The sequence below is a fragment of the Lithobates pipiens genome, unplaced genomic scaffold, assembly GCF_037356315.1.
Source record: "Lithobates pipiens isolate NorthernLeopardFrog02 unplaced genomic scaffold, aLitPip1_a1.2 Scaffold_27, whole genome shotgun sequence".
Classification (NCBI taxonomy): Eukaryota; Metazoa; Chordata; class Amphibia; order Anura; family Ranidae; genus Lithobates; species Lithobates pipiens.
Window position 1 is genome coordinate 204672361 of NW_027507788.1, and position 576716 is coordinate 205249076.

General features: G+C 44.7%; 1 protein-coding gene across 2 annotated transcripts; it reads right to left on the bottom strand.

Moving 5' to 3' along the window:
• Positions 1–108840: 108840 nt before the first annotated feature.
• On the bottom strand, positions 108841–457685 carry TTC12 (tetratricopeptide repeat domain 12). Of its 2 annotated transcripts, XM_077458133.1 has the most exons (22): positions 457588–457685; positions 399966–400029; positions 388743–388915; positions 386127–386145; positions 356972–357049; positions 348090–348211; positions 272489–272548; positions 231974–232045; positions 216158–216218; positions 209282–209470; positions 204354–204423; positions 203940–204028; positions 196499–196667; positions 189924–190016; positions 169215–169275; positions 162347–162481; positions 156412–156513; positions 151101–151169; positions 145521–145622; positions 141569–141668; positions 126440–126665; positions 108842–109809 (listed from the first exon to the last, which is right to left on the bottom strand). In XM_077458133.1, the coding sequence occupies exons 2-22, from the start codon at positions 400015–400017 to the stop codon at positions 109740–109742; spliced, it is 2112 nt and encodes a 703-aa protein (XP_077314259.1). In that variant the 5' UTR covers positions 400018–400029; positions 457588–457685; the 3' UTR covers positions 108842–109739. The 2 variants fall into 2 exon arrangements, with proteins under 2 accessions (XP_077314260.1, XP_077314259.1); XM_077458134.1 differs by lacking the exon at positions 388743–388915 and having other exon boundaries at positions 108841–109809.
• Positions 457686–576716: the final 119031 nt, after the last annotated feature.

Below are 576716 nucleotides of genomic sequence, written 5' to 3' on the forward strand. Positions count from 1 at the left end.
GGCTTATATTTGGGGGGAACCCCACGTCATTTAACAAAAAAAAAATGATGCAGGGTTCCATTTAATATCCATACTAGATCTGAAGGGCCTGGTAATTGAATTTGGGGGAACCCCACGCATTTTTTTTTTATCAATGACTTTCAATGACTGTTCTCTGTATTATGGGGAGCCGACAATTCATTATAGGCGCAAGTGCTTTTAAATGACTTTTTTCCTGCAGAAATGACACTTTGTGCAGGGACAGTTCTAAGCACAGGAAAAATGTGCCCCTTTACAGGCATACTATACACAATTTAAAGGAATATTACACTTTTTTGTTTCACTTTAAGCATTATTAAAATCACTGCTCCCGAAAAAAATGCCTTTTTTAAAACTTTTTTTTGCATTGATACATGTCCCCTGGGGCAGGACCCAGGTCCCCAAACACTTTTTAGGACAATAACATGCATATTAGCCTTTAAAATTAGCACTTTTGATTTTGAACGTTCGAGTCCCACAGACTTTAAGCCCTTATACACACGGTCAGACATTCCAACAACAAAATCCGTCGGATAAATTCCAAACGATTTAGTCCGGAAGCGGTGTTGCATCCACACGGTCGGACAAAGTTGTTGGTATTTCCGGTCGACAAGAACGCGGTGATGTAAACCGCGTACGATGGGACTAGAAAAGGGAAGTTCAGCACCACGTGCGGCACCCTTTGGACTCCTTCTGCTGATCTCGTGTTTATCGTGCGTTAATAGAAGTTTGGTGGGAGAAAATTTGCTCTTTTCAGATTTGTGCTTCAGATCATTACTGCTCTTCAGTTTGTGCTTGTTGGTGCGTATCTGATTATCAGTGCGTGTAGTCAGTTCGCATTTGTTGGTCATTGCGGACTGTAACTTGGTATACAGTCCCTGAAAAAAGTCTTGTCGCTTGTGTACAAATTGACCTGAAGTGCTGCTAAATCAAGATTTTGTTACAAGAAATGGGTCATTTTGGGGGCGTGACCGGAAGTGCTCGGCGATGGACGCTTTCTGAGGGAGCTCCGCACAATCCGAGCTCCATCCATCGCAATCCTCCCTTATACAGCACCTACTGGTACCTAAATTCACGGCACACTACTCCCTGGAGTGCACTGCAGCGACTGGGGGCTATATCGGGTGCACATACCCCTCCATTTGGTCGCGGGACGGCTGACAACGGGAGCTCGCAGCGGCCATCTTGCCGCTCCGGAGGCCTGACGAGTCTTCGAGATTTCAACATCATCGAACGGTAGGGGACTGCTATCCACCCTCTAACTCTTCTGATATTCCCTCCCTGAGCGCTCCGGTGACTCGTTCGGGCCTCGGGGGTGAGCGAGGAGGCCGTGGCTGGATCCGGCCTAGTGCGGCCTAGTAAGGCCTGCGGATCCCCGGACTTTCCTAAGGCGGACGCCCGCGGAAGAATATCATATCCGGACCGCTACTCAACTACCCGATTCTTCTGCCTGCAGGGGTCCCCCCCTGGACAGCACCTACCTCCCAAACCCCCACATTGCATCTTTCCTAAGGCCTAGCCCTGAACCAGGCCTGTGCTGACTGAGATCGGCCATCTTGCTACACCCATCTTGCTACACCCTACGGCCTGTTATTCATCTTTTCACACTCTGCTGGTGTGGTGGGGGAAAGGAGTCTCCTGCTATCTTCTAGTCCTGTCTCCAGAGGGCGCATGCACGGCAGCTCCGAAGATGGCAGCATAGCCCTGGAGCTCCGTCCCGCCCTGGCGGTTCAGGACTGATAACGGTGCCCAGAGAGCCAACGTTCACTTCATAACTTGTCCGCTGAGTAGTAACTACATCAGGGATCTCCCCAATGTATGCCGGGGTTGTCAGGAGAAACCTCGAGCCGACTTATGAGACGACCCGTTCTTCCCAGACAGAGGCGAAAATGGCGGCCGGGCCTCACCGCTCGGACGCGGCTTACACGAACGGGGCACAGCTGGCAGTCTCTTCCTCTTCTGCCCTGCAACGACAGTCAAGCACTGATTGTCCTGAAATGGCTTCCCCAGCCTCCACAGTATCCCTTCTGGAGCAATCATTCCCAGACATGGATTTTCCACCCTTGGGAGCTAACCTCCCTCAGCCCCAACTTCTAACTCAGCCTGGAGACTTGGGCCTACTGCAGCCGATCAATATGACTGAACTCTTTGCTAAATTCGCAGACCTTCTGGACAGGGGTCTACAAAATACGGCCACCAAAATCACAAATGACATCAAAGCAGACCTCCAGAACATCGGATCGCGCATTGAAACTATTGAAACCAACCTGGAAGCGACGATTTCCAGAACAAATCAAAACTCTGCTTGCTTACAAGTCTTACAAGAACAACTGGATACTGCCAATGCCAAAATAGATGACCTTGAAAATAGAAATAGGAGGTGCAACTTTAGAGTCCGGGGACTCCCTGAATCCTACAAGGACGTTCCTGAGACAATACAGGCCTTCATTAAAGATCTGCTCCCTGACACCCCACAACACCATCTAGAGCTTGATAGGGCTCACAGGGCCCTCAGGCCCCCCAGGGATGATGGCCTGCCTCGAGATATTGTAGTAAAACCTCACCACTATACAGTGAAAGAAGCAGTCATGAAGAAATCCAGATCCCTGTCCAAGATCGTCTTTCAGGGACACCAATTACAAGTCTTTGCTGATATATCTCCCTCCACCATTCAAAAGAGACGCACCTTGAAACCGCTACTTCAAATCCTTATGAATAAGGACATTAAATATTGGTGGCTCTTTCCATTTCAACTGAAGATGCTATTCAATGGCAAACCCTACACCTTTAGTTCACTTCCAGAAGGGGAACAGCTCTTCTTACGACTCGGCCTCATCTCTCACGACCCAATCGCTATGCAACAGGAGCCCTCTCCTCACTCGGCTAAAAGGCAACTTCCCTCCAGCCCACCCAGTCCACTGAACTCGATGTGGAAACCCGCAAGACACGAGAAATCGAAGGACAACGTCCCTCCTTGACTCACTATGAATTGCCTACAGTACAAGTCTTAGGACTTTAGGGGGATACTGGTTCCCTCTCGGGGACCTTCAGCAGGGAATTCACCTAGACTATACCTCACCATGTGGGTGGGAATGACTCTCAAGGCCTCCACCTGTGTTGGGGGGAACTAGCTAACCCTTTTCCTTTTTTTACCAATCTTATGTTGCCACATTCAAGTATTTTTCTTCTCCTGATTTGTTTTTCTTTATTCTCTCATGGTCTTTGGGGAGATTTAAACGATTTCTAACGTTAACGTTGGTTCTGGGGCCTTTTTGACAAGTTATGTATTGTTTAAATACTCAGATGGTCCTCCCTGCTAGGGCGGTGCTCATGCACCCCATCCTGTCTAGTGAATTCGGTATTGACCCTTCACTGGTCAGGATTACTCCCTATCTTTATCCCCTTTGGGATTGGGATTGGGGAGATGTTTGAATTTTTATTTGCAGGTGGTATTTTTTTTTCCACCCGCATCGGGGGTCATGTTTGTCCCCCTTCTTCCCTTCTCTGCTCCTCTCTTTCCCCTTTTCTTGCTCATTCTCTACTCTTTCTTTCCCCTAGAGGTCATCTGGAGAAGGAGGACACGGTCTTCGTCTATGCCAGTTGAAACCACACACCGGTCTGATTTTATCCTGGTCTATGAATCTTCTAAGGGTAAGCGCCTTTGTGTACCGGGGTATCCCCACTCCTCTGCTCGATGGCGGTAACTGATCCAGACAAAATTCCCCTTAAGCTTATTACTCACAATGCCCAAGGCCTAAACTCCCCGACCAAACGTCGGAAAATGTTTCAAAATTTTCACTCCCAAAAAGTTGACGTAGCACTCCTACAAGAAACCCATTTCTCTAAACGCTTCCATCCTTCTTTTATCCATTCCAAATTCTCTAATTTTTCACTGGCCAATGCAGACGATAAAACAAAGGGGGTGGGTATTTTTATTTCTAACAGATGTACATTCTCTCTCAAGTCAGAACTTAAAGATCCAGGAGGCAGATTTCTCCTATTGATTGGGGAGCTAGACGGTCATCTCTACTCATTTATCTCATACTACGCCCCCAACAGGGGTCAATATGCCTTCTTTAAGAGTCTTCTAGACACTGTGTCACCTTTATTGGAGGGGACTGTAGTTTTTGGGGGTGACTCGAATACGGCCTTTGACGCGGGCATGGACAAGGCTCGTCCTACGGGTAAACGCCTTGTTCGACCCACCAAACAAAGTCTACGCATAGCCAAACTAATCTCTCAACATGGGCTGATTGACATCTGGAGGGAAATGAATCCTTCCCTGAGGGATTTTACCCATTTCTCTAGTCCCCACCAATCTTTCTCGAGAATAGATCACATATGGGTTACCTCCCATACCATTCCATTAACAAACAGAGCTTTCATTAAAGACGTAGTCTGGTCGGACCACTCTATGGTGGTGATAGTCTTCCGCCGCCCTGGAGTGGCTCGATCCGGTAGGAGATGGCGCCTCAATGAATCTATTTTGAGCGACCCTGGCAGGAAGGCGGAGATTGAAACCAAAATTAAAACGTATTTTCAAGTCAACGACACCCCGGAGGTTGGACCCTCGTGCCTTTGGGCTGCTCATAAGGCGGTCCTCAGAGGACACCTTATCCAAATTGCTTCTCAAATTAACAAAGCACAAAAATCTGATATTGTTAGATTGGAGCAGGAATTCGCGGCCCTATCTAAAAGGCACAAGGCTCACCCTTCCGAGGTTCCCATCTCGGACCTGGACGCAGCTCGTGCTTCCTTAAACCTAGCACTCACTACTAGAGCTGAAAAATGGATCCGCTGGAATCAATCCCGTTTTTACTGCCAGGGAGATCGGATAGGCACACTTTTAGCACGTCGACTTTCTCCAAAAATCAAGCACACTGCTCTCCCTAAAATCAAAATAAATGGTAGTACCCTCACCCAAAATCCGCAACGCATAATGGAACAATTCCATTCCTTCTACCAATCCCTCTATAGTAATAAAGACTGCCCGACGCAAGCGCAGGTTGATAGGTTCCTCGATACGGTTCAAAACCCAATTTTGAAATCTTCCCATCGCCAAATCTTAGATGCCCCTATCTCACAGGAAGAAGTCTGTGATGTGATCAAAAAATTAAAACCCCACTCTGCGCCTGGCCCGGACGGGTTCTCTATACCTTACTACAAATCATTCTCCACCACTCTAGCCCCTTACCTTGCTCGTTTTTTCAATGAACTTCGGAGAGGAGGCACCTTAGAAGCTTCTTCTAATATGGCATATGTAACGGTTATTCCTAAACCTGACAAGGACCCTAGTGCTGTCTCCAACTATAGACCAATCTCCCTCATCAACAATGATCTAAAGATTCTGACTAAGATCCTTGCAGACCGCCTGACCTCATTCATTAGTCTGTATATCCATAAGGACCAGGTAGGCTTTATACCAGACCGTGAGGGTTCTGACCAGACGCGTAGAGCCATTGACCTGATTTCTATCCTAAACTCCAACTGGGACAAAGGAGCTCCTCGACAAGGCTGTTTACTCTCCTTGGACCTACAAAAAGCATTTGATTCTATTAACTGGCCGTTCATATTTTCCACTTTACAGCGTTGGGGCTTTGGTGAGCACTTTCTTAATGTACTGAGGGCTCGCTACTCAACCCCTTCGGCCCAGGTTCGTCTGCAGGGATTTTACTCTGAGTCTTACCCTATCTTACGGGGGATGAGACAAGGCTGTCCTCTATCCCCTCTTATCTTCGCTATAGCGATTGAATCTTTAGCGATTTCTATTAGGAACAACCCCAATATCAAAGGTATATCTTGTGGCTCCCAAACTCACAAATGCGCACTGTTTGCAGATGACATCCTACTTTTTGTATCCTCTCCCCTCACAACGCTCCCTAACTTATGCCGCCTATTAGATGACTTTGGCTTGGTATCTGGCCTCAAGGTCAACTACAGCAAATCTCAAGCACTTAACATTAATCTCGCAGACTCACTCATCTCTAGGCTTCGAGATAGCTTTAAACTCTCTTGGACCAACTCATTTATTACATATCTGGGAATAAAACTAACACCAAGGATAGACCTCCTCTACCAAGCTAATTACCCGCCGCTGTACAAAAAATTAGAGAGAGATCTCCTAAAGTGGTCAGGACTTCCCATGACTTGGCTAGGAAGGATCAACGCCATCAAAATGACTTTACTCCCACGCATCCTTTACTTTTTTAGAACCCTTCCGATACCAATAAATAAACACCACCTTGGGCTCTTCCAAGCCAAGGTCATCAAATTTATTTGGGGGAAGGGCGGACGCAGACTGGCTAAGTCGGTCCTATATCGAACAAGGACAGAGGGGGGACTGGGCATGCCAAACTTTCTTTGGTATTTCCAAGCAGCACAACTTTCACAGCTCTCCAGAATCTACTCCCGATGGGAACACCCTGACTGGATACACATTGAGAGATTGGCAATACCGCTTCATACCCTTGATTTCCTTCTATGGAACCCAAAAAAATCCAGACCCCCGATCATGTCTCCGACGCTGTCCCACTCATTCACTTCATGGGACTCCCTCAAAGGTAATACACACCTAATTTCTTCTTTAGAACCCCTGAAACACTTATTTCACAACCCAGACTTCTACCCGGGCCTAAACATCAAAGCGTTCCAATGGTGGCTGGATAAAGGGCTTTATAGAATAGGTCACTTTCTCAGACCTTTAGGACCCCTAACGAAGGCATATTGTGTAAGTAAACTGGACATGCCTAGATCTGAATTCTTCAGATTTACACAGATATCCGCATTTCTTCACAAAAAATACAGATCCTTCCCAGACGGTCCACAAATTACCCCTTATGAACAATGGTGTGGACAGTGCCTCGAGCAGAGGGGTGGGATCTCACTGGTTTACAGGGCACTCTCGGGTAAACATTCCAAAACCTCTTACATGTTGGCCTGGGAAGATGACTTAGCCCAATCTTGGGATCTGGAGACTTGGCAAAGGAATTTTTCCTACTCATACAAGGGCATCATGAATATCGGTCTCATAGAAGTGAGCATCAAAGTACTTACCAGGTGGTATTTAGTACCCACGAAACTTGCCCACATCTTCCCGTCCCAATCTCCTCTATGTTTCAGAGGCTGTAACCTTAGAGGTGATATGCTTCATGTTTGGTGGTCCTGTCCCAGGGTGCGACATTTTTGGCGTAAATTTTTTTCCTGGATAAGCATTATTACCTCACAGACTATCTTACCGTCCCCCCTCATTGCACTTCTCAACTTCCCAGTCTTGGGAGCGCCCAAGATTACACAACGCCTCATCCACTTTATCTTACTGGGTGCCAAACTTACCCTGGCAAAAGCTTGGAAGACGCCTACTGTTTCACCCAGAGTAGCAAAGAAAAAGATTTCCTGGATCATGAATCAAGAAAAAATGGCAGGTGTAATCTTGGATCGTTCTGAGAAATTCTACCACACTTGGGAACCATGGGCATCTTTTGTCGGGATCTCCCTTCCTCATTGAAATAGCTGTTCTACTGGCTGCAGCTCACTTCTCCAGATGACCTTCTACACCTCCCTTTACCTCCTTATATACACTTCTACACTACTTGCCTTTTTCTTCTACTCTTCCTCTACTTTTCCTGCTCTTACTTTCTTTGTCTATTCCCTTTTCCTCCTATACTCCCTTTTCCCCTTTCTGTAGGGGATGCTCCCTTTGGTTACAAATATTCTTTGCGATTAGTTAACATTTCACTTGTTGGGGGCGTGGCTTGATGCTGATCCGAGATGGCCGCCTGATCCCTGAGCTCCCGTCCACGAGACCCTGCTACGTTAGCAAAGGCAAGTGACAACCGACCCTTTACCCCTGCATTGAGCCTCCTATCACCCCAGCATGTCTGCGGCTAGACCCCGCTCTCCTCCGGAGCATGAAGCTCCTCCGCACAGACAAATCCCGGAGATCTTCCGGTCGCGGCCTAGGAGTAGCTCCCGAGCCGCGGCCTCGAGTGAGTCCCGTTCGCACAGCAGGAGCCCGCTGCGCACCAGGCCCGATGCAAGCCCCCGTGATCAGCCTGCGATAAGCATTGAAGACCTGCGCAGTGTAGCAGCCGACATCAAACATACCCTATCCGCAGCAATATCTGACTTGAGGGCTGACATCCACTCCATGTCTCTAAGGGTAGACGAAATGGAAGCCGTGCAGACCCGCCATGATGCCTCCCTCTGCCAGGTGCGACAGCTTACTGAATCCCACGCTATACACTTGAGGGACATCAATAGGCATTTGGAAGACCTCGACAACAGAGGGAGACGCCGAAACCTGAGGGTGAGAGGCATACCTGAGTCCGTAGACCCCAATCTGCTGTCCCAAAGAGTCACCCATATTTTTAATGACCTCTTGGAAAGGCCTACAGATACCCCAGTGGCATTTGAGCGTATTCACAGAGCCCTGCGCCCCAGAGGTCGGGATACTGATCCCCCGAGGGATGTGGTATGCTGCATGGTTGACTTTCCTTTAAAAGAGGACATTTTACGTAAAGCAAGAGAAAGGAACCAGATTACCCACAGAGGAGTTAGCATCAAAATTTTCCAGGATCTCTCCAACATAACCCTGCAGCGCAGACGGGAACTCCGACCACTGCTGGAAGTTCTGAGAAACAGAGCCATCCCGTACCGTTGGAAATACCCTTTTTGCCTCTCTGTCTCTCACCAGGGCCGTGTAGAAAATCTGAGAGTCCCGGAGGATCTGGACCACTTCTGTACCGCACTTGACCTTCCCTCCATTGACCTCCCCGACTGGTACAGCGACTTCAGACTGCCTACTCTCCGCAGGGTGACCTCTAAGGAGGGGGTGGACGAAGCTGGCAACTATGCCATAGGGAGACGCCGCAGACCTGAGCACCGACCTCCTCCCCCTCACTCACCCCAGAGGGATGCTTCACCGCCAAGAAACGGCAGCCCCACGGCTTCACCTGCCCACCGCAGACCCCGCCGCAGATGAGGGAGCTCAGACACCCTCCTCCGTTTGTTGAACGATACCTTCGGTTCGTAATGCTGGACTTAGCCGTCATCTGAGCCTGCGATCATAACCCATTTGACTTCTACACCCAGGGAGTACCTTGCCCTCCTACCGAGAACTTTCACTTGGCGACCACTTTCTGGATGCTTCCACCTGTCCACGGATCCCCACTTCCAGCCCAAGAACTACCCACTCCACCCATCCATGCAGAGTCAAAACTTGTCCCCTTCGCTGGGCAGTCCCCGATTTGAGCCTGGATGCCCCCGATTTGTCCTCCAGCTTATGTGTTGCTGCCTGGAATACCTTGCACCATACCTGTCTTTTCTCCCTGATGTTTCTGCTTCGCGGCCATCAAGACTTCCGCTATACTGCTGCGATGCCTCCTGCTCACAACAGCCTCGAAGTGCCTCATAAGACTATCGTAAGCCTTTCCCTCATCAGGCTTTGGCTTACCACCATGTTGTGCCCACCTCTGCTCACCTCAGACGGACGTAGCCGTGGAACTCTCTTCTCCTTTTATGGTATAGCTAACAATCATTTTCTTACTTCTTTCTCCTTCCTCTCTTTTTCTTCCTCTCTCCTCTTTCCCTCTTTCAATACTTCTCTTCTTTATTAGTCCCTAAACTGGGATTTGTCTGCATGATGATGATATGAATCGTACTACGTGGGAACTCCCACCGAGTCGGGAGTGAGGTACTGTGTAGGTTTAGATCTTTAACCCTATTGCCCTGTAACTATTACATTGTCGCTCAGTCTCCTGATCGTTACCCTTCCAGCAATATGACCGGCTTCATGAGGCTTCTCCTCTGTGCCTGGGGATCTTACGCAGCGCCCCGGTCTACTAGTTTGGGGTCCTTGCGCACAAATTGGTAGAGACCTCCGGCAATTGTTGGACATTACCTAATATGATATATACCCCCCAAAGAGTTGTTCACCATCCATAAGATTTAGCCAAGCCCTCACTCCCGACTCTTTACATTCAGCCTTCTCTTTTAAAGGTCTCGGATGTTTGTTACATATGGCACGGGTGTAGTTGTTACTGCAATTGCCTCTACATGACCCTCCATATTTGCCTGGTGTCGGTCCTATTTGTCCATGCATTATGTTATGTTATGTTGTTCTGATCTTCTGTTTATGATAGTTGTTATGTTATCAATTATTTACTAGAAGCTAGGTCTGCGCACCTATTTTGTCCCCCGCCCTAGTACTCCCCCCCGAAACACAAATCAGAAAGTCTAACCCATTTCTCCCTTTTAACTGTTAATTAATGGCCAATTCCCCAGCACATCCCGCACGAGCCCCTATCCCTACCTCATCAGATTTTCTTGAACTATTGCTCCCACTTACCTCCTCCTCCTAACCTTTCACTGACCCCAGGCCTTTTCACTTGCCCCTGACCCTCGGGTTTCGCTGACCAGATATGGCATATTCACACTCAATAGTCCTATCTCTTCCACATAAGATCCCCATATGGGGTCTCTCTATTGCTGATCTCTAGTCCCCAACTCATCTTCACCTTATCCAATTGCCGACCTTCTGCTCCCCTAGGTCTCTCCGTGACGGGGATCTCCCACCTCTCGTGTGACCTCGTCCGCCACCCCCAAGCAACGGACGCTGGTAGTCAGAGTTGACCCAGCCGGTGCTGCTCTCGGAGTTCCGAGGGGTTGACAGGTTCAACCCTCCCACCGGCCCCACATCCCCCGTACCCCACCCTAGTTCACTCTCTCCCTGCCACCCCCCTTCCATCCTCTGATCCCCCCTCTCTCCCCTCCCCTCCTCCTTTCTTTCCCCCCCCCCTTTTTTTTTTTTTTCTTTTTTCTCTTTTCCCTCTGTCTTTCTCTCTTCTTTCTCTCTCTCTCTCCCCCTCCCCTGGGACTCCCCTCCCGGAAGCTATCTAGCTAAACTTACCTCGCTCACAATGGTACCACCACTACAGAACAAGACTAAAAATATGTCTCTGAAGCTTGTCTCCTTTAATGCCAAAGGCCTAAACATTCCAGAGAAGCGCCACCAGACGCTATCGTTAATGCATAAACTAAAGGCAGATGTGGTCCTCCTTCAAGAGACCCATTTCAGTGCTAAATCTACCCCCAGACTATCCAACCGTGCCTTCCCTGTAGAATTTCACGCGACATGCCCCTCTGCGAAGTGTAAAGGTGTTTCCATACTTCTCTCCAAAAACTTTGACCTTCAACTTTCAGATACCCTAGCAGATGACGATGGGAGGTTCCTCTTCATCAAAGGCTCTTTTAAAAATAGGATGTTCACCTTTGCTAATATATATAGCCCCAACTCCTCTCAAGTACCTTTCTTTCGGAGAGTAATGCACAAACTACAATCTTTCACGGAAGGAATGCTGATCCTCGGTGGCGATTTTAACGCCCCCTTGGATCCTTTAATGGATACCTCCTCAGGGTCCTCCAGCCTGACATTCCGTGCCCTCAAGCAAATCAAGAAAAGTCTCCAGGAATTATTACTCCACGACACGTGGCGATCACTGTATCCCAAAGACAAGGATTTCACTTTTTTCTCTATCCCGCATAATAGGTATTCCCGTATTGACTACCTCATGGCTTCCCAACAGAACTTACACCATTTGACCAAAGCCTCAATCGAACCTATGACGATCTCGGATCATCACCCCATCACAGCCCTTTTCACTTTCCCTGAAAAACTTGACCGGTCCAGCATCTGGAGGTTAGATGCTAGCATTCTCACAGACGAACTCAGAGCTAACGAAATTCGTGACTGTTTAACCAATTATTTCGTAGAAAATGATACACCTGGGATCTCCCCCCTTACCCAATGGGAGGCACATAAATGTGTCATAAGAGGGAAATTTATCTCCCTAGCTGCTGCCCTCAAGAAAGAAAGAGCTGCCACCTTAACGGGACTGTTTTCTAAGCTTAGGTCCCTTGAAACTCAGCACAAGAGAACTCTTGCGTTGGACACGCATACCGAATTAACGAACGTCCGCACCCAGATCCAAGATATCTTGGGATACCAGACGAAAAAGAAATTCGTCCTATCCCAGAAGCTCTTCTACGAGCATGGGAACAAGTCAGGCCATCTTCTGGCCTAAGCCCTGAAAACTAAAACAGCTAAGCGAACGATCCATCGTATACACTCCCCCATGGGCTCGGTCCTCGAAACCAACACAGATATAGCTTTGGAATTCGAGCGATATTACACCTCCCTCTACAACCTCAACCTTTCCAACCCACAAACTCCAGACCCTCACAAACGACTTGGAGATATCCAGACGTATCTCTCTAAGCTCCCTCTTAAGACTATCCCCCCGGTCACCCTCCAAGCCCTGGAAGCCCCTATCTCTTCGGCAGAATGGTCACAAGCCGTAAAGCAACTGAAACCTGGTAAGAGTCCTGGCCCTGATGGGCTGACCTCAGCATATTATAAATTATTTGCGGAGACACTTCAAACGCCCTTCCTGAAGGCCTTCAATTCCACTCCCACCTCGAAATCGCTCCCCGGCAGCATTTTAGAAGCCCACATCACAGTTATTCCCAAACCAGATAAGGACCTCACACTCACTAGTAGCTATAGGCCGATCTCCCTTCTCAATGTAGACGTGAAAATATTTGCAAAAATTCTCGCTAATAGATTCCTCCCTTTTCTCCCGGCCCTTATATCCCCCGATCAGGTAGGTTTCGTCCCCGGACGAGAGGCAAGGGATAACACCCTGAAATCCATCAATATCCACCATTTGATCACGCAGACTAAACAGAAAGCTTTCTTCCTATCCCTGGACGCGGAGAAGGCGTTTGACAGGGTGGCCTGGGACTATATGGAAGCAGTTCTCACCTCCCTGGGACTCGGCCCTCACATGACCAATATGATTATGTCCCTCTACTCCACACCGACAGCACGGGTCAGGGTCAACGGCACTCTGTCAAACGCCTTCTCCATCCGAAATGGAACGAGGCAGGGATGCCCCCTTTCCCCGATCCTATTTATCCTTACGCTAGAACCTCTCCTCCAGACCCTCACCTTGAATAGTGACATCAAAGGCGTCCACACTCCACTGAAAGAGTTTAAATACGCGGCCTTCGCCGATGACATTTTAATGTTTCTCACGGAACCCATCACCACCATTCCAATCGTCCTCTCAGAATTTAGTAAGTTTAAGGCGGTATCTAATCTTAAGATAAACTTCTCTAAGTCGTACGCTCTTAATATCTCCCTTCCAGAAACACTCCAGACACAATGCGAATCGAATTTCCAGATACGCTGGAAACCCGATTCTATCACTTACTTAGGCACCCAAATCCCACGGAAGTTATCAGACCTATATGTGACAAATCACCTCCCCATCCTACATAAATTGACGACGGATCTCGAGAGATGGAACAAACAGATTCTATCTTGGTTTGGTAGGATCGCAGTTCTCAAGATGAACGTTTTACCCCGCCTGTTATATATCCTCCAAACCTTACCCATACAGGTCCCCCAATCTTTCTTCACATCCTATAATAACATTTGCTCTAGATTTGTATGGGGACACCGGAAACCCAGAATCTCAATTAAAACCCTTTCTCGCCCGAAACATCTGGGAGGCTTGGGCTTCCCAGATATACTTAATTACTACAGAGCGGTCCACCTGACCAGGATTGTAGACTGGAATGTCCAGGACCCCTATAAAGAATGGGTTCCGTTGGAAGCATCTTTTTCATCTATACCACTAGCCTCTCTACCCTGGATACGACCTGCCCACATCCCTGCCTCCGTCACCCTCCACCCCTTATTACACCCCACTCTGAAATGCTTTCAGCAAATTTGCTTTCGTACGAAAATCTCCTCGATCCCCGGGCCCCTATCTCCGATCAAGTGTAATCCAGACTTCCCTCCCGGCCTGTCTCCCGGCTATCTGTCGGAACACTGGCCACAAGATAGTTTACGCGCCTACCACCTGTACAACAGAGGTAAACTCATCTCCGCCCCTATCCTTGCCAGCACCGTAGATAGACCACCCATTCCACCTTGGACTTACCTTTTAATTGCATTTTTTCTGCAATCCTTAAACAGGGACTCCCAATGCTCCAGACCTCTATCTCCTTTTGAAAAGCTTTGTACCCAAACAACCCCCCAAAGACATGTCATAGCCCTCACCCACAGCATGCTATGGGATGGGGAACAACCCGGATCCACCTTGGCTTGCAAACGCTGGGAGGAAGATCTTTCCCTGTCCATAACTGATGAACAATGGAGCATCATTTTCCAGATTATCCACAGAGGCTCCACCAATGTTAGCACCCAAGAGAATAATTACAAGATCCAATCGAGGTGGTACCGCACCCCCTCTCTTTTACATAAATTCACCCCTAACACCACCGACATCTGCTGGAGATGCCTCCTGGAAAAGGGTACACCACTGCATATTTGGTGGTCCTGTATTCTCCTTCAGGACTACTGGAGAGAAGTATGTAGAATCACTTCCCAAATTACCACCTACAACATTGAACCCTCCCCGTCCCAATGCCTTCTCCACCTTTCACCTTTATCTAAACGAGCCTACCATGGCTCCCTGGCGATGCATATGCTCAATGCGGCCAAACAATGTATCCCGATCCACTGGGGGTCGCCCAGAGTCCCCTCCATTAAAGAATGGTTTACCAGAATCAACAAAACAGCCGAAATGGAAGAATTGATCCATATTTCCAAGGATACCCCCTCGAAATTTAGCACGAAATGGGCCTGTTGGAAACACTTTCAGACCACCACAACCTACGCAGAAGTGTACAAATAATGACATCAGGTCCACAGTTTTACGACCTTGACCTTACAGGGCCTAATCTATCTCTCTATCATTGAGCTTTATGGTACAGATTCTGAGAGAAGGATATAAATCCAAGCTACATATCCATTACTCTACTTCGGGAGGGGGTCATAGGGAAGGGGGATTCCTTTTTGCCTTCCTCCTCCCACCCTCCCCCTCCCCTTTTCTTCCTTCCTTTTTCCTTTTTTCTCCTCTCTCTCTCTCTGTCTCTATATCTCACTTTCTTCCACCCTCTTCTCTCCTTCCCCCCTGCTCCATCCCCCCATCCCAGTCCGCTACCAGACCACCCCATAGCAGACGTTCACACATGCGCTCTCTCACGAATACCACACGCCTCCAACTACATGTCACCTTCCCCATTCTAGGTAGACCCCTCTAGGGGTCTCCCTAGCGATGTCCCATAACACGCGCTGACCCCTTGTCCCCGCGAAGATTGACCCACCTTACATTACTATTGGCCCCCTGTCCCTCCCTCTCATTGGCCCTCCTGCAAACCTTGGGGCAATTCATCATAGAGTAATACGATTTGGGCCACGTCTGATGGTTTGCAACCCACCTGTACTCCGGACATGCACCTAACTGGCTTCTTTTTACACACAGATCTGGTCCTGTACATTTCGTGATGTTCCCGTGTTATGAATATTTTATTACTCTGTAACTATGCCGATTTTGTATTCTACCTATTGTTGGAAATGCTTGTTCGTCTGTATTTCTTGAACTTTTCTTCAAAATAAAATGTGTTTCAAAAAAAAAAAAAAAAAAAAAAAAAACATATCACTTGTTGGATTTCATAGTATACTCGCTACAGGGAAATATTCATTTGTTATACTATGTTTTTTTTTTATCCCTCTCAGATTTTGAGTATATATCACGTGTGCCTTATACAGTAACATAACTCATAGTTCTCACTTGCTATATTTTGCATAACCAATATAGTTGGTAGATCAGTTCCTTGCGCTGGGGGGTGGGGGGGGCCCTGGGGAGTTGCCCGGTCGCAGTGTGTTCCCATTTGGGGCGGCGGGGCGATCTTCCCTGGGCCCGCCTCGACCTCGGGTGGGGGGTATTAAGGAGGGTTCTCCGGGTCCCCACGACTTAAAGGGGGGCCTTGTTGACCCTTTGTCCTCGACCGTACCTTGGCTAGCACACGCTCTCTTTTTCGGACTGGTCGAGGGGTTTTTTTTTTTTTTTTTTCTCTCTTACCTCCTATATTGCATACTTGATTTGGAGAGGGATATGTTTTTCTTATATGTTTTCTTACCTGTTCTCTCATTGTATGCTTTACTAGTATGATGCATTGGTCTTTTAGGGGGCATCTTGCCCTACTATCACTCATTGTTGACATATTTTGTAAACTATTGTTATACTTAATAATAATAAAAATCTATTGAAATAAAAAAAAAAAAATTAAAAAAAAAAAAAGAAATGGGTCATTTTAATCCCAACAGCTTTTGTAATAATGTTTCAGTGCAAAACGAAACTGACAAAAAGTATTCTAATATTCACAGCTTGGTAAAGCCCATTGAGTAAATTTTGGCCAAGACATAAGTGTTGTCGCCTTGTTATATGAGCTTCACTTGTGACTAATAATGGATCAATTAGGTCTCAGGTGTGTATAAAAAGAACACCAGTACACTAGACCTTCTCAACTGCAACTAGACCTCTGCAAACATGCCTAAGATTCACCCGGAGACTAAAGTGTCATCCACCGAAGACCCCGCCCCTTGTCCCTATATAAGTCGCCGCGTGCCCGTTCCCTGTCATTGTGAGCGGAGGACTCGGCGAGGCAACATCTGAAGAAGAAGAAGAAGAAGAGAAGAACAGAAGAACGGAAGGCGGCGGCGGTGGCGACAGAAGACCGGGCCACCGCCTATAAAAGAGCTATAAGAAGGCGCGGTGGCCCGGCAGAAGAACCGAAGAGGGGGACAAGACCCCCGAAGTCGGAAGAAGAGGCTGGCGGCGAGGAAGAAAGCCGGACTCCTCTGCTAGCAAAAGAGCTACAAGAAGATAGCGGAGGAGTCCGGCGAGAAGACCCCCGAAGACGGAAGACCCCCGGAGCTGTGCAATAAAGTATTTTATCTCGTGTGTTGTGTTTTTTTGTACTTTTATTTTACAGGTGAATGGGTAGGGGTACATTGTACCACATACTCATTCAATAGGGTGGGGGGCCGGTATCCGGGGGCCCCCTTATTAAAGGGGGCTCCCGGATTCCGATAAGCCCCCCGCCCGCAGACCCCGACAACCAACGGCCAGGGTTGTCGGGAAGAGGCCCTTGTCCTCATCAACATGGGGACAAGGTGCTTTGGGGTGGGGGGGCCGCGCGACCCCCCCTTCCCCAAGGCAACCCCCATGTTGAGGGCACGCGGCCTGGTATGGCTCAGGAGGGGGGGGGGGCACTCGCTCGCCCCCCTTTCCTGGCCGGCCGGGTAGCGTGCTCGGACAAGGGTCTGTTGTGGACTTTGGGGGGACCCCCATGCCGATTTTTTTCGGCGTTGGGGTTCCCCTTTAAGTCCATACCAGGTGGCGGGGCCAGCGACGTCTCCTTCGCGGGCCCCGCCTACCTGGAGACCCGCTCGAAATGAGCGGACTTTTCTCCGGGCGGGAAAAGTCTGCTTATTTCAAAAGTACGGCGGACTGGCATACACACGGCCGGATTGTCCGCCGAAATGCGAGTCCGGCGGGAAGATTGGAGTGTAACACGGCATTCTAAGTCCGCCGTACTTTCGGGTCAAAAAAGTATGCCGGAGGCTACACATGGGGGGATTGTCCGGCGGACTTGAGTTTGCCGGACTTTTCCACCCGCTTGTTTGATTGTGTGTACGCGGCATAATTTATTTCAGTGCATTAAACATCATTTGGGAGGGCTTTAGCTTTTCATATGAGCTATTTCTAACACCAATTGATTAATTAAAAGTCAGGTTAATAGCAGGAGTTTCTACAAAATAGAGAAGCGACAAGACTTTTGTCAGGGACTGTATAGTACGCTTTCATTTACAGTTTCTGGTTTTCAGTTCGTTCTTTCAGGCCTTGCAGTTTATCGGTGCTTTCTGTTGTCCCTTCTGACCAGCCGACCGTTTTAAGCCATGTTTCATGTACATACTTGTCGTAGAGTTCATGCTGTGCAGGTGCTTGGTGTTGGGCTTTTAGCTTTGACACAAGCCCAGTCAATGAACAGGGCAGGAGGAGTTCATGGACCAAGAATTGGTTGCTCCAGCGTGACCAGTTCTCGCACATGCCTTTGCTTTGTGAGATCAGGGAGAATAATCCTGATGATTTCAGGAATTATCTACGGATGACGGACCCCGTTTTTCACCGTCTGCTGGCTTTGCTGTTCCCTTACATGAGCAGGCAGGATACCTGCATGCGGCAAGCCATCACTCCGGAGCAGAGGCTCATGGCCACGTTGCGGTACTTGGCGACAGGGAGAAGTCTTCAAGACCTCAAGTTCTCAACAGGCATCTCCCCCCAGGCTCTGGGAATAATTATTCCAGAAACCTGTTCTGCCATCATACAGGTCCTGCAGAAGGACTATATTAAGGTAAGTTTTCTCCTTTAACATCACATTCTATGTATTTAATGTTTGCTAATTTATTGGATTTCTTTCCTCATTCCCTAATTACCATGATTGCAATATGCTGTAATTGATATGCTGTGCCCCTTTGTCCTCATGCATGCTGGAAGCTTTTAAAGTTAATTGTTTGTCCTTCATGCATATTTGCCTTCACTAACTTCCACAGCATGCTCTTCTGGGCCCATAAACCTATAGCCTAGTCACTTAGCAATGTATTTTGTCAGCTCCATAGTATTGCTTTCCCCTAAACACCCCCTAAAATGTGTACAAATGTGTACAAATGTTATGTGTGTGCTTAAATTCATGCACAGTGCCAGAGGGTTTTTTCTTTGGTGGGCCAAACTCATTAGGAACCCCCCTCCCCCAACTGCTAGGTCAGCTGATAGCAATCTGCTGACTTTGCCAAACCCAATACACACTATACTTACATCTTTTCTGGTTAGATTTATGGATGAATTCACCAAAGCATGTAGTGCAAGGGCCTGCCTCAATACTTTCAAATGCTACAGTTGAAAGTTTTTTTTCTCCTATTATTTTCTTGATAGGTAATAGCAGAATGTCAAAATGTGCTTCCATTTGTTCCTTTTTTTTTGTATTATGACACTTCTTACCTGTGCAAAGGGCTGCCAATAGTGTAAGTAAGGAGGGGCTGGCCAAAGTACCACACATTATTTATGCATTCAGCTCTCAATGAAGTGGAGAGGGTTACCTGTCCAAAACACCCCCCCTAATTTTTTGCAATGGGTCATCAGATGGGGGTGATGGGGGGGTGAGGAATCTGATAAGGGGACCTTATACTTTTGGCTTTAAATACTCATTTCCAAAAATGTTATACTGATCTTGGCCAAAAATGTTTGTGTCTAATCTGCTTGCAATGTTGATGTGCAAAAAGACAAATTTTTTTTTCTTGTTTGACTCCACAGTTTCCTTCAACGCCACAGGAATGGCAGACTGTGGCCTCCCACTTTGCCAGCCATTGGGACTTTCCCAATTGTGGAAGTGCAATTGATGGGAAACACATCCGCATCGTCCCACAACCCAACTCGGGGTCCTACTATTATAATTACAAGGGGTATAATAGTATCGTGATGTTGGCGGTGGTGTCAGCGACATGACTTCCTGTATGTGGACGTGGGGGAAAATGGTGGAGTGTTTCTCGCGCATGGAGTTCTACTGGCGTCTCCAGAGTGGCAGTCTGGGCTTGGCACCTCCAGAGGAGAATGTCGAAGGACTCCCCTTTGTTTTCATCGTGGATGAGGTGTTTGTTCTGGCAAACCATCTTATGCGGCCTTTCCCGATGGGGACCCTCACCCCGGGTCAGAGGATCTTTAATTTGGGGCTGGCCAGAGCCAGATGAGTAGTGAAGAACACTTTCGGGATAATGGCAAGCCGATTCCACCTATTTTTGACTCCAATCCATATGGCGGTATATAAACAAAATCATATTGTGCTTTCCTGGTGCATTCTACAAATTTTTTTGAAAAAACATTCAGCAAACTATGTGGCCTCAGTTGGGCCTGATGCAGACTTGCCGGAAAATGTCAACCTGACGGCCCTTGAAGCTAGTCGTCCTGGCTTGCCCCACCAAAGCGCCCGCGAGGTCAGATCAAGATATGTGGAGTACTTTGTGGGTGGGAGGGGGCATTGATATGCCAGACAATGTCTGAGAGGCATTTTTTAAATACATTTTTCTTTGAAACTCCAATAATCTTTGTTTTCATTTACTGCTTGGCTTTGTTTTAGGTGTCTCCTGGGTTTTATTTGGGGTTTTTTTGGGCATTTTTCTACAACAGTGCAAACCCAATTTCAGAGCGAGATGAGGTGGCAGTCTCTTCTTCAGATAAACTTATTATGCTGTGGGTCTGCTACACACACACCTTGTTTTTGTTGTCAATGTATGTAGTACATTACTGACAAAAATATTGCTAATTTTCAGCACCAAGGCAGAAATACGTGGGGTCATGAAAATGGCATGATTGGGGAAATTTAAACATCACTGTGGGTGTTATTTACTAAAGGCAAATCCACTATGCACTACAAGTGCACTGCAAAGTGGATTTTCCTTTAGTAAATACCACCCATTGCCACAGAAAACAACAACTTTACTACAAATACTGCTTTTGCGCATTGAAAAAGGAAGCCACACATTGTTGATAATTTACATTTTTACTCAAAGCACATTCACATGTGCTTTTAGAAAAGGGTTTTACAACAAACCAACATATTTGGTGTATATAAAACATTATTTTGGGTAACATTTTTCTAACTTGCCATTTTTGTGTAAACAGGCATGTATCAAAGCATAACATACAGAACACAGGAACTTACAAAGTTCAACTTTGAAAAGTGAAGACAATATCAGACATGAGTATGTACAAACTGTGCTGATATTGCCTTCATCAGATGGGGTGTCACCCCTGGAAAAGCCAAATTTTGAAGATGCACACAAATTGAGAATCAAAAAGTGGCCAGTTTCCTCCTGTTCCCATGCCTAATGTCAACATATGCTGTCTCCCATCATGGGGTATCAATGTACGTGTTTTGGGGATGCAACCCCTTCATCTCAGCCACTTTAGTAGCAAGGAAGGGGTTGCACCCACAAAACGAGTACATTGATCCCCCATGATGGGAGATAGTACATGTTGACACACTGTGTGCATCTTCCAAATTTGGCTTTTCTAAAAATATAAAAGTGTTTTTGAAACATTAAAATGGATGCTAGCTAGTTTTGGGTGTTTCAGACTCTCCCTAAAACATCAATGCTGTTCTTCATTTTTTGCTGAACATCATTGATCCGCTTCCCCAGCAATTTGGGGGCGATCCAGTTCAATGCAGAGGGTTTCTCAATCAGGTTAAGATATACTTCGAAATGCTGCCCCAGGCGTTTCCCACAGACAGAAGCAAAGTAGGTTTAGTGATATCTTTGCTTTCTGAGAGAGCCTTGGCCTGGGCTAACCCTCTATGGGAGATGCAAAAACCTGTTGTCTTGAGTTATTCTCAGTTTTTGGCCTCCTTTAAAAGTGTTTTTGATGTTCCTGCACACTCCGCTTCTGATGCCAAGTGCCTCATGTCCATTAAATAGAGTACGAGAACTGTTGCCGACTACGCCATTAAATTCCGTACTCTGGCAGCAGAGGTTGCTTGGAACAATGAGGCCCTCGTGGCTGCTTTTTCTCATGGTCTCTCGGATTCCATCAAGGATGAGATAGCAGCCCTAGATATACCCACTGAGCTGGAGAGCGTGATCTTGTTTACCATCCTCATTGACTCCAGACTCAGAGAAAGACTTTCTCTTAAGGAGCGCTTGCGGAAGCCTCCTGTACATTTGCCTCCAAGCTTTGTAGTCCCACCCATGCCTCCCTCACCTCCCATGCCTCCTGATACCAAGTTGGTCAGTGAAGATGAACCCATGCACCTGGGCTTCACGCGTCTCTCTGCGGATGAGAGAGTCATTAGGAGGAGGGAAAGATTGTGCCTTTATTGTGGCCAGACAGGTCACTTTTTGAAGTCTTGTCCTACCTGGCCAGGGAACGCCTGAACTTTGAGGTCCTATCATGGACAGACCTTAGGTGGCATTGTTTTGTCCCCAGTTATCCAGAAGGATAAGCCCCTGGTTTTGGTCACCCTTTCTTGGGCTGAGTCGTCCATCAAGATACAGGCTCTAATCGACTCTGGGGCTGCAGGCCTGTTCACTGATGCTGCAGTTGTTTCGCAGCACTCGATTCTGCTGCAGCTGCGTGACACTCCACTTGCCATTGAGGCTCTTGATGGGAGATCTTTACAGCCTGCCCATGTGATTTATGAGACAGTTCCGTTGTCCATGGCCATAGGGGCTCTTCACTATGAGATAATCCAATTCCAAGTCATTTCCTCACTCAGATTTCCACTGGTATTGGTTATCCTTGGTTACAGAGGCACAACCCCTCTTTTGATTGGCTCCATGCTGAGGTTCTCTCCTGGTCACCACAATGCAGTGAGACATGCTTCCTGAAGGTATCCAAGGTCCTGTGCACCGCTTCACTCCCCTCCCTGCCGGAGGAGTACCGTGATTTTGGTGATGTCTTTGATATAGGTCAAGCCAGTAGTTTGCCTCCACACCGGCCTTATGATTGCGCAATTGACCTTCAACCTGGTGCCATACCTCCTCATGGCCGGGTTTACCCTTTGTCGGTCTTGGAGGATAAGGCCATGGAGGAGTATGTTGCTGACGCACTTTCTCAAGGTTTCATCCACAAGTCCTCATCTCCTGCTGGTGCTGGTTTCTTCTTTGTGAAAAAGAAGAGTGGTGAACTGAAACCTTGTATAGATTATAGGGGTCTCAATCGTGTCATGATTAAGAATGCCTACCCGATTCCATTGATTACAGAGTTATTTGACCACCACAAGGGAGCAACGGTTTTCACAAAGCTTGACCTGAGAGGGGCATACAATCTTGTGCGCATTAAGGAGCGCGACGAGTGGAAAACTGCGTTTAATATCAGAACAGGCCATTATGAATACCTGGTAATGCCTTTTGGCCTTTGTAACGCCCCAGCAGTTTTCCAGGAATTTATTAACAATGTCCTCCGAGATTTGTTGCAATTGTGTGTGGTGGTTTATCTCGATGATATCCTCATATTTTCCAAGTCCCTGGAGAGCTACCACACAGATGTCTGTCGTGTACTTCAGAAACTAAGAGAGAACAATCTCTATTGTAAACTGGAGAAGTGCGAGTTCCATCGTGAACAGGTTACATTCCTGAGCTATGTCATTTCCACTGCTGGTTTTTCGATGGACCCAGAGAAACTGTCGGCAGTCCTACAGTGGCCTTGACCTGTGGGTTTACAGTAGGTGCCGCCGATATTGTGTTTCCAGCACGATTCTGTTGCGCTGGTTCCCGGTGACAGGCTTCTCTAACCAGCGCGATCCCATCGTGCTGGTTCTCGCACTGGCTGCAATAGGAAAATGTAATTTTCCTATAGTAGCGAGCGAGCGGCGATAATGTCGCCACAATAATGAAGCATGCATGCCTTCTCGGGGGCATACCAGGCCCTTAGGTCCGGTAGGGATTTTAAGGGGAATCCCCTACGCCCTGCGCCTCCCCCATCCCAAAGCACCTTGTCCCCATGTTGATGAGGACAAGGGCCTCTTCCCCACAACCCTGGCCGTTGGTTGTCGGGGTCTGCGGGAGGTGTGCTTATCGGAATCTGGGAGCCCCCTTTGACAAGGGGGCCCCCTGGATACTGGCCCTCCACCCTATGTGAATATGTGAATGAGTATGGGGTACAATGTACCCCTACCCATTCACCTGTAAAAAAAATGGCAAAAAAAACACAACACACTTCGGGGGTCTTGTCCCCCTCTTCGGTTCTTCTTGCTGGGCCTCCACTTTCTTCCTTTAGCTCTTTTACTAGTGGAGGCCTGGTCTTCCGTCGCCGCCGCCCCTTCTTCCGACTTTGGGGGTCTTGTCCCCCTCTTCGGTTCTTCTTGCCGGGCCACCGCTTCTTCTTCCAGCTCTTTTACTAGCGGTGGCCCAGTCTTCTGTCGCCGCCGCGTTCTGTTCTTCTTCTTCTTCTTCTTGAGATGTTGACTCGAAGCTCTCTCCGGCCGCAATGCCAGGGATGCGGTGTGCGGCGACTAATATAGGGACAAGGGGCGGGGTCACCGGTTGATGTCACATGGTGACCCCGCCCCCTTATGATGTCACCGTCCTGGAGGATGCTGGGACTGTGACATCATAAGGAGGTGGGGTCACCATGTGACATCAATCGGTGACCCCGCCCCTTGTCCCTATATAAGTCGCCGCACACCGCGTCCCTGGCATTGTGGCCAGAGAGAGCGTTGAGTCAACATCTCTAGAAGAAGAAGAAGAACAGAAGGCGGCGGCGGCAACAGAAGACCGGGCCACCGCTAGTAAAAGAACTGGAAGAAGAAGCGGTGGCCTGGCAAGAAGAACCGAAGAGGGGGACAAGACCCCCGAAGTCGGAAGAAGGGGCGGCAGTGATGGAAGACCGGGCCTCCATTTTTTTAATTTAGCGTGGAGTTCTCCCTTAGGATTCATACCAAATACAGTGCCTGGTTTTGGCGGGAATCCAATTCGGATCCCCGTGCCAGTGTGAACCCGGCCAGCGATGCTCGTCGCTTATTGGGAAAGGAAAAGAAACATTTTTCCTTTCCCGATGCGAGCCAGCTCTGCTCCAGCGACGGGGTTCGCAGGGTGTCAATCTCGCCGATAAAAGCGGCGAGATTGACACAATATCGCAGTCACCTACTGTATGTCCTCTGCAGTGTTTCCTGGGCTTTGCCAACTACTATCGGAAGTTTATTCATAACTTCTCGTCTCTGGTCAAGCCTCTGACTGATATGACCAGAAAGGACGGTAACTCACAGAGTTGGTCTCCGGAGTCCATTAAGGCCTTTGAGACTCTCAAGGCTGCCTTTGTTTCTGCTCCTGTGTTGGCACATCCTGATCCTATGTTGCCTTTTATCCTAGAAGTTGATGCTTCTGAGACTGGAGGTGGTGCCCTTCTGTCTCAACGTCCTAACTCTAAGAGCGCTATGCATCCGTGTGGCTACTTTTTTTTTCATTGTCACCTGCTGAATGCAATTATGAGATTGGTGACAGAGAGCTGTTGGCGATCATTTTAGCCCTGAAAGAATGGAGACATCTCCTTGAAGGTACCACTGTGCCCATTCTTATTCTTACTGACCATAAGAATCTTACATTCTTGTCTGAGGCTAAGTGACTCTCCCCCAGAAGGGCGCGATGGGTTCTTTTCTTGTCGAGCTTTAATTACATTGTCTCATTCTTACTACTACTCTTACTACTACTACTACTACTAACTACTTACGTACTAAGAATGTAAGGGCTGATGCCTTGCCACAACAATTTTCCTCCACTTCCAAGTCAGAGTCGGTTCCAGTTCCTATGATTCCTCCTGATCGTATCTTGGCTATGGTTCACACCAGTCCTACTTCCCCTTTGGGTGACAAAATTCTAGCTGCTCAGGTCCATGCTCCTCCTGAGAAACCTTGTGACCGCTGCTTTGTTCCAGAGAGTCTCCATACTGCAGTGCTCCAGACTTACCATTCTCCCAAGGCAGCTGGCCATCCTGGGAAGAATCAACTCATTTGGGCCATCTCCCAACAATTCTGGTGGCCTAGTCTACGGGCTGATGTTACTGCCTTCATAGTTGCCTGCCCCGTGTGTGCTCAGAGTAAGACTCCACAACACCTTCCAGTGGGCCTCCTACAACCCATACCCAATGGAGAGAGGCCCTGGACTCACCTGTCTATGGATTTCATTGTGGAATTGCCCAACTCCCAAGGCAACACTGTTATCCTTATGGTGGTTGACCGGTTCTCAAAGATGTGTCATTGTATTCCACTTAAGAAGTTGCCCACCTCTAAGGAACTGGCTTCCATTTTTGCCCGTGAGATCTTTCGCTTACATGGGCTACCCAAGGTGATTGTCTCAGATAGGTGCAGTCAGTTTGTCTCCCAGTTCTGGCGAGCCTTTTGTGCACAGTTGTGAATCCAGCTTGCGTTCTCTTTTGCGTATCACCTGCAGTCTATTGGGGCCGCAGAACAAGCCAATCAGTCCTTGGAGCAATTCCTACGTTGCTATATTTCTGACCATCATAACAACTGGTCTGACCTATTACCTTGGGCAGAGTTTGCTCACAACAGTGACTTGAATTCTGCCTCCCAATTGTCTCCATTTATGGCGAATTATGGTTTCCAACCTTCCATGTTGCCTGACTCGTTTGTTCCGCAGAGTATTCCTGCATTAGAGGAGCATCTCCGTGGTCTTCGTTCCACTTGGGTACAAGTTCAGGAGGCTTTTCGTCATGCTAATGATAGGTACAGACTCCATGCTGACCGCAGTCACCTGCCTGCGCCTTCCTACCAGGTTGGGGACAGTGTCTGTCTGTCATCTCGCAACATCCGGCTTCGTGTTCCCTCACTGAAGTTTGCACCTAGGTTTATTGGGCCTTTCTGTATCCTTCGCAGGATTAACCCAGTAGCTTACGCGTTGGACCTTTCTCCTAGTTTGCGCATCTCTAATGTGTTTCATGTCTCCTTATTGAAACCGTTGGTCTGTAACCGATTTACCACCTTGGTGCCATGTCCTCACCCTATTCAGGTTGAGAATCATGAGGAGTATGAGGTACAATCCATTGTTGACTCCCGTAGGTTCCATAGACGGTTTCCCCTCAAGCCCAGTGGCCCTCCGAGAGAGAGGGGTCATTGAGGGGGGGTATTGTCAGGGCTGTCTTAGCCCTTCCTCCTCTGGGCTGGCTGTCGGCTAATTGCCAGCTCTCTTCTCTTTCCACAGTTACCAGATGTTCCCGATGATGCTCGTCTGACCTGCCTATTTAAAGCCTTCCAGCTCACTCTTTCCTTTGCCTTCGCATTGGTCACATCACAAGGAACCATCTCCTGGTGTTTGTTTCAAGACTGTCTTGCTGACATCCCTCCTGGCTTCTATCCTGCTTGCAGTTGCTCTCCTTGGATCCCTGACTTCTGGCCTGGCTGATTACCTAATCTGGTTTATGAACTTTGGACTGGCTGACTACCCGATCTGGCTACTGGACTCTGGCTATGCTTGACTATGCTTTTTTCTATTTACTTTTTTATTTTTATTAATAAACAAGTGTGATTTGATTGTACTTCTGTCTTATGCCGCGTACACACGGTCGAACTGTTTGACGTACTTAGTCCGTCATACAATCCGGCGTACTTTCCACTGAACGGACTTGACCACACACGGATACCCAAACAGTCCGACGAAAGCTTGCGCGATGACGTACAGCACGTACGACGGGACTAGAAATAGGAAGTCCAAGACACAGCAAAGCCCTGTAAATCCTTTCTGGGCATGCGCCATTCTTAGTCCGTCGGACTAGCATACTGACGACCGTTTTGTCCGCTGAAACCAAAGTATGATGGACAGATTTTTGGAAAAACCGAAATTCTTAGTACTCCGGACTGCACGCTGAAAAAGTCCGCTGAAGCCCACACACGAGCGGATTGTCCGCTGAAATGTGTTTCAACGGACTAAGTACGTCAAACAGTTCGACCGTGTGTACGCGGCATCAGTCTGTTTCATGGTTCCTGACATGTGGAAAAATTAGTCTTTGTTTTTTGTGCCCATGAAACCTACACCAAAAACATTCTTCTAGATGAAATCAACACCCACAACACTAGCAGCCTAGAAGTCCTGCAGAAATTCCCCATCCCAAAAATAGACATTGGCATCAGGGGCTTCATCGCTGCTGGTAATCCAGGACTGATTCATTTTGATAAAAATCAGACAGTCCACTGAGTCTATGGACAGACACATTTTATGATCAGTAACAAAACCTACAGCATCACTGGATGCCCATTCAGAAGACACGCTGGATGCAGGGCAGTCCAGCACCTCACTAGCATACTGGGCAAGTTCTGGCCAGTGGTCTATTCTCATGATCCAGTAAGCCAGTAAATCGTCGACTGGAAAGCTCTCCATTTTTTTTTTTTGCCCCTAGATAATCATCCACCGTGTGATACAGATGCTGCCAATAGGATGTGGAAGCTAACAGTCCTGGCTGACAAGGAATAAAAAAAATTGAGAAATGCATCACTTTGGCGGCCACCTTCTCCACTGCTCCTCTCTTGACCAACAGAAGCCTCAAAACTACACTGTAACATACCAGAGTCAGGAAAAGCATCCAATAAACTCCTCTTTAAGGTGTCCTCAAGAGATTTCATCTTCTGCACTATCTGTGAGGACGGGATGAGTTCTGAGACTTTCCCCTTATAACGGTGTTCAAGGAGGGTTCCCAACCAATAGTGATCCTTTTACTTTATGCCACATATTCTTGTGACTTTCACAGGCTTTGAAACATGAAGGAGCCCATGCACCGCAAATATTCTGAGGCATGAGAAGCAGACTCCACGGGGTCACTGAGGATTACAGTATCTGGCTCCCAGCCACAAACTATCCCAAGGGTTCTGGGGATAGAAAACAATCTCTTACTGTTTGACATATGTCTTTCTATGCTTCAATGCCTCTGAAATTGCCAGAATCCTCCTCCTCTCCCTCCTCTTGTGTGTTCTGTAGCATAAGAAACAACAGTGTATGTGGGCCTTGAGAGGAAAGGAAATCCTCCTCTTCCTCCTGCTGCTCTGCCTCGAATGCCCTGCCCATAATGCCACACAGAGTCTGCTCCAGCAGGAACACAACGAGGATTGTGTCACTGATGCATGCATTGTCGCGGCTCATCATCCTTGTGGTCTCCTCAAATGGTGACAGTACAGTGCATGCATCCTTTATGAGCAGCCATTAGCCTGGGGAAAAAAAGCCGAGCTAGCCTGAGCCTGTCGTTGTGCCATACTCACACAGGTACTTGTTAACAGCCCTCTGCTACATGTGCAGAAGCTTCAGCATTGCCAAAGTCTTGTTCCACCTGGTGGGCATATCACAAATCAGGTGGTTTACAGGCAGGTGGAATTCCCGCTGATTTTCAGCCAACTGAGCACTGGCTGTGTATGATCGCCTGAAATGGCTACAGACTCTTCTGGCCTGCTTTAGTAGATCTTCCAACCCTAGGTACCTATTTAGGAAATGCCGCACTACCAAATTGAGGATATGGGCCAAGCATGGCACATGTGTCAAATTTCCCTGTCTAAGAGCGGACTGGAGGTTTATGCCATTATCACCCACCACTATTCCTGGCTCCAGATGGCGTGGCGTGAACCACCTCTGGGCCTGTCCTTGTAAAGGGCCTGACAGGCCTGGTATGGATTTTGGGGGGACCCCCACACAATTTAAAAAAAAATGGTTTTGGGGTTCCCCTTAATATCCAACCAGACCCAAAGGGCCTGGTAATGGACTGGGATGACGTTTTTGTTATCTATATTGCCAAGACCCAACAATTCATTACAGCAGCGATCAGTTTTAAATTACTTTTTCCTTTAGAAATTTCATTTTGCCGTGGTACTGTTCTAAACCCAGGAAAATTGAGACACTTTACAGGCATACTAAGGTCACCCCCAGGCACTATTTTTAAAGGAATATTTAATTTTTATTCTTTCACTTTAAGCATTATTAAAATCACTACTCCCAAAAAAATTGAAATCTTTAAAACTTTTTTTTGCATTGATACATGTCCCCTGGGACAGAACCCAGGTCACCAAACACTTTTTATGACAATAACATGCATATAAGTCTTTAAAATTAGCACTTTTGATTTTTCATGTTCGTGTTCCATAGACTTTAACGGCGTTTGTGTCTTTGTCCAAAATGTTTGCCTGTTCTTGAGTTCTGGTGCGAACCGAACGAGGGAGTGTTTGGCTCAACCTTAATTAGATCTATCTAATATAATTGCTAATACCTGCAAAGTGAAAAAAAAAAAAAAGAAAAAGCCTTGCATGCAGATGTCATCTGAACTAAGTGAAAGCTAGTGTCAATCATGACTCCACCTACACCATATTAATGCACAAAAAAATACACATTTGGTGTTAAATAAAGATTTAAAGGAAGCTGTAAAACAGTTATTTGATATTCCTAATCTAACTTGAATTGCTCTTCTGAAACCTTTTTTTTTTTGTCATGTGACTGGCACAACACCAATCAGGACTAACAGTAAAAGAAGCCCCTTCCAAAGATCTTTCCCTGCAGATGCCAAAGAACTAGAATAAAAGAAGCCCCTTCCAAAGGTCTTTCCCTGCAGATGCCAAAGAACAGGTAAAGATAATGTGACCGCACAACAGCGCAGCAAGAATAAGGTACTTTAAATAAATAAATAAATACAGTAGCATGATATATATGATTTATGTGAATGAATTTTGGCAATTAACACTTTCCTGTTTAATCTCACTTTAAGTTTATCTTGGTATGGTGAAGTTCATCTTTAATTAATTTCATATTAATGAACAAATCAGTTTGCAAATCAAATTTAATTTGACCAGGTATATGGCTAAAGATTTGTACAACTTGAGAATAATCATATTCAATAATTAAAATTGATTTAACTCCTAAACTTAGCCCTGTTTATAAATGTCTCTCTCTGTTTTTGTAAAGTAGCGCTGCAACAGAATAAAACCTGACTCTAAACCACTTCTTAAATATGCTTCTGTTTAGGGTTGAATTCTGTCTGATGAGCTTGGGTTTGGTTCAAACTGGGGTCCGAACTGAACCCAGTAGTCATTTGTCACTCCCACCCACTGCCACCCAATTAGGACATTTGTATACATGTAGCTGCAGGGAGGGAAATACCTGGCTGCAATTGATTGGGTGGCAGAGGCAGGAGTGAAAAAATCCTTCCGGGTTTGGTCAGTTTGATCAATTTGGACTGAACCCGAGCTCATGCTTAATCTTTAGTACTAAACCTGTCACAGAGACCTGAGAAAATTGGTCTCAGATTTCTGCTCAGTAGGGATGAGCTTCGTGTTCGAGTCGAACGTACGTTCGACTCGAACATTGGCTGTTCGGCCGTTCGGCGAATTCCGAACGTTTGGGCCGTTCGCGTCAAAATTCGAGTGACGCGCGCGCGGACCACAATGCACTGCGGTGGCGCAGTGCATTGCTGCCCCATGATTGGCCAAGCATGCACTGTGACCCCGCATGCTTGGCCAATCGCAGCGCCGGCAGCGAGGAGAGCCATGATTGGCCACAGGCATCCTGCCTGTGGCCAATCATAGCTCAGGCTGTGTAGTGCACGCCCCACACTATATAAGGCCGCCTTTGAGGTGGCCTCGTGTAGTGTGTTACTTAGCATCTGAAGCAGTGGGTGTTCTGTGTACCTTCAGCACAGTACACACCAATCGTTTTTGGCTGATTTCCTATCTTGCTGCTGTGTAGTGGTTGTTGTCTGTGCCCTGACTGCAGTATACACCACTATATTCACCTCACCTATATAGCTAGTGATCTAGCTTTAACCACTTAACAACTGCCCATTGCCGATTAACGGCTTCAGGGCGGTTGTTTAACTCTGAGAGGCCGTTAATTAATGGCCTCCCAGAATTCTGCTCTCGCGTGCCCCGAGGTGCGCGCACTCGAGAGCATCCGTGACCGCCGGGTCCACAGGACCCGGCGCATCACGGATCACGGTAAACGGCCGCTCATAGCGGCCGTTTACCACGTGATTGCTCCGTCAAATGACGGAGTGATCACTTGGAAACAAACCGGCGTCATGTTATGACGCCGGTTCCTCCCTCCCCTCTCTGTACCGATCGGTACAGCGGAGGGGAAAGAGATTGGTGTCAGCAGCGATGTGGGCTGCATCTGCAGTGCCCACATCGCTGCTCACCGAATTTAACCCCTCAATTCCCTGCCAATACTCTGCAATACCAGTGCATACTCTGCAGTACCCTGCCATTACTCTGCAGTACCCCGCCATTACTCTGCAGTACCCCGCCATTACTCTGCAGTGCAGTACCCTGCCATTACTCTGCAGTACCCTGCCATTACTCTGCAGTGCAGTACCCCCCATTACTCTGCAGTACCCTGCCATTACTCTGCAGTACCCCCCATTACTCTGCAGTAACCCCCATTACTCTGCAGTAACCCCCATTACTCTGCAGTACCCCCCAATACTCTGCAGTACCCGCCATTACTCTGCAGTACCCCCCATTACTCTGCAGTACCCCCAATACTCTGCAGTACCCTGCCATTACTCTGTAGTACCCCCCAATACTCTGCAGTACCCTGCTATTACTCTGTAGTACCCCGCCAATACCCCGCCAATACTCTGTAATACCCTGCCATAAATTGCCATACCCAGCCATACTCAGAGATACCCAGCCATACTCGGTGATACCCTGAAATACCCAGCCATAGACGCCCCCCCACCCCTCACCGCCCTCCGGTGCTTCTACCAACTCGCCAGTACGATCAAAGCCAGAATCTTTTTTTTATTTTTTATTTCAGGCTTCCCAGCCTAGAGGTGAGATGTGGGGTTATATTGACCCCCCAGATTTCACTGTAGAGAGGACCTGGCACCCCATATTCCTATTACAAGGGATTTTTACATTTCTTGTAATAGGAATAAAAGTGATCAAAAATATATTTTTGGGGAAAAAAATGTCAAACTAAAATAAATAAAGTAAAATGAACAATAAAAAAATAAAATAAAAATTAAAGCGCCCATGTCCCCATGTGCTCGCATGTGCCACACATGTGAGGTATTGCCGAGAATGTTAGAGCGAGAGCAATAATTCTAGTCCTAGACCTCCTCTGCAACTCAAAACATGTAACCAGTAAAAAAAAAATTAAAGCGTCGCCTATGGGGATTTTTTAAGTACCGACGTTTGGCGCCATTCCACGGGCATGTGCAATTTTGAAGAGTGACATGTTTGATATCTATTTACTCAGCATAACTTCATCTTTCACTTTATGCAAACATTGGGCTAACAAGTGGTTAATAATAGAGCTTGCAGTCAGTAGTGTTAGGAGATAGTGCGTGCTGTCTGCGTGCTCTGTACCCAGTACATACCGCTATAATATAGGGCAGGCCCCTACTTTCAAACATCCAACTTACAAACATCTCCTACTTGCAAACGCAAGGAGACAGCAGCAAGTGAGATGAAAAAAGATGGACGACAAAACAAATTATACAGGGGTGATAACCCTTCCCTATGTTTTCCAAAAAGCTTAAAGATAGTTTTTTTGACTGGAGCTACACTTTAAAAATGTACTGGTTGAAAATGACAAACAGATTCAACTTAACACAACAAACCTACACAGTCCCTGTCTTGTTTGCACCACCTGTATACTGCTGTTCTGAGTATATAGGGCCTGGGGGCCACACGCATTTCCTTTTTTTAATATGGGTACGGGGTTCCCCTTAATATGCGTACAAGACCCAAATAGGCTGGTAATGGGCAGGGAGGGCTACCCATGCCATGTTTCTCAATGATTTTCAACCATATTGCAGGAACCAGATATAACATTAAAACCGCAAGCAGTTTTAAATGGTGTTATTTCCGTTTAATGTCATTTTGTGCAGGGACTGTTCTAAACACGGGAAACACGTGGCACTTCACAGGCATACTACAGACACCCCCCAGGCACCATATTTAAAGGAATATTTCACTTTTTTTTTTTCACTTTAATCGTCATTAAAATCAGTGCTCCCGCCAAAACGGCCGTTTTTAAAACTTTTTTTTGCAGTGACCCATGTCCCCTGAGGCAGGAGGCAGGTCCCCAAACCCTTTTTAGGACACTATCTTGCATATTAGCCGTTAAAATTAGCACTTTCCAATTCGAACGTTCGAGTCCCATAGACTTCAATGGGGTTCTAACGTTCGTACCGAACGCGGGGGTCGTTCGCAAGTTCTGGTGCGAACCGAACCGGGGGGTGTTCGGCTCATCCCTACTGCTCAGGAAACTAGGTATGCAGGTTTCAAAAATACATCAAAACTGTCACTTAGATTTTGCTAAATGAGAGACAACCTGATTTACACCAGTGTTACTAATTTGCTTGCTTGATATATGTTCTTGAGCCCACATTCACATTGGGCCAATTTGACATGCAATTTGACATGTCAAATCTGTGTGGCACCTCACCGATTCCCAAAAGTAGTTCCTGTAAGTTGTTGTACTAGAAACTGTTTGAGGTCAACTGTTCTCAATCTTGAAACCATCTTTGCTCCTGATCAATACATTCCCAAATAAATCTAAAATGTGTACCACAAAACATGGTTGATGCAATGAAATGACCTACTAGAGGAGTAGAGGATTTTTATTTAGCAAAGTAAATAGTAATTTTGCAAAGTAATTGTTAATCTAGTTCAGGTAATAATGTAAAGAAATGTTCACTTTGAATTAGAGTTAACATGAGCAAGAGAAGTTAAAAAAAACAGGGTTTTTGCATGAAGCCCAGACCAAAGATTTAAATGTATTAGTTTACTCTAAAAAACACATTATAGGGGTCAAAACACTGTCTTCATCAGGGCTTCAGTTAATATAAGAACTTTGATTTGATAGGAAATAAAATACGGGGATAAAAACCATCAGATTTTTTTTCAGATCTTTCACAGGAGACTAAGAAGAACGCTGTTATTGAAACCCCTACTAGAACTTATGAAAAATTATGAGATACAGTATAATTGGGGCTTCCCATCCTGCCTGGTTGGCCAGAAAAAGGGACGTGCAGTAAAGCTTAGGTTACCAGAAGAAATACAAGACTTCTGTAAGAAACTGGAAATCCCTAGTGTTACAAGATGAAGATCAATGGCAACTGATCCCCAGGAAAAATAACATACAGTAAACAGAACGTAGAATAAAATAAGCAGTATCAGAATAGAATAGGTTGGACCAGGGGTAGGGGGGGAGGGTGAGCTGGAGAGAATAGGTCAAAATAAGATAAAGAGGAGGATGGGAAACCTGGGTATCCGGTAGAGCTCCAGATCCATTCCCTCTAAAGTTCTAAAGGGGAGTAGGATCGGCAAGAGCATCTGATAGAGCACCACCCCAGAGAGAAAGAGCAGATAGGCAGAAGGGGCCCAAACAGAATATATATAGATCTGCTATATGACCAAGAAATTGTCAAAATACCATCCTATAGGAGCTTCGGGGGGACGGGGGAGGGATAGGGAGAGGGGAAGGGGATGGGGAGCAAGGGAGAAAAAGATGAAAAGGTAAACAAGGAAACATTTTTTACAAATATGAAGAAGCTCTGTCTGAAAGTCCCCAGTCCCTAATGTTCTGCAGGGTAAAAATATGTCCTCTCTGCGCCCGTACCCGTGCCCATTATTGGAGGGAACAAAGAAATAAAATTAAGACTTTACATTTTTCTAACATATAACATATGAGGCTTAAATACTCCAACAAAAAGATATAAAGTACTAAAAGAAATTGAAAGCCATAGGGTAAAAATATAGTTTTTTACAGGAGACAAACATTGCACAGGATTCAAATCTAATGCCGCGTACACACGAGCAGACTGTATGGCGTACTTAGTCCGTCGAAACACATTTCAGCGGACAATCCGCTCGTGTGTGGAATTCAGCTGGCTTTTTCAGCGTGCAGTCCGGCGTACTAAGAATTTCGGATTTTTCGAAATTCTGTCCGTCGTACTTTGGTTTCAGCGGACAATCCGCTCGTCAGTATGCTAGTTCGATGGACTAAGAATGGCGCATGCCCAGAAAGGATTTACACGGCGGAAGTGTGCTTTGCTGTGTCTTGGACTTCCTATTTCTAGTCCCATCGTACGTGCTGTACACGTCATCGCGCAAGCTTTCGACGGACTGTTTGTGCATCCGTGTGTGGTCAAGTCCGTTCAGTCGAAAGTACGACGGACTGTCCGTCGGATTGTATGATGAACTAAGTATGCCATACAGTCCGCTCGTGTGTACGCGGCATAAGACTATATTCTAGACCAGTGTTTCTCAACTCCAGTCCTCAAGGCGCCCCAACAGGTCATGTTTTCAGGATTTCCCTAAGATGAAACGGTTGTGGTAATTACTAAGGCACTGAAACTGATCAAATCACCTGTGCAAAATAATGGAAAGCCTCAAAACATGACCTGTTGGGGCACCTTGAGGACTGGAGTTGAGAAACACTGTTCTAGACAGTATCCGACATGGTTCTATGGAGATTCCCCAACCAAGAGAGCTAAAGAAGTGGCATTTGGGATAGCGAGAGAAATTAGTTTTGTAGTTGAAGATAGGAAAGTAGTCCCTGAAGGAAGGTATATCTTTATGAAAGGAAGGCTACAAGGAATGGAATGCACGCTGGTAAATGTCTATTACCCAAATAAAATATCCAAAAAGGTACTTTAAAAAAATACGGCGGGGGCGTGGCTTGATCTCAGCCAAGATGGACGTGTAGCTCGGGAGCTCCGGCACACAGCGGGACAACGGAGCGGCTCACGGAGCTCAGAGGCAGTATCAGTTATCCCCTGAGCGGTGTTCTAGGTCGGGGAAGCCCACCAGCCATGTCCAGGCGGAAAAGAGCGAACAAAAAGCCCAGGAAACTGACGGCTTATTTTTCACAGCCGCCAGGCCGGCAGGCCCAAGATGGCACCGGCGCTTCCTCCACTCCGCGCCATCCCTCCGCCTCCCCAGAGCGGAGCGGAGGGCTGATGCAATGCCCTGACCGGCAGTACCCAGACTCTCAGGCATCCACCCCATCGAGCGGAAGCCCGGTTAAGGCAAGGAGCAGAAGGGTAGGCCTGGAGGCAGCATGACAAGCTGAGGTGAGCTCTCCCACTGATTCACAGGAAAATACAAGGGAACTCCCTGACTCCATTATGACTTTCCCAACCACTAATCAGCCTGTCCTTGACACAACACTCAAAGATATGCTCATTTCTCTGCGCAGCTCTTTAGATAAGGATATGATGGCCTACATGAGAAGTTTTGGCACAGATCTAAAAGATATGGGACACAGGGTGGACCATATAGAGACTAAAATGGGGGAATATGCTTCCACAATCAATGATTTAATCGATGCACATGACACAGTAGAGGAAGAGCAAGGCTGGGTAAAAGCAAAACTGGCAGACTTAGAAGACAGGGCCAGAAGGAACAATGTTAAACTGAGGGGTATCCCTGAGTCAATAGCTGAAGCTGATCTGTGTCCCTATGTCACAAAACTGTTATCCACTCTCATGCCAGATCTAACACCCATTGAGATATCTATTGATCGGATACACCGCATCCCAAAGCCTACCTTTATACCAGCTCATGTGCCCAGAGACGTTTTGCTTCGCATGCATTTTTTATCAAACGAAAGATCGTTTAATGCAGATGACGAGAAAGGGGGAACACCATAATACGGAATTTTCAGGTCTCCAGTTTTATGCGGATCTTTCGCAAACATACCCTGCAGCTCCGTAAAAATGTAAACAACATCACCAAAGTATTGCGAAACCACCGCATTAGCTACAATTGGGGGTTCCCCACGAAAATGATTGTGCACAAGGAGGGGACTAATTATATAATTTCCTCGCCTACTAAAGGCCTTCAACTTCTCAAGTCATGGAAAATACTTCTGGAGGATTCGTTAAACTCACCCATGCCTGACCTTCCAAAGAATTTACCTCATGAATAATGCACTGCTGGCAACAGTTACCTATTTTTTACCAATGACCTGGACGCCACAAGGAGCGGCCTACCTTGTAGGCCCCACGCACAGGAGCCTCTTGCTGGTCCAATTACCCCATTATCTTGAGCGGGTACATTCTGCACACGGGTTATGATGACCCTCCTTTTAACTATTTGTTCGACAATGTTGGTTTTGTTTCCCCTTCCCTTCCCTTTATTGTTTCAGGAGCTGTCAACATTCTTTTTTTTTTTTTTATTTATTTTTTTTTTTTTTAAGGTTTAAATTTTTTATTGAAGTATAGCAAATAATACATGAACTTAACTCCCTCGCAGGGGATTACAATGACGGTGTTGCAAGACAGGATTGAAAGCTCGGAGAGCAAAAAGACAAACCTAAGACAAACACTGAGAGACCTAAGGAGGAGATATGGACCCCTCCCAATAAGGAGGGGGTTCCCCGCCCGGCACCAACAGTATCATCCGAATATTAAATTTCGGAGTTCTAAGTAAACATCCATACGTGAGAAAATAGAAAAAAACAGAAAGAAACCTCCAGTCAGCATAAAAAAAAAAAAAAACAATAAAAGGCCGCATAAACAACATGAACAGCCGGAAACGACCTCTGGGAGGATCAAGGCCCCGACACCCCGACAGGGATCATGCTGTGTCGGGGTCTCGAAACCCCCCTAACCTGCTGATATAACCGGAGGACTATATGCCTAACATTAGCAAAAATTGACTGAGATAAGTAATGGATCAAGAGAACGTACAGAGAGCTAGGTGTAGGCCTCTGAGAGTCCCAACTATTAACATAGCTACCATCAGCTTATGAAGAAAAGGCCCAGGAGTAGTGGGACCAACAGTGCAAAGCTAGTGAATCTAAGGCCACAAGGTGATAGAACAATAAAAATAAAATAAAATAAATAAGTAAAAAACTGCTATGACCTGTCCTGAGTCCCAAAAATCACCAAAACCCGGCTGAGCAGGGCATGGAGAGGGAGAGGCTGTGGACAGGGTAGAGAAAGGAAAGAGTAGAAAGGAATAGGAAAGAGAAAGGGGAAAAAAGAGAGAGAGATAGGTGTACAGAGAGGTGTGCCTGGACCAAGGAGAGACCGTGGACAACATGATATAACATGGAACTGGGGGCTAAACAATAACCGAGCCCTGAGACTGGTCTTAAAGAAGGATCCCAATAAAGTTGGCCCAAGGTTCCCACACCCGCTTAAATTTGTCTATTTTGTCCAAAATTGAGTGCGAAGTTTTTTCGTTGAACATAATCCAAGTAATTTTTTGTTTAAATAGTGGGAAGCAGACCCTGGGGGACTTCCAAGACCTGGCAATCGTCAGTTTAGCACCGATAAAGAAAAAATGAATCAGAACTCGGCTATGTTTAGTGGTTAGGGGTATCGCTTGATTCAGAAGGGCAATTGCAGGGGATTGCGGGATAACAAGACCAGTGACCCTACGAATAAGGCCAAAGGTCTTGTTCCAGAAGCTTCTAATCCTGGGGCATTCCGATAGAATATGGAGGAGCGACCCTAGATGGCCGCATCCCCTAAAACACAGGGGCGAGGATTGGGGGTAAAATTTGGCCAGACGAGTCGGGACCAGATACCAGCGCGAGAAGACTTTGACGTCTGCCTCCATCAGAGAAATGTTAAGGATCCCCCTGAAGGCACTCGAGAAACAGGAGTGCCAAGTGTCCAGGTCCCATTCAATATCTGGGTCGCGTTCCCAGCTCAGCATGTAACTCGCCTTTTCCCTTGGATCGACCAAAGCAGAGTAGATCAGGGAAATGCCCCCCCTCACGTCCATGGCTGACGAGCACCAAAGTTCATAAGGGGAAATAGAAAGGGGGAGGGGATGATGGGAAATCAGAGTGTGTAGGAAGTGGGAAATTTGGCGGAATCGAAATCTTTCTGAATCTGGCATCTCCAGTTTAGATATGCAATGCCCGAGTTTGAGTGGCCCAGACTGGTTGAGAAAGTGCCCTATTCTATAAAGGCCTTTATCTATCCACCACTGGAATGCTCTAACATCCCTCCCAGGTGGGAATGAGGGGTTATTGAAGAGATGTGTAAGAGGTCGCCAATCTGAGGTGAGAATGTTGGACTTGAAGAGCGTGTCGCAAAGCGCAAAGGAATGGGAGAGGGTAGGAGCCATGATCGGGGGTCTAGATTTCGGGAGGCGCCACAACAGGTAATCAATAGTGTGTTTGGGCATAGCTTGTCTTTCCATTAGGAGCCAGTCAGGCTTTGGACCTCTGGAAAATACCGTAGAAATCTGGCAGAGTTGTGCCGCTTGGTAGTAACACCAGAGGTTAGGCAGCCCAAGCCCGCCTTTCCGTCTAGGTCTAAATAGCGTCGTCTTGGGGAGTCTGTGGTTAGACTTGCCCCAGGTAAATCTAATGATCGCTGACTGTAGGGTTTGGATGTGGGATTTGGGGATAGGTATCGGCAATGATCGGAAGAGATATAAAAGTCTAGGGAGAAGAGTCATCTTGACTGCATTGATCCTCCCAATCCATGACAGCTTGTGGAGAGACCATTGCTCTAGGTCCTGTTTGAGTTTCTTAAACATGGGTGGGTAGTTATGTTTATACAAGTGTTCGATGGTGTGCGTAAGCTGGACACCTAGATAGGTAATGGACGGGTTGCTCCAGGAGAAAGGGAAATGCTCCTTGAGCCTGTTAACAAGGTCTGAGGGGATAGAAACATTGAGGGCTGTCGATTTGGCCATATTAACTTGCAACCCGGATACCTCCCCAAATTTTCGGAGGAGTTGGAGAATGTTAGGAGTCGAGGTGAGGGGGGAGGTTATAAAGAGGAGGACATCGTCCGCAAACAGAGCGCATTTATGTGTTACCGTTCCGCATTTAACTCCCTGAATGTCTGGGTGGTTCCTAATGGAAATAGCTAAGGTTTCAATGCCGATGGCGAAGAGGAGGGGGGAGAGCGGGCACCCCTGTCTAGTACCTTTCCGAATCAGAAAGGGTTCGGAAAGGTGGCCCTGAAGTCTGATTCTAGCCTTAGGTTGGGAATAAAGGGCTCCCAGGAGATGGAGGAAATGTGGGCCGAAGCCCCATCTTTCTAGAACACTAAAAAGGTATGGCCAAGTGATAGTATCGAAAGCCTTTTGTAAATCAATTGAGAGGAGGAAGCCTTCCTGTGAGGGTCCCCCGTCCCAACCTGACTTAAGTAGAGAAATGATGTCAACCGCCCTTCTTATCTGGTCCGGCCCCTGCCTTCCTGGAATGAAGCCAACTTGGTCCTTATGGACATATGCTCCAATAAAGGAGCCCAAACGGTTCGAGAGAATTTTTGTCATTATCTTTAGGTCGTTATTAATCAACGAGATAGGTCTGTAATTGCTGACCAGGCTCTGGTCTTTCCCCGGTTTTGGTATGACCGAAATGTACGCCAAGTTGGCTTCAGGGTCCAAGGGTGACGCTTTGTTCAGGGAATTAAAGAACCGGGCCAGATAAGGGGACAGGATCTCAGAGTAGGTCTTGTAATAAGAAGTGGAGAACCCATCAGGACCAGGGGCGGAGTTGTTCTTAAGAGTCTTAATGACTGCTTTAATTTCAGCTTCAGAGATGGGGGCTTCCATCATTGTGCGGTGTGCTTCTGAAATCTTGGGGAGGGGAATGTTATCCATAAAGGTGTTAGATGACTGAGTGTTGTCCGGGACAGGGCTGGAATAGAGCTTCGAATAGAATGCATGGAACGCATTCAAAATATGTTTCGGGTTTTGTGTGAGCGAGCCTGAAAGAGATTTGATTTTAGGGAGGGCCTGGGTTCTAAATTTAGGGGACAGCTTTGCTGCAAGGAGAGGACCAAATTTGTCGGAATTGAGATAAAATCTGCCCTGCGTCCAATGCAAATGTTTTTCGGCACTAGAGGTAAGTGCAGTGTTGAGGGCAATTTTGGCTGTGTCCAGCATAGCCAGGGAAGAGGCCGTGGGATGCTGCTTGTGTGCTTTACTTAAGGCCCGGAAATTTTTCTCTAGGTTAAGAATGTCGATGTGTTTTTCCCGCTTAAGACGCGAGGCAAGTTGTATAAACTTGCCCCTCATCACCGCTTTATGTGCCCCCCATAACACCCCGGGGGATATGTCTTCAGTATCGTTGGTGTGAAAGTATTCCTTGATGTCACCTTCAAGGGCAGTGCGATGAGCAGAGTTGGAAAGCAATGTTTCCTTCAGCCGCCATTGTGGAGTATGCGATTGGGAGAGGCAGCCCGAGATTTTCAGGATAACCAAGGAATGATCCGACCAAGGCACATCAACAATAGTAGCGTGAAGCGCATGGTGGATATCTGAGGAGTGAAGGAAGATATGGTCTATACGTGCGAATGTCCTATGTGGGGCAGAATAGTGGGTGTAGTCCTGGGACGAGGGATTGAGTTCCCTCCAGGAGTCGATCATGCCCAAGGCATGAAAGAGTCTAGCAATGCGGAGACTCTGTTTGGGAGGTCTTTTCAGGAGAGCTTTATTAGGGGCAGACTTGTCTAACACATGATCAAAGGCGACGTTAGAGTCGCCACCCATGAGAACCTTTCCTTCCAAATGAGGGGAAAGAAAGGTTAGCATGGAGGAAAAGAATTGAGATTGACCCTTGTTGGGAGCATAGTAAGACACAAAAGAGAAGAGGGATCCATTGATATGTCCCTTGACCAAAATATATCTTCGTCAACATTCTTATTACCTTCAAGGGACCTCATTGTTCTAAATCCAGTCCTCTCCCTGGCTAAGAAATCGATGGAGGAACGTTGCTACTGGGATGTTCCCCGTCTCTATCCATCATTGAGAAGACTTCAAAATACCGGTATATGTGAGTACACACGAATCTTACTGCTGAGCTTTAACATTTCTAAGGATCATGCCAGTCACCATTTTATCGGTTAAAGCCCAGGGGCTCAATCATCCAGCTAAGAGGTTCTCTCTTTGGTCTGAAGCCCAGTCATCACATTGCGACATTCTATGTGTACAAGAGACGCATTTTCACAAAGATGCACCTAACAAATGTACGGCCAAAGGATTCCAACACTATTATTATGCAAATGCACAGGAGAAGAAGAGAGGGGTCATGATTGCAATCAGGGACTCGATTTCCTTCCAGTTGCATCAACAATTCATAGATCCTAATGGTCGATTTATCATATTGATTTGTGACATTAATAATCATCGCTACACATTGGTTAATATTTATGTTCCCAATGCTCGCCAGATACATTTTCTAAATAATCTTATGAAGAAAGTACGTAAAGTGAAGGAAGGAGCATTGATGTTATGTGGGGACTTTAATATTACCCCGGATCCAGGGATAGATTCTACTGGCACTCCCTCCAAAAGAATGTTATCTTTAGGCAATTTCTTGAGATCTAATGAACTTTATGATGTTTGGCGTTGTAGACATGCCTGTGAGAGGGATTATTTCTTCTACTCTCACACGCATCACTCCTACAGTAGGATTGACTTGTTTTTGTCGGACAGGTGGCTTCTGCAAAAAATCTCCAAGACCAAAATTAATGCGATATCATGGTCAGATCATGCTTCGGTTCTGGTCCAGGGCGCAGATAACAACCTCGCTTCCACCACTTATCTGTGGAGAGCGAATGCCCACATAATTCAGGATTCTGCTACTAAGACTATACTGAAAAGCCACCTCTCTGAATTTTTTCGCTTCAACGCCACCCCTGACGTCACACCGTCTACTGTGTGGAACACTCACAAGGCATTTATTCGTGGCATTTTTATTCAACTCGGGGCCAGAGCGAGGAGGCAGAGGCAGCGGCAATTGGACGAGCTTTTGAAAAATATCGAAACCCTAGAGGGCTTGCACAAAACACATCCTTCCTCTGATCTTCATTTTAAACTAACTAACTTACGTCATGACCTTAGACTTCTCCTATTACATAAATTTGAACAAAGGGAAAAAAGACAAAAATTGTCCTTCTACTCTACTGGTAACAGGGCGGGTAAGGCTCTGGCCCGTAGAATACGGGGACAGCGCTTCAAATCCAAAATTCCCTATTTGATTGATCCAACATCTAACACTAAAGAGCAGGACCCCCAGAAAATTGCAGACTCTTTTAGCGATTATTATGCGTCCTTATACAATCTGGCCAACGACGTGTCTATTCCGCAGCCTTCTGGGGTTGATATTAATAATTTTTTGGCGACAGTGAACATCCCTAAACTAAGTCCTTCTCAGCTGGATGAGCTAAATTTGCCCTTTACAGTAGACGAAATATTTAAAGCTATCAACTCTTTACCGAATAACAAATCCCCTGGTCCTGATGGACTAACTGGGGAATATTACAAAGCATTTATGCCTATTCTGGGACCCCATTTGCTTGAAGTTTTCCAAGGTGCCGCTGCCTCGTCTCTCTTCCCTTCAGAAATGCTGGAAGCAATTATAGTAACTCTGCCTAAGTCTGGTAAAACTCCTGATGTGCCTCAGAACTTTAGGCCTATATCGTTATTAAATAATGATTTGAAATTGTATGCCAAAATATTGGCATTACGGCTGATGTCAATTTTGCCTACGTTAATAGATCCAGATCAGTCGGAGTTTACAAAGGGCAGACAGACCTTAGATGCCACTAGGCGAGTCATTGATATTATCAGTCTAGCAAGAAGACAGCGAACGCCTTCTCTGCTCCTAGCGCTGGATGCAGAGAAGCGTTCGATAGGGTCCACTGGGTTTACTTGACCAAGGTATTAGAGAAATTTGGCTTTAGAGGCCACATCCTCACATCTATACTTGCACTCTACACTTCACCTTCAGCTAGAGTATACACCTCAGGAATATTATCAAAGCCCTTCAACATTACGAATGGCACCCGACAAGGGTGTCCAATGTCCCCTTTAATTTTTAATATGCTTATGGAACCCCTGGCCGTGAGATTCAGACAGGACCCCAATATACAGGGATTTAATGTGAAAGGCCGTAAACACGTCATCAGTTTGTTCGCTGTTAACGTGATCCTTATGCTTACATACCCAAAGAACTCCCTACTCCATGCAATGGTTCTTCTGACTCAATATAGCAGGATCTCATATTACAAAGTCAACAACAATAAATCCTATATCCTAGATTTAGGCACTTCTCTACAAGAGAAACAACATATACAAAACACCTATCCTTTTATATGGCAGGACTCAGGGATCTCATATCTAGGGATAACACTTACCTCCTGCCCTGACCATCTCTTCAAAGCCAATTATTTACCACTAGCAAACAAGCTACTGCTAGGATTACAAACCTTAAAAAAACACTTTCTCTCATGGTCGGGGCTCTTAGAGGCGTTTAAAATGCAAATTTTGCCGCAACTGCTTTACATATTTCGCACCGTTCCAATCACAGTCAACAAATCCTTCTTTGCGAAACTACAATCACTATTATTGAAATTTCTTTGGGAAGGTAGAAAGGCGGGAGGTATGAGCCTATCAGTGATAGCAGACTACTACAGGTCGGCTGTTCTGGCGCAGATCAAGGAGTGGATGGTTGACCAACCCTCCTCGCTGTGGGGTGAACTAGAGCAGACAACTATACCGGGTGGGAATTTCTATAACTACGTTATGGCTTACCCATATATATCACAGGCTCCTAGGGATGTCCCACTCCCTGTGGTTGCCTCCTTACAGGTTTGGAAACATTTAGCGATGAACAAACCAATAGAAGGTCCAACCTCGGTCATGCATGTCCGTCTCCAGGTTCTAACACTTTTAATTCCGGATTTATCCTTGGACAAATGGTCCAAATCGGGAATCCTGTGGATACGTGACTTATATAGCGGCAATACGATTAAGTCTTTTGTAGCTATGCAGGAGGAGTACGGATTACCTCAGATGGAATTCCTCTCGTATTCAAGAGTCAAATCACTCCTCAATAGTACCACCATATCACCTTATGAACTACATTGGAAAATCAAGAAATATCTAACAACTAGTGAAAGGTGTAGAGGCGGAATCTCTCTATTTTACAATAGCTTACAGGATAAGTCTATGCTAGCATGGAAAAGAGACTTAGGTATCCCCATTTCCAATACACAATGGAGCAAAGCTATCCAATATGCATACTCAGCTACGAAATGCACTTCCCTATGGGAACTTTCACACAAAATCATACATAGATGGTACCTAACTCCACATCGCATTGCTAAGTTTAGCCCCTCTGTTTCTCCTCTCTGTTGGAGAAAGTGCTCCCAAACTGGAAATTTGATCCATGTTCTATGGGAATGTAGTAAATTGGCTAGGTTTGGACAGAGGTTTTCAAGATATTCCATCAGGTAACTGGCATGACAATGCCGCACTCCCCTTCCCTTGCGTTATTGAATGTAGGCATTGAGGACATTCCACCACAGTTTAGGCAATTCACTAACCATTTGTTTTTAGCGGCCAAACTAACTATTCTTAGAGTTTTGAAATCACCAGAGCCACCGGATCTGCGGGAGGTTCTGCGAACCCTTTCTATTCACTACACATATGAGCTAGCTTTGGCATCCAATTCAGGGAAAAGGGCAGCATTCTTGAAGGATTGGCAACCTTGGGTAGATTGGTACGATGTTCACAAATCGTTGTAGGAACAGTCTATGCATTTATTTTCTAAAAGGTCTCTCTTTTAGGACAGACTCCTCTCCTCCCTGAGCCCTTTTAAGGCTCCAAATCCCCATCCCTTCCCCTTCCCCTGTTACTTATATTTGTTTTTGCTTTGGGTTACTGCATTATTGAATGGCTCTCGTTTCTGGTACTGCTAGGCAGTTTATATCTAGATGTAGCCCAGTTTGGCCTTCTGATTAATGGTTGGCCTGGGATCAGGCTTTCTGGCCTCCCGAGGTGCAGCTAGTTCCCAGTTGGGGCACCCGTGGGGCAAGAGAGCCAGGAGCGTTTGCCAATAAGGTCATACATTTGGCGACAGTAGGAACTAATATTGTATATGATCTTGATATGCATATAGCTTTGCATCTACGATTGGCATTGCTCTCTTTGTTATCAATGTTGTTAATTGCTCTTTTGTTTTTGTCTTTTTCTTTATGTAACATGTAACGATCAATCTGTAACCCTATGTTGTTATACTATGAAAATTTCTTGAATAAAAACTATTGAACAAAAAAAAAAAAGAATACTGCAAAAATCAATCATTTTTGTCTGGACCAACAAATGGATAGTACGGCCCTTGCACAGGGGACTGAGGAATATCAATTAGGGCAGGTATGGAAAAAATGTTTCAATCTCATATAGTAGCTATATGGAATATTCTACATCCAAGGGAGAGGGACTATTCCTTTCACTCCTCTGTGCACGAGACATACTCCAGAATAGTTTATATCATGGTAGGCCATAGACTTCTAGAATCAGTAGAAAATGTGACAATAGAAATAACTATCATTTCAGACCATGCTCCTGTAATAATGAGAATGAAGGATAATAATATCCAGGAGAGAATAAAAATGTGGAAATTAAATGAAGATCTGCTGCAGGATGAGGAAGTAGAGGAAAAAATAAAGAAAGAATTAGAACAATATTTTATACAGAACGAATCCCCGAAGGTATCAGAGGCAACAATCTGGGAAGCCTATAAGGACTACATAAGGGGTATATTAATATCAATATGCTCTAAGTAAAAGAAGGACAGAATAAAAAAATGGCTTAATAACAGAAATATATGAATTGGAACGAAAACATAAAAAGAGAGCAGATTTGGAGATTCAACAGGCCCTGGTCATGAAAAGAGATAAATTAAAAGACTTAATTGAAGAAGAAACAAGACAGTTATTTAATAGAGTAGCTAAAGAAAGATATAAGTGGGGAAATAAACCAGAGAAAAACTTAGCAAAGGTATCAAGGAAAAAAAAATCCATAAATTATATAGAGAAAATGAAAAACGAAAATCATACATTCAACTACAGAGATTGCTAACGTGTTTCATATCTACTATAGTTCCCTATATTGATTGAGACAAAAAGGGGGGGTTGAGGAGGAATTAAAAGAAAACAAATGATTCAGGAGTCCATAAAAGGGGCCAATCTAACCAAAGTCTCAGCATAAAAGTTGCTGGTCTTAGAAGACCCAATAACACATGAGGAAATGCAAAGGGCTTTAAAAAGTACAGCAACAGGGAAGAGTCCAGGACCTGACGGGCTGCCGGGCTGCCGGACTGACAATTGAGTACTATAAAAAAATAAAAAATCAGCTAGTCCCCAAATTATTCTTATAGATTATTAACTGGGTAAAAGAAGGAAATTAGTTTAGGGAAGAATCACTGAGGGCATATATCGCTGTGATTCCTAAAGAGGGAAAAGACGCAGCTCTATGTTCTAGTTACAGAACAATTGCATTATTGAATGCTGACACAAAGTTATATGTTATACAGTTATATACAGTTTTGGCTACCAGACTAAAAGAGTTGATGTCTGAAAGGATACATGCAGACCAGACAGGATTTGTCCCGGGGGAGGGATAGTAAAGATAATGGAGTAAGAACGCTACTTCTAATACAAAAATCAAAAAGAGGTACCATATATACTCGAGTATAAGCCCCTTTTTTTAGGCTGAAAGTGCCCCCCCTCGGCTTATACTCGAGTCACCTACCTGATCTACCTGATCAGCGTGTCGTGCAGACAGACGGCGGCCATTCCACTGTTCAAAAACCGCGCCTCCCTGTCTGTGATAGGCGGAACACTCAATTTCCCAGCAGTCAGTGTTCCGCCTATCACCGACATCCGCTCATCCTCATACTACGGACGAGGATGAGAGGATGTCCGTGATAGGTGGAACACTGACTGCTGGGAAATTGAGTGTTCCACCTATCACAGACAGGGAGGCGCGGCTTTTGAACAGTGGAATGGCCGCCGTCTGTCACAGACAAGGAGGAGAGGTGCGGCTTTTGAATCCTGGCATGTTTTTATGACATGCTGATACATGCTGATCGGTGCAAAATGGCACACAATGGCACACGGAGCTGGAGAAGGACACAGAGGATGCAGAAGGACACAGAGGCTGCAGAAGGACACAGAGGCTGCAGATTGGCACACGGAGGCATGCACAGGACACAGGTAGGCTGCAATGGACACAGGGAGGTACACAGGGAGGTATGCAGCTGCAGATGGGCATTGTTGACCCTCTTTTCCACTCTTTTAAGCTGTAACAGTAGCTGCTGCATGTCTCATCTTCGGCTTATACACGAGTCAATACGTTTTCCCAGTTTTTTTGTGGTAAATTAGGAGCCTCGGCTTATATTTGAGTCGATCTATACTCGAGTATATACGGTAGTCCCCAGATCTGCTACTGCCAATTGATGGCAAAAAAGCATTTGACAGAGTAGACTGGGGATTTATGATGGAAAAGATAGAGAGTCTAGGAATAGGGCCTAAGATGCTCCGAGCGATAAAAGGTCTGTGTAATCAACCAACAGCAGCAGTGAAGGTAAATGGTAACATGAATATGGTACAAATGGTAATATTGCCGAAAATCTTATACACATTTCAAATGCTATCAATAGCACTGCCTCAGTTATATTTTTATAAATGAAATCAATAACTATGAAATGTGTGACAAAATGAGAAACCAAGAATACAGTTCTCTATGCTATGTAAAGGGAAAGCACAGGGTGGAATAATGGCACCAAACATAAAGAGATATTATTACCCAGTTATTTAACAAGAATGATAGAGTGGACAAAAACAATTGTAGACAAAAGATGGGTAGGGGTAGAGAACACAATAAATAGAGTACACTTGGGTAAGGTGATATGGATAGAACAAAAGTATAGAAATATAGAGGGAAATATTCACGAGTTGGCAAGAAATGTATTAAAAATTTGGGACACAATTCACAGAAAAGAAAAATGGGAATATAACTCACCTTTAACCACTTCATTCCTGGAGTATAATCAAATGACATCCACAGATGGGATCTCCCATCCTGGGAGGGTGTCTTATAATGTCCCTTGCCTCCCGTCACTACTGTGGACCCCCAGGGGCACGCAGCGTGGCAATGGGGGATCGGGCATGTCCCTCTGGACACAGCCCTTTCCTGATCAGGGTAAAGAGCCAATGAAATTGGCTCTTTACCATATGACCGGCTGTGTCCAATCACAGCCGGTCATTATGCAGATCGGTGTGTACAGCGCTCGTGCGCGCCCCCGAGGTCATGCAGCTCGGCGATCGGGGTTGAGGCTTCTCCCTCGGACAAAGCCCAGCCCCGATCAGGGTATATAGACAATGAAAATGGCTCTTTACCACGTGGCCGGCTGTGTCCAATCACAGCCAGTTACAAATGTAAACATCGCTGGAAATGTCTGTTACTGGGTTCTCCTTTTCACACATCGATCCAGTGTGAGGAGGAGATTGTGGTAAACAGTGAGTTACCACATAACTGTGATATTACTGTGCCCAGATTGCCCCCCTGAATAAAGAGGACCTGTCATCCATCCATCCATCCCATCTGAGTATGTGCCATCCATCCCATCTGAGTACCTGTCATCCATAAATGCCCTGTATTGAAGTGGTTAATAGCACAAGAAGGCAAACGTTATTTTTTTACTGGGAAATTAGAGAAAATATAATAATTGGATTAAAAACGCACAATTAAAAAATATGATTAATTCAGAAACAATTCAAATTAGTTCTTACACTCCTGATAGCCGCAAAGCAGACTATAGCCAATGCGTGGAAAACAGATGTGGTGAATATTGCAGAAACCAAACGTAGAATGAATCAATCTTTCATCCATGCTAAAATGGACGCTATAGATAAAAACCAGATGACAAAGTTTGATATCATATGGAAACCCTGGATTAAATATTATACGTCAGATAATATTGACAACCGAGTTTTATTGTTATGGTAATTAAGATTTTTTATAGAATTACAACATTAGATGATATATAAAACCTCCTCCGGAGAATTATTCCCTCCCCTTCCCCTCCTATATACCTTTTATGTTCTTCCCTTACTATATAATACTTACTATAAACATACTTTAGAAGTTATGGTCAAAACTTTAAAATCATATATTTTCTTTTAGACATATTTATATTTTCTTGGGATTAAAATGTTTAAAACTCAGCTATAAGAATGTTTTCAAATTCTAAAATATATAAGGCCATTTATTGTCATTCCCACGAGAATATCTTGAAATTCTTCTTTGCTTTGTATCATCCGTACTTCAATATGTCTACTTTTTATTTCTGGTATCACATAATTTGTCTTATATTCTGTACATGTAATTTATTTTAACATAAAATAAAAAATTTTGAACGAGAAAAAATATGATTAAAGGGGGAAGGATTTGTTCATATATGATTAAGAACACACAAAAAAATGGATTTGAACGAATGGAGTTTTTTTCAGTTAAAGCACACACTACCACACCCGATTAGATCGGGAAAATAATTCAATTCACTCAAAAAATTATGTGACCAAGCAACTAGTGTAAAGCACTGTGTTGCTAGGATATATAAGATAATAACAGATGGTAGGAACTGAGACACCTCCCTTTATCAGCACGTGGGAAAGGGAAATAGGAACACGGGTGAATGAGTAACAAGTAAGCAGAATACTGAGAGCTGCATATAGCACAGCTTCAGATATAAACACAAGAGAAAGGAACTATAAAATTTTAACGAGATGTATATCACCCCAGTAAGAATGCATAAATATCAACCAGAGATATCCCCACTGTGTTGGAGGGGATGGAGTATGAGGGGTATAACGTTACATGTCCGGTGGGAATGCCCAAAAGTAACGGGAAATTGGCAAAAGGTACAACACTATATAAAGGCAATAACAGAAACAGACATAGTTGATGACCTGTAGATATATTTATTCCATAACACAGACAACACAGCAAAACAGAATAAAGAGTCAATATCACCATTGGGTATGAGCTTGATGTTTGGGTTGAACATAGGCTTGACTTGAACATCAGATGTCTGCAGAACAGCGAACATTATGGGGCGTTTGCGGCAAATTAGAGCGTTGCGGAATGCCCCATAATGCCCTGCGAGTTCGCAGTGCATTGCTGTATGATGATTGGCCAAAGCATGCACCTGACCTGCATGCTTTGGCCAGTCACAGTGCCCTCTACTAAGAGAGCCATAATTGGCCAAAAGCAGGGTTCCTTTGGCCAATTATGGCTCAGGGGGACTAAGTCCATGACCCACACTATATAAGGCAGCTTACAGGGTGGCCCTGTGTAGTGTTGTTGGTGTGGACAGTGGTGCAGTGGTTAGCACTCTCACCTAGCAGTAAGAAGGGTCACTGGTTCAAATCCCAACCACGACACTACCGGCCTGGAGTTTGCATGTTCTCCCTGTGTCTGCGCGGGTTTCCTCTGGGTACTCCAGTTTCCTCCCACCCTCCAAAGACATGCAGGTAGGTTAATTGGCTTCTGTCCAAAATTGGCCCTAGTATATAAATGAGGCCCTTGGATTGTGGGCTCCTTGAGGGTAGGGACTGATGTGAGTGTGCAATGTAAAGTGATGGGGACAATTGTAGACACTCAGGTTGAACTGGATGGACTGGTGTCTTTATGTAACTATGTAACCCAGCTCATCTAGCACTGCTTGGGACACTTACCACAAGTTTTTGGCCTCTTGCCCAGGAGAAGTGATAGGCGACATTAGACACATCCTAGCCTTCATATCATATTGCCATACCCAGCTAGCCCTTGCTTACAACACTATCAGGCTATACCTAGCCAGCGTCCAGCATTTTCTATCGTTACAGGACCCCAGTAAACCATTAGTATTCTCGGCCCACACAGTCAAGTCACTCCTACAAGGCATACAGAAGCACCAGCCTGTGGCCAGTGGCAAATGCCTACCTATCACGAGTGCCATCTTCAGGGAGATATGTCTGAAATCCTTACTCATTCCCCTTTGGAGTTTTGTCCAGCCTAGTCATCCGAGCAGCCATCTACCTGGCCTTCTATGGTTTCCTACGACCTAGTGAATTTACAGTCAGCGGCTCTGGCAGTCAGACACTGCTCCGACACCACCTGACCCGCTTTGCGAACCATTACACCCTTCATCTCACAATCAGCAAAACACAACAAATCAGCCCAGGGGTTAATATAAACCTATTTCAGACCTACGTCTGGTGCCCAGTGACGGTCCTCAGCCGACTACTGTCCCGGCTACACAACCAATCTGAAGATATCCCATTGCTACCCTTTCTAACCAGCCCCCTCAGTGGCTGCCAGTTTGTCAAGCATGTCAGGATCCTCCTAAGCAACTTGGACTTCAACCTCAGTCAGTTCTCTGGACTTTCCTTCCAGATTGGAGCAGCCTCAGTGGCCTCCCAACATGGAGTACCAGACCACGTAATCAAGAAACTAGGCCAAAGTCTGCTTGCTTTGCCACCTACATCCCAAATCCTCAGGAAGAAATGGTACAAGCCTTCACCAAGCTGTCTCAAAAAACACAAGAAATCAATAAAGAGTTATTTCCCTATCTGAGTCTTTTGCCCCCTTTTCTTGGCATATGGACCAGGCCACCAAAGCACACTTCAGGTTTATTTATGTTGTAAGTCTTGTTGTGTGTTTATGTGATTGACATCTCTTTCGTCATAGGGCCACGACCATAAATAAGATGGCCAGTATGGTGGACTGAATTTATGGGTATTTAACCAGCCCACTCGCCCATACTCGTTGTCGGTTCCAGTACGCGATACCCTCCCGTCCCTTCCCTTTTTCAGGGCACTTCTCAACACATCCTTCTTCAGAAAATACTCATTACTTATCTTCTGTATGACCCCTTTTCTTGGCATACTGACCAGACCACCAATGCACACTTCAGGTCTATTTATGTTGTAAGTCCTGTCACGTGTTTATGTGATTCACATCTCTCAGTCATAGGGCCACGACCATAAACTGAAGAAAAACTGATGTAAATCTCATCCGTTTTTTTCTTTGCAAAAATGTGATTGAACTGATGAAAAGAATGGTCCATATGTGTGAAAGGGGCCTTCAAATTCACTTTACAAAGTAAACATTTTCTATATCTTCAGTAGTTTAAAGGGCCATACAAACTGGCAGAATATAAGGTGGCATTGGGAGGTTCAATAAAAACCACCCAACATTCGTCCCATAAGTATGGCTGCTGCTCCAACAATAGTTGGCTTTTCAACAGGCTTCTGACAAAGGGGAATGACCGAAAAAGGTCTGCCAGTAGACACCAGAACAGTGCTCCCAGCCAATGGATGAGAGCACTGACCAGTGTGTTCTAGCAGAGGAACAGTCCTGTCAAAACACAATAGTTCAGCGGGGGAGACTCCTTTACTAAGATTGGATAGTTAGTACAGTGGCTCCTACTGAGCTCTTCAGGTTTTTTTCGTTAAGCCCGCTGAGTTGAACGGAAAAAAAAAACTTCTAATGTCTATTATGCTTAACTCCAGGGTAATGTAGTCAGCTGATATCTTGATAAATGAGCACTGGTGCATGATACAGGATATATACAGGTACAGGAAACATCCCTTCAATGGCAGGGGTATAGGATTGCAGTGGACAATGGCTGAATTGGACACATTCTACAAACCCTAAGTGCCATGTAGGGTCTGAGGTGCTTCCACACGTTTATGTGTTTGCAGAGACTTCAAATCACTCAAAATATACAGTAAACATGCAATACCAATTTTGCCCAAATGTGACATCATCATACTTCTCCAACGTACACTCCTGGGAACTTATGTTATCTGGTAACTCTCATGCAATCACATTTATCTAAAATAAATATATTACAAAGCTAAGCTGTGCCTAATTTAAACTAAATAATTGCTTTAAAGATTTTAAATTGACTAGATTTGAAAAAGAACATTGCTAAAAGTATTGAACAAAGTCACAGGGGTTTATAAAAAAAAAAACTTGAGGGTTTTTATGCACATCATTTATTGTGATGTGCACAAATTAAGAGGCGTTAAGAAGGATGTGTCAATGACGTATGTGTACCAAGAAAAGTGAAATGTGTGTTTCATTCTAATAGCGGGTTTGTGTGTTAAAGGCAGAGATGGTCCTGTTTATGTTTTAGGAATTGAGACGTATATCACTCAAAAAACACAGCCCTTGCAGGAAGGCTACGGTATGCAATGGGTGACAGAGGCGTTAATATTGCAAAGAGTGTCAAATAGGATAATGCATGAAATGGTGATAGAAATTATTAAACATTACAATAATTGAGTGGCTCATAAGACTGAACACTGCTCTGTAGGCTGTATGTAGCATTTGTGCCATCTACTGGTAGGATAGCATCACTAACCATCATATCGGCATCAGCAATTTTTATATCTTAGATATTATTCTGTGTGTGTTGCTATTTGTGAACTGTTTTAAACACAGTTCAGTATCTGTCTAGTGAAAAAAAAGTCACCTTGAAGGCATCTCACAAAATAGACAGGAATTTTAATAAACCTCCAGTACAAAATGTGCTGATTGAAGGGATGGTGATCATCATTATTTATGGGAAGGACAGAGAGACGACAGGGAGATAAAACTCTACTTATTCCATGCAGCTTGCTTTCTACAGCTTTATGAAGATTGGATTGTGGTTAACACTGCAAGAACTTCAGTACCCACATAGAATTAAATAGAAACTCAATGTAGGAAATTGGATATGCTGCATTCTTTTGGTGTCTTTTTTGCATGAAACTGCAGTTGTGTTTACACGTTTCTGGTGTTGTTTTTTACATGAATACATGTGCATTAAACATGATATGTTAGGCAGCCAATTCAAATTAATGATCTGCCAACACATTAAAAATGTTAAAACAAAAATGGACATGCACCATTTTTGGCAACACACCACACCACAGTGCACAGTAGTGTGTTACTGGTTCACACCGTGCCTTGAAGCTCTTAGCCCTTATACACACGGTCAGACATTCTGACAACCAAATCCATTGGATTTTGTCCGACGGATTTTGTCCGAAATTGTTGCATACACACGGTCCGACAAAGTTGTCGGAAAATCCAATTGTACATAACGTGATGACGTTATTTCGTTACAACGGAACTACGTTCAGGCTAGTAGCCAATAGCTTTGGTCTATTAATTTGATCTGAACATGCGTGGTACTTTGTCCGTCGGAGTAGGCTACTCATGATCGGAGTATGTCTGATCGGAGCATTTTGTTGGAAAATTTTACCGGCAAGTTGGAAAAGTTGGTCCGTCGGATATTCCGACGGAAACAGTCCGATGGAGACCACACACAGTTGGAATATCCGACAACACGGTCTGATAGGACACATTCCGTCAGAATCTCCGACCGTGTGTACAAGGGCTAAGAGCATTGGCATTGTGATGAGCTAACCTACGTAAACTGTGTAGGGGGTAACGTGGGTATTATCGGAATGCAATGCAGCATAAAAGTGTGAATCAAACCTGAGTGAGATCCCCAGCGTATAGATCAATGTATCCGCTGTACAGCTCTTACTAAACAATGAAGGGCACAAAATAAAACCAGCCATGTGTCTTTTTTACACCAAGTTTTGTAAAAACAAAAAATGACATTGGAACAGGCTCATTCCTAAAGCGGAACTACACTACTTTTGACATAGCACCCAACTGTCCCTGATTTGGAGCAATGTCCCTCTGTCCCTCTTTCTCCCTCATTTGTCCCTCATTTTGGTCTGATTCATATAGTTTTATATAAAATGCACTTTTCATCTTTCAAAAAGTGTTTCCCAGCGCTAAACCTTTCATTCAAATTCGAAATTTCTGCATTTGTACATTTTAAAAGCCAATATAAAGTAATAGTAGTGGTAAAAAAAAAAGTCCTTGTAGATTTAATTAACCTTTTTTTTTGTTAATTCTTCTTTAAGGGGGGTGTGGCAGGGGGCATGTCCTATGCCTGCATACGTTTGTTAGTAGGTGTCCCTCATTCCCATCTCAAAATGTTGGGAGGTATGCTTTTGAGCACCACAAATCAAAAACGCCATTTAATTAATTTATAATTTTTAAAGCAAACTCACCCATCTATCCATATCTCCATGCTTTATTTTGCTGAGAAAATACTTTAAAAACACACCGCCCCCTAGCATTTATGGTCTTGGCCATCGTGAGTAAGGGCAAATGATTTATGTAGCATTTACTTCCTGGAATCCACCTGCCCCAGGCATGCAGGCAAGAGGGGTTGCTTAGCTAAGAAAACCTTCTTCCACTCCTGAAAATTCCAGGGATGTATGACACAATTTTCCCAGGCCTGGGAACCTGGAAATAACTGAAGAAATTAAAAAAAAAAAAAAAAAACAAGTTAATATGCTATACTTTTCTATCCATTTACTAATGTTAACAGCATAATGATTGAAAATAGTTGATGTTCATAGATATCTGGGATAGCAGATGGCCAAATAAACTCTAAGCCCTTGTACATACGGTCGGAGATTCCGGCGGAATGTTTCCGATCGGAGCGTTTTGTCGGATATTCCGACTGTGTGTGGTCTGCATCCGACTGTTTCCGTCTGAATATCCGTCGGACCAACTTTTCCAACTTGTCGGAAATATTTTCCGTCAAAATGCTCCGATTGGACATACTTCGATCATGTGTAGCCTACTCCGACGGACAAAGTGCCACGCATGCTCAGATAAAATTCCTAGACCAAAGCTATTGGCTACTAGCTTGAACATAGTCCCGTCGTAACGAAATAATGTCATCACGTTATGTACATTCGGATTTTCTGACAACTTAGTCCGACCGGGTGTATGCAACATCACTTCAGGACCTCTTCCGGGATTAATCCGTCGGAATTACTCCGACAGATTTGGTAGTCGGAATCTCTGACCGTGTGTACAAGGGCTAATGCCCTGTACACGGTCAGACATTCCAATGACAAAATCCATCTGTTTTTTTCGGATGGATCTTGGCCCAAACTTGTCTTGCATACACATGGTGGCACAAAGTTGTCGGAAAATCCGATCATTCAGAACGAGGTGACATACACCATGTACGACGGGACTATAAAGAGGCCAGTAGCCAATAGCTTTCATCTTGTAATTTATTTTGAGCATTCGTGCCACTTTGTGAGTCGGAATTGTCTACACACAATCAGAATTTAAACGTATTTTGTTGTCGGAAAATTTTAGATCCAGATCTCAAACTTTGTGTGTCGGAAATTCCGATGGAAAAAGTCTGATGGAGCCCCCACATGATCGGAATTTCCGACAACAGTCCGATCGTACATTTTCCGTCGGAATGTCCATAATAGTGATACACTTATCTTTCCGCGTGTAATCCCCATAGGTAATGTGTATAAAGTCAACATTTTTAGGTAGGATACTGAGTTGAGAAGAGTTAGAACTCATCAGGTTTCACTGTTATCTGGGATTTAATTACAGAGATCTACCTTCACTTCCTCAATAGCTGCTTACAGTTTCACCACGCAAGAGTGTGAGTAACCCTCCAATGGCAGCACAGACAAAAAAAAATGTAATTGAAATCGATAACTGTCAGCTTTGTATTTCTGTCTGTGGACCTGTATCCCAGTTTGCAGATTTACCCTCACTTCCTGTTTAGGAAAGTTGGTGTCAGTGGAACAGAAATCTAGGGCCAATCTCTCTAATGATGTCCCACATAACAGTAAAATCCAATAGAAGTTTTACGGAGTTCAATTCACAAAACATCCCTTAGAAAATGATTTTTTTGTAAATCTGTTGTAAAATGTCTAACCTGTTTGCTGTTGTGGGTGTTTATGCTCAGTGGTAGCATTTTCCAGTGAGTTCAGACCACTCCAGAAATGCTGGCCAATTTTTATTAATAAAACAAAAAAAGTTCAGATAGAAAATCAATTTCCCATGCAGGGGTTTTCACCATCAACACAAATATTAATGATGGCCCATCTATTAAGAGCGCACGGGCGCCACCCCTTCTCTCCAGCTACCCCTCTATGTAGAATGGATAGATTTATGCATTGCATGAATCTATCCATGGCTGCTGCCGCCACCCCCTATTCAGGCATCTGGCCCCTTTTAGGAGCGCCTGAATTACAGTGGTGGGGGGTGATTTTTTGAAGCACCTGATTAAAGCCATAGGCTTCAAAAAAGTGGACTCGGGGGGCTGAGCATTGCGCTCGGAGCCCACCCAGGTGTGTTAGAAAAGCAAATACATTTTTGCTTTTCTAACACTGAACCACTTCTCAGCTAATCAGGTAGTGTGGGTCTGATACCCATCACCTGATTGACTGAAAGGACAGGCGCTGCTATTGGATACCTACCAGGAAGCAGGAAGATGGGACACATGGAGAACATAGCTCACCACTGCCTGACCCACCACCAAGATGGGGTAAGTGCCGGTTTGACAGCGGGCGGGAGTCGCAATGACTGCATTTGATGGGGCACAATGGTGGCATTTGATGGGCACAATGGCAGCATATGATGGCACAGTAGCTGCATTTGATGGCACAGTGGCTGCAATTGATGGCACAGTGGCTGCATTTGATGGCACAGTGGCTGCGTTTGATGGAACAGCGGCTGTCATTGATGGGCATAGTGGCTGCATTTGATGGAACATTGCCTGCGTTTGATGGGCACAGTGGCTGCGTTTGATGGCACAGTGGCTTCAATTGAAGGGCACGGTGGCTGCATTTGATGGGCACAGTGAGGCTGAAATTGATGTTTTCTTTTCAGAATTTTTCAGTTTGTTTGCGCCCTCCCCAAAATTTTGAGCACCAGCCGCCACTGCTCATCGCTCTCAATGCCTCTGCTTAGGCCTTTTGACTTGGTCCTCCAGACCATCGAACCTCAATGCTCACATACAAACGCTGTACCTCAACTCTTTCCCAGCTCATCGCTACTCTGTCAATGACTTCACCTGTACTGTGCCAACATACACACTGCTCGTACAGCCGCTCTGACTCCTGGGACAGATTGAGGTTCTCCTGATGCCTATATGCAGGGACCTCCTGTCTCTTGGGTAGAGCCCCAAACTATTGTCAGCTCCTAGATTATAAAGGTTGTGAACATCTGCACACTCAGCCTGCTGCTTTCTGGCAAGACTCAGACACAGGTTTGGAGATTCCTTCCCTCCCAAGTCTCCTCACTCCTAAACCTGACTTAGAAATGACAAAACCTGGAGAAAGATGAAAAACCACCTTTCTCCGCTCAGAACTGACATTCTGGAGTGCCGCACTCTAAATGTGTGCAAACTATATGTTACTTTCTCCTATGCTTTCACAGTAGCAGGGGCTCACACTGCCTCATTTGAAAATCCTGACAGTAACAGCATTTGTAGGGAGCCAGGGATTACCAGCCAGCCACTTGTAAGAGTCTTTATAATAGTCTCAAAAATAGCAAACAAAACCGCTTTCCTCGGCAAACAAATGCAAAACCGTCCATAAATCTGGTAGAATGAAAAATAACAGGCACCAGACTGCTGCCTTTCAATTAAAAGTATGTTGTGTTTGCTCACCGCAGGCTGGTAACTAGGGATGAGCTTTGTGTTCGAGTCGAACATATGTTCGACTCGAACATCGGCTGTTTGCCCGTTCGGCGAATTCCGAACATTATGGGCCGTTCGCGCCAAATTCATGTGCCGCTCACGGCCCACAATGCACTGCGTCATCGCAGTGCATTGCTGGCTCATGATTGGCCAAGCATGCACTGTGACCCCACATGCTTGGCCAATCACAGCGCCAGCAGTGAGGAGAGCCATGATTGGCCACAGGCAAGCAGCTATATCCACCTACATAGCTCTTCTCTATTTGAGCCATCTGCCATCTGCAGGAGTTATTGGAAGTTGTGTGTGCCTCCAGCACAGCACAGTATACATCTGTATATACCCCTTTATCTCTGGTGTTCTATAATAAAGGCATCTGCAGGAGTTAGTGGGTGTTTTGTGCCTCCAGCACAATATACACCTGTATCTACCCTTTATTGCTGTTCTCTAATAGAGCCATCTGCAGGGCTTAGTGGGTGTTGTGTGCCTCCAGTACAGTATACCCCTTTATCTCTGGTGTTCTATAATAAAGGCATCTGCAGGAGTTAGTGGGTGTTGTGTGCCTCCAGCACAATATACACTACCCAACTGCTGTTTTACCCAACTCCCTTCAGGCCATTACCATGTCTGGAAGGCCAGCAAGGAGAGGCAGACAGGCGCGAGACGATAAAAGAGGGCAAGCAGGCTCTGTGTCTAGAGACAACAGTGCTGGTCGTGGACGCGGTGCATTGTCATCAGCACGTGGCCATGGGACACGCTTGTCCTTCTTTTCGGCAGCTGGACATGTTGAACCGCAACATGCCAACGACTTGGTAGAGTGGATGACCAAGCCCTCTTCATCCTCCTCATCCTCTCTCACCCAGTCTCAGGGTACTAGCAAAGCAGCTGCCAACGCATCCTCTTCCCTCGTCTCAATGTCATCATCAGTGACTCCTTCCCTAGACCCACCACGTCCTCCTGAGGAGTCTCCTGAACTCTTTGAGCACAGTGTTGGGTACATGCTCCAGGAGGATGCCCAGTGTTTTGTAGGCTCTGATGATGACACTCAGCTAGAGGAAGGCAGTAGCGTGAATGCAGAGAGAGGGGATGCTCAAGAAGGACAGCAATCTGGCAGTATTGTTCCACAAGCTGCAGCATATTGCCAGGTTTGCTACAGCGATGAAGAGGGGATGATGAGGGCACTGACTCCACGTGGGTGCCTGGTAGGAGAGAGGAGGAGGAGGAGAAGGAGGCACATGTCCAACGAGGCAGGATGCCCTCCGGGGGCCAGCTTAGGGGCAGCACACCGACTGAATCACACCGCAGAGCTCCGCCTGTGCAGGGCGCTGCCTCTGTGCGTCATTCTAAAAGTTCTTTGGTGTGGGCCTTTTTTGAGACGAGTGCATCAGATCGCACCGCTGCTATTTGCAACATATGTCTCAAGCGTATCTCGCGTGGCCAAAACATCAGCCGCTTGGCAAGCGTACCTCAAAGACCCACACCAAAGAACAAAGCAGACCTCTCCTTGCTCCTCATCAGCTGGCATCTCCAACCCCACTAGACCTTCAGTCCTCTCTGAAACCTGCTCTGAGAGGAATGAAGGTGTAGAATTAGGTGTGTCACAGCCAAGTGCTTCCGGGCACTCTGCTAGCAGTACACCCACGTCCGACTATAGCAGGCAAATGTCCCTGCCCCAGCTGCTGGACCGGCGAAAGAAGTTCACTCCCAGCCATCCACATGCCCAGCGGTTGAATGCTAGCTTGGCTAAATTGCTAGCACTTCAACTGCTGCCTTTTCAGTTGGTAGACTTGGCCCCCTTCCGTGAGTTTGTACAATGTGCGGTTCCTCAGTGGCAGGTCCCCAAACGCCACTTTTCTCACGGAAGGCGATTCCGGCTCTCTACCAGCATGTGGAATGCAATGGCCTTGCCTCGCTGGACAGGGCGGTCAGCGGTAAGGTGCATATTACCGCTGACTCATGGTCCAGCAGGCATGGACAGGGACGTTACCTGTCTTTCACGGCCCATTGGGTCACTCTTCTGGCAGCTGGGAAGGATGCAGGACAAGGTGCAGTAGTGTTGGAGGTTGTTCCACCACCACGCCTCCAAAATGCTACTATTGGTTGTGACACACCTCTCTCCTCCACCCCCTCCTCTTCTTCTTCCTCCATGGCCTCTTCCAGTGCTCTGTCCTCAGAACCAGCGGTGCTCCGTAGGCGTTCCAGGGGCTACGCAAGTACGCAGGCAAAACGATGCCATGCCGTGCTTGCGCTGGTTTGTTTGGGGGACAGGAGCCACACTGGGGCGGATGTTTTGTCAGCTCTGCAGGGGCAGGCCGAGAGGTGGTTGACGTCATGCCAGCTTAAGCCAGGAATGGTGGTTTGCGACAATGGCACCAACCACCTCTCTGGCCTCCGACAGGGACAACTGACCCATGTGCCCTGTGTAGCTCACGTCCTTAACCTGGTGGTGCAGCGGTTCTTGGGCAGGTACCCGGGCTTACAGGATGTCCTGAAGCAGGCCAGGAAAGTCTGTGTCCATTTCCGCCGATCATTTAATGCCTGTGCTCGGCTGGCTGAGCTCCAAAAGGAGTTGAACCTGCCCAAGAACCGCCTTATATGTGACATGCCCACCAGGTGGAACTCAGCGTTGGCCATGCTGCAGCAGCTGCACATGCAGCAGAGGGCCATCAATGAGTATCTGTGCGACTACAGCACCAGGACAGGGTCAGGGGAGCTCGGTTTTTTCTCACCACGCCAGTGGGGCATGATCAGGGATGCATGCACTGTCCTGTCACCGTTTGAGGAGGCCACAATTATGGTGAGCAGTGACAGTGCATGCATCAGTGACACTGTACATCTTGTCCACCTCTTGGAGCATACACTGCGTGGAATAATGGACAGGGCACTTGAGGCAGAACAGAGGCAGGAAGAGGAGGACTTCCTTGCCTCTCAAGGCCCCCTTTATCCAGACAGTGTACCTGCTGTGCCACCCATCACACAGGAAGATGATGAGGAGGAGGAGGATGATTGTGTCAGCATGGAGGTGGAGGCTGGCACTCAGCATCAGCAGCAGCAGCAGCAGTCTTATAGGGATGATTTACAGTCCCAAGAAACACGTGGACTTGTACGTGGCTGGGAGGAGGTAGCTGCGGATCATGTTGTCCTTAGTGACCCAGAGGACTCCGGACCGAATGTCTCAGCTAACCTACGCTGCATGGCCTCCCTTATCCTGCAAAGCCTGCGGAAGGATCCTCGTATTCTTCGGATCAAAGAGAGGGACAATTACTGGCTGGCCACTCTCCTTGATCCACGGTACAAGGGTAAGGTTGCCGACCTTATCTTGCCATCGCAGAGGGAGCAGAGGATGAGACATCTCCGGGAGGCCTTGCAGAAAGGTCTGTGCAACGCGTTCCCAGAGACTGGGAGGTTACAAACTCCTGGTCCTGGACAACGTGTTGCTGAGGCAAGAAGGAGCGGTGGAGAAGGTGGCCATCTGACTGATGCTTTCAGACAATTTTTTAGTCCGCAGCCCCAAGGTATGATCGGTTCCAGCAACCATCGCCAGCGTCTGATTTACATGGTGCAGGAATACCAAGGGGCAAGGTCAGACTTGGACAACTTTCCCACCAAAAATCCTCTGGCTTACTGGGTGTTGAGGATGGATCACTGGCCAGAGCTTGCACAGTATGCAATTGAGCTACTGGCCTGTCCTGCATCCAGCGTTCTTTCGGAACGCACTTTCAGTGCTGCTGGTGGCTTTGTTACCGATCACAGGGTGTGCCTGTCCACCGAATCAGTTGATCGACTGACCTTCATCAAGATGAATCAGTCTTGGATCACCCACAGCTACCAAGCACCTGAAGCTGAAGTAACTGAATAATTTTTTTTGCTGAGTGACTGTCCTGTTATGTTGATTGTCTATCCTCTTCCTCCTCCGCTGATATGTTGGAAGAACATTTCTGGTTCTGGGTGATGCCATCAGCCCAATTTTTCTGCCCCTGTTTAACAGGGGCGTTTAATTACAATTTTTGATGCAATGCTTTGCAGCAGGGCTAATTCCTGCAATAAAACTAGAGTATATGGGAGAGGTTGCAGTGTGGTGGCACCAGCACCAGTGCCTAAGGCCCAATTTTTCTGCCCCTGTTTAACAGGGGTGATTAATTACAATTTTTGATGAAATGCTTTGCAGCAGGTCTAATTCCTGCAATAAAACTAGAGTATATGGGAGAGGTTGCAATGTCGTGGCACCAGTGCCTAAGGCCCAATTTTTCTGCCCCTGTTTAACAGGGACATGTAATTACAATTTTTGATATAATATTTCACAGGAGGGCCCGTTCCTGTGCCCACCCAGAGTAACTGTGAGGACTTATAGTGTTGTGGCACCAGCACCACAACCACCAAAGGTCAATTTTTCTACCACTGTTCAACAATGGCATGTAATTACAATTCTTGATATAATTGTTCACAGCAGGGCGCTCCAGCGCCCACCAAGAGTCACTTTCAGGGCTTACAATGTTGTGGCAAAACCAACACCTTGTTCTGCCATTTCTGCAGAGCATATAGGGCAGGCCCCTACTTTCAAACATCCAACTTACAAACATCTCCTACTTGCAAACGGAAGGAGACAACAGCAAGTGAGATGAGAAAAGATGGACGACAAAACAAATTATACAGGGGTGATAACCCTTCCCTATGTTTTCCAAAAAGCTTAAAAATAGTTTTTTTTGACTGGAGCTACACTTAAAAAATTTACCAGTTGAAAATTACAAACAGATTCAACTTAACACAACAAACCTACACTGTCCCTGTCTTGTTTGCACCACCTGTATACTGCTGTTCTGAGTATATAGGGCCTGGGGGCCACACGCATTTCCTTTTTTTAATATGGGTACTGGGTTCCCCTTAATATGCGTACAAGACCCAAAGGGGCTGGTAATGGGCAGGGAGGGCTACCCATGCCATTTTTCTCAATGATTTTCAACCATATTGCAGGAACCAGATATAACATTAAAACCGCAAGCAGTTTAAAATTATGTTATTTCCGTTCAATGTCATTTTGTGCAGGGACTGTTCTAAACACGGGAAACACGTGGCACTTCACAGGCATACTACAGACACCCCCCAGGCACCATATTTAAAGGAATATTTCACTTTTTCGTCATTAAAATCAGTGCTCCTGCCAAAACGGCCATTTTTAAAAACATTTTAGGCATTGATCCATGTCCCCTGGGGCAGGAGCCAGGTCCCCAAACCTTTTTTAGGACAGTATCTTGCATATTAGCCGTTAAAATTAGCACTTTTAATTTCGAACGTTCGAGTCCCATAGACTTCAATGGGGTTCTAAAGTTCGTACGAATTTGGGGTCCGTTCGAAAGTTCTGGTGCAAACTGAACCGGGGGGTGTTCGGCTCATCCCTACTGGTAACACTGCTAGTTTTCAAGGCAGTGGCTTAGCACTATTAACCTGAACAGATAGTGCTAATAGTTGCATGATCTATATATAAGAAACTTTTCAGATTTGTAAAAAAAAAATATGAAAAATGTTTACAGAGAGGCCTGATGCCAAACATTCTGTGGTGAGGTGGGTCCCACACAGAGGCGTAACTAGAAACCTCAGGGCCCCGATGCAAGAAATCAGGAAGGGCCCCCCCCCCCCCCCCCGAAAAGCATGATTTTGATACTATATTTTTTTCCACTGTAGAACAAAGTAAAACATTTCTGTGCAGCCTGTGTCCCGAGTGAAACCTGTGTCACCAGTGCAGTGGTGGTACTGGAGGGGGGTGGCGGTGGTACTGGAGGGGGATGGTGGTCCTGGAGAGGGGTGGTGGTCCTGGAGGTGGGTGGCAGTGGTGGTACTGAAGGGGGGTGGCGGTCCTGGAGAGGGGTGGCGGTGGTACCGGAGGTGGGTGGCGGCGGTACTGGAGGGTGGGTGGTGGTACTGGAGGAGGGTGGCGATGGTACTGGAGAGGCATGGTGGTCCTGGAGAGGGGTGGTGGTGGTACTGGAGGTGGGTGGCATGGTGGTGGTACTGGAGAGGGGGTGGCGGTGGTACTGGAGGTGGGTGGTGGTGGTACTGGAGGTGGGTGGCGGTGGTGGTACTGAAGGGGGGTGGCGGTCCTGGAGAGGGGTGGCGGTGGTACCGGAGGTGGGTGGCGGTGGTACTGGAGGGTGGGTGGTGGTACTGGAAGAGGGTGGCGATGGTACTGGAGAGGTATGGTGGTCCTGGAGAGGGGTGGCGGTGGTACTGGAGGTGGGTGGCATGGTGGTAGTACTGGAGAGGGGGTGGCGTGGTACTGGAGGGGGGGTGGCAGTGGTCCTGGAGGTGGGTGGTGGTGGTACTGGAGGGGGGTGGCGGTGGTACTGGAGGGGGATGGTGGTCCTGGAGAGGGGTGGTGGTCCTGAAGGGGGGTGGCGGTCCTGGAGAGGGGTGGCGGTGGTACCGGAGGTGGGTGGCGGTGGTACTGGAGGGTGGGTGGTGGTACTGGAGGAGGGTGGTGATGGTACTGGAGAGGCATGGTGGTCCTGTAGAGGGGTGGTGGTGGTACTGGAGGTGGGTGGCATGGTGGTGGTACTGGAGAGGGGGTGGCGGTGGTACTGGAGGTGGGTGGTGGTGGTACTGGAGGTGGGTGGCGGTGGTGGTACTGAAGGGGGGTGGCGGTCCTGGAGAGGGGTGGCGTGGTACTGGAGGGTGGGTGGTGGTACTGGAGGAGGGTGGCGATGGTACTGGAGAGGCATGGTGGTTCTGGAGAGGGGTGGCGCTGGTACTGGAGGTGGGTGGCATGGTGGTGGTACTGGAGAGGGGGTGGCGGTGGTACTGGAGGGGGGGTGGCAGTGGTCCTGGAGGTGGGTGGTGGTGGTACTGGAGAGGGGTGGTGGTGGTACTGGAGAGAGGTGGTGGTGGTACTGAAGGTGGATGGCACGGTGGTGGTGGTGGTACTGGAGGAGGGGTGGCGGTGGTACTGGACATCAGGGTTCACAGAGGGCCCCCTTGCTTCAGGATCCCCAGATACCCCCCTTACATCAGGGTCCCCAGAGAGCCCCCCTTACTTTAGGGTCCCTAGACAGTCACCCCCCCTTAAAGAGGTTTCTCTGTACCTTGCTGGACTCCAATGTGCACCTTGGCCCCCAGCAGATCTCTGTAACCCCCCCCCCCCCGCACCTGGGGGGAGGCAACGATCAGCAGCTCTATGGATGTTGATGGGCGGCGGGATCTTCCTGAGTCTCTGCACACACTGGAGAGGGGTCAGCACGGCTGTGAGTGGAGAGCGTGTCTGTCATTTAACAGCAGCGCAGAGACACCGGGACTGACATTTAATTTTCCCTCGTTCTCTCTCCCAGGGAACACAAAACACAGATCGATCTGCTCCCCCTTCGGCCCCCCCTCCCCTCCTCTCTCCTGTGTTCTCCGCGGGCATTCAGGTGCGAAGCTAACAAGCTCACATTTCCCGTGGAGAACACAGGAGAGAGGAGGGGAGGGGGGGCCGAAGGGGGAGCAGATCAGCTGTGTGTTTTGTGTTCCCTGGGAGAGAGAACGAGGGAAAATTAAACGTCAGTCCCGGTGTCTCTGCGCTGCTGTTAAATGACAGACACGCTCTCCACTCACAGCCCCGTGGATAGCAACCACGCCGGGCCCCCCCCACAGTGATGGAATTCCAGGGCCCAGTCGCAACTGCGACTGTTGCGATCCTGATAATTCCGCCACTGCTCGCCATCTGTTGCCCCACCCAACCCCTACCATGCCAGGCCCGTAATTCCGCCCCCAAACACGCCCTCATAATGTATCTCATGAAATTACAATGTTTTATGCAGGCAATCCCACCAACACCCCCCCTCCAGTAACACTGCCCTCCAGTACCACCACTGCATTGGGGACACAGGCTGAACTGAGGACACAGCTTGAATTGGTGACACAGGCTGCACCAATTCAAGCTGTGTCCCCAATGCAGCCTGTTTCCCCAGTGCAGTCGGTATCACCAATTCAAGCTGTGTCCCCAGTGTGGCCAGTGTCCCCAGTGTGGCCAGTGTCCCCAGTGAGGCCTGTGTCCCCAGTGCAGCCGGTCTCACCAATGCAGCCGGTCTCACCAATGCAGCCGGTCTCACCACTGCAAGCTGTGTCCCCAGTGCGGCCAGTGTCCCCAGTGCGGCCAGTGTCCCCAGTGCGGCCAGTGTCCCCAGTGAGGCCAGTGTTCCCAATTCAAGCTGTGTCCCCAATGCAGCCTGTTTCCCCAGTGCAGCCTGTGTCACCAATTTCAGCTGTGTCCCCAGTGCGGCCGGTGTCACCAATGCAGCCGGTCTCACCAATACAAGCGGTGTCCCCAATGCAGCCGGTTTCACCAATGCAGCCGGTCTCACCAATGCAGCCGGTGTCCCCAGTGCAGCCTGTGTCCCCAGTGCAGCCTGTGTCCCCAGTGCAGCCTGTGTCCCCAGGGCACTGGAGGGGGGATGGTGGCATTGGAGGGAGGGGTGGTGGCAGTCTGGAGGGGTGGTGGTGGTGGCACAGGCTGGAGGGGTGGTGGCACAGTCTGGAGGGGGGGTGGCACTGGAGGGGGGGTGGAGGGCTGGTGGCACTGGAGGGCGGGTGGTGGCACTGGAGGGGTGGTGGCACAGTCTGGAGGGGTGGTGGTGGCACTGGAGGGGGGTGGTGGCACAGTCTGGAGGGGTGGTGGTGGCACTGGAGGGGGGGTGGTGGGCTAGTGGCACTCGAGGGGTGGTGGTGGCACTAGAGGGGGCTGGTGGCACAGTCTGGAGGGGTGTTGGAGGCACTAGAGGGGGGGTGGTGGTGGCACTGGCACAGTCCGGGGGGTGGTGGCACAGTCTGGAGGGGTGGTGGTGGCAGTCTGGAGGGGGGGTGGTGGGCTGGTGGTACTGGAGGGGGGGTGGTGGCACTGGAGGGGGGATGGTGGCATTGGAGGGAGGGGTGGCACTGGAGGGCGGTGGTGGCAGTCTGAAGGGGGGGTGGTGGAACAGTCTGGAGGGGGGGTGGTGGTGGCACAGTCTGGAGGAGTGGTGGTGGTGGCACAGTCTGGAGGAGTGGTGGTGGTGGCACAGTCTGGAGGAGTGGTGGTGGTGGCACAGTCTGGAGGGGGGGTGGTGGTGGCACAGTCTGGAGGGGGGATGGTGGCATTGGAGGGAGGGGTGGCGGCAGTCTGGAGGGGTGGTGGTGGTGTAACAGTCTGGAGGGGTGGTGGTGGCACAGTCTGGAGGGGTGGTGGTGGTGGTGGTGGCACAGTCTGGAGGGGTCTGGAGGGGTGGTGGCACAGTCTGGAGAGGTGGTGGTGGCACTGGAGGGGGGGTGGTGGGCTAGTGGCACTCGAGGGGTGGTGGTGGCACTAGAGGGGGGTGGTGGCACAGTCTGGAGGGGTGGTGGAGGCACTAGAGGGGGGGTGGTGGTGGCACTAGAGGAGTGATGGCACAGTCCGGGGGGTGGTGGCACAGTCTGGAGGGGTGGTGGTGGCAGTCTGGAGGGGGGGTGGTGGGCTGGTGGTACTGGAGGGGGGTGGTGGCACTGGAGGGGGGATGGTGGCATTGGAGGGAGGGGTGGCACTGGAGGGGGGGTGGTGGAACAGTCTGGAGTGGTGATGGTGGACCAGTCTGGAGGGGGGGTGGTGGTGGCACAGTCTGGAGGGGGGGTGGTGGTGGCACAGTCTGGAGGGGGGGTGGAGGGCTGGTGGCACTGGAGGGGTGGTGGCACAGTCTGGAGGGGTGGTGGCGGCACTGGAGGGGGGTGGTGGGCTAGTGGCACTCGAGGGGTGGTGGTGGCACAGTCTGGAGGGGGGGTGGTGGCACTGGAGGGCGGTGGGGGTAGTGGCACTGGAGGGGGGTGGTGGTGGCACTGGAGGGGGGGTGGCACAGTCTGGAGGGGTGGTGGTGGGCTGGTGGCACTATGGTGGCACTGGAGGGGTGGTGGTGGCATTGGAGGGAGGGGTGGCACTGGAGGGAGGTGGTGGCACAGTCTGGAGGGGCGGTGGTGGCAGTCTGGAGGGGAAGTGGTGGAACAGTCTGGAGGGGGCTGGGGGAACAATCTGGAGGGGTGGTGATGGCACTGGAGGGCGGGTGGCACAGTCTGGAGGGGTGGTGGTGGCACTGGAGGGGGTTGTGGGCTGGTGGCACTGGAGGGGGTGGTGGCACTGGAGAGGGGGTGGTGGCACTGGAGGGAGGTGGTGGCACAGTCTGGAGGGGGATGGCGTGGAACAGTCTGGAGGGGGATGGCGTGGAACAGTCTGGAGGGGGATGGCGTGGAACAGTCTGGGGGGGGGGATGGCGTGGAACAGTCTGGGGGGGGATGGGGTGGAATAGTCTGGGGGGGGATGGGGTGGAATAGTCTGGGGGGGATGGGGTGGAACAGTCTAGGGGGGGATGGGGTGGAACAGTCTAGGGGGGGATGGGGTGGAACAGTCTGGGGGGGTGTGGTAGAACAGTCTGGAGGGGGGGTGGTGGTGGCACTGGAGGGGGGTGGTGGGCTAGTGGCACTCGAGGGGTGGTGGTGGCACAGTCTGGAGGGGGGGTGGTGGCACTGGAGGAAGGTGGGGGTAGCGGCACTGGAGGGGGGTGGTGGTGGCACTGGAGGGGGGGTGGCACAGTCTGGAGGGGTGGTGGTGGGCTGGTGGCACTATAGTGGCACTGGAGGGGTGGTGGTGGCATTGGAGGGAGGGGTGGCACTGGAGGGAGGTGGTGGCACAGTCTGGAGGGGCGGTGGTGGCAGTCTGGAGGGGAAGTGGTGGAACAGTCTGGAGGGGGCTGGTGGAACAATCTAGAGGGGTGGTGATGGCACTGGAGGGCGGGTGGCACAGTCTGGAGGGGTGGTGGTGGCACTGGAGGGGGTTGTGGGCTGGTGGCACTGGAGAGGGGGTGGTGGCACTGGAGGGGTGGTGGTGGCACTGGAGGGAGGTGGTGGCACAGTCTGGAGGGGGATGGCGTGGAACAGTCTGGAGGGGGATGGGGTGGAACAGTCTGGAGGGGGATGGGGTGGTACAGTCTGGGGGGGGGGGGTGGGGTGGAACAGTCTGGGGGGGGGGGGTGGAACAGTCTGGGGGGGGATGGGGTGGAACAGTCTGGGGGGGGATGGGGTGGAACAGTCTGGGGGGGGGATGGGGTGGAACAGTCTGGGGGGGGATGGGGTGGAATAGTCTGGGGGGGTGGGGTAGAACAGTCTGGGGGGGATGGGGTGGAACAGTCTGGGGGGGATGGGGTGGAACAGTCTGGGGGGGATGGGGTGGAACAGTCTGGGGGGGAATGGGGTGGAACAGTCTGGGGGGGGATGGGGTGGAACAGTCTGGGGGGGGGTGGGGTGAAATAGTCGGGGGGGATGGAGTGGAACAGTCTGGGGGGGATGGGGTGGAACAGTCTGGGGGAGGTGGTAGAACAGTCTGGAGGGGGGGTGGTGGTGGCACTGGAGGGGGGGTTGTGGGCTGGTGGCACTGGAGGGCAGGGGGTGGCACAGTCTGGAGGGGTGGTGGTGGCACTGGAGGGGCGATGGTGGGCTGGTGGCACTGGAGGGCAGGTGGTGGCACTGGAGGGGGGTGGCGGGCTGGCACAATCTGGAGGGGGGGTGGTGGGCTGGTGGCACTGGAGGGCAGGGGGTGGCACAGTCTGGAGGGGTAGTGGTGGCACTGGAGGGGCGATGGTGGGCTGGTGGCACTGGAGGGCAGGTGGTGGCACTGGAGGGGGGTGGCGGGCTGGCACAATCTGGAGGGGGTGGTGACTTACCGCCAATCAATCGATGATGATCGATTCCCCCTCCTCAGAATCCTGCAGAGTGATGTAAAGTTCCTCCACGAAGCGTGCCTCCGCTCCTCCAGGACAGCCTTGCTTCAGAGAGCGCCTTCACTGAATTGGCTGAAGTTTTTTGTGTGTCCGCCCCGCCTCCCTTACAGTCGCTCTGGATAGGCGGGGGCGGAGCCAACCGAGCACTTCTCTCACGCTGGTGCAGGAAGCCCCCCCCCCCCCCCTCACCACGGCATGAACCCGACAAGGCGATAATAAATAACACCACACACACACATACCCGGCCGGACAGTCAGGCGGGTCCCTCGGGCGGCGGGCGGGCTGCCGGTGGGCCCCCTGAAGTGGCAGAGAATTACAGGGCCCAGTCGCACTTGCGACTGTTGCGACCCTGATAATTCCGCCACTGGTCCCACATAATAAATGCATAACTACAATAAATTTAGTTTAAATGTTTGAATAGCAAAGTTGGCGAAAGGCATCGGTACATGAAGACCCTTGTATTGGTATTCAATCACTGTTGTATGATTATATGCAGCGAACTCTATCAGCACTACTACTGTTTTTAGTCACTTTGATACATGTAGTGTGCATGATCCTTTTACCATTTGTTACTAAATAAAAGGTTTCTTTTTTAACAATGCTAAGTGTTTTCTCTGTTTCTGACCTGCACCGTCCAAAATCTTTCTTTGCCTCTTTCTTCCTAGGTATACAATACAGATGATGGCCATGAGTGTCAAAATAATTTGTACATACTTATAAATACATTTAGGGCTCATTTACTTTCGCTTTGGCTTCAACGCACATTAAAGCGCTTACCGCTTCAACATGCCTTTATGATGTTTTTGATGATTTATTTGTGCTTTGATGAAGCTTCGGCGGTGCTTCGATTAAGCTTTGGTGAAGCGTCATTAATGCTCTTGTGAAGCTCTTTTGAAGCTTTGTTGAAGCTTTACAGATGCCCTGTTTGTGTGTGGGTATCTCATGCCTGCAATTTCTCCAAAACAAGGCGAAGCTTTAGCTGAATTAAAGCCTCTCAAAAGCCACAGGTGCTTCAAGAAAGCTTTGTCTTAGATTTCTGTGGAGGCTTTTGAAGACTCTTTGAAGCACCCAGACATCCCGAGTCTTCCGAGAGTTGCCGAAGTCTCCTGCATTTGGCTGTGGGCTCCCGAACACCCGTGAAGGGCGGGTCGATCTCCCGGCTGGGCCTGTCACTCGTCCACAGACAGAAGAAAGATTAGCCCAAGAGGCCGAATGGAGAATGGCCGTGGCAGCCGCTCAGGCTGCTTTGTCTTCTGTCTGTGACCAGGGGAGGGGGCGGGACAGACACAGAAAGAGACGGGAGCGATCCTGTTAGGTACCTGGTAGTAGAGCCTGACTTGTAGGAAGAGACCCCTCTTACAGTGCTGGTTCAGGAGTCACTGGAATGGGAGCAGTGGGAACAGTGAACACAGTGGGTAGGAGTGTCTGTGGTAGTGGAAGCAACCGGCACTAGCAGCAGAGTGGAGATCCTCCAGGGATGGCTGGACTGCAGATGACAGTGGACAGAAGCAGGTCAGCGATCTGAAGTGCTAATTGGTGCAGCAGCAGGGGCACCTGGAGCAGCTGAGAAGAGCCGGGAGTACAGCAACACACGGTGCGGAGCAGCAGGCAACAGCAGGGTCAGGCAGTCCGGGTCTGCAGGTGATCAGGCAGGTAAACACAACATGCTATAGCAGAGTCAGTAAGACAGGCAGAAGTCAGCAACGGATCACATGCAGAGATTCAGGCAGAGTCAGGTAGGCCAGGGTCGGATTGGAAAGAGCAGGAGGGTCAGACAGAGCCGAGTCGGTATTGGTAGGTCAGCAATCAGACACAGGTAAACTGGGCACATAGCTATAGACGAAACAGCACCGCACAATTGCAGCTGGAAGGCTTTTGAAAGTTCTGTGGTGCCAAACGGTGTTAATACGCCTGAGGGGCACGCTGGTGCATACTGGCGTTGTTGCTCGATTCGGCAAGGGGCACCCGGGTGCATGTGTGCATGTCTTTTCCCCCGTTTGGTGCTGACAGGTCTCTGACAGCCCCACTGGTGGACACTGAGGCTGTACCTGTGGACACTGATGAGGTGGCACTGAAGGACACTGATTGGCTGCACTGATAGGCACTGATGGAGTGGCACTAATGGCCACTGATATGCTGCACTGAGGGACATTGATGGGCTGCACTGGTCAGCACAAATGAGGTGGAAGGTGGAAACAGGACTGTAAGCTAACCATTTTATTTAGTGACATGGGGTTTTGACTGCCATTCAGAGAGCTTTAACAAAGCCTGTCCGAAGCCTTGTATTGAAACAACTGTAACCTAGCCCTAAAGCTTTATATACACTTTAACCACTTGCTGACCAGCCACAGCTGTGGCAGGTTGGCTCAGCTGTGCAAATTGCTGTAGGTGTACATCTGGCACGTACACAGCGATCTGTGGGCACGCATCCACCCAATCGCTAGCTGGGGAACCAATCAGCAGGTCTCTCCTCAGAGAGGCAGAACAGGGTTCTGCCAGTGTAAACAAAGCAGATCCTCATTCTGTCAGGGTAGGTTAGAGTGATGGTCTGTTCCTAGTGATTAGGAACAGCGATCTCTCTCTACTTCCTGTGAGTTCACCCCCACAGTTAGAAAGCACCTCCCTATTGAACATTTAGCCTTTTAATTGCCACTGGTGTTAACACCTTCCCTGCCAGTGTCATTTATACAGTAATCAGTGCATTTTTATAGCACTGATCACTATATAAATGTCACTGGTCTCAAAAAAGCGTCAAAAGTGTCAGATCTGTCCACTGCAATGGCACAGTCCTGCTAAAAATCACATAAATCTATCCTCCATTTTGTAGACGTGGCAAGTTTTGCACAAACCAATGAATATACGCTAATTGTGATTTTTTTTTTTTAAACAAAAATATGTAGAAGAATATATATTGACCTAAACTGAGGAGAAGTTTATTTTTTTGGGATATTTATTATAGCAAAACGTTTTTTGTTTATAGCACAAAAAAAAACTGTAGAGGTGATCAAATATCACCAAAAGAAAGCTCTTTTTGTGGAAAAAAAGGACATCACTTTAGTTTAGGTTCCAAGGCTCACGACCGCGCAATTTTCAATTAAATCGATGCAGTGTCATATTGCAAAAAAATGGCCTGGTCAGGAAGTGGGTAAATCCTTCTGGAGCTGAAGTGGTTAAAGACCATTTAAAATGATCCTGTCCACAAGGTGACAACAGTGCTGCACAATTTTTCAGCAGAATGAACAGTGTTATCATCTTTTAAAAGGAAGTGAATAAATAATATAGCCACTGGCAAGATTACCAGCTAATACATTTTGCACGACTAAAAATGATTGTGCTAATATTGATAACAGTTTGCAGCACATATGTCATTTATTTTTATTTTTTTATATTGTCCTTTATTGAAAGTTTGTACAATACAATATGAGTAGCAAAGACTTTATCCAATAGTGCCATTCACTCATCAATAAGGGTACAATAGATCCATTAAGGCATTAGGGGTTTTAGAATATATGTGTATAGTAGGTAGGGAGTAGGATGGGAAGGTCTAGGGGTGGGGCAAGGTGAAGGAATGAAGGGTGGGAAAAGACAAAGGAGAGGAAAAATCTGGAATTTACATAGAATGAACTTAAACTCTTGAACAATAATATATTGGTGCCGAGTAACGTAACCTAAGAAATTACGCCAACTATATGTGATATATTAATGGAAGTGATATTAGATAATAATTGTATTTCTGCTGTCTTTGAGCCAATAGGCCCAATTGTTCTTAAATATGGAAGTTCTGCTCTGTAGTTGGGCAAACATTCTCTCGAATGAAGCATGAGTGTTTATAAGGTCTATCACTGAGAGAAGAGATGGAGCTTAAGGGTTTTTCCATGCTTATGTCAGCAATTAGAGCATCTGCAGTGAAAAATGTCTAGGCCAATAGTAGGCTCTCTACCATTGCTGTGTTGTAGGTGATATCTCCAAGTCTCACTCTCATGCTATCGTGGCCGTGTAACAGATCAGCTGCGGAGCTGATCTGTGTCTCACCTTTACTGCAGTGGGTCGGCTGGCATCTGTTGTCCACTGTCTGGTGTTCAGTTCTGTGCACTCTCCAGCTATGGGCGTCAATGCCCTTCACCTGTTGTCTAATATATTCCTTCCTGCTACTTCCTGTCCAGCCTCTCATGTGCTTCTCTATTTAAATCCCTTTCAAACCAGCTACTGGTTGCTTGAGCAACGTTTGTTTCTGAAGCTCCCCTGTGTATCCTGTTTTACCTGACTTCTCGTGAACTGATCTTCTGTGTACCGACCCGGCTTGTTCTGATTATGTTGTCTGCAGCCCGCCCTGACCTTGGCTCACTACCTGGCTTTCCTTGCTTCATCCATCTATCCATCCTTGTCTACAGTGTCTTCTGGTACTTCCCTAGCGAGCAGGGTGAACCCGGGGGTCGTGACCTGGGGTCAGCAAGCAGCTAAGTCCAAACCTTCGTGAGAGGGTCACTGGCGGAACACCGGCTGACTCTTAGATTCCACGCCCTGGGGGATCCCGTGTCACCTGCTCGCCTGTGGGTTTGCTGTAAGTAGTACCGTGACAGGCCGGAAGTTTTTCCAAAGGGCCTTAGAGCATATAGAGGTGTAGACAAGTAATACTTCCTCCTTTCGACATTCTTTCACGTGTGTAAAATTAGTATAAACCCTTTAAGAAAGGAACATCTCCTCATTTCGAAGATGCCAGAAAATGGCGAATTTTTAAATATTTGTAGAAGTCTTTGTGTGGAATATTGTAGTTCTTGTGTAAGTCACAAAAAGGACGTAGTGTGGGCTATCAGAGTGAGTCATTGACCGTTCCAGGATGAAGTGTTTAGGTTCGGAATAAGCAAGGATAGTGAAGTTGGTGGTGTTTTGAGTGTTTTAGTCAATCTTGCATTGATCATGTGCTATTAGTCTGAGGGTAGAAGTCCAGGTGTGGACGGTGGCTTGGCAGTGTCCAAGGATCTAGGCGCTTTGTAAGTTAATGTGATAGTTATCAGCAGGTCTTGGAGATTAGCAGACAGTGCTTGTTTCTCTAATGGAAGCCATCTTTTATCTGCCAATGGAGACCACCAGAATCTTGTTTGGTCTAAAATACCATTTTGAAATAGAAAGGTTTGGAGCTCCTAGGCCCGCCTGGGGTTTATTAGTGTAAAAGAATAACCTATTCACTCTTGATTTGTTGTGCTCCCAAAAAAAGTTGTCTAGAATTGTTTGCAGTGTCTTAAGATGGATGGATAATATGGGTAGAGGAATTGCCCTTAAAAAGTAAAATACATGAGGCAGGAGGAACATTTTAGTGAGGGCTATTTCTGTCCATGTAATGGGTTCAATCTCTAGTCTACTTTAGAGATAGGCTTTAGCGTAATTTTGTCTACAAGGAACCGATCAATTGTGAATAGGACTTCTGTGGTTGAGAGAGGACAGTAAAGTCCCTCTCATTGCAAACTTCTCCAAGCATCAAATAAATTATGTCTATAAAGTATGTCTTCTTAGTAGTTGTCGGGGAGGGGGTGACCTTGAAGCCCCACTAGGGATGAGCCGAACACCCGCCCGGTTTGGTTCACAGCAAAACATGTGACAGGCAAAAAATTTGTTCAAACACGCAAACACCGTTAAAGTCTATGGGACACAAAAACGTGAAAATCAAAAGTGCTAATTTTAAGGGTTAATATGCAAGTCATTGTCATAAAAAGTGTTTAGGGACCTGGGTCCTGCCATGGGGTCCTGACATGTATCAATGCAAAAAAAGTTTTGAAAACGGCAGTTTTTTCGGGAGCGGTGATTTTAATAAAAATTTTAAAAAAGGAGGAAAAGATTAGTAATACACATGAAATTGAAAATGATGAACAGAGTGAAAAAAGTAATTATATAAGATGAAGTAAAGCATGTTCATAAAACATATTACAAATAATGTGAAAAAGATCTGTCTGGGTTTTAAAATGCATCAATAAAACCTTGCCAAAGTATTTCATAGAAAACATACCTAAGGTTTTAATAAAATGTTGATGTTCTTAAGAGTTTTACACTGAACCCCAGATATGCAATTTTTGCATAGTTCCAGCATAGACCAGTAAGTATTGATATTCCATACCTGGCCTATCCCTGAAGCGGAGAATACCTGTAGTAACCATAGCTACTACAATGATCCTTGCTGTCTTTGGGGTCCTGTCCCATGTGGCAAGGGCACAATTCAAAGAATGCCTTGTATTTTTGTCAGTAAATGCAGAACAGCTAAGATCTCTGTGCCAGTGGCAGCTTCAAAAGGACTGGCCAAGTATGGTGCAAGCTAAAGTATAAACAGAAAAGTCAATGCTACTACCCATACACTATATAGATAGCAGAGCTCCCCAGGTACTCGATTCACAGTCGCTGGCTGAGTAGAGTAATGTAGAAAAATGATCCGCACTCCAGTTGTTGCTCTTAAAATGTCTTAATTTTATTGAATAGCCACAGTGAACAAACACAGATTAAGTCAGTTGGCACATTTCAGCCTATAAGGCCTTAGTCATAACACAAGCTAAACCAATGTAACTATGACATGCATAAAAAAAAAAACATACCTGGAATTCAGCTTTAACTATCATTGTTTGGCATCAGTTATAATTTAAACTAATCATGAGTTTTTATACCGTTTTATATATTTTATCCTAATATAGATATAAAAATTATTTTACAACTAAACTTTATTACTGTCTGCGTCCCAAGTAGGGAGATTCACTCCACTACTTGTCCTGGTAACCATTGTCACAAAAACAGAAAGTTATGGGCAATTTTAATATTGCCAGCACCCCTCATTTTGTAAAGAATCCCACTTCCTTTTGCGTCCATGGGACAGGAAGTGAATTAAAAATGTTCCAACATAACAGACAGAAAAAATAAAACTTACACGGGTGTTAACTCTTCCCTATTTTATTCAAAATGTAAAAGAAAAAGAAAAATCAGGGCTACATACACTTCAATACCAGAGGCAGCCATGACATTGATGTCACAGAGTATTTTTGAATTCCTAAAGAGCACAACAAATGTATGCTCCTCAAAACTTTTTATTTCTAATTAAAGTCTGACCATGGCTGTACAGAGCGATAAAGAGGTGGAGGAAAGAACACATATCAATACTCTATTTCAGCTATGCGTGTGATCTGAGATTTAGCTATTGAGCTCTGTAGACAACAGTCGTTTTTAGCAACAAAAAAAGTCATTATATATATATATATATATATATATATATATATATATATATATATATATATATATATAAACATGATTTATTAGTTACTTAAAATATGTCATGTAAATACATGTAAATATTTTTAAAATTGTAATATTTAGTCCTAAATATGAATACATGTTTTCCATTTAATCCCTTTTCTTTTCCTTCATCTGTAAGTATTTCTAGTGTAGTCATTAGATGAAAACAGGGAGGGTGCAAACACATTGTCTGTATATCGCAAGTAGAAAATCAGCCTTGTACTGAGTTGCTGACATTCGTAAAGCATTAGTGGACACGTAAGTCCCTATTATTGGTTTGTGATTTTTTTATTGAATCTGGAGGCCTATATTAAAACTGACTAGATTTAATATTTCATAAGGCTAAGTATTACAGAAAGTTTGAGAACAGATGTTCACAGAGGACAAACCAAGAGCAAGTACTGATATAAATACACCATATGAATCCATCTAAGCAGATTCAATCATATTTGAATTAAGGAAATTTGTCAGTTATTCAGCTGTTGACTATTAAAGCTTTAAAATGAAAATCCCCTATGTATTATAAAACATCTATCTGTACTAACAGTGAGCTGTCTTTGCTTCCCATACCTCCCTCAGAATGACTGTCATACAGAGTCAATGTATTTTATGGTCACACTGCAGTACTGGATTTCCCCAACAGGCAATGCTCCAAGTGAAATATGGCAATATTGCCCCATAAATACGGTCGGATTTTCAGACGAAAAATGTTCAATGGGTGGGAGCCTTTTGTCGGAAATTCCAACTGTGTGTAGGCTCCATCGGACAGTTTCCATCGGAATTTCCATCGCACATAGTTTGAGATCTGGTTCTCAAATTTTCCGACAGCAAAATTTGTTTGCGTAAATTTTGATTGTGTGTAGACAATTCAGATGTACAAAGTGCCATGCATGCTCAAAATAAATTACGAGACGGAAGCGTTCAGTCAGGTAAAACTACCGTTCGTAATGGAGATTGCACATTCGTCACACTGCAATTTTTTTAATAGTTTAATGCAGCGCATTCTCTTCTTCTTTAGAATGCTAGAAGAATTAAGTTGTTTTCCTGCTCATATTCAAATAGAGTTCTCACAAAATGATTCCTTTATTATTTCTCGTGATCTCATGAATAATATTTATTTTTCATCAGATCTCCATAATAATGTTTATGATTTTTTTTTTTTTTTTTTTATCAAGAACTACTACTTTTATTTTATTTTTATAGTGACCTCCCTAATATTATTTCTAATTTTGTTTGTCAAGTTACCACAACACCCTTATTATGTTGTATTTTTTAATCTCAAAGAGGTTGGTTTGTGTTGGTTTCCCTTGTTAATTTGACATTGTATTTTTGAAATGTACCTGCCTACTCACAAACAAACTGTCCTTTTTGAAGTTAAACAGATAGGCAAGTATTTGTGAAAAAGAAATAGCCATTTATTCTGGGTTATAACAAAATAAAGAGGAAGGCAATGATGGAGAAACTGCTGAAACTGGCAAAGCCTTTGTACCTCAACTATTTGCCAGCCAAAATTGTTGGCCTGAGGAGTTCATATAATAGTCAGCACAATCTGGTCCAGGACTCCAAAAAATCAGGAACAGAAGCAGATGACATATCTGTCCCCAGCCTGTGGTCATACAACAGCCTGCATCTTTTGCCAGATCAGACTGAACCAAGGCCATCACTTTTTTGTCTTCTTTACACAATTCCTTCCAGGCTGTGGCTGTGGTGTTGGAGGTGTGGCAGGAAAAGAAGAATGGTCCAACTCACATAGGTGGGTTTTAGGTGTGAGTTGGCCCCTCAACCCCTTATTTTTTGTGATGACCCTAATTTCCTCACAAAAGAGGCGTTGGCCCTCCTCAATTTGCTGCATTTTGTATGCAGTCATGCACGCAAAGGCTTCTTGAACAGAAGAGTGGGGTTGATTCTGAGGGCCTCATTAGCATCCCTAATCAGCCTGAGCACTGCCTCCTCCACATTACTCCCCTTCTTGGCCCTTTTGGTTTGAAGGCAGAGGGGAGGGACCTGAGATTGTGTGAGGCTCCTACTGTGCATGGCCACCTCCTGGCTGCCATTTTCCCCCACCACCTCCTGGCTGTCACTTCCCCCCTCCAGCTCCTGACTGCCACATTCCACAGCCACCTCCTTGCTGCCACATTCCATGCCCTCCTCCTGGCTGAGGCTTTCCTGTGTATAAAAAGGGTCATAGTTTTAGTTTTTGGTTCAATAACACACAATTTTCAGCTCATGACTGTTGAAAATTGAATGTTAATAAATAGAAAAGACTATCCTTTTGACCCCAGCATTTTTTATTCTTGTCCCAAACATTTGTGGCCACTACTGTCTATTAAAACATAAAACTCTTTATTAAATCAGCAATTAGTGATCAATAATAACATCTAGTTACCATCATTTATTTTACGACAGGAAATATGTTGAACAATGCTCTACCTGACTCAAGCTGGGCTCCTCCACATCTTCCTGGCTGGAAGGCCCAGGGTGGGTGTAGGAAGCCTCAGCTGGGGTGGGGACATAAATGACATCTGCTGCTGTTCCTGATCTCATGGATTTCTAGACTTTAGTACGCTCACAATTATATGTTCTCCTCAGGCCACCATTTTTTTTTTATATTTGATGTCTGCCATGGGGATCTGCTGCTTCATCAACTCCAGCAGTTTCTCCATCGCAGCCTGCCTCTTTATTTTGTTATTATAATATGGATGTGTGACCTGCCACAGACAGTGCAGCTCCCTGTACTTGTCTATGAAGATTGGGAGAAAGCTGTGGTCTTTGAAATCATCAATTTTCTCTGCAAGGCACAACACCAGACAAACCCTAATATCAGGCTAAACTCATAATCTTGTCCCAATATAGGCCTCAATCTAGAAGCAGTATAGACCACTGATGCACCAAGTTCAAATTTTACCTTCGTTAGAATGATCATCGATTCCAATACTCCGCCCTCCGCTCACAGATCGTACGTATGCTTTATATACACTGTGCATGCGTGAAACTCCGCCCACCCCTGGCATTCTTTCTAGTATATTCCCCCACCCTTCTCTTTCGGTGCAGTAGGTAGAGAACATGGCAGAGACAGAGCAGGTGCATGCAGAGGAGAACAGCAATGACGAAAGCCCGGAGCCACTAACGTCCCGATCCCGGAGGAGATTTAAGGCCTCAAATATGTCCTTTGAAGAGGTGGTGGAGATGGAGTACATCTTGAAGAGGGCCGACTATGAAGGGAAGTATGTACATAATGTGAGAAAGGCCAAGGTCATGGCTAACGTTGTGAAAAGTCTGCGCCAGAATTTTTGGGTATGGCGATCCAAGGATCAATTGAGGAAATGCTGGTCAGATCTGAAATTGAGGGAGCATGATCAGTACAGAAGAATCAAGAGAGTTATTCTAAAAAGTATGTAGTTGTCGTGTGTTCCTATTCTTCTTACATTCGTGCTGGTCCATGTGCTTTTCTTTACTGTTGTACAGTTTAAAATGGCAACTTTCATGTTCATTGGCACAGTAATTGGTCATAGGAAACATTGTTCGTTCCCTACTTATAAGATGTTTTTGGCAGATACAAGTTTACTACATTTGTTCAGGCCCATTTGTATTAAAATAAGTTTGTTGTCTAGATGGGTTTGTACTAGAATGAAATGCAAACTTGATTCAGTGTAAGGAGAGGACACTCAGCAGCTGTTTACACATCTGGATGCAGAAGCATTAGTGTGGGACACCAGAACAAACTTTTTAGGGTGTCCCACACAGGTGCTCCAGTGGATACTAGGGGTGTCTCCATGTGTGATACTTTAACAAAAAAGGTAAGCATTCCATCTTTAGAAAGGAAATAAAAATGTCTTCAGCTTGGAACTCTGCCAAAACAGACAATTGTACGACACGTCCAAGCAATGTTTCATATTCCTATTTCTGCCCTCAAATATCTGTGTGCTAAGTATACCTTTTCTTTTATTTATATAGGGGAGAAAAGACTTGGGACATCTGAGGACACCACAAACCCCACACCTCCTAAAGAATGGGAAATCACAAAACCACACGCAGAGGATGAGGAGGGAGAGGTTTATGAAGTGGGCGAAATAGTCACCACAACAGGTGAGTGTCTGAGACCACAGCTTCCGGTAATAGATGGATGTGCCTGCATATTTATAATACATGGTGTTTTTTTTTAAGTGATGTGGATGTTGTGGAAGTAGACTCTCATTTCACCAATGAAAGTGCCCAGATCCTCATCGGGGAGATAATGGGGTGCAATTGTGATTTAGAAAAGATAAAGGAAAACATCAATGATGTTCAACAAAAAATGAAGAACATCATTGATGTTTTAGGCAGAATATAAAACACACAAAAAATGCTACAGTTTTATTGTGTATTTTTTGCTTTTAAAAACAGTTTTAAAGTATTTTAAAAGCCAAATTTTGAAGATGCACACAGATGTGTCAACATGTGCTATCTGCCATCACGGGATATCAAGGTACGTGCTTTGTGGGTGCAAACCCTTCCTTGCAACTGAAGTAGGTGACAGGAAGGGGTTGAACCCCCAAAACACTCCATTGATCCCCCATGATAGGAGCTAGCACATGTTGACATTAGGCATGGGATCAGGAGGGAAATCGCCAGTTTGAATCCCAATTTGTGTGCATCTTCAAAATGTGGGGTGCCATCAACCCATTTGATGACGGCAATATCAACACAGTTTGGACATACTCATGTCTGATATTACCTTCACTTTATCAAAGTTGAACTTTGCAAGTTCCTGAGTTGTGTATGTTATGTTTGGAAATGCAGCACTGACCCCCGAAGGAGCTGCTGGTTATTTTTGGGCTTACAGCTACCTTCTCCACTTAGTGCTCGTCTAGGGGTTTCCCGAGGTTGATGGCCCAATAAACTGTAGAGACCGATACTTGGATCCACTTTAGGGATTTTTATTTTCAAAACGTTGAACAGAACACAGTCTCTCAGTAGGGAATAGAGGGTATGGGTAGTTGTCACGGTTCCTACCGTGTCTTTTAGGTGGTCAGGCATGGTCGCGCCCCAAGTGGCTCTGGGTGGTATTGAATGACTGTTTGTTCTTGCTCCTGTTTCTTTACCTCTGAGCCACACCTCAGTTCTATTCTGCCTGCTTTCCAGCCATGCCTAGTTTTGCATAAAGTACTGTGGGCAATTCTCTTTGTACCTGTCACTCTTGGATCAGCTGTGGCAGGTTACTTAATCAGCTGGGTATAAAACCCTGTCTCCCTTGGTCAGTTCATTGTCTCTTGTCACCAAAGGTTCCTGTGTTCCTGTTTTCAAGTTACAGTGTTCCAAGACTGACCCCGACTTCTGACCCTGGCTTGTATATTGTTTATGCTGACTTCTGGAATCCCGGACAACGGCTTTACTTCGAATGAATGAATGAATGAAATACTTGTATAGCGCACAATGCAAACTGAATCGCCTCTAGGCGCTGTGGCGAGCTTTGATCGTCTGCTAAAAGAGGAAGGTCTTGAGTTTTTTCCTAAAAGCCAGGTGATTTTCTTCCAGGCAGATGTTGATTGGTAGAGCATTACATAGCCGAGGCCCTTGGACAGCGAATCTCCGATCACCCTTGGATTTATACCGGGCTTTGGGCGCAAGGAGGAGGTTTTTGTTGGCTGATCGAAGACTGCGGTTTGGTGTGTAATGATTTATTTTCTCCATCAGGTATTGCGGAGCTTCTCTATGCACGCATTTGTGAGTGAGGCAAAGGGTCTTGAACGTGATCCGATTTTTTTACGGTTAGCCAATGTAAGCTCCTCAGTGAAGGAGAGATGGATTCCCAGGGTTTTTTTTCCTGTTATCAGCCTTGCCGCCGTGTTTTGGATCAGTTGTAATCGCGCAAGTTGATATTGTGGTAATCCTATGTAAAGCGAGTTTGCGTAGTCCAGTCGTGAATTAATGATTGTTCCAACTACCACTGCTTTGTCATTCTTTGGGATAAAAGGGATGAGTCTGCGAAGCATGCGCAGCAGATGGTGAGATCGACTGACTACAGATCCTATTTGCGCATCCATTGACATTTGTGCGTCTAAAATAACCCCGAGACTCTTCGCTTTGGTCTTTGGGGAGATAGTCTGCCCAAAGACGGTTCGTGGAGACCAGGAGGTTTTGGTTGTGGGCTTATGATTTGGGTGTAAGATAAGAAGCTCGGTCTTTGATTCGTTCAGCTGGAGGGAGTTGGTGGTCATCCAGTCCTCTATTGATTTGAGGCAGTTTTCAAGTTGTTGTTGGTGATCTTTTTTTCCATTGATCTGGAAATAAAGTCGCGTGTCATCAGCGTAAAGCCGCGTACACACGGGCGGACTGTCTGGCCAACTTAGTCCGTCGAAACACATTTCAGCGGACAGTCCGCTCGTGTGTGGGCTTCAGCTGACTTTTTCAGCGTGCAGTCTGGCGGACTAAGTATTTCGGAATTTCCGTAATATTGTCCGTCCAACTTTGGTTTCAGCGGACAGTCCGCTCGTGAGTAGGCTAGTTCGACGGACTAAGTATGGCGCATGCTCAGAAAGGATTTACACGGCGAAAGGTTGCATTGCTGTGTATTGGACGTCCTATTTCTAGTCCCGTCGTACGTGCTGTACACGTCATCGCGCAAGCTTTCGACGGACTGTTTGTTCATCGTGTGTGGTCAAGTCCGTTCATTCGAAAGTAGGACGGACTGTCCGTCGGATTGTCTGACGGACTAAGTTGGCCATACAGTCCGCCCGTGTGTACGCGGCTTAAGAGTGGAAGCAGAGATCTGAGCATCTGATGATTTGAAGGAGTGGGCGAATGTAAATGTTGAAGAGAACGGGTGACAAAGGAGAGCCTTGAGGGACTCCGCAGGTGACTGCCCGAGTTTCGGAGAGGAATTTTCCTAGTTTGACTGTCTGTGACCGATTTCCTAGGAAGGACGCGAACCATTGGAGATCTATGTCTTGGACTCCGGCTACTTCTGTGAGGCGAATGAGTAGAGTATTGTGATCTACTGAATCAAACGCTGCACTTAGGTCTAGTAGTACGAGGAGACACGGCTCTCCGTCATCTGCTGCTTCGAGGGCGTCATCCCAAATCTTGAGGAGAGCTGTCTCTGTTCCATGACCCGGGCGGAAGCCTGATTGCAGCGGGTCCAGGAGTTTGTGAGTATCCAGGTGAAGTTGTAGCTGATGTACTACAGCTTTCTCCATGATCTTAGAAATGGTGTTGAGGCTTGTAATTGGCCTACGGTTGTTTGGATCCTGAGGGTCCAGGTTTGGTTTCTTGAGTAGAGGTTTGACGATGCCTTGTTTGAGGATGCTGGGAACAATCCCTTCGTGGAATGATCGGTTTATGAGGTGGGTTATGGTTGGAGCCACGATGTCGGAGCATTCTTTCAGTAGTTTTGTGGGGATGATGTCAATAGGTGAGGTACTGTCACGCAGTTTATTAATGATGTTTTTTGCGGTGTCTACGGTAATTGGGGATGGTGAAAATTTCGGCGGTTGCGGTATGTTGGTGCAGACATCCTCTTTATGTATTTGCTGGCTGAGGTTGGATGTTTTCTTCTGACAAATTGTTTTCCTGATGGTTTTGACTTTATCGATGAAAAAATTCGACAGTTTCTCACAGTAATCCTGGGATTCCCTTTCTGGGGGTTCTAGGCACACCGGATTCATTGATTGATTAACCAGTTTAAACAGTTCCCGTGGTTGGTTTGCGGCCGTTGAGATTGTATATGAGAAGTGGTCCTTTTTGGCTTTGAAGATTGCTTTCCGATAATTCTCTGTGAGACCTTTGTAGTTAAAGTGGTTTTCCTCGGTGGGATTTCTTCTCCATGTTCTTTCCGCTCTTCTGCATTCTTGCTTTAGTACGGAGAGGGAGCTATTAAACCATCCAGCATTTTTCTTCCTGATGAGTGCCCTGCGTTTTGGTGCTACCGAGTCTGCTGATTGCAGTAATGCCTTGTTCAGGGAGTTGAGTGTTTCCTCCGTAGAGTGGTTTAAGGTTATTGTAGATATCTTTTTGGACAGAGTGGTTTTGAAGGCTTCGGAGTACAGTTTTTTATGCGATCTGGTCCAGTGCGTTGTTACAGGTTTTGCGTTGGTTATGTTGGTAGCGATTTTGAATTTGATGGCGTGGTGATCCATCCATGGCAGAGTTATGTTGTCGAGTATGTTGACGTCGATGTTCTGTTTGAAAATGAGGTCCAGGGTGTGTCCTGACCCATGCGTGGGAGTCTTTATCAGTTGCTGTAGACCCAGTTCTTCTAGTTGATTGATGAAGGCAGTCGCGATGGGGTCTTTAGGCTCGTTTGCCCAAAGGTTGAAATCTCCGAGTGCCAGGAAATTTTTGAATCTTAGGGTGTGCATTGCAAAGGATTCCGTGAGGGGTGAAAGAAGATTGGACTTTGGTCCCGGTGGTCTGTAGCACAGAAGAATATGAGTGGTGTCATGGGGTGTTGGTTGAAAATGTAGCGTCAGGGTTTCCATAAAAGGCACTGGGTTCTGAGATGATGGTTTAGTGAGATCCAGGTGACCTTTAAAGATCACTGCTAGGCCTCCTCCTTTTTTCCCTATCCGGTGTTCGGTTAGGATCCTGTAGTTTTCTGGCACCAATTCGGTGAGGATGGTGTTGCAGTCAGAGGTTAACCAGCTTTCGGTGATGAAGAGGCAGTCTACATTGTTCTCGATGATGAAGTCGTGTACTTCCAGTCTATGTTTGACTGCAGACCTGGCGTTAATCAAGACGCAATCTAATTGTAGTAGTCGAGTAGATGTCTTCCTGTGGTTGGGAGCTGCTTGTCATCCGGTTTTTAACCCTTTCATGACTAAGTTAAAATCCATATTTTTTGCTAGAAAATTACTTGGAACCCCCAAACATTATATATATTTTTTTAACAGAGGCTCTAGAGAATAAAACGGCGATTGTTGCAATATTTTATGTCACACGGTATTTGCGCAGTGGTGTTTTAAACGCAACTTTTTGGGAAAAGGGACACTTTCATGAATAAAAAAAAACAAAACAGTAAAATTAGCCCAATTTTTTTGAGTAATGTGAAAGATAATGTTACGCCGAGTAAATAGATACCAAACATGTCACACTTTATAATTGCGCGCACTTGTAGATTGACGACAAAGTACGGTACCTAAAAATCTCAATAGGCGACGCTTTTTACGGTTACCAGGTTAGCGTTACAGAGGAGGTCTACTGCTAGAATTATTGCTCTCGCTCTGACGATCGCGGCGATACCTCACATGTGTGATTTGAACACCGTTTACATATGCGGGCGCGACTTCCGTATGCGTTTTCTTTGCTTCGCGAGCTCGCGGGGACGGCGGGCGCTTTGAAAATTATTTTTTTATTTTTTTATTTATTTTAAAATGACTAAATTGTTTTAAAAAAAAAAAAAAAATTTGATCACTTTTATTGCTGTCACAAGGAATGTAAACATCCCTTGTGACAGTAATAGGTGGTGACAGGTACTCTTTATGGAGGGATCGGGGGTCTAAAAGACCCCCCACCCCTCCTTTACACTTCAATGTATTCAGATCGCCGAAAACGGCGATTCTGAATACCGGATATTTTTTTTAAACCGGCGCCATTGGCAGCCGAGTAAACGGGAAGTGACGTCATGACGTCGCTTCCGTGTTTACGATGAGGAGACTGGAACGAAGCCGATTACGGCTTCGTTCCAGTTCCTCCCCAGCAGCCAGAGCCGACGGATCGCTAATCGGTGCTCCCGTTCGAGCGGGAGCACCGGTAACAGCGGCGAGAGGCGGCGGGAGGGGGGGACGTCCCCTCCCGCTCCTCCGGCATAACAGCCGAGCGGCTTTTAGCCGCATCGGTTGTTATGGCTGGAAAGCCAATCGCCCGCTGTAAAAAACGGTACCGGGATGATGCCTGCAGGTGCGGGCATCATCCCGGTATACCCCCCGGAAGCCGAGTACGCAGATCTGCGTACGCTCAGCGGGAAGGGGTTAATAGTTGTTCTCTTTGAAGTATTTTTTGTATGGAAGATGGCAATGTGGTGTTGATGTTCCTTAGTCTGTGCAGAACTTCAGCTGAGTATTTGAAGTAGCACATGGTTTGTGGATGCTGTTGATGGTACTATGGGCCTAAGATGATGATCCTGATCAGGGTATTGATTCTGAGGTGGGGCTAGGTATCAGCCGTGCTTGAGGTTATTAGCGCGCAAGTTGATCAGGGGATGCCTATATGGATGCAGAAGGAGTTGTTGTATTTCGGTTGCTGGCTGTTTCAGCTACCTTTACTTAAGGTGAAGGTCTCCGCTCAGAAAAGAAGTCTGGCTGTGAACTGGAATAGTCGTCCTAGGATAGCGTGAAAAATGGAATGGAGGCCGGAGGTAGGGGTATGCTAACCTACGGTTGTTCCTGATTGTTCCAGAGGAAGGCGAAAAACCCCCTGACAGTAGCAGCCAAACACACCAGTGGGGCAAAAATTCCTTCCTGACCCCCGTAGGCGGTCGGACGGAGTCCCTGGAACAATCGCTGGGGAGGGGGGGAGTGGAGGTGCGAGCTTACCTGGCTGCGGTGGTCCCCGTTAAACACTCTGGTTCCGGTGAATCTGGCTTGCTGTCAGCCTGACGTTTCCGGAGAGCTGTCTGGTTGCCCCTTGCAGTGGGATCTTTAAAATGGAGGGGAGGATGGAGGTAGGATAGATGTTAGACTCCTGTCTTAACTCCTGTTTTCAACTCCTGGTTATTAACTCTCCACTTTAGTTAAAAAAATCCACATGCAAGCCACCATCAGGGAGTAAGCTCCTGGAGGAGTTTGTATAACTACCTTTTATACACCTGTGAACAATTAACCCCTCCCCTTTTATACACCTGTGAACAATTAACGCCTCCCCTAAATTGGCAGGAAAAAAATAAATGCTGTTTAAAAAGTGTCAGAAAAAAAGGTCTTTTAAAAACTGCTAGCAAATGTATCAAATAAAGGAGGGGAGAAAATAAATAAAACACCCCCAAAAACAACACTTGCAAGCAGTCAAGCAGAAGCAGTCAAAGCAAAACTCCTGGTTATTAACTCTCCACTTTAGTTCAAAAAATCCACTTGTGTTCACAAAATCCACATGCAAGCCACCATCAGGGAGCAAACTTCGACAATCCCTTGGCTTTTCCTGTCAAGCCCCCGTGCACAGATTCACAGCCCAGGTAGCTTATCTCTTTGTTACAGTGGGCTGTGTGTATTTGCAAGGGTGAGCGTACATCTCTGTAGCATGGACTCCAACCAAGGTAAGCCCTCACCTAATGAACTGACCACCATGAAGTCCGCAGAGATGTACAGGATGCTCACCTCCCTTGCTCTGTAAGTCTCCAGCCTGGGCCAGACTGTTTCTGAGCTGTAGCAAGAAATCCACTTGTTGGTAATATTTTTTCCAGATTGGATGAGCAATGAAGTTCCTGTGCCGGTGTCCCCGCTTGAAGTTCCTGTGCCGGTGTCCCCGCTTGAAGTTCCTGTGCCGGTGACCCCGCTTGAAGTTCCTGTGCCGGTGTCCCCGCTTGAAGTTCCTGTGCCAGTGACCCAGCTTGAAGTTCCTGTGTCGGTGTCCCCGCTACCTCCTGACTGGACGTATGCCTCAAATGGCACCATAGTCCGTAAGCAGGACCTGAAGACTTTTGATGAAAGTCTCCCCAGCTGGAACTTCTAAAACAAAGAGATCCCAAAGGAAATAGACTGTTCCATCCTCTGAGGGCATTCCTAAGAGGAGGGAACTGTCACAGTTCCTACCGTGTCTTTTAGACAGCCAGGCGTGGGCACACTCCAAGTGGCTCTGGGTGGTATTGAACTAATGACTGTTTGTTCTTGCTCCTGTTTCTTTACCTCTGAGCCACACCTCAGTTCTATTCTGCCTGCTTTCCAGCCATGCCTAGTTTTGCATAAATTACTGTGGGCAATTCTGTTTGTACCTGTCACTCTTGGATCAGCTGTGGCAGGTTACCTAATCAGCTGGGTATACAACCCTGTCTCACTCTGAGGGCTTGGTCAGTTCATTGTCTCTTGTCACCAAAGGTTCCTTTGTTCCTGGTTTCAAGTTACAGTGTTCCAAGACTGACCCCGGCTTCTGACTCTGGCTTGTATATCATTTATGCTGACTTCCGGAATCCCAGACAACAGCTTTACTTTGACAATCCCTTGGCTTTTCCTGTCAAGCCCCCGTGCACAGATTCACAGCCCAGGTAGCTTATCTCTTTGTTAAAGTAGGCTGTGTGTATTTGCAAGGGTGAGCGTACATCTCTGTATCATGGACTCCAACCAAGGTAAGCCCTCACAGTAGTACAGCTCAGGTACTCTTGAAACTGCTGACACTTGAATGTCTCTCTCTATACAATCCAGGGAATAGCCATTAGCAACTGGATGTTACAGCTATCCGATAAATCCCCTTTTTTTGGACTTAGCAACCGACAGATGATTAAAAAAAGCATAGTCTCTGCCACAGACTTGGTTGTAGAACATTAGAATAAGAAAAGTCTCTGCCACTGACTTGGTTGTAACTGAAGGATGAAACTAGGAACTTTCATACGGTACCAGTATCTTGCAGCCAGTCCGGCGATACCATAAGAATGTGGATTCACCTTGGTGTCCTTTCCAGTTTAGTTTCCAGGCTCTTACCGAGCAGCCAGCCCTGTGCATGGCCCTCTTCTGAAGAGTTCTCCCCTGGTTGCATTCTCACTTGCTGGGCCTCTCCAAAACTGAGACGGCACCAGACCACCTTGGAACCCTCCTTCCAGTTACTGTGCCTCGGGCTAGCCAGCCCCGAGATACGGAAACGGATGGATCTGCATCCCAGGCCATAAGGGCCTCTGGGGGTTGGTCGGGAGGACCAGGACCAAGGAGTCAGAACATACTTCTGGACCGGAACCTCGAACCACGTGACCTCAGCCCCTTAAGTACCCTCTCCCGGAATACACAGCGAGACAACGCACCCACTGATTGGCTCCGGGAGAGAGATTGGTACCCAATGCGTCCAACCAGACTGCGTTCCAATGCCTGGCAAAGGTGACACCCCTACCTATGTCCAGGCAGAACATAATACAGTGCAGCCAAACTGATGCTGAGACCATAATTTACCATAATTAACCCTAAAACCCAACTATGGTCTTAGGAACATTTCAATTGACAAAAACATAGCGCATGCTCTTCAGGATGCCTGTTGACCAAAAAAAGGATATTTCTAATGTGACCAAAACAAATGTAATACACCAAAGATGTTGGTTTGCTCAAAAAACCTTTTTAATGCACATGTAAATGTGCTTTGAGTAAAATGTTTTCTACTCAACAATGTGTGGCTTCTTCTTTCAATGCTCAAAAGCAGTTTTTTTTTTTTTTTTTAAATATAATTTTTATTAAAGATTTACAGTTACATTGTGTATTATCAAATGTAGTCATAGGAATTTTACATTGTAACAGTCAATAATAACATACAATACGAGATTTATTTATTGAGAGCATTACCGTTGGAACAGATAAACTATTAGTCACAGTTATGCATTTTGTCTGTGCCCACTCCAACTGGTTGTCCTGTCTTAGGGTCCTGTCTAGTCTCCTCTGGCGCCCCCACTGGGCTCACACTGCGCCAGAGGAGGTCTGACACGGGAAGGTAATTGAGGCAATAATATTCCAGTTGGTAGTACACTTTATAATAAAGACTTAATAATGACTTGGCTTCCTAAACTGTTATCTTGCTTCATCTACCGAGTTGGTATTGTAAGTGACATAGTTGTAGGGGTGTCAGGAGAGGATAAGGGCAAGGGCAAATGGGGGGAGGGAAGGGGTTGTGTCGTCAACGTCCGTACCAGTCTTTCCAACATTTCCAATTTTTGTCAAAAGTCATGCAAGAATTTCTTCTAATCGATAACAATCTTTCATATTGGTAGTTAAGATTTACTTGTGCCATTACTTCAGAGGGGTTCGGGGAGAGGGTATTTTTCCAGTGTCTGGCTATTATAAGTTTTGCCGTGGTTAAAATATGAGTTACGACCAACCTGAATTGAGAAGGGTAGTTGTGTATGCCTATATGGAGGAGTGCAAGTGCTGGGTTTGGTGTTTGTATTATGCCAGTGATATTGGCAAGGACTGTAAATATTTTTCCCCAGAAACTGGTTAAGTTTTTTCAATGCCAAAAAATATGTAGGATTGTTCCAGGTGAGTCGCAATTCCTCCAGCACAGCATGGAATGTGTAGGGAACATCCTAGCTAATTGAAAGGGTGTTCTGTACCATTTAGTTAGAATTTTTTGAGTCAGCTCCCAGTGGCTAATGCAATTCGTGGCCTTGTAATTGTATCTTAGTGCTACTCGCCAATGATCAAGGTCAAATGTTGTATCTAGATCTTTCTCCCAAGATAGTATATTTGGGGTCTTGATGAACTCTTTTTTGGATTGAAGTAGATTATAGATAAGAGATATGCCTCTACGCTTGTCCTGTTGTGACGTAAGGAAATGCCATGCTTGGGTGTTTATTTCGATTTCCGGAAGGGGATTTTTGATTAAGAATGATGAAATTTGTTTATATAACATGATATGTGAAGCAGGTAGATTGTATTTAGTTTGTAGAGTCTGAAATGGCAGAGGAGTGCATTTGTCTAGAAGTTCTTCTACTTTTTCTATTCCTAAATCTATCCATTTGTTGATATGGCTGTAAGGAAGTAGTGTCCCGAGCGTCTGCAGTGGTATTTTTATGGTGGTGAGTTTGTTTTCTTTTTTAGGTTGTGTCAAAAGGTGCCTCCACGCAAGCAACGTGGCCTTGGTAGTTGAGGACAGGGATGTAAGTGACAACTGTTTCTCAAAAGCAGTTTTTGTAGTAAGTTGTTGTTTACAGTGACAATGGGTGTTATTTACTAAAGGCAAATTCACTTTGCACTACAAGTGCACTTTCATTGCAGTTTCAAGTGCACTTTTGCAGTGCACTTGGAGTGCAAAGTGGATTTTTCTTTAGTAAATAACTCCCACGGTGCTTTTTAATTTTCCACAATCGTGCCATTTTCGTGACTAACAAAAAATCACAAAAGAAAACAAGCACCAGCAGTAAATACAAGGAAATAGTATTTCAGTTTATCAAAAAAAAAATATTTTTTAAATGTTTCTTGATTGTGTGGCATATCAATGGCCAACACTACCTGCAAAGTACTCCAGATATTTTTTTTCTCACTTTGCGTGTGCTTTTGGGGGGCAAGCCAGGATGGCCAGCTTCAAGTGCCGCCAGGGTTGAAGTATCAGGAAAGCCGGTCTCAGTCCCAACTGAGGCCAGATAGTTTTTTGCATTTTTTCAAAGATAATTTTGCAGAATGCAGCAGGCAAGCACAATATGGTTGAGTTTATATTCCGTCATGCGGATTTGTGTCAGAAATAGGCGGAACTGGCTGGCCATTATCCCGAAAGCATTCTCCACCACTCTTCTGGCTCTGGCCAGCGGGAAAACCCTCTGGTCTGGTGAGGGTCCTCACAGGGAATGGCTGCATAAGATGGTCCCCCAGTACAAATACTTCATCCGCAACGAAGAGGAACGGGAGTCCTTCCACATTGTCTTCTGGAAGGGCAAGACCAAGCTGCCATTCTGGAGCTGTCGCTAAAACTGTCTGGGCGTTGACTCCACCATCCAACATCCGCCAATTTTTCCCCACGTCCACATAGAGAAAATCATATGTCGCTGACACCACTGCCAACATCACTATATAATAACCCCCTGTAATTATAATACTATGACCCAGAGTTGGGGGGTGGTACGATGTGGATGTGTTTCCTATCTATTGCCCCTCTGCAGTCGGGAAAGTCTCAACGCTGGTCAAATTGGGAAGCCACAGTCTGCCATTCCTGTGCCATTGAAGGAAACTGAGGAGTCAAACAAGAAAATAACATAACATTGCAAGCAGATTAGACACAAACATTCTTGGCCAACATCAGTATAACATTTATTTGAAGGAGTAGTTAAAGACAATAATATAAAGTACACTTATATTCCTCATCCCCTCTGATGGGCCATTGTTAAAATTTTAGGGGGGCGGGAATGTTTTGGACAGGTAACCTTCTCCACTACATTGAGAGCTGAATGCATAAATAATGCGTGTTACTTTGGCCAGCCCCTCCTTAATTACACTATTGGCAGCCCACTGGACAGGTAAGAAGTGTCATAATACAAAAATATGAATACCCATTGTACAAATTGAAGCACTTTTTTACATTCTGCAATTACCTATCAAGATAATAGGAGAACAAAACTTTAAACAGTACCATTTGAAAGTATTCAGGTAGGCCCTTTCACTACATGCATGAATTCAACCATAAATATGACCACAAAAGGGGTAGGTATAGTGTGTATGGGTTTGGCAAAGTCAGCAGATAGAGGATTGGTTTCAGTTGACTTAGCAGTTGGGGGGTTTCCAAATGAGTTTGGGACCCCAAAAAAAGCCTCTGGCACTCTGCATGAATTTAAGCACACAAATAACATTTAAACACATTTTAGGGGGTGTTTAGGGTAAAGCAGTACTATGGAGCTGACAAAATCTATTGTTAAGTGACTAGGCTAGGTGTGTATGAGCCCAGGATAGCATGCTGGGGAAGTTAGTATAGGCAAATATGCATGAAGGACAAAAAAGGAAGTTTCAAAATTTCGGCATGCATGAGAACAAAGGGGACATTCACAGCATATTACAATCAGGGTGATTATGGAATGATGAAAGAAATACAATACATTAGCAAACATTAAATACATATAATGTGATGTTAAAGGATAAATCTTACCTTAATATAGTCCTTCTGCAGGACCTGAATGATGGCAGAACAGGTCTCTGGAATAATGATCCCCAGAGCCTGGGGAGAGATGCCTGTTGAGAACTTGATATCCTGCAGACTTCTCCCCATCGCCAAGAACTGCAAGGTGGCAACTAGCCTCTGTTCAGGAGTGATGGCTTGCTGCATGCAGGTGCCATGCTTCATAATATAAGGGGACAGCAAAGCCAACGGATGGTGAAAAACAGGGTCCGTCATCCAGAGATAATTCCTGAAATCATCAGGATTATTCTCACGGATCTCCCGCAACAAAGGCATGTGTGAGAATTGGTCACGCTGGAGCAACCAATTCTTCATCCATGAACTCCTCCCCACCCTGTTCATGGACTGGGCTAGGGTCAAAGCAAGAACCCCAACACCAAGCCCCTGCATAATACAAACTCTACGACGATTACGTAACCGCAGAATGAACTAACAGAATGCACTGAAAAATAGTGGACAAGAACTGCACTGCAAATTCAAACACATAATATAAAATACACACTGAAAAACAAATGCAAGCTGACTACACGCACTAAAAACCAGATACAAACCCACAAGCACAAACTGAAGAGCGGTAATGATCAGAAAAGCATGAGTCTGAAAAGAGCAAATCGTCTGTCACCAAACTTCTAATAACACGAGGTAAGCAGAAGGAGCCCAAAGGGTGGTGCACTTGGTATTGAACTTCCTCTTTCTAGTCCCGTCATACGTGTTGTACGTCAGTGGGTTCTTGATGTTCGCAACTTACGACCAACTTTATGTGACCGTGTGTATGCAAGACAAGTTTAAGCCAACATCCGTTGGAAAAAAAAACATGGATTTTGTTGTCGGAATGTGCGATCATGTGTGCGCGGCATGTGACTGTAAAATGTGGAAGCTGTGAGAAAAGATAGTCAAGGCAGCTGACTGACTAAAGGGGGTTGATATACAAAAGAACCAGAGACTGTTTACTTACAAAAGTAAATGTGTTCTTAGCTTGGTGAGTAAAATGCAACCATGTGCATATCAACTATTATTTCAATTTCCTTGCACATTATAGGATGTCAAAATGAACAAATATGTATATTATATAAATGAACCTAATTTGAAATTCTCTACTTCTATAGCTCTCCAGTGAAAATACATTTCTCCGTGTCCCCTCCCCCTTGTTCTATAACCCTGAGAATAGACCATAATATTGTGCCTATGCATTTCCTTACTTTTTGAGCTATCATATTTTATCTCACTTAAACTCATATTTTCTCACCTGGGCTATTTCCATGTACATTACATACTTACAATTGGTTTGAATTAAAATGCAGATTTTAATAAGTTCAAAAATACCTACAAGCAGATCTCTTTAGGCAGAACGTTTTCCATGCATCTTGAATGCTAGGTGTAATAGCTATGTATTGTTGGTAGTGTATCGTGCCCCGAATGGTAATGTACTGATGTATTATGTTACCTTGCTGGGGACAATTGAAACATGGTTATGATGAAGGAGGGATACAAAGATCTATTATTATGAAGCCATGAGAACAAAGGCTGCATGGCAACCATACAGAAGCCCTCAAAGAAGGGAATGATCTGATAAGGAGCCAATGAAGAAAATAACACAAAAAAGCCATAAAAAACATGAGTGTTAGCTCAGAAAATGTGAACAGTCCTAAAGTAAATTTTTTTCTGGAATATTATTAACCACTTGACCACTGGGCACTTAAACACCCTTAATAACCAGACCAATTTTCAGCTTTCAGTGCTCTCACAATTTGAATGACAATTACTCGGTCATGCAACACTGTACCCATCTGAAATTTTCGTCCTTTTTTTCCCACAAATAGAGCTTTCTTTTGGTGGTATTTGATCACCTCTGCGTTTTTTATTTTTTGTGCTATTAATGAAAAAATACCGAAAATTTTGTAAAAAAAAGCATTTTTCTTCATTTCTATTAAATTTTTTTGCAAATAAGTAATTTTTCTTCATAAATTTGGCCAAAAATGTATACTGCTAAATGTCTTTAGTAAAAATAACCCAAATTAGTGGATATTATTTATTCTGCGTGAAAGTTATAGGGTCTACAAGCTATGGTGCCAATCACTGAAAATGTATCAATTTGATCACAGCTGATGTACTGACAGTCTATCTCATTTCTGGAGACCCTAACAAGCCAGTAATGTACAAAAACCCCCCAAATGACCCCTTTTTGGAAAGTAGACATTCCAAGGTATTTAGTACGTGGCACGGTTAGTTTTTTGAAGTTGTAATTTTTTCCCACAATTCTTTGCAAAATAAAGATTTTTTTTATTTTAATTTTTTTTCACACCAAATTGTCATTTTACCAGGCTATTTCTCTCACACGGCATATACATTCCACAAATGAAACCCCAAAATACATTATGCTGCTCCTCCTGAGTACGGTGATACCACATGTGTTAGACTTTTACACAGCCTGGCCACATACACAAGTCCAACATTGAAGTAGCAACTTCAGGCGTTCTAGGAGCATAAATTACACATCTAATACCTCAACCACCTATTACACTTATGAAGGCCCTGGAGCACCAGGACAATGGAAACGCCCACAAAGTGACCCCATTTTGGAAAGCTAACACCCAGGTGGGCACTGATGGGCACAGGTGGGCACTGATGGACACAGGCGCCACTGATGGACACAGGCGGCACTGATGGACACAGGCGGCACTGATGGGGCACTGCAGTGGCACAGGTGGCACTGATGGGCGCAGGTGGCACTGATGGGCGCAGGTGGCACTGATGGGCACAGGTGGCACTGATGGGCACTATAGTGACTTTGGTGGCACTGGTGTGGCTCTGGTGGCACTGATTAGCACACAGATGGCACTGGTGGGCACAGGCGGCACTGGTGGGCACAGGCGGCACTGGTGGGCACAGGCGGCACTGGTGGGCACAGGCGACACTGGTGGGCACAGACGGCACTGATGTGGCACTGCAGTGGCGCAGATGAGCACTGATGGGCACAGATGGCACTGATGGGCACAGGTGGCACTGATGGGCACAGGTGGCACTGATGGGCACAGGTGGCACTGATGGGCACAGGTGGCACTGGTGTGGCACTGGTGTGGCACTGGTATGGCACTGGTATGCACTGTAGTGGCACTGGTATGCACTGGTATGCACTGGGGTGGCACTGGGGTGGCTCTGCTGGCACAGAGGTGGCACAGAGGTGGCACAGAGGTGGCAAAGGTGGCACAGGTCGCACAGGTGGCACAGATGTGGCACAGGTGATAGATGGCACTGGTCTGGCACTGGTCTGGCACTGTTCTGGCACTGTTCTGGCACTGTTGTGGCACTATTTGGGCACTGCTGGGCACTGCTGGGCACTCACGGTTATTTTTTATTTTCACTGGAATGTTCTCCTCTCCTCTCACGCTGCATCGGTGTGAGGAGAGGAGACTGATGACCTTAGCTTGACCCGGCAAGCCGAATTGTTTACATTTGTGATCGCTCCGTCATTGGACGGAGCGATCACGTGGTAAAGGACCGCTGCCATTGGTCCTTTACCGCGATCCGTGTTGCGCCGGGTCCCGTGAACTCGGCGAGCACGGATGTTCCGGCGTGCGCGCCCCAGGGGGCGCGCACGAACGATTCTCCGGGAGGCCGTTAATTAACGGCCTCTCAGAGATAGCAAACCGACCTATAGCCGTTAATCGGCTATAGGCCGGTTATTAAGTGGTTAAAGTTGATTTATATTTCTTTTCTATAGTAAGACTCATTGGATTGTTAACAACTTTTAGTCATAATAAAATGCTCCACAGACATTTAAAAATTCCATTTTCAACATACATATGTTAAACACTATTTACTCTATATTACTTAACACATGCATACAGAAAAATGCAGATTGTGTTTAAGCTGAACTCTATGGAAATTTCAAAACATAATATTATCCATTTTATCCAGGTGTATATTCATTAATAGATTTTATTAATAGACTGTTCCTTTGCCAATATGAAAACCAAACGTTATGTCCATGCAGCACACAGCCACGCTGGACCAAATGGTAGATCTAAATAAACCAGGTTAATTGCAGTTTTATTTTTAAGGGGGAAAAATAATCAAAAACTGTATTACTGAACACATCAAAAAGTTCATAAGCAACTTGACAGATTTATCATACTGGAAATTTGTACCAGCTAGAATAAGATAATTATAACTGTTCTATATAATAATTATTGGGTTCCCCAATGCAAAAATTAGAGAAAAAAGTGTGTGAGGTCCCCCCTAAAATCCATACCAAACCCTTATAAAAGCATCCTGGCTGACCATGAAGGTTGGAAGAGTGAGAGTGCAGCCCCCCATGGAACCAGACCAGGCCACATGTCCTCAACAAAGGAATAGTACCTTGTTAGGGCAGCATCCCTGGAAAAGTATCTTGTCCCCAAGTTTTCCCCATATCACCACTAGGACAGGGACGTGGTCTATGAGTGGGTAAGGTATTTATCGTAATCTGAAAGTCCTATTTTGAATAAACGGCCCCCAGATAATTCCTCCTCTAAAGAGATATTGTCATGGTCGGTTCCGAGTTCCAGCGGCCCGTGGAAGACCTACCCACAGAATTGGTCCGTTGAGCGCTAATAGGTCTTCCCGGGCGCGCGTTAGCGCGAACGGACGCACGCGGGTGCGAGCAGGTACGATCGGGCGCACGCGGGTGCGCGAGATTGCGAACGTGCGCACGCGGGGTCACGGTCGGTTGCACGGTTTCACGTGGACGCGAACGGGCACGCCGTGCGACCGTTCTTGGCGCCCAGAGGGCTTCTTAAGAGATCCGTTCTAGTGGCTCGGTGCTGTCCTGTCTACAGCGTTCCTGTGAGTTACCTCTGCTAAACCTGATTGTTCCTGCCTCTGATCTACCCGGCCTGTTCCCGTTTACCCCTGCTTGCTGCCAGCCTTGACCTCGGACTTCCTGACTACGCTTCTGCCTTCCCCTCCGGTACCTCTACTGCCTGCCCGTTGACGACCCGGCCTGTGTTTGACCCTGCTGTTGCCTGCTTATCCAGTTTGTCTCCGTGACCGCTGCTGCCAGTTGCCCGCCTGCCAGCCGTTCCTGTGTGTCTTCCTGCACCTGCTGCCAGCCGCTGACCGCTCTCCAGCTGTTCCAGTATCATCTGCCTGCACCCGCTGCTGCCTGACACCAGCTCCAGGACCAAGCCTACCTACACGGACTTGGCACTTGTGCCCTCTGACCTCTAGAGTCCCTGTTCCCACTTTCAGGGGATCTCGAGCCAGAGGCTTACGAGAGGCCGCTCCCTGCACTCCGGGCTCCTTCCACCAGGTACGTGACAGATATGTAGTAGTACAGGTTTCACATACCCAGAATTACAATGTAAATAAACACACTGCATGTTTTAAAAATTCCTTTATTAAAAAACAAACAAAAAAAAATGACTATGGTGTAAATTCAGCATCAATCAATTCATTCAAAGTAGATCCATGTTGACCATGTTGAACAACTATCATAGTAATAACCCATAGAAACAAAAAAAAAACACAGACCCGTCCTCTCATGATGAACTCTTCTCTGTAAATTACCTTTCCACAGCCAACATCTGAAGGTAAACAAAAGGGTTGGATCTCCCAGTTGAAATTTTGACCAAATATGCTAAAACACAATTAACCACTTGACCACTGGGCACTTAAACACCCTTAATAACCAGACCAATTTTCAGCTTTCGGTGCTCTCACATTTTGAATGACAATTACTCAGTCATGCAACACTGGACCTTTATTAAATTTTTGTCCTTTTTTTCACACAAATGGAGCTTTCTTTTGGTGGTATTTAATCACCGCTCGGTTTTTTTATTTTTTGTGCTATAAAAGAAAAATTACAGAAAATTCTGTCAAAAAAATGAATTTTTCTTTGTTTCTGTTATAAAATTTAGCAGATTAGTAATTTTTTCTTCATACATTTTGGCCAAAATTTATACTACTACATACCTTTGGTAAAAATAAGTACAAATTGGTGGATATTATTTGGTCTTTGTGAAAGTTATAGAGTCCACAAGCTATGGTGCCAATATCTGAAAATTGATCACACCTGAAGTACTGACGGCCTATTTCAATTCTTGAGACCCTAACATGCCAGAAAAGTACAAATACCCCCCAAATGACCCCTTTTTGGAAAGAAGACATTCCAAGATATTTAGTAAGAGGCATGATGAGTTTTTTGAAGTTGTCATTTTTTCCCACAATTTTTTGCAAAATCAAGATTTTTTTTACTTTTTTTTTTTCACAAAATTGTCATATTATCAGTTTATTTATCACACACAGCATATGCATACCACAAATTACACCCCAAAACACATTCTGCTATTACTCCCGAGTACGACGATACCACATGTGTGAGACTTTTACACAGTGTGGCCACATACAGAGGCCCAACATGCAGGGAGCGGCTTTAGGCGTTCTGGAGCACCCAGGACAATTCAGACATTTCTCTCCTACATGTAAAAATCATCATTTATTTGCTAGAAAATTACATAGAATCCCAAAACATTATATATGTTTTTTTAGCAAACACCCTGGAGAATACAATGGTGGTCATTGCAACTTTTTATCTCGCACGGTATTTGCGCAGCAATTTTTTGAATGCTTTTTTTTGGAAAAAAAACAGTTTTGTGCTTAAAAAAAAAAAAAAACAGTAAAGTTAGCCCAATTTTTGCATAATGTGAAAGATGAAGTTATGCTGAGTAAATAGATACCTAACATGTAATTCTTCAAAATTGCACACGCTCGTGGAATGGCGCCAAACGTCGCTACTTAAAAATCCCCATAGGCGACAATTTAATTTTTTTTTTACTGGTTATATGTTTTGAGTTACAGAGGAGGTCTAGGGCTAGAATTATTTCTCTCGCTCTAATGTTTGCAGCGATACCTTACATGTGTGGTTTGAACACCGTTTTCATATGTGGGCAGGACTTACGTATGCGTTCGCTTCTGCATGCGAGCACATGGGGACAGGGGCGCTTTAAAAAAAAAAATTTTTTATTGTTCATTTTACTTTATTTATTTTAGTTTGACATTTTTTTTCCCCCAAAAATAATTTTTTGATCACTTTTATTCCTATTACAAGGAATGTAAACATCCCTTGTAATAGGAATATGGCATGAAAGGCCCTCTTTACAGTGAGATATGGGGTCAATAAGACCCCGCATCTCACCTCTAAGCTGGGAAGTCTGAAAAAAAAGAAGAAAAAAAATATATATTCTGGCTTTGATCGTATTGGCGAGTCGGTAGAAGCACCGGAGGGCGGTGGGAGGGGGGGATGTCTATGGCTGGGTATTGCAGGGTATCACCGACTATGGCTGGGTATCTCAGAGTATGGCTGGGTATCTCAGAGTATGGCGTTTCAGAGTATTACGTTGCAGAGCATTGCAGGGTATTGGCGGGTGTTGCAGAGCATTGCAGAGTGTTGCAGGGTATTGGCGGGTGTTGCAGAGTGTTGCAGGGTATTCGCGGGCGTTGCAGAGCATTGCAGTGTATTGGCGAGTGTTGCAGGGTATTGCAGAGTGTTGCAGGGTATTGCAGAGTATTGCAGAGTAATGGCAGGGAATTGAGAGGTTAAATTTCGGTGAGCAGCAATGTGGGCACTGCAGATGTAGCCCACAGCGCTGCTGACACTGATCTCTTCCCCCTCCGCTGTACCGATCGGTACAGAGAGGGGGAGGGAGGAACCGGCGTTATAACATGATGATGTTTACAAGTGATCACTCCGTCATTTGACGGAGCGATCACGTGGTAATCGGGCGCGATGAGCGGCCGTTTACCGTGATCCGTGATGCGCCGGGTCCAGGATGCTCTCGTGTGCGCCGGGTCCAGGGGGCGCGCAAGAGCAGAATTATGGGAGGCCGTTAATTAACGGCCTCTCAGAGTTAAACAACCGCCCTGAAGCCGTTAATCGGCAATGGGCGGTTGTTAAGTGGTTAAACACTTCAGCCCTCCTACCCCAACCTGTTTTGCATCTGCAGCTCAAAGCTCACACGTTTTCATCAAAACTTTGCACAATGCCCCTTCCCCCTCTTCTACCTCCCTACCATGTCTCTTTATTTTTTTCCTCCTTCCATTTCTGTTTGCCTAAAAGAGAATAACTAGCATGTATTGGAAGCAATAAAACAGTAAAGCAATACAGCAGTTCAAAAGGTTAAACAATAGGCACATTGAATTAATACAATACAGACAAGTACCCCTTAAATTGTGGCCACCTATATTTCACAGGAATGAGGGTATTGAGATGGGTATAGATAAACAAAGAAAGAAACTGGCTAGCTCACTTGTAGGCCTTTAGTCAGGAGAGTCTAGGTTTAAGCCTGATAAATTAGTTGGACCACCTGCAAACCAGTATAGCTAGCAGGATAAACCCTGACTATGAAGCAGTCTAAAAATTGGTTCTTCTGCCAACTCATTTGGGGCCCTTTTGTTTTCATGCAAGGCGCTGTTGCTTTAAGATGTGGAATGAACAGGATAGTTCCCTTTAGGATGTGGAATTAACAGGATAGTTCTCTTTAATAAACAAAGTCATTGGTACAGGTCACTTTAAGAGATGAGGCTGTTGACACTGTTCATTTTAGAGTTGGGGTTGTTGGCAAGTATCACTTTAGGAGATGAGGTTGGACTTAAACAGCAAGAGCGCTTTCTTTTAATGACCAATATTGAAGTGGATGCAGCTACATTGAAAAGATTCTGCTCAACAGGTAGCAAGAGTTTAACTCAGTTCAATAACCTGTGGGTAGTAGTCACAATGGCAGCTAAGGCATCTAAGGCATAGCAATATGCAGCAATAAAGGGCGTTGGTGTATTTGTCTCTGAAGGCCAATGCTGAAGAATGTTTTTAACCTTGTAAAACCTGTCTGGCATCAGACTAGCTGTAACTGGTGACAATGGTGCATGGGTCTGTGACCCTGTCACTTAGTCCTTATGTGACAATTCAAGAAGCGTAAGGTGCCTCCGGTGGGGTCCTCCTATAATTGAAAATGTGGCTGTGGTGGCTGCAACTCAGTGCTCATGAGTTTTGCAATTTCAGCTTAAATCGGAGTTCCACCCAAAAATGGAACTTCCACTTTAAGCAGTCCTCGCTCCCTTACATGCCACATTTGGCATGTCATTTTTTTGGGGGGGAGTGGGGGCTTCGTTAGGAGGGGAACTTATTGTCTCACTTCCTCCCAGGGACCGCCAAGGCGACTCCTCCTTTCGCCTTAGGCAGCCCCGCCCTCTAGGTGATCTCCTGGGAACGTGACAGATCGGGAGCGCAGAGCGACTCGTGCATGTGCCATGCGTGCCTGGCCATGAAGCCTGGCCATGAAGCCAAAAAGCTGTCACGGCCGGGTGCCCAGAGTGGCAATGGAGGCATTGGTGGAGGGGGGGGGGAGAGGAGCTCCTCTCCCCCCCCCCTCCACCAATGCCTCCATTGCCACTCTGGGCACCCGGCCGTGACAGTCCATTCGGTCGCATCGCTGGACCGTGGAACAGGTAAGTGTCTATTTAATAAAAGTCAGCAACTACACTTTTTGTAGCTGCTGACTTTTAATAAACATAAAAAGCCTGGAACTCTGCTTTAAGTGTGAAGAAAAATCTGCTTTCAGCCTACAATTCCCAGAAGTCTCTGGATACCTATATCAAGCTATGGCAAATAAAAGTGCTGAATGCTGTCATCTTGTGGATGAATAAAGTTCTGCACCCTCAGTAACAATGCACAGCGTTACACTCATATAGGTGGTATGGTCAGGTGTTCACAAACTATTATCTATTTATTGTACATTATAAATGATAACACATCAAGGGTATAATTTATTATAATAAAAGGATTCATAAAATATTTAATAAAACCCATTGTCTGGCTTAGTGATGGGTGTTATATTAGGAGGTATGTATAATAAATGTTGCAGTAGATTTATAATACTCCTGATTTTGTACAATAAAGTTATAGGTTTTATTTTACTGACTTAACTGTTTGTCATGGATTGATATCACAAAGTATGACTTTTTTTGTTGGTTCAGGTTCTATTAATACACACATAACTAGAAGTTGCTTCCAATTTATGGGGTAGGATAGGGAATAAAGGAAGCGACTACCAATTAAATGAACAGAAAATATTATTTTTCTTATATCGTCTATTATTGTAAGAAGTTTGTAGAAACTAGCATGTAATACAGAATATTACTAAATCATGTACTTTACTAGCAAGGAACCATACAAACCACAAGAGAGGAAGGTTGCCCATATATGTTCATACTTTATAAAAATGTACTGCTGACTTGCCCTTTTAGATAGTATATTGCCACTGCCATATTGTATTACTAGCCTTGCTGTTGTGAATGATTAAATAGGTCTTCCAAATTCAGTAGACTAATATACTGAATTCCATAAGCCTTCTAGAAACTTTTAATGTAGAGCTTTTTTTTTTTTCTATTCCCTCTGGATGTTTTTTTCTTTCTAGGGACGTGTGTACATTCCAAGGCAGAATTCTTTATTTTTATGCCCTGGCATACATCATAAAGGTCACACAGGACTCATTTGTACCTTGTGTACAGTGTACAGCCTAGCTGTATTACATCCCAGGGCAACAAATTCTGCAAGGATTATGAGAATGAAAATAATGTGCTGACTAGTGTTCCTGTACAAAATAAAGTCAGAAATATTCCTGATCAAATGATAATAGTTTATTAGGGTTGGTGTTAATCATGATCACTTAAATGAATATCCTGGATGTTATATTAGTATTTGTAGCTGAGGCTGAAAAGACAAAGAGAGTACACAACACAGTAATAAATCTCTGCTAATGTAGATGTTTATTACTATTTTATTTATGTTTATTATTATTATTATTATTATGTTTATTATCTATATACTCTTTAAAGTGGTTCTGCACCTTTAAAAAAAATATTAAAAGCCAGCAGCTACAAATATTGCAGCTGCTGACTTTTAATAAATTCACACTTACCTGTCCCAGGGTCCAGCGATGTTGGCGGCAGATGACGAGCGATCGCTCGTCTCTCTGCTGCCCCCCGCCGCCATCCTCTTTCAGGGAATCGGGAAGTGAAGCATTGCGGCCTCACTGCCCGGTTCCCTACTGCGCATGCACGAGTCGCGCTGCACATCTCTGTGTTCTGGTCTCCGCTGTGTCCTGGGAACTGTGTGTTTCCCAGAACACAATGGGGGGGGGGCGGGCCATCTGCGGCGGTCTGCAGGGGTCGTGTCCCGGAAGTGGGTGCAGGTACCTGGATTACGTAACTGCACCCAGTATATAACGTAAATTTTTGTAACAAAACACTGCGCTATTCTTACCAAAAAATAAATAAACCACACAAGAGAGCTGCTAACACATCACCGGGGTATCAAGTGTAAGGTAAACAATGTTATGAAAAAAGTGTAGCGCTTCTCGAAGCTTCAAATATCAAATATCCATAATCTTACTTATAAGTGTAGAATTATATCATTACAGTGAAAAAATCCCACTATAAAATAGTGCTCATAACACATAGATTCTTACATAAATTGCATATATAAGTGACTCAAAAAAAGAAAGTTTTGCCAAAAACGTCCAAGAGACAAAGTAAAAGAAGAAAAAAGGGGAAAAAAACAAAGTCCCAATAGTAAAATACAGAGTCCTTTGTGTATGGTGTCTTTGTATAGTCCACAAGTGTGTAGGAAATATATTACACCTCCTTTCAAAAAGGTTCATGCATTAGTCTCGTGAGGTTCCCGTCACCAGGCAAATTGAAGGCTTACCGGAGTTAATGGATCCTCACAAATTTACATTTGGGGGATCATACAAGCTTTTGCAACTATGTGCAGATTCTCCCAGCAACCAGTTATCCAGGGGGACCTCGAATATAGGCAATCACTTCATATGTTGAGAGGTATTTTGACTCCAGCCAGATATACCCATAGGCATGTTAAGAACATACGAAGAAAAAAACAGGGACCAAAAATAGCGTAATTCCGTTTTTATAGAAACAAATAGAAAATAAAAGTACAAAACTCACATGTGTACAGTAGTTTGAGCGCTTAACAGGATAAAACACAATTGCAGCAAAGTTCCGACACGTTTCGTCGTAGAAGACGTCAGAGTAGCTCACCATCAGAACTACCTACTCCCATTTCTTCACTATGTACATATATGGAGGATCTTGATCTATCACTTTGGGAACAAAAAGATATCTCACTGGTCTCGGACCTGTGGGAGAAGGATAGGCTGATCCCTTTTGAGACCCTGGCAGGCAAATACTCTTTACCAACAACAGCTTCTTTTACTTATCTAAGACTTGCTTCCTTTCTAAACCAACACCGGGGCACTTCTGTTAAAATACCACACCAAGCATGGACGTTCTGGTCTGATGTGGCGACAGTTAAAGGGGGCATTTCCCTTTTCTACAACATCCTACAACACAAGAGTCAATTCAGTAAAATGTCTCCCCTTCAGAAATGGGAGAGAGATTTTGCTGTATCTTTTTCTGACGAACAATGGAAGTTAGCTATACAAAGCAACTGTCGCTACATCAGATCCATATCACATTGGGAGACAACACAGAAAATACTGCTTAGGTGGTACTATACCCCTTACATTACAGCGAAATTTGCAAAGGGCAACACAAATGAATGCTGGCGAGGGTGTGGGAGGATTGGTACAATGCTACATATGATATGGGAGTGCCCCCATCTCAGAAGTTTTTGGGGTGGAGTGTTTACCCTAATCTCAAAAATTACAGGCATTATTAAGAAAGCAACACCGGAATTAGCAATTCTAAATATTCATATAGACCAATTTCCACCACCTCTCAGAATGATAACAGTTCAAATCCTGTCGACGGCTAGATTCTTAATTGCCAGAAACTGGAAAACTCCTAACTCCCCTAGTGTTAGTGAACTTATCAAAAAAGTGGATGAAACCTTCAAATACGAACAGATTCTTACCACAATAGAAGGGAAATCTTATAGACTATATTCTCAATGGTCACCTTGGATTGATACCAGGAAAATTGTATAAGTTAATGCATTTATTTCTTTACCTTTCTTTTATCTCTTTTGTTTTGTAACAAGTTGTATAGAAAGAGAAGGAGAAACAAAGTTGTAACATTATAAATATATGTTTTGAGAGGCTTGGAACTCCTATATATGTCGGGGGATGAGAGCATGTATCTCTTCTGTAAAAATGCTGGCTATATTCTTTGTACAATTCTTGTTGTTTTTGGTCATCAATAATTGATGTTCATTGTATTGTCTCAACCTCTCAATAAAAACTATTTCCAAAAAAAAAAAAAAAAGAAATCTCCGACCGGGTGTACAGGGGCTAAGAGTAAACAGAAAGGCCTTATGCACACTGGAAGTTTTTTCAGCTGCTCATAGGGGCATCTAGCTTTTATTTTTATCTGCCCCTATATGTCAGCTTAGGTGTCCATGCATACATAGGCTTTTTAGAAGAGTTTAGAGGCAGGAGTAGCAGAGTTTTGACAGAGAAAATGCTTGACGCTTCTAAACACATCTTAACTCATCTAAATGCACATTAACGCTAGGCACGTTTATGTGTTAATTTCAATAGCCAACTAAAATTATTATTCTGGGCAATGAGATGAATTAACGCCTAAGCACAAGACATTGGTAAATGCACCTAAATTCTTTATACACTTACTTACAAGCATCAAGTGTTTTTTTTCTGCCAAAATGTCCCTACCAGGAAAAAAGACATCTAGGAGAGATAGAAAAATGTCCAGTGTGCTTGAGGCCAAAAAATATAAAGCCTACTTTGTACTGTGAATAATGCAGCTGTACTAGAAGAATGCCATTGGTAAATAAATGGAACAGCAGGTATACTTTATACTGCTGACCTAATGGGCTCCATCACACTTGTATGCTGTAGTTACAATGTAATGCACTTTTAAGCCTAGAGTCATTAAAAAAAAAAAACTTGCGAAATTATCCTTTATTGGTATGTATGCTTTTATAAATATATTTCCCATATTAAAATAAATACAATTACACATAATGTCTGTTTAGAAAAATGTTTCCACAAGTTATGCTAACAGAAAATAAAATAACAAATATGAAAAACCAACATCTACTACAAGATAGACTTCAACAATGTTCACATATTTTCTGTTCAGTTTTTTTTTTTCTTTTATACTTAGTATCTGGTACAGGAGTTCAATCATTTGATGTATTTCATACAAGAGTTGAGAATTTCAATTCCATGCAGTTCCCGAAGTTGTGTCAGGTACCTGACAAAAAAAAAAGGCATTATGAAAATTCTGCGTTTAAGTTCTTTTTATTCATTTAACAAAGAATTACAAAACAAAATGCATCACCATAAGGTAAATTATAAATTACAAAAGACGTTAAGATCTCAGACACAATATAACATAAATACAATAACCTATATCTGTAGAAAAAGTGTATCTTCTAGAACCTTTTCATAATTATCAAATAATGAAAATTCTTTTTTCTGTTTCATAAAAGTTTTAACATTGCACTGATAGAACACATTCTATTGGAAACACGCTAGCCTTAGCTTATGTAAAACCATTTATACAAAATCTATATGTACAGGAAAGTACAAAATGTAGATTTTTAGAATTATATTATTTGTCCTTGAAATAGGAGCTTGTTGCTTTTTTTTAAAATGTATATCTGACTTACTAACCTGTTCTACATAATAGAGAATTTACTAACTGTTCCCAATGTAGATGTAAAATAAACGACAGTTAGCTGTTTAAATGTATTAATCCATAGTTACTACATGTGCAAATGTGGAATGTTTAATCAAAATCACAGACACATTTGCTTAGCTTTCAGTAATAGTCATGCGCATAATGCAGAAGCCACCTATACCAATATTCGTGGATCACACAATCATAAGACAAAACCACTTAAATAGCAGCCCACCCATTTGTGAGTCATTGTAAACTCGGGTATCTGTTACACATAGAGATGTTTTTTTTCTTTCCAATCTTTTAACCCCGGAGGAACCCAGGTCTTGGGTAACCGGGGGTACGTTGGAAAATGTCTATTATATTGGTTGGGAGTGGGAAGAATGTCCCCTTACAGTAGTGGTCAGAATGTCACTGTTACAGGTAGATTAAAGGATCATTGATGTCATGCTGTTGACACCAACACCAACAAATAGGAGGTCAATTAGCCACAGTTTTAAAGTAAATATATAAAATGTGAAATAAAAGTGGCACAATACCCAGATAAACCCTCCCACCTTTTAGCTCTGCTCACGCCGATATACGTCGGCAAAGTGGCACGAGGGTGCAAAACGACGTACCCGTAAGTCACTCCATCGTCAGTGGCTAGTGGGCAGGCGATTTGCGCCGCAGGAGCATGCCCGTGGGTCCCGTGGACGCTGTGTCCACTGGTGGCCCACGATCATGGCATGGAGAAACATAAAGGTGAAACAATCATCAGTGATAAACTAATAATAACATTCCACAGCAGCTCAAAAGTTTAAAAATGTATGAAAACAATATATAAAGTGCACAAAATTGTGTATATAGGTAAACGTATAAGTGAACTCCTAACATATAACTTAATATCTAAAGTATAGGCTTATAAGTGGTTAATATTACAGGCAGCTAAATGCCCGCGACCCCAACCTGAGTTCGGGTTTCTGAGGGGTTAATGGGATAGACGGATAAGGGCCTGAGTATTGTAGTGTGGCCCTAAATTTTAAAGGAATGGCCTGTGATGGATGAGGCAGAGGAGGATAAATAAGACAGATTGCTGTGCCATGTATCACCCCTGTGACGTAGTCAGATATAATGAAAATCAGGCGTGGCTACGCAGCAACCGGATGTGGCATACTATAGTCAGGAGAATGAGTGGCGTGGTCTGTACAGTGGTCACACCAGCGTGAAGATGGTAAGATGACTATAGGACTCCTACAAGATTTCTTTTTTATTTAAAATGCAGGATTTTAATGTTTTAAATGTAAGTGGATATCTTTTATTTGAATAAATTACTTGGAGTTTGAAGTAATACACTATTGGAGGCTCTCTTCTTTTCGGCATATACTTGATGAGATATAACGTTATAAGGAAGGCGGAGTAGTGAACTGAATTCCCTATAAGGGAATAACATCTACTTTTAAGCGCTATTGCCTACCCATGAGCATGGGGGGCAATATAGTCTAGTGTGTTTTATTCCTAAGGGAGAGGTGATCACAGTATCACATTGGTGGATTCAAGGTGTCACATTGGAGACAAGATTTCACACTGGTGTGTGATGATCACACACACACTGTACTTTATATTGTGGGACAATATAGTGCATATAAGTGAACTCCCTCAAAATTGAATATATCCAAAAAAGTGGTGGATCCAAACAAAACAGTACAGAACAATTAGATATATTCAATTTTGCGGGAGTTCACTTATATGCACTATATTACCAAAAGTATTAAGACGCCTGCCTTTACACACACATGAACTTTAATGGCATCCCAGTCTTAGTCCGTAGCCTTCAATATTGAGTTGGCCCACCCTTTGCAGCTATAACAGCCAGGGCTGGCCCCAGAGATTTTTGTGCCTGGGTCCAAGAATGAAATGCTGCCCCCCTACCCCAAAAAATCACGCCCACCAAAAGTACCCCTGTCGGAAAACATGAATCAGACTGAGACAGAAGTACAGTTAAATCTCATGTGTTTCACCACTTCAGCCCCAGACCATTTAGACCAGACCACTTTTTGCGATTCGGCACTGCGTCGCTTTAACTGACAATTGCGCAGTCATGCGATGTGGCTCCCAAACAAAATTGACGTCCTTTTTTCCCACAAATAGAGCTTTCTTTTGGTGGTATTTGATCATCCCTGCGGTTTTAATTTTTTGCGCTATAAACAAAAATAGAGCGGCAATTTTGAAAAAAACGCATTTTTTACTTTTTGTTATAATAAATATCCCCCAAAAATATATAAAAAACATTTTTTTCCCTCAGTTTAGGCCGATATGTATTCTTCTACATATTTTTGGTAAAAAAAAAAAAAATGGCAATAAGCAATTGATTGGTTTGCGCAAAAGTTATAGCGTTTACAAAATAGGGGATAGTTTTATGACATTTTTATTAATATTTTTTTTTTTTTTACTAGTAATGACAGCGACCAGCAATTTTTACTGTGACTGCAACATTATGGCGGACACATCGGACATTTTTGACACATTTTTGGGACCATTGTCATTTATACAGCAATCACCGCTATACAAATGCAGGGATTCCTGTGTAAATGACACTGGCAGTGAAGGGGTTAACCAGTTGGTGGCAGTGTAGGGGTTAAGTGTTCCTAGGGGTGTGTTACTAACTGTTGGGGGCTGGGCTTTCTTTTAGTGAACACTGATCTCTGCTCCAATCACATGGAGCAGAGATCAGCGTCACTTGTTGCTAGGCAGAACGGGGAGATGCTGTTTACAACAGCATCTCCCAGTTCAGCCGCCCCGTGAGACGATCACGGGTATGCTCGCGGCGATCGAGTCTGCGGGACCCGCGACCGGGCTCAGGGGGGTCCCGACCGGCATACGGGGGTGGCGCGCTCGTGATGGCAGGGCGGCCCTTTAAAATTGGACGTACCTGTACGCCAATATGCCTTCCAGTGCCATTCTGCCGACGTACATCGGCGTGCGCCAGTCGGGAAGTGGTTAATAATAATAAGAAAAGGTAAACAGAGTAAACATAGTCAAAACATAGCCAGAGTTCAAGAACCGGGACAGATAATCAGACAAGCCAAAACATCAGGGAGCCAGAGATGAGCGTAGTAGAACAGCAAGAAAGATCTGGAGCCAGAAGGAATGTCAGCCAAGCAAGTCTTTAACAGGAACGCAGGAGAGTATTTCTAGCGATGTGACCAAGGTGAAGGCAGAGATCATCTGGGCTGGATGGCTTAAGTAGGCAGGACTGACGAGCAGGATATCAACAGGTGAGTTACTTTGGAGACATAGGAGCTGGCAATTAGCTGACAGTTGAGTGGCCAGCTCAGAGAAGGAAGTGCTGAGCCCAGAGAGGCTAATGTATACAGACAGGCTAGGGTATACAGATTCACCGGGCTCCACCCCTGCTCAGGAGCTTGTGTGATAAATTTCCTCCCGCCTCTATCATATGGGTGGAGCAAGGGAGGAGACCCACTCTCACACTCTGGCTTCTGGCTGTCACTGAAGTATCACGTGCAGACTCAGTGAGAGTGCCATAGCTGTGTGGGACAGCGCTGTGTCAGGCAGCCCATGACACTCACTGAGTCTGCACTCAGTGTGCAGATCGTGTAGGTAACGGCAGCCCTGCTCTCCCCCCTCTCAAATTGGCACCTGGGTCCATTGGACCCACTGGGACCCATGGTAGGGCTGCCCTGATAACAGCTTTAACTCTTCTGGCATGGCGTTGTGCACTGGTCCAAATCATTTGGTAAAGGGGGGATTGTGGTGTGGGGTTGTTTTTCAGGGGTTGGGCTTGGCCCCTTAATTTCAGTAAAGGTAGTTCTTAAGGCGTCAGCATACCAAGACATTTTGGATGATTTCATGTTCCCAAGTTTGTGGGAACAGTTTGGGTATGGCACCTTTCTGTTCCAACAAGACTGCGCACCAGTGCACAAAGCAAGGTCCATAAAGAAATGGATGAGTGAGTTTGTGTTGGAGGAACTTGACTGGCCTGAACAGAGTTCTAACTTCAACCCAATAGAACACCTTTGGGATGAATTAGACCGGAGACTGCGAGCCAGGCCTTCTCATCCACATCAGCCTAACCTCACAAATGTGCTTCTGGAAGAATGGTCAAACATTCCCACAGACAGACACACTCCTAAACCTTGTGGACGGCCTTCCCAGAAGAACTGAAGCTGTTATAGCTGCAAAGGGTAGCCCAACTCAATATTGAATCCTACGGACTAAGACTGGAATGCCATATATTGTTTTCACCAATTTTTAAAATGTTGCGCTGCGGTGGAATATTATTAGTTTATCACTGATGATTAACCACTTGCCGCCCGCCCTATTACAAAATGACGGTGGCAAAGTGGTTTCATAATCCTGATCGGACGTCATATGACGTGATCAGGATTATGTGCCGCTGCGCGCCCCCGGGGGCGCGCATCGCGGTGATCGTTGTTGCGGGGTGTCAGTCTGACACCCGGCAACTACGATCTCGGACGGAGACTCTTTACCACGTGATCAGCCGTGTCCAATCACGGCTGATCACAGTGTAAATAGGAAGAGCCGGTGATCGGCTTTTCCTCACTCGCGTCTGTCAGATTTAACCCTTTGATAAAGTCATGAGGTTGTGACGCAACGCGTCAGGGAAGGAGCTAGGTGTTACACATATCACTTCCGGTCGCGGCCGAGACCGGAAGTCCGTGTTTGCTACGAATTCGCTGATATCTGCTTACATGTAAGTGAGGATATTTATCTATTAAAGTTGTGTTTTAATACTACACATGAGAGCCCCCCTTGTCTTTCTTCCATTCCCTATGTACCACCAATTGTAACTGGATGTATTTGGAGAAATTGGGGAAGGAATAACCGTATATATACAGCGATATATAACTGAGGCTGGACGGATAAGGACGGAGTAGTATCTGTGTATATACAGCGCTTTTATGCCATAGATTTGAGGTGAGAGGCTGGGGGATAGTGATGGCCGAACGGTTCGCCCGGCGGTCGTTTCGCGGCGAATTTCCGACATTCGCGGTCCGCACGTTCGAACGCCTTTTTCCGTCGTTCGCCGCGGCGGACTTACGTGTTTAATGTATACAAGAACTTTAACCTTTGGTGACACGTTTATCATGTGATACAGGACAGCCAATTGAGACATGACAGCACATGGACACTTGTACATTCCCCCTAACCTATAAATACACCCGATCCGGTGGCCATTTTACATTCTTTCTTCTGTTACGATAGGGACAGGTTCCTGTGTGGAGTAGGGAGAGATAAACCACTAGCTATTTGGTACACAAAAGTTCTTTTCAGGACTGGTATAGGTGTTAGGTGTTGATAGGTTTGCTGTGCTGCTGATTCTTGCAGCAGCCTGAGTGTCTTTTGTTAGTTTAGAGAAAGGGAAAGGACGGTGTATGCTACAGGGACAGCCAGATTAGTCTTTCATCATCATCATCATCATCATCATCATTAGCTGTTACTATCAAGGTCCACAAAAGAGCTGTTCCAGTAACCACTAATCGTTCTCTTTTTTTGCCAATTTGTATAGGGACAGGAAGGAAGCAGTGTTGTCAGGCAGTGAGGGTAATTTTAAAGACTTGCTGTTATTATTAGTTCCACAAAGGTTCTTTTCAGGACTGGTATCAGTGGTACAGTAATAGGCTTGTACATGTATAATATTCTTTCTTCCAAATATAGAAAGGATATTATACTTGACTGCTGCCCTTCTGCTGCAGTCTGCTAAACATTCACAACTCACTTGGTCCACAAAAGTTCTTATAAGGACTGGTAACTTGGTATAGGGTGCTACGGTACATAGGCTTGAGTGCGGTACAGTCTGCTGTTCTGTAAGGACCGCTATCGGTCCACAATAGATAGGGTTGACGTGCACCACTGCTGACCGCTCACCTATACTGCAGCAGTCCTTCAGCGGTATAGGGACTGACGTACAGTCTGCTAATCACTAACACACAACCTGCTTGTTCCACAAAAGTTCTTATAAGGACTGGTAACTTGGTATAGGGTGCTACGGTACATAGGCTTGAGTGCGGTACAGTCTGCTGTTCTGTAAGGACCGCTATCGGTCCACAATAGATAGGGTTGACGTGCACCACTGCTGACCGCTGCCCTATACTGCAGCAGTCCTTCAGCGGTATAGGGACTGACGTACAGTCTGCTAAACACTAATACACAACCTGCTTGGTCCACAAAAGTTCTTATAAGGACTGGTAACTTGGTATAGGGTGCTACGGTACATAGGCTTGAGTGCGGTACAGTCTGCTGTTCTGTAAGGACCGCTATCGGTCCACAATAGATAGGGTTGACGTGCACCACTGCTGACCGCTGCCCTATACTGCAGCAGTCCTTCAGCGGTATAGGGACTGACGTACAGTCTGCTAAACACTAATACACAACCTGCTTGGTCCACAAAAGTTCTTATAAGGACTGGTAACTTGGTATAGGGTGCTACGGTACATAGGCTTGAGTGCGGTACAGTCTGCTGTTCTGTAAGGACCGCTATCGGTCCACAATAGATAGGGTTGACGTGCACCACTGCTGACCGCTGCCCTATACTGCAGCAGTCCTTCAGCGGTATAGGGACTGACGTACAGTCTGCTAAACACTAATACACAACCTGCTTGGTCCACAAAAGTTCTTATAAGGACTGGTAACTTGGTATAGGGTGCTACGGTACATAGGCTTGAGTGCGGTACAGTCTGCTGTTCTGTAAGGACCGCTATCGGTCCACAATAGATAGGGTTGACGTGCACCACTGCTGACCGCTCACCTATACTGCAGCAGTCCTTCAGCGGTATAGGGACTGACGTACAGTCTGCTAATCACTAACACACAACCTGCTTGTTCCACAAAAGTTCTTATAAGGACTGGTAACTTGGTATAGGGTGCTACGGTACATAGGCTTGAGTGCGGTACAGTCTGCTGTTCTGTAAGGACCGCTATCGGTCCACAATAGATAGGGTTGACGTGCACCACTGCTGACCGCTGCCCTATACTGCAGCAGTCCTTCAGCGGTATAGGGACTGACGTACAGTCTGCTAAACACTAATACACAACCTGCTTGGTCCACAAAAGTTCTTATAAGGACTGGTAACTTGGTATAGGGTGCTACGGTACATAGGCTTGAGTGCGGTACAGTCTGCTGTTCTGTAAGGACCGCTATCGGTCCACAATAGATAGGGTTGACGTGCACCACTGCTGACCGCTGCCCTATACTGCAGCAGTCCTTCAGCGGTATAGGGACTGACGTACAGTCTGCTAAACACTAATACACAACCTGCTTGGTCCACAAAAGTTCTTATAAGGACTGGTAACTTGGTATAGGGTGCTACGGTACATAGGCTTGAGTGCGGTACAGTCTGCTGTTCTGTAAGGACCGCTATAGGTCCACAATAGATAGGGTTGACGTGCACCACTGCTGACCGCTCACCTATACTGCAGCAGTCCTTCAGCGGTATAGGGACTGACGTACAGTCTGCTAATCACTAACACACAACCTGCTTGTTCCACAAAAGTTCTTATAAGGACTGGTAACTTGGTATAGGGTGCTACGGTACATAGGCTTGAGTGCGGTACAGTCTGCTGTTCTGTAAGGACCGCTATCGGTCCACAATAGATAGGGTTGACGTGCACCACTGCTGACCGCTGCCCTATACTGCAGCAGTCCTTCAGCGGTATAGGGACTGACGTACAGTCTGCTAAACACTAATACACAACCTGCTTGGTCCACAAAAGTTCTTATAAGGACTGGTAACTTGGTATAGGGTGCTACGGTACATAGGCTTGAGTGCGGTACAGTCTGCTGTTCTGTAAGGACCGCTATCGGTCCACAATAGATAGGGTTGACGTGCACCACTGCTGACCGCTCACCTATACTGCAGCAGTCCTTCAGCGGTATAGGGACTGACGTACAGTCTGCTAAACACTAATACACAACCTGCTTGGTCCACAAAAGTTCTTATAAGGACTGGTAACTTGGTATAGGGTGCTACGGTACATAGGCTTGAGTGCGGTACAGTCTGCTGTTCTGTAAGGACCGCTATAGGTCCACAATAGATAGGGTTGACGTGCACCACTGCTGACCGCTGCCCTATACTGCAGCAGTCCTTCATCGGTATAGGGACTAAGAGTTTTGTCACAGGGTCATTTAAAAAATGACAGGCAGAGGAAGAGGCAGGCCCTTCCGCAGGGGTGGTAGGGGTAGGGCAGGAGCAACAGGCTTGAGCCAAAGTGGGAAGTTGCAGAAGGTGCGTTCAATTACTTTAAAGGATGCACCAGACTTGGTTGAGTGGCTCGCTCAGCCTTACTCTTCTGCACCCTCCTCATCCTCTCGATCTGCACCCTCTTCTTCACTCTCTGCTATGTGCACCCCCAAAGACACTACCACCAACAACACGACCACCACCACCACCACCACATACCTTCCGCTTGAGTCACTGGAATTATTTTCCGATCCATATCAAGAGGACATTTCTGATGCGCAGCCACTCTTGGTATTGGATCAGGAAGAGGAGGTAGCAACAAGCGCTACTCAGCAGTCTGACGCCAGTACCCAGATCAGCCCAAGGAGGAGGTTGGTCCCCGGTGTTGCTGCCTACTCCGAGATCTCTACTTATAGCGGTGGGGAAGGTGACGTTGATGATGACGTGTCTAGTGATGTCACGTGGGTGCCCACAAGAGAGGAAGAGGAGGGGAGTTCAGAGGGAGATATGGACCAGCAGATAGGGAGGAGAAGCAGCAATGACTTACATTGCACAGCAGGGACAAAGCAGACTGCAAATGTATCAGGAGCGAGTCATCGACCATGTACGGTCACATCTGGCGCTCCCAGGACACCGGCACATGGCTCCGCAGTGTGGGCTTTTTTTAACGTGTCCGCTGCTGACAATAGCGTTGCCATCTGCAATCTTTGCAGTCAACGCGTTAGTCGCGGTAAGCCCAATACTCACCTAGGGACGACCGCCTTAAGAAGGCACATGAGCAGCCATCACCGAGCCCAGTGGGAGCAACGGAACACACAAAGCCACACTGCAGGCTCTCACCGTCCAGCCTCGTCTTCTACTTCTCCTTCTCCTCTCTCCTCACAATTGTCCTCCACTCCACCTTCCATCACGCCAAGCTCACATTTTTCTGCAAAAAGGCAGGCTTCCGTGGGCCTAATGTTTGAGCGTAAAAAAATGATGACGCCGGATAACCCTCTTGCCCAACGGTTGGCGGCTGGCTTGTCAGAACTCATAGCCCGCCAACTACTGCCATATAAACTGGTGGACTCGGAGGCCTTTCGCAAATTTGTGGCCATTGGAACACCACAATGGAAGGTCCCAGGAAGGAAGTATTTCTCAGAGAAGGGCATCCCAGAGCTATATGGCCATGTTCAGCGGCAAGTGAATGTATCTCTGGCACACAGTGTCGGTGCCAAGATACATCTGACCACAGACACGTGGTCTAGCAAACACGGGCAGGGAAGGTATATCAGTTTTACTGCCCACTGGGTGAACCTTCTGACGGCCGTCAAGCATGTAACCCGTGGCACCCGTGTAGATTTGGTTTTACCGCCACGGATTGCATGCAGGCCTGACTCTTCTTCTCCTCCTCCTACTCCATCCTCCTCCCTCTCCTCCTCAGCTGCCTCCTCCTTTTCCGCTGCTAGCGTCTCTTCCACTGCACCGCCCAAGCTCCCCAGAACCTATTCCACATGCCAGGTGAGACGTTGCCATGCCGTGCTGCGTCTGTTGTGCCTGGAAGCAAAGAGCCACACTGGCCCGGCACTCCTTTCAGCTTTGCGTTCACAGGCAGATGAGTGGCTAACACCGCTCAATTTGACAGTTGGTAAAGTGGTGTGTGACAACGGTGCCAATCTGCTTAGCGCATTGAAACAGGGCAAAATCACGCACGTGCCGTGCATGGCACACGTCTTAAACTTGGTCGTGCAGCGATTCCTTGTCAAATACCCTGGGGTCCAGGACATCTTGCGGCAGGCAAGGAAAATCTCGGCCCATTTCAGAAGATCTTACACGGCCATGGCTCGCCTTGCTGACATTCAGCGGCGACACCATCTGCCGGTCAGACGTCTTATTTGCGATTGCCCGACGCGATGGAACTCAACCTTCTATATGCTTGATAGGCTGCTCCAGCAGAAACGTGCAGTTAACGTCTACCTGTATGAACTCTGCGAAAGAAACGGTTCTGGGGAGCTGGGTTTTTTTTCACCGCGCCAGTGGCTGCTCATGCGCGACACATGCAGACTTCTGCGGCCATTTGAGGAGATCACCAAACTGGTCAGTCGCAGCCATGGCGCCATCAGTGACATGGTACCTTATGCCTTCTTTCTGGAGCGTGCATTGCGTCGTGTCATTGATCAGGCTGTGGAGGAGCAGGAGCGGGAAGATGAGGAAGTCGCAATGCTGGATGAATTCCCAGGGGGGGCTACTCTATCTGAGACAAGTCAACAACAGGAGTCTGATGAGGAGTCAGAGGAGGATGGTGCCGGGGCGGATGAGCAGGAGCAAGAAGAGCATGCTTTAAACCTTTCTGGGATCCCTGTTGTGCGAGGATGGGGAGAGGAGAATGAAGAGGACGACATTATCCTGGATGATGAGCAGGAGCCAGGCCACCACACCGCTTCCACTTTAGTGCAAATGGGGGCCTTCATGCTCCAGTGTTTTAATAGGGACCCCCGTATAAAAAGCATGAGGGTCAAGGACCAGTACTGGGTGGCAACGTACTTAGACCCCCGGTACAAACACAAAATGGCGGAAATGTTACCGCCGTCGCAGAGGGCTGTCAGAATGCAGCACTTCCAGGCCTTGCTTCGAGAAATGCTGCATTCTGCTTTTGCGTGCGCTGGCAGAGGAGCAATTCCCACTCCCAGAGAAGGATTTGCGGGTACCAATCCAACAGCGCCTGCAAGAAGAGGCCGGTTTGAAGATGTGTTGGTGACTTCGGATATGAGGTCATTCTTTCAGCCGACCCATCGACAGGTGTCATCCGGATCCAGCATCAGGGAACGCCTAGACCGTCAGGTGTCCGACTACATTGGGTTAACGGCCGATGTGGACGCTCTGAGGAGTGATGAACCCCTAGACTACTGGGTGGGCAGGCTTGACCTCTGGCCAGAGCTTGCCCAATTTGCAATCGAACTGTTGGCTTGCCCCTCATCCAGTGTCCTGTCCGAAAGGACGTTCAGCGCAGCAGGGGGGATTGTGACCGATAAGCGTACTCGCCTAGCTCACCACAGTGTTAACTACCTCACATTTCTAAAAATGAATGAGGCATGGATCTCGGAGGAATTCAACACATGTGACCAGTAGACCATGTATATGTCTATAAACTATTTTTTTAATCAAGCACACAGACCTTCTTAATTCATTTGGCTCACTTCCTTGACCCAAAAAAGCACACCGTACTATATGCCCCTACCCTCCTCTTTGAAGAGGTTGAGCGGTGTCATATTTCTACTGGGGCTGCTTATGATATCCCTGTGCTGTGCTGACTTCCTCCTGGGGGTTCTTATTATGAAGGGATCACACTATCCCTGTGCTGTGCTGACTTCCTCCTGGGGGTTCTTATTATGAGGGGATCACACCATCCCTGTGCTGTGCTGACTTCCTCCTGGGGCTGCTTACGGTGCTGCTGTCAGCGCTGTATGTCACGGTGCTGCTGTCAGCGCTGTATGTCACGGTGCTGCTGTCAGCGCTGTATGTCACGGTGCTGCTGTCAGCGCTGTATGTCACGGTGCTGCTGTCAGCGCTGTATGTCACGGTGCTGCTGTCAGCGCTGTATGTCACGGTGCTGCTGTCAGCGCTGTATGTCACGGTGCTGCTGTCAGCGCTGTATGTCACGGTGCTGCTGTCAGTGCTCTGTATTACGGTGCTGCTGTCAGATGCCTCTATCACGGTGCATGTGTCATTCCGGTATGTCACGCTGCTGGTGATCATCTCCTGCACCCTCTTCTTTGCCTACCCTGGTCCCTGACCTTCCCTCTCCTCCATTGCCTTCATTAGCTCCATAGTCCTGAATTGTTAGAACAATTTCCCAAATAAAATAAAAATGCTTGTAGTTATCGATCCCAAATTCACCTCATACATGTATTATGTCATTGTCCAGATGGTGGGACTACGTTTTACCCCCTAATAATTACCACGTGGCCGCAAATTCGACATGAAGGTTTGCAAAGTTCGCCTCCCATTGAAGTCAATGGGGCCCGCGGCGAACGTTCGGTTTCGCGAACGTTTGGGTCCGTTCGCATTTCGCTTTCGCGAAACGTCCCGTCGGAAGTTCGTCCATCACTACTGGGGGAAACTGGTGGTGCACAAGTTGGGCACTGAAGTTTGCAGTGGACAGTCACGCATTGGAAGCCACTTTATATTTTTTGCATGGACTTTTTTGTAGGGTCACCAATTATTTGCATGGACTTTATTTGATGATCACCATTTTTTATTATTGCATTTTGCACATTATTGTTTATTTCACATCTCCATTTTTTTGTACTTTGGAATGTATTTCACTTATGAATTTTGATTATTTATGCACGTATATGAGCATTTATTTTATTGTATACTAGATGTAATATATTTATTTATTGTTCTTCTTTCTTTGCACATTACAACACTATAGTGAGGTAGATTCTCTTTTGCACTTTTAGTCTGCAATTTATTGCAGTTGTTGCACTGTAGTAAAATATTTTTTTGGTGTGTAGGTAGCGCCGCATATATTCATTTTACTTATATTGTTTTGGTGTAAGAGATCACTATTTTTTGCTGGCTGCTTCCTTATTTATATATATATATTTTTTTGAGACACTTAGTAGTAGTTAGGTGGAGCGCATTAGTACCTTTTGTTCATATTTTATCACTGATGATTGTTTCACCTTTATTTATATGGTTTATGTATCAAGCAGTGGCATAGCTAATATCATGTTTAATTATTAAATATTAGGGCCTGAGAGCGGTGGAACACATTTATCATATGGCTCTGAAGAGCAACTGAACTATAAAGGCATTATTTGCACTTCTACACCATCTTTGGAATCATTTGTTTTTTTGTCTCTTAGCCCTTGTACACACGGTCAGATATTCCGACAACCAAATCCGTCGGACAAAATATTTTGTCCGACGGATTTTGTCCGAAACTGTTGCATACACACGGTCGGACAAAGTTGTCAGAAAATCCGATCGTACTTAACGTGATGACGTTATTTCGTTAGGACGGGACTACGTTCAGGCTAGTAGCCAATACCTTTGGTCTAGGAATTTGATCTGAGCATGCGTGGCACTTTGTCCGATCGGAATTCTCTACACATGATCGGACAAAGTCCGATCGGATCATGTTGTCAGAAAATGTTATAGCCCAGCTGGAAAACTTGGTCCGTCGGATACTCCGATGGAAACAGTCCGATGGAGCCCACACACTGTCGGATTATCCGACAAGACGATCCTATCGGACATTGTCCATCGGAATGTACGACCGTGTGTACAAGGGCTTATGCCGCGTACACACGGGCGGACTGTATGGCCTACTTAGTCCGCCGAAACACATTTCAGCGGACAGTCCGCTCGTGTGTGGGCTTCAGCGGACTTTTTCAGAGTGCAGTACGGCGGACTAAGTATTTCGGAATGTTCGAAATACTGTCCGTCGTACTCGCATTTCGGCGGACAATCCGGCCGTGTGTATGCCAGTCCGCCGTACTTTTGAAATGAGCGGACTTTTCCCGCCCGGGTATCCAGGTAGGCGGGGCCCGCGAAGGAGATGTCGCTGGCCCCCGCCGCCTGGTATGGAAAAAAATCGGCGTCGGGGTCCCCCCCAAGTCCACAACAGACCCTTGTCCGAGCACGCTACCCGGCCAGCCAGGAAAGGGGGGCGAGCGAGCGCCCCCCCTCCTGAGCCGTACCAGGCCGCATGCCCTCAACATGGGGGGGTGCCTTGGGGAAGGGGGGGCCCCGCGGCCCCCCCACCCCAAAGCACCTTGTCCCCATGTTGATGAGGACAAGGGCCTCTTCCCGACAACCCTGGCCGTTGGTTGTCGGGGTCTGCGGGCGGGGGGCTTATCGGAATCCGGGAGCCCCCTTTAATAAGGGGGCCCCCGGATACCGGCCCCCCACCCTATGTGAATGAGTATGAGGTACAATGTACCCCTACCCATTCACCTGTAAAATAAAAGTACCAAAAAAAACACAACACACGAGATAAAATACTTTATTGCACAGCTCCGGGGGTCTTCCGTCTTCGGGGGTCTTCTCGCCGGACTCCTCCGCTATCTTCTTGTAGCTCTTTTGCTAGCGGAGGAGTCCGGCTTTCTTCCTCGCCGCCGGCCTCTTCTCCCGATTTCAGGGGTCTTGTCCCCCTCTTCGGTTCTTCTGCCGGGCAACCGCGCCTTCTTATAGCTCTTTTACAGGCGGTGGCCCGGTCTTCTGTCGCCGCCGCCACCGCCTTCCGTTCTTCTTCTTCTTCTTCTCCAGGAGATGTTGCCTCGACGATCTCTCCGGCCGGAATGCCAGGGCCGCGCTGCGCGGCCACTTATATAGGGACAATGGGGCGGTGTCACATGGCTTTATGTCACATGGGAAGTCTGCTGAGTACCATCAGTGACAGAGTGTTACACCCACAATGCATCACAGAGTGACCGAAAATTATTTTTGCCTATGGCGATCAAGATATATAATTATTTTCTGTGAGGTCTGGAGGTGAAAAATTAATTCTGGTTGTTTATGATCAGGATTTTGTGTTGTTTTTTTATAGTATAATGGTATTGTGTTGGTTATTATCTGGGGTGATGTTAGAGAAGGTGGTGTATTATTTGTATTTGGTAGTTTGCCTGTTATTTTAACCCTTTCATGACTAAGCCTATTTTTGGCATTTGGTGTTTACAAGTTAAAATCCATATTTTTTGCTAGAAAATTACCTGAAACCCCCAAACATTATATATATATTTTTTAGCAGAGACTCTAGAGAATAAAACGGCGATTGTTGCAATATTTTATGTCACACGGTATTTGTGCAGCGGTGTTTTAAATGCAACTTTTTTGGGAAAAGGGACACTTTCATAAATTTAAAAATAACAAAACAGTAAAATTAGCCCAATTTTTTTGCATAATGTGAAAGATAATGTTACGCCGAGTAAATAGATACCAAACATGTCACACTTTATAATCGCACGCACTCGTGGAATGACGACAAAGTACGGTACCTAAAAATCTCAATAGGCGACGCTTTAAAAATGTTTTAAGGTTACCAGGTTAGTGTTACAGAAGGAGGTCTAGTGCTAGAATTATTGCTCTCGCTCTGACGATTGTAGCGATACCTCATATGTGTGATTTGAACACCGTTTACATATGCGGGCACGACTTCCGTATGCGTTTTCTTTGCTTCGCGAGCTCGCGGGGACAGCGGGCGCTTTAAAAAAAATTTTTTTACATTTATTTTATTTATTTTAAAAGAAAAAAAAAATTGATCACTTTTATTGCTGTCACAAGGAATGTAAACATCCCTTGTGACAGTAATAGGTGGTGGCAGGTACTCTTCATGGAGGGAATCGGGGGTCTAAAAGACCTCCAATCCCTCCTTTACACTTCAGATCACCGAAAATGGCGATTCTGAATACTGTATATATTTTTTAAAACCGGCGCCATTGGCAGCCGAGTAAACGGGAAGTGACGTCATGACGTCGCTTCCGTGTTTAATATTAGGAGACTGGAATGAAGCCACTTATGGCTTCATTCCAGTCCCTGCCCAGCAGCCGGAGGCATCGGAATCGTGAATCGGTGCTCCCTCCCCCATAACAGCGGCTGGAGGGGGGGACGTCCCTTCCCGCTCCTCCGGCATAACAGCCGAGCGGCTTTTAGCTGCATCGGTTGTTATGGCTGGATAGCCAATCGCCCGCTGTAAAAAAAACGCAGGTGCGGGCATCATCCCAGTATAACCCCCGGAAGCCGAGTACGCACATCTGCGTACGCTCGGTGGGAAGGGGTTAATCTCTGTGATTTTTTTCCTATGTTGTATTTTAAGTGTATGGATGTTTTATTTGTAGTACATTTTTAATTGCATTATTTGATGTTAATGTCTGTTATTGGTAATTTGTTGTGTTTTTGCATCTTGTTCAGTCTATTGTGATCTTGTGTTGTCTTTGTTAAGTGTGTCTGCGTCACAACAATTTTCCAGTATCCCTTTGGGATTAATAAAATATTCTGTCTTCTGTATCTTTTACCTTGGTTCCATGGAGCACAGTTTCCCCAATGCTATGGCTGCATTCTGTTGCACTGAGGACCTCTTGGCATCACCACCAGCATGGGTCAATAGAAGTTTCAGGATATCAGACTGGAGGAGGGAGGAAGCTGACCCTGGTACATCAAAGCAACAGCCCAAGCAAAGAGCTGTATTCCCAACAATGATCTCATCTTCAGATCGCAGCAGGTTTAGCAAAGTGCTGAATCCTTAGGGGGAGAAAAAATGGTTTGTATGAATGGCAATATTTTCAAATGCATTTTTACAGGCACTTTACTATCAGTGAGATCTATGAAGGCCCACAAGCAAAAAAAAAAAAACTTTATATACAATCTATTTATAATAAGTAGAATATACAAAAGTTGGAAAGTGTAAATCAGAGTTTCAGGAAAAAGAAAAAGAAATTAGCACCAAGAAGAAATCTATTAAAAGTAAAATAAAATACAAGTACACTGTCTTAACCAACCCAGTTGCTGTCTACAGTCTGTTCTGTTCGCAATTTAAAATTTTTGTTTTAACCTCACTTTTATTCCTGTGACATTTTAAATTGGGACTGTAAAACCTCGTACACACTGTACGATTGTTGGCAGGGGATTTAAATTACCGGTTTGACGTCAGATTTTCGTATATGGTCGGTACAAAAATCCGTCACACAAAAGTTGAAAGTACAAACACGCATGCTCAGAATCAATGCTCACCAAACATGAAATTAGCAGAAGGGGTCCAAAGGGTGGTGCTCAAGAGCTGAAATTCCTTGTAGTACGTCACAACGTTCATGTTTGTGGCACGACAATTGTGTAACGTTAGTATGCAAGACAAGATCCTGGCACATGCCCTTTTGACAAAAATCAAGCGCTCAGTTGGCCAACAATCGCACCGTGTGTACAAGGCTTTAGAGAGAGTGAAAGGGGTGACACAAACAGCAATAAAAGCAACCTTTTTTTTAACCCTTCATATCCTATTCAAATTCCCAGCAGCATGCCTACCTTATGTTTTCTCCCCCACAACTCTGTTCAGCTGCTGAGAGTGGAAGGAAAGCACTGTGTAAGCCCACGTACACACGGTCGGAGATTTTGCCAACCAAATCCGTCGGATTTTGCCCGTCGGATTTAGTCCGACGGATTGTGTCCGAAACTGTTGCATACACACGGTCGGGCCAAGTTGGCGAAAAATCCGATCTTTCAGAATGTGATGACATAATTTCGTTACGATGGGACTACATTCAGGCTAGTAGCCAATAGCTTTGATGTAGGAATTTGATCTGAGCATGCGTGGCACTTGGTCCGATGAAAATGCTCTACACATGATCGGATTAGGTCCGTCCAGCCCAGTTGGTCGGGAAATCTTTCCAACATGTTGTAAAATTGGGTCGGATGGAGATTCGGACGGAATCAGTCAGATACATACCACACACAGTCGGATTATCTGACGACACGGTCCAATAAGACTCATTCCGACAGATTCTCCGACCGTGTGTACAAGGGCTAAGATATGAGTCCTCAGAGTCTTAGGAGGCCTATGCACTCCCTTGTGATTGAACCCTGGGCTGTCACAGTGAGTCACATACTCAGTACATATGCCTGGTCCTCAGTGGCAGAAAAGTGAAGGAAAAATAAGTAAGGTAAGCACACAGTATGCTTGAGGTCTATGGGGGATTAAAGTTGCTTTCCACCTGTTGCTTTCCACTGAATACACACGTTTGCTTAAAAAAGTATATTGCATTATTGCCTGATAACCAAGACAGGACATTTAATAATACGCATCAATAATGTGTTGTACAACGTGGAATAGTTGTAATATATGTAGCATGCATTGCTAGAGTGATAGAATTAGTTTTTGTACAGAGTAGGCAAATTGTTCAGGCTTGGCTGGGAGACAAGTGTGACAGACTCACCCGGGGCAGAGGCTTTTGGAGGGGACTGAATGCTAGCCTCTTCCTATCAACTATGGGTCCTGGTATTTGAGGGAGCTACAAACATTTAGGAAGCTATTTTCTTATGTAATGTAAGAGGACATTATTAAGGAGGCCATGATGGTCTCTGCCGTTTGGGGTCTGGCTGTATTCCAATGCTCTATTGTGTCTGTCTGCCTTGGATTTTATGGGATGTGTATGTAGATTAGCTGTGAGATTGGTAGTGGCAAATTCCTCCAACAACTCTCACTGCTGATTGGACAGTCTACCCTGCCAGGAATGCAAAGGTAGGGGGATTGTCCAGAGTATTACCTGTGTACCAGTGTTTTCAATAAACAGTCCATGTTCAGCACCCAAACGAGTATTCTCTTGTTTGTTGTTGTGAGAAATTTGCAATATCTGATATCTATATTCAGACTGGGAGGAAGTGGTATATGACGAAAGCACTCAAGCGGAGTGTGGGACGTTTCGTTACACCAAGTCTTTGTGTTTTTATGGGTCAGGGTTTGAGTCACTCAGGGAGGCTGGTATGACTCACAGGCAGCATCTGAGACCTCATCCTACTTCTAGAAACATGCAGAAGGTTCTAGAAGAATGGGAATGGAGGAGGAGCTGCCTTGGGTAGTCTAAGGGCCGGACCAATCCCCAACAGATGGGTTGGCAGAGGACAGATCCCCTTAAATACTCAGGGTCAGCTCAGCTGGGGCAGAGTGGAGTTCCAGGTGGAAGAGGGAGATGATGTGTTAGGCTGTCGGAGGCCTTTTTGAGTAACCCCCTAGTCTGGGGGGTGAACTCAAGCTTGGGTGCAGAAGGGACCCCTCTTCATGACACACGCTCCCAGATAGAGCTGCCACTCATTAGCCCAATGGGCCATAAGTATAAGGGAAGCAAAAAAAAACTCCAGATAGTGTGATATCATAAAAAGGGGGTTTATTGCACAAAACAATAAAAATTAATGCTGGGGACTTGCATCCACTGCACAATACATTAAAAAAAAAGGCAAGAAACACTTGGGGAGGAGCCCCCCAGTCTGGATCTACAGCGTACTGACTCTTAGCTTAAGTTTTATGCTGACTCTGTATTGCTCTACCATGTATTTTTCTCCTTGCTAGGTTGTGTTATCGATCCCATAGACTCTGAGGTACACATATAGGCTTTTTAGGCATATGGCTGTTGAGTACGAACCATGTATCGTTATTCAGTGTTTCTTGTATATTTACTGTTTCTGTTTCTTGACTGCTTGTCATTTACAGTAAAATGCAATAAAAATTTTATTAAAAAAAAAAAAAAAAAGGCAAGCTTAAAAATATTAAAAGAACAAACGCCCGTGTATCAAAGTTACATGGGGAGTAATGGCGTGATGGCGTCAGTACGTAGCACCGCCCCAGTAATTGCAAAGCACAGAACAGCTCTGATCAGCTCTGTACCATTGGGATATATTCTCCACCATCAATGGATTTTTACATACTTGCATGTGTGCAACCAGTTGAAAAAATGTTTTGTTTTTAAATGGCCTGTAATCACTCATAGACTCCCTGTAAGTTAATGTTGTGCCTTAAAGTGAAAGGTAACAAAAGTTCTTTAATGAAGAAACTACCAAAGGTAGCTGGCATGGGCGTCCGGAATAAGTTTTGACCTGCAGAGAACTGGGACCAACGTAAAAAAGGCTATCATCAGTAACACACTACACCGCCAGGGACTCAGATCCTGCAGATCCTGCAGTGCCAGACATGCCCCCCTGCTTAAGCCAGTACATGTCCGGGGGCCATCTGAGGTTTACTGGATTTGGATGATCCAGAAGAGGATTGGGAGAATGTCATATGGTCAGATGACACCAAAATAGAGCTGTTTGATAGAAACACAACTCGTCGTGTTTGGAGGAGAGAGAATGCTGAGCAGCAACCAAAGAACACCATACCTACTGTGAAGCATGGAGGTGACAACATCATGCTTTGGGGCTGTTTCTCTGCAAATGGAACAGGACAACTGATCCGTGTACATGAAAGAATGAATGGGGCCATGTATCGTGAGATTTTGAGTGCAAACCTCCTCCCATTACCAAGGGCATTGAAGATGAAACGTGGCTGGGTCTTTTAGCATGACAATGATTCCAAACACACCGCCCGGGCAATGAAGGCGTGGCTTCGTAAGAAGCATTTCAAGGTCCTGGAGTGGCCTAGCCAGTCTCCAGGTCTCACCCCCATAGAAAACCTTTGGAGAGAGTTGAAAGTCTGTGTTGACCAGCGACAGCTCCAAAATATCACTGCTCTAGAGGAGATCTGCATGGAGGAACGTGCCAACATACCAGCAACAGTGTGTGACAACCTTGTGAAGTGTGTGTTTGTAAGCATGTCAGGACCTTACGGCGTAAAGGACCACGCAAAAGCCGCAGATGGACTCTGGTGGCAAGAAAGCGCCCTGAGGCGATTCAGTACGCATAGGCAGTGCTATACAAGTCACTCACTCACATGTAAGATGGTCTTCCTTCTCCAAGGTCCTGTTTCCACATGTCCCTGTGAAAATTCATTACAGCACACACGAGGGGCGCACATACAGGAAGCAGCCAGAGGTGGCAGTAAAGGGCTCTGTAAGCCCAATGACACAGATCAGAAGCAGCTGTGGAGCTATATATATATATATATATATATATATATATATATATATATATTCTGCTACAACAATGCCTCCAACTGTAAACACCACCGACCCTGGGTGCATGCAGGAATCTCTGCATTTAAGGTCAATAATTCTAAAGCTGTTCATACATGGATTGAAATTTCTATCAATGTATGAGCAGTACAATGTACCAATCAACTTCATTACCACCTGCCTGCCAAGTTTTTCCAGATTGATCAGTGCTGCCCACTAAAACTGGCAGTACTAATCTGTGTATTCTGACAGTGGGGCAGTCTTTCCACTGTCAGAACACAAAGACACTGTGGGAGGATTACCCCATTTACTTTGAATGTGTGGATGGGGGTATTGGGTAATTTGTAATATTTTTTTAGTTTAACTCGCTCGTTAAAAAAAATTAATAACGCATGGGCTGCTTAAGAGTGGTTTTGATAAAGGGCGTATTTTAAGTAAGTTAGTTAATTTACAATTGTGCTTACCATATAAGCTAGGACTTGTAAGATAACTCATTAAAATGCATATACAGTGCCTTTAAAAAGTACTCATACCCTTAGGAATGTTTCCACATTTTCTCAAGTTACAATCAAAACGTAAATGTATTTTATTGGAATGTTATATGATAGACCAACAGAAAGTGGCATACAATTGGAAGGTGGAAGAACAATAATGTTAATTTTTTTTACAAATATCTGAAAAGAGTGGCATGCCTTTGTATTCAGCCCCCTTGAGTCTGAGTCAATACATTGTAGAACCACCTTTCGCTGCAATTACATCTGCAAGTCATTTTGGGTATATCTGTACCATCTTTGCACATCTAGAGAGTGACATTTTTGCCCATTCTTTTTTGCAAAATAGCTCAAGCTCTGTCAGTTTTGAGTGAGAGTGTCTGTGAACAGCAATTTTCAAGTTTTGCCACAGATTCTCAATTGGATTTAGGTCTGGACTTTGACTGGGCCATTCTAACACCTGAATATCCTTTGATCAAAACCATTCCATTGTAGCTCTGGCTGTATGTTTAGGGTCATTGTCCTGCTGAAAGGTGAACCTCCGCCCCAGTCTCAAGTCTTTTGCAGACTCTAACAGGTTTTCTTCTAAGATTGCCCTGTATTTGGCTCCATCTATCTTCCCATCAACTCTGATCAGCTTCCCTGTCCCTGCTGAAGAAAAGCATCCCTGCAACATAATGCTGCCACCAGCATGTTTCACGGTGGGGATGGTGTGTTGAGGGTGATGTGCAGTGTTATTTTTCTGCCACACAAGGTTTTGCTCATCTGACTTCTACATGTTTGCTGTGTCCCCCATATGGCTTTTAGCAAACTGCAAATAGGACTTCTTATGACTTTCTTTCAACAAAGGCTTTCTTCTTGCCACTTTTCCACAAAGGCCACATTTGTGGAGAGCACGACTAATAATTGTCCTGTTAACAGATTCTCCCACCTGAACTGCAGATCTCTGCAGCTCCTCCAGAGTTACCATAGAGCTATTGGCTGCTTCTCTAAATAATGCTCTCCTTGACCAGCCTATCAGATCAGGGAGACGGCCATGTCTTTTTAGGTTTGCAGTTGTGCCATACTCTTTCCATTTTTAAATGATGAATTGAACAGTGCTCCATAAGATGTTCAAAGCTTGGGATATTTTTAAAAAAATCTAACCATGCAATAAACTTCTCCACAACTTTATCCCTCACATGTCTGGTGTGATCCTTGGGCTTCATGATGCTGTTTGTTCACTGAGGTTCTCTAACAAACCTATGAGGGCTTCACAGAATGACTGAGATTAGATTACACACAGGTGGACTCTATTTACTAATTAACTGGCTTCTAAAGGCAATTGGATCCACTAGATTTTAGTTAAGGGCATCAGAGTAAAGGGGGCTGAATACAAATGCACACCACACTTTTCAGATATTTGTTTATAAAAATAAAATGAAAACTTTTATCATTTATAACTTCACAATTATGCGCCACTTTGTGTTGGTCAATCACATCAAATCCCAATAAAATATATTTTTGGCTGTAACATGACAAAATGTGGAAAATTTCAAGCGGTATGAATACTTTTTCAAGGCCCTGTATAGCCAAAACTTCACTTTTTCTAGTTTTGGATTCAGGAAAAGTTAAACCCCTACCGGATATTTTTTTTGCTGTCTGCATCCCCCTGCAGAGATTCCCCATTATTTCCTGTCCTCAAGAGGAGATTAGAATAAACCTCCCCGAAGTGAGGTTAATTCCCCTCATAGACAGTTGTCACTGGAACATTTGCCCCATTGGCTATCCCCCCCCCTTAACTCTTGTTCAATTTTCCCTCACTTTCCGTCTAAGTTTTCAGTGCTGTCGTTTTTTTAAATGACGATTGCCACACTGTACCGAAACTACATTTTTATAATTTTGTTCCCAAAAATAGAGCTTTGTTTTGGTGAAATTTGATCACCTTTTTTTATTTTATTTTTTGATAAACAAATAAAAAAAGATCAAAAACGTTGAAAAAAAAATGTTTTTCTTAATTTCTGTTATAAAATTTTGTAAATAAGTACATTTTCTCCTTCACTGATGGGCACTGATGAGGTGGTACTTATGGGCACTAATATGCAGCACTGATGGGCACTGATAATAGGCACTGATGGGCATTGATAGGTGGCACAGAAAGGCTGCAATAATGGGTACTTATGGGTGGCACTGATAGGCGGCACTGATGGGCACCGATAGGTGGCACTAATGGGCACAGATGGGCACTGATAGGTGGCACTGGACACTGATATGGGTGGCACTGATGAACACTAATGGCAGGCATTACTGATGGGCACAGATTGGCATAATTCTTGGGCACAGATTAGCATAATTTTTGGACAGGGGGGGTTGGACATCCCTAGTGGTCCTGATGGTGTCCCTGGTGGTCCTGGGTGGCCATCCTCGGGGGGAGCTGCGCTGATAATTAATCAGCACAGATCCCCCCTGTCAATAGAGCAGCCGATCGTTTCTCCTCTACTCACGCCTGTCAGACACGAGTGAGGAAAAGCCGATACACGGCTTTTCCTGTTTACACCATGATTAGCTGTGGACACAGCTGATCACGTGGTAAAGAGTCTCCGTCAGAGACTCTTTACTAAGATTGGTGTTGCGGCGTGTCAGACTGATACACCGCACCACCGATCGCTGGGCTACCTGCCCTCGCGGGTGCCCTGGCTGTTATCCTGAAAGACGTCACATGATGTCGTAAGAGTTGGGATAATGGAACCACTATCAATATCCAGTAACTAATTTCAAATACTTTAACCGCTTCCCACCTGGCCCGGCCTATAGCAAAATGACGGCCGGGCGGGAAGTGGATATTGATTATCTATAATGCAGTATAAATATTTCTCCTAAAAATAAATTACAGCTTTGGAGGCACAAAGGGAATTTTGTTTTCCTTCATTCTAGAAATAATTAGTGAATTAGCTGTGATCACTCATACCATAGCGAAACGACAAGCAAGCTGTTCTCTCTCAGTTGTTATTCAACGCCGTCAGACAGAGCATGCTGGGATGATGGTACAATAGCTGAGTGGGCTAGCAAAGCATGTGGGCAAATATCATTTAAAACCAGCTGGAGAGACATAGGCTGCCCGTCTATCTCATAGGACCATGCCAGCAAATGCAACAACGTATACTAAAATTCTGCATTTTAGATACCTGGATCAGGACTTCAAATTCCAGCATTTCTTATTGCAGTTTTTTTTTCAATATTTTTATTGAGGTTTTTCAGAGTAAAGAGTTTTACAAACATTCATATCTGGTATATTCCATATCCTACAAATGTGATGATGGTACACAGCTAAACTTAAATATTTCAGACTTTTAGAGAACAAATAGAGCTGGGCAACGAAAAGGATACAGCACCGGGAATAAGAAACCCTGTGATAGTCTGCTGAATATGCCGGATATGCCTCCAGTCCACCAATCCACCCCACTCAGGAACTAACTGTAGACAGGCGGGGGCACATTCAACCAGTCCCCAGTCCTTTATCCCTTCCCTCCCCCAATTAGTGTATTAGTCAGAAAACAAGAAATATTTGCAGTTCATAATCACAATAAGTTGTAAACTAGGGGAACAGCAGAACTTCTCATCTAAAACTTTTATTAAAACTTTTAGCTAAAAACCTTCACATTTAATTCGTTATAACCAGCAGTGATCTCTTGTTGGTTGGTCATTCATTTAAGCATGAGGCTTTTTATACATATATATATATATATATATATATATATATATATATATATATATATATATATATATATATATATATCACACTCTGAATCATTTAACATTAGACCTCCTAAAAGAGATCATTATAAAGAAAGGCGTGAGTAACTACCAAAGTGACTGTTAATCAAAATTCTATAGATATAAGCATGGGAGTCCGCAGAAATTTTTTCGGGGGGGGGGGGTCATCATTTTAGGGTCATCCATGCACCCCCCCTTTTCGACAATGTCATGATTACATTATCATGGTCAGAGACTGCAGACATAGTACAGTCCCTAGGATAAGTAATGGATAATGGCCAACAGTCCCTCTTACCAGACCCAGCAAAACTACAGCAGTGATCCCTCTGGCTGGATGATCGCTCACTCTGGGTTCCCCTGGGGCGACTCTGGTCAGTAGGGTAGCATGTCTGTACCCTGGTAGTGGCTCATTTTTTCTCTCTCTGGTGGCACTGGGCAGCGTCTGGTGGCACTGGGCAGCCCCTTTCTCTTGTTCCTGACAGGAGAAGGGGGGGGGGGGCGAGTGGGGGAAACATTTGATAGCTTGCAACATGTCTTTCTCCTGTCACAGTGACGCTGAGTTCTCTGCTGGACTGAGCAAGGAAAAGAGCCCGAAGTCACACTACACTGATGGGGGGCTTGACAGCACCTTGATGGTGTTACCCCACTGGCGGATGGCACCCTGGTGCAGGCTGCCTGCACCCCGATAGCGATGCAACTGTGCTAAATTTAAGATCTGATCCCTGATTCCAGGGGGGGGCACTTGGCCCCCCTTGCCCCTACCTGCGGACGCCCATGGATATAAGTGGACTGCAGGTAGAAAGAAATGAATAGAACTCACCCTATGGGAAAGAGAACCTCTGTGTGAGCATCACCCTGCTCTGCAGTACTCATTGGACTGCATGAAACGCCTGTGCTTGCGTAGTGGGTCACCGTACCCGCGCATGCGTGATACCGCAGCTTGAGAGCGCAAGCGCGATGGGCGCCATCAACTAAGAGACAATGGAACACATGGTACGACCCCCATGACAGGAAAGGGGGGGGGTGCAAAGAGAGAGAGCAAAGAGAGAGATAAGGCAAAGATAATAAGGATTGAAGTCAGTCAAAATGGAGTGAAGACCAAACAGAAACAAAATTAATCTGTATGGATAAATCCATGTGATCACAAGTCAAAATGGCAAAGACAGTGTCATCACAAGGAAAAGGTGAGGCACAGAGCGTTCAGAAGGCATGGAAATAGGCTGACATTATAAAATGTCATTTAATGTCTGCAGCAGATCATTGCGGGTTAGGTGATGTTGAGAGGATGTGCTGACATCCCCTGAGTTGGTAGCTGTATACGCAGGCAGTGAGTCAGTCAGCAGTGTATACGCTGTCTGTGCTTGTCCTTGGCGGGATGCCACCATATTGCCTCTCAGGGTCCGGAACAGTTCCGGAATGCTTTGGCTTAGTCTCCCGCCTGTCTAGCAAGGAGAGCGGGATTGGGTACGCGAGGAGTTGCGGGAGGCTGTTCCCATGCTTTTTGGCTGAACTCGTTGTGTAATACCTCCGGTATATAAGGTATCTTAGTCCTGTGGTGTCTTTTCTAAGGCAGCCATCTACCAGCGAGGTCAAACCACGCCCCCCATTGCAGTTTACAATTTTACCAACCTGCACCAATTTACATGTTCAAAACTAAGCCTACACATATTATTTTCACCATTAATAAGCACTGTTTAACAGTCAATTCAATTGTTATCCGACAGAAAAAAAAAAAAGATTAGCAGGGTCAGAATGCCAAGCTGTTCAATTATTAACTGGGAATTCTGCAATTACCTCATTTTCTTTAGAATCTTGATGTGCCAAATAACATTCAATGGTGTGTAGAAAAGAGGAACAGGACTATAATGACTTCATCTAGATCTAGGCAGTGTTAAATCCACCTCATTTAATCCTGTGCAAACCAATGAATAATGTACATGGCATCTCAAGCACTGTTGGACACAGATATGCTGTGACACCAAGAGCCCAAAGAGTCAAAAAAAAATCCTGAACACAATGATATATACATACTATATATGAACAAACAGTGTGTGTGTGTGTATGTGTACGTATATGTATATATATATATATATATATATATATATATATATACACACATACACACACACACACACACACACACACACATATATACACACACTCAGCCACTTTATTAGGTAAACCAGTTCAATTGCTTGGTAACACAAATTGCTAATCAGCCAATCACATGACAGCAACTCAATGCATTTAGGCATCTAGACGTTGTGAAAAAAATTAGCTAAATACCACGCTGTCCAAAAAAAAATGGGAGAAGTTGCCAGCACCGCAAATGACAAATGCAAAGAGTAAAAGCAGAACAGTGACGGTGCAGCACTAGTGACAATTTGAAATTTAAATGGGTGATCTAAAGTGCATAGATAACCTGATACACATCTAAATGTATCAACGTTAGAATACTTGTGAAGATATCAAACTAACAGTATAATGTGCAAAATTGAAATAATGATATCAGGTGATTAAACCAATGTATAACATATATATAAATGCAGAAATTAAGAGTATAGCCTCAGATAAGTATAGACAGAGTATCACGTACCATCATCCAGAAATTTTTAAGAATGAGATTTTGGTGTGGGGAACGGGACCGGGAACGGCTACTCCAATACCCCCACACCAAAATCTCATTCTTATACATATAAATGCAGTGATATCAAGTGATTAAACCAATGTATACCATACACATAAAATGCAGTGAACAACATTATAAACCCAAAAGCAATAATAGAAAAAATGAATAAAGGAAAAAGTCCAAAAAAGAGAAATGTCCAAATATATTCATCTTGACAACCCAAATGGTAATTTTCAAGTCACTGATGAATGTGCATGAAAAGGGGAGATGGAGTACTGCCACAAATAACACTGAAGCTTACCGGAAAGTATGGATTCAGTAGGACATACGCCCTGTGAATCAAACTGACTTGTCGGTGATTCTTCACCAAAAATAGTAGGGCCTGGATGGATATAGGCATTGATACAACTGGATAAAAGAATCTTCTCACAAGGCCCACCGGTCAACAAGAAAGGAAGCTCCAAGGTATATAAAACCTCATGTGGATTCAAACATATAGGGCCAAAAAGGAATAAAAAAAAACACTGCCTGGTACGGTTCAGGAGGGGGATGCTCCCTTGTCCCCCCTCTTTTCCTGCAGCCTGCCAGGTTGCATGCTCTGATAAGGGTCTGGTATGGATTTTGGGAGGACCCCATGCCATTTTTATTTTTTAAATTTAGCGCCGGGTTCCCCTTAATTTCCATACCAAACCTGAAGGGCCTGGTATGAATTTTGGGGGCCCCCACACATTTTTTTTGGTTTGGGGTTTCCCTTAATATTCATACCAGACCCAAAGGGCCTGGTAATGGACTGGGGGGGGGGACCCATGTGTTTTTTTATCAGTGAGTTTTATCTATATTGCCGAGACCCAACAATTCATTACAGCCGTAATCAGTTTTAAATTACAATTTTACCTTCAGAAATGTCATTTTGCTGTTCTAAACATGGGAAAACTGCACCACTTTACAGGTATACTATAGACACCCCCCAGGCACGCTATTTACAGGAATATTTCATTTTTATTCTTTCACTTTAGCATTATTAAAATCACTGCTCCCGAAAAAACTTCAGTTTTTAAAACTTTTTTTACAGTGATACATGTCCCCTGGGGCAGGACCTGGGTCCACAAACACTTTTTATGACAATAACTTGCATATAAGCCTTTAAAATTAGCACTTTTGATTTTTCATGTTCGTGTCCCATAGACTTTAATGGTGTTTGTCTGAATTTTTTGCCTGTACGCATGTTCTGGTGTGAACCGAACTGGGGGGTGTTCGGCTCATCCTTAGTCATAATACATACATAAATAAAAGCTGCAGCCTCATTATATTTATGAAAAAAATAGTAATAAAAGCTGGATGTATAACTATCCACTACAATACAGGGCACTTTCGCCCCCTTCCTTCCCAGCCCAATTTTCAGCTTTCAGCGCTCTAGCGCTTTCAGTGACAATTGCGCGGTCATGCTACACTGTACCCAAATGAAATTTTTATCATTTTGTTCGCACAAATAGAGCTTTATTTTGGTGGTATTTATTCACGACTCCGTTTTTTATTTTTTGCGATATAAGCGCAAAAAAGCGGAAATTTGGAAAAAAAAAACAATATTTTCTTTTTTCTACTTCAATAAAAATCCAATAAAATCAAATTTTGTCATAAATTTAAGCCAAAATGTATTCTGCTACATGTTTTTGGTAAAAAAAAATCCGTTAAGTGTATAATAATTGGTTTGTGTGATCACGGACATATGTACGCAAATGATCATGTACATATGTGTGCAGGTGATCACGTACATATGTGTGCAGATAATCATTGGGACATGTGATTTTAGTGGGACATATGTGGGGGACATGTTTTTATTATTAGGGACATGTGTTTTTATTATTTGGGGACATGTATGTTTTGGGGACATGTGTGGGGACATTGTGTTTATACTGTGTGATGTGTTTACTGTGTGGTGTGTTTACTGTGTACACTAGACTGGTGATCAGTGAGTAAAAAGCTGTAAAAAGCAGCTCATACTCACTGATCAGCAGCCGGCTGCAGCGATCTGCTCTCCTCTCCACAGCGATGACTTCTGTGTGAGGAGAGGAGGAGCCGATTGCCTAGCAACCGGCTGTTTGTTTACATCACATGACGGCCGTGATTGGACACGGCCGTCATGTGATCAGGAGGGCCAATCACAGAGCCCTCCTGCCGATCTGAGATGCGCCGTGTCCGGGTGACACGGGCGCATCGGGATCGCGCCGCTGCGCGGGCACGCGCGCGCGCGATCCCGCTCCTCCTGATGGACGTTCCTGAACGTCCTATCAGGAGTAGGCGGCTCCCACCCGGCCGTATATGTGCATTGGCCGGGTGGGAAGTGGCTATATAACCCCAATTAATGAGTGTCTCACACTTCAAATGTAGGAATTAAACCTTCAACATAACAGAAAGCAGAATTACTCAGCAAGACTCCCTTGTATGCTGGTGAAGCTGGCAAGCAATAACTAGCAGAAAGCACACTGATAAAATAAAATGTGGTTTGTGTATGTCAGTAATGGTTAGCTTTAAAAGGTGCCCAAACCCATCAGTTGTCTATCAGTGTGTAGCTTTCAGCTGTAGTTTACTGAACCTTATTTGCATATGTCTTGGTTTGCGTGGGCTAAAAGACTGATGCTTGCCAGTACCCTAAGCCCTTGTACACACGGTCGGAGATTCCGACGGAATGTGTCCTATCGGACCGTTTTGTCGGATATTCTGACTGTGTGTGGTCTGCATCGGACTGTTTCCATCGGAATATGCGACAGACCAAGTTTTCCAACTTGACGGTAAAATTTTCCACCAAAATGCTCCTATCAGACATACTCCGATCATGTGTAGCCTACTCCGACGGACAAAGTACCACGCATGCTCAGATCAAATTACGAGACCAAAGCTATTGACTACTAGGCTGAACGTAGTCCCGTCGTAACAAAATAACGTCATCACGTTATGTACAATCGGATTTCCCGACAACTTAGTCCGAGTCCGTGTGTATGCAACATCACTTCCGGACCTCTTCCGGAATGAATCCGTCAGAATTACTCCGACTGATTTGGTTGTCGGAATCTCCGACCGTGTGTACAAGGGCTAACACTAAAATCTCTAAATCTACTTGCATCTACAGTCTAAACCTAACCCATCAAACCCTTCAAAGAAGAAAACACTATACAATACATACCTTTTTTGAAACCACTCCAGCTGGTCTCATGCTAAGCTGTCAGTGGTGGCTTTATAGTGTAGACAGGTGCAGAAAAGACAGCAAACAATAGAAGCCCCATAGTAAGTCTATGTGTGACATTGCTTCCCATTCATTTCCCAGCTGGCTCCTCTGCAGAGCTTCCGCCACTGGCGATTTTTTTCTTTACAGGGCTAAATAGGTTTGTCTTAGATTGTGGATGCCTGTATATTTAGAGATTTTAGTGTTAGGGTAGACTTCCACTTTAATGTTTGTGGACTGCCTTACTCCACAATTGACAGCACTGTAATGGTAATTCCACAGATGCCAGCACTGAAGTTTTAATTCAGATATATGTTACTGTTGCTTCTAACTTTTTATTTTTAATTGTATTTTGATCAATTAATAATATCAGATTTGGAGTCAATATTTCTACCATAAAACTGGAGACATGGATCCTTAGTTGATATGTTCTGAACCTTATTACTATAGTAACTTACTTTTATCATACTTGATGACATCTTTACATGCCTGGGTGTCCTCTTTGGTGCAAACAGCAAGCCCCTTGACAGCATACATCAATGTCTTCTGCCCACCTGTCTGTGTATAAAAACAATTAATAAAACAATTAATATCACACGGCGGAAAAATTTAAAGCTAAAAGGTATAGCCAATGACCTACACAACTGAGTATAATAAGCTCAAAATGTGCGGTCATACATTATGAAGTTTAAGTCAAAATCATTACAAAATCTTTCTATGATAACAAAATCTAATAAAACCAATATAAATCATAATGTATAATTGAAGAGATTCTCTAGAGAAGAGTTATATTTTTTTCTCTTACTTTTAGCAGGCCATTGGTCATTCATTTTTTGTCCTTAACCCTGACCTTTGTTTTTCATTTTCAGGCTAAGAACATATTTAACAAGTATAGAAAATACCCGTTGATCTTGCCAGAAATGCAATGTGACTTCCTGAGATCATCTGAAATTACAATCCTATTTATTGTCTGTAAACGACTGATTTCCCCAACCTCCATATAATGGTGATGAACAAAGGCTTTTTGCAGTCCAACAAGGAGGGAGTAGAAAATGTATAGGTGAGAGATAACAGGGAGTGAATTAGTAGCTTTGTGTTATTTGTTAAAGAAGGGTGAATTCTGAAAATGTTCCGAAAATTGAAGGTGGTAGGATTTGGACTAGTGATCAGATGTGGGGCTCAAAAGAGAGAGTCCAGGATTACACCTAGCACCCTGGTGTAGGAAACAGGATTGATGGTTATGCTATTAATCTTTAAAACTCAGGTGAGGAGACATGGGAGATGAAGTATCATGAGCTCAGTTTTGGAAAGATTGAGTTTGAGAAAGTCTATGTCAGTAAATTAGTGATACGTAATTCAGGGAGGAGGTGTGAATAGGAAATAGAAGGGATCCCAAGATGGAGCCTTGGAGAACCCTATAAAAAGAGGAAGAGGAGAGGGAGAGGTTGAGGAATGGTGATACTGGAGGTGCCCTGAGATGGATAGGAAGAGAACCAGGAATAAGCCAAATCTTGGAGGCCAAGGGAGTGAATTTTTTTGAGAATGAGTGGGTGGTCAACTATATCAGGCAAAAGAAAGGTCTAATAGTACGACTAATGACTAGTGATTTTAGCAATTGGTAGGTCTTTAGTGAGTTTTGGGAAGGCAGTTTCTTTGGAGAATTGCATGCAAAAGCCAGATTGTAAGGGGACACTCTGGGCCTGGTATATATTTTAAGGAGTTTAAGGTGGAACCCCATGCCAAAAGCATGGGGTCCCTTACAAAAGTGTAGCCAGGAGCTGGCTAATATTGCCTTCATTATCAGGAGACCCTTTGCAGCACTTGCTTCAGTTAGGTGAATAATAGTAAAGAGTAAATCAAAGCATCTTGGAACATATAGCCAGAAAAAACAGGGTTTACACTCAAGTCAGACTCTATTGGACACAAGCTAGCTGAAGAAGAGAGAACAGAATGCTGGGAAAAGTAAAATAAAGCCTGTGAGGGGACAGGATAACCTTCTTGGGACCACGGCCTGACTCTGCAAGCAGTGACTCAGTGTTAGACTGTGCTGCGGCCAAGTTGCTGCCTATGCTACAGGGAGAGAGTCATTGCGAATGGGTGCAGGTGCATCCACTGCCAGCCACATCCGATCGTTCGGCCTCAGCCTGGAGGTTACCCTCATCACATTCACTCCAGATCCAGCTGAACGGTAGCTTGGTATAATGCAGTCAAGTGCTGTCCCTTGAGCCAGACTCTGCACGGGCCTTCAACACTGAATTTCGCTGGGATTGGTAAGTGAGCAGTTGCCCATTCTTTGTAAACCAAAGGCCACTGCATGCAGACACCATTGCCTTATGCATTCCACCAAGCTTGCAAAGGGATTCTTGTTACACTTTAATCCACACTGAGACAATCTAGTGTACATCTTGTTTGCCAGGACTCATTGTGCACATTTTAAAGAGCTAGCTGAAAACTCCAAGCCTCCGCCCACAAGGGATAAGAACATTTTGTGCCTACCCAGGCCCATACAGTAACCAAAGACTCTTTGTTAGAGAATAGGTGTAAGAACGCTAGCGTGTTTGCTTAGCGTGAATTTAGAGTTTGCACACTACTGTGGGACTGTGGTGTCATGGGATAAAAGGGAGAGGTTTAACAGAAGCCTAATTACTCCTCTACCCTTTTTGCACTGTAGCTATAGACTCTATACAGAGTAAATTCTGCTAATTATACGTTTTGAAGTGTTATAATTGCTTATTTCTTAAATGGTCTTGCCACCAAGTTTATTGACCGTGTCTTATCAATTGAATGTTACAAACTGTTTATTACTGAATTCACTGCCATTAATCTGCTAGTAAACAAACCTACCTGGTTTACTTTGCATGTGTGTGGGCCTTTAGATTTTTTGTTTTTAACAGAAATGTGTCAGAATTCAGTGTCTCAGAGGTATTGGAGGACTTGTAAGGTCAAGGCAACCAGTGGGGTACAGAAATCTAGAACTCCCGTTAACAATAAGAGGGCATCTGGATACCAGCCCCTCCCCATGTGAATTCACATAAACATGTCAACGGTAGATAAAATAAACACTTTTTTTGTTAAATCCTAAAAAAAAAATCCTATGATGTAAATATATTTCCAATCACATTATCCATCAATGCAGAGCCACATCACAATGAATGACGCCTGATACAAGAAAAAAATCCTTCTGACCAATGAACCCATCTGATCCCGTAGCTGACTGGACATCTCCCTGAGCCACACTGCTAAAAGTAAGCAAAAGATTGGTGTTCTATCTCTCCAGTCTCAACATTAAAAATATGCTCTCCAGAACTGATCTCATTGTGGTAAGATAGCTGCAAATTAAATCCTGAGTAGAATTAGCAGTCACTCAATTAAAAATGACATCTTACAGACTGTAGAAAGCTTTAATTATTAAAAATGTGTGCAGATCTTCAGAGATGAACTTAAAAGAAACCCATCATAGTATGTCTACCTCCAGCAATTACATGGGCTCAGAACAGAAACTAAAGACACACAAAAAAGAGGGGTGGGACTAACTATACAGACCATCTCCTAGCTACAGAATGAGGAAGGGACACATTATTTAATGGCAAACAAACAACAATGCATGTGTAACACAATAGGTGAGATCTCCTGAGTGATGTAATTGATCAAATATGACCACAGTCAAATTTTGGTCAGGTATGATACACTAACCTTGCCTCTTTGTTTATGTCAGAGGATTCCCAGCTAGTAAATGATTGGGGTCAAGTGATGTCAATGGTCACTAAGGTGATAGTGTTAAGATGAACAACAAAAACAGCCAAGTTCATTCCGGATACAAAAACTTTGAGCTCACCCCCCCCCCCCCCACTCACAAACACGTCTATGTCTTTTGAGACTTCTGGTGTCATCTGTTTGCCAAGATTGTAGTGGATGGAACATAGAAGAGCTGTGGCCTTCTGGAAGTCCGATCCCTGATCTAAAATGAGCCGCTGTGATACAGTGGCTCCAACACCAGTGTGTCAGGTCTTGGTTTAGGCCGTTACCACACTCTCTGTGTCAATAATCCAGCACATGACACAATACAACTTTTGTCTTTATAAACTAATTTAAAAAAATAGCTTGTTGGAAACAATTTAAAAAGTTTTCAGGCACTTGCATTTCTATATAACATTAAATACAATTAGACATATATAACAAGAAAGGCTTATTCCATAATATATTTTTTTAAATTCAGTCTGTCTCAGGGAAAAGTATCTGTCATGTTTCAAAATTCACTCTTGGCAGTCTTTTAAATGAATGAATTATGCATTTCATCTTGGTGGGTTGTTTTCCAGATTTGCTAAAAGTACATTGCTCCCAGTTATGTACAGCATCACCGTATGATATAAAACTCTCTTACGTCTTGTTTTTTTTTGTAATGTATTTTACCTTCAGCATTTTGAAGAGTTTTTTTACAATTCCTTGCTGTACTGAAAGGCCCACTGCTGCAGCGCATTGCGGGAGAATCCTGCTAAGAATGCCCACTGATCTCTGCACAAGATAATAAAAAAATTATATTCTCATTTTTATGCAGATTATTAAAAAAAAAAACACACACACACACACACACACACACACACACACACACACACACACACACACACACACACACACACACACACACACACACACACACACACACACACACACACACACACACACACACACACACCAGCATATAAAGATTTCCCAATCTGTCAGATAATCTCTGCAGACAAGTGCCTTTGCCAATCTTGTTATTGCTCTCTAGTTCTATATAGCACACTTATTTTTTAGGTGTGCTCATTTCAATCAAGTACACTTTAAGGGTTTTAATTAATTTAGTTAAACACAAAAAAATTATTGGCCACGCATTAGAAATATTGTGATTTTTTTACACATTGCTTCTCGGTTTGCCTCTCTGCCTTCTTATGCAGTATTTCACAAAAGTGAGTACACCCCTTACATAGCAGCTAAAGGCTATCCCAACAGAAAAGCATTTACAGTATATCACAAAAGTGAGTACACCCCTTACATTTTTGTAAATATTTTATTATATCTTTTCATGTGACAACACTGAAGAAATGACACTTTTATACAATGTAAACTAGTGAGTGTACAGCTTGTATAACCATGTAAATTTGCTGTCAACTCAAAACAGTCAACACATTAATGTCTAAACTGCTGGCAACAAAAGTGAGTACACTCCTAAGTGAAAATGTCTAAATTGGGCCCAAAGTGTCAATATTTTGTGGGCACCATGATTTTCTAGCACTGCCTTAACCTTCTTGGGCAGGAAGTTCACCAGAGCTTCACAGGTTGCCACTGGAGGTTGTCCTCTTTCACTTCTTCATGATGACATCACAGAGCTGGTGGAGTTTAAAGACTTTGCGATCCTCCACCTACCGTTTGAGGATGCCCCACAGATGCTCAATAGGGTTCAGGTCTGGAGACATGCTTGGCCAGTCCATCACTTTTACCCTCATCTTCTTTAGCTAGGCAGTGGTCATCTTGGAGGTGTGTTGGGGTCATTATGTTGGAATACTGCCCTGCGGCCCAGTCTCTGAAGGGAGGGGATCGTGCTCTGCTTCAGTATGTCACAGTACATGTTGGGCTTCATGGTTCCTTCAATGAACTGTAGCTCCCCAGTGCCGGCAGCCCCAGACCATGACACTCCCACCACCAGGCTTGACTTGTACTCCTCACTTGGTTGCCGCCACACATGCTTGACACCATCTGAACCAAATAAGTTTATCTTGATCTTATCAGACCCCAGGAAATTGTTCCAGTAATCCCTTAATCTGCTTGTCTTCAGAAAACTGTTTGTGGGCTTTCCTGTGCATCATCTTTAGAAGAGGCTTCCTTCTGGGATGACAGCCATGCAGACCAATTTGATGCAGTGTGTGACATATGGTCTGAGCACTGTCAGGCTGACCCCCCACCCCTTCAACCTCTGCAGCAATGCTGACAGCACTCATATGTCTATTTCCCAAAGACAACCTCTGGATATGACGCTGAGCATGTGCACTCAACTTCTTTGGTCAACCATGGCGAGTCCTGTTTTGAGTGGAACCTGTCCTGTTAAACCACTGTATGGTCTTGGCCACAGTGCTGCAGCTCAGTTTCAGGGTCTTGGTAATCTTCTTATAGGCTAGGCCATCTTTGCCTTAAGGTACCATGTTGAACTTCCAGTGACTAGTATGAGAGGGTGAGAGCGATAACACCAGATTTAACACACCTGATCCCTATTCACACCTGAGACCTTTTAGCACTAACGGGTCACATGACACCGGGGAGGAAAAATGCCTAATTGGGCCCAATTTGGACATTTTCACTAAGGGGAGTACTCATTTTTGTTGCCAACAGTTTAGACATTAATATCTTTGTGTTGAGTTATTTTGAGGGGACAGCAAATTTACACTGTTATACAAGCTGTACACTCACGACTTTACATTGTAGCAAAGCTTAATTTCATCAGTGTTGTCACATGAAAAGATATAATAAAATATTTACAAAAATGTGAGGGGTGTACTCACTTTTGTGAGATACTGTAAATGCTTTGCTGTTGGGATAGCCTTTAGCTGCTTTGATAGCTCAACATGTTCCTTTGTCTTTCATGTGTAGCACTTTGTTTTCCTGACTATAGTGCAGTGATGGTGAACCTTGGCACCCCAGATGTTTTGGAACTACAATTCCCATGATGCTCAACTACACTGCAGAGTGTATGAGCATCATGGGAAATGTAGTTCCAAAACATCTGGGGTGTCAAGGTTTGCCATCACTGCTATAGTGCATGATTTGCCCATTTAATCTGTCCCAAGAACAACTATTTTAAATAAAGTGGAACTGAATCATTTTATCAAGTACATCTAAAAACGTCACAGTCTTAGCTTTTATTTAGAACTGCAGTGGACAGGATGCTGTACATGTGATCAGCTCAGGGTATTCCTTGAATGTAACCATTTTGAGAAACAGTTACATTGGTGGGTTCAGTTCTGCTTTAAAAATAAGTTCACTTTTTCCCTTAACCACTTGCTTACTGGGCACTTAAACCCCCCTCCTGCCCAGACCAATTTTCAGCTTTTGGCACTGATGCACTTTGAATGACAATTGCACGGTCATACAACACTGTACCCAAATGACATTTTTGTCATTTTTTTCCCACAAATAGAGCTTTCTTTTGGTGGTATTTAATCACAGCTGAGGTTTTTATTTTTAGCTAAAAACAAAAAAGATGGAAAATTTTGAAAAAAAAAATCATGTTTAATAGTTTGTTATAACATTTTGCAAACAGGTAATTTTTCTGCTTCATTGATATGTGCTGATGAGGCGGCACTGGTGGGCACTGATAGGCTGCGCTGGTGGTCACTAATAGGCACAGTTAAGGCGGCACTGAAAGGCACAGATAAGGTGACACTGATGGGGACAGATAAGTCGCTACTAATGGGCACAGATAAGGTGGCACTGATGGCCACTGATAAGATGGCACTGATGGGTGGCTCGGAAATGCACTGATAGGTACCTCTGAGAGATGGCACTGATGGGCACTGATAGATGGCACTGATAGGTGGCACTGATAGATGACACTGATGTGCAGCACTGTCCAGGCACTGACTGAGGGCACTGATATGTGGTACTGTGGGCACTGACAGGTGGCACTGTGGGCACTGACAGGTAGCGCTGTTGGGCACTGACAGGTGGCACTGTTGGGCACGGGTAGGCAGCACTTTTAGGGGGCACAGGTGGGCACTGAGGATCTGGGCATATTGCAGTGAGCGGGATTAATGTCCCGCTCACTTCCGCCGGGGATCAGCTTTTTTTTTTTCTCCTCGCACTGTCAGCACAAGGAGAAAAATTTGCCAATTACCAGCTGTGTTGACATCACGTGATCAGCTGTCATTGGCTGACAGCTGATCATGTGGTAAGCGGTCAGGATTGACCCCTTACTCCGATCTGTGATCCAGCGAGTCTTATAGACCCTTCAGGGGTGCGCAGGCTGCTCGACAATGCAGGTCCGCGCTGTAGTCGTCATTCAGCTATAGCACGGATCCCTAGAGGTTAAAGTAGCCTATTCGGTCGAAAGGGCTCCAGTAGATAGTAACCCCTCCATGACCTTTTGTGACTTTGACATGTGTTAGTAAAACCATACATATCACCATAACTACTTTGTGCATACAGGTGGATTATGCCTTTTTTTTCAGGACAAATTGGGCTTTCATTTGGTGATAAATGGTAATGACATCTCCTGCTTTTTTTTTATTATCAAAGGAAAACTATCCTAAAATATTAAAAAAAAAAAAAAATGTTTTTTACATTTAGCTATATATTTCTTGGTATTAGGCCGCGTACACACGGGCGGATTGTCTGCCCAACTTAGTCCGCTGAACCGTGTTTCAGCGGACAATCCGCTCGTGTGTGGGCTTCAGCTGACTTTTTCAGCGGACTGTCTGACGGACTTAGTCTTTCGGAATTTCCGTAATTTTGTCCGTCCAAACCTGGTTTTGTCCGTCCAAACTTGGTTTCAGCGGACAGTCCGCTCGTGTGTAGGCAAGTTGGACGGACTAAGTATGGCGCATGCTCAGAAAGGATTTACACGGCCGAAGGTTGCATTGCAGTGTATTGGACGTCGTTTTTCTAGTCCCGTCGTACGTGCTGTACACGTCATCGCGCAAGTTTTCAGCGGACTGTCTGTTCATCGTGTGTGGTCAAGTCCGTTTATTCAAAAGTTGAACGGACTGTCTGTCGGATTGTCTGACGAACTTAGTTGGGCAGACAATCCGCCCGTGTGTACGCGGCCTTACCAAAACCTACCACCATAGAACAACCCAAAATAAATTCTCCTGCTCCTGATGATCACAGTGATCCCACATATATGTATGTTATGTGTTGTTTGTCCTCGTATTACAGCCTAGAACCAATAGTGCCCATTTTGCTTTTTTTTTTTATTCTATTTAAAACACACTGACTCTGACAATGATTAGCACAGATACTAATTAATGAAAAAAAAAAAAATACTGACCCTGACCTTTGATCCTGACCTTGACATAAAAAACTAACCCTGGCACTAACCTAGATCAGATCTTGATCTAGGTATTTTTTTATCTTAATTATTATTATTATTATTATTATAGTTGAATTCATTTATTTTTTACGCACACTTTTTTATTTTCTGTGCAAGGACAGAGAGAGATACAATGTAAAAAGAAAGCATGGGGGGCAGGATTCACAGTGCATGATCACTGTGATAGCCAATCAGAGACTATCACAGTGATTAGGTTCGATAGTTGAGATTCCGGGTCCCGATCGTTAGTACGGGGCCCAGAGCTCACGGCGAGACCGCGTTGTGTGGCACACTCCCAGCACAAAGGGAGGTATGAAATATGCGGCTCACGGAAAAAAACTCGATGGGACTCTTGCTGAGCATCATTTCAAGTCTCTGGTTCCAGCTCTTTCAATACTTTAAGAATAATGCAACAAAGAGCACTTTTTGGGTTGTATTCACACCTGAGTTTTGTCCAGAAAGCATTTACCTATGCGAATCTCAGTGGAGGGCTCCCAGCAATTAGCTGCAAAAGGTAATGAAAGCAATCGGAAGTTGCCAGCTCCTGCAGCTAATTGTGCCCATTCACATGTAATTGCTAATTACCTGCTAGCGATTGGCCTTGGACACCGACTATCAGCATCCAGGGCCAATCATTTACAAGCGATCTCCACATATCGATTACATGTGAGCGGCCACAATATACTGCAAGAGCCAACAGCATCCCATTGCTTTCAATGGGGCTGCTTCCCACATATAATCACCGGGACCCCTCACTAGGGTTCTTGCAGGTACATGCTGTGGGCCAAAATGCACCTGTGAATATGGCCTTAGAGAACCATACTAACAATTTTTATGATTATGTTTCAGTGACCTGAGAGACACTGCTATAAAAGAACAATTTAGGAGTAAGAGCTTTTAAAATGTATAAATATGGCATAATAACTTACCGTGAGAATTATCCCATCTTTACAGCAAAGTAGAGATAAACATTGTGTGCTTATAACAATGCCTCGCTCCTGAAAAAAAAAAAATATATATCTTACAAAAGTGAGTACACCTCTCACGTTTTTGTAAATATTTGATTACATCTTTTCATGTGACAACACTGCAGAAATGATACTTTGCTACAATGTAAAGTAGTGAGTGTACAGCAACAGTGTAAATTTACTGTCCCCTCAAAATAACTCAACACACAGCCATTAATGTGTAAACCGCTGGCAACAAATTTGGCCCAATTCGCCATTTTACCTCCCCGTGTCATGTGACTCTTTAGTGTTACAAGGTCTCAGGTGTGAATGGGGAGTAGGTGTGTTAAATTTGGTGTTATCAGTCTCACTCTCTCATACTGGTCACTGGAAGTTCAACATGGCACCTCATGGCAAAGAACTCTCTGAGAATCTGAAAAAAAGAATTGTTGCTCTACATAAATGACCTAGGCTATAAGAAGATTGCCAAGACCCTGAAACTGAGCTGCAGCTGCACATTCAGATTCTTAATATTAGATATATAGCTAGGCCAACATGCATACCTCAAGATGTTTCACTCATCCAACCATCTTAAAGATCACTATTCAATCATAGAAGCTGTAGTAATGGCTTTTATGACCGGAAGAGGCAAGTGGAAAGGGTGTGCATAGTAGGGCACTCTCAATGAGTACCTGTAACAGCTCCCTTACCTCTATTAAATGGAGGCGGAAGAGGAGAAAGGCAGACAAAGATTTCAAAGCAGACTGGGGTTTCAAGATGTACCGTTGAAGCTCTTTTGAAAAAGCACAACTAAACAGGCAACGTTGCAGAACATAGACAGTGTTCGGCCAAGGAAATTGTGATTGTAGTGATTGTAAATGCTCTCCTTGTAAAATAATCCATTCAGTTTAAAATAGAAATGAAAGGCAAACCACTTTCTGGATTTTAGGCCTTTAATGATGCCTAGGAACTGCCCTTCCAATAGAGGGTTATCCAGATCAGCGGACTCCTTGGCATCTATCTGTGGCATGGCAGTCTCTATAATGTAATCCTTCATAATGCAGAAATGTGGGTCCCCTGTATGGCTTTTAGGTTGCAAGGGCAAGTTATACAGCTATATAGGTAGTAGTAGCATCGAAAGGCATCGGATATACCCTGAGTGTTACTAATCTTTTGCTGATCGGCAGTACAGATGTGTTGGATGGGTCGACATGGTGGGTGCGGGTTGAGGACCCTCGCTAGGTGTTGCCCACATTTGTTGGATAAAGTGTAGTGGTGGTTTCATCCCATCTCTAGCTATGAGGGAGTGGGAATCTAGTATATGGAGCTATTCTCGACGTGCGCTAGAGAGGTCTACATATGTTATAGGGTCTGGGTCCGTTTATGGGTGGGTTCGGGTGTAGCTATAGTGGATAGAAGTTGGGCTATATCAGTGGATCTGGCCTTCTTTAAGCAGGAGCTGTGTTATATGAATGTCCCTCAAAGCACTCATTTTAAGGCTTCCTATTTAATAAGGGGGCTGGTTTGGTCAGACCAGTGATCCTGAATAAAGTCACGGATCGTCAGTTCAATCGCTGCTACACATGTGGTGTCTTTCAATAAATTGTCATTCAAGCGCCATGAATATGTCTTATGGGACTTAGGGGGGTGTGCCAGGCTTAAGTGTACGGGGGTATGGTTAGGCCACAGTAAATTACTAAGGGATGGATGGCCCAAGTGGAACATCTAACAAGGATTGGGAGACAAGGAAGTAGTCGATATGATTATAAGAGTTGTGGGCTACTGAGTAACAGCTGTAATCTCTCTCAAATGGGTGCTGCACTCACCAGACATCCACCAGTTGAGCGGAATGCATGAGCGCTTTGATGTGTGCGAAAGTGGAGTAGGGGATGGAAGACTTACTCGAGGAAGTGTCCATGACCGGGGAAAGGGTCACATTGAGGTCTCCACCTAGAATGAAACAGGGATTGCCAAAGGTGAGTAATTTGTTCAGAGCAATGGACAGGAAGCTCCCCTGGTCTTGGTTAGGTCTATACACTTTAGCCACTGTAAAAATAGAGGCATTAGGTTTTAATTTGAGGAAAAGCAAATGGTCTAAGGGAGTCTAGAACCTCCGGTTGGAAAGATTTGTGATTTTATTAGGTCTATAGAGACCCCTTTTGATTTGGTTTGTGGGTTTGTACAATAATATCACTGATGATAGTAATGGTTATTACGGGTCGGGATGGCTGTGCACCTAAAGTGCATCTCCTGCAAACATTTGAGTCCTGGCTTTGTGGAAATGGTATAATATCTGACTCCTTTCCCCAGGAGTATTAAAACCCCTGCAGTTAAAGGATGATAATGCTATATGATCCTGAGACATCATGGTAATAGTGAAAAGAGAAGGGGGACACTGATTTTCCACAATATAACACCAGGCTGGATTTGCAACAAGGCTTGCTCAATAGAAAGAAACAGGAGAGAATGGGGGGGGGGGGGGAGGGTGTGAGGGAGGCAAAGAGAGCAGAATAGAAAGGGGTGAGGAGGTGAGAGTGAGGAGGGTGGGCAGGATCCATCTCCAGTTCAGAAGAGGAATAAGAATTAGAACAGTAGAAGGAAACCACCAATGAACTGAAAATAACAGTGGCAGCAATAAACCTTTTGAATAAGTAAAATAACATTTCTAAAATGTATAACTGTCTAGAAAATGTACAGTGCGTATTCATGCACATTTGGTCCTAAGGGGGGCAGTTGTGGAAAGCACACGGAGTGCCTCCCAGTCCAGGGGGCCCACAGGGGTAGAGTAAACATATGCCAAATAAGAGATGACAAACATAGATTATATATAATTCAATGGGAACTATGAGACATAGAAACATATGATAAAACAGATATACCTAGCCGATGACAATATGGAGGACTAAGGGAATCTGGAGGACACTGTGGGTAATAAGATTCGAGCAGTAGTAGGAGGTGAAAAAATCGAAATCGTCATAATCACACAGGCCAGATACATTGGTTAAAGGGAAAAAATTTTTTTTTTAATTAGGCAGAGAGGCGATAGATTGGTACATCTATTACATTTTATTGCTCTCTGTGTCCCTGTTAGGAAACATTTACCCTCTCTCTTTGTCCTGTTTACCATTACCAATGAAAGTGAAAGTAAAAGAAAAACCTGAATTTTGAACTGCCCCAGAAAAGTAGTAGAGGGGAAATTTTACAATGGGAACACTAATTTCGGTGACCTGGGTAGCCTGAATAGATTCACCTAATTTGCAGGGATTTCCTATCACTTCCTTTTTGACTATGGAACAGGAAGTGAACAAAAAAAAATCTGACAGGGGTTATAAACCTCCCTTATGCTATCCAAATTGAAAAAAAAAATGCTTTTGGTTTTACTTCAGGAAAGTTGACAATTATTGACCTAGAGGCACCTCTAAAACTTTAACTAAAACAAACTCTAAGATCTTGATTTTACAGCAAAACGGCAGACCATTCTGACAATCAAAGCTCCAATACATCTTCTTTGGGATTGATTTACTAAAGGCAAATAGATTGCGCAAATTGCAAAGTGCAGTTGTACTCTACAATTGCACTTGCTCCAGAGTTTATTAAAGCGGTAGTAAACCCACTGAATTTTTTTTTTCATACCTGCAAGGAAAAAGGCATAATGAGCTAGTATGCACCGCATGCTAGCTCATTATGAAATACTTACCTTAGAACAAGGCCCCGACATCTCGCCCGATACACGCCGAGGGAGCTGACATGTTCCCTCTGCGTGTCTTCCGGGTTTATCGTGGCTCCGGCGCTGTGAGTGGCCGGAGTGGCGGCATCATCATATTTCTTTCCGGCAGGGTCCAGCGTCTGCTGGGCTTCCAGCCAAGAAACCCCTGTGCGCATGCGCCGCAGCAATCAGCAGCTCATTGCCAGGGGAATATCTCCTAAACCATACAGGTTTAGGAGATTTTTTTTTTTTTTACCTACAGGTAAGCCTTATTATAGGCTTACCTGTAAGTAAAAGTGAAAAAATAGATTATACAACCGCTTTAAAGGAGATAAAGCCTCAATTGGCAAAGAATACTTAAAGTGTTTTTAAACTCTCCCCCACAACTTTGTCCAATGTAAATATCAGCATAAAAAATCCTAATGAACACTATTTGTAGGTATCTCCTTACTTGCTTAGTATTATTGAAATCCCAGGAGACTGAGAGCTTCCTCCTACATCACATGCAGTGTAAACCAGGGCATCGGACAGCATTACTGCAGTCTTATCAGCTGAAGCTGATAAGACTGAAACAGGCAAACATTAGATAATCGGCACTAGTAAATACTATGAAATAAAACAAGTAAGCTATGAACAGAGAAGCAGGGCTGCCATAGAAATGTTGGCTTGAGAAGGAGGCTTGGTTAACAGTACAGGAAGTGCTCAATGTAAAGAGCAGAAATACACTCCACTGTGGGCTCAGAAAACAATACTTAAGATGGTGCTGCCTAACCCTTGGAAACCAATTTTTTAAAGTTTCTTTAAACAGTAAGTAATATGCGATTTGGGCTGGATTACAGTGGCTATAGTTTGATAATTACTTATTATAATGGACTAAATGAAAAGAAGCATCAGAGTAGGAGAGTTTACTTCCTCTTTAATCACATGCAAGGAAAATAAAAAGAATGCATTTTTGCTTGCACATGATTGGATGATGGAAGTCAGCAGAGCTTCTGCTCATTTTTTAAGATCTGGAGCAACTGCTCTTGTAGAGTGCAACTGCACATTGCAAAGTGTACAGTGTATTTACCTTTAATAAATCAACCCCTATATTCCATACCAAGAGTGTATTAAAGTGGTTGTAAACCACTTTGACCTCCAGGTAAGCCTAGATTAAGGTAAGCCTAGATTAAGGCTTACCTGTAGGTCCAAGAAATATCTCCTAAACCTATACGGTTTAGGAGATATTTACAAAAAAACAGGCATGGCTGTCTATGGCGCATGCGCCGTAGACAGCGGGGCCCGCAGATGCACTGAGCAGGCTGCAGATCATGGCGATATGCCGCTCGTGTCGGCTCCCGTGAGCATGAGAGACCCAGAGCAGAGAGACCCAGAAGTCACTCTGGGATACATGGCAGCGGCGAAGATGAAGACGGAGGACCACTTCAGGGGCTTCATTCTCAGGCAAGTTATTCATAATGAGCTAGTATGCTATGCATACTAGCTCATTATGCCTTTGCCTTGCAGGTTGCATTTTATTTTTTTAAATAGCCTTTACTTCCTCTTTAAGCAGTATTTTTTTTTTTCAGAGAAGCTATCCTATCTCACCTTTATTGCAGCATTCACTTCCAAGGACAAGTTAAACATGAGACCAAGAAATGCAATTAAAATTTCCTTGTGTTGCTCTCCATCAGCTGAGCTGCACTCATCCTACGGAATAACATAGAACATTTTTATCACCAATATTAGAAGCATATTACAATACCTTGATCTGGTTAACATGGCAGACATACGGTTTGTAATGTAACTCTTTAACATCATGGCATCGCCAACATATCTGCATGGCTATTACCAGTTACGTAAACAGTTTTTGTAAGTAATTTTGCACTCATTTTAAAATTGGCAGGGAGAACACGACATCTTCCATCATCTGTCATTTTGAAATGGAAAACCGCATTTCAAATCCAAAGTTTAACATGGTCCTGTCAATGTGTCAAAAATCTCATCTCAAGAAAGCTTTCATGAACTCTTCTGGTAAGAGTCTGCAGGACCAATACATTAAAAATTGAAAACATCATTTAGAATTGATTAATTCTTTAAATGTATCAAATGATCTAACTCCATGCTTAAACAAGTTTTCAAAGCTAAATAAATAATACTATGCACACAAACAGAAGTATTTTCATTTTGCTTGACATTATTTAATCAGTTCATCGTTTGTTTTCAAATTTAATAATTTTTAATATCCATGGGACATAAGTAAAGTACATTCTAGTTCATTGTAGACTGGAGAAAGAATTTAAAGAAATACGTTAGAGGATCTGTGCAACTGAATGCTTCAAAAACAATGAAATGTGTTAAAATAAAACAGAGAGAAGTCTTGGAACTTTATGAATGTTTAAAGTACCAAGAGAGGTTCACGTCCTTCCTTGGCACACATTGTGCACTAGACAAATGGAAGGGAGACAGGAGGTAACAATTCTTAGAACAAACTGTTTTTCAGAGTAGACCCCTCTTGGTTATTTAGTACTCTCTACAAAGAAAATCATGTTTACAATAGCCATTTCTCACTAATAAAGAATGTTTGGTAACATTGGATAAGTGTACCTGCTAGAAGATAACACTGCATATTTCCACTATTTCCCCAATCTTTAGATTCTCAGTTTCAGTTTTGATATTTCTTTTTTAAGCCCTTGTACACACGGTCGAAGATTCCGATGGAATGTGTCCTATCGGACCGTTTTGTCGGACTGTTTCTGTCTGAATATCCGACGGACCAACTTTTCCAACTTGCCGGTAAAATTTTCAGACAAAATGCTCCGATCGGACATACTCCGATCATGTGTAGCCTACTCCGACGGACAAAGTGCCACGCATGCTCAGATCAAATTCCTAGACCAAAGCTATTGGCTCCCAACCATGAATTTAGTCCCGTCGTAACGAAATAACATCATCACATTATGTACAATCGGATTTTCCGGCAACTTTGGCCGACTGTGTGTATGCAACAGTTTCGGACAAAATCCGTCGGACAAAATCCGTTGGATTTGGTTGTCAGAATGTCCGACCGTGTCTACAAGGGCTTAGACCCTTTTCACACTGAGGTGGTTTGCAGGCATTTTAGCACTAGAAATAGATCCTGTAAAGTGCCTGAAAACTGCCTCCCATTCATTGCAGTGTGTCTTCACACTGGGGCAGCATGTCCTGCAAGCAGCATCTTTGGGGCAGTTTGGGAACGCTGTATACAGCGCTCCTAAAACACCCTGCCCATTGAAATGAATGGGTAGCGCTTCCAAAGCACCTGAAAATAGCTTCGGAAGGCACACAGGCACTTTTCACTCCTTCTTCAGGGTTAAAAGCACCCCGCTAGTGGCCGAAAACGGCGCTAAGACCCCTTTCACACTGGGGCCACGCTCACGCTAGCACTAAAGCGCTGCTCGTTTTAGAAGCTTTTTGGCTGCTAGAGGGGGGTCGCTTTTAACCTGAAAGAAAGGGGTAAAAAATGGTGTATTCACCGCTCCTATAGCGCTGCAAAAAAGCTGCTTGCAGGACTTTTTGTGATGCCCTGCCAGTGCAACATCCCAGTGTGAAAGCACTCCGGTTTTCCACTGGGTTTGAAGCTGAGGCTTTTTTAAGGTGCTTTACAGGCGCTATTTTTTAGTGCTAAAGCTGCTGAAAAATGTCTCCAGTGTGAAAGGGGTCTAAGGCAGGGTTTTATTGCCATCTGTGTCCTATTGCAAAGATTTCCCTTCACTTCCTGTCCCATAGCCAGAACAGGAAGCAAAAGGAAATCCCTCCAAAGTAAGGCAATCCTGGGGTGTCACCAGAACTAGTGCCCCCATTGGAAGATTGTCCCCATTGGAAGATTTCGCCCCCATTCCTGTTCTGATGTCAACCCAGAATCTGGGATTTTCTTTTACTTTCACTTTTGATGGTAACGGTAAACAGGTCAAATAGAGAGGGAGAATCTCTCCTAATCCCTCTGTATTCTATTCAAAACTAAAATACACTTTAAAGTGGGGTGCCCCTTAAAAATAAAAAATAAAAGTCAGCAGCTACAAATACTGCAGATGCTGACTTTTAATAATCGGACACTTTCCTGTCCCAGGGTCCAGCGATGGGGGGGGGAACGAATCCCCGCTTGTTCCTTGCTCTGCTTGGCGGCACCGGCATTCTTACTGTGGGTACCCAGCTGTGGCTTCACAGCCGGGCACCCACTGCGCATGCGAGAGCGGCGCCGCGCGCCGTGATACTCCACACAGTCATCTGGGACCTGTCACGCGTCCCAGATGACTGACTGTGCCGAGGGGAAGTGACGTCAGGTGCCCAGGCACTGAAGGAGGAAGACTACGAGGGACCCCCTAGCAACAGGCATTTGGAGGCGAGTTCAGTTTTTTTTTTTTAGGAATTTTCATAATTTTTTTGGGGGGAGGGCACCACTTTAATGTCCTCATTGGGTCTCTGCACTTATCTATACAATGCAGACAAACCATGGGTGGTGGGAGGGACCAGCAGGGTGCTAAACATACAGTAGTTTCCTCAAAAATATCACAGCACTCTACCTCATTACTCCTCTTAAAAGCTCTCGGCCTTGATGCAAGCAGTGGGATGGCTTTTGGGAGGAGTTATACAAATATCAAAATGTTTTGATGGCTGAATGCCAGTCAGGAGTAGTGAGCATTCCTAGGTAGGGTGTATTTGCATGCAGTCTGCTCTAGGTATCTGACACATGTGATGTTGAGCCTCCATGATTGAAAGAACTGAAATCGAATGAATGAAAGAGGTGGGCCAGGAACAGGCATGTACTGGCCATTGGGACTACAGGGAGTTTCCCGGTGGGCCGATGGCTCAGTGGGCCGGTTTCAGTGACAAAGTAATGGCTGCGCGGCTTGCCCTCAACTTCACGCAGTGATGTGAGAAAGATGAGAAAAATACAGAGGAGAATAAGTGAAATAATAAAAGAGGTTAGTGAGGACTCCTTATGTTATGCTACTTATGTTTTTTTGCACAATTACGTATAGTTTTATATACTGTGCTTGTTTGCAAAATTAAAGTTTGCTGGTCTGGATGAAGTCCAGGGCCAAATTTTGTCCCAGTCCAGCCCTGGCCAGGAACAGACCTTCCTCCAGCCAGGAAATAAATTGGGATTCATTGGATCCACTGCAGATTCTAATGAACACTGTGAGAATTTCACAGTGTGCAGCAAAATCAGAGTGAGCTATTTCATTACAGAAGGAGCAAAACTGAAGGTAAGGCTAAAGTTTAGCTTTAGGCCTTATGCACACTGGATGTTTTTGACAGTGGTGTTTTAACAAAAAAAATGCTTGACACTTGTATAGGTGCGTAACAATTGGGAGTTAATTCATGTAATTTGACAGAGTAATAATTTTAAATTTCAATTTTCTTTTTAAATCTTTTCCTTCCTGTACTCAACCAGACGGTCTTTAAACAATTTTGTCACTGTACCACTACAGGATTTGCAGACTCTAGCACAGTGGTCATCAACCCTGGCCTCAGGGCCCACTAACTAAGGTTTGCAAGATAACTGAAATACATCACAGGTGATAGCATTTAAAGCTCAGTGATTGCAGTATTCTAGTCTGCATCTCTCCAAGGTAATACATAAACCTGGCCTGTTAGTGGGCCCTGAGGGTCGGTTCACACAGGAGCAACACAACTTTCAACACGACTTTTGGAGGCAACTTGGACATGACTTGAACAGGACTTGGGGCGACTTACAACACAACTTTAAGTCGCCCCAGGCTAGGAGACTTTTGCCGTGGCCAATCAGAGAATGAGCTCTCAAGGAGGAACTCCACGCCAAATTTTAAAAAAACGGCATGGGTTCCCCCTCCGAGAGCATACCAGGCCCTTAGGTCTGGCATGGATTTTAAGGGGAACCCCCTACGCAGATCCATACCAGACCCTTATCCGAGCACGCTACCCGGCCGGCCAGGAAAGGGGGTGGGGACGAGCGAGCGCCCCGCCACCCACCTGAGCCGTACCAGGCCGCATGCCCTCAACATGGGGGGTGCCTTGGGGAAGAAGACCGGGCCACCACCAGTAAAAGAGCTAGAAGAAGGCGCGGTGGCCCGGAAAGAAGAACCGAAGAGGGGGACAAGACCCCCGAAGTCAGAAGAAGAGGGCGGCGGCGAAGAAGAAAGCCGGGCTCCTCCGCTAGTGAAAGAGCTAGCAAAAGAGCAGAAGATAGTGGAGGAGTCCGGCCAGAAGACCCCCGAAGACAGAAGAAGACCCCCGGAGCTGTGCAATAAACTATTTTAACCCTTGTGTGTTGTGTTTTTTTTTGTACATTTTTTTCACAGGTGAATGGGTAGGGGTACATTGTACCCCATACTCATTCACATAGGGTGGGGGGCCAGGATCTGGGGGCCCCCTTATTAAAGGGGGCTCGCGTATTCCATTAAGCCCCCCGCCCGCAGACCACGACAACCAACGGCCAACCAACGGCTCATCAACATGGGGACAAGGTGCTTTGGGGTGGGGGGGCGGCCCCCTTCCCCAAGGCACCCCCATGTTGAGGGCACGCGGCCTGGTACGGCTCAGGAGGGGAGCGCTCGCTCGTCCCCACCCCCTTTTCTGGCCGGCCGGGTAGCGTGCCCGGATAAGGGTCTGGTATGGATCTGGGGGGGACCCCCACGCCATTTTTTCGGCGTAGGGAGTTCCCCTTCAAATCCATACCAGACCTAGGGGCCTGGTATGCTCTCGGAGGGGGAACCCACGCCAATTTTTTTAAAATAAATGTGGCGTGGAGTTTCCTTTTGAGCTGATAATTCTGTGAGAGTCGCCTCCGTATAGACGGAGATCCGACTTGGAGGCGACCTTCATTGAAATCAATGGGTACCAGTCGCCTACAAGTCGGATTGAAGTAGTACAGGAACCTTTTCTGAGGAGCGACTTCAGTAGTGTGCATTAAGACGCCTCTCTTTCACTTACATTGATTTCTACATGTTATGCGACTTGGGGCGACTTGAAGTCGGATCTGAGTTGCCCCTGTGTGAATGGACCCTGGTCTAGTACATTGGAGCTCTTGTTCCTTTATGTAACACCCTTTTCTTATTCCTGCTAAATGTTTCATTACAGTATTTCTTACATGCTTAACCAACCTTTATGCAAGATCTCGTATTGTTACCTTAGCTTTCACGTGTTTACAAGATCTGTCTCAACTCAACTTTCTGTGATGTTTCTTTCATGTATATGAGAAGCATTATTTTTGTTATGTTTGACTGTAAAAACTATTTTTTGAATTTTTTTTTAAGAAAGAATATAAAAATATATATATATATATATATATATATATATATATATATATATATATATATATATATATATATATATAAACACACACACACTACCATGCTGGGGGTTTAGAGGCAGGACAAAAAAAACCACCTGATCCCCCTAGGATAATGCCCAGGGTGCATGAGGCCAAAACATTGACGCAACTTCCTGCACAATCTATATACTAATACTGTATATACTTTGTATACATATACTGTATATCAACATAAAGAAAATCACTTACCACTGTCTTTAAACATGAGTCCCAGAATGTCACTGAACTAGCAAAATGACTTCTTATAACAATATCCTCAGTTAGGTTCCCTATGGCACCAACGCAGCGTGGAAACACTTCTGTATTTAGAGTGCTCAGTTTTCTCTGAAACAAAAAAAAAATAAATAAGTCAATCATTTCTGTATTCTGTGAAATGAATTGCAACTGTGTCTAATGTATGTCCTAGATTGAGCATTAAGCATGATTAAGCATGACATTGAAAATAAAAGCATGCTTTTTATGCTCATCCCTATACCTGCCTGCAGTGATGCCAGAATTTGGAAATCCGCAACTGGCTCTTACTATTGATCTGTAATAGTAGCAATTTAATACTTCATTAACTGTACATGTAAGCATTCCCTTCCAGTCAAAAGACACAGCATCAGACACTTTCGTTTTGGGTAGATGCCAGCAAGCTGAATCCATTGCTTGCTTCATATTTAATAGAGAATAAAGTACTGACAATGCAAAAGCTTACATTATAATGTCAATTTATAGACAAAATGGATTGTTTGAGTAAAGGAAAAAGGCCGGGTTCTCACCTTTACGGTAACGAAAGCACATCAAAGCATGTTGCCTCGTGTGTTAAATTAAGACAGCTCATTCTTTATCCTTGTGCTGCCAAACATAGGTGTGCACACAAGGTGTACCAGATGTGCCTGGGCACACCCTAATCTCCTTGTGCGCATTATCACTCTGTGTTCAGGCAGGGAGATGGGAAAAATCTCTCTCTTATTGGCTCTACCATAAGAGAAGTGCTTACTTCTCTTTTACTGTGCTGGTAGGGAAATCAATAGGTGGGGCTATATATTGATTCTTCAATGTGGACGGCTTCACTTTAGCGCCCACAGCTCCTCTCTAGCCTTAGCTGTTCCACTGCCTCTTACAGTCACGTGTTCTGGCTGCCTCCTGAAGACCTCCTGTCTCTCTTGAGGTGGAGCAGTCTCCAACTGGGAACCATGAGGTCTTCCCATACCCTCATTATAAGGGCAGGAACACCAGGGATTTCACACAAAGAAAGCAATACAAAGAGAACCGGATACTTTCTCATACAAGTAGATGGTACAGGAGGCACATATCAGGAATATGAAGTGTTGGATTTGCAACATGTCCACTTTTAAAGAAACATTAGTTAAGAAATGACGAGAACAGACTCACAGGACACCAGTATGAGAGCTATCATCCAATACACATGCACACAATATAAAACAACAAATTTCCATGCAAAACATTGTAATGCTTTGAGCATCAAAAATCTGCCACAGAGAAATATCATTTAATAGCAATTTGTTTTTTTCTTCTAAATGTTACTTTTACTTTAGTAGATTCTACAGAGGCTCTGCTTCACATGCAGGCTCAAGGCACCCCCCACCCATGTTATTTACCACTTGACGTCTGTGCTATAGCTGAATGAAGGCTACAGCGCGGACCTGAATTTCCAGAAGGCCGTCATATGACGAGCTCCCCTGTGCACGCTCACTGCGTGCGCCCTGTGATCACCGAGTCACTGAGACTCAGGTGATCCCCGATCCGAGTAAGGGGCCAGTCCCGGCCCCTTACCATGTGATCAGCTGTTAGCCAATGACATTGTTTTTTTTTTCTCCTCACGCTGATCACCGGCTTATCTGCAAGGGACATCAGTCCCGAAGAGGAAGAGGCAATTATGCCTCATCTGTGCACTCTAGTACCCCCTGCCAGTGCCACCTGCCAGTGCCCACAGTGCCACCTATCAATGCCCATGAGTGCCACCTATCAATGCCCACAAGTGGTGTCAATCAGTGCCACTTAGTAGTGCTGCCTATCAGTGTAACCGATCAGTGCCCATCACTGCCACCCATCAGTGCCCATCATTGCCACCTATCGGTGCCCATCAGTGCTGCCTCATCAGCGTACATCAATGAAGGGGAAAAATTACCTGTTTTAAAATGTTATAACAAAATATAATTTTTTTTTTTATTTGGTCTTTTTACATTTTTTTAATAAAAAATAAAAACCGCAATGGTGATCAAATACCACCAAAATATAGCTTTATTTGTGGGGAGAAAAAAATATACCTATATGAATATGGGTACAGTGTTGTATGACCGCGCAATTGTCATTCAAAGTGTGACAGCGCTGAAAGCTGAAAATTGGTCTGGGCAGGAGGGGGGGGGGGGGGGGGGCGGGGGGGTTTAAGTGCCCAGTAAGCAAGTGGTTAAAGTGAATATTTTTATTGTTTCCTTTTAAGACTTATTAAAAGAGCTGCCCCTTTTTTGCATTTGTACATATATCCCCTGGCAGTGTCCATTTCCCCATGCCCTTTGTTTGGAAATATCTTGCCTATTAGGATTGAAAATTGAGAGCAAACAGAAGAAGAACATTCTCTTGTTTAGTTTGCCCCTTCAATAATAGTAAAAGACCAGATGTAAGGAGACCACAGGCAATACATTTGCCTTTTTTGGAGCAAAGCTTCCTTGGTGCTCATAATCTTTAACCCTTTTGTGACCAGGTTTCATGAGTCTTTGAAGCCCTAATGTGGCTTAGTGGCATTGGCATATGTCAGTTAACTTGAAAATAACACTATGGGATGCATGTGCGGCAGCTGACTATGTCATCCCAGAACTCCACTGCTGGTATTCTCCTCTGATCCTGTGGCTCTCCATATGGGTAAGATAGGGAGGCAGAAACCATCAGCCTCACCTCCCAGAAACAGCTGGCACTGAATGCATGTGTGGCAGCTGACTGTGGCAGCTGTGTAATCCCAGAACTCCATCGCTGGTATTCTCCTCTGATCCTCTGGCACTTCATATGGGTAATCACCTCCCAGAAACAGCTGGCACAGAATCAGTGCCATACTTGACTGCCACTGCCCTGGGTGACAGGCCCCATACTTTAACTGAAAAACATCACACACAGTATATCAACTAAGGTGGGTAAACTTGCTCAGGAGGGGAGAAATAGCATTGATAGGGGTGCACACATATGATTTGGAAACTACATTTTATGAACTAATGTAATGTTCAGGTGTTAGAGGAAGAAAATCTTTTTCTGAGATGTGAATGTTTCCAACTTCAGCGGGAAGTTCTAAAGCTCAGGGAGCGGCACCAAAATCACTGAATTAGAGGGAACCCAGAATCTGTGGGGAATCTGTGGGGGACATGGAGATTTAATTGTACCTAGTGGGCTTATTCACTACTCTAGCCCCAAATATTTCTGATATAGACTGCCATATAGGCTCTCACCGTCCCTGTGCTATGCTGACTTCCTCCTGGGGCTGCTTATTATGAGGGGCTCCCACCATCCCTGTGCTGTGCTGACTTCCTCCTGGGGCTGTACCTCTGCTGTGCATATTATGAGGGGCTCCCACCATCCCTGGAGGAAGTCAGCATAGCACAGGGATGGTGGGAGCCCCTCATAATATGCACAGCAGAGGTACAGCCCCAGGAGGAAGTCAGCACAGCACAGGGATGGTGGGAGCCCCTCATAATATGCACAGCAGAGGTACAGCCCCAGGAGGAAGTCAGCATAGCACAGGGATGGTGGGAGCCCCTCATAATAAGCAGCCCCAGGAGGAAGTCAGCATAGCACAGGGATGGTGGGAGCCCCTCATAATAAGCAGCCCCAGGGGGAAGTCAGCATAGCACAAGGATGGTGGGAGCCCCTCATAATAAGCATAATGACTGAGTCGTCGATGCAACGACAACTGATCCGAAATCCGAAATTCGTAAACAAAAGTTTGTATTGCGTACAGAATTCGGACGCATGGCAATTCGTATTTCGGATCCTTCCGAACATACGAATTTTGGGAAATTCGTACGAATTTGAGATTTGTACGAAGCGAATCGCACATGTCTACCATATAGACAGTGCCCACCGCTAATTGGGCCCTAAACCACGAGATATACTGTAATTGTATGCCTCCATTACTATGACAGTAAAGAAGTGCTTTTGCCAAACACATGTAACAAATCAGACATGCGCCATAATCTTCAGTGATCTTTCGTCCACTACTCTTGCCAAATGCCATAACCTAAGACCCGTTACATCTCATCTTCAGAAAATACACTATGACTGATTCTTCTGATTGAAAATGAAAAACTGTCAGGAAAAGAATACAGCTAATGCTTATTTTCGCACCGCTAATGGTCATTCCCATGCAGCTACTGCTCATTCCCATGCAGCTAAAGCTTGTGCCCATGTGCAAACACACAGACATGCTCTGGCTAGTATTCAGCGTGCACTGACACGTAGGCATATTTGTTTGCATTAGTGCGCACGTCCAAGTGCATTGGTGACAAGCTGCCTATTTAAAGGAAATCCTGGTGTGTGCAGATTTCTGAATGTTCTTCAGCTTCCCCATGACCCGTGTTCCTGTGTACCTGCTTTTGTTGACTGATCTTCTGTTGCTGACCTGGCTTGTTCCTGACCTTACTCTGTGGATTCTGGATCCTGACCTCAGCTTGCCTCTGATTGTCTGCCTGCTTCCCTGGTACTGACCTCGGCTTGCTACTGGACCTTGCTCTGCCTGCTTCCCTGGTACTGACCTCAGCCTGCTACTGAACCTTACTCTTCCTGCTTCCTGTCCACATAGCTACCTCACTGTGTATGACCCTAGCTCACCTTGACTACGTTTCAGTCTGTGGCAATCACCTGCACCAAGCTACTGCCACGCATGATTCCTTGAGCCTTGTAGCTTTTTCACCACATTCAGGGGTGCTTAGACCCCAGTCACAAGGGAAGCCCTCTCGTCAACTCGACCTCCAACCAAGGTACATGACACATACTTGCACATTCTTGACTCTCTGCCTTGTTAAATAAAATTTTCACAAGGGATATATTACATTTGGACTTATAAAGTCATATTGTGGTCATGAAGTAGTTAAAAGAACAAGTCTTAAATGGCTATTTTTGATCATCTGAATTTGTTATAATAGAGTAAGCTTAACTTTAACAGATTACTTGATACCTGTTGCAAAAGATATCAAGTAAAGCTATTTGGGGTTGACATAAATTTACAACTGTACCCAAGAAAGATAAAGTAAAAATGTTTGAGGAGCTACATGAGCAGATTGGGTCTGGAGGAAAGGGCACACAGGAGGGACACAGGAGCTAAGTGGATACACAACAGATGAGTAGGCATGTTGAAGAAGGACACAGGCATAGGACATGAATAGGGACAACTAAGGAGAACAACAAAATAAAAAAATAGCACTGTGAGAAAAATATACTACTTGTTTTAATGTTGTATACAAAGGGGTTTCCAAAGTCACCAGATTACAGACAGAAAGAGGTAATGGTAACTGTAAGTGCAAATACAATACAAGTGCATACAATACTTGGGGTATTAGCTAGACGATTAGTCCATAGCATTAAATATGGCAATTCGAGGGTTAAGCCGGTATCTGGCAGCTCAGGGGCTAAACCGGTAAATATCGTAGCTGGTCAGAAAGGCGGCTGCTGTCCTCAGAGAGCTGACTCTGTACTAGGCAAGAGAGGGTAGAAAAGGAAGTGCCACCTAAGTGAAGTATTAGAGGATGCTTTAAAGCGGACCTCCACCCTCAAGTGGAAGTTCCGCTCATCAGATCCCTCCCCCCCTCCGATGCCACAATTGGCACCTTTCAGGGGGGAGGGGGTGCAGATACCTGTATAATCCAGGTATCTGCACCCACTTCCGGGAATAGCTAGCCGCAGATGCCCCCCCAGTGTGTTCTGGGAAACACACAGTTCCCAGAACACAACGGGGACCAGTGAAGACACGCAGCGCGACTCTCGCATGCGCAGTAGGGAACCGGGCAGTGAAGCCGCAGCACTTCACTTCCCGATTCCCTGACAGAGGATGGCAGCAGGGGCAGCCGAGAGACGAGCGATTGCTCGTCATCTGCTGCCAACATCGCTGGACCCTGGAACAGGTAAGTGTCAATTTATTAAAAGTTTTAATATATATATAATATTTTTTTTTTTTCAGGTGACACTCCTCTTTAATGACACAATATAAGGTCACACTTACAGGAAGAGAAGGTTAAAAAAGGCTTGCTTGAAGTGTGGTCCTCAGATTAGGATCCTTTGGACAAAAGGATCCTGAGCTGAGGACCACACTATGGACCATCCCATAAACACAGATGAGCCTTTTTAACCTTCTCTTCCTATAAGTGTGACCTTATATTGTGTCATTAAAACATCCTCTAAGACCCCTTTCACACCACACCGCCCATACAGCGGGCGGTAAAACGCCGCTATTTTTAGAGGCGTTTTACCGCCGGATTAGCGGCGCATTTCGCCCGCTAGTGGGGCACTTTTACCCCCCGCTAGCGGCCGAGAAAGGGTTAAAACCGCCGGCAATATGCCGCAATAGCGGCGTTTTGCCGGTGGTATTACAGCGCTGCCCCATTGATTTCAATGGGGAGCAGCGGTGGAGGAGCGGTAAACACACCGCTCCAAAGAAGCTGCTGGCAGGACTTTTCCCTGACGTCCTGCCAGCGCACCGCTGTAGTGTGAAAGCTCTCACGCTTTCACACTATAGACAATGGTGCAGCTTTTTTTAGGGCGGATTGCAGGTGCTATTTCTAACGCTATAGAGCCTGCAAAATGCCCTGGTGTGAAAGGGGTTTTATAGTACACTTAGGTGGCGCTTCCTTTTCTACCCTCTCTTACCAGATTACAGACAACAGGAACTAGAGTGGACTGGACTGGTGGGCTACAGATTTTAAGTGATGAACAGGTAAGTTATGCTGCTTGTATGCAATTTAAGGTTAATTTTCCATTTTGACTGCATGGTATCGTTATTATTTAAATATAAAGATATTAATTTCCTTTAAATAAGTTATTTTATATCCAGACTTAATATGATCATTACTCTTACCAGAAGTGAGGTAAACGTGGAAAGTAATTCTAATGAAGAGGTCCTGAAATATGGATTTAACCTGGAGATGAATAAAACAGCAAGAGTGGTCAGATACATTTGTTCACTGTTACTTGAGAGAGTTTATCTCTCATGAATTACAACACATTGGCATACAAGTACACTACTTACAGGAAAACATAAAAAAAAAAATCAAAATCAACGTATCCATTTTAAAATTAACAATTTCAAAAGTGGAACTAGACTTAACTTTTTGTATTTATTTATTTTAATGACTTGAGAACTTTCTGATAACTAGTGTAATGTTTTTGAAAGGTAAAAATGAATTTATCCTTTAACCACTTCAGCCCCGGAAGAATTTACCCCCTTCCTGACCAGAGCACTTTTTGCGATTTGGCACTGCGTCATTTTAACTGACAATTGCGTGGTCGTGTGATGTGGTTCTCAAACAAAATTGACATCCTTTTTTTCCCACAAATAGAGCTTTCTTTTGGTGGTATTCGATCACCCCTGCGATTTTTATTTTTTGCGCTATAAACAAAAGAAATAGTGGCAATTTTGAAAAAAAAAAAAAAACTCATTATTTTTTACATTTTGCTAGAATAAATATTCCCCAAAAATATATAAATACGTTTTTTTTCCCCTCAGTTTAGCCAATACGTATTCTTCTACATATTTTTCAAAAAAAAAAAATTGCAATGTGCGTTGATTGGTTTGCGCAAAAGTTATAAGGTTTACAAAATAGGGGGTAGTTTTATGGCATTTTTATTAATATATTTTTTTCACTAGTAATGAAGGCAATCAGTGATTTTTATCATGACTGCGACATTATGGCGGATACAACAGATATTTTTGACACATTTTTGGGACCATTGTCATTTATACAACAATCAGTGCTATACAAATGCACTGATTCCTGTGTAAATGACACTGGCGGTGAAGGGGTTATCCACTAGGGGGCAGTATAGGGGTTAAGTGTGTCCTGGGGAGTGTTTCTAATTGTGCAGGGGCATGGCTATGTGTGACATGTCACTGATCTCTACTCCCGAGCAGAGATCAGTGACACTGTTACTAGGCAGAACGGGGAGATGCTTGTTTATATTAGCATCTTCCAGTTCTTCCTCTCCGTGAGGCGATTGTGGGTACCCCTTCGGTGATTGAGTCTGACCTGACTCACAGAGCTTGTCGCCTCTTAAAGGGCAACTTACAGGTACGTTATTTTGCCTGTACGAGCCCTTCTGCCGATGTATATCAGCATGAGGCAGTCGGCAAGCGGTTAATACTTGGTAGAACTACCATTGACTTTATTAACAACTGGGAATCTTTTCTGAGAAGGTCTATACCAGCTGTGTGTGTTTTTAAATCCTAGAGTTCCTGCTCACTCTTCTTCACATTGCATCGGACTCCTCTAATAAGGCTGCTAGGTTAAAGTTTGTTTTCGGCTCCACTGTAACAGTGGAGCACTGAGTGATTGTTTTGGTCTGTTCATAGTTTCCTGAACTGAGAGTTTGATTCTTCCCACCTGCCTCTGGAAGAAGTTTACAGAGTATAGGGCAGGGAGATTCAAATGATCAGTGTGAATATTCATCATGCCCGACCCCCAATAACTGGAAGGAGGCATCCAGAAGGTGGCTGGTGAGGTGATAAATGTTCAGGTGGCTTGCAGGAGGCCTGAGTAGAGTGTTATTTCCTCATCAGGAAGGTAGGCCCCCTGGGGCTGTTGATCCTAGAAGGAAAACACTAAGCCCTTGTACACACGGTCGGAGATTCCGACGGAATGTTTCCTATCGGACCGTTTTGTCGGATATTCCGACTGTGTGTGGTCTGCATCGGACTGTTTCCGTCGGAATATCCGACGGATCAAGTTTTCCAACTTGCCGGTAAAATTTTCCGACAAAATGCTCCTATCGGACATACTCCGATCATGTGTAGCCTACTCCAACGGACAAAGTGCCACGCATGCTCAGATCAAATTCCTAGACCAAAGCTATTGGCTACTAGCCTGAACGTAGTCCCGTCTAATGAAATAACGTCATTGCGTTATATACAATCAGATTTTCCAACAACTTAGTCCGACCATGTGTATGCAACATCACTTCCGGACCTCTTCCGGAATTAATCCGTCGGAATTACTCCGACGGATTTGGTAGTCAGAATCTCCGACCGTGTGTACAAGGGCTAAGACAAGAGACTGCAGTCAGTCTCGGCAACTGATAGGCAGAGGGCCTGGAGAAGATTGCCAAATTATTATACTTGCTGGAAGGCACTATCTTTAAGTCCTGGTCTAGAGAAGGATATTGTTATCTCCTTAACTGATGATTTACCTGCCAGTGTTGTGTGGCAGACAGCTCCTGGGACACTGTGAGTAAAGACCTTGCTAGGGACTAATAACTGTGCAGGTGCCAGAGGAGCACAAAGTGGCAGAGGTAGCTATATGTGCTGCGGATGCTCTTATAGAAAATCTGCTATTGGAAGATTAGAGGGAAGAATTTCCTCCTGTTGTTGCAACAGATCAGTTTGAAGTATCCTGTGACCTTAAACACCTCTCCTGTTGAAGTTCTTCAGCAATAAATACTGGAAAGATATCCCCAAGACTGAGCCTGAATTTTCGGTGTGCATGGACTGTGACTGGCAGCATCTGTACTACATTGGGAGACCTGGGTATATTCTCAGTGGCCTGTTCAGAGGTAAGTCCTACAACACCATTGCTTTAGCTCTGTCAGGGTGAATGGGGATCCATTCTATATGCCAATTTTCAAGTCTTTTATCCAATTGTCAATTGGATTGTGGTTTGGTCTTTAACCACTTACCGACCGCTGCATACCAATATACGTTGGCACAATGGCAGCGGTTGGAAAATGTGCGTACCTGTATGTCCCCTTTAATTGGCGGGACTAGTGGGCACATGTGCGCCTGCTGTGTACATCGTGACCATGCCAGCAGGTCCCGTGGACTTGATGGCCGCCAGTGTCCCGCAATCGTATCACGGAGAGGAAGAACGGGGAGTTGTTCATGTAAACAAGGCATTTCCCTGTTCTGCCTAGTGACATGACAGCGATCTACTGCTCACTGTCATCGGGAGCAGCGAGCGCTGTCATGTCAGTGGTAGCCCATCCCCCCACAGTTAGTCACTCCCTAAGACACACTTAAGCCCTTGATTGCCCACTTGTGTTTAACCCCTTCCCTACCAGTGTCATTTATACAGCAATCAGTGCCTTTTTATAGCACTGATCGCTGTATAAATGACAATGGTCCCAAAATAATGTCAAAAGTATCTGATGTGTTCGCCATAATGTCGCAGTCAGGATAAAAATCGCAGCTCTCTGCCATTACTAATAAAAAAAAAATAATAAAGATGCCATAAATCTTTCCCCTATTTTGTAGATGATATAACTTTTGTGCAAACTAATCAATATACGCTTATTGTGATTTTTTTTTAACCAAAAATATGTAGAAGAATACATATCGGCCTAAACTGAGGAAAACAATATTTTTTTTTCTATTTTTTGGGGGGATATTTATCATAGCAAAAAGTAAAAAATATTTCTTTATTTTTCAAAATTGTCGCTCTTTTTTTGTTTATAGCACAAAAAATAAAAACCTCAATAACACCAAAAGAAAGCTCTATTTGTGAAAAAAAAAAGGACGTCAATTTTGTATTGGTGTAACTTCGCACGGCCGCGCAATTGTCATTTAAAGCGACGCACTGCCAAATCGCAGAAAGTGCTCTGGTCAGGAAGGGGGTAAAATCTTCCGGAAACTGAAGCGGTTAAATGAGCCAGCCGAGCCACTCGGGTCTCACTCTGCAGCTTTATGGGTTTGGAAACTTTATGCTCCTGAAAGTTAAACATCCACCTCTTTCTCATGTCGCTTGAAGAATTAAATAGGTTTTACTCTAGATATTTCCTTCTATTTGGCTTCATCCATCTTGCTCTGAATTCTAATTAATTTTACAGACCCTCTGATGGGAAACATTCCCATATATTATGTTAGTAGCAGCATAGTTCATTTTGTTCACAGAGTGATGAGCTTAGTTGCCTTTCCAACACACACAGAATAATTCAATAAAGTCTTAACACTTTTCTGGCAATAGGTTCCTTTGGAACAATACTGACATGGGTGACAAATGCAGGTAGTTCTAACTAACTCCACTTCAAGAATCTGTTGAAACAGCAGCGTTATATTCTTAAAAGAATTACCGTCAGTTCAAAGATTTAAGACCAGCTCTGAGCTGGCATACAAAGGCACACCAGTAATCGGAATGGGTAATGTCTGTGCTGGGTAGCTCTCATTTATATGACATCTTCCAGCATACAGGTTTATTTCCAGACCCACTTAGCAAGCAATGCCCATATATGGGAAATGACCAAAGTCACTTGCTCCCCCAATAGGTAGGACTTACTTTTGATTGCGAGCACACGGCAGTGGGTGGATTCAAAAGCCACTATTATACTAAATATCTGCTGTTGATCTGCCCACTGCCACGAGAATGCGCGATGGCTCGTGTGTGAGCACGAGTTCACGCATATGTACTAGCCAATACCCAATTCTTGCGAACATGAACAGGAATCTGTTTTAGCCCGTGCACAGATTGCCTTTTCTTACAAAGTGTCAGGGCTGGCTTAGCCCTTCCTCCTCTGGGCTGGCCACTCAGCTGTCGGCTAATTGCCAGCTCTCTTCTCTCTCCACTGTTACCAGCTGTTCCCGATAATGCTTGTCTGACCTGCCTATTTAAAGCCTTCCATCTCATTTCTCCATTGCCTTCATGTTGGTCACATCACTAGGAACCATCTCCTGCTGTTTGTTTTAAGACTGGCTTGCTGACATCCCTCCTGGCTTCTATCCTGCTTGCAGTTGCCCTCCTTGGATCCCTGATGTCTGGACTGGCTGATTACCCGATCTGGTTTATGAACTTTGGACTGGCTGACTACCCGATCTGGCTACAGGACTCTGGCTATGCATGACTACGCTTTTTCCTATTTACCTTTTTATTTTTATTAATAAACAAGTGTGATTTGATTGTACTTCTGTCTCAGTCTGTTTCATGGTTCCTGACACAAAGACATTCAAACATCTTAAGATTGCTGTTCATAAGAAGCATCAACTGATGTGAATTATGTCTTGCAAAAAGGAGCTCTCTGAAGACAGAATAGCTGATCTGCATAAAGTTGGAAAAGGACACAAAACAATCTCAAAGTGTTTAGTCATTCTTTAGACAACTGTTCAACTTGCCAGCCTCTTAACTGGAAATGTACTTTACAATTTTGATGTTAAATACCGGGGTTATGACTGCAGCTAGATGCCATAATCCACGTTTAATTTTTTTCTCTTATGCCGCGTACACACAACCAAACTTTCCATCAGAAAAGGTCAGATGGTGTCAGAGAGTTGCCCATAGCGGACGTGTCACTGGGCGCGCTGCGGGGCGTCGGTGTGTGCTGGTGCGCGCTGGTGCTGCTGGGCGCACAACGGTGCGCGCTGGTGCCAATCGGCCTACTTAAGTGTTCCCCCGTGGTGTGCTCGATGCTGTCCGATCTGCAGCTTCCTGTGCACTGTTACCTGTGACTTTGCTTGTGTTCCTGAACTCCTGTTTACCCGGCTCGTCCCTTGGATTTTCCTGTCTGCTGCCTGCCCTTGACCTCGGCCTGTCTTTGACCTTGCATCTGCCTGCTCCTTTGTACCACGCTGCCCGCCTGTTGCCAACCCTGCTTGTGACCCAGACTCGAACTTGCTTATCCCTTTTCTGCACTACCTGCCTGCTGTCATCTGTGCCTGTGGCTGGACCTGCTCACCACCTTCTGCTTGCATCTGCTCCTGCATCCAGCTGTGAGAGTCTGTCTACCTGTCTGAACCCTGCCGTCGGATCCCTCCTTCAGCAACTAACCCGCCAGGCTCTCATACCCGTCTGCGCTCCCGTGCCTCCTGTCCATCCTATCAGGGGCCGTGAACCAGACCCGTAAGGGAGACCTTCCCCTGCTATTTCGGGCTCACCTGTCAGGTACGTGGGTCTGACAGATGGTCTTCCCGATGGAGTTCCGACCGAACGAACTTGCCCACACACGAACGGACCAAAGTCCGTCCGTTTTAAACTTGATGACGTACGACAGGACTAGAAAAGGAAGTTCAATAACCAGTAGCCAATACTGTAGCTGCCCTTGCGTCGTATTTGGTCCGTCAGACCAGCATACAGATGAATGCTTTTCCCGAAAGAAATTGATTCTGTCGGATAGATTTGAAACATGTTTTATTTCCAAGTTCGTCTGAACTCTTGAAGAAAAAAAGACAGATGAAGCCCACACACAATCGTAATATCTGATGGAATGATTCCGTCTGACCTTTTCTGCCGGAAAGTCCGGTCGCGTGTACGTGGCATAAGGCAGCAGGCTTTTCGATAAAAGTGATCCGAGCTGCGGATTCACAGCGAGACCACTTTCATAGGCGGTGGAAGTGGTGCCTCCTCTTAACGCTTCTTGCTCATTTCTGAGCTTACCAGACTCATTTGTTAAGCCCAGAAATGTTTCAATGTGGCCATCTGCTGAGCAGGAAGTTGAGTGAGGGCAACATGGCCCCCACCCGGCTCTATGCCCTTGGAGGACCGCAGCAACCTCTGACATCTCCTCTGGTTCTTGGAATAAGATTTTTTTTCCTTAAAGTCAAAACTTTTTTTTTCTTTTGCTTTTAAAGGTAAATTAAAGATCTGGGGTCTTTTTGACCCAAGATCTATCAATAAAGAGGACCTGCCATGCTTATTTCTAGAGGTCAACCGATATATCGGCCGATATTTGATGTTTTTTAATTAATCAGCATCGGCCGATTGTGCTGATAAAAAGGCCGATTTAGAACTACAGAGCGACTTGCAAATGACTTCTGTAATAGAAATCAATGCAAGCTGCCTGAGGCTTCATAGAAGCCACTTGTCTCCTCTCTGGGCAGTCTGCCAAGAAAAGAGTAAAGAGATACAATGTTTACACTTGAATGAATTAACTCAATTCAGTGTGTAGAGTTCTCAGTTTAACCATTTAGACTAAATCTTTTCTGACACTTGTTGCTTACAAGTAAAAATCCTGTATTTTCTGCCAGGAAATCACTTAGACCCCCCAAAAATTCTATATATATTTTTTTAGCAGAGATCCTAGGGAATAAAAGAGCGGTTGTTGTAATATTTTATTTCACAGGGAATTTGCACAGTCTTTCAAATGCAATTTTTTTGGGAAAAAAATACACTAATGATTTAAAAATAAATAAATAAATAAAACAGTAAAGTTAGCCCCTTTTTTATTTAATATATATTTTTTTTTATTTTTTTTTATTTAAATCATACATACAAGTAAACTGATTGGAGGTTTGTTTTGTTTAACCACTTGCCGACCGCCGCACGACGATGTACGTCCATTTTTGGAAGAGGGATATCTCGGTAACGGCAGCAGCTGCTGCCACAACCGAGATATCCATCTCTTCAGGCGGCGGTCGGCTGTACGATAACGGTGGTCTCCGCGGCGGATTCGCCGCGAGATCACTGCTATCGGCGGCGGGAGAGGTGCCACCCCCCCTCCCGCCGCCCTCCCGCACCTTCCGCCGCTTACCGGAGCCGTCGGTAGCGGCGGAGGCGATCGGGTCCTTCAGTCTGCTGGGCATAGAGACAAGTGAGGCTAAGATGGCCCCCACTCGTCTCTATACCATAGGAGGGCGGAAGCGACGTCAAAACGTCACTTCCGCCCATACCTCTTAAAGGTATATATTTTTTTTTTAAATGTCAGATTTTCTTTTTTTTTTTTGCATTTTAGCCCAAATATGAGATCTGAGGACCTTTTGACCCCAGATCTCATATTTAAGAGGACCTGTCATGCTTTTTTCTATTACAAGGGATGTTTACTAGTGATGGCCGAACGGTTCGCCCGGCGGTCGTTTCGCGGCGAATTTCCGACTTTCGCCGTCCGCGGGTTCGAACGCCTTTTTCCGTCGTTCGCCCCGGCGGACTTACGTGTTTAATGTATACAAGAACTTTAACCTTTCGTGACACGTTTATCATGTGTTACAGGACAACCAATTGAGACATGACAGCTCATGGACACTTGGACATTCCCCCTAACCTATAAATACACCCGATCCGGTGGCCATTTTACATTCTTTCTTCTGTCACTGTAGGGAAAGGATCCTGTGTGGAGTAGGGACAGAGAAAACGCTAGCTATTTGGTACACAAAAGTTCTTTTCAGGACTGGTATAGGTGTTAGGTCAGCAGCCTGAGTTTCTTTTGTCAGTTTAGATAAAGGGACAGAGCGCTGTATGCTGCTATTTTAGGGACAGCTCAGCCAGATTAGTCTTTCTTCATCATCATCATCATCATCATCATTAGCTGTTACTATCAGGTCCACAAAAGAGCTGTTCCAGCTAATCGTTCCAGCCTACTCTTTTTTGCCAATTTGTATAGGGACAGGCAGGAAGCAGTGTGTCAGGCAGTGAGGATAATTTTAAAGACTTGCTGTTACTATTAGTTCCACAAAGGTTCTTTTCAGGACTGGTATCAGTGGTACGGTAATAGGCTTGTACACGTATAATATTCTTTCTTCCAAATATAGAAAGAATATTATACTTGACTGCTGCCCTTCTGCTGCAGTCTGCTAATCATTCACAACTCACTTGTTCCACAAAGCTCTTTATCAGGACTGGTAACTTGGTCTGTCTAGGGTGCTACGGTACATAGGCTTGGGTGCGGTACAGTCTGCTGTTCTGTAAGGACCGCTATCGGTCCACAATACATAGGGTTGCCGTGCACTACTGCTGACCGCTGCCCTATACTGCAGCAGTCCTTCATTGGTATAGGGACTGACGTACAGTCTGCTAATCACTAACACACAACCTGCTTGGTCCACAAAAGTTCTTATAAGGACTGGTAACTTGGTATAGGGTGCTACGGTACATAGGCCTGAGTGCGTTACAGTCTGCTGTTCTGTAAGGACCGCTATCGGTCCACAATACATAGGGTTGCCGTGCACTACTGCTGACCGCTGCCCTATACTGCAGCAGTCCTTCATTGGTATAGGGACTGACGTACAGTCTGCTAATCACTAACACACAACCTGCTTGTTCCACAAAAGTTCTTATAAGGACTGGTAACTTGGTATAGGGTGCTACGGTACATAGGCCTGAGTGCGTTACAGTCTGCTGTTCTGTAAGGACCGCTATCGGTCCACAATACATAGGGTTGCCGTGCACTACTGCTGACCGCTGCCCTATACTGCAGCAGTCCTTCATTGGTATAGGGACTGACGTACAGTCTGCTAATCACTAACACACAACCTGCTTGGTCCACAAAAGTTCTTATAAGGACTGGTAACTTGGTATAGGGTGCTACGGTACATAGGCCTGAGTGCGTTACAGTCTGCTGTTCTGTAAGGACCGCTATCGGTCCACAATACATAGGGTTGCCGTGCACTACTGCTGACCGCTGCCCTATACTGCAGCAGTCCTTCAGCGGTATAGGGACTGACGCACAGTCTGCTAAACACTAACACACAACCTGCTTGGTCCACAAAAGTTTTTATAAGGACTGGTAACTTGGTATAGGGTGCTACGGTACATAGGCCTGAGTGCGTTACAGTCTGCTGTTCTGTAAGGACCGCTATCGGTCCACAATACATAGGGTTGCCGTGCACTACTGCTGACCGCTGCCCTATACTGCAGCAGTCCTTCATTGGTATAGGGACTGACGTACAGTCTGCTAATCACTAACACACAACCTGCTTGGTCCACAAAAGTTCTTATAAGGACTGGTAACTTGGTATAGGGTGCTACGGTACATAGGCCTGAGTGCGTTACAGTCTGCTGTTCTGTAAGGACCGCTATCGGTCCACAATACATAGGGTTGCCGTGCACTACTGCTGACCGCTGCCCTATACTGCAGCAGTCCTTCAGCGGTATAGGGACTGACGCACAGTCTGCTAAACACTAACACACAACCTGCTTGGTCCACAAAAGTTCTTATAAGGACTGGTAACTTGGTATAGGGTGCTACGGTACATAGGCCTGAGTGCAGTACAGTCTGCTGTTCTGTAAGGACCGCTATCGGTCCACAATACATAGGGTTGCCGTGCACTACTGCTGACCGCTGCCCTATACTGCAGCAGTCCTTCATTGGTATAGGGACTGACGTACAGTCTGCTAATCACTAACACACAACCTGCTTGGTCCACAAAAGTTCTTATAAGGACTGGTAACTTGGTATAGGGTGCTACGGTACATAGGCCTGAGTGCGTTACAGTCTGCTGTTCTGTAAGGACCGCTATCGGTCCACAATACATAGGGTTGCCGTGCACTACTGCTGACCGCTGCCCTATACTGCAGCAGTCCTTCATTGGTATAGGGACTGACGTACAGTCTGCTAATCACTAACACACAACCTGCTTGTTCCACAAAAGTTCTTATAAGGACTGGTAACTTGGTATAGGGTGCTACGGTACATAGGCCTGAGTGCGTTACAGTCTGCTGTTCTGTAAGGACCGCTATCGGTCCACAATACATAGGGTTGCCGTGCACTACTGCTGACCGCTGCCCTATACTGCAGCAGTCCTTCATTGGTATAGGGACTGACGTACAGTCTGCTAATCACTAACACACAACCTGCTTGTTCCACAAAAGTTCTTATAAGGACTGGTAACTTGGTATAGGGTGCTACGGTACATAGGCTTGAGTGCGGTACAGTCTGCTGTTCTGTAAGGACCGCTATCGGTCCACAATAGATAGGGTTGACGTGCACCACTGCTGACCGCTGCCCTATACTGCAGCAGTCCTTCAGCGGTATAGGGACTGACGTACAGTCTGCTAAACACTAATACACAACCTGCTTGGTCCACAAAAGTTCTTATAAGGACTGGTAACTTGGTATAGGGTGCTACGGTACATAGGCTTGAGTGCGGTACAGTCTGCTGTTCTGTAAGGACCGCTATCGGTCCACAATAGATAGGGTTGACGTGCACCACTGCTGACCGCTGCCCTATACTGCAGCAGTCCTTCAGCGGTATAGGGACTGACGCACAGTCTGCTAAACACTAACACACAACCTGCTTGGTCCACAAAAGTTTTTATAAGGACTGGTAACTTGGTATAGGGTGCTACGGTACATAGGCCTGAGTGCGTTACAGTCTGCTGTTCTGTAAGGACCGCTATCGGTCCACAATACATAGGGTTGCCGTGCACTACTGCTGACCGCTGCCCTATACTGCAGCAGTCCTTCATTGGTATAGGGACTGACGTACAGTCTGCTAATCACTAACACACAACCTGCTTGGTCCACAAAAGTTCTTATAAGGACTGGTAACTTGGTATAGGGTGCTACGGTACATAGGCCTGAGTGCGTTACAGTCTGCTGTTCTGTAAGGACCGCTATCGGTCCACAATACATAGGGTTGCCGTGCACTACTGCTGACCGCTGCCCTATACTGCAGCAGTCCTTCAGCGGTATAGGGACTGACGCACAGTCTGCTAAACACTAACACACAACCTGCTTGGTCCACAAAAGTTTTTATAAGGACTGGTAACTTGGTATAGGGTGCTACGGTACATAGGCCTGAGTGCAGTACAGTCTGCTGTTCTGTAAGGACCGCTATCGGTCCACAATACATAGGGTTGCCGTGCACTACTGCTGACCGCTGCCCTATACTGCAGCAGTCCTTCATTGGTATAGGGACTGACGTACAGTCTGCTAATCACTAACACACAACCTGCTTGTTCCACAAAAGTTCTTATAAGGACTGGTAACTTGGTATAGGGTGCTACGGTACATAGGCTTGAGTGCGGTACAGTCTGCTGTTCTGTAAGGACCGCTATCGGTCCACAATAGATAGGGTTGACGTGCACCACTGCTGACCGCTGCCCTATACTGCAGCAGTCCTTCAGCGGTATAGGGACTGACGTACAGTCTGCTAAACACTAATACACAACCTGCTTGGTCCACAAAAGTTCTTATAAGGACTGGTAACTTGGTATAGGGTGCTACGGTACATAGGCTTGAGTGCGGTACAGTCTGCTGTTCTGTAAGGACCGCTATCGGTCCACAATAGATAGGGTTGACGTGCACCACTGCTGACCGCTGCCCTATACTGCAGCAGTCCTTCAGCGGTATAGGGACTGACGCACAGTCTGCTAAACACTAACACACAACCTGCTTGGTCCACAAAAGTTTTTATAAGGACTGGTAACTTGGTATAGGGTGCTACGGTACATAGGCCTGAGTGCGTTACAGTCTGCTGTTCTGTAAGGACCGCTATCGGTCCACAATACATAGGGTTGCCGTGCACTACTGCTGACCGCTGCCCTATACTGCAGCAGTCCTTCATTGGTATAGGGACTGACGTACAGTCTGCTAATCACTAACACACAACCTGCTTGGTCCACAAAAGTTCTTATAAGGACTGGTAACTTGGTATAGGGTGCTACGGTACATAGGCCTGAGTGCGTTACAGTCTGCTGTTCTGTAAGGACCGCTATCGGTCCACAATACATAGGGTTGCCGTGCACTACTGCTGACCGCTGCCCTATACTGCAGCAGTCCTTCAGCGGTATAGGGACTGACGCACAGTCTGCTAAACACTAACACACAACCTGCTTGGTCCACAAAAGTTCTTATAAGGACTGGTAACTTGGTATAGGGTGCTACGGTACATAGGCTTGAGTGCGGTACAGTCTGCTGTTCTGTAAGGACCGCTATCGGTCCACAATAGATAGGGTTGACGTGCACCACTGCTGACCGCTGCCCTATACTGCAGCAGTCCTTCAGCGGTATAGGGACTGACGTACAGTCTGCTAAACACTAATACACAACCTGCTTGGTCCACAAAAGTTCTTATAAGGACTGGTAACTTGGTATAGGGTGCTACGGTACATAGGCTTGAGTGCGGTACAGTCTGCTGTTCTGTAAGGACCGCTATAGGTCCACAATAGATAGGGTTGACGTGCACCACTGCTGACCGCTCACCTATACTGCAGCAGTCCTTCAGCGGTATAGGGACTAAGAGTTTTGTCACAGGGTCATTTAAAAAATGACATGCAGAGGAAGAGGCAGGCCCTTCCGCAGGGGTGGTAGGGGTAGGGCAGGAGCAACAGGCTTGAGCCAAAGTGGGAAGTTGCAGAAGGTGCGTTCAATTACTTTAAAGGATGCACCAGACTTGGTTGAGTGGCTCGCTCAGCCTTACTCTTCTGCACCCTCCTCATCCTCTCGATCTGCACCCTCTTCTTCACTCTCTGCTATGTGCACCCCCAAAGACACTACCACCAACAACACGACCACCACCACCACCACCACATACCTTCCGCTTGAGTCACTGGAATTATTTTCCGATCCATATCAAGAGGACATTTCTGATGCGCAGCCACTCTTGGTATTGGATCAGGAAGAGGAGGTAGCAACAAGCGCTACTCAGCAGTCTGACGCCAGTACCCAGATCAGCCCAAGGAGGAGGTTGGTCCCCGGTGTTGCTGCCTACTCTACTTATAGCGGTGGGGAAGGTGACGTTGATGATGACGTGTCTAGTGATGTCACGTGGGTGCCCACAAGAGAGGAAGAGGAGGGGAGTTCAGAGGGAGATATGGACCAGCAGATAGGGAGGAGAAGCAGCAATGACTTACATTGCACAGCAGGGACAAAGCAGACTGCAAATGTATCAGGAGCGAGTCATCGACCATGTACGGTCACATCTGGCGCTCCCAGGACACCGGCACATGGCTCCGCAGTGTGGGCTTTTTTTAACGTGTCCGCTGCTGACAATAGCGTTGCCATCTGCAATCTTTGCAGTCAACGCGTTAGTCGCGGTAAGCCCAATACTCACCTAGGGACGACCGCCTTAAGAAGGCACATGAGCAGCCATCACCGAGCCCAGTGGGAGCAACGGAACACACAAAGCCACACTGCAGGCTCTCACCGTCCAGCCTCGTCTTCTACTTCTCCTTCTCCTCTCTCCTCACAATTGTCCTCCACTCCACCTTCCATCACGCCAAGCTCACATTTTTCTGCAAAAAGGCAGGCTTCCGTGGGCCTAATGTTTGAGCGTAAAAAAATGATGACGCCGGATAACCCTCTTGCCCAACGGTTGGCGGCTGGCTTGTCAGAACTCATAGCCCGCCAACTACTGCCATATAAACTGGTGGACTCGGAGGCCTTTCGCAAATTTGTGGCCATTGGAACACCACAATGGAAGGTCCCAGGAAGGAAGTATTTCTCAGAGAAGGGCATCCCAGAGCTATATGGCCATGTTCAGCGGCAAGTGAATGTATCTCTGGCACACAGTGTCGGTGCCAAGATACATCTGACCACAGACACGTGGTCTAGCAAACACGGGCAGGGAAGGTATATCAGTTTTACTGCCCACTGGGTGAACCTTCTGACGGCCGTCAAGCATGTAACCCGTGGCACCCGTGTAGATTTGGTTTTACCGCCACGGATTGCATGCAGGCCTGACTCTTCTTCTCCTCCTCCTACTCCATCCTCCTCCCTCTCCTCCTCAGCTGCCTCCTCCTTTTCCGCTGCTAGCGTCTCTTCCACTGCACCGCCCAAGCTCCCCAGAACCTATTCCACATGCCAGGTGAGACGTTGCCATGCCGTGCTGCGTCTGTTGTGCCTGGAAGCAAAGAGCCACACTGGCCCGGCACTCCTTTCAGCTTTGCGTTCACAGGCAGATGAGTGGCTAACACCGCTCAATTTGACAGTTGGTAAAGTGGTGTGTGACAACGGTGCCAATCTGCTTAGCGCATTGAAACAGGGCAAAATCACGCACGTGCCGTGCATGGCACACGTCTTAAACTTGGTCGTGCAGCGATTCCTTGTCAAATACCCTGGGGTCCAGGACATCTTGCGGCAGGCAAGGAAAATCTCGGCCCATTTCAGAAGATCTTACACGGCCATGGCTCGCCTTGCTGACATTCAGCGGCGACACCATCTGCCGGTCAGACGTCTTATTTGCGATTGCCCGACGCGATGGAACTCAACCTTCTATATGCTTGATAGGCTGCTCCAGCAGAAACGTGCAGTTAACGTCTACCTGTATGAACTCTGCGAAAGAAACGGTTCTGGGGAGCTGGGTTTTTTTTCACCGCGCCAGTGGCTGCTCATGCGCGACACATGCAGACTTCTGCGGCCATTTGAGGAGATCACCAAACTGGTCAGTCGCAGCCATGGCGCCATCAGTGACATGGTACCTTATGCCTTCTTTCTGGAGCGTGCATTGCGTCGTGTCATTGATCAGGCTGTGGAGGAGCAGGAGCGGGAAGATGAGGAAGTCGCAATGCTGGATGAATTCCCAGGGGGGGCTACTCTATCTGAGACAAGTCAACAACAGGAGTCTGATGAGGAGTCAGAGGAGGATGGTGCCGGGGCGGATGAGCAGGAGCAAGAAGAGCATGCTTTAAACCTTTCTGGGATCCCTGTTGTGCGAGGATGGGGAGAGGAGAATGAAGAGGACGACATTATCCTGGATGATGAGCAGGAGCCAGGCCACCACACCGCTTCCACTTTAGTGCAAATGGGGGCCTTCATGCTCCAGTGTTTTAATAGGGACCCCCGTATAAAAAGCATGAGGGTCAAGGACCAGTACTGGGTGGCAACGTACTTAGACCCCCGGTACAAACACAAAATGGCGGAAATGTTACCGCCGTCGCAGAGGGCTGTCAGAATGCAGCACTTCCAGGCCTTGCTTCGAGAAATGCTGCATTCTGCTTTTGCGTGCGCTGGCAGAGGAGCAATTCCCACTCCCAGAGAAGGATTTGCGGGTACCAATCCAACAGCGCCTGCAAGAAGAGGCCGGTTTGAAGATGTGTTGGTGACTTCGGATATGAGGTCATTCTTTCAGCCGACCCATCGACAGGTGTCATCCGGATCCAGCATCAGGGAACGCCTAGACCGTCAGGTGTCCGACTACATTGGGTTAACGGCCGATGTGGACGCTCTGAGGAGTGATGAACCCCTAGACTACTGGGTGGGCAGGCTTGACCTCTGGCCAGAGCTTGCCCAATTTGCAATCGAACTGTTGGCTTGCCCCTCATCCAGTGTCCTGTCCGAAAGGACGTTCAGCGCAGCAGGGGGGATTGTGACCGATAAGCGTACTCGCCTAGCTCACCACAGTGTTAACTACCTCACATTTCTAAAAATGAATGAGGCATGGATCTCGGAGGAATTCAACACATGTGATCAGTAGACCATGTATATGTCTATAAACAATTTTTGGAATCAAGCACACAGACCTTCTTAATTCATTTGGCTCACTTCCCTGACCCAAAAAAGCACACCGTACTATATGCCCCTACCCTCCTCTTTGAAGAGGTTGAGCGGTGTCATATTTCTACTGGGGCTGCTTATTATGAGGGGTTCCCACCATCCCTGTGCTGTGCTGACTTCCTCCTGGGTGTTCTTATTATGAGGGGCTCCCACCATCCCTGTGCTGTGCTGACTTCCTCCTGGGGGTTCTTATTATGAGGGGATCACACCATCCCTGTGCTGTGCTGACTTCCTCCTGGGGCTGCTTACGGTGCTGCTGTCAGCGCTGTATGTCACGGAGCTGCTGTCAGCGCTGTATGTCACGGAGCTGCTGTCAGCGCTGTATGTCACGGAGCTGCTGTCAGCGCTGTATGTCACGGAGCTGCTGTCAGCGCTGTATGTCACGGAGCTGCTGTCAGCGCTGTATGTCACGGAGCTGCTGTCAGCGCTGTATGTCACGGAGCTGCTGTCAGCGCTGTATGTCACGGAGCTGCTGTCAGCGCTGTATGTCACGGAGCTGCTGTCAGCGCTGTATGTCACGGTGCTGCTGTCAGCGCTGTATGTCACGGAGCTGCTGTCAGCGCTGTATGTCACGGAGCTGCTGTCAGTGCTGTATGTCACGGAGCTGCTGTCAGCGCTGTATGTCACGGAGCTGCTGTCAGCGCTGTATGTCACGGAGCTGCTGTCAGCGCTGTATGTCACGGTGCTGCTGTCAGCGCTGTATGTCACGGAGCTGCTGTCAGCGCTGTATGTCACGGAGCTGCTGTCAGCGCTGTATGTCACGGAGCTGCTGTCAGCGCTGTATGTCACGGAGCTGCTGTCAGCGCTGTATGTCACGGAGCTGCTGTCAGCGCTGTATGTCACGGTGCTGATGTCAGTGCTCTGTATTACGGTGCTGCTGTCAGTGCTCTGTATCTCCTGCACCCTCTTGTTTGCCTACCCTGGTCCCTGACCTTCCCTCTCCTCCATTGCCTTCATTAGCTCCATAGTCCTGAATTGTCAGAACAATTTCCCAAATAAAAAAAAAATGCTTGTAGTTATCGATCCCAAATTCACCTCATACATGTATTATGCTATTGTCCAGGTGGTGGGACTACGTGCTACCCCCTAATAATTACCCCGTGGCCGCAAATTCGACCTAAAGGTTTGCGAAATTCGCCTCCCATTGAAGTCAATGGAGCCCGCGGCGAACGGTCGTTTTCGCGAACGTTTGTGTCCGTTCGCGTTTCGCGTTCGCGAAACGTCCCGTCGGAAGTTCGTCCATCACTAATGTTTACATTCCTTGTAATAGGAATAAAAGTGATCCATTTTTTTTTTTTTTAAAGTGTAAAAATAAATAAAATTAATTAAAATAAAAAAAAAAAAAATTTTTTAAAAACACCCCGTTACGACGAGCTTGCGCACAGAAGCGAGCGCATACGTGAGTAGCGCCCGCATATGAAAACGGTGGTCAAACCACATATGTGAGGTATCGCCGCGATCGGTAGAGCGAGAGCAATAATTCTAGCCCTAGATCTCCTCTGTAACGCAAAAAATGCAACCTGTAGAATTTTTTAAATGTCGCTTATGGAGATTTTTGAGGCTAAAAGTTTGACGCCATTCCACGAGCGGGCGCAATTTTGAAGCGTGACATGTTGGGTATCAATTTACTCGGCATACCATTATCTTTCACAGTATAAAAAAAAATTGGGCTAATTTTACTGTTGTCTTATTTTTTTATTCAAAAAAGTGAATTTTTTCCAAAAAAAGTGCGCTTCTAAGACCGCTGCGCAAATACGGTGTGAAAAAAAGTATTTCAATGACCGCCATTTTATTCTCTAGGGTGTTAGAAAAAAAACAATATAAAATGTTTGGGGGTTCTAAGTAATTTTCTAGCAAAAAAAACTGTTTTAAACATGGAAACACCAAGTCCGAAAAAGAGGCCTGGTCCTTAAGTGGTTAATAAATGTTTAAATGTAAGACATTTTCTGTATCACTTATGAAGGCTGCTTTCACACTGGAGTGGGCAGGCGTTGATGGTAAAACACTGCTAGTTTTAGCGATGCTTTACCATCATTTTAGCGGCGCTATTCGGCTGCTAGTGGGGCACATATAACCCAGCTAGCGGACGAGGAAGAGGTTAAATGTGCCCGTGAAGTGTCGCTGCCATATCGCATTGCATGCGCTTCAGTAGTGGTGCCTATTCATATCAATGGGCAGGAGTGGTGGGGGAGCGGTATACACCACTCCAAAGATGCTGCTTGCAGGACTTTTTTTAACATCCTGCCAGTGCATCGCCTCGGTGTGATAGCACTCTGTCTTTCACACTGACTGCAGGGGAACCGTTTTGCAGGCGCTTTACAGGCGCTATTTTTAGCCCAAAAGTGCCTGAAAAACGCCCCAGTGGGATAGGTGTCTGTTAGATTTTATGAGATGAAAGGGGATAAAAAAAAAATAAAAAAAAATAAAAAAAATTGGCCTAACATATCGGCCCAAAGAAATCGGCATCATATATGGGCCATCGGCCGCCATGATTTCTAAATATTGGCATCGGCCAGAGAAAAACCCATATCGGTCGACCTCTACTTATTTCTATTACAAGGGATGTTTACATTCCTTGTAATAGGAATAAAAGTGATAAAATAAAGGGAAAGTACCCCTCTGTACTTGCACTCAGAAGCAAACGCATATGTAAGTTGCGCCCACATATGCAAACAGTGTTCAAATTACACATGTGAGACATCATCACAATTAATAAAGCGAGAGCAATAATCCTAGTGCAAGAACTCCTCTAACTCTAAAAAGGTAACCTGTAAAAAATGTTAAAGCATCGCCTATGGAGATTTTTAATTACCTTAGTTCGTCACCATTCTACGAGCGTGTGCAATTTTACAGCATGACATGTTAGATATCTATTTACTATAACTATTTACTCTGCATAACATCATCTTTTAATTTATACAAAAAAAAAATTGGAATAACTATTGTGTTTTTTTTTTTTTTTTTTTTTTTTTTTATTCATTCCAAAAAAAAAAATGCATTTGAAAGGCCACTGCACAAATACTGTGTGACATAAAATATTTAAACAACTGTCATTTTATTAATTTTATTCTCTAGGGTCTCTGCTAAATATATATAGCCACTACAATACAGGGCCCCCTTCCTTCCCAGCCCAATTTTCAGCTTTCATCGCTCTCGCAATTTCAATGACAATTGCGCGGTCATGCTACACTGTACCCAAATGAAATATTTATCATTTTTTCGCACAAATAAAGCTTTATTTTGGTGGTATTTATTCATGGCTCTGTTTTTTATTTTTTGCGATATAATCGCAAAAAAAAGCGGAAATTTGGAAAAAAAACAATATTTTCTTTTTTCTATTTTAAAAGAAATCCAATAAAATCAAATTTTGTCATAAATTTAAGCCAAAATGTACTCTGCTACAAGTGTATAACAATTGGTTTGTGTGATCACGGACATATGTACGCAAATGATCATGTACAGATGTGTGCAGGTGATCACGTACATATGTGTGCAGATAAGCATTGGGACATGTGATTTTAGTGGGACATGTGTTTTTTTTATTTGGGGACATGTGTGTTTTGGGGACATGTGTGTTTACACTGTAGGTTTACACTAGACTAGTGATCAGTGAGTAAAAAGCTGTAAAAAACAGCTCATACTCACTGATCATCAGCCGGCTGCAGTGATCTGCTCTCCTCTCCTCAGCGACGACTTCTGTGTGAAGAGAGGAGAGCCGATTGCCTAGCAACCGGCTGTTTGTTTTGATCACATGACGGCTGTGATTGGACACGGCCGTCATGTGATCAGGAGGGCCAATCACAGAGCCCCCCTGCTGATCCGAGATGCGCCGTATCTGGCTCCCACCCCGGCCGTATATGTACATTGGCCGGGAGCGAAGTAGATAGACACGCTGAGGCAACATGTCAGCTCCCTCGGTGTGGATGGGGCGAGATACCAGCGCCTCGTTCTAAGGTGAATATTTCATAATGAGCTAGTATGTGCTGCATATTAGCTCATTATGCCTTCGCCTTGCAGATTTTTTTGTTTAAAAAAAAAATAAAAAAAGATGCAGGTTTACTCCTGCTTTAATACCAAGGGCTTCACATACTTTTTTTTACCACTGTAAACATTATAAATATTGAATGTTTTAAATGCAAATGTGGTTGTTTATTATAGTATATTTGTATATGCATTTGAAGGAAAAGTTTGAAAAGCTGTCTTGCAAAGCTGAAAGTGATGGTAATAGACATAAATTTGAAGCATTGCAGAGAGATCAGGTACTCGTATGTTTTCACAAATCTTCTATTTGCTACAAATAAAAAATAATAAGAACATGATTTGAATTTTCCAATGGACTGATATCCCTTTAAAATTTCCTGTAATGTTCCCCAACCACTGACTTTCTATAAAAGCTGGTTTTTTTTAGCAGTGTATGAGAGAGAGAAGTCAATCTAAAGTGTATTACCTTTGAACCTGTGTCAGGCTGTACAGTATGTCCATGGCTTCACCTGCTCTCTCATCCATTAGTGTCACATATTCTAGAAAAGATTTCAACAACCTAGAAGACGCAAGAAAATGTCAGCTGATGGCGTTCATTATTATTTTTAGAAAAAGAGATTTGGGATAAGAATCTTAGCCCTTGTACACACGATCGGAGATTCCGACGGAATGTTTTCTATCGGACCATTTTGTCGGATATTCCGACTGTGTGTGGTCTGCATCGGACTGTTTCCGTCGGAATAACCGACGGACCAAGTTTTCCAACTTGCTGGTAAAATTTTCCGACAAAATGCTCCTATCGGACATACTCCGATCATGTGTAGCCTACTCCGACGGACAAAGTGCCACGCATGCTCAGATCAAATTCCTAGACCAAAGCTTTTGGCTACTAGCTTGAACGTAGTCCTGTCTAATGAAATAACGTCATCACGTTATATACAAACAGATTTTCCAACAACTTAGTCTGACCATGTGTATATCGGACCGTGTTGTCGGATAATCCGACTGTGTATGGTCTGCATCGGACTGATTCCGTTGGAATATCCGTCGGACCCAATTTTCCAACTTGTTGGAAATATTTTCCGACCAACTGGTCCGATCGGACATACTCCGATCATGTGTAGAGAATTTTGATCGGACCAAGTGCCACGCATGCTCAGATCAAATTCCTACATCAAAGCTATTGGCTACTAGCCTGAATGTAGTCCCATCGTAATATATTCCCCGAAAGATCGGATTTTTTGACAACTTAGTCCGACCGTGTGTATGCAACAGTTTCGGACAAGATCCAACGGACAAAATCCGACGGATTTGGTTGTCAAAATCTCCGACCGTGTGTACAGGGGCTTAGAATTATGTGATACCCAGATCCTATTCAAAAGACACTGAAAACCATAAAACCATAAATAACGTGTATTTAGAATACTCTTCATGGATTATGAAAGATTATAGGCATACTGACTAAATTTTGGACATTATAAATTAAACAAATTAAAAAAAACAATGCAGGAACATCATAAGTACACTATATTACCAAAAGTATTGGGATGCCTTTCCATACACTTATGCCGCGGCACACGATCAGAATTCTCGTCGGAAGAAGCTCTGATGGTTTTCCCGACAGAATTCGGCTCAAGCTGTCTTGCCTACACACGGTCAACACCAAATTCCAATCGTTTAGAACGCGATGACGTACAACACTTACGACGGGACTAGAAAAAGGAAGTTCAATAGCCAGTAGCCAATAGCTTCTGTCTCGTAGTTTAATCTGCGCATGCGTGATTTTTGGCGTGTTGGAATTTGCATACACACGATCGTTTTTTCGTCGGAAAAATTGAGAACATGCTATCAATTTTTGGCTGGTGGAAAATCGGACCGCTAAATTCCGATGGAGCATACACACGGTCGTATTTTCTGATGAAAAGCTCTCATTGGTCTTTTTTCTGGCCGGAATTCCGATCGTGTGTACGCGGCATTAGTCTTATGCCCTGTACACACGGTCGGACATTCCGACAACAAAATCCCTCTGATTTTTTCCAACGGATTTTGGCAAAAACTTGTCTTGCATACACACAGTCACACAAAGTTGTCAGAAAATCTGATCGTTCAGAACGCGGTGACGTAGAACATGTATGATGGGACTATAAACGGGTCAGTAGCCAATAGCTTTTGTCTCGTAATTTATTCTGAGCATGCGTGAGCATCATGCGTCTACACACGATCGGAATTTAAACGATCAGATTTTGTTTTTGGAAAATTTTAAATCCTGCTCTCAAACTTTGTGTGTCGGAAATTCCGACGGAAAAAGTTTGATGAAGACCACACATGATCAGATTTTCCAACAACAAGATCCGATCGCACATTTTCCATCAGAAAGTCCAACTGTGTGTACGGGGCATTAGTCCTTAGGGTTCAATATTAGGTTGTCTCACCCTTTGCAGCTATAACAGGTTCAACTCTTCTGTGAAAGCCGTCCACAAGGTTTAGGAGTGTGTATATGTATGTGTGTGAATGTTTGAACATTCTTCCAGGAGCACATTTGTGAGGCCAAGCACTGATGTGAGACAAGAAGGTCTGGCTCGCAGTCTCCGTTCTAATTTATCACAAAGATGTTCTATCGGGTTGAGATCAGGATTCTGTGCAGGTCAGTCAAGCTCCTCTACCCTAAACTCGCTCATTCATGTCTTTGTGGACCTTGCTTTGTGCACTGGTGCACAGTCATGTTGGAACAGGAAGGGGCCATCCCCAAACTGTTCCCACAAAGTTGGAAGCATGAAATTGTCCACAATGTCTTGGTATGCTGAGGCCTTAAGAGTTCCCTTTACTGGAACTAAGGGGCCAAGTCCAATCCAATTTTGACACAAAGTTCCCAGGAGACAGTGCGCTGCCGGATATGACGGACATATCCGCATGTGGCAGAAGTGACATGGAAAACCTTACTATCTGGGTAAGCTGACAGAAAAAAAAAAAAAAAAACTTTCCATTACAGAAAATATATGCTCTATTAATACTTTTGAGAAAAAGTTTTAAAAGTGGGTGGAACTCCGCTTTAATATTAATAAGCATAAAAACGCGTCTTATTATTAACCCCTTCATGACAAATCCTAATGCAATTTGTTAGTAAAACTACATATTATTGCAGCTACTTGGTATATCCTGGTGAATTACACCTTATTTTTGACAGGACATATTGGCCTTTTATTTGGTGGTATTGGTAATGGATATCGCTTGATTTCTTTTATTATCAAAGGAAAACTTTGGAAAGTTTGGTCTCTTCTGGGACTGCACTGTGCAGCACGCTCTCAGCACAAATACACCGGCGCATATATTCAGCCCCACGAAAGAAGACCCATTTTTTATGAGGTTGCATACATGCATACACTCGTCAGGAAGGGGTTAATTAGAAAAAAAATAAAAATGATAGAGATAAAAAGAACAATAAGCAAAATTAGGGAAAATATCCAGTGTGGCCATTTAGTTTATATTTGTGATTTTAGAGTTCTAACTGTGCACAGATACTTTATTGAACTCTTCAGGCAACGGAATGTTTATTGCATGTTTGCTGATGCAGGACTGCGATGTTCTGCAAAGTTAATGATACCAAAGTGATTCCTTTTATTCCCTGGAAATGTACGGGTAGAGGATTCTTGAGTCTTTATGTAAAAAAAGATTGTTCATATCTCTTGGTAACTCATTTACATTAGAATTCGTTTTATTTTCTCAGCTTAGCAGCGGTGTCCATCATTTCCGATTATAGCAACAAACATATCCCAAGCCTACTGTTCGGGCTCAGCAAGGAGCTTTTGTTATCAGTTTAAAAAGGCTTCTTATTCGTAAATAAAAACACATTTTTTGATGTTCTTCTAACTGTAACGTGAGAGAGAATTATATATTGTATTATAATATGTACAGGTATGCATTGGTGCCCTTGCGACAGCAAATTACAGCATTTCACTGCTGGATACTTCTTCTGAGGATCAACAGCAATCATTCAAAATAGCCTTAAAAAATAGTTGGAGATAAGCTTACCATAGAATTTGTCTGCTCCCAGGTTTTTATGAATAAAGAATGTGAGAGCAGAGAAGAAGATATCTGGATACTTTAGCAGAACAGTGCTATAATTGAATGAAAGGGTCAATTTGTCACTGTTCTAAACATACTTTAAAAGACTGCACTGAACAATTACGGTGTGAAGACCCCGGTACGTGCATTGGGAATAAAAAAATCCAATTATGTGTACATCCTTTTTTATTTTTTTTGTATCAAACATCTTTAAAACAGAAGTAAAGTCCAACACTTATCCTTTCCTAGTTAGTAAGGTTGAATAAAGACACCAGTCCATCCAGTTCAACCTGATTGAGTGTCTACAATTGTCCCTATCCCTGTACATTGCACACTCACATCAGTCCCTACCCTCAAGGAGCCCACAATCCAAGGTCTCCATTCATATACTAGGGCCAATTTTTGGACAGAAGTCAATTAACCTACCTGCATGTCTTTGGATTGTGGGAGGAAACCGGGGTACCCAGAGGAAACCCACGCAGGCACAGGGAGAACATGCAAACTCCAGGCAGGTAGTGTCGTGGTTGGGATTTGAACCAGCGACCCTTCTTACTGCTAGGTGAGAGTGCTAACCACTACACCACTGTGCTGCCCTAATGTGCTGCACTGTGCTGCCCTAATGTGCTGCACTGTGCTGCCCTAATGTGCTGCACTGTGCTGCCCTAATGTGCTGCACTGTGCTGCCCTAATGTGCTGCACTGTGCTGCACTGTGCTGCACTGTGCTGCACTTGAGTGACTCAGAAATTGGAAAACACGCATCCTTTTCTTGTTCGACTGTTTTATTGAAGTATAACAAAGTGCACAACAAATTGGTCACAACAAAGATGCTCAAAGTATATGCCATCAACAAATAGCACATTTAACCGCTTCACGACCGCCCACTGCAGATAAAATGCTGCAGGGCTGCCGTTATGCGCCAGGTCATGTACCTAGTATGTGAATTGACACTTTCAGGGGCGCATGTGTAATCAGCGGGTCGCTGGTTACAACAGACTCAATGTCCGCCAGCACCCGCCAATTACACGGAAAACACAGGCAGAATGACAATCTGCCTATGTAAACAAGGCAGATTGTCGTTCTGTCAGAAGAGAAGGTATTGATCCTGTGTTTTTGCAAAGCAGGAACACAGATCTTTGCCTTCCCCTAGTCAAAGCACCTTTCTCACAGTGAGCAAGCACAGCCTAGGCACCGATTTAACCCTTTGATCGCCTCTGATGTTAGCCCCTTTCCAACCAATGTCATTAGTACCGTGAGAGTACATATTTTTTGGCACTGATCACTGTATTAGTGTCAGTGGTCCCCAAAAACCATCAAAAGTGTCAGTTAGATGTCGGATTTGTGTGCCGCAATATCGCAGTCCCGCTATAAGTTGACGATTGCCACCATTACTAGTAAAAATAAGTAAATAAAATAAAAATATCCTAAAGTTTGTAGATGCTTATTGAGGGGTTTTTGTTTTTTACCCAAAAATTTAGAAGAATACATATTGGCCTAAATTGATGAAGACATTTTTTACAATTTTTATGGGGCGTGTTTTATATCAGAAAGTGAAAAATATTGTTTTTTTTTTTTTTTTCCAAAATGGCTGGTCTTTTTTTGTTTATGGCACAAAAAATAAACAAACCGCAGAGGTGATCAAATGTTGCTAAAAGAAATCTCTATGTCAGGAAAAAAAAGGACAAAAAATGTATTTAGGTATAGTGTCGCACAATTGTTGTCAGTTAAAATAATGCAGGGAGGAAGAAGGGGATGTCTAAAGAGGACCTTGGTTAGGGTAGCTAGCAGATTATGGCAACAGGTGTAAGTAATCAAAATCAGAAGGTAAGTAATGGGCAATGCAAGTCTCCATAGTTTTTCATAAGAGGCAATTCTGTCCAGGATGATGGCTTCAATTTTTAGCATATGCCATTGCTTGTGTGTGTCTATGCTTCATTGCTAGAATAAGAAGGGATCTCACCGCTTCAGGAGCACACATGTAGGCTGTAAAATGTCTCTTCGGCTGGGAAGCCACAGGTGCTGGCTATTACCACTAGCAACAGACGAAAAACAAGCTCTGGACTGCCGCACTCTTCAGAAGACCTTTTAAAAGAAAGTGGTCTTCTGAAGAGTGCGGCAGTCCAGAGCTTGTCGTTCATTGCTAGAATACTTAGGGAGGGGGAGACACTCGTCATTTTTTTCTTTCCCAGTGCAGAAGGTGCCATAATCAATTTACAAGAGCAGGCATCAAGTGTAAAGCTAGTGCTAAACTTTCTAAATTAGAAAGCTCAACATGCCTGCACACACTGAACCAAGCCCACAACTTGTAAATATGCTTCCTGATGGTCTATAACAGTGGTCTCCAAACTGCAGCCTGGGGGCCAAATGCGGCCCTTTGCTTGCTTTTATCCGGCCCTTGGGGCACCATTTCATCCACTGATGCCAACAATAGGGCATAATTCCCCCACTGACTCATATGAAGGGGCACAATTTCTCCCAATGACATCAACAATGGGGTACAATTCCTCCCAATGACACCAACGATGGAGCACAATTTCTCCCAATAACACCAATGACGAGAGGCGCAATTCCTCCCACTGACACCAATGATGGGGCACAATTACTGCCACTGAAACAAAACAAAGGGGCATTATTTTTTCCCCACTGACTTTGGGATCTTTTCTACTGCAATTGGTCACAGTTTGCCCCCCCCCCCCCCCCAAAAGTCTGAAGGACAGTAAACTGGCCCTTTGTTTAGAAAGTTTGGAGACCCCTAGTCTATAATCTTGCTTTCCACATCATATTTAGAATTAACGGAAAAAAAAAAACAACTTCACTATTTCAACTTTAGTCTTTTATAAGGCACTCCAAAAACCATGATCACAATGAGCCAAACTAGTTTTTTTAACCCTGATAAAAATGCCCAATGAGGAATATTGTATATGTTTACAAGCCCTATAAAAAAATGCATTCAATATTATAGTAAAAGCTTATGAACATACTTTGAAGGGTCTAAGTGTTTGACCAGAAGGAGTCTTCCATTAGCTGTTGAGGAGTAAATCTTTAGAAGGGCCAGTGTCATTCTTTGAACATCGGGGACCTCTGAAGACAGCAGTGTTAGGACCTGGTTGCTTACATTTCTTTGGGTGATAAAAAAGTGTTGGTTCTCTTCTGTAGGAAGAAAAAAATATTTTAGGTGATTTGTTCCTTTAAAAACAAAAGAGTTATTAAAAAAAAACAAAAAAAAACACACACACCAAAAGGTTTAAAGGTTTTGTGAAGACAAGCCATCACATTCAGGTTTGGCCACCAGTCTACAGGAAAGATGTTGTTGAATCAGAAAGATTTCAGTAAAACGCAACAAAATGAATAATGGGGATGGAAGACCTCAGCTTTGAGGATCAGTTGCATAGATTACAGTTTTCACTCTGGAGAAGAGTTGCTTAAGGAGAATATGATTAATATCAAAGACGACTCCAAAAACTGGGTTAAACTGTTTACTCTAAGATACTTAAGAGAACAAGTGGCCATGAGATTTAAAGCAATATTAAAAGCTATAATTAAAAAACAAATCACGTTATACTTACCTGCTCTGTGCAGCGGTTTTGCATAGAGCAGGCCCAATCCTCCTCTTCTTGAGTCCCGCGCTGGTGCTCCTAGACCCTTCCTCCTGCCAAGTGCTCCCATAGCAAACAGCTTGCAATGGGGGCACCCCCCCCCAGCACTCCTGAGCTGCTGCTCTGCGTGCCCATGCATACACAGAACTGCCTCTTGGAGCAACCCCTTCTCTCTCTTCATTGGCTCACTGGCTGTGATTTACAGAAGTGGGAGACAATGGCTTCTGCTGCTGTCTCTGCCAATGAGAAGGGAAAGTCCCTGGAGAGCTGAGGCGCTCGTGCACATTGTTAGATTGGGATGGGGCTCAGGTAAGTTTTGGGGGGGATGCATGAAGGTAAAAAGCTTTTAGCCTTTAGAACCTTAGATTGAGGAAATGGTTCTTTACTGTTAGAGCAATACAAGTACGGGAAGTGGTGCTGGCGACTTAAAACTTTTAGATGTCTTCCCCAGAAAGCAGAATGTGCAGAACTTTGGAAATTGTTAGATAATAAAAATAATACACATATACAGTAGGTTGAACTGGGTGGACTTGTCTCTTTTTTTCAACTCTTTAAGCAATGTAACTATGTAACATTTTCAGTACACATATTCACCAGCACACCATGGATCTTCAATTGCAGTACAAAACTTTTATCTTTTATTGCAGAAAGATCACATCACAAAAGAATCAGTGCAATGTTTTGGAGCCGTGCAGGACCCTTTCGTCACATTCCCTCATATGTGCTCCCATGAATCAGAGGTGACAGTTGTACTGGAGGAAGTTGGCGATACATCTTAATGGCATAATTTGGCTCTTCTTTACCATAATTAAGAGCTACTTGACTGTTCTACACAAAGGGTCATTTTTTTTCCAGTAAGCCTTTTTGGTGTTGCACTGGCAGTGGTTTAACATGTTTAACCACTTGAGACCTGCGCTATAGCCGAATGGCGGCTACAGCGCGGATCTCCTTTTCCGGGACTACGTCTATTGACGTAGTCCCGTGCACGAGCCCCCCCTGAGGGGCACGCGTGGCGCGCTCTGTGATCGGCGAGTCTATGAGACTCGCCTGATCACCGATCAGAGCAAGGGGTCGATCCCGACCCCTTATCACGTGATCAGCTGTCAGCCAATGACAGCTGATCATGTGATATAACGGAGCCGGTAATCGGCTATTATTCCTCCTCGTGCTGACAGCGCGAGGAGAAAAAAAAGAGCCGATCACCGGCGGTCGTGATCGGGACATCAGTCCCGGTCACGGCCAGCCCTGCCAGTGCCCACCTGCCCCCTGCCAGTGCCCACCTGCCCCCTCATCAATAAAGATGATTAAAAAATAAGTGCCCCCCGTCAGTGCCACCCAGCAGTGCCCATAGTGCCACCCAGCAGTGCCCACAGTGCCACCCAGCAGTGCCCACAGTGCCACCCAGCAGTGACACCCAGCAGTGCCCACAGTGCCACCCAGCAGTGCCCACAATCTGCCTCAACAAAGGTGCTGCACCCCAGTGCCACATATTCGTGCCCATCAGTGTCATCTACCAGTGCCCATCAGTGCCCAGCAGTGCCACCTATCAGAGCCACCTATCAGTGCCACCTATCAGTGCCCATCAGTCCCATATATCAGTGGTACCTATCAGTGCCCCTTAGTGCCACCCATCCGTGCCACCCATCCGTGCCATCTTATCTGTGCCCATCAGTGCCGCCTTATCTGTGCCCATCGGTGCCGCCTTATCTGTGCCTATTAGTGCCGCCTTAACTATGCCTATCAGTGCCCACCAGTGCAGCCTATCAGTGCCCACCAATGCAGCCTATCAGTGCCCACCAGTGCAGCCTATCAGTGCCCACCAGTGCAGCCTATCAGTGCCGCCTCATCAGCGCACTTCAATGAAGGAGAAAAATGACCCGTTTGCAAAATTTTATAACAAACTATTAAACATGATTTTTTTTGCATCTTTTTTTGTTTGTTTAGCAAAAAATAAAACTCCCAGCTGTAATTAAATACCACCAAAAGAAAGCTCTATTTGTGGGAAAAAAATGATAAAAATTTCATTTGGGTACAGTGTTGTATGCCCGCGTAATTGTCATTCAAAGTGCATCAGCGCTGAAAGCTGAAAATTGGTCTGGGACTGAGGGGGGTTTAAGTGCCCAGTAAGCAAGTGGTTAAAGAACCTTTTGTTGACATTTTCCCACACACGGGTGATATTTAAGAGACTTATACTTCTTAGTTTTGGACCTTAACTGTTAGTACATTCCCTCCCCCAGATTAACCACTTGCCGACCGCCTCACGCCGATGTACGTCATCAGAATGGCACGGGCAGGCATAAGCACGTACATGTACGTGCTTTGCCTCCCGCGGGTCGGGGGCCCGATCGGGCCCCCGCCCGGTGCCTGCGGCGGTCGGTTTTCGTTCGGGAGCGATCCCGGACGAGGGGACGGCCATTCATTCATGGCCACCCCCTCGCGATCGCTCCCGACGAATGGAAATCCCCGGTGACATCACTTCCTCTCCTGTAATGTAAACACAGGAGAGGAAGTGATGTATTCTCTCCTCCGTGTCGGTATTTTTCGTTCCGACACGGAGGAGAGCGGATCAGTGAGTTGCACCAACACATCCCACACACAGTAGAACATGCCAGGCACACTCACACCCCCCCTTTACCCCCCGATCACCCCCCCAATTACCCCTGCCCCCCAGTCACAGTGACACCAATGTCATTTTTTTTTTTTTTTTTTTTTTTTTTGCATTGGTGTCATTTGTGACTGTAATAACTGTTAGGGCAGTTAGGGTTAGCCCCCTTTAGTTCTAATGTACCCCCCTAACCCCCCCAATAAAGGTTTAACCCCGTGATCACCCCCCGTCGCCAGTGTCACTAAGGCTGGGTTCACATTGCAGCGGTTTATGAGAACGAATGTGATTCGCACCGCACTGCAGTGCAAATCACATCCGATCTCTGTGCGATTCGAGTTCAGCCATTCGCCGCACCCGCCGCACCCGCCACACCCGCCGCACCCGCCGCAAATTCGCACGGGACCCTTTTTTTGGCCCGCAGCAGAATCGGATCGCATGGGTGTTCACACCATGCGATCCGAGTTTGCAGATCGCACTGCGATATGCGAACTGATCTGGGGGTGTCAGTAACATTTCACTGACACTCCCAGCAGTTCGCATAGGGCAGTGTGAACTGCCGCCGGGAGGCATGCGATGCGGGAACCCGCCGCGGATTCGCGGCGTTTCCGCATCGCTCCAGTGTGAACCCAGCCTAATAAGCGATCATTTTTCTGATCGCCGTATTAGTGTCACAGGTGACGCTAGTTAGGCAGGTAGGTATTTAGGTTCGCCGCAGCTTTTTATAGCGCTAGGGACCCCCATATACTACCGCATAAAGCCCCCTGATTGCCCCCTAGTTAACCCTTTCACCAGTGATCACCATATAACTGTTACAGGTGACGCTGGTTGGTTAGTTATTTTTTTATAGTTTCAGGGCACCCGCCATTTATTACCTAATAAAGGTTTAACCCCCTGATCACCCGGCAGGTGTCATTTGTGACTAATAACTGTTAGGGCAGTTAGGGTTAGCCCCCTTTAGTTCTAAGGTACCCCCCTAACCCCCCCAATAAAGGTTTAACCCCGTGATCACCCCCCGTCGCCAGTGTCACTAAGGCTGGGTTCACATTGCAGCGGTTTATGAGAACGGATGTGATTCGCACCGCACTGCAGTGCAAATCACATCCGATCTCTGTGCGATTCGAGTTCAGCTATACAGATAGTATGGCTGAATTCGTGTCGCACCCGCCGCACCCGCCGCAAACTCGCACGGGACCCTTTTTTTGGTCCGCAGCAGAATCGGATCGCATGGGTGTTCACACCATGCGATCCAAGTTTGCAGATCGCACTGCGATATGCGAACTGATCTGGGGGTGTCATTAACATTTCACTGACACTCCCAGCAGTTCGCATAGGGCAGTGTGAACTGCCGCCGGGAGGCATGCGATGCGGGAACCCGCCGCGCATTCGTGGCGTTCCCGCATCGCTCCAGTGTGAACCCAGCCTAATAAGCGATCGTTTTTCTGATCGCTGTATTAGTGTCACAGGTGACGCTAGTTAGGCAGGTAGGTATTTAGGTTCGCCGCAGCTTTTTATAGCGCCAGGGACCCCCATATACTACCGCATAAAGCCCCCTGATTGCCCCCTAGTTAACCCTTTCACCAGTGATCACCATATAACTGTTACAGGTGACGCTGGTTGGTTAGTTATTTTTTTATAGTTTCAGGGCACCCGCCATTTATTACCTAGTCTCACTAGTGTACCCCTAAATTTAGGGGTGTCTACTTTCTAAAATGGGGTCATTTGGGGGGGGGGGTTTGTGCCATCTTGGCATTTTATGGCCTTCAAAACTGTAACGCCCTTAGAAAGCCTGAAGGCGGTGCTTGGTTTTTGGGGCCCCGTACGCGGCTAGGCTCCCAAAAAGTCCCACATATGTGGTATCCCCGTACTCAGGAGAAGCAGCAGAATTTATTTTGGGGTGTCATTTCACATATGCCCATGGCATGCGTGAGCAATATATCATTTAGTGACAACTTTGTGAAAAAAAAAAAAAGTTTGTAATTTTCCCGCAACTTGTGGCAAAATATAAAATATTCCATGGACTCAACATGCCTCTCAGCAAATAGCTTGGGGTGTCTACTTTCTAAAATGGGGTCATTTGTGGGGGTTTTGTGCCATCTTGGCATTTTATGGCCTTCAAAACTGTAATAGGTAGTGAGAAGTGAACTCAAAAAATTACGCCCTTAGAAAGCCTGAAGGCGGTGCTTGGTTTTCGGGGCCCCGTACGCGGCTAGGCTCCCAAAAAGTCCCACATATGTGGTATCCCCGTACTCAGGAGAAGCAGCAGAATTTATTTTGGGGTGTCATTTCACATATGCCCATGGCATGCATGAGCAATATATCATTTAGTGACAACTTTGTGAAAAAAAAAAAAAAAAAAAAAAAGTTTGTAATTTTCCCGCAACTTGTGGCAAAATATAAAATATTCCATGGACTCAACATGCCTCTCAGCAAATAGCTTGGGGTGTCTACTTTCTAAAATGGGGTCATTTGTGGGGGTTTTGTGCCATCTTGGCATTTTATGGCCTTCAAAACTGTAATAGGTAGTGAGGCGTGAAATCAAAAATTTACGCCCTTAGAAAGCCTGAAGGCGGTGCTTGGTTTTCGGGGCCCTGTACGCGGCTAGGCTCCCAAAAAGTCCCACATATGTGGTATCCCCGTACTCAGGAGAAGCAGCAGAATTTATTTTGGGGTGTCATTTCACATACGCCCATAGCATGTGTGAGCAATATATCATTTAGTGACAACTTTGTGTAAAAAAAAAAAAAAAATTTTTTTTTTGTCATTATTCAATCGCTTGAGGCAAAAAAATAAAATATTCAATGGGCTCAACATGCCTCTTATCAATTTCCTTAGGGGGTCTACTTTCCAAAATGGGGTCATTTGGGGGGGTTTTGTACTGCCCTGTCATTTTAGCACCTCAAGAAATGAGATAGACAGTCGTAAACTAAAAGCTGCGTAAATTCCAGAAAACGTACCTTAGTTTGTAGATGTGACAACTTTTGCGCAAACCAATAAATATACAATTATTGACTTTTTTTTTACCAAAGACATGTGGCTGAATACATTTTGGCCTAAATGTATGACTAAAATTGAGTTTATTGGATTTTTCTAATAACAAAAAGTAGAAAATATCATTTTTTTTCAAAATTTGCGGTCTTTTTACGTTTATATCGCAAAAAATAAAAATCGCAGAGGCAATCAAATACCATCAAAAGAAAGCTCTATTTGTGGGAAGAAAAGGACGCAAATTTTGTTTGGGTACAACATTGCATGACCGCGCAATTACCAGTTAAAGCAGCGCAGTGCCAAAGTGTAAAAAGACCTCTGGTCATTTACCAGCAAAATGGTCCGGTCTGAAAGTGGTTAAACTATGATGATGTTCAGTGGTACCCCTGTGGTACCCCTGTGCTCCTTCATCAAGAGATGGGGCACTCTAATACAGGAGGTGTGTTACAGGTTAGATGACCAGGTAAAAACAGAGGTCAGAAAGCCTAAAATAATGAAAAATAATGAAAACTAAGGCAGCAACCACATTTAATGATTGGTAAGCTGCAATATATTAAATTTTTGGGGTTTTGGGTTTAATACTGCTTTATTATTATTATTATTATACACGATTTATATAGCGCCAACAGTTTATGCAGCGCTTCACAATGTATAGGGGGGGCAACACAATTACAGTACAGTTCAATACAAAAAGTACAGGAGGGTCCTGCTCATAGAGCTCACATTCTAAAGGGAGGGGGCGGTGGTACAATAGGTAATAGCTGCAGAGAATGATTTGATGGGGGTGGCTCAGGGACAGTTGTTGTTAGGTGGGTGTGGGATAGGCTTCCCTGAATAAATGAGTTTTCAGGTATCTCCTAAAGGTGGACAGGGTAGGGGCTGATCGGACATAGTGGGGCAGGGAGTTCCAGAGGATGGGAGAGACTCTGGAGAAGTTCTGAAGGCGAGCATGGGAGGGGGTAACAAGGGAGCTAGATAGCAGGAGATCCTGGGAGGAGCAGAGGGGACGATTTAGGCAATATCTGCAGATGAGGTTGGTGATGTAGATGGGGGCTGATGTTGTGGATGGCTTTGTATGTTATGGTTAGCATTTTGAATTTTACATGGTGGGGTAGGGGAAGCCAGTGAAGGGAATAAACTTTAAGCTTATAACTAAAAAGGTAGTAATGAATAATTGTTCCTATAGAAATACTGAACTCACTAAGTGGATAACACCATACACCAATATCAAATTACCATTTCCATTGCAGACTGCTTGCCATAATGTGAGGACTGAAATACTTAGATCTGAGTCTATGGGGTCAGCTTGTCTGGTGGTAAGGCTCCTAAGTGAAGGGAAAATAAACATATCACTACAACATGATCAAAAAAATAAGACACATATTAGTGATGTAACTAGATATAAAAAATAAAGTTACTATAAAACAGATTCACATAATCAATCTTGGAATTGTTCTGAACAAGGTATGCATAGAGAAAAACTTATACAACTGTCTGATATACTGTACATGGCCTTAACTATCAATTACTAGAAAATAAATGATGACTACTCGAAACATTTCACACTTACATTTTGGGGGGAATCGTTTTTTTTTTTTTTAAACTAGAAATGCATGTGTTGGACAAGTTCTTGCTATTTGCATCTCTTACCTATTAATAATTCTGTTTTCTCCAATGATACTGAACCCATTACTAGTTCTAAATAGAGTTTGTGCTGTACCTGAATGGGAAAACAAACAAAATATAAAAATATCAACTGTTACACTATATAAGAGATAGAATGATGTAAAAAGTTTTGCATTAAGCCATAGGGTGACTATGTCCTTTAAAATTTAACAGGCAAGTCTTAAAGTGGAAGTAAACTCCCCTATCGTTTTCAGCCAAGGAAGCTGCCATCTTTGCCTTTGCCTTTAATCTTCAACTGCTATGGTGCTGCACATGTGATTCGTTATGACACCAGCCATTGGATGGTTTGATAGTTTGGCTGAGAGCACAGCCAATGTGCAGTTAGCATTCCCAACATGCCTTTTTTTTTAACTGTTTAAATCGATGGGTTTACTTCCACTTTAAATAAGCCAAGGCTCCAGCATGTGACTCAACAGTGAAGCAGTATACTGCTGAGCTCACTCTTCCTTCTACTACCAGCTTGTTCTTTGCCAGCACACGAATTGCTTAGGCCGCGTACACACGCGGGGACTGTTCGCCCAACTTTGTCCGTCAAACAGTTTCGGCAAACAGTCCGCTCAAAATTAGCATGGACGGACATGGCCACACACGACAGACGAACAGTTTGCTGAAACCGTGCGCGATGACGTGAACGGCACGTACGACGGGACGAAAAATACGACGTCCTATACACTGCATTATAACTTTCGGCGTGTGAATCCTTTCTGAGCATGCGCGGAACTTAGTTTGACGAACAAGCCTACACACGAGCGGACTGTTCGCTGAAACAAGGTTTCAGCGGACAGTTTTTCGGAAATTCCGAAAAACCTTGTTCGTCAAACTGTCCGCTGAAACTGTCCGCTGAAAGCCCACACACGAGCGGACTGTCCGCCCAAACACTGTTCAGCGGACAAAGTTGGGCGAACAGTCCGCCCGTGTGTACGCGGCCTTAGATCCTTAAAAGATTATATATATATATATATATATATATATATATATATATATATATATATATATATATATATATATATATATATATATATATATATATATATATATATATATATGTATATATATTTATTTATTTATTATTATTTTTATTTATTTTTTTTCAAATTCATACTTTCCTACAGTATCTCAAAAAAAGTGAGTACATCCCTCACATTTTCTAAATATTTTATTATATCTTTTCATGTGACACTTTGCTACAATGTGGTGAGTGTACAGCTTGTATAAGTTTAAATTTTCTGTCCCCTCAAAATAACTCAACCCACATCCATTAATGTCTAAACCAGTGGCAACAAAAGGACCCAACGTGTCAATATTTTATGTGGCCACCATTATTTTGCAGCACTGCCTTATCCTCTTGGGCATGGAGTTCAGCAGAGCTTCACAGGTTGCCACTGGAGACCTCTTCCACTCCTCCATGACAACATCATCATGGATGTTAGAGACCTTGCGCTCCTCCACCTTCCATTTGAGGATGCCCCATAGATGCTCAATAGTGTTTATAGTAGGTCTGGAGACATGCTTGGCCAGTCCATCACCTTTACCCTTGGCTTTTTTTAGCAAGGCAGTGGTCGTCTTGGAGGTGTGTTTAGGGTCATTATCATGTTGGAATACTGCACTGCAGCCCAGTCTCTGAAGGGAGTAGATCAGGCTCTGCTTCGGTATGTCACAGTACATGTCGACATTCATGGTTCCCTCAATGAACTGTAGTTCCCAAGTGTTGGCAGCACTCATGCAGCTCCAGACCATGCCACTTCCACCACCATGCTTGACTGTAGTCAAGACACACTCCTCTTTGCACTCCTCACCTGGTTGTCGCCACACACGCTTGACACCATCTGAACCAAATAATTTATCTTGGTCCCATCAGTACAGAACACATTGTTTCTATGTTCTATGTCCTTAGTCTGCTTGTCTTCAGTAAACTGTCTGTGGGCTTTCTTGTGCATCATCATTAGAAGAGGTTTCCTTCTGGGACAACAGCCATGCAAACCAATTTGATGCAGTGTGTGGCGTATGGTCTGAGCACTGACAGGCTGACCCCCCCCCCCCCCCCTTCAACCTCTGTAGCAATGCTGGCAGCACTCATATGTCTATTTGCCAAAGACAACCTCTGGATATGATGCTGAGCATGTGCACTCAACTTTTTTGGTCAACCATGGAGAGAATAGTTCTGAGTGGAACCTGTTTTGTTAAACCGCTGTATGGTCCTGGCCTCTGTGCTGCAGCTCAGTTTCAGGGTCTTGGCAGTATTCTTATAGCCTAGGCCATCTTTATGTAGAGCAACATTTTTTTTTCAGATCCCCAGCGAGTTCTTTGCCATGAGGTGTCATGTTCAACTTCCAGTGACCAGTAAGAGAGAGTGAGAGCGATAACACCACATTTAACACACCTGCTTCCCATTCACACCCGAGACCTTGTAACACTAACAAGTCACATGACATCGGGGAGGGAAAATGGCTAATTGGGCCCAATTTGGAAATTTTCACTTAGGGGTGTACTCACTTTTGTTGCCAGCGGTTTAGAAATGAATGGCTGTGTGTTGAGGTTTTTTTTGAGGGGACAGCAAATGTACACTGTTATACAAGCTGTACACTCACTACTTTACATTGTAGCAAAGTGGCATTTCCTCAGTGTTGTCACATGAAAATATATAATAAAAATATTTACAAAAATGTGAGGGATGTACTTACTTTTGTGAGATACTGTAGGTGGATGCAGAATTGGTCCAATTCTGTATCTGCCCCCCGGCACCTCTACACTGAGAACCGAGCGATCGAGCAGGTCAATCCAGAGCCCCCTCACTGGAGTGCTGAGCTATGGAGGTGCAGGGAGGGGCCGGGCATCAGTCCAGGCACCTGGCAGATCCAGATCGTGATGATGACACAGTGCCTGGACTGATCTGTGTGACATCAGCAGAGAGCGGACTTTAACCCATTCTGTTGAAAATGGGTCACAGGAGTGCAAAACAAATTGCACTCCTGTGACCCACAGGAGAAGAACAGCCAAACAAGCTCAGCCTGGACTTCTCCTTCAGGCTGGATTCACATCTACGCAGTTTTAGTGCTTTTTGCATTTTTCGGATTTGCACTATAGAATGTGTTCCATAGGAAACCACATTACATGGACTGTAGTCCAAACCTGCAAAATGCAAAAAGCACTAAAAATGCATAGGTGTGAATCAGTGAAATGCAATTTATTCAATTTAGTTTGTGGGTCTAATTACACATTAAAGTTATATTTTGACTGCACTTGTCATTTAAATACACATTTGACCATATGTTGTTTTATGTACTACTGATTTACTTTTTTATTTAAAAAAACAAAACAAAAACATGCCACTTGCTAAAGTGTATATGACCCTAAAAACCTGTAGTTATTTTTTCTATGTGTGAGTTTTATCATTCTCATACATTTGTTCCATCTAAAGTATCTTCCATTCTCCCTTGTTCTAAACTGACCACACAAAACACAGAAGCTGTTTTTTGTTATTGTGGTCAGTCTCCATCCTTTGGCTGGCCATTCACAGATATGGGACAATGTGCAGACATATACGCCATGGGGGGTTAATTTACGAAAGGCAAAGCCACTTTGCACTACAAGTGCAAGCTACAAGTGCAGTCGCTGTAAATCTAAGGGGTGGATCTGAAATGAGGGGAGACTCTGCTGATTTTTTAATCCAATCATGTCCAAGCTTAATCATGTCCAAGCTAAAATGCTGTTTTTTTATTTTCCTTGCATGTCCCCCTCAGATCTACAGTGATTGCACTTCCATTGCACTTTCAGTGCAATTTTAAATGCACTTTCAGTGCAATTTTAAATGCACTTTGCAGTTGTAGTTTGCACTTGTAGTGCAAAGTGGATTTGCTTTTTGTAAATAACCCCCCATGTCTGTATTGTACAGTTTGTTCAGCAACCACACCCCCCCCCCCCCCAATCACAGCCTGCCTCTGGTACACACCCCTTCCCAATCCCAGCATGCTTCATAAACACCCCCCCTGCTCAACAGCTTGTTTCTTGCTTCAGGCTGAACAGATTATGGAATACAGGCATACCCCACTTACTAAAGATGGAAAATGCTAAATTAGGCTCAATTCTGCATAGACACCAATGAGCTTCAAACCCCAGCTTGTTCAATTAAACTTTGGTAATAAAACCTGGACGCTGATTGGTTTCTATGCAGAAGTGAGCCAGATTTTGCACTTTCCATCCTTAGTAAATAAAGCCCATTACGTACATAAAAGTGGGGTATGCCTGTACAGGGATGTTGTGTGTCTGTACAGTGTCCTGTAAACACACAGCTCACTATCAGGAAGAAGAGATGCCTGGTCACATGACAGAAATTTTTACCCTTGTGAAAAAAATAAAAAAAGGAAGAAAGATAATATCTGAAGCTAAGCAAAAGCAGTTATGGTAGCTGCATAGCTATACCTGTATTATAAAGTGTCTATAACATTATGGGAGACGTGTATTAAAACTGGTGCACACAGAATCTGGTGCAGCTGTGCATAGTAACCAATCAGCATCTAACTTTAGCTTGTTCAAGTAAGCTTTGACAATAAAACCTAGTAGTTGAATGGTTACTATGTACAGCTGTACCAGATTCTGTGTTCGCCAGTTTTCGTAAATCCCCCCGATATGTTGACAACTACTTTAATGCTTTCCTGTCATGCATCTGTTGGCATTTTACTGAACGTTGCACTAAATTGGACGCTAGTAAAAATAATATCACTGCAACACAGGATAAAATAGGATTCCAGAATCGAAAACACAGTTTGAAAAACATTTAATAATTTAAACTGGAATCTAAACTAGTCATTGACTAGAATCGGTATAAAACAATCTTTGCCGTGAGCTAGAAAGTTAAGTACTGTATTGAATAAAACGGTGCAGACAGAACTCACAGTCCTTTACAACATCAGCCAGAAGCTGTATTCCTCCCGAGTAATAGAGTGGAATCTCATCTTCTTTGGAGAGTTTTTGGAGCAGCTCTATTACAGATTTTGCATTTTCGACCCCTGCCTCTAGATCTTGTAAGGCCGTCTGCTCTTGCTTGTCTTTCCTTTCCTGGATGTCCACCTCATTCAAATACTCTGTCAGAAGGGAAGTATCCATGAATTAAACATCCTTCTCATGGAAATATTAATGCAGATATAAAGCACACACTGAAAGCAAACATGTTTCTGCACGCGGCCCTGTAAATGCTAAAAAAAATTTTTTTTTTAAATGTTCCTTGTACATTTAATTGTTCCGGGAGCCAGTTGGAAGACCTTTTTTGGTCATGAACCGTCGAATGTCAACTGGTTTCTATTGAACTGGCTGATGCCAGCCGACATTTGGCCCGTGTGTACTAGTCGTAAAGCTGGGTATATACTAGTAGTATTTCATTTGAAGATTCTTACGAAAATTCATACAAAATTTCTTAGGAAATGTTGTACGAAAATTCTCAGAACATTTAAATGTTGTTCAAAAGTAGTTTGTTTGCTTTTAACCTTCAATTTTGTAATGAATAGACTTTACTGAATGAAATTTACATACACTCTTAGCCCTTGTACACACGATCGGAGAGTCCGTCGGACCAAATTTTCCAACTTGCCGGAAATATTTTCAGACAAAATGCTCTGATAGGACATACTCCGATCATGTGTAGAGAATTCCGATCGGACAAAGTGCCACGCATGCTCAGATCAAATTCCTACATCAAAGCTATTGGCTACTAGCCTGAACGTAGTCCCATCGTAACGAAATTACATCATCACGTTCTGAAAGTTCAGATTTTCTGACAACTTTGTCCGACCGTGTGTATGCAACAGTTTCGGACAAGATCCGTCGGACAAAATCCGACGGATTTGGTTGTCGGAATCTCCGACCGTGTGTACAAGGGCTTAGAAATTCAATGCTGCTCCTTCAAATTTTCTTGTCCCTGTGGTCGAAAACGAATCTGAGCCCACTAATGATTAGAAAAAGGAACAAATGTTACAATGAAAGATGTCAAACAAATTTATACTAGTGTATACCGGGCTTTAGGGCATATTTCCCCTTCCTTTGAAAAGGTTTGAGCCTTTCAATTGCTTTCAATTACTCTAAAACTACAAATAAAAAATAATTTGCTTATAGTACTGCAAGGGACTAGACTGTGGGAAAATGAAGAAAAAACAGTGATGGTTGCCACCCTTAGCCCTTGTACACACGATCGGAGATTCCAACGGAATGTGTCCGATCGGACCGTATTGTCGGATAATCCGACTGTATGTGGTCTCCATCGGACTGTTTCCGTCGGAATATCCGACGGACCAAGTTTTCCAACTTGTCTATAAAATTTTCCGACAACATGCTCCGATCGGACATACTCCGATCATGTGTAGCCTACTCCGACGGACAAAGTGCCACGCATGCTCAGATCAAATTCCTAGACCAAAGCTATTGGCTACTAGCCTGAACGTAGTCCCGTCGTAATGAAATAACGTCATCACGTTATGTACAATCGGATTTTCCGACAACTTTGTCCGACCGTGTGTATGCAATAGTTTCAGACAAAATCCGTCGGACAAAATCCAACGGATTTGGTTGCCAGAATGACCGTGTGTACAAGGGCTTAGAAATTCAATGCTGCTCCTTCAAATTTTCTTGTCCCTGTATTCAAAAACGAATCTGAACCCACTAATGATTAGAAAAAGGAACAAATGTTACAATGAAAGATGTCAAACAAATTTATACTAGTGTATACCCGGCTTTAGGGCATATTTCTCTTTCCTTTGAAAAGGTGTGAGCCTTTCAATTGCTTTCAATTACTCTAAAACTACAAATAAAGAATAATTTGCTTATAGTACTGCAAGGGACTGGACTGTGGGAAAATGAAGAAAAAACATTGATGGTTGCCACCCTTATGCAGCTGAAATGTAGGCTACTGCATGCTATTTGACCATAAAGCAAGTAACAAATGAGCCTTACTTTTCTTACATTACATAGTCAAAATTACCCAAAAAATTAATCATGTACAAACAAGAGAAGTATTTGAGAAAGAATTGTAAACCAAGATGAAATTAAACAAAACTGCACAGAAAAATAGAAGCAACTCAACCATTGCATTTTTTTTTAATAACAGTTGACTTTTGAGATACTGAGAACTACCGGCAGGGAGACAGTTAATATAAACAAAATTCCACAATGATAGGCTAGATTAGGCTTCAACCTACATCTATTTTTCATAACTGTGAAACTGACCTTATTTCTTTCTCCCTGGGATATTAACCGACCAAGCTTGTACTGGCTCACACATAAGGGTGGACGTTATGGAACACCCTCAGGCTTAGCTTTGCATGTGCTACCAATGTATATCTCTCAGGCTTCTCTTAAGAAGCAACATCTTGTCAACATAAATTAAGGATTTCAATTGTGCATGCTCACTGTGCATTAGATAAGATAAACCTTGCCTGAAATGGATATTTATATAAAACTAGACATATATACAGCTATATATAAATGTCTATGACTAATGAACTGACATTTACAGACATTAATGCTGCATATTTGTATTATATCAACAATATGTTTATATCCAATGCTGCTATAAAATGCTGCAACTGTTACTGTCTAATTATAGGCTGTTCCCAATTTTAACCAAATCTCCATTTTCTACCATTTTTAAAGTGACATACCATACTTATTCTCCAAAAAAAATCTATACATGTCTACTGCTTCATGAAATTGTTTCTTACTGTGTTTTTCTGTATCCTTGTAAAGGCCTCGGTGAGCTCTCAAACCTCTCTTTATCCCCTTCACTTCAAATTGGCATTAAAAGTGCATATTAGTTGCAGTCATGAGAACTGCTCTATGGGTACTACATATCCCATAGTCCACAGTCCATCTCAAGAACAAACAAGAGAGGGTGGCTACACTCCTACATACAGTGGGACCATAGAGAATGAATGTAGCCACCCTCTAAACAGGAAGGGTGATCACAGCAGCAAAAAAGGAATTTCGAGATTTGAATGAGGCTGAGAGCAGTTGAATATACTTTTTTGAGTTAAAAATACATACGTGAATAGATTTTTTTAAAACTTGTGTGTGCTCCCTGGGACCACTGATCGGTACACTGGACCACTGTGGGCAGCCCTGGTACCATGTGATGGCTGTAGCCAATCAGTGATCGCATGCACAGTAGTAAACAATATGTCACTTCCTGACATCATTGTTTACATTGGTGTGATCTCTGTGATCGGTCGAGATCCAATAGTATAGGGCCATTGACAGCAGCCCTGTACCACGTGAACTAAATAATATCCACTCACTTAGGTTATTTTTAACAAAGATATCTAGTAGTATATATTTTTTGCCCACATTTATGAACAGACTAAATAATTTCCACTAATTTTGGTTAGAAATTTGGGCCAACATTTATACTGCTACATATCTTTATTAAAAATAACCAAAATGTGTGGATTTTATTTAGTCTGTTCATAAATGTGGGCCAAAATTTAAACTGCCAAAATTTTAACTGCCAGGTGACATGGGATCCCCCAGGGCGTGGAATCTAAGAGCCAGCTGGTGTTCCTCCAGGGACCCTCTCATGAAGGTTTGGACTTAGCTGCGTGCTGACCCCAGGTCGCGACCCCCGGGTTCACCCTGCTCGCTAGGGAAGTACCAGAAGACACTGTTAGACAAGGATGGATGAAGCAAGGAGAGCCAGATAGTAAGCCAAGGTCAGGGCGGGCTGTACACAAAAGATCAGTTCACGAGAAGTCAGGTAAAACAGGTTACACAGGGGAGCTTCAGAAACAAAAGTTGCTCAAGCAATGGTGGCTGGTTAGGAAGGGATTTAAATAGAGAAGCACATAAGGGGCTGGACAGGAATTAGCAGGAAGGAAACATATATTAGGCAACAGGTGAAGGGCAGTGACACCCATAGCTGCAGAGTGCACAGAGCTGAACACCCACCAGTGGAACAACAGATGCCAGCCGACCCACTGCAGTAAAGGTGAGACACAGATCAGCTCCGCAGCTGATCTGTGGCAGTACCCCCTTATTACGAGGCCTCCCTACATGTCTGGGGGCTGGCTTGGAGGGAAATTTCTGATGGAATTTGGTCACCAGACGTGGGGCAGAGACATCGGTGGCAGGGACCCAAGACCTCTCCTCCGGACCATAGCCCTTCCAATCAATGAGATAGAATAGCCTCCCCCGGGAGTACTTGGAGTCCAACGTTACTTTAATCTCATACTGATCCGAGGTATCAGCCACAGGAGCGGGGTGAGAAGAAGGGTGAGAGAAGCGATTAAGGACCGGTGGCCAGAGCAGGGAGACATGTAAGGTGTTGGGTATCCTGAGATGAGAGGGTAGACGGAGCTTGAAAGCCACTGGATTGATCTGGCGAAGAATAGGAAATGGACCAATGAAGCGAGAAGCAAATTTCATTGAGGGTACCCGGAGTCGGATGTGCTTGGTAGAGAGCCAAACTCTATCGCCAGGCAGAAACTTAGGAGCCGGACGGCGATGACGATCTGCCGCTGTTTTATGCCTGGAAGAAGCTAGATGAAGATTCCCAGAGACTTTTTTCCAGATTGAGTTGAAAGACCTTTGAGTCTCAGCTGCTGCTGGTACCACAGGAGAAATGGGAACAGGAAAGGGAACAGATGGATGCTGCCCATAAACCGTGAAGAAAGGAGATTTTCCAGAACTGGCATTGGCGTGATGGTTTAAGGCAAACTCTGCCCAGGGTCAAATGTCCACCCAGTCATCTTGATGGGCTGAAATGAAGCAAGGAGAGCCAGATAGGAAGCCAAGGTCAGGGCGGGCTGCAGACAACGTAATCAGAACAAGCCGGATCGGTACACAAAAAATCAGTTCACGAGAAGTCAGGTAAAACAGGTTACACAGGGGAGCTTCAGAAACAAACGTTGCTTAAGCAATGGTGGCTGGTTAGGAAGGGATTTAAATAGAGAAGCACATGAGGGGCTGGACAGGAAGTAGCAGGAAGGAAACATATATTAGGCAACAGATGAAGGGCGGTGACACCCACAGCTGCAGAGTGTACAGAGCTGAACACCCACCAGTGGAACAACAGATGCCAGCCGACCCACTGCAGTAAAGGTGAGACACAGATCAGCTCCGCAGCTGATCTGTGACATATGAGGCATAATGAGTCTTTTGAATATGTAATTTTTTCCACAAGTTTTTGGAAAATGTGGAAAGAAAATGAAAACTTATTTTTTTTTACACAAAGTTATCTATTTATAAGATTTTTCTAACACATAGCATGTGCATAGCAAAATGACAGCCCAAAATACATTCTGCTACTTCTCCTGAGTATGGCGCTACCACATGTGTGAGAGTTTTACACAGCTGGCCACATACAGAGGCCCAACATGCAAGGAGCATCATCAGGTGTTCTTGGATAATCATTTATTAATACACTTCTGAAGGCCCTGGTGCACTAGGACAATGAAAACACTCAGAAAATGACCGTATTTTGGAAAGCAAACACCCCAACATATATTCTATGAGGCATGGGCTGCAAATAGGTACTCAGGTACTCTGATGGGCTGCAGATAGGTACTCGGCTACTCTTGGCTGGAGACAGGTACTCGGGTACTCTGATGGGCTGGATACAGGTACTCGGGTACTCTAATGGGCTGGATACAGGTACTCGGATGGGCTGTAGATAAGTACTCAGGTACTCTGGGCTGGAGACAGGTACTCGGGTACTCTGATGGGCTGGTAACAGGTACTCGTTATTACTGGGCAATCTGTGTGTTTTACTTCACACTGTAAGCGGTAACTAGCTTTTACGTAATCTCCTCCTCACACAGGATTAGTGTGTGAGGAGGAGAACCTGTTAACAGCTAGTTACCATAGTCTGTTGATAATTTTTACTTTAGAAATGTAATTTTGCTCCTGGACTGTTCTAAACACGGGAAAATGTAAATGTAAATGCCTGTAAAATGTACCACTTTACAGGCATACTATAGACACCCCCCAGGTACGAAATTTAAAGGAACATTTCACTTTTATTGTTTCACTTTAAGCATTATTAAAATCACTGCTCCCGAAAGAAACTGCTGTTTTTAAAACTTTTTTTGCCATTGATACATGTCCCCTGGGGCAGGACTCAGCCCCCTCAAACACTTTTTATGACAATACCATGCATATAAGCCTTTAAAATTAGCACTTTTGATTTCTCCCATAGACAATTCATTATAGCCACGAGTTATTTTAAATTACTTTTTTTCCCTTTAGTAATATCATTTTGCTCTCAGATTGTTCTAAACACAGGAAACATGTGCCACTCTACAGTCATACTATAGACACCCCCCAGGTACAAAATTTAAAGGAACTTTTCACTTTTATTGTTTCTCTTCTCCCAAAAAAAGTCTGTTTTTAAAACTTTTTTTTGCATTGATACATGTCCCCTGGGGGAGACCCAGGTACCCAAACTCTTTTTATGACAATAACTTGCATATAAGCCTTTAAAATTAGCACTTTTGATTATTCATGTTCGTGTCCCATAGACTTTAATGGTGTTCGCGTGGTTGAACAAAATTTTTGCCTGTTCGCATGTCCTGCTGCGAACCGAACCGGGGTGGGGGGTGTTCGGCTCATCCCTATTAGATAGTATATTATTTCCTTATTAGGGCAGTGATGTTGTGTGAGGTGTACCTAAGTGCAGAAAATAGTTGGGATGAGCCAATAAAATTACTTTTTGCCCCAAGCCTCATCAGTCCTGACAGTATTTACCCAATGGCACCCTACACCCTTTAGTATAACAGATTATTTTTATATACCTTTCACAAGTTTCATTTTGCTGGAGTCGATATCCACGATCTTCTGATACCAAGTTCTCGCCTAAGAAAAAGTAATACAAAAGTAAAGACTGTATCAAAAAATGCATGTGTGCATCTTTGGGCTTTTTGCCCTTTTATTAGTATATTTATTGAGTAGTGTTCTTTCAACTGCACTGATTTATAAAGGAACACAGTACAATTTTCTTAATACAGATGCGGGTTGATTTACTAAAGGCAAATAGATTGTGCAAAGCCATGTGCTTGAGAGCTTAGTAAATGAGGTGAAGCTTCACCTTGCAAACAATACCCAATTACATGCAAGGGGAAAAAACAGCATCTTTGCTTGCACATGATTGGATAATGGAAGCTAGTTTCCCTTCATTTACTAAGCTTTGGAGCAAGTGCCCTTTCAAAGAGCACAGTCTACTTGCCTTTAGTAGGTCAACCCCCATAGCATTTGCAGGTCTCAATTAAATAAGGTGTCTGCTTGTAGGGATGGCCGAACGGTTCGCCTGGTGGTCGTTTCGCGGCAAATTTCGGCTGTTCGCCGTCCACCCGATCGGCGGACTATTGCCGCCGTTCGCCCAGCGGACTTCCGTGTTTACTGTGTAAAAGAACTTTGACCTATGATGACACATCCATCATGGGGTACAGGACATCCAATTGAGACATTACAGCACATGGACACTTGGACATTCCCCCTAACTTATAAATAGACCCGATCCGGCGGCCATTTTACATTCTTTCTACTGTCACTATAGGGAGAGGTTGCTGTGTGGAGCAGGGAGAGACTTCAGTGACCCAAATCTCTAGCTATTAGGTCCACAAAGTTCTTTTAAGGACTGGTATCATGGTATAGGTGTTAGGTGTAGTTCAGGATATAGGTTTGAGGCACTGCTGTGCTAGTGATTGTTGCAGCAGCCTGAGTGTCTTTTGTCAGTGTAGAGAAAGGGACAGGACACTGTGCAGCAGGGACAGTCAGTTTAATCATTAGCTGTTACTATTAGGTCCACAAAAGTCCTTCTCAGGACTGGTATGGTAAAGTAGTACAGGATATAGTTTTGAGTGCTATTCAAGTTCTTGTTCCAGCAGCCTGTGTTTTGTCAGTTTAAATAGGGACAGGCAGGAAGCTGTGTGTGGCAGTGAGGGACAGTCAGTTTAATCAGTAGCTGTTACTATTAGGTCCACAAAGGTTCTTTTCAGTACTGGTATGGTAATAGGCTTGTACACGTATAGTATTCTTTCTTCCAAATATAGAAAGAATATTATACTTGACTGCTGCCCTTCTGCTGCAGTAGTCCTTTATGAGTATAGGGACTGAGGTACAGTCTGCTAATCATTCACAACCTACTAGTTCCACAAAGGTCCTTATAACTACTGGTAAGGTATAGGGTACTACAGTACATAGGGTTGAGTGAGGTACAGTCTGCTATTCCTTAAGGACTGGTATAGGTCCACAATATATAGGGTTGAGGTGCACTACTGCTGACTGCTGCCCTATACTGCAGCAGTCCTTTATCAGTATAGGGACTGAGGTACAGTCTGCTAATCATTCACAACCTACTAGTTCCACAAAGGTCCTGACTGGTAAGGTATAGGGTACTACAGTACATAGGGTTGAGTGAGGTACAGTCTGCTATTCCTTAAGGACTGGTATAGGTCCATAATATATAGGGTTGAGGTGCACTACTGCTGACTGCTGCCCTATACTGCAGCAGTCCTTTATCAGTATAGGGACTGAGGTACAGTCTGCTAATCATTCACAACCTACTAGTTCCACAAAGGTCTTTATAAGGACTGGTAAGGTATAGGGTACTACAGTACATAGGGTTGAGTGAGGTACAGTTTGCTATTCCTTAAGGACTGGTATAGGTCCACAATATATAGGGTTGAGGTGCACTACTGCCGACTGCTGCCCTATACTGCAGCAGTCCTTTATCAGTATAGGGACTGAGGTACAGTCTGCTAATCATTCACAACCTACTAGTTCCACAAAGGTCCTTATAAGGACTGGTAAGGTATAGGGTACTACAGTACATAGGGTTGAGTGAGGTACAGTCTGCTATTCCTTGAGGACTGGTATAGGTCCACAATATATAGGGTTGAGGTGCACTACTGCTGACTGCTGCCCTATTCTGCAGCAGTCCTTTATCAGTATAGGGACTGAGAGTTTTGTCACAGGGTCATTTAAAAAATGACAGGCAGAGGAAGAGGCAGGCCCTTCCGCAGGGGTGGTAGGGGTAGGGCAGGAGCAACAGGCTTGAGCCAAAGTGGGAAGTTGCAGAAGGTGCGTTCAATTACTTTAAGGATGCACCAGACTTGGTTGAGTGGCTCACTCAGCCTTACTCTTCTGCACCCTCCTCATCCTCTCGATCTGCACCCTCTTCTTCACTCTCTGCTATGTGCACCCCCAAAGACACTACCACCAACAACACCACCACCACCACATACCTTCCGCTTGAGTCACAGGAATTATTTTCTGATCCATATCAAGACATTTCTGATGCGCAGCCACTCTTGGCATTGGATCAGGAAGAGGCGGTACAACAACCGCCACTCAGCAGTCTGACGACAGTACCCAGATCAGCCCAAGGAGGAGGTTGGTCCCCAGTGTTGCTGCCTACTCCGAGATCTCTACTTATAGGGGTGGGGATGGTGACGTCGATGATGACGTGTCTAGTGATGTCAAGTGGGTGCCCACAAGAGAGGAAGAGGAGGGGAGTTCAGAGGGAGATATGGACCAGCAGATAGGGAGGAGAAGCAGGAATAACTTACATTGCACAGGAGGGACAAAGCAGACTGCTAATGTATCAGGAGCGAGTCATCGACCATGTACGGTCACATCTGGCGCTCCCAGGACGCCGGCACATGGCTCCGCAGTGTGGGCTTTTGTTAACGTGTCCGCTGCTGAAATTAGCGTTGCCATCTGCGATCTTTGCAGTCAACGCATTAGTCGCGGTAAGCCCAACACTCACCTAGGGACGACCGCCTTAAGAAGGCACATGAGCAGCCATCACTGAGCCCAGTGGGAGCAACGGAACACACAAAGCCACACTCCAGGCTCTCACCGTCCAGCCTCGTCTTCTACTTCTCCTTCTCCTCTCTCCTCACAATTGTCCTCCACTCCACCTTCCATCACGCCAAGCTCACGTTTTTCTGAAAAAAGGCAGGCTTCCGTGGGCCTAATGTTCAAGCGTAAAAAAAATTATGACGCCGGATAACCCTCTTGCCCAATTGTTGACGGCTGGCTTCTCAGAACTGATAGCCCGCCAACTACTGCCATATAAACTGGTGGACTCGGAGGCCTTTCGAAAATTTGTGGCCATTGGAACACCACAATGGAAGGTCCCAGGAAGGAAGTATTTCTCAGAGAAGGGCATCCCAGAGCTATATGGCCATGCTCAGCGGCAAGTGAATGTATCTCTGGCACACAGTGTCGGTGCCAAGATACATCTGACCACAGACTAGCAGGTCTAGCAAACACGGGCAGGGAAGGTATATCACTTTTACTGCCCACTGATGAACCTTCTGACGGCCGTAACCCGTGGCACCCGTGTAGATTTGGATTTACCACCACGGATTGCATGCAGGCCTGGCTCTTCTTCTCCTCCTCCTACTCCATCCTCCTCCCTCTCCTCCTCGGCTGACTCCTCCTTTTCCGCTGCTAGCTCCCCAGAACCTATTCGACATGCCAGGTGAGACGTTGCCATGCCGTGCTGCATCTGTTGTGCCTGGAAGCCAAGAGCCACACTGGCCCGGCACTCCTTTCAGCTTTGCGTTCACAGGCAGATCAGTGGCTAACACCGCTCAATTTGACAGTTGGTAAAGTGGTGTGTGACAACAGTGCCAATCTGCTTAGCGCATTGAAACAGGGCAAAATCACGCACGTGCCATGCATGGCACACGTCAAACTTGGCCGTGCAGCGATTCGTTGTCAAATACCCTGGGGTCCAGGACATCTTGCGACAGGCAAGGAAAATCTCGGGCCATTTCAGAAGATCTTACACGGCCATGGCTTGCCTTGCTGACATTCAGCGGCGACACAATCTGCCGGTCAGACGTCTTATTTGCGATTGCGCGACGCGATGGAACTCAACCTTCTATATGCTTGCTAGGCTGCTCCAGCAGAAACGTGCAGTTAACGTCTACCTGTATGAACTCTGCTGCAGAACAGGTTCTGGGGAGCTGGGGTCTTTTTCACCTCGCCAGTGGCTGCTCATGCGCGATGCATGCAGACTTCTGCGCCCATTTGAGGAGATCACCAAACTGGTCAGTCGCAGCCATGGCGCCATCAGTGACATGATACCTTATGCCTTCTTTATGGAGCGTGCATTGCGTCGTGTCATTGATCAAGCTGTGGAGGAGCAGGAGCGGGAAGATGAGGAAGTCGCAATGCTGGATGAATTCCCAGGGAGGGCTATTCTATCTGAGACAAGTCAACAACAGGAGTCTGAAGAGGAGTCAGAGGAGGATGGTGCCGGGGCGGATGAGGAGGAGCAAGAAGAGCATGCTTTAAACCTTTCTGGGATACCTGTTGTTGTGCGTGGATGGGGAGAGGAGAATGAAGAGGACGACATTATCCTGGATGATGAGCAGGAGCCAGGCCACCACATCGCTTCCAGTTTAGTGCAAATGGGGGCCTTCATGCTCCAGTGTTTTAATAGGGACCCCAGTATAAAAAGCATAAGGGTCAAGGACCAGTACTGGGTGACAACGTACTTAGACCCCCGGTACAAACACAAAATGGAGGAAATGTTACCGCCGTCACAGAGGGCTGTCAGAATGGAGCACTTCCAGGCCTTGCTTCGAGAAATACTGCATTTTGCTTTTGCGTGCACTGGCAGAGGAGCAATTCCCACTCCCAGAGAAGGAGTTGCGGGTACCAATCCAACAGCGCCTGCAAGAAGAGGCCGGTTTGAAGATGTGTTGGTGACTTCGGATATGAGGTCATTCTTTCAGCCGACCCATCGACAGGTGTCATCCAGATCCAGCATCAGGGAACGCCTAGACCGTCAGGTGTCCGACTACATCGGGTTAACGGCCGATGTGGACGCTCTGAGGAGTGATGAACCCCTGGACTACTGGGTGGGCAGGCTTGACCTCTGGCCAGAGCTTGCCCAATTTGCAATCGAACTGTTGGCTTGCCCCTCGTCCAGTGTCCTGTCCGAAAGGACGTTCAGGGCAGCAGGGGGGATCGTGACCGATAAGCGTACTCGCCTAGCTCACGACAGTGTTAACTACCTCACATTTCTAAAAATGAATGAGGCATGGATCTCGGAGGAATTCAACACATGTGACCAGTAGACCATGTATATGTCTAGAAACGATTTTTTTTAATCGAGCACACAGACCTTCTTTCTTCATTTGGCTCACTTCCTTGTCCAAAAAAAGCACACCGTACTATATGCCCGTACCCTCCTGTTTGAAGAGGTTGAGCGGTGTCATATTTCTACTGGGGCTGCTTATTATGAGGGGCTCCCACCATCCCTATGCTGTGCTGACTTCCTCCCGGGGCTGCTTATTATGAGGGGCTCCCACCATCCCTGTGCTGTGCTGACTTCCTCCTGGGGCTGTACTTCTGCTGTGCATATTATGAGGGGTTCCCACCATCCCTGTGCTATGCTCATTATGAGGGGCTCCCACCATCCCTGTGCTGTGCTGACTTCCTCCTGGGGCTGCTTATTATGAGGGCTCCCACCATCCCTGTGCTATGCTGACATCCTCCTGGGGCTGCTTATTATGAGGGGCTCCCACCATCCATGTGCTGTGCTGACTTCCTCCTGGGGCTGTACCTCTGCTGTGCATATTATGAGGGGCTCCCACCATCCCTGTGCTATGCTCATTATGAGGGGCTCCCACCATCCCTGTGCTATGCTCATTATGAGGGGCCCCCACCATCCCTGTGCTGTGCTGACTTCCTCCTGGGGCTGCTTATTATGAGGGGCTCCCACCATTCCTGTGCTATGCTGACATCCTCCTGGGGCTGCTTATTATGAGGGGCTCCCACCATCCCTGTGCTGTGCTGACTTCCTCCTGGTGCCGTACCTCTGCTGTGCATATTATGAGGGGCTCCCACCATCCCTTTGCTGTGCTTACTTCCTCCTGGGGCTGCTTATTATGAGGGGCTCCCACCATCCCTGTGCTATGCTGACATCCTCCTAGGGCTGCTTATTATGAGGGGCTCCCACCATCCCTGTGCTGTGCTGACTTCCTGCTGGGGCTGTACCTCTGCTGTGCATATTATGAGGGGCTCCCACCATCCCTGTGCTATGCTCATTATGAGGGGCTCCCACCATCCCTGTGCTATGCTCATTATGAGGGGCTACCACCATCCACGTGCTGTGCTGACTTCCTCTTGGGGCTGCTTATTATGAGGGGCCCCCACCATCCCTGTGCTGTGCTGACTTCCTCCTGGGGCTGCTTATTATGAGGGGCTCCCACCATCCCTGTGATGTGCTGACTTCCTCCTGGGGCTATACCTCTGCTGTGCATATTATGAGGGGCTCCCACCATCCCTGTGCTATGCTCATTAGGAGGGGCTCCCACCATCCCTGTGCTGTGCTGACTTCCTCCTGGGGCTGCTTATTATGAGGGGCACCCACTATTCCTGTGCTATGCTGACATCCTCCTGGGGCTGCTTATTATGAGGGGCTCCCACCATCCCTGTGCTGTGCTGACTTCCTCCTGGGGCCGTACCTCTGATGTGCATATTATGAGGGGCTCCCACCATCCCTGTGCTGTGCTTACTTCCTCCTGGGGCTGCTTATTATGAGGGGCTCCCACCATCCCTGTGCTATGCTGACATCCTCCTAGGGCTGCTTATTATGAGGGGCTCCCACCATCCCTGTGCTGTGCTGACTTCCTGCTGGGGCTGTACCTCTGCTGTGCATATTATGAGGGGCTCCCACCATCCCTGTGCTATGCTCATTATGAGGGGCTCCCACCATCCCTGTGCTATGCTCATTATGAGGGGCTACCACCATCCATGTGCTGTGCTGACTTCCTCCTGGGGCTGCTTATTATGAGGGGCTCCCACCATCCCTGTGCTGTGCTGACTTCCTCCTGGGGCTGCTTATTATGAGGGGCTCCCACCATCCATGTGATGTGCTGACTTCCTCCCGGGGCTGTACCTCTGCTGTGCATATTATGAGGGGCTCCCACCATCCCTGTGCTATGCTCATTAGGAGGGGCTCCCACCATCCCTGTGCTATGCTGACTTCCTCCTGGGGCTGCTTACGGTGCAGGTGTCAGTGCTGTATATCACGGTGCTGGTGTTTGTGCTGTATATCACGGTGCTGGTGTGAGTGCTTTATGTCACGCTGCTGATGTCAGTGCTCTCTATCACGGTGCTGGTGTCAGTGCTGTATATCACGGTGCTGGTGTCAGATCACTATATCACGGTGCAGGTGTCATTGCTGTATGTCACGCTTCTGATGTCAGTGCTGTATATCACGGTGCTGGTGTCAGTGCTTTATATCACGGTGCTGGTGTCAGTGCTTTATGTCACGCTGCTGATGTCAGTGCTCTCTATCTCGGTGCTGGTGTCAGATCACTCTATCATGGTGCAGGTGTCATTGCTGTATGTCACGCTGCTGATGTCAGTGCTGTATATCACGGTGCTGGTGTCAGCGCTGTATATCACGGTGCTGGTGTCAGTGCTTTATGTCACGCTGCTGATGTCAGTGCTCTCTATCTCGGTGCTGGTGTTAGATGACTATCACGGTGCAGGTGTCATTGCTGTATGCCACGCTGCTGGTGATCATCTCCTGCACCCTCTTCTTTGCCTACCCTGACCTTCCCTCTCCTCCATTGCCTTCATGCACTCCACAGTCCTGAATTGTCACAACAGTTTCACATATAAAAAAAGAATGCTTGTAGTTGTCGATCCCAGATTCACCTCATAAATGTGTCATGTCATTGGCCATGTGGTGGGACTATGTTTGCACAGCTAGTAATTATTTTGTGGCTGCAAATTTGACCTGTAGGTTTGCAAAGTTCGCCTCCCATTGAAGTCAATGGGGCCCGCCGCGAACGTTACGGTTTGCGAACAATCGTCTGCGTTCGCGAGAAGGTCCCGTCGGAAGTTCGTCCATCACTATCTGCTTGTGCTTTGGTGTCAGTTCATAAGCCCTCCCCATGTAAAATACATGATTCCATGCACTGCACTGATGAGGTTTATCTAGCCTGTGCAGTTTGGAATAAGTTCCTCTATAATATTTTAGATGTACCTGTATCATAAAACAGGAGTTCTGGATTTGTTGGTTTCTGCAAAGGCATAAAGAAATAATTTGCATGGCTCTGACCACTATCCTGAAATGGTGAACAAACCCATTATTGTTTTTAATAATTATTGTTTTGATCTGTGATGAAAGTGAGCCTTGTATATACCATTTGTTTTAAGAAAGCTTTACTAGTTATAGTCGTAATAGTCATGAGTAGTCTACGCGTTTCATGAGTAACTATGCATGACAATATCATGGGGGGTGTGGTTTTGAACCTTGTCATTAGAACCAATTAGTTGAATGTTCATATATGGTGGATTTTAATAAGAATTGTAATAAAAATGCTATTGTTTTTAATTTAGGGTTGCACCAATACCACTTTTTTAAGATTGAGTACAAGTACCAATACATTTTTTCAAGTACTTGCTGATACCGATACTTTTTTTTTAATGCCATGTGACAGTTTTCAAAGCACAGTACAGATGAATGATATCTTTTCAGCACTGATAGGTGGCACTGACTGATAGGCACTGATCCTGTCTCTGATAGGTGGCATTTATGGGCACTGATAGGTGGCACTTATGGGCAGGCAGTGGCAATGAAAAGCAGCACTGATTGCATTGGCAATTGCTGGCAGCCTGGCATTAAAAATGAATGATGAGAGACAATCAATAACAGTTTAAACTTTCTCCAGTATACAAGTGCTGTGACGCCCATCTTGGTACACCCTGCACTCGGCTCCAGTAAGCAGCAGTCAGAAGGCAGTAGCGGACATCTTGTTACACCCAGCCCATATAGTTAGCCCAGATCCCCGATGCATCGACCCACACCCCTGCCCCCGGCCAGCTTACCTCCAGCTGCTGCCAGACTGCCAGGACTCGGTCCTAACTGCCAGGACTCGCTCTCTGCTCTGCCCACTGACTTGCGGGTGTCACCTCATAATGCAAAGGTATCAGCTCAGGCATCGGGAGTATTTGCCTGAGTACAAGTACTCGGGCAAATACTCGGTATCGGCACTGATACCGATACTAGTATCGGTATCGGTGCAACCCTAGTTTTCATATATGTACTCCATATTGAATTAATGACTTCACGAGCATGAGTCAAAGTTCCTTGTATCTGGTTGTATAAACCTGGTGTTTTGCTAAAGGCAAATAGGTTGATCACTTTGCAAGGGAAATTTCTCTTAGTGAAGGTGGAAAAAAATCACTTTGCAAAGAATGCCCAATCACATGCAAAGCAGATAAAAAAATATATATTTTTGCTTGCACATGATTGGATGATGGAAGTCAGCAGAGAATAACCTAATTTACTAAGCTAAGGGAAAATTCCCTTGCAAAGTAAATAGTATATTACATTGCTGCTGTGGGCTCTGGACACATGTGGGGTTATTTACGAAAGGCAAATCCACTTTGCACTGCAAGTACACTTGGAAGTGCAGTCGCTGTAGATCCAAGGGGGACATGCAAGGAAAATAAAAAAACAGCATTTTAGCTTGTATAAAATCAGCAGAGCTTCCACTCATTTCAGATCTACCCCTCAGATTTAGAGCGACTGCACTTGAAAGTGCACTTGCAGTGCAAAGCGTATTTACATTTCATAAATAACCCCCATGGGGTGTAAATGGAGTACTTGCTGTTTCCAATCAACTTCTAATCATTGTATCCTGACAGCACCAGGTCCCGCAATCAGAATACATTGTCCCAGTAAAATGGATTCTTCCATCCATCTAATTTGTACCCACTGGCTGAATTACAACAAAAAAAAAAAAAGAAGCTAACCATCTTCAGCCAGTGTTACTCTTGTGCCTATTGCCATGCACGCTCAGATGTAGACCCCCTACAAAGCTGGTGTAACAGTATTATGAAGCCAAGACTATAAAAATTGAAGTTGTAAGTAAAAAGTCCATCTCACTGTTATCCTTCTACTATCTGTATATCAAAAACTGCTGCCAGTGCTGAAGCATTTCTGAATGACTGATGTGAGAAAATCAATTACAGGACATGCCAGAGAGTAATGCCGCGTACACACGATCGGAATTCTTGTCGGAAAAAGCTCTGATGGTTTTCCCGGCGGAATTCCGACGGAATTCGGCTCAAGCTGTCTTGCCTACACACGGTCACATCAAATTCCGATCGTTTATAACGCGGTGACGTACAACACGTATGACGTGACTAGAAAAAGGAAGTTCAATAGCCAGTAGCCAATAGCTTCTGTCTTGTAGTTGAATCTGAGCATGCGTGATTTTTGGCGTGTCGGAATTGCATAGGCTTGTGCAATTCGTTTCGTAACAAATCGAAATTCCGCCGAATTTTGCATCCGAATGTCTGAATAAAAAAATAACGAACAACAACGAATACGAAAGAAATATAACGAATGAATTTGAATGAATTCGACATGATTTGGTAATTCTTTAACCACTTGCTTACTGGGCACTTAAACCCCCCTCAGTCCCAGACCAATTTTCAGCTTTCAGCGCTGATGCACTTTGAATGACAATTGCGCGGGCATACAACACTGTACCCAAATGAAATTTTTATCATTTTTTTCCCACAAATAGAGCTTTCTTTTGGTGGTATTTAGTTACAGCTCGGAGTTTTATTTTTTGCTAAACAAACAAAAAAAGATGCAAAAAAATAAAAAAATAAAATCATGTTTTAATAGTTTGTTATAAAATTTTGCAAACGGGTCATTTTTCTCCTTCATTGAAGTGCGCTGATTAGGCGGCACTGATAGGCTGCATTGGTGGGCACTGATGGGCTGCATTGGTGGGCACTGATGGGCTGCATTGGTGGGCACTGATAGGCTGCACTGGTGGGCACTGATAGGCATAGTTAAGGCGGCACTAATAGGCACAGATAAGGCGGCACCGATGGGCACAGATAAGGCGGCACTGATGGGCAAAGATGGGCACAGATAAGATGGCACGGATGGGTGGCACGGATAAGTGGCACGGATGGGTGGCACGGATGGGCACTGATAGGTACCACAGATAGATGGGACTGATGGGCACTGATAGGTGGCACTGATAGGTGGCTCTGATAGGTGGCACTGCTGGGCACTGATGGGCGGCACTGCTGGGCACTGATGGGCGGCACTGCTGGGCACTGATGGGTGGCACTGGGGTGCAGCACCTTTGAGGCAGATTTTGGGTGGCACTGTGGGTGGCACTGTGGGTGGCACTGTGGGTGGCACTGTGGGCACTGCTGGGTGGCACTGTGGGCACTGCTGGGTGGCACTGTGGGCACTATGGGCACTGCTGGGTGGCACTGACAGGGGGGCACTTACTTTATTTCAGGATGGCACTGCGGGTGGCAGGTGGGCACTGGCAGGGGGCAGGTGTCCGGTTGAATTGCTGGCCGTGATCGGGACTGATGTCCCGAACACGGCCGCCGGCGATCGGCTTTTTTTTTTTCTCCTCGCGCTGTCAGCGCGAGGAGGAATACTAGCCGATTACCGGCTCCGTTCTATCACATGATCAGCTGTCATTGGCTGACAGCTGATCACGTGATAAGGGGTCGGGATCGACCCCTTACACGGATCGGTGATCAGGCGAGTCTCACGGACTCGCCGATCACAGAGCGCGCCGCGCGCGCCCCTCAGGGGGCGCGCAGGCCGCTCGTAACCGGGACGACGTCAATAGACGTAGTCCCGGCAATCTAGGTCCGCGCTAATGCCGTCATTCGGCAATAGCGCGGATCCCAAGTGGTTAAAGATCTAATGAAACAAAAGGTCAGCTCAAAGTAAATCTTATAGTCCAATCAGCTAATTAATTTTGTGCCGGAGGATGGATTACTGGCAAAGTGCATTCCTGAGAACTGAGTTAGAAGGGTGTTGTATTGTATTTGAGCCGAGGAGAAGAGACGTTGTCATTGTGTGTGTTAATAGATTCAATAAACAAACGAATTTCCAAACTACGAATCATTATCACGAATGTCTATACATACATAAATATTGAATTTCAAGGAATACGAACGAATGAATTCGACACTCTACGAATAATAATAATAATAACGAATTATCCGAAAACTTATTAACGTAACATAACGAATATAACAGAACGACATGATGTATTTTACGAATGACAACGAACCGAAACTAAATGAAATTTTTCATTATGCAAGTCTAGAATTGCATACGCCCGATCGGAATTACCGATAGAAAGTTTTTCCGTTGAGAAAATTGAGAACATGCTATTCATTTTTGGCTGGCGGAAATTCAGACAGCTAAATTCCGATGGAGCATACACACGGTCACATTTTCTGATAGCTCTCATCGGTCTTTTTTCTGTCCGGAATTCCGATCGGGTGTACGCGGCATAATGTTTTAAGCGCATTTCCTTCACTAGTATTATTGCAATGCAGCAAACTACTGCGAGTAAATGAAAATGTGCTGTGTTCATTTGTAAATCACCTTCATTATGATATGCAATTTAAAATTATTATTAAAATGTATTTTTTACTAAGTAAAAATGAAATGTTGCATACTGTATGAAAATTTTATATTATCACTCCTGACCAGCAGGTGAGACCTTTATACACGCACTATGAAGCTGAAGGATATTCTTGCTTCTGCTGTTCTAAAATGGATCTGAAGAACTAAGGAGGACAACCCCTGCTCTCCTGTCAGAGGTGGAACCATCTTAATTAATAAAGCCGCATACACACGTAGCGGTATGTCCGACGTACTTAGTCTGGCGGACTTCCCGCCAGACTGTCCGTCGGACTTTCCGAACGGGCTACTTGCCCACACACTGCACTTTTTGAGCGGACTAATACGGCGTACTAAGTCTGCCGTACTATCCGCCCTACTTTTGAAATGAACGGACTCGCCCACACACGCAGAGGAAAGTCCGCTCATTTCGAGCGCGTCTCCAGGTAGGCGGGGCCCGCGAAGGAGACGTCACTGGCCCCGCCGCCTGGTATGGACTTAAAGGGGAACCCCAACGCCGAAAAAAATCGGGCTCCCGGATTCCGATAAGCCCCCCGCCCGCAGACCCCGACAACCAACGGCCAGGGTTGTCGGGAAGAGGCCCTTGTCCTCATCAACATGGGGACAAGGTGCTTTGGGGTGGGGGGGCCGCGCGGCCCCCTCTTCCCCAAGGCACCCCCCATGTTGAGGGCACGCGGCCTGGTACGGCTCAGGAGGGGGGGCACTCGCTCGCCCCCCCTTTCCTGGCCGGCCGGGTAGCGTGCTCGGACAAGGGTCTGTTGTGGACTTGGGGGGACCCCCACGCCGATTTTTTTCGGCGTTGGGGTTCCCCTTTAAGTCCATACCAGGCGGCGGGGCCAGCGACGTCTCCTTCGCGGGCCCCGCCTACCTGGAGACCCGCTCAAAATGAGCGGACTTTTCTCTGGGCGGGAAAAGTCTGCTCATTTCAAAAGTACGGCGGACTGGCATACACATGGCCGGATTGTCCGCCGAAATGCGAGTCCGGCGGGAAGATTGGAGTGCAACACGGCATTCTAAGTCCGCCGTACTTTCGGGTCAAAAAAGTATGCCGGAGGCTACACACGGGGGGATTGTTTGGCGGACTTGAGTTTGCCGGACTTTTTCACCGGATTGTTTGATCGTGTGTACGTGGCATTAGTCTGTTACAGACATCTGTAGGAAGCGCTGGGCATTCCTTTTGGACAGTTGATCATCCTCTAGATAAGTATAATGGATGCACCATGTATTAAAAAAATTTTTTTTCCAAACAACTAAAAATATTAAACACTGTTTATGAATCACTGTAATGCAAGGACCATAAAATAGTTTATTTAATAACAATGAAATATAAGAAAATTAACAAAACAAGTTTTAAGATTTAATTTAAAGAATTAGAAGCTGCATTTAGAAACTACCCTTCGGACCGTAAATAGGAGGTTTTAATCAAAAGTTATTTTCTTAATTCTTCTTTCGCCACTCAAATAAAAAGAACTGATTACAAAGTTAGAAATGCTTCATTGCCTTGTAATACCAACCAAGTGTTCTGTAGTGATAATTCATCCTCGAAAGATTCACTTTGATATTGTTGTACTAGATTGTGTTTGATTGAAGCAAAGAATAACATATAACAGTTCTAAATCATACTAATCACTTCATATGTACAGGCGGATATAATTTTCTCTGAATAGTAATTAGAAGTGAAATACTGAAAATTGATAGAAAATTGAAAACACAAAGTAATGCATGGTATTTTCCCATTAACCACTTACGCCCCAGACCATTTTGAGATTTGCAATTCGGCACTGCATCACTTTAACTGACAATTGCGCGGTCGTGCGACGTGGCTCCCAGACAAAACTGACGTCCTTTTTTTTCCCCACAAATAGAGCTTTCTTTTGGTGGTATTTGATCACCTCTGCGTTTTTTTATTTTTTGCACTATAAACAAAAATAGAGCGACAATTTTGAAAAAAACACATTATTTTTTATTTTTTTTCTATAATAAATATCCCCCAAAAATATATAAAAAAAAACAATTTTTTTCCTCAGTTAAGGCCGATACGTATTCTTCTACATATTTTTGGTAAAAAAAAAAAATCGCAATTGATTGGTTTGCGCAAAAGTTATAGCATCTACAAAATAGGGGTTAGTTTTATGCCATTTTTATTATTAATTTTTTTTTATTAGTATTGGCGGCGATCTGCGTTTTTTATCAGGACTGCAACATTATGGCAGACACGTCTGACACGTCTGACACGTCGGACAATTTTGACACATTTTTGGGACCATTGTCATTTTTACAGCAATCAGTGCTATGACATTGCACTGATTACTGTAAAAATGACACTTGCGGTGAAGGAGTTAAGCTGGTTAGAAAGGGGTTAAGTGTGTCCTGGGGAGTGATTCTAGCTGTTGGGGGGAGGGGCTGTGTGTCACACATCACTGATCATAGCTCCCGATCACAGGCAGCTATGATCAGTGATACTGTCACTAGGCAGAACGGGGAAATGCTTGTCTACATTAGCATCTCCCCGTTCTTCAGCTCTGTGAGATGATCGAGGGTATCCCCGTGGGCTCGATGTCCGCGGGCGTACCCACGATCATCTCACGGAGCTCCCAGCAGGGTCGCGCATGCGCCACCGCTGGCATGCACGTGGCCACATGCGGCAAATTCAAAGGGACGTACCTGTACACCCATTTGCCCAGCCGTGCCATTCTGCCAACATAAATCTACATGCGTTGGTCGGCAAGTGGTTATAAGCAGAAACACAGATCACTGTCTTCCTCCGGTTAAGCCCTCCCCACTCAGTTATGAGCACATTTAACCCTTTGATTCCCCCTGGTCTTAACCCCTTCCTTGCCAGTGTCATTAGTACAGTGACAGTGCATTTTTGTTAGCACTGATCATTGTATTAGTGTCACTGGTCCCCAAAAAGTGTCACTTTTGTATTTATAGCACAAAAAAAAAAAAAGCAGAGGTTATCAAATACCACCAAAAGAAATCTCTATGTGTAGGGAAAAAAGGACATAAATTGTATTTGGGTACAGCGTTGCACGCCAGCGCAATTGCCAGTTCCATATCACAAAAAATAGCCTGCTCATGAAGGGGTGTAAACCTTCCAAGGGCTTAAGTGGTTAAACAGCTTGGTTTCCATAGGACTTACCTCCTCAATTTTTTTAAGTCCAAGAAAGGCTTTCGCCATATGAACATAGGCCTTTAGACACTTTCCATCACACTGAAATATAAATGTACAAACAGATATATTTTTAACTTGTCTTATGTAACATATTTATTATGTACAACATAGAACACACTACAAAACCATCACATCAGCTGAAAAGAGATAGATCAAAATCTGCATGTACTTCTGATAAAACATGGCATAAGAAAAGAATTGCAGAATATGGATTATAATTTCCATACAGAAGGATCAGCATGCATGAAGCTGTGCAGTTGTATTAAGCCCCATACACACTATCAGATTATCTGCTGAGTTTTTCCTTCAGATTTACCAAAACCATATAATATGAGGACAAACCTTAGGAGTTTCAATGTGTATGCAATCAGGCAGGTCCTTCTACTACATGGTTTTGGTAAATCTGAAGGAAAAACTCAGCAGATAATCTGATAGTGTGTATGGGGCTTAAGAAAACCCTGCAATACTTTTCATTGTTTTCTCAATGTAAGTGTATGTATTTATTTCTCACAGTGAAAAATAACCATGCTTGGGGAAGAATTATTAACAGAAGACTCTAAAACTGTCCATGGACAGATTATTGTCTCCTAAAGCCCCGTACACACGAGAGGACTTATGTCCGACAGACTTCCGAAGGAGTTCCGTCGGAGTTCTGCCGGAGTTCCAACGGAGTTCTGACTGACTTTTCGGCGGAGCGGACTTGGCCACACACAATCACACTAAACTCCGACGGATTCGAACGTGATGACGTACGACTGGATTCGAATACGGAAGTTCATAGCCAGTAGCCAATAGCTGCCCTAGCGTCGGTTTTAGTCCGTCGGAATAGCATACACACGAGCGGAGTTTTCGAAGGGACCGGGTCCGGCGGAGTTCCGTCGGGAAAATTTGAAGCATGTTCCATATTCTAAAGTCCTTCGGACTTTGGCGAGTCAAAAGTCCGTTGCAGCCCACACACGATCGAATAGTCTGACGGACTCAGTCCGTCGGACTTTGGATGTTGAAAAGTCCGCTCGTGTGTATGCGGCATAACACAGCCAATATCTGCTTTGGGCAATGTCTGCCTCTACTAAACAATCCTGGGGGTAATCCTATGGATTTAAGAACCTTGTATGATGATCAAGCAATGGGAGGTCTTGACCCCACTCATTCATTCATACTCCTTCATACTCCTTCCTGCCCTCTCCTTTCATTTAGATATGTATGCTCATAAAGCTAAGAGTCCCAATCAGAGGGTAAGACCACCTGGGACTGTAGTTTAAGATCGAGCAGCCACTGCAACAACTAACCAAGTGTACCTGGGTATGGGTCTTCTGATGCTGGAGCAGTGTGACCACATGCAACACCGGTGTGCCAGAGTCACAGGATCTAAGGGGCCACTCAGTCTTCTCCAGAGCTACTGGTGGTATGGATGTTGTGCTGTTAGGCAGCCCCCAGGTGCAGCATAATCGCACACTGGAAGGACACAGAGTACACACAGGAGACTAAGCAGAGACAGACACACACAGTAACAGGGAATACAGGAAACCACTGATAGAAACCAAAAGGGAGTAAACTGAAAAGCCAGAGGGAAACACCAAGGACAAAGCCAGGATCAAACAACACACAGGATTAGGGAATACTCAACAAATGGCAGAGTAATAGTAGGGTTCGGCATCAGCGTGGCGAGACGTTGCTCAAACACTAAGCCACAGGTGCACAGGCTTACTAATACCTAGGTCAGTGATGGCGAACCTTGGCACCCCAGATGTTTTAGAACTACATTTCCCATGATGCTCACCTACACTGCAGAGTGCATGAGCATCAAGGGAAATGTAGTTCCAAAACATCTGGGGTGCCAAGGTTCGCCATCACTGACCTAGGTTCTGGGTGGATTGGCAGGAACCATGAGCAGCTCGACCAGGAGTTAAAACCCGGCTCCAGATCAATGTACATGGAACCGTGACACCAAGTATACATGTCAATGGAATGGAAACTGCTGGATGTGTGTGTAGTTGGTTGAATAGAGCTAGCACCATAAAACCATCCTCATATGGGTTTGGTCACCCTTACTCATAACCCTGCGCTAATACTGTTTTACCCATCACAAGTTATGAAAATCTGTTCAGCCAAGTTCATACACCCCTGCCACACTGCACAACAAGGAGTGAGATACATCTTTCTATATTTAACATAAGGAACATTGCGGTGTCATGTCTCTGTCCCAGCCTGTGGATTTGACAATAATGGAGCTAAATAATGCTGATGAGGTCATCCCCTCCTATAGGCATGTGCCATCCATGTGTTATCCATGTGTTAACAGTAGTAAAAATATATATATATATATATATATATATATATATATATATATATATATATATATATATACATATATATATACAAGCCTGACTGGTAGACACTGCTGACCTTCCCTCTGCCAACCATGTATTACTGAAAGCTAATATGCAGATACGGTTGATGTACTGTTAACATGATTTTAAAATACATTGACTTTTTATTTGTGAAAATATCATTAAAAATTAAGAGTCTTCACAGAAGATATGCCATAGCTTATCAGATGTATTATAACCTTTTATATTTTTAGAAGTTATTATTATAAATATATATATATACACATTTTTTAAACACGTTAATTAATAAATTAGTTGATTTATTTCTTTAATATACAGTTGTATGAAAAAATATTTTATTTTTTTGCATATTTGTCTCACTTAAATGACTTAGATTATCAAACAAATTTTGATAACCCGAGTAAATACAAAATACAGTTTTTAAAGTATGGTTTCATTTATTAAGGCAAAAAAGCTGTCCAAACCTGCCTGGCTTTATGTGAAAAAATAATTGCCCCCTAAACCTAATAACTGGTTGTGCCACCCTTAGCAGCAACAACTGCAATCAAGCTTGAGTCTTTCGCATTGCTGTGAAGCAATTTTGTCCCAATCTTTGCAAAATGCAAAATAATTCAGCCACATTGGAGGGTTTTCCAGCATGAATGGCCTGTGTAAGTTCAGGATACAGCATCTCAGTTGGTGGTTCCATCAATTATGGTAAGTCGTCCAGGTCCTAAAGCTGCAAAGCAGCTCCAGACCATCCCACTACCACCATATCTGACTGTTGGTATGATATTCTTGAAATTAAATACTCTATTAGTTTTATGCCAGATGTAAAGGGACGCACACCTTCCAAAAAGTTTCATTTTTGTCTCATCAGTCCACAGAATATTTGCCTAAAAGTCTTGGGGATAATCAAGATGTTTTTTGGTAAATGTGAGATGAGCCTATGTGTTTTTTGGTCAGCAGTGGCTTTGGCCTTGGAACTCTCCCATGGATGCCATTTTTGCCCAGTCTCTTTCTTATTATAGAATCATGAACCCCCGATCTTCCCTGAGGCAATTGAGGCCTGCAGTTATTTAGATGTTGTTCTGGGTTCTTTTATGACCTCCTGGATGAGTCGCCGTCATGCTCTTGGAGTACATTTTGTAGTCCTGTCACTCCTGGGAAGGTTCCCCACTGTTCCAAGTTATCTCCATTTGTGGATAATGGCTCTCCCCATGGTTCACTGGAGTTCCAAAAGCTTAGAAATGGCTTTGAAATCCTTCCTAGACTGATACATGTACATTACTTTGTTTTTAATCTGTTCTTGATTTTTTTTAGATTGTGACATGTGTGTCTTTTTGTGATCTGTTAGCACACTTCACTTTGTCAGACTGCTTCTATTTATGTGATTTCTTGATTTAACAGGTCTGGCAGTAATCAGGCCTGGGTGTGGCAAGTGAAATTTACAGTAACTCAGCTTTCCAAAACAATTTGGTTAATCACAGTTCGTTCATGATTCAGCATGGGAGGGGGGCAATTACTTTTTTCACACAATTGTAGATATTTTTTACTTCTTTACAAATCAAATAGAAAATGTATACTTAGCAAAGTGACTCTTCACTTAGCTTAGTGAATAAGCTGAAGCTGTATTTGCATTAATTATTTATTCATGTGCAGGGAATTTACAATACAGGATTGTTTAGTTGATTAAATAGAACACACTTGTGTTGTTTACTTGCAAATAGAAAATGATCAACCAACCTGCATGTTTGCCCAGATCATATTTCAGAAACTGATATTATTGTGCAAACATCTAATAGATAAGGCAGAAGATAATTAGCTGAGTGGGGTCAGAAATAAATGCTTTATAACTGTTCATTTATTGAAAAAATAACTAAAATGTTATTTCTAACAGTATTATCTGCTTCTCATTTAAAAATACCATATACCGTATATACTCGAGTATAGGTCGATCCGAATATAAGCCGAGGCCCCTAATTTACCACAAAAAAACTGGGAAAACTTATTGACTCGTGTATAAGCCGAGGGTGAGACATGCAGCAGCTACTGTTACAGCTTAAAAGAGTGGAAAAGAGGGTCAACAATGCCCATCTGCAGCTGTATACCTCCCTGTGTCCATCCCTGTGTCCATCCCTGTGTCCCGTCCATCCCTGTGTCCATCCCTGTGTCCCGTCCATCCCTGTGTCCATCCCTGTGTCCCGTCCATGCCTGTGTCCCGTCCATGCCTGTGTCCCATCCATGCCTGTGTCCCGTCCATCCCTGTGTCCCGTCCATCCCTGTGTCCCGTCCCTCCCTGTGTTCATCGCAGCCTACCTGTCTCTTTGCCTTCTGCAGCCTCTGTGTGCCATGCCGCACCTCTCTTCCTCGTCTGACAGACGGCGGCCATTCCACTGTTCAAAAGCCGCGCCTCTCTGTCTGTGATAGGCGGAACACTCAATTTCCCAGCAGTCAGTGTTCCGCCTATCACGGACATCCTCTCATCCTCGTCCGTAGTATGAGAATGAGCGGATGTCCGTGATAGGCGGAACACTCACTGCTGGGAAATTGAGTGTTCCGCCTATCACAGACAGGGAGGCACGGCTTTTGAATAGTGGAATGGTCACCGTCTGCCTACCGGATCTGCGTGACTCGAGTATAAGCTGAGGGGGGCACTTTCAGCCTAAAAAAAGAGGCTGAAAATCTCGGCTTATACTCGAGTATATACGGGTATTATAAATTAATATTTTACAGTGTAACATATGTGAATAAAAAGTGGAGATTAAACCGCTTATGTTTTTTGGTATCGGATATATGAACAAATGCAAGCTAGGTAAAGCTCTGCTCAAACCCAAAGAATTGTATATTCAGGGAAAGTATCAGAGTAATAGATATCTACGAGTATTTGAAAATACAGAATAACTATTGCTGTGATAACATTCTGATATTAGCAAAAATTGATATTTAAAAGTGATAGCACATGCTGTAAGGGTTCATTCACACCAAGTGCAGCAGGAATGCATTAGACAACGATTCCAGCACAGACCCAGTGTCTTCCACTGCATTTCCATCGCAAGACAAGGCAAAATACCTTGTCTCCAGTGTGGCTGGTTCACAGCATGACATTGCAGTGGTGCCCACGTAGTGTGCACTGAAAAAAAGTACTGCATGCAGTCCTTTATTCAATGCAGGGCAGGTCATTGCCCGCCAGCTGATTGGACTCTATGAAGTGTCACTGTTTGACATTTCAATAAAGTTAAAAAAAAGTGAACAGTGTGATATGCATGTATCAACACTGCGTTGGTTCTGCCGAACCGCATCGCACACCAGCTGCTGCGACGCAGCACAATGGATGGTCTGAATGGACCCCAAATAAGGATTTACGATGAAGGCACTACCATAATGTCTGAGAATGACAAAATGTTATCAGAATATAATTATTATTTAATAGCTTTGCTCCATTGTTTGGATTCTCTGCAACTCATGGCAATTGTCTGACCCACAATAAAGCTCCATCGCGGGGGAATGACCAGGGAACACCCGGGCATGTCAAAAGAAGTTTAAACCGCCCGCACCACACCGCCTCACCCACTAATACAGCACCGCAGACCACAATACATCCCTAGCAGCCTTGCTTGTATCAGACAATCCTGTCTCAGAAGCCATGCTATAATTAACCCTCCAGAGGGACTTACACAGAGAGCTATATCTGTCCATATCTCAGATACATGATAGAATGGACTGTCTAGAGGAAAGAGCTGATGTACTAGAAGAATACATGCAAGATTATTCCAAGGCTCACAAAGAGCTTTTGGATGTACATGATCACCATGGGGAAGAAATTCAACACATTAAAGTGAAATTGGCAGACTCAGAGGATCGCTCTAGGCACAACAATATTAGATTCTGGGATTCCCCTGAATTTATTAAAACAAGCTCACTCAATACCTTGAGCAACTCTTATCAAAATTGCTCCCTCTCTTAAACATACATGATTTCACTATTCATTGGGCCCATAGAATTGCTAAGCCTGCCCACCTCCCCGCTGAGGTGCCAAGGGATGTCTTGGCAAGGATACATTATCATGTAAAAGAACAAATCCTCTCTCCTGCCAAAACCACTAAACCTATACCAGCCCCCTAAAATTCTAATGTTCACTGATCTCTCCCCTGCCACAGTGGAGGTGCGCAGAGCCTTCACCCCCATCACAAGAATACTTCAAGAGCATAAAATCCTATATAGATGGGGTTTCCCAGCTAAATTCTTGGTCATCTACCAACACCAATTAATTCCCATCCTCAACCTCAAAGACGGGTACAAAAAAATAACCAACTGGACCTCTGCTACCTCTGCACACCAATGCACCAGGGAGCAGAGACCCACAACCAGCATCTCCCGTACTCTGGCAGCTGACAAGGACTGAGGCTAAATGCTACTAACGCTACCTGTTCCAGCACTAGTCGGAGTGGGAGTCGGTGAGTGCATTTCTTAAGGGAGTGGAATCACTGATCACTTTGGTGTGGTGGATGGAATAAGAAGAGACATTACTTCAAATGATACTTTTGCACACTTTCATGAACTTTATCTTAATTTTGGTTGTTCTGTGACACATTTATTCAGTTTCCTTATCACAGGGTCATACAATTGTTGTTCTCACACATCTTGTTCATACCATTTAATTGTTGTCACGTTTCTTGGAGTTAGTTATAATTTATAGTTAAGCGCCACTATTTTTCCTTTTTTCTGATTTTAGTTTTAAAAGGTAAAATACAATTTGCACTTTACATTTTTTCAAGTGGCAGCTCAAGTTGAGGGAGCAGGCTTTGTCTAGGCGCAGCAATGGGTATTTCGGTAAAGGGTGTACATTTTTGGAATACCTGCAGTTTTTGAGATTAATTATATTAACTTTAATATGTAAACTAATAATGACAAGAATAATCTTATCATGTATTATTAGAATCTGTTAAACAGCGCCGGCTGGTCCATGCAAGTGTTTGCGTGGCGTGTGATACAAGGAAGTAGGCTTTTTGTGCTTACAGAAACAACCCTTTACCACGCTGCAAGTCGCTGTGAGCCAACTGATCCTCACAGACTAGGAGAGGAGGCTTCTATGGAGCTGTTCACACTTTTTTACACCGGTTGTTTGTGAGTGCAACCCTCATTTCTATATATTGAATTTTATGAATTAAACGGTAATACACTAGGGCTGGCGTGCACTCTTTCTTGCTTTATATACTTTCAGATTTATGTCCGCCACCCAGTGGACTTGTGGGAGAACTGTCACACCTAGAGCGGAGAACATACATTCAGACTGTTACTGTTGGAATAGGAATAGTGGGGACAGCGCTACACTTGGTTTGTTTTATGTGTAAAAAATACGAGAAGTGGGAGACTAAGGAGCCAAAAGAGATATTATATAATGAAATTGATGATCAAATACAAGACCTAAAAGTAGTGAACTTGTCTGAGTTCCAACTAAATGATGATCATGTAAAACGTTTAAAGAAGGGTTTGTCCTTTTCTCCCACCTCCCTGATGAACAAATTTGAGGTTTTTAAAAATATTAGCTTCTTTCTGAGAAAAATAATTTTTAAGCTATGGCACCAAACCAAGAAACTGTAGAAAAGAGTCTAGGTAGTGAGGAGAAGGAAGCTTTAGAAAATCTTTTATCCCTGCTGGATGAAAATGAAAACAATGATTTGGAGGAAGAAACAGGCCAACCAATCAGGAGGAATGCTAACTTAAGGATTAAATCTATTAAAATGCCAACTTTGTCCAAACATAAATGGCTTAAAGTCTTTTTGGACTTGGTCCAAAAAGACCTGAGCAAGATCTACTGGGATTGGATGGGCCCTAACAATTAACTAGTGAGGAAAGGAAGGCCTTACGAGAATTGGAAGAAGATCCCGACCTGGTGATCAAGAAAAGTGACAAGGGGGGGAATGTAGTCCTCATGAGTGAGACCCTCTATGAGGATGAGACTTTGAGGCTGCTTGGCGAAGGTTCCACATATAAAAAACTTACTGAGACTCCATTCCCGGCCCTTGTCAGGGTTTTGAACACCAAACTCAAACTAGGCTTATAGGAGGGCCTGCTCGCTTAAAAGGAGTATGACTTCCTTAATGTTGCGCACTTCACCATCCCAACTTTTCTACATTACACCTAAATTACATAAATCCCTAAACCGGCCCCCTGGGAGGCCTATTGTTTCAGCCATTAAGGGTCCCTTGCAAAAGGTGGGGAAATACATAGGCTCACTAATCAAGGACATGGTTAATCATCTTCCCTACTTTGTAAAAGACAGTAGGGGTGTCCATTTTCACACTTTTTTTGTGAAATGGTAGGGGTACATTTGTACCCCGTTACCATATCACACAGGGGGGGTTCGGGATCTGTGGGTCTCCTTGTTAAAGGGGGCTTCCAGATTCCGATAAGCCCCCTGCCCGCAGACCCCCACAACCACTGGGCAAGGGTTGAGGGTATGAAGCCCTTGTGCCCATCAACATGGGGACACGGTGCTTTGGGGGGCTACCCCAAAGCACCCTCCCCATGTTGAGCGCATGTGGGCTGGTACGGTTCAGCGATGGCCGCTCTCTCATCCCCCCTCTTTTCCTGTGGCCTGCCAGGTTGCATGCTTGGATAAGGGTCTGGTATGGATTTTTAAGGGGACCCCAACGCCATTTTTTTTTTTTTGGGGGGGCAGGGTTCCCCTTAACCACTTGCCGACCGCCGCACGATGATGTACGTCGACAGAATGGCACGGGCAGGCATAAGGGCTTACATGTACGTCCTTGCCTGCCCGCCGGTCGGGCCCCCGCCCGGTGCCTGCGGCGGTCGGTATTCGTTCGGGAGCGATCCCGGACGAGGGGACGGCCAATTTATTCATGGCCACCCCCTCGCGATCGCTCCCGACGAATGAAAATGTCCCGTGACATCATTTCCTCTCCTGTAATGTAAACACAGGAGAGGAAGTGATGTATTCTCTCCTCCGTGTCGGTATTTTTCGTTCCGGCACCGAGGAGAGAGGTTCGGTGAGTTGCACCAACACACCACACATACAGTAGAACATGCCAGGCACACTCACCCCCCCCCCTTTACCCCCCGATCACCCCCAATTACCCCTGCCCCCCCAGTCACAGTGACACCAATTGCTTTTTTTTTTTTTTTTTGCATTGGTGTCATTTGTGACTGTAATAACTGTTAGGGCAGTTAGGGTTAGCCCCCTTTAGTTCTAATGTGCCCCCCATGAATCCGCGGCGGGTTCCCGCATCGCTCCAGTGTGAACCCAGCCTAATAAGCGATAGTTTTTCTGATCGCTGTATTAGTGTCACAGGTGACGCTAGTTAGGCAGGTAGGTATTTAGGTTCGCCGCAGCTTTTTATAGCGCCAGGGACCCCCATATACTACCGCATAAAGCCCCCTGATTGCCCCCTAGTTAACCCTTTCACCAGTGATCACCATATAACTGTTACAGGTGACGCTGGTTGGTTAGTTATTTTTTTATAGTTTCAGGGCACCCGCCATTTATTACCTAATAAAGGTTTAACCCCCTGATCACCCGGCGGGTGTCATTTGTGACTGTAATAACTGTTAGGGCAGTTAGGGTTAGCCCCCTTTAGTTCTAAGGTACCCCCCTAACCCCCCCAATAAAGGTTTAACCCCGTGATCACCCCCCGTCGCCAGTGTCACTAAGGCTGGGTTCACATTGCAGCGGTTTATGAGAACGGATGTGATTCGCACCGCACTGCAGTGCAAATCACATCCGATCTCTGTGCGATTCGAGTTCAGCCATACAGATAGTATGGCTGAATTCGTGTCGCACCCGCCGCACCCGCCGCAAACTCGCACGGGACCCTTTTTTTGGTCCGCAGCAGAATCGGATCGCATGGGTGTTCACACCATGCGATCCGAGTTTGCAGATCGCACTGCGATATGCGAACTGATCTGGGGGTGTCATTAACATTTCACTGACACTCCCAGCAGTTCGCATAGGGCAGTGTGAACTGCCGCCGGGAGGCATGTGATGCGGGAACCCGCCGCGGATTCGTGGCGTTCCCGCATCGCTCCAGTGTGCCTAATAAGCGATCGTTTTTCTGATCACTGTATTAGTGTCACAGGTGACGCTAGTTAGGCAGGTAGGTATTTAGGTTCGCCGCAGCTTTTTATAGCGCCAGGGACCCCCATATACTACCGCATAAAGCCCCCTGATTGCCCCCTAGTTAACCCTTTCACCAGTGATCACCATATAACTGTTACAGGTGACGCTGGTTGGTTAGTTATTTTTTTTATAGTTTCAGGGCACCCGCCATTTATTACCTAGTCTCACTAGTGTACCCCTACATTTAGGGGTGTCTACTTTCCAAAATGGGGTTATTTGGGGGGGAGTTTGTGCCATCTTGGCATTTTATGGCCTTCAAAACTGTAACGCCCTTAGAAAGCCTGAAGGCGGTGCTTGGTTTTTGGGGCCCCGTACGCGGCTAGGCTCCCAAAAAGTCCCACATATGTGGTATCCCCGTACTCAGGAGAAGCAGCAGAATTTATTTTGGGGTGTCATTTCACATATGCCCATGGCATGCGTGAGCAATATATCATTTAGTGACAACTTTGTGAAAAAAAAAAAAAAAAAAAAGTTTGTAATTTTCCCGCAACTTGTGGCAAAATATAAAATATTCCATGGACTCAAAATGCCTCTCAGCAAATAGCTTGGGGTGTCTACTTTCTAAAATGGGGTCATTTGTGGGGGTTTTGTGCCATCTTGGCATTTTATGGCCTTCAAAACTGTAATAGGTAGTGAGAAGTGAAATCAAAAATTTACGCCCTTAGAAAGCCTGAAGGCGGTGCTTGGTTTTCGGGGCCCCGTACGCGGCTAGGCTCCCAAAAAGTCCCACATATGTGGTATCCCCGTACTCAGGAGAAGCAGCAGAATTTATTTTGGGGTGTCATTTCACATATGCCCATAGCATGTGTGAGCAATATATCATTTAGTGACAACTTTGTGTAAAAAAAAAAAAATTATTATTTTTTTGTCATTATTCAATCGCTTGAGGCAAAAAAATAAAATATTCAATGGGCTCAACATGCCACTTATCAATTTCCTTAGGGTGTCTACTTTCCAAAATGGGGTCATTTGGGGGGGTTTTGTACTGCCCTGCCATTTTAGCACCTCAAGAAATGAGATAGGCAGTCGTAAACTAAAAGCTGCGTAAATTCCAGAAAACGTACCTTAGTTTGTAGATGTGACAACTTTTGCGCAAACCAATAAATATACAATTATTTACTTTTTTTTTACCAAAGACATGTGGCTGAATACATTTTGGCCTAAATGTATGACTAAAATTGAGTTTATTGGATTTTTCTAATAACAAAAAGTAGAAAATATCATTTTTTTTTCAAAATTTGCGGTCTTTTTACGTTTATATCGCAAAAAATAAAAATCGCAGAGGCAATCAAATACCATCAAAAGAAAGCTCTATTTGTGGGAAGAAAAGGACGCAAATTTTGTTTGGGTACAACATTGCATGACCGCGCAATTACCAGTTTAAGCAGCGCAGTGCCAAATTGTAAAAAGACCTCTGGTCATTTACCAGCAAAATGGTCCGGTCTGAAGGTGGTTAAAATCCATACCAGACCCGAAGGGGGACCCCCACGCCAATTTTTTTTAAAATATTGGCGCGCCGTTCCCAAAGGGCCTGGTAACGGACTGACATTTTTTTCAATGACTTTATGTGTATTGCCGGGACCGACAATTCATTATAGCCACGAGTACTTTTAAATGACTTTTTTCTTTAGAAATGTAATTTTGTGCAGAGACTGTTGTAAACATGGGAAACATGCGCCACTTTACAAGCATACTCTAGACACCCCCCCAACCCCCCCCCCCGGTACGAAATTTAAAGAAATATTTCACTTGAATTGTTTCGATTTAAGCATTATTAAAATCACTGTTCCTGAAGAAATGGTCATTTTTAAAACTTTTTTGTTGCATTAATACATGTCCCCGGGGCAGGACCCAGGTCCCCAAACACTTTTTATGACAATACCATGCATATAATCCTTAAAAATTAGCCCATTTGATTTATCCCATAGACTTATAAAGGGTTTTCTGTGGCTTTCGAATTTGCCGCGAACACCCCAAATTGTTTGCTATTCGGCAAACAGACGAATACCCGATGCTCGACTCAAACTTACATTCGACTCGAATATCGGGCTCATCCCTATTCTTCAGTTCTTCATATATCCAGACAGATCTACTTAACAATTGTTTGATCCAGTACCAGATGTTGTTATCTCTCACTAAGCTTCTCAAAATCAGTCTCTCTAGCTCACATTTTGAGGAAAAGTCATTAACCAACTCATCCCGCTTACTGTTAATGATACTTTACTCACGTACAGTATATTGACACTCAATGTTATGCTAAATATCAATAATAATTGTAGTTATGTTCCATACATTCCTAACTTGATGTCCAGTCCTTAATTACAGTTAGTGCCCACTTGGTGTGAGTGGGGTATGGACACTAAGAATTTCTGATGCTACTTTGTATTGTTCTACCTTATACTTTATAACTCCATAACTCCATGTACGTCTACCTTGAAATTAAATAAAAATAGCTTTTGTTTTTTAAAAAAAAAGTGATTTTCTAGATAGGGTTGTTTAGTATATAAGGTTTAAGGGGAAAATGCCTTAGATAAAAAATGAAAATGTAGAATGCCATGCCATCTTGGCCAATTGGTCTTTTTAGTGTAAACAACTTTTTAAAAAAAAATAAAAAAATATATATTCACATCAACATGTTAAAGTTTTTTTTTGAAGCGGGAGAATGTGTTAAAAAAAAACAAAAAAAAAACTATTCAATGTGTTCAATGTTTTAAAAATGAGGTGGTGGAGGTACAAATAGGCTTTGATTCAAAATATTACTGCTTATATTATTTTGTACATTGGTTTGGAAGCTCTTGTAGAGTAGTAATGATCACATACTGTATATTCCAAATAATGTAATTACTCATGAAGATGGTTACAAATCACTAATATTCTGACTCATTACTCATTACTAGGCAATATTTCATATTTAGAGAATGAATGAAGCGCGCTAAGTGCAGCAAATATTAAATCAATATCACATTTGAAGCTGATGCGACTTTGAATTAAAAAATTACTAAAAAGTCCCATACAAATTAATTGTAACAAACATCAAAAATCTTTAACCACTTCAATACCGGGGCACTTAAACACCTTCCTGCCCAGACCAATTTTGAGCTTTCAGCGCTGTCGCACTTTGAATGACAATTGCGCGGTCATGCTACACTGTACCCAAATGAAATTTTTATCTTTTTTTTCCACAAATAGAGCTTTGTTTGGTGGTATTTGATTACCTCTATGGTTTTTATTTTTTTCTAAATAAATAAAAAAATACCGAAAATTTGGAAAAAAAATGTTTTTTTTTGTTTCAGTTTCAAAACTTTGTAAATGAGTACGTTTTATCCTTCACTGATGGGCACTGATGGGGCTACACTGATGGGCACTGATAAGGTGGCACTGATGGGTACCAATGAAGTGGCACCAATGAAGTGGCACTGATGAGGTGGCATTGATGGACACTGATATGTGGCACTGATAGGCGGCACTGATGGGCACTGATAGGCGTCACTGATCAGTGGCACTGATGGGCGACACGGATGGGCACTGATAGGTGGCACAAATTGGCATTGATAGCTGGCACGGATTGGCATGGATGGGCATGGATAGGCGGCACAGATGGGCATGGATAGGCGCCACAGATGGGCATGGATGGGCACTGATAGTTGGCACAGATGGGCACTGATAGGCAGCACAGGTGGGCACTGATAGGCGGCATTGTATTATGTTATACTGTACTAATGGATTACAATCAGTGCCAAACAATAATGCATGCCAATCAGTGATGCCCATTGTGGGCACTGATTGGCATCCATTATGGGCACCGATTGGCATCCATTGTGGGCACTGACTGGCATCCCTGGTGGTCTAGGGAGGATTACCTTGTGCTGAGCATCCCTGGTGGTCTGGTGGCGTCCCTGGCAGTCCAGTGAGGGCATCCTCGGGGGGGCTGCACTGATAATCGATCAGCATAGTCTGACACACCGCAACTACGATCTCGGTAAAGAGTCCGACTCTTTACCACGTGATCAGCTGTGTCCAATCACGTCAGACGCGAGTAGAGGAGAGCCGATCGGCTGCTCCTCTGACAGGGGGGCTGTCAGAGGAGCAGCCGATCGGCTCTCCTCTACTCGCATCTGACGTGATTGGACACGGCTGATCACGTGGTAAAGAGTCTCCGTCGGAGACTCTTTACCGAGATCGTAGTTGCGGGGTGTCAGACTGACACCCCGCAACAACGATCGCCGCGATGCGCGCCCCCGGGGGCGCGCAGCGGCTCAAAATCCTGATCACGTCATATGACGTCCGATCAGGATTATGAAACCACTTTGCAGCTGTCATTTGCCTGTAGGGCGGGCGGCAAGTGGTTAAGCAATAAAAGTCCCAAATAAAGTGCTTGTGCTCTACAAACTGGATATGAATCCGTGCTTGATAAGTGCTCGCAAGATGATGAACTCACCCCTCCAAATGGACCAACTATTTCTAGTTTGGTCCATAACGCATGTGGGGCAGTCCCCATAGTCCTATTTGGACTGGCGTGGTTTGGGATGGATGTTCCTCATATGCATGGATATGACAGAGAAAACCTCATTGCTCTATGACCTAGCATTGTTGGAACAGTTGGAACTCATATAAATAGACATGACAGAAAAAGTCTCATCTCAAATCTCAAGACGACCAAAGACTTTGTATAACCTGGAAGCACTTTGCCAAGATGAATGGACAGCTCTACCACCTGCAAGAATTATGGGTCTCGCATACAACTATTACAAAAGACTGCAGGCTGTTATCGATGCTAAAGGAGGCAATATACAGTATTAAGAACTAAGAGTATGCAGACTTTTGAACAGGGGTCATTTCATTTGTTTACTTGTTGCCATGTTTTGTTTTATGGCTATGCCACTCTGTTATCACCTACAGTTAAATATGAATGCCATAAGAAATAAAAGAAATGTGTTTTGCCTGCTCGCTCATTCTGTATCTTACCAATTCTCCAAAGCTATGCAAACTTTTGAGCACTGCTTTATATACATTAGTTTTAGATTAGTTTAAATTAATTTTTACACCAGATCATTGTAAATACAATAAATATATAAAAAAAAAATACACTGCAGTTGGCATAGAGGGGCCACCATTATCCATTCATGTCAAACTCATGTGACAGCGTGGTAATGCAAGAGAGTAAGAGAGTCACAGTAAATAAAAGGAAAAAACTTTTAAAAGAAGAAAATAGTCTATGCATTCAAGGGGGTCACAGGAGGTAAGGCAAAACGATGAAGTTTTTAAAATGATTGAAGTAGTATAGTATAGTATAAATAGTATAAATGCAATATCTATGGACCATACCCCCCCCCCCCCCCCCCCCCATGACTGGCCAGATTCTTCTTAGCTTTCTTTCCCATCCTGTCCTTTCCTGTTGCTAAGACACTTGCTACCAGCATCACACTGCTTCTTTGATTGAATCCTCATGCATGTGCACTGTGCTCTCTCCTAGCAACATTTCTAAAAGCTGCAAAATGTATTACCTCCTGCGGACCCTAGACTACATAGACTCTTTCCTTCAAAAGCCAAACTTAGCCTTTAAAAGTGATTTTAAACCTTTATTTATTTTTTTAAATAACAAATATGTCATACTTACCTGATTTGTGCAATGGTTTTCAACAGAACAGCCCAGATCTTCCTTTTCTGGGGTCCCCTGCCAGTGCTCCTGGCTCGTCAAGCCACTTGCTAAGGAGGGTACTCGTGTGGGCTCACTGCAAAACCCAGCTGCCTGTGTCCATTTACACAGGAAGTGTCTCCCCCGTGATAGGATTTGATTGTCAGCAGCTGGAGCCAATAGCCCCATTTCTGTTTATTTGCCCAGTGAAAAAAGAGTGGAGAGAGTGGCTCTGGAGCGAATTGCACACATTGAGTCCTGTGCATCTTCTGGTCCATTTCAGGTCCAAATTCAGCCAAAAATTCGGACGAAATAGGACTTGAAATGGGGAACGGGGACCCCTGCTGTGACCCTCTCCATACTGCAGTGTGAACCTAGCCTGAAAGGAGAAGTATAGCCAAAGCTCTTTTGGCTATACTTCTAGGGATCACAGGAGTGCACTTCATCCTGCATTTTGTGACTGGTTTTCAGCCGGCAGCAAGCTAAAGCCTGCTGTCGACTGATGTCACAGAGCCGGTGAAGGCTCTGAAAAGTTCACAGCCATATGGTCGGGATCAGCCCAGAAGCCTGGATCGACAGCTGGCTCAGCCTCTCAGTGAATAAAGAAAGGAAAAAAATCGCGCTACCACCACAAAAATGAAAAAAAAGGTGTACACATCAAATACTGCTGCAGTTCTGCTATATACCAAAAGTTATATACTTATAAACATCTCAGTGAGCTGCTGAAAGACTGAAACAGCCGTTCCTGCCCCCTCCACAGCTCTGCACTCCAGTGAGCTCTAAAGGGGCAGAGCCGGCAGCCAGTGACTGAAAGTCACCAGCTCTATGCTGACATAACATTGAGAACTGAGGGATCAGTGGTGTTTGATCACTCAGTTTTCAGTCCTACAGCCAGCGGGAGACAAATGCAACAACGGCATGATGCTGTATCCACCTAGCTGAGTATAACTGTCTTTTTTTTGTTAACCCATACCTATCTTTTAAGGCTTTTAGGATGGCAATACTTTAGATATTTAGTTTCCACTCTTTCTATTTAACCACTTGCCAACCATCTGGCACGGCTGGGCAAAACAAAGTTATGTAACATTGCTTCGACCTGTGGCCACTAGGGGTCGCGTGCACACCACCTGCTCGCCAACTGAGCCGATGTGAGGGCCCGGCAGTCGCGATCACTGCCAGGTGCCCGCGATCCCTCGGGATACACGGAGAACCAGGATCTGTGTGTGTAAACACACAGTTTCCGGTTCTCTTAGTGGAGAAGTGACAAATTGTCTGGTCATACAGAATATGAACAGCGATCTATCTTTTCCCCTACACAGTCCCCTCCCCCCTTCAGTTAGAACACACACTAGGGAACACATTAACCCCTTGATTGCCCCCTAGTGGTTGACCCATTCACTGCCAGTGACATTTTTAAAGTAATCAATGCATTTTCATAGCACTGATAGCTGTAAAAATGCCGATGCTCCTAAAACTGTGTCAAAATTGTCCAACATGTCCGTCATAATGTCACAGTCCCAATAAAAATCACAGATCCCCGCCATTACTAGTAACAAAAAAAATGATAATAAAAATGCCAAAAAATGCCATATTATGTGGACGCTACAACTTTTGCGCAAACCAATCAATATATGCTTATTGCCATTTTTTAACCAAAATATGTAGAAGAATACATATTGGCCTAAACTGAGGAAAAAATAGTTTATATATTTTTGAGGGATAGTTATTATAGCAAAAAGTTAAAAATATTGAGTTTTTTTTTTCAAAATTGTCACTCTTTTTTTGTTTCTAGCGGAAAAAAAAAAGCATAGGTGATCAAATACCACCAAAAGAAAGCGCTATATGTGGGAAGAAAATGACGTCAATCTTGTTTGGGTACAACGTTGCACGACCGCACAATTGTCAGTTAAAGCGATTTGGTCAAGAGGGGGGTAAAATCTTCCAGGGCTGAAGTGGTTAAACAACTTAAACATTAGCAAAATATGTAACTGCAAAGAGCAAAAGTAGATGGTCATGAGTCAATAATTATCGTATTTTAAATTACATAAGGTTTATCTGAAATTCCAGAGTCTTGAGAGTGTATAAAATGTATTTAAAAAGGAAAAATTGATAGCAGTACCGGTTAAAGTAGTTAAAAAAAAAATCTTCAACCTTTACTTAGGTTGTTGGGGACATGCTATTTAATTGTGTGGCACTTCAATTACTTTCTGTAGCTGCCCAAGGTGTGTGCAGAATTCGGAAGAGGGATTTCACCGTAAACACTAGCATTTTATAAATTCAGGCTCTGGATGTGCAAATCCTTTTATTGGTGGATTTTAGCACCACCGCTGTTCATTTCATTTCTTTTAATACATATATTTTAATAACAGCATATTGACTGAGGCGTAAACACAATCTGATTAATAAAAAAATATTAAGCCATATAGTGTGTTCTTTTTCGAACATATTCTCTTTAAGAATCTATTCAAAATACCTTTATTCAACAGTACAGGAATAAAACCTATGACCTCAGTATTCCAGTTTACTTAAATATGTTACAATTGGCTTTTTCAAACATCCTTTCCAATTGCTGGCAAGGCAAGTTTTCTGTGATTATCTTTATTAGTCAGAATTGTGGGGGGGGGTCCCTCACTTAGGTTTTAGGTTTCACTGGAGCTCTGTGCTCTAGCTCTGCAGTGTGTGTGGCATTAGATCCCCATCTCCTGCCTGCTAGAGTTGAAAAAAATCCTTTGATACACGTATTTTAGAAGGCTCTACAGGAGAAATGACTGCAGTTAAACAGGTACAACTTGTGTAGGAGGCGTTGTTTAATTTCTGTGCATCACCTGGCTATATGTAAGGGTTTACAGGGCCGGAAACATACACGTAATGTGCCTTTCCCGCACCAAATTTCAGTGTGAATAACTAAAGACTTGAGAAATTAATATATTTTTTTATTTTGAAAAACAAGAAGAGATGCAAGTGCATAACAGAGCATAGTAGCCCTGATTCATAATCCTGAACAAAAGAAAAAAGGGAAGGTAAACATTTTTTTGAATTGTATCAGAGGGAAGGGGAGCAGGGAGAAGGGACGGGAGAGGTAACAGGAGAGGTATATTTACCGTAAGCAATTATATGGCTTAAAACGAAGCATAATGAAATGTTGAACATTGGTTCCCTCAGGAGTGGTGTATCTGAGTGGTGATCCTCAGAGAATAGCATATTAACAGTAATATTAATATTAGAGGCTGCTTGTCTTAGAGAAAGGATCTGTGGTCAGTAGGGAGCTAAATGAAGGTGTGACGATTCTAGGATGGCAAGGAAATGGATGGAACACATAATTTGGAGACTTTAAGTTTAACTTGGGAGTTGGTGAAGTCTAGTTTGAGGTACCAATCTGTAAAGCGAAATGGATGCATCAGATCCAGCAGTTCCTTTTGGGTGACAGTGACCTCCATATGCTTATATCATCTGGCAAAAAAACGTGGAGTAGAGCAAAAGTGCAGTATGATGGTGTCCAGCCTCTCAAGGTTAAAGAGCGATAGTATTGCCCGTTTCACAGCTGGGAGGCTGGGAGGCTGGGTGGCTTTGATTTAATCTAGTGGGACATGATCACCCTACAAGCCACTAGGAGAAAAATATGAGTCCATTGTGTAAAGTTAAACTGTCCTGTTGATGATGAGGGAGTTTATGGTTCACATGCAAATAGGCACAATAGAGGATTCTTGGGTAGCCGAGCCTTGTTGATTTTAAAGATGTAGTCTAGCACAGAATCCCAGAATATAGTAATGGTTGGGCATTCCCAGAGGCAGTGAAGAAGTGTAGGATGTGATAGCGAGCACCAAGGACATTGCACTTTACTAGGATCTATCACATTGATGGGAAACAGGTAGTAAACCCTGTGGAGGATTTTAAATTGGGTTTCACGCCAGGTCTCTGAGATTGTAAGTTTATGAATGTATTGGTATCCCGTTAGGATCTTTTCCAGGAGGTCCTTGTCGTTGAAAATAGTAGACCACTTCTGGAATGGAGCAAGATGGTATTTATTGGATTGGTGTGGAATAAGGTAGGAGTAAGGACTGGAGATGGAATAATCATCTCTTTGGAGCACTACATCAATGAAGGATGTTTGAAGGGGATCAGCCTGAGGACCATAACAAGATTGTAATTAGTCTACATTTGATAATAATGGAAGATATGGGATGATAACAAAGGAGAATTCTCGTTAGAGGGCTTGGAATGACTTGAACTCAGGTTTTCCATGATACAGGGAGGTTATTTTGGTGAGGCCACGAGTGTACCATTGGTCAAAGGCTTTATGCATGATGGAAGGGAGGAACATAGGGTTACCTTAAATGGTTAATTGGCAGGATATACTCGAGGGTAGCCCCAGCAGTCTCCGCACTTATCAAAGACATGGTTATTGCCTGGAGAGAAGGACACTTTATTTAAGGTGGGGTGGTAGAGCTCTAAGATTTGAATGGAGGATAGCTGGAAGGGCATGTGGAGAGGCCAGAGCACCCTCAAGTATAATATTAGAGTATCTAGATTTCCGGGAAAACCAATCAAGACCTTGTCTAAAGCAGGCATGCGAGGTTATAAAAACATATATTGGGCAAGCCTGAACCAGCCTCCGACTTAGGACGACAATTTTTCTAGTGCTATGCGTGTTTTTTTGTGGGACCATATATTTTCTGCAACTCGGAGGGCTTTAGTAGGAGAGGAATGGTTTGCATTGGATAGAGTAAAGACACCAGTTTGAAGAGGTGACATCTCGCAAAGAGCGAGAGGGGGAGGGTTGCCCAAGCTTCCAACACCTGCACAATTTTATTAGAGGTGGTTAGTTAAGACTGTATAGAGAGGAAGGTGAACTGCTAAAACCTCGCTTTTGTCAAAATGAATTCTAAAGCCGGAGCGGAGTCAAAAGGCCACAAATAGGTCCTGTAGTTTGTCAAAGTCTGAGAGAGGGTTGGTGGAGAATAGTAATATGTCACGTAATATGTCATGTAATAGGGCAGATCGGAAGGTTTGATACCACTGACACCAACAAGTTCAGTATCCCGGATAGAGGCTCAATTGCCATATTAAAAAGTAGGGGGGAGAGGGGACATCCCTGTCTCATTCCCTTTGTCCAAGGGATTGTGTCTGAAACAAAATCAGGAGTGACAAGGTGAGCCGTGAGGGGCGCCTACATTTTGTGTAGAAAATACATAATTGGGCCGAATAACCAAATACGTCCATTACTCTGCAGAGCCACGTAAAACTGATGTTATGGAATGCCTTTTCGGCATCAAGTGAAATGGCAACATCTTGGTCAGGGTGTGATTTGGCATATTCTAGCACCAATAGGACCTTACAGATGTTTAAGGTGGTGGATTGTCCCGGGACAAAACCAGATTGGGCTGGGTGGAGTAAAGCAGCTAAGCATGAGGCTATTTTAGAGAGAATTTTAACGTCCACATTGATCAAAGAGATTGAGCGATAGGAACCCGGGTGTAGGGGGTCCTTCCATTTTTGGGGGGATTAGTCTGATGTGTGCTTGTGTACCCCTAGGGAGATAAGGGCTACCATCCCACATAGCAGTGAATACATTTTTCAGAGTGTCAGGGATAAAATCTTGTGTCAATTTATAGAATTCGCCTGTATATGCACCTGGACTCAGGGCTTTGGCTGAGGCTAAAGATTTAATAGTCAGCTGGATATCTGCTAAGGAGATGTAATCGTGTAATAGTCAGCGAGTAGTTTGCTGATTTTTGCAGGTGAGGTAACAATGGAGCCCATAGGAGCCCATAGGATTTTTTAAGGCAGAAATGTGGGTAGGTCTCCTTGGACCTGAGCAAAGCTTAGCCAATAGTTTGCCCACCTTGTTGCCAAATATGTGAAAATTTAAGGTAGAGTAAGACATCTTAGCTGCTTCTTGATGTTCTGCCCATAGATCAAAACTATGTTTGGCCTGTGGCCTGTTGCCAGGCTCTAATATTATTGGGGGTGCGGTTCAGTGTTAGGTGTTCGCGTGCTGAGCGTAGAGCATAACTAGCTTTCATATACTGTTGCCGAATGTCTTTTAAATTGCGTAGTATACAATATAATTTGTCCCCTTAGGAAGGCTCTACCTGCTTCCCAGAAGGAAGATGGGGTCAGTGATGTGAGCCCAATTAGTAGAGGTATATTCCAGGCTTCATATAGCATGTGGCGGAAGTCCTTGTTGTCAGCAAGATATGAAGGAAAGTGCCATGTGGGTGAGAGGGAAGAGGGTTTTGTATTTTCAGGTTTACAACGATTGGGCTATGGTCCGAAGTTCCCGCATCTCTGATTTCCATGCCGCGTAGTGTCAATATTGCAGGGGAGGCAAAGAAATAATCGATGTGCGAAAAGGAATTATGGGGGCCAATAAAAGGTAAAATCTCGGACAGTCGGCTGTGTTAGTTGACATATGACCACAAAATGCATGGATGTAATGGACTGGGCTTGAAGAGTAGGGTCGGCAGGTAGGGAAGTAGAGTGTTGTGGTGCACGAGTGTGAACACTGGTGCAGTCCTCCAGTGGGGACATAACAGAGTTAAAGTCTCCATCTACAAAGTGAAAGGCTTCAGGGGAACTCAATATCCAGGATACCATACCTTGAAAAAAAAAAAAGAGTATCAGGAGAGTTAGGAGCGTAGATGTTAGTGATGGCTATGTCTTTAGTGGCTAACGTCATATGCAGTGTCATTTTGCAGCCAGACGAATCAGTCCGTACATTTCGAATAGTATGTCTCAAATTTTTTAGTATAGCCACTCCATCTTTGTGGCCTATTGCCGATGCGCCATACACATCACCAACCCATAGTTTGCGAAGACGGTTAAATGGTCTGCAGACAGGTCAGTCTCTTGAAGTAACGCTATATCTGCTATATAAGACACTTTAAGTAACTAAGGATGGCATTCGCTTAACACTCCAGTAAACAATCTTTAGGTGATTCCCATCAGTTCGAGTAGACATGCCTGTGACAAAAGAGAATAGAGAGGTAGAATCGTAAAATAAGGTCTCACGTCAGGTATTGTGCCTCCATCTGAGAGTCACCAAAACATTGTGGGTCACCTGAGGGTACAGTTATGAAACAGGTAATTGTGATCAACAAGTAAACAAAGACGAAATAGAAAAACAAAAAAAACTGTCAGGTGGAGGAGCCACCTAATATCTAATGCGAACTTCACTTGTTTCCACATGAGTGCTAGCTCCTCCCCTAGGGGTGAAGAGTGAGCTTTAGGGGGAAGGGGAAGCGGGAGAGCAACCATAGGGAAGAGAGGGGGAGGATAGGGGAAAGGATGGGGGGTAGGGAGAGGCCCATTGAAAGCTAGATCAGGGGACAGGCTCGGTAGGTCAAAAAATGTGAATCAGGGTTCAACCCGTAAGGGGAGCAGGGAACTGGCAAGCGACATTGAGCTGAGAGGTAACCACCTATATACTCATCATTGCAGGTTAATGACAAAGCAAGTGTAAAACCAAAAACAAAAAAAACAGTTAATGAAACAGTTACTGTATAGCCCAGAAAATGTAACAGGGAGTTCAGAGGGAAAGAAGAGAAAGGGTAGAGTTACACGTCTCCTGTGTAGTTCCAGCAATATGAAAGTTCCAGGAGTCTTTCAGCAAATTCCTGGGCAGTCCTCCTGGTTATTGAAGCAGCCACGTTTATACGGAGGCTTAATCGGACTGCGTTGTTGTGCTGGCATAGCAGATGAAGCCTTCGTGCATTTTGAAGAAGAGCCATCAGTAGAGTTGGAGTGTTCTTTTTCCATGCCAGAGGTACTGTTGTGCTCTGCGTCGTCAGGGAAGATAAAAGTAAGATGTCCTCCTGTACGGGATTGGACATGCAGAACAGCTGGATATGATAGGGCTTGATTGCTGTGTAGCACTGAACATATCGCAGCGAAGGCCTTGCATTGTTTCATTACTTCCACTGAGTAGTCCATAAATAGCAGTAGATTCACACCATCAATGGAGAGGGAATGTGAGCAGCGAAACTTTTGCTTAATGGCATTTTTGTTGGCATAGTTGAAATATCTGACAGTTACTGGACAGGGTTTGGTGCAATTTTCTGTATATTGGCCAATGTAATAGTGCAGGGGATGTGAAGGCCTAGTTGCTCAGGAATGACTATAGCGCAAAGGTTCATAAGCTGAGCATTGGAGACTGATTCTGGCAGACCGATAATGTGCAGATTTATTTGTGAATGGTTCTCTGGGTCATCTAATTTTTCCCATATGTCCCCGTGCATACTAGCATTTCTGAGCTAGCTGTGGCCTCATTCTCATCCAAGAATAAATCGTGTGTGAGCCTTTGAGCCTGTGCCTGGAGTTCAATGTGGAGCTGTTCCAGTCCCCTTTGCACTGCAGTGTACACAGTGGCAGCTAGGGAAGGGGCAAGGAGGTGACTATAGCTTGTGCTATGCCTGCAGGTGAGGCAGGATCATTGCCTTCTATTACTGGTGACACTGGAGACTGCAGTGTCTCAGACATGCAGGGATCGGCCGCCATATTGGCTGTGTCCTCCGTCTTGTCTCCCACTGTTTGCAGAGTGGAGGAGACCAAGTGTCTGTGGGATCGCTCCACAAAGCGATCCATCAGGGTCCCTTGAGGAAGCGGAGACAGTGGTAACCCAAGGCGTGAGCAGGCTTTGTAAGTTGAGCAGTGCTTAGGGAGCTGACTGCTCACCTCCTCCTCATGTGGTGCTGGAACCGGACGCCAGGAGCCGAGTTTATTTTAAAGGAAATCTATACTGAGTAAGTTTGACACTGCTGTCCGTTTACCGTGAAAATACAATTTCTTTGGCTGCCATGTTGATCTAACCGCTTTAGTGCTTTTTAAGTAAATAAAGGGTTCTAACATCATTCTGCCTATGGGCATGCTTAGTTCAGGTCAGTATCTCAGTCAGGCCACAGTCAGGCAACTAGCATTTTCTGATGAAGGTCAGCAACCACATGATAAAAAAAAGACCAGCACCATAAATTGTATCTTGATTGTATTACGACATTTTGTCAAAGTACATTGTGTTAAGGCAACCATGCTTTTGATTGGTCTGCCTAAGTGCAGGGACCTCTGATTCCTCCTGTATTGAATTGTATTTTTATTTGCCATATTCATTTTTTATTCATTTTTGAGGTTATTGAAAGTCACTGTTGCAGAAATGAGAAGTGCATACTAAGTTGAACGCAAAACATTACAAATGTTTAAAGACACAAAAATGCTCCAAGATATATGATATTATTCACTACAGCAGATATTCACTGAGGGAATAGATGTATTGCTATAAAGAAAGGAGGAATAATTGCATCCGTATGTGGCTTAAATATGTGTGGATGTTCTTAGTTTTGTTGAATTTGTAGCCACAGTGCCCATAAAAGATTTCTTGAGGGAGTCAGATTGTAAGGCTATGGTATGTTCATATTGGTTAATCATTTTAAGATGTGCTTTTACATTGGTTATGTTAGGAGTTATAGATTATCTCCATTTTCACATAATCATAAGCCTGGCAGCGAGAAAGGATGTGTAGAACTATAGTCCTAAGCTGGGATGTGAAGGAGGTGATGCCTAAACTGAGGATCACCAGCGGTAAAGTGGGTTTTGTAAGTGCACCTGCAATCTCAGAAATGCAGGTAAAGACCTTTTTCCAAAATGTGAAAATGTGTGGACATTCCCACAGAATGTGTGTCAATGAGCCTTTGTGCGAGCATCCTTGCCAACATTTATGGTCATCTAGATTAGCAAATTTATGCATTTGGACAGGGGTTAGATACCATCTCAGGTGGAGATTTTGAGACAACTCCCAGTAGTTAAAGCTTTTGGAGGCTTTTTAGTTTTGGTGGATGGCTTGATGCCATTGTGCATCAGAGAAGGTTTCTTTCATATCTCTCTCCCATCTGAGCATTGCTGAGCCTTTAGCCACTTAAGCCCCGGACCTTTTTTCCAGCTAAAGGACCAAGCCCCTTTTTGCGATTCAGCACTGCGTTGCTTTAATTGACAATTGCATGGTCGTGCGACGTGGCTCCCAAACAAAATAGGTGTCCTTTTTTTCCCACAAATAGAGCTTTCTTTTGGTGGTATTTGATCACCTCTGCGGTTTTTATTTTTTGCACTATAAACAAAAATAGAGCGAAATTTTGAAAAAAACGCATTATTTTTTACTTTTTGCTATAATAAATATCCCCCAAAAATATATAAAAAAAACTTTTTTTTTCCTCAGTTTAGGCCGATACGTATTCTTCTACATATTTTTGGTAAAAAAAAACACAATAAGCATTTATTGATTGGTTTGTGCAAAAGTTATAGCGTCTACAAAATAGGGGATAGTTTTATGGGATTTTTATAAATATATATTTTTTTTACTAGTAATGGCGGTGATCAGCGATTTTTATTGTGACTGCGACATTATGGCGGACACGTTGGACAATTTTGACACATTTTTTGGACCATTGGCATTAATACAGCAATCAGTGCGATTAAAAATGCACTGATTACTGTAAAAATGTCACTGGCAGTGACGGGGTTAACCACTAAGGGGCAGTGTAGGAGTTACATGTGTGTGTGTTTTTTTAAATGTAGGGGGTGTGGCTTGGCGTCTGACGTCACTGATCGTTTCCCTATAACAGGGAACAGATGATCAGTGACAGCCTCACTAGGAAGCATGAGGAGAGGTCTGTTTACACTTACCTTCCCTTGTTCTTCAGCTCTGTGACCTGACTGCGGGTCGCGGGTGCGCCGCCGGTGGTGCGACCTACTGCTGGCCACTTAAAGGCAATGTACAGGTACGTGATTGTGCCCAGCCGTGCCATTCTGCCGACGTATATTGGCGTGAGGCAGTCCTTAAGCGGTTAATAAAGGTGCCCTTGTCATGTAGAGAGCTATAGATCATTGAGATACCTTTTAGTTTTAGTGAATCTGAGGATAAAAAAAGAATGGTAATTTTGTGTTTTTTTTCTTTAGGTATGAGGCAATTTGCAGCTGCAAGCACAGTGGACAGTGGTTGGTGCTTGAGGGAGGACCAGTGATGCAATGAGAGTTCCGGGTTTAAGAACTGAAGTATTTACAATTTCACCGGGATGTTTGTGTGTAAGGAACAGGGCCGCCTTTAAGGCAGGGCAAAAGGGGCAGCTGCCCTGGGCCCTGTCATTGTTGTGGGACCCAAAACAGCTGCCTCATACTTGTCAACTATCCAGGTTTAAATTCCCTCGTCCCTTGAAGTTTTAGTCCTGTGCTGTGTCCCGATATCTCAGTGTGAAGTGCTGGTACTAATGCTGCCCAGCTCTCCCCTATTGTTGTGTACAGATGACTCACCTGCAGACCTGTGTTTACATGTAAATAACCGACATTCATATGTAAATAGCGGTGGCAATACTAAGTAAATAGCTGCGGCGGGCGGCATTGATATGTGTATCATGCTCCGCTGCAGTGAGGAGATGATGTGCTGTAACCTCTAGCAACTAATCAGTGAGCCATAATGTGTGCTGTAACCTCTAGCAACCAATCAGTAAGCAGCAATGATATGCTGTAACTGCTGGCAACCAATCGCAATTGCTGCCTGATCTGATAAAGTAAACTGATTTTAAGTCTAGCTGCTATTTATTGTATGTCTCAGAGCAGGTGGAGATTGAAAGAAAATTTTTTGCCCAGGGTCCAATCAATATTAAAAATGGCCCTGGTAAGGAATGGATATTAATATTTGAGATAAAATACTTCCATGCCCTGATGGTTGCCTTTATTGTGGGGTGTTTGGTTGTGTCGTTTACAATGGGCATCCCACTTGCTAGGATTAGTGAGCCGAGGTCCCCTTCCGGGACGAAGGTTTGTTCTATGTGTCTCCATTGTTTACCCATTGTAGGGGTAAACCAGTGTCTAGCTTGGTCAATCAATACTGCTATATACTGTAGTAGTCTTTTACTTGTGGGAGACCCATGCCACCCACTCTCTTCAGTCTTATAGTAACAGAGTGAGGACATTGTGGTCTTTTACTTGACCATACATATTTTACTTGACCATACATATTTTCTCAGGATTTGTTTCATGGACTTAAAAAAAAAAATGACAGGGATGTCTATAGGCAATGCTCTGTAGACGTACAGTAGTTTTGGGAGTGTGAACATTTTGAATGCTGCTATTCTAACTGCCCCTGACAAGTGTTTGCTGATCTGTTGGAGGTCTTGTTCGCAAGTGTTCAGAAAGGGGGTAAAATTGCGTGCAAACAATTCTTTAGATGGGGTGGTTAGTGATATGCCTAGGTATGTCATTGATGATGTTACCCACTTGATTAGAATTCAGGATTGGATTGTTTCATTTACAGATTTGGATACGCCCACATTTAAGATGTTCGATTTTGAATCATTGACTTTGTAGAAAGAGCAAGCATTGAAATTATCTAATACTTCACAAACTGCTGGCAGGGAAGAAGCCAGTTCAGATAACGTAAGGATGATGTAATCGGCAAAAAGGGTGATTTTGTGGTGCGGGTCTGTAATTTGTATACCTGGGATCGATGTGTTATTAGGGATCATTTGGGCCAAGGGTTCCATCATTAACGTAAAAATTATTGGGGATAGAGGGCACCCCTGTCTTGTACCATTCAAGATGGTAAAGGGCTCAGACAGAATTCCATTAGTAAATATACGGGCAGAGGGTTTCGAATATAAAGCAAATATGGATGAAAGTATATTACCTTAAAAGCCAAATTTAGTAAGGGGTTGTTTTAAAGTAGCCCCAGTGTATTCTGTCAAAGGTTTTTTCGTCATCTATCGCTACAAAAAATGCTGGGGTATTCTTGAGTTCTGCGTGGCGAAGAAGGTTTATAATTTTGCGTATAGCGTCTGGTGCCTGTCTGCCCAGGGTAAAGCCTACTTGGTCTGGGTGTAGGATGTGGGGGCATTATGGGGGGGTCAAACTTTTGGGCCATTATTTTTGCATAAAGTTTGAGATCGGTATTCAATAATGAAATGGGGTAAAAGGGGATGCAGCAGCGTTGAATGTTTGACACAAGTGGGGAGCTAGTGTTGTGGAAAATTCTTTGTAGTATTCAGCTGAGAAGCCGTCATTTGACATTGGGAAGCAATGCGATGTATTATTTCTTTAGTGGTGATTAGAGCATTGAGAGCAGTAAGGTGGCAATCGGAAATTTTAGGTAGCTGGAGGTCATCTAGAAATTGTTTAATTTATTGTGTCTGTGGGCTGTTTCACTGAAGGGTAATTTTTCAGATTGTATAATGCTTCATAGTACTCTTTAAATGCATTGGCAATGTCCCTAGGGTGTGCACTGGGTGGGGTGTAGAATATATGCGATTTTTTGTTTGGACCTGCATTTTTTTTTTTTAAATTAAATTAATGTTTCAATTAGTTTGTCCACTTTGTTGCCATGGGTGTAAAAATTGGCTTGTATTTTTACCGTGCCTAGCATTAAGCAGGGATCTGAGGTCTCTTCTGGCTTGAAATAGTTTGTTACTGGTTGTCAGATTTGAGTTAGTTTTGTTAAGGATTTCTAGTGATTTTATGGTGTCAAGTATTTCAGTCCTGATGTTTCGTCTGAGAGCTTAATTGGATTAGAACCCCTCTCATGTACGCCTTTTCAGAGGCCCTTTACTGTAAATAAGCTGTCAACTGAGTTTGTATTAATGGTAAAAAAGTCTATCAGTTGTTTCTGGATTTGGGTTTTGTTGCTAGGAATTATCATTATTGTGGCGATTTAACTTTAAGAGAACAGAAAAAAAAAAGAACTGTAACTGAAAGTGTTCAACAATGGATATGTAAAGGAAAGCCAGTGGCTCTGTACTGAAAGTTAAGAAAATAGCCGAACTCTGCTTGAACGGTTGACACCATGTCAAATAGTGAATTAATCATGGATTGGCGATCCAGGGTTAGGTATGTGGCTTAGTGTGGCTGCAGTGGTTCAGGTGGTCTAGTCATCTGGAGGTTCTAGATCTTCCCGGTTGTTGTTGCAATTATGATGATGATGTTGATCTGGGCATTGTTCCAAGTGTTCCAAGATGTTCCATTGTCTGAGGAGCGACAAGCCTTCATCCAGTGATCTAATTGTGAATAAATTGTTGCCTTTCATGACAATAATGTCGCGTACATGCGACTGGACTTTTCAACAGAGACGGTCTTCCCAACGGACTTCCGAACAAACGGACTTGCCCACACATGAACGAAATAAAGCCAGTTCGTTTTGAACGTGATGACGTACAATGGGACTAGAAAAGGAAGTTCAATAGTCAGTAGCCAATAGCTGCCCTTTGGTGCTGTGCTCACAGGAGGGGGCTGCAGGGGGAGGCTTAACTCATTGCTAAGATCTTCTGCCTGGGGCGTGGCCGGCGGCGGAAGGAGAGGGACGTGTCAGAGAGGAGCTCCGCTGGCACCTCTCGTAATCAGTGTCCATCCACTCTCAGGACACATTTTGGGAGCCCGCTGGACCATCCATCTGCCTTGCGGGACACATCTGCTCCGGGTTGGGGCGGTATTTGGCCGGCCTCGGCACCGTGAACCGGCCCACGGCCGCGAGCTATACATCAGGCCGGTCGCCGCCATCTTGTGGCCTACTCTATCCCCACCACCGCCGGACGGCGGAATCCGGGCCGCCCTTCGGCCATCTCGGCACCACGCAGCACCGCTCGGTCCCCGGGGCCCCCCCGCTGGAGGAAGGGAGCCGAGCACAGGACACCGGGGAGCCCATCGGATAACAGGTTAGTGAGGTGTGCTCCGGCGGCCATCTTGCTACACCCAGGGCCTGCCGAAGATCTCCTGTCTGGCTCCCCTACGGCGCCAATACCACTGCCCCCTGGGGAAAGGACATATTATCCCGCCACAGCGGGGACTGGGCACCCCAGGAAGGTTTCCTACGCACCCCACGGTCACCTCCACACTGCAAGACTGAGGCCTTGGCCTAGCCGGCGGCCATCTTGGACCACCCAAACCCTTCATCTGCACCCAAAGGCCTTCATTCGCCCTCCTACCAATCCGAGTTATGCCTTAAACATCTCTACTAGGTCGCACGCGCGGCTCTCCAAGATGACGGATGTTTAATCCGTGAGTTCCGGTCCGTCCCGCGATCCGCGGCCCCTGTAACGCTAACGCTAGCACAGATTGATCCAGGGGCAAACCTCCGACTCTCCTCATCCCTCCCAGGCACTACATGGGAAAAATCGGGGGATCAGCGATCGGCGTATCATCCCCCGCAGCCCTCCTCCAATATGGATCGCTTTCTAACTAGGCCCTCATCCCCGACCCCAAATACACAGAGGGATCCGAAGGACTATGTCAGTGCACTTATGGCGGAGGATTCCTCACAGCGGTCACCCCGACTGCCCCCGCCTTCCCCCCCTCCGTAGGCCCTCACGCCAGAATTGATGGATCTCAAACTCCAGGCCCTGGCGCAGCAAGTTACCAGGGACATAGCCCAGGAGATGGGAAGGATCTCCAGAGAACTTAGGGGGGAAATAGATGCCCTAGGGGAACGCACAGCGACCCTGGAAACAAAATTTGATGAGACTTTGCATTATGTGCAGGCCCTTGAAGAGGAAAGCGCTACTCTTAAAAACTCTGTCTCCCAACTACAACTCCAACAAGAGGATCTCGAGAACAGAGAACGGCGCCAAAACCTCAGGATTCACGGTGTCTCTGAGAAGATAGCTGACAATAACATCAGGCCATATCTTCTGGGTCTCTTACACACACTGGCCCCGGACATAGTGGACATAGACTGGCGCCTGGACAGGGCCCACAGATCCCTGGCTCCTAAACCCCCTGCGGGGGCCAGGCCCCGGGATATAGTGGTGCGTTTCCACTTCTACGAAAGCAAGGAGGCCCTGACCAAGGCTACGCGCAACAGGCCCAGCATTGAGTACAAGGGGGATAAAATTCAACTGTTTAGTGACCTTTCTCCCATCACATTGGCCAAGCGTCGCTCTCTGAGACCCATCACATCCCACCTTCAGGAGCACAAAGTCCCTTATTATTGGGGCTTTCCCTTCCGTTTGAGTGTCACCACGGAGGGGGGCCAGCACACCCTGCGGGACCCTCAGGAAGGGGAGGCTTTCCTCAAGAAGCTGGGCCTTCCCCCGCTCCCTGCAGAGTTTGACCAAGCACCTCCGACTACCCCAAGACACAACTCTCTTCCTCCCAGGATCTGGACCCCGGTGAGGGGAAGAGGATCGAGGGCCTACTCCACACCCCAATGCTCTCAACGCTCCAGACCCCCCACCTGAAGACCTGTCGGGGTCCCCTCGGAATTTGCCCCCTTCTCTTTTTTTCTTTTTTTTTTTTTCCCCATAAACAATTTTATTCAAGAAATATGCAGACATACAAGTAATGCACATGCAGTTGTATTCCAAAGTACAGTGTACAAAAGGTTATTAACAGTGATATAAGAAAACTGGTTAACATAAGAACACACAAACATGTTGCTTGTAAGGCATGCTAATAAAAAAAACCATTCTGGGAGCTGGACCTAAGTCTAAGGCCCCTGCTTAATTAGAGTGTCAATAGTTGCGCAAACCAAAGATAACACACACACAACACAACACACACCCAAAAAAAAAAAAAAAAAGGGGGGGGGGATACGGACCAATAAATGAGGAGGGGAGGAGTAGGGAGGGGGGGAAGTTTTCTCTCAACTCTGCGCTCCCCGCATCCCGCCGAACCCGACGTTCTCTTTTTTTCTTGTTGCCTCACACAGGGGGTTGCGACCTTTTTTGATGGTTCCCCCCCGTGGAGTGAGGTGTGCCTCTACAGTTGGTTTTCGGCCCTGCGCGGTTCCACCGCTAGTTCAGAGATCCCAGTTGGGCTGTTTTTTCTAAGGTTCTGTTATATACCTAAGTTTATGTTTGCTTCCCTTGGCTACTGACTTTGTTACGGAGGACATGGGGAGCCCCTACAACGCCATCGACCTCTCTGGATCGTCGGGGCGGGACGTCACGGACCCCCTTCCATGTTGGGAACTGCCATGCTCCCCACCAAGTCCTTTGGCTGCGGCCAAGGACCCCTGAGGGGTTTGACTCTCTCAGGTTTTTCTTTGCTGACCTTTTTTGTTTTTTTTAGGCCGTCCTGGCCTTCTGGTTGCTCTGCATCACTATTTTCAGTGGCCCCCTTTTTGGGCCTGTACGCGTACCCCCTTTTTTGGGGACTGATATGTGTTTTATCTTTTTCATACTATTGTTATGATGTCTTCTTGGTGTTTTGGTTTTTCATTTTTATTTTTTTATTTTTTATTTTTTATTTTTTTATTTTTGACTTTATTGCTTTTATTGGGGTTTTTCCTCTAATGCATTTGCCGATAACTGTCTTGTGCATTTTATGTCTACATATGTCCTTAGGTGTTTCTTTTCATATTGCAACTACCTCTATTGTTAGCAATATCTGTTTTACTTATAATGTGCTGATAGGCAGGTTGGGGCCCCTCCCTGGCCCCTTATTGAGCCGTGTTGTGTCTGGGCCTCCGCCCTTTGACCTACATGTTCACTGGCCTGACTGCCCCGACGCGACATGGCTTTGAAACTGGTCTCCTATAACGTAAAGGGCCTGAACTCCGTCAGGAAGAGATGGCTGGCCTTGAGGGAGTTTAGGGCCTCCGGCGCGGATGTGATACTAGTCCAGGAGACGCACTTCCGGGCCGGGGGCTCCTTTAGATTCGCATCTAAACATTATCCGGTGTCTTATGTGGCATCGGACCCCTCGGGTAAAGCTGGAGTAGCAATTTTAATAAAAAACTCATGTCCTCTCCAGGTTAGGTCATCTCACGTGGATCCTCATGGTCGTTATATTATACTGCAGGGGTCCTATCTATCTAACCCTATGACGATCATGAACATCTACGCCCCCAATTCAGGCCAGGTGAAATTTCTTACAGATGCCTTGGCGCGTCTGCATAAGCTTTCTTCCCCCTTTACAGTTCTAGGGGGGGACTTTAATGCTGTGCTCTCTCCCGCCCGGGACAGACGATCTCTATTTAATCTCACTCCCCCCCCCGGCCTCTCGCACCCTGGCTACCTCCTTTAGGAAACGTATTCGTACACACCACTTGTTCGACGCTTGGCGGCTGAAACATCCCTTGGGTAGGCAATACTCATTTTACTCCCCTCCTCACAAGATGTTCTCTCGACTGGATTATTTTTTTATTACGGCCCCCTTGATATCTCACGCTGTGTCGTCTGACCTGGGTGCGATAACCTGGTCGGACCATGCCCCCTTGACGCTAGATTTATGCCTCTCGGCTGCTTTCCCCAAGAAATGTCACTGGCGACTCAACGAGTCTCTGCTCAAGCACCCTGAAACCAATGCTAAACTCGAGGCGGCCCTGTCCGAATATTTTCTCCTGAACAAAGGCTCCGTGCCCAGCCCGTCCACCCTCTGGGAAGCCCACAAGGCCTTCTTCCGGGGGCAGTGTATTGCCCTTGGTTCTCGAAGGAAAAAAGATGCGGCTCTCTTGAAAACTTCCTTGCTCCTAGAGCTTCACAGAGCAGAAAGGGCTCTGCTGCGCTCCCCTACGGTGGATCGGCTGCGCACGGTCACTGGCCTGCGGAACCGTATAAAATCCCTAGACATGTCTCACATAGACAAATCGATCCTGTGGGCTAAACAAAAGTTCTATGAGTACTCGAATAAGCCCCACAGGATGCTGGTTTCTAGACTTAACCCTAGGCCTTATCACGCCTTCCCGGATCATGTCAGACTTCCTGACGGGTCCCCCACTTTCTGCCCCCAAACAATGACCCAGGTGTTTGGTGACTTCTATGCCAAACTCTATAATTGCCTAACTCCCCCACAACATCCTACTTTTGATATGGCTGCTTTTGAGGAGTTCATGTCGGACCTGAAGCTCCCCCAGTTGTCAGATTCGGATCTGCATATACTAAACGCACCCGTTACAGAGGAGGAGGTGAACAGCACCGTTAAGGCTCTCCCCTCCCACAAAGCTCCAGGTCCGGATGGCCTCCCATACTCCTATTACAAACACTTCCTCCCAATCCTGTCGCCTTATCTAGTGACCCTGTATAATTCGCTGCTTCTAGGTAAGTCCCCTCACCAACATTTTCTTCACTCCTTCATCACGGTTATACCTAAACAGGACAAAGACCCGACCCGACCCTACCAGACAACTACAGACCTATAGCCCTTTTAAATTCAGACTACAAACTATTTACAAAAATCCTTGCCAACCGTTTGTCCCAATTCCTGACGAAGCTCATAGACAGAGACCAGGTGGGCTTCATTCCTACCAGACATGCGGGTGACAACACCCGGCGAACTATAGACCTAATTGACATGCTGAACAGGGTTCGTCGCCCCGCCCTGATTCTCAGTCTGGACGCCCAAAAGGCGTTTGACCGGTTAAGCTGGCCCTACATGTTCGCAACCCTCACTAGATTTGGCTTGCGGGGACCCTTTCTCTCCGCGTTGCAATCCCTATACTCCAACCCCTCTTCCCAGGTACGATTAGTGTCCTTCACCTCCCACTCATTCCCTATGACAAACGGGACGAGACAGGGTTGCCCTCTCTCTCCGCTCCTCTTTATACTCTGCCTAGAGCCCCTGGCAGAGGCTATCAGATCTCACCGTGATATCAAGGGGGTACCCATGCGGCAAAGGGAGTATAAATTATCCTTATTTGCGGATGACGTCCTCCTTACTCTAACCAGTCCCCACATTTCCCTCCCTTCCCTGCATGCCCTACTCACTCAACTCAGTCTATCGCATGTTCGTATGTTTCCCTGGGCTAAAGAGGGATTGTTCCAACTCCGCCACTTCGTTCACCCTGTCATGCGTAAACTTAAGCCCTTTTCGGCCCTCCAAACTGACAGTCAACTCCCAAACCACATGCGGTATTCATACCTCCAGATAACTCACTACTTTTCAACTCTTTCCCCCTTTCTCTCCCTCTCCACACCGACGCCTTTTGAGCTGCTCTGCTCCCAGGGCCCCTACCAGGCAAAGCTTATCTCTAGTATTTACCATATACTCCAGCAGAGGTCCTCTCTCACTGCCCTATCCCACTCCTACATGGACAAATGGACGCAGCTCCTTAATCAACAAATCACTCTCCCGCAATGGTCCAGAATTTGGTCCTCCACCTCTAAAATTTCCAGATGTGTGGCACAGAGAGAGACAGCATATAAAGTCCTACTGTTCTGGTATAGGACCCCCGAGGTTATTCATCGGTATGACGCCTCTCTTTCTCCCATGTGCTGGAGGTGTGGGAGGACCAAGGGAACGCATTATCATATCTTTTGGCAATGCGCTCTAATTACTCCTTTCTGGTCCATGGTATCTCACATGCTCCAGCAAATTTTTGACACCCCCATTCCATTGGATCCTGTCCACCTTCTCCTAGGCCTTCCCTTCCCGGAGTTGGGGAAGGCAGCTAATAAATTAGCTTCCTATGTGCTGCTTGCTGCTAAAAGAGCTATCCCCTCTAATTGGTTGTCTACTCAGCCCCCAACCCAGACTCAGCTGATACAGACCATCGGGGACATACGCAGGATGGAACATTTGACGGCTATGGTGGAGGATGGGATTGACCGGTTTGGCGTGATTTGGGCCCCCTGGTATGCCTCGATTTTTGGGCTCCCACAGGCTCCCTTGGTGCCCCTAACCACCCGGTCGGTGTCCGTCCCCTAGTGTTCCCTAACCCTCTCGCTCCCCGATGTTTTGTATCTGGTCAGTACTTTAAGTCTGTTTCTGCTGGCCCAACGGCCATTTGAAGCTCACCTTACCTCCTGAGGAAATTTATAGTGGTATGTAGCCCTCTTTTGTCAGATATTAGTCACGTTATTGAAGCACCTGCTCAAGACCCCAACCCCTGCATTACGACATATATGTTGTTTCTCAGCCTTTTTATTTTAATAATGTTTTACGTAATACTTTTCTGTTGTTTATTTCCTTTCTGCATTTTATTTTGCTTTGTTTTCTTTTAGTTATCTATTTTTATCCTTCAATTGCTACTGTTTGTCTGTAGTCACCATGAGGTTATATCAGTCTCTCCGATAAGGTATGCTGCAGATTTTCTTTGAATATTGTCAGTTCTGTATCTTTTCATTTTCTGTAAAAAATTCTCTCAATAAAAATTACAATTAAAAAAAAAAAAAGATCTTCTGCCTGTGACAACTTCAGCTTTGAACTTAGCTGGGCTTGTGGATGGTGTAGAAGTGGCTGAGCCACTCTCCCCCCTTTGTGATGTGCCTGCTCTAGTGTGATTATACTGTGCCCTTGTTGTGGATACTGACAGGTCACCTTGTGAGGAATCTTGGAAGGACAGCTTGCCCGACTGTGTGTAGAATTCCCTCAGTTTGCAGGGTATATAGCAGTCTTTCCTACATTTGGACATTGTCTAATTTCCTCTGGATGCTGGCGCTGGGAACCTCTGTGTTAACAGACTTTGTTGCAGATTCTTTCCTTTTGTTATAGTGAAGAAATAGCTTTTTGCTTGTCTGTGTCCATGCACATGAGAATGGGAGTGTTAATATCAATCAGGTGCTGCACTTTTGGAGTCCTAATGAGAAATGTGGCAGGGTCTGAAACCCTTTAGATATAATTTTCCTTTGGGAGTATCTCACCAAAAATGATTTCTTTCTGTTGCACAGGATGCCCAGAATCGAGTGGTGGTCCATCCATTAGGGGCGCACAGGCGCCGTCACCCCTATCCAATGCATCCGACCCCCTGATCTACATGCAGGGCATGGATTCCAATGGGGTTTTTTCTTTTTTTTAAAGCATGTGATTAGAGCCAGAGGCTCTAGCAGGCTTCAAAAAGGGTGGGCTCATGGCGCAGAGCTCTGCTCGCCGAGCCCACCCAGTTGTGTGACATTAGCAAATAAATTTTTGCTATTGTAACACTGATTCTCCTCCTGGCCAATCAGGAAATGGGTCGTGAGACCTGTCATCCTATCGGCCAATAGGAAGCATGGAGAGAACAGCCCAGAGAAGCCACTCCCACCCGCAGCCTGGTGCGCTGCCCACAAGATGGGGTAAGTGCTGGGCCCTGACCTTCTAAACCGACTTGACCCAGCCGGCCATCCAACCGGGGTGAATGCCATCCATGACCCGACCGACACTAAGCTGCAAGTCAGGTTCTGTTGGGGCACTCTGTACACCATTTATGTACATAATGTCTCCAGGTTGCCATTTTGCATTAAATTTTACAGAAAATTATAGCACTGCAGATTGAAAGGGAAAGGTCATTTATAAGAACATTCAATTACAAAATGACTTGTGTAGCGATTGTACATGCTATATTATATTTCTTTTTTATTTCCTTTATTTCCCCCCCACGAAAGTGGAGTTACCCTTTAAGTTTGAAATCAAGCTATAAAATATCTGAATGCTCTTTAACTAGAATCGATCATTCTATATAAAGCTATCTGTCAGTGAAAGGCGTGACATGTTTAAGATAACAACTGTACATGTGTGTGTAATGTCACAGACATATTTAACGAACACTCACAGTAAAAAAAAAAAGTGATTGAGTAATAAAGACAACATATTAATGCCGTGACAGCTCTAACGCTACACAAGAGGAATAATGAATTCTTTACACATGTAATGACAGGCTGCATCTCCTTACCTGCGTCATTTCCTCCTCCACAATAAATAATCAAGCCTTCCAGTCACGCATTACTTAGACTGGCAAATGGGAAACCAATTTCCTAATCCCCTCTTAAAGCAACAAGCATGACTTATATAAAGTAACTCAATTTGTGATGGCATCGCTTCCATCAATGGGCCACTTGAGCCTTGTTATGAATATTGGTATAATTCGTTTTTATGAATATTGGTCTAATTAGTGGAGTGTTTTTTATTTTTATATATATATATATATATATATATGTATGATAGTTGCTGAAAAAATGACTGATGGGAATCATACAAATGGTGGGGCTCATATCGGCAGGCTTTCTTGCCTAATGCTAAATTTGCTATTCATGCGTTAAAATGGAAAATGCAGTGCTTGACATTTGAGATGCATGGCAGTTCCAATCAGTAACTCTAGTCAAGATGCATACATAGTTGTATACTTTTACAATGGTAAACTCCACTCCTCTAGCAGATCTTGGAAGAGCAAGCAGGAGTAAAGTCGGCCATAGATAGTTTGAATCTCAGTCAGTTCAGCGGGGACCATGCGAGAATCAAACCATGTATGGGCAAACTGAAAGTACCTGTACTTGGGTACAACCAGTCTGTCAGTTTTTTTTTGGCAACTATTGCTAGCTGTTATGGACACTAGCACTAGTCACTGTGTTCTATAGGCGGGGACAGCCCCGCAGGGAGAACACAATGGCTCAGCGGGACTGTGTTGATGAGGGAATTGAGAGATTTTCCTTCCTGCAACCCATGGTTGTTCCACCTATGGCTGGCTTAACTCACTCTTGGTCTCTTACCCTGCCACATACAGTATATTGGTTGACTAAACTGTTTTCACAATTATCATGAATATTGAGTAGTTTTATTGTTTACATAATATACAAGAATCGAGGAATGACACTTGCTGTATTTTTACCATCATGAGAGGATTGGAAAGTCCCATTTGTTCAGGTATTGAGCAATACAATGCAGGAGCGGAATAAAGCTACAGTATTTGCTGACAATTCAGATTGTAAAGCCCTGATGTTGGTGCCTACATTTTAGACATGGAACTTTGACTGACTTAAAGTGATACTAAAGTCTTGTTTTTTTTTTTTATTAAAAAAAAAAGCAAACAAACACGCTATACTTACCTGCTCTGTGTAGTGGTTTTGCACAGAGCAGTCCCGATCCTACTATTGCCAGGCCCCTCGCCCGGAGCTTCTTTCCCCTCCTTTCTGCCGAGTGCCCACACAGCAAGCAACTAGCACCCAAGCCGAGCCGCAGTGTGTCCATTCAGACACTGAGCCATGGCTTGGCCCCACCTTCTCTCTTTTCTGATTGGCCCACTGACTTTCACCAATGGCGCCCGATGTGTGTCTCAGCCAATAAGGAGGGAGAGTCCTGTACAGCTGAGTCTCTTGTGCAACATTGCTGGATCGAGATGGGGCTCAGGTAAGTATTAGGGGGGCTGAGGCACAGTGAATGTTTTTTTTTCTTTAACTTAATGCATAGAATGCATTAAGATAAAAACAAAATAAAAATATTTTACAACCACTTTAAGCAAAGAAAAATCTGGTATTGGATAGTTGTGTAATCTTGTTTGGATTGCTGTGAATTTGAATCTCAGGGTGTTTTTCATAGCTATCACAGAGTAGCATTTTTTTTTAAAGGTTTATTCTATATATTTACTACACTTATTGCTGTGCTCAGAGAACACTTTAGATTTTTCCTTTTTTTAAGGTAAGTAAACTTTCATATTGGATGAATTTGAACGCTATTGATGGGTCATGTCTTCTATACGTCACACATAAAAATTGGTCTCTTACCTTCAATGCCCACTCACAGTCTGTTATAGCGTTATGGTACTTTTGCAGTTTTATATAAGCCTATAAAAAAGAAACATAATAAAAACTTAGTTATAATCATATTAGTACAATTGTATAATATGCTGCTGAACTCAGGCACAAGCCTCAGTTCTGTAGCATAAAATACTACTTTGTCTAGAGTAACAATATATTTTAATCATAAACATTGAAAAATATGTCTTAGTTATTTTTTCTGTCTGGGACCTTTTGTTGTACAGTTTTAAAAAATCTGATTAACTATGTGGCTTGAAGTTGTAAACCCAATCATTCAAATGTATTTTACATTTAAACATGTTACTGTAATGCTGCGTACACACGTAGCGGACTATCCGGTGGACTTCCCGCTGGACTGTCCACCGGACTTTCCGAACGGGCTACTTGCCCACACACGGCACTTTTTCAGCGGACTATTACGGCGTACTAAGTCCGCCGGACTATCCGCCATACTTTTGAAATGAACGGAGTCGCCCACACACGCGGAGGAAAGTCCGTTCATTTTGAGTGCGTCTCCAGGTAGGCGGGGCCCGCAAAGGAGGCGTCGCTGGCCCGCCACCTGGTATGGACTTAAAGGGGAACCCCAACGCCGAAAGGTCCCCCAGGTCCACATCAGACCCTTGTCTGAGCACGCTACCCGGCTGGCCAGGAAAGGGGGGGACGAGCGAGCGCCCCCCCTCCTGAGCCGTACCAGGCCCTCAACATGGGGGGTGCCTTGGAAAAGGGGGGGCCGCGCTGCCCCCCCACCCCAAAGCACCTTGTCCCCATGTTGATGAGGACAAGGGCCTCTTCCCGACAACCCTGGCCGTTGGTTGTTGGGGTCTGCGGGAGGGGGGCTTATCGGAATCCGGGAGCCCACTTTAATAAGGGGGCCCCCGGATACCGGTCCCCCACCCTATGTGAATGAGTATGGGGTACAATGTACCCCTACCCATTCACCTGTGAAAAAAAGTACAAAAAAAACACAACACAGGGTTAAAATAGTTTATTGCACAGCTCCGGGGGTCTTCTGTCTTCGGGGGTCTTCTTGCTGGACTCCTCCGCTATCTTCTGCTATCTCTTTTGCTAGCGGAGGAGCCCGGCTTTCTTCCTCACCGCCGGCCTCTTCTTCCGACTTCGGGGGTCTTGTCCCCCTCTTCAGTTCTTCTTGCCGGTCTTCTGTCGCCTCCCTCGCCGCTGCTGCTGCCGCGGTCTTCTGTTCTTCTGTTCTTCTCTTCAGATGTTGCCTCGTCGCTCCCTCCACTCACAATGATGGGGACAAGGCGTGCGGCGACTTATATAGGGACATCACCGGATGATGTCCCCGCCCAGTATGATGTCACAGTCCCAGAGGATGCTGGGACTGTGACATCATACTGGGCGGGGACATCATCCGGTGATGTCCCCATATGCAGCCAAGGGGGAATATTGCCCGAATGCAACCAGCAGGGCAGTGCATTCCTGCCGAACTCCTGGTCTCCTCACACCCCCCTTTGACTGAATCCTAACCTGTCACAGTTCAATACCATCCTGAACCCACAGGCCTTGGCCAAATACAAAATACTGACTCTTGAGCATGTTATCACCAACGGAGAGCTCACTCCCTTTCATGAATTGCGTACCAAATGTAATGTACCTGCACAGGCCCATGTCAGGTATCTTCAGATCGCACATGCTTATAGGTGCCAGTTTTTGGGTAAACCGATCATACTGGAATACTCAGAGCTTGAATCCACCCTTCGGGTGAAAGATCTGGAGAAGCCCATGTCTCAAGTTTACGGGTCCCTGCTGGTTGCTGCCATCCCCGAGCTGTCCTCCCTCCGCAGGAAATGGGTGGGGGACATACCGGAGCTGGATGAAGATAATTGGAGGGAGATTTGGGATTCTCCATTCTCCCCTCTGGTCCCAGCCAGGGACAAACTAGTCCAATATAAAATTATACACAGAGCCCACTACACACCCCACAGACTGCACCGTATGTCGCCGGCGCATTCCCCGGCATGCTGGCAGTGCTCCTATCAACCAGGGGACTTATTTCACATTTTCTGGGGTTGCCCAGCAATTGCACATTATTGGAGGGAGGTTCTCCATGTGATAGTTAAAATTACTAAGATTAGTGTTCCCTATGATCCTAAATATTGTCTGCTGGGGCTGGTGGAGCAAATGCCAATCCTCAGGGCTAGGAAAACACTCATATCCCTCTTGTACTATGCACGCAAGGCCATCACAATGAACTGGAAGCAATCATCTCCCCCTTCTGTCAGGTTCTGGAAAAATCTAGTGAACGCCAGTCTGCCCCTGTATAAAGCCACCTACTCGGGCAGGGGTTGCCCACAAAAATTTGAAAGGGTGTGGACCAGTTGGCTAGATGATCATACTACAGCAACTGATGTGATAACTAACCCCTAGATTAACTTTACGGTTATAGTATGATAGTGGTTTGACCCAGGTACTCATCTCACATTATCCTGTCATTATAGTATTGAGCACAGACTCTCCTGACCTAAACCTCTCCCCACATTGGGGTATAGATACGCAAGGTTGTGCTCTTAGTGCCCTGTTGCAGACTGTTGCTGCTTCAGAGGCAGACTGTTTAGGTTATAAGATGTGCCCTGTTGTGGTCGGTTGCCGCATCAGAGGATTTGTCCCTGTGTGGGTAATGTTTAGCCCCTGCGTGGGCAATTTTTGTATGTTAATGAAACATTTAATAAAAAAGATTTAAAAATAATAAATAAATAAAAGATTTGATTTCAAATACTGTATATATTTGTATGATGATTTAACAGCGGTTATACTGCGGCAGGTTGGCCCCCCTGAGCGAATCACCGTAGCTGGACGTCGGTTGCTTTAAGAGCTGTAGGGGGCGCGGTCGCGTCCGCATGCGAAAACGGAGCCGATGCCTGTGCCCGAGTCACGACAATGGAGCCGATGCGCGTCAAAGGCACAACAACGGAGCAGATGTGCGCACCCAGTGGCGGCGATGTCCTGAGAGTAGGGATGAGCCGAACACCCCCCGGTTCGGGTTCGCACCAGAGCCTGTGAACGGACCGAAAGTTTGCACGAATGTTGGAACCCTATTAATTACAATGGACGCGAACGTTCGAAATCTAAAGTGCTAATTATAACGGCCAATATGCATGTTATTGTCCTAAAAAGGGTTTGGGGACCCGGGTCTTGCCTCAGGGGACATGTATCAATGCAAAAATAAGTTTTAAAAACATGATGTTTTTTCTGGAGCAGTCATTTTAATGATGCATTAAGTGGAAAAAAAAGTGAAATATTCCTTTAAATATTGTACCTGGGGGGTGTCTAAAGTATGCCTGTGAAGTGGCATGTGTTTCCCATGTTTAGAACAGTCCCTGCACAAAATGACATTTGTAAAGGAAAAAAAGCCATTTAAAATTGCTTGCGGCTTTAATGTAATGTCTTGTCCTGACAATATGGATGAAAATCTTTGAGAAAAATGGCATGGCTACCCCATTAACCCCCCTACCCCAGCCCATTACCAGCCCCTTTGGGTCTTGTATGGATATTAAGGGGAACCCCGCACCTAAAATATGTTATGTTAATGTTAGGCAGATGCCTGTGTTGCACAAATGAACTAAACAACACCAGCAACAAGGGGGTAGATTCAGGTGTATGCTGTGCAGGAGGCACACTACACTGACTGAATATTAGGCAGATGCCTGTGTTGCACAAATCAACTACACAACACCAGCAATGAGGGGGGGTAGATTTAGGTGTATGCTGTGCAGGAGGCACACTACACCCACTGTAACAGCGCTAGGTTAGGAAGCAAAGCAAAGCTGACACTGTCCCTGCCTATCCTTCTCTCTCCCTAAAACACTACACTCACTATAACAGTGCTATCTAAAGAAGTAAAGCACAGCTGACACTGTCCCTGCCTATCCTTCCCTCTATGAATGCCGCAACACACTACACAAGGCCGCCGCGCTGGCGGCCTTATATAGTGTGGGGCGTGTACTAAACCCCCTGAGCTATAATTGGCCACAGGCATCCATCCTGTGGCCAACTATGGCTCTCCTCGCTGCCGGCGCTGTGATTGGCCAAGCATCAGCCAGCAATGCACTGCGACTGGCACAGTGCATTGTGGGCCATTCGTATCACACGAATTTGATGTGAACGGCCCACAAAGTTCTGGTTTCGATGAACGGCCGATGTTCGATTCGAACATGGGTTCGAATCGAACACCGGGCTCATCTCTACCTGAGAGAGACAGAACGGGCATCTGTCAATGTAAACCGACAGATCTCTGTTCTGTCAGGATAGAGGAGACAGATCTGCTGTTCATACTGATTATGAACAGCGATCGGTCTCCTCCTCCAAGCAGTCCCATCCCCCCACAGTTGGAAACACTCCATAGGACACACATTTAACCCTTTGATTGCCACCTAGTGTTTACCCCTTCCCTGCCAATGACATTTATTTAATAATCAGTGGCCATTTTTAGCTCTGATCACTCCGTAAATGTCAATGGTCCCAAAAGTGTCCTATCTTTCCACTGCAATGTCGCTGTCTCACAAAAAATCACTGATCACCGTCATTACTAGTAAAAAAATAAAAATAAAAATAATAAAAAGCCATAAATCTATCCCCTATTTTGTAGACGCTATGACTTTTGTGAAACCCAATCAATATACGCTTATTGCAATTTTTTTACAAAAAATATGTAGAAGAATACATAAATCAGCCTAAACTGAGGAAGCAATTTATTTATTTATTTTTTTACATTTGGGAATATTTATTATAGTAAAAAGTAAAAAATATATTTTTTTTCAAAATTTTGTTTATAGCGCAAAAAATAAAAACCACAGGTGATCAAATACCACCAAAAGCTCTATATGTGGGGAATAAAAAGGACATGCACTTTGTTTGGATATGTATTCTTCTGATTCTAAAAGCAGAAGTTTTTTTGTTTCCTTATTATAGGGGCACGCTGTACTACAATTTGTGTCTTACTATAGGGGCACTCTAATGGCAGGAGGAGCCAAAAGCGCCAGTGTGAAGCCCCAGAAAAGGAGAATCAGAACAGGTAAGAGCAGCTCAGTATGACAAGTTTGTGTGTTTAAAAAAGAAAAGAAAATCCAACGTTTACAATCCTATTAAGGGCTCTGTGTAGGGAAGATCAGCATCTGAAGCTTGATGTTGATAGACTGGAGGTCTCTGCAGCCCCTCCAGAGTTACCGTGGGCCTCTTGGCTGCTTTTCTGATAAATGCTCTCCTTGCCCGGCCTATCAGTTTAGGTGGACAGCCGTGTCTGGTGGGTTTGCAGTTGTGCCCTACTCTTTCCATTTTCGGATGATGGATTGAACAGTGCTCTGTGACGTTGTCAAAGCTGTTGTTTAAAGCTTGGGATATTTTTATAACATAACCCTGCTTTAAACTTCTCCACAACTTTATTTCTGATCTGTCTGGTGTGTTCCTTGACCTTCATAATGCTGTTTGTTCATTAAGGTTCTTTAACAAATTTCTGAGGGCTTCACAGAACAGCTGTATTTATACTGAGATTAACCACTTGACCACTGGGCACTTAAACACCCTTAATAACCAGACCAATTTTCAGCTTTCGGTGCTCTCACATTTTGAATGACAATTACTCAGTCATGCAACACTGGACCTATATGAAATTTTTGTCCTTTTTTTCACACAAATGGAGCTTTCTTTTGGTGGTATTTAATCACCGCTGGGTTTTTTATTTTTTGTGCTATAAAAGAAAAAATAAAGAAAATTCTGTAAAAAAATGAATTTTTCTTCGTTTCTGTTATAAAATTTAGCAGATTAGTAATTTTTTCTTCATAAATTTTGGCCAAAATTTATACCACTACATATCTTTGGTAAAAATAAGTACAAATTGGTGGATATTATTTGGTCTTTGTGAAAGTTATAGAGTCCACAAGCTATGGTGCCAATATCTGAAAATTGATCACACCTGAAGTACTGACGGCCTATTTCAATTCTTGAGACCCTAACATGCCAGAAAAGTACAACTACCCCCCAAATGACCCCTTTTTGGAAAGAAGACATTCCAAGGTATTTAGTAAGAGGCATGATGAGTTTTTTGAAGTTGTCATTTTTTTCCCACAATTCTTTGCAAAATCAAGATTTTTTTTACTTTTTATTTTTTTTTTCACAAAATTGTCATATTATCAGTTTATTTCTCACACAGCATATGCATACCACAAATTACACCCCAAAACAAATTCTGCTATTACTCCCGAGTACGGTGATACCACATGTGTGAGACTTTTACACAGTGTGGCCACATACAGAGGCCCAACATGCATGGAGCGCCATCAGGCATTCTGGAGCACCCAGGACAATTCTGACATTTCTCTCCTACATGTAAAAATCATCATTTATTTGCTAGAAAATTACATCGAATCCCAAAACATTATATATGTTTTTTAGCAAACACCCTGGAGAATACAATGGTGGTCGTTGCAACTTTTTATCTCGCACGGTATTTGCGCAACAATTTTTCGAATGCTTTTTTTTGGGAAAAAAAACTGTTTTGTGCTTAAAAAAAAAAAAACACAGTAAAGTTAGCCCAATTTTTGCATAATGTGAAAGATAAAGTTACACCGAGTAAATTGATACCTAACATGTCACTCTTCAAAATTGCACAGGCTCGTGGAATGGCGCCAAACGTCGCTACTTAAAAATCCCCATAGGCGACGATTTTTTTTTTTTTACTGGTTATATGTTTTGAGTTACAGAGGAGGTCTAGGGCTAGAATTATTGCTCTCGCTCTAACGTTCGCAGCGATACCTCACATGTGTGGTTTGAACACCGTTTTCATATGTGGGCGGGACTTACGTATGCGTTCGCTTCTGCATGCGAGCACATGGGGACAGGGGCGCTTTAAAAAATATATATATTTTATTGTTCATTTTACTTTATTTATTTTAGTTTGACATTTTTTTCCCCAAAAATAAATTTTTTGATCACTTTTATTCCTATTACAAGGAATGTAAACATCCCTTGTAATAGGAATATGGCATGACAGGTCCTCTTTACAGTGAGATATGGGGTCAATAAGACCCCGCATCTCATCTCTAAGCTGGGAAGCCTGAAAAAAAAAAAAAAGATTCTGGATTTGATCGTATTGGCGAGTCGGTAGAAGCACCGGAGGGCGGCGGGAGGGGGGGTGTCTATGGCTGGGTATTGCAGGGTATCACCGACTATGGCTGGGTATCTCAGAGTATGGCTGGGTATCTCAGAGTATGGCGTTGCAGAGCATTGCAGAGTGTTGCACGGTATTGGCGGGTGTTGCAGAGCATTGCAGAGTGTTGCAGGGTATTGGTGGGTGTTGCAGAGCGTTGCAGGGTATTGCAGAGTGTTGCAGGGTATTGCAGTGTTGCAGAGTATTGCAGGGTATTGCAGAGTATTGCAGAGTATTGCAGGGTATTGCAGAGTATTGCAGTGTATTGCAGAGTATTGCAGGGTATTGCAGGGTATTGCAGGGTATTGCAGGGTATTGCAGAGTATTGCAGGGTATTGCACAGTATTGCAGAGTATTGCAGAGTATTGCAGAGTAATGCAGAGTAATGCAGAGTATTGCAGGGTATTGCAGGGTATTGCAGAGTAATGCAGGGTATTGCAGAGTAATGCAGAGTATTGCAGAGTAATGCAGAGTAATGCAGGGTATTGCAGAGTAATGCAGGGTATTGCAGAGTATTTGCAGGGAATTCAGGGGTTAATTTTCGGTGAGCAGCGATGTGGGCACTGCAGATGCAGCCCACATCGCTGCTGACACCGATCTCTTCCCCCTCCGCTGTTCCGATCGGTACAGAGAGGGGGAGGGAGGAACCGGCGTCATAACATGACGCCGGTTTGTTTACAAGTGATCACTCCGTCATTTATGCTATGAGCGGCCGTTTACCATGATCCGTGATGCGCCGGGTCCTGTGGACCCGGCGGTCACGGATGCTCTCGAGTGCGCGCCCCAGGGGGCGCGCGAGAGCGGAATTCTGGGAGGACGTCATATGACGGCCTCCCAGAGTTAAGAAACCGCCCTGTAGCCATCATTTGGCTATAGGGCGGTTATTAAGTGGTTAAATTACACACATGTGAACTCTCTTTACTAATTAGTTGACTTCTGAAGACAATTGGTTCCACTAGATCTTAGTTAGGGGTAAAAAGTAAAGGGGGCTGAATAGAAATGCACAGCGCACTTCTCAGATATTTGTAAAAAATTTGGAAAACCATTTATCATTGTCCTCCTTCTTCACAATTATGTGCCACTTTGTGTTGGTCTATCACATAAAATCCCAATAAAAAAGTGTTTTCCTTTTCTTTGCACATTTTCAAAAAAATGGTGGAAAAAAAATGACATGTTCAAAAGACTCATTATGCCTCATATATTATACGTTTGGATGTTTACTTTTCAAAATGGGGTAATTTTTTGGGCGTTTCCATTGTCCTGGTGCTCCAGAACCTTCAAAAGAATAATAGGTAGTCAAGAAATTAAATATGTAATTTATGTCCCTAGAACACCTGATGGTGCTCCCTGCATGTTAAGGCCTCAGTATGTGGCCAGGCTGTGTAAAAGTCTCATGCAGTGAGAGGATTAGTAGAATGTGTTTTGGGGTGTCGTTGCAAGTATACATATTCTGTGTGTAAGAAACAATAAACTGACAATTTTGTGAAAAAAATCTTAATTTTACAAAGAATTGTGGGAAAAAATTAAAACTTCAAAAAATCACCATGCCTCTTAATAAATACCTTGGCTTGTCAATGTCTCAAGAAAGATCAGTGCATCAGGTGTGATCAATTTTCAGTGCTTGGCACCATAGCTTGTAGACTATAACTTTCACACAGACCAAATAATATACACTTATTTTGGTTATTTTACCAAAGATATGTAGCAGTATACATTTTGGCCATAATTTATGAATAAAAATTACTAATTTGCAACATTTTATAACAGAAACAAAGAAAAATGTTTTTTTTAAACAAATTTTCAGTCGTTTTTGATTTATAGGGCAAACAATAAAAATTAAATACCACCAAAATAAATATTTGTGTGAAAAAACAGGACACAAATGTCATATGGGTACAGTGTTGCATGACTGAATAATTGTCATTTAAAATGTGAGAGCACTGAAAGCTGAAAATTGGTCTGGTTAGGAAGGGGGTTTAAGTGCCCAGTGAGCAAGTGGTTACATTACAATCCTGTCTATTTCATTCTCCCATTTTTTCATACATATTAACTCAATAAAACATTCCATGGGAAGTAGGAGTTTATATATAGTTGACAAATTATCGGTCTTTGTCCCTTTATTAATAATTGTTCAAAAATGGTTAGTTGTCTGTCAGTTAAGGAAGATTGTATATTAATCCTAATATATGTATTTAACTGTTGATATTGCATCCATTTATGTTCATGCTCAGGTCCTAGTTCAGGCAATCGAGGGAGCTTGCCATCTACGAGGGTCTGGACTACCCTTACATTTTCAGTCCTTTTCCATTTCAGAAAATGATTAACCTCTAATGCTGGAGATAATTCTGGATTAAAAAATAATAGTCCTTGGTCCTATCAATGTGGATAGGCCTCCACTTTTTAAGATCTTATCCCATATCTTTAGAGTTGATAACGTAAATAATGTTAGATTTTTTTTTCTCTGGTCTGAGCTGGGGTTTTACCCACAAAAGAGATTTAAATTGCAGTCCGATAACATCTTCTTCCAGAGTTACCCATTGTTACCATGTTCTATATTATGATACCAGTCTATAATCCTATTTAAAGATGCAGCTTCTAGATACAGTGGTGTGAAAAAGTGTTTGCCCCCTTCCTCATTTCCTGTTCCTTTGCATGTTTGTCACACTTAAGTGTTTCGGAACATCAAACCAATTTAAACAATAGTCAAGGACAACACAAGTAAACACAAAATGCAATTTGTAAATGAAGGTGTTTATTATTAAAGGTGAAAAAAAATCCAATCCATCATGGCCCTGTGTGAAAAAGTGATTGCCCCCCTTGTTAAAACATACTATAACTGTGGTTGTCCACACCTGAGTTCAATTTCTCTAGCCACACCCAGGCCTGATTATTGCCACACCTGTTCACAATCAAGGCATCACTTAAATAGGAGCTGCTTGACACAGTAAGGTCCACCAGAAGATCCTTAAAAGCTACACATCATGCCGAGACCCAAAGAAATTCAGGAACAATTGAGAAAGAAAGTAATTGAGATCTATCAGTCTGGAAAGGGTTATAAAGCCATTTCCAAAGCTTTGGGAATCCAGCGAACCACAGTGAGAACCATTATCCACAAATGGCGAAGACATGGAACAGTGGTGAACCTTCCCAGGAGTGGCCGGCCGCCCAAAATTACCCCAAGAGCGCAGCGACGACTCATCCAAGAGGTCACAAAAGACCCCACAACAACGTCCAAGGAACTGCAGGCCTCACTTGCCTCAGTTAAGGTCAGCGTTCATGCCTCCACCATCAGGAAAAGACTGGGCAAAAATGGCCTGCATGGCAGAGTTCCAAGGAGAAAACCACTGCTGAGCAAAAAGAACATCAAAGCTCGTCTCAATTTCTCCACAACACATCTTGATGATCCCCAAGACTTTTGGGACAACATTCTGTGGACCGATGAGACAAAAGTGGAACTCTTTGGAAGGTGTGTGTCCAAGTATATCTGGCGTAGAAGGAACACTGCATTTCATAAAAAGAACATTATACCAACAGTAAAATATGGTGGTGGTAGTGTGATGGTCTGGGGCTGTTTTGCTGCTTCAGGACCTGGAAGACTTGCCGTGATAAAAGGAACTATGAATTCTGCTGTCTACCAAGAGATCCTGAAGGAGAATGTCCGACCATCTGTTCGTGTACTCAAGCTGAAACGAACTTGGGTTCTGCAGCAGGACAATGATCCTAAACACACCAGCAAGTCCACCACCGAATGGCTGAAGAAAAACAAAATGAAGACTTTGGAGTGGCCTAGCCAAAGTCCTGACCTGAATCCTATTGAGATGTTGTGGTATGACCTTAAAAAGGCTGTTCATGCTCGAAAACCCTCTAATGTAACTGAATTAGGACAATTCTGCAAAGATGAGTGGGCTAAAATTCCTCCAGGACGCTGTAAAAGCCTCATTGTACGTTATCGCAAACGCTTGGTTGCAGTTGTTGCTGCTAAGGGTGGCCCAACCAGTTATTAGGTTTAGGGGGCAATCACTTTTTCACACAGGGCCATGATGGTTTGGATTTTTTTTCACCTTTAATAATAAACACCTTCATTTACAAATTGCATTTTGTGTTTACTTGTGTTGTCCTTGACTATTGTTTAAATTGGTTTGATGTTCCGAAACACTTAAGTGTGACAAACATGCAAAGGAACAGGAAATGAGGAAGGGGGCAAACACTTTTTCACACCACTGTATTTTGTAAAATCAGGTAAAGCAAGGCCTCCATTCTTTTTTGTACTAATTAACCACTTGCCGACCGCTGCACGACGATATACGTCGGCAGAATGGCACGGGCAGGCATATGGGCGTATATATAAGTCCCTGCCTGGCCGCGGGTGGGGGGCCCGATCGGGCCCCCCCCCCGGTGCCTGCGGCGGTCGGCATTCCTTCGAGAGCGATCCGGGATGAGGGGGCGGCCATTCATTCATGGCCACCCCCTCGCGATCGCTCTCGACGAATGGAAATCCTCCGTGACATCACTTCCTCTCCTGTAATGTAAACACAGGAGAGGAAGTGATGTATTCTCTCCTCCGTGTCGGTATTTTTCGTTCCGGCACCGAGGAGAGAGGTTCGGTGAGTTGCACCAACACACCACACATACAGTAGAACATGCCAGGCACACTCACACCCCCCCTTTACCCCCCGATCACCCCCCCCAATTACCCCTGCCCCCCCAGTCACAGTGACACCAATTGCTTTTTTTTTTTTTTGCATTGGTGTCATTTGTGACTGTAATAACTGTTAGGGCAGTTAGGGTTAGCCCCCTTTAGTTCTAATGTACCCCCCTAACCCCTCCAATAAAGGTTTAACCCCGTGATCACCCCCCGTCGCCAGTGTCACTAAGGCTGGGTTCACATTGCAGCGGTTTGAGAACGGATGTGATTCGCACCGCACTGCAGTGCAAATCACATCCGATCTCTGTGCGATTCGAGTTCAGCCATACAGATAGTATGGCTGAATTCGTGTCGCACCCGCCGCACCCGCCGCAAACTCGCACGGGACCCTTTTTTTGGTCCGCAGCAGAATCGGATCGCATGGGTGTTCACACCATGCGATCCGAGTTTGCAGATCGCACTGCGATATGCGAACTGATCTGGGGGTGTCATTATTTCACTGACACTCCCAGCAGTTCGCATAGGGCAGTGTGAACTGCCGCCGGGAGGCATGCGATGCGGGAACCCGCCGCGGATTCGTGGCGTTCCCGCATCGCTCCAGTGTGAACCCAGCCTAATAAGCGATCATTTTTCTGATCGCTGTATTAGTGTCACAGGTGACGCTAGTTAGGCAGGTAGGTATTTAGGTTCGCCGCAACTTTTTATAGCGCCAGGGACCCCCATATACTACCGCATAAAGCCCCCTGATTGCCCCCTAGTTAACCCTTTCACCAGTGATCACCATATAACTGTTACAGGTGACGCTGGTTGGTTAGTTATTTTTTTATAGTTTCAGGGCACCCGCCATTTATTACCTAATAAAGGTTTAACCCCCTGATCACCCGGCGGGTGTCATTTGTGACTGTAATAACTGTTAGGGCAGTTAGGGTTAGCCTCCTTTAGTTCTAAGGTACCCCTCTAACCCCCCCAATAAAGGTTTAACCCCGTGATCACCCCCCGTCGCCAGTGTCACTAAGGCTGGGTTCACATTGCAGCGGTTTATGAGAACGGATGTGATTCGCACCGCACTGCAGTGCAAATCACATCCGATCTCTGTGCGATTCGAGTTCAGCCATACAGATAGTATGGCTGAATTCGTGTCGCACCCGCCGCACCCGCCGCAAACTCGCACGGGACCCTTTTTTTGGTCCGCAGCAGAATCGGATCGCATGGGTGTTCACACCATGCGATCCGAGTTTGCAGATCGCACTGCGATATGCGAACTGATCTGGGGGTGTCATTAACATTTCACTGACACTCCCAGCAGTTCGCATAGGGCAGTGTGAACTGCCGCCGGGAGGCATGTGATGCGGGAACCCGCCGCGCATTCGTGGCGTTCCCACATCGCTCCAGTGTGAACCCAGCCTAATAAGCGATCGTTTTTCTGATCACTGTATTAGTGTCACAGGTGACGCTAGTTAGGCAGGTAGGTATTTAGGTTCGCCGCAGCTTTTTATAGCGCCAGGGACCCCCATATACTACCGCATAAAGCCCCCTGATTGCCCCCTAGTTAACCCTTTCACCAGTGATCACCATATAACTGTTACAGGTGACGCTGGTTGGTTAGTTTTTTTTTTTATAGTTTCAGGGCACCCGCCATTTATTACCTAGTCTCACTAGTGTATCCCTAAATTTAGGGGTGTCTACTTTCCAAAATGGGGTCATTTGGGGGGGGTTTGTGCCATCTTGGCATTTTATGGCTTTCAAAACTGTAACGCCCTTAGAAAGCCTGAAGGCGGTGCTTGGTTTTCGAGGCCCCGTACGCGGCTAGGCTCCCAAAAAGTCCCACATATGTGGTATCCCCGTACTCAGGAGAAGCAGCAGAATTTATTTTGGGGTGTCATTTCACATATGCCCATGGCATGCGTGAGAAATATATCATTTAGTGACAACTTTGTGAAAAGAAAAAAAAAAGTTTGTAATTTTCCCGCAGCTTGTGGCAAAATATAAAATATTCCATGGACTCAAAATGCCTCTCAGCAAATAGCTTGGGGTGTCTACTTTCTAAAATGGGGTCATTTGTGGGGGTTTTGTGCCATCTTGGCATTTTATGGCCTTCAAAACTGTAATAGGTAGTGAGGAGTGAAGTCAAATATTTACGCCCTTAGAAAACCTGAAGGCGGTTCTTGGTTTTCGGGGCCCCGTACGTGGCTAGGCTCCCAAAAAGTCCCACATATGTGGTATCCCCGTACTCAGGAGAAGCAGCAGAATTTATTTTGGGGTGTCATTTCACATATGCCCATAGCATGTGTGAGCAATATATCATTTAGTGACAACTTTGTGAAAAAAAAATAAAAAAAAATTAAAGTTTGTAATTTTCCCGCAACTTGTGGCAAAATATAAAATATTCCATGGACTCAAAATGCCTCTCAGCAAATAGCTTGGGGTGTCTACTTTCTAAAATGGGGTCATTTGTGGGGGTTTTGTGCCATCTTGGCATTTTATGGCCTTCAAAACTGTAATAGGTAGTGAGGAGTGAAGTCAAATATTTACGCCCTTAGAAAACCTGAAGGCGGTTCTTGGCTTTCGGGGCCCCGTACGCGGCTAGGCTCCCAAAAAATCCCACACGTGTGGTATCCCCGTACTCAGGAGAAGCAGCAGAATTTATTCTGGGGTGTCATTTCACATATGCCCATAGCATGTGTAAGCAATATATCATTTAGTGACAACTTTGTGTAAAAAAAAAAAAAAAATTATTTTTTTGTCATTATTCAATCGCTTGAGGCAAAAAAATAAAATATTCGATGGGCTCAACATGCCACTTATCAATTTCCTTAGGGGGTCTACTTTCCAAAATGGGGTCATTTGGGGGGGTTTTGTACTGCCCTGCCATTTTAGCACCTCAAGAACTGAGATAGGCAGTCGTAAACTAAAAGCTGCGTAAATTCCAGAAAACGTACCTTAGTTTGTAGATGTGACAACTTTTGCGCAAACCAATAAATATACAGTTATTGACTTTTTTTTTACCAAAGACATGTGGCTGAATACATTTTGGCCTAAATGTATGACTAAAATTGAATTTATTGGATTTTTCTAATAACAAAAAGTAGAAAATATCATTTTTTTTCAAAATTTGCGGTCTTTTTCCATTTATATCGCAAAAAATAAAAATCGCAGAGGCAATCAAATACCATCAAAAGAAAGCTCTATTTGTGGGAAGAAAAGGACGCAAATTTTGTTTGGGTACAACATTGCATGACCGCGCAATTACCAGTTAAAGCAGCGCAGTGCCAAATTGTAAAAAGACCTCTGGTCATTTACCAGCAAAATGGTCCGGTCTGAAAGTGGTTAATATGTCCCTACTTATTCATGGTGTTTTATGAGCCCAAATAAAGCTTCCTACATCCTTACATAGCTGTGCCCTTAAATTAATTGGGGGGGGGGGGGTTAAAGGTATAGCTTGGACTAAATACAGTAATTTTGGTAAAATATCAATTTTCACTGTATTAATTCTCCCCATCCATGAGGGGACCATTTTATCATATTTTGGGAGTAAGTTTAAAATCTTACATGTCATTGGGGAATAATTTAATTCCTGTAATTTAGTCATATCTGTTGGAATATATAACCCGAGATAATTAATTGCCACTTTTTGCCATTTAAAAAAGGGAATTTTTTTTCTGGAGGAGCTCCTGATCTTTATTTGGAAGTGATATATTTAACATCTCTGACTTATCATAGTTGACTTTAACCACTTAACGACCGCCGCATGCCATTGTACGTCATCACAATGGCATGTACAGGCACAAGCACGTACATGTACGTGCTTGCCTTCCAGCGGGTGGGGGGTGCGATCGGACCCCCTCCCGCTGGATGCGGCGGTCCGTTTCGCTTCAGGAGCGATCTGGGATGGGGATGGCCAGAAACCAACAGCCATCCCCTCTCGATCGCTCCTGGCGAATGAGAAGCTTCTTCCCACTGTGTATTGTATACACAGGCAGGGAGGAAGTGATGTCATTCTCCTCGGGGCGGTCTTTTTGACCGGACTACGAGGAGAAGACTAAAAGTAAGTGTGCACCAACACTACACTGACATGTAGGCACACACAGGCACACAAACTACTATACATACTATAAAATACTACCCAATAATGGTTTTAACCCCCTGATTGCCCCTAGTTAACCCTTTCACCCCCTTTTGCCAGTGTCACTAAGCGATCATTTTTCTGATCGCTGCATTAGTGTCACTAGTGTCGCTAGGTAGCTAGTTATTTTTTTAGGTTCACCGCCAGGTTTTTATAGCACTAGGTACCCCCATATACTACCCAATAATGGTTTTAACCCCCTGATTGCCCCTACAGTTGACCCTTTCACCAGCGATCACCGTATAAGTGCCACTGGTGACGCTGGTTATCCAGTTAGTTTTTTAGGTTCCCCGTCAGGTTTTTATATAGCGCCAGGGACCCCCATATACTACCTAATAAAAATTTGAACCCCCTGATTGCCCCTAGTTAACCCTTTCATCAGTGATCACCGTATAAGTGTTACGGGTGACTCTGGTTAGTTAGTTTGCTTTTTATAGCATCAGGGCACCCACCATTTATTACCCAATAAAGGTTTAACCCCCTGATCACCCGGTCGGGTGATATCAATTAGGTTTTAGGGTCAGGGTCTGCGTCGCCCCAGGCAGCGCTAGATTAGTGCCAGTACCGCTAACACCCACACGCAAAGCATACACCTCCCGTAGTGGTATAGAATCTGAACAGATCAATATCTGATCTGATCAGATCTATACTAGCGTCCCCAGCAGTTTAGGGTTCCAAAAAAACGCATTGTTAGCGGGATTAGCCCAGATACCTGCTAGCACCTGCGTTTTGCCCCTCCGCCCAGCCCACCCAAGTGCAGTATCGATCGATCACTGTCACTTACAAAACACTAAACGCATAACTGCAGGGTTCGCAGAGTCAGGCCTGATCCCTGCGATCGCTAACAGTTTTTTTTGGTAGCGTTTTATATTTAAATCCGGAAGGCAGTGCTTGGTTTTCGGGGTCCCGTACGTGGCTAGGCTCCCAAAAAGTCCCCCACATGTGGTATCCCTGTACTCGGGAGAAGCAGCAGAATTTATTTTGGGGTGTAATTTGACTTATGCCCATAGCATGTGTGAGCAATATATCATTTAGTGACAACTTTGTGCAAAAAAAAAAAAAAATTGTAATATTCCTGCAACTTGTGGCAAAATATAAAATATTTCATGGACTCAACATGGCTCTCAGTAAATAGCTTGGGGTGTCTACTTTCCAAAATGGGGTCATTTGGGGGAGTCTTGTGCTATTTTTGGCATTGTATGGCCTTCGAAACTGTGATAGGTAGTGAGGAGTGAAATCAAAAATTTGCACCCTTAGAAACCCTGAAGTCAGTGATTGGTTTTCGGGGTGCCGTACGCGGCTAAACTCCCAAAAAGTCCCACATATGTGGTATCCTAGTACTCAGGAGAAGCAGCAGAATATATTTTGGGGTGCAATTCCACATATAACTATGGCATGTGTGAGCAATATATCATTTAGTGACAACTTTTTGTAAACTTTTTTTTTTTGTGTCATTATTCAATCACTTGGGACAAAAAAAAAAAATATTCAATGGGCTCAACATGCCCCTCAGCAATTTCCTTGGGGTGTCTACTTTCCAAAATGGGGTCATTTGGGGGGGTTTGTACTGCCCTGCCATTTTAGCACCTCAAGAAATGAGATAGGCAGTCATAAATTAAAAGCTGTGTAAATACCAGAAAATTTACTAGTTTGTAGACGCTATAACTTTTGCGCAAACCAATAAATATACGCTTATTGACATTTTTTTTTACTAAAGACATGTGGCTGAATAAATTTTACCCTAAATGTATGACTAAAATTGAGTTTATTAGATTTTTTCTTATAACAAAAAGTAGAAAATATCTTTTTTTCTCAAAATTTTCTGTCTTTTTCCATTTATATCGCAAAGGAAGGAGCTCCGGGAAGATCTCATGGCAGTGGGGACATTGGTTTCAGTCAATACCATAAGTAACATACTCCACCGCAATGGTCTCCGTTCCAGACGAGCCCGTAAGGTACCTTTACTTTCAAAGCGTCATGTCAAGGCTCGTCTACAGTTTGCTCATGATCACTTGGAGGACTCTGAGACAGACTGGTTCAAGGTTCTCTGGTCTGATGAGACCAAGATCGAGATCTTTGGTGCCAACCACACACGTGACGTTTGGAGACTGGATGGCACTGCATACGACCCAAAGAATACCTTAACTACAGTCAAGCATGGTGGTGGCAGCATCATGCTGTGGGGCTGCTTCTCAGCCAAGGGGCCTGGCCATCTGGTCCGCATCCATGGGAAGATGGATAGCACGGCCTACCTGGAGATTTTGGCCAAGAACCTCCGCTCCTCCATCAAGGACCTTAAGATGGGTCGTCATTTCATCTTCCAACAAGACAACGACCCAAAGCACACAGCCAAGAAAACCAAGGCCTGGTTCAAGAGGGAAAAAATCAAGGTGTTGCATGGCCTAGTCAGTCTCCTGACCTTAACCCAATTGAAAACTTGTGGAAGGAGCTCAAGATTAAAGTCCACATGAGACACCCAAAGAACCTAGATAACTTGGAGAAGATCTGCATGGAGGAGTGGGCCAAGATAACTCCAGAGACCTGTGCCGGCCTGATCAGGTCTTATAAAAGACGATTATTAGCTGTAATTGCAAACAAGGGTTATTCCACAAAATATTAAACCTAGGGGTTGAATAATAATTGACCCACACTTTTATGTTTAAAATTTATTAAAATTTAACTGAGCAACATAACTTTTTGGTTTGTAAGATTTATGCATCTGTTAATAAATCCTGCTCTTGTTTAAAGTTTGAAGGCTCTAACTTATTTGCATCTTATCAAACCTGCTAAATCTGCAGGGGGTTGAATACTACTTGTAGTCACTGTACATGTTTTCATTGTATTATCTCTTACCTCCCTGCCCATCATAAAACCAGTTGGATCTAGATTAATATGTACAGGTAGAATGGATGTAAATCTATTTGCAATGATCTTAGAATATAGACACAAGTCTATATTTGTAAGGGAAACTGGTCGAAAGTTACCACACACTGTGTGGTCCTTTTCTGGTTTTGGAATCAATACTATATGAGCTTCCATACTTTGATGTAAAATGATTGAGTATCAGATATGGAATTAAATGTCTCTTAGAATGGGAATAAGAATCTCTTGAAATTTCTTATAGAACCTTGAAGTATATCCATCTGGGCACAGGCTTTGCTTAGGGTCAAGGCAGATAAAGCTTGCTGTATTTCTTCTACTGAGATATCTTTTTCTTGTTCTTCTATTGTTTCTTTGGGTAGGCTAGGTAATGCTGTTTCTCTCATATATTGGTGTATTTCCTCTAGCTTAGCTTTCTTTCCATTACTTTCTTGTTGTATTGATAAATTATAGAACTTAGAATAGTATGTATGAAATGTTTTAGCAGTTTCCCCAGGGTCATATGTTATTTCCCCTGACATCTTTTGAATTTTATTTATAGGGGGTCAAAGGTTTTTGTTGTTTTTAGGTTTCTCACTAGTACCTTTCCTGGTTTATTTCCATGTTGATAGAACAGAGTTCTATTTTTATCCCTTGTTTACAGGGATTGTTCATTCAACATTGCTTGTAATTCGATTTGTTTGTCATTTAATCTGATTTTGTCCAATGGGTAGAGATTTAGTTTGTGCATATTTTCTAATACTGAGATTTCTCCCATCAGTTGCACTATTTTATGCCCTCTCTCTTTCTTCAATCTAGCTCCATGCTTAATGAACAATCCCCGCAATACACATTTCAATGTTTCCCATTGCATAGGGATCGATGTATTATCTATGTCATGGATTTGCAGGAATTCTTTTACTGCCTGCTGAACATTCTTCTCACATTCATTGTCTTTAAGGAGGTTATCTTTTAATCTCTAAGATCCTTGAAATTTCTTATGTTGGGTCAGTACCAGCTCCAAAAATATTGGAGCATGATCTGACCATAGAAAATTACCAATGTTGGAGGAAGGTGTCATCGTTAGTCCTATTTGACTGACTAAAAAATAATCTATTCTGTGATATGTGTTGTGTATATTCGAATATGAATCATTTTTCTCTGTCTGATGTTAGACCCTCCATATATCTACCATTTGATGTTTGTTTTTTCTAATAATTGTTTAAATTCATTTAACCAATTGCCTACCAGACACTTACAACCCCCTTCTTGCCCAAGCAATTTTTCAGCGCTGTCGCACTTTGAATGGCAATTGCACAGTCATGTTACACTGTATCCAAACAATTTTTTTTTATCATTTTCTTCACAAAAATAGAGCTTTCTTTTGGTGGTATTTAATCTTCTTGCCCAAGTCATTTTTCAGCTTTCAGCGCTGTTGCACTTTGAATGACAACTGGGTGGTCGCGCTACACTGTACCCAAACAATTTTTTTTACCATTTTCTTCACACAAATAGAGATTTATTTTGGTGGTATTTAATCACTGGTGGGTTTTTTATTTTTTACAAAAAAAAAAGACCAAACATTTTGAAAAAAAAGTTTTTTTACTTTTTCTCTGTCAGTAAATTTTGTAACTAAGTAATTTTTCGCCTTCACTGATGTGCGCTGATGAGGCAGCACTGATGGGAACTGATAGGCTGAACTGGTGGGCACTGATGAGACGGCATTTTTGGGCACTGATAGGTGGCACTGCTGAGCACTGATAGGCGGCACTGATGGGCACCGTTAGGTGGCACTGATAGGCGGTACTGATGGGCATTGATGGGTGGCACTGATGGGCGACACTGATGGGCATTACTGATGGGCATTGATTGACATAAGTGATGGGCATTGATGAGCAGCACTGATAGGCGGCACTGATTGCCAGCACTAACTGGCATCACTAATGGGCACTGATTGGTGGCACTTGTGAGCAGTGGTGGGCACTGATTGCTGCCACTGGTGGCCACTGATAGCTGGCATTGGTAGGCAATGGTGGGCATTGATTTGTGACACTATTTTGCAATATTGTAATCAAAGCACTGATGATCAGTGCCCTGATTACATTCCTAGATGTCCCCCTGCAAGGAAATGCTGCTAATCGACTCTCCTCACCACACACTCTGTCAGTGTGAGGCGAGGAGCACCGATTACTGACACTGACTTGTTTACATGTGACCGGCTGTGATTAGACACAGCTGATCATATGGTTAAAGAGCCATGGACGTGGCTCTTTCCAGGGATCGGGGTTGCGCCATGTGCCAGCATCATGGTGCGGGTGCAATTGCAGCTCACCCCCAAGAGCGTGCGAGAGCAGCCGTTCTGGGATGCCGTCATTTGACGGTGTCCCAGAACGGGTGCGCCCCGCTGTCATTTGATGGTGGTCAGGCGGTAAGCAGTTAATTGACCTCTGTATTGTTTATAGAAAACAAAAATCCTAAGGGCACAATATGCTAAAAATTTTAAGAAAGGATGAAGGAAAAGATGAGAAAAATAAGAAAAATATAAAAAAGCAAAACCAGGAAAAAAGAAAGGGGAGGGGGGGGGGGCTCTGACCTAATAGCAGTGAGGCACTTTACATATGTGTAATCGCCTTCCAAGAACCCTATAGATCATAGGATGACCAGGGGGCCCATTTCTTGTCGAACACCAGCATGGTGTCCATCAAGGTGTGGTGGATTCTCTCCATAAGACAGGTCACCTCCTTCGACGTAATACTTGATCCCAGGGAACTGCTGGTGATCTCCAGTGCAGGGCTATGGCCCAATGTACTGCACTGAAGAGTGTGTGGGCTAGTTTTTGAGCTGGGGGGCTGCCTCAGGGAGATCCGCAAAAAGGAGGCCCATCTGAAAATGTCAGTGTATAACATATTCCAGTGATCTGGGCTACCTTGTTAGATCTTTTTAGCCATAGGGGTTAAAAGACCTTGCAGCTCCAAAAAATGTGGAGGTGTGTACCCCTATCAGGGCAACCTCGGAAGCAGTTCCCTGGGATCAAGGGACTAAATCTATTCAAACTGGAGGGGGTATAATACCATCTTGTGTGGAGTTTTACTACCGTTTCTCTAACCGCCATTGATTTTGTACATTTTCTCATATTGGAAACCATATTCGTCCAGCTTTCTGGGGCTATTTCTATACCAGTTTCAGTTTCTCAGCTGAGCATCACTTGTGATTTGGAGGGAAGATACCATTCATTTAGGAATTGATACAAAGTGTTCAAAAGTATTTGCAGTAGAAGACCCCCTCTCTCTGGAAGTGAGTGGCATAGAAATGCCTAATCCACAGATATTTATAAAATTCCGCCCTGGAAGTTCATGTCTCCTGTAGGAAAGTGAATGAGCTAAAGGGGGGGGGGGGGGTCTTGTGTTAAGGCCTTGAAGGAGGTTAAGCCCTTCTGTGTCCAGTGGAAAAAATGAATGGGAGTTTTGAAAACAGCTGGGAATCTGGGATCTCCAAGGAATGAGGCCAAGTAAGGACAGCATGGAACCAGGGCATATGTAGTTTTATACAATGACGACAATTGCATTGCCTGGCCTAAAATTCCATTAAATGGTGTTAGGTCTTTAAGCCTGACTTTATCCAACCAAAGAAGGCCCAGGCAGTAATAAGGGCCCACGATGCCCTCTCAAACTGGATCCAAGGGCCCTCTGTCGGGCAGGAGTGCCACTGTGCCATCTGTATCAGTCTAGCTGAAGTGTAATACAGTCACAAATGTGGTAGCCCCATACCTCCAAGGTTCATCGGTCGATAGAGTAATCTCTTATTCAGCCGGGTTTTTTTTTTACGAGTAAATACCTGAGGGTAATTTGCGAAGTATAGGTTTCAGAGAGAAGTGGCAAACTTAATCCCCAGGTAAAGTATCTTTACATACTGTGAAAAAAAGCATAATTTTAAATGAAATTGGAGAATGAAATAGGAAGTTTGATCCCACTGGTAGAGTGGGATAGGGCATTTTCTTTGGTACATAAAATCTCAATAGCGATAAGAAATCAAGAAAGGAATTATAAAATCATTATGAGATGGTATAGGACCCCAGTGAATTTACATAATATAAATGGAGACAATTCAGAAATATGTTGGAGATGCCTTAAGGAAAGAGAGACTATGACACATATATGGCATAACTGTTCAATGGTAAGGGCGTTCTGGGACAATATTTTTAAAATGTATCGGAAGATAGCTGGCTCTGAGATACAATCAAGTGTAAATATCTCAATATTAACTATTATCCCAGGAGCTAGGAAAACAATCAAGACAGATATCCTTCACCATATGATAACAGCAGCCAAGACAATAATAACCCGAAATTGGTAAAAAATAAAAAGTCCCACAGTGGCAGAATGGGTTTGTGAAATGAAGAAAATACAGCAAATAGAGACAATGATAAGTATTCAAGAGAAGATGAATACCCAAAGCTCAGAAATATGGGAAAAATGGGAAGAGTTTAGGTGCTGGACAATTTTGTCAAAGTATTTATAATAGGGAAAGAACCACCCTAACACATATCACTTAAGGGGGGTAGGTGTTTTTTTTTTTGGGGGGGGGGGTTGAAATGTGGAGGTTGATTATGAATGGTAGGAAAATTATGTAAGTGATTCTTTGTATGACTATAAAGAATATCGATATTGTTTTAAATGTGGTTAGAACATAGAGTTCACTTTGAGAGATTCTAAATCGCAATATACTGTATATTTATTTGTATTAAGGGCCAGTCCACACCAGATGCAGTTCCACGCAGTTCTGTGCAGTTCCATTTTTTCTGCACCAATACACTCAGTTCAGGTTAGTTTCCGGTCAGTTTCTGCACCAGAAACCAACCGGAAACTGACCAGAAACTGACTGCATGGTGTGAACTAGAGCCATTGGAATACATGGAAAACACTGTGCATGCATTTTTAGTGCAGAAAAAAGCGCACGGAACTGAACGGAACTGCATCTGGTGTGAACTGGCCCTAAATGTAAAATAATAAAAAGAGATTGAAAACATAACAATCCTGTCTGAAAATCTGCAAAACTGCGTTTTAGGTCTTTTTGAGATATTTGATCTGAGTCCGACAATATGTACCAGATTCAACTTCTAATAATACATATACTGTATCTCTGTCTGTTATTCTCAGAGTGGATTTGATAATTTGTTTCTCAATCACATAGCTGGTTATTTATATTTACCACATCATATAGATATTCCAGAATAAATTGTCTTTTTTTTTTAAACTTTACATATCAACTAAATTATACAATTTTTTTTTTAGGTTTGTATCCGATTAGTCGATTAATCAAAACAATAATCAGCCAACTAATTGATTCTGAAAATTATTGTTAGTTGTAGCCCTACTTGTCTGCTTTCCATGACTGGGTTGTTGAATAAGACCCTTGCACCGACAAGGAGTCATGTTGACTCCTTCTCTCCCGCTTCACTCACACCATTCTTTACCCTCCCTCTTTATCAAATACAGAAATATTTTATGGGTTCCACAAAACTTGCAAATAGTATATTGCATGCTTTGGATTCTTGGAAATGTCATATACAGGTTGAGTCATAACCAGACTGCTATGTTTTTTACACTTTATTGTATGTACCTGGTATGTACTATGTTACAAATACCTTTCTGTCTCCTACATATGCACACTTGTATTCTACATACTATTTGTATGATCCAATATGAACTTTCACTGTGTAATTTCATGCTATATTATCTTACTTTGTATGTTTTGCATCTAATGCCGCGTACACACGGTCGAACTGTTTGACGTACTTAGTCTGTTGAAACACATTTCAGCGGACAATCCGTTCGTGTGTGGGCTTCAGCGGACTTTTTCAGCGTCCAGTCCGGAGTACTAAGATTTTCGTTTTTTCCAAAAATCTGTCCGTCGTACTTTGGTTTCAGCGGACAATACGGTCGTCAGTATGCTAGTTCGACGGACTAAGAATGGCGCATGCCCAGAAAGGATTTACACGGCGGAAGGGTGCTTTGCTGTGTCTTGGACTTCCTATTTCTAGTCCCGTCGTACGTGCTGTACACGTCATCGTGCAAGCTTTCGACGGACTGTTTGTGTATCCGTGTGTGGTCAAGTCCGTTCAGTGGAAAGTACGCCGGATTGTCCGTCGGATTGTATGACGGACTAAGTACGTCATACAATCCGCTCGTGTGTACGTGGCATTAAATGTTAATAAATACAGACTGAACTATAAGCTTATTAGTGTGTTTTTGCTTTACACTAATGTTTTTTTGATTCACTTGTAATGAGCTAAGGAGTTCAACCACTCCAATCAATTCTTAAAGCGGAGGTCCACCCTAAAGTGGACCTCCGCTCATCGGAACCCTCCCCCCCTCCGGCGCCACAATTGGCACCTTTCAGGGGGGAGGGGGGTGCAGATACCTGTACAGTACAGGTATTCTGCACCCACTTCCGGGATAGCTCTCTGCGGAAAGAGGCGTATATTACGCCCCTTTCCGCAAGTGCCCCGCTGCCTGCTGGGAAAACACACAGATCCCAGAGGCAGCGGGGACCGTCCTTATTGCGCAGCGCGGCTCGCGCATGCGCAGTAGGGAACCGGGAAATGAAGCCGAAAGGCTCCATTTCCTGATTCCCATACCCAAGATGGCGGCGGCAGCACCCGAGAAACGATCTACAGATCGGCTTCGGGTGCCGACATCGCGGGCGCGCTGGACAGGTAAGTGTCACTATTTTAAAAGTCAGCAGCTGCAGTATTTGTAGCTGCTGGCTTTTAAAAAAAAAAAAACGCGGAGTCCCGGCGGACTCCCGCTATAAGCACAGCCTACTCCCTCCTGGCACCTCAAAGCCCTCTCCTCTAATGGGATAGTCTAATTACTGTCCATGTTGGCCAAGCTCCTCTTACCCTCTCCTCACTTCCTTACCTAACCTTTACATAGCCATGAGGGTGGAGGTGATGAGGAATCCTATTGAGTGACACCTCACTCAATAGGATTGTTGACATCGCATCCTAGATGGCATTGCCCATCAGATGTTTTGGGGCTTTCGATGTCTAAGCTAGGGAGGCTTTTACAAATAAACAGCTTGCAAAAATTATGTTAAATGCACATATAATCTTACGAGAAGATTTTTGTTGAATTTTATAATCTGGCGACAGCGTATCTTTAACCGGTTCCCGACCAGCGCACGCCGATGTACGTTGGCACGGGCAGGCATATTGGCGTACAGGTACGTCCAATCTTCAATGCCGCCCGCTCGCGTACCGGTCGGGACCCCCGTGAGTCCGGTCGCAGGTCCCGCGGACTCGATCGCCGCGGGCATACCCGCGATCGTCTCACGGGGCGGCTGAATGGAGGAAATGCCGTGTAACCAGCATTTCTCCATTCTGCCTAGCAACTAGTGACGCTGATCTCTGCTCCATGTGATTGGAGCAGAGATCAGTGTTCACTAAATGAAAGCCCAACCCCCCCACAGTTAGTAACACACCCCTAGGAACACTTAACCCCTACACTGCCACCCACTGGTTAACCCCTTCACTGCCAGTGTCATTTACACAGGAATCCCTGCATTTATTTAGCAGTGATTATTGTATAAATGACAGTGGTCCCAAAAATGTGTCAAAAATGTCTGATGTGTCCGCCACAATGTCGCAGTCACAATAAAAATCGCTGATCGCCGCCATTACTAGTAAGAAAATAAATAAAAAATTATTAATAAAAATGCCATAAAACTATCCCTATTTTGTAAACGCTATAACTTTTGCGCAAACCAATCAATAATCGCTTACTGCGATTTTTTTAACAAAAATATGTAGAAGAATACGTATCGGCCTAAACTGAGGGAAAAAAAAGTTTTTTTATATATTTTTGGGGGATATTTATTATAACAAAAAGTAAAAAATAATGTGTTTTTTTCAAAATTGTCGCTCTATGTTTATAGCGCAAAAAATAAAAACCGCAGAGGTGATCAAATACCACCAAAAGAAAGCTCTATTTGTGGGAAAGAAAGGACATCAATTTTGTTTGGGAACCACGTCGTAAAGGCTGCGCAATTGTCAGTTAAAGCGACGCAGTGCCGAATTCGCAAAAAGTGGTCTGGTCTTTGACCAGCAAAATGGTCCGGTCTGTAAGTGGTTAAGCATACTTCACATCACCTTTGACAGAAAAGAACTTCATGAAAGAAATTATTTCAGTTCCTGACAAACTTGATATAAAATGTGTCCATTAAAAACCTATGGCCATCATTCTCACCGGTAAAGCAACTTTGAAGAATGAACTCCCTTATTATAGATGACCCTCGAAAGCTTATTTATTTTCAGACCCATCATTTTAGCACTTTTCCAAAATAACACTGAAGCAGCTCATTCAAATATAATGTATGCCAATTTGTACAAAGCATTTTTAGGTAATCAAAAAAATGCAGTTGATCAGCCAGAGTAATTTTGTCAGTCACCTTCACTGACACCTTTCTTTGTGGTGAGCTTGAACCAAAGATGACATGCATAGAAAGAACATTATGCTGTAACTCTAAATGAAAGTATTAAAAAACCCTGACCATGCAATTTAAAACCCCACAATTTGTTTAAAAGGTAAAATGAATTTAAATTTTATTGAAAAATGTGATTAACATATATAAGAATTTCTAGCATTATAAAATCCACCTTTCTGTTTTAATTTGCATTCATTATAACTTTCTAAAACGACCCAAAGAAATGATTTAAATTGCTCTTCCTTGCCAGCCTTTCAACAGTACTCTGTATTATATAGGACTGTATTATGAAGACCCCATTCATTCAATTGGCTTACTGCTTTTTCCCACATTTGTCTGCAAAGAATTTGATGTCAGATTACAAACATCCACTGCAAAGTTTCATCTTTATGTAATCTTTAGCAATTTTGCACATCCAAAGGGATAAAAGTGCTGTTTTTTTTTCTTTTATTACTACAACACTGAGAATGACCTTGTGTTTAAAGTGTAGGTAGAGCTTCACACATAGCAGTTGGTATGGCCAATAGGCTTGTGCAATTTGTTTCATAACAAATCGAAATTTGGCCGAATTTTGCATCTTTCGGACATTCGGATGCATCCGAATGTCCGAATAAAAAAATAACCAACAACGAATACGAAAGAAATATAACAAATGAATTTGAATGAATTTGGTAATTCTTTAAAGATCTAATGAAACAAAAGGTCAGCTCAAAGTAAATCTTATAGTCCAATCACCTAATTAATTTTGTGCCGGAGGATGGATTACTGGCAAAGTGCATTCCTGAGAACTGAGTTAGAAGGGTGTTGTATTGTATTTGAGCCGAGGAGAAGAGACGTTGTCATTGTGTGTGTTAAAAGATTCAATAAACAAAACGACTTTCCAAACTACGAATCATTATCACGAATGTCTATACGTACATAAATAGCGAATTTCAACGAATACGAACGAATTAATTAGACACTCTACGAATAATAACGAATTAACCTTAACCACTTCAGCCCTGGAAGGATTTGCCCCTTCCTGACCAGGTAATTTTTTTTTACGATATGGCACTGTGATGCTTTAACTGCAAATTGCGGTTGTGGAACGCTTTTCCCAAAGAAAATTTGTGTCCTTTTTTCCCCACAAATAGAGCTTCCTTTAGGTGGTATTTGCTCACCTTTGAAGTTTTTATTTTTTGCGCTATAAACATAAAAAGACCGACGATTTTGAAAAAAAAAAAAAAACACAATATTTTGTACTTTTTGCTATAATAAATATCCTAATTTTTTATTTTATTCTAAATCTTCATCAGTTTGGGCCAATATGTATTCTTCTACATATTTTTGGAAAAAAATTGATATATAAATAAAAAATTGCAATAAGTGTATATTGATTGGTTGGCACAAAAGTTATAGCGTCTACAAAAATAGGGGATAGAAAAATAAATAGATAAAAATGTGGCCCTGGACTTCATACAGAGTGGCCCACTTTAATTTTTAGTGTCCCCATCAGCACCCCCTTCACATCAGAGTGTCCCCATCAGCACCCCCTTACATGAGAAGGTCCCCATCAGCACCCCCCTTACATCAGAGTGTCCCCATCAGCACCCCCTTACATCAGAGTGTTCCCATTAGCACCGCCTTACATCAGAGTATCCCCATCAGCACCCCTTCACATCAGAGTGTCCCCATTAACAGCCCCCTACATCAGAGTGTCCCCAACAGCAGCCCCCTTAAATCAGAGTCTCCCCATCAGCAGCCCCCTTACATCAGAGTGTCCCCATTAAGGATGAGCCGAACACCCCCCAGTTCGGTTCGCACCAGAACCTGCAAACAGACCTAAACTTTGTGTGAAATTTAGAACTCTATTAAAGTCTATGGGACTCGAACGTTGAAAATAAAAAGTGCTAATTTTAAAGGCTTATATGCAAGTTATTGTCCTAAAAAGTGTTTGGGGACCTGGGTCCTGCCCCAGGGGACATGTATCAATGCAAAAAAAGTTTTAAAAACGGCCGTTTTTTCAGGAGTAGTGATTTTAATAATGCTTAAAGTGAAACAGTAAAAGTGTAATATTCCTTTAAATTTCATACCATCATTATTAAAATCACTGCTCCCGAAAAAACGTTTGTTTTTAAAACTTTTTTTTGCATTGATCCATGTCCCCTGGGGCAGGACCCGGGTCCCCAAACACTTTATAGGACAATAACTCGCATATAAGCCTTTAAAATTAGCACTTTAGATTTCTCCCATAGACTTGTACAGGGTGTTCCGTGGATTTTCTAATTTGCCGCGAATACCTCAACTTGTTCGCTGTTCAGCGAATAGGCGAACAGGCAATGTTCGAGTCGAACATGAGTTTCGTCTCGAACTCGAAGCTCATCCCTAGTCCTCATAAGCAACCCCCTTACATCAGAGTGTCCCTATCAGCAGCCCCCTTACATCAGAGTGTCCCCATCAACAGCCCCTTACATCAGAGTGTCCCCCCTCTCCTCCCCCTCCTATGTGTACTCACAGTTCTGAAGGCAGCTTCTCGTGCCTCTCTCCAGTCATGTGATAAGTGACAAGTGATAATGGGAGAGATGAATGAAAGTCTGCCAGCTGTCTATCTCCCCCCGCAGACTGGAGGGAGCAGAAAGCCTAATCCTCTCTCTAGCAAGTGTTGGCAGCTGCTCCTTGGTGGCAGGAGTGAAATCAAGATCACTCACTGTCAGTGAGGAGCAGCTCCAGGACTGCACCTGACCAGCCCACTGAGCCATCGGCCCACTGGGAAATTCCCGGAAATCCCGATGGCCAGTGCATGCCTGGTAATGTCGGTGATCTGCAATTTTTATCGGGACTGCAACATTGCGATGGACACATCGGACACTTTTGACAATTTTTTTGTGACCAGTGACATTTATACAGTGGTTAGAGCTTAAAATAGCCACTGATTACTGTATAAATGTCACTGGCAGGGAATGGGTTAACACTAGAGGGCGGTCAAGGGGTTACCTGTGTTCCCTATGTGTGTTTCTAACTGTGGGAGGAATGTGGCTGACTAGAGGAGAAGGGAGATTGTTCCTACTTAGTAGGAACACACAATCTCTCTCTCCTCTCCCCTGACAGAACTGGGATTTGTGTGTTTACTAGGCATGTGCATTTGTTTTTGTCCGAATGCATTTTCGTCCGAATTTCGTGTATTTTTGTTATCATTTTAACAAACGATAACGAACATACAGAATCCGAAAACTGAAAGATCCGACATAAGCAAATGCTTTATTTCTGTTTTTGTTGTGACAGCAGTTCGATATAGATAGGAGATTCGACATGGCACTGACAATAGCAATCTGTGTCCATCGAACCTGTGGTGGAATGTGCCTAACCTTAGCTTTATCAGTCCAAGATTATTCTACATAGAGAGAAAAGATTCTACATAGAGGGAAAAGATTCAACATTATAGAGACAATAGCAAAAAAGGTTGAATGTGCCTAACCTAACTCTATTAGTCCAAGATTATTCGACATAGACAAGATTTGACATGAAGATTTGACGAAGCAGTCACCACGAGTGGACATTTATAGAAGATATAGAAGAATTCTAATGTTGGTTGACTAGTAATTAATAAATATAAATATTACTAGTGTCATACAACATTAGAATTTTACTATAGCTTGTAGGCGGAACATTCAACAGGAAATATACGATTGCGGCATCCTACAGTTTAGCTGCTCCGTCAAATCTTCCTAGAACATTCAACAGACACCATAAGCCTTCAATGACAGATTCGACCTTAATTATTTCAGATTTTTGGACTAATGCATTTTTTAACTAAACAAAATAAATAAAAACTAATTTCGGGAGTAACTAAATAAATGTATTTTTCGGACGAAAACAAAATTACGAAACAAAATATTTCAGTGTGCACGTTTAGTGTTTAGCAGCTTGCCATGGAAGCAGATACAGAAGAACAGAAAGAGAGGAGCTAAGCAGGGTGGCCACCTTTTCTTCAAGCCAAACCCAAACACTTTAGCAGCCTGGGAGACCTCTGGTGCCCCAAGGAGAGTAGCAATGTGGTGCGCATAGCATGACACAGTAAACAGGGGGTGTGACCAAATTGCTCTTGCTGACATCACCACCCTGCCCTCCAGTGATGGTGAACCTGCTCCCTGATGGCTGCGCGCAGCTCCCATATGGAGGCAGATTTGTGTGGGACTATCTTGGGGAGAAAACGTCTGGTCTAAATAATGTGTCCGGGTTTCAGTCGGCCTGAAACACAGACACTTGATTCAAAACCCAGACTGGTGGCAAACCTAGAACTAAGATCACCAGGGGGAGACCCCAGAAGAGGAGGTTTATGGCCTCTTTTTACCTTTGAGGAACTGCAGAATTAACACGCAAATGGATATTCAGATGGAAGGGGTAAATATTGAAAGTGTTGGAAATCACATGTTAGGCATGTGAAGTCCAAAGTATACAAAAGTATAGCAGTTTTAAATAAAGTAAGACATGTTCTGGATTATAAATCATTCCGTATTTCATATTGTTCATTAGTACCTCCATATCTTAATTCTTGTGCATAGGTTTGGGACAATAATTATATAACTGGAATACATCCATTGATCATACTGCAAAATAAAGCATTACAGATTTATGGGGTAGGCTATAGGGATTACACGTCAATATTCTTATAGTTAAACTTCTAAAATTCAAGGACATGGTGCAATTACAGACAGCACAAAGAATATTTAAAGCAAAAAACGATTTATTACCAGGAAATATACAACATTTATTGCGGGGTGGGAATTATAATCTAGGGGGAATATTTAATTTGAAGACTCTGACTGTGAGGACAAATAGGAAAAGCTTCTGTATTCCCATTTGTGGAATGGAACAGTTTAAATTTGGAGCTCCAAAAATATCTACCCATAAACCAGTTTAAAAAGAGGTATAAAGAGATGATTTTTGCAAGGTATAAGACTGAAGGTGTTTGAACTATTATTGTATGTTTGTTTGTTTATTAATATTGTTTTTTTTTTGTATTATTGTTAGTTTTATTGGGGTGGGTATGTGCATGTATGTATGAATAAATAAGTATGCTTGTGTAGTTAGATTATTAGTAATTAGTGTATTATATTTGAACTATTATTTATTGTATGACTTGGGACATTGAATAGTTTATTATGGAGAAGGGGTGGGATTAAATATGTTCGTACTTCTTCCCACTCTTTTTCAGATGTGTAAACTAAAAAAAATTTTAATAGGTTTTTTTTGTCTTCTCTTGTAACTAGTTTTGTGATTGCCTCCTACTGAATATTTCCTTCTTTTATTTTTTTATTTTTTTTACATGTTTAAAATAAATTAAAACAAAAATGCAGGTGAGCGTAACATGTTTATGATTTAAAAAAAAAAAAATGGCTATAGAAATGCTTAAATATTTATGGTTTGGAAGCAGCTAACTTGCAAAAAATTTTGATGGAATCTATTAAATCGATATACTTGAGCTGGAAGAGAGTTACTCCATAAGGCCCGCTGTGCCCTCTGATGTGGCCCGCCACGGCTTGCTCTGAGGTGGCGGGTCGGCATGCCCAGATCGCGGGTTCCTGACCCACCATCTCTGAGTATCAGTGCAAAGAACAGAACTGCCGCTAGAGAAAGCAGAGCCGATGCTTCCTGCATAGCGCCGGCTCCTTCACAGGCCGAGTGATACCAAATGTACTCCGCCTGCGACAGGAAGCATTGGCTCTGCTCTGTACTGCAGCTGCATGCTTCTGTCACACTAATGCACAGGAACCCGAGATCTGGGACAGCAGCCAGAAGTGGCAGCCAGCAGTACCAGTATCAATACCAGTCACCAGTACCAGCCAGCAGTACCAGTACTTGCCAGCAGTACCAGTATCAATACCAGTCACCAGTACCAGCCACCAGTACCAGTACCAGCCAGCAGTACCCACCAGCAGTATCAGTACCCACCAGCAGTACCAGTATCCGCCAGCAATACCATCACCAGCCAGCAGTAACCGCCAGCAGTTCCCATACTCCCCAGCAGTACCAGTACCCACCAGCAGTACCAGCCAGCAGTACCAGTACCCGCCATCAGGACCAGTACAAGCCAGCAGTACCAGCCCTGGAGGACAGCCAGCAGCAGCCATCAGCCATAACCACCTGAGGGACAGCAGCAACCAGCTGCAGGAATCCTGAGAAAGAAGTGAAGATTGAGGTCAGTTGAGGTGCAGGTAAACCACTGTGCATCAGTGTGAAAGCAGCCTTAGGCCTCTTTCACATGATCGGTCCGATCGGGTCTGCCTGTCTATTTTTCAGGCGGACCCAATCGGTCCCTCCATTCACCTCTATAAAATGGCAGATGTAAACAGACTTGTGTCTGTTTATACCCGCCTATCTGCAATCCGATCTGCTTAAAAAAAACAGAAGGGGATCTGTCCCCTTTTGTCTGGGCAGATTGGAGGACCCTTAGGGTAGAGCAGGCTGCATCTGTCTGATTTACATATGCAAAGTGGATACAGGCCTGTCATCTGGCCACTATGCTCATTGTGGCCCTTGACCAGTTACCAAGTCGCTAAAGTGGTCCTCGCTCTTCAAAAGGTTGGTCACCCCTGCCTTAAGGTGTTCTTAAAGTGGAACTCTATTCTAGCTCAAGTATACACATTTGAAAGATTCCATCAACTTTTTTGCACTGCATCTGAGCTCCACAAACCAAAAAGGCCATTTAATATTTTAAATGTTCAAATCAAACACACCCATCTACCCATATCTCCATGCCCTGTTTTGCTTAGAAATCACTTTAAGACCCCCCCCCCCCCCCCGGAGGATTTTTAGCCATGGCCATCTTGAGAAAGGGCAGATTATTGATGTGGCATTTACTTCCTCAAATCCATTTGCACTAAGCTCAGGCATGCAGGCAGGAGGGTGTGCTTACCCCCTTCCTGACCAGGCCAATTTTCAGCTTTCCACGCTGTTGCACTTTGAATTACAATTGTGTGATCATTCAACACTGTACCCATATGAAATTTATATATTGTTTTTCTCATTCAAATAGAGCTTTCTTTAGGTGTTTTTTAATCACCAGTGTTTTTTTTTATTTTTGCTAAACAAAAATGACAAAAAAATGTGTTTTCTTTGTTTGTGTTATAAAATTTTGCAAATAATCTTTCTTCATAGATTTAGGTCCGGCTCACACTGAGGCAGCATGACTTACAGCGCGACTGCCTCAGACGACCTGGACGCGACCACTACGGCGACTTGCAAAAAGACTTCTGTATAGAAGTCAATGCAAGTCGCCTCAAATCGCCCCAAAAGTTGTACAGGAAACTTTTTCTAAGTCGGAGCGACTTGAGACGCTCCGATTAGAACGGTTCCATTGCATAGAGCGGGACGCGACTTGTCAGGCAGCTAAGTTGCCTGATGAGTCGCCCCTGTGTGAACCGGCTCTTAGGCCAAAATGTATTCTGCTACATTTGGTGAAAATAACCCAAATCAGTGTATATTATTTCATCTGTAGGAAAGTGATAGAGTCCATAAACTATGGTATATATCTGAAAATTGATCAATCCTGGTGTACTGATGGCCTATCTCATTTAAGGCTCGGAAAGTTCAAATACCCCTCAAATTACTTTTTGGACAGTAGACAGTCTGAGTCAAAATCACATGGTACAACTACTGTAGGCTGTAATTGGCCCTGGCTGTACCATGTGATCAATCACAGCTAGCAACACAATTGTATACAATGAATGGCATGAAAGGAAGCCATTCATTGTTTAAAACTGTCATGTGATCTGCTGTGATTGGTCACACCCATCACATGACACTGACAGTGGGCGATATAGTAATCAGTCATCTTTGTTTCTGTTATAAAATTGTGCAAATACGCTTTCTTCATAGATTTAGGCCAAATGTGTTCTGATACATTTCTTTGGTCAAAATTCTCAGAATCCATAGGCGTGCACACGGAGTGCGCCAGAGGTGCCCGGGCACACCCTAATCACGTGCATTAGGGTTGGCTGTCTCCTATGTTATTTCCCTCCCCCCTTATCACTGTGTGCAGTGGGGGACATGGAAAAAAGACAGCTGTGCTGTGGGCTGACTTTTGCCCACTCTCCATTGGAACATAGTACAGAGGCAGAACGGGGATCTGCCTTTGTAAACAAGGCGAGACATGACAGAGATCTACTATATCTACTATACAGTGATTGGGAACAGTGGTCTCTGTCATGTTCCTGGTAGCCCACCCCTCCCCACAGTTAGAACACACCTAGGGAACACACCTAACCCCTTGATTGCCCCCTAATGTTAACCTCTTCCCTTCCAGTGTCATTTTTACATTAATCAGTGCATTGTTATAGCACTGATCAATGTAATGTCATTGGTCCCCAAAAAGTGTTATTTGGGGTCAGATTTGTCCACCGCAATGTTGCAGTCCCACTAAAAATCGCAGGTTGCTGCTATTACTAGTAAAAACAATAAAAAAAAAAAAGTCCCTATATCTATCCCACAGTTTGTAGACGCAATAACTTTTGTGCAAACCAATCTATTACAGATTTTATTTAATTTTTTTTTACCAAAAACATGTACAAGAATATATATCAGCCTAAACTGAAGAATAAATGTGCTTTTTTTTATATATTTTATTTTGGATATGTTTTAAGATTGGGGTGATCAGACACAAGCAGTACGTGCATTTGTAACTTTTTTTGGCAAAAAACAACAGTGGCATACGTACATAGTAGTTATCCTTTTTTCCCCTTTTGGCCACAGGGGAGGGGAAAATGATAACTGACTTCCTCAGCATTTGTATAATCACCAAAAAACATTCTGTATGCAGATACAGATCTGCATATGGCAAGAACCAGTTTTGATATAAAAATTAAAGTTATTTTTATTTATAGCAACTTGAAATAACCTTCCACAAATATATCTCTACTGAAAAATGAATGTAATGATTTGGCATGAGTTAGGGTTACTATTACTGCAAGTTATGTGCTCATCTTAGCTCTTGCTCTAACTTACCTAATAAAACTGCCACCTTTATTTTCATATATTACATTACTTGAGAAGACAAGCTGCCTGTCATGTACCTGATAAGAGAATGAATTGATGAGGTTGGCCTCTCGTATCTCCAGCCTGGACCCCACTGAAGGTGGAACAGAGGGTACCGAGGGACAGGAGGAACTTGCAGCAGGAGATGAGATTCCAAGGAGGCTGGCAAACCTGTGGATCAGGAACCATAGTAATGTCTAACCCAGGTTAAAGAGTCACTCCGCTTATGCTGTTGGCTAAGGACATGGCTCAGGACATGCAGCTTATCAGAGCTCTTAGCAGACTTGAGGCGGAAACACTTAGCGGTACACAGTGCTGCTACAGCAGACAGCCAAACGGGCACTGGAACAGGATGGGAAGCCAGAATCAGAGACAGAAGCGTGGTCACAGGAATAGTCAAGGTCGTCAGCAGGCAGTGAGGTACCAAATCATGAGTAAAGCCAAAGTCAGGAATGGAGCCGGGTGAGGGAATCATACATGATAAACGCAGGACACACCTGAAGAGCAGTCAGCATAGAACATGGGTATGAGCATCCTTTAAATAGCCCGTCTAGCAACAACAGGAATTGTGTGGGTTGCGTATGTGCACTCGTAAATTTCTGCACGCATTCGCATTTGCGCAGCAGAATAGATCTATTGTGCATAAATTGTACCAGGCTATAAGTAATTTAATGGTACATAAATGACAAAACTCTGTATCAGTCTATTTTCTGAGATTCAGTTATTTCTTCAATGGATTCTGCCCTTTTGCCTCTCACAGCATAGGAAATATGAAGCCAGGCTGTCAGTCACACCATTTGCCCTATCATGGCAAATTCTCTGAGGATCAGGAAGGATTTTTTCCCCTGTTGGAGCAAATTGGATCAGGCTTTATTGCCTTTCTTTGGATCAACTGTGAGCATAGGGTTGTATATATTGTCCCATATATTGATTGAACTGGATGGACTGGTGCCTTTTTTTCGCCATCAGACTATGTAACTATGGGGTTTATTTACTAAAGCTGGAGAGTGTAAAATCAGTCTCACTTCTGCATAGAAATCAATCAGATTCCAGGTTTTATTGCCAAAGCTTAATTGAACAAGTTGAGGTTAGATGCTGATTTCTCTGCAGTAGTGTGACTGATTTTGAACTCTCCAGCTTTAGTAAATAAACCCCTATGTGTCTCTGCTGTCTGTAAGCCAGTAGGGTCCTGATGAACCATTTGAAATTCTCTTCAAGGGTAGCCCTGTTTGCCCCTTCTTGTATGACATCCTTCTATTGTAAAAAAGAGCCGAGTGGGGGAGCATGGCCAGCAATGGAGCTTTATGGTAACACTAGCAGAGCTTCATAGTTTCATAGTTTCATAGTTAGTTAGGTTGAATAAAGACACCAGTCCATCCAGTTCAACCTGAGTGAGTGTCTACAATTGTCTCCATCCCTGTACATTGCATGCTCACATCGGTCCCTACCCTCAAGAAGCCCACAATCCAAGGTCCCCATTCATATACTAGGGCCAATTTTGGAAAGAAGCTAATTAGCCTACCTGCATGTCTTTGGAGCTCCTTTCCATAGAGGCTCCTTACAGCAGCTACAAAAAGTGGACCCAAGAGTACCCACAAGCATCAGAGGATCCGGGGAACATGATAAGCACAACGGGGAAATGTAAATCATGGGAGGGACCCCGCAAATTGAGATCCTTTGGTAGCCCAGCTGGGACTCCTATGAAGAAAGATGGCGCCAGCTCCTCCTCATCACACAGACACACTGACATGCACACTGCTCACACAGGATAAGTCTATGGGACACGAACAAGAAAAATCAAAAGTGCTAATTTTAAAGGCTTATATGCAAGTTATTGACATAAAAAGTGTTTGGGGACCCGGGTCCTGCCCCATGGGACATGTATCAATGCTAATTTTTGCTTAAAGTAAAACAATAAAAATGAAATATTCCATTAAATATCATGACTGGAGGGGGGGGGGGGGTGTCCTTAGTATGCCTGTAAAGTAGTGCATCTTTCCCATGTTTATAACAGTGTCATGGCACAAAGTGACATTTCTAAAGGAAAAAAATGTAATTTATAATTCCCAGCAATATAGATAAAAATACCAAAGAAAAAAAATGGCAGGGATGTCCCCCCCAAAATCCATACCAGGCCCTTCAGGTCCCTCAGGCCCTATATACTATACGGCCTGCCCTATATACTTTTCAGAAAATTGGGCCTTAGGTGTTAGTGGTACCAGAACACTGTAAGCCCTCACAATTACTCTTGTTGGGCGCAGGAACGGGCTCTGCTGTGAATTATAATATCAAAAGTTTCAATTGCATGCCCCTGTTCAACAGAGGCAGAAAAAGTGGGCCTTGGGTGGTGGTTGTGGTGCCACAACACTAACTTCTTACAGATACTCTTGTCAGGTGCAGGAATTGCCCTGCTGTGAAACATGACTGCCAGTTTCTTGTCCTTCTGTGGCACCCCCTCTCTCTAGGCTCACATTACTCCTTTCCTCAACCTGGGAACCAGGGAGCCTTCAAATTGCTGCGCACCCTCCAGCAGCATATAACCAACACTGTGGCTGAATATTTCTGGGGACTCCTCCGTGCATGATGGTGGGGCTATGGAAGGAGTGACTGGACAAGGAGCCAGTGGAATAGGCTGCTTTGGCAGCTGTGTTGGAAGGCAAACTACTTTGAGTCTGGGAGACAGAGGATGAGGGCGGCTTCGTTATCCACTCCAGCAATTCTTCTGCATGTTGTGGCTCAATAACAAAGGCCAACAGTAAAAAAAGGACAAGCTTGCCCCACGGCCACCTGCAGAGGATGCACCATGTCCACACCCACCACTGTTGACTGTAGACACAGAGGCTGGTTGCCCTCTTTTAGTGGCCTGTGAGCGTCTGCCTCTCCATTGTGGCCTTCCGGACATGATGAATTTTTTGTTTTGCAACACCACACTACACTGTATTAGAGAATATATATACATACATACATACATACATACATACATATATATATATATATATATATATATATATATATATGCAAATACACTGCCACTAACTGAATAACATGCCTGCTTAATCCAGCTCAAGCTATCTCTCTGTCCACCCCAACAACACTACACACGGCTGCTCTGTAAGCAGCCTTATATGGTGTGAGGTGTGGACTTAGTCCCCCTGAGCCATGATTGGCCAAAGGCCCCCCTGGCTCTCTCACCTATGGAGATTTTAAGCGCTGAAGTTTGGTGCCATTCCACAAGTGTGTGCAATTTTAAAGTGTGACATGTTAGGTATCTGTTTACTCAGCATAACATCATCTTTCATAGTATACGGCAAGTGGTTAAATTCAATGGCATTCTGGAAAATGTTAAAAATTCAGATTTAAAGCAAGCTCTGCGCCGTATGATCCTATGATCCTACTTCCTATGATACTAGAATACTAGAACTGGTAATAGACAGGACACACAGGTTACCAAAGTCCTCTCACATACCATAGAAAATACCTTCCGACGTGATTGCAAAAATCCACTTCTATCACATAAAAGACCAGTTAATGCAGTTTGCCTGGCAGTATTCACCACTCCCTGACCCATATGTGGGCATTATAATTTACTCAGATCTATCTCAAGCAACCATACTGGTACGCAAAACACCTCCTATACAATATACTCAAAGATGGTCTAAAAATCCTCAAATCCTGGGGACTACTGCCAGATGTCAAGCTAGTAGCACAAGCAAACACCCCCCTACCCATCTACCCCCCCCCCCCCCCCCCCCCAGAGAAGATCTCCCAGCAATGAGCCCTGGCTGACCAAGAGATATATTTTCTGTCACCAACTACTTCCTAAGCTCTCCTACACGATTTTACAAAATGATCTCTCTTGGGTCCCACAACCCCTTAGAAGCTCTGTGTTGATGGTTTGTTGCCGTCCGAGAACACATTGCCCACGAGTTGCATGACAACTTTTTTTTTATATGTTGTGGTTTCATTTGAATTATTGTTTATGTTCTTTTCCAATTATACCAAGAAAAAAGATAAATTATCACAATTATAATAGACTCTGGGGTTGATTTACTAAAGGCAAATCCACTGTGCACTACAAGTGCACTTGGAAGTGCAGTTACTGTAGATCTGAGGGGAAAATCTGAAATGAGGGGAAGCACTGCTGATTTTATTATCCAATTATGTTCAAGAAAAAATGCTGTTTTTTATTTTCCTTGCATGTTCCCCTCGGATCTACAGAAAGTGCACTTCCAAGTGCACTTGTAGTGCACAGTGGGTTTGCCTTTAGTAAATAACCCACTATGTCACCTGCCAGCTGCAGGACTCCAAAACAGACCCACAAGAAAGATACCTGATACTAGTTGCGAATATAGACAATACCTCCTTCACCATTGCTAATTTGTATGCTACCAACAAACAACCCGTGCAATTAATAAAAAAAATACTAAAGACAATACGAAAAATACAAAAAGGTAATCTTATAATTTGTGGAGATTTTAATGCTCCAATGTACCCTACCATAGACACCTCCAAAAGGAACCCATACAATAAGAAATGGAGTGAGTAATCTTTTCTCGCAAGAGGACCTCTTTGACCCCCGGAGATGTCTAAACTCAACTGAAAAAGGCTTTACATTTTTCTCTAATGTTCATAAGTCTTATATGCGCATTGATTTCTTCATCACGGACAGATTCTCCTGCCGAAAATAACATGCACAGATCCATAACATTTCCTGGTTAGATCATGCACCGATCGCACTAAACATTGCAATGAACCAACCACCTACCAATACCTCACTTTGGAAAAACAACACCTATATTCTTTCACAGGAGAAACATCTGTCTGTGATGAAGGACAAATTAAAAGATTTTTTTTGCAATTAATGACCAAACTTCTACCTCTACAAGTATATTAATACAAATAGCTTCCAGGTTAAAAAACAAAACAAAAAACACTGCAAATAATTAACAACCTAAATGGACACCACTTCTAAACTGGAAAAACAAGGCCCCAGGAGCGTATGGCTTATCAAGTGAGTATTATAAAGCCTTTATCGATATCTTAGCACCATACCTAACAAACCTCTTTAATCAAGTAGCCAACAATAAGACCTTCCCAAAAGAAATGCTAGAAGCTATTATCACAATCCCAAAGCCTGGTAAAGATCTCTCTTCCCCCCAAAATTAGAGACCTATATTATTATTGAATTCGGGTGTAAAGATATACTCTAAGATACTGGCTAACCGCCTTCTTGATGTGACACACATACCTCATAGAAGCTGATCAAGTGGAATGTGTTAAAAGCCGACAAGGTCCAGATGACGTAGAAAAGATGTAGCTGGATAGCCACACTCCGAATTATTCAACTTTATTTCAAAAATGTAATTAAAATCATGGCATCTAGGCTGGTAAACAGACTAACTGCACAGCCACTGACATGTTTCACACCGAACACGATGCTTAGTCATAGCTAATGAGCAGAATATACATACAGAGCTATATACACACACACACACACACACACACACACAAGCAATTAGACAAATTAATAAAATACGTGTATGACAAGATAGCAATTAAGGAAACACCTGTGAACATCCAAAGTCTGAAGATTAACATTTAAATGAATGAAAGGAAAAAGCCTTTTTCACCTAAAACACCAAAATCAAGCTGACACGTTGAAAGGTCCAGATGACACTAAGCGTATGATCAATTTAATCATTTATGCTGAGAACAGTCGAGTTCCTTCTCTGCTTCTAGGTTTAGATGCAGAGAAGGCATTCAATAGAGTTCACTGGGGTGCCTCTCAGAACCCCTATTAAGATTTGGAATTTTCAGATTCATACATGAAGTTATAAATGTCCTTTACACATTGCCCTCAGCTAGAGTGTTCACTTCAGGTAACATATCTAATCTAGAAGGTTTAATTTATCGAACTGTACAAGACAAGAATGTTCGTTTTCTCCTGTAATATTTTCTTTAGCTATTGAACCTCTGGCAGCAGCCATCAGAACAACGCAAAATCAAATAGATGGTGCTGCGCTCCCTTAGACCAATAAGCTAAATAAATTAATCCATATAAAGTGCTAACAAATAGATAAATGTACATAAAATATCAGTGAATAGACTCTGATTAACGTGACCAATCGTGATCAGTGATTAAGGTGACTAGTGCAAGCAAGAATTCCAATATAAAATAAATATATATATGTGCAAAAAATATAAAATCGCATCAACCAAAACAAGGTCGCATAAAAACACATGGATGAATACAGATAAGTAAAATATCCCACAGAGTGTATGTAAAATATCAAAACAAAACTCGATAATAATGAATCACTCAGTGCAATTCGAAATAAATAAGTCTCTTAAACTGCGAAATAAATTAAAGGTGACATAGGATCCATAAAGTGCTTCTCGTCGTGTCGTCATGTGTCACATGACTTCATCAGGGAAAGTAATGTGACACATGACGACACGCGTCGGAATAGGAAGCGTTTGTGGATACCGGAAGTCACGTCTGAGAAACGAATGGAATACTCAGCTGTATATCTTGCGCTTGTTTAACTGATTGTTTGTGAGTACCTCTCCACTTTGATTGATTTTTATTAATAAAGAGTGTATACATACTTCACCATTTGGAGCCCTCCTGTTTCCCTCTCTGTGAGATCCTGCCATTGTGACACCTTGATGTGGGGATAAGACCTCCCATTTGGAATTAAGGGCACACCGCTTTTACCATCTGAGACCTTGGTCTCCATATGCTGTTTACCTTACAGCAGTAAGGTAAGGGGCCACCCTAACTGTTAGGTGCGGGACACTGAAGAGACACCAGAGTGTGCACCTTTTGCGTTTTGTTGCACTTGTCACTACGAGAAGCACTTTATGGATCCTATGTCACCTTTAATTTATTTCGCAGTTTAAGAGACTTATTTATTTCGAATTGCACTGAGTGATTCATTATTATCGAGTTTTGTTTTGATATTTTACATACACTCTGTGAGATATTTTACTTATCTGTATTCATCCGTGTGTTTTTATGCGACCTTGTTTTGGTTGATGCGATTTTATATTTTTTGCACATATATATATTTATTTTATATTGGAATTCTTGCTTGCACTAGTCACCTTAATCACTGATCACGATTGGTCACGTTAATCAGAGTCTATTCACTGATATTTTATGTACATTTATCTATTTGTTAGCACTTTATATGGATTAATTTATTTAGCTTATTGGTCTAAGGGAGCGCAGCACCATCTATTTGATTTTGCGTTATACTTTTCAGTGGTAGGGTTTATACCTCTGTCGGTGTTCTGCTGCAACCCTAATTTGGTTTTAGGTAGAGTTTATTTACGATAGCGCAGGGATATCTTTACTGTCATTTAAGCCATCAGAACAAACCTGGACATCAAAAGGTATTGAGATCGGACAAACTGGGACTATTTGTGGACAACATAATTCTAGCATTGTCAAATTCAGAAAAATCTCTGCTTGAGATTCACCAAGTTTTAGATAACTTTGGAAGAATCTCTTATTATAAGATTAATAGAGCTAAATGTTTTGCCTTACCAATGAACATTCCACCAAAAACGCTCAACCTCATATGCTTCAACCACAAGTATAATTGGGACCAACCATCTATCCCAGACCTAGGGGTCCAACAGTCTTACCCAACCCCCAAATTATTTGAAGTAAGCTATTCCAAAATCCTAACCCAAATCCAAGATGATCTCCAAAATATACAAAAAAAAACTCAATCATCTTGGATTTGAAAAATGGCGTCATTCAAAATGCTAACTTTGCCAAAAATCCTGTATTATTTCTGAGCTCTCCCCATTCCAGTACCATCTAAATTTTTTAAACAAATTAATTCCAAACTAAATAATCTAATATGGCAGGGAAAAAAAATATAATTGCTCTTGCAGTATTAACTACAGCTAAAAAGAAAGGAGACATGAATCTACCAGATGTCCAATATTATATAGCTTCACTTTTAGACTAGATGAAATACTGGTTTGTCCCAAATATTGACAATCTGTGGTTGAATATTGAAAAAGAAGCAATCAAAGGTTATGATTTATTTGCCTTGTCAGTTTCATGCACTTTACTTCCTAAAGTAACTATACCTCCCTTTTTAACTATTAAATCCACACTGGCAGCGTGGAAATACATGCTAAACAAAACACAACATACAGAGGACACATTACAAGTACATGTCCCTTTAAGCCCCCGTACACACGGTCGGAGAATCCGTCGGAATGTGTCCTATGGGACCGTGTTGTCTGATAATCCGACTGTGTGTGGTCTGCATTGGACTGTTTCCGTCGGAATATCCATCGGACCAAATTTTCCAACTTGTTGGAAATATTTTCCGACAAACTGGTCCGATAGGACATACTCCAATCATGTGTAGAGAATTCCGATCAGACAAAGTGCCACGCATGCTCAGATCAAATTCCTACATCAAAGCTATTGGCTACTAGCCTGAACGTAGTCCCATCGTAACGAAATTACGTCATCACATTCTGAAAGATCGGATTTTTCGACAACTTTGTCCGACCGTGTGTATGCAACAGTTTCGGACACAATCCGACGGACAAAATCCGATGGATTTGGTTGGCAGAATGTCCGACCGTGTGTACGGGGGCTAAGAGTAATAGATTATTGTAAAGCTCGCCTCCGTTAACTCTTTTATAACACAAGGATTACATTTTTACTTTACACTACCTGACAAACACAAGAGTATAGTAACAAACAACACCAATATTATTTGGAGACTAAAACACTTCAATCCTGATGTTAAATTAGTACTTCCTGCAGAAATCTGTTGATTTGTTTCCTCAAACAAAAGGTTGAATACTAAAAGGTAATTTTTTGTCCTCATTTCCCATTGACATGGAAAGCACCAACACGATCAAATGGGAAAAATAACTATCCCAAACCATCTCCTGGAGGTCATGGCAAACAGCCATCAATACAAACTACTCTGCAACATCTTGCATCGAACACTTGGAAAATTCTCCAAAAAATATTAAAATCGCTTGTATATGACACGTTATAAAAACTTTTCAAAATATACTTGTCCTCACCTATATGTTGAAGAAGTAATGACCAATTGGGTACACTTTACCACACATTTTGGAACTGCAAAAATCTTTCCAGCTTCTGGAATGCAATTTCAACCTTTATTGCATCCCTTAAAAGTAATCTAATAACTCTTTCACCTGAAAAGCCCTATTGGGAATTAGTCTTGACATTTACCCTCTGAACTATAGAAATATTGTTTACAATGTCTTAATAGTAGCTAGGTTTACCACAGCCAAGCTTTGAAAATCCAATACTGTTCTCAGTCTTTCTGATGTAATTTTGAGACTTAATATGCAGGCTCATTATGAACTGATGCTAGCTCACAAGAATTTCAGCACCGGCAAATTTAAAAAGACCTGGAAAGTTTGGTTGACACACCCCAGAGCATCAAAATATCTGAAAGATCTCAATAAGCGTTGAAATTACCCTCTTTATTTCACAAATCAAGAATATAGCTTCCTCTCCCTACCTTCTGGTTCCCCTCCCTACTATACGATAAGGAACAATTCCTATTGACAGTATGGTCTCATTAGGGTCAATAGCGCTCTATTGTTCCTAATAGTGAGTACATAGGTCAATATTAGTCTATGCATTGTTCTGACTTTTAATCTTAATGCTTAAATATTTTCTGTTAATATTGGTTTCTGTTCCTATATCTAATTTAATATGTATCAAAAGTACTTTAATAAAAAATGTAAAGTTTAAAAAAAAAAAAAAAGCTGAGTGGAAAATTCTCAGCTGAACAGCAGCTGCGTCCACTGTTGTGGTATTCTGATGCCAGCTGTCAGAATACAATAGACACGGTGGGTGACTCGTCCATCTACGTTGTATAGCATCTGTGTGTCTCCAAATTTAGGCTGCACAATTTGGGGAAAGAAGGAGTGAATTTGATTTGTCAGCTTATGGCGAGGACAATAATAATGTGTTTACAAGTTCTAAGAATTGAAGATTTCACCTTTATCCTTAAAAAGACAAGCAAGTTTGATATAAAAGAACATTTCTCACATCTACACCTGAAATTAAGATAAAACAATTTGCAAGATTCCCTGCAAGTTTTGTGCAACCCAGACTGGGAAGTGTTGTCTGAACCCCTAATTAGTTATTTTCATGTAAAAAACAAGAGAATGCCTATATTAAAAACGGTACACAGTATCTGCAATACAAATACATAGCCAAGCATTGGATAGAGTTCCCTTTATAGACTCTACCAATCAAGAAAATAGCTGGCTAAATGTCAGAATATCCTGCTGTGTTGGTAATCTGACCATGTAGTGAAAGAAATTGAGATTCCTTAGAAATATACTTTCACATGCATCCAGCAGGACCCTCAAGATATACTTAGCAATTTTAAATAAAGATGTTTTGTTTTGTAATTAAGGGAAAGGGTTGCAGTGGTTTGTATAAAAGACAACTATGATGATTGAACTCATTTCCAGTCGAGTCTTCTGAATATAGGTTGATTTTATAAAATTGTTATATTTGTCGGTGTGCCTTTTATTGGGAGGCTGCAGAGAACACCCAGATGCTACATATTCCTTCTTCATCACAAACATATTATGCAAAATGACTGTGGTGCTGATTGAAACAGCTCTCAGGCTGGCTGGTACGTGTGATTAAAACAGCTTGCAATGCTGACTCAGAATGCTGTTATTTCCTTTTTTGAGTCTTCTATCCTTTATTTTCTCCTTCTGTACTTTTTAATAAAATTTGGTATCACCAGGGGTGGACCGACCATTCGAGAACTCGGGCACTGCCCAAGGGCCCTATGCCACTAGGGGGCGCCATCAGGGTTGCCAGCCTCAATAAAAACAGGGTCAGTATGTGAAAATCTGTGTTTTAAAAAAAATCCCAAGCCTCTCCAGTACCTTTTCAGTGTGTATATGTGTATTCTGTGTGTGTATAGTGTGTGTATAGTATGTGGATACTGTATGTGTGTGTGTGTACACTGTGTGGCCCCATAATCTATTGCCCGGGGCCCCATAATCTCCTATTACCCAGGGGCCCCATAATCTTCTCGTATTTCCCGGGGGCCCCATAATCTCCTATTGCCCGGGGGCCCCATGAGTTGTCAGTCCGCCCCTGATATTACCATCACGCATATAAGGTAAGAAAGGGGTAGGCAACCTTAGAGAGGTGGAGATCTACCTGAACAATATGGGAGAAGTCAAAGATCACCGGTCACAGTACTGCCTCCTCACACGTGATTTAAACCTCTAATTGCAGGACTACCATGTCGCAAATGTGTGGATTGCATGGCAATCATAGGTTTAAATCAGGTGTTGAGAAGGCAACATATCGCTTCCTCACCACCTATCAACACACACTCAGATCGCTTTTCAGAGAATCAGCACTTGTACTTGTTCACACGTAAAGTTAGGGGGTGGTAAAACAGCAGGATATAATAGAAGTCTATGGCTAAGCACAGCAAACCCACAGGAAAGCTGCAGGTACACTGCACTTCACCCACGGTGCGGGTAAACATCAGCATATTAGTGTGAAAGCAGCCCTATACTATAATGCCCAGTGTATTGCTTCACACTGACCTGAAGATCTTTTTTTTCTGCTGCTGGCACTACCCTGGAGACCATTAGCTGGGATAAGAGGTGGAGTGCAGTTGGTATCACTCCTCATTGGACAGGAGCCAGCACTACAGAGGAGGCATCAGTTTATGCGGCTCTTACTTCTTACCACAGCGCCCAAATTTACAAGTAATCCCTCTGTATTGCACTCTATTTGATGCTCTGGAATGGCAGGTCAGAAAACTCAGACAGAGATCTGCAAGCCACCTATCCGCGATCTACAGGCTGGTGACCCCTGAGTTAAGATATACTAATATTTTAGTATAAAATAATATGCAAGACCAAGTAAGTGACCAACAAACATCACTGTCCAAGCATCCATAATATTTGACATATTCTGAAACAAAGCAGATTAAGCCAAATTTGATTTATACACTTTACTGTAATAAAACCTCAAGGATAAATTACCCTTGCAGAGACACTTTTTCAAGGACAACACATAAATAATAGAAGTAGATGCTAACGGCAAGATATTATCAAATATATAATATTGACTATGGATCTCAGAGAGAAGAGTGACATCAAAACACATGGGATGGCTGTCTGCAGATATAAAAGAACAGCATCTATACTTGATGCCGAACCATTAAGGCCCAGTGCACATCTTGTATCAGTTTCTAAGGAATGCCTGCATAATAAATCTATGGACGACTGATATTGTGTAGATAAGATAACATGCATGCTATGTGGAGTGTGTCTGTTCAACAGCCACTACATATCAGGACTGACACAAGAAAAACATATTAGCATTTTACACTCGCAATTTCTACTAGCCCAGATCCTATTTACAGATGGCTTTGAATTCCAGATGAGCAGGTGTAGATTTTACCTGCTTTACAGCTGTTTAGTAGAGAAATTGACTAGAATCCAAGCAAAATGACATATTACCATTTCCATACAACTGAACATAACAAAGAACATATTACCATTTCCATACAACTGAACCCTCCATCTAGAAAAACATCTTTTAAAATCAAAGGCACTCAGACCTTAATCTAGCTAGTTAATTTAGTTCAAAGTGTTAGTTCAGCTAATACTTAAAGCTGGACTTTAAGGGAAACAATGGGATTTGCATACCTATAGCTATACACACACACACACACACACACACACACACCTGTGAGGTAGATAAAGGGTTCAAGTATGTATTAGTAACTGATGATGTACTTTCCGAGTCACTGATATGGAATTTGCATGCAGTTAGTGCAATCAAAGCAGAGTAAGAACCACTTATTTGTATACTTTATCTGAGTCAGAGGCTCAAGAAGTACTGAAGCCTTTGCATCAGCATGGAAGCCAAATCAACAGCATTTTCAGAAGCAGACGTCTGCATTGGCAGCCTCCATATTTCCCTCAGCACAGGTTTCCTTTAAGAGATAAATGTACTACCTCGGCTGAATAGTAGTCATCTCAGGTGCCAGATTTCCCCATATGGTGAATCTGATTTCTCTGTACCACCACAGGTAACTATGTGCAGAGTCAAAGTATACTGAAATTCTGTACTGGATGACATGGGTCTCAGAATAGAAGTGTATATCAAATATAAAAAGTGAGGTCCCGGGGGGCAGAGCTGGCGAGCAGAGAGAATGGCCACATGAGAACACAGCTCCTTGCCACACGGACCTTCCAGACGGCATTGCAGAGACCCAGGTCACCAAACAACGGTGGTTTAACCAGACTGTGAGTCCAGAACAACTACAGAGCATGTCAAGGTGAAGAAAAGAGGTAAGATGATGGACTTCTTCTCTTATAAAGGCCGCCCGTACCGCCAAGATGGTGCCGCAGCATGCAGCGCTCTCCCAGCACTATAAACCACAACACTAAAGTAGGCTGGGACACTGACAATAATCACATAAACCGGCCTAAACAATTGCAGACAGCTTCACAATCCTCATCTACTGCTAGCAGTCCTGTAAAAACAAAACAGAGGATGATGCAATATACATCCGCAGACACTGATGAAAGGGACACCGGCACCACACTGGATGACACACTGGAGTTCCAGGATGCCATAGTTGCTTTTCCCACAAACAACCAGCCTGTTATGGACTCTACACTAAAGGACATGCTGGTGTCCTTTAGGAGTGCCATTCATACAGACATTTTGCAACTTATGAAGCAATGCAAATCAGAGGTGGCAGAGGTCAGTGATAAAGTAACTCATATAGAAAGCAAAATGGGGGAATTCACTGAAACTATAAACAACATGGTCGATGCACATAATGAGCATGAAGATGACATAGTGTGGCTCAAATCAAAGGTTGCCGACCTTGAGGACCGTTCCAGAAGGAACAACATTAAAATTAAAGGCATACCTGAAATAGTTAAACCCCCTGAATTAATGGCTTACTTAACCAACATAATGAAAGAGACCCTTCCTGATTTGCCCCTGGAGGAGCTGGTCATAGACCGCATACACAGACTTCCAAAGCCGCAACACATCCCTGCAAAACTCCCCAGGTACACCATTGCCAGGATCCCAGACTGCATGCAAGGGTTGTCATCCTTTGCTGACCTCTCAGCCCACACTATGCAAAGAAGACACAACCTTATGACCATAACAAAACCACTCAAAACCACAATATTCCCTATTGGAATTACCCTGCCACTCTTGTAATTATCAAAGGGGAGCAAGAATTCAGAATAACCACAATAGAGGAAGGAATAAGGTTGCTGAAAAAATGGAGAATCATCACTCAAGAAACTCTGTCACCTACAGCCAGGTCCATAAATATTGGGACATAGATACAATTCTAATCTTTTTGCCTCTATACACCACCACAATGGATTTGAAATGAAATGAACAAGAAGTGCTTTAACATTTTAGGCTGTTTTTTCAGCCTAATGATGGCTTGCTTTACTGATAGTGACAGCTCTTTGGATCTCATATTGAGAGTTGACAGCAACAGATTCCAAATGCAAATAGCACACTTGAAATGAACTCTGGACCTTTTATCTGCTCCTTGTAAATGGGATAATGAGGGAATAACACACACCTGACCATGGAACAGCTGAGCAGCCAATTGTCCCATTACTTTTGGTCCCTTAAAAAGTGGGAGGCACATATACAAACTGTTGTAATTCCTACACCGTTCACCTGATTTGGATGTAAATACACTCAAAGTAAAGCTGAAATTCTGCAGTTAAAGCTCATCTTGTTTGTTTCATTTCAAATCCATTGGGGTGGTGTATAGAGCCAAAAAAAAATAGAATTGTGTCGATTTCCCAATATTTACGGACCTGACGGTAATACCTGACTACTAACCACTCTAATACTATGTACACACGATTGGAATTCTCTGGTGGTTTTCCCAAAGGAATTCCGTCGGAATTCCGCTCAAGCTGTCTTGCCTACACACGGTCACACCAAATTCCGATTGTTTAGAATGCGGTGGCATACAACACGTACGACAGGACTAGAAAAAGGAATTTCAATAGCCAGTAGCCCATAGCTTCCGTCTTGTAGTAGAATCTGAGCATGCGTGATTTTTGGCATGTCAGAATTACATACACACGATCGGAATTTCCGTTGGGAAAATTGAGAACATGCTATAAATTTTTGGCTGGCGGAAATTCGGACATTTCCGATGAAAAGCTCTCATCTGTCTTTTTCTGGTCGGAATTCTGATCGTGTGTACGCGGCATAAGAAACAATGCCCTATCATTATTGTTCATAATAATATTATTTGGAAGATCCACTGTTTATTACAAACTCCAGAATTAGAAGGCTAAACTCCTGCTCAGATTTCAAAGAAATTGCAAAAAAAATTTAAAGTGCACTTAACTCTGCACATTTTTTTTTTTTCTTATTTTGTTACTTGTTCTTCAGACTGTTAATACTTTTTCTTGCAGTTCCAACAAGTTTTGAAGGTTTGCACGCAATAATAATACAAAATCCACTCCCAAGCAACAGTGTTCCAAGACTCAGCGTCATAGAAGCAAGAATCCACAAACTAACGTCTAAAGATCTCCACTACCAAGAGAGCATCAACAGGGTAAGGCCAATTTTGTTTACTTAAAGGTCAACAAACCAACTACACCCATACTAAAGGGACTATCTTACTTTTCACAATGACATTCAAAATAACCTCCTTGAACATCAACGGCTTGAATAGCCCACAAAAAAGACATATGCTATGGAGAGAAGCCCGCATTCAAGGCTGTGATATCTTCTGTATTCAGGAGACCCACTTCAAAGAAGGAAATCACCCAAGCTTGTCCCATAGCCAATTCCCCCATACCTATTTTGCCAATGCAACAACTAAAAAACGTGGAGTCGCGATCCTAATCAAACATACAATTGCATTCAAGCATATATCAAGTTACTGTGATAAAGATGCCAGATACATTATACTAACATGCAAGATTAAGAACGTGGTGTATCCTATAATCAACACATATGCCCCAAACAGATATGCTTCCTCAACAAGCTATGGAAAAAGGTGAAACAGTGGAACTTGGGTCATACAATCCTATGTAGTGACTTGAATGCCATTACTAACCAAAAATTGGACATATCTAACACTACGAACAAAAAAGAATGCAGATCAGACATAACTAACTTTGTACAATCTGCTTGCTTATATGATGTATGGAGAGGTCAGCACTCCATGGAGAGGGACTTTTCATTCTTCTCCAAGGTCCACCTATCATACTCAAGAATAGACATGTTCTTATTGGAAATATTTTTACTACAGCAAACCTCTAACTCAGAGATAGGAGGCATTACATGGACTAACCATGCCCCAGTGTCCATCATGCCGCGTACACACGATCAGACTATCTGGTGGATCAGAGTCTGCCGGACAATTCACCCATGTGTGGACTCCGGCAGACTTTTTCTTTCCAAAAGTCCAGCAGACTTAGAAAGAAGTTTTGACTCAAAATTGTCTGCTGGACTCGGCATTCTGGCAGACAATCAGCCCGTCTGTGTGCTAGGCCGCTGGACTTTTGAAATGAATGGACTTGCCCACACACAGAGAAAAGTCCATTCATTTTGAACGTGGCTCCAGGTAGCCGGGACTAGCGAAGGAAGTCAATGTCACCTCCTCCATTGGTGAGATTGACACCTCGCTGGCCCCGTCACCTGGTATGGATTTAAAGGGGAACCCCTACTCTGAAAAAATGGCGTGGGGTCCCCCCAAAGCCCATAGCAGTTCCTTATCCGAGCACGCAGCCCGGCCAGTCAGGAAAGGGGGTGGGGACGAGAGTGTAGCATCCCCCTCCTGAGCCATACCAGGCCGCGTGCCCTCAACATAGGGGGGTGCTTTGGGGAAGAGGGGGCCCTGCACCCATGTTGATGAGGACAAGGGCCTCTTCCCGACAACCCTGGCCATTGGCTGTCGGGGTCTGCGAGCAGGGGGCTTATCAGAATCCTGGAGCCCCTTCGATAAGAGGGCCCCCAGATACCGGCCCCCCCACTCTATGTGAATGAGTGTGGGGTACGATGTGCCCCTACCCATTCACCTGGTGAAAAAAGTGTAAATAAAAAAACCCAACACAATTTTTAAAAATAATTTATTAGACAGCATCGCAAGAAAGAAGAAGAGAAGAAGATAAGAAGGCGGCGGCGGCAGCAGAAGACCAGGCCAACACTAGTAAAAGAGCTATAAGAAGATAGCGGCGGCCCGGCATGAAGAAGCGAAGAGCGGGAAAAGACCCCGAATTCGGAAGAAGACCCCTGGACAGCAGCGACGATGAAGAACAAAGCTGGGCTCCTCCACTAGTAAAAGAGCTAGCAGAAGATAGCGGAGGAGTCAGGCGAGAAGACCCCACAAGACGGAAGAAGAGAAGACCACCGGAGCTGTCTAATAAATTATTTAAAAAACTTGTGTTGTGTTTTTTTATTTACACTTTTTGCACCAGGTGAATGGGTAGGGGTACACCTTACCCCATACTCATTCACATAGGGTGGGGGGCCGGTATCTGGGGCCCCCTTATTAAAGGGGGCTCCCGGATTATGATAACCAACAGCCAGGGTTGTCGGGAAGAGGCCTTTTTCCTCATCAACATGGGGACAAGGTGCTTTGTGGTGCTGCCCCCCTTTACCCAAAGCACCCCCCCCCCATGTTGAGGGCACGCGGCCTGGTACAGCTCAGGAGGGGGCGCTCGATCTTCCCCCCCGCTTTCCTGACTGGCCGGGCTGCGTGCTCCGATAAGGGTCTGCTATAGGCTTTGGACCCCACGCCGTTTTTTCAGCGTAGGGCTTCCCCTTTAAATCCATACCAGGTGACGGGGCTAGCTATGGAGGCGATGACATTCACTTCCTTCGCTAGTCCCAGCTACCTAGAGCCATGTTCAAAATAAAGGACTTGTGTGGGCAAGTCCGTTCATTTCAAAAGTCTGGTGGACTCCCGCCATAGTCCGGCGGATTGTCCGCCGGAAAAGTCCGGTCATGTGTGGGCAGGTCCGCTCGTTCGCAAAGTCCGGTGGACCTCCGCTGCAAAGTCCGATCATGTGTACGCAGCATCACTGTGGGGAACCACAGCTTTTCCACCCGAGCAAAGAGATGGAAGAATTATGTGCAACTACTCTCTGACCCAGATATGTCAAGGGACATTACAAATTAAATACATGAATATTTTAGAAATAATTATACTATTGATGTGAACCCGTTTGCACTATGGAATGCCCACAAAGCATTTATTAGGGGCCTTTTGATAAAAAAAAAGTGCAATATTGAGCAGGAAGAGGAGGCAGGAGATACCATTCTAAAAGATATTACTAATTTAGAAAAAAAACACACTCACTATCCACAAGCAACAAACTAGCAGAGATGATCTTCGTACTTTACTACTATCCCAATACACACGTAACATCCACAAATTAAAAGACAATTTTTACACACATGGTAATAAGGCATGGAAACTACTGGCTAACCAGATTAAAGACAAACCATTTAAACAAAGAATCCTCTATCTATACCATCCAAAAAATGGATCTAAACAAATTAATCCCGAAGATATAGCCGACACATTCAGCAGTTACTATGAAAGCTTATATAACCTAAAAGAAGACAGGATAACACCTCAACCAACACCAGAACTGATAGAGCAATTTCTATACGATATCTCTCTACCCACTATACAACCAGCAGATCAGGACATGTTAAACGCCCCATTTTCAATCTCAGAAATGCAAAAGACTATAGCTAGTCTATCAAAAAACAAATGACCTGGCCCTGATGGCTACTCCTCGGAGTATTATCAGAATTACACAGATATCCTAACTCCAATATTGCAAAGGGTGTTCCAGGCTGCTGCCTCCTCTGCCTCTTTTTCCTCAGAAATGCTCCTAGCAACAGCAATCACACTACCGAAGCCAGGGAAGGAGCCAGACAAAGCACAGAATTTCAGACCAATATCACTTTTAAATGTGGACCTTTTAAACTCTTATCAAATAGGATAGCATAACTACTACCATCACTAGTAAAACCTGACCAAGTGGGGTTTGTGGCAGGTAGACAGGCTATGGATGCCACAAGGATAATACTGAACTTGATCCACTCGGCATCCGGTGATGGTCAGCCCTCGGTTCTCCTGTCGCTGGATGCAGAGAAAGCCTTTGATAGCATACTGTACATTGGGGCTATCTCTTAAAGGTTCTCTCAAAAGTTGGATTTACAACTTTTTTTTTTACAAGTTTTTTCTGACATAATGGCCCTATATTCAGGGCCCTCCGCATATGTTTTCATGGAGGGCTTGTTTTCAAACAGTTTACCATCACGAATGGAACAAGGCAGGGGGGCCCCATTGTCACTCCTGATCTTAGCCCTCATGATGGAGCCTTTAGCAGAAAAGATTAGAACCCACCCCCGAATTGAAGGAATTTGCATAGGAAAAGAAAGGCACACTATAACGTTATTTGCCCATGATGTCATTGTATCACTCACTAATCCGGCTCAGTCCCTGAAAGCGCTACATGAGGTGTTGGAAATGTTTAATGCCGTTTCTTATTATAAGGTAAATGCTTGCAAATCCAGTATACTAAGCATAGCAGTAGATTCTGATTTAAAAGCTCAGATTCAAAAATTACTTCCATACACGTGGGCTGAGGGATCTATCCAGTACTTAGGGGTGGTACTAACTAATCCCCCTCTCACAACTTTTCAAACATAACTTTGATCCTCTGGTACTGAATTTTGAGAAAGAAATGAAGAGGCTTAAATACTATCTCTCATGGTCGGGAAGATTAGCTGCCTACAAAATGTTTTTGCTCCCCAAACTCCTTTATCTCTTTAGAGCTCTCCCAATCCAACTTCCACTCTCCTTTTACAACATGCAAAGTTTTTTATCTAAGTGTATCTGGGAGGGTAAAAAAAGCAAGACGCGCAAACAATTCTCTCTCCAAACAGAGAACAGCAGGGGTTTGGGAGTCCCGAATATCAGAGACTACCACATAGTGGCAATTTTGGATTCCTGGCCTATGCCAGAGTAACCAGTATACTAGCCACCACAAAAACACATTACATTTCCATTCCAGAACCTTTATGGGAAATGTGGAAGCCACCCTCCATGCACAAAAAAGGAATAACAGAAATTTACAACATTCTTCACAATAAAATGCACTTCCAAACCTCAAAACAACGTCTTAAATAGGAAACTGATTTAAATATAAATATTTCCCAAACCCAGTGGATACGAGCAATAAAATACAACTATACCCACACCAAATGTTATAATTTTAGAGAAGCAGCCCAGAAGATACACCTGCGATGGAATAAAACACCATACACACCAGCAAAATATATGAAACATTCCTCCAACTTATGCTGGAGAGATTGTGGGCAGGTGGACAATTTAGCTCACATGCTCTGGTTCTGTGACTCTCTACGTAGCTTCTGGGCTGTAATAGCAAGACTGATAGCAAAGGTAACAGGTATACTAAACAAACTTAAAGCTGAGCAAGCCCTTTTAAGTATTGACATGGATATATATCCTCTGGATATGCATTCAGATTAGTCATTGCACGTAAGTGGAAATTCAACATCTCCCCATCCCTGAGAGAAGTACAAAACCTGATTGATGACTCCTACGCTTACGAGAAATCCATTGCACTTAAAGAAGGTACTCTAAAAGGATTCACAAAACATTGGGCATTGTGGGGACAATTCTATAAAAAACACAACACGAGATAGAAAGGGTGATAAAGATCGGAATGGAAGTTAACCTATAATGATTGATAAGTCTTTTATTATGCACTTGCAATGTTACTATTGTTATTTCAGATACGTACAGTTGGAATATCAATAATTTGTTAAATAATAGAGAAAGGATTCTGTGAAATTCATTTTTTTGTATGTTTTATACTTTATATTCTGAAAACGCATTAAAAAATATTTTAAAAAAAGTGAGGTCATAAATGTACATGGTCAATAGCAGATAAAGCAAAACATGTGCACGTTTCTTTTATAAGTGCAGTCACAAAATATGTGAAAAAATGTGAATTAGAGACTTTAGACGGCAAGCTCCTTGAGGGCAGGGACTGATATAATGTATGATGTATATGTAAAGCACTGTGTAAATTGACAGTGCTATATAAGTGTCTATAGTAGATATAAAAAAAAGAAGTAGGGGCGAGGCCTGCAGCAGAGCCGAATGGAGGCTTGATTCCAGAGCTCTGGCTACCCCACGGATACAGCGGCATATAGCGCCTTTAAAGCTCCATTTTTTATGGCATCTGCTGGCGATCTGGTCGGGGGCACTCCACTGGGTCACGATGAGCAAGCGGAAAGGATCCTCCAAGCCACAACGGCTGATGGTGTACTTCACAAAGCCACAGCATGGAGGTAGGGAAAATGGTGCCAGCCCTATGCACACCCTGATTAAAAAAAAACATGCCAAAACAGCTTAACACCACATCGTCCCCCAAATCTATTGACTCTTACAGTAATCAGCAATCCCCCCCCCCCTTCCTCACCTTTGGGAAGCCCAGCTAAGGCAAAATTGAAGCTGGATGCACTGGATGCAGCCCCAAAATGAGCCCTGTAATGGACTCAGAGGATGACACCAGAGAGCTCCATGATTCAATTAACAACTTCCCCACCAGGAATTAGTCTGTGCTGGACACTGTACTTAAAGATATGCTAGTATCTCTGCAAAGTACGCTGCAGACAGATATGATGAGTTGTATGCACAGATTTAGTGGGGAACTAAGAGCAGTGGAGACCAGGGTGGAGCACACAGAAAGCAAGATGGGGGAATATGTATCCACCATAAATGACCTGGTGGACGAAAACAAGGAGCAAGAAGAGGAGTCAGCGTGGCTGAGGGATAAAATTGCAGACATTGAGGACAGGTCTAGGAGGAATAACCTCAAAATAAGGGGGATCCTCAAATCAGTTCAAACAGTAGACCTGCACTCATACGCGACTGATCTATTTACTGCTCTGTTGCCTGAGATTACTACCATGGAAATCACCATTGACAGAATACACCGCTTACCCAAGCCGTCATACCTTCCTGAAAAGGTCCCCAGAGATGTAATTTTACGTTTACATTTCTTTCACACAAAGGAGCAGCTTATGCAAAAAATGTGCAAACAAGAGCAAATCCCACCTCAGTACCAGCATTTACAGTTCTATGCTGATTTGTCCCAGCATACGCTGCAAAAAAGAAGGAACCTAAACACCATCACTAAGGGGCTCAGGAACCACAACATATTCTACAGATGGGGATACTTCACAAAAATTACAATCACAAAACAAGACCAAACATATGTTGTGGAGTCTATGGAGAAGGGTATCTCCATGCTGAGAGAGTGGAAAATCCTACCAGACCCAGACGACAACATCAGTGACAACGCCAACCAGTGACGATCAAGCCCTGACTGGAAAAAAGTAACGCAAAAAAAGCCAAATCACATAATTAACTCTGACAAATAGAAAGGAGCTAACTTGTATCCCTAGGAGGGGGAACCGGAATGGCCCTTAGGCTTGAACTTATCCCCCAAGCCACCTGAGCGCCATTCAGCTGCACACGGGTAAAACCTAATTTTGTGCCATTTGGGAGAAGTATCCCTTATGGCTTATGTTAAAGCCTATGCAGGGTTGAAATATTGTTGCTTAGGCAATGTTCTTAATGTTTGGTTTATTTTTTTGTTTTATTTCTATTTTCTTTCTCACTGTTTTTGGAGCTACACAGTCACCTGCCAAATTTGAGATGCACCATGTCCAGGTCTTCGCAGTACCGGGAAAAGAGTCTATGTCAGGACCCGAATTTACCAGTTGGACTACAAACCTACTCCCAGTTTCACAGCAACAGTGAATACTTGCACCGTGAATCACAAAACTCACTACCTGCAAAATCCACAAGAGGGAACTCTACACCTACAATGAGAACAAACTCATCAAAACCACAATGATTACCCATGTCCATCCATTTCTTATCTATCAATACTAAAGGGCTTAACCACCCTGTAAAAATGAAATCCCTTTGGAAGGAAGCACTGACAAACAGATCTGACATTCTTTGCGCTCAGGAAACGCAATTCTGCAGTACATCCGCCCTAGTGTGCAAACACAAAAACTTACCACACACCTTCTTTGCAAACACAAAAACTAGAGGAGTCATGATTGCCATTAAAGACACTGTGGCATTTACCTCCCATACAGTGGTCATTGATCCTCAGGGATGCTATATAATCCTAGTATGTGACATTAACCAAATAACGTACACTATTGTCAATGTGTATGCACCAAACAAATGTCAGATCCGCTTCCTTCATAAACTCTTGAAAAAAACAACTACACACAAGAAAGGACTTCTGGTGATTTGTGGAGACTTCAACATAGCACCTGATCCATCCATAGACACAACTACTAAAGCGAAAAGATTGTCCACTCCCCTTCAAAGCACCCTACACAGAGAGGGTATCTATGATGTGTGCCGATGTTTGCATGCTGGGGAGAAGGACTTCACATTTTTCTCTGCCCCACACCGCACATACACCAGAATAGACCTGTTCCTGGTGGACCTGGTGGCTTTAATTAAAACAGTCTCCTCCACTATCAACAACATAACGTGGTCTGACCACGCATCCATAACACTTTCAATAACAGATGCCTCTACGGTCAACTCAGCCCCTATATGGACAGCCAACTCTTTTCTCATGCAGCAAAATGATGTAAAAAAAGACATTGAGAACCACTTACAGGAATTTTTTTCTATAAACGAAACCTCTGTAGAAAACCAATTCATATTATGGAATGCCCATATGGAATGCGTATATTAGAGGAATCTTCATAAAACTGTTGGCCAGGGCGAGGAGGCAGCGGCAAAAGAAAATTGCAGGAAATTACTGCCAAAATTTTAATTTTAGAGTCCAAAAACAAACAACAAACATCCCCCTCACTGTCAAATAGGCTAACCCAACTGAGATATGATCTTAGACTCCTCCTACTAGAGGAATTTGAAAAAAAAAACACCAAAAGACTTAAAATGACACACTACACTCAGGGCAACAGGGCCAGAAAGCTACTGGATAATCAACTGAAGGGTCACAGGAATAAAACCAAAATTCCCTATATTTTACATCCAACGAACAAGGCCAAAATGCATCACCCAGAGGATATAGCGAATGCTTCCACCAACTACTATAGCACTCTTGACAACCTAAGGGAAGTGTCACGTACCTGGTGGTAGAGCCCGACTTGCAGGAGGAGATCTCTATTGTGGCTCCGACTCAAGGGCCCTGGTAGTGTATACAGGTAACACAAGAGTCAAGAGTGGCACGAGTGTCTGGCAGGATCAACAGCTGGATCAGGGGATGGCTGGAATCGGAGGGAAACAGGATCAGCAGGCAGGTGCAGGAAGCTGAAGCAGAGCGGCAGGCGGAGAGGCAGGACCAGGACACCAATGCAGGAACTCTGGCAGAGGCAGGACTTCAGGCAGGTGCTGGAACCACTACTGGAGGTAGAGCAGCAGATGGCACCGGAACAGGAGGTTGGAAGCAGAGCAGTCAGACAAGCCGGGTCGGAGGTCAGCGGAGGTCAAGCAGGTGGATGGTCGGACGAGCCGGGTCGGTAAACGGGCAGACAGCAAAAGCACCGAAGGATCAAGCAGAGGGGAAGTCAGGCAGGCCGGGGTCAGATGCAGGCAGATAGCAGGAGTAGTAGGTAAACAAGCCGGGTCAACAGGTCACAGAAGGCAGGTTCTCAGAATCAGGGTACTCGCACGCTGTAGATCAGAAAGCAAGAACTGGATGTGACCAACTGAGTTAAATAGCCCGCCTAGCGCCAACGAGCGCACACACGCACGCACCCGCGCACCCGACCGCAGGCGCGCACCCGCGGCGGATAGTCCGGACTGACCACTGCTGGCAGGATCCTCGTGACATCGCCCCCCCTCAAGGGGCAGCCTCCGGATGCCCAACCGGGCCCATCTTTCAGGGTGCATTCTCCTGAAAGCTTGGATTAAAGTCTTAGCATGGATATTCTCCACAGGCTCCCAAGAATTCTCCTCCGGGCCATAGCCTTTCCATTTAATTAAAAATTGAGCTTGGTTATTCCTTTTCCTACAATCCAGGATAGCTTCAACTTCAAATTCTCCCTCCCCATTCACTATTACAGGGTCCGGAGGATTCACATTCCGGTCAGGAAAAGGATTGGGGACAAAGGGTTTCAACAGGGAGACGTGAAAAACAGGATGGATTTTGAGTGAATCCGGGAGCTCCAGCTCATAAGCCACCTCGTTAATTCTCCTCTTTACAGGGAAAGGGCCCAGGAATTTGGGACCCAATTTCCTGGAAGGACAAGACAATCTAAGGTTCGCAGAGGATAACCATACACGGTCACCTGGTTCGAGCAACAATTCACCCCGCTTCTTCCTGTCGAACACTTCCTTATTCTGCTCCTGGGATCTTACCATGGTCTTCTGTAATAATTGGTTGTTCGAGGAGAAAAAATTTATAGTTTCCAAGACTGCTGGCACAGAACATTCAGGAATGGAATTAGGAAGGAAAGCTGGATGAAAATCATAATTAGCAAAAAACTGACTTTGCTTGGTAGCAGAATGCATGGAATTGTTATAAGCAAATTCGGCCAACGGAAGCAGTGTGACCCAGTCATCTTGAGAAAAGGATCAAAAACAACGCAGGTATTGCTCGAGGGTCTGATTGGTCCTCTCGGTCTGACCATTTGTCTGAGGATGGTAAGCGGTGGAGAATGATAGCGTAATTCCCAGGACTTTACACAGCGCTTTCCAAAACCGCGAGGTAAATTGCACTCCGCGGTCAGAAACTATATTGGTCGGGATTCCATGAAGTCGAATTATTTCCCTGATAAACATCTGGGCAGTCTCGGAAGCAGAGGGGGTACCCTTCATCGGAATGAAATTGGCCATTTTAGACAGCCGATCTACCACCACAAAGATGGAAGTTTGCCCAGCTGCAGGGGGTAGGTCGACAATGAAGTCCATAGACAACATCTTCCAAGGCCTGTCTGGAATGGGCAGAGGTTTCAGTAACCCCCAGGCTCTGGACCTACGAGTTTTGCTCCGAGCACAGGTGGTGCAGGACTCCACGTAACCCCTACAGTCCTTAAGTACTTGGGGCCACCAGAAAGTACGCTGGACAAGATCAGCAGTCTTGTAGGCACCAAAGTGCCCTGCTAGTGCATGATCATGGCAAAGTTCGAGAATGGCCACCCGTAAGCATTCGGGTACAAAGATTTTTCTGCCGTACCAAAACAGTCCATCCCTGACCTGTAACTCTGTTCCAACGGTGGGTGTTGACCCCATGGAAGCTTGTTTCAACCGCGAGAGCAGATCTTCCTGTAGCAGGAGAAAGTTCCCTAGGGCCAGGATAGTGTCAGAGGGTGAAGTTTCTTCAGATTTGTGAAACATCCTAGAGAGGGCATCGGGTTTCGTGTTCTTGGAGCCGGGCCGGTAAGTAACATGGAATGAGAACCTGGAAAAGAACAGGGCCCACCTAGCTTGTCGCGTACTCAGCCTCTTTGCAGACTTCAGGTATTCCAGGTTCTTGTGATCTGTGTAGATCAGGATAGGATGAGCAGCTCCTAACAGGTATCGTTCTTCCAGGGCAGATTTTATAGCCAGTAATTCCCGATCACCTACGTCATAATTTCTCTCCGCGGGGGACAGCTTTCGGGAAAAGAAGGCAACTGGAAAAAGTGAAGCTTTGGTACCTTGTCGTTGGGAGAGGACAGCTCCTACAGCGATTTCTGAGGCGTCTACTTCCAGGACAAATGGTAGAGAAGAATCGGGATGTTTTAAGACATCCGCGGAGGTAAACAGTCTCTTGAGGGACTCGAAGGCGGCTTGAGCTTCTGGGGACCAATGAAAACGCACCCCTTGCTTGGTTAGTTGCGTGATTGGGCAGATGATAGTGGAGAACCCCTTGATAAATTTCCTGTAAAAATTGGCGAAGCCAACAAAACGTTGGACCCCTTTCTTGTCAGTGGGAGCTGGCCAGTCAAGAATTGCAGAAATCTTTTGTGGATCCATCCTTATTCCTTCTACAGAGATAACTAGGCCCAGAAATGAGATACTTTCTTGTTCAAAAGCACATTTTTCAGCCTTGGCGTACAGCCCGTGTTGCCGGAGCCGGTCCAGGACACATTTAACATGTTTGCGATGAGAGTCCAGAGAAGGGGAAAAAATGAGGATATCGTCTAGGTAGACAATGACAAACAAGTCTAAATAGTCCCGGAAGACATCATTAATGAAATACTGGAAGGTAGCGGGAGCATTGCACAATCCGAAGGGCATCACCAGGTATTCGAAATGCCCAAAGCGGGTACGAAAAGCTGTCTTCCACTCATCCCCACTTATGATACGAACCAGATTGTAGGCCCCTCTGAGATCCAGCTTAGTGAAGGTAGAGGCAGTTCCCAGTCTCTGAAATAATTCTGGTACCAGAGGAAGCGGGTATCGATTCTTTACTGTTATCTTATTTAACTCTCTGTAGTCGACGCAGGGCCGGAGGGTATGGTCTTTCTTTTCCACAAAGAAGATGCCTGCACCCGCTGGGGAAGTGGAGGGTCGAATGAAGCCTTTCTTCAGGTTTTCGTCTATGTAAATTTTCAGAGTCTCCTGTTCCAGTTCGGTCAGTGGAAAGATCCTGCCAAACGGAAATTCAGCCCCGGGAAGGAGTTCAATGGGGCAGTCATATGCCCGATGTGGCGGCAGAGTTTCCGCCCCCTTCTTACTGAAGACGTCTAGGTAGTCATGATATACTTCAGGAACTGCTTGGCAAAGTTTAGAATCAGAGTCCAGACATAGTAAGGATTCTTCAGGAGACAGTACTGCTGGCAATAAGGAGAGAAAAATGTGATCTCCCCGGTCACCCAGTTTATAGCAGGGTTATGGGCCTGCAACCATGGCATGATTGGAAACAAAGGAGATGGGATAATGTCCAAGCGAAGCAGTTCCTGATGCAGATTGGAAACAGAAACTGAAAGGGGGGTAGTCTCTTGCGTAACTGGTCCAGATTTTATTTTTGAGCCATCGGCCAGGTGGATAGAGAGTCCTTGAGCCTTGTACAGCAAAGGGATTTGGTGTTTACTGGCAAAAGAAGAGTCCATGAAACAACTACAAGCCCCCGAGTCAATGATAGCGGAGACCTGCAAAGTCCTTCCTGGGAGCTGCAACGAGACAGAAAGAGCGAGGTGAGAAGAGGTCTTAAGCCAAGCAGTAGTAGAGCCAGATGAGACAGACATGCACTTACGGAGCTTGGCAGGACAGTTCCTGACATAGTGCCCAGGTTCCCCGCAGTAAAGGCACAAGTTGTTGACCCGACGACGTTGGCGTTCCTCCATCGTGAGAGCAGGGTGAAGGACTCCGAGCTGCATAGGTTCGGAAGTATCAGGTGTTGGAACAGGACTAGGAGTGGGAGCCGGATGAGAGTAGTTAGGTACCCGAGGCAGCATCCAGGAGGGACGAGTAGACACAGCACCTCTTTCAGCTCTTCGTTCCCTCAGCCGTCGATCAATTTGAATGGCCAGATTAATCAGGGCATCCAGAGTTTGTGGGACTCCCACACGAGCCAGTTCATCTTTCAGTGGTTCTGAGAGCCCCATACAAAACTGGTAACGAAGGGCCGCATCATTCCAGTCTGTATCTGTACTCCAACGGCGGAACTCAGCGACATAGTCCTCTACAGCCCTACGCCCCTGTTGAAGGGTATGCAGGGTGGCTTCGGCCGTAGCGGAGAGTTGAGGGTCCTGGTAGAGCTGGGCCATCGTATCAAAGAAGGTGGTCAGGTTGGTTAGGACCTCTGCTTTCTGTTCCAGCAAAGGATGAGCCCAAGCTTGAGGATCTCCCAGGAGCAAGGACACCACGAATCCCACCTTGGTGGCCTCAAGTGAGAAGGTGCAAGGCTGTAGGGCAAAGTACAGTTCACAAGAGTTCCGGAATGCTCTGAATTTACTTCGCTCTCCAGAAAACTTTTCAGGCATGGGAACCCTGGGTTCGGGAGACAACATTACCACTGTCGGAGAAGAGGTGCTGGAGACGGAAGCGGACGGAAGAGGCCCCTGAGCGGTTGTGGGTGAAGTGAGAGCTTGGACCTTTTCCTCCAAACGAGTATATCCCTCCTGGAGACTCTTAACAGCCTGGGTGAGGCCAGCCAGATGCAAACAATGTTCATCCATGGGAGAGGCTCCCTGCGCGGGCTCGGTCATGGCTTTCTGATACTGTCACGTACCTGGTGGTAGAGCCCGACTTGCAGGAGGAGACCTCTCTTGCGGCTCCGACTCAAGGGCCCTGGTAGTGTATACAGGTAACACAAGAGACAAGAGTGGCACAAGTGTCTGGCAGGATCAACAGCTGGATCAGGGGATGGCTGGAATCGGAGGGAAACAGGATCAGCAGGCAGGTGCAGGAAGCTGAAGCAGAGCGGCAGGCGGAGAGGCAGGACCAGGACACCAATGCAGGAACTCTGGCAGAGGCAGGACTTCAGGCAGGTGCTGGAACCACTATTGGAGGTAGAGCAGCAGACGGCACCGGAACAGGAGGCTGGAAGCAGAGCAGTCAGACAAGCCGGGTCGGAGGTCAGGCGGTCAGTGGAGGTACCAAGGATCAAGCAGGTGGATGGTTGGACGAGCCGGGTCGGTAAACGGGCAGACAGCAAAAGTACCAAAGGATCAAGCAGAGGGGAAGTCAGGCAGGCCGGGGTCAGATGCAGGCAGATAGCAGGAGTAGTAGGTAAACAAGCCGGGTCAACAGGTCACAGAAGGCAGGTTCTCAGAATCAGGGTACTCGCACGCTGTAGATCAGAAAGCAAGAACTGGATGTGACCAACTGAGTTAAATAGCCCGCCTAGCGCCAACGAGCGCACACACGCGCGCACGACCGCGCACGCGCACCCGCGCACCCGCGGACGCACGGCGGAAGGTCCGGACTGACCACTGCTGGCAGGATCCTCGTGACAGGAAGACTCTGAAACAACCCAACATACTACTGCATTGATCAATGATATCTTAGCGCAGGTATCTCTACCCAAGCTGTCTCTGCAGCAAATAGAACACTTAAACTTACCTGTTTCCAAGGAAAAAATCTGCAAAACCATAGACTCGCTGCCAGCCAACAAATCTCTGAGCCCAGATGGCTTCATAGGCGAGTACTATCAAACCCACAAAATCATTCTGTCCCCCCATTTAACCAAATTATTCAATACTACCATAGCCTCCTCCTCCTTCCCACCAGAAATGCTAAATGCCTTGATTGTAACTCTACTCAAGCCAGGGAAAGAACCGGACTAACTTCCATCCTATTTCACTGTTAAACACTGACATTAAATTGTACGCCAAAATTATAGCCAATTGGTTGATAAAAATGTTGCCACATCTCATACACCCCGACCAAACTGGGTTTATGGGAGGACGACAGACCTCCGATGCCACCAGAAGGCTGACGAACATCATCCACATAGCCAACTCCCGGGGGAGGCCTTTTTTGCTTCTACTGTTAGACGCAGAGAAAGCCTTCGATAGGGTTCACTGGGGATACATGGATACAGTATTTTACAAATTCGGATTCTCTGGCACAATTCTTATGGCTATACAAGCCTTGTACTCAACACTCTCAGCCCAGGTTTACACCTCGGGAGTACTCTCTAAACCATTTAACATAACCAATGGCACATGCCAGGGGTGCCCGCTATCCACGCTGATTTTTAATTTAATACTAGAACCCTTAGCAGCCCACATCAGATCTCACCAAAATATAAAAGGATTTCAGATTCGCAACTATAAACATGTCATTAGTCTGTTTGCTGATGACATTATATTGATGCTCACAGACCTGGAAAAATCCCTGGCTTCGGTGCACGATACCTTGCAATCGTTCAACCAAATATCTTACTACAAAGTGAATGAGGGCAAATCATACATACTGGGGCTGCGAGTGGATACGCAAGTAAGGGATAGACTCAGTTCACACTTTTCATACAAATGGAGCAGGGAGGGTATAAAATACTTGGGAATAACCCTGACCACTTCTACTAAAAACCTGTATTGAGGAACTATGTCTCCTTCTCAAACTCTCTCCCAACAAAGCTCCAAGAGATAACCAAGATAGAGCTATTATGGTCAGGACGTTTGGCAGCTTTTAAGATGATTATACTCCCACAGTTAATATATCTGTTCAGATCACTTCCCATTCCAGTTCCCAACAACTATTTTTCCAAGATCCAATCCATGGTAAACAGGTTCCTGTGGAAAGGGAAAAAAGCAAGATGGGCATTTAAAAACTCGGTAGCTTCTAGGAAAGCGGGAGGGGTAGGGGACATACAGGTTAGAGACTACTACCTTGTCTCGGTTTTAGCTCAACTACGTACATGGGTCCCCAACTCACCTAGAACGAGATGGCAAGAGCTAGAGGAAAGCCTAATTCCCAACAACAACTTACACGACTATTTAATGGTCAGCAGATCCAATCCCTCCCACACTACATCCTTGGCCCCATCAATGAAAGCATCGCTACAGGCTTGGAAAATACTGCTAAAGCAAAAGTTTACGTTCCCCACCTCTACACTACCTACTCCTATCACAAGCCTTTCCATAGTCATGCCAGACATCCACATATCACAATGGGCAGGAAAAGGCATCAAGAATATAGAGGACATTTTGGTAGGCCCCACAATAAAAACATTTAGAGCCTTACAAATTGAATTTGGGTTAGAAGAGTCTGAAAGTTATAGATACCTCCAAGTTAACCATCTTCTCCGCACCAATCCCCCTCTACAAATCCAACTACCTTGGAGGGTAATACTATATCTTAGCAAGAACACAACTAGTATCAAAGGAATCTCTCTCTTTTACAATGCCCTAGATAACAAACTAGTTTTCACTAAACCCCCCACCATTGGAGCTTGGGAACGGGAACTGGGAGGAATATACTCACCAGATCAATGGAGGAAAGCTTTCCAAACGACATATGCTTCCACCAAATGTGTTAATCTATGGAACTGACTCAAAAGATCCAACACAGGTACATTGTACCATATACTCTGGGATTGCCTGATTATTCGCAACCTATGGGACACAGTATTTCTTATGATCACACAAATAGCAACGAAACATATCTAAAACTCCAGGTCTAGCTATCCTTTCACTGGAAATTGACTTAGTCCCCAACCCCACTAGGAGAATTATATCACACATCCTTCTGAGCTCCAGGTTAGCAATTACTAGACACTGGAAACATCAGGATCCCCCTACAATAAAATAAATAATAATGACCACTAATATGCATGCTACATACGAAATTATGTTCGCTTCAACCCAAGGCAACTTCCACACATCACAGCTATAATGGAAATCGTGGACTGATTGGTATAAGGTAAACAGCTCCAAAAAATTTTGATCCTCCAAAAGCTCAAATATGGGAAGTGTGTATACATTCGCCCATTTATCTTTTGATTTCCTTTCTACTTTTTTTTACTATTACTGAGTTTACGTTTTAAAGATCACAAACCAATACAACTGTCTTGTTACTACTGACCTGTTTTAAGTATGAACCAACATTGACACGTCGGGGGTGGAAATCCCTATCTATGACACAGTGTGTACCCATAGGGGTGTCGGAGGGGGATCTGCCCCTCCCCCAGAATGTTAATTGATAAAATGTTTTTCTTTTCTTATGTTTATTCTATTGGACCATTCTTTGTTCAGATTCTGTGAGCATTGTTTCAAATGCATGTCTTTTCATTGCATTTGAAACAATGTATCTTTGATTCAGTTTCCTATCATAACTATGATGAACTATGTTTGTAACTTCTAATTTTGACAAACTCAATAAAAACAATTGAAGTAAAAAAAAAAAAAAAAAGTGTTGGCTCTTATTCAGAAGTATAACAATCCTTTAATCTATAATATAACGTGTGATAGCATGTGGTTGGGTCCTACAAACTGGCTTTGGAGAGCATGTGTTTATTGTCAGAAGTAATGTGAGATCATACAGGCAGGGCAGGAACTAGCCAGCACCGATGACACTGCTGCCTTCTTGGCATATTTCACTATGTACAGTATCTCACAGAAGTGAGTACACCCCTCACATTTTTGTAAATATTTTATTATATCTTTTCATGTGACAACACTAAAGAAATTACACTTTGCTACAATGTAAATGTAAATATATTTTTAAAAAATAATAGAACAAAGTGGGACTCTAATTTTGCCTCAGAGGAGTACAAAAAATTGAAAGACAATATAATTATACAAAAAATAAACAAATTTTTATTTTTTTAAAAACAAAAGTGGATGCTGAAATACAGGGCATACAAAATAAACCCCACCCATTCCGAGAGACGGATGTCTCTGTCTCATTGGAAGAGGAAATAAAAATATATATAGACGAATACAACAAATCGCTCATACAAAATAAAGATAACAAATTTGCAAAAGATTCAGTAGCCTTCAAAATGGGAAGAGCATATAAATGGAATACAACAGAGGAAATTTCAATCGATTTAGGCAAACCGACAATGGGAATGTCTCTGACACCTCAACATCTTCATCTTTTCATTCTCAAACAAACTACACATACTCATAATATGGGACCAACTGCTTCTTCACAAGAACATCCAGAAGCAAGTCGTACTCAAGCGTACAAAAGGATACGTCTGATGGGGAGGAAACCTAGACCCTCAAATGTTCGGGCACTGGCCTCCAAAGAAAAAGTCCCCACAACTCCCAAACCATCATCCCACATTGCACAGAGCCACATAGATCAATTTGTCACCCATGCCACCTAACACACTCAAGCACATTTGATGTAATCAACCTTACCTCACAAACTTTCACCGATACGGAACTGGAAATTCTAGGCCTTGGGCTCAATTTCTGCCCCATACGGGACACAGATCATTTTGAAGTGGTGAAAGACATCAACTTGTTTTCCAGGAAGTTCAATTTTAAAACTTTCTGGCATAATCAGACCAATAAAGTAGAAACCCTGAGATCAAATGGTCCCGCATGGATTATAAAATGTTGAAAATCCTAACACAACTGGAAAGGGAGGGTGGCGTTTGGGATGATCCTGAAACTATGCACCAAATGCTAACTGACACAGAGGTTAGTGCACCTTCAGGGTTCACACCTTCTGAATATAAAAGTAAATCACTTAAATTCCCAGCCTTTTCCAACCCGAACCTTAAACTTTTTGTGGATCACACAGCTCAAGATATTCGAAAAATGAATGCCATCCCAACAAAATCTAATCTAACGAACATTCAAAGAGCAGCCTTAAATCAAATAAAAAAAAAGAGAAGATATAATAATTAAACCATCTGATAAGGGGGGTAATCTGGTCATTTAAACTACAGAGGACTACACAGCTATGTGTTTCAAGAACTTGGAGAACTCCTTTTAGTACCGTCGGATTTCTCCATCTAAAATTCACGATTACCAACGGGAGTTCTTCAGTATAATAGATGGTGCTTTTTCTAAAAACCTAATTTAAAAAATACACACAAAAAAAAAATACACAAGACTATTTAAAACTCCAACACCCTGTCACTCCTAATTTTTATGCTTTACCTAAAATCCATAAATCCCTATGCCTACCTCCAGGTAGGCCTATTATCTCGGGGGTAGGATGTCTTACCCAGCAAGCCAGTTCTTTAATAGACGATTACCTATGCCCCCATGTAGAAAGCTTACCCACGTATCTGAAAGACACCATCCATGTCCTGACAGCCCTGGAAGGCTTATTTGTACCTACTCACACCATTCTTGCATCTATCGGCGTTGAGGCTCTATATTCCAGTATCCCTCATGACAAGGGGATTGCAATCACCTCCACTTTTTTAAATGAAAGAGATCTTGACACCATTTCCTACAATGCATTTATCATAGAAATCCTGTACTTTATTTTAAGTCACAATGTCTTTACCTTTGACGGCTCCCACTGCCTCCAGGTGCAGGGTATGGCGATGGGGACCAAATGTGCCCCATCCGACGCAAACCTGTACCTGGGGGGTGGGAGCTTGAGTTTTTTTCATCAGATTCTTCCTCGATATACCTGCGCCACACCTTAGTGTGGCGCAGGTATATCGATGACATCCTGATTTTTTGGACAGGGACCCCGGAACTCTTATTAGAGTTCGTAGAGGAACTCAATCATAATGACTACAATCTGTCTTTCACCTATAACTGGCACAGAGAGACTCTTCCATTTCTTGATTTGAATATACATAAAGACACAGAAGGAGTTATTACCACCAATCTACATCGGAAAGATCCTGCTCATCCGTCACACCTAATTGGTTCCAGGGTGATGACATGCCATTCGGGGCCCGCCCCCTTCTCCGCAGGGATCGGCTTTCTCCCCGTCCGTGGTTATTTTCCATGGCCAACTGGGTTTAGTGATCCCCTTCCCTCCTTCCATCTGGACTGCAGAGTATTTGGGTTGTGGATTTGGGGTTTCTTTATACGCTATTCTCTCTGCGTGCATTAGTCACGGAATTCAGTGCATAGATGGACTTGCTCCGGTACCTCTGGATTTTTTTATCCAGGTGACTCGAGCAACTCCAGGAATCCTCTCTCATACATCTCCTGGGACCAATTATGCTAGTTAGGCTTCCCTATATAACACACATTCCCTCAGTCTCTCCTCAGCGGCTCATTCCTCCACTTGTGAGGAACACTGTGCAGAGACTGTGGGTATAAAATTGCAGGTATTTTTTATTTTGATTTTTTTTTCTTTACTCATGTTTTTTTCACTCATTAGCTGTCTTTCCTCTCAGACTAATATTCTTTTTGTCTGTGTGGATTAGACTACTCTGGGCTGCAGATCACCTCTTTCCACCCTGGGACGTGTTTTAAAAGTTTATACTCACACTACCATTTATCATATTTGAAACCAATGATTCATATTTCTTTGGAAATAATTACAGTAGGTGACTGCGATATTGTGTCAATTTCGCTGTTAACGGCGAGATTTGACACCTGCAAGCCCCTTCGCGGGAGCCAGCGGCGAGCATTAAGACTGTAATTTATCTTAAATTTTGTTTTTTTGAAAATAAAAATTTAAGGCACAATTACAGTCCCACTTTGTTCTATTATTCTTTTAAATATATTTACATATATCTACTGGGATGGTGCCTCTATAGGAGTATTAGTGTTCCACGGTGTTTGTGTTCCACGCTCACCCCACCCCTACACAAAAACTTGCTACAATGTAGAGTAGTGAGTATACAGTTTGTATAACAGTGTAAATTTGCTGTCCCCTCAAAATAACTCAACACACAGCCATTAATGTCTAAACCGCTGGCAACAAAAATGTGTAAACTCCTAAGTTAAAATGTCCAAATTGGGCCCAAAAGTGTTAATATTTTGTGTGGCCACCATTACCTTTCCGTACAGCCTTAACCCTCTTGGGTATGGAGTTCACCAGGGCTTCACAGGTTGCCACTGGAATCCTCTTCCACTCGAAAACATCACAGACTTGGACGATGTTCGAGATCTTGCGCTCCTCCACCTTCGAGGATGCCCCACAGATGCTCAATAGAGTTTAGGTTGGGAGACTTGCTTGGCCAGTTCATCCCCTTTACCCCCAGCTTCTTTAGCAAGGCAGTGGTCTACTTGGAGGTGTGTTTGGGGTCTTTATGTTGGAATACTGGCCTGCGGCCCAGTCTCCAAAGGGGAAGAGGATCATGCTCTGCTTCAGTAAGTCACAGTACATGTTGGCCTTCATGGTTCTATCAATGAATGTAGCTCCCCTGTTCCAGCAGCACCCATGCAGCCCCAGGCCATGACACTCCCACCACCATGCTTGACTGTAGGCAATACACGCTTGTCTTTGTACTCCTAACCTGGTTGCCGTCAGACACGCTTAACACCATCTGAACCAGATACGTTTATGTTAGTCTCATCAGACCACAGGACATGGTTCCAGTAATCCATATCCTTAGTCTGCTTGTATTCAGTAAACTGTTTGTGGACTCTCTAGAAGAGGCTTCTTTCTGGGATGACAGCCATGCAGTCCAATTTGATGCAGTGTGCAACGTATGGTCTGAACACAGAGGCTACCCCCCACCCCTTCAACCTCTGCAGCATTACTAGTAGCACTCATCCATTTATTTCCCAAAGACAACCGCTGGATATGATGCTGAGCATGTGCACTCAACTTCTTTGGTTGACCATGGCGAGGCCCGTTCTGAGTGGAACCTGTCCTGTTAAACCGTTGTATGATCTTGGCCACCATGCTGCAGCTCAGTTTAAGGGTCTTGGCAATCTTCTTATAGCCTAGGCCATCTTTATGTAGAGCAACAATTCTTTTCTTCAGATCCACAGAGAGTTCTTTTCCATGAGATGCCATGTTGAAATTCTAGTGACCAGTATGAGAGAGTGAGAGTGATAATACCAAATTTAACACACCTGCTCTCCATTCACACCTTCAAACCTTGTAACACTAAAGCCCCATACACACTATCAGATTGTCTGCTGAGTTTTTCCTTCAGATTTACCAAAACCATATAATATGAGGTCAAACCTTAGGAGTTTCAATGTGTATGCAATCAGGCAGGCCCTTCTACTACATGGTTTTGGTAAATCTGAAGGAAAAACTCAGCAGACAATCTGATAGTGTGTATGGGGCTTTACAAGTCACATGACAACGGGGAGGAAAAATGGCTAATTGAGCCAAATTTGGACATTTTCACTTAGAGGTGTACTCACTTTTGTTGCCAGCGGTTTAGACATAAAATGGGTGTACATTTTGAGGGGACAGCAAATGTACACTGTTATACAAGCTGTACACTCACTACTTTACATTGCAGCAAAGTGTAATTTCTTCAGTGTTATCTCATAAAAAGATAAAATAAAATATTTACAAAAATGTGAGGAATGTACTCACTTTTGGGCGATAATTGTACATCAAATACATTCAGTGTTCTAAAAGTGCCTTAATGACACTTATCACACTCCAGTACACCAGGCATAAACATGTATAAACAGGACCAGGCATATACATGGCATAATTAGGCATAATACACTTGACACTTCCTACCATGTTACATTCAGCCTACCGGAAAGTCTCAAAGATTTTGGAAGTGGTCATCGACATTAGGGCAGGCAGTGGCTCTGAAAATTAGCTATTCATCTGGAGGCGGGGAATTATGAGCTATTTTATGGCAGGGAACACTATGCAGGACAGATAAGTGCAATTTATATGGAATGCACTCCATTTAAAGCCTAACTCTGGCCACAATAAAACTAACATCCATCCTTCTCCACCCCTCCTTAAGTCATAGCCACCCTGTAGCTTAAAGGTTTAGGTTTTTTTAGTGGGTGGAAGTACAGTATTGTTTTTTTTTTTGTTTTTTTGAGGGGGTACATTTATTGATTGTGGCACTGATTTGTGTTTCTTTATGATGGCTATTACACAGAATGTAATGCCAGTGGGTAACAGTTGGAATGCATGGTGGAAAGAATGGTAAGATATGGCAGGAAACAAAGACAAAATAGACAGCTGTACTTACAATCACATGATACAACATGAATAAACCTTACTGTTATAAGATGGCACTAGAAGACCTAAACATACACGGTCAACAGTAATGAGCATGAAAAAGGATTTCTCTGCACTATACATATTCAGAAAGCAGATTTGATTTACTAAAGTCCAATAGGCTGTTCACTTTGCAAGCAAAATCCTGAGAGAGAAAACGAGAACGTTTTGCCCCTGTAGAAATCATTAGTATGCCCTCATCTGAAATATGCAGTTCAGGGCACCAGTTCTCAAAAAGGATATCGGGGAACTGGAGAAAGTGCAGAGAAGGGCAACCAAACTGATAAGAGACATGGAGGAGCTCAGCTATGAGGACGGATTAGAGGAACTGAATTTATTCTCTCTTGAGAAGAGGAGATTTAGGCCCCTTTCACATGGGCAGACAGTTCAGATCCACCTGTCAGTTTTTTAGGCAGACCTCAATGGACAGGGGGATCAGGAAGGATTTTTTTCCCCTGCTGGAGCACATTGGATCATGCTTCGCTGGGGGGGGGGTTACCTTACTCTGGATCAACTGTGGGTATGGGATTGTAAAAAAAAAAAAAAATTCTCCTTTTAATTGTTGAACTTGATGGACTCTTTTTTTAACCAGACTAACTATGTAACTTAACAGATAAATGTAACATGTTAGGTACTAATTAAGATTTTTCAATAAGTCTACATACCTGGGCTCTGTTAGTATATAAGACCGTCATGTCTCTCAGCTTCTCTAGACCTTCACTGTACCGCTGAATTGCAGTTTCATAATCACCTTTTGCATATGCTTCATTTCCCATTTCTTTTAGAGCTGTGAAAGGTATATAAAAGGGGAAAATGTTATCCTTACCCGATGGTAATTTTCCTTTCCTGATGCAAAGCATGACAGCATATAGGTATGTGTAGGCTCCACCCCTGCCCTATTCCAGGACCGGTTATACTATATAAGTAAGTCTCCTCCCTGCTGGCAGCATTCTCATAACTTAGTATCACTGAGAAGCCCCTTTGGGGGGGATCTATATGCTGTAATGCTTTTCATCAGGTAAGGAAAATTACCATCAGGTAAGTATAACATTTTCCCCTTTCCTGACACAGCATGACAGCATATACGTATGGAATGTACCAAATCACCAAACAAGGGTGGGTAATGCTGGAGTGTTTAAGTCGAGGATTAGATCTATCCCCACTAACGACTAAAATGTATTGTAGCTAAGGCTGCTGAGTCACTTTAAAATGGGTCCCCAACGTGTTGAATGTAGACCAGGTCGTAGTTTACATATTAGTTCTGGAGGGACTCCTTTGGAGTTCCGTCCATGGATTCGCAATCCATCTGGAAAAGCAATCTCTACCCTCAATTGATGGATTTGTCCTAGCCATCTAAACCCCTTGACTAACTTCATCCGCACCACTGCGTTTGTCTTTAATGGACAACAATTATCGTCTGAGGCCTGAAGACCCTTTTTATTTTTCCAGGAAGAAGGCCAAATTCTGTGTCTCTCTTCAACCTTAAATTTATTTCCAACGCTAGTGGTACTCCAAACACTTTAGTTGGGATATGCCAGAAGGATGATGTTCTAACCCAGATGCAGACCTCTGTATAGTGCTGAGGAAGAGACTAGAGCCACTTTGCTTAATAATTTCAGAAACAAGGTAGTTTATGGCTGGACACTTGGATAGCTGAGATCCTTCTAGACCTATTAGCCATACAAAATACCTCTTCAGTGTTACTGGCCATATTGAGGATGTCTTATCTCTTTGAATGGAGAGTGAGACAATTGGGTAGATTTACTAAAGGTGGTGCAGTCAAAATCTATAGCAGCTGTGCATGGTAGCCAATCAGCTTCTAACTTCAGCTTGTTCCATTAAGCTTTGACAATAAAACCTGGAAGCTGATTGGTTTCTATATAGAGTTGAACCAGATTTTGCACGCTTTGGTTTTAGTAAATAACACCCACCGTGTCCCACACTATTTGGAAGACCCCAGAGGGGAACCAACAACCCGCCCAGGTAATTTGAAATTGGTTTGCCAAGATATGCAACAGTTACTGGCTCCCAGAGAGTGAGGACATGACCGATCCTCATCTATCCTTTAATGCTGTCTCTAGGCTTACTTGGATACAATTCAATCCTTACAGTAGGTTTCCTATGATCTAATGTACTTGAAGTTTGGAGTAGACGCCCTGACCTCCATAGGACTTCAAACACTAAAGGTGAGACCTCCATGGGAGCCTTCACTTGGTCTCCAGCATCTGGATATAACTTGTCTGAATTTGGAAGATACCGTTCGCCACACTGTATGAGGTGTTGGATCTCAGGGAGAATAGGATGTTCTCAGATCTGAGTCTGTACCCACGGATATCATGGCCTGCAGGCCACTGGGTAATTATTATCCTCATTACCACTGAACAACTGCGGATCCTGATAAGGATCCTGGAGTCTATTAGGTTTGTTCAATATACATATTGTGTAATCTGCAGACCCAGCTGGATGTCAGAAGTTTTACGGCTTCCACTTCTGGGAAGCCACCGAGGTTACTGTCAGATCAATATCCTTATAGCTTTATTTGTTGCTGAACTCTTGAACAGTTGGTTTGGAGATTATCCCTTGACATCCAACGGCTTTGTACCTTACGCCATCTGGCAGAAAGTTGTAGGAAACACAAACCTAAAGGGCTAGCTGCTGAGTCTTTGCAGCATAACTGAGGCTCTCTTTGTTGCGTTTACGGAAGAAAGTCAGTCTGCAACCACTGCAACTCTGACTTTGGACACCTTTTCCTCCATTGGGATGAATACACGGCAAGTAATAGATTGTGATGATTGGTATGCCTTGTAGCTGATAAGCTGAAAGATTAGCTAGCTTAGCTACCTCCCAAAAAAGGGACTCCTCTGATCTCCTCTGTGGAGTCACTGTTCCTGGTGCAGGAAGCAAGTCTTTCCTTACTATAAAACCAGTTAATATAGTTGTCAACCTTCCATTGGGCCCCTCGGACCACATGGGTTACTACAGGCTATTTCTTTACCCTTTTGTGAGTGTGGGATGCAACCAATGGGAAAGAGCTATAATTTGTTCAAGTGAGATACTTATACTGTTGCTCTATGAGGGTAACTACTGTATTCTTCAGAGATTCAGAACTGCTTCCAGGCAGGTCATTGCTGTAATGAGACTAGTTGGTCTCTCAATGATGTCTCCTCCCAATTCGATCAGAGTCTGAACTAGAGCTTTTTTCCCTGGGCCTGGAAGATATTGCAACCAGGTTGTTGCCCAAACAAGGCTCACCAGAAGTCCTGGCTGCCGCAAGATAGGCACTACTGGACCTAATATCCTGGGAAACGCCAGGAGTTTGTGGAAAGGCCACAGTCTGCCAGATGAACTTCGTAGTGAACTCTCCAATGGTCAATCAAAGGTACATGCAGAAACATTAGTGTCTCAAAGTATGTATACAGTATACATGCGCACACTTGTTAGGTCTAAAGACCATCTACAATCTTAGCCTAGGTTTCCACTATTGCGACCTACAAAGTCGTGCAGTTTTGATGCAACCTTTATGAGACTTGAAGCAATGCCTGTGTATTCTTGAGGTCCATGTCCCCAAGTCGCATCAAAGTGGGATCAAAGTAGTGCAGGGACTACTTTGAAATCACTGCGATTTGAAGTCGCACCACTAGAAACGGTACTCCTTGGAAATAATAAAAAGAAAAATCCTGCTTTCAGCAGCAGCATAACCAGCTTTAGCAGAGAGGAAAAAAAAGAGAATGCTGCCTGCAGGGAGAAGACTTACTTATATAGTATAACCGGTCCTGGTATAGGGCAGGGGACGGAGCCTACCCATACCTATATGCTGTCATGCTGTTTCAGGAAATATGTATAAGAGAAGGGTAATTGTTTTCCATAGAATTTACAAATTTTATCTCATGGCAAGACATGGAAGCTCTAATGGCTGCAAAAGGCAAAACCTTCAAATATAAAGACCAGCAGTTACTATTGAGATTGTACAAGTGTTTAGGGGACCACTGTACACTGGTAAAAATGATTGTTGGCTTGTAATTTTAACATAAAGGTATAATTTTCAACAGAAAAATGAATGTTAATTAATTTACTATAATATTTTAGGTACCTTACTTAATTTTCATCAGTTCTTAAAACACACCTTTTACATTTACAAAAATAATGTATTATATTGAGTAATCTAGACAAAACTTTTAAGGTATGTACATTTTCATATTCTAATTGAGTTACATTTACTTAACCACATGCCGACTAGCGCACGATGATGTACGTCTGCAAAATGGCTCGGCTGGGCAAATGAGCATACAGGTATGTCCCCTTTAAATTGCAGCATTGTGGGTGCACGCGCCGCGTCCTCTATGGTCGCGGGTACCTCGATGTCCGCTGGGGGCCCCGTGATTGTGTCACGGAGCAACAGAATGGGGAGATACCTATGTAAACAAGGCATTTCCCTGTTCTGTCTAGTGACATGACAGATCTACTGCTCCCTGTCATCAGGAGCAGTGATCGCTGTCATGTCAGTGGTAGCCCACCCCCCGCAGTTAGAGTCACTCCCTAGGACACACTTAACCCCTTGATCGCCCCCTAGTGTTTAACCCCTTCCCTGACAGTGTCATTTACACAGTAATCAGTGTGATTTTATAGCAGCGATCGCTGTATAAATGACAATGGTCCCAAAATAGTGTCAAAAGTGTCCAATGTGTCTGCTATCATGTTGCAGTCACAAAAATCGCAGATCGCCGCCATTACTAATAAAAAATAATAAAAATGCCGTAAATCTATCCCCTATTTTGTAGACACTATAACTGTTGTTTAAACCAATCAATATATGTTTACTGCAATTTTATTTATTTTTTTACCAAAAATATGTAAATATGTAGAAGAATACATATCAGCCTAAACTTAGAAAAAATTTGCTTTTTAATATATATTTTTTGTGGATATTTATTATAGCAAATAGTAAAAAACATTGCTTTTTTTCAAAATTGGCTCTTTTTTGTTTATAGCGCAAAAAATAAAAACTGCAGAGCTGATCAAATACCATCAAAAATAAGCTCTATTGTGAGAAAAAAAAAGAACGTTGATTTTGTTTGGGTGCAATGTCGCACGACTGTGCAATTGTCAGTTAAAGCAATGCAGTGCCGAATTGCAAAAAGTGCCCTGGTCAGGAAGGGGGTAAAATCTTCCGGGGCTGAAGTGGTTAAAAAAAATGATCTTTTCATTTGGCTGAAATTGCAGGACGCATATATTTGCCAAACGTGCAAGTGCACGAGTTTTGATGTATATTTTAAAGATTTTGACGTCTTTGGAACTTGGAAAGGAAAGCCTGCATAAGGCGGTTCCCATACGTTTGATGCCCATCAGGACCAAATGAGCGCCACCAATGATATATATTTCAAAATTGTCAGCCATTTTTTTTTGTTTATAGTGCAAAAAATTAAGAAAGCTCTATTTGTAGGAAAAAAAGGATGTCTTTTTTTTTTGGGGGGGGGGGACAGCGTTGCACGACTGCGCAAACAACAATTAAAACGACATAGTGCTGAATCACAAAAAATGGCCTTGTCATTAAGGGGGTAGATCCTTCCAGGGCTGAAGTGGTTAAAATGCTAAATTACTTTACTAAAAGGCTCTAAAGTGGTTGTAAACCCTTACAACACACTTTGACCTACAGGTAAGCCTAGATTAAGGCTTACCTGTAGGTCCAAGAAATACACGGTTTAGGAGATATTTGCCGAAAGACAGGCATCGCTGTCTACGGCACATGCGCCGTAGACAGCGGCGCGCAGGCACACTGAGCGCGCCGCCCTCAACGGCGATATGCCGCACGTGACGGCTCCCGTACGCATGCGCGGGAGTGACGGCTTCGCCGAATGACAGCGGCGGAGCAGCGAGACCCACGAGAAGATGGATGCGCCGGACTACAGAGGACATCGGTGACTTCACTGGCTCCTGTGTCAGGTAAGCGACACATAATGGGCTACTATGCATCGCCATCGTCCATTATGCTTTGCCTTTGCAGGGAATGAAAGAGGAAGTAAACTCAACAGGGTTTACTTCCTCTTTAAAAAAAAGTTAATACATTCTGTATTCTATGTTCTTTACAGATATACTGTATATACATGTGTGTGTATCAGTTTTATTTGTTAGCTGAGAGAGGCATTTTATTCTTTTTTTTTTTTCTTTTTTTTATGTTTACATGTGATGCTGCTTTAATAATATTACATTTGTAACACTTTATAAATAATAAATGTTACTTTGTTTTGAAAGCCTGTTTCTTGAGACTATTTATTTTTTTTAAAACATATTATTGTATTATTTTTCTATAAAAAAAAACCTTCAAACATATATCAAATACATTTGGAAAATAAGTTTTACCAACGTAGAAAAATTGAGTTGGCTTTACTTGAACTTAAAAAATAATAATAAATAATAATTAAAAAAAAACTGGAAAAATTTAGTTGGCTTTAATTAAAACTATAGTTCTAGACTAGTTAAGGTATGTATTGCTAACTTAAAGCACTATGGTCTATAAACTGAAATAAAAAAAAAATGAAAACAACAAAGTTGCAAACATTAAAGTGGAGGGCCACCCTGAAAAAAAAAAATACATAAAAAATTAGAAAAAAAAAAGGAAAAGAAATTTTCTTTTTAACTTACCAGAAATGCCTGTTGCTAGGCACATCATCCTAATCTGCTTCTTCCTCCTCTGCGGAGATCTTCTATCTTCTCTCCTCCGTGCGGCGTCTTCTGGGTAATGGGTCGCGCTGTGTTCTGGGAACTGTGTGTCCCAGAACACAGCGCGCCCCATTCACAAAGCGCTGCGCCACTCATGCATGCGCAGTTGGAAACGGGCAGTGAAGCCGCAAGGCTCCACTGCCTGTTTCCCTTAGATAGAATGGCGGCGCCGGGACCCGAGAGCCGAGGGACGGGGCGGCCTCGGGCGGGCCGACATCGCGGGGGCCCTGGACAGGTAAGTCGGCTTATTAAGTCAGCAGCTACAGTGTTTGCAGCTGCTGACTTTTAATTTTTTTTTTTTTAAACCGGCCCTCCTCTTTAAGTCGGAGTCAGACAAAAATAAGTTCAATTGACAGTACTTAAAAATCTGATGCAAATAATTGCCTCAATTCTTTTGTGTAGACCCAGCACAATATTTTTTACAGTGTATAAAATTATTGATTACTCTTTATTTAGCTTTACTGACTCACATGAAATCCAATAGCTGCTGTCACTGTCAACAGCCTGGGTTACACACCGTTTCACATTTTCCAAGTAGATATGTAAGTGTCATATAACATTCTTTTAGTTGGACAAAAAGTTTGATCGCTGCTGTGCACACTCGGAAGCTGAAGGCAGTAAATAATAATAGGCAATTGACACATAAGATACTGATGAACATTATGTGGCCTCGTTCTACCAGGCTCAGTATAAATATACAGTATATTGTACTTTTGGATCATTTTAGTCCATCTTATCAAAACCTCTCTGGCTATAATTTCTTCTTAAATATTTTATAAGTCAGTCTGTACATTTATACTAAGTTACAACTAAATATTCAAATTCTTACCTAAAAGTAGAACTAACCTCTTGCTGTAAATAACAGCAAACAGGCAGGATTTTATTGCAGAAGAGACATGTCTCTTAAAAATAACCCTACCTGCCTAGTCGCCATTTCCTCGGCAGTGCAAACTGAGCTGTGCATGCCAGGATGTTGGCCTCCTGCCCAAGTGCAGAGGTGACGCTGTCTGCTGCCAGCCAAATTTAGAGGACTGGAACACAGAAGAAGATGCTGGTGCCAGTGTAGGACAGTTAGACTGGTAAGTATGGAAACTTTAGTTCCACTTTAGGCCAAGTTGCTGCTCTTTAAAAGTCATAGTGAAAAAGAGGCCAGGACCTCCTCAGGCTACAGAGAATATTTCAAGTGGAACTGAAGTTCCACTGTAACAAACAGTAATTTGACAAGCAATGTCTCCTCTGCAATAAAATGCCCTTACCTGCTTGGCCATCATTTCCTCCAGCAGTGCAAACTGGGCCTGAAGATGCTGGCGCTGGTGCAGGACAGTTAGACAGGTAAATATGAAGACTTTAGTTCTGCTTTAAGCCACACTGTTGCTCTTAAAGAGGAAGTAAACCCTGATGGGTTTACTTCCTCTTTCATTCCCTGCAAAGGTAAAGCATAATGGACTACTGTGCATCGCATAGTAGTCCATTATGTGTCACTTACCTGACACAGGAGCCAGCGAAGTCACCGCTGTCCCCTGTAGTCCGGAGCGTCCATCTTCTTGGTGGGTCTCTCTGCTACGCTGCTGTCATTCGACGAAGCCGCGATGACGTCACTCCCACACATGCGCACGGGAGCCGCCACTCGCGCCATATCGGCGATGACAGCCGAGCGCTCAGTGCTCCTGCGCGCCGCTGTCTACGGCGCATGCGCCATAGACAGCGGTGCCTGTGTTTTAGCAAATATCTCCCAAACCGTGTAGGTTTAGGAGATATTTCTTGGACCTACAGGTAAGCCTTAATCTAGGCTTACCTGTAGGTAAAAGGGGTTTGTAAGGGTTTACAACCACTTTAAAAAGCCATAGTAAAAAGAGTTCTGTACCTCCTCAGGCTACAGAGAATATTTAACATGGAACCGAAGTTCTGCTGTAACAAACAGTCGTTTGACACGCAATGTCTTTTCTGCAATAAAATGGCCCTACCTACCCGCTCAAGGTCACCTCCGGCACTATAAACTCAGCTGGCCATGCGCAGCTCAACTTACAATGCTGGGACAGTCTCTGTGTACTGAAATGACAGCCTCCTGTGTATGCATAGGAGTCATGTCTTCCTGCATCAACCAATTAAGTTGGATGAAAACTGGCAAACAGAAGAAGATGCCAACACTAGCGAGGGAGCATTGGAAAGGCAAGTTTAAGTAACTCCTTTAGTTCTGCTTTAAGATAATAACATGCAGGAACTGCCAGACTTCATGTTTCAACATACCCCCTTCTGAGTCAGAGCTAGAGTTCTTTAATCAATAAGGAACATGATCTCTGCCGAATGCAGAGCTATAGGTTTGACCATTAAACCTCTGCAGATAGACCATTGCTTTGACACAGAGTGAAAGGGTCCATCTCTACAGAATGCTGGCAGGGTACAGACCTTTTATTTTACTTTCTACTAAAGCTGTGGCTGCTTTCTAAAGAAAACAAATGTAAGAAATTGTACATCTTTTGTTTAGATGAAACCTGAATCTTTTTAGATGATTTAAAATGAAAGATCAGTTGGGCTTTAACAGTAAATCCACTTTTAATAAAACAGAGGTAGTCAGAAGGCCAGTTAAGTTAATATTAGTAATCATCTCTGTTCTTATTTATTCTACTGCTTGTATGTTTTAATATGATGTTTCCCCAGTCAAGTCATGCATGTGTCAAAATATCAGAACTTCATAAATCACTGGAGTAATTAATCATGTACATGAAGGTACTTTAAAACTTCTAGACTTTTTTATTTAAATATATTTTTTTTCTACAGGAAAAATATGCATTAGTATCTTAGCTATACTTTGGACATTAGTAGGAAATACCGTTTGCAAGTGCTTTGTTCTCCCTTCGTTTTTCAGCACGTTCCCTTGCGTCCTTCTCCAAATGGGCAAGGAAAACTTCTGATGGTAGAAAATAAAAGCTTTGATGTTGATTCATTGCATTACTCAGGCACAATTACAAGGTTTATCATTTGCAGCATAAGCATATAAAGTTATCTTAAAAATAAAAAATTATATATATATATATATATATATATATATATATATATATATATATATATATATATACATATACATAAATACAGTGGGTAAAATAAGTATTGAAAACATCAAAAAAATTCTTTAGGCCACACAAAGGTGATATTAATTAGTTAGTCCTGTCCTACTGCTATCTAATTGAAAAATCTCAAAAGCGAAAAAAAGAGACAGCGCTGTGCCCAGGTGTATATTAAATTAATCAAACCTAAATATATATAATTTTATAAATGTGTCCCAACACAATCCTAGAACTTTTTCCTAATTAAAATTGACATCTATGGTCACAAAAAAAAATATGATTTTAAACAGTGCATCACATTCCATTGGAGTACCTTTTGAATGTCCTTGCCATTAGCAATATATAGGAAGGACTATGAGGAAATTAAGCATTAGAATAGGAGAACATATTAGTATATAGGGATGGGCACAACGGACCCCTGGTCCGTTTGCACCAGAGCTTTCGAAAGTTCGGACCCGAATAATGAACCCTATTAAAGTCAAAGGGACTCGAATGTCAAAAATCAAAAGTGCCCATTTTGAAGGCTTATATGCAAGTAATTGGGCATACAATGGTTATAGGGGTCCGGGTCTGCCCTGGGGGACATGTGTCAATAAAAAAGAAAAGTTTGTGAAATGTAATTATTCAATGAGCAGTGATTTTTTGATTTTTAAAGTGAACGCATAAAAATAAAAAAAAAACTTCCAAAATAGTGCCTGGGGGGCCCCCCTTAGTCTGCCTGTAAAGTGGCAGATATGTGCCATGTCTAGAATCTTCTGCAGCAATAATTGAATTTATAAAACCCAAACAAATGACATTTTCCCTGCAAGCTACCTTTATTTTGCTCAGCAACAGCCGGGGAGCCAGTGTGTATGATGAGGCCACAATGTAGTGCATTTTAGAGAATTTTTCAATACATTCTGGTGTCACGTTGACTTTGGATAGAAGTAACGGGTGCATAAAAATTGGTCTTTGGATGTAGGTGGAGCCTTCCCACTGTTATCTTATAGAGGTAATCTTGATGAAAGCAATAATCGGCAAGAATTGGCATTGCTGTAAAAAATTGCAATGATATGCACCTGTCAAACAGGTGCTGAAAAACCGGTCTTTAGGTGTTAATTGTGCCCATGAAATCTATACCAAAAACAGTGATGCAGACGCTGCCGATGGGATGTGACAGCCTTGCGTGGCGAGGACAAAAAAAATTCCGTACTGCCTCACCTAAGCGGACACCTTCTCCAACGCTCCTCTCTTGATCAACAGAAGACTCAAAACTACATTTTCCACTACACTGTAACCTACTGGAGTCAGGAAAAATGTTCAATAAAATCCTCTTTAACGTGTCCTCAAGAGATTTTATCTTCTGCACTCTCTGTAGGGACGGTATGAGTTCTGAGTAGTGATGGACGAACTTCCGACGGGACGTTTCGCGAACGCGAAACGCGAACGGACACAAACGTTCGCGAAAACGACCGTTCGCCGCGGGCTCCATTGACTTCAATGGGAGGCGAATTTCGCAAACCTTTAGGTCGAATTTGCGGCCACGGGGTAATTATTAGGGGGTAGCACGTAGTCCCACCACCTGGACAATAGCATAATACATGTATGAGGTGAATTTGGGATCGATAACTACAAGCATTTTTTTTTTATTTGGGAAATTGTTCTGACAATTCAGGACTATGGAGCTAATGAAGGCAATGGAGGAGAGGGAAGGTCAGGGACCAGGGTAGGCAAACAAGAGGGTGCAGGAGATACAGAGCACTGACAGCAGCACCGTAATACAGAGCACTGACATCAGCACCGTGACATACAGCGCTGACAGCAGCTCCGTGACATACAGCGCTGACAGCAGCTCCGTGACATACAGCGCTGACAGCAGCTCCGTGACATACAGCGCTGACAGCAGCTCCGTGACATACAGCGCTGACAGCAGCTCCGTGACATACAGCGCTGACAGCAGCACCGTGACATACAGCGCTGACAGCAGCTCCGTGACATACAGCGCTGACAGCAGCTCCGTGACATACAGCGCTGACAGCAGCTCCGTGACATACAGCACTGACAGCAGCTCCGTGACATACAGCGCTGACAGCAGCTCCGTGACATACAGCGCTGACAGCAGCACCGTGACATACAGCGCTGACAGCAGCTCCGTGACATACAGCGCTGACAGCAGCTCCGTGACATACAGCGCTGACAGCAGCTCCGTGACATACAGCGCTGACAGCAGCTCCGTGACATACAGCGCTGACAGCAGCTCCGTGACATACAGCGCTGACAGCAGCTCCGTGACATACAGCGCTGACAGCAGCTCCGTGACATACAGCGCTGACAGCAGCTCCGTGACATACAGCGCTGACAGCAGCTCCGTGACATACAGCGCTGACAGCAGCTCCGTGACATACAGCGCTGACAGCAGCACCGTAAGCAGCCCCAGGAGGAAGTCAGCACAGCACAGGGATGGTGTGATCCCCTCATAATAAGAACCCCCAGGAGGAAGTCAGCACAGCACAGGGATGGTGGGAGCCCCTCATAATAAGAACACCCAGGAGGAAGTCAGCACAGCACAGGGATGGTGGGAACCCCTCATAATAAGCAGCCCCAGTAGAAATATGACACCGCTCAACCTCTTCAAAGAGGAGGGTAGGGGCATATAGTACGGTGTGCTTTTTTGGGTCAGGGAAGTGAGCCAAATGAATTAAGAAGGTCTGTGTGCTTGATTCCAAAAATTGTTTATAGACATATACATGGTCTACTGATCACATGTGTTGAATTCCTCCGAGATCCATGCCTCATTCATTTTTAGAAATGTGAGGTAGTTAACACTGTGGTGAGCTAGGCGAGTACGCTTATCGGTCACAATCCCCCCTGCTGCGCTGAACGTCCTTTCGGACAGGACACTGGATGAGGGGCAAGCCAACAGTTCGATTGCAAATTGGGCAAGCTCTGGCCAGAGGTCAAGCCTGCCCACCCAGTAGTCTAGGGGTTCATCACTCCTCAGAGCGTCCACATCGGCCGTTAACCCAATGTAGTCGGACACCTGACGGTCTAGGCGTTCCCTGATGCTGGATCCGGATGACACCTGTCGATGGGTCGGCTGAAAGAATGACCTCATATCCGAAGTCACCAACACATCTTCAAACCGGCCTCTTCTTGCAGGCGCTGTTGGATTGGTACCCGCAAATCCTTCTCTGGGAGTGGGAATTGCTCCTCTGCCAGCGCACGCAAAAGCAGAATGCAGCATTTCTCGAAGCAAGGCCTGGAAGTGCTGCATTCTGACAGCCCTCTGCGACGGCGGTAACATTTCCGCCATTTTGTGTTTGTACCGGGGGTCTAAGTACGTTGCCACCCAGTACTGGTCCTTGACCCTCATGCTTTTTATACGGGGGTCCCTATTAAAACACTGGAGCATGAAGGCCCCCATTTGCACTAAAGTGGAAGCGGTGTGGTGGCCTGGCTCCTGCTCATCATCCAGGATAATGTCGTCCTCTTCATTCTCCTCTCCCCATCCTCGCACAACAGGGATCCCAGAAAGGTTTAAAGCATGCTCTTCTTGCTCCTGCTCATCCGCCCCGGCACCATCCTCCTCTGACTCCTCATCAGACTCCTGTTGTTGACTTGTCTCAGATAGAGTAGCCCCCCCTGGGAATTCATCCAGCATTGCGACTTCCTCATCTTCCCGCTCCTGCTCCTCCACAGCCTGATCAATGACACGACGCAATGCACGCTCCAGAAAGAAGGCATAAGGTACCATGTCACTGATGGCGCCATGGCTGCGACTGACCAGTTTGGTGATCTCCTCAAATGGCCGCAGAAGTCTGCATGTGTCGCGCATGAGCAGCCACTGGCGCGGTGAAAAAAAACCCAGCTCCCCAGAACCGTTTCTTTCGCAGAGTTCATACAGGTAGACGTTAACTGCACGTTTCTGCTGGAGCAGCCTATCAAGCATATAGAAGGTTGAGTTCCATCGCGTCGGGCAATCGCAAATAAGACGTCTGACCGGCAGATGGTGTCGCCGCTGAATGTCAGCAAGGCGAGCCATGGCCGTGTAAGATCTTCTGAAATGGGCCGAGATTTTCCTTGCCTGCCGCAAGATGTCCTGGACCCCAGGGTATTTGACAAGGAATCGCTGCACGACCAAGTTTAAGACGTGTGCCATGCACGGCACGTGCGTGATTTTGCCCTGTTTCAATGCGCTAAGCAGATTGGCACCGTTGTCACACACCACTTTACCAACTGTCAAATTGAGCGGTGTTAGCCACTCATCTGCCTGTGAACGCAAAGCTGAAAGGAGTGCCGGGCCAGTGTGGCTCTTTGCTTCCAGGCACAACAGACGCAGCACGGCATGGCAACGTCTCACCTGGCATGTGGAATAGGTTCTGGGGAGCTTGGGCGGTGCAGTGGAAGAGACGCTAGCAGCGGAAAAGGAGGAGGCAGCTGAGGAGGAGAGGGAGGAGGATGGAGTAGGAGGAGGAGAAGAAGAGTCAGGCCTGCATGCAATCCGTGGCGGTAAAACCAAATCTACACGGGTGCCACGGGTTACATGCTTGACGGCCGTCAGAAGGTTCACCCAGTGGGCAGTAAAACTGATATACCTTCCCTGCCCGTGTTTGCTAGACCACGTGTCTGTGGTCAGATGTATCTTGGCACCGACACTGTGTGCCAGAGATACATTCACTTGCCGCTGAACATGGCCATATAGCTCTGGGATGCCCTTCTCTGAGAAATACTTCCTTCCTGGGACCTTCCATTGTGGTGTTCCAATGGCCACAAATTTGCGAAAGGCCTCCGAGTCCACCAGTTTATATGGCAGTAGTTGGCGGGCTATGAGTTCTGACAAGCCAGCCGCCAACCGTTGGGCAAGAGGGTTATCCGGCGTCATCATTTTTTTACGCTCAAACATTAGGCCCACGGAAGCCTGCCTTTTTGCAGAAAAATGTGAGCTTGGCGTGATGGAAGGTGGAGTGGAGGACAATTGTGAGGAGAGAGGAGAAGGAGAAGTAGAAGACGAGGCTGGACGGTGAGAGCCTGCAGTGTGGCTTTGTGTGTTCCGTTGCTCCCACTGGGCTCGGTGATGGCTGCTCATGTGCCTTCTTAAGGCGGTCGTCCCTAGGTGAGTATTGGGCTTACCGCGACTAACGCGTTGACTGCAAAGATTGCAGATGGCAACGCTATTGTCAGCAGCGGACACGTTAAAAAAAGCCCACACTGCGGAGCCATGTGCCGGTGTCCTGGGAGCGCCAGATGTGACCGTACATGGTCGATGACTCGCTCCTGATACATTTGCAGTCTGCTTTGTCCCTGCTGTGCAATGTAAGTCATTGCTGCTTCTCCTCCCTATCTGCTGGTCCATATCTCCCTCTGAACTCCCCTCCTCTTCCTCTCTTGTGGGCACCCACGTGACATCACTAGACACGTCATCATCAACGTCACCTTCCCCACCGCTATAAGTAGAGTAGGCAGCAACACCGGGGACCAACCTCCTCCTTGGGCTGATCTGGGTACTGGCGTCAGACTGCTGAGTAGCGCTTGTTGCTACCTCCTCTTCCTGATCCAATACCAAGAGTGGCTGCGCATCAGAAATGTCCTCTTGATATGGATCGGAAAATAATTCCAGTGACTCAAGCGGAAGGTATGTGGTGGTGGTGGTGGTGGTCGTGTTGTTGGTGGTAGTGTCTTTGGGGGTGCACATAGCAGAGAGTGAAGAAGAGGGTGCAGATCGAGAGGATGAGGAGGGTGCAGAAGAGTAAGGCTGAGCGAGCCACTCAACCAAGTCTGGTGCATCCTTTAAAGTAATTGAACGCACCTTCTGCAACTTCCCACTTTGGCTCAAGCCTGTTGCTCCTGCCCTACCCCTACCACCCCTGCGGAAGGGCCTGCCTCTTCCTCTGCATGTCATTTTTTAAATGACCCTGTGACAAAACTCTTAGTCCCTATACCGCTGAAGGACTGCTGCAGTATAGGTGAGCGGTCAGCAGTGGTGCACGTCAACCCTATCTATTGTGGACCTATAGCGGTCCTTACAGAACAGCAGACTGTACCGCACTCAAGCCTATGTACCGTAGCACCCTATACCAAGTTACCAGTCCTTATAAGAACTTTTGTGGACCAAGCAGGTTGTGTATTAGTGTTTAGCAGACTGTACGTCAGTCCCTATACCGCTGAAGGACTGCTGCAGTATAGGGCAGCGGTCAGCAGTGGTGCACGTCAACCCTATCTATTGTGGACCGATAGCGGTCCTTACAGAACAGCAGACTGTACCGCACTCAAGCCTATGTACCGTAGCACCCTATACCAAGTTACCAGTCCTTATAAGAACTTTTGTGGACCAAGCAGGTTGTGTATTAGTGTTTAGCAGACTGTACGTCAGTCCCTATACCGCTGAAGGACTGCTGCAGTATAGGGCAGCGGTCAGCAGTGGTGCACGTCAACCCTATCTATTGTGGACCGATAGCGGTCCTTACAGAACAGCAGACTGTACCGCACTCAAGCCTATGTACCGTAGCACCCTATACCAAGTTACCAGTCCTTATAAGAACTTTTGTGGAACAAGCAGGTTGTGTGTTAGTGATTAGCAGACTGTACGTCAGTCCCTATACCGCTGAAGGACTGCTGCAGTATAGGTGAGCGGTCAGCAGTGGTGCACGTCAACCCTATCTATTGTGGACCGATAGCGGTCCTTACAGAACAGCAGACTGTACCGCACTCAAGCCTATGTACCGTAGCACCCTATACCAAGTTACCAGTCCTTATAAGAACTTTTGTGGACCAAGCAGGTTGTGTATTAGTGTTTAGCAGACTGTACGTCAGTCCCTATACCGCTGAAGGACTGCTGCAGTATAGGGCAGCGGTCAGCAGTGGTGCACGTCAACCCTATCTATTGTGGACCGATAGCGGTCCTTACAGAACAGCAGACTGTACCGCACTCAAGCCTATGTACCGTAGCACCCTATACCAAGTTACCAGTCCTTATAAGAACTTTTGTGGAACAAGCAGGTTGTGTGTTAGTGATTAGCAGACTGTACGTCAGTCCCTATACCGCTGAAGGACTGCTGCAGTATAGGTGAGCGGTCAGCAGTGGTGCACGTCAACCCTATCTATTGTGGACCGATAGCGGTCCTTACAGAACAGCAGACTGTACCGCACTCAAGCCTATGTACCGTAGCACCCTATACCAAGTTACCAGTCCTTATAAGAACTTTTGTGGACCAAGCAGGTTGTGTATTAGTGTTTAGCAGACTGTACGTCAGTCCCTATACCGCTGAAGGACTGCTGCAGTATAGGTGAGCGGTCAGCAGTGGTGCACGTCAACCCTATCTATTGTGGACCGATAGCGGTCCTTACAGAACAGCAGACTGTACCGCACTCAAGCCTATGTACCGTAGCACCCTATACCAAGTTACCAGTCCTTATAAGAACTTTTGTGGACCAAGCAGGTTGTGTGTTAGTGTTTAGCAGACTGTACGTCAGTCCCTATACCGCTGAAGGACTGCTGCAGTATAGGGCAGCGGTCAGCAGTGGTGCACGTCAACCCTATCTATTGTGGACCGATAGCGGTCCTTACAGAACAGCAGACTGTACCGCACTCAAGCCTATGTACCGTAGCACCCTATACCAAGTTACCAGTCCTTATAAGAACTTTTGTGGAACAAGCAGGTTGTGTGTTAGTGATTAGCAGACTGTACGTCAGTCCCTATACCGCTGAAGGACTGCTGCAGTATAGGTGAGCGGTCAGCAGTGGTGCACGTCAACCCTATCTATTGTGGACCGATAGCGGTCCTTACAGAACAGCAGACTGTACCGCACTCAAGCCTATGTACCGTAGCACCCTATACCAAGTTACCAGTCCTTATAAGAACTTTTGTGGACCAAGCAGGTTGTGTATTAGTGTTTAGCAGACTGTACGTCAGTCCCTATACCGCTGAAGGACTGCTGCAGTATAGGGCAGCGGTCAGCAGTGGTGCACGTCAACCCTATCTATTGTGGACCGATAGCGGTCCTTACAGAACAGCAGACTGTACCGCACTCAAGCCTATGTACCGTAGCACCCTATACCAAGTTACCAGTCCTTATAAGAACTTTTGTGGACCAAGCAGGTTGTGTATTAGTGTTTAGCAGACTGTACGTCAGTCCCTATACCGCTGAAGGACTGCTGCAGTATAGGGCAGCGGTCAGCAGTGGTGCACGTCAACCCTATCTATTGTGGACCGATAGCGGTCCTTACAGAACAGCAGACTGTACCGCACTCAAGCCTATGTACCGTAGCACCCTATACCAAGTTACCAGTCCTTATAAGAACTTTTGTGGAACAAGCAGGTTGTGTGTTAGTGATTAGCAGACTGTACGTCAGTCCCTATACCGCTGAAGGACTGCTGCAGTATAGGTGAGCGGTCAGCAGTGGTGCACGTCAACCCTATCTATTGTGGACCGATAGCGGTCCTTACAGAACAGCAGACTGTACCGCACTCAAGCCTATGTACCGTAGCACCCTATACCAAGTTACCAGTCCTTATAAGAACTTTTGTGGAACAAGCAGGTTGTGTGTTAGTGATTAGCAGACTGTACGTCAGTCCCTATACCGCTGAAGGACTGCTGCAGTATAGGTGAGCGGTCAGCAGTGGTGCACGTCAACCCTATCTATTGTGGACCGATAGCGGTCCTTACAGAACAGCAGACTGTACCGCACTCAAGCCTATGTACCGTAGCACCCTATACCAAGTTACCAGTCCTTATAAGAACTTTTGTGGACCAAGCAGGTTGTGTATTAGTGTTTAGCAGACTGTACGTCAGTCCCTATACCGCTGAAGGACTGCTGCAGTATAGGGCAGCGGTCAGCAGTGGTGCACGTCAACCCTATCTATTGTGGACCGATAGCGGTCCTTACAGAACAGCAGACTGTACCGCACTCAAGCCTATGTACCGTAGCACCCTATACCAAGTTACCAGTCCTTATAAGAACTTTTGTGGACCAAGCAGGTTGTGTATTAGTGTTTAGCAGACTGTACGTCAGTCCCTATACCGCTGAAGGACTGCTGCAGTATAGGGCAGCGGTCAGCAGTGGTGCACGTCAACCCTATCTATTGTGGACCGATAGCGGTCCTTACAGAACAGCAGACTGTACCGCACTCAAGCCTATGTACCGTAGCACCCTATACCAAGTTACCAGTCCTTATAAGAACTTTTGTGGAACAAGCAGGTTGTGTGTTAGTGATTAGCAGACTGTACGTCAGTCCCTATACCGCTGAAGGACTGCTGCAGTATAGGGCAGCGGTCAGCAGTGGTGCACGTCAACCCTATCTATTGTGGACCGATAGCGGTCCTTACAGAACAGCAGACTGTACCGCACTCAAGCCTATGTACCGTAGCACCCTATACCAAGTTACCAGTCCTTATAAGAACTTTTGTGGAACAAGTGAGTTGTGAATGTTTAGCAGACTGCAGCAGAAGGGCAGCAGTCAAGTATAATATCCTTTCTATATTTGGAAGAAAGAATATTATACATGTACAAGCCTATTACTGTACCACTGATACCAGTCCTGAAAAGAACCTTTGTGGAACTAATAATAACAGCAAGTCTTTAAAATTACCCTCACTGCCTGACAACACTGCTTCCTTCCTGTCCCTATACAAATTGGCAAAAAAAGAGAACGATTAGTGGTTACTGGAACAGCTCTTTTGTGGACCTTGATAGTAACAGCTAATGATGATGATGATGATGATGATGATGAAAGACTAATCTGGCTGTCCCTGTAGCATACACCGTCCTTTCCCTTTCTCTAAACTAACAAAAGACACTCAGGCTGCTGCAAGAATCAGCAGCACAGCAAACCTATCAACACCTAACACCTATACCAGTCCTGAAAAGAACTTTTGTGTACCAAATAGCTAGTGGTTTATCTCTCCCTACTCCACACAGGAACCTGTCCCTATCTTAACAGAAGAAAGAATGTAAAATGGCCACCGGATCGGGTGTATTTATAGGTTAGGGGGAATGTACAAGTGTCCATGTGCTGTCATGTCTCAATTGGCTGTCCTGTATCACATGATAAACGTGTCACCAAAGGTTAAAGTTCTTGTATACATTAAACACGTAAGTCCGCCGCGGCGAACGACGGAAAAAGGCGTTCGAACGTGCGGACCGCGAATGTCGGAAATTCGCCGCGAAACGACCGCCGGGCGAACCGTTCGGCCATCACTAGTTCTGAGACCTTTCCCTTATAACGATAGTCAAGGAGGGTTGTCAACCAGTAATCATCCTACTTTATGCCATGTATTCTTGGGTCCTTTCACAGGCTTTGAAGCATGAGGTTGCCCATGTGCCTCAAATATGCTGAGGCTTGAGAAGCAGACTCCTCAGGGTCACTCAGGATGACAGCTTCTGGAACTTTCTCCTCCCAGCCACGTACTACTCCCAAGGGTCCTGGGGTTCGAAAGCCACCACTTACAGATTGACGCATGTCTTCCTCTTCTTCGAAACCTAGGAAAGTGCCAGAATCCTCCTCCTCCCCTCTCTCCTACTGTGTGTTCTGTGACATAGGACATGTGCGCAGCAATTTTTCGAACAATTTTTTGGGGAAAAAAAAAAGTTTTGTGCTTTAAAAGAAAACAAAACATTTTTGCATAATGTGAAAGATGAAGTTATGCCAAGTAAATAGATAGCTAACATGTCATGCTTCAAAATTGCACACGCTTGTGGAGTGGAGTCAAACTTTGGTACCTAAAAATCCCCATAGGCGATGATTTAAACATTTTTACTGGTTACATGTTTTGAGTTACAGAGGAGGTCTAGGACTAGGTTTTCCTCTCGTTCTAATGTTCTTGACTATACCTCCCATGTGTGGTTTGAACACCGTTTATATATGTGGGCAGGACTTACGTATGCGTTCGCTTCTGCATCCGAGCACACGGGGACAGGGGCGCTTAATTTTTTTTTATTATTGTTAATTTAACTATTTAACTATTGTTAATTTTTTGTTTTATTGATCACTTTTATTCATATTGCAAGGAAATAAGATGTGGGGTCAATAAGACCCCCACATCCCACCTCTAGGCTGGGAAGCCTGAAATAAAAAAAAAGACGATCTCGGCTTTCCAGCCAAGGCAGCACCATTTGTTTGAATGCAGAGGCCAGGCGTGACGTCATAACATTGCGCCCCGGCCTCCAAAGATCATAGAGAAGTATACAGCCCAATGGTATGAACATCGATATAGACCTTAATTGCTTCATTACGAATATTTAGGTAAATAGTGAATTTACAATATTTTTTGAGTTTGATATATAGTGTCCTGACATAGTAAAGAGACGGATTTATATTTCTGGCAAAAATGTATTAAAATCTGACATTCGTGGTTTGATGTGGTAATAGTTGGGTTTGCAAAACACAATTTTTTTATTTTTTATTTTATTTTATTGATCTAATTTCATAATAATATAAGTACATAATAATATAAAGATGAGTCATGATTTTAATTGAATGGATTAATAATATTATTGAAAAATAATATAGATTTTTATTGTTTCATTACAACTTTTTTTAGATAATATTGGGGATTTATAATATTTTTGGAGTTTGATATATAGTGTTTTGACATAGTAAATAGCCGGGTTTACATTTTTAACAAAAATTAGTAAAAACCTGACATTAGTGGTTTGTAAGGATGAGCTCAGGCGTGTTCGCATGCGCCACGTGCAGAGCCCGCCAGGAAGTCGGCGCAGCGCTACGCTAATCACAGGCAATGAGACATTGCCCAATCTCTTTAGCCGCGCATCGGGGCACTATCTCACTGCCTGTGATTAGCGCAGCGCCGACTTCCTGACAGGCTCTGCACGTGGAGCATGCGAACACGCCTGAGCTCATCCTTAGTGGTTTGATGTGGAAAAAGCTGGGTTTACAAAACACAATTTTTATTGACCTAATTTCATAATAATATACAAGTACCTAATAATATATCCATTGTAAACTTGCATTTGAGTTCAATAAAAACCTTTGACTGTGAAAAAAATAAAAATAATATAAAGATGAGTCGTGATTTTGGATTAATTGATAAATAATCATCTGTGCTGATTCACAACAAGTTTGTGAATAAAAAAAGGGGTTTAACATGTAATACATATAACAGACAGATATAAGGATTGAATTAGAACACATCAGATGGATGTGAATCCCGAGATTTGTAGTATTTTGGTACTAAAAGTTGTTGAAATTTAATATAAGGGGTTTAATGCCTTAAAAGCTGGGTTTGCAGAAAACCTTTGTGAATTTATTGAAGTTACGGATTTAATTTTTAGCTTATTCCCTGGTTAACATCTTCCTTTAAATGATATATAAGATATAAGAGAAGATCATTATTATTATTATAATACAGATGAACTAATGATAAAGTTGATTAAAAGAGTAAGGAAATAACACTATTGATATTAAGCATTCATGCTGACCTATCATATAACCCATAGAAGAGGCAAATATTTAATTGATATCACAAATGGGTGTATTATAATATCAGGTGAAGACTGACTCCTAAATTGTTTTGGATTTATAGCCGGATAGAGTTATTTTCTATTAATCTTTATCTTTATAATGATTTTTTATTTTTTTTGTGGATGATAACGTTTGATAGACTAATTAGAACAAGGTAAGATTTTTTTGAGATAATTGCTATTTTAAAGTCATTATGAATTAAGTAATGTAGTGTATTTAACCAATTCCATACCAGGCACTCCCCCCCCCCCCCCCCGCTTCCTGCCCAGGACAATATTTAGCTTTCAGTCCTGTCGCGCTTTGAATGACAATTGCGTGATCATGCAACACTGTACCCAAACTAAATTTTTATTCTTTTCTTGCCACAAATGGAGCTTTCTTTTGGTGGTATTTGATCACCTCTGCAGATTTAAATTTTTGCGCAATAAATGAAAAAATACAGACAATTAAAAAAACAAAAGACTGATGGGTACTGATAGGTGGCACTGGATAGGCACCACTGACAGCACTGATGGGCACTAATAGGTGGCACTGGGTAGACAGCACTGATGAGGAGCTACTGAGAGGCATTACTGATGGGGCACTGATTGACACTTTTTTGTCCACTGATCGGCACTGTTGTGGACACTGACAGGCGTTTATTATGGGGAAAGGCTGGTAGGTGTTGGGCACTGATTGGCAGCTGATGGGTACCTTTTAAAGGGGGCTGTGCTGATGAACAATGTGCTGATTAGGGATGAGCTCAGGCGTGTTTGCATGGTCCACGTGCTGAGCCCACTAGGAAGTAGGCGCAGGGCTGCGCTAATCACAGGCAGTGACACATTGCCCGATCTCTGCAGCCGCACATCGGAGCAATGTCTCAATTCCTGTGATTAGAGCTGCGCAGACTTCCTGGCGGGCTCTGCACGTGGATCATGCAAACACGCCTGAGCTCATCCCTAGTGCTGATTATCAGTACAGACCCCCCTCTAACAGGGAGAGCCACTGATCGACTCTCCCTGTCAGCGTGAACCGAGGAAAGCCATGATGTGAATGAGGAAATGAAGGTGGACATTTCAGCAAGACAATGATCTCAAACACAAAGCCAAGGAAACTTTCAATTTGCTTCAAAGAAAGGAAATAAAGCTGTTAGAATGGCCCAGCCAATCACCTGACTTGAATCCAATAGAAAGTCTATGGAAAGAACTAAAGATCAGAGTTCATAGAAGAGGCCCACAGAACCTTCAAGATTTGAAGACAGTTTGTGTGGAAGAACGGGCCAAAATCACACCTGAACAATGCATGGGACTACTTTCTCCATACAGAAGGCATCTTGAAGCTGTCTTTACCAACAATGGATTTTATCAAACAGAAAAGAGCTGAGATCCTGATGATCACAGCTAGGGATGAGCCGAACACCCCCCAGTTTGGTTCGCACCAGAACTTTCGAACGGACCCCAAATTCGTACGAACGTTAGAACCCCATTGAAGTCTATGGGACTCGAACGTTTGAAATTAAAAGTGCTAATTGTAACGGCTAATATGCAAGATACTGTCCTAAAAAGGGTTTGGGGACCTGGCTCCTGCCCCAGGGGACATGGGTCAATGCAAAAAAAAGTTTTAAAAACGGCCGTTTTGGCGGGAGCACTGATTTTAATGACGATTTAATGTTATATCTGGTTCCTGCAATATGGTTGAAAATCATTGAGGAAAATGGCATGGGTAGCCCTCCCTGCCCATTACCAGCCCCTTTGGGTCTTGTACGGATATTAAGGGGAACCCCGTACCCATATTAAAAAAAGGAAATACGTGTGGCCCCCAGAACAGCAGTATACAGGCGGTGCAAACAAGACAAGGACTGTGTAGATTTGTTGTGTTAAGTTGAATCTGTTTGTAATTTTCAACTAGTACATTTTTAAAGTGTAGCTCCAGTCAAAAAAACTATTTTTAAGCTTTTTGGAAAACATAGGGAAGGGTTATCACCCCTGTATAATTTGTTTTGCCATCCGTCTTTTTTCATCTCACTTGCTGCTGTCTCCTTCCGTTTGCAAGTAGGAGATGTTTGTAAGTTGGATGTTTGAAAGTAGGGGCCTGCCCTATATGCTCTGCAGAAATGGCGGAACAAGGTGTTGGTTTTGCCACAACATTGTAAGCCCTCAAAGTGACTCTTGGTGGGCCCTGGAGCGCCCTGCTGTGAACGATTATATCAAGAATTGTAATTACATGCCATTGTTGAACAGTGGTAGAAAAATTGACCTTTGGTGGTTGTGGTGCTGGTGCCACAACACAGTTACTCTGGGTGGGCACAGGAACGGGCCCTCCTGTGAAATATTATATCAAGAATTGTAATTACATGTCCCTGTTAAACAGGGGCTGAAAAATTGGGCTGCTGGCACTGGTGCTGGTGCCACGACACTGCAACCTCTCCCATATACTCTAGTTTTAGTGCAGGAATTAGCCCTGCTGCAAAGCATTGCATCAAAAATCGTAATTAATCGCCCCTGTTAAACAGGGGCAGAAAAATTGGGCTGATGGCATCACCCAGAACCAAAAATGTTCTTCCAACATATCAGCGGAGGAGGAAGAGGATAGACAATCAACATAACAGGACAGTCACTCAGCATCAGCATAGGCAGTCTTGAAGGGATGTGATATTTCAAAAACATTTATTCGGTTACATCAGCTTCAGCTGCTTGGTAGCTGTGGGTGATCCAAGACTGATTCATCTTGATGAAGGTCAGTCAATCAACTGATTCGGTGGACAGGCACACCCTGTGATCGGTAACAAAGCCACCAGCAGCACTGAAGGTGCGTTCCGAAAGAACGCTGGATGCAGGACAGGCCAGTAGCTCAATTGCATACTGTGCAAGCTCTGGCCAGTGATACATCCTCAAGACCCAGTAAGCCAGAGGATTTTTGGTGGGAAAGGTGTACAAGTCTGACCTTACCCCTAGGTATTCCTGCACCATGTAAATCAGACGCTGGCGATGGTTGCTGGAACCGATCATACCTTGGGGCCGCGGACTAAAAAATTGTCTGAAAGCATCGGTCAGACGGCCACCTTCTCCACCGCTCTTTCTGACCGATGCCTCATTAACACGTTGTCCAGGACCAGGAGTTTGTAACCTCCCAGTCTCTGGGAACGCGTTGCACAGACCTTTCTGCAAGGCCTCCTGGAGATGTCTCATCCTCTGCTCCCTCTGCGACGGCAAGATAAGGTCGGCAACCTTACCCTTGTACCGTGGATCAAGGAGAGTGGCCAGCCAGTAATGGTCCCTCTCCTTGATCCGAAGAATACGAGGATCCTTCCGCAGGCTTTGCAGGATCAGGGAGGCCGTGCAGCGTATGTTAGCTGAGGCATATGGTCCGGAGTCCTCTGGGTCACTAAGGACAACATGATCCGCAGCTACCTCCTCCCAGCCACGTACACGAGGAAAGCCCAAGTCCACGGGTTTCTTGGGACTGTAAATCATCCCTACAAGACTGCTGCTGCTGCTGATGCTGAGTGCCAGCCTCCACCTCCACGCTGACACAATCATCCTCCTCCTCCTCCTCTTCCTCTTCCTGTGTGATGGGTGGCACAGCAGGAACACTGTCTGGATAAAGGGGGCCTTGAGAGGCAAGGAAGTCCTCCTCTTCCTGCCTCTGTTCTGCCTCAAGTGCCCTATCCATTATTCCACGCAGCGTATGCTCCAAGAGGTGGACAAGAGGTACAGTGTCACTGATGCATGCACTGTCACTGCTCACCATCCTTGTGGCCTCCTCAAACGGTGACAGGACAGTGCATGCATCCCTGATCATGCCCCACTGGCGTGGTGAGAAAAAACCGAGCTCCCCTGACCCTGTCCTGGTGCCGTAGTCGCACAGGTACTCATTGATGGCCCTCTGCTGCGTGTGCAGCCGCTGCAGCATGACCAACGTTGAGTTCCACCTGGTGGGCATGTCACATATAAGGCGGTTCTTGGGCAGGTTCAACTCCTTTTGGAGCTCAGCCAGCCGAGCACAGACATTAAATGATCGGCGGAAATGCACACAGACTTTCCTGGCCTGCTTCAGGACATCCTGTAAGCCCGGGTACCTGCCCAAGAACCGGTGAACCACCAGGTTAAGGACGTGAGCCACACAGGGCACATGGGTCAGTTGTCCCTGTCGGAGGGCGGAGAGGAGGTTGGTGCCATTGTCGCAAACCACCATTCCTGGCTTAAGCTGGTGTGGCGTCAACCACCTCTCGGCCTGCCCCTGCAGAGCTGACAAAACATCCGCCCCAGTGTGGCTCCTGTCCCCCAAACAAACCAGCGCAAGCACGGCATGGCATCGTTTTGCCTGCGTACTTGTGTAGCCCCTAGAACGCCTACGGAGCACCGCTGGTTCTGAGGACAGAGCACTGGAAGAGGCCATGGAGGAAGAAGAAGAGGAGGGGGTGGAGGAGAGAGGTGTGTCACAACCAATAGTAGCATTTTGGAGGCGTGGTGGTGGAACAACCTCCAACACTACTGCACCTTGTCCTGCATCCTTCCCAGCTGCTAGAAGAGTGACCCAATGGGCCGTGAAAGACAGGTAACGTCCATGTCCATGCCTGCTGGACCATGAGTCAGCGGTAATATGCACCTTACCGCTGACCGCCCTGTCCAGGGAGGCAAGGACATTGCCTTCCACATGCTGGTAGAGAGCCGGAATTGCCTTCTGTGAGAAAAAGTGGCGTTTGGGGACCTGCCACTGAGGAACCACACATTATACAAACTCACGGAAGGGGGCCGAGTCTACCAACTGAAAAGGCAGCAGTTGAAGTGCTAGCAATTTAGCCAAGTTAGCATTCAACGGCTGGGCATGTGGATGGCTGGGAGTGAACTTCTTTCGCCGGTCCAGCAGCTGGGGCAGGGACATTTGCCTGCTATAATCGGACGTGGGTGTACTGCTAGCAGAGTGCCCGGAAGCACTTGGCTGTGACACACCTAATTCTACACCTTCATTCCTCTCAGAGCAGGTTTCAGAGAGGACTGAAGGTCTAGTGGGGTTGGAGATCCCAGCTGATGAGGAGCAAGGAGAGGTCCGCTTTGTTCTTTGGTGTGGGTCTTTGAGGTACGCTTGCCAACGAGCTGCATGGCAGGTCAACATATGTCTGGTCAAGCATGTGGTGCCCAAGCGGCTGATGTTTTGGCCACGCGAAATACGCTTGAGACATATGTTGCAAATAGCAGCGGTGCGATTTGATGCACTCATCTCAAAATAGGCCCACACCAAAGAACTTTTAGAATAACGGGCAGAGGCAGCGCCCTGCACAGGCGGAGCTCTGCGGTGTGATTCAGTCGGTGTGCTGCCCCTAAGCTGGCCCCCGGAGGGCATCCTGCCTCGTTGGACATGTGCCTCCTCCTCCTCCTCTCTCCTACCAGGCACCCACGTGGAGTCAGTGCCCTCATCATCCCCTCCCTCTTCATTGCTGGAGCAAACCTGGCAGTATGCTGCAGCTTGTGGAACATAACTGCCAGATTGCTGTCCTTCTTGAGTATCCCCTCTCTCTGCATTCACGCTACTGCCTTCCTCTAGCTGAGTATCATCCTCAGAGCCTACAAAACACTAGGCATCCTCCTGGAGCATGTACCCAACACTGTGCTCAAAGAGTTCAGGAGACTCCTCAGGAGGACGTGGTGGGTCTAGGGAAGGAGTCACTGATGATGACATTGAGAGGAGGGAAGACGATGCATTGGCAGCTGCTTTGCTAGTACCCTGAGCCTGGGTGAGAGAGGATGAGGAGGATGAAGAGGGCTTGGTTATCCACTCTACCAAGTCGTTGGCATGTTGCGGCTCAACATGTCCAGCTGCCGAAAAGAAGGACAAGCGTGTCCCGTGGCCACGCTGCTGATGATGACGATGCACCGCATCCACGACCAGCACTGTTGTCTCTAGACACAGAGCCTGCTTGCCCTCTTTTATCGGCTCGCGCGTGTCTGCCTCTCCTTGCTGGCCTTCCAGACATGGTAATGGCCTGAAGGGAGTTGGGAAAATCAGCAATTGAGTAGTGTATATTGTGCTGGAGGCACACACAACATCCACTAACTCCTGCAGATGGCAGATGGCTCAATTAGAGAAGAGCTATGTAGGTGGATATAACGGTATATACTGGGTTCAGAGCACGCAGACAGCATGCACAATCTCCTACCACTGACTGCAACTCTATTTAAAACGAGCAAGATAGCTAGCTATATAGATGGATATAGCAGTGTATACTGGGTTCAGAGCACGCAGACAGCATGCACAATCTCCTACCACTGACTGCAAGCTCTATAAAAAAAGAGAAATATAGCTAGTTATATAGGTGAATATAGCGGTGTATACTGCGGTCAGGGCACGCAGACAACAACCACTACAGAAGAGCAAGAACGAAAAATCGGCCGATAACGATCGGTGTATACTGTGTTGAAGGTACACAGAACACCCACTAACTCCTACAGACGCCAACACACTACACAAGGCCGCCGCACTGGCGGCCTTATATAGTGTGGGGCATGTACTACACAGCCTGAGCTATGATTGGCCACAGGCATCCTGCCTGTGGCCAATCGTGGCTCTCCTCGCTGCCGGCGCTGTGATTGGCCAAGCATGCAGGGTCACAGTGCATGCTTGGCCAATCATGAGCCAGCAATGCACTGCGATGGTGCAGTGCATTGTGGGCTGTGAGCGCCACACGTATGTTCGACTCGAACACGAAGCTCATCCCTAATCACAGCTGATCTCTCAGGTGTGCCAGTTTATGTGCCAGTTTATGAAGCTGAGATGAGGAGTGGAGAACATGTACTTTCCCTTCTCATCACAGGACACGCCCTTCTGTCATTCACTTTTACACAGATGACCAGTTTATGAAGGTGAGATCTGAAGATCTCACTGGCCATCTCTGTAAAATATCTCCATCCCAGATTCTTCAGCCTAGAGGTGGAGAATATGGGTGAGAAGCTGCTGTGATGTGAGGAAGAAGGCCTCTTTCTTCCTAATAGCAACAGCGAGCTTAACGGTTAATACCTATATATGTTTACATGTGTGTCATATATATATATATATATATATATATATATATATATATATATATATATATATACACACACACACACACACACAGAGTACAAACACACACATGGTATAGTTATAATGTATTTCTTTTAGGACCCATTTACATCTGAGCAATGCAGAATTGTTGGCAGAGTTGCGCAATTCTTGCCACGATTCCAAATTGCTGTAAAATCGTGTCAAAATGCGCTCTTGGGTGGCATTCATTGTTAATGCCACCCTACATGCAGTTACCAGACATGCATTTTGCCACACATTTTGTCATTTGACAAATACACAACCAACGTGCCAAAATGCGCATTGAAAAAATGCACAGCGACCCATGCTAAAAATAATGTTACATTTGGCTTTTTGTGCTTTTTTTATGTGCATTTTGGTACGGTTTTTAATGCACTTTTTGCTGCTTTTTAACACACATTTTGCGCGTTTTTTTAAAACGCATTTTAGCACATTATTTATATTTTGGTGCTTTTTTATTATATATTTTGGCTCATTTTTTACCTGTGTTTTTGTGCACATTCCAGAAACACATGCAAAATGCATGATATGCTTGCGGTGCCATTAATTGTCAATGGCACCCCAAAAGTGGCTAACAAATGTGCTGTTTGTCAAGATATGTATAAAAAGAAAATCAAAATGCGCATTAAAAAAAGTGTAAAATGACATGCTAAAAGAAGCGCCAAAATGTGCTGTACAAACTACACCAAATTGTGTGTTAAAATAACCTGTGCCAAAATGTGCACTAAAGGGCCAAAATGTGTATTTAAAAAAGTGCCAAAATGCACAATAATAAAACCAACGGCCAGATGCGCGTTGAAAAAAATATGTCATTTTAAAGAATGACAAAATGTGCATAAATAATGCCAAAATACACATTTAAAGAATGTGCCAAAATGAGTGTAAAAAAACTGAGTTAACCACTTCAATACCAGGCACTTAAACACCTTCCTACCCAGACCAATTTTGAGCTTTCAGCGCTGTCGCACTTTGAATGACAATTGCGCGGTCATGCTACACTGTACCCAAATGAAATTTTTATCATTTTTTTCCCACAAATAGAGCTTTCTTTTGGTGGTATTTGATCACCTCTACGGTTTTTATTTTTTGCTAAACAAATAAAAAAATACTGAAAATTTTGAAAAAAAAAATGTTTTTTTTTGTTTCAGTTTCAAAACTTTGCAAATAAGTAAGTTTTCTCCTTCACTGATGGGCACTGATGGGGTTACACTGATGGGCAATGATAAGGCGGCACTGATGGGCACCGATGAGGTGGCACCAATGAAGTGGAACTGATGAGGTGGCATTGATGGACACCGATATGTGGCACTGATAGGCGGCACTGATGGGTGGCACTGATGGGCGACACGGATGGGCACTGATAGGTGGCACAAATTGGCACGGATTGGCATGGATAAGTGGCACAGGTGGGCATGGGTTAAGCGGCACAGGTGGGCATGGGTAGGCGGCACAGGTGGGCATGGGTAGGCGGCACAGGTGGGCATGGGTAGGCACTGATAGGCGGCACAGATGGGAACTGATAGGCGGCATTGTATTATAATATATTGCACTAATGGATGCCAATCAGTGCCAATCAATAATGCATGCTAATCAGTGATGCCCATTGTGGGCACTGATTGGCATCCATTATGGGCACTGATTGGCATCCATTGTGGCACTGACTTGAATCCCTGGTGGTCTAGGGTGGCATACCTTGTCCTTGGCATCCCTGGTGGTCTGGTGGCATCCCTGGTGGTCCAGTGTGGGCATCCTCGGGGGGGCTGTGCTGATAATCGATCAGCACAGACCCCCCCTGTCAGAGGAGCAGCCGATTGGCTCTCCTCTACTCGCGTCTGACAGACGCGAGTGAGGAAAAGCTGATCACCGGCTTTTCCTATTTACACTGTGATCAGCCGTGATTGGACACGGCTGATCACGTGGTAAAGAGTCTCCGTCGGAGACTCTTTACCGAGATCGTAGTTGCCGGGTGTCAGACTGACACCCCGCAACAGCGATCGCCGCGATGCGCGCCCCCGGGGGCGCGCAGCGGCTCATAATCCTGATCACGTCATATGACCTCCAGTCAGGATTATGCAACCACTTTGCCGTCGTCTATTTGCTATAGGGCGGGCGGCAAGTGGTTAAAAAAAGCACCAGTACTTATTATTTTCATGTAATTTGACTTTGTTTCCACTTTTAAAACTCAGCCTGTCTGTAATCACACAGGTATCTCAGGAGATCACAAGCAGCCCCTCCCTTCTACTCAGATCTCAGGTGTTCTCAGAGGAAAAACTTCTCCTCTCTTCTCCTTCTGAGAAAAAAATGTTCTCCACTTCATAAAGAGAGTGCCAGAGAAGATTTTTTTTCTCTGAGTACTGCTGAGAACTGACATGAGATAAATTATCTCCGTTTGATAAATGTATACCTTTGTACGAAGTATTAAATACATTTCAGTTTGCTTGTTCAATACTTTTTCCCTGTGTCATTCCATTGTATTACATAAAACTTAATTTATGAACTTATTTGTTTTGGTTTCTTTGCATGTATAGATTGCATGGGTTGTTATGGACATGTGAACATTTCATATCAATAGCACCTCTAGAAATATATTTAACCAAAAAAATAAAAAAAATGTGACATGTTCAATACTTATTTTACCCACTGGGTGTGTATATACACACACACACACATATAGTTAGGTCCATATATATTTGGAATAATCAGATTTTTGGATGACCGTACGTCTGTTTTTTGTTGCATGCTAGTCTCATGTCAAAAGTGAAGAGGTTACTCACCACCATATGAAAACTCTCGTACAACAGAATAGAACTTCAGAAGTGACGTAATGTGTTGACTATTTTTGTATGTATCCTTTTATTTCTGAGCATGCATAGTCTTGCTCTTACCATTTTTTTCGTGCAAAAACTGTACCAATTAAAAGAAAATCAGACATTGAATTCACGTGCAACAAAAATTGTATAGTCTGCACAGCCAGCTTTTGTCTGATGAAAAACCAGAATCAGCTGTCGAAAGCACCATACTGACAATTCGGAATATCGTTCGTCTGACAAAATTTTACTTCCGATTTTCATATCATGTGTACGGGCCTTTAGTGTGGTATTTGCATTTGGAATTTATTGCTGTGAACCTACATCATGTGTTCAAAGGAGCTGTCCATGCAAGTGAACCAGGCCATTGAAAGGCTTCAAAAATGAAACATATCCATCAGAGATATAGCAGCAACGTTAGGAGCAGCCAAATCAACAGTTTCATACATTCTGAGGAAAGAAGAAAACACTGGTGAGCTTAGCAAAATAAAAAGGCCTGGATTTCCACAGAAGACAACAGTGGTGGATGATCACAGGATCTTCTCTATGGTAAAGAAAAACCCATTTACAACATGCAGACAAGTGAAGAACACTCTCCAGGAGGTGGGCATATCATTGTTAAAGTCTACAATCAAGATAAGACTTCATGAGGTTTCACCACAAGGTGCAAACCATTCATAAGCCTGAAGAATAGAAAAGCCAGATTCGATTTTGCCAAAAAATATCTAACAAAGCCAGACCAGTTCTGGAAAAGCATCCCTTGGATGAATGGAACTAAGATTATTCTGTACCAGAATGACGGGAAGAAAAAAGTGTGGAGAAATCTTGGAACAGCTCATGATCCAAAGCACACAATGTCATCTGTAAAACATGGTGGAGGCGGTGGGATTGCATCAGCATGCATGGCTTCCAGTGGCACTGAGTCATTGGTGTTTATTGATCTGACAGAAGACACAAGCAGCCAGATGAGTTCTGCAGTGTTTAGAGATATACTGTCAGCCCAGATTTGGCCAAATGCAGTAAATTTGATTGGACAGCGCTTCACAGTACAGATGGACAATGATTCAAAACACACTGCAAAAGCAACCCAGGAGCTTTTGAAGGACAAAAAGTGGAATATTCTGAAATGACCAAGTCAATCACCTGATCTCAACCCAATTGAGCATGCATTTCACTTGCTGAAGGCAAAACTAAAGGCATAAAGACCCACAAACAAAGAACAACTGAAGACAGCTGAAGTTAGAGCCTGGCACATCACCAGAAAGGAGGAAACCCTTTGGTAATGTCCATCCATGGGTTCCAGACTTCAGGCAGTAATTGCCAGTAAGGGATTCTCAACCAAATATTAAAAATGAACATTTTATTTATGATTATATTCATTTTTCCAATTACATTTGAGCCCCTGAAAATGGGGGGGGGGGGGGGTACTGTTGATCAAAATGGTCGCAGTTCCTAAAATTTAAATTAAATTAAAGCTAAAAGTCTGCACTTGAAATTAATTTGGATTATACATATATTACAATATATATATATATATTCCAATAACAATTTTTATTCAAAATTCCATGTTACATAGAACTGAGAACATGGAATTTAGAATAAAAAGAAGCAGAAACATAGGTGCTCCATCCCCTTTATTTGTTGAATTATACAGAGAGCAGTATGTAGGCATCTGTTGGATGTTGATCAGGGCTGGACTGGGACAGAAATTTGGCCCTGGACTTCATCCAGACCGGCCCACTTACATTTTGAGTGTCCCATCAGCACCCCCTTACATCAGAGTGTCCCATCAGCACTCCCTTACATCAGAGTGTCCCATCACCAGCCCCCCTTACATCAGAGTGTCCCATCACCAGCCCCCTTACAACAGAGTGTCCCATCACCAGCCCCCTTATAACAGAGTGTCCCATCAGCACCCCTTATATCAGAGTGTCCCATCAGCACTCCTTATATCAGAGTGTCCCATCACCAGCCCCCTTACAACAGAGTGTCCCATCAGCACCCCTTATATCAGAGTGTCCCATCAGTACCCCTTATATCAGATGGTCCCATCATCAGCCCCCTTACATCAGAGTGTCCCATCACCAGCCCCCTTACAACAGATTGTCCCATAACCAGCCCCCTTACATCAGAGTGTCCCATCAGCACCCCTTATATCAGAGTGTCCCATTACCAACCCCCTTACATCAGAGTGTCCCATCAGTACCCCTTATATCAGTTGGTCCCATCATCAGCCCCCTTACATCAGAGTGTCCCATCACCAGCCCCCTTACAACAGATTGTCCCATCACCAGCCCCCTTACATCAGAGTGTCCCATCAGCACCCCTTATATCAGAGTGTCCCATCAGCCCCCTTACATCAGAGTGTCCCATCAGCACCCCTTACATCAGAGTGTCCCATTACCAACCCCCTTACATCAGAGTGTCCCATCAGCCGCCCCCTTATATCAGAGTGTCCCATTACCAGCCCCCTTACATCAGAATGTCCCATTACCAGCCCCCTTACATCAGAATGTCCCATTACCAGCCCCCTTACATCAGAATGTCCCATCAGCAGCCCCTTACATCAGAATGTCCCATCAGCAGCCCCCTTACATCAGAGTGTTCCATCACCAGCCCCCTTACATCAGAGTGGCCCATCACCAGCCCCCTTACATCAGAGTGTCCCATCACCAGCCCCCTTACAACAGAGTGTCCCATCACCAGCCCCCTTACATCAGAGTGTGCCATCACCAGCCCCCTTACAGAGTGTCCCATCACCAGCCCCCTTACAACAGATTGTCCCATCACCAGCCCCCTTACATCAGAGTGTCCCATCAGCACCCCTTATATCAGAGTGTCCCATCAGCCCCCTTACATCAGAGTGTCCCATCAGCACCCCTTACATCAGAGTGTCCCATTACCAACCCCCTTACATCAGAGTGTCCCATCAGCCGCCCCCTTATATCAGAGTGTCCCATTACCAGCCCCCTTACATCAGAATGTCCCATTACCAGCCCCCTTACATCAGAATGTCCCATTACCAGCCCCCTTACATCAGAATGTCCCATCAGCAGCCCCTTACATCAGAATGTCCCATCAGCAGCCCCCTTACATCAGAGTGTTCCATCACCAGCCCCCTTACATCAGAGTGGCCCATCACCAGCCCCCTTACATCAGAGTGTCCCATCACCAGCCCCCTTACAACAGAGTGTCCCATCACCAGCCCCCTTACATCAGAGTGTGCCATCACCAGCCCCCTTACAGAGTGTCCCATCACCAGCCCCCTTACAACAGAGTGTCCCATCAGCACCCCTTATATCAGAGTGTCCCATCAGCACCCTCTTACATCAGAGTGTCCTATGAGCAGCCCCCTTACATCAGAGTGTCCCATTGGCAGCCCCCTTACATCAGAATGTCCCATCAGCACCCCCCTTACATCAGAGTGTTCCATCACCAGCCCCCTTACATCAGAGTGGCCCATCACCAGCCCCCTTACATCAGAGTGTCCCATCACCAGCCCCCTTACAACAGAGTGTCCCATCACCAGCCCCCTTACATCAGAGTGTCCCATCACCAGCCCCCTTACATCAGAGTGTGCCATCACCAGCCCCCTTACAGAGTGTCCCATCACCAGCCCCCTTACAACAGAGTGTCCCATCAGCACCCCTTATATCAGAGTGTCCCATCAGCCCCCTTACATCAGAGTGTCCCATCAGCCCCCTTACATCAGAGTGTCCCATCAGCACCCCTTACATCAGAGTGTTCCATTACCAGCCCCCTTACATCAGAATGTCCCATCAGCAGCCCCCTTACATCAGAATGTCCCATCAGCAGCCCCCTTACATCAGAATGTCCCATCAGCAGCCCCCTTACATCAGAATGTCCCATCAGCAGCCCCCTTACATCAGAGTGGCCCATCAGCACTCCCGGTAGTCCCGATGGCCAGTACATGCCTGATGTTGATGCACGGATACTAAACAATTGTAGCACATGCAGCGAAAAACACACATAATGAATCTGTAAAGAAGAAAGGTATAAAAACTGCATATTCCCTTTATCTGTATTTATTTTGTAAACATCTGCAGGCCTATTACCGGAAGCAAAAATTGTGGCTACGACTCCCTACATTTAATATGACCCAGCTTGTATTTTTCTACCATTATTTTGCAATGACGTGTTTTTAATTTAGACTGTCTTTGCAGTAGTGTAGTACTGTTAGGCCGCGTACACACGGGCGGACTGTTCGCCCAACTTTGTCCGCTGAACAGTGTTTCAGCGGACAGTCCGCTCGTGTGTGGGCTTCAGCGGACAGTTTCAGCGGACTGTTTGACGAACAAAGTCTTATGGAATTTCCGTAAAACTGTTCGCTGAAACTTGGTTTCAGCGGACAGTCCGCCCGTGTGTGGGCCAGTCCGCTGTACTTTCGAAATGAGCGGACTGTTCCCGCCCGGAGAAAAGTCTGCTCATTTCGAGCACGTCTTCAGGTAGGCGGGGCCCGCGAAGGAGACGTCGCGGGCTCCGCCGCCTGGTATGGACTTAAAGGGGAACTCCAACGCCGAAAAAAATCGGCGTGGGGGTCCCCCCAAAGTCCACAACAGACCCTTGTCCGAGCACGCTACCCGGCCGGCCAGGAAAGGGGGGCGAGTGAGCGCGCCCCCCCCTCCTGAGCCGTACCAGGCCGCGTGCCCTCAACATGGGGGGTGCCTTGGGGAAGGGGGCCGCGCGGCCCCCCCACCCCAAAGCACCTTGTCCCCATGTTGATGAGGACAAGGGCCTCTTCCCGACAACCCTGGCCGTTGGTTGTCGGGGTCTGCGGGCGGGGGGCTTATCGGAATCCGGGAGCCCCCTTTAATAAGGGGGCCCCCGGATACCGGCCCCCCACCCTATGTGAATGAGTATGGGGTACAATGTACCCCTACCCATTCACCTGTAAAATAAAAGTACCCAAAAAAAAACACAACACACGAGATAAAATATTTTATTGCACAGCTCCGGGGGTCTTCCGTCTTCGGGGGTCTTCTCGCCGGACTCCTCCGCTATCTTCTTGTAGCTCTTTTGCTAGCGGAGGAGTCCGGCTTTCTTCCTCCCCGCCGCCGGCCTCTTCTCCCGACTTCGGGGGTCTTGTCCCCCTCTTCGGTTCTTCTGCCGGGCCACCGCGCCTTCTTATAGCTCTTTTGCAGGCGGTGGCCCGGTCTTCTGTCGCCACTGTCGCCGTCGCCGTCGCCTTCCGTTCTTCTTCTTCTTCTTCTTCTTCTTCTTCTTCTTCTCCAGGAGATGTTGACACGTCGCTCTCTCCGGCCGGAATGCCAGAGCCGCGCTGCGCGGCCACTTATATAGTGACAATGGGGCGGTGTCACATGGTATATGTCACATGGGTTGGTCACATGGGTTGATGTCACATGGGGACTATGACATCGTAAGGGGGTGACATATACCATGTGACACCGCCCCATTGTCACTATATAAGTGGCCGCGCAGCGCGGCTCTGGCATTCCGGCCGGAGAGAGCGACGTGTCAACATCTCCTGGAGAAGAAGAAGAAGAAGAACGGAAGGCGACGGCGACGGCGACAGCGGCGACAGAAGACCGGGCCACCGCCTGTAAAAGAGCTATAAGAAGGCGCGGTGGCCCGGCAGAAGAACCGAAGAGGGGGACAAGACCCCCGAAGTCAGGAGAAGAGGCCGGCGGCGGGGAGGAAGAAAGCCGGACTCCTCCGCTTGCAAAAGAGTTACAAGAAGATAGCGGAGGAGTCCGGCGAGAAGACCCCCGAAGACGGAAGACCCCCGGAGCTGTGCAATAAAATATTTTATCTAGTGTGTTGTGTTTTTTTTTGGGTACTTTTATTTTACAGGTGAATGGGTAGGGGTACATTGTACCCCATACTCATTCACATAGGGTGGGGGGCCGGTATCCGGGGGCCCCCTTATTAAAGGGGGCTCCCGGATTCCGATAAACCCCCCGCCCGCAGACCCCGACAACCAACGGCCAGGGTTGTCGGGAAGAGGCCCTTGTCCTCATCAACATGGGGACAAGGTGCTTTGGGGTGGGGGGGCCGCGCGGCCCCCCCTTCCCCAAGGCACCCCCCATGTTGAGGGCACGCGGCCTGGTATGGCTCAGGAGGGGGGGCGCGCTCGCTCGTCCCCCTTTCCTGGCTGGCCGGGTAGCGTGCTCAGACAAGGGTCTGTTGTGGACTTTGGGGGAACCCCCACGCCGATTTTTTTCGGCGTTGGGGTTCCCCTTTAAGTCCATTCCAGGCGGCGGAGCCCGCGACGTCTCTGTCGCGGGCCCCGCCTACCTTGACACGCGCTCGAAATGAGCGGACTGTCCTCGTGTGTGGGCGAGTCCGTTCATTTCAAAAGTTGCGCGGACTTAGTACGACGAACTTAGTCCGCTCAAAAAGTGCTGTGTGTGGGCAAGTTCGTTCATTCAAAAGTTTGAGCGGACTGTTTGACGAACTTAGTTTCGGCAGACAGTCCGCCCGTGTGTACGCGGCCTTATTGTTATGAAGATAAAACTGAAATGTTTCTCACCCCATATATTAAGTGGTCATATAATTACATTAGAACATATTCATAGCTCAGTTTGATTTTTTCAAAAACCAACGTTAAATGTTCTTACCTTGGCTCATTTCAGATTTCTGGAAAAAAAAAATGTATACATAAATATATGAAGATATGTTTTAGAAGAACAATTTGTATAAAATCAAAACATACAATAAAGATACAAGTAGTGTACAAGTACATTGTATGCATATCAGTTGTTTTCAGCATCATATATCATATTGGAGTTTTGGTATGGCTGGTGCAGGATAAGGCACGTATAAAGAAAATGTTAGTTTATTGTTAGGGATTATTTTATGGTTATGTTAGATTAGTGTTAGTGTTAGGGAGTATAGTTTAGAGTTTATATTAGGTAAGTGTTAGGGTCAATGGTTAGGGAGCTTAGTTTAAAATATATGTTAGGTTAGCACAAGGGGCAAGGGGTTATGGAGCTTACTTTAAAGTGTTTCTAAAGCAAAAACTAGTATTTGATGTGGATAGGGTAGGGAAAGGTTGAAACCTCTATCCCGTTTCTATTGATCTGGGGGAAGTTTAGTGTTGGGAGTCTACTGTTAATAACACTTAAAGCTTTGTAACACTTAAGGAGCCTCAAGTATTTTTGACAATGAAAGTGCTCCCACCCAAAAAAATGCTGGCCACAATTGGCAAATCCGGTTTAAGGTGCTATTAAACTCTTAGGCCGCGTACACACGCGGGGACTGTTCGCCCAACTTTGTCCGCTGAACAGTGTTTCGGCGGACAGTCCGCTCGTGTGTGGGCTTTCAGCGGACAGTTTCAGCGAACAGTCCGCTGAACAAGGTTTTTCGGAATTTCCGAAAAACTGTCCGCTGAAACTTTGTTTCAGCGAACAGTCCCCTCGTGTGTAGGCTTGTTCGTCAAACTAAGTTCCGCGCATGCTCAGAAAGGATTTACACGCCGAAAGTTATAATGCAGTGTATAGGACGTCGTATTTTTCGTCCCGTCGTACGTGCCGTTCACGTCATCGCGCACGGTTTCAGCAAACTGTTCGTTCATCGTGTGTGGCCATGTCCGTCCATGCTAATTTTGAGCGGACTGTTTGCCGAAACTGTTTGACGGACAAAGTTGGGCGAACAGTCCCCGCGTGTGTACGCGGCCTTAGGCATAACTAATGGATCTGTTTACAAAAGTTCAGATTCCCCCAAGATCTGTTATATATTTGCCAACACATTCATTCACTCTCATGGTCATCATTCCCTGCACAAAATATGTTAGACACACAATGATGGAGCCAGGAGTATTAGGTACATTTCTGTTAATTAGGAATGGACCCTGCCTGCACTCAGAGTGTGCCGACATACACCTTTAGGTTTCATCACTGTGAATACCCTGCTTAAAGTGATTCCAAAAAAAAATATCAAATATGTAATGCCGCATACACATGATCGGATTTTCCAACAAATGCTGGATGTGAGCTTGTTGGCAGAAAGTCTGTCCGTGTGTATGCTCTATCGAACATTTGTTGTCGGACTTTCCGCCAACAAATGTTTGCTAGCATGTTCTCATATTTTCCGCCAACAAATGTGTGTTGTCAGATCGTGTGTACACAAGTCCGTCGGACAAAAGTCCAAAGTACAAACATGCATGCTCAGAATCAATGACGAGCCAGAGGCGCTCGGTCTTGTAAAATTAGCGTTCGTAATGGAGATGTCCCTTGACTATTGAACTTCCTTTTTATCAGCTTGCCATACATCTTGTACATCACTGCTTTCATAATTGTTGGCCAACATTTGTGTGACATGCTGTGTGTAAACGTTTTGCGGAGAGCAGCCCTAAACCTCTACTTATTAGGACCCCCGCTAGCACTCCTGGCCCCTCCCCTCTGCCGACTGCCCCCAATAGAAAGCCATTTGCAATAAGGGCTCCCGAGCAGTGCTCTGTGTACCCATTCACACACAGAGTGCCGCTTGGCCCCACTCCCTCCTCATTGGCTCAATGGCTGTGATTGACAGCAGCAGGAGCCAATTACTCCTGCTGCTGTGTGAGCCAATAAAGAGAGAGAGACCTAGGAGAGCCACAGCTTTCATGCATATTGCTGAATCGAGACAGGGCTCAGGTAAATATCAGGGGAGCTGAGGGGGGAGCTGCACCCAGAAGGTTTTTTATTTTGATGCATAAAGGTAAAAAACCTTGAGCATTTGGAACCACATTATGTGTCCCTTTCATAGTAGGTATGGATTCACATCTTCAAGCATCAACTTTTCCTAACATCTCTTGGCATGTGGTCCCATCTTAGAATCGGGATGTTACTGTTATAAGCCATCCTCTGCCATGCACTATGAGTGCAGACCCAAACAGTAAGCATAGAGCTATATAATGTCCACTATTTGTCACTGACTGCAGGTCCCACTTTAATAAATGTCTGAATGGTGAAGTATATCAAGGGTCACCAGCTCATCATATTTTACTATGCCTGGCTCCTTCTTGCCCCCCAGCCCAGCCCTCTAATCCTAGAAAAACTGTACAGTGGCATATTTGCTGATAGTTTGCTGCAAATCCAGCCAATATCCTTATTTGCATTTATCATCTCAGAACTTCCCATCTAATGTGCACTCAATTACAATACAAAATACAATCCACAAGCGCAGTTGTGTTATTTCAGGTAAAATATATAGCCACAGTACTTCAATAATGCTGAATAGGATACAAAACTTACTGGTTCATTAAGTGAGCTACTTGGAGACTTATTAATAAGTGTCCTATTAGTTTTGGTCCTAGTTCCATCTTCATCTTCAGTTGTCTTTAACAAAGCAAGCTTTTGATCTGCTCTTGAGATGGCAAACTCCTGAGAAGATGGATCTCCAGAGGTTAAGCCTTGTAGAATTTCAGCTGAAAAATGTTAAATCATAGTCACCTAGATTAAAAGTAGGCATTGCCAGAATAAAAATAACCATACTTTGATTTCCTGAGTAGTGAAAGTATCTCAGCCAATTATGTATTGTGTGAGCACTAAGCAAATTTTGTAATTGCAATATAGGTTTAAAGGTGAAACTAATGGTCCCCTGGCTCCATGCAAATCTCCTCAATTAGTAAGGTTAGAATGCAAAATATTCAGTGCACAGCAGTGACTGACCATAAAAGCAAGTTTTTAAAAAGAGCTGGTTACATAATCGGTTGGCAAAGTAATTTATTATACCACCTAACATAACAAAGTGACCAGTAAGGATTGATTTACTAAAGGCAAATAGGCTTCATAGGCAGGGAAGCTGCACTTTGCAAGACAATTTTACACAGAACTTAGTGATTGTGGTGACATTTTACTTTGCAACAAAATACCCAATCACATGCAAGGAAAATAAAGACAGCTATTTTTGCTTGCATATGATTGGATGGAAAAAGTCAGGGAGCTTTACCTCATTCACTAAGCTTTGTGGAAAATTCCCTTGCAAAGCAAACAGTCTATTTGCCTTTAGTAAATCAAGCCCATATTGCCACAACACTTTTTCCAGTACCTCAATTTAATTTGTCCAATATCTTACAAGCTTCTCTTTTTATTATCAGAAAAATGGTCTTCAACAAAGCAAGACCCAGGATACTACCGATGCTATATTCAGTAAGAAGCCTCTGGTCACCTTTGTTTTTGTTGCAGTTATCTTCCATTTGGATCATATTTTTTGTCAGATCCCGATACTACTACACCTTGCTGTAAAAACATCCTGAAAGCATAAAATGACTGCCTCACAATACAGCTGTTTTTGTCCTAATCAGATGGCAATCTTGTGCTTATGGCAAGCCTGGTAAACACGGGCCGAATATCGGCCGGTATCAGCCGTTTCTAGAAAAACCAGCCAACATTCAATCCAATGTGTAAGGCAGCCTGTCCACCAGAAGTTGGCTGAACATACAGCTTCTGTAGAATGGGCATGCCAGAAAAACATCTACCGATCAGCATCCTATCAGTGGTGTGTTCTATCGGGGGGGGGGGGGGGGCAGTCCCCCGTCAGAACACAGTAGCTCAGCGGGGAAATCGCTGTAGAACATTGCATAGTGCAGAGACCTCCACGGAAGGAAAAAAAACTCATGGTGTGTACTAGGCATACCCATAGATCAATGCAGACTAGAAAAAACTGTTCATGTTTATGGTCCTTCTGTCCAATTCTGCTGCTTAAAGGCTGGATGTATAGAGCATACATAACTGACTCTAAAGTCTCTGGCTAAACAAAGTGATCTACTGTAAAGTAACATCTCCAACCCCTTTCATACTACTCATTGAGTCTACAAACCTAAAAGCAATACAATTATTATTATACAGGATTTATACAGTGCCAACAGATTGTGCAGCACTTTACAACATGAGGGCATACAGTGCAGTTACAATACAATTCAATACAGGAGGAATTAGAGGGCCCTGCTCTTTACAGCTTACAATCTAGGAGGGAGGATCAAGTGATACAAAAGGTAAAAACCATGGGAGATGAGCTGATGGAGAAAATAAAAGTACAGTTGTTTGGTGGAGGCACGATAGGCTTCTCTGGTTTTCAGGGATCATCTAACAGCAAACTGTAGGAAATAACCGGACAGACTGGGGTAGGGCATTCCATAGGATGAGAGAGGCTCTGGCAAAGTCCCTGAGGCGAGCATGGGAGGAGGTGAAGAGGAAGCTAGAGAGAAGGAGGTCTGGGGAGGAACATAGAGAACAATTTGGTTGGTATTTCGAGACTAGGCTAGTGATATAGCTGGGAGCTGAGTTGTGGATGGCTTTGTAAGTTGTTGTTAGTATTTTGAATTTAATTTGTTGGGTGAGCAGAAGCCAATAGAGGAATTGGCAGAGAGGGGTAGCAGACACTGAGCGGTTGGTAAGATGGATGAGCCTGGCAGCAGCATTCATGATGGACTGAATGGGGATAGCCTATGTAAAGGTAAGCCAATGAGAAAGGAATTGCACTAGTTGAGGCGAGAGGTGACCAGGGAGGGAACTAGGAGCTTTGTGGTGTCATTGGTTAGAAAGAGGTGTATTTTGCAGATGTTGCGGAGTTTGAGACGGCAAGATTTGGACAGTGATTTTATGTGGGGCCTAAAGGATAGATCAGAGTCCAGGATTACACCTAGAACCTTGGCATGTGGGTATGGGCTGATAGTTGTGCCATTGATCTTGACCGAGAGATCAAGGGAAGGGGCATGTGGGGGAGGAAAAATTATGAGCTTGGTTTTGGATAGACTTTGAGTTTGAGGAAGTGATGTGACATCCAGACTGACATGTCTGTTAGTAAATTAGTGATACATGAGAAGACTGAAGGAGGGGGGGCGTGACCGGAAGTGCTCGGCGGTGGACGCTTTCTGAGGGAGCTCCGTGTATCCCGGAATCCATCCATCGCCATCCTCACTTAATCAGCACCGACTGGTGCCCGAATCTAAGGCCAACTACTCCCTGGAGGGCCCTGCAGCGACTGGTGGCTATATTTGAAGTACATACCCCTCCATTCGGCCGAATCCTCGGGATTTCAGCTGCATCGAGCGGTAGGGGACTATCATCCACCCTCCAACCCTTCTGATCTTCACCCCCTGTGCGCTCCGGTGGCTCGTTCGTGGCTGGGCCCGGCCTAGTGCGGCCTAGTAAGGCCTGTGGATCCCCGGTCTTTCCTACGGAGGACACCCGCGGAAGAACATCGCGCTCGGACCACTAACCAACGAAAATAGGGAGGGAGTCCCTCTGAATGCAGGATCCCCCCCCTGGACAGCAAACACCTTCCAAACCCCCACACTGCATCTATCATTAGTCCTGGCCCTGATCCAGGCCTCTGCTGACTGAGGTCAGCCATCTTGCTACACCCAAAGGCCTACTACTCCTCATTTCACACTCTGCTGGTGTGGGGGGGTAGCGGAGTCTCCTATAATCTTCTAGCCCTGTTTCCAGAGGGCGCATGCACGGCAGCTCCGAAGATGGCCACATAGACCTGGAGCCCCGTCCCGCCCTGGCGGTTCAGGACTGATAACGGCGCCCAGAGAACCAACGTTCACTCCACAATACGCTCGCTGAGTAGTAGACACATCAGGGATCTCCCCAATGTACTCCGGGGCTGTCAGGAGAAACCTCGAGCCGACTTTCGAGATGATCCATTCTTCCCAGACAGAGGCTAAAATGGCGGCCAGGCCTCACCGCTCGGACGCGGCTTACACAACCGGGGCACAGCTGGCAGCCTCTCCCTCTTCTGCCCTGCAACGACAGTCAAATACCGATCATCCTGACATGGCTTCTCCAGCCTCCACAGTGTCCCTTCTGGAACAATCATTCCCAGACATGGATTTCCCACCCTTGGGAGCCAACCTCCCTCAGCCCCAACATCTAACACAGCCTGGGGATCTGGGCCTACTGCAGCCGATCAATGTGACTGAACTCTTTGCTAAATTTGCAGAACTCCTGGACAGGGGTTTACAAAATACGGCTACCAAAATCACAAATGACATCAAAGCAGACCTCCAGAACATCGGATCTCGCATTGAATCTATTGAATCCAACCTGGATGCGACGATTTCCAGAACAAATCAGAACTCTGCTTGCTTACAAGTTTTACAAGAACAACTGGATACTGCCAATGCCAAAATAGATGACCTTGAAAATAGAAATAGGAGGTGCAACTTTAGAGTCAGGGGACTCCCTGAATCCTACAAGGACGTTCCTGAGACAATACAGGCCTTCATTAAAGATCTGCTCCCTGACACCCCACAACACCATCTAGAGCTTGATAGGGCTCACAGGGCCCTCAGACCCCCCAGGGATGATGGCCTACCTCGAGATATTGTAGTAAAGCCTCACCACTATACAGTGAAAGAAGCAGTCATGAAGAAATCCAGATCCCTGCCCAAGATCGTCTTTCGGGGACACCAATTACAAGTCTTTGCTGATATATCTCCCTCCACCATTCAAAAGAGACGCACCTTGAAACCGCTACTTCAAATTCTAATGAATAAGGACATTAAATATTGGTGGCTCTTTCCATTTCAACTGAAGATGTTATTCAATGGGAAACCCTACACCTTTAGTTCACTTCCAGAAGGGGAACAGCTTTTCCTACGACTTGGCCTCATCTCTCACGACCCAATCGCTATGCAACAGGAGCCCTCTCCTCACTCGGCTAAAAGGCAACTTCCATCCAGTCCTTCCAGTCCACTGAACTCGATGTGGAAACCTGCACGATACAAGAAATCGAAGGACAACGTCCCGCCTTGACTCACTATGAACTGCCTGCAGTACAAATTTTGGGACTTTGGGGGGATACTAGTCCCCTCTCGGAGACCTTGAGCAGGGAAATCGCCTAGAATATACCTCACCGTATAGGTGGGAACGGCACTCAAGGTCTCCCTCTGTGTTGGGGGGAACTGGCTAACCCCCTTTTTTTTTTTTTTTTTTTACTAATCTTATGTTGCCACACTCAAGTATTTTTCTTCTCCTGTTTTGTTTTTCTTTATCATCTCCTGGTCTTTGGGGAGATTCGAATGATTTCTAATGTTAACGTTGGTTCTGGGGCCTTTTTGACAGTTACATTTTGTTTAAATTCTTAGATGGTCCTTCCTGCTAGGGCGGTGCTCATGCACCCCATCCTGCCTAGTGAACTCGGTATTGACCCTTCACTGGTCAGGATTACTCTCTATCTCTATCCCCTTTGGGATTGAGATTGGGGAGGTATTTGATTTTTCTTTTTTTATTGCAGGTGGTATTTTATTCCGCCCGCATCGGGGGTCATGTTTGTCCCCCTTCTTCTCTTCTCTACTCCTCTCTATCCCCTTTTCTTGCTCATTCTCTACTCTTTCTTTCCCCTAGAAGTCGTCTGGAGAACGAGGGCACGGTCTTCATATATGCTAGCTGAAGTCACACTCCGGTCTGATATTGTCCTGGTCTATGAATCTACTAAGGGTAAGTGCCTTTGTGTATCGGGGTATTCCCACTCCTCTGCTCGATGGCGGTAACTGACCCAGACAAAATTCCCCTTAAGCTTATTACTCACAATGCCCAAGGACTAAACTCCCCGGCTAAACGTCGGAAAATATTTCAACATTTTCACTCCCAAAAAGTCGATGTAGCACTCCTACAAGAAACCCATTTCCCTAAACGCTACCATCCTTCCTTTATTCATTCCAAATTCTCTAATTTCTCACTGGCTAATGCAGATGATAAAACAAAAGGGGTGGGTATCTTTATTTCCAACAGATGTACATTCTCTCTCAAGTCAGAACTTAAAGATCCAGAAGGCAGATTTCTCCTTTTGATTGGAGAGCTAGATGGTCATCTCTACTCATTCATTTCATACTACGCCCCCAACAGAGGTCAATATGCCTTCTTTAAGAATCTACTAGACACCGTGTCACCATTATTGGAGGGAACTGTAGTTTTTGGGGGTGACTCGAATACGGCCTTTGACGCGGGCATGGATAAGGCACGTCCTCCGGGTAAACGCCTTGTTCGACCCACTAAACAAAGTCTGTGCATAGCCAAACTAATCTCCCAACATGGGCTGATTGATATCTGGAGGGAAATGAATCCATCCCTGAGGGATTATACCCATTTCTCCAGTCCCCACCAATCTTTCTCGAGAATAGATCACATATGGGTTACCTCCCATACCATTCCATTAACAAACAGAGCTTTCATTAAAGACGTAGTCTGGTCAGACCACTCTATGGTGGTGATAACCTTCCGACGCCCTGGAATGGCTCGACCCGGTAGGAGATGGCGCCTCAATGAATCTATCTTGAGCGACCCGGGCAGGAAGGAGGAGATTGATACCAAAATTAAAGCTTATTTTCAAACCAACGACACCCCGGAGGTTGGACCCTCGTGCCTTTGGGCTGCTCATAAGGCGGTTCTTAGAGGACACCTTATCCAAATTGCTTCTCAAATTAACAAAGCACAAAAATCTGATATTGTCAGATTGGAGCAGGAATTCGCGGCCCTATCTAAAAGGCACAAGGCTCGCCCCTCCGAGGTTCCCATCTCGGACCTGGACGCAGCTCGTGCTTCTTTAAACTTAGCACTCACTACTAGAGCTGAAAAATGGATCCGCTGGAGTCAATCCCGTTTTTACTGCCAGGGAGATCGGATAGGCACACTTTTAGCACGTAGACTTTCTCCAAAAATCAAACACACTGCTCTCCCCAAAATCAAAATAAATGGTAGTACCCTCTCCCAAAATCCGCAACGCATAATGGAACAATTTCATTCATTCTTCCAATCCCTCTATAGTAATAAAGACTGCCCGACGCAAGCACAGGTTGATCAGTTCCTCGACACAGTACAAAACCCAATTTTGAAATCTTCACATCGCCAAATCTTAGACGCCCCTATCTCGCAGGAAGAAGTCTGTGCTGTGATCAAAAAATTAAAACCCCACTCTGCTCCTGGCCCGGATGGTTTCTCTATACCTTACTACAAATCCTTTTCCACCACTCTAGCCCCATACCTTGCTCGTTTTTTCAATGAGCTTCGGAGAGGGGGCCCCTTAGAAGCTTCTTCTAATATGGCATATGTAACGGTTATTTCTAAACCAGACAAGGATCCTAGTGCTGTTTCCAACTATAGACCAATTTCCCTCATCAACAATGATCTAAAGATTCTGACTAAGATCCTTGCAGACCGCCTGGCCTCTTTCATTAGTCTATATATCCATAAGGACCAGGTAGGCTTTATACCAGGCCGAGAAGGTTCTGACCAGACACGTAGAGCCATTGATCTGATTTCTATCCTAAACTCCAACTGGGACAAGGGAGCCCCTCGACAAGGCTGTTTGCTTTCCTTGGACCTACAAAAAGCATTTGATTCTATTCACTGGTCATTCATCTTTTCAACTTTACAGCGTTGGGGTTTTGGTGAGCATTTTCTCAATGTTCTGAGGGCTCTCTACTCAACCCCTTCGGCCCAGGTACGTCTGCAGGGATTCTACTCTGAATCTTTCCCTATCTTACGGGGGATGAGACAAGGATGTCCTCTATCCCCTCTTATCTTCGCCATAGCGATTGAATCTTTAGCGATTTCCATTAGGAACACCCCTAATATTAAAGGCATATCTTGTGGCTCCCGAACTCACAAATGCGCACTGTTTGCGGATGACATCCTACTTTTTGTATCTTCTCCCCTCACAACGCTCCCTAACTTATGCCGCCTCCTAGATGACTTTGGTTTGGTATCTGGCCTCAAGGTCAACTACAACAAATCTCAAGCACTTAACATTAATCTTGCAGACTCACTCATCTCTAGGCTTCGAGATAGCTTTAAACTCTCATGGGCCGACTCATTTATTACATATCTGGGAATAAAACTGACACCAAGAATAGATCTCCTCTATCAAGCTAATTACCCGCCGCTGTACAAAAAATTAGAGAGAGACCTCCTAAAGTGGTCGGAACTTCCCATGACATGGTTAGGTAGGATCAATGCCATCAAAATGACATTACTCCCGCGTATCCTTTACTATTTTAGAACCCTGCCGATACCAATAAACAAAAACCACCTTGGGCTCTTCCAAGCCAAAGTCATCAAATTTATTTGGGGGAAAGGTGGACGCAGACTGGCGAAGTCGGTCCTATATAGAGCAAGGACAGAAGGGGGACTGGGCCTGCCAAACTTGCTTTGGTATTTCCAAGCAGCACAACTTTCACAGCTCTCCAGAATCTACTCCCGATGGGAACACCCTGACTGGATACACATTGAAAGATTGGCAGTCCCGCTTCATACCCTTGATTTCCTTCTATGGAGCCCCAAAAAATCCAGACCTCCGATCATGTCGCCGACGCTGTCCCACTCATTCACTTTATGGGACTCCCTCAGAGGTAATACACACCTAATTTCTTCTTTAGAACCCTTGAAACACTTATTTCACAACCCAGACTTCTACCCAGGCCTAGACATCAAAGCGTTCCAGTGGTGGCTAGACAAAGGGCTCTACAGAATCGGTCACTTTCTCAGACCTTTAGGCCCCCCTAACAAAAGCCTATTGCGTGAGTAAATTGGACATGCCCAGATCTGAACTCTTCCGATTTTCACAGATATCCGCATTTCTTCACAAAAAATGCAGATCCTTCCCAGACGGTCCACAAATTACCCCTTATGAACAATGGTGTGGGCAGGGCATCGAGCAGAGGGGTGGGATCTCACTGGTTTACAGGGCACTCTCAGGTAAACAGTCCAAAACCTCTTACATGTTGGCTTGGGAAGATGACTTGGCCCAATCCTGGAACCTGGAGACTTGGCAAAGGAATTTCTCCTACTCATACAAGGGCATCATGAATATAGGTCTCATAGAAGCGAGTATTAAAGTACTTACCAGGTGGTACCTAGTACCCACGAGACTTGCCCACATCTTCCCGTCCACATCTCCTCTATGTTTCAGGGGCTGCAAACTTAGAGGTGACATGCTTCATGTTTGGTGGTCCTGTCCCAGAGTACGACATTTTTGGCATAAAATTTTCTCCTGGATAAGCATAATTACCTCACAGCCTATCTTACCATCCCCCCTCATTGCACTTCTCAACTTCCAAGATTACACAACGCCTCATCCACTTTATTTTACTGGGTGCCAAACTTACCCTGGCAAAAGCCTGGAAGACGCCTACTGTATCACCCAGAGTAGCAAAGAAAAAAATTTCTTGGATCATGAATCAAGAAAAAATGGCCGGTGTAATCTTGGACCGTTCTGAGAAATTCTATCACACTTGGGAACCTTGGGCATCTTTTGTTGGGATAACCCTCCCACATTAAAATAGCTGTACTACTGGCTGTCGCTCACTTCTCCAGACGACCTTCTACACCCACCTTTATCTCCTTTTACACTCTTCTGCGCTAATTGCCTTTTTCCTCTACTTTCCCTCTACTTTTCCTGCTCTTATTTTCTTTGTCTATCCCCTTTTCCTCCTATACTCCCTTTTCCCCTCCCTGTAGGGGATGCTCCCTTTGGTTGCAAATATCCTTTGTGATTAGTTAACATTTCACTTATTGGATTTCCTAATCTATACAGTGCAAGGAAACCTCCATTTGTTCTACTATGTTTTTTTGCTCTCCCTCCCAGATCTTGAGTATACATCACGTATGCCTCATTAAGTTGCATAACTCATAGTTCTCACTTGCTATATTTCGAATGCATAACCAATGCAGTTGGTTGACCAGTCCCTTTCGCTGGGGGGCCCTGGGGAGTTGCCCGGTCGCAGTGTGTTCCCATTTGGGGCGGCGGGGCGATCTTCCCTGGGCCCGTCTCGGCCTCGGGTGGAAGGTGTTAAGGGGGGATCTCCGGGTCCCCACGACTTAGGAGGGGGCCACGTTGACCCCTTGTTCTCGAATGTACCATTGCTATCACGTGCTCTTTTTCTCAGACTGGTCAAGATTTATTCTTCTACCTACTATATTGCAACCTTGGTCTGGGGAGGGATATGTTTTTCTTACTTGTTTTCCCATTATATGTTTCATCACTATGATGCATTTGTCTTTTGGGGGGCATCTCGCCCTACTGCCACTTACTATTGACATGTTTTGTACACTGTTGTTATAATTTACAATAAAAATCTATTGCAACGAGAAGACTGAAGGAGTGAGCTGAGGGGTAGAGAGATAACGTGGGTATTGTTGGCATAAAAATGGTATTGGAAGCCATGGGAGGCTATCAGCTGACCCACGGAGGAGGTGTAGATTGAGAATAGGAGAGGTCCAAGAACAAAACCTTGGGGACCCCAACAGAGAAAGGGAGATGAGAGAAGGAAGTGGAATTGTATAATAAAATAATCTACAGTATGTATGTAATCTACAGTTGCACTCTGCAAGTGCAGTTGCTCCAGAGCTTAGTAAATTGACAAAATCTTCACTTTACAGAGAATACCCAATCATGTGCAAGGAAAAAAAAAAAACAGCATTTTTTCTTGCACATGATTGGATGATGGATGCCAACAGGGCTTCTGGCCATTTACTAAACTCTGGAGCAATTGCACTTGTAGAGTGCACATTTGCATTTAGTAAATCCACCAATCTGTGTAATGTGGGACACAACAATACCTACGTACAGGGCATAGCGAATACAGCATTCTAGGAAGTAAATGTGTTGGAAGATTTACCACGTAAGTTTACATTGGTTCAAATTAGGCTAGAAATTATTGAAATACAATGTGGAAATTAATATTTTGATTTTATACTTTGACCATGGATATGTTCCTAGACAAAAATCTAAATGAAAGGTTATATTCCACATCTGCACTGGCAGATTTATTAACTTCAATGCCAAGAACCATGGATGACAAATTAAAAATGTATATTTTCAAAGTGGTTTCACTCATCTGGAAATACCAATGGCAATCAGGTGGCTTGCATTTAAATTGCTAAAGTCACATAAACTGCTACTGCATTTCTGTCTTTTAAAATAAACATAAACACAGTTTTTTTACATACCAGCTCAGCTGATCTCTTCCAGTCTCTTTGCAACCACCTCTTATGTACATGCACACATTCCAGTAGCAACTGCACGTCAATGCTTAGAGCAGGCTTCATTAAAGTGAAGATGCAAATGACACACCTGTCTCCACTGCCAGCACATGTGACATTGGTGACAACGCAGGAAAACAAGTGGGAAACAGGGACAGAGTGTTGTCACCTCATAACAGGAAGGACCTGAGCAAGGACACTTCTGACAAAAATCGCCAAATATAGGTTTAATAAAAGCTGTAGATTAAAAAATAATAATAGTATTAAAATGCCTTTTAAAATGACATTACTATGTTACATTTTTGTGAATGGGTTTAGATTGACTTTAATATCTTTACTGGGTCATCTTGGTACTTTAGCATGTGAAGGAAAAATGTTTGTCCCTGATGTTCAGAGATCATAAAACATTTTTTGACAATATACAGTATAACAAGCATGTTGAAGAACAGAAAAGAGACTGGAAAAATGTGATTGACAAAAACTTACATAGTTCATCCACATCTTTCAAAAATCTGTCCAGCGTCGCATCTACAGACATTTCTGAAGAATTCTGAAATGAAAAAAAGATAAGTGAAAAGCCCAGCAAGAGCATAACACCTTTTTGTGTCTATACGGGTTATATGATAAAGAGTTCCTCCTGCAAGTCAAGCACAGCCTGTGCATGTCAGACTTTTCACACGTTTAAGAAATGTATTGTTCAAATGGCAATCCATTCATGGGGATTAGCTTGTGCAGAATTTAGAAAGACTTTTTTTCCTTGCCAAATGACACTTTGTGCAGGGACAGTTCTAAGCACGGGAAACATGCGCCCCTTCACAGGCATACTATAGACCCCCCCCCAGGTACGAAATTTAAAGGAATATTACACTTTTATTGTTTCACTTTAATCATTATTAAAATCACTGCTCCTGAAAAAACTGCAGTTTTTAAAACTTTGTTTTGCATTGATCCATGTCCCCTGGGGCAGGACTCGGGTCCCCAAACACTTTTTAGGACAGTAACTTGCATATTAGCCTTTAAAATGAGCACTTTAGATTGTGAACATTCGAGTCCCATAGACTTTAATAGGGTTCTAAAGTTCACACGAAGTTTAGGTCTGTTCGCAGGTTCTGGTGCGAACCGAACAGGGGGGGGTGTTCAGCTCATCCTTAGTCAGGAGACACCATGCAGCATTGCTGCCGACTAGCTGCCGTCATTATTCTGTGGCAGGTAGGCACGATCCCACGAGCCGTCGTAGCTGTACGTCAGCTCCTTTAAGCGGGTCATCAGGTGCGAGGGTACGCGGGTGCCGATGCTCGTGGCCGGCGGAGAGGCAGTACAGGGACATGTGTGTGTAAACACACAAATCCCTGTTCTGTGAGGAGAGGAGCTACTAGCTAGGAACCACCATCTGTCATCTCCTATAGTCAGTCCCCTCCCCCCACGGTTAGAACACACACTAGGAAACACAGCTAACCCCTTCACCGTCCCCTAGTGTTAACCCCTTCTCTGCCAGTGACATTTACATAGTAATCAGTGCATTTTTATAGCACTGATCGCTGTATAATTGTCAATCGTCCCAAAAATATGTCAAAAGTGTCCGATGTGTCCGCCTTAATGTCGCAGTCCCAATAAAAATCGCAGATTGCCGCCATTACTAGTAAAAAAAAATAATAATAAAAATGCCATAAATCTATACCCATTAGATAAAATGCCATACATCTATCCCCTATAACTTTTGTGTAAACCAATCAATATACACTTGTGAGATGATCAAATACCACCAAAAGAAAGCACTATTTGTGGGAAAAAAAGGATGTCAATTTTGTTTGGGTACAGCGTTGTGCAACCGCGCAATTGTCAGTTAAAGTGTCGCAGTGCCGTATTGCAAAAAATGGCCTGGTCATTGAGCAGCCAAATCTTTCAAGGGCTAAAGTGGTTAAAAAGATGTATCATTCTACATTTTTTTTTATACTGTTATATCCCCTATGGTACAAAATACATGTACTGTAGCACGTTGTACCATGTTGCTAGGTGCTTCCTAACCTTAGCTATGAGGTTTAAAGTGCACTCCTATCCCTTCTGCCAAAGCAGATCTGATAACAGCTAGGAAGGAGACAGATGCCTCATAACAGCAACTTGCTTTGGCTCAGGGCACTTTCCCAAGACAAGGAGTGGCAAGAGGAATGCAAAAGAAGGAGTGACCTATTAGTCTCTGCATTCCACTTGCCACTGCTTCTCCTGGGAAAGTGGTCAGAGCCAAGACAAGCTGCTGCTATGAAGTGCTGTCTTCTTCTTACCCCTTGTACACACGGTCGGAGAATCCGTCGGAATGTGTCCTATCGGACCATGTCGTCGGATAATAGTGTGGTATGCATTGGACTAATTCCGTCGGAATATCCGTTGGACCCAATTTTCCAACATGTTGGAAATATTCCCCGACCAACTGGGCCGATCGGACATACTCCGATCATGTGTAGAGAATTTTGATCGAACCAAGTGCCACGCATGCTCAGATCAAATTTCTACATCAAAGCTATTGGCTACTAGCCTGAATGTAGTCCCATCCTAACGAAATTACGTCATCACGTTCTGAAAGATCGGATTTTTTCACCAACTTTGTCCGACCGTGTGTATGCAACAGTTTCGGACAAGATCCGACGGACAAAATCCGACGGGCAAAATCCGACGGATTTGGTTGTGGAAATCTCGGACCGTGTGTACAGGGGCTTAGCGGTTGCTAGAGCCCCCATGGCGGGATGGGAGGAGGTGCAATTTGGACCTCATAGCATAGGGTTAAGAAGCACCTAGCAACATGGGACAAAGTACTACATACACTTTGTTCTTACGGGGACACAACAGTATAAAAAATATTATAATGAACAATCTTCTTTAAAGCAGTGAAATGTGCCTATAATATCTAGTACACACGGTCAGAAAATCGGATTTAAAAATACCACTTTCGAAGCGGTCATACAGTAAGCTTTCAAGAGCACGACAGTTCATCTAAAATGATCTGAGCAGACAAACACAAAAAAAATTCTCCTAGGATACCATATCGTATGATTTTCGTTTAACCACTTCAATACCGGCATATAGTCAAATGACGTCTGCAGGAGGGCTCTCCCATCCTGGGCGGGGGTCATATGATGTCCTGCAGTTCTCGCCACTACTGCGGGTCCCCAGGGGCCCGCAGAGCTGTGATCAGGCATTGGGCGTGTCCTTCAGGACACAGCCCCTCCCTTATCAGAGTAAAGAGCCAACAAATTTGGCTATTTACTGCGTGACCGGCTGTGTCCAATCACAGACAGTCACTATGCAGATCGCCATCATTCATCCATCCCATCTGAGTACCTGTCATCCCGCCTGAGTACCTGTCATCAGGGACATCTTTAATATTGATTGGGCCCTGGGCAAAAATTTGCTTAGGGCCCCCCTCCCCCCATGCAATTTCGCTCTCCACCTTCTCTGAGACATACAATAAATAGCAGCTAGACTTAAAATCAGTTTACTGTATCAGATCAGGCAGCGATTGCGATTGGTTGGCAGAGGTTATAGCATATCATTACTGCTTACTGACTGTTTGCTAGAGGTTACAGCACTCCTTAAGGCTCACTGATTAGTTGCTAGAGGTTACAACACATGATTTCTGCTTGCTGATTGGCTGTTAGAGATTACTGTACAGTAATACTGCTCACTGGTTGCTGTAGATTACAGCACATACTCTCCTCACTGCAGGGGGCATGATATACATATGAATGCTGCCTTATTTACATATCAATGCCGTTGGCCTCTGCTATTTACATTTCAATGCTGGTTATTTACATGTAAACACAGGGTCTGCAGGTGAGTCGTCTGTACACAACAACAGGACTAAAACCTCAAGGGACAAGGGAATGTAAACTGGGATAGTTGGCAAGTATGAGGCAGCTGCTTTGGGCCCCACAACAATGACAGGGCCCAGGGAAGCTGCCCCTTTTGCCCTGCCTTAAAGATGGCCCTGCCTGTCACCCCGCCTGAGTACCTGTCACCCGCCTGAGTACCTGTCATACTATCAGGAGAACCTGTCATACCATCAGGAGTACCTGTCCCATGATTCCATCAGGATTACCTGTCCCGTGAGCATGGGGACAAGATGCTTTGTTGGGGCTGCTACCCCAAAGCACCCACCCAATGTTGAGGGCATGTGGCCTGGTAAGGTTCAGTAGGGGGGGGCGCTCTCTCATCCCCCCTTTTTTCCTGCGGCCTACCAGGTTGCATGCTCAGATAAGGGTCTGGTATGGATTTTTTGGGGGGACCCCACGCCATTTTTTTTACATTTTGGCAGGGTTCCCCTTAAAATCCATACCAGACTTGAAGGGTCTAGTATGGATTTTGAGGGGGACCCCCACACCATTTTTTTTTAAATGTTGGCGTGGGGTTCCCGGTAGCCTCCCTGGCGGTATTCCCGAGTCTGGCTCTGGGTAAGATTTAAATACCATAAGCGGTATTCCCGAGCCAGACTCTGGATAGCATCGCTGAATCCATGAAGGGTTTTACTTACCTTGTCCCCTGGATCCAGTGATGTCTCCCCGATGTGATCAGTGAGCCGTTCTCCGTTCGATCTGTCACATCGACCGGGCTGCGTTCCGTGTGAGTGTTGAGACGCACGAGGACAGAGTTTGGCACCAAATTCAAAAAGTAAAATACACAGTATAGATACAGTAATGTTATCTGTAAGATTAAAGTATACTGTATCAAGTAATTACACATCCCCTTTGTCCCAAGTGGTTTGTCCAGTGTCCTGCATACAGTTTTATATTATAAATACTGTTCTTTATGCCAGGAAACTGGAGATTGTCCATAGCAACCAAAAAGTGTGTTTACATCAAAAGTGGTTATAGACCAGCTAGAAAACAGTGATAATAAATTAGAATCACTCGCAGAATTGAGCGATAGTGATTTGTGGGGAAATTCATCATCAAACACTAAAAGTAATGACAGCGACAATTCTGCAACTCAGCATATTTCAGTGTTTTTGATTTGATTACATTATTGAATAATTTTTATTATTATATTATTATTTGTTATAATTATTTATAGTTATTTATTTTAAAATTATATATATATATATATATATATATATATATATATATATATATATATATATATATATATAATAATTTATGATTTCGTATTTCAAATTGTATCATACCCAGGATGTCTATTAAGCCGCGTACACACGGGTGGACTGTATGGCCTACTTAGTCCGTCATACAATCCGACGGACAGTCCGTCCTACTTTCGAACGGACTTGACCACACACGGATGCACAAACAGTCCGTCGAAAGCTTGCGTGATGACGTGTACAGCACGTACGACGGGACTAGAAATAGGAAGTCCAATACACAGCAATGCAACCTTTCGCCGTGTAAATCCTTTCTGAGCATGCGCCATTCTTAGTCCGTCGAACTGACGAGCTACTGACGAGATGGATTGTCCGCTGAAACCAAAGTATGACGGACAGTATTTCAAAAAATCCGAAATACTTAAGACGCCAGACTGCACGCTGAAAAAGTCCGCTGAAGCCCACACACGAGCGGACTGTCCGCTGAAATGTGTTTCGACGGACTAAGTAGGCCATACAGTCCGCCCGTGTGTACACGGCATTAGACTCTTGCTGCTTGGATGGAATTAAGTGGATTATTTCTAAGAATTACAGGCCTACAATATAAAACGTCAAATTTCCATGCAAAACAATAGTACCGCTTTCAGCACCTAAAATCTGAAATAATCATAACGCCAGGGAGGTTAATATCCATACCAGACCTGAAGGGCCTGGTATGGAATTTGGGTTGACCCCTACGCATTTTTTTTAAATTTAGGTTTGGGGTTCCCCTGTGGGGGAATCCCATGCCGTTTTTATCAATGAACTTTTATGTGTATTGCCAGACCGTCAATTCATTGTAGCGGCAAGTAGTTTTAAATTACTTTTTTTCATTTAGAAATGTAATTTTGCTGTCAGACTGTTCTAAACACGGGAAACATGAGTCACTTTACAGGCATACTAAAGACACCCCCCAGGTATGAAATCAAAAGGAATATTACACTTTTATTGTTTCACTTTAAGCATTATTAAAATCACTGCTCCCGGAAAAACATTTTGTTTGCATTGATACATGTCCCCTGGGGCAGGACCCGGGTTCCCCAAACACTTTTTAAGATAATACCATGCATATAAGCCTTTAAAATTAGCACTTTTGATTTTAATGTTCGTGTCCCATAGACTTTAACGGTGTACACATGTTTGAGAAAAAATTTTGCCTGTTCTCATGTTCTGGTGTGACCCAAATGGGGGGGAATGTTCAGTCCTACCTAGTCAGGAGCAGGAAAATTTATTTTTGGTTGTTCTTTGGTATGGTAGTAATAAGAAATATACAACTACATTTAAAAAAAAATTACTGGCTTGGGCCAGTTTCCACTTGATAATAATAAATAAAAAAAACAGGAAATATCCATTACAATTTACCACCAAATGAAAGCCCAAGGTAATCAATCTGTATGCATAAAGTATTTGTGATGATATGTACAATTTTACTAACACATGTCAAAGTTGCAAAATTGTTCTTAGGCATTAATATTTGTTTTGCCCTAAGGCATGAGGGAGTTACATTTTTGTCTCAGCTGGTAGAGGGAGGGGACATGCCTTCTTTTCAGTCATTCAGGTCAATTATCAAAACACAAAAACTGCACAAAGAGCCTGAAGTTTTGTTTTTTGCATAGTGTGTCACTTCATGGAAATAATCACCTATACATATGCATTATTAAAAATTTACATGACTATAAATATGCATCACCTATCAAAGTTCCAGAGAAACATATAACTGAGATTCTGTCTTTACTCACATTCAGTTGGGGAGAGAGTTCATGCGAGTGATGTTTTCAGAATTTCCTGGCTGAACTAAAGTAATTTATCATGACATTGAAAGTGAGCCTCACATGAAAGTAAATTTAAAATGTTACTGGGTACCAGAAGCTTAGAGAAAAGTCATTTCAGATGTATGGAAAACGTTGCTAGAGACCCAGCAAGGGAATCCTAATGGCCTATCATGTGTCCACTACATGTTGGCAAAATGTGCTTCTTTCCACAGGTCTTAGTGGAGGGGGGGTCATGTGAGGCACTGGTTGGCAGGATTATGGATATTGTATATGTGCAGGGCCGTCTTTAAGGCAGGGCAAAAGGGGCAGCTGCCCTGGGCCCTGTCATTGTTGTGGGGCCCAAAGCAGCTGCCTCATACTTGCCAACTATCCCAGTTTAAATTCCCTTGTCCATTGAAGTTTTAGTCCTCTGCTGTGTCCCGATATCTCAGTGTGAAGTGCTGGTACTAATGCTGCCCAGCTCTGCCCTATTGTTGTGTACATATGACTCACCTGCAGACCCTATGTTTACATGTAAATAACCGGCAGTTCATATGTAAATAGCAGCAGCATTCATAAGTAAATAGCTGCGGCCGGTGGCATTGATATGTAAATAAAGGCAGCACTCGTATGTATATCATGCTCCCTTGCACTGAGGAGATGATGTGCTGTAACCTCTAGCAACTAATCAGTGAGCCGTAATGTGTGCTGTAACCTCTAGCAACCAGTCAGTAAGCAGTAATGATATGCTGTAACTGCTGGCAACCAATCGCAATTTCTGCCTGATCTGATACAGTAAACTGATTTTAAGTCTAGCTGCTATTTATTGTATGTCCCAGAGCAGGTGGAGAGTGAAATTGCATGGGGGGGGGGGGGGGGGGGGTGGCAAGAACATTTTTGCCCAGGGTCCAATCAATATTAAAGACGGCCCTGTATATGTGTCACCTAGATTTCTCGCCTAATCCAAAATTTACATTTGCTATAAACAAAACTTTTCGTTTTCTCAGATCTTCATAAGACTTGGTCTAGATCCTGGAGCTTGGAGGCCTTCTAGAGCTCTGGCTGGCCTCCATCCCTTGGTACACATATTACCTGGTAGGTGAACCTCAATACTAAGTCTCAGCTGCCCACAGGCCCTTACTTATATGTGAACTGATGCTCAGGGCTCTCTCCCTCTGCTGTGGGTAAAAAAAGATGAGCGCTGACATAAGAATCAAAATGTGCTGCCTGTTATGCTGGCCATACACGGGTCGAAATTTTGAAAGAACTTTCTTTTGAAAATCAGAAAATTTGTGCATTTTGTGATTCGATGGTGCCACCATTGATTTTCGAAGTTCGACCAACCAAACCTTCGCTTTCCCTCATGTTCCTACAGAAAATAATTTTCGTGTCTGGGAATGTTCTTTTCTTTCTGGGAATTTTCTTTTCTTGCACATGCGCAATTCTTTCTTAATTTCATTTTTCACATGATTCTCCCATCGTTGATTAGAAAATCATTTGTTTTTTCAAAAAAATTCCAACATATCTGATTATTAAAATTCGATGGCCGAATGAAAATCAGCCGTTGCTGCAGCCCACTAATGGTGCAAAATTCGTACGAAAATTCTTAGATAAGATTTTCAAAAAGAAAGTTCTTTCGAAATTCGACCCATGTATGGCCAGCATTAACCAAAAACTGACATCATTTTAGTTAGTGGCTCAGACAGGCGGATGTTTTGCTTTTTTACGCTATAGACTTGCTGTACAAAGTCGGTCTGCATTGAATTGCCTTCCTAAATAAAAGGACCCAGTAAACCTGCCTTGGAATATTCCTGGGTGTCCCTTCCTGGTGCATGGTTTGAGACTGAAGCTTTGCAATAATATATATATATATATATATATATATATATATATATATATATATATATATATATATATATATATACACATACACACACATGTCTCCAACATTTGAGTGCCGTGTATGATGACTAGGAACAGATTGAGAACCACTTCAGTTGTGTTTTTTCTGAATCCTAATGTATTCTCCTTTATTTTAGTTGGGAACTAATATAGAATAAAGAAAAGACTTGAAAATGAAGATGACCATGTGTCCTGGTAAGATTATAAACAAGGTAACTTATTCCTACAGGAATTAATCTTGTCATTTCCTTTTGTGATTACAACAGGAATACGCAATAAATCTTGTTAGTGTTGTTGATCTGAAGAATTATCTAAATTACTTTTTAATCAATTCTATTACAATCAGATTATTGTTCTAAATAAATGTTAATTAAATGGTAGCATCAATATTTGTTGACTGTTCTTATTAAACTATATATCTTCTGGTGAAGTCATTTAACATTTGCTATATTGTGGGCTCAACTTGTGAAACATAAAAACACTTTAGAACAGATAAAAAACAATTACTCTAGGTCTTTCTGGTCTGTAATATTGGTTATTAAATGAGTTTTCTGCCTTTAGTGAAAAAACATAATACACATTTTTTAAATAATGGGAAAACCCAAAGAGGAAGAAAGGGATATTTATGGTGCTTGATTATTCTGAACAAAATGGCAAAGGGGAAAGCAAGCTGATGGAGTTGTCCGACCTGTCTGATATGCTACTGGATTCAACATCTATCAAATAAAAAGAGCTTTGGGCTGATGGGTGCTAGTGTGCACCGCTATAATAGCACGTTCAAACCCGGACCTATTTGACCTCTGACAGCAACCTAAGCTATTTGTACACACTACTTAATTATACTCATATTAACTGGTCCCTGTCTATGCCCTCTTGAGTCATTTTATCCAACCGCTGAGCGTGAGACTGTGCACACTTTTTCATCCTAAGCTTGGGGCATCTGCGTGGGACGGTGGAGATGAGGGGAGGCTCGTGCATCCCCTGAAGAAGCTTATTGCGAAACATGTTGGGCTAATCAAGCACAAGCATTCTTCTACCTGTCTACCATATGGACCAGTTGTTAAGTTAATATCTACTTATACAAAATGACACATAACACATGCCATGTGCTAGTTTTTAATATATGATAATAAAATAATTGTTTTTACAATTTTCATGTTTTGCTTTCCCCTTTGCCATTTTGTTCAGAATAATCAAGCACCGTAAAAATCCCTTTCTTCCTCTTTGGGTTTTCCCATTATTTAAAATATTCTAACTGGGGTGAGGTGCCTTCTTTTTTGGTGATGATGGAGGTTAGAATCAAAAATATTGAAATATAATACACATTTTGTTCAAGAGTAATGTGGATTGATGTAGGGATTCACTTTTCTTACAAATCTGCTACTCAGGTGATACTCGCTTTAGCAAAATTTTCCTCCTAGCACTCCTTTCCACTTCCTTCTTCAATCGAAGCTGAGACTTTCTTCTCACCAACAGTGTTAAAGTGGACATTTACCCAAATGTTACCAGAAAGTTAACAATCTGATCATATGTAAATTAAAAAAAGACTAAGGCACCATGCACAATTGCTTAAAAATAGCTGCTTCTACAGGAGTTTTGTGTTTTTGCCTGTAGAAGCAGCTCAATGTTATTCTATGTGTCCATGCACATTAGGACAAATAGAGGCAATATTGAGCTTAGCATTTAGAGGCAGGAAAAAAAAAACCCTCCTGGTTAGCAAGTCTGGAGCTTTCTATCAGAAAAAAATGCTAAACTCACCTAAACTTCTGCCAAGGGAGCCTTAAAGACCTTTTTTTGGAGTAAACTTTGCTGCACCGCCTCTTTCATATTTGTGTAGGATTAGACAGTTGGTTGTGTGTTCTACATATTTTAACAGAATTAGAGATTACTTGATAAAGTGCCTAGGTCTTTACACCTATGGCAAGCTATAGACGGAATTAGTATCCTTTATTTTTCCACCAGGTTAGGAAGCAATGCCCATGAAAAGGATGAACCTTGTAGGTCATACTTAAACATTAGGAGTTAAAGAACATCCTAATCATGTTCATGATGCCAAGCATGCCGAGTTAAGGATAGGCCAATTTGTCGTGTACTCATGCTGAACACTTTAGATGGATGAAGTGCTTGGCAGTGGCAGTAATAGTTTTGGCAGAACTAGAAGGTAAACAGCGCAGTCATTTTTCTACTCCAGAATTGTATTATATGGTTCTTCTGTATTTATAGATACCTATAGTTTTTGAAAAACATTTGATTAAGCATTTGATTTGAGCCTTAAAAATGTATGCCCAGCAAACACTTTTTTTTGTTTTAGACAAAATGGGGAAGGATTAGAATCCCTGTTAGGCTTTTAATGTTATCTAGGGCACATTTGCCAGGAATAGAGGGGAAAATTCCAACAACAACAGAGACAGAAATAAATGGATAAAATAAATAAAGTCCTCTCTGTCCACTCTGGACATAGGTGGACATACTGTAGATTTATTGTTAACTAGTGTAGATCATATGAATAATATCATTCAACTGTTAAAGTTTGTTTCTCCAAATACCTACTACTCTTTTCTTATAAAAAAAATGTTTTAACACTACAACTCATTTTTCACCCAATTTAGGATGTGTAAGGCTTTGTTTACACTTTTTGGGGGTGGTAAAAACATGCCATGGATTTAGTATATGCCCACCAAATGCAAACTATTAACCTGAATGGGGATGCACAGCAACCACAAGCAATAAAGGGTAGTTGCGGCATGGGGGTGAAAACAGTGAGAAGGCCTCCATCACCTGCCAAATACCCTCTGAAGAGCATTCCACCTCAGATCCCTCTTTAGAGTGCACTAAAAACATGAACAAGGCCTAAAAGTAGTCACCCTAGTCAAAGTGCTTCTCCTTAGTGAGTTGAAGTTGCAGCTTGCGCAACGTGCATGGGACAAATTAATTACCTACATAACTGATTGGGGGCCACATTGATGCATGGGGCATAGTGCATCTTCATAAATGCACTTTGATGCTGAGTGCATGAGCCCATATATGCAAGATTGATCTAAAAAAAAGTTATGAGTATATGATTAACATCTAGGTTTCCCTATGCTCACTGTCACGCTTTAAGTACAACTAAAGACTCCTGTATGACAGTTTAAACAAGCCCTAATTCCAGTTACTATATAATGTCTCTCTAAAGTAAGCAAAACAACTTCCTTTGCTTTCCTTTCCCTTACTGCGTCAGCTCCTCCTTTATTTATCTTCCACATGCTCCCCCTCCCAGAGAGTGCAGGTAACAGTGGGAGGGTTTCAGCAACAAAAAGCAGTGAGAAGAACTAGGTGCAGCTTGTTGTTGATTAACAAGCTATAGTTCTGTGAATCAGACACTGCTGATAGCTACACCCCCTTTCACAATTTTTTGGTCCCACTGTAGTGCAAGCAGTCCATAAAAGATTTTATTCTGCAACAAAAGTCAACACATTTCAGTGGCTCAACATTCCCCTTCATCAGGGTTAAAATCAAGACAATAGAGAAAAAAATATTCTGATGTTGAACTCTCGTTGCAGAATAAAATCTTTTCTGGACTACTCAAAGTAGTTTGAGCAGTTCTATCTTTTCAATGTACTCCACAGTTCTTGGTGAGCAACTACAAGGGCTGCATATCATATATAATATCACAGCGAATCACCACAAGGTTCAGCACTCTTATACCACAAGAAAACAGTTTTGCAAGTAGGCACAGCCTACGTGAGCGTGGCAAATCTACTCAAAATTCAGGAGCTGTTCAGCATCAGCACTGTCAATGAAAAATAATGTAATATCATGATCATTAAATATATGTCCATGATTATCGATATTCCTATATGGTCTTATAAAGGCATAGCAATTAGCCACCATACTATCAAACCCAAACCCAACGTACAATCAAAATACCAATGCATTCTGCAAGATAAAGTCTGTTTGATGTATATGTCAGAGTGTTCATATCGCACTAAGATTTAGCTTAGCTTTAGACTTAGCAAGGCACATAGCAAACAGTTCATTCACTCCAGCTCAGAAATCAGTCTGGGGGATGGCTTTTTATTGCTGAATAAACTTGGAGAGGGTGCAATGTGTTATAGGATACTCCAGAATCATTAAAGAGGAAGTAAATCCTGATGGGTTTAGTTCCTCTTTGTCTCCCTGCAAAGGTAAAGCATAATGGACTACTATGCATCACATAGTAGTCCATTATGTATGTGTCACTTACCTGACACAGGAGCCAGCAAAGTCACTGCTGTCTCCTGTAGTTCCAAGCGTCCATCTTCTTGGTGGGTCTCGCTGCTCCGGTGCTGTGATTGGCCGGAGCAGCGATGACGTCGCTCCCGCGCATGTGCACGGGAGCCGACACTCGTGGCATATCACCACGATCTGTGGCTTGCCCAGTGCGCCTGCGCGCCACTGTCTATGGCGCATGCGCCGTAGACAGCGGTGGCTGTCTTCAGGTAAATATCTCCTAAACCGTGTAGGTTTAGGAGATATTTCTTGGACCTACAGGTAAGCCTTAATCTGGGCTTACCTGTAGGTCAAAGTGGTTTGTAAGGGTTTACAACCACTTTAACCGTAACAGGAGGACACACTTTATTGTCAAGCTTCTCCATGTCAAGAGCAAAGGGAGAAAGTGTCCAGAATTTAATTTTGTAGGTACTGGACTATCTCCAACAGAGATGCCACTGGCACTTTCATCCACAAGAAACAGCATATAGTCACTAGGATATTGAGTTTGGGTCGGTACTCACAATGTCACAGGATCACCGGATGCCTCCTTCCAGTATCCATCAGACACTTACTTTCTAGTGAGGGAGAGGTTAATGCTCACAATGCTCCAGGGCAGCTAAACTCCTTTCAACTTCCACCTGGAACACTTCAGTGAGTGTTCAGACCGGATCCTAGTTTAGCAAAGACTTTGAAAGTAGCCCCCCAGCTGCAACACAGCTGGGACCTTGATGATCATGCAGTTAATTCCAGCAATATGCCCAGGGGGACTCCTCCAGTAAGACAAGAAATTGACTGCTCCAGGCCTCAGTCTATTTATTTGATTTTCGGTCCCATAAATATTCAGGCTGCTTATTTGACTTTCCAGCCCTTTATGATTCTAGAATACAATACAGGGAAAGTAATCATACCTGCAGTCTGTGAAACACAGAATAGTCCAAATCAATCAACAGCTGCTCCACCGATTACAGAGGAGCCAAAATAACTAATTTTGTCTAGCATACTAGCACCCTAACCGGAAGAGTGCTACAAGTAAAAGGGCAAATGCATGGGAATAATTCTTGACCATTAACATGGTTGCGGTACTATGACCCAGATAGAAAGCAATGGTGCTATAAGTTTGAAAACGACTTGCTAAGCAATTGCTAGACTTGCCAGGCTTCACAAATGTGTTGCACAAGTGCAGCAGGTTCCATATTGCATGACTCCAGATCAACTTTCTTTGCAAAAATTCTGCAAGTCTACTGCAAGTTCTGATTCAGTTATGTTGTGCAATGGTCATCCCACCACAGGGGTCACTGTGACTGAATTTTCATGCTGTAGACTTGCAGAGCTCTTGCTGTAGTCTAACCACTGCAGCTTTGTTCTTGCTAGAAACTTGCCACGCAAATTTGCTACAAGTTGGAAAAGTGTCAACTAGAACTTGTGCTTCAAGTGCTTTGAAAGTGTATACCGTATATACTCGAGTATAAGCCGAGATTTTCAGCCTCTTTTTTGAGGCTGAAAGTGCCCCCCTCGGCTTATACTCGAGTCATCGCTGTCTGTCTGCCCGATCAGCGTGTCGAGCAGACAGACAGCGGCCATTCTAGGATTCAAAGGCCGCGCCTCCGTCTCCGCCTTCGCCTGTGATAGGCGGAACACTGAATTTCCCAGCAGTCTGTGTTCCGCCTATCACGGACGTCCTCTCATCCTCGTCCGTAGTATGAAGATGAGCGGACGTCCATGATAGGCGGACCACTGACTGCTGGGAAATTGAGTGTTCCGCCTATCACGGACATCCGATAGGCGGAACACTCAATTTCCCAGCAGTCAGTGGGAAATTGAGTGTTCCGCCTATCACCGACGGAGGCGCGGCTTTTGAATCCTAGAATGGCCACCGACGAAGAGCTGCGGGACGGGCCGGGACGCAGGCCGGGACGGGACGCAGGCCGGGACGGGACGCAGGCCGGGACGGGACGCAGGCCGGGACGGACACAGGCTGGACGGACACAGGCTGGACGGACACAGGCAGGCTGGACACAGGTAGGCTGCACGGACACACACACACACACACACACACACACACACACACACACACACACACACGGATGCATGCACACACAGGGATGGATGGACACACACGGATGCATGGACACACACACACACACACACACACACACACGGATGCATGCACACACACAGGGATGGATGGACACACACACACACGGATGCATGGACACACACACACACACACGGATGCATGGACACACACACACACACACGGATGCATGGACACACACACACACGGATGCATGGACACACACAGGGATGGACGACACACAGGGATGGACAGGCATGTCTCACCCTCGGCTTATACACGAGTCAATCATTTTTTCCAGTTTTTTGGGGGTAAATTGGGGACCTCGGCTTATATTCGGGTCGGCCTATACTCGAGTATATACGGTAAGTTGCCAGTGAAAATGTGCAAGTTAACAGACTTACAAGTCAACACTTCCACAAATTTGTGGCAGGTTACCATTGCTATCTGCGGGGTGACCCTCTTTTTTTTTTGGAGTTTTGTGATTTTTGCGAAAAAAAAATAGAACATTTATTTCTTAAATTACAATTTGGTAAGAACAAATGTCCTATGGTAAATGGTGTGACACCAACAAAAAAAAATCCAGTTTCTACATGTCCAGCTTAGTATTTTCTGTTACTGGAATGTGGTGTCAAGGTTAAAAGTACATAACCATACATTCAGGTATGTCATTTATCATACCATATTGGAGAAACGTCTCTATCCTTTAAATCTACATAATCAGAATGATTTCCCCCAGAAAACACACACATTACAGTATATAAACAATGTATTGCAGTTTAGGTGCACACCTGGTATACCATGCTATAATGCAAGCTGTTAGTAACACTAGCAAATGATTTATAGGCATATGTCATGTGATAATGATGAATGGGCATATGGATTAGTGCTTATGCCCTGAGCTCTTTAAAGGTCTGCCAACCACTGACTGCTCTTATTTTATAATGGAGAGCTATAGAATTGAGAGCGTGGCAACACCATGCTTGAGAAAGCAGCTTCCACAGAGAAGTAAATTATGTTCAAGATGTCCAACATGAACATGAAAAACAGCTGTTAACTTCTCCTACTTAAAGGAAAACTCCACATTTTCATTTTAGAAAAAAAGAATGGCTTCCCATGCAACCATTTCATTTTAAAATGCATTCAATTTTTATTTGATGAGACAAAACAAGAAAGAGTGTCACAAACACCGCCATAATGTAGTATGTAAAAAATGCAGTTTTATAAAAAAAAAAAAAAAAAAAGTGTAGACTCAAAAACAAACACAAAAGTGTACTTACAAACAATAAAGTCGAAATCAAAGTCATGTGCTTCAAAAAACCCAAAGGAATCCCTCAACTAACCCTGACCACAGGCACAGCATGGGTACAGCACTGAAAGCAGGGGACTAGTGACAGTGGGTTAAGCCCCTCCCCTTCTGGGTATGACATCACAGGATTGGAATGCTTTTCAAGGGATTATTGTTTTAATTCCTCATTGTGTAGCTGCAATTTTTTCCTTAAAGTAAAATGCAAAAAATGTATTTTTTTATTTATTCCTGTTTTTTTTTTCCAAGTGGGACATTCTTATTGAGTTTTTGGTAAATATTACAAATTAGGATGTACAGTAAAAGTAGAAACTGGCATTCTTTTGTTAGACATCCAAAATACAATCAAGTAATTACAGAAACAAAGCCTCTGTGCAGAATTTGGGGCAAAGAGTAAACAATCCTCACAAGTAAAGGCAATCAGACCAAACACAGTGTAATAAGATGTTCCATGCTAAGTACACAAAAGTTACCAGTATATAATCATCTGTGTTTAACAAAGGATCTCAATTTAAGTAAAAAAAAAAAAAAAAGTCAAATATAAAACCAAAGAGAAAAAACAAACAATTTAAGTCAGCTATTGACGGGGCAGTATAAATATGTCCTCGACAATATACATATAAGTTGTAAACATGTAGATGCAGATCGCGGGGTTGGTTTACTAAAACTGGAGAGTGCAAAATTTGGTGCAGCACTGAAGAGAAACCAATCAGCTTCTTGGTATTTTTGCCAAAGCTGAATTTAAAGTGGGAGTCCACCGGGACTCCGCGTTTTTTTTTTTTTTTTTAAAAGCCAGCAGCTACAAATACTGCAGCTGCTGACTTTTAAAATAGTGACACTTACCTGTCCAGCGCGATCGCGATGTCGGCACCCGAAGCCGATCTCTAGATCGTCTCTCGAGTGCTGCCGCCGCCATCTTGGGTATGGGAATCAGGAAGTGGAGCCTTTCGGCTTCATTTCCCGGTTCCCTACTGCGCATGCGCGAGTCGCGCTGTGCAATAAGGACGGTCCCCGCTGCCTCTGGGATCTGTGTGTTTCCCAGCAGGCAGCGGGGCACTTGCGGAAAGGGGCGGGCACTTGCGGAAAGGGGCGTAATCTACGCCCCTTTCCGCAGAGAGCTATCCCGGAAGTGGGTGCAGATACCTGTACTGTACAGGTATCTGCACCCCCCCTCCCCCCTGAAAGGTGCCAATTGTGGCGCCGGAGGGGGGGAGGGTTCCGATGAGCGGAAGGTCCACTTTAGGGTGGACCTCCGCTTTAACAAGCTGATGTTAGAAGCTGATTGGCTACCATGCACAGCTGCACCAGATTTTGCACTCTCCAGTTTTAGTAAATCAACCCCCTAGTGTCTTTTGATAGGGTCACAATACATTGTCCATACATCCCATGCTGCATGGAATTGTTTTTGCCCTCCCCATTCAGTAGGCTTTATATTTTTAATACTGTAAAATTAAATCAAGTTGTAATATTTCAGAAACATTATAAGCTGAATTCCTTGTCCACTTTATAAGGATAATCTATCTGACCATAAAGAAAATATGCATACTCTCTTGTCAGAACTCAGGAGGTAGATTGTTCACATCTATACTTAGGGGAGCCATGGCGGGGATAGGCCTTTGAATGCAGCCCATGATAGTAGATATGGGCCTAAATACCGCATTCCAATAACTTTTTATATGTGGGCAACTTCATAATATATGATATAGGGCAGTGGTGGCGAACCTTGGCACCCCAGCTGTTTTGGAACTACATTTCCCATGATGCTCATGCACTCTGCAGTGTAGATGAGCATCATGGGAAATGTAGTTCCAAAACATCTGGGGTGCCAAGGTTCGCCACCACTGATATAGGGGGTTGATTTCCTAAAACTGGAGAGTGCAAAATCTGATACAGCTGTGTATGGTAGCCAGTCAAATTCTACTTCAGCTTGTTCAATTAAGCTTTTACAAACAAACCTGGAAGCTGATTGGTTTCTTTTTTTTCCACAAAATTTTTTTATTGAGGTAAAGAAGTCATACAGAGAAATACAAACAATGGAGTAAGTATAGCATCAGAATATACATGGCACAATAAGGCATGAATGCGTAGATAAATAGTTAATAGATCAACAGCTTACTCCAGAATTTAACCAATTTCCAACCGTGGAAAGAGTCACATTAAAGATCTTAGTTACTGATATAGTTGAATCTAGAACCAACCTTAAGGGTGCATTAACTAGAAAGGAGGGAACACTAAGATATTCTGAGCTATCGAATGGGAAAACAGAACAATCAGAAATACATATTATGGGGGAAAGGAAGGGTGGAAAAGATTAAATTTAGAGGATAGGGGTGACACTGAGAAGGGTATAATCTAGTATATGAGAATTATTTAACCCAATTGTGAGGAGTAAGCGTCAGTAAGTTTGAAACGGCGCCAGTCCTGCCATATTTCTGAAAATTTTGTGACTGTGTCATTGGATATGCTAATTAATTCTTCAATGGTTTCGGTGTTATTTAATCTACGGAACCATTCCGCTATGGTTGGTACTGTAGAGGATCGCCAATGACATGGGATGCATTGTTGCGCCGTGTTAATCATAATCATATTGAGTGATTTAAAGTAGCGTGTCCTGGGGATTTTGGTGTAGTGAAGTAGGTAGGAAGCAGGGGAAAAATTATTGGTTTGGGATGTTACAGCAATTATGGTGTCATGGACAGATCTCCAGTAATTCTGAAGGGCGGGACATGACCACCAAATGTGAAGCATGGTCCCTTCCGCCTTGCCACAGCGCCAGCATAAGTTGGAATTATTATCTGAGAATTTGTGAAGCAGGGAAGGGGTTCTATACCATTTGGAGAGAATTTTGTATCCTCCTTCCTGAACCGCTACATTAAGGGATCCTTTGAGAATATAAGTACAAATGGTTTCCCACTCTGAGTCAGAAAGTTTGATAGCTAGATCTTGCTCCCATGAGGAGTAAGGCTTGCTGGAGAACGCTGAATCTCCCATGAAGAGATATGTGTACAGGATGGAGATGAGATGTCTTTGTGGTTCGTGTTGTGTACAAAGACTTTCTAGGGTGTTCAAATCTCTTGTCCAATAGTCTATATTATGTCGTCCAGTCAAGAAGTGATGTAATTGTCTATACGTCCAGTCGGAGATGTGGATAGGGGAAGCCGTGGTATTCAAATCAGCCAATGATCTGAAATTCTTTCTCCTGTCGAAGAATTGCCTAGCAGTAAGATCTGTGTGGGGCCAGGAGTTGGCCAGATAAATGGGACTCTTGCCTGGTGGAAAATCGGGATTGTTTCTCAGTGGGGTAAGAGGACTCAGCCATGGGTGCGGATATATTGTTTTCAATGCCTTGTGAATAACAGACAGTGTGGGCCCAATCAGCGGATGTTTCTTGTGCTGTATCGGTATATGGCGTGGATTTATCCAGGGCAGTGATCGAAGATTTTGTGTAGAGACAAAGTGTTCTAGTGGTACCCAATCTTTTACATTTTGGTGAACATTCCAGTCCACAATCCTGGCAAGATGTGTGGCCCAATAGTATCGACGTAGGTCAGGAAGGGCAATTCCACCTTTGATTTTTGGAAGGGTAAGGCGTGTAAAACTTATTCTTGGCCTTTTATTTTGCCATATAAAAGCGGAACATATTTGACGGAAAGAATGGAAAAAGGACGAGGGAATATTGATCGGTATCGTTTGTAATAAGTAAAGGAAGCGTGGAAGAATAGTCATTTTAAGGAGTGCAGCTCTACCGAACCAGGACACTTGTAGAGCTCTCCAGTTCTTAAGGTCTGATTTGGTTTTTTGCAAAGTTGGGAGAAAGTTTTCCTTAAAGAGGTTGGAGAGGGACGTCGGTATTTTAATTCCCAAATAAGTGATTGAGTGATCAGCCCAATTAAAGGGGAAATTTGCTTTACATTGCGTTACCATCTCTGCGGGGAGAGTTACATTCAGGGCAATGGATTTGGAGTAATTTATTTTAAGATTGGAGATGGATTGGAACATCTCCAAGTCGGAAAGAAGATTGGGGATGGAGATATGCGGGTTGGTTAAGAAAAGAAGAATGTCATCCGCAAAAGCTGCTAATTTATAAATGCGGGTATTGATTGAAACGCCATTAATATCTGGATTCAATTTTAGTTTATTGAGAAGAGGTTCGAGAGTGAGGACAAAAAGTAAAGGTGAGAGGGGACAACCCTGTCTCGTACCATTGTGGAGCCGGAAGGCGTTTGACAGGTGGCCATTGACCCGCACTCTGGCGGTCGGTTGGGAGTACAGAGCCCGAATATATGAGATAAATAAGTCCGGCAATCCTATTGCTTTGAGGGTCGAGTCCATGTAATCCCAGGCCACCCTGTCAAACGCCTTCTCGGCGTCCAGGGAAAGAAAGAATCCTTGTTTTTTGGTTGAGGTCAACCAATGGTGGATGTTAAGCGCTTTAATAGTGTTATCCCTACCTTCCCGTCCTGGGATAAATCCCACTTGATCTAAAGAGATCAAAGACGGGAGAAGCGGCAACAAGCGATTCGCTAGAATTTTAGCATAAATCTTGACATCCACATTAATGAGTGAAATGGGGCGGTAATTCGTGACCAGGGAAGGATCTTTGTCCTCTTTCGGGATTACTGTAATGTGTGCTTCAAGCATATGAGGGGGGGCATGGGAAGTAGAGGCGAAGGATTTATATGCTAGGAGAAAGCGGGGTCTAAGTATGTCTGTAAATGTTTTGTAATATGTCAAAGGAAGACCGTCTGGGCCAGGTGCCTTCCCTACTTTCATCTCTTTGATTGCTTTATCGAATTCTTCTTCGGATAAGGGAGTATTCAGCTTTTGGGCATTTTCCTGAGAAATACGCTTAGGGCCAAATTTGGAGAGAAATTCGTTAATCTTATGCTGTCTCACCTCCAAACTACTGGTCTTAGTGGGCCTAGAGGGAATGTTATAAAGCGTTTGGTAATATTCTTCGAATTTTTGGGCTATATCTTCATTTGAATTGTAAGCTTTACCCTGGTTATCAGTAATATGATGTACAGTTGAGTTGAGTTTCTTACTTTGCACTGCTCTAGCCAGAAGAGAGCCAACTTTATTACCCTTTTCATAAAAGAGTTTATTTCTTAGGACATATTGTCTCCTGATCTTCAGGTTAAGTTCTTCTAATAATTGTTTCCTGATTTGTGTCAGGGATTGATAGGTCTGTATTGCAAGTGTTTGTTTGTGCGTGGCTTCCAACACGCGAATTTGGGACATAAGTGTTGCTATTTTGGCCTGGCGTTCTCTTTTAAGAAGAGAGGATAATTTGATAAATTCCCCTCGGATTACAGCTTTATGAGCTTCCCATTGGAATAGTGTGGAGGTGTCAGGGATTTCATTAAGTCTGAAATAGTCTGTAAGACAAGTTTTTATGTTTGCCACGTTGATTGGGTCTTTGAGCAAGGCAGAATTAAGTCTCCACGTTTTAGATTTGGTTATAGTTTCGGGAAATTCCAGAAGAATGGATATTGGATGATGGTCAGAAAATGTCATAGGTTCTATTGTGGCCTTAGTCAAGAGGGGTAGGTCAGGTTGTGAGATAAAAAAATAATCAATTCGGGAGTATTTTTGATGAGTAGGGGAGAAATATGTATAATCTTTTCCCTGTGGATTCAGCGTTCTCCAGGAATCATGTAGCAGGATGTTTTGGAGTTGCAATTTTATTTGTTTCAAAGCTTTGTATGGCAAGGCTGAGGAACCAGAGGAGGAATCTAAGATAGGATTCAGGGGGACGTTGAAATCCCCCCCGAGAATGAGGATGCCCGATGAGAAGGAAGACAAAAGATCACAGATAGAACGAAAAAAAGTAACTTGTTTTGTGTTGGGAGAGTATATATTAGCAATTGTGATTGGTTTGGAGTGAATGGTCCCTTTAAGAAATAAGTATCTCCCTTCAGTGTCGCTTAGTGAATCTATTAGTTGAAAGGGTGTATTTTTAGAGATAAGGGTCGACACACCTTTTGTTTTGGAGTGGCTATTCGTCGAATGAAAAACCGTGGGAAAATTTTTATCCGACAGCTTAGGAGTTTTGTCTGTCAGAAAATGTGTTTCCTGTGCAAATATTATATTCGCTTTCAAAGTATGGCATTCTCGCAGGAACTGGGATCTCTTTTCCGGTAAGTTAAGACCTTTGACATTAATGGAGACCAGTCTCAGCGAGAGCGCCTTGGAATGTGTCTTGTGTGAAGGGGAGACCATTCTATCTTCAGATGTGCGAGAGACGCGATAGAGCACCCTAGAAATATAATGACAGGGGTCGACAAAAAGACTAGCCAAAGGAGTTTATACTACGTTGTGAAAGAAAAACACTAGGAGAAAAAGGGGACAAAGGAATCCGGGGGGTAAAGGGTCAAAAAGAGGGGGGGGAGTGCTAGTCTCGAAGGATCTTACACCCGTAGATTATATAGAAGCGTAGTCGAGACTAGTGAAGAAATCAATTTCTCTGAGGTTTGTAGCGAGAACCAGCTCGCTATGTCCGATGCAACAAATATAATGCAAAGGACTAAACCTAAACAGGTGTGAGATATTCCAAGAACTAATGGAAGTAAAAGTGGTATGGCTGAGCAGAATATCTCTGTGTGAAACGTCGTCTGGGTTATTGAGGAGAGTAAATACAAGATTAAGAAATGCTGACAGCTGAACGGAGGGAAGGGTATGAATGCTTAAAATGGAGGTGTGAAAAATGTAAGCTGCCTAACGACAGTCTAGAATCTTGTCAAAACATTTAGAGGAAACACCCGAAAAAGAGAAAAAAAAAAAGGAGTGTATATCGGTTAATGGATCTATTCAATATAAAAGACACTTCGTCTGCAGACACGAGTATGAGAGGCAAAACAGGATTGAGGATAAAGGGTGCAGGCCTGAGGCCTAGTAAAGTTTAACTGGAAACTCTAATGGACACAATCATGCATAAAACATTGTCAAGGCGAAGAGGTATTGAGAGATAGAAATAAAAACCCATGAAATGGAGTAAAACATGGAAGAAGGGTTATACAACATCAGAACTAAACCGATAATAAACTTAAATTTCAAAATAAAGTATTGTTGTCAGACTAAACAGGTATCTTGTGGCAATAAAGCAAAACTAGCTCTTTCCCAAATTGAACTAGAATAGTCTCGAGGACAAGTCAAGGATCTATCATTAGCAATACCCCTATGGAGATTGTAATAACAGAGTTGTAGGGGAAATGATAAACCGGGCAAAAAAAAAAGGCGTCTGAATTGTGATTGGTGTAATAAGGTATTAATAATACCCGGGATGAGAGCCATCAGACACAGTACGGAACTTAAATTGCATGTTTGTGACCCCCCCCATTAAGAATAAGGGGAGAGCGTGAAAATGACCACATCCTAATGGGAAATAGAGGAGGTGTCGTAACACAAGACTCTTAAAATGGTAGATGCTAACCATGATGTTAGTAATCTAAAATAGGACACAGATGGATTCATTTGTGCTTATTAAGTCACCCCTTACCCCGGGTATCCAGTAAGCATCTGGGTGCTCCTCAAAAAATTAAATAGATCTCTTTGTTTCCTGGCAGTAGAGGACCCAATGTAAAGAGGGGCTTCTGAGCACAACATAAATCATAAAAACAGTAATCATAGTTTCCCTCAGTTTCGGTAACAGTTAAAAACTGGGGGGAGGGGTAATCCACAGGGACCACAGCGCATATTAGTGAAGGGGATGGAATGACAACAAATGGTCCCCCACGAAATTGAGCAGCTCACTGAATACCCAAGACAGGTCTGGGGTAACATACATCGCCTGATTGGTAAGTTATGTGTATTCTCTAGCTAAGGAAAATGCCCATGAGACGTTGCATTGGGTCCATGTGAATTACACCTATGAAAGGAATATCATGCTTTAAGAAAGAAAAATTTTCATCCCAACATAAAGGTTTATAATGAGTACATTAATAAAAATCCCAGAATAGACTACAGAATAACAATCTCTGAACAGCTTGAGATTCACACAAAAAAAAAAAAAAAAAAAAAAAAAAGAGAAAAAAGGGGAAAAAAGGGGAGCAAGTTTGCTAGTAATAAGTCCCCGAGACTTAATGTGGCCCGAAGAAAAAAAAAAAAAAAAAAAAAAAAAAAAAAAAACCCTCGAGTCAATAAAAAGAAAAAAGAAATACGATGGGAAAGAGGTGTCAGTATATCAACAGAAGAATCCCATTTAGCAACTCCAAGAAAGGGTTAATACCCCTGCATTTCTGATCAACGATCTCGACGAGCTCTTCTCGTGGTCGGCGCTTTCATCGGACTGGAGTTGTGAGTAGGATCGGTGCGGAAGCCGTGAGGTTGATCAGGTGAAGGCGAATGTTGTCTGCGGTTGCGATGTTCTTGAACTTCCATCGGTTCGTATTCTTGCTGGTGACGTCTCCCGGATTGTGGACGAAATTCCGCGTACCAATCCGGTACATCCGTGAAGGGAATCTCTAGGGTGGCACAGAAGCGTCGGAGGTCTTCCGGAACTCTCAACAAAGCCGAACGGCCTTGCGCAGAAGCAGATAATGCGAACGGATACTTCCATCTGTACTGTATGCCCTTGGCGCGCAAAACCTCCAGAAGTGGGCGGAGTTCCTTGCGACGTTGAAGCGTTATGGAGGATAGGTCTTGAAACAAACGAACTTCTGTATCGTTGTACATCAGCGGGTGTTTCACCCGCGCTTGTCTGAGAATATCTTCCTTGAGCTGATAGTCTATCACACAACAGACCACATCCCTGGGGGGGTCCGTCTCCTTGCCTCGTGGACGTAGGGCGCGATGAATGCGCTCCAATCCTATAGGGGTGAGGGGGTCCCGATCCAGGATAGCGTTGAACAGGCCCGTTACCTCAGGTCTCAAACGATCGGCTTCGACCGATTCAGGGAGTCCGCGGAGACGAAGATTATGTCGTCTACCGCGGTTATCAAGGTCCTCCATGTGGCGATTCAGATCTCTAAGTTGCAGGGTATGAGTATCTATAACCTGGCAGGACCGACGAAGTACCGTGGAATGTTGTGCCGTTCTGTGTTCAACATCTTGTACTCTGTTCGCAATCGTTTGAATATCTATGCGGAGCTCCGAAATAGCCGCCGTTAATGTTTGCTTAATATCATCCGCGACCGATCGAAGATCGGTAAGACTGGGGTGGTGTTGCGGTTCGAGCACAATCTCACCAGTAGCTGAGGGAGACCATGAGGATTGTGAGGTGATTTGAGGTAATGGCGGGCCTCGTGTGGACGCCATATTGCTGGCCTGAGAGCGGACCATCTCAGGGATGTTTTGACTCGTTTCGTGAGACAAATCTCGAGGAGACCGGGATCGGGACGTAGAGGATCTACGGGAGGATGTTCCCATGTCGGTTCGTAGACCGTGGATTCGAGTTTACCTCCGGTATCTGCTGTTTTCCCTCCGTTACAGCAGGAGCTCACAAGTTAGGCTGCCATTCTCCTCAGCGTCCAGGCCACGCCCCTCCTGATTGGTTTCTATGCAGAGCTGCACCAGATTTTGCACTCTCCAGTTTTAGTAAATCATCCCCCCAGCGTGTCTTTATGAGAAGAGCCTCTCCAGCACAAGCTCTCGTTAGATAAAGAGAATTTAGCAATGTGAACTGGAGTCATATACCATCTATGACATATTTTTTTTAGAGCATTCCTAAAAATATATAAACCTGGAATATTTAAAGTTGGCTTTCATTCATTTGTATCGGTAAATGTTTGGTGTAAATCATTTCCCCACTTTATCAGTGTAGAGATTTTAGTAAATGCGTCCTTTGAGTGGTGCAGTGTGTATAGTACAGTGATGTCCTTGGAGGAAGGATTATCTAAGCTACAGTAATACCATGCTTTAGTGGGCAATTCCTGTATTTTTTTTTATTGAAGCAAGACAGGGTTAGCATCTGTTAACTTTTACTGCTCTTTATATCCTCTGTCTCAGTGACCACAGAGAAAGTGAATTTACTGCCAAAATGGAAAAGGGGAGCTTTAAATGGACATTTATAATACTATATATGGACATTTGGACATTTATAGAACAATATAGTAATGAGGAAAGGTTAGAACATGTCCAAAGTTTTTTTTTTTTATTGATTCTAGACCCTATAACAGTAAGTGAGTTGAAATCTCCCTTTAGAGGACACAGACAGCTATAAAGCAAAGCAATTGGAGATGGGGGGGGGATTAACCCTTATATATCATATTCACAGTGGTTGTAAACCCTAATGACCCAATCTGACTTTCTGATAACAAAACCATAAAAAAAAAAATTCAAAGGATGTCTTGCATACACACAGTCACACAAATGTTGGCCAACAATTACGAACATGGTGACATACAAGACGTACGTGATACCCCATTATGAACACTAGTTTTAACAAGACTGAGTGCTTCCGGCTTGTACTTGATTCTGAGCATGCATGGACTTTTGTCTGACGGACTACACACGATTGGAAATTCCGACAACAAACATTTGTTGGTGGAAAATTTGAGACCCTGCTAACCAACATATATTGGTGGAAAGTCCACCAACACATGTCCAATGGAGCATACACATGGTCAAACTTACTGCCAACAAGCTCACATCCAACATTTCCTTTCGGGAAAAACCGATCGTGTGTACGCGGCATTACACATACCCAGTGAAGTAACTAGCATCAGTTGATACACAGATGAAATTAATCCTCATACATAACCTATACCTGTTTATCTGCAGGCCTCCCTTATCCACAGTCTTCTAAAACACACAGATCAAAGGCCTTTTCTCAGCTCCAGCAGGTATGGGACAGGGATGTAATGTCACACACATTGCAAAGAATAGTCATGGGCGCTCAGTATAATCTACAACATGGGTCTTCAAACTACGGCCCTCCAGTTGTTCAGGAACTACAATTCCCATCATGCCTAGTCATGTCTGTGAATGTCAGAGTTTTACAATGCCTCATGGGATGTGTAGTTTCGCAACAGCTGGAGGGCCGTAGCTTGAGGATCCCTGATCTACAACCTGAGTGGAGGCAATGGACACTCCCCCTTCTACACAGTTTTATAGAAACACATGCACAGGTGATGCTCTTAATCACTTGAGGTGTGCTGAAAAGGGTTGGGCTGTCTCCCGAGATTATCTGGTGTCAACTCATGCAGAGAGAAGTAGCTCATGCACATAGCAGAGGAAGGAGACAGCAGAGAAAAATTACACTTGGTTCTTTGGATTGGAGCAAATAAAATACTATAGAAGGATATGCTTTGTTCACTTCTCATTTCAGAGGTTGACATCCGCTTAAAAAAAAAAGTTTGAGCTGGGCTTGCCCTTAAAACACATCTGAACTTTGCATATTTGGGACAGTGATAAAAGGTTGTTGAAAGGGCCCTATAGTTGGTCATCTATATTTGGAGACTTAAGGGGGTCCATACCTCGATAGATGCTATATTTTATGTTGTGTAGTTAGGTAGCTTTGTATTTGAAGTTATTTGTTAATAAAGTTTTATTGAAGATTTTGCATGAAAGAGGTGCACTCTCTTTTCGTCTTTTACAGCTGCAGTACATGTGAAATCCTTGAGCTTTAAGATTAACACAGCCAGAAAACATACCTACATTTGTCTTTATTTCCAGGTGAGCCTGACAAGTTAACAAATGGGCGCATCTATTTTTTCATCAAACCTTTTTTTTTTTAGCTGTCACATGTATTGAATGGGTCAAAACCCCACTAAACACAGCCTTTCCGAAGAAATGTAACTGATTTATAGTATGCCTAGTGAGATGATTACCTGTTGGCTTAAGGAGCACTTGCTCCCAGAGCTTGAAACAGGTAATCAATGCTGCAAAATGCAGTCAGCTGTGGATTTATAGTGATTAGTCCTTATGCAATCCATTCCAGCACACCGCTGGAAAGTCCAATGGCAGATGAACACTATCTTCAACAAGAATGTGTACGATAGATAGATAGATAGATAGATAGATAGATAGATAGATAGATAGATAGATAGATAGATAGATAGATAGATTAGATAGATATTAAATGGATATTAGATAGATAGATATTAGATGGATATTAGATGGATATTAGATGGATATTAGATAGATATTAGATAGATAGATAGATATTAGATGGATATTAGATAGATAGATATTAGATGGATAATAGATAGATAGATAGATAGATAGATAGATAGATAGATAGATATTAGATGGATAATAGATAGATAGATAGATAGATAGATAGATAGATAGATAGATAGATAGATAGATAGATAGATAGATAGATAGATAGCAAATAGATAGATAGATAGATAGATGGATATTAGATAGATAGATAGATAGATATTAGATGGATAGATAGATAGATAGATAGATAGATAGATAGATATTAGATGGATAATAGATAGATAGATAGATAGATAGATAGATAGATATCAGATGGATAATAGATAGATAGATAGATAGATAGATAGATAGATAGATAGATAGATAGATAGATAGATATTAGATGGATATCAGATAGATAGATATTAGATGGATAATAGATAGATAGATAGATAGATAGATAGATAGATAGATAGATAGATATTAGATGGATATTAGATAGATATTAGATAGATAGATAGATAGATAGATAGATAGATAGATAGATAGATAGATAGATAGATAGATAGATAGATGGATATTAGATAGATATTAGATAGATAGATAGATAGATAGATAGATAGATAGATAGATAGATAGATAGATAGATAGATAGATACATATTAGATGGATATTAGATAGATACATATTAGATAGATAGCTGATAGATAGATAGATAGATAGATAGATAGATAGATAGATAGATAGATAGATAGATAGATATTAGATGGATATTAGATAGATATTAGATAGATAGATAGATAAATATTAGATGGGTATTAGATAGATATTAGATAGATAGCTAATAGATAGATAGATAGATAGATAGATAGATAGATAGATAGATAGATAGATAGATAGATATTAGATAGATAGATAGATAGATAGATAATTATTAGATGGGTATTAGATAGATATTAGATAGATAGCTGATAGATAGATAGATAGATAGATAGATAGATAGATAGATAGATAGATAGATAGATAGATAGATTAGATAGATAGATAGATATTAGATAGATAGATAGATATTAGATGGATATTAGATAGATATTAGATAGATAGATATTAGATGGATAATAGATAGATAGATAGATAGATAGATAGATAGATAGATAGATAGATAGATAGCAAATAGATAGATAGATAGATGGATATTAGATAGATAGATAGATAGATATTAGATGGATATTAGATAGATAGATAGATAGATAGATATTAGATGGATATTAGATAGATATTAGATAGATAGATAGATAGATAGATAGATAGATAGATAGATAGATAGATATTAGATGGATATTAGATAGATAGATATTAGATGGATAATAGATAGATAGATATTAGATAGATAGATAGATAGATAGATAGATAGATATTAGATGGATATTAGATAGATATTAGATAGATAGCTAATAGATAGATAGATAGATACATATTAGATGGATATTAGATAGATAGATATTAGATAGATAGATAGATAGATAGCTAATAGATAGATAGATAGATAGATAGATAGATAGATAGATAGATAGATAGATAGATAGATAGATAGATAGATAGATATTAGATGGATATTAGATAGATAGATAGATAGATAGATAGATAGATAGATAGATAGATAGATATTAGATGGATATTAGATAGATATTAGATAGATAGCTAATAGATAGATAGATAGATACATATTAGATGGATATTAGATAGATAGATATTAGATAGATAGCTGATAGATAGATAGATAGATAGATAGATAGATAGATAGATAGATAGATAGATAGATAGATATTAGATGGATATTAGATAGATATTAGATAGATAGATAGATAAATATTAGATGGGTATTAGATAGATATTAGATAGATAGCTAATAGATAGATAGATAGATAGATAGATAGATAGATAGATAGATAGATAGATAGATATTAGATAGATAGATAGATAGATAAATATTAGATGGGTATTAGATAGATATTAGATAGATAGCTAATAGATAGATAGATAGATAGATAGATAGATAGATAGATAGATAGATAGATAGATAGATAGATAGATAGATTAGATAGATAGATAGATATTAGATAGATAGATAGGTATTAAATGGATATTCGATAGATAGATATTAGATGGATATTAGATGGATATTAGATGGATATTAGATAGATAGATAGATAGATAGATAGATAGATAGATAGATAGATAGATAGCAAATAGATAGATAGATAGATGGATATTAGATAGATAGATAGATAGATATTAGATGGATATTAGATAGATAGATAGATAGATATTAGATGGATATTAGATAGATATTAGATAGATAGATAGATAGATAGATAGATAGATAGATAGATAGATAGATAGATATTAGATGGATATTAGATAGATAGATATTAGATGGATAATAGATAGATATATAGATAGATAGATAGATAGATAGATAGATAGATAGATAGATAGATAGATAGCAAATAGATAGATAGATAGATGGATATTAGATAGATAGATAGATAGATATTAGATGGATATTAGATAGATAGATAGATAGATATTAGATGGATATTAGATAGATATTAGATAGATAGATAGATAGATAGATAGATAGATAGATAGATAGATAGATAGATAGATAGATAGATATTAGATGGATATTAGATAGATAGATAGATATTAGATGGATAATAGATAGATAGATAGATAGATAGATAGATAGATAGATAGATAGATAGATAGATAGATAGATAGATAGATATTAGATGGATATTAGATAGATAGATATTAGATGGATAATAGATAGATAGATAGATAGATAGATAGATAGATAGATAGATAGATAGATAGATAGATAGATAGATAGATAGATAGATATTAGATGGATATTAGATAGATATTAGATAGATAGATAGATAGATAGATAGATAGATAGATAGATAGATATTAGATGGATATTAGATGGATATTAGATGGATATTAGATAGATAGATAGATAGATAGATAGATAGATAGATAGATAGATAGATAGATAGCAAATAGATAGATAGATAGATGGATATTAGATAGATAGATAGATAGATATTAGATGGATATTAGATAGATAGATAGATAGATATTAGATGGATATTAGATAGATATTAGATAGATAGATAGATAGATAGATAGATAGATAGATAGATAGATAGATAGATAGATAGATATTAGATGGATATTAGATAGATAGATATTAGATGGATAATAGATAGATATATAGATAGATAGATAGATAGATAGATAGATAGATAGATAGATAGATAGATAGCAAATAGATAGATAGATAGATGGATATTAGATAGATAGATAGATAGATATTAGATGGATATTAGATAGATAGATAGATAGATATTAGATGGATATTAGATAGATATTAGATAGATAGATAGATAGATAGATAGATAGATAGATAGATAGATAGATAGATAGATAGATAGATAGATAGATAGATATTAGATGGATATTAGATAGATAGATATTAGATGGATAATAGATAGATAGATAGATAGATAGATAGATAGATAGATAGATAGATAGATAGATAGATAGATAGATAGATAGATAGATAGATATTAGATGGATATTAGATAGATATTAGATAGATAGATAGATAGATAGATAGATAGATAGATAGATAGATAGATAGATATTAGATGGATATTAGATAGATATTAGATAGATAGCTAATAGATAGATAGATAGATACATATTAGATGGATATTAGATAGATAGATATTAGATAGATAGCTAATAGATAGATAGATAGATAGCTAATAGATAGATAGATAGATAGATAGATAGATAGATAGATAGATAGATAGATAGATAGATATTAGATGGATATTAGATAGATATTAGATAGATAGCTAATAGATAGATAGATAGATACATATTAGATGGATATTAGATAGATAGATATTAGATAGATAGCTGATAGATAGATAGATAGATAGATAGATAGATAGATAGATAGATAGATAGATAGATATTAGATGGATATTAGATAGATATTAGATAGATAGATAGATAAATATTAGATGGGTATTAGATAGATATTAGATAGATAGCTAATAGATAGATAGATAGATAGATAGATAGATAGATAGATAGATAGATAGATATTAGATAGATAGATAGATAGATAAATATTAGATGGGTATTAGATAGATATTAGATAGATAGCTAATAGATAGATAGATAGATAGATAGATAGATAGATAGATAGATAGATAGATAGATAGATTAGATAGATAGATAGATATTAGATAGATAGATAGATATTAAATGGATATTAGATAGATAGATATTAGATGGATATTAGATGGATATTAGATAGATAGATAGATAGATAGATAGATAGCAAATAGATAGATAGATAGATGGATATTAGATAGATAGATAGATAGATATTAGATGGATATTAGATAGATAGATAGATAGATATTAGATGGATATTAGATAGATATTAGATAGACAGATAGATAGATAGATAGATAGATAGATAGATAGATAGATAGATAGATAGATAGATAGATAGATAGATAGATAGATATTAGATGGATATTAGATAGATAGATATTAGATGGATAATAGATAGATAGATAGATAGATAGATAGATAGATAGATAGATAGATAGATAGATAGATAGCAAATAGATAGATAGATAGATGGATATTAGATAGATAGATAGATAGATAGATATTAGATGGATATTAGATAGATAGATAGATAGATAGATAGATAGATAGATAGATAGATAGATATTAGATGGATAATAGATAGATAGATAGATAGATAGATAGATAGATAGATATTAGATGGATATTAGATAGATAGATATTAGATGGATAATAGATAGATAGATAGATAGATAGATAGATAGATAGATAGATAGATAGATAGATATTAGATGGATATTAGATAGATATTAGATAGATAGATAGATAGATAGATAGATAGATAGATATTAGATGGATATTAGATGGATATTAGATGGATATTAGATAGATAGATAGATAGATAGATAGATAGATAGCAAATAGATAGATAGATAGATGGATATTAGATAGATAGATAGATAGATATTAGATGGATATTAGATAGATAGATAGATAGATATTAGATGGATATTAGATAGATATTAGATAGATAGATAGATAGATAGATAGATAGATAGATAGATAGATAGATAGATATTAGATGGATATTAGATAGATAGATATTAGATGGATAATAGATAGATATATAGATAGATAGATAGATAGATAGATAGATAGATAGATAGATAGATAGATAGCAAATAGATAGATAGATAGATGGATATTAGATAGATAGATAGATAGATAGATATTAGATGGATATTAGATAGATAGATAGATAGATATTAGATGGATATTAGATAGATATTAGATAGATAGATAGATAGATAGATAGATAGATAGATAGATAGATAGATAGATAGATAGATAGATATTAGATGGATATTAGATAGATCGATATTAGATGGATAATAGATAGATAGATAGATAGATAGATAGATAGATAGATAGATAGATAGATAGATAGATAGATAGATAGATATTAGATGGATATTAGATAGATATTAGATAGATAGATAGATAGATAGATAGATAGATAGATATTAGATGGATATTAGATAGATATTAGATAGATAGCTAATAGATAGATAGATAGATACATATTAGATGGATATTAGATAGATAGATATTAGATAGATAGCTAATAGATAGATAGATAGATAGCTAATAGATAGATAGATAGATAGATAGATAGATAGATAGATAGATAGATAGATAGATAGATATTAGATGGATATTAGATAGATATTAGATAGATAGCTAATAGATAGATAGATAGATACATATTAGATGGATATTAGATAGATAGATATTAGATAGATAGCTGATAGATAGATAGATAGATAGATAGATAGATAGATAGATAGATAGATAGATAGATATTAGATGGATATTAGATAGATATTAGATAGATAGATAGATAAATATTAGATGGGTATTAGATAGATATTAGATAGATAGCTAATAGATAGATAGATAGATAGATAGATAGATAGATAGATAGATAGATAGATAGATGTTAGATAGATAGATAGATAGATAGATAAATATTAGATGGGTATTAGATAGATATTAGATAGATAGCTAATAGATAGATAGATAGATAGATAGATAGATAGATAGATAGATAGATAGATAGATAGATAGATTAGATAGATAGATAGATATTAGATAGATAGATAGATATTAGATGGATATTAGATGGATATTAGATAGATAGATAGATAGATAGATAGATAGATAGATAGCAAATAGATAGATAGATAGATGGATATTAGATAGATAGATAGATAGATATTAGATGGATATTAGATAGATAGATAGATAGATAGATATTAGATGGATATTAGATAGATATTAGATAGACAGATAGATAGATAGATAGATAGATAGATAGATAGATAGATAGATAGATAGATAGATATTAGATGGATATTAGATAGATAGATATTAGATGGATAATAGATAGATAGATAGATAGATAGATAGATAGATAGATAGATAGATAGATAGATAGATAGATAGATAGATAGATAGCAAATAGATAGATAGATAGATGGATATTAGATAGATAGATAGATAGATATTAGATGGATATTAGATAGATAGATAGATAGATAGATATTAGATGGATATTAGATAGATATTAGATAGATAGATAGATAGATAGATAGATAGATAGATAGATAGATAGATAGATAGATAGATAGATATTAGATGGATATTAGATAGATAGATATTAGATGGATAATAGATAGATAGATAGATAGATAGATAGATAGATAGATAGATAGATAGATAGATATTAGATGGATATTAGATAGATATTAGATAGATAGATAGATAGATAGATAGATAGATAGATAGATAGATAGATAGATAGATAGATAGATATTAGATGGATATTAGATAGATATTAGATAGATAGCTAATAGATAGATAGATAGATACATATTAGATGGATATTAGATAGATAGATATTAGATAGATAGCTAATAGATAGATAGATAGATAGATAGATAGATAGATAGATAGATAGATAGATAGATAGATAGATAGATATTAGATGGATATTAGATAGATATTAGATAGATAGCTAATAGATAGATAGATAGATAGATAGATAGATAGATAGATAGATAGATAGATAGATAGATAGATAGATAGATATTAGATGGATATTAGATAGATATTAGATAGATAGATAGATAAATATTAGATGGGTATTAGATATATATTAGATAGATAGCTAATAGATAGATAGATAGATAGATAGATAGATAGATAGATAGATAGATAGATAGATAGATAGATAGATATTAGATGGATATTAGATAGATAGATATTAGATAGATAGCTGATAGATAGATAGATAGATAGATAGATAGATAGATAGATAGATAGATAGATAGATAGATAGATAGATATTAGATGGATATTAGATAGATATTAGATAGATAGATAGATAAATATTAGATGGGTATTAGATATATATTAGATAGATAGCTAATAGATAGATAGATAGATAGATAGATAGATAGATAGATAGATAGATAGATAGATATTAGATGGATATTAGATAGATAGATAGATAGATAGATAGATAGATAGATAGATAGATAGATAGATAGATAGATAGATAGATATTAGATGGATATTAGATAGATAGATAGATATTAGATGGATATTAGATAGATAGATAGATAGATAGATAGATAGATAGATAGATAGATAGATAGATAGATAGATAGATAGATAGATAGACAGATATATAGAGATAGATAGATAGATAGATAGATAGATAGATAGATAGATAGATAGATAGATAGACAGATATATAGAGATAGATAGATAGATAGATAGATAGATAGATAGATAGATAGATAGATAGATAGATATTAGATGGATATTAGATAGATAGATAGATAGATAGATAGATAGATAGATAGATAGATAGATAGATAGATAGATATTAGATGGATATTAGATAGATAGATAGATAGATAGATAGATAGATAGATAGATAGATTTCAATTGAACGTTCAAAATTATAATTCCAAAGAATTCTGACCTAAAAGATTGCATTTCTCATGTGAGGTCACAGAATTCAGCATTTATTTATTTTCAATATTTTTATTCATAAAATTTTGAACACGTACAAAATCAGCATTTGCTGTTGCAACAGAAAGTAATTGCTCATTATAAAACCGGAGATGATTCAGTTACAGCGCCGAGAGAATATATTTTGATATCAAATTTGATGTATCATCATCCGCATATTAGACATATGTGAGAAAATCAAACATAAAAAGCATTGAGGTTACATAATTTTCCGTTCTTTCCCCACTCATCCCACTAGAGATATGCAAAGCTTGGGAGGAAAATGCATATATAATATAGTCTTAATTCTGGAATACCTCTTCTCGCTCTCGGTACTTCACAGAAGTATTGCAGTACATAACGGAAAACATGGAGGGGTGAATCCCCTTCCCCCTCTACTATATCTGCTTGATGCAACCTACTAACTTAACTTCTGTGTAGTCCCAGAGACCGTAATTGGTCCTAGAGACCATCGAGAGGCAAATTCAGATTGAAGAAAGAGATAAAAGGAAAAGAGATGACAGAAAGAAGAAATAGAGGGTAGTGAAAAGGGGTGCACCCTAGCCTCGGAGAAGAACACTCCAGAGCCAATCCCATCTCAAAATGCATCTGAAAGGTATTTAATCCAAGGATCCCTTATTTTGTAGAACAAAGCAGATTTATCATTCAAAATTGCAGAGAGACGTTCATTTACTATTACCCATGATAGTTTTGCAAGGCAATGAGTCTCCTCATATGTTTTGATGTCCTCTCCACTGGGCATCCCAACAGTGCCTGCAGAGGTGATTTAATGAGGTTCACTTGGGTCAATGAGTATAAGAAGTTGTATGTGCGTATCCAGAACCTCCGCACTTTCGGGCATGTCCACCATATGTGGAACATGGTGCCACCCATGCCTCCAGCATTTCTTTCAAATGATAAATAGTGTGAGATAAACAAGTAGTGGTGGTCAAAGAAGTCTTTCAGTATGCAGGAACTTTTATGTTGTTTGATCACTGGGAACATTTAGAATCATAATTAGAAATGGGAAGAATAATGCCTAAATTTCACTGGAGCCTGGGGGCACACAACTGCTAGTGCCTAAAACACCCCCTGCTAGGATCACTTCTTATACAGACCATTTCTTGTTTTAGTGGTCCTAAACAGTCTAAAGCCTTGTACACATCTGTACAATTATTGACCAGCCTATAATTTGATTTTTGTCAAAAGAGCGTCTGCCAGGATCTTGTCTTACATACTAACGGTACATAATAGTCATGCTACAAACACGAAGGTAGTGATGTACTACAAGGAATTTCAGCTCTTGAGCACCACCCTTTGGGCCCCTTCTGCTAATTTCGTGTTTGGTGAGCATTGATTCTGAGGGTGCGTGTTTGTAATTTTGACTTTTGCGTGACGCATTTGTGTACTGACCATACAAAAATTAGATCTTAAGCCGTTGTCCGTCAAAAATTTACTAGCCACTTTCAGACCGGACCATTTTGCTGGTCAATGACCAGAGGTCTTTTTACAATTTGGCACTGCGCTGCTTTAACTGGTAATTGCGCGGTCATGAAATGTTGTACCCAAACAAAATTTGCGTCCTTTTCTTCCCACAAATAGAGCTTTCTTTTGATGGTATTTGATTGCCTCTGCGATTTTTATTTTTTGCGATATAAACGTAAAAAGACCGCAAATTTTGAAAAAAAATGATATTTTCTACTTTTTGTTATTAGAACAATCCAATAAACTCAATTTTAGTCATACATTTAGGCCAAAATGTATTCAGCCACATGTCTTTGGTAAAAAAAAAAGTCAATAATTGTATATTTATTGGTTTGCGCAAAAGTTGTCACATCTACAAACTAAGGTACGTTTTCTGGAATTTACGCAGCTTTTAGTTTACGACTGCCTATCTCATTTCTTGAGGTGCTAAAATGGCAGGGCAGTACAAAACCCCCCCAAATGACCCCATTTTGGAAAGTAGACCCCCTAAGGAAATTGATAAGTGGCATGTTGAGCCCATTGAATATTTTATTTTTTTGCCTCAAGCGATTGAATAATGACAAAAAAAATTTTTTTTTTTTTTTACACAAAGTTGTCACTAAATGATATATTGCTCACACATGCTATGGGCATATGTGAAATGACACCCCAAAATAAATTCTGCTGCTTCTTCTGAGTACGGGGATACCACATATGTGGGACTTTTTGGGAGCCTAGCCGCGTACGGGGCCCCGAAAACCAAGCACCGCCTTCAGGCTTTCTAAGGGCGTAAATTTTTGATTTCACTTCTCACTACCTATTACAGTTTTGAAGGCCATAAAATGCCAAGATGGCACAAAACCCCCACAAATGACCCCATTTTAGAAAGTAGACACCCCAAGCTATTTGCTGAGAGGCATGTTGAGTCCATGGAATATTTTATATTTTGCCACAAGTTGCGGGAAAATTACAAACTTTAATTTTTTTTATTTTTTTTTCACAAAGTTGTCACTAAATGATATATTGCTCACACATGCCATAGGCATATGTAAAATGACACCCCAAAATAAATTTTGCTGCTTCTCCTGAGTACGGGGATACCACATGTGTGGGATTTTTTGGGAGCCTAGCCGCGTACGGGGCCCCGAAAGCCAAGAACCGCCTTCAGGTTTTCTAAGGGCGTAAATATTTGACTTCACTCCTCACTACCTATTACAGTTTTGAAGGCCATAAAATGCCAAGATGGCACAAAACCCCCACAAATGACCCCATTTTAGAAAGTAGACACCCCAAGCTATTTGATGAGAGGCATGTTGAGTCCATGGAATATTTTATATTTTGCCACAAGTTGCGGGAAAATTACAAACTTTTTATTTTTTATTTTTTTTTCACAAAGTTGTCACTAAATGATATATTGCTCACGCATGCCATGGGCATATGTGAAATGACACCCCAAAATAAATTCTGCTGCTTCTCCTGAGTACGGGGATACCACATATGTGGGACTTTTTGGGAGCCTAGCCGCGTACGGGGCCCCGAAAACCAAGCACCGCCTTCAGGCTTTCTAAGGGCGTTACAGTTTTGAAGGCCATAAAATGCCAAGATGGCACAAAACCCCCCCCAAATGACCCCATTTTGGAAAGTAGACACCCCTAAATTTAGGGGTACACTAGTGAGACTAGATAATTAATGGCGGGTGCCCTGAAACTATAAAAAAATAACTAACCAACCAGCGTCACCTGTAACAGTTATATGGTGATCACTGGTGAAAGGGTTAACTAGGGGGCAATCAGGGGGCTTTATGCGGTAGTATATGGGGGTCCCTGGCGCTATAAAAAGCTGCGGCGAACCTAAATACCTACCTGCCTAACTAGCGTCACCTGTGACACTAATACAGCGATCAGAAAAACGATCGCTTATTAGGCTGGGTTCACACTGGAGCGATGCGGGAACGCCACGAATCCGCGGCGGGTTCCCGCATCGCATGCCTCCCGGCGGCAGTTCACACTGCCCTATGCGAACTGCTGGGAGTGTCAGTGAAATGTTAATGACACCCCCAGATCAGTTCGCATATCGCAGTGCGATCTGCAAACTCGGATCGCATGGTGTGAACACCCATGCGATCCGATTCTGCTGCGGACCAAAAAAAGTGTCCCGTGCGAATTTGCGGCGGGTGCGGCGCGAATTCAGCCATACTATCTGTATGGCTGAACTCGAATCGCACAGAGATCGGATGTGATTTGCACTGCAGTGCGGTGCGAATCACATCCGTTCTCATAAACTGCTGCAATGTGAACCCAGCCTTAGTGACACTGGCGACGGGGGGTGATCACGGGGTTAAACCTTTATTGGGGGGGTTAGGGGGGTACCTTAGAACTAAAGGGGGCTAACCCTAACTGCCCTAACAGTTATTACAGTCACAAATGACACCCGCCGGGTGATCAGGGGGTTAAACCTTTATTAGGTAATAAATGGCGGGTGCCCTGAAACTATAAAAAAATAACTAACCAACCAGCGTCACCTGTAACAGTTATATGGTGATCACTGGTGAAAGGGTTAATTAGGGGGCAATCAGGGGGCTTTATGCGGTAGTATATGGGGGTCCCTGGCGCTATAAAAAGCTGCGGCGAACCTAAATACCTACCTGCCTAACTAGCGTCACCTGTGACACTAATACAGCGATCAGAAAAATGAACGCTTATTAGGCTGGGTTCACACTGGAGCGATGCGGGAACGCCACGAATCCGCGGCGGGTTCCCGCATCGCATGCCTCCCGGCGGCAGTTCACACTGCCCTATGCGAACTGCTGGGAGTGTCAGTGAAATGTTAATGACACCCCCAGATCAGTTCGCATATCGCAGTGCGATCTGCAAACTCGGATCGCATGGTGTGAACACCCATGCGATCCGATTCTGCTGCGGACCAAAAAAAGTGTCCCGTGCGAATTTGCGGCGGGTGCGGCGCGAATTCAGCCATACTATCTGTATGGCTGAACTCGAATCGCACAGAGATCGGATGTGATTTGCACTGCAGTGCGGTGCGAATCACATTCGTTCTCATAAACCGCTGCAATGTGAACCCAGCCTTAGTGACACTGGCGACGGGGGGTGATCACGGGGTTAAACCTTTATTGGGGGGGGTTAGGGGGTACATTAGAACTAAAGGGGGCTAACCCTAACTGCCCTAACAGTTATTACAGTCACAAATGACACCAATGCAAAAAAAAAAAAAATGACATTGGTGTCACTGTGACTGGGTGGCAGGGGTAATTGGGGGGGTGATCGGGGGGGTGTGAGTGTGCCTGGCATGTTCTACTGTGTAGTGTCGTGTTGGTGCAACTCACCGATCCTCTCTCCTCGGTGTCGGAACGAAAAATACCGACACGGAGGAGAGATTACATCACTTCCTCTCCTGTGTTTACATTACAGGAGAGGAAGTGATGTCACGGAGCATTTTCATTCGTCGGGAGCGATCATCTCATCCCGGATCGCTCTCGAACGAATACCAACCGCCGCGGGCCCCCCACCCGCGGGAAGGCAGGGACGTACAGGTACGCCCATATGCCTGCCCGTGCAATTCTGTCGACGTACATCGTCGTGCGGCGGTCGGCAAGTGGCTAGACTGTCATTCAACATTTTTTGGCATGCGCCGTAGACATCGGTGCTGCTATTTCTGCAAATATCTCCTAAACCTTTTAGGTTTGGGAGATATTTCTTGCACCTACAGGTAAGCCTTAACCACTTTCAGACCGGACCAATTTGCTGGTCAAAGACCAGACCACTTTTTGCGATTCGGCACTGCGTCGCTTTAACTGACAATTGCGCGGTCGTGCGACGTGGCTCCCAAACAAAATTGACGTCCTTTTTTTCCCACAAATAGAGCTTTCTTTGGGTGGTATTTGATCACCCCTGCGGTTTTTATTTTTTGCGCTATAAACAAAAATAGAGCGACAATTTTGAAAAAAACGCATTATTTTTTTACTTTTTGTTATAATAAATATCCCCAAAAATATATAAAAAAACATTTTTTCCCTCAGTTTAGGCCGATACGTATTCTTCTACATATTTTTGGTAAAAAAAATCGCAATAAGCGATTATTGATTGGTTTGCGCAAAAGTTATAGCGTTTACAAAATAGGGATAGTTTTATAGCATTTTTATTAATAATTTTTTTTTTTTACTAGTAATGGCGGCGATCAGCGATTTTTATTGTGACTGCGACATTGTGGGGGACCCATCGGACATTTTTGACACATTTTTGGGACCATTGTCATTTATACAGTAATCACTGCTATATAAATGCAGTGAATCCTGTGTAAATGACACTGGCAGTGAAGGGGTTAACCAGTGGGTGGCAGTGTAGGGGTTAAGTGTTCCTAGGGGTGTGTTACTAACTGTGGGGGGGTTGGGCTTTCATTTAGTGAACACTGATCTCTGCTCCAATCACATGGAGCAGAGATCAGCGTCACTAGTTGCTAGGCAGAATCGAGAAATGCTGTTTACTCGGCATTTCCTCCATTCAGCCGCTCCGTGAGACGATTGCGGGTATGCCCGCGCCGATCGAGTCCGCGGGTCCCGCGACCGGACTCACGGGGGTCCCGACCAGCGCGGGAGCGTGCCGCCGGCGGCGCGCTCCCGATGGCAGGGCGGCATTGAATATTGGACGTACCTGTACGCCAATATGCCTGCCCGTGCCATTCTGTCGACGTACATCGTCGTGCGCTGGTCGGGAAGTGGTTAATCTAGGCTTACCTGTAGGTTAAAGTGGTTGTAATCGGTTTACAGCCAACCTTTAAAGGAAATCCCCACAATGGGACGCAAATGGCAAAAATCTGGCAAGGATTATAACTAGACATATGCGGTTTGTTTTGTTCCGAATTAAAATTCGGACACATTTTCGTTATTTGTAAATTCGGGTGTATCTGAATCTCTGAATTAGAATAGTACCAATTTTAAATGAATCCGAAATAATGAAGAAAAAAAATTGGGACGAAATTTGAATCCGAATAGTTTTCGAATACTTTTTGAATTCTAATAGTTTTTTCAAATTCGAATTTGAAAACTTTTCAAATTTGAAGAGTTTTACAATTTCCAAACAGAATGAAATAGAATAGAAAATAAAGGAATAGAATAGAAAAAAAAATGTTTTTTTCTATTCTAGTCCTTTTTTTCTATTCTATTTTATTCTTTTTGGAAGTTAGAAAAAGTATCGAATTTGAAAAGTTGATTCAAAAACTTTTTGAATAGATTCTAAAACAAATAAAACAAATTCTGAAAATTAATTAAATGAATGAAACAAATGTAACTAAACAAATTTATGTAAATAATGAAACTAAACAAAACAAAGCAAAACAAGTTTTTTTGTTCTGCACATGTCTAGTTATAACCTACTCTATTCAAAATGAAAAAAAAAAAAAAAAATTGCTATTTGTGATACTTTAACTGGGTTCTTCTTTTACTTCATTAACCGCTTGCCAACCGCCCCACACAGTTGTACATCAGCAGAATGGCGCAGGCAAATGGGCGTACCTATACGTCCCTTTAAATTTGCTGCATGTTTGGCGTGCGTGCATGCCCGCGGGTCCCGGTGGCCTGCCATTGCGATGTGGAGAGGCAGAACGGGGACATGCCTATGTAAACAAGGCCTTGTGTGTTCTGCCTTGTGACATGACAGAGATCTACTGCTCCCTGTGATCAAGAGCAGTGATCGCTGTCATGTCAGTGGTAGCCCATCCCCCTACAGTTATAACACCTCCCTAGGACACACTTAGCCCCTTCATTGCCCCCTAGTGTTTAAACCCTTCCCTGCCAGTGTAATTTACACAGCAATAATTTTTATAGCACTGATCGCAGTATAAATGACAATGGTCCCAAAATAGTGTCAAAAGTGATAGCCGCCACAGCTAGCCGCCATTACTAATAAAAAAAAATTAATAATAAAAAATGCATAAATCTATCCTTTATTTTGTAGATGCTATAACTTTGGCGCAAACCAATCAATATACGCTTATTGACATTTTTTTACCAAAAATATGTAGAAGAATACATATCAGCCTAAACTGAGAAAGAAATTAGTTTTTTTTATATATTTTTGGGGGATGTTTATTATAGCAAAAAGTAAAAAATATTGCTCTTTTTTTTCAAAATTGTTGCTCATTTTTTGTTTAAAGCACAAAAAAATTAAAACCGCAGAGATGATTAACCACTTCCCGACCAGCGCACGACGATGTAAGTCGACAGAATGGCACGGGCAGGCATATTGGCGTACAGGTACGTCCAATATTCAATGCCGCCCTGCCATCGGGAGCGCGCCGCCGGCGGCACGCTCCCGCGCTGGTCGGGACCCCCGTGAGTCTGGTCGCGGGACCCGCGGACTCGATCGGCGCGGGCATACCCGCAATCGTCTCACGGAGCGGCTGAATGGAGGAAATGCCGAGTAAACAGCATTTCTCGATTCTGCCTAGCAACTAGTGACGCTGATCTCTGCTCCATGTGATTGGAGCAGAGATCAGTGTTCACTAAATGAAAGCCCAACCCCCCCACAGTTAGTAACACACCCCTAGGAACACTTAACCCCTACACTGCCACCCACTGGTTAACCCCTTCACTGCCAGTGTCATTTACACAGGATTCACTGCATTTATATAGCAGTGATTACTGTATAAATGACAATGGTCCCAAAAATGTGTCAAAAATGTCCGATGGGTCCCCCACAATGTCGCAGTCACAATAAAAATCGCTGATCGCCGCCATTACTAGTAAAAAAAAAAAAAATTATTAATAAAAATGCTATAAAACTATCCCTATTTTGTAAACGCTATAACTTTTGCGCAAACCAATCAATAATCGCTTATTGCGATTTTTTTTACCAAAAATATGTAAAAGAATACGTATCGGCCTAAACTGAGGGAAAAAATGTTTTTTTATATATTTTTGGGGATATTTATTATAACAAAAAGTAAAAAATAATGCGTTTTTTTCAAAATTGTCGCTCTATTTTTGTTTATAGCGCAAAAAATAAAAACCGCAGGGGTGATCAAATACCACCAAAAGAAAGCTCTATTTGTGGGAAAAAAAGGACGTCAATTTTGTTTGGGAGCCACGTCGCACGACCGTGCAATTGTCAGTTAAAGCGACGCAGTGCCGAATCGCAAAAAGTGGTCTGGTCTTTGACCAGCAAAATGGTCCAGTCTGCAAGTGGTTAAATACCACCAAAAGAAAGCTCTATTTGTGAGGAAAAAAAGGACGTCAATTTTGTTTAGGTACAATGTCGCACAACCACACAATTGTCAGCTAAAGCAACACAGTGCCGAATCTCAAAAAAGGGCTCTGGTCAGGAAGGGGGTTAATTCTTCCGGGGCTGAAGTGGTTAAAGGAATGAGGATTTGCATGCTTTGGAGTCACTGAAGTACTAATCACATTTGTAAAACAAAAATGTTTGCAATGAAGCTTTTAGCAATTTTTCCTGGCAACAAAAAACACTAAGGCCCCTTTCACACGGGGCGGATCAGTAATGATCCGCCCCGTGATGATCCGCTTGCTCAGCGGGGATCGCTCCATTGTCCCCGCTGAGCCGGCTGCGAACAGGGCGGTCTCCACACACTGTGCAGGGACCACCCTGTCAGCTCTCCGCTCTCCTGTATGGGGGATCGGATGAGCGCGGACCGTCTGTCCGTGTTCATCCAATCCGCTCTGCAGACGGATAGAGAAATAGGATTTTCCTCCGTCTGCAGAATCGGACTGTTGCGGAGGCGGACAATAGCGGGTGTCTGCGGATGTTCATCCGCAGACACCCGCTGTCCCATAGGGATGCATGTATGTCCGTATTTCATCCGCAAACGGATGGATGAAATACGGACATACTGTCCGCATGTGTGAAAGGGGCCTAAAGATAATGGTTCTGTAGCTGCTACAAAATCTCTTGTCTGATACTGTATGGGCCTAATTGCTAAGTCTGAGTCTGAAGGCCACCAAATCACAAACTAGACATGTGAATTTGTTTTCGTCCGAATGCATTTTTGTCCGAATTTCGGGTATTTTCGTTATCGTTTTAACAAACGATAATGAACGTGCAGAATCCGAAAAACGAAAGATCCGACATAAACAAATGCTTTATTTTCGTCTTCATTACCACAACAGTTGGATATAGATAGGAGATTCAACATGACGCTGACAAGAGCAATTTGTGTCCATCGAATCTGTTTTTGAATGTGCCTAACCTTAGCTCTATTAGTCCAAGATTATTCTACATAGAGAGAAAAGATTTGACATAGAGAGAAAAGATTCAACATTATAGAGACAATAGCAAAAAAGCTTGAAAGTGCCTAACGTAACTACCGTATTTTTTAAGACGCACTTTTTTCCCCCAGAAATATGGGGGAAAATGTCTCAGCGTCTTATGGTGTGAATATACTGAGGCACCGCCCACGCCGCCACTGGCACCGCCCCCGCCGTCAATGCATCAATGGCAGCATTCCCCGCCGTCAGCGCAGGAAGAGAGACAGACAGACATCCGTACCCCCTGTGGGTGCCAGGAGATCTCCCAGCTGGGCCTTGCACTGTTCCTGAGACAGAAGACAGAGCATTCGGACGCTTGGGCTGCTCTGTCTTCTGTCAGGCAGATGAGATTTCATCAGGTCACTCTGCATTTATGGCAATGGTCACTCTGCATATCACTCTGCATTTATGGTAATGGTCACTCTGCATTTATGGCAATGGTCACTCTGCATTTATGGTAATGGTCACTCTGCATTTATGGCAATGGTCACTCTGCATTTATGGTAATGGCCACTCTGCATGTCACTCTGCATTTATGGCAATGGTCACTCTGCATATCACTCTGCATTTATGGTAATGGCCACTCTGCATGTCACTCTGCATTTATGGTAATGTTCACTCTGCATTTATGGTAATGGTCACTCTGCATTTATGGTAATGGTCACTCTGCATTTATGGTAATGGTCACTCTGCATTTATGGCAATGGTCACTCTGCATTTATGGTAATGGTCACTCTGCATTTATGGTAATGACCACTCTGCATGTCACTCTGCATTTATGGTAATGTTCACTCTGCATTTATGGTAATGGTTACTCTGCATATCACTCTGCTTTTATGGTAATGGTCACTCTGCGTTTATGGCAATGGTCAGTCTGCGTTTATCGCAATTGTAAGTCTGCGTTTATGGCAATGGTCAGTCTGCATTTCATGGGCACTAAAAAATATTTTAGTACACCATTTGGTTCAGAATATTTTTTTCTTGTTTTCCTCCTCTAAAACCTAGGTGCGTCTTATGGTCAGGTGTGTCTTATGGAGCGAAAAATATAGTATATTAGTCCAAGATTATTCTACATAGAGAGAAAACATTCGACATGAAAGATTCGACGAAGCAGTCGCCGCGAGTGTACATTTATGGTCAAATGCTCCGCCCATAGGCTATAGAAGAATTCTAATGTTGGTTGACTAGTAATAATAATTCATAAATATAATTATTACTAGTGTCATACAACATTAGAATTCTACTACAGCTTGTAGGCGGAACATTCGAACGGAAATGTAGGATTGCGGCGTCGTACAGTTTAGCTGCTCCGTCAAATCTTCTTAGAACATTCGACAGACACCATAAGCCTTCAATGACAGATTCACCCTTAATTGTTGCGGATTTTTGGATGAATGCATTTTTTAATTTTGGGAGTAACTAAATAAATGTATTTTTCGGATGCAAAACGAAATTCCAAAACAAAACATTTCAGTGTGCACATGTCTACCACAAACTAGTCTGTCAATTAGAACGACTGAATCTCCCAGCTTGGCAGCGTCCCCCGAGTTTATTTATGATTTGAACAGTCCCAATGTTTAGGTCTTTTCATAGATAACACATTCTGCCTGTAGATCGTGTATGTAAAAGCAAAGCTGTCCCTTCCATGACTCAGTGATGCCATTCAAAGCTAAGCTTGGTTCCCAGGGAAAAATGCATTATGGGATTATATAGCAGGCAACATTAATCTGGTATGTTTACATTAACTGGTCATGTTGTAACATATGATAACATCCATATAAACGGATCTATAAAAATGAGTGCATGCATTGAGTCTGAGCTTGACACTTTCACAATAAATACAAAAATGATCATGTCGGACTCGTAACATCAGTTTGCATTTGAAGGTATGGTGACTATATTCTTGACTCCATGCAGGAAGCCTATAATAAGTGCTAGGGGAAAATGGAATTACAAATTCAGACTACAGATAATTGCCATGCTGTTCTAGAAGCATACCTCCCAACTTTTTGAGATGGGAATGAGGGACACCTATGAGCAAAAGTATGCAGGCATAAAACACACCCTCTGCCATGCCCCCTTAAAGGAGAATTTTACAACAAAAAAAAAAACCCCACAATTTTTTTTTTACCAATGCTATTCCTTTATACAGGCATACCCCAAAGCGGGAGTCTGCCGGGACTCCTTTTTTTTTTTTTTAAAGCCAGCAGCTACAAATACTGCAGCTGCTGACTTTTAAAATAGTGACACTTACCTGTCCAGCGCGCCCGCGATGTCGGCACCCGAAGCCAATCTCTCGATCATCTCTCGGGAGCTGCCGCCGCCATCTTGGGTATGGGAATCAGGAAGTGCGCAAGTCGCGCTGCGCAATAAGGATGGACCCGCTGCCTCTGGGATCTGTATGTTTCCCAGCAGGCAGCGGGGGGACTTTCGGAAAGGGGCGTAATCTACGCCCCTTTCCGCAGAGAGCTATCCCCGAAGTGGGTGCAGATACCTGTACTGTACAGGTACCTGCACCCCCCTCCCCCCTGAAAGGTGCCAATTGTGGGGGGGGAGGGTTCCGATGAGGGGAAGGTCCACTTTAGGGTGGACCTCCGCTTTAAGTACACAATGGGGTTTATTTGCTAAAGCGGGAAAGTGTAAAATCAAGCTCACTTCTGCATAGAAACCAATGAGCTTCTAACCCCAGCTTGTTCAATTAACCTCCCTGGCGGTATGATTAATTCTGGTTTTAGCTGCTGAAAGCGGTACAATTATTTTGTATGGAAATTTGGTGTTTTATATTGTAGTCCTGTAATTCTTAGGAATAGCACTCTTAAATTTGTTCAAATCAGAGTCTAGCAGACATCCCGGGTATGATAAAGTTTATAATATAATAAATAATAATAAAAATGATTCAATAATGTAATCAAATCCTAAAACACTGAAATTTGTTCATTTGCAGAATTGTCGCTGTCATTAGATTTAGTGTTTGATGACGAATTTTCCCACAAATCCCTATCGCTCAATTCTGCAAGTGATTATAATTTATTATCGCTGTTTTCTAGTTGGTCTAAAATCACTTTTGACATAAAGGGACACTTTTTGGTTGCTATGGACAATCTCCAAATTCCAGGCAGAAAAAACAGTATTTATAATATAAAAGTGCATGCAGAGCACTGGACAGACCACTAGGGACAAAGGGGGTGTGTCATTTTTTTATACAGTACTGTAATCTGTACGATTACAGTACTGTGTGTGTTTTTACTTTTTTGAATTTGGCGCCGATCTCCGCTCCCGTGCGCCGTAACGTCGCAGGGAACGGAGCTCGGCGACACTCGGGCACTGTGTGAATCGAGCGGAGGACAGCTCGCACACACAGCACGGAGGACATCGCTGGATCCAGGGGACAAGGTAAGTAACTTCTCCCTGTATCCAGCGATGCGATCCCGAGTCTGGCTCGGGGTTACCGCTTATGATAGTAAAATCCCAACCCGAGCCAGACTCGGGATCACCGTCAGGGAGGTTAAGCTTTGGTAATAAAACCTGGAAGCTCATTGATTTCTATGCAGAAGTGAGCCTGATTTTGCACTTTCCAGCTTTAGTAAATAAACCCCATTGTGTACTTAAAAGCGGGTTATGCCTGTATTGGCTTTTGGAATTTACAAATGCAGCAATTTAGAAATCAGATGAAAGGTTTAGCGCTGGAAAACACTTTTCGATAAATAAAAAGTGCATTTTATATACATCTATATAGATCAGACCAAAATGAGGGACAAATGAGGAGGAATGAGGGGCAGAGGGACATTGCTCCAAATCAGGGACAGTCCCTCGAAATCAGGGACAGTTGGGAGCTATGCTAGAAGGAAGCTTGAAGTGTGATATACTGTCACTGGGCAAGTCAAACCCAGGTCACTGCTGTCATGTAATAAATGTACGGTCCAGCTAGATATCTCTACTTTAGCTCATCATCTGGCATATGACAGCCTTTAATCACTTAGTACAAAGGATTTAAAGCGGGAGTCCGCCGGGACTCCGCATTTTTTTTTTTTTTTAAAGCCAGCAGCTACAAATACTGCAGCTGCTGACTTTTAAAATAGTGACACTTACCTGTCCAGCGCGCCCGCGATGTCGGCACCCGAAGCCGATCTCTAGATCGTCTCTCGGGTGCTGCCGCCGCCATCTTGGGTATGGGAATCAGGAAATGGAGCCTTTTGGCTTCATTTCCCGGTTCCCTACTGCGCATGCGCGAGTCACGCTGCGCAATAAGGATGGTCCCCGCTGCCTCTGGGATCTGTGTGTTTCCCAGCAGGCAGCGGGGCACTTGCGGAAAGGGGTGGGCACTTGCAGAAAGGGGCGTAATCTACGCCCCTTTCCGCAGAGAGCTATCCCGGAAGTGGGTGCAGATACCTGTACTGTACAGGTATCTGCACCCCCCTCCCCCCTGAAAGGTGCCAATTGTGGCGCCGGAGGGGGGGAGGGTTCCGATGAGCGGAAGGTCCACTTTAGGGTGGACCTCCGCTTTAACTGCCCTTACATTCCAGGAGATATACTGGCCTGGCAAGCCTTTACCATAAAACTGCCTATGTGCCTATGGGTTGTCTGTAGATAAAAAAAAAAAAAACTGTGCAGCTTTGACCAAATCTTTATAAAGCCCTTTCTATAGATGTAGGGCGTTTATGTGCCTCCTGAAGCTTGAATGAGAAAACTCCCAGAGATGCCTTCTTGCTAAGATATTGCTAAGAGACTCCAAGCTGTCCCTGTACACCCTCACCATCACAGGAGTGATCTCTTTCTTGATTCACACCCCCTGATTTGAGTTTTTTCTCACCTGATGCACTAGCTCTGAGCTCAGAATTTTAGAGCTTTCACCTGTGATGGCGAGGGTGAACAGTAATAGCTGGGAGTCATATAGCAACGTCCTAGCAACATGGCAGGACCGGATGATGCCATCTCTGAGAGTTAATTGAACTTTTTAAAGGTGAACTAAAAAGTATAAATGCCCAGTCTGCCCATGTATCTTTAAATTGATGTATTGTTTAACCGCTTCAGCCCCAGAAGATTTTACCCCCTTCCTGACCAGAGCACTTTTTGCAATTCGGCACTGAGCCGCTTTAACTGACAATTGCGCGGTCGTGCGACGTTGCACCCAAACAAAATTGACGTCCTTTTGTTCCCACAAATTGAGCTTTCTTTTGGTGGTATTTGATCACCTCTGCAGTTTTTATTTTTTGTGCTATAAGCAAAAAAAGCGACAATTTTGAAAAAAAAACAATATTTTTTACTTTTTGCTATAATAAATATCCCCCAAAATATATATATATATATATATATATACATATATATAAAAAAATGTTTTTCCTCAGTTTAGGCCAATATGTATTCTTATACATATTTTTGATTAAAAAAAAATTGCAATAATTTATATTTATATATTTATATATAATTTATATAGCGTCAAAAGTTATTTTCAGTGCTTTACAATATAAAAAGGAGACAATACAGTTATAGTACAATAAAATCCGAGAGGATTAAGAGGGCCCTGCTCAGAAGAGCTTACAATCTAATAGGGTGGAGCAGGTGGTACAAAAGGTTGTAACTGTGGGGAATGAGCTGATGGAAGTGGTAAAAGAGATTAGTTGGAGATGTGATAGGCTTTCCTGAAGAGATGAGTTTTCAGGGATCGCCAAGAGTAGGGGATAGCCAGACAGGTGGAGGTAGCGAGTTCCAGAGGATGGGAGAGGCTCTGGAGAAATCCTGGAGACGAGCATGGGAGGAGGAGACAAGAGAGCTTGAGAGTAGGAGGTCTTGAGAAGAGCGGAGAGAAGAATTTGGGTGATATTTGGAGACACGATTGGTGATGTAGCTCGGGGCAGAGTTGTGAATGGCTTTGTATGTTGTGGTTAGCATTTTGAATTTAATTCGCTGGGTGATTGGGAGCCAGTGTAGGGAATGTAGGAGAGGGTTGGCAGATACTGAGTGGTTGGTACGGTGGATAAGTCTGGCAGCAGCATTCATGATAGACTGAAGAGGGGATAGCCTATAGAGAGGAGAGGCAGGCCAATGAGAAGGGAGTTGCAATAGTCAAGGTGAGAGTAAATGAGGAGCTTGGTGATTTCATTTGTTAAAAAGGGGCAAATTTTAGAGATGTTACGGAGGTGAATTGTACAAACTTTTGACAACGATTGAACTTAAGGCTGAAAAGTCAGGGTCTAGGATTACACCTAGTACCCTGCCGTGAGGGGAGGGACTGATAGTTGCATTGTTGATTTTGATGGAAAAGTCATGGGGGGGGGGGGGGGGGCACAGGCAGGGGGAATATTAATAGCTCAGTTTTAGAGAGATTTAGTTTAAGGAAGTGGTGCAACATCCATGCTGTTATGTCAGTTAGTAAGTTAGTATTGCGAGAGGACACTGAAGGAGTGAGGTGAGGAGTAGACAGATAGATTTGAGTGACATTGGCGTATAAGTGGTATTGGAAGCCGTGAGCTGTTATCAAGTGACCAAGAGAGAATATGTAGATAGAGAAGAGAAGGGGAACAGAGCCTTGGGGGACCCCCACAGAAAGGGGCAATGGAGAGGAGGAGACAGAGTTGTAGGTGACACTGAAGGAGCGCTGTGATAGGCAGAGAACCAGGATAAAGCATATTCTCGGAGGCCAAAGGAATGTAGTTTATTGAGAAGGTGCGGGTGGTCAACAGTATCAAAGGCGGCAGAGAGGTCAAGTAGTAGGAGTATGGAGTACTGGATGTTGGTTTTAGCAGTTAGTAAATCATTAGTGAGTTTTAGTAAGGCAATTTCCGTTTCAGTAAAGTGTATTTTTCCCAAAAAATTGCGTTTGAAAGACTGCTGCACAAATACAGTGTGACATAAAATATTGTAACAACCGCCATTTTATTCTGTAAGAGCTCTGCTAAAAATAATATATAATGTTTGGGGGTTCTAAGTAATTTTATAGCACAAAAAAAAACGATTTTAACCACTTCCCGACCAGCGCACGACGATGTACGTCGACAGAATGGCACGGGCAGGCATATTGGCGTACATGTACGTCCAATATTCGTTGCCGCCGTGCCATCGGGAGCGCGCCACCGGCGGCGCGCTCCCGTGCTGGTCGGGACCCCCGTGAGTCCGGTCGCGGGACCCGCGGACTCGATCGCCGCGGGCATCCCTGCGATCGTCTCACGGAGCGGCCGAATGGAGGAAATGCTGTATAAACAACATTTTCCCATTCTGCCTAGCAACTAGTGACGCTGATCTCTGCTCCATGTGATTGGAGCAGAGATCAGTGTACACTAAATGAAAGCCCAACCCCCCCACAGTTAGTAACACACCCCTAGGAACACTTAACCCCTACACTGCCACCCACAGGTTAACCCTTTCACTGCCAGTGTCATTTACACAGGAATCACTGCATTTATATAGCAGTGATTACTGTATAAATGACAATGGTCCCAAAAATGTGTCAAAAATGTCCGATGGGTCCCCGACAATGTCGCAGTCACAATAAAAATCGCAGATCGCCGCCATTACTAGTAAAAAAAAAAATAATAAAAAATTATTAATAAAAATGCTATAAAACTATCCCTATTTTGTAAACGCTATAACTTTTGCGCAAATCAATCAATAATCGCTTATTGCGATTTTTTTACCAAAAATATGTAGAAGAATACATATCGGCCTAAATTGAGGGAAAAAAATGTTTTTTTATATATTTTTGGGGGATATTTATTATAACAAAAAGTAAAAAATAATGCGTTTTTTTCAAAATTGTCGCTCTATTTTTGTTTATAGCGCAAAAAATAAAAACCGCAGGGGTGATCAAATACCACCAAAAGAAAGCTCTATTTGTGGGAAAAAAAAGACGTCAATTTTGTTTGGGAGCCACGTCGCACGACCGCGCAATTGTCAGTTAAAGCGACACAGTGCCGAATCGCAAAAAGTGGTCTGGTCTTTGACCAGCAAATTGGTCCGGTCTGAAAGTGGTTAACTTGTAAGCAACAAGTGTCAGAAAAAGGTTTAGTCTTTAGGTGGTTAAACTGGCCTCATTTACAGACCAAAGTCCTCCCTTTGATCTAAGATCGAAATGTTACTTTGTTTATAGTTATCAGCGATGTTCTGATAAACTTAGCAGGCTGCCTGGATTTTTTTTTTTGTCAGCTGTCAGAAGTGAGCAGAGAACGTTTTGCACTTGTTACATAAAATCGGGAAATGTTGTTTTAAGATCGGGAGGGGAGTAGAATTGCGATTTAGATTCTTAACGATTAATGGATATGAGTGATAGCAAGATGGCCACCGCTCATCTCCATGCCCTTGGAGGATTGGAGTGACGTCAATGTCACTTCCGGTTCCCAAGCCATGTAAACATTTTTTTTTTGTTTTCCTAAAGCAAAAAGATTTAAAAAAAAAAACTTTTATTTTTATCTTTTGCTTTTAAAGTGGTTGTAAAGGTAGAAGTTTTTTTTTTTTTAATCTATTCTATCCATTAAGATAAAAAAAACTTCTGTGTGCATCACCCCCCTCCCCCCTTTGCCCCCTAATACTTACCTAAGCCCCAATTCAGCGATGTTGCACAAGAGACTTGGCTGGCCAAGACTCTCCCTCCTGACTGGCTGAAACAGCAGCAGAGCACCATTGGCTGCTTTCAAACTTGGTGAGCCAATGAGGAGGGAGAGGGGGTTGGGGCGGACTGGGCCATGGCTCCATGTCTGAACGGACACACAGAGCTGCGGCTCGGTTTGGTGCCCCATAGCAAGCTGCTTGCTGTGGGAGCACTTGGCAGGGGGAAAGGGCCAAAAGGACCAAAGAGGGACCCAAGAAGAGGAGGATCTGAGCTGCTCTGTGCACAACCACCCAAGTAACCTAAAAGTACCCCGTGCCACTGTGCTCACAGCAAATGAAAGAGCATGTACAGTAGGTCAGGCACATATATGTAAATGGTGATTTTACCACACATGTCAGATATCAAAAATTCTAGTCCCCAAGCTCACTTTTAACTCTAAACTGATAAGGCTTTTAAAGCATCATCGAAGGACAATTTTAACTTTCCGTTCATTTCGCAGGCGTGCCCAATTTTAAATACTGACATGTTTGCCATGAATTTACTTAACCACTTCAGTCCCGGAAGGATTTACCCCCTTCCTAAACAGGTCATTTCTTTGCGATATAGCACTGCGGTATTTTAACTGACAATTGCACGGTTGTGCGACGTTGTACCCAAACAAAATCAATGTCCTTTTTTCGCACAAATAGATATTTCTTTTGGTGGTATTTTGCCCTGCCACAGTATATGTACGGGTGGGCAGTCCGGAAGTAGTTAATGCAACATCGTCTTTTATACTTTACCAAAAAACTGTGTGTTATAGTGTGTTTATGTGCATTCAAATCATCTCAGTGCATTTCCTAAAAAATTGCGTTTTGTATAAATGACTGCGTAAATATCGCGTGACATCAAAAATTGCAACTACCATAATTTTTTTTTTCTCCAGAGCCTCTGTTTTCAGAAAATACTTAACGGGGGTTATGTACTAAAGGAAACCCCAATTTGCACTGCAAGTGCACTTGAAAGTAAAGTCGCTGTAGATCCGAGGGGGACATGTAAGGAAAATATAAAACAGCATTTTAGCTTGCACATGATTGGATGATAAAATCAGCGGAGCTTCCCCTCATTTCAGATCTACCTCTTATGCTGCGTACACACGATCGGAATTCCGGACAGAAAAAACTGGTGTGTATGCTCCATCAGAAATGTATCTGTCCGAATTTCCTGCCAGCCAAAAACGTATAGCATGTTCTCAATTTTCCCAACAGAATTTCCGATCGTGTGTATGCAATTCCGACACGCCAAAAATCACGCATGCTCAGATTCAACTACGAGACAGAAGCTATTGGCTACTGGCTACTGAACTTCCCTTTTCTAGTCCTGTCGTACGTGTTGTACATCACCGTGTTCTAAACGATCGGAATTTGGTGTGACCGTGTGTAGGCAAGACAACTGGAGCGGAATTCCGTCGGGAAAACCATCAGAGCTTTTTCCGACGAGAATCCCGATCGTGTGTATGCGGCATTAGATTTAGAGTGACTGCACTTCCAAGTGCACTCGCAGTGCAAAGTGGATTTACCTTTCGTAAATAACCCCCCCGATGTTTGTGGATTCTAAGTAATTTCCTAGCAACAAATACTGATTTTAACAAAAAAAAAAAAAAAGCTTCTGTAGGTAAATTGCTGAGCATGCTTTAATATGCATCCATCACATTTGTTAACATGCATTAGCACATACTTTATATGTGCTGTAGCACAACACAACTTATTTTTAGTTGCATCCCAACACATAAATACAGTAAAAAATCCATATAAAACACTATAATGTACAGATGTGAATGCTCTGCTCTGTGTTTTAACAAAAAAAAAGTTACACAATGTGCAGCAACACTCAAAAAATCCAAACATAAACCTCTGTCCTTATTTATATTGTGTGAATATTGTGCATATTTATATATATATATATATATATATATATATATATATATATATATATATATATATATATATATTATACTTCATGTTTACACTTTCCTAACATTATTGTATTTGGAGTATTTGCGTTGAAACCCTGAAGGTAGGATCTTTCGAAGGTCTAGTACAGTTTGTGTATATACCACAATTCAGATATTAGTAGGGCTGCAACTAACGATTATTTTCATAATCGATTAGTTGACCGATTATTGTTTCGATTAATCGATTATTCGGTTACAACCTTAAAAAAAAAAGTGCGGTGTATAATTTCGTTAATATGTAAAGTTTAAAAAAAAAAAGACCATTTATTCTTAAATATCACAATGCAGTGGTAAATATAAATAACCAACTATATGGTTAGGGAGCAAAATATCTAATCCACTCTGAGAATAACAGACAGAAGAGATATACTGTATATATTAGAGGGGATATATACTGTATATACTATTAGAGGAGAGATATATTGTATATACCGGTACTATTAGAAGAGATATACTGTATATACCATTAGAGGCTATATACTATTAGAGGAGAGATATATTACATACTATTAGAGGAGAGATATACTGTATATACTATTATAGGAATGATATAGTGTATATACTATTAGAGGATATATAGTGTATATACTATTTGAGGAATGATATAGTGTATATACTATTAGAGGAGAGATATACTATTAAAGGGTCAATCTAGTAAATATCATCAGACTCATTAAATGTAACCCCATTTTGTTACTGGCCGATTAATCGATTATGAAAATAGTAATCGATTAATTTCATAATCGATTAGTTGTCGATTAATCGATTAGTTGTTTCAGCCCTAGATATTAGGTTCAGCTGTTTATAATATGTAAATATTATATATATATATATATATATATATATATATATATATATATATATATATCTATATCTCTATATATATAATATTTACATATTATAAACAGCTGAACCTAATATCTGAATTGTGGTATATACACAAACTGTACTAGACCTTAGAAAGATCCTACCTTCAGGGTTTCAACGCAAATACTCCAAATACAATAATGTTAGGAAAGTGTGAACATGGAGTATAATAACAAAAATAACAAAAATATATATAAGTACCTGAAATAAATAAATAAAATATATACCCGATCTTGCGGTAGCAGTATTAGTTTCCTGTGTACATGTGAGCAGAAAGTTCTCTAAGCATGCTGCAAGCCCAGGACCTGGGAGACTGTTGTTGCTTAGCAACAGGTAAACAAAGTAGAAGCGTGGTGTTGCATAACAAAGTGCTCCCCTCCCTCAACTGCATTCCCTTTCCAGACACACCTTCTTCTGAATACATCATTGCAAAGCATGAGAGAACACATGTCTCATAGCTGTATTGTGGTTAGCCTGTGTATCTTTACTCATGTATATTATGAAGATCAGTGCACCAGGGACAGGGGTGATCATTGCATCAGAGGGAATAATAAGCAGCAAATTATGTGGAAGATTATTGCAGAATGCAGGATATCATACTCTCACCAAAAAAGACTGAGGAGGAACACTTCAATATCAACGCTCTGTACCCCCAGGGAGAATTAATGGGATCCCCTAAAACCAAGACAGGGCAGAGACTGAATTAGCCCACGTACACACGGTCGGAGATTTTGCCAACCAAATCCGTCGGATTTTGCCCGTCGGATTTAGTCCGACGGATTGTGTCCGAAACTGTTGCATACACACGGTCGGGCCAAGTTGGCGAAAAATCCGATCTTTCAGAACATGATGACGTAATTTAGTTACGATGGGACTACATTCAGGCTAGTAGCCAATAACTTTGATGTAGGAATTTGATTTGAGCATGCGTGGCACTTGGTCCGATCAAAATGCTATACACATGATCGGATTAGGTCCGACCGGCCCATTTGGTCGGGAAATATTTCCAACATGTTGGAAAATTGGGTCGGACGGAGATTCGGACGGAATCAGTCCGATGCATACCACACACAGTCGGATTATCTGACGACACGGTCCGATAAGACGCATTCCGACAGATTCTCCGACCGTGTGTACAGGGGCTAAGAGGTCGTTCGCACTGCATTAACACCGAATAAGCTGTGCAAAAAATACTGTGGGTTCTGTTTGTATTTTACTTAAAACACAATTGTACACTGTGCATTGTGCTTTGACGCATTGCGGCACACATGCTTTTTAACCGCTTCAGCCCCTGAAGATTTTACCCCCTTCCTGACCAGAGTACTTTTTACGATACTGCACTTTAATTGACAATTGCGCGGTCATGCGACATTGCACCCAAACAAAATTGACGTCTTTTTATCCCACAAATAGAGCTTTTTTTTGGAGGTATTTGATCACCGCTGCGGTTTTATTTTTTGCACTATAAACAAAAAAAAAGACCGACAATTTTGAAAAAAAAATCATTTTTTTTTTACTTTTTTACATAATAAATATCCCCCAAAAATAAATAAAAAATATATTTTTTTCCTCAGTTTAGGCAGATACGTACTCTTCTACATATTTTTGGTAAAAGAAAAATGATTGGTTTGTGCAAAAGTTATAGCGTCTACAAAATAGAGGCGGTAGTTTTTTTTTTTTTTTTTTACAAAAGTCTTTTATTGAAGTATACACATGGTACAAGGAATGCTAATACCAATATACAGTTGCATAAAATACAATGGATCTAGAACAGTATTAACCAATAAAATTACCAAATTAACACAACATGTACAACTACTTGAAATAGAAAACTGGCTGTCAATGAGCCATGCAGACTTGCCAAGTAATAGTATAACAAAAAAACCTTAAAGTATTCAGTAAATGTTAAGCTATTTCTAAAACCTTAGTTGAAAACTAGGCATAATCCTCAGGAGGATTGGATAGAATAACGGCTTTGGATGAGGCCTACAGAAGGGTCAAGGTGACATGGGAGATAAAGACCACTGTGTCAGGAGGCGTAAGAATACAAGGCCTAACAGTATTTAAATTAGCATGCATTAGGGATGGGAAAGGCTCAGGGGAAGCCCCCGAAGGGAGAGACTTTAATGAGATAAATGAGTATCTAATTCTCTCTAAGGTGAGACTCCGGTCAACAGTTGGAGACAGTCCGCTGAAGTGCGAAAATGGTGCCAACATGCCCAAGTCGCCCAATATTTAGAAGGAGCATCCTTGGCTTGCCAGATTAAATTTTCCATTTCAGCGACATTTGAGACTCTGTTAATCCAATTAGTGATAGAGGGCGGTATAGTAGATTTCCATAATGGAGGAATACACATTTTAGCCGCGTTTAGCAAATGTAACAAGAGAGAGCGATGATAAGTTTTCAGTGAAAGTGTCGAGTGATGAAGGAGCATTTGGACCGGTGAGAAGTCAATTGAGTGCGTCGTAATTTGGCATATTAGGCGGTGAACCTCCCTCCAGAAAGGTTGTAACCGTGCACAGGACCACCAAATGTGTAGGAACGATCCGTCACCATTTTCACATCTCCAGCAGACAGGGGACACGTTGGGATTCCGTTTGTGTAATTTGATGGGTGTGAGATACCACATAGTAAAAATTTTAAAGCTGTTTTCTTGAACCGAGACATTGGCTGAACCTTTATGAATGTGATTATAAATAGTAGACCAATTGGATTCTGTTAATGACAGCGACAGATCAGCCTCCCAACTGCGAACTGCCAAATTATCTTTCGTGCTGTGTGCAGAGAAGAATAGTGCATATATGGCAGAAATGAGGTGACGTTGCGGTTCCGATTGGGTACATAGTAGTTCAAAGGGTGTTAGCTGTCTAGCAAAATCAGGTTTGTATTGACGGTTCCTTAAGAAATGCCTAATTTGTAGGTATGCCCATAGTGGAAAGGGCCGTCCCGAAGGGAGCGTAGGGAGGTCAGAGATAGATAGCAGATTAGAATTAGAGAAAAAAAGTTGTGCTCTAACATCTGGTGTCTGCCATATGCCGGAGAGAAAGGTATCCGATTGTCCAGCTGGGAAGGCGGGGTTGTGTTTTATAGGGGTTAATGGACCTTGGGGGGATGAAATGTGAAGAGCCCGGCATGCCGAGCGGTAAGCTTGTAAGGTACTCGCAATTAGCGGGTGCATTGTGCAGGTTTGAGGAACATGCTCAGGGTGTAACCATGGTAAAAATTTAAGCGGGGTCTGGGAAAAGGCGCCTTCTATGTGTATCCAAGCTTTAGTATCCGAATGGACATTCCAGTCTACAATTCTGGCCACATGACTAGCCAAATAGTATTTCTTAATGTCAGGCAGGCTGATACCACCTTTGGCCTTCGGTAGAGTCAATCTGGCAAAGCTTAACCTGGCTCTTTGTCCCTTCCAAATAAAATTACTACAGAGCGATTGGAAAGATTTGAAAAAGGCCGGAGGTATTTTTATTGGTATCGTTTGAAAAAGATATAATAAACGCGGTAGGATATTCATTTTTATAATAGAGGCTCTGCCAAACCAGGAGAATAGCCCGGTAGACCAGGCCTCAAGGTCTGTTTTGATGGTTTGGAGGAGAGGGACAAAGTTGGCTGAGTACAAGTTTCCCAGATTAGCAGGTAACTGAATGCCTAAGTAAGTAATAGCTTTATAATTCGAGCGAAAAGGAAAGTTCTGACGGCATAAATCAACCGTTTCAGCGCGTAATGATACATTCAGGGCTTCTGATTTTGAAAAATTAATTTTCAAGTTGGACAGAACATTGAAGGCGTCAAGATCTGAAAGAAGGTTGGGGAGGGAAGTGAGGGGTTCGGAGAGGAAAAGGAGAATATCATCCGCGAAAGCAGCAATTTTATGAGTCTTAGTGCCAATCTGAATCCCCTTTACATCCGGGTTCGAGTTCAACTTGCGAATGAGGGGTTCTAAGGTAAGTATAAATAATAGGGGAGAAAGTGGGCAACCCTGACGAGTCCCATTGGACACGGAGAAAGCGTCCGACAGATGACCGTTAACCCTGACCTGGGCTGTAGGGGACGTATATAGAGCCATAATAAGTCAGATCAATCTGTCAGGTAAACCTATTTTTCGTAGTACTTCTTCCATATAGTCCCAGGCCACCCTGTCAAACGCCTTCTCCGCGTCCAATGAGAGAAAAAAACCCTGTTGTGTCGAAAAGGAGGTTAGCCAGTGGTGTATAGAAAGTGCTAATAGAGGGGGTAGTTTTATAGCATTTTTATTATTATTATTATTATTATTATTATTTTTATGTATGTACTGACGGCCTATCTCATTTCTTGAGACCCTAACAAGGTCGTCCATATATTTTTTCTTCTTGAAATTTTCCGTCTTTTTGTTTGTTTAGCAAAGAATAAAAACCCCAGTGGTGATTAAATACCACCAAAAGAAAGCTCTATTTGTGTGGAAAAAAAAAATGATAAAAATTTCATTTGGGTACAGTGTTGTATGAACGCGCAATTGTCATTCAAAGAATAACAGCGCTGAAAGCTGAAAATTGGTCTGGGCAGGAGGGGGGTTTAAGTGCCCAGTAAGCAAGTGGTTAAAGGAATGTTTCATTGTAGTAGGCCTACAACAGTTGAAAAATATTGTTTATGAATACAGATTTCCTAAAGCAAATCTTTACCCACAACAGCTTGATAAAAAATTATGTTCTTTAGCAAGGAACATACATTCCACATGAATAATTATGCTACTAAAATAAGTGTGTGCTTCAGCATTGCTCCTGTTTCTTAATGCTAGAGACTGCCATTTTGCTGAAGCTCAGAGCCCCTGAGCAGCAGTAAATCTTTGGGCTGTCAGCAGTTTGGCCTCTAGTGACTCTGGTTTTTGGCGCAATGCCAAAACTGCAGAACCACCGAGCATGTGTAAAGCCGGACGAGACAGTATATTACTGGATTTTAAATAATATAGACCAAGGATATGCAATTAGTGGACCTCCAGTTGTTGCAGAACTACAAGTCCCATGAGGCATAGCAAGACCCTGACAGCCACAAGCATGATACCCAGAGGCAGAGGCATGATGGGACTTGTAGTTTTGCAACAGCTGAAGGTCCGCTAATTGCATATTCCTGGTATAGACACTTATTTTTTATTTCTATTTTTTTTATATTTTTATTAGAGTTTAACAAGGTACAAGAAGCATATCAATTGACAAATTGCATGAGATATGAGAGTCAAATACCTGGCAAAACAAGACTTGGAAGAAAAATCTAACCATAAGAATTATTCAAGAGGAAGGAAGAAAGAGGGGGAAAAAGAAAAGAAAAGAGAAGAGGAGGAGGGGGGAGGGGGAAGAGGAATATGGGGGATGTGTGCCATCCCAAGCGCAGCATAGTACAGTAAATCACCATTTCACGGGGAACTGACAAACACAATAAGCATAATATCAATATCCAATACCCCTACATACTACTGACAGTTGACAGGTTGAAGACACATTAATAGTAGATCTGTGGTAGCCAAAAAGAGAAGTCAGGGGAAACGCATGGTGGATAGAGAGAACAAGCGTCTAGGAAGTAGTAGGATGACCGGAGCAGCCGGAAGGTTATCTCATGGGTTCATGGCGGATGATGCACTACATTGAGAGGATGGGTAGAAATATGGGAGGTTGGTAGCTTAAGTACCCCCAGCGAGTTATTGAGGTTATGGTGGAGGTACCATTCGGTATATCTGAAAGGGTACATAATTGATGGAATGTCATCAGGAGAAAAGGACTGTTCGATGTAGATTTTCCACCGTGCGAAAAATCGGGTAGTAGACTGGAGATGTGAAGAAATAGTGTCCAATCTTTCCATGTAGAACAGGGACAAAAGAGCCTGCTGTACGCCATGTAGACTCGGAGGGGACGAGGAGATCCAATGGGACATAACAGTTCTACGAGCAGCCAGCAGACAGATGTGCATCCAGTGTGAAAGCACCCCAGATCCAGGGTGAATCTTGTCAGAGTTAGTTGGGCCACAGCTAAACAAGCATATGAGTGGCTCCTTCGGCAAACGTATTGTGGTAATAGTGAATATGTAATGTATCACCGAGTCCCAGAAGGTAGAAATTGAAGTACATTCCCAGAGGCGATGAAGCAAGGTGGGGCAATCCAAAGAACACCAAGGGCACTTTGCTTGGGAGGGATCTCCATTGGTGGTGCGAAATGGGTAGTAGGCCCTGTGTGCAAGTTTAAATTGCGTTTCCCTCCAGACTTCAGAAATGACGAGTTTATGAATGAGTCTGTATCCTTTTAGAATATTGTCAGAGAGGGTCGTGTCGCCAAAGATGGAGGCCCAATTTTTGAAAGGGGCGAGGCGGTACTTATCAGCTTGATAGGAGACTAACTGGGAGTAGAGATCGGAGATGGAATAAGTGTCACGTTGAAGCATGGAGTCAAGGGGAGACTTGGAGCAGGAGTCAGGCTGAGTCCCTCCTATAGCTTGCAGATAGTGAGTTAGTTGGAAGTAGTGGAACACTTGAGATGGAGGGAGGGAGTATTCGCCAGCCAAAGTATGATAAGGTTTGAGTCGTCCCTGAGGAAGGTCATATAGGGAGGCTACCGAAGTAAGACCTTTTCGAGCCCCAAAGTGTGAAGGCCTGGTGAGTCGTGGAGGGAGGAAACATTGGGTTCCCCTGGATAGTCAGATGTGTAGAGAAGTTGGTAGATAGTCCCATGAGTTTTCTGACTTCCCTCCATGCAATAACTGTGTCACGGATGAGAATATTAACCTTAAGATGACCCGGAAGAACATGTAAATTGGAGTGAAGAACAGCAGGGAGAGTATAAGGGTGTACCAGTGCACTTTCGAGAACATAGTTCGAATATCTAGATTTACCCACTAGCCAATCCAACCCTTGGCGTACTAGACAGGACAGGTTGTAGAAGCGAATATTGGGCAGGCCAGCCCCTCCCTCGGACTTCGGGAGACTTAGTTTCTGAAGAGCAATGCGAGGCTTCTTATTTGCCCATAGAAAGGCACTCAGGGCTTTGTGTAGTTTTTGGACGTCAGAGTGTTTTATTAAAAGTGGGATAGTTTGCATCGGGTATAAAAGTCTCGCAAATGAAACCATCTTGAAAAGGTGACATCTCCCAAAGAGTGAGAGCGGCAGGCCTGCCCAAGACTCCAGTTCTTGCACAATCTTGGTCAACAGTGGAGGGTAGTTGAGGGAGTACAGTGAGGAGGGTTCCCTACCTATGCATATACCTAAATATGTGATGGAGTGTCGTGCAAGAGTGAAGGGTGAAGATGACTGCCAGAGTTTGGCTTTGCGTGGATTTAGGGCTAGAACTTCAGTTTTGTCATAGTTAATTCGAAACCCCGAGCATTGCCAGAAATTTGTAAACAGGTCGCGAATGGTGGTAAAATCTGCTAAAGGGTCTGAAGAGAAGAGGAGAATGTCATCTGCAAAGAGGGCAGATTGCAAGGTGTGGTCGTGTATGGGGATACCACTAATTCCTTCAGGGGAATTTAGGATTCTTGACAGGGGTTCAATGGCCAAATTAAAAAGTAGAGGAGAAAGTGGACAACCTTGCCGTGTGCCTTTAGTGAGGGGAATAGTCGGAGAGACAAAATCTGGAGTCACCAGTTTGGCAGTTGGGGCAGCAGACATCTTGTGCAGGAAATGTAAAACCGGGCCAGAGAAGCCAAAGGTCTGGAGAACCTTAAACAGCCAGGTAAAATTGATGTTATCAAAGGCCTTCTCGGCATCAACCGAGATAATGGCCATGTCGCAATCCGGATTTCGCTTGGCACATTCCAGTGCCAAGAGAACCTTACGGATGTTAAGTGTTGCAGATCTACCAGTGGTGAAACCAGATTGAGCTGGGTGGAGAAGAGAGGGGAGGAGCGTAGCTAGACGGGAGGCAATAATTTTGGACAGGATCTTCACGTCAACATTTATCAGGGAGATCGGTCTGTAAGATCCAGGGTGGGAGGGGTCCTTGCCCTTTTTTGCTATCAGTTTAATATGCGCCTGGGAGCCCGTAGGAAGATAGGAGCCCCCCTTCCAGAGAGTAGTAAACACATTACACAGGGTGTCAGGAAGGAAGTCTTGAGTAATCTTATAAAATTCCGCAGTATAGCCATCAGGACCTGGGGCTTTGGAGGAGGATAGGTGTTTAATAGTGGATTTAACATCTGCTATTGTGATGGGGGCGTTAATGGCTTCCAGTTGCGGGGCAGTTATTTTTGGCAAGTGGATTTTGGATAATAGTCGATCCGCTAAGGATTGGTCGATAGGGTCAGTGGCATATAAAGAAGTGTAATATTCAGTAAGAATATTACTAATCTCCTCTGGAGCAGAAGCAAGAGATCCATCTGCGCGTTTCAGGGTATGTATATAGGTGGGGCGATGAAAGCCTGAGCAAAGCCTAGAGAGAAGTTTCCCTGCCTTGTTGCCGTATTTATGGAGGCGCAGTGTGTGGTAGGAGGAGGTCAGACGTTCCTGTGCGTCGGCCCAGAGGTCAAATTCCTGCTTGGCTAATTGCCAGGCAAGAAGGTTAGCAGGAGTACGACTGCTCAGAAGGTTGAGATGCATTGTACGTAGTTTTTGGCTAGCTAGCAAGTATTGCTTCTTGGAGTGTTGCTTATGTCTGGAAACATAGGCTATGATCTTGCCCCTAAGGTAGGCCTTTCCCGCTTCCCAAAACAAATTAGGGTCATCTAAATGTGCACCGTTAGTGTCTGTATATTCCGACCAGCTAGTTAACAACATCTGCTTGAAATCCTCGCTATCTGCTAAATGTGTAGGGAAGCGCCACGTGTTTATTGGCGACGAGGGTTTGGCAAATAGTAAACGGACTAAGACTGGGCTATGGTCTGTGATTACCATATCTTTAATCTCTGGATCTCTAACAAACGACACTAGGGGCGGGGATGCAAAAAAGTAATCGAGTCGCGAGAAAGATTTGTGAGGGGGCGAGAAATAAGTGAATTCCCGATCGGTGGGGTGGGCGAGGCGCCAGACATCAGTGAACTGGAGGGTGGAAAATGTCCTATCTAGTGGTGTGGTAGCGGGTGTGCGAGGACCGATCATGGTGATGTCAGGAGGATCTCGATATTGCCTATCCTCCAGCGGGTTAATGACCGAATTAAAGTCCCCACCAACTAAATGTAGAGTTTCAGGCACGTTTGATATCCAAGCCAGCAGGTCTTGGAAAAACGCGGAGTCAGGTGAATTAGGGGCATAGATGTTAGTAAAGGCTAGATCTTTGTTATTCAAAGAGAGACGTACGGTAAGCATACGCCCACCCGAGTCAGTGCGAACGTCCCGTGTCGTATAGCGAAGGTGTTTGTGTAGGAGGATAACTACACCTGCCTTGCGACCATCAGCAGGTGAGCCAAAGACCTCTCCGACCCAAAGTTTCCGGAGGCGAGAGATGTCGTCAGCGGACAGATGAGTCTCCTGAAGGAGCGCGACATCCGTCCGCAGACGTTTAAGATGTCTAAGTATTTTCATGCGTTTAGCAGGAGATCTAAGGCCCTTGACATTCCACGTAACCACGGTCAGTTGGGTTCCGCTTGTGTCAGCCATCAGGTGTGTGGTGAGTGCATAAGAGCCTCAGAGCTACTATTAAAGGAGATCCGATGGGACTTAGGGTGAGTATTGTAGTAGGGGTGGGTATGTGTATATAAGATGGCACATAGGACAGGGGGGGAGGAGAGAGAAGGAGAGGAAAGAAGAGCAGGAAAAGGAGTAGTAGGAAAAGAGTAAAGAAGAGAGAAGAAGACAGGACAGTAAAGCTACTAAACAAGTGTAAACCACATCTTCACTTTTTTCCACACAAGGAACGTTGTATAAACACATCTCCCAGAGAGTGACCGCACCCCCTGGGAGAGGCAGGATTTGCACCTCGGGGTAGAGGGAGGGATAAAAGGAAAAGCTAGGGGAAGAGGGGGAGGACCCAGGCAAAACAAGGGAGGGGAGGGGGGGAAGGGGGGAAAAGAGAAGAGAAGAGAAGGGGAGGGAAGATCAGGGAAGAGGGGTAGGGTAATGGACTGCAGGAGGAATCAGATAGCAGCAGCAAAATATTGGGACCATCAATATATCAAGTAACACAGGTAAAAGAAAACAACCAAAACATACCAGTAGACAAGCCCATGGCAGGCAGCAGGGCCTAGGTTAATAAAAACAACAAAGAAAAATGTAAACCATCACCCTGTATATACCAATCCGTAACAAAAACGTCGTGAGAGGCATAAAGTGAGGGAGCAGTCGCAAACCCAACACACTGAAGGTTCGCAAAACAACTTGCAAAACTGTAGGGCAGCGAACATCCATCCTGCATTGAATCAATAGGAGTAGCAGGATCTCCAACACAAGGAAAGGTGCCGAAGCTTAGCAAAAGGAGATCTTCAGCGAAGAGCTGTGCGGAGAGGATGGGTGGTCGAGCGGCTTCGTTTGTAAGGCGGTTTTTCAGGACTCATACGTTGGGGGGTGCCTGTGTGAGGCTCGAGTGCAGATCCAGGCGAAAGGCTTCTGGTTGAGGGAGCATGGGCAGTGTCCATGTCTGCAGGATAGTTAAGAAAGTGTTCCGCCTCAGCAGGAGAGGTAAACGTGCGGCGGGTACCATCAGAGGAAGTAATATGGAGTACTGCCGGGTATGCTAGAGTAAACTTAACGTGGTTGTTGAAGAGGGCCGCACAGATCGGTGAAAAGGCTTTGCGCATCTTCATGACTTCAATGGAATAGTCAGCAAATAGAAGTAAGGTCGCCCCCATCAACAGTCAGGGAACGTTGGGATCGAAATTTTTGTAGAATGGCATGCTTATCAGTATAATTGAGGTAGCGGACAATGACTGCCCTGGGTTTAGCGCGCTGTTCATTGAGGTGGCCTAGGCGGTGGGCCCGTTCAACAATGCATAGCGTTTTGAGGCCTAATTGCGCAGGAATGGCTTCGGCGCAAATGTCAGTCAGTTGTGTAGCAGTAACCGATTCGGGTAGACCCACTACCCTCAAGTTGTTCCTTCTGGCCCGATTTTCCAAATCGTCGATTTTAATCCAGAGGTCTCTGGTAGAATGGGTAAGTCGTGCTATGGCCGCAGATTGTGCTGTGGTGTCATCTTCCATGAGGGAGATGCGTTCCTCTGCGTGTGTGAGGCGTTGGGCCTGCAGCTGGAGCACAGTGCGGAGCTGCTCCATGGCCTTTTGTATAGCTGTGTCTATAGTAGCGGTCAGGGTGGGGGTCAGGAGTGACACCACTGCCTGTGCGATGTCAGCAGAGGGGGCCGTGGCAGCAATGGGAGCCGCCGGAGACAGCGGGGAAGGCTCAGTAAGGCATTGCATAGGCGCCATCTTGGCCGCTGTCTCGGCCTGGTCCGTGTCAGCGGCGATCGCCGCGGCGAGCGATCTGTGTGCAGATCGCTCCACAAATCGATCCATCGGCGGCTCAGCTACTCCCGGAGTCCGGTGGGGGGGTCCCCGAGGCGTATGGCAGGCTTAGAGGCCGGTTTCAGGGGGGTGAGCGGTCGGAGCGATATCCGCTTACCTCCTCCTCATGTGGCGCTGGAACCGGAAGTAGTGACACTTATTTTTAATGCTTTACACAGCTACACCTGCAAAATAGGCCAGCATGAAGCGACCTAGCAGGATAATTTCTCTGACTAAAGCTCCATCTTAAGCTAGCCATAGACGGAGCAAATTTCGATCCATCTATGGGCAGGCTCTTTGTACTGAAGTCAATATATCGATCAACTTCAGTACAACCAGCCTAGCAGTTTTTTGTTTGATCACTGTTAGCAGTACTTGTCCCCAGCAGTAATCCCTGTATTCTTATGGCTGGGAAACCTTTCATTTTGACCCCAATAGCATGGCGGGAGGGATTTCCCATCAACACTGACTGTGTTGATGGGGGTTTCAAGCAATTTTCTTTCCTTAAACCAGTGGTGGTTGCATTTGTTTGGTTTCACTTTAAGTGCACTTATCCATTAAGGTCATGTGTTGTCCTCTTCTCTTGGTGCCCCAAGCACGTGCTTAGCTTGCTTGATGGTTAATCCAGCCAATTAGGTTATTGGGGAGGTAGTGGGAGGGTTTGTGTTATAGTTTCAGGGAACATCAGTATGAGGATTAGTTTTATCCCGCGTACACACAATCGGAAATTTGGCCAGCAAAAGACAGGTGAGAGCTTTTGGTCGGAAAAAGCGACCGTGTGTAAGCTCCATCGGACTTTTACTGGCCAAATTCCCGCCAGCAAAAGATTGAGAGCAGGTTCTCAATTTTTCAGACGGACAAAAGTTTCCGATCATCTGTAGCAATTCCGATGCGCAAAATTCCTACGCATGCTCGGAAACAATTCGATGCATGCTCGAGAAGCATTAAACTTTTTTCTCGGCTTGTGTTGTACATCACCGCATTCTTGGCGGTCGAAAGTTCAGCAAACTTTTGTGTGACTGTGTGTATGCAAGCCAAGCTTGAGCGGAATTCCGTTGGAAAAACCATCCGAGATTTTTCAGATGGAAAAATCCGCTCATGTGTATGGGGCATTAGAGTTACAAGAAGTGTTAGTTTAATGTCGCGTACACACGTAGCCAACTATCCGGCGGACTTAGTCCGGCGGACTTCCCGCCGGGCTGTCCGCCGGACTTTCCGAACGGGCTACTTGCCCACACACGGCACTTTTTCAGCGGACTAATACGGCGTACTAAGTCCACCGGACTATCCGCTGTACTTTTGAAATGAACGGACTCGCCCACACACGCGGAGGAAAGTCCGCTCATTTTGAGAGCATCTTCAGGTAGACGGGGCCAGCGAAGGAGGCGTCGCTGGCCCCGTCACCTGGTATGGACTTAAAGGGGAACCCCAATGCCACATCAGACCCTTGTCCGAGCACGCTACCCGGCCGGCCAGGAACGGGGGGGACGAGCGAGCGCCCCCCCACCCCAAAGCACCTTGTCCCCATGTTGATGAGGACAAGGGCCTCTTCCCGTCAACCGTGGCCATTGGTTGTCGGGGTCTGCGGGCGGGGGGCTTATCGGAATCCGGGAGCCCCCTTCAATAAGGGGCCCCCAGATACCGGCCCCCCACCCTATGTGAATGAGTATGGGGTACAATGTACCCCTACCCATTCACCTGTAAAAAAAAGTAAAAAAAAACACAACACACAAGGGTTAAAATAGTTTATTGCACAACTCCGGGGGTCTTCTGTCTTCGGAGGTCTTCTCGCCGGACTCCTCCGCTATCTTCTGCTAGCTCTTTTGCTAGCGGAGGAGCCCGGCTTTCTTCTTCGCCGCCGCCCTCTTCTTCCGACTTCGGAGGTCTTGTCCCCCTCTTCAGTTCTTCTTGCCGGGCCACCGTGCCTTCTTCTAGCTCTTTTACAGGCGGTGGCCCGGTCTTCTGTCGCCGCCGTGTGTTGTGTGTTGTGTTTTTTTTACTTTTTTTTACAGGTAAATGGGTAGGGGTACATTGTACCCCATACTCATTCACATAGGGTGGGGGGCCAGTATCCGGGGGCCCCCTTATAGAAGGGGGCTCCCGGATTCCGATAAGCCCCCCGCCCGCAGACCCTGACAACCAACGGCCCTTGTCCTCATCAACGTGGGGACAAGGTGCTTTGGGGTGGGGGGCCCGCGCACCCCCCATGTTTAGGGCCTGGTACGGCTCAGGAGGGGGGGGGGGGGGGGCGCTCGTTCGTCCCCCCCTTTCCTGGCCGGCCGGGTAACGTGCTCAGACAAGGGTCTGATGTGGACCTGGGGGGACCCCCACGCTGATTTTTTCGGCGTTGGGGTTCCCCTTTAAGTCCAAACCAGGTGACGGGGCCAGCGACGCCTCCTTTGCTGGCCCCGTCTACCTGGAGACGCGCTCAAAATTAGCGGACTTTTCTCCGCGCTGGAAAAGTCCGCTCATTTCAAAAATACGGATTGTCCGCCGAAATGCGAGTCCGACTGGAAGATTGGAGTGCAAAACTACTTTCTAAGGCCGCGTACACACGGGCGGACTGTTCGCCCAACCTTGTCCGCTGAACAGTGTTTGGGCGGACAGTCCGCTCGTGTGTGGGCTTTCAGCGGACAGTTTCAGCGGACAGTTTGACGGACAAAGTCTTTCGGAAATTCCGAAAAACTGTCCGCTGAAACTGTGTTTGAGCGAACAGTCCGCCCGTGTGTAGGCTACTTTCGAAATGAGCAAACTGCTCCCGCTCGGAGGAAGGTCTGCTCATTTCGATCGCGTGTGAAGGTAGGCGGGGCCCGCGACGGAGACGTCGCGGGCTCCGCTGCCTGGAATGGGCTTAAAGGGGAACCCCAACGCCGAAAAAAATCGGCGTGGGGGTTCCCCCAAAGTCCACAACAGACCCTTGTCCGAGCACGCTACCCGGCCGGCCAGGAAAGGGGGGCGAGCGAGCGCCCCCCCTCCTGAGCCGTACCAGGCCGCGTGCCCTCAACATGGGGGGGTGCCTTGGGGAAGGGGGGCCGCGCGGCCCCCCCACCCCAAAGCACCTTGTCCCCATGTTGATGAGGACAAGAGCCTCTTCCCGACAACCCTGGCTGTTGGTTGTCGGGGTCTGCGGGCGGGGGGCTTATCGGAATCCGGGAGCCCCCTTTAAGAAGGGGGCCCCCGGATACCGGCCCCCCACCCTATGTGAATGAGTATGGGGTACAATGTACCCCTACCCATTCACCTGTGAAATAAAGTACAAAAAAAAACACAACACAGGGAAAAAATATTTTATTGCACAGCTGCGGGGGTCTTCCGTCTTCGGGGGTCTTCTCGCCGGACTCCTCCGCTATCTTCTTGTAGCTCTTTTACTAGCGGAGGAGCCCGGCTTTCTTCCTCCCCGCCGCCGGCCTCTTCTCCCGACTTCGGGGGTCTTGTCCCCCTCTTCGGTTCTTCTGCCGGGCCACCGCGCCTTCTTGTAGCTCTTTTGCAGGTGGTGGCCCGGTCTTCTGTCGCCGCTGCCTTCCGTTCTTCTGTCGCCGCCTTCGGTTCTTCTGCCGGGCCACCGCGCCTTCTTGTAGCTCTTTTACAGGCGGTGGCCCGGTCTTCTGTCGCCGCTGTCGTCGCCGCCGCCTTCCGTTCTTGTTCTTCTTCTTGTTCTTCTTCTTCTTCTCCTGGAGATGTTGACTCGACGAGCTCTCCGGCCGGAATGCCAGGGACACGCTCCGCTGCCACTTATATAGTGACAATGGGGCGGTGTCACATGGTATATGTCACATGGGTTGGTCACATGGTGACCCCGCCCCCTTACGATGTCATAGTCCCCATGTGACATCAACCCATGTGACCAACCCATGTGACATATACCATGTGACACCGCCCCATTGTCACTATATAAGTGACCGCACAGCGCGGCTCTGGCATTCCGGCCGGAGAGAGCGACGTGTCAACATCTCCTGGGGAAGAAGAAGAAGAACAAGAAGAAGAAGAAGAACGGAAGGCGGCGACGGCGACAGCGACAGCGGCGACAGAAGACCGGGCCACCGCCTGTAAAAGAGCTATAAGAAGGCGCGGTGGCCCGGCAGAAGAACCGAAGAGGGGGACAAGACCCCCGAAGTCGGGAGAAGAGGCCAGCGGCGGGGAGGAAGAAAGCCGGGCTCCTCCGCTAGTAAAAGAGCTACACGAAGATAGCGGAGGAGTCCGGCGAGAAGACCCCCGAAGACGGAAGACCCCCGGAGCTGTGCAATAAAATATTTTTTCTCTGTGTTGTGTTTTTTTTTGTACTTTATTTCACAGGTGAATGGGTAGGGGTACATTGTACCCCATACTCATTCACATAGGGTGGGGGCCGGTATCCGGGGGCCCCCTTCTTAAAGGGGGCTCCCGGATTCCGATAAGCCCCCCGCCCGCAGACCCCGACAACCAACGGCCAGGGTTGTCGGGAAGAGGCCCTTGTCCTCATCAACATGGGGACAAGGTGCTTTGGGGTGGGGGGGCCGCGCGGCCCCCCCTTCCCCAAGGCACCCCCCCATGTTGAGGGCACGCGGCCTGGTACGGCTCAGGAGGGGGGGCGCGCTCGCTCGCCCCCCTTTCCTGGCCGGCCGGGTAGCGTGCTCGGACAAGGGTCTGTTGTGGACTTTGGGGGGACCCCACGCCGATTTTTTTCGGCGTTGGGGTTCCCCTTTAAGTCCATTCCAGGCGGCGGAGCCCGCGACGTCTCCTTCGCAGGCCCCGCCTACCTGTACACGCGCTCGAAATGGGCGGATTTGCCTCCGCCTTACGTGGGCGAGTGCGTTCATTTCAAAAGTTGAGCGAACTGTTTGGCAAACAGTTCGCTGAAACAGTCCGCTCAAAAAGTGCCGTGTGTGGCCATGTCCGTCCATGCTAATTTTGAGCGGACTGTTTGCCGAAACTGTTTGACAAACAAAGTTGGGCGAACAGTCCGCCCGTGTGTACGCGGCCTAAGTCTGCCGTACTTTTGGGTAAAAAACGTCCGCCGGAGGCTACACACGGGGGGATTGTCCGGCGGACTTGAGTTCGCCGGACTTTTCCACCGGATTGTTTGATCGTGTGTACGCGGCATAAGGGCAACCAAAGGGTATGGTGTAATTCTCAGATCCTGGAAGTCTGCTCTAGAAAACAACCAGTACAACCAGTCCCCAAAGCTGAAAGCTAATGTTTCAAATTTTGATGAGCAACATGGTTTTTAAAATTAGGATTATTAAGAAGAACATTGTTTTTGCAATTTAAAAAATATATATTTTAGCGGGCTTTCTTGCTTTGCTATAAATCTGTAGCAATCATAGCTTAACTTCATGCTGGCTAGGCTAAATAAAAACAACCGCTGTTCACTCCAGAGCTTTATTTTTAGGAAGTCCTTGAATTTCACACTGACATTCCATCTCCTCTAGGGGCATGCATAAGAAATCAACCTGTTCTGTACAGACAACAGATTATATTGCCCTTAACCTGCATCCTGATTGATGGCTCATAAGACTGGCAGACTATAAAGAGGTTGGTTTGATTTAATACACAGGTGCTTCTGCTGAATACCTAGAGTGCAGGCAGGTGCTTTTCTTCAGAGTGATATGCTTGAGTTAGCAGGAAATTAGAAACAAAAAAGAACATTGACATGCTAAGCAGGTTTGTGGTTTGAATTTCTAAAGGTACAATGGAAAATGTAGTCCGATATTTAGCAGTTTGTGACTTGTACTGAATTTCAAGAATTGGGAAAAAATAAATCAATCAATGCATAATGATAAAACTATTGCAACGGCTACTACTACTACTACTACTACTACTACTACTACTACTACTACTAATATTAACATGTTGGAAATTAAAAGATGACAGAGGATGCTACAAATCCCTGTGGTTTTAGTGTATAAATTATAATAAGTAATTAGCTTTACAAATCCTTTGAGCTGTAAAACAATCAATGAATCGTCAACCAAGTTTTTATCTTACCTTGGAGTTTCACTATAAGAATGTCAAACTGGTATTTTTGGGGGCCACATGTAGCTTCAATATCTTCAGTGGCTCTTAGCTAGTTCAATATGTACAATTGACAAGAATAAAATCTAAGTATAGTTTGTTTAACCATTTGCTGCCCAATCACTGCAAGCAGGTGGCAGCTGCAGGCAAGGTGACGTACCTATACATCGCAGCTTACTTCCTGGTTACCGGGTGCAAATGTGCGTGCCCCCTGCTGATCTGTGCTGTGATTGGCCACAGCATGATTTTGTGAGCAGATTATGGCCTATTATTTTGTCTGTATACCTGCTGATCGGCTGTGGCCAATCACAGTACAGATCTCTGTGTTTGTAAATACAGACTCTGGCTAAATTTCTTCCTGCCATTTTGAACTGAAAGAAAGGGTAGGAGGCCAGCCAGATCTTTAAAGGATAAGTTCAACTTTTAACAAAAAAAATAATAAATACACTTTTTTTGCAGGTCAAAAAATGTGCATTTATTATTTGTTATTTCTTGGGCCTCTAAAGCCATGCAGGTTTTCTGCAGCTCTGTCAGTGTATCTGTGTGCCCGCACATCCCACATGGGCAAGCAGATACAATCTCAGAGGAAGAGAGAACGAACTACCAGATCGCTCCACAGAGCCGTGGTAGTTCATTAAAAGCTGACAGCCATAAAGGCATTTACAGAACACCGTGAACGAGTGACGCAGCCGGTGGGACTTTTTTTTTAAATTGTGACAGCTAGCTGTCAGATCAGGGAATAAGGGGAGTGTGGGAATCGGTCCGTTCATAACATGTTACAAACTGAATATGGGTGTAACATGTTACAAAAGATGAACTTAAAAGCAGCACACATACACTTGCATACACTTGTTAGGCGCACAGTTAACCCCTTGATTGCCCGCCTGAACACTTCTGTCACCCAGCCAGTGTAATTAGTACAGTGTCAGGGTACAGTATTACCACTGATCACTGTATTACTGTGGCTAGACGTTGGTGTCAGTTAGCATCCCTGCCAGCCCTTGTTAGTTAGCAACAGATTGCCCACTACCCAGTTGAGGGTATATAGGAGGTATATTGATGACCTGTTTTTCATATGGGAGGAGTCTGTTGAGGATCTCGATAGATTCATGACACAGATGAACGACAACTGATATGGTATTAAACTTACTAGCAAAAGGAGCCATGAGGAAATACAATATCTTGATTTAGAAATATTTAAGAATGGTGATAAGCTTTATATGAGACCGTACTTTATATGAGACCGTACTTTAAAGAAAGATATATATAAGATATATAAAGATGTATATATATATCCGTAGTTGCCATCATCCTGGTTGTGATCTTGGTGAAGACTAGGCATGAGCCGAACACCACCCGGTTCGGTTCGCACCAGAACTTTCGAACGGACCCCAAATTCATACGAACGTTAGAACCCCATTGAAGTCTATGGGACTCGAACGTTCAAAATGAAAAGTGTTTATTTTAACGGCTAATATGCAAGATACTGTCCTAAAAAGGGTTTGGGGACCTGGCTCCTGCCCCAGGGGACATGGGTCAATGCAAAAAAAACTTTTAAAAATGGCCGTTTTGGCGGGAGCACTGATTTTAATGACGATTAAAGTGAAAAAAAAAAGTGAAATATTCCTTTAAATATGGTGCCTGGGGGGTGTCTGTAGTATGCCTGTGAAGTGCCACGTGTTTCCCGTGTTTAGAACAGTCCCTGCACAAAATGACATTTGACGGAAATAACGTCATTTAAAGCTGCTTGCGGTTTTAATGTTATGTCTGGTTCCTGCAATATGGTTGAAAATCATTGAGAAAAATGGCATGGGTAGCCCTCCCTGCCCATTACCAGCCCCTTTGGGTCTTGTACGCATATTAAGGGGAACCCCGTACCCATATTAAAAAAAGGAAATACGTGTGGCCCCCAGGCCCTATATACTCAGAACAGCAGTACACAGGCGCTGCAAACAAGACAGGGACTGTGTAGGTTTGTTGTGTTAAGTTGAATCTGTTTGTAATTTTCAACTGGTACATTTTTAAAGTGTAGCTCCAGTCAAAAAAACTATTTTTAAGCTTTTTGGAAAACATAGGGAAGGGTTATCACCCCTGTATAATTTGTTTTGCCGTCCGTCTTTTTCAGAGCACGCAGACAGCACGCACAATCTCCTACCGCTGACTGCAAGCTCTATTTAAAACGAGCAAGATAGTTAGCTATATAGGTGGAAATTTTTATTAAAATAAAACTGCTACTGATTTACATAATCAAGAACTTAAGAAAGACTCATACTTGAGCAAAAAAGAACAAAAGAACAACTTGTACAAATGCTTTTAGATAGACAGGATCTATTCAAACTGCCCATATCGCCCATATCGGATGACCCTTAGTCCCATGATCATCTGGACTAATAAAAAAAAAAAAACAAAAAAAAAAAACCTATCCAAACAATTTCCAATCATTATTCTAACTATGTACATTTATATTACATACCCCCTATAGGCAGGAACGTAACGAAACTGACGGTGCATACCATGTTTTTAAAATTAAGTTGCCCAAAAGCTAAAAAAAGGGGGTGAAAGGATAGACAGACCTCCACCTAAGGAAAAGAAGGGGGAGATCATCAAGGTGGCCGGAAAGAGAACCCTCTCCACAACCTAGCACACCTTTCCCTACCCATTCTTTCCCCCTCAAGAAACCTCACCTTACCCAATTCCCGAACGATATCACCCGCCACCTCATGCATGGGCAGGAACTTGCCCCTAGTGGACACTAAACACCGAGCGTGCCAAGTGTAGTAAAGGCATATGACACTAACTAAATACAGTGATGATAACACAAAACCCCTCCGGGCTCTGAAGTCACCGTACACCCTCTCAGGATAGGCAAGGGCCTGGAGACGGGGATAGCCAATGGCATCTCCAACCTCCCCCAGAACCCCCAAGTTGAAGGGGCACTCGACCAAAAAGTGGTCCATGGTCTCTAGCACCCCACCACACTCAGGGCGAGGACAGCCTCTGTCCTCTGGGCTCCGGTACTTCAAGTTCGATCTCACATAGAGTCGTCCGTGGAACGCCCTCCATGCGAGATCCCAGAACTTGGCAGGAATTCTCTTGGAATTCAGGAGGGCTAGTCCCTCCCTGAGAACCCTGTCTGGACAGTCCCTTAAGGCTAGTGGTCTCAAAACGTCCGAAGCCATGACCCTCTGGTACAGCTCATGCCGGCCCAGGGAGCCTACCTCTAAGGCCGTTATCCTCCACCGCCTTAGTACCTTCAGGGCGGTTGGGACATAGGCGGGGAGGTACCCGTGGGACCTCCGAAGGTCACCCGGGCGACCGCCCCCCTCCCACCTGCTCAGGAACACCAGGAACCAATTCTTACATGAACGTTCCCACAGAGAGGGCTCGTCCACAAAAATGGATTGCAGATTGAACTTCAGGAACACCACAGTAAAGAAAACCGTGGGGTTGATCATGTCCAAACCGCCCTCCCCTCTCCGTCGATACGTGACCTCCCTTTTTATCAGGTTCAGTCTGTTTCCCCACAAAAGCAGAAAAAACAGACCGCAGACCCGCGCATAGAGTGACTCTGGCAACAGACATGCGTAGCTGACATAGAGGAACTCAGGAAGCAAATAGGTTTTAACCAGGCTCACCCTTTCCCTCAACGACAGCTTCCAGCCTTTCCAGGCGTTGACTTTCTGGGTGGCACTTACCAACCTGCGCTCCCAATTTAGCTTGGGATAATCACCCTGGCCGAAATAAATGCCTAAGATCTTAACTTCTGGTCGGGGCGGGGGAAAAACGTCCGGGAGGGCAAACTGCTCACCCTCCCTTCCCAACCAGAGAGCTTCACTCTTGTCCCAGTTGACCAACGAACCAGACGCCTCGGAGTAGCCTCCAATCTGTGTTTCCACAAAATGGGCCTCCTCTCGGCTAGCCACCACCACCGAGACGTCGTCCGCGTAGGCCACCACCTTCACCGCCTTATCCGGGCCACTGCCGGGCTCCATCAGGACCCCCCTCAGCTGCCCACAGTCTAGCCTTCTTACGAAGGGGTCGACTGCAAAGACATAGAGCAGGGGACTCAGCGGACAGCCCTGCCTAACACCAGAGTCCACCGGAAAGGTAGGACCCACCCAACCATTGACCAGAGGGAAGCTCTCGGCCCCTCTGTACAAAGTCCTGAGCCAATCAATAAATCGATCAGGCAGGCCGTATCTACCCAGGAGAAGCCAGAGGTACTCGTGGTCTACCCGATCAAAAGCTTTCGCTTGATCTAATGCCAGCAGATACCGCCCATCACCCGTTGCCCTGCACCTCTCCACAGCCTCCCGGACGTTAAGGACTGCACTAAAGGTGCTACGGCCGGGAACTGTGCAGTGCTGGGAGGCAGACAGCAGCTTGCCCGCAACAGCAGACATACGCGTAAACAAAATCTTTGCCAGAATCTTTCTATCCGTGGAGAGAAGGGCGATAGGACGCCAATTCTCAACCACGGACGGATCCTTCCCCTTGGACAGAAGGATCAAGGCCGACCTTCTCATCGAGGGAGGGAGCAGGCCAGATGCCAAACACTCACTGAACACCTCCCTCAGAGGAGGAGCCAAAAGGCTCTTAAAGGCTTTATAAAATTCTGCCGTGAACCCATCAGGCCCCGGCGACTTCTTTAGAGACAACGAGTCAATAGCCTGCTCAATTTCGGCCACTGAGATCTCTTCCACCAAGGAGTCTAGGGGGTCAGACCCCACCTCAAGTGGAGTCCCATCAAGAAATTCCTTGGCTCTCCTCAGATCCAACGGCTTCTTCCGAAGGATGTCTGAAAAATGGGCTCTGATGATCCCCAGGATGCCTGGCTTGGACCTTACCAGGGAACCGGAGGGATCTCTCAGTCCATGTATGACCTTCCCACTCACCGCGTCCCCACAGCTTTTGTAGGGATCCGGGTTGGTGAACTTCCCGTAATCCCTCTCCAGCACCAGGGAGGCGAGACGGTCATACTGACACTCCTTCATCTGGAGCTTCAGATCCGGGATCTGGTCCTGAGGGCCACCATCAGAAACCAAGCGATCTAGCTGCCTGCGTAACTTCTGGTAGGCCTGATACCGGGATGAGGCCCGACGGCCTGAGACTTCCCGGAAGAAGCCCTCCGACCTCTTCTTCACCACTTCCCACCATTCCTGGCGGGAGCAGCCGCTCTCAAGGAGCGAGGCTTGTTCTAAAAAGAAGTCCTCATAGGCCGATCTGATTTCAGGGTCCTCAAGTAGCGACCCGTTTAGTCGCCACAGGCCCCTCCCTTTCTGAGGGGTGTCCGCCACATTCAGAGTGACCGACACCATACGGTGATCAGAGAACTCAACCGCATGCAGCGCAGGAGCTGCAAAGGACGAGTCCCCCTTCAAAAAAAACCTATCTAACCTACTCCTACAACTACCTCTGGAATATGTGAAACCAGTGAGGTTGGGGAAGTGGCGAACGTGCACATCCACCAACCCAGCTTCCCTCACTATTCTATTCAAAAAGATACTATCATATCCCAGAGGGCCTGAGGTGCCTGCCCGGTCCTTTGACCTGGTGACCATGTTAAAGTCACCACCAAAGACCACCTGCTGGGATGTAAACAGGTATGGTTTCAGCAGCGTGAGAAGGTCCTTCCTCCCCCTCTGGGACTGAGGTCCATAAAAATTGATAAGGCGGAGGGATTCCCCTCTCACGACTGCGTCCACAATCAAACACCTACCGATTTCCAATTCAATCACTCGTCAACAAGCCACCGAACCAGTCTTAAAAAGGACCGCAACACCACTGCAGGGCTCAGCCGCAAGAGACCAGAGGGAGGGCCCATGTCTCCACTCCCTCTTCGCTAGGTGCATCTCTGCCACAGATGCCAGCCAGGTCTCTTGCAAAAACAAAATGTCGGCTTCAACCCGGCCGAGAAAATCAAAGGCTGAAAATCTAGCCGCCGCAGAACGCACACTTGCGACATTAATGGTCGCAAGGCGTATTGGAGCGGGTACCGCCATCCTTAGTGATTGAATTTTACGTTCCTCTCTATTTTACATTTCTAAAAAAAAAGGATCCCGTATCTGTTCCATAGGGCCAGTGAGGAGCCCCCCCCTGCCCCTGAACTCGTACTGGGCTGGGGGTCCCCACCACCCTCCTTCCCCGAAACCTTCCTCTTCCTCTTCTTTTTAGTTTTCTTCTCCCATTCCACTTTGGGAGGTTCCCTCCCACTCTCTTCATCGGACCTCCCACTGGAGATCTCCTTAACCCTCTTATTAACCCCCTTACCAGCCCCTGAGATGTCCATTGGGGTCACCCCTCCTGCACTAGCCTGCCGACCATTCACGACCACCGAAGAGGCCGGAGGGGGCATTAGTATAGCCGCCTGATCCAGGGGTGGATGCGGTTTACCCGCAGATTTAATTACTGAAGGGAGGGGGGGGGAAGGGGGCAAAGGAGAAGAAGGGGAAGCTGGAAGGGGGGAGACCAGGGGGGCGAGAGGGGAAGGGGGGGGAGCAGGGGAAAGGGAGGAGGACGGGGGGGAAACAGGGGGAGGGGGGGGAGGGTGATTTTTGGGCGAGGGCTTTTTCGCCTTGGCCGGCTTCCCAGGTGTTTTTGTTGCCGTTGCCCCATCTGACACAGGGTCAGACGGGGCCGGAGAACTCGCCGGCTCCCTCACTACGCCAGTTCCTGTCCTTGATCCGCGCCTGGGGGGTCTGACCCTTTGAGGGAGGGGGGAACCCTCCCTCTGTGACCCTGAGGGGTTGGGATCCCCACTTCGTCTAGGGACCCCCTCACCCTCCGGGCCTGGGGCACCCCCCTCAGCCTGGCACCCCCTGAACGCCTTGGGGCACCGACTAAAGGGGTGTCCCATTTCCCCACAGAGGTTGCAGACAATAAGCCTGCAACCCTCAGGTGAATGGCCGAAACCATTGCACCTCACACAGCGGGGCATTGTGCAGTCCGCACTGAGGTGCGCGGGACTGCCGCATTTGAAACAGCGACGGGGCTGTCCAGGGTAGAAGACCAGGATCCGGTCTCTACCTATAAAGGCGCTGCCAGGTACATGCGCCACGGTATTATTGTGGCGCTTGAGCCGGATCCTGACCAACCACGCACCTGTCCAGACCCCGCGCTCATCCAAACTTTTCCTCAGCCCTGTCTGGAGCTGCCCGTACCGCGTCAGCCAGGTCGCGATGTCCTCAGGTGGGAGGGACTCGTTCCTGACCAGTACAGTCACATTCTTTATCTCCTCCTGCCTCGAAAGAGGTATCACCCGGAAACTTTTCCACGGATCTGACTTCCTGACGAGCTCGTACAGTGTCAGGAAAAGCTCCATGGAGACCAAGGAGACGAAACTCACATCAAACTCCTTCGAGTTTGTGGGGTGTATGACTGCAAATAAGTCAGAAACTTTAAAGCGCAGCCCCAGCAGATAGTCGATGACCTGACCCCTGCTGGGACATGCAGACGTCCCTTCCCACCTGAGCTGCACCACATTCCGTCTGCGCCTCTCAGGGCCCCCCGTACCCCTCGTCCAGGCCTGCGCACCCTGGGGCTGATCCCCAGGGGGAGCCCGGAAATTCTGGGCGCCAAACTGGCCGTACAGGGGACCCAGGGGGACAGAGGAACCTGCCACCTGTGCAAACGAGCGCCCAGCCTTCAGGGCACCTAAGAGGTTTGCCTCCTCCTGTGTGCCCAAGATGAAAACTGGGTCTGTGGGGGAAGGGCCAGACCCCTGACGGACCGGACTCCCTGGCTCAGTACCTCTACCCACCGCATCCCCACCAACCGGCATCTCACTCCTTACCACGGGGGAAGGAGCAGTACCCCCTACACACATATGATCCTGGGGGGGAGCCACCTCCATTTCTTCAGGACCCCGCTCCTGTGACCCCTCCAAACCCCTTATGAAATCCAGGGCCGAGCACTCGCTCCTCAAATCCCCCATCGGGGACTCACCCCAGCATACTTGTCCTGCTGGAAGAAAATCCCCAGAGGACGCTAAAGCTGTTTTTTCCAGGGAGGTCTCCGATACCAACGCCTCCTCTCCCCCAACGAGCGACACCAACGGCCCCCCTAGCTGAATTCCCGGTGTCCCCACTTCTGTTTTAGGCCCTCCTGGGACTTCCGGGGTCACCACTGACATCACTTCTGGTTCCCGGAAGTCGATGAGGTCACTTCCTGTCTCGTCACCCGGAACAGGAAGTGATGCACCCGCCCCCATCCCACCACTCCTCCCAGTGTCAGCAGAGGATGCTTGTCCACAATGTCTATCCAAAACTGCACATGTGTCCGTTCCCATCAGCACCTCCCCCTCTCTCCATGCGGCCGCGGTGGGGGCCGCCATTATGGCCGGTTTTCCCCGCACCGCTATGGGTCTGGCAGGAGTCGTCGGGGTCACCGGGGGGGCCCCGGAGGGGGGTCGGACTGCACTCTCCGCTGGGGACCTCTGACTATTGGCCTTCACTGGCCCCTCCGACGGCTCTCTGGTGAGGACCACCAACAGTTTCCTGTTCCGCTGACTGTGACTTGCATCTCCACCGGAGCTTTTACATGCTTCATCGGGTACCCTACCCGGATTCTCCTGGACTGCGGCCATAGGCATAGCAGGTGTTAACACAGGAATCCGGGGACCCTCCGCACTGACAGCTCCGGGGGTCATACTTTCCTGACAGGCCATGGATTGGTTGTCACCGGAAAACGCTGCTTCCACTGGGGTCTGTGGCACTGTTGCATCAGGTGAGAGTTTCAGGGGGGACTTCAGGGGGGTATTTCCTCGTCTCACCGCCTGGGTTCCTTCCTGGCTGGCCTTTAGAAGTTCTTTCTTTACCTCTGTCAAAAACCTTCTCTCACCCTTTCCACGTTCGCAGAGACCGCCCAGCAGCCGCCAGAGGTCCCTGCATTCATGCTTCAGGCCATCTATGGTCTCCCTATATTCGCCACGTTTGCTGCTGGCTGAGCGGTCCCTGCGATTTCGTAGGTCGGCCAGTCGCTCCGATCGCTGTACATAAGCTGCCGCGGCCTTCTGTATTAGGGTTTTTACCCTTTCTCTCCTCTTCTGGAGCTTGCTTGGGCCCTCTCCCGGCTGGGCCCAGGTCCAGTCCATTAGCTCAGACTGTGTGACCAGGAACAACTTTTCCTCCCTGGAGAGGTCTCTCACCCCAGGGGGGGTTGTCTGAGACCCAGGCCGGGAAAGAGGCCCCGGGCCTGGGCTGGCCGATGCCATGAGGCCAGATGTCCAGGACAGCCGTGGTTCTCCACAGAGCTCCTCCACGCACGTCTGCTCTCTTGGAAAGCCTCTCCAGGTGTATACTGCGTTCAGAGCACGCAGACCGCATGCTTCCCATCTCCTAACACTGACTGAAAGCTCTATTTAAAACGAGCAAGATATTTAGCTATATAGGTGGATATAGCGGTGTATACTGCGTTCAGATAACGCAGACAGCACGCACAATCTCCTAACACTGACTGACAGCTCTATTTAAAACGAGCAAGATAGTTAGCTATATAGGTGGATATAGCGGTGTATACTGGGTTCAGAGCACGCAGACAGCACGCACAATCTCCTAACACTGACTGCAAGCTCTATTATAAAAGATAGATATATCGCTAGATATATAGGTGAATATAGCGGTGTATACTGCGGTCAGGGCACGCAGACAACAACCACTACAGAAGAGCAAGAACGAAAAATCGGCCGATAACGATCGGTGTATACTGTGCTGAAGGTACACAGAACACCCACTAACTGCTACAGATGCCAACACACTACATAAGGCCGCCGCGCTGGCGGCCTTATATAGTGTGGGGCGTGTACTACACAGCCTGAGCTATGATTGGCCACAGGCATCCTGCCTGTGGCCAATCATGGCTCTCCTCGTTGCCGGCGCTGTGATTGGCCAAGCATGTGGGGTCACAGTGCATGCTTGGCCAATCATGAGCCAGCAATGCACTGCGCCATCGCAGTGCATTGTGGGCCGTGAGCGCCACACGAATTTGGTGCGAACGGCCCATAACGTTCGGAATTCGCCGAACGGGCGAACAGCCGATGTTCGAGTCGAACGTATGTTCGACTCGAACACGAAGCTCATCCCTAGTGAAGACTATTGGGTCCAATATGAGGTGTTGATGAAGAGGTTCTTAGAAAAGGGATACAAACATTCTGATCTCCAGAAGGTCAGGATGGAGGTAGGGCTGGCTTAGCCTTTCCTTCTCTGGGCTGACTGCTCAGCTGTCAGCTAATTGCCAGCTCTCATCTCTCTCCACAGTTACCCAGCTGTTCCTGATCCTGCTCGTCTGACCTGCCTACTTAAAGCTGTCCAGCTCACTTCATCTCTGCCTTCGCCTTGGTCACATCACAAGAAACCATCTCCTGCGTACCTGTTTAAAGACTGGCTTGCTGACATCACCTCTTAACCACTTCAGGCCCGGAAGAATTTACCCCCTTCCTGACCAGAGCACTTTTTGCGATTCGGCACTGTGTCGCTTTAACTGATAATTGCGCGGTCGTGCGAAGTGGCTCCCAAACAATATTGACGTCCTTTTTTTCCCACAAATAGAGCTTTCTTTTGGTGGCATTTGATCACCCCTATGGTTTTTATTTTTTGCGCTATAAACAAAAAAAGAGTTACAAATGTGAAAAAAAACACATTTTTTTTTTTTACATTTTGCTATAATAAATATCCCCCAAAAATATATAAAAAAAACATTGTTTTCCTCAGTTTAGGCCGATGCATATTCTACTACATATTATTGGTAAAAAAATCGCAATAAGCGATTATTGATTGGTTTGCGCAAAAGTTATAGCATTTACAAAATAGGGAATAGTTTTATGGCATTTTTTTTTTTTTTTAAATGGCGGCGATCAGCGATTTTTATCATGACTGCGACATTATGGACGACACTTTGGACATTTTTGACACATTTTTGGGACCACTGTCATCTATACAGCAATCAGTGCTATACAAATGCACTGATTCCTGTGTAAATGACACTGGCAGTGAAGGAGTTAACCACTAGGTGGCAGTGTAGGGGTTAAGTATGTCTTGGGGCGTTTTTATAACTGTGGAGGGGCGTGGCTGTGTGACACATCACTGATCTCTGCTCCGACCACAGGGAGCAGAGATCAGTGACACTATCACTAGGCAGAATGGGGAGATGCTTGTCTACATTAGCATCTCTCCATTCTTCCTCCACTTGAGATGATCGCGGGTATCCCCGCGGCGATCTAGTCCATGGGACCCGCGACCCAACTCACAGAGCTTGCCGCGCATGCTGGCCGCCTATTAAAGAGCAACGTACAGGTACGTGATTCTGCTTGTACGAGCCCTTCTGCTGATATATATGGGCGTCAGGCGGTCGGCAAGCGGTTAAAGGGCCACGTACAGGTATGTTAATCTGGCTGTATGTGCCCCTCTGCTGCAGTATATCTGCATGAGGCATTCGGGAAGCGGTTAAGCAATAAAGCATAAGCAGTATTATACTATATCCTGCCTTCTGTGGCTCTTTGTTGTGGAGCATTTTCACAGACATATATGACACATCAATGGGGTGAAAATTTCCTTGTAGGGGTGGTGTCTCAATCTTAGCAGTCCTACAGAGAGGTTCTCGGTTACTGGACATGTGAGACACCATAGCTGGATATGGGGGAGATACACCTGGTTGATGTCTAACCTGAGAGGTTGAAACCTCTGCACAGGTAATGCCAGTGACTACACACAGGAGCATGCTCCCTTATGCCGCGTACACACGATCAAACAATCCGGTGGAAAAGTCCGGCAAACTCAAGCCTGCCAAACAATCCCCCCGTGTGTAGCCTCCGGCATACTTTTTTGACCCGACAGTACGGCGGACTTAGAATTTCGGTTTGCACAACAATCTGCCCGCCGTACTCGCATTTTGGCGGACAATCCGGCCGTGTGTATGCAAGTCCGCCGTACTTTTGAAATGAGCAGACTTTTCCCGCCCGGAGAAAAGTCCGCTCATTTCGAGCGGGTCTCCAGGTAGGCGGGGCCCGCGAAGGAGACGTCGCTGGCCCCGCCGCCTGGTATGGACTTAAAGGGGAACCCCCTTTAAGTCCCCCCCAAGTTCACAACAGACCCAGCACGTCCCTGGCATTGTGGCCGGAGAGAGCGTCGAGTCAACATCTCCCGGAGAAGAAGAAGAAGAAGAACGTAAGGCGGCAGCGGCGACAGAAGACCGGGCCACCGCCTGTAAAAGAGCTAAGCTAAAGAAGGCGCGGTGGCCCGGCAGAAGAACCGAAGAGGGGGACAAGACCCCCAAAGTCGGGAGAAGAGGCCGGCGGCGAGGAAGAAAGCCGGACTCCTCCGCTAGCAAAAGAGCTACAAGAAGATAGCGGAGGAGTCCGGCGAGAAGACCCCCGAAGACGGAAGACCCCCGGAGCTGTGCAATAAAGTATTTTATCTCGTGTGTTGTGTTTTTTTTTGTACTTTTATTTTACAGGTGAATGGGTAGGGGTACATTGTACTCCATACTCATTCACATAGGGTGGGGGGCTGGTATCCGGGGACCCCCTAATTACCCGATATTATCCGATAAGCCCCCCGCCCGCAGACCCCGACAACCAACGGCCAGGGTTGTCGGGAAGAGGCCCTTGTCCTCATCAACATGGGGAAAAGGTGCTTTGGGGTGGGGGGGCCGCGCGGCCCCCCCTTCCCCAAGGCACCCCCCATGTTGAGGGCACGCGGCCTGGTACGGCTCAGGAGGGGGGGGCGCTCGCTCGCTCGCCCCCCTTTCCTGGCCGGCCGGGTAGCGTGCTCGGACAAGGGTCTGTTGTGGACTTGGGGGGACCCCCACGCCGATTTTTTTCGGCGTTGGGGGTTCCCCTTTAAGTCCATACCAGGCGACGGGGCCAGCGACGTCTCCTTCGCGGGCCCCGCCTACCTGGAGACGCGTTTGAAATGAGCGGACTTTCCTCCGCATGTGTGGGCGAGTCCGTTCATTTCTAAAGTACGGCGGACTTAGTACGGCGGCCTTAGTATGCCGTATCAGTCCGCTGAAAAAGTGCCGTGTGTGGGCAAGTAGCCCGTTCGAAAATTCCGACGTACAGTTTGGCGGACGTCCGCCAGACTAAGTACGTCGGACAGACGGCTACGTGTGTACCCGGCTTTAGAGAAAGGGGAACCAACATTGGCTACCAGGATACAATATGCCTTCACCACATGATGCTTCAACATCTCACAGTGGTCGACAGAAACCTATAACCTTATATGTGCTGTGTATACACTGAATCAAGTTTCGATCATTGTACCAGTGGCTTACTCCCAGAGATGTGCGGACACGGAATGAGGTTCATTCAGGACGCTTGTTTCTGAGAAGTAATTGAAAGAGGCATGTATTCAGCACTATATTGGGGGGAATAGGAGCTGAGATGGGTGTTGTCAATGAAGTGGACGTCAGTATCATGAGGAACAATCTCTCAGCCATAGCTTCAGACAATAAGTGGGGCTTTGTTACTCAGAGAGATTGGTGGCATCCTTAATAACATTCAACAAAGTCACATGAATACCCAGATTAAAGTGGCTCAGGATTTTGTCCACCATGTTGACAGGTTGGTAGTGGCACAGGACAGAAATCTGTCATGGACTCTGGGGTGCATGTAGGGGCAGGCGGAGGTATCAACCAACTTAAAGCTGAATGTACAGTCTCTGTATGAGGGGCAGTGGCCTTATGAGTTAGGATCACAGCTCAGTTAGCCCTTGTACACACGGTCTGACATTCCGACGGAAAATGTCCGATCGGACCGTGTTATCGAATAATCCAACCGTGTGTGGGCTCCATCGGACTGCTTCCGTCGGAATATCCGACCGATAAAGTTTTAGAGCTGGGCTATAAAATTTTCCGACAACATGGTCCGATGGGACTTTGGCCTATCGTTTGTAGAGAATTCCGATCGGACAAAGTGCCGCGCATGCTCAGATCAAATTCCTAGACCAAAGCTATTGGCTACTAGCCTGAACATAGTCCAGTCATAACAAAATAACGTCACCACGTTCTGAACGATCGGATTTTCCGACAACATTGAACGACCGTGTGTATGCAACACCAGTTTCAGAGAAAATCCGTTGGACAAAATCCGACGGAATTTGTTGTTGGAATATCCGATTGTGTGTACAAAGGCTAAGACTTTGCCAAAACATGTCACTTACACTAATCCAAAGTGGTGGTCGAATGCCTGGATGGGCTGTGCTAGTTTGGATTGTGAAAGGTGTTATGCTGCCTCATTAATGTCCTTATACAGAAGTGCAGTCTCGGTCTGTATATTTGGTGGCATCAATGGGCTTACTGACTGGGGATTCTACCTTGTTGCATCTGAGACTAAATTACCCACATGTGATCAGAAAGAATGGAAGCTGGAGGCAGGTTGATATAGTTACATATAGTTACATAGTTAGTAAGGTTGAATAAAGACACCAGTCCACCCAGTTCAACCTGAGTGAGTGTCTACAATTGTCCCTATCCCTGTACATTGCACATTCACATTGGTCCCTACCCTCAAGGAGCTCACAATCCAAGGTCCCCATTCATATACTAGGGCCAATTTTGGACAGAATCCAATTAACCTACCTGCATGTCTTTGGAGTGTGTGAGGAAACCAGGGTACCCAGAGGAAACCCACGCAGGCACAGGGAGAACATGCAAACTCCAGGCAGGTAGTGTCATGGTTGGGATATATCCCTCTGTCAAAGGTATGACTTTGATGTCCTTTGCATGCCAGGTCAATACACGGTGGTGAACGAGAAATGTTGGGAAGATATTTCACTCTGGGTTCTGGGTGGAGAGATCATTGCTGGGAAGGAAGCAGCTGGGTATTATTTGGGGCATAGACAAGTTTGTTTCTTTGTCCTAAAGGATAATGATGTAGCATTAGTCATGGAACTAGGGTGTTCCATGAATCGGACATAGATAAAGGTGCATGGTATACCCTGGGCGTGGTCTCTGAAATCCAGGCACAGGGATGGAATTTTGTGGATTTGTCATTGTTTCAGGTCTATATGTGTTGTTGGACTTGACATTTATATAGGAAGGTCTCCAATTTATCTATGCAAGTTGAGGGAGAAATTGACAGTAAGGTTTCTTCATACAAATTAGAGGCTTTACTGTCTATTCAGAGTCCTGAAGAACCGCGGACATGCCAAGTTGCAGTAGAAAAGGCTGTTGTTAGCAAGCCTGCATAATCCCCACCCGTATCTACAATGAAGGGGTGCAGGAGGTTGGGAGCAGGATGCTTAATTTGAGGGGACACATATATAAGCATATATTATGGTAATGTGTTGATTTGTTATTTTAGGTTAGTAATATGGGTGAGTAAGACCCTCCTCGAGACTCTGTATCTGGTTAATATGTTTCTCTGAGTGTGTGGCGAATGGTGAGTGAATGGACACTCCTTGCCTCTATTGCACCCCGTCGTGAAGATACCATAAAGGAGAAGACACAGAATGGTGAGATGGAATCTGTCAATGAAGAATGATGGTGGTGGGTCACTCAGTGGCAAAGCGGCACATGTTGGGAAGCACAACATGTTAAGACAGTTATGGACTGTTCCATAGGAGATGTGTCTGAAGAAGGGTGATATGCAGCTTTTAGACGCAAAGTGGCATATGTTGGAAGGCAACATGGATTAATATCATATTTCTGGAGTTTCACTTCCTAGTTGATACAGCCAGGTGGTCTAAGATGGAAGTTGAAAGTTGGCCCAGCATGGTGTCGATTCATGCCCCTAGCAAGGATGCTGAACAAAAGCTTGGCTCCTGACCAACTGGTGTGATGAGATTGAAATCCTTGATTAGCACTCTGCAAGCAAGCTTCAAAAAGGACCATGGCTGACAAGATGATTTATGAAGGTGGGCTACAGAAGATCAAAGGGCCAGCTAACACTGAAGATGACTCATAGCGATGATACATGGATGAATACTGCCAATACAGCAGGATGCACAGAAATATAGTGTCATGAACCAGATGTGACCAGAACTGTGTGACTGCGGCAAGTGAACCAGACACAAATAAGTGAAGGTAAATTTATTAAGCAAACACATATAAATGTGAACACACCACCAATACAAACTAAGTGAACAAACTAACAACCAAACAGTGCAGATAAGCAAGTAAACCAGTATAATGTAACAAAAGGGAGAACCAGAATCGTAGTCAAGCCAGGCCGGGGTCATGAATAGGAGGTAAGCAGAATAGGGGGACAAGGAGAGAGGGAACAGGTACAAGAGGCAGGATACAGGAAACAGGGATCGGGGATCAGGGATCGGGGATCAGGTAACAGGTAACAGGTAACAGGTAACAGGTAACAGGTATCAAACAAGCTGCAGGTCAGGGCTCAAGGACAATACCAAGGCGAAGTGTATATGAACTTGCCGGGTATTTATAATGGCTGCTGTCAGTCATGTGACGCCTGACTGCAGAGGGCAATACCTGCTCCATACTGCCAGGATCCCTCCGCTGGTGGACACCAGTACTGCGGACCAAAGATGACATAATTCCAGCAGGAGACACCTGCTGGTGGATCGCAGTACTGCATGCCAAATGATTGATATTACCAGCGGAGGGAACCTTTCCTGACAGTACCCCCCCTCAAAGGAGCGACCTCCGGACGCTCCAACTAGCAGTTGCTGGGGAAAGTCCACTGCGTCAAGCTGGGCTATGGGCAAAGTCACATTAGGTTGGGTAACAGACACTTCAAGCAGGGCAGCAGACAGAACCACATCAGGCCGGGAAGCTGGCACGTCAGGCTGGAAGGCGGGCAGCGGCACGTCAGGCTGGAAGGCGGGCAGCGGCACGTCAGGCTGGAAGGCGGGCAGCGGCACGTCAGGCTGGAAGGCAGGCACATCAGGCTGGACAGCAGGCACATCAGACTGGAAGGCACTGGACTGCAAGGCCGGGACATCAGACTGGAAGGCGTCGGACTGCAAGGCCGGGACATCAGACTGGAAGGCGTCGGACTGCAAGGCCGGGACATCAGACTGGAAGGCGTCGGACTGCAAGGCCGGGACATCAGACTGGAAGGCGTCGGACTGCAAGGCCGGGACATCAGACTGGAAGGCGTCGGACTGCAAGGCCGGGACATCAGACTGGAAGGCGTCGGACTGCAAGGCCGGGACATCAGACTGGAAGGCGTCGGACTGCGAGGCCGGGACATCAGACTGGAAAGAATCAGACTGCGAGGCCGGGACATCAGACTGGAAAGAATCAGACTGCGAGGCCGGGACATCAGACTGGAAGGCATCGGACTGCAAGGCCGGAACATCAGACTGGAAGGCATCAGACTGCAAGGCCGGAACATCAGACTGGAAGGCATCAGACTGCAAGGCGGAACATCAGACTGGAAGGCATCAGACTGCAAGGCCGGAACATCAGACTGGAAGGCATCAGACTGCAAGGCCGGGACATCAGACTGGAAGGCATCAGACTGCAAGGCCGGAACATCAGACTGGAAGGCATCAGACTGCAAGGCCGGAACATCAGACTGGAAGGCATCAGACTGCAAGGCCGGGACATCAGACTGGAAGGCATCAGACTGCAAGGCCGGGACATCAGACTGGAAGGCCGGGGCATCAGACTGGAAGGCATCAGACTGGAAGGCCGGGGCATCAGACTGGAAGGCATCAGACTGCGAGGCCGGGACATCAGACTGGAAAGAATCAGACTGCGAGGCCGGGACATCAGACTGGAAGGCATCGGACTGCAAGGCCGGAACATCAGACTGGAAGGCATCAGACTGCAAGGCCGGAACATCAGACTGGAAGGCATCAGACTGCAAGGCCGGAACATCAGACTGGAAGGCATCGGACTGCAAGGCCGGAACATCAGACTGGAAGGCATCAGACTGCAAGGCCGGAACATCAGACTGGAAGGCATCAGACTACGAGGCCGGGACATCAGACTGGAAAGAATCGGACTGCGAGGCCGGGACATCAGACTGGAAGGCATCGGACTGCAAGGCCGGAACATCAGACTGGAAGGCATCAGACTGCAAGGCCGGAACATCAGACTGGAAGGCATCAGACTGCAAGGCCGGGACATCAGACTGGAAGGCATCAGACTGCAAGGCCGGGACATCAGACTGGAAGGCCGGGGCATCAGACTGGAAGGCATCAGACTGGAAGGCCGGGGCATCAGACTGGAAGGCATCAGACTGGAAGGCCGGGGCATCAGACTGGAAGGCATCGGACTGGAAGGCCGGGGCATCAGACTGGAAGGCATCGGACTGGAAGGCCGGGGCATCAGACTGGAAGGCATCGGACTGGAAGGCCGGGGCATCAGACTGGAAGGCATCGGACTGGAAGGCCGGGGCATCAGACTGGAAGGCATCGGACTGGAAGGCCGGGGCATCAGACTGGAAGGCATCGGACTGGAAGGCCGGGGCATCAGACTGGAAGGCATCGGACTGCAAGGCCGGAACATCAGACTGGAAGGCATCAGACTGGAAGGCCGGGACATCAGACTGGAGGGCATCAGACTGGAAGGCCGGGACATCAGACTGGAAGGCATCGGACTGCAAGGCCGGAACATCAGACTGGAAGGCATCAGACTGCAAGGCCGGAACATCAGACTGGAAGGCATCAGACTGCAAGGCCGGAACATCAGACTGGAAGGCATCAGACTGCAAGGCCGGAACATCAGACTGGAAGGCATCAGACTGCAAGGCCGGGACATCAGACTGGAAGGCATCAGACTGCAAGGCCGGAACATCAGACTGGAAGGCATCAGACTGCAAGGCCGGAACATCAGACTGGAAGGCATCAGACTGCAAGGCCGGGACATCAGACTGGAAGGCCGGGAGATCAGACTGGAAGGCATCAGACTGGAAGGCGTCGGACTGCAAGGCCGGGACATCAGACTGGAAGGCGTCGGACTGCAAGGCCGGGACATCAGACTGGAAGGCGTCGGACTGCAAGGCCGGGACATCAGACTGGAAGGCGTCGGACTGCAAGGCCGGGACATCAGACTGGAAGGCGTCGGACTGCAAGGCCGGGACATCAGACTGGAAGGCGTCGGACTGCGAGGCCGGGACATCAGACTGGAAAGAATCAGACTGCGAGGCCGGGACATCAGACTGGAAAGAATCAGACTGCGAGGCCGGGACATCAGACTGGAAGGCATCGGACTGCAAGGCCGGAACATCAGACTGGAAGGCATCAGACTGCAAGGCCGGAACATCAGACTGGAAGGCATCAGACTGCAAGGCCGGAACATCAGACTGGAAGGCATCAGACTGCAAGGCCGGAACATCAGACTGGAAGGCATCAGACTGCAAGGCCGGAACATCAGACTGGAAGGCATCAGACTGCAAGGCCGGAACATCAGACTGGAAGGCATCAGACTGCAAGGCCGGAACATCAGACTGGAAGGCATCAGACTGCAAGGCCGGGACATCAGACTGGAAGGCATCAGACTGCAAGGCCGGGACATCAGACTGGAAGGCCGGGGCATCAGACTGGAAGGCATCAGACTGGAAGGCCGGGGCATCAGACTGGAAGGCATCAGACTGCGAGGCCGGGACATCAGACTGGAAAGAATCAGACTGCGAGGCCGGGACATCAGACTGGAAGGCATCGGACTGCAAGGCCGGAACATCAGACTGGAAGGCATCAGACTGCAAGGCCGGAACATCAGACTGGAAGGCATCAGACTGCAAGGCCGGAACATCAGACTGGAAGGCATCAGACTGCAAGGCCGGAACATCAGACTGGAAGGCATCAGACTGCAAGGCCGGAACATCAGACTGGAAGGCATCAGACTACGAGGCCGGGACATCAGACTGGAAAGAATCGGACTGCGAGGCCGGGACATCAGACTGGAAGGCATCGGACTGCAAGGCCGGAACATCAGACTGGAAGGCATCAGACTGCAAGGCCGGAACATCAGACTGGAAGGCATCAGACTGCAAGGCCGGGACATCAGACTGGAAGGCATCAGACTGCAAGGCCGGGACATCAGACTGGAAGGCCGGGGCATCAGACTGGAAGGCATCAGACTGGAAGGCCGGGGCATCAGACTGGAAGGCATCAGACTGGAAGGCCGGGGCATCAGACTGGAAGGCATCAGACTGGAAGGCATCGGACTGGAAGGCCGGGGCATCAGACTGGAAGGCATCGGACTGGAAGGCCGGGGCATCAGACTGGAAGGCATCGGACTGGAAGGCCGGGGCATCAGACTGGAAGGCATCGGACTGGAAGGCCGGGGCATCAGACTGGAAGGCATCGGACTGGAAGGCCGGGGCATCAGACTGGAAGGCATCGGACTGCAAGGCCGGAACATCAGACTGGAAGGCCGGGACATCAGACTGGAGGGCATCAGACTGGAAGGCCGGGACATCAGACTGGAAGGCATCGGACTGCAAGGCCGGAACATCAGACTGGAAGGCATCAGACTGCAAGGCCGGAACATCAGACTGGAAGGCATCAGACTGCAAGGCCGGAACATCAGACTGGAAGGCATCAGACTGCAAGGCCGGAACATCAGACTGGAAGGCATCAGACTGCAAGGCCGGGACATCAGACTGGAAGGCATCAGACTGCAAGGCCGGAACATCAGACTGGAAGGCATCAGACTGCAAGGCCGGAACATCAGACTGGAAGGCATCAGACTGCAAGGCCGGGACATCAGACTGGAAGGCATCAGACTGCAAGGCCGGGACATCAGACTGGAAGGCCGGGGCATCAGACTGGAAGGCATCAGACTGGAAGGCCGGGGCATCAGACTGGAAGGCATCAGACTGCGAGGCCGGGACATCAGACTGGAAAGAATCAGACTGCGAGGCCGGGACATCAGACTGGAAGGCATCGGACTGCAAGGCCGGAACATCAGACTGGAAGGCATCAGACTGCAAGGCCGGAACATCAGACTGGAAGGCATCAGACTGCAAGGCCGGAACATCAGACTGGAAGGCATCAGACTGCAAGGCCGGAACATCAGACTGGAAGGCATCAGACTGCAAGGCCGGAACATCAGACTGGAAGGCATCAGACTACGAGGCCGGGACATCAGACTGGAAAGAATCGGACTGCGAGGCCGGGACATCAGACTGGAAGGCATCGGACTGCAAGGCCGGAACATCAGACTGGAAGGCATCAGACTGCAAGGCCGGAACATCAGACTGGAAGGCATCAGACTGCAAGGCCGGGACATCAGACTGGAAGGCATCAGACTGCAAGGCCGGGACATCAGACTGGAAGGCCGGGGCATCAGACTGGAAGGCATCAGACTGGAAGGCCGGGGCATCAGACTGGAAGGCATCAGACTGGAAGGCCGGGGCATCAGACTGGAAGGCATCGGACTGGAAGGCCGGGGCATCAGACTGGAAGGCATCGGACTGGAAGGCCGGGGCATCAGACTGGAAGGCATCGGACTGGAAGGCCGGGGCATCAGACTGGAAGGCATCGGACTGGAAGGCCGGGGCATCAGACTGGAAGGCATCGGACTGGAAGGCCGGGGCATCAGACTGGAAGGCATCGGACTGGAAGGCCGGGGCATCAGACTGGAAGGCATCGGACTGCAAGGCCGGAACATCAGACTGGAAGGCATCAGACTGGAAGGCCGGGACATCAGACTGGAGGGCATCAGACTGGAAGGCCGGGACATCAGACTGGAAGGCCGGGAGATCAGACTGGAAGGCATCAGACTGGAAGGCCGGGGCATCAGACTGGAAGGCCGGGACATCAAACTGCAAGACATCAGACTGGAAGGCCGGGACATCAAACTGCAAGACATCAGACTGAAAGGCCGGGACATCAGACTGCAAGACATCAGACTGGAAGGCCGGGACATCAGGCTGCAAGACATCAGACTGGAAGGCCGGGACATCAGACTGCAAGACATCAGACTGCAAGACATCAGACTGCAAGACATCAGACTGGAAGGCCGGGACATCAGACTGCAAGACATCAGACTGGAAGGCCGGGACATCGGACTGCAAGACATCAGACTGCAAGACATCAGACTGGAAGGCCGGGACATCAGACTGCAAGACATCAGACTGGAAGGCCGGGACATCGGACTGCAAGACGTCAGACTGGAAGGCCGGGACATCGGACTGCAAGACGTCAGACTGGAAGGCCGAGACATCAGACTGCAAGACGTCAGACTGGAAGGCCGGGACATCAGACTGCAAGACGTCAGGCTGGAAGGCCGGGACATCAGACTGCAAGACGTCAGGCTGGAAGGCGTCTGGCTGGAAGGCCGGGACATCAGACTGCAAGACGTCTGGCTGGAAGGCCGGGACATCAGGCTGGAAGGCGTCTGGCTGGAAGGCCGGGACATCAGGCTGGAAGGCGTCTGGCTGGAAGGCCGGGACATCAGGCTGGAAGGCGTCTGGCTGGAAGGCCGGGACATCAGGCTGGAAGGCGTCTGGCTGGAAGGCCGGGACATCAGGCTGGAAGGCGTCTGGCTGGAAGGCCGGGACATCAGGCTGGAAGGCGTCTGGCTGGAAGGCCGGGACATCAGGCTGGAAGGCGTCTGGCTGGAAGGCCGGGACATCAGGCTGGAAGGCGTCTGGCTGGAAGGCCGGGACATCAGGCTGGAAGGCGTCTGGCTGGAAGGCCGGGACATCAGGCTGGAAGGCGTCTGGCTGGAAGGCCGGGACATCAGGCTGGAAGGCGTCTGGCTGGAAGGCCGGGACATCAGGCTGGAAGGCGTCAGGCTGGAAGGCCGGGACATCAGGCTGGAAGGCGTCAGGCTGGAAGGCCGGGACATCAGGCTGGAAGGCGTCAGGCTGGAAGGCCGGGACATCAGGCTGGAAGGCGTCAGGCTGGAAGGCCGGGACATCAGGCTGGAAGGCGTCAGGCTGGAAGGCCGGGACATCAGGCTGGAAGGCGTCAGGCTGGAAGGCCGGGACATCAGGCTGGAAGGCGTCAGGCTGGAAGGCCGGGACATCAGGCTGGAAGGCGTCAGGCTGGAAGGCCGGGACATCAGGCTGGAAGGCGTCAGGCTGGAACTCTGGCTCTGGCACTCCGGGCTGGAGCTCTGGCTCTGGCACTCCGGGCTGGAGCTCTGGCTCTGGCACTCCGGGCTGGAGCTCTGGCTCTGGCACTCCGGGCTGGGACAGATTGGTAGGTGTGGAGGCAGGTTGGGTTAATGGTAAGACCATTTTGGTTGGGAAAAACTTTTGTTTTTTCTTTGGCTTAGCCACTGAAGCTCTGTAGGTGACTACAGGACTGTAAATAAGGGGTGCAGCAGACTGGAAAGGAGGATTGTGATATGGCAGAGAAGAGGTACCAGTAGCTGGGGAAAGAACTTGTGGGTTTGTAGACAGCGGAGAGGAAGCAGGTGGGTTGAATGCAGGATAAGTACAGGGAGTAGAGACTGGATAGGAGTATTTGGTTGGGAGCAGCGTGTACTGGGCTGCAACTGAGGCTGACATGGCTGGTGGGGAAACATACTTTTGGGTAGGCTCATACCTGATGGCAGAGGTGGATTGTTTGGCTGGGGCTGATTGCACCATGTCAGACCATGCTGAAAGTATGGGTTGTACAAACTGAAGTTTTAAGCCTCCCTGTCTAACCAAAGACTGAGCAGATACAATGCACTCAGCAATCACCTGTGGGGAACAGGCTGAGTAGTGTTCACAAAAATCAGAAGGATCATCTTCAAAAAGCCATACTAAAGATACAACCTGATTCATATCAAAAGGAGGAGTGAAATCATCACGGCCATCTGGGATACAGGGCAGGGCTAGCTCAGTACAGATCTTTATCAAAGGCTGCACCTCCTCAAACAATGTATAACCCTGATCGACCAGGGAGTAGTGATGGCCGAACGGTTCGCCCGGCGGTCGTTTCGCGGCGAATTTCCGACTTTCGCCGTCCGCGGGTTCGAACGCCTTTTTCCGTCGTTCGCCCCGGCGGACTTACGTGTTTAATGTATACAAGAACTTTAACCTTTCGTGACACGTTTATCATGTGTTACAGGACAACCAATTGAGACATGACAGCTCATGGACACTTGGACATTCCCCCTAACCTATAAATACACCCGATCCGGTGGCCATTTTACATTCTTTCTTCTGTCACTGTAGGGAAAGGATCCTGTGTGGAGTAGGGACAGAGAAAACGCTAGCTATTTGGTACACAAAAGTTCTTTTCAGGACTGGTATAGGTGTTAGGTCAGCAGCCTGAGTTTCTTTTGTCAGTTTAGATAAAGGGACAGAGCGCTGTATGCTGCTATTTTAGGGACAGCTCAGCCAGATTAGTCTTTCTTCATCATCATCATCATCATCATCATTAGCTGTTACTATCAGGTCCACAAAAGAGCTGTTCCAGCTAATCGTTCCAGCCTACTCTTTTTTGCCAATTTGTATAGGGACAGGCAGGAAGCAGTGTGTCAGGCAGTGAGGATAATTTTAAAGACTTGCTGTTACTATTAGTTCCACAAAGGTTCTTTTCAGGACTGGTATCAGTGGTACGGTAATAGGCTTGTACACGTATAATATTCTTTCTTCCAAATATAGAAAGAATATTATACTTGACTGCTGCCCTTCTGCTGCAGTCTGCTAATCATTCACAACTCACTTGTTCCACAAAGCTCTTTATCAGGACTGGTAACTTGGTCTGTCTAGGGTGCTACGGTACATAGGCTTGGGTGCGGTACAGTCTGCTGTTCTGTAAGGACCGCTATCGGTCCACAATACATAGGGTTGCCGTGCACTACTGCTGACCGCTGCCCTATACTGCAGCAGTCCTTCATTGGTATAGGGACTGACGTACAGTCTGCTAATCACTAACACACAACCTGCTTGGTCCACAAAAGTTCTTATAAGGACTGGTAACTTGGTATAGGGTGCTACGGTACATAGGCCTGAGTGCGTTACAGTCTGCTGTTCTGTAAGGACCGCTATCGGTCCACAATACATAGGGTTGCCGTGCACTACTGCTGACCGCTGCCCTATACTGCAGCAGTCCTTCAGCGGTATAGGGACTGACGCACAGTCTGCTAAACACTAACACACAACCTGCTTGGTCCACAAAAGTTTTTATAAGGACTGGTAACTTGGTATAGGGTGCTACGGTACATAGGCCTGAGTGCAGTACAGTCTGCTGTTCTGTAAGGACCGCTATCGGTCCACAATACATAGGGTTGCCGTGCACTACTGCTGACCGCTGCCCTATACTGCAGCAGTCCTTCATTGGTATAGGGACTGACGTACAGTCTGCTAATCACTAACACACAACCTGCTTGGTCCACAAAAGTTCTTATAAGGACTGGTAACTTGGTATAGGGTGCTACGGTACATAGGCCTGAGTGCGTTACAGTCTGCTGTTCTGTAAGGACCGCTATCGGTCCACAATACATAGGGTTGCCGTGCACTACTGCTGACCGCTGCCCTATACTGCAGCAGTCCTTCATTGGTATAGGGACTGACGTACAGTCTGCTAATCACTAACACACAACCTGCTTGTTCCACAAAAGTTCTTATAAGGACTGGTAACTTGGTATAGGGTGCTACGGTACATAGGCTTGAGTGCGGTACAGTCTGCTGTTCTGTAAGGACCGCTATCGGTCCACAATAGATAGGGTTGACGTGCACCACTGCTGACCGCTGCCCTATACTGCAGCAGTCCTTCAGCGGTATAGGGACTGACGTACAGTCTGCTAAACACTAATACACAACCTGCTTGGTCCACAAAAGTTCTTATAAGGACTGGTAACTTGGTATAGGGTGCTACGGTACATAGGCTTGAGTGCGGTACAGTCTGCTGTTCTGTAAGGACCGCTATCGGTCCACAATAGATAGGGTTGACGTGCACCACTGCTGACCGCTGCCCTATACTGCAGCAGTCCTTCAGCGGTATAGGGACTGACGCACAGTCTGCTAAACACTAACACACAACCTGCTTGGTCCACAAAAGTTTTTATAAGGACTGGTAACTTGGTATAGGGTGCTACGGTACATAGGCCTGAGTGCGTTACAGTCTGCTGTTCTGTAAGGACCGCTATCGGTCCACAATACATAGGGTTGCCGTGCACTACTGCTGACCGCTGCCCTATACTGCAGCAGTCCTTCATTGGTATAGGGACTGACGTACAGTCTGCTAATCACTAACACACAACCTGCTTGGTCCACAAAAGTTCTTATAAGGACTGGTAACTTGGTATAGGGTGCTACGGTACATAGGCCTGAGTGCGTTACAGTCTGCTGTTCTGTAAGGACCGCTATCGGTCCACAATACATAGGGTTGCCGTGCACTACTGCTGACCGCTGCCCTATACTGCAGCAGTCCTTCAGCGGTATAGGGACTGACGCACAGTCTGCTAAACACTAACACACAACCTGCTTGGTCCACAAAAGTTCTTATAAGGACTGGTAACTTGGTATAGGGTGCTACGGTACATAGGCCTGAGTGCAGTACAGTCTGCTGTTCTGTAAGGACCGCTATCGGTCCACAATACATAGGGTTGCCGTGCACTACTGCTGACCGCTGCCCTATACTGCAGCAGTCCTTCATTGGTATAGGGACTGACGTACAGTCTGCTAATCACTAACACACAACCTGCTTGTTCCACAAAAGTTCTTATAAGGACTGGTAACTTGGTATAGGGTGCTACGGTACATAGGCTTGAGTGCGGTACAGTCTGCTGTTCTGTAAGGACCGCTATCGGTCCACAATAGATAGGGTTGACGTGCACCACTGCTGACCGCTGCCCTATACTGCAGCAGTCCTTCAGCGGTATAGGGACTGACGTACAGTCTGCTAAACACTAATACACAACCTGCTTGGTCCACAAAAGTTCTTATAAGGACTGGTAACTTGGTATAGGGTGCTACGGTACATAGGCTTGAGTGCGGTACAGTCTGCTGTTCTGTAAGGACCGCTATCGGTCCACAATAGATAGGGTTGACGTGCACCACTGCTGACCGCTGCCCTATACTGCAGCAGTCCTTCAGCGGTATAGGGACTGACGCACAGTCTGCTAAACACTAACACACAACCTGCTTGGTCCACAAAAGTTTTTATAAGGACTGGTAACTTGGTATAGGGTGCTACGGTACATAGGCCTGAGTGCGTTACAGTCTGCTGTTCTGTAAGGACCGCTATCGGTCCACAATACATAGGGTTGCCGTGCACTACTGCTGACCGCTGCCCTATACTGCAGCAGTCCTTCATTGGTATAGGGACTGACGTACAGTCTGCTAATCACTAACACACAACCTGCTTGGTCCACAAAAGTTCTTATAAGGACTGGTAACTTGGTATAGGGTGCTACGGTACATAGGCCTGAGTGCGTTACAGTCTGCTGTTCTGTAAGGACCGCTATCGGTCCACAATACATAGGGTTGCCGTGCACTACTGCTGACCGCTGCCCTATACTGCAGCAGTCCTTCAGCGGTATAGGGACTGACGCACAGTCTGCTAAACACTAACACACAACCTGCTTGGTCCACAAAAGTTCTTATAAGGACTGGTAACTTGGTATAGGGTGCTACGGTACATAGGCCTGAGTGCAGTACAGTCTGCTGTTCTGTAAGGACCGCTATCGGTCCACAATACATAGGGTTGCCGTGCACTACTGCTGACCGCTGCCCTATACTGCAGCAGTCCTTCATTGGTATAGGGACTGACGTACAGTCTGCTAATCACTAACACACAACCTGCTTGTTCCACAAAAGTTCTTATAAGGACTGGTAACTTGGTATAGGGTGCTACGGTACATAGGCTTGAGTGCGGTACAGTCTGCTGTTCTGTAAGGACCGCTATCGGTCCACAATAGATAGGGTTGACGTGCACCACTGCTGACCGCTGCCCTATACTGCAGCAGTCCTTCAGCGGTATAGGGACTGACGTACAGTCTGCTAAACACTAATACACAACCTGCTTGGTCCACAAAAGTTCTTATAAGGACTGGTAACTTGGTATAGGGTGCTACGGTACATAGGCTTGAGTGCGGTACAGTCTGCTGTTCTGTAAGGACCGCTATCGGTCCACAATAGATAGGGTTGACGTGCACCACTGCTGACCGCTGCCCTATACTGCAGCAGTCCTTCAGCGGTATAGGGACTGACGTACAGTCTGCTAAACACTAATACACAACCTGCTTGGTCCACAAAAGTTCTTATAAGGACTGGTAACTTGGTATAGGGTGCTACGGTACATAGGCTTGAGTGCGGTACAGTCTGCTGTTCTGTAAGGACCGCTATAGGTCCACAATAGATAGGGTTGACGTGCACCACTGCTGACCGCTCACCTATACTGCAGCAGTCCTTCAGCGGTATAGGGACTAAGAGTTTTGTCACAGGGTCATTTAAAAAATGACATGCAGAGGAAGAGGCAGGCCCTTCCGCAGGGGTGGTAGGGGTAGGGCAGGAGCAACAGGCTTGAGCCAAAGTGGGAAGTTGCAGAAGGTGCGTTCAATTACTTTAAAGGATGCACCAGACTTGGTTGAGTGGCTCGCTCAGCCTTACTCTTCTGCACCCTCCTCATCCTCTCGATCTGCACCCTCTTCTTCACTCTCTGCTATGTGCACCCCCAAAGACACTACCACCAACAACACGACCACCACCACCACCACCACATACCTTCCGCTTGAGTCACTGGAATTATTTTCCGATCCATATCAAGAGGACATTTCTGATGCGCAGCCACTCTTGGTATTGGATCAGGAAGAGGAGGTAGCAACAAGCGCTACTCAGCAGTCTGACGCCAGTACCCAGATCAGCCCAAGGAGGAGGTTGGTCCCCGGTGTTGCTGCCTACTCTACTTATAGCGGTGGGGAAGGTGACGTTGATGATGACGTGTCTAGTGATGTCACGTGGGTGCCCACAAGAGAGGAAGAGGAGGGGAGTTCAGAGGGAGATATGGACCAGCAGATAGGGAGGAGAAGCAGCAATGACTTACATTGCACAGCAGGGACAAAGCAGACTGCAAATGTATCAGGAGCGAGTCATCGACCATGTACGGTCACATCTGGCGCTCCCAGGACACCGGCACATGGCTCCGCAGTGTGGGCTTTTTTTAACGTGTCCGCTGCTGACAATAGCGTTGCCATCTGCAATCTTTGCAGTCAACGCGTTAGTCGCGGTAAGCCCAATACTCACCTAGGGACGACCGCCTTAAGAAGGCACATGAGCAGCCATCACCGAGCCCAGTGGGAGCAACGGAACACACAAAGCCACACTGCAGGCTCTCACCGTCCAGCCTCGTCTTCTACTTCTCCTTCTCCTCTCTCCTCACAATTGTCCTCCACTCCACCTTCCATCACGCCAAGCTCACATTTTTCTGCAAAAAGGCAGGCTTCCGTGGGCCTAATGTTTGAGCGTAAAAAAATGATGACGCCGGATAACCCTCTTGCCCAACGGTTGGCGGCTGGCTTGTCAGAACTCATAGCCCGCCAACTACTGCCATATAAACTGGTGGACTCGGAGGCCTTTCGCAAATTTGTGGCCATTGGAACACCACAATGGAAGGTCCCAGGAAGGAAGTATTTCTCAGAGAAGGGCATCCCAGAGCTATATGGCCATGTTCAGCGGCAAGTGAATGTATCTCTGGCACACAGTGTCGGTGCCAAGATACATCTGACCACAGACACGTGGTCTAGCAAACACGGGCAGGGAAGGTATATCAGTTTTACTGCCCACTGGGTGAACCTTCTGACGGCCGTCAAGCATGTAACCCGTGGCACCCGTGTAGATTTGGTTTTACCGCCACGGATTGCATGCAGGCCTGACTCTTCTTCTCCTCCTCCTACTCCATCCTCCTCCCTCTCCTCCTCAGCTGCCTCCTCCTTTTCCGCTGCTAGCGTCTCTTCCACTGCACCGCCCAAGCTCCCCAGAACCTATTCCACATGCCAGGTGAGACGTTGCCATGCCGTGCTGCGTCTGTTGTGCCTGGAAGCAAAGAGCCACACTGGCCCGGCACTCCTTTCAGCTTTGCGTTCACAGGCAGATGAGTGGCTAACACCGCTCAATTTGACAGTTGGTAAAGTGGTGTGTGACAACGGTGCCAATCTGCTTAGCGCATTGAAACAGGGCAAAATCACGCACGTGCCGTGCATGGCACACGTCTTAAACTTGGTCGTGCAGCGATTCCTTGTCAAATACCCTGGGGTCCAGGACATCTTGCGGCAGGCAAGGAAAATCTCGGCCCATTTCAGAAGATCTTACACGGCCATGGCTCGCCTTGCTGACATTCAGCGGCGACACCATCTGCCGGTCAGACGTCTTATTTGCGATTGCCCGACGCGATGGAACTCAACCTTCTATATGCTTGATAGGCTGCTCCAGCAGAAACGTGCAGTTAACGTCTACCTGTATGAACTCTGCGAAAGAAACGGTTCTGGGGAGCTGGGTTTTTTTTCACCGCGCCAGTGGCTGCTCATGCGCGACACATGCAGACTTCTGCGGCCATTTGAGGAGATCACCAAACTGGTCAGTCGCAGCCATGGCGCCATCAGTGACATGGTACCTTATGCCTTCTTTCTGGAGCGTGCATTGCGTCGTGTCATTGATCAGGCTGTGGAGGAGCAGGAGCGGGAAGATGAGGAAGTCGCAATGCTGGATGAATTCCCAGGGGGGGCTACTCTATCTGAGACAAGTCAACAACAGGAGTCTGATGAGGAGTCAGAGGAGGATGGTGCCGGGGCGGATGAGCAGGAGCAAGAAGAGCATGCTTTAAACCTTTCTGGGATCCCTGTTGTGCGAGGATGGGGAGAGGAGAATGAAGAGGACGACATTATCCTGGATGATGAGCAGGAGCCAGGCCACCACACCGCTTCCACTTTAGTGCAAATGGGGGCCTTCATGCTCCAGTGTTTTAATAGGGACCCCCGTATAAAAAGCATGAGGGTCAAGGACCAGTACTGGGTGGCAACGTACTTAGACCCCCGGTACAAACACAAAATGGCGGAAATGTTACCGCCGTCGCAGAGGGCTGTCAGAATGCAGCACTTCCAGGCCTTGCTTCGAGAAATGCTGCATTCTGCTTTTGCGTGCGCTGGCAGAGGAGCAATTCCCACTCCCAGAGAAGGATTTGCGGGTACCAATCCAACAGCGCCTGCAAGAAGAGGCCGGTTTGAAGATGTGTTGGTGACTTCGGATATGAGGTCATTCTTTCAGCCGACCCATCGACAGGTGTCATCCGGATCCAGCATCAGGGAACGCCTAGACCGTCAGGTGTCCGACTACATTGGGTTAACGGCCGATGTGGACGCTCTGAGGAGTGATGAACCCCTAGACTACTGGGTGGGCAGGCTTGACCTCTGGCCAGAGCTTGCCCAATTTGCAATCGAACTGTTGGCTTGCCCCTCATCCAGTGTCCTGTCCGAAAGGACGTTCAGCGCAGCAGGGGGGATTGTGACCGATAAGCGTACTCGCCTAGCTCACCACAGTGTTAACTACCTCACATTTCTAAAAATGAATGAGGCATGGATCTCGGAGGAATTCAACACATGTGATCAGTAGACCATGTATATGTCTATAAACAATTTTTGGAATCAAGCACACAGACCTTCTTAATTCATTTGGCTCACTTCCCTGACCCAAAAAAGCACACCGTACTATATGCCCCTACCCTCCTCTTTGAAGAGGTTGAGCGGTGTCATATTTCTACTGGGGCTGCTTATTATGAGGGGTTCCCACCATCCCTGTGCTGTGCTGACTTCCTCCTGGGTGTTCTTATTATGAGGGGCTCCCACCATCCCTGTGCTGTGCTGACTTCCTCCTGGGGGTTCTTATTATGAGGGGATCACACCATCCCTGTGCTGTGCTGACTTCCTCCTGGGGCTGCTTACGGTGCTGCTGTCAGCGCTGTATGTCACGGAGCTGCTGTCAGCGCTGTATGTCACGGAGCTGCTGTCAGCGCTGTATGTCACGGAGCTGCTGTCAGCGCTGTATGTCACGGAGCTGCTGTCAGCGCTGTATGTCACGGAGCTGCTGTCAGCGCTGTATGTCACGGAGCTGCTGTCAGCGCTGTATGTCACGGAGCTGCTGTCAGCGCTGTATGTCACGGAGCTGCTGTCAGCGCTGTATGTCACGGAGCTGCTGTCAGCGCTGTATGTCACGGAGCTGCTGTCAGCGCTGTATGTCACGGTGCTGCTGTCAGCGCTGTATGTCACGGAGCTGCTGTCAGCGCTGTATGTCACGGAGCTGCTGTCAGTGCTGTATGTCACGGAGCTGCTGTCAGCGCTGTATGTCACGGAGCTGCTGTCAGCGCTGTATGTCACGGAGCTGCTGTCAGCGCTGTATGTCACGGTGCTGCTGTCAGCGCTGTATGTCACGGAGCTGCTGTCAGCGCTGTATGTCACGGAGCTGCTGTCAGCGCTGTATGTCACGGAGCTGCTGTCAGCGCTGTATGTCACGGAGCTGCTGTCAGCGCTGTATGTCACGGAGCTGCTGTCAGCGCTGTATGTCACGGAGCTGCTGTCAGCGCTGTATGTCACGGTGCTGCTGTCAGCGCTGTATGTCACGGAGCTGCTGTCAGCGCTGTATGTCACGGAGCTGCTGTCAGCGCTGTATGTCACGGAGCTGCTGTCAGCGCTGTATGTCACGGAGCTGCTGTCAGCGCTGTATGTCACGGTGCTGCTGTCAGCGCTGTATGTCACGGAGCTGCTGTCAGCGCTGTATGTCACGGAGCTGCTGTCAGTGCTGTATGTCACGGAGCTGCTGTCAGCGCTGTATGTCACGGAGCTGCTGTCAGCGCTGTATGTCACGGAGCTGCTGTCAGCGCTGTATGTCACGGTGCTGCTGTCAGCGCTGTATGTCACGGAGCTGCTGTCAGCGCTGTATGTCACGGAGCTGCTGTCAGCGCTGTATGTCACGGAGCTGCTGTCAGCGCTGTATGTCACGGAGCTGCTGTCAGCGCTGTATGTCACGGAGCTGCTGTCAGCGCTGTATGTCACGGTGCTGATGTCAGTGCTCTGTATTACGGTGCTGCTGTCAGTGCTCTGTATCTCCTGCACCCTCTTGTTTGCCTACCCTGGTCCCTGACCTTCCCTCTCCTCCATTGCCTTCATTAGCTCCATAGTCCTGAATTGTCAGAACAATTTCCCAAATAAAAAAAAAATGCTTGTAGTTATCGATCCCAAATTCACCTCATACATGTATTATGCTATTGTCCAGGTGGTGGGACTACGTGCTACCCCCTAATAATTACCCCGTGGCCGCAAATTCGACCTAAAGGTTTGCGAAATTCGCCTCCCATTGAAGTCAATGGAGCCCGCGGCGAACGGTCGTTTTCGCGAACGTTTGTGTCCGTTCGCGTTTCGCGTTCGCGAAACGTCCCGTCGGAAGTTCGTCCATCACTACCAGGGAGTGAGCCAAACGCATAGCTGCAAACAACTGATCACTAGACCATTCTTTCAAAACCTGGCGGCAATAATCACCACTCTCAGATGCCAGCAGAGAAAAATAAATGATCTCATCAGCATTCATGTTTGCAACCAAACTAAAGCAAATGGTTCCCCTGTGCAGCCACTTCTGGTCAGGAATGGCCTTGGTATTCTGTCATGAACCAGATGTGATCAGAACTGTGTGACTGCGGCAAGTGAACCAGACACAAATAAGTGAAGGTAAATTTATTAAGCAAACGCATATAAATGTGAACACACCACCAATACAAACTAAGTGAACAAACTAACAACCAAACAGTGCAGATAAGCAAGTAAACCAGTATAATGTAACAAAAGGGAGAACCAGAATCATAGTCAAGCCAGGCCGGGGTCATAAATAGGAGGTAAGCAGAATAGGGGGACAAGGAGAGAGGGAACAGGTACAAGAGGCAGGATACAGGGATCGGGGATCAGGTAACAGGTAACAGGTAACAGGTAACAGGTAACAGGTATCAGGTATCAGGTATCAGGTATCAGGTATCAGGTATCAGGTATCAGGTATCAGGTATCAGGTATCAGGTATCAGGTATCAGGTATCAGGTATCAGGTATCAGGTATCAAACAAGCTGCAGGTCAGGGCTCAAGGACAATACCAAGGCGAAGTGTATATGAACTTGCCGGGTATTTATAATGGCTGCTGTCAGTCATGTGACGTCAGTCATGTGACACCTGCTCCATACTGCCAGGATCCCTCTGCTGGTGGACTCCAGTACTGCGGACCAAAGATGACATAATTCCAGCAGGAGACACCTGCTGGTGGATCGCAGTACTGCATGCCAAATGATTGATATTACCAGCGGAGGGAACCTTTCCTGACATATAGTATATTAAAAGGATTGCCTCTTGGCAATATCTCATTGGGCAGAAGGCTAGTTGGGTGTGGTTACGAGTGGGTCGAATGCAGTGTAAAAGTACACACAGAAGGAAAATCAATCTCTTTTGGCTCTCTCTTGCTTCTCTGAGCCTCATGAATCTCTGTTACCATCTTGAGCCCAGCTGACGAGACAATATCTAGAGGACAGCCTTGTGATAAGTATCTTTGATGTTCTTTTGTAATATGCTCTGTAATATTTTCCTTTAGTGTTTTTATGTTAGCATTTTCCTATTTTCTTTAATAAATAAGACGTTGTTTTACTAAGCAGTGTGTTTGTTCTAATACCTAACCTTATATCATTGTGCTATCAACAGTAACATTATCAGACTTCTAATAGACTAGCTAACTTTAGGAATAGACAAGTTAATACATAAATGGAACATACATAGGTGGAATATCCATATCCACCCAGGTAATATATATTTTAGCATTTATTTCAGTCCCCAATAGTATAGTGTCCCCGGAAATGCAGTGTGAGCAGGCTTAGCCCCCCCTCACTGCCAGCACTTGCAATATGTAGCAGAATACATTTTGGCCTAAATTTATGCAGAACATTTAACTTATTGTATATAGTTTATAACAGGTAGAAAAAAAAATTTTTTTTCTTTTTCAAAGTTTTTGGGATTTTTTAGTTTATATAATAAAAACCCAGTGATGATCAAATAAAAAGTAAAAGTCTTTGTGGGTCTTCCCAAGTTCCCTCAAGGCTTCAGCTCCTCACTGACACACGGTGCTCGTGGCTCAACATCCAAGGGATTCATTGGAAGTTCATTTTCCATGCTGGACCTGACAAGCCCCCACCCACTGTGTACTATGTGAGTGCAATTTATACTGTCATTACCTTGCTTTTTGAAAAATAAAATAATGCTGCACTAGGAGTGGCCTGGCGCTTCTCTTTCTTTCTCTTGTCCTCTTATCTCTCATAGTCTGCAGGTCCCACTCCCCAGTCCATTCCTGAAGCAGCCTCACTAAAATCTGCAGCATTAACACCAGAGACTCACTTAAGAGGTTCACCCCTCAGGCAATTTCATCAAGATTGACTTTCTTTCATTTACATTTTTTACATTATTCATTCATTTTGATGTTTCTTTTATATCACTAACAAGATTTATGTGTCTGTACACAGCTTTTGCAACTATTAGGTTTTTTAGCGCTGAGTTTCCCACAAGTTTTGTGTGTTTTTATTTTTAATGTAATAGTGTACCTGACTGAGTTAGTGGTGTGTGATTGGAGGCCTACTATATGGGTCATAAGTATTACATGGTTGCCTACAAGTGGCCTTGAGACTCCACTCAGTATTTTATGGGTTATTTATATAGTTTTTAAATTGTTATTTATATTGATAATTTTGGTAAGTAAAGTGGCTGCTGTGGCCATTAAATCCCAGTTCGTGTCAGTCTTAAGCTGGCCATACACTATACAATTGTCTTGTTCAACTTCCTTTAGATTTAACTTTAACTATATAATACTGGGGTCTGCCTGATTTCATACCAAAAATTAAAGTGTTTAACCACTTTCAGACCGGACCAATTTGCTGGTCAAAGACCAGACCACTTTTTGCGATTCGGCACTGCGTCGCTTTAACTGACAATTGCGCGGTCGTGCGACGTGGCTCCCAAACAAAATTGACGTCCTTTTTTTCCCACAAATAGAGCTTTCTTTTGGTGGTATTTGATCACCTCTGCGGTTTTTATTTTTTGCGCTATAAACAAAAATAGAGCGACAATTTTGAAAAAAACGCATTATTTTTTACTTTTTGTTATAATAAATATCCCCCAAAAATATATAAAAAAAACATTTTTTTTCCCTCAGTTTAGGCCGATACGTATTCTTTTACATATTTTTGGTAAAAAAAATCGCAATAAGCGATTATTGATTGGTTTGCGCAAAAGTTATGGCGTTTACAAAATAGGGATAGTTTTATAGCCTTTTTATTAATATTTTTTTTTTTTTTTTTTTTTTTTACTAGTAATGGCGGTGATCAGCGATTTTTATTGTGACTGCGACATTGTGGGGGACCCATCGGACATTTTTGACACATTTTTGGGACCATTGTCATTTATACAGTAATCACTGCTATATAAATGCAGTGATTCCTGTGTAAATTACACTGGCAGTGAAGGGGTTAACCAGTGGGTGGCAGTGTAGGGGTTAAGTGTTCCTAGGGATGTGTTACTAACTGTGGGGGGGTTGGGCTTTCATTTAGTGAACACTGATCTCTGCTCCAACCACATGGAGCAGAGATCAGCGTCACTAGTTGCTAGGCAGAATGGAGAAATGTTGTTTACAACGGCACTTCTCCATTCGGCCGCTCCGTGAGACGATCGCGGGGATGCCCGCGGCGATCGAGTCCGCGGGTCCCGCGACCAGACTCACGGGGGTCCTGACCAGTGCGGGAGCGCGCCGCCGGCGGCGCGCTCCCGATGGCAGGGTGGCAAATTTAAAGGGACGTACATGTACGCCCATTTGCCTGCCCGTGCCATTCTGTCGACGTACATCGTCGTGCGCTGGTCGGCAAGTGGTTAAGTTTGACCTCATATTATATGGTTTTGGTAAATCTAATGGAAACATGTAGAAGAATATTGTATAATGTATGGGCAGCCTCAGTTTGGTAGTAGGGTGGGTAATGGCTAGGCAGCTTAGGAGAAGGTCTGAACTTCGTCTTTTATACCCTAGTCATGTTTACATTGCTCCAAACTTATCATAATGGCTCTTAAAGTATAGGGAAAGTCAGAGGTAATAGGTCACGTCTGCAAACTTGCTTGTTAGAGCTGTACAGGCCAGGACTCACAGACATGTTTACTCTTTCAGTTTACATCAATGTATATGACAGAATGGCTGTGGAATTAGAAATAGAATTTTAGTATTCCCTTCAAAAGAAACTGACAATCATTTTTTTTGTACATGTTGAATGAGAATGAGACTAGTGCGATAACATCTTTGGCGCATTATTAAATTTTTGAAGATCAATCAGGTCAGTGTATTAGCTTGAACAAATGCTCTGTTGATGTACAATCTGAATTATTCAGCTAGGCACACCAGGGATCACTGTACACTCATTGTACATCACAAAGCTGTGTCTATTTTCAAGAATCCATTCATACATAATGAAATCAGGAGTTTTTGAAGTTGAATATGTAACATACCTGCAACTTGTGTCAATGTTTATATACATGTCATAAACATGTTTTTATTTTTTTTTACTTTTTTTTTTTTTTACTTGAACAAATGTAACTTTTTCTTAAAGTGGAGTTCCAACCAAAAAAACTAAAAAATTTAAAGTCAGCAGCTACAAATACTGCAGCTGCTGACTTTTAATAATCGGACACTTACCTGTCCCAGGGTCCAGCGATGCGGGGGGAACGATGCCCCGCTCATCTTTCCCTCCTCTCTGCGGTGCCGGCATTGTCACTGTGGGTGCCCAGCTGTGACTGGCCGGGCAATCATCTGGGACCTGTAACTGTGAAGTGAGAGGTGAACTTACCCCCGGTGCCGCGGTGTCCCAGGAGGAAGTGGGAAGTGAAACCCTCTAAAAATGGGTTTCCGCCCCCCCCCCCCCAAAAAAAAATGACATGCCAAATGTAGCATGTCAGGGGGTTACCTTCCCTTAAAGTAGAAGTTCCATTTTTGGGTGGAACTCCACTTTAAAATGTATATACTGCATCCAGAGGGTTCCTGGGGATGCTAAAAATGTTGTTGTCTTCATGACAGATTTACCGTCAGCTTTGATCTGTGACTTGTCATCTCATACAGTGTGGGAGTAGTGGCTGAATGCTCTCCACCTTCCTCACCTTCACCCATAGATAAAATATATTGTATTCTATTCACAGTATAAGGAACTTTGTAACTGGACATAAGGAGGTGAGAGGTGGATGACAAACAGAACTGCCCCTTGTCCAATCACAGAATGCCTTGTACTCTGTGAGTAGAATAAAAATATATTTTCGTCAATAGGGGGGAGTGAGGAAGGTGGAGGGTGTGAATGGTACACCTGCACTATATGAAAGGCAAGTCATAGCAGCAGAGCAGAGAAGAACAAAGTTGACAGGAAATCTCTCAGGAAGACAACTAGGATTTTTGGCATCGCCAACAACCCTCTGGATGCAGTATATATACGGTACACCTTTAGGCTAAGTTCAGACTAGCTTCAAAAGTAGGCATTTCATGAGCATTTTTGAAACTACATGAACACCTGTCAAAATTGTGTGCATTGCAGTGCCCGGTGTTGTTCACAATAATGTGAAGCACCCCATGTACATAGTGTAGATTAGTTACATTTAATTTAGGTTAGTTGGATCCAGGGTGAATTGTCTTGTGTTCAATTAGCTGGTGGGCTCTGCAGGCAGAATCGCTGTCACCTCCCCCTGGTTTCTCTTTTTTTTTTTTTTTTTTTTTTTAATAATTTTTTTTTAGAACTGAATACATACAGTCCAAAAATCAACAATTAGATCATATACAGCAAAAATGTACATTCCAATATACAATGAAAGCATTTTGTTTTTTACTATAGTCACCATCAACAATTTTCTCTTTTTTTTTTGTTCCATAAAATGTTTATTCATTTTTCAAAGAAAAAAATATGATAAGCTGGACTTAATGTACTAAAGAGGCAAAGTACAGATCATTATCACAGACAGTTACAATGAAAACATTAATACAAGTGAACAGTCAAACAGAACCTTGAATCAGAGTTAGGACCTGAGGTGAACTTGTCCCTACATCTCTGGCTCAAACTTAAAACAGTGCAATTCCCCCTACGTCTCTTTCCCTTCTCTTTTCCTCCCCAAGATTGCCATTTTTGTAAGTGTTAAGGGGTGTCTTTTCAAGGGCAAGTCTTGTGTCTCGGGAATATTCAGTCGCCTATAGATGTCGGTCTACTTCCCAGAGACCCAATGTAAGGTTGCGGTGAGCGGGGGCTAATACATCAGCTGGAAGCGAGGTGTAGGGGACCAGGAAGGGGTTCACCTTGTCAGTAGGTAGCCGTCAACCGTTCGTGGGGATGGGCGTCTGCGTCAAAGGTCGACCCCCTGTGAGGGGGGATAGTGGGGGTGTAAGGAAAAGAGAAGGGGGGTGAAAGAGAGGACAGTGGAGGAAGGGATAGGAGGTGGATGGTGGAGGCATAGATTCGGAAGGGGATCTTCTCTCCGGACTCCCCCAGTCGCCTATGTGCAAAATGAAGCGGGGAAACGACAAATCGGTCTGGCCTATATAACCTGGGACCGAGCAAGCAGTTTAAATCAAGGCAAGGTCACTCTCCAGATCAGACGGGTGTTTTCCCAGAAGGTGAAGGGCTAAACGGAATGACCCCGGAGTTTAAGGAGCCGTAGTTTCGAAAACGTGTCCATTTATCCCATATCTGTGCGAATTTGTGCGGGGAGTCTCTAGCAATGTAAATGAGTTCCTCCATCTCTGCTATCTTTGCTACCCTATTTAACCAGTCATTTGTGGAGGGGACGATGGGAGACCCCCAATGGATTGGGATACAGAGTTTGGCGGCATTGAGTAAGTGCATGCCCAGAGAGTTCATGTATGTGCGGTTTGGGATTGAAGTGTGGTGGAGGAGCATGCGGGCTGGTGTGAAATCGATAGGGCTGTCGGTAATGATGCTGGATATTCTGTTCACCTGGGTCCAGAAGTTCTGGATATTGGGGCATGACCACCATATGTGTAGGAGGGATCCATCATTACCTAGGCATCTCCAGCATTTGTTAGGTATCTCTGGGTTAAACTTACTAACTAGATCAGGTGATTGATACCATCTGGAAATAAGTTTGAAGCTATTCTCCTGGGTATTCACGTTCAAGGAACCTTTATGCATGATGAGAAAGATTTTTTCCCACTCTTCCTCCGAGATCTCTATTTGCAGATCCCTTTCCCAAGCTAAGCATGCTTTCCAGTTTTTCGGTGATTTGGACTGGGAGAAGAGTGAGTGGATCGTCGAGATTAGATGACACTGGGGTGTGGCTTGTGAACAGAGAGTCTCGAAAGGTGTCAATTGTCTGGAGAGTTCAGTTTCTCTATGTACCCCTTTGAGAAAATGGCGTATTTGAAAATATGACCATTTGGGAAAGGGGGGGCTGTCTTTGTCTATCGGAAGTGCAGTATAATCCAGGATTTCCCCGTTTTTGTAAAACTGATGTGCAAGCAGTTCCTTATGTGGCCAATTACCTTTAAGAAAGTTTATGGACATGCCAGGGGGAAAGGCTGGGTTAAGCCGGATAGGCATGAGTGGTCCTGGGTTGGAGGAGAGGTTGAATTTCCTGCACGCTTCTTTAAAGTTAATTAGAGTGGCATTCACAAGGGGATGCTCTTTTAGGGCCTTAGGTACAGAAGAGGCAGGGATCCAGGGCGTGTGTTTGATGGGTAAGGTCGAGAATGCGTTTTCTATATTGACCCAGTCCTTATCCGGCCCATGAGCTGACCAGTCAATGATTCTGACCATTTGGCAGGCTAAGGAATATAATTTAAGATCCGTAAGACCTATACCCCCTACGGTTTTGGGGCTCGTAAGTTGGTTATAGCTAATTCTTGGGCGCTTATGTTTCCATAAAAATTGTGTGGACGCACGTTTGAGGTGTATGAAAAAAGAGGCGGGGAGCTGAATGGGGATCGTCTGTAGTAGGTACAGAACTCTGGGGAGCACATTCATCTTAAGAATGGCTGCCCGGCCAAACTACGAGAAGTGGGGCTTGTCCCATCTATGTAGATCTTCGGTAATGGAGCGCGACAGTGGGAGGAAGTTTTTTGAGAATAGGTTGGGCAAATGCTTGGGTAGTTGAATTCCTAAGTATGTTATAGCTTCTTGCTTCCAGGAGAAGGGAAACGCGTTTTGGCATTGGGAGACTAATTCATTGGGCAGAGTAATGTTTAGAGCATTAGATTTCGAGAAATTGATTTTCAAATTGGATAGTCTGCCAAAGGTGTCAAAGTCTTTAAGTAGGTTCGGGATTGATGTTAGCGATTCGCTGAGAAACAGAAGGATGTCATCCGCGAATGCTGCTAACTTATGAGTATGTCCTGATACCTGAACCCCCCTAATATCTTCATTAAATATGGAGGCATCTAAGGAGGGGTTCAAGCATCAAAATAAATAGAATAGGGGACAGAGGGCATCCCTGCCTCGTTCCATTTCGGATGGTGAAGGCATTTGACAGGTGGCCGTTAACCCTTATGCACGCAGTGGGGGTTGTGTAAAGGGACAGGATCAGAGTCAACAATCTGCTGGGTAGCCCCAAATGTCGGAGTACCGCTCCCAGGTAGTCCCAGGCCAGCCTGTCAAATGCCTTCTCCGCATCCAGAGACAGGAAAAATCCCTTTTCATTGTGGGACGTGAGCCAATGGTGTAAGTTAATGGCCTTGGTAGTATTGTCCCTGGCTTCTCTGCCAGGGACGAAGCCCACCTGATATTTGCCAATAAGAGAGGGGAGGAGCGGAAGTAGGCGATTAGCTAGTATTTTGGCAAAGAGCTTGATGTCCGAATTGAGTAGGGAGATGGGCCTATAACTAGTGACCGAGGATGCGTCCTTTCCCGGTTTGGGGATGACCGTGATGTGGGCTTCTAAAAGCCGATGGAACGGTGTATCTGAGTTGCTAAGAGAGTTGAAAGCCCGAAGAAAGGGCGTTGTAAGGATCTCCATAAAAGCCCTGTGGGGGCGGACAGGCCATCAGGCCCCGGGCTTTTGCCTGTTTTTAATTGCTTGATGGCCTGCCTCAGCTCCAATTCAGAGATGGGGTTATCTAGCTCAGAGGCCATTTCACTAGATATTTTCCCAGGGCTATATTTCTCTAAGAAGTCTGTAAGGAGCGTTTCCCTTTGTCGCTGGGCAGTGGGTAGAGTTGTTGAGCAGGGTAGGTTATAAAGGCCCTTGTAATATTTTTCGAATTGGGTTGCTATATCTTCCGACGACGTGTGTGACGTGCCCCCTGGGTCCGTTATGGCGTGAACATTAGTGGAAGCACGCTTGGTGCGGATGGCCTGGGCTAGGAGTCTACCGTTTTTATTGCCTTGTTCATAGAACAACATCTGATTAAGGATGAATTTACGATGAGTTTTACGGTTTAGCGTCTCCTGTAGGAGCTGTCTTGTAGCGGTCAGGACTTGAAGTGTGCCCTGAGCTAACGATTGCTTATGGGCTCATTCAAGTTGTTGGATTTTGTGAACTAATTCAGAGATGTGTGTTTGGTTCGCTTTTTTCCGCAATGCGGCGAGTTCTATAAATTTGCCCCTTATGGTGCACTTATGGGCCTCCCAGATCGTTATGGGGGAGATTGTGGGGTCGTTATTTTCTTGGAAATAGTGATTTAGGCTAGATGTAATAGAATTGAGGTCTGCCTCAGAGGAAAGGAGAGAGGCGTCTAAGCGCCAGTTTTTTTGTGGCCCTCCTTTGAACCGGGAGGGTAAGGAGCATGGAGATCGGATGGTGGTCTGCCAAGAGAAGCGGTTCTATCAAGGCTGACTTGAGCAGGGGGAGGTCTCTTTGGGAAATGAATAGGTAATCTAATCTAGAGTATCTGTTATGTGGGGTGGAAAAAAAGGTATAATCTTTGGTGTTGGGATGTAGAGTATGCCATGTATCGTGCAGGGTGAGAGCTTGTAGTAGGGTTCTGATCTGTCACAAGGATCTGTAGGGAAGGGAAGATGTACCCGATGAGGAATCTAGGAGGGGTTGGAGTACAGCATTAAAGTCGCCGCCAAGGACGGTCATTCCCGCTTGAAAGTTCGTTAGCAGATCTGTGACAGTTCAGAAAAAACTCACCTGTGCTGTGTTAGGGCTGTAAATGTTTGCCAAAGTAACTGGTCGATTATAGAGAAGTCCCTTCAGGAAGATGTATCTTCCATCTGGGTCGATCATGGAGTCTTCTAGCTGCCATGGGACGTTTCTAGCGATGAGGATTGAAACTCCCTTCGTTTTTGCAGAAGGGTTTGTAGAGTGATAGACTGTAGGGTATTTTCGACTTAGAAGGTTAGGGACCTATCTAGTACGGAAGTGTGTTTCTTGTAAGAAGGCTACGTCCACCTTCTGTTTGGACAAAAGGTTCAGGATCTGGCTGCGTTTTTTCGGGGATGTTAAGGCCTTTCACATTTTGAGACCAAATTTTTAGAGTGGAAGGGTCCGAAGCAGGAGTTGAGTTAGGCATATTTGTGTCAACTAAGGCGATTATGGTAATGTGGGGTAGTTTGGCCCAGCTCTGTGATCAGTAGCGTGCGTTCCCCACAATCAGGCGGAGTGGACTTTAAGCCGTGAGGCGGGGGTCCGGTGATTGTGGGGGAAATCTCCCCTTAGAGAGAGAACAAGGTTGGGGGGAGAGAGCAAAGGATATGTAGGAAAGGTACTGGTATAGCGGATGGGGGATAGGATTAGAGATAGGGAAGGGGAGAGAGAGAAAAAAGAGAATGAGGAAAAGAGAAAGCCGGAGGGTTGTGTAGCACAGCTACCTTACCCTGACCTAGTGCAGTGAGTCCGGTGTGGGTCAACAGTCGGGAAGTCCGTCTGTTGTGTGAGTGCGTGGAAGGTAGTCCGGGTCGTGTCCCTATAGGGGTCAGTCCGGCGGGAGTCCTTGCAAGATGTCCGTGGGTTTGGCAGGAGCCTGCTAGAGTAAGTAGGCGGAGGGAAGATAAAAAGTTATGAAACCATGACTGCACAACATGTGATATATAGAACATTAAAACAACAAATAACAAGGGGGATCCATGAACAATAGGGATCCATCTAACATTGCCCCAGATAAGGAGATTGAAATGTATGGGGCGTGGAAAGGGCAGTAGCCAACATGTGTCTATCGATTTCCCCTGCTTCTGATATCTCTATTATCTTTCCTTTGCGTAACCTGACACTTTTCCTTCATTCCCCCCACCCCCCCTCCTCTCACCCCCCCTCCCCGTCTCCCCTCCACTTTCCACCCACCCGTCCCGACAGCTCGAAGCATGTATCAGAGACCCCTCAGCCAATCCTACTCATGAAATAGCTGTAAAGGGGGCAAGACAATTCAAGGGAGTTCTACCGTAGACCTTGCGGGCAAGAGGGATCGTATACATGTCCACAGGAAGGGTCCTCTTCGAGCTGGCGGGAAGCAGCGGTACAACCATAAGTAGAGTCCTGTTATGACAAAAAAAAGAAAAAAAAAGGGGGGGGGGGGAAACATAGCAAAATGGAACACCATCCCCCCTCCCTCTCTCAGTCTCTGAGACCTGCATGAACATAACAACCACTTAGCGAGGGAAATCAGACTGTTAATTATGGAGGAGCGTGAGTTCAAAGGTCGTCAAATAGGAGTAATTTGCTCAGTAATCGTTACAGATTCGGGGTAAAAGATCAAGCGAGGCAGAGGTGGGAGAGCAGCCAATGTAAGGGGGGACACAGGGAGTCAAGGGAGGAGGGGGTGCTCCCTGGTCTGTTTCTTTAGTATCACTTATGCTGCGTACACACGGTCAAACTGTTTGACGTACTTAGTCCGTTGAAACACATTTCAGCGGACAATCCGCTCGTGTGTGGGCTTCAGCGGACTTTTTCAGCGTGCAGTCTGGAGTACTAAGAATTTCGGTTTTTCCAAAAATCTGTCCGTCGTACTTTGGTTTCAGCGGACAATACGGTCGTCATTATGCTAGTTCGACGGACTAAGAATGGCGCATGCCCAGAAAGGATTTACACGGCGGAAGGGTGCTTTGCTGTGTCTTGGACTTCCTATTTCTAGTCCCGTCGTACGTGCTGTACACGTCATCGCGTAAGTTTTCGACGGACTGTTTGTGTATCCGTGTGTGGTCAAGTCCGTTCAGTGGAAACTACGACGGATTGTCCGTCGGATTGTATGACGGACTAAGTACGCCATACAATCCGCTCGTGTGTACGCGGCATGAGATTAGAATGGAGGGGTCTGATGTTTGGTAGACAGTCAGGATCCTTCGCTGAGTCAAAAAAATAAATTAAATAAAAACAAAAAGGGGGCATACAAGTGAATTTTTCCAGTGTTAGTGTTCCACTTTTCTTCCAGTTTGGGAAGGGGGGAGGGAGAAACTACCAAAAGCGCAGGAGTAAGGTGGCAGTCCTGTTTAAGGCCATCAGGGGTGTACAGACAAACAAACAAGAAAAAAGGGGTAGATTAAGGGCCATCCGGCCTTGCTCGCCTGTGAGCAGGTGAAGCAGTAGGGCTAGTGTAGGCTCTGTCTCCACGGTCTCTCTGCTGGAGTGGTCTCGGCGATGAGGATCTGCGCCTTCTGATATGAAAATCATCCTTTCAGGGATGGTGTCCATCGAATCGGTTCTCCGAAGATGGGTGGAACGGAAGACTTTGTACCAGTCAGGCAATTCAACAGGAGGTAGCTGGAGCATATCACAGAACCTTCCCAATTCCTCTGGAACTCTCAAGATGGCGGTGCGACCCGATACTGTTGCTGATAGTCCGAAGGGGAACCTCCATTTGTATGGAATTCCTTTGCGACGAAGAGCCTCCAGGAGGGGGTGCAAATCTCTCCTGTTTTGTAGAGTTATGGGAGACAGATCTTGGAAAATCTTCACCTCTGTGCCTTGGAACAGCAGTTGTCATCGGTCCCTGGCTCTCCTTAAGATGTCTTCCTTAGTTTTAAAGTTAACTAGACAGCAGACCACGTCTCGGGGGGAATCTGTGTCTCTGCCCCTGGGTTTCAAGGCCCTATGCAGTCTTTCAAAGTCCAGGGGGGTTTCTGGGGGCCTGCCGAGGATGTCATTAAATAACTGCGTAGTGACTTGGGTCAGATGTGCGGGTTCAACGCTTTCAGGGATGCCTCTTACCCGTATGTTGTGTCGGCGGCCCCTGTTGTCGAGGTCTTCCATATACCTATTCATGTCTCTCAGCTGTGCGTTGTAGGAAAGGGATGTTTGCTGCAGCTGCCTAATGGCGGAGTCATGGCGAGCGGATGTTTCCTCTACTCCAGAGACTCTGGTGTGCATGGCCTGAATGTCCCTGCGGAGCTCTGCTATAGCCGCTGACAGTGAATTTTTAATGTCTGTGGCTACATCACGGAGGTCTGCCACAGTGAGTGTCTGCAGGCATGGTGGGCTTAGCGGTCTGTCCGCTCTCGGCGAGAGCTCCGCGGACGTGAGCTCCTGTGTGGAGATGGGGCCTCCGGGTAGGCCTGAGATGAAGCCTCGGCCTCGCGTGAGCGGGGACGGAACAGCTCCGGTATACCGTGCCCCGTCTGAGCATCGGAGCTCCTCGGGGAGCGAAAGCGTGATTGCGAGCGCTGTCCCCGTGATTTCCCCATCTGATTGCTGAGGTGGCTCCCGAAGATAAGGGTGAGAAGGACTCCCGCGGACGGAGCTTCTCTATCGAGCGGCCATCTCGTCACGGCTCCAAGCCACGCCCCCGATCAACAATTTTCATATGACCTGAAATCAGGTTTCACAGCACTGCATACCCATAATCTGTGACAGTCCACCACGCCCATTTTAATCTATTGGTAGTGTATAAAGAGTAGTGTATTTAGCCCACTTTGAATCTCAAAAGTCTATCCATGATTAGGTCACCTGGAGCAAGTCCCGGTGTTCCCAACCATGGGTCCCATCATTTTTCAAATTTTCCAGAGCACCCCCTATGCTCTAGTATATAACTTTTTCCATTCTCAGTGCATTACCTACTGCAGTGATCCATTCCTTGACCGTGGGGGGTGAGTCAGACTTCCAGTGTAGCATTAACAACTTACGGGCCATAGAAAGGGCCCTAGTGAGGGCTTCTCTGGTATGGCGTTCCCATTCCAGCTCATCTAGCAAATTCAGTATACAGTGTTTGGGGTCTAATGAGACTGACACCTGAAACACTGTGTTTAGAGTGTCTGTCACCCCCTTCCAATATAAATGCAATTTGGGGCAGTGCCACAGCTTATGTATTAAGTCCCCATGGTCCCTTTTACATGTAGTACATGTTGATGTGGGCGGCAGTCCCATACTATGCAATCTGTGGGGCACGTAGTATACTCACAAGAGTTGCATATGACAACGGACTCTAGGGTCTATGCCACTTGCCACGTCACTTGCCTGTGCCATCAGATGAGGAATGCCACTTGCCACGCTTGCCTTCCACCAGATGAGGAATGCCACTTGCCAAGCTGCCTGCCACCAGTTGAGGAACGCCACTTGCCACGCTGCCTGCCACCAGTTGAGGAATGCCACTTGCCACATCACCTGCCTGTCACCAGTTGAGGAATGTCACTTGCCACATCACCTGCCTGTGCCACCAGATGAGGAATGCCACTTGCCGCGCTGCCTGCCACCAGTTGAGGAATGCCACTTGCCACGCTGCCTGCCACCAGTTGAGGAATGCCACTTGCCATGCTGCCTGCCACCAGTTGAGGAATGCCACTTGCCACATCACCTGCCTGTCACCAGTTGAGGAATGCTACTTGCCACATCACCCACCAGTGCCACCAGATGAGGATTGGCACTGCATTGGTGACACTGGTTCAGTGGTCTTTGTTATATGAGGGCAGGAGAGCAGAGATGCGGGGTGAGCAGTGAGAGATGATGTATATTCTGTATGCTGTGAGGGCGGAAGACCGGTGATGCTAGGCGGGCAGGGAGAGATGATGTCATCTCTCTGCTCCCCGCCGCACCGCCGTCATTCTGGACGTTGTGAGGGCGGAAGAGCGGAGAGCGGGGATGCTAGGCGGGCGGAGAGAGATGTCATCTCTGCTCGCCAGCCCGCTGCTCTTATTCACCCGCCTGCTTTCCTCTCAATCCACCGGTGTCTTAGAGTATGCCGAGGCCCAGCTGCAAAGACGCTACGGCCCGGTAGTGGGCCGCGGACCGGGGGTTGATGACCCCTGCTTTACAGCACTCTGCTGTCTTAAGCTGAGAGAGGAGGGGTATAGAATCAACATGCCACTCACAGGCCTTCGATTGAGCTCCGAATGCATGTCTGAGTTGCAAATAATAAAAGTGCATATGATACTTATACTACTTATATAGTATCTTATCTGTGACATAATCTGTGACAGTCCACCACGCCCACTTTAACCACTTGAGATCCGCGCTATAGCCAAATGACGGCTACAGCGCGGATCTCCTTTTCCGGGACGACGTCAATAGACGTAGTCCCATGTATGAGCGGCCTACGCGCCCCCTGAGGGGCGCGCGCGGCGCGCTCTGTGATCGGCGAGTCCATGAGACTCGCCTGATCACCGATCCGTGCAAGGGGTCGATCCCGACCCCTTATCACGTGATCAGCTGTCAGCCAATGACAGCTGATCATGTGATATAACGGAGCCGGTAATCGGCTATTATTCCTCCTCGCGCTGACAGCGCGAGGAGAAAAAAAAAAGCCGATCACCGGCGGCCGTGATCGGGACATCAGTCCCGATCACGACCAGCCCTGCTAGTGCCCACCTGCCCCATGCCAGTGCCCACCTGCCCCCTGCAGTGCCACATTTAATAAAAGTAAGTGCCCCCCGTCAGTGCCACCCAGCAGTGCCCATAGTGCCACCCAGCAGTGCCCACAGTGCCACCCAGCAGTACCCACAGTGCCACCCAGCAGTGCCACCCACAGTGCCACCCAGCAGTGCCACCCAGCAGTGCCCACAATCTGCCTCAAAGGTGCTGCACCCCAGTGCCACATATCCGTGCCCATCAGTGTCATCTACCAGTGCCCAGCAGTGCCGCCCATCAGTGCCCAGCAGTGCCACCTATCAGAGCCACCTATCAGTGCCACCTATCAATGCCCATCAGTCCCATCTATCAGTGGTACCCATCCGTGCCATCTTATCTGTGCCCATCTTTGCCCATCAGTGCCGCCTTATCTGTGCCCATCGGTGCTGCCTTATCTGTGCCTATTAGTGCCGCCTTAACTATGCCTATCAGTGCCTACCAGTGCAGCCTATCAGTGCCCACCAATGCAGCCTATCAGTGCCCACCAATGCAGCCAATCAGTGCCCACCAGTGCAGCCTATCAGTGCCGCCTAATCAGCGCACTTCAATGAAGGAGAAAAATGACCCGTTTGCAAAATTTTATAACAAACTATTAAAACATGATTTTTTTTTTTGCATTTTTTTTGTTTGTTTAGCAAAAAATAAAACTCCGAGCTGTAACTAAATACAGCCAAAAGAAAGCTCTATTTGTGGGAAAAAAATGATAAAAATTTCATTTGGGTACAGTGTTGTATGCCCGCGCAATTGTCATTCAAAGTGCATCAGCGCTGAAAGCTGAAAATTGGTCTGGGACTGAGGGGGTTTAAGTGCCCAGTAAGCAAGTGGTTAATCTATTAGTATAAAGAGTAGTTTAAAGATAAAAATAGAAAACACCATACCTCTTCCACCTTTCTGCAGTTTGGCTAGCTCAGGATAAGAATCATTTGCCCAAATGGGGCTGAACTCATTAATACCTGTCACCCCCTGCAGATATCTGGTTTTATTCCATATCTTCTGCATTAACCACTTTCAGACCGGACCATTTTGCTGGTCAATGACCAGAGGTCTTTTTACAATTTGGCACTGCGCTGCTTTAACTGGTAATTGCGCGGTCATGCAATGTTGTACCCAAACAAAATTTGCGTCCCTTTTTTCCCATAAATAGAGCTTTCTTTTAAAGGTATTTGATTGCCTCTGCGATTTTAATTTTTTGCAATATAAACGTAAAAAGACCGCAAATTTTGAAAAAAAATGATATTTTCTACTTTTTGTTATTAGAAAAATCCAATAAACTCAATTTTAGTCATACATTTAGGCCAAAATGTATTCAGCCACATGTCTTTGTTAAAAAAAAAGTCAATAACTGTATATTTATTGGTTTGCGCAAAAGTTGTCACATCTACAAACTAAGGTAAGTTTTCTGGAATTTACGCAGCTTTTAGTTTACGACTGCCTATCTCAATTCTTGAGGTGCTAAAATGGCAGGGCAGTACAAAACCCCCCCAAATGACCCCATTTTGGAAAGTAGACACCCTAAGGAAATTGATAAGAGGCATGTTGAGCCCATTGAATATTTTATTTTTTTGCCTCAAGCGATTGAATAATGACAAAAAAAATTTTTTATTTTTTTTTTACACAAAGTTGTCACTAAATTATATATTGCTGACACATGCCATGGTTATATGTGGAATTGTACCCCAAAATACATTCTGCTGCTTCTCCTGAGTACGGAGATACCACATGTGGTCGACTTTTTGGAAGCCTAGCCGCGTACGGGGCCCCGAAAACCAAGCACCGCCTTCAGGATTTCTAAGGGCATACATTTGTAATTTCACTCCTCACTACCTATCACAGTTTTGAAGGTCATAAAATGCCAAGATGGCACAAAACACCCACAAATGACCCCATTTTAGAAAGTAGACACCCCAAGCTATTTGCTGAGAGGCATGTTGAGTCCATGGAATATTTTATATTTTGCCACAAGTTGTGGGAAAATTACAAACTTTTATTTATTTTTTATTTTTTTTCACAAAGTTGTCACTAAATGATATATTGCTCACACATGCTATGGGCATATGTGAAATGACACCCCAAAATAAATTCTGCTGCTTCTCCTGAGTACGGGGATACCACATATGTGGGACTTTTTGGGAGCCTAGCCGCGTACGGGGCCCCGAAAACCAAGCACCGCCTTCAGGCTTTCTAAGGGCGTACATTTTTGACTTCACTCCTCACTACCTATTACAGTTTTGAAGGCCATAAAATGCCAAGATGGCACAAAACCCCCACAAATGACCCCATTTTAGAAAGTAGACACCCCAAGCTATTTGCTGAGAGGCATGTTGAGTCCATGGAATATTTTATATTTTGCCACAAGTTGCGGGAATATTACAAACTTTTTTTTTTTTTTTCACAAAGTTGTCACTAAATGATATATTGCTCACACATGCCATGGGCATATGTGAAATGACACCCCAAAATAAATTCTGCTGCTTCTCCTGAGTACGGGGATACCACATGTGTGGGATTTTTTGGGAGCCTAGCCGCGTACGGGGCCCTGAAAACCAAGCACCGCCTTCAGGCTTTCTAAGGGCGTACATTTTTGACTTCCCTCCTCACTACCTATTACAGTTTTGAAGGCCATAAAATGCCAAGATGGCACAAAACCCCCACAATTGACCCCATTTTAGAAAGTAGACACCCCAAGCTATTTGCTGAGAGGCATGTTGAGTCCATGGAATATTTTATATTTTGCCACAAGTTGCGGGAATATTACAAACTTTTTTTTTTTTTTTCACAAAGTTGTCACTAAATGATATATTGCTCACACATGCCATGGGCATATGTGAAATGACACCCCAAAATAAATTCTGCTGCTTCTCCTGAGTACGGGGATACCACATGTGTGGGATTTTTTGGGAGCTTAGCCGCGTACGGGGCCCCGAAAACCAAGCACTGCCTTCAGGATTTCTAAGGGTGTACATTTTTGATTTTACTCCTCACTACCTATCGCAGGTTTGAAGGCCATAAAATGCCAAGATGGCACAACCCCCCCCCCCCCCCAAATGACCCCATTTTGGAAAGTAGACACCCCAAGCTATTTGCTGAGAGGCATGTTGAGTCCATGGAATATTTTATATTTTGCAACAAGTTGTGGGAATATTACAAACTTTTTTATTTTTTTTTTCACAAAGTTGTCACTAAATGATATATTGCTCACACATGCCATGGGCATATGTGAAATGACACCCCAAAATAAATTCTGCTGCTTCTCCTGAGTACGGGGATACCACATGTGTGGGATTTTTTGGGAGCCTAGCCGCGTACGGGGCCCTGAAAACCAAGCACCGCCTTCAGGCTTTCTAAGAGCGTACATTTTTGACTTCCCTCCTCACTACCTATTACAGTTTTGAAGGCCATAAAATGCCAAGATGGCACAAAACCCCCACAAATGACCCCATTTTAGAAAGTAGACACCCCAAGCTATTTGCTGAGAGGCATGTTGAGTCCATGGAATATTTTATATTTTGCCACAAGTTGCGGGAATATTACAAACTTTTTTTTTTTTTCACAAAGTTGTCACTCAATGATATATTGCTCACACATGCCATGGGCATATGTGAAATGACACCCCAAAATAAATTCTACTGCTTCTCCTGAGTACGGGGATACCACATGTGTGGGATTTTTTGGGAGCTTAGCCGCGTACGGGGCCCCGAAAACCAAGCACTGCCTTCAGGATTTCTAAGGGTGTAAATTTTTGATTTTACTCCTCACTACCTATCGCAGTTTTGAAGGCCATAAAATGCCAAGATGGCACAAACCCCCCCCCCCCCCCAAATGACCCCATTTTGGAAAGTAGACACTCCTAAATTTAGGGGTACACTAGTGAGACTCACAGGTAAAAAAGCACCTAGGCTGTCAGCGACTGTATCAAAACGCTACAAAAAAACTGTTAGCGATCGCAGGGATCAGGCCTGACTCTGCGAACGCTGCAGTTATGTGTGTTGTGTTTTGTAAGTGACAGTGCTCGATCGATACTGCACTTGGGTGGGCTGGGCTTGGCGGAGGGGCTAAACGCAGGTGCTAGCAGGTATCTGGGCTGATCCCGCTAACAATGCGTTTTGGGAAACCTAAACTGCTGGCGACGCTAATATAGATCTGATCAGATACTATATTACTAAGGGAGGTGTATGCTTTGTGCGTGGGTGTTAGCGGTACTGGCACTAACCTGACGCTGCCTGGGGCGACGCAGACCTTATCTGACCCTCAAACTTATATCACCCGCCGGGTGATCAGGGGGTTAAACCTTTATTAGGTAATAAATGGCGGGTGCCCTGAAACTATAAAAAAATAACTAACCAACCAGCGTCACCTGTAACAGTTATATGGTGATCACTGGTGAAAGGGTTAACTAGGGGGAAATCAGGGGGCTTTATGCGGTAGTATATGGGGGTCCCTGGCGCTATAAAAAGCTGCGGCGAACCTAAATACCTACCTGCCTAACTAGCCTCACCTGTGACACTAATACAGCGATCAGAAAAACGATCGCTTATTAGGCTGGGTTCACACTGGAGCGATGCGGGAACGCCACGAATCCGCGGCGGGTTCCCGCATCACACTGCCCTATGCGAACTGCTGGGAGTGTCAGTAAAATGTTAATGACACCCCCAGATCAGTTCGCATATCGCAGTGCGATCTGCAAACTCGGACAGGAATCGGAACGCATGGTGTGTACACCCATGCGATCCGATTCTGCTGCGGACCAAAAAAAGGGTCCCGTGCGAGTTTGCGGCGGGTGCGGCGGGTGCGATGCGAATTCAGCCATACTATCTGTATGGCTGAACTCGAATCGCACAGAGATCGGATGTGATTTGCACTGCAGTGCGGTGCGAATCACATCCGTTCTCATAAACCGCTGCAATGTGAACCCAGCCTTAGTGACACTGGCGACGGGGGGTGATCACGGGGTTAAACCTTTATTGGGGGTTAGGTGGTACCCTAGAACTAAAGGGGGCTAACCCTAACTGCCCTAACAGTTATTACAGTCACAAATGACACCAATGCAAAAAAAAATAAAAAATGCATTTGGTGTCACTGTGACTGGGGGTGCAGGGGTGATTGGGGGGTGATCGGGGGGTGAAGGGCGGGTGAGAGTGTGCCTGGCATGTTCTACTGTGTAGTGTAGTGTTTGTGCAACTCACCGATCCTCTCTCCTCGGTGCCGGAACGAAAAATACCGACACAGAGGAGAGATTACATCACTTCCTCTGCCTGTGTTTACATTACAGGAGAGAAAGTGATGTCATGCTACACTTCCATTCGTCAGGAGCGATCGCGAGGGGGTGGCCATGAACGAATGGCCGCCCCCTCATCCCGGATCGCTCCTGAACGGATTCCGACCGCCGCTGGCACCGGGGGGGGGGCCCGATCGGGCCCCCCACCCGCGGGAAGGCAGGGACGTACATGTACGCCCGTATGCCTGCCCGTGCCATTCTGTCGACGTACATCATGGTTAAACTATATATGGGGAAGCTTTTTTGGGATTTCCAAAAAGTAATGCCTCAAGAGCAGTTGTAATGGATTTTACACCTACCGTATGTAGCAGAATTCTTTCAGAAGCACTGGGGGTTCTTTCTGCTGTGTCTCCATCCTTTACCATGGTGCCTATCAAGTGTTGCAGTTGCAATGCCAAATAGTACAGCCATGGGTTTGGCAACGCAAAGCCACCATGGTCCGTAGGACGTTACAGGTGTTCTAACTTTATCCTAGGAGGTCGGTTTTTCCATATCAGCTCGAGAAATATGGTGTTCACTATCCTAAAGGTCTTTAGTGGGATTGCTACTGGGGAATTGTGCAGCATGTATAGCAGTTGGGGCATAAGAATAATTTTAATGAGATTCACCTTGCCCACAACTGACATATACAGAGCATTCCAAGTTTTGACACGTGAGCGAAATCTGCCCGGCAGTGGGGAGATATTAAGTTGGCTATATTCCCTGATTTGCGGCGTCACCTGTATTCCCAAATATTTCAAAGAAGTGGCTATAGGAATGTCACCTACTCAGTCTCCGTGTTGCAATTGTTTGTCATCTATTGGCATTAGTGCAGACTTGGTCCAGTTTATTTTTAGGCCAGAGAACTCCCCAAAACAGACCACTGTGTCCATCTCATCTTGCTCAGGGATTGCTCTGTATCACCCAGCAGAATCATTGTATCATCGGCATATAGCATAATTTTCTCATGTCTATTCCCATAGCAGAAGCCAGTGATATCCTTGTTATTTCTGATCCAGATCGCCAGTGGTTCTATCGCCAGGGCAAACAGCGGAGGGGGGGGGCAGGGGGCAAAGGGCACCACTACCCCGGCCTAATGCAAAGGGTAGCGACATTCTTCCTGCCTCTCTAATAACCACCTGGAGTCAATGATATAGTAGACGCAAAGCCAAATCGCTTCAGTACCTCCAAGAGGTATGGCCATTCCACGCTGTCAAAGGCTTTCATAGCATCTAGTGACAGCAGGGCTCTCTTGCCCATATTAGCAGCTTGAGATTGCATGTTAAGGAATAGCCTTCTAAGGTTTATTGCCGTGGATTTGTTGGGCATGAATTCCGCCTGGCCTGGGTGTATGACTGAGGTAATTACCTTGTTTAGCCTGAGAGCTAGTACCTTTGCCAGTATTTTTATATCTGATTGTAATAGCAAAATCGGCCTGTAAGAGGACGGGTCCATTGGGTCTTTACCTGGTTTTAAGATTAGCACAATATGGGCCTTAGACATAGATGGTGGTAGGACATTTTGCTCCCTTGCAGTATTAAACATCACAAGCAATGTGGGTAATAATATCTGTGAGTAGTGTTTGTAGATCTCCATGGGGATGCCATCTGCCCCTGGAGCCTTACAATTACACTCTACATGTATCTGCACCCCCCTCTCCGAAAGGTGCCAGATGTGACACCAGGGGGGGAGGGTTCCCGAAAAGTGCAGGTTCAATTTTTGTGTGAACCTCCGCTTTAAGCTGTCCAGCCCAGATGATATCTGCCTTCGCCTTGATCAATATCACAGAGACGATCTCCCGCATTCCTGTTAAAGACTTGTTTTGCTGACATTCACTTTGGCTCCAGATCCTCTTAGCTGTTCCACTACGCTGTTCCCTGGCTTCCTGACTTTCTGGCTTGTTTGGCCATCCGTTCCGGGTACCAAACTTTGGCTATGTTTTGACTACATTTGTTCTATTTGCTTTTATTATTAAATAAGTGTAATTTAACTGGACTTCTCTCTCGGACTGATTCATGGTTTCTGAAAAGGTGTACGGTAGACATGTGCAAAAGGAAAAAATTTGTTTAGTTTCGTTTCGTTTTAATTCGTTAATTCATTAATTTCGTTTAGTTATATTCGTTAACTTCCTTAAATTCGTTTTCGGATTTCGTTTAGTTTTCTACCGAATTCGAAAAATCGGCCACATTCGAAAATATTTCAACGAAATTCGAAAATATTTCTACCGGATTCGAAATGATTTCAACATGATTCGACATTATTTCAACCACATTCGAAAATATTTTGTGACCCGACTTTAGGGCCATGTATCTCGGGGTCACTTGGTGCTAGAATTTTTGGAAATTTGGATATGTTATAGTGCTAGTACTATTGTGTTTGCATACCAAATTTGGGGTTTCTAGCTATAAGTGACCCCGAGATATGTGGCCCCAAAATCGGGTCGCAAAATGTTATTAGTTAATAGAGCGGAGAATGAACTTTTGCGACCCGAATTTGGGGCCACATATCTCGGGGTCACTTATAGCTAGAAAACCCAAATTTGGTATGCAAACACAATAATACTAGCAATACAATATATTCAAATTTGAAGTGTCTAGCACCAAGTGACCCTGAGATACATGGCCCTAAAGTCGGGTCACAAAATATTTTCGAATGCGGTTGAAATAATGTCGAATCATGTTGAAATCATTTCGAATGCAGTTGAAATAATGTCGAATCATGTTGAAATAATTTCGAATGCGGTTGAAATCATTTCGAATCATGGCGAATTCATTCGAATTCATTCGTTATATTTCTTTCGTATTCGTTGTAATTTGTTATTTTTTTATTCGGACATTCGGATGCATCCGAATGTCCGAAAGATGCAAAATTCGGCCGAATTTCGATTCGTTACGAAACGAATTGCACAAGCCTAGTGTACGGGATTTCCCAATGTAACCTGTACAACTGCACTGTAGATGCAATCCATCGGCTCTGACCTTGGGAGAATGCTGCTTCTTGATCTGAACTTATTTTCTTGTATTCAAGTTATGACGTTATAAATTGAAGGAAGTCAAGCGGATTTCAGTTCCACTTTATACTTGTTACAGTGTTTTTCATGGGATTGTCAGCAATGTTTAAATCAGCAGTTACCCTTTCTAAAACACTGACCAAAGTAACGGAATTAGTGAGAGATTATGTCCTTAATACATTATGCAAATATTATCTGTGGGATGCTAGAGTATGTTAAGTAGATATTTGTTGAAATAAATGTCTGCTGTTTTTACTCTGCATAAAATTTACTGAGACACTTCAATGTCAATCACACATTAGAAAAAACAAGTACTTGTGACCATTATATCCATGGGTGGGAGTATCAGGCAGCAAAAAAAATGAAGAAGCACATTTGATTAGCAAAAAAACACTTCACATTGGAATAATAATCTGTCAGCTAAAGGTGAAGATTAGGACAGGTCTGTATAAGCAGTGACAAATCTGCTAAAAGCTATGTGCTGTAATTTTGTCACTTTTATTAGGTTGGATAAATTAATGGTTCATTAAGGATATGCTTGCCAACATCTGCAATTATGCCCCAAATATAGCTTATCCAAAAAGAATAGTCCTGTGCAAAAGACTTTACAAGTGTTTGATTCTGTAAGCCCTTGTACACACAGTCGGAGAATCCGTCGGAATGCGCCTTATCGGACCACGTCGTCAGATAATCCGACTGTGTGTGGTATGCATCGGACTGATTCCGTCCGAATCTCCGTCCGATCCAAATTTCCTAAATTGTTGGAAAGATTTCCCGACCAACTGGGCCGGACGGACCTAATCCGATCATGTGTAGAGCATTTTCATCGGACCAAGTGCCAGGCATGCTCACATTCAAATTCCGACACAGAAGCGCTCGTTCACGTAAAACTACTGCTCGTAAGCGATATAGCACATTCGTCACGCTGCAATGTTAAAAAATCAGTCATCAAGCGCATTCTCTTGTTCTTTAACAATGCTGCAAGAACGAACTTCTTTTTGATGCTCATAGTCACACACACTTCTCCCGAACGGATTTCATTACTCTTTTTTAACCATTTCAGCAATACAATTTTAGTTTAAGTCACATCTACACAATGTTTGTTATTTTTTTTTATTTTTTTGGATGGTTTTTTTGGGGGGGGATTCCCTAAAAAACTCCTTTAAAGACACTGGTCATTTCTCCTTTTTTGAACTTTTTATTTTGGTGTGTAAACTTAAAACAACAACATTATTGTATTTTTGAGATTGTATTTTTGAATCTACAGGAGGTTGTTTAGTGTTGGTACCCCTTGTTATTTATTTTACTTTGTATTTTGGAAATGTACCTGCCTGCTCACAAATAAACTCTACTTTTTGAAGGAAAACACATTACACAAGTATTTCATCAAACAAAAATAAAATTTATTTTTTTGCTTGAAAAGAAAACTAGGAACGCAGCACTGGAGAAACTTCTTAACTTTGGTGCAGCCTTTGGCCCCCAGGGCAGACATGACTAAATGAGATATTAAAAAATTGGTGGCCTGAGGAGTAGATATCTCAGGGAGAGAATTCTGCTCCTGAAGTCGACGAGAGCAGGAAATTCAGATGGCCAGGATGGTGATCTTGAAGAGGCTGCATCTTCTGGCACACCAGACTCATCCCAGGCCATCACTCTCTGGTCTTCCTTTGTGACTTCCCACCAGGCATCCTTCCAGGCTGTGGCTGGGCTCCTCTAGCTGGGGCAGGAGGAGGAGGGCGTTGGTGGACCTCCTGGCTGCCACTTGCCACAGCCTCCCTCCGACTGAGGTCTTCCTGTGTATGAAAAGGGGACATAGTTTTCGTTTTTTGATCATCAATCACAACATTTTGTGCTCCTGGCTTTTGCTATTTGACTGTTACCAAATAGAACAGACTATCATTCTGACAGCAGCATTTTTCTTTCCCGTCCCAATCATTTTTGGTCACTACTGTCTATTGAGATGTAAACCACTTGGAGAAATCTCAACTTACTGATCAATAAGAACATCTAATCTAGTTAACATCATTAAATGTAACACAAGAAATATGTTCAACAATGCAATACCTGTCTCAAGCTGGGCCCCACCACTTGGTGCTGCCTGGATGGCCCAGGTTGGTCATCAGAAGCCTCAGCTGGGGGTGAAGGATGCCTTGGAGGAAGCATGGAGAGTGGTGGCCTGAGTGGTGGCCTGGGTACCCCCTGGTCTAACAGAAAATGCAGCCTGTCAAAGTGCACCATCCTGGGGTAATAAACAGCATCTGGATCTCCTGCTCTCAAGGACTCCAGGTGCTTCTTTCTCTCCCTGAAATATGTAAGCTTCATGGTCACAATTTTGCGATTCAGATATGCCATGTCTGCCGTGGGGACCCTGATCTGCACCAAAGCAAGCAGTTTCTCCAGTGCTGCGTTCCTCTTGGATCTGTCATAATAAAATTTGTTGTGGAACTGCCACAGGCAGGGCATCTCCTTGTATAGCTCGAGGAAGAGCCCCATAAAGTTGGGATTGGTGAATGGGTCCATTTTCTCTGCAAGACACAACACAAGCCAAACCCTCAATTACTAATAATGCAATTAAAATCCCTCCTAATCTTGTCCCAACAGCGGCCTAGATACAAGCAGTCTAGTCTAGTGAAGCACAAATTTAAAAATGTTGCCTTCGTTTCCACATTCGCCGCGTCCGTGCCTCACACTCTCCTCCCAGATCGTACGGACAATACACATGTGTGGCGTTTTATATACAGTGCGCATGCGTGAAACTCCGCCAGCCCCTGACGTTCTTTCCAGACTATTCCCCGCCCCTTCGCTTCCCACGCAGTGGGGAGAGCACATGGCGGAGAGAACACAGGTGCGCAATAATAGTTCCACTAACGAGGAGGAGGGTGAGGAAAGCCCGGAGCCAGAAACGTCCCGATCCAGGAAGACCAGATTTAAGGCCTCAAATATGTCTTTTGGAGAGATGTTCGAGATGGTCGACATATTGAACAGGACCGACTACGATGGGAAGTATCGACCTTACCCAAACCCAAATATCAGAAAGGCCAAGATCATGAATAAAGTTGTGAAGAGTCTTCTGAAGAATTTTGGGGTACGCCGATCCAAGGATAAACTGAGAAAACACTGGTCAGACCTGAAACTGAGGGAGCACGAGGATTACGTAAGGATCAAGCGTGTTCTTAAAAAAAGTAAGTAGTTGTCGTGTGTTCATATCATTATTCTTGCTTGCATACATGCTCCATGTGCTTGGATTTCATGTTGTGCATTTTTAAATGGCCACTTTCAAGGTCATGGTTTCGTTCGTTCGTAGGAAACATCGTTCTGCAGGGAAGTATTCCAGCTTAACAAAGTGGCAGCAATAATGTTCTCACCTTGTAACTCGGCCCAAAAAAACAATTGGACAACACTTCCAAGCAATGTTTCATATTCCTATTTATGCCCTCTGTGTGCTAATTAATCTTTTTTTTCATTCTCATAGGGGAGAGAAGACTCGGCAAGTATGAGGACACCAGGGACCATGAGGATACCAGGAACCACACCCCTCCCAAAGAAGGGCAACTTCCAAAAGAAGAAACAGAGGAGCAGGAGCAGGAGCAGGAGGAGGAGGAAGGCGAGATTGTGGAGGTTGGCCAAATTGTCACCACAACAGGTGAGTGTCGGAGAACACAGCTTCCGGTAAGCTCATCAATGTACAGTGGTGTGAAAAAGTGTTTGCCCCCTTCCTCATTTCCTGTTCCTTTGCATGTTTGTCACACTTAAGTGTTTCGGAACATCAAACCAATTTAAACAATAGTCAAGGACAACACAAGTAAACACAAAATGCAATTTGTAAATGAAGGTGTTTATTATTAAAGGTAAAAAAAAAATCCAAACCATCATGGCCCTGTGTGAAAAAGTGATTGCCCCCCTTGTTAAAACATACTATAACTGTGGTTGTCCACACCTGAGTTCAATTTCTCTAGCCACACCCAGGCCTGATTATTGCCACACCTGTTCACAATCAAGGCATCACTTAAATAGGAGCTGCTTGACACAGTAAGGTCCACCAGAAGATCCTTAAAAGCTACACATCATGCCGAGACCCAAAGAAATTCAGGAACAATTGAGAAAGAAAGTAATTGAGATCTATCAGTCTGGAAAGGGTTATAAAGCCATTTCCAAAGCTTTGGGAATCCAGCGAACCACAGTGAGAGCCATTATCCACAAATGGCGAAGACATGGAACAGTGGTGAACCTTCCCAGGAGTGGCCGGCCGCCCAAAATTACCCCAAGAGCGCAGCGACGACTCATCCAAGAGGTCACAAAAGACCCCACAACAACGTCCAAGGAACTGCAGGCCTCACTTGCCTCAGTTAAGGTCAGCGTTCATGCCTCCACCATCAGGAAAAGACTGGGCAAAAATGGCCTGCATGGCAGAGTTCCAAGGAGAAAACCACTGCTGAGCAAAAAGAACATCAAAGCTCGTCTCAATTTCTCCACAGCACATCTTGATGATCCCCAAGACTTTTGGGACAACATTCTGTGGACCGATGAGACAAAAGTGGAACTCTTTGGAAGGTGTGTGTCCAAGTATATCTGGCGTAGAAGGAACACTGCATTTCATAAAAAGAACATTATACCAACAGTAAAATATGGTGGTGGTAGTGTGATGGTCTGGGGCTGTTTTGCTGCTTCAGGACCTGGAAGACTTGCCGTGATAAAAGGAACTATGAATTCTGCTGTCTACCAAGAGATCCTGAAGGAGAATGTCCGACCATCTGTTCGTGTACTCAAGCTGAAACGAACTTGGGTTCTGCAGCAGGACAATGATCCTAAACACACCAGCAAGTCCACCACCGAATGGCTGAAGAAAAACAAAATGAAGACTTTGGAGTGGCCTAGCCAAAGTCCTGACCTGAATCCTATTGAGATGTTGTGGTATGACCTTAAAAAGGCCGTTCATGCTCGAAAACCCTCTAATGTAACTGAATTAGGACAATTCTGCAAAGATGAGTGGGCCAAAATTCCTCCAGGACGCTGTAAAAGCCTCATTGCACGTTATCGCAAACGCTTGGTTGCAGTTGTTGCTGCTAAGGGTGGCCCAACCAGTTATTAGGTTTAGGGGGCAATCACTTTTTCACACAGGGCCATGATGGTTTGGATTTTTTTTCACCTTTAATAATAAACACCTTCATTTACAAATTGCATTTTGTGTTTACTTGTGTTGTCCTTGACTATTGTTTAAATTGGTTTGATGTTCCGAAACACTTAAGTGTGACAAACATGCAAAGGAACAGGAAATGAGGAAGGGGGCAAACACTTTTTCACACCACTGTATATCACCATATTTGGATTACATGGTGTGTTTGTTTGTTTTTTTTCTAGGTCATGTGGAGGAAGATTCCCGTTTTACCAGTGAAAGTGCCCAGATCTTGATCGGGGAGATAATGGTGTGCAATAGGGATTTGGAAATTGTACAACAAAACATCAATGATGTTAAAAATAAAATGAAGAACATCATTGATGTTTTGGGGAGAGTGTGAAAACGAAAAAACTAGATAGGGTTTTATTTTTGTTTTATTAAAAAAAAAAGGCGGATTTAGCATAATACCAAATTTGGAAGATGCACAGAGTGTGTAAACATGCGCTATCTCACATCATGGGTGATCAATGTACATGTTTTGTGTAAAGTGTCTGAGATGAAGGGGTTGCAGCCCCAAAGCATGTACATTGATCCCCCATGATGGGAGATAGCACATGTTGACACACTGTGTGCATCTTCCAAATTTGTATTTTTCAGGGGTCACACCCCATGTGATGAAGGCAATATCAGCCCAGTTTGTACATACTCATGTCTGATATTGTCTTCACTTTTCCAAGTTGAACTTTGTAAGTTCCTGTGTTCTGTATTTTACTCTTTGATACATGCCTGTTTACACAAAAAAACAACTCAAAAATAAATATTAGTAAACTGGGTTTTGGATACCCAAAATATCTTGGTTGTGTTGTAAAAACCTTTACTAAACGCACATATGAATGTGCTTGCATTAAAAAGTTTCATTCTCAACAATGTGTGGCTTCCTTTTTCATTGGGATTACAATGTATTTGTAGTCAAATTTGAGTTTGTGCTGAGAAGGAGTGTGATTTACTAAAGGCAATTCCACTTTGCACTCCAAGTGCAGTTTCAGGTGTACTTTTGCAGTGCACTTGCAGTGCATAGTGGATGTGCCTTTAGTAAAAAGCACCCACAGTGAGGTGTAAATTTGGGCAATCATGCCATTTTCTTGCCAGGGTGCTGAAAATGAGCATGATTTAGATCAGTCATGCACTACACAATAGTTAACAAAAAGAAGGTGTGTGTGTAGCAGACCCACAACATAATAAGATTATCTGAAGAAGAGACTGTCCCCTCATCTCACTCTGAACTTGGGTATGCACTGTTGCTGAAAAAGGCACAACTTGACAAAAAATGGCAAAGTGGGAGGCCACAGTCTGCCATTCCTGTTGCGTTGAAGGACACTGTGTAGTGACACAAGAAAACAAACTAGTAATTTGACAAATCAACATTGCATGCAGATTAGACACCCACATTTTTGAAGACAATTAGTATAACATTTTTTAAAATGAGGATTTAAAGCCTAAAGTATAAGGTCCCCTTATGAGAGTCATAACCCCCCCCATCCCCCCCATCTGATGGGCCCTTGATAAAAAATTAGGGGGGGATGTTTAGGAGAGGTAACCCTCTCCACTTGATTGAGAGCTGAATGCGTAAATAATGTGTGATACTTTGTGAAGCCCCTCCTTAGTTACACTATTGGCAGCCCACCGGACAGGTAAGAAGTGTCATAATAACAAAATGGAAGGACATTTTGACATTATGCTATTACATAGCAATAAACTGAATATGTTGAAAAAATAAAACTAGCATTTGAAAGTATTGAGGCAGGCCCTTACACTACATGCTTTGGTGAATTTGGCCATAAATGTGATCATGAAAAAAGTATTTAGAGTGTGTATTGGGTTGGGTCAAGTCATGAGATAGAAGATTGCTATCAGCTGAGGTAACAGTTGGGTAGAGGGGGGTTACTAATGAGTTTGGCACAACTCCAAAAAACAAGAAAAAGGTCACTTTGCATGAATTGAAGCACACACATCACATTTGTAGAGATTTTAGGGGGTGTTTAGGGAAAAGCAATACTATGGAGCTGCCAAAAGACATTGTCAAGTGACTAGACTCTAGTTTTAGGGGCCAAGAAGAGCATGGTGGGGAAGTTAGTGAGGCAAATCCGCATGAGGACAAAGGGGCAGAGTATATGAATTAGAGCATATTGCAATGATGGTAATTAGGGAATGAGGAAAGAAATGCAAGACATTAGCAATCATGAAATACATAGAATGTGATGTTTATGGTTAAAAATTAGCATAATATAGTCCTTCAGCAGGAGCTGAATGATGGTAGAACAGGTCTCTGGAATAATGATCCCCAGAGCCTGGGGGGAGATGCCTGTAGAGAACTTGAGGTCCTGAAGGTTCATCTACGTCCTCATCATACAGTTTGTGCTGTGCAGGGGTTCTTACTTTGACTTTGACACAAGCCCTTTGGCTTATGTCAAAGTCAAAGTAAGAACCCCTGCACAGCACAAGCTGTACGATGAGGACGTAGACGAAACATGTTTGGAAAACGGTCGGGTGGTCAGAACGGACACCAGAAAGCAACGCTAAACAGCAAGGCCTGAAAGGACGACCTGAATAGCAGAAGCAAGCAGACACTAAAAAATGCCTTTGAAAGCATACTATACCAAGATAGAGTCCACAATGAGAAGCAAATACTTAATGACTGCACGCACTGATTATCAGATACGCAAAGACAAGCAGAAACTGAAGAGCAGTAGCGATCTGAATCACTAATCTGAAAAGCGCGAATCGTCTTTCACCAAACTTCTACTAAAACACGAGATCAGCAGAAGGAGCACAAAGGGTGCCAGACGTGGTGCTGAACTTCCTTTTTCTAGTCCCGCCGTACACGGCTTACGTCACCGCGTTCTTGGCAACCGCGAAATCAGACAACTTGGCCCGACCGACGGGCAAAATCCGATGGATTTGGTTGCCGAAATCTCCGAACGTGTGTACGTGGGCTTAGACAGACAGCAGGAGCCAAATCTTTAAATATGTCAGGGGGAAATATTATACCACCCATGGTCACAGTTTATCACCCTTCTCCATGCAACTTTATGTATCCCTTCAGATTCTAACTCCAAATTACAGCGCACACGTCTACAGTTTAAATATTTGAAGATCCTTGATTTACTTAAACACTGTCACCTTGCAGCGCAAAGGGCATCCCCTGACCCCCTTATACTCTTTGTACCTGCAAGAAAGAGTTTCTTGCTCCTCCTCAGCAGATGAGAACACTCAATACTTATTGGTAAAGGGGAGCATGTGACCTGCTTCCCTGATAAAGTGCCTTGGTCTAGTAGCCGACCACTACGCTTCCCTGGGTCACTGACATGACCAATTTAAATGCCAACTGTGGAGAAGCCGGGAGCTCAGAGGAAGTGAAGGTAAGATCAGTGTATGGGGGATGAGGATGCCTTTTGCCTTTGCACTTTGACAGTGTCTTTTTGAAGTGCTGATTTATTGGTTTGCATTTAAAAAGACAGCCAACTTATTTTGGGGGACAGAAACCACTCCCCTTCATCAGAGATACAACAAAACAAAAATACTTTTTTTGTTTTGTCTATAGATGCACTTGATGTAACTATAAATCTGACTACACAACATACATATTATTGGTAACATACATGCATACTGTACATACAGTATATGTACAGTATATATTGGGGATGCACCGATAACAGTTTGTTAAGAATGAGTACAAGTACCGATACTTTTTATCACATACTCGCCAATACCAAATAGATGGGATGATCGACCTCCTGTTTGTTTTGCACCAAAAGTTGCAAACATTGTGAAAATTCAGAGCCGAATAACGAACCCCATTGAAGTCTATGGGACCCAAACTGTAAAAATAAAAAGTGCCCATTTTGAGGGTTTAGATGCAAGTTATTGACCATACAAGGGTATGGGGGTCCAGGTACTGCCCTGGGGGACATCTATCAATGTAAACAAAATTGTAAAAAACATCAGTTTTAAGTGAGCAGTGATTTACTGATGCTTAAAGTGAAAAAAAATATATGAAAAAAAATCCCTTAAATATAGTGCCTGGGGCTCCCCATAGTCTGCCTGTAAAGTGGCCCATCTGTACCTTGTATAGAACCTGCTGCAGCAAAAATTACATTTATAAAGCCAATAATATGACATTTTCCCTGCAAGCTTTCTTTATTTTTTTAAACAATGGCTTGGGGAGACAGTCTGTTTGATGAGACCACGATTAGAGATATTTTGGATAAATTCTGGTGTCTGTTTCGCAGACTTTGGGTAGAAGTAACAGGTGCAGAAAAATTGGGCTTTGGGTGTTGGTGGTCCCTTCACACTGTAACCCTATAGCGCAGGGGTAGACAACCTTCAAGAGGTGGAGATCAACTTGAACAACATGGGAGAAGTCAAAGATCACCGGACACAGTGTTGCCCAGTGTCACCTCCTCACACCTCCTCCTCACACCTAAGTGCCATACCACTGTGTCGCAGTCACATGCTTTGCACGGCAATCATAGGTTTAAATCAAGTAGTGAGGAGGCAACATACTGTATTGCCTCCTCGCCACCTGTCAACACTCACTCACGACACTCAGATTGCTTTTCAGAGGAGCAGTAGAGCCTGCTGAACTTGGGAATGAGCCCTTATTTGCATTTAACAGCAGCGCCTTTGGGGATCATTCACACGTGAAGTTGGGGGGTGGTAAAACCCTGTGGTTGAGTTTACTGCCCCCAATCCATACCCTGCTGAGGCAGCAGCCATAGGTGTACACATGCCACAGCAGGAATTAAGCCCCATTTTGCTTTTTGTGTGTGGTACCGCCTGCCAATCCTGAACCATTCAAGTAAATGGGGCCACTCTGCAAGCACCCCGCAACTGCATGCTTCTGTGGGGTCCAAGGGGATAAAGCAGGTAGTGATAAAGCAACACAGCGCTGCCTGCTTTAAACCCTTGTTTGCTGTACTGTTTTCAGGGCACTTGCAGAGTGGCCTCATTTAGTTGAAAGGGTTAAGCTTGGGTCATGCTACAAACAAAAATCATGACATATAACTCCTGCTGCGACTGTGACATGTGTACACCCCTGGCCACTGCAGCTAAAGAGGGAGCGGTTGGGGCGGGGGTGGTAAAAACACATCTTATGCGGCTCTTGCTTTCTACTACAGCTCCAACTTTACAAGTAGTCCCTCTGCATTGCACTCTGTTTGATGCTCTGGGATGGCAGGTCAGCAAGCCCAGACTGTGATCTACCAGTCATCTGACAAAAACATAATGGGGGGAACACCAAGATACATTCAAGATGGTGCTGCTATAAGACCAAAAACAGTACAAAACAGATTATAGCACACACATACAAAAATGACATTTATCCTGCAATGCAAGTTAAAAACACCTGAACATAGTCAAAAATATGGGAGTTTGGTCACACTATATGGTCATATAGTGCTAAGCCCACTTACTGCGACAAAGTACCCCCCGAATTAGTGGGTCCTACCCTAGTAATAGAATGAAAGAACATGTGTCTCAACCATGGGAGATAAACTCCTCTATGTGGGAGAACTGAAGGGATTCCTCTTATGCACTGGTGGTCGCTAATAAGCAGTAATGAAGAGTGGGAGAGGTGCTCCAGACCAAGAGACCCGGTCAGGGTCCACACAATATACAAAAACATACTTGGTTGGCACACCCTAAAATTACATTCAAAATACAGTAAAAAAATTTAATGATATGCACCTGTCAAATAGGTGCGGAAAAATTGGTACTTGGGTGTTATTGTGCCCATGAAACCTATACCAAAAAATGTCTTCATGATAAAATCAACACCCAGAAAGCTAGGCAGCCTAGACACAGATTTCACATCCCAAAAACAAATAATCTGCAACATCAGTATCAGGGGCTTGATAGCTGCTGCTAATCCAGGAATGATTAATTTTGATAAATGTCAGATGGTCAACACAGTTTGTGGGCAGACATGCTTTTTTATCTGTCACAAAACCCTCGGCAGCACTGAATGTCCATTTGAAAAGCACACTGGATGCAGGACAGCCCAGCAGATCAATTGCATACTGGGCAAGTTCTGGCCATTGGTCTATTCTCATGACCCAGTAACCCAGTGTATCGCCAACTGGAAAACTATCCATGTCTGTTTTTGCCCCTAGATAATCTCCCATCATATGATGCAGCCCAGGGTGCCAAGGACTAAATTATTTTTGAAAATTTTTGAAATACATCTTCTCCACTGCTCCTATATTGACCAGCCGGAGCCTCAAAACTAGCCTTTCCATAAGACTACCTTAAAGAGGAGTTTATGTAATGCCTTTCCAGACTCTGCTAAGGTGTCCTCAAGATATTTCTTCCCCTGCTCCCTCTCTGAGGATGACATGAGTTCCAAGACTTTCCCCTTGTAACATTGGTGAAGGAGGGTTGCCAACCAATAGTGATCCTTCTCCCTGTGTCAGTACTAGAATCCCTTTAGGACCCAGCACAACTCACCTGACACAGCCTGTGTCTGGGAAACAACAGTGATTGGCCAGCTCACGTTTAAATCACCTGTATCAGCATTCAGTCAGTGCTTGTGTTAGAGTTCACTCGTGTTTGATCCAGCTGATATTTGCTCTGTGACTTTCATGTTTGACCCGGCTTGCTTGACCCTCCTTACTTGCTTCTGATTCGGTACCGTTTGGATTCTGATCTACCTGTGTATGAATCAGCTTGCCTAGACTACGCTTTGCCTGATTCTACTAGGACCCTCATCTGCAGCAGTGAACCACAAGGTCCAGCAATCATCTATCCTCATCTACAGCAGTGAACTACAAGGTCCAGCAATCATCTATCCTCACCTACAGCAGTGAACTACAAGGTCCAGCAATCATCTACCTTCGTCTGCAGCGGTGTACTACAAGTCCCAGCTGACCTGCTCTGCTTAGACCTGCTCATGGTATGTGCTTTGAACTCTTTGTATAATCAGCACACCTGAACTGTTACTTGTTATCTGCACCTAGCCTGACATTAACACGAGCCCAATACATAAAGGGAAACCTATCATGAATCCTGAACAGGCTCAGTTGTTTACACAAGAACTTTGCCGTTTATCACATCAAGTTCAGGAAATGGCCACAGAGCTCACCAAGGTGCAATCTCCTTCTACTACCACCATTACTAAAACTCCATCTGAACCAAAAATTCCTTTGCCCGACCGGTTTTCTGGTGACCGTAAAGCGTTTTGCAACTTTAAAAACAGCTGCAAATTATATTTCAAGTTGAGGCCATCCTCGTCTGGCCCTGAAACTCAGAGGGTTCAAATCATTATCTCTCTACTACAGGGTGACCCCCAGGCTTGGGCCTTTAACCTGGAACCTAACCATCCAGCCTTACTAACAGTAGATGCCTTCTTTGAAGCCCTTGGGTTGCTATATGATGATCCAGATCGTGCTGCTACTGCAGAATCGACCCTGCGTAACTTAAAACAAGGAACTACCACAGCTGAAATGTATTGCTCAGAGTTTCGCAGGTGGGCCCCGGAATCTGGCTGGAATGATGCAGCTCTCCGCAGCCAGTTTAGAATTGGCCTTTCAGATGCTATTAAAGACGCTCTGGTCAACTTCTCCTACCCAGCCTCACTGGAGGAGGCTATGTGTCTAGCTATTAGAATTGACCGCCGCCAGCGAGAGAGAAGGCGAGAACAAACAATGGCTGTGGCAAACTGTATACCTTCCTTACCACCTGATTATTCCATCTCCAGTGCCAAATCTGAGGAAGAACCTATGCAGTTAGGCTCCACCCGGTTATCTGCCTAGAAACACAAACGCAGGCGTAATATGGGACTCTGCTTATACTGTGGACTCAAGGGTCATATGCTCCGTTCGTGCCCTACACATCCGGGAAACGCCAGGACCTAGGTGATTGCGGGGAGGTCACATTAGGTCTACTCTCATCTCCCCAGGGGGACAATCGTATACTTTTACCCGCTGTCATTCACTTTGGGACAGGGGCTCATGAACTGCTGGCCTTGGTGGATTCTGGAGCAGCTGAGAATTTTATTGATAAAACTCTGATCACCTCTTTGTCCCTAGAGACTCATGCTCTAGATTGTCCAGTCCACCTGATCTCCGTGGATAATCGGCCTCTCTCACAAGACCTAGTGCTCCAATCCACCAACCCTTTCCAGTTACAATTAGGGGCTTTGCATTGGGAGAAGATTTCTTGTCTTGTCATTGACTTTCCATCCACCCCTTTGATCCTCGGCCTTCCTTGGCTTCAGAAGCACAATTCTGTAATTGACTGGCCAACAGGAGATATTCTGGCTTGGTCCAATCAGTGTAAAAAGACCTGCATCCAGCACCTTGTTCGACTTGATACCTGTCAAGTGGGAATAGAACAGATTCCACTTTGTTATAAGGACTTTCGGGATGTGTTTTCTAAAGGAATTGCTGACACTTTACCTCCTCATCGCACTTATGATTGTCCCATTGACCTCTTGCCTGACACTACACCTCCTCGAGGGAGAGTCTTTCCACTGTCTGAACCAGAGAATCTTGCTTTGCAAGAATACATCCAGGAAAACCTAGCTAAGGGTTTCATCCGTCCCTCCACTTCTCCCATAGGAGCAGGATGCTTCTTTGTCCCGAAGAAGGATGGAGGACTGCGACTTTGTGTTGATTACAGAGGTCTAAATAAAATAACCGTTCCCAATCGGTATCCTCTCCCTCTCATCACAGAGTTGTTCTCTCAAATCCAGGGAGCCAAAATCTTCTCCAAACTGGATTTAAGGGGAGCCTATAATCTGGTGCGAATCCGTGCAGGCGATGAATGGAAGACGGCCTTTAACACCAAGGATGGTCATTACGAATGTCTTGTCATGCCTTTCGGCCTCAGGAATGCACCAGCCGTCTTTCAGAACTTCATGAATGACATTTTCCGTGACATGATGGGTCGCTTCATGCTTGTTTATTTAGACGATATTTTGATTTACTCTCCCAATCTTGAAACACATCAGAAGCATGTCTGCTCGGTATTAGCCCGACTAAAGACTCACTCCCTTTTTGTAAAGCCTGAAAAATGTCTTTTCCATGTTAAACAAGTACCTTTCCTGGGTTACCTAATTTCTGACACAGGCCTCACCATGGACCCAGCCAAGGTTCAAGCCATTTTAGACTGGGCACCACCTTCAGACCTGAAGGCAGTTCAACGCTTCCTGGGCTTTGCAAATTTCTATCGAAAATTCATTAAGAACTTTGCCACCATTGCACATCCCATCACCTCTCTCACCAGGAAGACTCCTAGTACATTTAAATGGACTACTGAAGCCCAGGCAGCCTTCACTCAGTTAAAGAAAGCCTTTACCTCTGCACCAATTCTACGCCATCCTGTTCCTGAGCTACCTTTTTATTGTAGAGGTAGATGCATCTGAAGTAGGAGTGGGGGCGCTTTTGTCACAAAAAGATCCTGTAAGCGCTGCCATCCACCCTTGTGCCTTCTTGTCCCGTAAATATTCCCCAGCAGAGCGCAATTACGATATAGGCAACAGAGAACTTTTAGCTATAAAGCTAGCTTTAGAGGAGTGGAGACATTGGCTGAAGGGAGCTCGCTATCCATTCATAGTTCTGACTGACCACAAAAACCTTGAATATATCCGCTCTGCTAAAAGACTGAACTCGCGTCAAGCCAGGTGGTCATTGTTCTTCTCCAGATTTGACTTTACAATTTCTTATTTACCGGGTCCAAAAAACATTAAGGCCGATGCCTTGTCTCGCAGCTTTTTATCAGAGTCTCCTCCTCCGCTTCCTCCTCAACCCATTATCTCTGAGGATAGGATTTTGGATTTTACCCAGACTGACATCTCTGAGGCCTTGTTACCAGCACAGGCTGAAGCCCCTCCCTCCACTCCCTCTGGTATGCTCTTTGTGCCCCTGGCTCTTCGTTTGCAGGTATTGCAACAAGTACATGCATCAAAACCTGCAGCACATCCAGGGTTTAGACAAACTTTTGAGATTGTCTCTCGCAACCTCTGGTGGCCATCGCTTAGGCAGAATGTGTTAGCCTTCGTCCAGGCCTGTGAAGTTTGCGCCAGAAGCAAGAGCAGTACCTCTAAGCCCCCCGGTCTCCTTCGTCCTCTACCAATACCTACCTGTCCCTGGACCCATTTATCTATGGACTTTATCAAAGACTTGCCTCTGTCCCAGGGATGTTCCACGATCTGGGTGGTGGTAGACAGGTTCAGTAAGATGGCCCACTTTGTTCCGCTTCCGAAGCTTCCACCTGCTAAAGAACTGGCATCTTTATTCATTAAGCACATTTTCAGGCTCCATGGGGCACCAGTTAACATTGTCTCTGACCGTGGCTCTCAGTTTATAGCCCAGTTTTGGAAGGCCCTTTGCTCTCAGCTGGGGATTAAATTATCATATTCTTCAGCATATCATCCTGAGACTAATGGCCAAACAGAAAGGACTAATCAGACTCTAGAGAAGATGGTACGTTGTCTGATGGCCAAAGATGAGGTGGAGTGGGTCAACATCCTTCCATGGGCAGAGTTTGCCTTTAATAATTGTGCCAGCACATCTACAGGGACCTCTCCTTTCTTTTGTGTTTACGGGTTGCATCCTCGTGTGTGCTCCTTTGATCTTCCGCCCTCTGATGTTCCAGATGCCAACACCACGATTGAACATTTCTCCAAAATCTGGTCCGATGTAAATCATGCTATTTCCCGCTCTGTGCAGGCTTTTAAGAAAACTGCTGACAAGAAGCGCTCAAAGGCACCAGAATATAAAGTTGGTGACAAAGTGTGGTTATCATCTCGGAATCTGTCCCTGCATGTTCCATCTAAAAAGCTTGGCCCAAAATTCATCGGGCCTTATGAAATCTCGGAGATTGTTAATCCTGTGTCCTACAGATTAAAACTTCCCCCATCCATGCGCATTCCAAATGTCTTTCATGTTTCATTGTTGAAACCTGTTCATTCTAGCCTCCTAGTAAATGAACCAGAACCTGTGGATGTGTTGGACAGTCAAGAATATGAAGTGGCATTTATTCTTGATTCCAGACGAGTGCGCAATTCCTTACAATATCTTGTTCATTGGAAAGGGTTCGGCCCAGAGGATCGATCTTGGGTACCAGCTCGTGATCTTCATGCTGATCGACTTAAGAAGAAGTTCCATCTCCGTTATCCAAGTAAGCCTGGGGGTGCAGGAGCAACCCCTCGAGAAAGGGGGGGTACTGTCAGTACTAGAATCCCTTTAGGACCCAGCACAACTCACCTGACACAGCCTGTGTCTGGGAAACAACAGTGATTGGCCAGCTCACGTTTAAATCACCTGTATCAGCATTCAGTCAGTGCTCGTGTTAGAGTTCACTCGTGTTTGATCCAGCTGATATTTGCTCTGTGACTTTCGTGTTTGACACGGCTTGCTTGACCCTCCTTACTTGCTTCTGATTCGGTACCGTTTGGATTCTGATCTACCTGTGTATGACCCAGCTTGCCTAGACTACACTTTGCCTGATTCTACTAGGACCCTCATCTGCAGCAGTGAACCACAAGGTCCAGCAATCATCTATCCTCATCTACAGCAGTGAACTACAAGGTCCAGCAATCATCTATCCTCACCTACAGCAGTGAACTACAAGGTCCAGCAATCATCTACCTTCGTCTGCAGCGGTGTACTACAAGTCCCAGCTGACCTGCTCTGCTTAGACCTGCTCATGGTATGTGCTTTGAACTCTTTGTATAATCAGCACACCTGAACTGTTACTTGTTATCTGCACCTAGCCTGACACCCTGATGCTGCAAATTATCGTGTCCTTTCACAGGCTTTGAAGAATAAAGGAAGCCCAGGTTTGCGGAGGCATGAAAAGCAGAGTCCTTGGGGTCACTGAGGATTACAGTTTCTGGAACTGCCTCTTTCCAGCCACGTACTAGTCCCAAGGGTTCTGGGGATGGAAAACTTATCTCTTAATAAAACCATCCCCAGAACTCTTGGGAGTAGTACATGGATGGGAGGAGGCAGTTACAGATACTGTAATCCTCAGGGACCCTGAAGAGTCTGTTCCTCATGCCTCTGCAAATTTGCGGTGCATGGGCTCATGCTTCAAAGCCTGTGAAAAGACCCAAGAATACGTGGCGTAAAGGGAAAGGATCACTATTGGTTGGCAACTCTCCTTGACCACTGTTATAAGGGAAAAGTCTCAGAACTCATGCCATCCCCACAGAGAGATTTGAAGATGAAATCTCTTGAAGACACCTTTAAAGAGGAGTTTATCGAATGCTTTTCCTGACTCCTGGTAGGTAACAGTGTTATGGAAAAAAAAGTTTTGGGTCTTCTGTTGGTCAAGAGAGGAGCAGTGGAGATGCATTTCTGAATTTATTTAGTCCAGGGCTGTCAGCTTATATTGGCAGTGTCTGCATCATGATTATCTAGGAGCGAAAACAGAGATGAAGAGCTTTCCAGTCGATGATCCACTGGCTTACTGGGTCATGAGAATAGACCACTGGCCCGAAGTTGCCCAGTATGCTATTGAGCTGCACTGCATCCATCATGCTTTTCGAACGGGCATTTAGTGCTGCTGGTGGTTTTGTTACTGATCATAGAACACGTCTGTCCACAGACTCCCTGGGCCATCTGACTTTTATCAAAATGAATCAGTCCCGGATTACCAGCAGCTATGAAGCCCCTGTTGCTGATGTTGCTAATTTGGTGTTTTTGTTATATGAAATCTCTGAAAGACTTTTAGGCAGCCTTGTGTTGTGGGTGTTGATTTCATCTGGAAGAATGTTTTTGGTGTAAGTTTCATGGGCACAAAAAATTCTAAATCCGAAAATCTGAAAATTCAAAAATCTGAAATTCGAAAATTCAGAATTAAGAATGAAAGTCCGAAACTTCAAAAGAACAAAAATAAAGCCGCGTACACACGGGTGGACTGTATGGCCAACTTAGTCCGTCAGACAATCCGACGGACAGTCCGTCCTACTTTCGAATAAACGGACTTGACCACACACGGATGAACAACAGTCCGTCGAAAGCTTGCGCGATGACGTGTACAGCACGTACGACGGGACTAGAAATAGGAAGTCCAATACACAGCAATGCAACCTTTCACCGTGTAAATCCTTTCTGAGCATGCGCCATACTTAGTCCGTCGAACTAGCATACTGACGAGCGGATTGTCCGCTGAAACCAAAGTTGGACGGACAATATTACGGAAATTCCGAAATACTTAATCCGCCAGACTGCACGCTGAAAAAGTCCGCTGAAGCCCACACACGAGCGGACTGTCCGCTGAAATGTGTTTCGACGGACTAAGTTGGCCAGACAGTCCGCCCGTGTGTACGCGGCTTAAGAATGAAAATCCGAAAATTAAAAAAAACAAAAACTCGAAAATGTGAAATAATAACGAACTAGTAATAACTTAACTATTAAAGTATAGGTATTGGAATTTCTTTTCAAATTTGGCTGTTAGTGAACGAATTATCCGTAATAATCCGAATTATCCGTAATAAAGAATGCCAAATGTAAATCTAAATGAATGGAACGCAGCAAATTAATAATAATAATCAACAATAATAATAATAAAAACGTTTTACTATTACTTATTATTATTTTGTTTTCATTCCCTTTGTTTAGATGTGGCATTCTTTATTTTGGATAATTTTTAACTTCAGCTAAATGAAAACGAAAACAAACAAATTATTCAGCAGTGTACATGTCTACACAGAACTATATGGCGTTAAACTTGCAGTAACACAATGAAATATACAGCGTTAGCGATGAGCCGAACACCCCCCTGTTCTGTTTGCACCAGAACATGCGAGCAAGCATAAAGTTAACTAGTTTCCGCCTGCCCCGCAGTCAAATTTGATGGCGAGGCGGTGCAGCTCTCGTGTGTCCATGGCTCTTTAACCATGTGATTGGCTGTGTCCAATCACAGCCAGTCACATGTAAACACAGAGAAGCCGGTAATCCTCGCCTCACACTGACAGAGTGTGTGGTGAGGAGAGCCAATCAGCAGCATCTCCTCACAGGAGACATCTACACATGTAATCAGGGCACTGATCATCAGTGTCCTGATTACAATAGCGACACCAGTGCCAAAAATGAGTGTCAACGATGAATGGCCACCACTGCCAGCAATCAGTGGCCACCACTGCCCACAAGTGCCACTAATCAGTGCCCATTAGTGATGACAGTCAATTCTGGCTATCAGTCCCGCCTATCAGTGCTGCTCATCACTGCTGTCTATCAATGTCCATCAGTGTCACTCATCAGTGCCACCCATCAATGCCCATCAGTACTGCTCCCATTCATACTGCCTATCAGTGCCCACAAGTGCCGCTTATCAGTTCCCACCAGTGATGCCTATCAGTGCTAATCTGTGCCACCTATTAGTGCCCATCAGTGCAATCTATTAGTGCCCATCAGGGCCACCTAACAGTGCCCATAAGTGCCACCTCATTAATGCCCACCAGTGATGCCTATCAGTGCTGCCTCATTAGTGCACATCAGTGAAGGAGAAAAAAATACTTAATTACAAAATTTACTGACAGAAACTAAGTAAAAAAAATAGTTTTCACATTTTTTGGTCTTTTTTTTTTTTTTGTGAAAAATAAAAAACCTAGCAGTGATTAAATACCACCAAACGGAAGCTCTATTTGTGTGAAAAAAATTAATCTGGGTACAGTGTAGCATGACTGCACAATTGTCATTAAAATTGGTTAAAGTCTATGGGATACAAACATGAAAAATCAAAAGTGCTAATTTTAAAGGCTTATAAGCAATTTATTGGCATAAAAAGTGTATGGGGCCCCCAGATCCTTAACCCGATGAATGTCAACGATGAATGGCCACCACTGCCAGCAATAAGTGGCCACCACTGCCAGAAATCATTGCCCACCACACTGTACCCATACACATTCACCTAAATAAGTGTCAAAAAGTAAAAAACAATCGACAGTTTTTGACAATTCCTTTATTAAAAAAATAAAAAAGTGTCCCGCGATGTCCATCCATCTTCAATCACGCCACCTGACGGACCCGAAAAATAGAAAAAAAAAACTCAGCCTCAATGGGAGGCCTCCCGGGGACTGCTGTCTTTTGGCTCTGACAGCTGTTATATAGGCAAGGTTGGGGCCACCCACTGACATAACCGGATGACCCGGCACCCCTCTAATGTCACATGACCTCATATAACATCAGAAGGAGGTGGGTCACTCGGTTACATCACCGGAAGCCCCACCCTTGCCTATATAACAGCTGTCACAGATAAGGGACAGCAGTCGCTGGGAGGCCTCCCATCAAGGCGGAGCTTTTTTTTTTACACTGCCTGCACTGTATTTGATACTGTACACCTCCTGCACTGTATTATATACTGTACACCACCTGAAGTGTATTTTATACTGTACACATGGTATTCTATATTGTGTACACCGTCTGCACTGTATTAGATACTGTACACCGCCTGCACTGTATTAGATTATTAGATACTGTACACTGCCTGCACTGTTTATATATAAATATATATTAGACTGCCTGCAATGTATATATAGTTTACACTGAATGCACTATATATATATATATATATATATATATATATATATATATATATATATATATATATATATATATATATATATATATACACAAACATACACTAAACTGCCTAGACGCCACTAACTAACCTGCCTAATCTAGCTCAAGTTCTTTGTCTCCTCCACATATCATGCTATATACGGCCGCCATGTAAGCAGCCTTATATAGTGTGGGGCATGGACCCTGCTTTTAGTCAATCATGGCTCTCACAGCAGATCGCGCTGTGATTGGCCAAAGCATGCAGGTCAGGTGCATGCTTTGGCCAATTAGCAGCTGTTAATGCACTGCGCTCTTGCAGTGCATTATGGGGTGCTCCACAGCACTTAAATTTCCCATGAATGCCCCATATGTTAATTTTTTCTGTGAAAAAAACGAACATCCAATGTTTGAGTTGAAGTTGTGTTTGATTCAAACATCGAGACCATCACTATACATCGTTAAACAGTAATGCAATGAAATATATGGCGTTAAATTTGCAGTAGCACACAGAACTATATGGCATTAAAATGGCAGTAACGCAATGAAATATATGACGTTAAACTTGCTGTAATGCACAGAACTATATGGTGTTAAACTTGCAGTAATGCAATAAAATATACATTGTTAAACTTGCAGGAAAGCACAGAACTATATGGTGTTAAACTTGCAGTAATGCAATGAAATATATGGCATTAAACTTGCAGTAACACACAGAACTATACGCGTTAAACTTGCAGTAACGCAATAAAATATACGGCAATTAAACTTGCAGTATCACACAGAACTATACAGCGTTAAACTTGCAGTAACACACAAAACTATATGGCGTTAAACTTGCAGTAATGCAATGAAATATATGGTGTTAAACTTGCAGTAACGCAGTGAAGTATACAGCATTAAACTTGCAGTAACGCAATGAAATATACAGCATTAAATTTGCAATAATGCACACAACTATATGGCATTAAACTTGCAGTAACACAATAAAATACATGGCGTTAAACTTGCAGTAACACACAGAACTATATGGTGTTAAACTTGCAGTAACGCAATGAAATATACAGTGTTAAACCTGCAGTAACGCAATTAAATATACAGCGTTAAACTTGCAGTAACACAATGAAATATATGGCGTTAAACTTGCAGTAGCGCAATTACATTTATGGCATTAAACTTGCAGTAACGCACAAAACTATATGGTGTTAAACTTGTAATGCAATGAAATATATGGCATTACACTTGCAGTAACACACAGAACTATAAAGCGTTAAACTTGCAGTAACAAAACAGAACTATACTACTTTAAGTGTGCAGTAAATGTACTGCGTTAAACAGCATGTGATGCACTGACATATATGGTGTTAAACTTGCAGTAATGCAATAAAATATACTGTGTTAAACGGTCACTACACTCACACTGTACTATCCCTAGATGAACACTAAACTGCTATTCTACACTGACAATAGAATCATAATAGCACACTAACTGTCTCATAGTACTGAACAGATCCTTGTTCTATCTCTATACATACCGCTATCACACTATAAATGACTGCTATTGAAAGAATACTTTTATAGTGTGGGGCGGGATTAAGAGCGATGAACCTTGATTGGATACAGTCATCATGACAGTGTCCAATCATGGCTGACAGTGCTCTGTGTCCAGATTGGGCAAAGCTTTCATTGTTTCAGCCAATCAGGGCTTTCAATGCACAGTGTGGTGGCTCAGTGCATTGTGGTCATTCTGCGGACTGAACAAACGGTTGAAGACCCTATAACTTGATTGTTCTGAGTAAGTACGAACAGCCAAAGTTTGGTTCAAACTCATGCTTAGGCCGAACCGTTCACCCATCCCTAGTTAGGTAGCTCTCCAACTACCATTGTAAGTGCTAATAACCAATAATGAACTTAGCCACGAGGCACCATGGGAGTTGTGGAAAAGAGAACCAACATCAATGTCATCACAGCCTGTTCTGCTACAGCTTCCTGTGGCCCAAAGCCCTGACCCTGTAGAATTTCAGCATCTCCCTTTTACACACCAGACCCACTTGGGTTTGCACCCCATAAGTTTTTCTTCAAAGAACTTCACTTCACAGTGGTGTATCATATCTCCAAACTTTCTGAGATATTAAGCGAGGGAACCTAATAGCACAAAGTATGTAGGTAAAGGACTCACCTCTGTTATGCTCCCAGTTCCACCAGCCATAAAGAATAAATACGCAACAAAGGAGCAGTTAAACTCAGAAGTGCTTTTTATTTACCACTATTTTTCCTTTTTATATTTAATTTTCTAAAGTAACAAATGCAATCATGTGGTAACAGGTTTATTGTGGTATAAGACTTTTAGTACTGTAAGCAGTCACATTTGAGAAAACCCTAGTAGTTTTATATATTTATTAATATATATATATATATATATATATATATATATATATATATATATATATATATATATATATATATATATATTGTACACTTTAGATCAGGAGTCTCAAACTGACGGCCTGCCAGCTGTTGCAAAACTACAAGTCCCATGAGGCATTGCAAGGCTGACAGTTACAAACATGACTCCCTTAGACAGAGGCATGATGGGACTTGTAGTTTTGCAACAGATGGAGGACCACCAGTTTCAGACCCCTGCTTTAGATGTTTGTCAGGAGGAGGTGTCATGGCTAATTGCAAGGTTTTTGTGAACAATGTTACGGCAGCCATACATGGATCAAAATTTGACCAGTCCCCGATGAACCAACTTTTTTTTTTTTTAAATATAGATTTTTATTGAGTTTACAAATATTACAAAAATCACATGAAGTGCATTGACTTATAGTTTTACAACAGTCTTGACATACAGAATATCTCTGAAGTATTGCAGCGGAATAAGCAATATGCGTAGGTCGGTGGAGGCAACCGTATGTCGCCACCTTGTGTGATCTCCTCCTGGGGACGGAGCCAGATAGCTCCATCTAATTTGGGCAGGGTTCTCCTCTCCACTCAGACACCCCTTACGGGATCAGATCTGTGTCCGGGAGGAGAGCAGCCCCCCTGAGAAGTGGCTTGTGATCCCACCAGTTGCGAGAAACATCATGTTTTCAAACCATTTTACAGAAGTAACATAAGTACAACAACTTAACATACTGTAAGTGGAGAAGATATCAACTATCAAGATACCTATCAGCAGTTTAAACAAACAAACCAAGGCGAGGGAGGCTATTTCTCCAATGGTAGAGTATTGGTGTCTGCGACCCATGTTGCCCATGGGCTCCATGTTTGGATAGCATGGGCTCTCTTGGTGTTGCTACGTGCAATTGTTAGTTCATATATATGGTGTAGATGAGTGGTGCACACTATTTCTGACAGGGTCGGTGGAGAGGGGTTTTTCCACCGTCTGGTTATGCCCAGTCTAGCTGCCATCAGGATATGGGATATGGAGTGTCTTATTGTTTTCGGGTATTGGTCTAGGTTCAGGGATAGTAGAGCTAATTCGGGACGCGGAGTTATTACAGTGTGGGATATTGCAGATAACAACTGAAAAGTTGATTTCCAGAAGGATGTCAGGTTGGGGCAGCTCCAGAAGATGTGGAGCATATCTCCTTTTTCCCCACACTGCCTCCAGCAATTCGCGTTATGCTGTTCAGAGAACGTTGGCATCCTGTCTGGGGTCAAGTACCACCGTTGAACTAGTTTAACGGTCAATTCCCATAACGTGGAGCAACTGGTGTTCTGGTGTGTGGCCTTGATAGCGTTGGCCCATTGTTCAGGTGTGTACGTGTGGCCAAGATCCTTTTCCCATTTAAGCATAGGAGCAGATTTGACAAATATGTTTTTTTGTTGGAGCAGGGTATAGAAGAGGGAGATGCCTTTATGTTTGCATGATGGGTTTGTAAGAAAGATCCAAGCTGGGTGGGGGATTTTGCATGACCAGTTAGGGGAGGCATGGAGGTAATGTTTGGTCCTAAGATATAGATAGAGGTCTGAGTCGGGTAATTGATATTCTCCTTGTAGGTCGGGGAAGGATTTAAATTGACCTGATTTGAATAGATCGTCAGCATGCGATATACCCTTATCCTGCCATTTTTTAAAGGATACTAGATCTATTTTCTTTTGAAGAACGAGTAGCGGTGTTTTAAGTGTGGCCCTGTTGTTGCATTTGTTGGTGAGGTGCAGGAATCTGTTCCAGACCCAGAAAGTGGCTGTTATCGTAGGGGGGAATTGTGGATTATTGGTGGGAGGACGAGTAGTGGAGAGTAACCAGAGAGTAACCAGACAAGTAGGTGCTTCTACGGGGTGAGTGATGTTTCTATCTGTCCCCATAAAGTGTTTTGTGCGGGAACAATCCATTCTCGCATTTGTGTCAGTATGGAGGCCATGTAATAGTCTTGGAAGTCAATATAACCCGCCCCGCCGGCTAGACGAAGTTTGATAAGATGCTTATGCACACTTCTAGCCTTTTTACCTTGCCATATAAAGGCGGAAAGGATAGTTTGTAATGATCTGAAATAGGAGTGGGGAATGATGATTGGTAAAGTTCTAAAAAGGTACAGTACCTGGGGTAGGTGGAGCATTTTGAAGGCTGCAAGGCGGCCCATCCACGACAGTTCAAAGGACGCTAGCTTGCGGAGGTCAGTTTGTAGCTTGTTGCGAAGGGGGATGTAGTTGTGGCAGAAAAGGTCTGCAGTGTTTTTGGTTAGTTCAACCCCTAGGTAAGTAATGCTCTCCTCTGCCCACGGATACGGGAGATGGCTTTGTAGCATGGAGCTGGTGGGGGCATCAAGGCCCAGGTTCAAAATGTATGATTTTGTATCATTTACTTTGTAGAATGACACTCTGCTGAATCTCGCAAGGGTCCTCTGAACTGCCGGGAGGGAGGTGGTGGGATTAGATAACATAAGAATGACGTCATCCGCAAATAGACTTATCTTATGAACGTTCTTGCCTATGGGTATGCCTGTAATTTGATCATTCATTCGGATAGATTGTGCGAGAGGCTCCATTACTAGATTGAAGATTAGGGGGGATAGGGGACATCCCTGCCTAGTGCCATTGGAGATGTCAAACAGAGATGAGAGTGTATCTGCCGAGTACACTCGGGCGGAGGGGGAAGAATATAGGGCCATGATAGCACTGTAAATGGGGCCCGTAAAACCGAATTTTCCCAGTACTGCTGAGAGGTACCCCCAATGTACTCTGTCAAATGCTTTTTCAGCATCCAGGGACAGGAGTACAGAGGGGGTACCCGTGCGCGTTGCATGGTGAATGATGTCCACCATACGCCTGGTGGCATCAGAGGCTTGACGGCCTTTTGTGAACCCTGATTGGTCTGTATGTACCAGGACTGGGATAATATCCAATAATCTATTGCCGATCAGTTTTGCGTACATTTTGATGTCAACATTGAGTAAGGAAATGGGGCGGAAGTTTTGGGGTGAGTTTGGCTCTTTACCGGGTTTTGGCAGAGTTATTACTATTGCGCTAAGCATTTCTTCGGAGAATGTGGAGGACTTCGCTGCCGAATTGTAAACATTGCATAGTGCAGGAGCTAACAGTTTATGGAATTTTTTGTAATATTCCCCATTGAATCCGTCTGGGCCTGGGGATTTAGCGCTCGGGAGTTTATTTATCGTGTATTCTATTTCTGGAACCATGAAGGGCTCATTAAGGCTATCTAGTTGAGTAGGGGATAGGGCAGGAAGGTCTATTTGAGTGAGAAACTCAAGTATGTCTTTTTGGGTAGGTTGTATGGTGTCTTTGTCTTTCCTTAAGTTGTAAAGGTCACTATAGTACGCGCTAAATGCATCTGCAATTTCATTAGGTTTTAGAACTTTCACCTTAGTGTGAGGGTGGTATATATAAGGTATTTTGGATTTGATTCTGTGACCTTTTACTCTTAGGGCCATTAGTTTACCCGCCTTGTTGCCCGTGGAGTAATTGGTCGCTTTTAATTTAGTGTATGATTTTTCGAATGACTCTAGCAACAAAGACCGTAACTCGTGGCGGAGTTTAAATATCGTTGTTTGGGTAGCAGGGGAAGGGTTGTGTTTGTTAAGGGATTCAGCAGCCACGATGTCTGCTGTAAGTTTATCCAGATGCTGAGATCTCTTTCTTTGCTCTGGCCCCTGCCTGAATGAGGACACCTCAAATAACCGCCTTGTGGGCGCTCCACACTACCCCCGGGTCAGACACTGACTGAATTGATAGAAAATAATTCTTCTAAGTGTTGTTGGATATACGTGGCTGTGGACGGATCATGAAGGAGATAGCTATTAAGCCTCCATAAATTGGAGTTAGGATGATGCGATTTAGTGTCAATAGTGAGACTAATAGGAGCGTGCTCCAACCAGGTGGTAGTGTGAATCACCGAGGCTGATATGCTTGGAAGCAAACATCTATCGGTTAGAAACAAATCGATATGCGAGTAGGTGTTGTGACACGGTGAGAGATACGTATAATCACGTTCACTCGCATGGGAACACCTCCATACATCAAACAAGTCATTTGAGAGTAAAAATCCACTTAGTGGCGATGCATGTCTCTTACAACCTGCTGTAGAGTCCATGTGGAAATTTGGGACAAGATTAAAATCTCCACACCAGAGGACATGCCCCTGTTGGAGGGACTTAACTTTCTTCCATAGGGACTTGAGAAACGCCATTTGGCGATGGTTAGGAGCATATAGGGACACTAAGGTATACACAGTGTTGTTAATCTTGCATATCAGGACGATGTAGCGACCTTCGGTGTCCGTGATGCATTGCTGAAGTTGAAAGTCAACAGTGTCACGTATCGCAATTAAAACTCCTCTTTGTTTCTTCATGAAGGATCAGGGGCGTAACTATAGGGGGTGCAGCAGTTGAAACTGCAACCGGGCCCTGTGATGCAGGGGGCCCATGCAGCCCCCTCTACATATGGCCGGCAGCAGCATAGGCAGCTAGGGGTACCAGTGCACCATGCACACGGGTGGCTGGAGGTGGAGGGTGACTATCAGAGCTCCATGCTCGACTATCGCACTGGCTGCTCTTTAGTTGTGCATTCCCCGCATGACCTGTGTCCTCGGCCGGCTCCTCAGAGTACCCCTCTCCTGCTCCATGCATTGCCGCTCAGTCCGATGTCTGTTCTCCCCAGCCAGAGTCCCCCCCCCCCCCCCCGAGTCCGGCCCACAATGCACTGCATACTTCTCCCGAGTAAACAAACTTTAAGCACACAAATGCAGTGCAGCCCTATGAGAGCCCCCCGGAGGGCACTGCAGGCTCGTCTGCCAGCCCCCCTCCTCCCCCGTCATACACAGATGATGAAAGGTCTTTCTGGGAGATATGCTGATCGCCCGTCCAGCACACTGGATGGAGCCCAGGTCAACATGGATGAGTGCGCGGCCTACAGCTTGGTCATGGTGAGTGAGAGGACCCCATCCCCCACACACCATTACATACCCCCTCCATCTCCCCCTGGGGCACAGGGACCCCTTCTCACATGGGGACAGGGACCCCCACCTCCCCTGGGGACAGGGACCCCTTCTCACCTGGGGGCAGTAACTTCATCTGCCCTGGATAGAAGGACCTCATCTCTTCTGGGGACGGGGACCCCATCCTGCCTAGGGACAGTCCCCAATGGGGCACCTAAAAATTAAAAAAAAAATAATAAAAAAAAACTACCGATACCAGTGGTGGAACTACAGGGCTCACAAAGGTCATACCTGTGACCACGCCCTGGAGTTCCACTGCCGGACTCGGAGGGAAGGGCCCTGGCTGGGGTTCAGGGGGGCCCTTCATGGTTTCTTGCACCGGGGCCCTGAAGGTTCTAGTTACGCCACTGTGAAGGATGATTTAAAAATATGGGGGAATAGCCTATGCTGGCACATGGGAGGGGAGTCTGTGGTAAAGTGCGTTTCTTGCACACAGAGCACATCGCTCTTAAGTGACAGGGCTGTTTTCCATAGGGATGAGCATTTAGCTGGGTGGTTTAAACCCTTTGCATTCAGGGATAGTATTGTAAATGACATGGTAGTGTTTGTACGTGAGTGGAGTATTGCTTGCACTTACAGTTGGAAGATGACTGGGCCAGCGACCGCTGGATGCCGTTGTACCTTACTCGTATTTGAAGTTGTGGTGATTTTGCAGTTGCGAGGGTCACGGTGGGATTGTCAGGGTTCTGAGGTTCGGTACTGGAAGGGTGAGGGATCACCGAGAGTTCACGTTGCTTCTGGAACTGAATAAACTGAGAAACAGAAACAAAAGGTATAACCTGGAAACAAAAAGATATAGCAAGTGAAGACACAGTTAACAGTGGCTGAGTAACGAGGCAAAAACAGATCAGCAAATATCCACCGTGGGCGGAAGCTGACTAAACTGGGGGTAAAGTCTAGGCTCGAGTTGAAGCAATCCTAAGGCCGGACCGGATTATGCGAGGTAGCTCACATTAAGAACGGGCAAGGGTTCTCACTTCGCTTTAGATTGAAGATGACCCCTGTGGTGGCCATGGGGTGGGGAGGCAAGCCTGTTAGGGCCTGGCTGGTTGCTCTGAGGTGATTCCTGAGTTATGAATGAAGCAATTTCAGTCCACCTTCCAGGGTAGATATCGTATGTGGGATGCCGTTGTACGCCACCATAATAGTGGCCGGGTGTCGCCATTTGTAGATCACTTTATGATTCGTGAGGGCTTTTGTAATTGGTTTCAGTTGTCTCCTTAGTTGCAGCGTGTACTGCAATAAGTCGGCAAATAACTGGATGTCTGCATAGGGTGCCGGGAATGTGACCAGTGCCCTAGCCTTTGAAAGGATCTGCTCTTTTGCTTGAAAAAAGTGGATCCTTAGGAGCACATCCTGTGGGACCGAATCCGCTAGGTGTTTTGGCTTGGGGATCCTGTGAATGCGGTCAATAGTCAGTTCTATAGGAGAGAGTTCAGGCAGCATGGCAGCGAACATGGTGCTAGCAAAGTTGTGGAGATCTGCGGGGGGCACCGTTTCCGGTATTCCGCGGATTTTTACATTGTTGCGGCGAGAGCGGTCCTCAAGGTCCGCTAATTTGGATTTGATCCATTCCGTGTCCTCCTTTTGGGTCATACATGAGTCAACTAGATCATTGACTGTCTCTGTACATTCCTCCATTTTGTCCTCCATATACTGCACCCTGTCTCCCATATGTCTCATATCTGCTGAAAATTTGTGGATCAGTGAGGACAGGTTGGACATGAGGGATGATTGGAGGGATAACAGCATATCTTTCATGGTTGTGTCCAGTACCGGTTGTCCTGATGTGGGAAAGGCCGCTATGGAGGACTGTAGTGAGGATATTGCATGAGCATTATGGAGGTCAGTACTCACTGTGGTTCCGGCCTGGTAAGCTGCATCCAGGCGCATCCGCGCTTTGGCTGGGCTCTGGGAGTTCGGGGTGAGTGGAGGAGAATCCGCCCGGGGTGAGGATGGACATTCTCTGGGTAGTTCCCCCGGATCTCCGTCAGGAAGGTCAGTGTATGCCCTCGAATTCCGCGCTGTTGCTTCCGGCGGCGCCATCTTGCCTGAGCCCTCCGCGCTGAAAGGAGAGGGCCGTTAGCTTTTGCAGGTTCCGTTCGTCCTTGCGCTTGCGGGACGACATGCCGGCGAGTTGTGTGGATCGTCCGGAGGACGGTAAGAGTGACGATGGGTTTAACTTGCCCGTTAAGCGGTGGATGTCCGGTCGGCTTGCAGGATCTTCATGCACAAGCTGCCATCCGGTTTGCACGCAAGCCACGCCCCCCCGAACCAACTGAATTTTGATCAATGTATTGCCAGGGTGGTTGTACAGAAATCGATCTACCAATCGACTTATGTACAACGGGCTTGTCTGGTTTTCCCCAAATGATTGGTGCCACCGGCTAATTCAGTGTGCTCTGACAGCAGGAATGTTCTCGCCATCAGAATACAATAGCACAGTGGGAGTGATTTCCCCAGCTACATTAAGTATGTAGATAAGAGAAGCAAGCCCTCTTTTTTTTGTTTTGACAAACCAATGGTTGATTTAAAAAAAAGATTAAAGAATAAAAGATTAAACCCCCCTGATTTTTCACCTTAATGCATTCTATACATTAAGCTGAAAAACCTTCTCTAGTGCTGCAGCCCCCCCAGCCCCCCGTTTTACTTACCTGAAAGCTGTCATCGCCTGTTGGGGAACAAGCACACCAATTCTAGCTGGTGTCTCGTGTCCTGATTGGATAGATTGATAGCAGGGCAGCCATTGGCTCCCACTGCTGTCAATCAAATCCAATGACGTGGCATTGGAGGGGGAGGGGCCAAGTCCTGAATTCTGTGTGAATGGACACAGATGCAGTACTCGGGAGCGTTCTCCAACGTGGATACTCAGTGCAGGGAGGAGCCACCAGCACCGCTGAGGGACCCCAGAATAGGAGGAGCAGGGCCACTCTGTGCAAAACAAACTGCACAGAGGAGGTAAGTATGACATGTTTGTTATTTGAAAATAAAAAAATAAAAAACGAGGATTTACAACCCCTTTAATGTATGGTCAACTTTAGAGTGAGTCTGTCCCATGTATCTCCTGTAATGCCGCATACACACGATCAAACAATCGGGTGGAAAAGTCCGGCAAACTCAAGTCCGCCGGACAATCCCCCATGTGTAGCCTCCGGCGGACATTTTTGACCCAAAAGTACGGCAGACTTAGAAAGTAGTTTTGCACTCCAATCTTCCCGCCGGACTTGCATTTCAGCGGACAATCCGGCCGTTGGTATGCCAGTCCGCCGTACTTTTGAAATGAATGGACTTTTCCCGCCTGGAGAAAAGTCCGCTCATTTTGAGCACGTCTCCAGGTAGGCGGGGCCCGCGAAGGATGCGTTGCTGGCCCCGCCACCTAGTATGGACTTAAAGGGGAACCCCAAAACCGAAAAAAACGGCGTGGGGGTCCCCCCAGGTCCACATCAGAACCTTGTCCGAGCACGCTACCCGGTCGGCCAGGAAAGTGGGGGGCGCGCGAGCACCCCAAAGCACCTTGTCCCCATGTTGATGAGGACAAGGGTCTCTTCCCGACAACCCTGGCCATTGGTTGTCGGGGTCTGCGGGCGGGGGGCTTATCGGAATCTGGGAGCCCCCTTTAATAAGTGGTGTCACAGTCCCAGAGGATGCTGGGACTGTGACATCATAATAGGCGGGGACATCATCCAGTGATGTCCCTATATAAGTTGTGTCACGTCGGAGCCATTGTGAGCAGAGGACGCGACAAGGCAACATCTGAAGAAGAGAAGAACAGAAGGTGGCGACGACAGCGGCGACAGAAGTCAGAAGAAGAGGGCGGCGGCGAGGAAGAAAGCCGGGCTCCTCCGTTAGTAAAAGAGCTAGAAGAAGATAGCGGAGGAGTCCGGCAAGAAGACCCCACGAAGACAAGACCCCTGGAGCTGTGCAATAAACCATTTTAACCCTTGTGTGCTGTGTTTTTTTGTTACAGGTGAATGGGTAGGGGTACATTTACCCCATACTCATTCACATAGGGTGGGGGGCCGGGATCCAGGGGCCCCTTATTAAAGGGGGCTCCCGGATTCCGATAAGCCCCCTGCCCGCAGACCCCGACAACCAACGGCCAGGGTTGTCAGGAAGAGGCCCTTGTCCTCATTGGGACAAGGTGCTTTGGGGTGGGGGGGCCGGGCGCCCCCCCCCCCTTCCCCAAGGCACCCCCCATGTTGAGGGCACGCGGCCTGGTACGGCTCAGGAGGGGGGGCGCTCACTCACCCCCCTCCTTTTCTGGCCGGCCGGGTAGCGTGCTCGGACAAAGGTCTGATGTGGACCTGGGGGGGGACCCCACACCGATTTTTTTTTTTTTTGGTGTTGGGGTTCCCCTTTAAGTCCCTACCAGGTGGCGGGGCCAGCGACATATCCTTCGCGGGCCCCGCCTACCTGGAGACGCGCTCAAAATGAGCGGACTTTCCTCCGCGTGTGTGGGCGAGTCCGTTCCTTCCAAAAGTATGGCGGATAGTCCGGCGGACTTAGTACGCCGTATTAGTCTGCTGAAAAAGTGCCGTGTGTAGGCAAGTAGCCCGTTCGGAAAGTCCGGCGGACAGTCCGGCGGGAAGTCCGCCGGATAGTCCGCTACGTGTAGTGGCATAAGAAACCCAGCGTCTACACCTTTAGCCCTGCTAGTTACAATTGATAATGAAGATTTTCCTGCACTGTTAAAAAATATGTTACCCTAACATTTCATATTCCTAAAGTTTGCTTGTTGTACATTGTACTTGTGTGAAACAGTATCCTGTTCTCTTTGCATTGCTTCCTTTGTGTGAAATATCTGGTGATCCTGCCAGTCCCCTGTTTTACTATTTTAATCGGAAATCTCTAGGCATGAGAGCACATCCAGAGTGAGTGATCAGTTTTCTGATGGCTAAGACACCCCCCTGCACAGTCATTCACTTGGAAGATAAGTGTCCTGCCATTTCTCCACCCCCACCTTTCTAAGCCTCTGATGCAGCTGAGAATAGAGGACATGTGATAAACTATAAAAAAAAGAAAAAAGTATATATGTATACACCGTGTGTGTGTGTGTGTGTGTGTATATGTATATATATATATATATATATATATATATATACACATATATGCAGATGTTTGCCTTTCATTTCTATTTTAACCTCTAAAAAAGTTAAGCTGCCATGTATGCTATGTGAACGGGGACATGTAACAAATATAAGGTCAATGTTATCCTAATTTGGCTGCGAAAGTGGAAATGCACTTTAAGTCACTTCAATGCATCCATATAGTCTAGAGCAGTGATGATGAACATTGGCACCCCAGATGTTTTGGAACTAAATTTTCCATGATGCTCATGCACTCTGCAGTGTAGTTGAGCATCTTGGGAAATGTAGTTCCAGAACATCTTGGGTACCAAGGTTCGTCATCACTGGTCTAGAGGGACAACCAAGGTAGAAGGGACAACTGAGAAGGAAAGAATTACATAGGAATTTGGTTGAAAATGAGGGACATTTAGGTGTTATGCTGTAAATGGAGCATATCCTCACAGTTGAAAATCAATATAAACATGATGAATAAATGTTTTTAAATTAGTTTCCAAATCAACTGAGACCTAATTATTGGGTTGCATATTTATGGCACCTGAAGTTTCACTTCTGATTAATTTTTAATAAATTATATTTGCTTTAACTAATTCAGCTTTTTGAGTGTACTACATATGTTTAAGTTCAGGCAGCGTGGTACCCTCTCCCCCCTCTGTCTCTTCTTCCCGGAATTAAACCAGAAGCAACAATGCTTTTGTCACTTACAATTTGAGAGCCATCATTCTCCAGATGATGCAGCCAGGGAAGCATCTAACTGAGATGTGCTTGGTTAGACGCTTTGGAGGGCAGGGGAGACTTTGGGGTCTATTTGAGTACCTGTCACTTGCCTAATGCTATCATATGGGGGCTTATTATCCTCTTGAGCCACTGAAATAAAGTCAAATAAAATATATATAAATAAAAAAGTGAAAAAAATGTATAATAAAACATAAAATAAATACATGTAACACATGCTGCCCAGTACACACATCCACAAATGCAAATGAGCCCAGGGTGCACACTTGTATATAAATTGTGATCGCACCACAGATGTGAAGTATTACCATGAAATTCAGAATAAAAGCAATAATTCTAACACCAGAACTCACAGTTAGCATGTGATTTTAACACTAGCTCAGCCTCATCTTTTATATTTTACCAAAAAACTGAGTATTATGTTGTGTGTGTTTGCACTTAAATGAATCTTATATTATTTTTTTTCCTCAAAATATGCGTTTATTAAACATTTGTGTACATATCATGCAACATAAAAAAAACTACAACTGCTATCTTGTTATTCTACATGTCCTCATCTTTCAGAAAATATATAATGTTGATTTTTACATGTGTGCAAGAAAATGAAATAATTGTTCTAGTGACAAAGTGGTTAACCAAACCTTTGCTGTAATCACATGAGAGCTACCATTGCCAGTAGGGGTGCAACGGATCAAAAAACTCACGGATCGGCTCGTTCCTCGTATCAGAGTCACGGATCGGATCATTTTTTGGATCAGCAAATAATAATTTAATTTGCAAAAACCTGTGAAAATTCCACCACCATATAGTCCCCACTGTAATATCCACAATCTCCCCCACTGTAATATTGGCTGAGTATGGCTGGGTACGGCTGAGCATGGCTGAGTATTGCAGAGTATGGCTGCGTATCGCAGAGTATCGCAGAGTATCGCAGAGTATTGCAGAGTATTGCAGAGTATGGCAGAGCATGGCAGAGTATGGCTGGGTATTGCAGAGTATTGGCAGGGCATTGCAGAGTATTGGCAGGGCATTGCAGAGTATTGGCAGAGTATTGGCAGGGCGTTGCAGAGTATTGGCAGGGCGTTGCAGAGTATTGGCAGGGCATTGCAGAGTATTGGCAGAGTATTGGCAGAGTATTGGCAGGGTATTGGCAGGGTATTGGCAGGGTATTGGCAGGGTATTGGCAGGGAATTGGCAGGGTATTGCAGGGTATTGCAGGGTATTGCAGAGTATTGGAGGGTATTGCAGAGTATTGGAGGGTATTGGAGGGTATTGGCAGGGTATTGCAGAGTATTGCAGAGTATTGGCAGGATATTGAAGGGTATTGGCAGGGTATGGAGGGATGACTGCTTCCATCCGATCTCTCCCCTCCACTGTACAGATTAGTACAAAGAGGGGAGAGAGGAACATGATGCCGGTTTGTTTACAAGTGATCACTCTGTCGGAGTGATCATATTGTAAATGGCCTGGGTGTAGAAAGATGGCCTCCGCTTTGGAGCTAGGCCGAAACTACGGCCTTTCCTAAGGCCGAGACTGCGGAGTGCTCCGCAGATCGCGGCATGTGCCGATCCGAGCGGGGTGACCAGTTCGGATCACGGATCGGTGACAATCCCTTGCACTCCTAATTGCAGTGTGCTTTTTAAGATCCTAACCAGCTGGGTTCAGTCAGGTTTGAGTCTATGACCTGGACCCAGTATACAGGTGAGAATAATGTCAGAAACAGACACAGGGGGTCATTTACTAAAGGCATATCCACTTTGCACTGCAAGTACACTTGGAATTAATTATATAGCAACTGGAATATAGGTAACCATAAAATGTGTGTGAATAAGCACACATAATATTAAAATATTTGTTTAAAACATAATGTCCATAAATCATCCGAGATCTTGTTTGATTAGCACTTGGAGGCAGCTCTCTTAGGCTGGATTCACACCTATGCAGTTTTAGTGCTTTTTGCATTTTGCAGATTTGCACTACAGTCCATTTAACATTGTTTTCTATGGAACACGTTCTGTAGTGCAAATCTGCAAAATGCAAAAAGCACAAAAAATGCATAGATGTGAATCCAGCCTTAGAGTGAAGCGATGAGCTCTGTGTAGAAATGGGAACAGAGGGGCGCCAGACTGAGTGCAGCATAAATCATATTTTTTTTTTTTTGGGAACTGCAGCCATACATATGCCTAATGCCAGCCTAATGCCAGCATCCATGTCTCTTCCAGTTAGGCCTCTTTCACACGGAGGATCCGTTCAGGTCCGCCTGTCAGTTTTTTTAGGCATACCTGAATGGATGCTCCATAGACCTCTATGGAGGGACGGATGTCAGAGCTGACATGTCCGCTGACATCCGACCCGCTCCAATCCGAAAAAGTGTGACGGAGGAAAAACCTACTTTTCCATCCATTTGCAGATCGGGTGACGATGGACTCTACGGTCCGTCTTCACCCGATCCCCCATAGGGGAGAGCGGCGCTCTGTCATCTCTGTCCCTGCACAGAGTAAAGAGACGGACCTGTCATCTGCCTGCTCAGAGGGGATAGACGGAGCGATCCCCCGCTGAGCACAGCTGGCTCCGTACACGGACATGCCTGTGTAAAAGAGCCCTAAATGTTTTCTTTAAAATAGTCTATTGGGTTGTATTCTGTTATATAATTGTATTCTTGAGTGACTTGCTGCAGTGATTACTCTGGGGTTATTTGCAAACACAGTATGGATGTCTAAATGGACATTTGCCTACAGCAACCAAGCCGTAATTACCTTTGATTGTTCCAGAGCAGTCAGGTAGTAAAAATAAATGTCTGTTAGTAATTAATCCCACTGATTGTGTCAACAGGGAGTCTCTCATATAATCTTCTTTATTGTTTGCGATGGCTACGTAAGCTGCAGACTTTTGTAATTTAGCTCAAATTAAACTGCTATTATAGATGTGTCTGTTTTTCAGTTTTACATCCGGTACTATTAAAAAAAAAAGATTGATAAGAGATATTGCTGTCTTTGATTATTTACGGTAAGTTTTGTGACTACAGTACTGCATAGTTCCTAGTCTCTATTGAATGTAATATATTTTTGTTGCAAATACAAGCTCCCACTTGCCATTTTCTTGTGTCCGTTATAGTTGAATGTGCATGACTGTGCAGTATTAGGCTTCATTCCCACGAGGCGGATCCGCTGCCTCGGAGTGCGCCTCTGTCTGCCGGCTCAGCGGGAGACCTCTCCGTTGATCTCCGCTGAGTCGGCGGTTTACAGGTCCCTCTCTGCTTACTGGGTGGGGAGGGGTATGTCGAGAGCCACTGGTTTCTATGGAGAGATCAGATGAAAACTGATAGCATGTCATGTTTCATCAAATCTCACCCAATCTTATTCGCCAGCGACGGATCCGGACGTAGGGCCATCCCTCTGTTTTTGACGGATCGGTCCGGGTCGGACATGTCACAGCTGACATCCGTCGCTCCATAGACCAGTATGGAGCGCCCGTTCAAGTCCGTCGTCAAAACTGACAGGTGGACCTGAACGGTCCGACAGTGTGAAAGGGGCCTTAGTGTTTGAGGTTCTTTATTTTATTTTAGATTCCGCAAAACAAACAAGTAAAGTTTTCAGTTTCTATTTGTTGGAATGTCACTAATAAAGTTCTCAAGATAAATGATCTCTGCTGTATATGGGACCACAAGCCACGCCCACCCCGCCTTATTCCCCCCCCCCCCCCGATACAACCATACTGACTAATAACACAAAGAGTGTTTGGCAGAAAATGCCCGTCGTACTTTATTGGTTTACAATTTCATAACCACAACAATATTAATACAAACTTTGGAAGAAATAAAAACATTGCCCAGTTTTCAGAACACGGGCAGCTTAAACTTTATTAACCAAAAATACGTCGTCGTCCCCTGGATAGTTTACAAGACCGACCGCTTCTGGCTCGTCCTTGCTTCTGCGCATGCGTGTTTGTACTTTGGACTTTTGTCCGACAGACTTGTGTACACACGATTGGAAAATCTGACAACAGACATTTGTCCACGGAAAATTTTAAAGCCTGCCATCCAACATTTGTCCATGGAAAATCCGACAACAATTGTCCGATTTTCCACCAACAGCCTGTCATCACACATTTCCCGTCGGAAAATCGGATCATGTGTACGCGGCTTAAGTGTTAACTTGGTTTAACTTGATCTGTTGCCCTTTAAATCATGCCCCGGGTCAGGAATGTTTTATGTAACATAGTTCTTCTCATTATCCATGTGAAAATATGGAAATCATACAAAGCATAACTAGTGTAAAATATTTTTGCATTTTAAAACCATATTTAGACTTGTTATAAGAACAACAATCTCAAAGGCTTGAAGGTCGTGATTCATTTTTTAGCCTCCCGTGATCTCTATTATTTTTAAGAAATGTTTTCAACTCATGAAATACCAAACTTCCAGCATCAAATGGAAAAACTAGTTTTCATAATTTAATTTTAATAATTTACATAATCTAAAACCAGTGAAATATACATCAAAGGCCTGTCAAATATCCCTTTGAATGTAATATCATTATGACATTTCTCTATGCCAAGTCACTGGATCTCACTACAATGTGATAAAATGTAGACAACAAGGAAATAGGAAACACAAACTAAGGCTGACAACACATCTGAACATAAACTGATGTTATGCTTTAATACATAGGTACCTTTCACTCAGAGCAAAAGCGTAGTGACACATAAGCCAGCAAATGAGCTGGATTCGTGTCAACTTTAAAGTAAAGTTGATGTTTTGCAGAGAATAACAGAATTCTTAGTGATTCACTCTAGATAGAAAAATCGGAAGGAGGTAAAGAAGCTAAAAGAGGAGTACTGATAGTATAGTAGTTCATTAATTCTGTCTTGCTGACTCCTACATGGAAAACAGTGTTTGATGCATAGCATGTTCACTATGGTTTTACATACAGCTCTCTTTTTTAGTTTCTAAATATGTCAGACATTCTTAAGGATAAGTTATTTGCAAAGAAAAAAAAAAAACAGTAATGCATATCTATTTGCAGTTAAAATAAAATGTCAATTTTTTTAATTTTTTTTTTTACTAGGAGCATGCAAAGCATTGCACCCTCGAAAAAGCAGATCGTGGGTGCAATGTAGGACTCCTGCAGACTGTCAGTGTAGCTGTCTGCTCATGTGGGCTGGTAGTCACACACTGACTGGAAACATCAATGAACTACTTAGGCCGCGTACACACGGGCGGACTGTTCGCCCAACCTTGTCCGCTGAACAGTGTTTGGGCGGACAGTCCGCTCGTGTGTGGGCTTTCAGCGGACAGTTTCAGCGGACAGTTTGACGGACAAAGTCTTTCGGAAATTCCGAAAAACTGTCCGCTGAAACTGTGTTTGAGCGAACAGTCCGCCCGTGTGTAGGCTACTTTCGAAATGAGCAAACTGTTCCCGCTCGGAGGAAAGTCTGCTCATTTCGAGCGCGTGTGAAGGTAGGCGGGGCCCGCGAAGGAGACGTCGCGGGCTCCGCCGCCTGGAATGGGCTTAAAGGGGAACCCCAACGCCGAAAAAAATCGGCATGGGGGTTCCCCCAAAGTCCACAACAGACCCTTGTCCGACCAACCCATGTGACATATACCATGTGACACCGCCCCATTGTCACTATATAAGTGACCGCACAGCGCGGCTCTGGCATTCCGGCCGGAGAGATCATCGAGGCAACATCTCCTGGGGAAGAAGAACAAGAAGAAGAAGAAGAACGGAAGGCGGCGACGGCGACAGCGGCGACAGAAGACCGGGCCACCGCCTGTAAAAGAGCTACAAGAAGGCGCAGTGGCCCGGCAGAAGAACCGAAGGCGGCGACAGAAGAACGGAAGGCAGCGGCGACAGAAGACCGGGCCACCGCCTGTAAAAGAGCTATAAGAAGGCGCGGTGGCCCGGCAGAAGAACCGAAGAGGGGGACAAGACCCCCGAAGTCGGGAGAAGAGGCCGGCGGCGGGGAGGAAGAAAGCCGGGCTCCTCCGCTAGTAAAAGAGCTACAAGAAGATAGCGGAGGAGTCCGGCGAGAAGACCCCCGAAGACGGAAGACCCCCGGAGCTGTGCAATAAAATATTTTTTCTCTGTGTTGTGTTTTTTTTTGTACTTTATTTCACAGGTGAATGGGTAGGGGTACATTGTACCCCATACTCATTCACATAGGGTGGGGGGGCCGGTATCCGGGGGCCCCCTTCTTAAAGGGGGCTCCCGGATTCCGATAAGCCCCCCCCGCAGACCCCGACAACCAACGGCCAGGGTTGTCGGGAAGAGGCCCTTGTCCTCATCAACATGGGGACAAGGTGCTTTGGGGTGGGGGGGCCGCGCGGCCCCCCCTTCCCCAAGGCACCCCCCATGTTGAGGGCACGCGGCCTGGTACGGCTCAGGAGGGGGGGCGCGCTCGCTCGCCCCCCTTTCCTGGCCGGCCGGGTAGCGTGCTCGGACAAGGGTCTGTTGTGGACTTTGGGGGAACCCCCACGCCGATTTTTTTCGGCGTTGGGGTTCCCCTTTAAGTCCATTCCAGGCGGCGGAGCCCGCGACGTCTCCTTCGCGGGCCCCGCCTACCTGTACACGCGCTCGAAATGGGCGGATTTGCCTCCGCCTTACGTGGGCGAGTCCGTTCATTTCAAAAGTTGAGCGAACTGTTTGTCAAACAGTTCGCTGAAACAGTCCGCTCAAAAAGTGCCGTGTGTGGCCATGTCCGTCCATGCTAATTTTGAGCGGACTGTTTACCGAAACTGTTTGACAAACAAAGTTGGGCGAACAGTCCGCCCGTGTGTACGCGGCCTTAGAGCACTCATCAGCTCCCTGGTAGTTCATTGAGAACTAAAAGCCGACAGCCACAAAGGAGATAGGTAGTTGTAGTTCTCCCATTCACAAAAATCTGCCACACATTAGGCTTAAAGAGGAAGTAAACCCTGATTAGTTTACTTCCTCTTTCATTCCCTGCAAAGGTAAAGCATAATGGACTACTATGCATTGCATAGTAGTCCATTATGTGTCACTTACCTGACACAGGAGCCAGCGATGTCACCGCTGTCCCCTGTAGTCCGGCGCATCCATCTTCTCGGTGGGTCTCACTGCTCCGCCGCTGTCATTGAGCGAAGCCGCGATGACGTCACTCCGTCACAATCGCGCGGGAGCCGCCACGTGCGGCATATTCACCGTTGACAGTGCCTCGCTCAGTGTGCCTGCATGCGCCGTAGACAGCGGTGCCTGTCTTTAGGCAAATATCTTCTAAACCGTGTAGGTTTAGGAGATATTTCTTGGACCTAGATTAAGGCTTACCTGTAGGTCAAAGTGTGTTGTAAGGGTTTACAACCACCTTAAATAAAAAAAAAAATGAACACTGTTTCCCCAGACAACCACACATCCACATACACATACAGTATTTCCAGGGCCAGACTTACCATTGGGCTTGACTGGGCTCAAGCCCATGGGCCCCGCCCAATAGGGGGCCCTGCCGAGATACATAACCGAGTGTACTCAGCTCGGCTCCACTCACAGTCCCGCCCTATGATGGACATAACACAGGGACTGGGCGTGACTGTGAGCCGAGCCGAATACACTTGGCTACTTTTGGCTCCACTCGGGACTGCGAGAGGACCCGAGAGTCGCTGTAATTACATATTCGGCGACCCATGGCAGTTTGCTACGGAAGTGAAATTCCGTCGCCACCATCTTGCTACACCCCACACTCGTCCACAGTAAGGATACACTAAGAAGGGGTAAAGCGGACATGTTGTTACACCCACCGGAGTTTTGCATTTTAGAGATATTTATAACATTAAAGTTAGTATATAGGGAGAGCGCATGTGCGAGAGCTCCGACATGGCCGCTTGAGCCACGAGCTCCGCACCACCCCGGACCGCCGATCCAGCTAACACCGCTCACAGCCACCGAAGCGCCCCCCCCCCCCCCCCGCTACACCCCCGAGCGTGGGAAAGGTCGGGGAACAGCAGCGGATGCCTGGCCCCCCCGCCAGACGGGATTTAGGGCCGCAATTCAACCGATCAGCGGGGAGAGGGTGTACCAAGATGGCCGCCGCCACCTCAGCTGCACAGCCACACGCGGCCTACACAAACAAACCGCCAGATCACAGGCAAGTGCTGACCCCAGCCACATTATCCTATTCCCAGGTGGCACAGGGCGGCTCCCAACGCTGCCTAAAACCACCCGGCGAACCCCGCTCGCCGCAGGCCCCATCACCAGCATCCACTGAATCCCTAATAGGCCAACACATGGAGGACTTCCCTCTATCCCCAGAGGGCCCCACCACGCCGCAGCCCCAGGGACCTGCATCTCCACACTTCTCCCTGACGGACATCTCCGCTCTCCAAGCAAATCTTTTCTCCAAATTCTCAGAATTACTTGAAAGAGGGCTGGGTAATACTGCTGCCCAGATTACTAATAACATAAAATCAGACTTTGCCAATCTGGGAACCAGAATTGAGGCCATAGAAAACAAAATGAACACTACGGTCTCCAGGACCAACCAAAATGAGGCCCACATTAAAACTATTCAGGAAAACCTAGACGTAGCCATTGCAAGAATCGACGACCTTGAGACTAGGTCCAGGAGGTACAACTTCCGAATCCGTGGCCTACCGGAATCCATTTCTGACATCCCCCTTACTGTCCGGGACATTATTTCCCAGCTGGCCCCACAAATCCCACCGCAATGTCTGGAACTGGACAGGGCGCACTGGTCCCTAGGGCCCCCCAGAAAGGATGGCTCCCCCGGGACATAATTGTGAAACCCCATTACTATGCAATCAAAGAAGAAGTGATGCGTCAATCCAGAGCGCAACCAGACCTCCAATTTCAGGGTCACTGCTTACAGATATTCGCAGACCTGGATCCCTCCACCATACAAAAGAGGAGGTCTCTCAAACCACTTCTGCTTGTGCTCAACCAGCAAGACATAAAATATCGATGGACTTTTCCATTTGCAGTGAAGTTCTCACTCAACGGAAATCATACTCCTTTGCCAACATGATGGAAGGAGAAAAACTCTTTCTACACCTGAAGCTGATTTCTCAGGAGATCCCCATGGACTTTTCTTCATCTTCAGCCGGATCTGCCAAGAGACCCCCCCCCCCCCCCCCGACCAGCCCAGTCTCCCCTCTCTGGCTCAATGGCCGCACCAAGAAGAGCAAAGAAGGAGGCCCCCCCTGAAAGATGACTGCGGAGAAGTCTGACTCTTCATTACTCTCCCCGTTATAGGGTGGATTTCCACAGGCAACAGCCCGCTCGATGGACGGAGTGGTAAACTCCGGTCTCACAGTTTGTTTGACACTTTCCCTCCTGAACATTTTTGTTATTTTTCCAGGATGGGGCCACACGACAGTTTAGTGGGGTTGGCCTCCTCTACCCCCACAGGGGATATATTTCATCTGGGTACCAAAAGATTCTCCCTCGCAGCTCCCGGGATGTATAGGAAGAGAATCACAGCCCGCTACATGAACCGGGCCTACCACTGGCTATCTCCCCCAGGTCCGCACAGACCTGCTTTTCTTACCTTGGCCCTTGGCCAGCATAAGTTTACATTGTGCTAGCAGGTTATATGGTCTACAAATCTCCATGTACCCCTTTCCCTATCTTTAGATTCAACTGATCCTTAGTTAGTTGGTTTGGGGGCAGGGGAGGGTCTGGTTTTCCTCTGACCAACAGATCGGGGGGGTTTTGCCCTATATGCCCTTTTTCCACACCAAGGTCTCAGGATACAGATCCTCGGGTGAGACCCCAGCCGGGTTCGGATGGATTATCTCCCCATACAGAAGATAATCACCAGAAATAGTTGGGGTCCAACAGCTGGCAGGAAATAGTTGTTTTCAACAAAATGGTGTTATGTTTATAAGTTTTACATTGATTCTTTATATTTTTCTGTTAGGGTCCGGGGTGGTCCCTATGCACTCTCACCCATCTCATAGAGGTAGTTGCTGTCTCTATGACATGGGCCTTTGGGCGACCCCTAGGATCGTCCAAACTAATCTCGATGGGGGTCGGTGGGTTCTTTCACACCGGCCCTCCGCCAGTCTTCGCAGAAGACGTGTTTCTCGGTTTTGTGTTTCCTTTCCCTCCCATCCCTCATGTTCTTTCCTTCTCTTTCCCCAAGCGTGTCCGCGGATGAGTGAAGCTGCCGGATCCAGGGATCTTCTCGATTTCTACATCAGACTAGAGGTTTCAGACCAGAGCGTCTACACCCCAAGGGTAAGTGGAAGTATTCGGTTGATCACTCCCCCTCTCTGTCCTAATGGCTAACACATCCCCTATTAACAGGGATCTGAAACTGGCTTCACACAATGTCCAAGGACTAAATTCCCCCAGGAAGAGAATAGCCTTCGAACGTTACCGAGCCCTTAAAATTGATGTGGTCCTGTTGCAGGAAACGCACTTCCCTATTCGTTATAGACCCAAATTTATCCACTCTTCCTACCCCACGTTTTTTCTTGCAAATGCCCCTACCAAAACCAAGGGAGTAGCGATCCTCTTCTCTAAAAACTGTAACTTTGCACACATTTCAGAATACAGGGATCCAGAGGGTAGGTTCATACTTGTGAAGGGGACGTTTGAAGGAATACTTTATTCCATAGTCTCATATTATGCTCCCAATAAAGGACAAGCCAAATTCTTCCAGACTCTCTACTCGACACTGGGTCCGATGCTAGAAGGCAAAATTATCATGGGCGGGAACTCCAATGTAGCATTTGACCAGGGGCTTGACAAAACTAAACCCCCTAAAGATCAAGCGACGAGACCCTCCAAAATGAGCGGTAAAATAGCTAAATTTCTCCACTCTAAGAGCCTAGTTGATATCTGGAGGGAATTAAACCCTAAGAGTAGGGATTATACACATTACTCATCTCCACACCAGTCATATGCCAGGATCGATCACATCCTAATTCACCCATCGCTGGTTCCCCTGGCCCTTAGAGCCTCCATTATAGACTCCCCATGGTCAGACCACTCATTGGTCCTTCTCTCCCTCCGCAATGTCTTCACCAACAAAGGTGGAACGCACTGGCGTCTAAATGAGTCTATCCTCAGTAACCCTGTTCATGCCAAATGCATAGCTGACTCTATCAAAGACTACTTTTCCACCAATGCAACAGAAGGTATCTCCCCAGAAATTCTCTGGGCAGCCCATAAAGTCACC

Coding starts and splice junctions, on each gene's coding strand:
- TTC12 (XM_077458133.1), bottom strand. CDS start 400,017: ATGTCTGTAGATGCGACGCTGGACAGATTTTTGAAAGATGTGGATGAA. Junction 169,276..189,923: donor AGCCTGACACAGGTTCAAAG/GTAATACACTTT, acceptor ATTCATCTCCAG/GTTAAATCCATATTTCAGGA. Junction 141,669..145,520: donor AACTCTTCAAAATGCTGAAG/GTAAAATACATT, acceptor TTTTATACACAG/ACAGGTGGGCAGAAGACATT.